Here is a 576,716-nt window from a genome sequence, read left to right on the forward strand (position 1 = left end):
GAAAATTATCAGCTGTCCTAGAAATTACACTGTATTTGGAGAAATAGTAAAAATGCAATACTAAATAACTACATATACCTTATAACACCAGTATTAAAGAGAAAACTTATTCAGAGAAATGGATGGTGGAATATTAAATGGTAAGTCAGAAAAAAAGGAAAGCCTCTAAGAGAGTCAAATTTGGATCGACATCTGTGATAGGTGGGAGTATTTAGCACGTAAGTACCTGGAGAAATGGGATCCAAGACAGAGGGAAGGCAAATTTTTGGTGTCTGTGAGAAAACAGAAGAGCACAGAAGACTGAGCACAAGAATGAGTAGCATAACTAGTGAGGTCACAGGAGAAAGGTGGTACCCATGGAGGGCATTGAGGAGGATGGAGAGCAGGACTGATGTGATCTGGCTGCATTGTAACTGGATGAATGATGTTAGTACACTGAAATAAATAAAGTTAGCAAGAGAAGGAAAGAGTCAGGTGTAATGCTTCTACAATAACATGATCATGAAATAATAGTATTTGGGCCAGGTTATAGTAGTATAGGTGATAGACCATAAGGATCTGGGATTAATTAGAAAGTCAGCAGCCTTTAAAAAAATCAGAATAGATGTAAAGTATCATGTGTTTAAAATGGTTTCTTGCCAGGTTGTGGAGGCACAAGCCTTTAATCCCAGCACCTGGAAGCAGAGACAGGCAGATCTCTGTGAGTTCAAGGCCAGCCTGGTCTATAGAGCAAGTTCCAGGAAGGCACCAAAGCTATGAAAAGAAACCCTGTCTAGAAGCCCTTCCTTCCAAAACTGGTTTCTTTTCTTTAATTTCTATGGGGTTTTTGACTCAAAAACAGGAAAGATAGAATTGTCCTTTAACTTTAATAAGACACAATATAGGAATCTCTTCGTGCATAACAAACCAAAATATCAGATTTGAACTATGAAGTTTTGAATATTGAGTTCAAGACATCCTTCTTTTGGAACTGGAATGATTATCAGGTATGCCATCATATTTCTTGAAAATATATAACTTGTTCACATTATTTCTTTTATTTTTGACATCATTTTCCCTTCCATTTCTTTTTTCCTAACCCTCCCATACACCCACTTCTTCTTTTTGAAAGCATGGTCTCCATTTTCATTAGTTGTGGTTGCACACACACACACACACATGCACACACACACAAACACACACACACACATACACAAGCACACACACACACAGAGAGAGAGAGAGAGAGAGAGAGAGAGAGAGAGAGAGAGAGAAGAGAGTATAAAAATTTAACATGCTCAGCATTTATATGTATGTTTTCAGGTTTAATTATTTGGTATTACAATGGCACACATTTGTTGGCAGTAACCAACAATTCTCAAATTGGATTTAGGATTAAATCAACAAAAGGTAAATTATGTCTGGTACTATAAACAGCCAAATATCCAGAACTAGAAAATTTGGGACTCTAATAGGAGAATCTACAATCACCAGTTTACTAAGCCATCATAATGTCTAACTACAATATAAATATTTGATTATATTGTATAGTCATTATCTTTCATTGTTTATTTGCCACAGGTGAAGACCATTATAGAAAACCACAAACAATCATAACACAAATTTGTGAATCCCCGTACTAACTGAGATATGTATGTATATATATATGTATATATATATATATATACATATATATATCACAACTCCTGAGGTTCAAGGATCATTAAGGAAGAGGAAGCAAAAAACAAATGAGTCAAATGAACATGGAATTTGTTTATTTGATTTTCACTGGAATTCAGCTGAGTTTGCCTTAGTCTCAAAGGAAATGTTAAAGTCAAACCTGGGAGGAATGTTGAGGACTTTTAAGGACTCTTGGAGGTGGACTGGATGTGTTCTGCATTCTAAGGTAGACATGAACCTTTGATGTCAGGGGTAGGGTGTTGCAATTGAGATACATTCTGTAAACACAAAGCTTGCTTACTTGTCATCCTGCACTACTGTTGGGAAGCAGTAGGACCAGAATACCTGGGGGCTAGTTAGAGACAATAAGGGATCCTGTGGTCTCAGCCCTTTCCTCCCTTTCTGTCTTTGCCTCATTGCTGGATGAGATGAGTGCTTTCCTGTCTCAGATGCCAGGTGAAGGTATTGTCAAAGAATTCAGAAGACCCATCTGCAGAAAGAAAGATGGAGTAGAAATATATAGTTGAGTCATGCCATGTGTAGATTGTATTTAAATACATTGCAGTGAATGAATGTAAGTGCAGACAGAAAACAGATAAGCATAAATATTGAACACAAGAATACCTAAATGTTTAGAGACTGCAGAATCAATCATATTTCAGTCAAGAAAACCAAAAAAGAGCAGCCAGAAGAAAACAGGAGAGCCTTTGGACACCAGATGATTAAAGATATTCAAGGCCATAACACAAAAAAGATGGGAGGCTGATCTCTTAATGAAAACATCAAATCATATCAAGAATTACTTGGGGAGGTCAAACATTATCAGTGTGCTAAAGGAAAATATTTATAACATGACTCTTCTATCCTCATACATCTGAGTCTTGCTCAGGCATCACTAGAGAAGCTTCCTTCTGCAGCAGATGAAAACAAAGACAGACATCCACAACTGGGCAATATGAGGAAAGTGAGAGATTTTGAGACATTGGATGTCACCATAAAACCCCTATCCTCAAGGAATCAGAGGAAAAGTTTTAAGAGGCAGAGGAGATGCAGGACGCCAAGGGAAAAAAAGCCTTCTAAATACAGTGTAACTGATACTAATACAAACTCACAGCATGGCAGTATACAGAGGGCCTGCCCAGGTCTAAGCCAGATAGGGTCCCAGCACTGACAGGGGAAATGGACACAAGTTCCCCAACTGTAACCCAGAATCCAGTCCAACTGCTAGTCACTCACCAATGAAACATTAGTTTTCTCCAGTGGAGTCTCCTGGGTACACAAACTGCTGTTAAATGTAGACCCCATGCCCAGCAGTAGATGGCCAACAAAAAACAAACAAAAGGAAAAAGCCAAAGAAAAGCACATGAAACACACACAGACACAGCAGCACAAGTTCAAAATCACATAAAACAACCAAATTGGAAATCATTATATATCTGCCAAACATCTTTAACGTTGAAAAAAAAACAAAAAAGCCATTGAGTTTCATTTTTTATTATTATATTTTATCATTATTTTTAGATGCCTGTTTGTTTTCTAGTAGACAGAAAGGAGGGTGTAGATTTGGGTGTGACATTGGGGAGCATCTAGGAGGAGTTGGGGGAGAAAAACATCAAAATATATTGTATGAGAAAATATATCTTCAAATAAAAAGTAAGAAAAATGACATTAAAAATGAATTATATAGTAAAATAGAAGGTAGTGATGACACATTCAGTAGAAGTCTATGGTAACATGTATTATTTCTAAATTCTATTTAAAGGAAAGTATAAAGAAACATGAACTTATTAAACATGTACAAACTTATGTGTGTATGTATTTCCATATGTAAATATGGGCATAGCTAGTAATTACATACATTTATAGAAAAAATCTTAAATTAAAACCTACCAAGATAGTAATTGTCTACTTCTTGTGCAAATCACATTAAACTGTTTGCTTTCTACGTTTCTGCATTTTCTTTCTTAAAACACAGAGTAGTACCTATATCTCTTACAGTGACAAAAAGGCCCATATAGCAATAGATAACAAACAAGTATATAATAAGACAATAAAACAATCTGTTTTGTCTGAGAACATATGTAGAATTGTTAGTTGGAAATTTATTTTTAGCTCCCCTTATTTTAGGAAATATTTTAGAAGTGTTCATAAAAAGCACTGTGTTTAATCCCTTGAAGAAATTCACAGTCCTTTCTTCTCAAAGTGTGAATGCCTTTTAGTAAAAAGTGTTCTTTTCCTTTAAAAAATCTGATTTCCATTGCTCCTAATGGCCTAGAAATATGATGCCAAATTCAAAACTAATAAGTATATGCATTAGAAAGTTGTTGGAGTCATTCCCTTTACAATGCCACTTTTACAAAGATAATTTAGATTACTAAGGTCTGTAGTTTGCAAATTTTAACAGTGGTCTTCCTCAGGTGGGCCTCAATTTACAAAAATATCTATCTTAAACGTGAGCATGAATAAGGATACATGTGCATCTCATTTCCAAAATGAAACAAAAAAATGTCCCACAGCATGCTGAATTGCTTAGAAGAAGTAATATAGTGGTGAATTTCTTCTTGTTACTTAGTTTGAAATGGTGTGCCTGAAATGCTGAGCTTGGCATCCCTGAAAGCTAGTTCAGCTTTGTGAAAAGCACTCCCAGCATAATGTAGGCCAGGCCTGTTTGTTTGAAGGAACAACAACAAAAAAAAAGCATGCCTTGTTCCTGGCCTTCCTCTTAGCAGAACATGCAAGACTTTTCTGGTGGCCATTGTGATACTGACTGCAACCTGAGCTAGTTTTTGAATGAAATAAAAAAATCGGTAAAAGAAAACAGTAGGTTACCTTTTATCTTTATAAGAATATACAAAAAGTCTCAAATGGATTGCAGTCGAATAGGCTTTGAATTTATGGGGACAGCTTAACTTCAAAGCTACAGCAGCTGCAGACACGCATTATGATTTCTATGTCAAGTCATTAGGCTGTATCACCATCTAAAATCTAATAAACTTTGAAGAAAACATAGTTATATAATTTTCTTGATTCCAAACAATATAAATGGGACTTTAGTTTACCAGTATTTATTTTGTCTTCTCTTGCAAGAAGTGTTCTCCTTTCTTACCTAACACTAACTCTTTAAACAATTTACTTTCCAAAATATCTATAATCTAAGCATGATAAGAAAGTTAATAATATACTTAAACTCAGCAGTATGAGCATCTACATTAATGAAGAAGGATTAGCAGTCCTATTGAAAGGAAGTGGCTGTAAAAATAAAACTTTCAAAGATATACAAGTACATACTCTACCAGAGATATGCTTAAAATTTTAATATAAAAAGTGGAATTAGGAGACTGGAAGATTAGATATTTACTAACCATCAGAAACCCAATTAAACTTTATTGATATCAAATAAAACCAAACATCACTAAACATAAACTAATAGTCAAGTAGTGATCAGTGGAAATGCTAATTTTTAAAGTTTTAAATTATGAACGAAGCAAAGTTTCAAAGCTGAATGATCTTTCAAATTTGCAGTAGCAAAGGATGTTTAATAATCCTTTCTGGCCAATTAATAAAACAACTGGATGAAAATAAGCACATGGAAGTATTAAAGAACTCTCTTGTCTCAATTTACACTGGTGGGGAAAAGTCTCATTGGCTGTAACTTAAAAAAATAACAAACCGTTATTCATTTATTACAGCTCTGGAACTGAAAGTTAGATTTCAGGATGTAGCCTGATTGTGTTCTGGGTTCTCTTCCAGGTTACAGCCTAGTTACTTCCTGCACACTCCCATGGGGTAAAGACAGCTAATGAGCTGTCCAGGAATCCTTTCACAATGGCACAAATATATTCATGAAAGCTCTACCCTCATGAACAAATTACTTTGCAGAGACATCTACTTGTTAATACCATTCATCATATAAATGCCATGATTTCAACAAACCAATTTTTAAAGGGAATGAATGTTTAGTGGATGTAGCTACTTTGCGTCCATAGACCTAGGAACTTCAAAACATAGCTATATCTTTTCAAGGTCAAGAAAAATATTTGCTGAGAGAAATAACACATTGTGACAAAAGTACATCAAAATTTTAAAAGCTTAGTATAAAATGGGATACATGTCCTGGCAATAGGAAAAGTGCAATGTAATTTCAACAATCAAAAATATATAGATAGCTCAATTATAATGCTGAATAATAATCATTAAAATGTAATTTAAACCACTTAAAAATCAGTTTCATTCACAATGGCACAAAATTGCTGGAAATAAATATACAGGCCCTCTTTGTGGGAAACCATGACATGCTGAAGAAATTAAACAGTACCTATCATGGGTATGAAGATGCTTGTTCGTCATCAGGGTTATTTATGCACTCAATACAATTTCAGTCTCAACTTATGCAAGATATCCTATGTGTTGAAAACTGTTATAAGTTCTTTTATGAAAATATAAAGCTAGAATAGGAATCTTGATAATGTCATACAAACTTGAAGGATAAAACAAAACTGCAAACAATTAAAAAAGGACACAGTGCTGTGTATGGGTTCATAAACTCTTAGTACAGCCCTTGGGAGATAGGGGCAAGAAAATTGCTACAAATTCAAGAGTGGTCTTGTCTACTTCAGGAATTCTAGGTCGAAGAGACTACGTAGTGAGAATATAAACACTTTTTTATTTTAATTTTGAGACTATAATCACACAGTATCTTCCTTTCCTCCCCCAACAAGTCTTCCTATCTACCCCTCCTCCAGATTTGTAATCTCTTTTCCACTGCTTGTTACTGTGCATATATGTGTATGCACACACACATTTTTTAACGTTTTTATTACTTTAATTTTAAATAGCTTGCTTCACATGTCAATCCCAGTTCCCTCTCCCTCCCCTCCTCCCGCACCCGCCCTACAACCACCCCCCCAGCCTCCCACCCTATAGCCACTTCCTTCCACATAGGGGATATCTAGAGTCTGTCATTTCACTCAGGCCAGGGTCCAGGCATTCCCCTAAGAGTCCAGGCTGAGAGAGCATCCTTCTTTGTGTTATGGACACACGAAGTCCGTTTGTATGCCAGGGATAAACACCGATCTACTGCCCAGGGCCCCATAGGTTACCCAGGCCTCCTCACTGACTCTCACACTCAGGGGGTCTGGATCAGTCACATACTGGCCTCCCAGCTCTCGGTCTGGGGTCCAAGAGCTCCCCCCTTATTCAGATCAGCTGTCCCTGCTGGTTTCGCCAGCCCATTCTTTGCCAATTTGCTCATCCCTCCTCTATCTCTGTCACTGGGTTCCATGGGTTCAGTTCAGTGTTTAACTATGGGTGTTTGCCTCTGCTTCCATCAGTCACTGGATGAAGGTTCTAGGATGGCATATAGGGTAGACATCAACTTCATTATCAGGAATGGGCATTAAAGGTGGTCTCTCCATTATTGCTTAGCTTGCCTGTTGGTGTCATCCCTTTAGATCTTTAGAGGTCTCACTGGTGCCAGATCTCTCTTCTAACCTATGACTCCCTCTATTATGGTATTTCTCATCCTGTTCTCCCCCTATTCTAACCCCTACTCAAACTTTTTGTTCCCTCATGACACACTCTCTCTTCCTCTTCTCCCGCTCTCTTCTTCCCAGCTCCCACTCCCCCTGCCCACCTATCGCCATGTTCCCAATCAGTTCAGGAGATCTTGCCTCATTCCTCTTCTCTGGGGTACCATTCATATCTCTCTTAGGTTCTTTCCTGTTTCCCCGACTCTCTGTCACTGGAAGTGCAGACTGGCACTATCCTGATCCATGTCTAAAATCCATATATGAGTGAGTATATAACATGTTTGTCTTTTTGTGACTGGGTTACCTCACTCAGGATGGTTTCTTCTAATGCCATCCATTTACCTGCGAATTTCAAGATTCCATTGTTTTTTTCTGCTAAGTAGTACTCCATTGTGTAAATGTACCACATTTTCTCTATCCACTCTTCAGTTGAGGGGCATCTAGCCTGCTTCCAGGTTCTGACTATTACAAATAATGCTGCTATGAACATAGTGGAGCAGATGTCCTTGTATGAATTTGCATTTTTGGATATATGCCTAAGAGTGGAATAGCTGGGTCTTGTGGTAGACTCCCATTTTCCTGAGGAATCTCCATACTGATTTCCAAAGTGGGTGTACAAGCTGGCACTCCCACCAGCAGTGGAGGAGTGTTCCCCTTTCTCCACATCCTCTCTAGCATAAACTGTCTTCGGTGTTTTTGATTTTAGCCATTCTGACAGGAGTGAGATGTTATCTCAGAGTTGTTTTGATTTGCATTTCCCTGATGGCTAAGGATGTTGAGAACTCTCTCAAGTGTTTCTCACACAATTTAGACTCCCCTATTTAGAATTCTCTATTTAGTTCTGTATCCCAGTTTTTAATTGGATCCTTTGGTGTTTTGGAAACTTGTTTATTGAGGTCTTGTAAATTTTGGAGATGAGCCCTCTGTCAGATGTGGAGTTAGTGAATATCTTTTCCCATTCTGTGGACTGCCTTCTTGTCTTGTTGACTGTGTCCCTTGCTTCTTAGTTTCAGGAGGTCCCATTTGTTAATTGTCGATCTCACTGTCTGTGTTACAGGTGTTATGCTGAGGAATCAGTCTCCTGTACCAATTCGTTGAATAGTATCTCCCAATTTCTCTTCTAAGAGTTTCAGTGTGGTTGGATTTATGTTGAGGTCTTTGATCCATTTGGACTTAAGTTTTGTGCAAGGCGATAGACATGGATCTATCTGCAGTCTTCTGCACGCCAAAATCCAGTTATGCCAGCACCATTTGTTGAAGATGCTTTCTTTTTTCCATTGTATAATTTTAGCTTCTTTGTCAAAAATCAAGTGTTCATAGGTGTGTGGGTTAAAATCAGGGTTTTCAATTGGGTTCCACTGGTCTATTTGTCTATTTTTGTGCCAATACAAAGCTGTTTTCAGGACTATAGCTCTGTAATAGAGCTTGAAGTCAGGTATGGTGATGCCTTTGCAGTTCCATTATTGCACAAAGTTGTTTTGGCTATCCTGGGTCTTTTGTTTTTCTATATAAAGTTGATTATTGTTCTTTCAAGGTCTATGAAGAATTGTGCTGGAATTTTGATAGGGATTGCATTGAATCTATAGACTGCTTTTGGCAAGATTGCCATTTTTATTATGTTGATCCTACCAATCCAAAAGCATGGGAGATCTTTCCATTTTCTGGCATCCTCTTTGATTTCTTTCTGTAGCAACTCAAAATTCTTGGTATACAGGTTTTCCACTTTTTTGTTTAACGTTATCCCCAGATAGTTGATGCTGTTTATGGCTATTGTAAAGGGTCATGTTTCTCTGACTTCTTTCTCAGCCACTTTATCATCTGTATATGATAGGGCCACTGAATTTTTTGAGTTAACCTTGTATTCTGCCACTTTGCTGAAGGTGTTTATCAGCTCTAGGAGTTCCCTTGTGGAGTTTTTTGGGTCACTTATGTAAACTATCGTATCATCTGAAAATAGTGAAACCTTGACTTCTTCTTTTCCTACTTGTATCCCCTTGATCTCCTTTTGTTGTCTTATTGCTCTATCTAGAACTTTAAGTACAATATGAAGAGATATGGAGAGAGTGGATAGTTTTCTCTTGTTCCTTATTTTAAAGGAATAGCGTTGAGTTTCTCTCCATTTAGTTTGATGTTAGCTGTTGGTTTCATGTGTATTGCTTTTATTATGTTCAAGTATGTTCCTGTTATCCCTGATCTCTATAGGACCTTTATCATGAAGGGGTGCTGGATTTTGTCAAAGGCTTTTTCAGCATCTAGTGATATGATCATGTGGTTTTTCTTTTGCAGTTTGTTTATATGGTGGATTACATTGATAGAATTTCTAATGTTGAACCATCCCTGAATTCCTGGGATTAAGCCTACTTGATAAAGGTGCATGATTTTTCTGATGTGTTCTTGAATCCGATTTGCTAGTATTTTATTGAGTATTTTTGCATCAATGTTCAGGAGGGAACCTGGTCTATAGTTCTCTTTCTTAGTTGTGTCTTTGTGTCTTGGGTAATTATAGCCTTGTAAAAAGAGTTTGGCAGAGAGCCTCCCACTTATATTGTGTGGAATACTTTGAGGAGTATTGGAACTAGCTCTTCTTTGAACCTGGGCTATTTTTTTGCTTGGGAAACTTTTGATGACTGCTTCTATTTCATTAATGGTTATAGGTCTGTTTAGATTGTTTATCTGTTCTTGACTTAGTTTTGGCAAGTGATATCTATCCAGGAAATTGTCCATTTCCTTTACATTTTTGAATTATGTGGAGTATAGTTTTTCAAAGTATGCCCTGATGATTCTCTGGATTTCCTCAGTGCCCGTTATTATGTCCCCCTTTTCATTTCTGATTTTGTTAATTAGCTTGCTCTCTCTCTCTCTCTGTTTTTTTGTTAGTTTGGACAGAGGTTTGTCTATTTTGTTGATTTTCTCAAAGAAGCAACTCTTTGTTTCATTAATTCTTTGCAATATTTTCCTGGTTTCTACTTTATTAATTTCAGCCCTCTATTTGATTATTTCCTGGCATCTGCTCCTCCTGGGTGAGTTTGCTTCTTTTTGTTCTAGAGCATTCAGCCTTACTATTAATTCTCTAGTATAACTATTCTCCAGATTCTTCATGTGGGCACTTAGTTCTATGAACTTTCCTCTCAGCACTTCTTTCAGAGTGTCCCATAAGTTTGGGGATGTTGTGTCTTCATTCTCATTGAATTCCAGGAAGTCTTTAATTTCTTTTTTTATTTATTCCTTTACCCAGGGATGGTGCAATTGTTCATTGTTCAATTTCCATGAGTTTGTAGGATTTCTGCGATTTGTGTTATTGTTGAATTCTAATTTTAATGCATGGTGGTCTGATAAGATACAGGGGGTTACTCCAATTTTTTGTATCTGTGGAGGTTTGCTATGTTTCCTATTATGTGATCAATTTTAGAGAAGGTTCCATGTGGCGCTGAGAAGAAGGTATATCCCTTTGTGTTTGGGAGAAATGTTCTATAGATGTCTGTTAAACCCAGTTGGGTCATAACTTCTATTAGTTCTTTTTTTCTTTGTTACGTTTCTGTCTGGAGGTCCTGTCTAGCAGTGACAGCAGAGTGTTGAAGTCTCCTACTACTAGTTTGTGAGATTTTATGTATGATTTGAGCTTTAGAAATATTTCTTTCATGAACGTGGGTGCCTTTGTATTTGTGGCATAGATGTTCAAATTGAGACTTCATCTTGATGGACTTTTCCTTTGATGAATATAAAATGTCCTTCTTCATCTCTTCTGATTGAATTTAATTTGAAGTCTAATTTTTTAGATATTAGGATTGCTACACCCGCTTATTTCTTGGGTCCATTTGATTGGAAAATCTTTTCCCAACCCTTTACTCTGAGGTAATATCTGTCTTTAATGCTGAGATGTGTTTCTTGTGTGCAGCAGAAGGATGGCTTCTGTCTTCGTATCCATTCTGCAAGTCTGTGTCTTTTTGTAGGCAAGTTGAGACCATTGACACTGAAGGATATTAATGACCATTGATTGATGATTCTTGTTTGTGCTTGATTTATTGGTAGTGGAGCTATTGTGTGTAAGTTATTCTCCCTTTTTCTTTTGGTGTTTGGCAAAGTGGGATTATCTATTGCTTATGTCTTTGTGAGTGCAGTTATCTTTGTTGGGTCTAGGTTTCCCTTCCAGCACTTTCTGTAGTGCTGGGTTCATGGATATGTATTGTTGAAATCTGGCTTTGTCATGGAATATTTTGTTTTCTCCATCTATGGTAATTGAAATCTTTGCTGGATATAGCAGTCTAGGCTGTCATGCTTGTTCCCTTAGCGTTTGTAGGACATCTGTCCAAGGTCTTCTGGATTTCATAGTTTCCATTGAGAAATCAGGTGCTATTTGGATAGGTCTGCCTTTATATGGTAATTGGTCTTTTTCTTTAGCTGCTCTTAATATTTTCTCTTTATTCTGTAGGTTTGATGTTATTATTATTATGTGCTAAGGTGACTTCTTTTTCTGTTCCAGCCTATTTGGTGTTCTGTAAGAGTCTTGTATTTTCATAGGCATATCCTTCTTTAGGTTAGGGAAGTTGTCTTCTATGATTTTGTTGAATATGTTTTCTGTACCTTTGAGCTGTATTTCTTCGCCTTCTTCTATTCCTATTTTTCTCAGGTTTAGCTTTTTCACGGTGTCCCATATTTCCTGGATATTTTGTGTTAGGGATTTGTTGGTTTTGAGATTTTCTTTGGTTGATGACTGTATATCCTCTAATGAGTCATCAACTCCTGAGATTCTCTCTTCCATCTCTTGCATACTATTGGTGATACTTGCATCTGTAGTTCCTGATCGTTTACCCAGCTTTTCTATTTCCAACATCCCCTCATTCTGTGTTTTCTTTATTATTTCTATTTCAGCTTTCAATCCTTCAACTGTTTGAGTTGTTTCATTAATTTGTTTGGTTGGTTTTTCTTGGTACACTTTAGATTCTTTGAGAGATTTTTTTTTATTTCTTGAATTTTTTGCTTCGCCTTTTCTTCCATTTCATCTATTTTTGTTTGTTTTTTCTTCTATTTCTTTAAGGGACTTCCTCATTTCCTCTTTGAGGGTCTCTATCATCTTCATGAAATAATCTTTAAGGTCTTCTCTTCTGCTTCATCTATGTAGTGCTTTTCAGGTCTTGCTGGCATTGTGTCTCTAGATTCTGGTGGAGTCATGTTGGTCTTTCTATTGCTGAGTGAGCTCTTGTTCTGCCTTCCCATTTTACATACAGGTCACAGTTTCCCCTCCTTCCTCTCCTTTTAGCCCCACCCCATTTCTGCTCTGCCTCCTTCCACCCCCCATTCACTCTTCCTCCATTTCTATCTAGAAGAGGACAGGCCTTCAATGAATATCAACAAAATGTGGGCATACTAAGATTAAGACTTAGTGCACCTTGCCTTGTATTAAGGCTGTGCAAGACAACCTAGCATGAAGGATGGGGTCCCAAAAACCAGCAAACAGTCAATGATAGGCCTTGCTCCCATTGTTAGTAGTCTCATAAGAAGACCATCTTACACAACTGTAACATATATGCAGAATGCCTAGGTCCATTCCATGCAGGCTCCCTGGTTGACAGTTCAATCTCTGTGATTTCCTACTAGTCCAGGTTAGTTGATTCTATGGGTCCTCTTGTGATATCCTTGACCCCTCTAGCTCCTAGAATCCTTTTATCCCTCACTTCAGCAGGATTCCTGAAATTTGGCCTAATGTTTTTATGTGGGTCTCTCCAACTCTGCCAGTTGCTGTATGAAGTCTCTCTAATGACTATTGGGGTAGACACCACTCTATGAGCATAGCAGAATACTGTTAGACATCATTACCTTGATTTTTCCCCAGTTGTGTTCAGTTCTATTCTAAGTACTCCCTGGGCCATCCAGTTTCTGCACTCCAGGCAGTATCTGGGGTGAACTTACAGTCGAGCCATAGGTCTCCAGCTGGACCAGTCATTGGTTCGCCATTCCCAAAATCTCTATTTCACCCTTACCACAGCACATATCATAGGCAATAGAAACTGAGGGTCAAAGGTTGTGGCCAGTTGGTGTCCAGATCCCTCCACTGGAAGTCTTACCTAGTCACAAGAAATGAGCAGTTCAGACTACATGTTCCCTTTTGTTAGGAGTCTTATCTGGGGTTATCCTTGTAGGTTCCTAGGAGTGTTTCTCTGCCCCAGGTTTCTACCTGACCCCGAAATTACCATCTTTCCAGTTGGTTCTCTCAGTACTTTTCTTCTGCCCATCCCCACCTGATCCCTTATGTTTCCATCCCCACTCATGCCTAGTGAATCTCTTCTATTTCCTGTGAATCTCTTCTATTTCCTCCTCCCAGGGAGATCTGAGCTTCCCTCCATGAACAGTCTTTGTTTGTGGACTGTAGCATTGGCTGTAGTATTTTAGAGCCAGCATCCACTTACGAGTGAGTACATACATGGTTGTCTTTCTAGATCTGGGTTACCTCACTTAGAATGATTTTTTTCTAGTTCTAATGTTGTGACTATTTCTAACCACTTGTTTTTTGATTCCCCTCTTCCTAAAAGTCTTCTTCTTTCTTCTGTCAATTTCTTGCTTTGTAGAAGCTGGATTCTTCTTTCTTCTCATGCCTGCCGTGCCCCACTCCTTATTCAATCATCACTTGTATTTCATCCTGTTTCTGTGCTAATGGTTGATACGATATTGGTCTTAATGTGTACCAAGTGTATCTCTACGTCTGGTGTGGTTCAAGTTTGCTCACAGATGCAGAGGTTTATTTTCTCCTGTCCAGGACAAGCAGGAACTGATTCCTCAGGGGAGGCTTTATCCCAAAGACTCTGAAATAAAATTACAAATAATATTTATCTCAGTATACACACAAACTGCAGTACGGATACATGGGAACTTGAGAGAACAAGGTAGCATGATTGATTTAAGGCTCCTAACTTTTCAACTACTGAATCCCAAAGAAAAGTCAAAAACTGCCAGAAAAAGAATCCCAAAAGTTCATTTTTATTGTTTAAGAATTACACACACCAATATAATATATTTTAGCTAAGTATCCCCTTGTTCTCTTCCCTTCAATCCCCCCATGCTCCCCCACTATTACATCCCAATTTTGTGTTTGTTAGTTTGTTTTTAACTCACAGAGCCACTTATCGCTACCTATGGCATTGGTACATCTAGAAGAACATGGCAGCCTCTCAAGAGCTACATCCCTGAGCAAACAGACTCTCCCTGTCTGCAGTCTTCAGTTGCCAATAGATGTTCAATGTCTGGTGACAATTCATCATTACCAACACCAAACAGCCCCTTGCTGAGATTTCTATCTGGCATGATCTTGCTCAGGTCACAAAAAACCATTGTATGTTCATGTGTTCATTGTATGTTCATGCTTGCTGTGTCTGGAAAACATTGTTTCCCTGTGGTCATTCACTGCCCCTGGCTCCTGAAATCCTTTGTTCCTTTCTTCCATGATGACCTCTGAGCCTTCTTTCTTAGCAGTAGGTGAAGATTAACCCAAAGATCCACAGCTAATCAACCTGAAGGGAGTAGGAGACTGTGGAGTTCTAAGTCCTAAAGGGGTTATCAAAGTTCATTTTTTTGCAACGTAGCATTTTTATTGCCTCTTTGGGATTTTCACATCATTCATCCTGATCACACTCACTTCTCAGTCCTTCCATGTCCCCCCTGCCCCTTGTGACCCCCCCACAAAATAATAAAATAATAATAATAATAATAACTTAAATCCAAGTTGTGTTATCTGTATACTCACTGGATTATGGTCAATCTCTCAGTGGCCTGCCCCTTAATAGAACCAAATCCTTCCCTGCTGCAACCCCACAAGAAGCTATCAGCTGATCAGCTGTGGATGGCTACCACGCAGCAGCTTCATCACGTTTTACGAGTTCTCTTCAGTGGCTTCCCATGCAGGTTGTTACTGTGGGTAGGGCAGCTGAGGAGAAGTGGCATCACAGAACCCTTCCATACCCTTTCTCAACTGTGACTCTGTAGTCATTGACGTCACTGCCAACGTAGCTTCCTTGCTCTTTACAGTCAGTGGGAGCATGGATCATGGGCTTCCACATGGTTTCTGGTGACAGCACAGACAGCAAACCCTGTCCCCTGCCTCAGTAGGAAGACAGAGTCAGCAAGACTGTGGAGGCAGCCTGCATCATGGACATCAACATGGCCTCAGATGGCAGAGGAAGTCACTCACATTGACATGACTCCCCTCTCCCTCCATGGCAGCACAGCCCTGAGCATCAAGGTGGCTATAAGCTTCAGCGCAGACCACAGACATCCATGGTCTTTGGTGGTAACACCAGCTATAGACATCACACAAATACTGGTTTCTGTAGGACCTTGGACTCAAACATGACCCTTTGTGGCAGCATTGGTCCAGACATAATAATTGTCAGATCAGGCCAATCACATCAATGTGCCCCAAGAGCAGCACAGTTCATGAGCATCAACGTGGTTTCAGGAGGTGGCACTGACCAAGGATATAAAATGGTCTTGGGTAGACCACAGACTTCAACAAGACCTCAAGTTCATTTTTTTTAATGATGGGGGATATTTGAATAATAGATGAAAGACATAGATAAATCAATTCAGGACTTGGAGAAGAAAACAATAATAAAAATAAATGTCATGCATATTGATGGGAAAGTCAGCAGAATAGATAAAAAGCTATGTAGAACTTCCATCTCACCTGAGTCAAATGGCTATTATTAGAAAACAAACAACAAATTCTGGTAAAGCTTAAGGCTCTTGTATGGCTCAAGGGAATGTAAATTGATGTAGTCACCATAAAAATAAGTATGAATGTTGCTCAGAAAATTCAAACCAACCATATGATCCATCTCTACAACTTCTGAATATGTACTCAAATGTGTCTAAGTCAGCATAGAACAGATATACTCCTACATCCATGTTTATTATAGCATTATTTACTCCTCTAAGCTGTAAAACCAGTATAAATGGCAAATAGATGAAGGAAATGTATAATGTATACAAAGTGGAGGTTTATTAACCATGGGGATAAGTGATGTCACTTGCAGGAAAATTTATGTAGATGGAGATACACATGCTAAATAAGAAATGCTCAAAAAGATAAATACTCCATATTTATTGACTCCGTGTCCATGGTCTGTTTAACTGTCACATATAAAAGTAGGCTGGGCTTTGTGTTGGGAAGAGAGAACAAGAAATGGCAAGGAGGGCCTAAGAAAGACAAGAGAGTGCGTGTTTTCCTCCATAAGTGCATCTAGCTGTTTGGTAATGTGTGTGGACACATGGAAGCTGAATGGAAATTCTTATTCAGTTGAAGGAAGGAGAGGGGAAGAGGTATGAGTAGATGGAATAGTACAGATCACATATAACAATGAGCATTTCAAATTTAATGAGAGCCATTACTTTTACACTAACTAAAGACTTTACAAAGGTATATGATGATCACAGTCACAACATCAGGGACACAGTGCGTAAGCAATGTAACATGCTGCTGCTACGAACATGCTAAAATTAACAAAATTAAATGCAGCCCCTACTTAACTGAAGGGAGTGATTCCAGGACCAAGATGTAGAGATTCTCTATACATAGTGGCATGGCATTTATGCATAATGACCTACATGTCTTAAATCATCCCTGAATATTTGTAACATCTATCATAATGTATTTTGTAAATAGTCTATATTTCAGGGAGTAATGACAAAGACTGCACAGAAAAATTTTAATATTTACGCTGAGCAGTTAGTTGAATTTGTTGATACAGAAACTGTACATATAAAATTAGTTGTACAACACACACACACACACACACATTTCAAATGACAGACAGGACAGCTAGAATTCAGTTATGCTTTTCTTGTGAGTTTCCTACCACATTATAAAGAATTATTTTCTTAAAAACTTAATCATCTTAAAACTTCCTGCCTGTGCATGTAGCTGAGAGAAGTTTCATTTCTACAAATAACCAACTATAAGAATATCTGTAACAACTTTAAAATCTTTACTAATTCATGTATCATAGTTTTCTCTCTATCTCTATGTTTCTCAGTCAGGATGTGGTGTGTGTGTGTGTATGTGTGTGTGTGTGTGTGTGTGTGTGTGTGTGTGTGTGTGTGCATGTGGTATCACTGTGTGTGTGTGCATGTGGTATCACTGTGTGTGTGTTTGTGTGGTATTACTGTGTGTGTGATATCGCTGTGTGTGTGTGTGTGTGTGTGTGTGTGTGTGTGTAAAAGACAAATGCAAACATAGGTTCTTCCCTTCCTCCACGATATTTATTAGGGTCAAACTCAGTCTGTCTTACTTGGAATCAAGAACATTCACCTGATGAGCCATCTCACTTATTCACAAACTTACTCATAATAGTCACAATCTAATACTAGACATAACCAATGAATATTTACAAGGGAATATATAAATAATGAAGATGATAATTTATCTTACTCAAAAATTATGCAAAAATGTTAACTAAAATGGGATGGATCTTAAATACTGAACAATGATAAAAAATTATTGTGGTTAGGTTTAGGTAAGGGTTGGGTCAGAGTTAGGGTTGGTGTTAACTTAGGGTGAGGATGAGGTTAGAGTTAGGGTTAGGTTAGAGTTAGGTTAGTTGTAAGGGTAGAGTTAGACTGACAGAAAAGGGTATTTCTTGCTTTTCTTGTTGCCATGACAAAAAAGCTATAAAAATCAATTTGCAAGAGTAAACATTCATTTGGTCCACAATTTGTGGGTACATCCATCATACCCTGTTTGCAAGATTCTGAGGGCAGTGGTCACATTATATCCTCAGTTGGAAGCAAAAACACCAATGCTGGTGTTCAGCTTTCTTTCCCTTTGTTTCATTTTTACTCAGCCAGTACAATGCTCTCTCTCACATTCACCCTGTGTCTTCCCTGCTCAGTGAAAACAGTTTATCACAGACACTCACAGTGGTGTGGTCCCTAGGTTCTTCTAAATCCAGTCATGTTAACAATGATTAACCACCACATTGTATATAATATATTTTCCACTTTTATACAAATCTACATCAAAGGCGAGCCACGGTGGCAGAAATCAGAACAGTGGTGGTACATTGTTGGAATCGTAGAAACAATTTGGAGGGACTATTTATCTTGATCAATATGTCTTCTATCTTGACTAATATAGTGAATACAAGTTGGATATCTTTGGAAAAATTCACCATGTTATATTCATAAAATATATGCATTTTATGGTACTTTCTGTAGTGATATCTTGTTTGTATAACAAACAAAGCTTGCCTGATGATCAGAGGCAAGCCACCAGCTAACCATAGAGATCTGGAGGTCTGTACAGACAGACAGGAAATGAGATGACGGGATAGAGACAGGAACATAGGTGGGAGGAGACAGGAACTCACTCTCTTTTCAGTCTGAGGATTTTGTAGAGGGAAGATCTTTAGTGGCTGGCCGGTCCATTTCTCTAGTCTTTCACCTCCTAATATCTGACTCTGGGCTTTTATTATTAAGACCGATTAGAACTCGTGTTACAATGTCCTTTCTCCCTCCACTTTACAAACTGAATCACATGATGTTCTAGTTGCAATGCCATAAGAAATTTAAAGAAATCTGCTTTTTCCCCAGAAATCCCAAAGCAGTTTTCTTTCTGAGCACAGAGAGCTTTAGAAATGAATGTACATTTCATCTTCGAATACAATTTGAGGTGAGCATCATTAATTTGTGTCATACAGGAGGAGGCAGGGTGGATTAGCAGGAAAACCAGTGTTCTGAGCACTGATTCGTTTGGCATTGTTCACTATATTTAAACCCCTCATGGCCAATGATTCATTCCCTGTCACTCCCTGATGTCCTGCTGGGACTTAGGTTGCAGAGATGAATCACACTGCTCCTCTAACCTCAAGCAGAATGGTCAGAGTGACTTAGCTCAGTTTACAGGGCCGTTTACATTCAAGCAGTATTCAAACTTGAAGGTGTCATATTTTCTACACTACGATTTATAAACATCTTCATTGATATGTATTCCATCAAAATGTAGTCACTAAGAGTCAGTAAGGTGTATCAGGATGAGCAAGAGAGCTCAGGGGTATCTTTCTGCTTAGCTGATGGCCTGATTTTGATCTCTGAATCCCTAGAGTAGGCAGAAGGAGAGAATCAAACTCCTGAAAGTTGTCTTCTGGTGTCCACACGCATGCCTCAACATCTCCCTTCCTTCCTCCTCCCTGCCTCCCTTTGTGTTTGTGTGTGTGTGTGTGTATGTGTGTGTGTGTGTGTGTGTGTGTGTGTGTATGTGTGTGTGTGTGTGCATGTCTGTCAGTCTATCTGTCTCATCAAATAAAAGTAGAAAACAAAAACAATTCTGTTCATTAAAGGGCTTTCAGAATTCTAATTCAGCACTCATGCAAACCTTCAGTACTTAAATGGTACTTTGTATTCCAACTCCCTAACCCATTTAATACATACCTTCTTCTCAGACCCAGGTCAAACATTAGGTTTGACCTTTTTTTTTTAGCTTTACAAATTGAGACCACATATTCACCTATGAAAAACGAGAATCCTATTACGTTTCCACCACACTTGATGCCACAGGACAGTGTGTTCCTTTTGTTGTTTTTACTATCCTCGATGGGATGGGGCTTGACAGGAACAGGGCTCATCAGTATATATGTGGTAAAGTCGCCTTAGAATAAGTAGAAGCTTGCTTCTCTGAATTAATATTTTTATCTCATAAAAGAAATTGTTCAAATCTCACTATGAAAACCAAAGCAATACTGAAATGGTGGCATTACCAAGAATATGAATTACTTGTAACATTTATTTTCCATTGTATTCTAAAGTTGAAATTGACATGCTTAAGTCTGGGTTTGAAGTTACCAGAAATGATAAACTATACTCAAGCAGCCTTTTAATCTTAGCTGAACATATCACAATTCACAAGTTTAACATGGAAAACATAAGATAATGGTATTTTCCAGGCAGAGTTGGTAAAAGTTTAGATAGTAAAAGTTAGTACAGAAATTATGACGGGTAGAGACTGGAAGCAGCAGGGTGACGACAGTTAGGAGCAAACCTTGCTAAGAATTGGGAGGTGAGTAATACCTTCATTTTGTTCATTTTTATATAAGATTTGTTGTACAAGGAACCTCCAAATTGAAAAGATGTAAGAGTATAAATTCTACCATAAAATCACAAAATGAAAATAATATTAAGGAAAGATTTAAATAATATTCAGTATGAAAAGTAGTGGGTGTCCCTATTATAAAACTTAATAAAAATGATTATGTATTCAATTGCTTAAGAATCCTTTAAGCTGCTCTAAAAGAAAACTGAGCAAAAGAGAAGTCACTTTGCAACCCTAATTTCTCCACTAATTAGATATATGGTCTTAGATGCCAGCATTTTAGAATGAGATGAGCAGACTCTGACAATTGGCACAGTCTCCGTACTCACTGGGAGCAAGCTTCGTTGCCTCATGAAGCATTTATTACTTCTATTTCTGATAAATTGCTTGAAGTTCCTTCAAGGTAAAGTGATAAGCACGTGTGCTGTATTTAATCATTCCCTGGTGACAAATAGTTAACTTTAAGGATCCTAACAGACATTATATATCCTGGGAATAATGTATTGTGACTTGGAACATAAGATGCATCAGAATTCCACCCTACAGAATGATTGTTACAGCCAGTTTTCTTGCCTTAAATTTTTATCCTGGTCCAGTGTTGGATGATAGGCTAACTTGCTAATTTTCCTAAAGGAAATTATTCTCTCTCAAAATATTAATTCTCTCTCTCTCTCTCTCTCTCTCTCTCTCTCTCTCTCTCTCTCTCTCTCTCTCTTTCTCTTTGTGTGTGCGTGTGTGTGCGTGTGTGTGTGAGTGTGTGTGTGTTAGTTCTCAAATGAACTATACTTATCACTTTTGTTTCTGCTTTTGAGACATTCAATTTTTGGTTGGGTCCTTCAGTATGATGATTGGCACTGAGGATTTAAGATCCCCATGATCTGGTATAGTGTAGCATTTACTTCATGGAATTTCCTCATTATAGTTCACTGTAGAGTTACCAAAAGAACAAAGAAACATCAATGAGTTTGCAGATTGAGTGTCTTATCTATGTGGACTTGCTATTAAACACTTGTTGGCAGTATTTGCACGAAATCTCCTTTAACATGCATTCTGGAAGCTATAGATATCTACGCAAAGGAAACAAATAGTTCTGAACTATGTTTAGGTAAGTTTGCAATAGCAACTCTCTATGGTTCTGTTTTTATGCTATTTCCAAATACCATGCATTAATTTGCAAGGAAGACATACAATTTTAAGTAGACCTGAGCATGTATGTGTGCCTTCTGGTGAACACATGATCCTTGCTGGTTTCCTGGTTCCCTTGGGAAATCTTCTTTATAGTGAGCTGACAGCAACTTCTTAAATGTTTCGTACATTCCTCACAGCATTTGCCCTCCAGGCCAAATATGTAACCTGCCTACCTACAAGCTAATCCCTTGTAGACAAGGCTAAGTTTTAAATATAGACTTAAAGTGGGAGATCTAGGCCATGACTCTATCTCTCCATTTGGTCTCTCTTTCACTTGCAAAAACACTGCAATTCATTCCCATTCACTTCACATGCCCCCTCTCCAAGTTGTGGGAAAACCCTGGAGATTTAGCAAAAGTTAGACCATTCAGATTTTCCTCTCTGGTCCTCAGTTAATATGTGTGACTTTTGAGCTACTCATTATTCAATGACAGCTGATCTAATGAATGACACTTTAGTGCCAAATGAAGACTGTGGAGCATGTATTGGGGTCCACAGCCTTAGCATATAATAAGCAAGGTTGTCTAGCTATACCAGGATGCTTTTCAAACACCTTAATACTTCCAGACAGCATTTTAGGAATCCCTATAATCAACAGTGTCATATCATAGGGGTTTTCTCTACTGTCAGGGAAATACACTCCGCTCCAGAAATTTCTGCCTTTCCTCCAAAAAAATTTAGCCTTAGATATAGTCATGTAAATTATGACCTTCACCGTAAATTATTGATTCATGTGGTTTCTAACAGTCTCCACAAATGTTCACCACAATCATGTCTTGAGTTTTGAAAACACAGATTAGTTTGGCTGCTCTGATATTTGTGTAGCAAGAACCCAGAAATATGTGTCATTCGCTCATTTGAACTTCTTCATCTTAGCAGTGTACTACTGGGAGCCAACTCTAATGTTTGCACCAGGAGTTACCTTTAATGCACCTACACTGATATTTGAATATATGTATATCATCCTTTTGGAAATTATATATTAATGGACAATTAGATTAGTACATACTCACTTAAAGTGAGTTACATACTACTATAATGTCACTAGTGTCTGCTAGTCAACCTGTCTACTTCAGCCATTCTATTGAGTATATATAGTAACACTCAGTTATGTTTAAGTCCTAACTGATATGCAAACCTTTGTGTTTTATACTATTATATTTACAATAACTTATATAAGCCATATAAACACAATAAAGTTGCAGAATATAAAAGCAATATTAAAAACCATAAACAATAGGATTAATGTATATTCCAACAGAAAATTAGGATAACTATACCATTCAAATGACTACGAAATATTAAGTACCAAGGAAGAAACCTAACTTTAGAAGAGAAATACATATACAATGAAAATTTATCACATTGAAAAAGGCAATTAAACTAGGTAATATCAAATGAAAGATCTCCCATAAATATGAATTCTTGTATTGCTTTTCTGAACCTATGATATGTGACATCAGAATTGTTATAGGTATTACACTAAATATGTAATTAATTATAATAATTAACCAATTTTAATAATATTAATTCTGCCAATCCAGGATCTTGGAAGGTCTTTCCACTGACTACCTCGACATATCACTTTACCTCAGTCAGAATTGCTACCATCAAGAAAACAACAAATATTGTAGAGGGTGTGGAGAGAAAGGAACCCTTTTTTCACTCTTGGTGGTGGCAGAGACCTGCATGAGAATGACTCCTATAGGTTCACAGGTTTGAATGTGTGGTCTTCAATTGGTAAAACTGTTTGAGAAAGATTAAGAGGTGTGGATCTTGGATACGGTGTGTCAATAAGAGGGACTTTGAGATTTCAGGAAACCAGGTCACTGTTTTAGCTCTTTCTGCTTTTTGCTTTGAATCTACATGTGAACTCACACCTATATATAATTAGGGATAGCCAGCCTGAGTGTTCTGATACCCACTGTCCTCCAAGTACTGGCTTCTACTCAGTTGCCAGAAGGTTGCTTCATACACATCTGTGTAGACAGGTAGACCTATTAACCCTTATTCCTGCATACAGCTTCTGATCCACACTCTCTGTGTGAAGAAGTAAACCTGGTGTACAAACCAGAGTCAAATAGACGGTATGAAGGCTTCTAGGATGATAAGTGCATCATGGCCTAGAGTGGAAAATGTGGAGTTCACATAGTTGTCTTTTGAGTGTCATTCAGTCTGTTCTGGGAGACGTGTGACCATTCAGTCAGACACTTCCTGTACTAACCTAAGTGCACTACTGTGTGTGAGCTGAGATATCATTTCATGTGCTACTGCAGGTTCATTTCACCAGATGTCTCTCTCGATGATACCAATTTCTTGCTGGCCCAGCAATGGTGCAGTATGGTCAGTCCCTAAGGAAAGCATTCATTTTTCAGCCTCCTCAGCTTTTCCCCAGTGTGTAGCTGAGATGAGGGTAATATTTTCACAAGGAAGTAAGGAAGGGAATGGTAAATTAGCCGTAACTCTAAAAAAATTGGAATGAATGTTGTCTTATCTGAGAGAACATTTTATGGCAATGTATTTGTAAAATAAGAAAATAAAAAGACCAAAAAGAGAAAGTCAATATACTGCATAAACATACAAATACACATGCAATGCTCTCTCTCTCTCTCTCTCTCTCTCTCTCTCTCAAGGTAGTTCATATTTCTATTACTTAGAAAGTCTTTGTTAATAATAATTCATTTTACTGAGCACCATTCTGGGGTTTTGCATTTATTCTTCACATGCTAGCTATATCTCCATTATACAGATGTATAAACTGAGGCACAGTAAGGCACTGTTAAGAAGATGCTTCAGTTCACTCACTCAGAAAGTGCTCAGGCAGTGTTCAGATCCAGAGCGTCTGGCCAAGGGGCGAGCCGGCTACAGTGGGTAGGTCTACTATGTGCTAGGCAGTTTATGGGGTGTTTTATGTAGATTAGCTAATTCAGGCTGTGACTTAGGTATAATTATCTCTGCTTGACAGATGAGAAAACAGAGGCTAACTAATTTGCCAGAATTATAAAGCTAGTAAGTGGTTGAGCTGGATTTTAGTAACTTGCCAAAATCAAATAACTAGTAAGTGAGAAAGCTCAGTTTCAAACTTGATTAAATTGTGTTTGGGACACATTGCCTAGAAAAGCAATATGTAATATTTTAAGTATGCTTAACTTTTTCATAATTTTAACTTATGCATGAGGTATAAGGATTCCAGTATCTGGACATTTCTCTTCCATGGCATGCCTCAGCCTCTAGCAATGCCTGATGAATGAGGCATCACTGTACCCCACTACACACTGGGGACACGTGATTGGATTTCCAGTGACGCAGGTGAAACCAGACCAGGGGTTTGAAAGGCGGCTTACAACTGGTGTTGGCTGCATTCAATTTTTTCCTACGATGAAAAAGTTTCTTAGACAAAGAGGGCAATCTTTCCATTAAGTAGAAAACACTTCATTTCTGAATAAATCTGTGGATAAGATAATTTAGTGATTTCATATTTCCCTGTGAATGCAATAAAACCTGAAGAAAATTGAAGAAAAAATATCTGCAGCAAGTCATGTGACAGGCATTCCTCAGAACATTCCAGAGCTGCAGCACACATAGTGAAGTATGGGAAAATGTCTGCCTGGGCACTCCAACTTAAAAGATTGAATTTTCCTTTTGAGACTTTAGTGGGAGCATAGATGCTGTGTTCATCATGTTATTTAAAGATACCAGAGAATGAAGTATGTGCTTTTTTATATAAGGGGGATTAATACTGGAAAAAGTTCTGAAGGGAAGCCGCCATTCTCTGTCCCTGGTTAGAGACATACCTGCACATGAGTGTAAACCAGAGTGAGTTTTCACATGCGTACTCACAAGACAGCAGTTTCATGGCATTTTAGACTGTTGCAATAAACACTGTTACTTATTTATTCTGATTAGATTATGCTATTTTATGTGCACAAATTAATTAAAAAATACTAAAAGGCTTTAGGAAACATTCCCTCCACAAATGGAGTCCCCGGTAGTTTTTATGACAGAGTTGCTGCAAAAAAGAAAGTGGATAGAACCTTGGGTTTGTTTGTTGTTTTTGTTTTGTTTACAACATCACTTCCTGGGCAAAAGAGACAGCCCAGTCAGTAAGATGTCTGCCCTGCAGATCTGCCGAACTGAATTCAATCCTCAACATGCTCATAGAAAGATAGTCTTCGTAGCTCATGCTTATAACACCAATGCTGAGGAGGCAGACATACACCTAGGTGTTGGTGACTAGCCCAGCCTAATCCACTTTACACGGCCAAAGCTCGTGAGAAACCATGACTCTAAAAATAAGATATGGGGCACCTATGTAAATTGAAATTGTCCACTGACCTCTACATGCCCATACATAGGCAAGCACATAAACATGCATCTGTACACAAATGTATGCCTGCACACAGATGAACATGCAAAACTGCACGCAAAAAAAATCATGTCAATTTGAGTCTGGGCTCAACCTAATGGCTTTTGTGGAAGGTGCTGTGTAACCATTAGCAAGTACATTCTGCTTTCCGCAATTCTCCTCACCAGCTTGCAAACATACCAATGCATGCTGTAAGGGAATGTGTCTGTGCTGTTTCTTAGCCTTTGAAGGCTTTCCAGGACTTTCAAAGAACATTTTCAGAAATGAGATGGGATGCCTATGGTGAGCATGGACCCCCATACAGCCTAATCTGGCACCTCTGCTATCTGGCCACAGTCCACACCTAGTAGGAAGTTACTCTTACATATTTGGCCGTTCCACAGAGGCACAAAGCCGTGGGCAACCCGACCGCCCCAAATTCTCTCTCCAAAAAGAGGGTCTCCTTGGAAAAACTGGAGACAGCCGTCACTAGTGGCAAGACTGAGGGAAGACACTTGGAGTGGAAAGAGAGGAAAAGGAAAGCAAGAAGGCTAGGATCCTCTTGCCAGCAGCAACAGTGGGTGGGAAAATCTGTGGTTTGGAAGGAGCAACCTTCAAGGTGAAGAATGTTTTCCTTTAGGTCAGTGTTTGAACTCTGTGCTGTTTTGGATTGTGATTTATAATTCACTGTGGGCTTTTAAATTGTTTCTGTTTGCGCCTTTCTTCTTAAATATACAAAGTCAAATCTAACAGTAGAAAGTAGCAAATGGTTACTCTCCAGATCATAATAAAGCTCGTGTGTGCATGACAGTGCTTTTGCAATCAACTCTGAAAAGTTTTGTAGGAGAAAACAAAGGTCTATGCCTCAGCTCTGTGGTGCATGGGATATTGAGTCCTTCCCACACAGTTGTTCATTTGATTGCTCACAACTGTGCTTCTAGAGAAATTATATTCTCCGTTCTGCTGATGTAGAGTTTAAGTGCTGTTTAATGGACTGACTTGTCTGGGCTTATGCAATGCAGACTTGCTTGTGGCTCTGCCTTTGTTCAATGGAGAAATCTTATGGTTTGTCACTGTAGAGGGACTTAAATGCATTTGTCTTTGTAAATCTTTATTATACAATTTTGTCACTAATAATATTTATACCACACACAAATTTATATGTTTTCAGACATTTCAAATCCATGTTCTTTGCATATTTCTTTACCTTTTACTTTTAAATACATTTATCCTACTTCTAATGATTTTTACATTTTGTCCCAACCTTGGTTCCAAAATTCAATTTTATAGGACTATGTTTCTAACATCTACGGTTGTGGAAAAATCAAATGTTATTAGACAGAATAAAAAACTAAATGTAAACTTATCTCAAAATGTGTTCTCATTCATTGTTCATTATAGTCATTGACTACCTGCAACTTTTTAGATTTAATAAAATTGACTTAATTTTCAGTTTTCTCATGTAAGTTACAAGGAATTGTCATTTGGCATATTAAGTAGACTACAGATTTAAAAATCAACAAAATATGGAAAGAACACAGAAGAAACTGTGTCCTAAGTCTAGAAAGACAGAGAAGCACAAGAACTTGCATACCATAGCTTACTATAGCAAATATCATAGTTAAAATCACCACAGGACCAATGCTGTGGTCAGGAAATCAACTATAATTAAATTGCTGGAAGCTCAGTGTGCACAACTATGAGAAATTAACCCTCATGAGGACCCAGTCATACACATTACCAACACTTTGTAAGATTTAGCAGCAGCATCTTAACTAGACTGCTAATGTTAGCATCAGAGAAAAGCCTTTCAGGTTTCCTGCAGGAAGAACCAAGAGCCACCAATCAAGTGTACGGCATAGGATTCTGAGTAGGATCTGAGGACAAGGACTGTAGCTTACTTCCGAGGAAGGGCATAGTGGGGAAGTCACGTAGAAAGACAGTGTGAGCATTCCCTCACTTGGTGTGTAACATGTAGCCCAGTACATACAACCTGTGCTATTTTCCATGTGGCCCGTTATGCATACTCTTCGGTACATATCATATTAACCACTTTTCACACACTTTGGTATTAACCCACTTTATGCATATACATAAGTGTGTGTGTGTGTGTGTGTGTGTGTGTGTGTGTGTACTCTCAACCATTGGTACTTACCATGTGATCCAGTTCTCACACGGCTAGCTGTGTATCATGCTCTCCAGTACTCACACTGAAGTGTTTACCACCTATTAGTGTTTCCTGATCTAACACTTGTAAATGGAGGTTTCTTTGTCCTGCCCCATCTCACAGCTGCTTTTTAAATATTCATTCAGATGCTTAATATTAATTTAAAAATGCTTAGCAAACAGCTTAGGCGTATTACTACCTAGCTCTTACTTTTAAATTAACCCAGTTAATGTTTTGCCACATGTCTCGTGCCTTTCCCAAGCTCCAATACATCTTGTTCCTCTGGTGGCTGGTTGGCATCTCCCTCAACTCCACTTTCTTTCTCACTGTGTTCAGTTTGACTTTCTCACCTAGCTCCATTCTGCCTGGCCATAGGCCCAAGCAACTTCTTTATTAACCAATAAGAAGTATATATATATATATATATGTATATATATATATATACTCATAGCATACAGGAGGATTATCCCACAACATATATTCATATCCCCCTTTGTTTAGCTTGTGCTCTGGTACTCCCACTCTTTGCTATTCTCTGTGTGATCCAGTACTTAGACCCCTAATTGTTTACTACATGATGCAGTGCTCACAAGTCCTGTTACTTATTATATACTCATTGGTGTTGATACATAGCCAAAGAAGTCAAAACCTGTTATCCACAGGAATGTCTGCACATGAATGCTGATGGCAATTTTATGAATACCCTCTTAGACTTTAAAATTAATATGCTATTCCATGATTAATAAATGGCTAACTGAGATATATCAGACAATTGAATATTATTACTCAATACTAAAAAGACATTATCTATTAAGGCATGAAAAGTTATGTAGAAAGCTTAATCTGAAAATGCTGTACTATCCTGTATTATATTTCTGTAATATCCTGAAAGAGGTAAATCTATAGAAAAAAACCAAAGCAAAAACAGTGGTTCCATGGTTTGCTGCATGAAGGAATGGAGAACAATGAATAGGATTTCTAGGGTAGTGAGCTTACTTTGCATGGTGCTATGATAATGTCATTACACAACTTCCCAATCACATAGAATGCCCAGCTCCAAGAATGGACCCTAACATAAAAGTATGGGCTTTAGTCAATTATGGTATGTTAGTGTTGGAGTGTCATATGTACAAAAGGTGACTCTCCCATAGATGTTATCAATAGGATAAATAATACTAGCACAGTAACAGGAAGTATATGATAATTTTCTGCACTTCTATTTCAATTTTATTCTGAGTCCAAAATTGCTCTAAAAACAAAATAGTTCAAAAATTCAAATGAAGTGAAACAAGAAAAACATAATTTCATAGACATTTAATGTTACTTGTGGCTCACAGCTACTGACATGAATGAGAGTAATAGACAACTTTGGTAATTGCAAAAGGTCATATCAAATTGTGCTGCACTCGTCCCCACTGCTTACATTCTAAGTTAAAGAAGTAGATACAAAGAAGTCTGCTGCTAGATTTTCTCACCCTGCTTCCTGCCACCACATCGTGATGTCACGAAGACTGCACACATAAATGGAGTGTTGTAGTAGATACATGTGGCTATGACCCAATGTTTAAAGCAGATGAAGAATGTCTATCCCATCAAACATTTGTCATTCCTTTACAAGGAAGATGGTCTAGACCCTTTCTGCTATCTGCGTTGTAAAAACAATATGCTTCTCATAGTAGATCTACTGTGTAATCGAACTCATTTGTCCTATACAAATGATGCTGCCTGTTTGTTTTGTGTGAGAAAAAGAATCCTGAAATAGATATTTAATTAAATAACAGGCTTTTGGAAATTATTTTCTCTATGACAAAGTGATCAAGAATTGATACTTTCTGTTAAAGAATCATTCTTTCTGAGATAGGGCTTTTCTGTATGCTTTGTAGACTAAGCTGGCCTCAAACTCAGAGATCTGCTTGCCTCTGCCTCCCAAGTGCTGGGATGAAAGGCAGGCAACACCACCACCAGTCTTTCCGTTGCAGAATCTTAATGTAAGCTAAAAGTATGACACTAAAAGGACTATTGTTACCTGTAAATAGCATGTTTTGATTAAGCCTATTCATAACATTGACAGGACAAAATGTTACTACGAAACTTTGATGAAAAACTGTGTTTTGAAATTATTTTAAAAATCACGACCATTTAATATGGATCTGTTAGTCAAGATGTTTATCACTGCTGTCATTATCTCTGTAGAGCAGTTTAAAGGAGAAAAGGGTTTGCTCGGGCTAGTAGTTTCAGAGGGTTCAGCCCATAAACACTTGGATCTATCGTTTCTGAGCTAGTAGTGAGGCAGAGCATCACGTTAGGAAGCATATGGGAAAGGAAAGGAGCTCGTCTCAGGGCAGTTCTCAAGAAGAGAGGGATAGAGGGGCCCAGGGGGAAGAGAGATTCCAAAAGCATATTACAGTGACCTATTTCCTGCAACAAGGCCCCATTTCCTGCTAGTTCTACCAGACTGTGGGTGGACACTGTGGAGACTAGATCCCTTGAATAAGTCAGAGCCCTCCACAAGCTGGAGCCCAAGTTTTTACCCTCAAGAATTTGGGAAACGCTTTATGTCCAAACCATAACATGATTCATTTCTTGACAAAACAATGATCCACTTAGTTATACATAATATTTTAAACAGCACATTTTGTTTATGAAATATCTCTTACATGTTTTAAACTTTAATTTTCATATTACTTGGAAGTTGTAATTTCTTCATACTTTAATAAGTACAGCATAGACCATATACATTTAGATAAAATTATGGGAGTATAATCATAACTAAGTAGTTATTTTTCTCAGTCCTAGTTTAATGCATGGGATCACATGACTTCCTGTCTTCCCCACAGTAAAGCTGATGATAGAAAATACTCTTCTTGGTCTCTGTAAACCTGAAGTACTATTGAATTAGATTTTATACCATTTTACTCTATCAGGAATGGTTCCACACATCTTCCTTGGTTTAGGGTCCTGGATTACATAAGAGTGGAGAAAGCTAGCTGAATGGTAAGCACACATATATTCATTTCTCTCTGCTTAACTTTTGGGTGTGATGTGACTAACTACTATGAGTGCCTGACACTTTGACTTGTTTGAAAGAACATACTGTAACCTGAAATTGTGAGATAAAGTAAACTTTCCCCCTAGTTGCTTTTATTCAGAGTATTTTATTACAGTGACAGAAATGAAGCTAGAATACTGACCTTATGTCAGACTCTCTGTAGAATTCACCATCTGCCTTCCTCCAGAGGCATTTCTTCTTTGATCTGTAAATGTGTCATTAATTCTCTTGAGAAAACATCACTAGTAAGGGTAAAATTAATGCTAAATTCCAGGTCCATAGGATTCTACTAACATTAGGATATATGGGATACTTACCATAGAATACTGGAGTTTTATCCAATTATTATCAAAAATAACTATGTCTATTGTTTAGAAATGCCTCAGCGTGTTTTGAGTGGCTGAAAGTTCTGAGTTCTCTCTGTGCTCTGCTCAGTAACAGAGGGGTTATAAAAAAGTTCCTTCGTGGTCAGACACAACATTGTACTTTCAGCTACTGACTCCTCACACCCTCCATAAAAAGTTTATGTAGCACAGATCATAAAGAATACAACTGAAGACAGGACTGGCAGATCACCGCTGACGTAATCAGTGCTCTGCAAACACACTTCCTATGCAACGTCTGAGGAAAGGCACATAAGACTTCACAGACATCTGTTTCCAAGGTTACAAAACTTTATCATGTACAGATTTCCAATAGCTTAAACAAAACCTATTGTATTGTAAACTAACATCAGTCAGGATTCATTACATTAATCAACCTCTCTTTCCATATTTTATGAATTATAACCACTCTACTGTTGATGAGTCCAAAACTGAGTTTATTTACTGCATTTGATAATAACTTTTAAAGTTAATATACCATTATATATTGAACAAAATCGCATATTTTGACCTGTCACACGTCTGAGCTTTGATAAGAATCAGGATAAAAGCTTGTGAAGATGGTCCAGGGTCCTGCCTCAGAATGGACTGAGCTAGGAAACTGGTTCTCTGGGTGACGAAGTCCCTGCTTACACTGAGGTCAGTTCACAGATGGATCAATGGACAAGGAAGGTAAGTGACCAATTAAAAATCACACAATAAGCAGTGGCTGGATTTTTGTCTTGAACCAAGAATCTAATTTGTGCCTGATCAATGATATTTCAGACAATCACTAGCTTCCAACCCATGTGATTTGGTTGAAGTAGTCAACCACAGAGCTCTGTGAAACACTTGCAACCAGAGCCGGTACATGTCAAAAGGCTAGGCCATCTCAGTATCTTGCTTTGACTCCATTGTCTATAAATCTTGACAGACATGCTGGCCAAACTAAGTCCTTTCTCAAGAATCAAGAGCTACAAGGTTGGGGCTATCAGGTGGTGTGCTTCTTCCGGGGTGGGGTGCGGGGAGGTGGAAACTGTTCTAGAAGACAAGCCAAACAAAAGCAAGAGATGGGAGGATAATGAGTCCTTTGTCTTGCACTCAACTGGTTAAAATTGAATTTGTGTTACTTGAAACAAAGTGGCATGGTCACCAGCTTTTTATTCTAAAAGAAACAAGTCCATCCACATGTCTTACAGACACTTTCTTTTTCAAAGCTAAACATGTATTTTATGCCTCCTTGTCTTTTGGAAAACAACAACAACAATAAAAACTACCATTTCCTCTGATAGGCCACTTCCCTGAATACTACCACCCTTTCTTACAAACGTTCTTGAACTGATCTGTGTCTCTGTTCTTCTAGTATGACTGCTCCATAATCTCAGTAGTTTGAGGCTGAACTGTGGTCCTAAATGGACTGCTCTCCCTTCCCTCTGCTTTTGTCCTCTGACAAAGCATATTTTTTGTTGTACCGAAATTGAACCTTCCCAATTCATCCATGCGCACCCATGTGATCCGTTTCAGTTGTCATCATGTAAAGCTGAAGTTCCAAAGCTCCTATGTAATCCTGCCTCAGACTCAGCGTTTTGTCAAGGTCTCCTGTCACTACCCTACATATGGTCTGTGTTCCACCCTTGTGAAGTTTCTATGTTGCTTGGATATACTAACATGTTTACACAAATGTTCTTTGTTGTCAGAGGTTCTGCGGTCAACATTTGCCCCATGTGAGCATGGCTGTGTAGCTCTAGAGAGCCAATCAAGTCCTCCTGCCTTCTTTAGACATGGATTTTCAAAGTTTTACATAATCCAGAAATTTCAAATCCTTTTCCTTCTTGAGCTCAAATATTTGTGTTCTTCATTCTCAGTTTTGGCAAAAGAGCAGGCCATGCCAGAATTATGTCCAAGACCCTTGCTGCAAAGAGATCACATTTATCATCTGTTGTTATGGAAGTCAAGGTAAGAATTATACCACTTGACCCTGTGGTATTTATATGCACTAATACTTACTTCAAGTTATAATCTATAAACTCTAATTCCTTCTTGAATTTAATGAAATCAAAGGTTGTGCACTGTATTGGTCCTCTTCAATTTCCTTGAAGCCATCAGTAGCTTTGGCCAGAAATTAATGATTTCTGATTTTCTGATTTCCATCAACTTGCCCATTTGGGCATTTACTGAGGGTACATGACCTGGATTCCTTTTGTTGATCTCCCTACTCATACTTTACATTTCCTTATTACAACAAAGAAAATCTCTAATGACAATTATTAATATTATGATCTACTATACTCATTTCTTCCTTATGTATATAATGTATATATACATACTTTTAACTTCTCACTACATTCAAAATTTCCCTATATTAACTGATGTGACCAATCATAGTACTCTGGTCAGCAATGGTGATCACATCATATTATATTCTGATTTTATCTGTGCCACTGGGATCCACCTACAACACCGCATCTTAATACTGACTAGAGATAGTGTGGTGATATCTTTCGTGCACAAATAATGCCTGTCTAGGGGTCAGATATTGGAGCTTGCCACTGGCTAACTAGCTCACATTACACTAGAGCCTCATTCCAAGTTTATTTAGTAGGAAATGCAGATGTTGGGTTAGCCACGAACACAATTTAAAGGCCCAACGGTAACCAAGAAACCCAGTCAGATTGTTTTCTTCAGTTACTTAGCATTCGTCCCTAGGATTTGTCTTTTTAGGTTGTAAATACAAGGAAGCAAAAGTTCCTGTTTATTTCTCTAAAGTGCCTGTCTGCAACACTAATTCATTCATTTTTGAATCAGAGACTAGCTGAAGTTAGCAATACTGAGACTCTTTCATTTTCAGTGAAAATTATTGTCTATATTATCATCCTTGCCCAAGAGAGCCTCCCAAGGCAGTAGAGTCTAGGTAAAGGGAGTTTAGTATTAACTCTTAAATCACATGGCATTAAGTGTTAGAATTGTTGGAGTGGTAGGTATGCTAAGAAACTCTCAATGCCCAGACAAGACATTCGGGGTACAGTCTATGCATTCTGGTAAATACATCAAGGTAATAATTACTTCCATATTTGCCCTTTTAAATACACAGTCTTTACTCAGGGCCAGGTTGCCCTAACACACACCCAATGTATTTTAGATTTCTGGGTAATTTAAAGAAAAGTGTTGCTGAGGTGAGCCAAATTCACATATGAGCTCTTTGTGTAAGCTATTTTAGAGCTACAAAGTCTGCATCTCCTTGCTTATACACAGTTTGTTTCCCCAGGATGGCTTTCTGCCATCAATTGGAACTGCATTCTTACAGTGCCCCCAGATCCCAATATGAAAAGAGTTTTCTATTTTATTATTTTTCTTAAAGAAAGTGTTTTTATGTAAGTTCTTAAGACAAGAGGACTGGTTTGCATTTTCAATACCCTCGATCTGGACACAGTAAAAGAGGTGATACATTGGGGGGAAGTAATGAATTGCAATGCCAGCGGAAAGAATGAGCTCGTTCTCTTGCTTTGGAAGCAAGAGAGAACATACACGATGCTTTTACTCCTCAGAAAAAGAGACCAAGAATATTATGACACACTTACAGAAGACAAGGCAAATGGAACAAAATCTTCTTTGTGAAGCAAAACTGATTTCTATTACTTATGAATGGAGTAGGTCCCGTTGTGTTGGTTTTTATTCTTACATATAAACGGATTCACAAAATGTAGACATTTTCATAGCACCTCCCAATCCTCCTCATGTCTACAAATTTTATCACCAATTATACTGATTTCCTGTTAGTCTAATGATGTCATTTCAGGTTAGCAAGGTCTGTCCCCAGGAATTAACATATAAGAATGACCCTTTAAAAACTGCTCATTTATTAATGCTGTTTTGAAAAAGGATGTTGCAATATCTGCTAGACTGAGCACCCTCCACTATTTAATCCTCTTACCTTAGCCTTCCAATTGTGGGAACTACAGGCACCTGTTCCCACACTCTGCCAGAATGGTTTTGATATTCCTTTAGTAATACCCATTCCATCGAGAACTCATTTCCCTAGTTGCAACAGTTTCTTTCAATAATACTTGATTTAAAAGTGTAAGTTGAGTTTCTTAAAGGTGGGTTTATTTTTTGTATTCTTTTCAGAATATCCAAAGCCAGTCAACAATGTATTGAAGAATCATTAAATTTTCCTGGGCTGTTTTTTTACCTTTGTCTATGCTTTCTATTCAAATACTACTTTAAATTGGCACAATGTTTTATCCATGATTTTGAAACCAATAAAGGTAATGTGCATCCTTTAAATGAAATATGTGTCTGTTCTGAAACAATCAAGGAGAAAAGGCAATTGAAAACTCAAGTGCAATGTTATGTTTTATTGCAGAGTATTTAAAATAAAAAACAACAGAAATTGTGGTGCCAGATACATTACTGTCATGATTAACTCCTTGGCATGTTGTCAGTATGAAGAACCTGTATCTGGAATAGAATGATGTATAAAAGTAAATGTCACAGTTTTGATCTTACAGCCTCAGCCTGTGCAAACTACCAGCTCTACCTGGTCTACCCAATGCAGAGCTATCTGCTCAACAGCACCCTTCTAGAAAGTGGAGGAGCTTCTCCCGGGAGGAACTGAAGAGATTTTTTTAAAGCAGTTTGAATCAAGTTTTAAATATCAGTGAAAAGGCTTACATTGCTAAAGGCAAATCTAGATTTAATTGCTCTGTTTTTCAGATGAGAAGTGAAGAATTTAAGGCAATACCTTGAAAATGTCTTAATTACCATTAATTGAAGTGGTAGAATGAGTACCCATGCCTCATTTTCAATATATTTCAGTTTTCTTTCCCTTTTCTAAATAATTGGTAGTTCCTTCAAAGTTTTGGATCCAGTGTAACTTGCTTTAGTTGACCCTCTCAAAAGCAAAGAATCGTAATGAAAGTGTTTGAATGTTTATATTTACAGCTGATTATCTATGAACTTTAATAACTCCTGGAAAATTGAAAAAGTCTTAACCTAAATCATAAAGCAGTTGGGAGGATGAAATGATCAACACTAGAGCAGTTTAACCTCACCTCTGGGAAAAGGAGATTTGGTAAATTACCCCAATTTTACATATGAAAGGTCAAGGAAGGGGACAGAGGATGAGAACCTTGACTGCTAACTTTCTAACAGAAGGAGACTATTGTATTAGTCTCCCTGCTTAAGACTTCCCATTTCTCCCATAAGTTAATTGTGTCAGTTTCAACTCCATTAATCCCAGCACAAAGTAGGCATTTTGAGCTGCCTGAAAATGAGTGGAGAGCCAGGGATCAGTGAACATAGGTAAGTCCAGTGTCCCTTAGGATGCTAAACCTCAATGTTTGAGGACTAGAAATTGGCTTACAGTGAATGCTTGAAGTGAGCCCATTGTCTTTTAAGTTTCTCTTGATAGCAATTAATTATGTACAAAAAGATGTGTGGAAAATGTGCCTGCTCTGTAAAAATTGTCATAGTTCCCAGAGCAGGAAAGTCCTACTTTATTGATAAAGGAAAGGAAAGTAGTTGCAATCTCTTTGTTTCTCTGCCTATATTTCAAATTCCTTAGGTACAGTGACTAAATCGTACCCCACTGCTAAGATATCATTAGGAAACCATAGCTATGTATCACAGGGAATCAAAAATTCAGGTTACTAGTCTAAATGAAAATGAGGATCCCAGGAATCCTAGGTGAACTCAGGACTGGAGAATCTCACAGGTCCACAGCATATAGAGGTGGAATTCTTGTGGTACAATAAGAAAATAAAAAAAAAAATTGAAATGGCTAGGAAAATCACCTTAGACCTTGTTAATCTAAAGATATTGTATTATTAAAAACAAAATGAAATTCAAAGTCAAAAGCAGTAGATAGGGAAACTATAAGACATTGAACTATGAGAATTACCTATGGTACTATTTTGGGAGACGAAGCAAGACAGGGAATGGGGCAGTTTCTGTAAGCTAGGTGTGTGTAGCATGCTTGATGGTAAAGAGTTTGAGTCACTGTGCGTCACCTTGGCCTTTTATTGTCCTAGCATACATTAAGTTCATATTCTTTACCAAGCAGTCATGTAAAATAAATAATATACTTTAATGGGTCTCTTTTCTTAATATAAAATAATTACTACAGATTATGAATTAGATATAAAATATGGTTTAGGTTTACATACCAATTTATACACATGCATACATGTACACACACACACATATATATGAAAGATAAACTGAATGGTTACACAATGGGTAGGATTGATTAGTAAGTGGTGACTATGTAATTGTTTCTTTTTGTGAAAGATTCCTGTATATTTTTTGTTACATGGATTTCTTTTAAAATAAGAAGATTATATATTTCTAGTCACTTAAAAGTACATCTCTCTATTTGATGAATGACTCTGTAAAGTACATAGGTACTCTGTCATTAAAGTCACATGAGACTAAATGTACCACAAAAGATAAAAAAAAAGTATAGACTGATATTGGGTTTCAAATTTCAAGCTGAAGATCAGAAAAGCAAAGCAGCCAGCCACTAGCTCTTATATCTACTTCAGACTGAAATGTGATCCTGACTCCTCAGACAGCAGTCCCAGACAGTTGTACTCTCCTCAATGTGGCTAGAGAATCTTGAGACTGACTTCTGAAGACTCTGCTCCTGTCTTTTACACCTCTCTAGTTCTGGGATTAAAGGCATAAACTCTGTTACTCTTTTTGACTCATTGAACCTCCTGTAGCCCTGGATGGCCTTGAACTCACAGAGGTCCATCTGCCTTTGTCTCCTGAGACCTAGGATTGAAGATGTTTGCCACCAATGCCTGAACTCTGTATCTTTAGGCTGACTTTGCTTTCTGAATCCTCAGGCAAATTTTAATAAATCATAAATAATACATCACCACAATTGAGTTATAACAAAAACAACATATACCAAAAGCACTGTGCATTGTGTACCTTGATGTCCTCCCTGGACAACACATGAAGGGGTATCTTGCTGAGTATCAAACACCTCCTGGAATATTTTCTGAGTTTTCTCCCCCATTGTATTCCTTAGAACTGGCAACATCTTTGTCCTTCTTTCAACCAGTGCCACCAAAACTGACATGGAATGAGAAACTGACACTGCTTATAAAAATAAATTCTTTTCCATCTGCGCAGATGCTGCTACCGGGGCACTGTCAGCGACGCACGCACTTAGAATGATGTTCTCGCAAGGGTGGGTCTGGGCTTCAGTCACCCACTAGGTCACCTGACCCCCTTTTGATCAGCAGCGAACATATGCATGGCAGCTGGCTGAAATCGCGGTTGGCTACAGCATAGGCACAACACTGGACTTTGTTTTCATGTATGAAACGGAGGAAATAGAAAGCACCCCTTGGCGTCATTAGCATGTAGCCTATGCAACCAGGACACTGCACGCCCATATCTGTCTTCCACCTGGAACCAATTCACACTGGCATACCGAACTCATTGGAGATTCACATGTGATGAAAAACTAAAATGAGATTTCCTTGGTGTGCCGCATCTAGTCCACAAGATCTATGTGGACTAGAACTGATGACAAAGCAAAGGCATGGCAGCTCTAGGCTTACATGAGCCATCTTTCATTGGATTTAAAAATGTCCTTTGTCCTTTATTTGGGTATCTTCAAAATCAAAGACTGAGGCAGTAGCTCTCTGTCGTCCAGACTTACTCATTTTTTGTAAGTTTACAGAGTGTCATGGAGTCAAGCAGTTCTCCTTTTCTGTACCTTGATATCCAGTAGACACACAGACTGCAAATCCTCCAAATACCGGGTGCAATAAGGAAAATTCAGGAATGATCAGTAGGGAATGATTTGACTTCCCCTCTCTCTACTTCGGAATGTTGGGCTGTCATTATATTGTTATGGACACATTCACCTGTGTGTCTATTGAGGCTTGGCCAATTGCAATAACCTGAAGATATTCCTTAAAGTTTACATGATTTTACTTTAATCGTATAACTAAATGAATAAATATAAATTTGGTAGGAAACATTGTGCACCAAAACTAACAAATAGAACACATAAGTCTTTTTTGTTAAAGACGTGTTCCATAAAGCTAAATAAAGCTAGTTAACTGGAAAGAGTTGTATTTTGCTGCTTCGTAGTATCACCTACAATAAGTACTGGAAGATCCAGAGCAATGAAGAGTGCAGGTACCATGCACACTTAGGCTTCAAGTGACCTTGACTGCAAATATTGCTATCTAAGAACCATGTTAAAAAAGTAAATGGAATAAATATAAAAGAATAATATAACACATATGTACACACACCTTTGCTCATGCTCAAGAACCCACATGTGCAAGCACACATTTCTACTAATAGGAACACGTGCACACCCTTTTCTGAACACATGCCCTGTCACACTCTTAACTCTGGATTGAGTTTTCAGTTGATTAAACGCATGAAACTGAAACTATCCAAATAAACTCTTTTGGCAGTTATTGAAAGTCTTTTGAAGTAAGCCAGAATGCCTCTCGAGTCAGTGTTTCCATACTGAATCAGTCCGTGTCACAGTGAGATTGTGTTTATTTTTATGTTGGAACATAGATTTCTTCTTTCCCTGTAGCAGCTCTGCTACAATAAAAATGAAGGAGAATGAAGCAGCATTCTGTGGGTTCGGGACCTTGTCCTTGGTGACAGATTATTCTTTAATGCTTTTTTGAAATCTTTTTGAGACAATATTGGACTGTTGCTCTACAGTGGTAATTTCAGCTTTCTTTTATCTCCTCCAAATAGCAACCATTTTCTTGTCTCTGAACTAGCAATGCTCCTGAGTATCTGACTATCTCCCCTATTCCTTAATCTTGCCAGAATTATGAAGGCTATTGTACTTTTAAAGACTTTCCCAAAAGTCTTTATTCAGAACCTTTTACTACTCAGTGACAGCAGAAAACAAATAGATGCCACACATGGCAAAATTAAGCATTCCCAAAAGAGAACCCACAAATTTATACATACTACAAATAAAACCACACCCTTTCTCCCAAAGTCCTTATTTTGAATTATGACATAAAACTAAGTGCTCAAGTCAATCCTAGAGTCACCCTAACACCCCTCCCTACTCAATAACCATGGCATGTGCCCTACTCTTCCTTGAAACCTCTCTGAGTCTCCATACCTATGCCCCACCCTGACAGCCCAGAGTAGTCTCTTTTGAAGATGGCAAGTCTTCCTAACATTAATCTCAGCATCATAACACACAATTAATGTCACAAATCTGAGCTCATCTTCAAGAATCTTGAACAATTATATCAAAACTCTCCCTGTAACCTGACCATTACTGAAGAGTTCAGGTGTATATGCTAGTGTTTCCATTAGTTATCATGAGCTTTTCCTTTCAGAGACACTACTCCACTCACTGCCCTCTAAGCTTGCCTGTCTGATGCCTCGTTCTAGTTCTATTCTTTTGGGTAAAATGTTGTCCTATAGTTGGCATTCATGCTACAACTCTTACTTCTCAGACTACAGCACTTTACAGTCTAGAAATTTCTAATTCAGCCATCCATATGCATCCCTTGATAAGTACATTTTAAGACAGAGTCAACACTGAGTAGCTCCAGATGGTTTGGAACTCACTGTGTAGACCAGGCTGATCTCAAACTCACAGAGATATGCCTCCCTCCACTTCTCAAGTGCTAGGATTATGGTCTGAGCAACCATGCCTGGTCCTGGTGTACCTTCTATGCCTCTGACCTAGATCCTGGCATTCACGGTCTCCTAATACAGCGTGGGTTATATTACAGGACAGCACAGTAACTTAAGTGCCATCTCGCCCATTCAACCGCAAATTATCCACCCACACAGGACTCCTGAAGCTCTGACTGTGACCTTATTTTGAAAAGACTCTTTAAAGATATAATGAATCTCACAAAAATCCTCATTCTGGATTGTGAGCTTTAACTCCAAGACAAATGCCTTCACCATAGATGTGGAGAGCAGAGACACAGCAAGAAAGACACCAGGAGAGGATGGTAACAGAGGTGAGCAAACCACAATCTATGAGAAGCTCCAAGAGTCAGGAAAAGACAAGGAATTCCCTTACAGGATCTGAGAGAGTGCATTCCTTGTTAAATCTGCCAACTATGTGGTGATTTGTTATAGAAACTCTACAAATTAATACAGGGAGTTGTTTGTGACTGCCCCAAGTACTTGATGGAATCCTGGGATATAAAAAAAACACACTTTTACTTAATAGATTTAATGGTTTTGAGTTATAGAAAAATTATAAGCTAACACGGAGAATTTACATAAAACCCTTCTCTTCAGTGCCCATATTATAAACATCTTGCTTTAGTGATGGACATTTGTTGAGCCAATATTGACATGTAATTATGATGATGATGTTTAAATTGTTAAGGTTCATTTTATGCTGCACTATTGGTCTTGAAACAATTTTAATTTAAAATAGAAACTGATTGCCTTAGGCAGCTTAAATTTCTGAATGCAAATAATACATATGTACAGATATTTATCTATATGAAACTGTAATTTACTTTTAGAAACACTGACTGTTAAACCTATGTAGCTTTTTCAAAGTAAATACTCTGAATTATATTTTAAATGAAAAAATAATTTTTCAAAGAATGAATCATTTTATCTAAAAGTATTAGGTAATAAATGATCAATTCAGAATTTTAATTACTACTGTGTTTCAAAGGCCAAATACAGAAATTCTTTTTTAATTAAAAGAGAGTTGCTTGAGATGTCATTTAGATAGCTTCTTAAAGTTGCTAGCATTTAACTTTGGGTGCGGTTTATTTGTGATAACTTTAGTGGAGACAGAAAATTCATCTTACAATTTCATAGTAGATAATTTCAGTCATATTCAATTATATTATCATACCTCACAAATAGGCAACATTAGCCTCTCCCCAATTTAAGACTATCCTCAAGTAAACTAGACATTCATATTCCATCTGGCATTGTGCACAAGCAAATAAATCATTTCCTTCTGGAATAATGAAAAAAATTATACTCAAAATTCCCCCCCACAAGATTCTGGGCAAGAAAAAAACACGAAGATTTCATTCAAAGTGTATAAAAGTTCATGGTATACAAAATCCTGTGACGTACTTACTCAAGCTATGATTATTTTGTGTTACTTCATACTAATAAATATATTTCTACTTGTACCCAAAACTTAAAAAAAAAGGCAAACAAATGAAGGAGGGGGAGAAAGAAAAGAAAAAGAAAAAAACTCAACGTTTCTTTTTTCAGAAAACACTCATAGCTCAAAACACAGCATCTTAGCTGCCAGAGACTCCTTCTTCTCTCTCCAATTCCTTCTTCCCCCAATGTCTCCAACTTTCCTTGCAAACTGACTTTGCATTCTTCTCAGCTCTCTTTGTTGATAAAATTTCTACACATTTATCCTCGTATGCAAGGGAAATTTTGAAACTTTCCTTGCTCTCAGCTTGTTACAAAACATGGAAGTGTTGAAATCCCTTTGATAACCTCTAATATTTTTTTAATTTTTTTCTGCGTGCAGCAAGTTTCTGCTGGGTTTGTTGTTTTTATGCTTCTTTGATTTTTTTCTTTTTTGCAAGATGCTTTGACATTTGACAAATACAAAAACATTTTGCTTCTTTTCTTAGTCATATTATGTCAAGTGATTCATTTCTTCTCTGCTTCTTTTTTTTTTAACCTCAGGCATTCCTACTGTTGCCTCTAAATTTATCATGCAGCTGGTTTTTGTTTGTTTGTTTTAAGACACTAGAATTCTAACATATGCATGTTCAAAGTATTGTAAAGCATGACTGTTTTTGAATATTTAACATTTTAATATATGTGACATACATATAAGCATTCACATTAGTGAACACAAAACCTCCCCGTTATACAAGAAGCATTCCACCTTGCAATATCCTCTACAAGAATAGTAAATTTAGTAAAAAAAATATATATATAGCCAACAAAGTGAAAATCTTGTACAATGAAGACTTTAAATTTATTGGTAAAAGATTCTAAGATACAAACAAAATTACATCACATTTTCATATATTAGAAAAACAATATTCTGAAAGTGCTCATGGATCAAGCACAATGTATTCAGCATGATGTCTTTGAGAGTCCTACTGACATATTTTATACAGGCAGAAAAAGATCGCCTCAAATGTGAACAGAACTGCCAAAGATCCTGGGTAGACAAAAAGTCTTGACATTGAACGGAGATTAAAGCACTGCATTTCCTGACTTGAAAATGCATTGCAAAGCTACGGTGATTAGAATGATGTGGTACTAACATAATCAGGCTTGTAGACCAGTGCAAGACCATTTGGGGCTCAGAACTAAACCCCTAGAATGCATTCACCTCACCTTTCATAAGGGAGCCAAGACGCCTCAGTTTAAAAAAAAAGTTCAGCAAAGAAGGAAATTTAAAAAGAAAAAGAGTGAAAACTAAATAATGTTGGGAAAATTGAATTTCCAAGTGTAGTTGGATGAATTGGAGCCCTTAACTTAAAACATGGACAGTGATGAAATCAAAATCAATGAAAGTTTCTCATTTTGATCAAAGATATCTAAACTTTGAGAAGAAAGCTTAGGTGCCAGTGAGACTGTCCACAATTTCAGTGAAGTGGCACAAAAGCACACTGAACCACAGTATAGTCGGGCAACTACAATTACAAGAAACAAAACGTTTTGTGGATGTCTAAAGAAACCAATTCAATGTGAAAGGGCAAGCTACTTGCAAAATACAGAACTGACCAGGGGTTAGGGTTTAAATACATAAAGAACTGCTAAACTCAGTGGTAAAACTAAATAAGCCCTCCCGCCAAGCAGAAAGAAAAGACTTGAATAACTTTTTGTCAAGATTATGTGAAAAGATAGCCAGAATCACACTAACCAGTATAGAAAAACAGCTTAAAACTATGGTGACATCCTGTTCATATTTGTTTGTACGAATAACCAACAAAACAACAGAAGTGCCAAAAACACAGAGAAATAAAAAAATACCCTTTATACACCACTCATGAAAATATGAAGCGCTAAACACAAGCTGAGCACAAAACAATCAAAATACTATCATAGATATAATTTCTATCAGGGAAACTTATAACGAATATCAAGGAAATAGTAAAATGCAATAGCTATTTATTAAACTAGAATAAATTTAATAAGTTTAATCAGGAGACAGAAAAGATAATTGTTTATACTGTACTGAAATATCAATATGTGCAGAGGGAAAATGGTATTGAGACTCACTTAAAAATTATTTATAGTTACAAAAAAAGAAACAGAACAGTCATAATTGGAATTGATATATTGTCAAATCCTTTCAAGTTTCTAAACTGCAATGAAGCATACTATATTATCTATAACCATAATATAAAAATAAACCTTTTTACCAAAAAAAGATAAATTTCCTGAAATCTTGGAAATGGTCCTCTAGGAAGTTGAAGACCAAAGATGAATCATGTCTGTAATAAAAGAAAATGCAAAAAAAACTCACAAAATTTTGTACAACAATTGTAAATTTAATTGAGAATTACATTCAAAATTATATAAAAAAGATTCATGGTGATTTGAAGATGGGTTTGTAAGATACAAATACTTTTACAACATTTCATCCTCAACATGTTTTTCATCTAAAATTTTGTTAGAAAGAATTGTGGTTGATATATTGTTTATGACTTTTGAAAGTCACTGGAGATCAAAATATCAAAGAAGCCATACTAGTCAACTATAGAAACTAGGCAATGGTGGTATATACCTTTAGTCCCACCACTTTGGAGGAAGAGGTATATAGATTTCTGTTAGGTCAAGTCACACTGAGCTTCACAAAGTATATCCAGTCTTAAGGAGAAACAGCTCACACAAAATTGATGTCCTTCCTTTAGTCCCAGCATTAGGAAGGTATAAAAAGCAAAGGGAGTTGATTCTCCAGCCACTCTGAGGAGAGGCAGCAGTCTGAGGCTTGGTGAAAGCTAGTGAAGACAGGATCATTCCTTTCAGCCTGAGGTAGAGGTAAGAGCTAGTGGTTGGCTGCTTTGCTTCTCTGACTTTCAAATTGAAGTTTGAACCCCAATATAGGTCTCTGAATCTCTTATTTATTGTGTTACAAGAAATAAATGTTGTTTGTAAATAGGAAAAAAAGAAGTGAAATCAATTTATCAAAGATAATTTGAGCTTCAAGGTTCATTGCAACATTGTTCACCATATCTGGGACATATGGAAACAGACTGAACTTTGTAAGAAAAGAAAGATTTTCAGAATTGTGATAGACTACTAGATGAGAGAGGATAGATAGATAGATAAATTAGATAGGCAGAAGAATAAATATAAATGTATCTAGATATATACCAGGAATGCATTATAATATATAGTATATTTTTATTACATGAAAATATAATATTACATATTGGCATATACACCAAAAATATGCATGTACTGAGATATTTCTATCTTTGCAAAAGGCACCTTTCCCTTATGTGTCATGCTGAGTGAACCTGGAAAACACAATGCAGAACCTTTGACTTATATATCAACATGTGTGAACCTGGAAAACATGATGCAGAGAGCTGCACTTCTGTCACAGGACAAATAGAGTGAGTCCACCTAGACAAGGTCTCTGCAATAGTCAAATTCAGGAAGGCATGAAGCAGATGATGGTTGCCATGGTCATGAAGAGGAGTGAGTAAGCATCTGTTGTTCATCTGGATGAATGTTTCAGCTAACATGACAAGAGTCTTGAAATGATCTGTACACCATGTGCCAGTAGTTAAAAAGTAGTGCTACTTTGAACACTTGACAAAATCAGTAGTGTAGATTTCATGTTAAACGCTCTTACAGATTGAGTATGCAGGCAAACAGAACACTCAAAAGGACTAGAAGTGATGTATATTTTTGCTACCGTGTTTGTGGCAATAATTTTAGATCTGTGAGCATTTGTGAAAACTCATGAAGATGTGCACTTTAATGAAGATGGAGGTTTCTGTCCTGCCAGGTCCCACTATCCTTCAGGCCCAAATAAACACACAGATTATGAAACTGTTGGCCGATGGTTAGGACATCTTACTAGCTACTTCTCTCTTAATTATTAACCCATAACTATCAATCTATGTATTTTCACATGGTCTTGGCTTACCGGAGAATGCCAGGACCTGTTACTCCATTGGCAGCTACATGGAATCTCTCCGTCGCCTCCCTCTCTTTCCTCTCCTAGCCCTGCCTATCCTGCCTGCCTGGATATTGGCCAAACAGTGTTTTATTCATTAACCAATAAGAGAAATATATACACAGAAGGACATCCCACATCACTTTAAATATGTGGCACTTTTATACATCCAATGAAGATTAATAAGTTTATCAAGAAATACAATAAAAAGGACCCAGAATCTATCCAAATTGAATAGCAAATGTGATTGAAGAAATCCCTGTAATTTGTAATACCAACTACCAAAAAATGACAGGATTATATGCTTATCTGGAAGAGAATATAAGAAGTGGAAAGAGGAAATAAAAAGTACAAAAGAGGAAGCAGAGTCTCAATCATTATTTAGAAATGAGGTCCTTTGGAAATCTTATATTTTCATGTCTCTTAATTTGGACTCATATTCTCACTTAACATCTTCTTTATACTTATCCTCATTCTTCTTTGGTTTTAAGTATGGTCTTTACCTACTAACTACGAAATTTGCCCTCGGGTCTTCCAATATGATTCATGTATTCACTCTCCTGAGTCATGTAGCCAGGATTCGGATACTACTGTAGGCAGATGCTGACTGATACAGCTTGCTCAGGACCTCCAGGCTGCAGAAACACCAGCATGCCACAACACAGCACAGCTCCTCAGAGTTCCAAAAGGCTCTTTTTGTGTCTTCCTTCACCCTCTTCCCCTTCAGAATTTATGAAAATCTGTCACAACTCCTGTGCATTTTGACTTTGTTATAACTCTTTTTATCTTGGTTTTGCCATTGTCATTGTTAATGTTGAAAAAGACATTTTTAATGTTCTATTCAAAGAGCACCTGTAAGACTTTGCTTATGCTCTGACGTTTTTCTAAATTATTCTCAATATTCTTTCCAGAGAGGCTTTAGAATCAGATTAAATGATGTCATGTAACCCATATAAACTTTTTTACTCTTGATTTTTCAAAGACTTTTCATGATGCACCAATACTCCAAATCTTTAACTGAATGGAACGATCTTGCACATTGTAGAATATTCCTGTCTCTCCAGACTCATCTTCAGCTGCTCTCTTCCTTGCTCTCTCGACCTCCCAAGATACTTCTTTAAACAAAATCTCAGTTTATCTTATTTCAAGGCTGAATTTACTGGATTAAGAACCCCATAGAGGTTTGGATGAGGTTTGACCGAATCCTCTGTGAGGGTTGGCTCTCATTGTGGTACTACTGAGATTAAAGGATGCTGATGAGATGGAGCCTCTTGGAAGTTGTTGGATCATTTGAGCATACTATTGGAAAGGAGGAGTGACTTTCCCACAGGACCCCATCAGCAACTACACACTGGCCTGATCATCTGATCTTCATATCAAATACTAATATAATTGTAGGACACCTGTAACCCATTTTGCTTGCTTTTGAATCCTCATATCTTCTTGGTCTTTTATTGTTTGTTTTAATTGTTTTTGTGGGTATTGGGTTTTGTTATTTTTTTAGTTTTTGTGCTTTAAAAGAGATGGAAAAAGAAACGTTATGTGGGTAATGAGGTAGGGAGGATCTGGGAGGAGCTTGAGAGAAGAAAATCATGGTCAAAACAGAGTGTGTGCAAAAATTTTCAATGAAATAAATTTAAAACATGAGTCCTTTATATGTAAGACATGATTAGTGTTTGTTATTCCTGTAATTATTCCTGCGGCTAAGTAACCTAGATGAATTGATCTATTTCCTCATCCCAATAGTCATAGACTCACCTTTCTCCCTCATTAATTCTTTAGCCACAAGTGCACATATACAAAATTTCCCAGCTGGGATAGATAGAGCTCCATGCCTAATACGAGGACTAGAAAAGTTCCTAATGATCTGTAGATCAGGCTACTAGTAGCCTTAACTTGTTCTTCTACACTGCTTCCTGATATCCGGACCAGTTGCCTTATATGTGTGTGTGTACACACAAGCAAACACCCAAAAAGCCAGCTTTATATAAGTTCCTCCAGCTTCTTGTCACTAAATGTGTTGGCGAAGCATGTATATTCTAGAGCTACAGCTGCATTACCCCCTCTGACTGACACCACTCCCTTTCCAGAGCTGAGCTTACAGAGTTCTCACATTTCTTATTTCTGCTCAGCTTCAGAGGCCCTGTTCAGGCACCTTCAGTTGGACTTGGGGACTCCATCACACTGCTGCATTCCCCCATGGTGTCATCCATCTCAGTGTTAACACATCTAACAGAACCATCTCTATCCTCAGATTACGAGCCTTCCTTAAGACAATAGAGTATTTATCCTGGGATCTCACTTGGCTTTTGTGACACCTGCCAGTTCTGTCTTTTTCCATCACTGCTCAAAATTGTTACTAAGCAGCTTTGCTGAATTCTTGTGTCTCCCAGCTCCCCACGGTGTTTGAGGTTTCCTTATGTTACTGGCTTCCTTCTCTGAATGTTTTGTAAGCTAAAAGGGAAACGCTGTTCAGTTCCTTGACTCCATCAATAAATCCTGTGAAAAAAATCAGTGTCAAACCCTCCACACTTTTCATCACAATCACAGATTTTCAAGACCAAGGTCATCATCATACTTACTCACCCTCTGCTGCCTGTATGTGATTACCACACCCACACAGTGACATAAACGAGGATCTCCAGACTAGACTTTAAGGGTTTTATTTCTTTATCTGGCAGACCTCCTCTCAAAGCATCTCCATCCTGTTTGTTGTCCTCAACATAAAGGCCCATTTTGATGATGAAGCTCATGGAGACATTTATAGACTGGATTTCTAAGCCATTAAATTATTCTGATTGTTCTTCTTTATCTTTCCTTAAAAAGGTACTGGGACTCCCAGGTAAAGTTGCCTAAATTTTACTCTTTTTGCCTGTACCAGGTGATAGACACTTTATGGGGATAGAATTGAACATACAGTTGTATGGCCTATTTCTTTCAATACTAAAAGAAAGTAATAGTACTCATGTATCACTGTGAAATAGCATGATGTCAGAAATTTAATATTATACAATATTGTGTGGCCAGCATGATCCACTCAACAGATTTTATCTGTATTCTTTCTTTTGAATACTAGGCAGGTAGAGGATAGTAATTGAATTGTTTTTGCTCTCCATCATTAAACAACTCATGGTATTAACATTAAAGTTCTGGAACTCACATACTGTGAATCTAAACATATTTCAAAAGCTTCACTGAGTATAAACTGGAAGACTATAGTGGAAAGGCAATGGTCAGAAACATAAATTAAAAAGAGGAACTATGATCCTAGCAAGAAACAATCATTTCACAAGTAGAAGACTGAGAAAAGAATATTCTCTAAAATATTGAAAGGCAAAGCAAAGAGCATTGTTAAAAATCCACAATATTGTGAGGAAAATGAAATTCTGCAAACTAGAGTTCAATCTGAATGATTTTGAAAGCATCTTATTTAAACCCCAGCTGAGACTGCAAACTCTACAGCTCCAGTTATCAAAGACTGTAATCAATGCCGTAAAGCTCAGGAAAGATGGGAATGCGTAGCTGCTCCCCAGACGCTGAAGGTTATTAGAGTTTGATAGTCTTGGAGCCAACTACACCATATGGCTGCTGAAAAATCCACTCATCAGAAAAAGCCGTAAAACCTGAGGCATAAAACCTATACCTATTAAGGATCAAAAATAACCAGTGACAGAGAATTTGCCAGGAACGAAAATAAAAAAAAATTAGAACTCTTCAAAACTGCCCTTAGGAGGGCATACTGTACATAATTCCATAACAGACATGAAGGCACATCCTACAAACCCAGAGTCACGCATGAAAACACCCAGCCTGTACCCACCCTTGACAGTAATGAACTAAGGCCCTTCACCAACACGTGTCCATGAATTTTCTTCCTTCTATGCATATTCAAAATGAAGCAATTACTATTTTTCATAAACCAACAGCACTGAAGTATAAAAAAAAACAAGGTAAACTCTGAGTCACTAGTGAGAAATTCTCCCTCTCATATCCATAGGCCCCAAAGATTGTATATAATCCGGAATATTTACATGGACCAAATCAATTTTTCATCAATTTTTGGATTGCACTTTTTAATATATAATTACAAAGTAGGAATGGTCTCTTAAGAGAAAGAACTACCACTGGTCTCTTGTTATGTGTGTGTGTGGGGGGGAATGCATTCTGCACACACTCAGAGCATCTGTGTCCACAATCTAGCATTCCTATAAAGAATGAAGTTATGATTTTTTTCAGGTCCTCACACACCCACATATTCTCAAACTTAGGATTAACAAAAATAGCAGGTGTAGCCAATCAAATTGCAGAGTTTAATCGATGTGAGAATGTCCCTCCAATATTTGATGAAAACTTAGGCTTCATGGTTTTTGCTTATTCTTTATGTAATTGACCCCCTTTAATCCCTGTTGCTATTGCATTGTGACCAGAACAAAAGTCTTCCAGAACTGGGAGAACTAACTTGATGAACCATGCGCTTTATTCTTTCAGTCAGCACTATTCTGGAGCCTGTAAGAAGGGACAGGAGTATTAACAGTCTCTTATTGTTTTGATTTGTTTTTCTTTTATTGAACATAGATGTTTTCATACAGTATGTTATGATTATAGTTGTCCCTCCCCAAACTCTCTCCAATTCCTCCCTGCTTCCTCTCCTATCCACATCCACACCCTTCCTCTCTACTTAGAAAACAACAAAGGGTCATCGAAGGAATAAAAATAAAATGAAGTAAAATAAAATGAGATAAAACAAAAACAAACTGATCAGTATATGACACAACAAACCAAGAGAAGAAAAGGAGCCAAAGAAAATGCACAAGAAATGCATATAGATTCAGAGAAACACAGGTTCATATACACAGGAATCCCATCAAAACAAAAACCGAAAGCCATGATATATACAGCCACATGTCTTAAGCAAACATCATATGCAGACATTTGTCTCTCCATGTGTTTCTATGTATCTCTATATATATCCCCCCTCCCTCCCTCTCTTCTCTTTCCCCACTCTTGATAAGTCAGATCTTAATTCCTGTCTCTCACTGATCTAAGCCTGTATTCCAATTTTGTTTTATAATCTGGATAAACTGGCTTCCTCTGTGGAATGGGATTTCTGCAGGCCTGCAGATCATCTCCTTTTAAACAGAACTTTATTTCAGCTCTATCCTACGTTGCCATAAGGAATATCAGGGTATTTCCCTCTCTCCTGTGCTCAGAACCAGTATCAGGATAAGCATCAAGACCAGCACCAGAAGGTGTCCTGGAGTTTTGCAGTATTCTTCTGCCTCTGTCACCAAGCAACAGGGTTGATCTCCTCTTGCTCAGTACTGCTTTAGATGTAACTGATTCCCCAGCTGCAAGAACATGTGGACCTGGATTTTCAGTTTACAATGTGGGAGTCTATTCACAGGGCTTGAAAAGGTTCTGCTGACCTGATAAAGCACCTTAGTATAAGGCATTGACTGACTGATCTTAAATCCCACAAAGCCCCCTTCTCAAAAGTGTTAGTGTTCTTCAAGCCCTTGTGTACTTTCACCTGCAGAGATACTGGAGTTGTGAAACAGCAACTCCAAGTATTTTGCATGAATATATGCTGCACAACACAGTGTGCGTCACGTCTCACTCTTTGTGGGGTTTATGTAACAGTCAAGTATGTACAGTTTTGAGGCAAGTACCATACATCCCTTTAAAGTCTTACAGTTTCTTCTTAAACTGTAAAACAATGAATCAGTTTCTCATCATGTTATGTAAAAAGGAATTCATTATTTTACATGAACAGGCTCTATCTGATAAACATATGAAGGAACTTAAAAACAAAATTCTTTGTCTAAAACAAGAACACACACAACATACACATGTGTGTATGGCACTGTAATCTATTATATAAAATCTCCACAGTAAATGACACATATGTGCATACGTGTTCATGTGTGCTTTTGTATTTCACTATTTTACATCTCACTATTCAGCTACTTGATGCATATGGAAACTATGATAGATGTGTGATGGATAGAAATCTTTAGCTCTAATTAAACATTCCTTGGACACAAGTATACTCAAGAGGAAACTGTAAAACTTCCACTGAGGGTGAATATGACTAAATCAATAATCTTGATCAACAACCTGTGGCTGTTCCCAGAAATTCCTGACAAGTGAGAGTCAAAATAATTGATTTTTAGTTTTTTTCTCCTTTTGATTTTGACCTCACTGAAAACAATGAAGCTTATCTGTGCTTTAATATAAATAATACAAGAAAGAATGAGCCTTTGTCTTCTATCAGTCAGAGGAAAAAGACAATAGCCCTTTTGAAACAATTGCATGAGGACCAGTAGCTGGTCCTGTATCTAAGTTCAAATTTGAAACTACACTTAAATTAAAAAATCATGGGAGTATATAAAAATATGACCATGTGTCAATTATTTGACAATTCAAATAAAAACAAAACCCTGAATTCTCAAGAGGAAAAACAACTCTATGACAGTTGTAGTCCCCCATGTAAATTACTGAAAGGCTACTCTACATGCAAAACAAGAACATCAATCATCTACCTTGATTAATTCTAAACTATTTTCTCTCTTGATTGTTTCATATTATCATACAATTTTAATGTGTGTGTATATGTGTGACAAGAATGAGAAGCAACAATGAAGAAGAATAACATATATAATTGTTGTAGGACACAATGTTTCCGAGCTCAGATAATATGAGTAAAGTTACAAGGACAGTTGTATTTCTACTAGATTAGATCTATCATATCACGAAGAAAATTATCAAGCAACTTGATAAAGGAAATGGATCTAGTTATACTTTAGTCATGGAGTGGTATCTTATTTAGGGTTTCTATTGCTGTGAAGAGACACCATGACCGCAGCAACTCTTATAAAGGAAAACATTTAACTGAGATGGTTGCTAGCATTTTCAGAGGTTTAGTCCTTTATCATCAGGGCAGGACATGGTGGCATGCAAGTAGACACGATACTGGAGAAGCAGCTGAGAGTCCTACATCTTACAAGCAACAGGAAGTGGTCTGAGACACTGAGAAGTATTTTGAGCATATATGAGACCTCAAAGTTGCGGGCACAGTGACACTCTTCCTCTAATATGACCACACCTATTCTAACAAGGTCACTCCTCCTAAGAGTGGCACTCCCTTTGGGGGCCATTTTATTTCAGATGGGAAGGCAGGGGGAGACTCCAACCTTCTCCTCATCTTTTCTGTAGCAGTGTAATAATTTTAGAGAGAAAAAAAAGCTGGGAGATACACATGTGCTAATTTGTTAGAATTACATGCAATCTCTTGCTAGGAGGCAAGTGCTTCCTCTAGCTGTCACAAGAGCTTCACCCATCCTCCTGTCCATGGTATTTGAGAAGTTTTAATTGTTTGGGATCTATCATTTCAGTAACCTGAAAGCTGATAGGAGGGTCACAAGTGACTCTCTTAAGGATATCTCTTCTTCTGTGGGGCACTTTGAGGGAGAGAGCAATAGTGTTCTAAGCCTAAAGGATAACTCACTCAAAGGATTGATTTCCCCTGGGAAGCCATTCTTAGGTACACATCCACTAAAGGGACGTAAGAACAATCTCCACATGTTTGAATCAACCACCTGCAACAAGGGATAACATGTCTTTAGGTACTGGAGAAGGACAACCAAAAAAAAAATAGGTGGAGCTGATACTCATATCAAATGTCAAACAGGATATCATAGAAAGATGCAAGGTTCTTCGTCATCTGAGATGGACAGATAGGAAGATGTTAACCACCTGAGGATGGAGTTTTATGTGATTCACTGTTCCAGGTTCGTTCATGGTGCTGTATCAGTACAATATCTGACACTTAGGGCATAGATTCAAATGAGCTAACGTGGTGAATGGACAGCATGCCTGTTGGCTCCCTGAGGTCAAGGGGCTGAACAGAGGCCCCCCTCCCCCTGACAACCAATGGCCTTGCACTGAGTATTACAACACAAAATACTAATGGTTAACTTCTCCAACTGGCTCTCAACTTAAGTCTAAGAAACCCTGAAATTCTTTGTTCAATTCCTCCATTGTGCTTTTTTAAAAATTTTCAATCATGAAACTGTTCTTTACAGATTTCATAACTTTAAAACTTCATGTGATGGAATGACAGGCCAAAAATATCACTTTCCTTTTTCATCATCTCCACTATTGTGATTTATGATTTCTTTTTATTTGGTTTTCGTCTTAGATTTTTGAAGTAGTAGGTAGGATAGGAATCCAATCTTTGAAATGAATAATATATTAATATCAGCACTGGAGTACAATAACATGTCTGTTGTGCATCACATGGGAGCGCCAGTAAGATAAATAATGTAGCTGCATAAAAATACTTTATTATGCTTACTATAAACTTCTTTGATTTTATATAAACACAGACACGTTGGTGTACTGCACAACCTCCACAACACATCAATTGTTAGATGCATTCAGTACTTTTAATCACTAAATGGAGGTTACAGTAAGTTCATCTTATTGTATTTGGAATATTATTCCATACATGCAGAGCAATAACCACTTTTTCCATATGTCTCATATTTATTTCCACAATGGAAAAGTGATGACAGAAATTTTTTAACAAAAAGTTCCAAAAAGTAATACAACAGTAGATTTCCCATTAAGCAAAGAATTCAGTACCTCATTTTTCAGCCAGCTTGAAGGAGCTCTGAGAATGTCCTGGCTTTGGAATAGATACTTCTTTCCAGCCAAAACTCTTCAGAGATGTTCAATAAGAAGAATTTCCATTCAGGAATTCCATGTTTCATAAGCCAGGTGTCAAGACTGTCAAATCTTTGGACTGTTTAGTCTTATCAAACCTAATAAAACAATCCTATGTTACCACTAGGAAACATCGTGTTGCTCTCTTCCTCACTTCTTAATTCAGCTCAGTTTACTAAAAACCAGTTTCACGTTCTTGAACATCTTGTTCATATTTTGAAAGATTTCTCTTGAAACTATGTCAATAACAAGAGTTATTCAAATACACACATGAATCAAGAGTGATATGCAGACAGATATATTCTCAATTTAAACTATAAGTCATGAAGGATGACAGATAGGCTTTCTGAAGAAAATATCAGTAGTAGCTATTGATAGTTCATGTGGAATGAAATGAAGCTAGCTGGGTGTTACTTCATGCCAAATGTTTGAAATTCAGTATAGAATTAGAGCTCTGCCACTCTCTCTGCAACAAGGGTTAGCATCTCCATAGCATGGCTATCCTTAAAAAGCTTTGTATGAAGCTATCCTCATTTTACAAATAACAGTTTGCAGTTCTATAAAAGGAACACACTAGAATTTTTCAAATAAAGTGGTTAAAGTATCAGCTGCAATGGCTATTGTTCAGATGAGTTCCTGAATACTACATTTAACTAAAGTTCTCCTTAATACCCTACCTTTATTAGTAGCTAACAATGAATGTCATTTTCTTGGGTAGGCTGAGCTGACCATTAAAATGTTTCTATAGTATAGGATAAGCATTATGTGGGATGATTCTGAAAGCTTGTCTAGGTTTTATTTCCTGATTTGACAGAGAATGATAAAAGTCACTCCTTCACAGACACATCCAACAATGGCTGCAGATGATCTCAGCACTCTTCAGATTGAAGCATTAAGGAGACACACAGTCTGTCAACCATGTGCAATCCAGGATTGAAGAATTGCAAATCTTAAGAAATAAATGGTGCTCCAAAACAGAGAAACCCTGTCTCGTAAAACCAAAAAAAAAAAAAAAAAAAGAAAGAAAGAAAGAAAGAAATGGTGATATTAACCAAGTTCCAGATTATTTAGTAGGTGCTGTGGTGAATAGTGTTATTTCTAGGGATCTCACTTGTGCCCTGAGGTCCTAGGTCAGCCCTGCCTTTACTTACAGAAAGGTTTAATTATGAGCCATTCAAATTTCTGTGCCTATTTTATACTTTGGGATCATAAATTATAGCTCTTGTTATGGTAATCCATGAGGCTTCAGACTTAGACTTAGAGTCCCACAGCAGTATTAGGTTGATATGATGTGCTCTTCTAGAGCTAGTCCTTCACTGGCTGGGTTCTTTAGTTCTTTCCAGCATGTTTGGCCTTGTTTGTTTAACTGCATTCCTCTGGACAAGTGGTTCTCATCTTTACTGATGCTGCATCCTTTTAATACAGTTCTTCAGGTTGTAGTGACTCCCAACCATAAATTATTTCATTAACTACAACTGTAATTTTGCTCCTGTTAAGAATAGTAACACAAAAGTTTTGGAGACAGAAGTTTGGCAACCACAGGTTGCAAGCCACAGGTTGAGAACCTGTGCTCTAGACTCTGGAGTCCAGTCCTGATACTTGCCACTAGAACTAGATCCTTTGTTTCTGTCTGCCAGCATATTTCACATCAAATGAACTCTTGGTCAGACCTTGGGCATTAGAGCCAGCAGCTGCGAGAATCAGAATAACCTTCCGTTGGATTGTACTGTGGGAAAGACTGTCGCCCAATTGTTTGATCGACAGTGACCTGGTAGAGTCCAGACCAGAGTGGGAAGTAACCATCTGAGGTCTGGTGATCCTGGGAACGATAAGAAAGCAGGATGAGGAAGCAGGAAAAGCAAGTCAGGAATCATAATTTCTCCCTGATTCTGTAACAGTACCTGCCTACAGGTTCTGGTCTAGATCTCCTACCCTGATTTCTTTGATGAGGGACTACTACACAGGAAGAAGCAAATAAGGAAAATAAACCCTTTCCTCCACATGCTGTTTTAGATCATGGGGTATCATATTTACTCTTCAGTTTCTGTGATGAGACACCATTACCAAGGAAAATTATAAAAAACAACATGTAAGTGAGGACTTCCTGAGTCCATGACCATCATGGTATGCAACACAGCACAGAAACAGCAACTGAGAGCTTACATGTCAAACCAGTAACCAAAAAACAGAGAGAGTAAGACTGGACCCCCATGGACTTTTGAACCCTCAAAGGCCATCCTCAGTGACAGACACATCTCTGTCATTAAGGTCACACCTCCTACTCTTTCACTAACCAGTTCCACCAAGTATGAATCAAGCATTGAATATATGTGCAAATAAGGTGCCATTCTCATTCAAAACACCATGTGGTATTTACCACAGGAATAGAAACCCTCAGCAAGACATCCTTTATCTCAACTAATTTTGATAGATGATTTTGTACATATAGCTTTAAATTTTATGCTTTATAACATAATTTAAAAGAAAATACCATCACTACATTTCATGGCAACCTATATTAATGACCAAAAGATATTCTTAACAAGAATACATTATGAAAGGTAACTTAAGAATCCAGTAATGAATGCTGAATTAATTTAGAGCTTGAAATAAATTATCTCCTAATATGTCATCTATATGATGTACAGAATCATGTTTAAAAATTAAGAAAGGCTTCATAAACTTCATTTGTATATGATACAAATCTGTTATACAGGGATCTGTTCACATGTTCACATCTTGGAGAAATTTTCTGTGTGTTTCTATGTTCCACCTTAAGTTCCATTTCAAATCCTGTTTTCAATAAGATTATAGCATATTTAGTGTATTATATTTGTTGAAATCTAATGGAATTCTCATTTCCCACATGTAACTTCAGTACAACGATAACATTTTTTTAGATAACTTCTTGTCTATCAAATAGCATTCCAGATGACATTTTCATTGTTGGAAAACTGATGTCACTACCTGTGGAAAAGATTGTATTTAATAGGAAGTCTGGGAGGAGTTTGTCTACAAGAAGAGAGAGGGACATAGCTTGAGGAACAATATTGAGTTCTGCAATTGAATTGTTCTATGAATTACTTCTGAAAAATTAATGCAAGTGGGTAACTCTTCCAAATCTCTAAGGGCCACTTTACAACAGGAAGCATGTCAACAATTTGCTTAAAATATTTACATTCATCAAACCGGAAGAAGTAATTATTATCTTTTTTACTTTACTGAAACTCTATCTCAGTGCCCAGTATTACCCAATTATTTAGCCTTACACTCATGTGAAGAAATACTGAGACTCGGCAATATAAATGGGAATCTCTCTCTCTCTCTCTCTCTCTCTCTCTCTCTCTCTCTCTCTCTCTCTCTCTTTCTTTCTCTCTCTCTCTCACACACACATTCATTTATTTATATGTAATGAAATTTTCATATGTAATACATCAAACATAAATGTCACTGTCCTGGCTAGTCTAGATTTTTATGTCAAATTGACCCAGTCTAGATTCATCTGAAAAGAGGAAACCTCAATCAAGAAAATGCCCCCATAAGATTCAGCTATAAGGCATTTTCTCAATTAATGACGGATGAGAGAGTACCTGGATCATAGTGGGTTGTGTCATCCCTGGGCTGGTGGTCTTGGGTTCTAGGAGAAATAGGGATGAGCAAGACAGAGGAAGCAAGCTAGATAGCAGCAGTCCTCCATGGCCTCTGCATCATCTCCTGCCTCAAGGATTCATTCCTGCTTGAGTGCCTGCACTGACTTGACTCAGTGATGATCAGGGCCATGGAACTTACTTTTTCCTCATGGTGTTTCATCACAGCAATAGAAGCTCTAACTAAGATGCCAAGGAATGGCAGAAGCTGTTAGCAGTGACCAAAGGGTGGGAAAAGGCTAGAAAGAAAATTCATCTTCCATCTTCAGAAAGGTCATGGGGCTACTGACACCTCATTTTATACTTTTCCACCTCCTTTTCAGGCATTTCATGGCACTATAGGAGAGTGAGGGCAGCATTATGTCAGGGCTGAAGTGATGGTGGTCCTATCTGCCAAGCTAACTGCTCAATATGTGAATTATGCATGTGTGTATGTACATGCATGTGTGCACGTAAGGCTCATATTTTTATTTACTTTAAGACTCAGTATAAAAAGTGGAACCCATAACTGACAATGTTAATAAAGCCAAGTATCTAAGAGGAAGTAGATCACAGGCCCTAGGACAAAACCTACTATTCTTATTCTAAATGAGCAGAGCAATAAAATAAATTGTAATCGCCATGCCTTCTGATTGTGCTCTCACCACATCCAGGTTCAAGCAGACAGACAAGAGGAAGAAAACATAAAAGTGATACGCATCACTTTATATGTCAGCTGGGATATCTGACTGTGTCTAGCTATAAGGTTTAAAGACTGCGCCAACTAAAGCTCTACTCAACAGAAGGGAAGAAAACTTTTAGTGATTGTCTAACTTCACCTTGGTTGAAACTATCAATTTAGGAGACTTCAAATTTGTTTATAATATTAGTACATAGCAAAGACTGTTAAAGAAGTATGAATGACATACTAAATATCAGTGGCAATAGGTAACATAAAGTGGCAGATTATTCTTCACAAGGATTTACTATGAAACACACATGATTATGTGAGGTAAGCATAATAATTCCAGTTATACATGGATATATTAGAGAGAATACATATTTAATTGTATAGTAATTGTGTTATACTTTTTTATTTTCTGATACAACATGGCCAATTTTCTTTATGGACTGTTTATGAATACTCTCAGTTTAATTGCCATATATATTTTTAAGTTGAAAAATAAAAGCTCTGCAATGAATAGCATTAAAATTATGTTACTAGAAAATTGTATTCTCTGTTCTCAGAAAACTAGAAGATTGAGAATGAGTCATATTCTCTCTTTGAATTTGACTTAGCCACGTTTGTTAAATTTGCAATAACTTTTTCATTTAGACTAAAGAGTCACCAATTCCAGGCTCTGGTTATAAGCCAGACCTCGAAGCCTCCTATTATTCCAAGAATAAATTTGCAAATATTTTATTTTCTTAATTTGTCTCAAGCTCTGGTTCTGTCCCAGGCAGTCTCATTCAACTCCAAGTTGAACAAGAGCCTTTCAGTCTCACAGTGTCTCCTCTCTACCCCAATTTGTTTTGGCTAATCGCCTCCCACTGTGGCTGAACTGTTTCCCTAACTCACACAGCTGACACCACATGTGAGCACTGTTAGCAAGACAGTACTGCCAAGCATGGCCATTCAGGAGGAACCTAGCTAAAGGACAGCCATGCAGGATGAGAAACTTTGACACCCAGAAGACCCTTTATTGTAGTGTTTAATAAAACCCTGAAAGTTGAAAGGTCCGAACTAAGTCCTTCTTTCCTATCCATAGAAAACTATTTTTAATATTTAACATCTAAATGAGGAATCAGAGGACGGTTAAATTTAAAAAAATAAAAACAGGACTCATTTTCAAATTGCTCCTCTGGGCTTTGGTGCATCAGGAAACCTCAACCCAGTAGCTGATTCACAGATTTACTGGCCATGAAAAACAAAACAAAAGAACAACAAAAAAGACTGAACATGCATGTCAATTTGACATTTATACTGATCAAAATATTTTAATTTAAATTCCAATAGTGTGAATAAATTAAATTGTTTAATTATATTTAACTAAATATTAAAATTTGAGGGAATCCTATTTTTTGGGGGAATCATATGGCCAAATATCATGGTGAGATGCTAACTCCTTTCCTTTGAAAGGAGTACTAAAGTAGCTATTGAGTTATCAGAGGCGACATACACGCTAAAACAGAAGAACAAATACACTAGAAACATGCCCGTAAATGTCTACGGAGAACCTGGAGGGTTTTATGATGAAGTCAAGAATCTTTTGTTTCAAGGGTGTAAAATTCTGAGTTCAGAGATAAAGTACCTCTAGACCAGGATAGCATGCCTTTAATCTATAAAATGGTCCAACAAGTAGACAGTTGTAGATTTAGACATAGTAGACCACACATTGCTCTCTATTAGCATTGACAAACTAACACAATTAAGTGTAAAAGGGAAAAGAAAAAAGAAAAAATCACTCTCAAGTTTTCAGTTGACCTAAAAAGCAAAATAATTTCCCTAAAACATTAAATTATTTAACATAGGGTCAAATATCTGTTTAGATAGTGTCATAAATATATTTGCAGTGAAAGAAAATTAAGGATAAATTAAAAGACATTGGGAGAAAGGGTAAACGGGATCTATAAAACAATAAGTGGGGTTGAAGTGATGTCTCAACTGTTACAGGCTAGTTCACAACCAAAAATATAAAATAATTACCTTACAAAATTTCCCGTATCTGCTTCTAATGGCTTATGGACACATGATAATAAAAGAAATACTTGAAATCAAACACAGCTGTAATCTTCTAGAATTCTACTGTAGCCATGATCAATAAAGAGATGATTTTAAATGTTCTAAAGCCACAGGGCATAAACAGTGGAAGCAGAAACACAAAAGCATGACACTGGGTTGAGAAAGCAGAAGGCCTTACCTGCTCTGCACACAGGATTCTTCAGAGGGCTCAGGAAGGGACGTCCTTGGGAGGTGGTAGCTGTGAAAGGAAATTTAATAGAGATCTGACTCAGTAACAGTTATCCGCTTGCATTTGTCCTGTTCAGCACCCTTTCCAGCTGAAATTCCCCGTCCAGTGCATGTACATCCATCTATTGACTGCAAATATGAAGGACAGGTTCTCTTCGTACTGAGGGAAACTAGGGCAAGACAAGAGCACGTGTACAACTGCAAAGCAAGTAGGCACACAGGGAGATCTAAATCCTATCAGCAACACCGAACATCTTTTCCTGCTTATTAGTAATGAAAAATAGGACAAAGCCATGCCCTCAGAATTCTATAAAGAAATAAATTATCAACCCAGCAGAATTCCTGATAGTTGAACATATCAAAATTAAGTGTGAAGATATTATAGACAGTAAGGCAATTAGTATTTCAAACTATCCATCTGCCATTTTATTATCTTCCTATTGATGATGATTGTCTTGATTTATTACTAGTTAAGTTACCCCATCTGAATACCGTTTTAATTTTTTTTAATCTCATGGGGTTTCAACCATAAACAAACAACTAGAGAATGCTAAGATCAGCAAAAATAGCCTTTCCTAGAAATAGGAACCCCCTGTTCTCATACTATGTGCTGAGAATTAAAATCATACATGCAAGTAACATACAGAAGGAATAGGCTACATTTATATATTTATAATATACACCACCACCACCACCATTACCACCATCACCACCACCACCAGCACAACAACAACAACAATAATTCGGCAAATAGATGCCACCATTCTTAGGGAGAGCAAGGGGAAGTACTTGGGAAGAACTGGACAGAGGAGAGGAAAAAGATGCCACTATATTTTATCTCACCTGCTAGTCTTAAAAACACTGTATAATATGGAACAAAAATCAAATAAGCAAACAGAAAAGTCACGCTAAAACAGCAAAACTAACACTGTAGATAGGAAAACTAGAGGAAGATGTTGACAGAAAACCTCACACATGAACTGAATTCTGGGATTGTGGTAAGCCTGGTCAGTATTCTTATTCATTAGTCCAATGCTTTGGCCACACTGTTAAAGGTCTCATTCTCACCTTCATTCTGTGTAGAATACCTTTTGGTGTAATCTTAGAGCCTTTGGGTAAAGCATAGAATTTCAGAAGCAGAAAACAGAGCAGCCACAGTATCCCTTGTCATGGACCCACTGCATGTCTGACATGTCCCTCAATTCTGCCAGTAGTAATTCCTGCATTTAAGGACCTACCATTGACTGTTCTCTGGCTTCTTTTTATACAGATAGTATCCAAATTGTCTTCTTTGGAAAGCTTTCATTTAATAGTGCATTATTAGTCCCTCAAATTTGCATGGTATTAATTTTCATACTAACAATATTTAATGTTTATTTGTGTGTAAGTAAGGATGATACATTTTTTTAATAATTGAAAGCCAATTAAAACAAGATGAAAGGCAAAATTTGCCAAAATGTGACAAATGACCAAAATAAAATCTCAAAAATATAAAAATAAAAAGTCAAATAGCGGATGCCTCATATAAAGGGTATATATCATAAAACTGTGAAACATAATGTCTTAATAAACTATAAAACCTGTGATCAAACTTTGGTAGCTTCCAGTATGAACCCTCTGTTCTGATACAGTTTAGGTTATATTGATCTGAATTATTAAACAAATAGTATCTGGAAGAACAGAAATAGTTAAGTTCAAGGAAATTTAATTTGTTAAATTAGTATACAGGAAACATGATAAAATTGAACTTTCAGTAAAGGAATATTATACTACATTTAAATGTCTGAATGAATTGTATCCTTTTCAAAAGTCTAAGGTGACAGAACTGAACCCATAAAAAAACTGAGAAAAAATTTAATTAAAATATATAATAATTATTTCTCAAAATAATAATCTAGAGCCAAATGATAATGGTTGTAACGTGTAGTCTTCCCACCAGCTGCCTGGGTCCTGAGCTGTATCTGCTCCCCAAAAACACAAAAGACACTATTAATTATAAAGCTGTTGTTTGTTTGCTTGGTTTCTTGTTGGCTAGTTTTGACTTAATTCTTAACCCATAATTGCTAATCTGAATATTTCCACATGGTCATCTCTTATTGGAGAAAAGGGTCCAGACCTCTTCTCCCACATCCTATACCGTGACTCACTGTACCTTTTTCCCAGAATCCTCCTCAACTCCTAGTCCCACCTATATTGCTTCCGTATTGGCCAACAGTGCTTTATTTAATCAACCTGTAAGACAACATATACACAGAAGGACTTCCCCCATCAAATGTTGATAGATTTTCTTTTATTTTCATGAAAGATGGTACTATAGTATATTATATGGCCTATTTGTGAGGGCTGTGTGGCATACATATCTGAATATCTTGAGCAAAAAAAAAATAGACAAAATGAAGAAAACATACCAAGGTAGGAAGATGGAAAGAAAATTGTGGACACATGAGACAACCTTAATATCCTTAAGATACGGGAGCTGCAGGAGGAGAGCAGGATGAGAGATACCATAATAGAGGGAGCCATTGTGGGTTCGAGGAGCTATCTGGCACTAGTGAGATTTTCCAGAGATCTACAAGAATGACACCAAATGGCATTAAGGCTACCTTAAATGTCCTCCCCTGATAATGAGTTTGACAAATACCTTATATGCCATCCTAGAGTGCTCATCCAGTGGCTGATGGAAGCAGAGACAGACCCCCACAGCTGGACACCAAGATGAACTCCTGAAACCCAGTTGCAAAAAGGAGTGATGAGCAAAGGAATCAAGACCCAGCTGGTGAAGCCCACAGAGGCAGCTGACCTGAACAGGGTCCCCAGACTGACGACTGAGAGGCCAGCATGGGACTGATCCAGACCCCCTGAGCTTGGGTGTCAGAGAGGAGGCCTCAGCCATCTGTGGGACATCAGATAGTGGATCAGTATTTATCCCTGGCATAAGGACGGACTTTGGGAGCCCATTCCACATGGAGAGGTGCTCTCTCAGCCTGGACACATCGGGGAGAGCCCGGGCCCATGATGTGACAGACTTTGAAAATCTCCCCATGGAAGACCTTACCCTCCCTGGGGAGCAAAGGAGGGATGGAGTGGGGGGTTCGGCAGATTGGGGTGGGCAGGGGAGGAAGGGAGGGAGAGGAAGCTGGGAGTAACATATAAAATATTAAATAATTTAAGAATTAATAAAAATAAATTTAAAAAAGATGTAAGAGCTGCACAGACAGCTTTTAGAAGCTGAGTGAAATTACATAAAATATAATAGGTAAAGGAACAAAATGTTGTACAACCTATTCTAGGGAAAAATTTTACATGACCAGGAAAACAATAGAAAGTATTTAATAACCTTTACTTATATAAACTAAAATACATTCTGAAAACCAATTAATCTCAATGTTAAGAATGATTTGACAGAGTAAATATTGATGTCACAAAAGGTAAGAAATATGATTGTTAAAACTTTTAAGAAAAAAAAACAGGAGTAGTGAAGCAAGACACTTGGGTTTTCATACTCTGTATTTCATTTTGACCCAGAAAATGTAATCCTAGAAAATTATCTTAAGTAAATAATTATATGCACACAAAATGGTACATATCCAGACTCAATCTTCATGTTTTCCTAAGAAAACCACTGAGTGGTTTGTGTATGTACAGCACAATCCATCCACCTAAGGAACTGTTTTTAGCCGTTAGAAATCAGACTTTGTGAAAATTGTTCATTGGGAGAGTAAATTGGAAACGTTTTGTAACCTGGTGGTAAATTGAAAAGCTGACCATGGAATTAAGCATACACTGCAAACCCAATTGGAAACAAGGTTTCAGTACACGGTGAGCTGCTGTGCAGACAAGTAACATCACTGCTCACGGGACAACAGCTCAAACTGACACCCAAATTCAGCTGCATTTGCTGCTCAGTCATGAGGCTGCGGGTGAAGTGAACTTGCTTCTCTCTGCTTTGGCTGACATTCTGGTAACACTTCCAGTCACAAACCAGTACACATCCCCAGCCGCAAGCTGAGATCCTCTTCAGGGGAACTGGCAAGTTACAAATATGAAACGAATGGTCCTCTGAGGCATTTGATTGCTCTTATAGACTTAGTTTTCCTACCGGCAAAAGCAGCCCAAAGTAACTAATAAAACTTGTTCACACAACTGTGCTGACAATGATATTAATGCCTAGATCAACACAGAAGTTAGCTGAGGGAAAACCATGCTGGGTTCAGAGGAGTGAAAACCAGAGCAGGGCAAAAACAACTGGAAAATCAGGAAAGTAACCAGGAAAGGGAATGCTAAGTTCAAGCTTCCACCCTGGGTGGGCAGCTCAGGTGGGAAAGGAACTTCTCCAGGCTGTAGGCTCACCGACCACAAGTGGAACAGAGCTTCGTACAGCAGGCCAGAGAGAGACAAGGAGCTACAAAAGTGTTCTGATCTCAGAACGCCACCCTGAAACACTACTGTCCTGCTGAATGAAGGAGAGCAGCCCCAGGGGTTCTCAATTCAAGAAGCAAAGCTAAGGAGAAAGAGCCAGAGCCAACACCTCTGCTTGGAGATCAAGAAAGTCACGTATTTGAAAAATGTATCTGTCAGATTCTCACACAGCTTTCTACCTCAATTCTTTGCACTAAGCAAAAAGGACCAATCATAAAGGAAGGTTGGTATGGGTCTCCTCTAAACCAGGAGAATTTTGAGGTTATTTTCACCTGGTAGCAGACTGTTAAATGGTATAAACTACTTCTGACATATTAGAAAGCATCAATGTGCTTGGATTGAAAAATTGCTTCTCCTTAAGTATTTGCATACATACAAGCCCACTTTCAATTCTGTGTAGGTATTTAGTAGCAGCAATTCTTTTCATTCATTCATTATCCAACTCTTCTCCATATGCTGACATTAGTGAGCCCTAACAACTCAGGTATACGTAAGGCTTGTTCGAGTTTGTTTTTTATTACTGTAATAAAAGGAAATAAAACACCATGGCCAAATGCGACTTGGAGGGAACGGGCTGGTTTTGTCTTAGAGTCTATCATAGAAGGCAGTCAGGTTTCTGTCACTGAAGGCGGAACCCAAAGCAGAGACAATGGAGGAACACTGACTGCTTACCGACTGGCGAGAATTGCTCTACAGGCTCATGAGGCACACCTCTCTAATGCTTCTAGGGTTGGCACTCCCCGCAATGGTCTGGGCCTTCCAGCATCAGTCATTAATCAAGTCAGTGTCATGCAGACATCCACACAGGCCCATCAGGTGAAGTCATTTTCTCACTGAAGGCTCCCTTTTCCCAGGCGACCCTAACTTGCATCAGGTTGAATCAGAAACTAAAACTAACCAAATAAAGACTATATGAGTTACTCTACTCAACTTCAAACTCACTGGAAGGTAAATAAGGCAGTAGCATGTAAGCATAGCATGCTATTAGTCAAGATGTGCTAAACTGTGCCACAGTTACGGGAAATGCCAGCGTTTTCGTGAACAGAGGTTGTTTGTCATTTATAGTGATCGGAGGACTATCAAGAGGTTCTGCAGGGTAGTGCTTCACTACATGGTGATCTGAGAATACAGACTGCTTACCCACATGGCTTTCAAAACAGCACTAGTGCCACAGTCAGGTTTTAAGTCAAAGGAGGGGTGAGGGTGCTGATTACAGAGACCAGAAGGATTGAGTCATGACATTCACTCTAGCAAGACTCAAGAGAAGCCAGAAAGTATTGGCTTCCTGTTAATGCTATGAGGGAAATTTGCAGGAAGTGTGTCATGTTGACTACGCTGTGTGCTACATGTATCATATACAGAGAAAGGGATTCCGCCATCATTTGGTTAAAAAGCTAAAGATTGACAATTGGCTTTGTCTTTGGAGCTGCTGCCATTGATATCTATTGATTAAGAAAAAAATACATAAATCAAGATACGTGTATGTTTCATATATCAAATAAGTACTATACAGTTATCCATATTAAAACAATGTACACTGAAATCCAGATATTTATGACAATTTCATAAAGCATGGGAAACAAGCTCAAAATCCAAGGAAACTAATTATGTTCTTTGCGTTTGCCCTATCAATCAGAGTAAAATTGAGATAATTTGTTTAAAATTATACATTTATTAACAAAAAAGGAGTTTACTTAATTCACATAGTAAATGGACATACTTAGTCAGATTTTTGATAAATATTAGTTTAGACATTTCTATGACCTAAGGGACAAAAGCAAGGAGATGACCATTTAACAAGAACAAAAGGATTTCCATGTATAACATGGCTGTTATATTAAGTAGTTCTCTTTTAAAAAACTAAAATTGGTTTTAAAAACCTAAAGTAAGTAATCAGATTGGAGTTCCAGAAATGTGCCTTCATCTATCTTTATGTTAAATTCAACCAAACGTGTAAGTCAAGCTTAAGAATGTAATCACTGGCCCTTCACTGATACTCCTCTGATATATTCTGCTGGCACCCTGAGTCAGGGAGATCCTGTGGGTATCTGTCCAAGGAGCAATCTCTTCATGAGTTCCAGCAGGTCTTATATGAAGTAGATGTTAGGGTAAGCTAACCCAGGGATGGGCTGAACTGTTTAGTCTGACCACCGCTCCCCTCTATGCTTCAGACAAGCAGGCAGAGTCAGTTCTCATATGCCCACGCCATCAGGGTCAGGCCATGAATCAGACCAGGAACTCACTGCAATGAACATTTGCTAGTAAAGTTGTTTGGAAATGGCCTATTTACTATATGATGTGCCACTCTCAATACCACAAAGACCAGGTGTTAGGCTTTGGGGTTGGGGGGTTGATCTATTTTTGCTTTTGTTTGTTTGTTTGCTAGCTTCATTTTGGTTTGATTTATATTTGAAATTTTCTTTATGCGGTGGGGGGGACAGGGAGGTGAGTAGAATTAAGGTGTATGATGTGAAATTCTCAAAGAATCAACAAAGAAATTATGTTAATGTTGGGGGAAGTCTTATGCTAATAAAGCACTGTCTGGCCAATAGGAATCTAGATAGGTGGGGCTAAGAATCCAGGAGGATTCTGGGAAGGAGAACACAGAGAGTTCGACATGTGACGCCATGGGGGTAGGAAGCCGGGAACTATTCTCCGGTAAGAAACATACTTAGATTAACAATTATGGGGTAATTACTTAAGTCAGAGCTAGCCAGTAAGAGACAAACAAAGGCCAACAGCTTCATAATTAATACAGCGTCTTGTGTGTTTATTTGGGGACTGCAAAGCGGCAAAGCCCAGGCGGCTGGCGGGTGATATACCAAAGCGGCTAGCAAAGAAAAAGCTTCTCTTAACAGAATGGTGTCAGAAGTGGGATTGTAAGGTATACCAGTTACATGTTTTATATTATAATATTTGAAGAATTGTTCCAATTTACTGGAGACATATGCTGGACCATTGTCAGTTTTTATTGTTTTAGGTATACCCATAACAGCCATCACCTCTAAGAGGTGTGTAATAACAGAATCAGCTTTTTCAGAGCTGAGGGCAGTAGCCCATTGGAAGCCTGAGAACGTGTCTATAGTATGGTGTACATATTTCAAACTGCCAAATTCTGGGAAGTGAAATACATCCATTTGCAAAAGTTCATTTCTGTGAACACCTTTAGGATTACAACCTGCTGGTAATGGAGTTTGAGTGTACAATGAGCAACTGGGACAATTTCTTACTATTTCTTTGGCTTGTTGCCAGGTGATAGAAAAATCCTTCTTTAAACCTTTGCTGTTAACATGGTGTTTCTTATGAAATTCTGAAGCTTCCAACACATTACCTACTAATAAACGATCAATTTCATCATTGCCTTGTGCCAGAGGACCTGGCAGACCTGTATGGGATCTGATGTGTGTTATGTATATAGGATGAGTCCTGTTTCTGATGATTTCCTGCAATTGTAAAAACAATGAGGTTAATTCTGTATTATCAGGAACAAATTCTGCAGTCTCAATGTGCAGGACAACTCTTTCTGCATACTGAGAATCCGTGACTATATTGAGAGGCTCTGTAAAGTCTTTAAGTACCATCAGAATGGCATATAACTCTGCCTTTTGTACGGAGTTGTAAGGGCTTTGAACTACTTTACTTATATTTCATGATTTATACCCTGCCTTACCTGATTTGTTTGCATCCGTGTAGAAGGTAAGAACTCCAGAAATAGGTGTTTGCCTCACGATACGTGGAAGAATCCAAATTGTTTTCTTTATGAATTTGATTCTCTCTGTTTTGGGATAGTTATTACTAATACTTCCCAAAAAGTCACTGCAAGCTATTTGCCAATACTCATTATCCTTCCATAAGGAGGAAATTTCCTCATTCGTTAACGGTACAATAATTTCAGCTGGGTCTTTCCCAGTCAGTTGACGAAGCCTTAATTTACCTTTTAATATCAAATCAGAAAAAGTAAGTAAAAATAAGAAAAACTTTAAATTTGGACTAGAGATATGACTCAGCCATCAAAGGCTAGGCTTACAACCAAAAATAAGAAATCTTTCAGTTCAAAATCATGATACACATATGCTTTTCTACAGGTCTCTGTACTGAAAAGTACCTTTCATAGTAAACCTTATTTAAATAATGCATATTATTTTCATTGTCCCTTTTATTGTTAATTGGTTTATGTAATAAAATTATCATATTGCTATTTGGTGGTTTCTACACAGAGTTACCACACCATAGCACTATTGTGAAAGTGGCCTACAGCTCAATGTTATAATTATGTCCTATCATACACTAACCATTATCACAAGAAGGGTACCAACCAAGAATTGTTCTGTTCCTGGGATTAAACAAACATCTCACTTATAAAATCATCAGTAATAGACATGGGCATGGCAGTCTATTTCAACAGCAGAAATTGGCTATGCGGTAAAACTCTTTCTTACAAACCCAACAAAACTTTTAAAATACCATTATGGGAGGCAAAAAGGGAGTAAAGTTTAAAGAAATACACTGGGACCACTTCATCTAGAGCCTACAGATGTCTTGAAGAATTTTTTGTCTGATTCTCATGGCCTGACTTAGACACGACTAAGACAGACAAGTTAAAGACAGTTTTAAAGACTGCTTTTCTGCAGAAGCTACAGTAAGCTCTAGCTACCCAAACAAAAATCTAACAAGGTTATAACAATCAAGCAAATTGTATTTTTGGACACATACTATGTGTTTAACCAAATTGATGAGTGTTAGCCGGGCAGTGGTGGCGCCTTTAATCCCAGCACTCAGGAGGCAGAGACAGGTGGATCTCTGTGAGTTCGAGGCTAGGCTGGACCAACAGCCTCCAAGATAATACAGAGAAACCCTGTCTCGTAAAAACCAAAAACAAAAAAAAGAGAGAGAAAAAAATTGAGTGTTTTGTTTTCATGCTGATATTAGTATCAGTCAAAACCTAACACACAAACTGGATAAAGTAGTGTTATCTAAAAGAATATTGCTAAGAGAGCAATTTACATTATGATTCAGTCAAAACTTTTGTTTAAGTCATAATTAACTATCAATTATTAAGCTTCCATACTAAGTTGGAACCTGAAATCACTCTAAATCTAGACAGATCTCCTTTACTTCCAAGGTGATTTTAGGACAATGGCCCTATTGTATTGGGCATCCCATCCCTAATTACTTCTTTATCTACAAAAGGCAACATGCACCGTGAGATGTTAAGTTTTATTACATTAAATGGAACATTTACACATGGAGACTGCCCGATATTCAGTACATATGCTGCACCGTTTGTCCTTAAGTCTGGGGATTTCCTTCAGTTGGCATGAATTATAGGAGAGGCACCTAACACCCAGACTGAGTGAGTTATTCTAGCTTACAGCGGTGTTGGAGAGAAAAGCACATAAACCAGAGGATGTCATTAGACCAGTGACAATGGAGGAGAAAATATCCAGCGCTGACAGCCCTGCTCACTTGCAAGCTGATGGGTGTCAATGTGCAGAGCAGTACAGACAGAGAGGCTTAGGAAGGGTTTGCTGCATCTGGCAAGAAAGGAACTGCAACAGCAAAAGGAGAACAAAATATTGTATGTCTGCATCAGCTCCATCGAGGAGGAGCAGACACAATGAATCCACAGTATGTGTAGAACAGGAACTAACCACATGTATTAATGCAGCCTTTGTGCCTCAGCTGTAAAACAGGTTCTGGACTTGTAGTTAGTGTGGCTGCACAGATGGGGTCCATTCCCTTTTTTCCTGCGGTACTCCATATTCTAATTATGACTCGCACTGCTTCTGGCACGAAAGCAAGGCCATGATGTGGCCCCAGAGTAAGCAGGATAAAACGCCAGGCCCATGAACTCTTGTGTCTCCTCTTTCCCACTTCCCTTTTCTGCCAGCCTGACTTTTCTGACAGCGCTTGGAATTCCTCAAGATGTCTCTAGTTGCTTTGCATTCACTGAAAGAAAGATGTGGCATTCTGAAGTAACACAAGAGTTACTAATGGGGGAGGGAGCAGAAGCATAGGTTGGTTAATAGGAGGCACAAAAGCAGCCTCGGTGAGTGAAGCATTAATTACAGTAAAAAGTCCTTAGAGGAGCGGATGGGGTGGTCCTGCGCTGTAGTGTCCTGTGCTGTAGTGCAAAGTCTGTATCGTTGCACACAGATCTTCAACTCACGGGGCACTTCATTTTGGCCATAAATGTTAGGTTGTACAATTCTAATCATGAAAAAATGACATACAATTAGTTAAAATGCCAACTTAGATTTTCAAGATAATTTCTTGTGCTTATTATTGCTGGAAGAGCCTGGCCATTTTTTTTCTTCTCTTTAAACTGGCGCCCCACAGTTGAGATGTGGGATACATCAGGTTCCAAAGTTCTGTGAGCTCCTCTGAAAACCAATGTAAACACAGCAAAGAATCTGGCATGTCTTTTTATATATATTTTGGGCTCTGAATATACTGGTATTATTCTCAGGTAGACACTTTATTTCAATGCCATCCTATTGAAGCCTTTAGAGATGATTCTTCTTTCTCTTACCCCTGATGCCTGATATCTTAATAACAACTTTGACCACTTGAAAATCAGGATTACAGTTGCACTCATTCAGTCATGTAGTACTCACTAGAAATATATTTGTTAAATTCCAAGTATGCATCAATCTTAAGAATACAGAAAAGAGCATACATTCATTCACTGAGAAAAAGATACTTACCTATAATAGATTAGACATACAAGAAAAATGTTTAGTAAGCTAGACACTAGTAAGAGTTCTGTTTCTCTTTTAGACTGGTGCACTCTCATGTGGCCCAGGGTTGCCTTGAACTCACAGAGATCCATCTTCCTCTGTCTCATGAGTGCTTGAATCAAAGGTGTGTTCACCACTTCTTCTCCTTGATGGCTAACTAGTGATGTAGGTGTGTGGCTAACTAGCGACTTAGCTCTTAACTAGTATGTGGTTAACTAGTGGCTTGGCTCTGCCTTCTGATCTTCAGGCAAGATTTACTTGTTAGACTGCAAAATATCACTACAATAAAGGGATGGGATTTCAAGTACAATAGCCAGAAAATATTTCATTGAGAAAAATAAACACATCTATGAAGATGTAGTCATAGATTTATGATAGAGCATTGTTCTTTGATTCAAATGCTGGGAAGGCAGATAATACGTGCAGTATGAGAAAAAGCCGAATTGCCAAAGAGGTTCAAAGATAGGAGACAGTCACTACATCACCAGTAGATTAGACTATGTGGACCAATGCAAGAATGTTGGTTGCTACACTGAAAAAGATGAGTGACCTTTGGAGAATTCTTGCCAATGAATGACATATATAGCCTAACAATTTACAGGCCTGCTATTGATAATGAACTCTTGGTATTGCATAGACCAAATGAGAATATCAGCTAAAAGATGAAAAGGACTATGACTGAGCAAACAAGAAAAAGAACATATTGGTTGTATTACATTTGCATCTTTGGATGACTGGAGCTTGGTAACAGATTGAAACAGGTCATGAGAAAGGGTTCAGAGATTTTGACCTAAGGAAAAAAAATGGAAGCATGGAGTACCATTAAGCAAGAAAATGGAGACTCCAAGGAGTAGGTTTGGGGAGAAATATAGAACTTAGAGTGTAATTTTAAACTGGCTAAGTATCAGGTACCCATGGTATATCAAAATAGTGAAATGTAAAGTGGAATCCACTTCAGAGGTGTTCACCTTGGAGTTTTGGGGAAAAAAAGGTACCTTTGATCTCATGAAAAATATGAGACTGCCAAAATAGTGAGTGTAGAAAGAAGAGATTTCAGGGTCTGAAGTTTGGAGTGTTCTGGAGATTTGTAGTCTGGGAGGTTAACACCTTCCTCCAAGGAAGTCAAGAAGTATTAATCAATAAGTTAAAAAGAGAAATAAATAAGTGATTTAAACTCCAGAACATGGTGTTCCGGAAGGAGACTATCAAGGAGAAACAATTCAGGAGCTGTATCAAATTCCAATAATGGGTCAAGTAAGATGGTAAATAGGAACTAAGCATGGAGTGCATCACAGTGGAGTCCATTGGATAGAGTGGTGTGTTCAGACGCCTAATTAGTAAAGCTTTGAGATTCAAGAAAGAAGCTATCAGTAGATTTGGGCATAGTTAATGTAGACAGTGTTGTTAATGCTTCTTCTGTAAAAGACCAGAAAAATCAGTGGTAACTGGCAGAGACAGAGCCAATAAACTTCCTTTTCACATGGGAGGAATAAAAGTATGCTTTCAGGTTGATATAAATGATCCAGTAAAACAGGAGAAAAATGATACAAGAAACATGGGGATATGTTTAGAGGAAGAAAAAGCAATCATTCTGCCAAATGGAGGCCTTGTCTGTGGATAGGAACACCCTTAAGACAGCCTTTGTCCAAGTAGTACAACCATACAGGTCAATGGTTACATGTTAAACTAAGTACTTCAGGAAGCTCTTGCTGATGGTCTTTATCTTCTTATAAGCAAGGTCATCACCACAAGTCAAAGTTTAGGAGAAACAAAAAGAAGTTGAGGAAGGGTGAAAATTAGGAAATATTTTTCGGGAATGTGGGTAAAGGAATAGACAGGGGAAATATAATATGACTTCAGGCAGCACTAAGAGCCCAACCGAGACTGGGGCTCATAAATTTAAAGAAAGACAATCACTATGCTGTATTTTCTGCAGCCACTTTTAGCCAAATGGAAGCAAATACGGTGTAGGAAAAGAGATGGATTTAATCACAATAACCAGGAAGGAAATTCTGGAAGACAGACATACCTCAAAGAGAGTTATTACAATAATGAATCATGAAATTCCAGGTGAATAAATAAAGGGATGTAAAGGTGTGGTCAGGAACAATGAAAGGCATTATATCAGTTGACTTCTGGTCTCTGCTATATAAGGAGACATGGACAAGAAAGGCAAAAGGTAGTTTTGTGGATAAAATGTCTACTGCTGAGATGTTTGGAGAAGCAGAGAAGTGTTGATGTAAGGTGGTTATCTCACACAAATGGAAAGTGATCATTTCAGACCTGAGGAGGTCAGAGAACTAAGAAGCCAGATGGAGAGGCGCAACAACAGACACGGTGGGAGTTACCAAGAGTCGAGTCAGCAATTATTTGAAAAAATTATCAAAGAAATAAACTACTGAAGGAAAACAGAAGAGCAATTTGGAGATTGGGAAAGCAGAACAAGCAAGTCTCAAAGCATGATCATCAAAACTGCAAGGATTTGTGTATGAATGATCACCCAGTAGCCTGTAGAAGAAGTGCATCTTTCCATTTCCAGGCCAGGGTAGCAGAGTGATAAACAAAAGAGGCATCTAGGAACAGTGTCTTCAACAGTGAGTGATATAAGTCTCAAGAATGAGTTCTCAACCTTTGCTTACTCAGCTCATAAGTAGATATTCATGGATGATAACTAGCTAACAGGAAGAATAGTGGATGGATGGTTGGATGGATGGATGGATGGATGGATGGATGGATGGATGGATGGATGGATGGGCAGGTGGACAGATGGATGGATGGGAGGGTGGATGGATGGATAAATGGATGGATGGATGGATGGATGGATGGATAAGTGGATGGATAGATATGTGGATGGATACTGATAGGTTTTGATGACTGATTTTTCAGTTTATTGTTGAATTTTTTACTTCAAACTCTCAGAAAAGATGTGATCAACACACTTTTCTGATTATTAAAACATATGAATGTCTTTGTTAGCGTTCTCTGTTATGCAGCACACAAACTGACCAGTCATGCACTTAAAATTCACTTTAGCCCAGGTGGGTTTAACAAGCAGAAAAAGATGGGATTCAAAGTCACTTAAGCATTATTTTTATATTAAGTGTGAACTCTCCAACAATATCACTCTCTTATATGTATGTGCATAATTAGGACAGGTCTGAGGTGACAGCTGACACAATTGAAAGTAGACAATCAGAAAAACTAACCTTCTAGATAAATGTCCTGTGATTCTGAAAATTAAAAGCTGGATTTGGATCCATCAAAATCAATTTTTTGGCCGGGCGGTGGTGGTGCACGCCTTTAATCCCAGCACTCGGGAGGTAGAGGCAGGCAGATCTCTGTGAGTTCGAGGCTGGGCTGGACCGATAGCCTCCTAAACAATACAGAGAAACCCTGTCTTGTAAAAACCAAAAAAAATCAATTTTTTGTCTTAGAATAAAATAACAAAAAACACAGGTGAGACCAATAGACACCGATGCTTGAAAGAAAGGAATGAATTTGGCATTCTACAAGGAGAAGGGAGGCAAAATTAACTGGTGTTTGCAGAAAGAACTGAAAACCCTCAAGGCAAGCCAACAAAGGAAGAAGAGGCTCTCTTTCAAGTATAAATTGGTCTTTGTTGAATTTTAACAAGCCCTCAAAGGACAGATTCCCAGAGATGCCTAGAGTCCTTCATTTAACGTGAAAATACTTTACACTTTCTCTTGAACAAAGAAATCGCACCCCTGGCAAGGAGCCAGAGTTTGCACATTTTTTTGAGGCACCACAGGAAAGAGAAAAAGGAGAGGCCAAGCCCTTCCACATCCAGCCCGTGGAAAGAATGCGCTCCACTGCCCAGAGTCCTCACTGGTGGCAGTTCTGGGTCTGATTAATGAGTCCTCCCATGCTCTTGGCCTTGCTGCCCTCAGGGCCGTTCCACAGTTTCAATTTCCACCCCAAATCTGCAAGTGCCTCTTCAGTGAAGAAAGCCCCCAAATGTTACGGAGGGAATGAAGGGGAAATACAGATATTAGTGCTAGTTGGCCGGCAGGAAATTTGAACAGTATCAACTGAGATGCCCCCAAGAGTTGCTGAAATGTAAGATAAAGCTCAGAATGGGAGGACTGTGTTGTGAGCATGCATTTCATAGGATATGGGGAAAACGGGGTCAGAGGTTGAGTTAGAAGTTTACGAATCGGTAGCATGTACCATCACTTTCTCACTGTGTCCTGCTCGGAGCTAGGGTCTCTCTGATTCACAGCGGCAACAAGTTTTGGTTTTTCAGTCACCGTCCTGAAAAGGTCTGTGCTATTTGGGAGGCTCAGCTGGGATAACATACTTGTGAGTTATTATTGACTGCAGCATATTAATTTGATATCTGTGAACATGTCTAATCCTAATAATAATAGGAATTTGTGTGCTATCTACTAGACATTGTTTGGGTTTTACAAATATTTAGCCATCTAATATGTCCAACATATCACTGTGGTACTGGGATAAAGCATGGAATGGGACTAATGTGAACTATCAATGGTCCATAACCATGAAATGGAAATGCTGGTATTCAGGGGTGGCAGTGTAATTCTGGGGTCTCTATGGGGGCACTATGCTGGCTACACTCTTTCCCAACAGAAACCAGGATGATTTTCAAAGATAGAGAGATGATTCCTTCAGAAGGTACTACATATGTGTTTAAAAAATCATATATATCTCACTTAATATATGACTTGCTTATATCCTTCCAGAACTGAAAAAAGAAAATAAAAAATAAATGTGCTTATATGAACAATACAAGTAGAAAAGCTCAACCCAGACAAAATTCCAGCATGGAAGGGGGGAGGGTGAGCACAAGGTTACATGCCCAGACAAGTAACTACTGACCACTGATAACTGTTGGGATGAAGAACGTTGGTTTTTCTTTAGGGACAAGGCTCATTATTGATCAACCATCTCCCAGTAGAAGGTCATACTTGCAAGACTATATGAGCAGCATCAACTTTATTTGATGGCTGCTTTTTGTTTGTTTGTTTTTTGAGACAGGGTTTCTCTGTATTTCTTTGTAACCTGTACTGGAGCTCATTCTGTAGACCAGGCTGGCCTCAAACTCACAGAGATAAGACTGCCTCTGCCTCCCGAGTGCTAGGATTAAAGGTGTGCACCGCCCATGCTCAGATTGTTTTCCTCTTCAAAGGAACATAAAGTTGGGTATGTAAAGAAGAGGAGTGTGGATGATCAAAGTGCATGATACAAAATCCTCAAAGGGTTAATGAAAGGAGGAAGAGAAAAGAGCAAATTTATACAAAGAAAAGGGATATATGAGAAGACAACAGGATAGTGATTAAGAGTTGAGGCTGAGCTTGAATCCTGTCTTCTGCCTGCTTCCAAGATGTGCAACCTTAGGCAGAGAGCATCCTCCTTAAGACGCAGCCTTCCTTTCTGTACTATGGGGGCAACAACAAGGCTACTTTAAGCATTAAATGGGATGGTGAATGTTAGTAATGCACACCTTACACAATAAAAGAATCACAAGTGTTATTAATTAATCACATGCAGTTAATATACATTTTCCTCAAATCTATTAGTTAACTCACCTGATGAAATCTAACCAATTCATTTACTTTATTCTGAGAATATATGTTAAAGGAATATATTACATGTACCTTGTGCCACCAAGAATTTTGGTTTTCAAGAAGAAAAACATTAAAAAATTAAAACGGAATTTAACACATCCAGATTACTGACAACACAATGTCAGTAATTAACTATTGGAGAAACTGGCCAGGTGGTGGTGGTGAACACCTTTAATCCCAGAACTTGGGAGGCAGAGGCAGGCAGATTTCTGTGAGTTCAAGATCAACCTGGTCTACAAAGCTACACAGAGAAACCCTGTCTCCAAAAACAAACAAATAAATAAATATTGGAGAAACTTGAGATCGAAACAAGACCAATCAGACCCCTAAAGTTTCTTTCCTAAGGGTTTGGGTTTCTTCTGGACAATTTAGTTTAAAGTCCTTCTGCACCTGAGAGTCACTTGCTTACAGTCAACATTGTGATTTCTTGCAACAATGGGAGCTTCGTGATCAGATAATCCCAAGTCACTGATATTTTAAGTTGCCAAGGCTTTTGTGGTTAAGACAAATAGTATAAAGTTCAATCATTTGAGACCATGGTTTTCTTCCACTGCAGTGATTCAACTTGCAATTTGTGCACATGTGCTCCAGTCCAGATGGAGACTCAAATGACTATCGGGCTCTTTGGTTTGAGTCCAATTTCCTGAAGGTGTTGGAATGTCTGTAAGACATCAGATGCCCTTTTACTTGTGATTTTAAAAGTAAATAGATTTTAATTCTCTGCTGATTTGATATTCGTTTTAATTATGGGGCATTTGACAGTGTCACAGCAAAACTGTTCACTATGAAACTTTGTTATTAGTTTCTGGCAGGTACTTGACTTTCATATTAGAAAGGAGTATCTGATTTGTTCATAGCAGAAGTGGAAAACCTAGTTATTGTGTTTTTATGTGTTCCCTCTGTCAAAATCTAAAATCTTCAGTATTGTTCCCATATGATTAGTCACTTAGTAACATTTTACAAAACACTTATTGAGTCACTATCATCATCTTAACAATGGACTTTTCCTAATTCAGGATCAGAAACTGAATTTTTGTGGTTTGGGTGTCTTGGGCAATATTATCAATATAAATTTTGGTGCTTTCTTTGTAAAGTCAATGATAATAGCAAAATTGGATTTGTCTGCCCTTTAGCTTTTATACAAATCATTCTGGTTAAGGCAAGAGGATAAAAAACCCAGAGACATTGTTGTGGTTCATTTAGTGAATTCTCTACGTTAGACAATGTCTAAGAATTGAAATGTTACAAAAGAAAAGGATTCATGGCAGAAATGATTTTGGTGAATGTCTCCTAGTTTCATTTTTAATGATAAAACATATCCATCAGCTAAGCCATTGTCGCAAGGATTGACCTTGTCATTATACTGATCACACAGTTGTTTATATAGCATGCTTTGAGGAATGCATAGAGGCTCAATGTGCCCTAGAACATGAACACTTCTTTCTTTTACTAACACACAAAGTAGAGCATCATAATCAATCCTATGGATTATGCCAGCAGCCTCGGGATGCTACTGGAGCAACACACCTCAGTAACTGCAGCAGTCAGCTCAGGTGGCCTTGCCCTGTAGGATAAAATGTTTCTTGCCACAGGTTTTCATTTTTCCTTTCATTTCTTGTCTTTTTCCTCATTTGGGCTGACTTTTCAGCATCACTGCCCTTACAGACTTCTGGTCAGCACATCTGTCACAGACTTTTCTCTCAAGGTTTCTAGAGCAAAGGAGATTCATGAATCTTGACACAACAATTCTGCCTACAGTTCATTGGCTACTTCTAGTTTTATGGCACCACGGTACCCCAAGCCCCAAAAGGGTCAGTACATACACTCAGTGTGTGCCTCAAGATAGGGTGGTTGAGGGTATTTGGTAATAAAAACACATAACTGTGAACAGGTGCCTTGAAGAATGGTGATAAATTTGGAGGGGGGGGGATTTTCCTCTTGTTTTAGAAATCCTGAAGAGTAAATAGTGGGCAAAGACAAAACATTATTTCATGAAATGTGAGCCAAACACCGAAAGTCCTGTTTGTGTAGAAAAAAAAAGCAGACTCAAAACTGAAGGGAAGAAGCCAATCACTGTAACTTCTTGTTTCCATCAAGTTTGCCTGAAACTATGTTGTTGTCATTAACCTGAGACCTTTGACATGTTAACGTAGTTTAAAATCATGGAGGTGAAACAATATTAGCTAAAAGATTATCATCCAAGATATCGCACACATCCCCACTGGGTCCCACAAATAAATGCTAAATAGTTCACCATTTGATTAAAGAAAATAGCTGATGCCAGTCCTGGTGACTGACATAAGTAATCTCCACAGTGTGGAGGCTGAGGCAGGAGGATGCAAGTGTGATATCAGCCTGGGTTCTTTTAGAAAAAAATAGAGAAGACAGAGAGGGACGAGCTGAATCTGAAAGGTAGACAAAGTAAGTTTTTATAAACATGTTTAAGAAAATGTTTTCAAAATGACTTCCGCATGGATAATGTTGAGGCAAGCCGAGTGCAGTTTCCCTGTCAATTACAGCAGCAGCCCAGGTCCTCTGGCTCCTACAACCTGGCCACACATTGCCATGATCTTCTTTGAGTCTAAGGAAAGGAATTGATTGTAGATGTATCATTTGAGCATTTAGGGTTGGGCACTCCATAATCTCTAACTCTCTGAATTTTTATCAATTTGGGGTTTCTGTTATAGATTTCATCTGTGGCAGATGAGAGTTGACAGTTAACACTTATCTGTGGCCAGCACAGTGAGACAGGGATGGGTGATATTTCACAAGGTTCTATCCCTAGATGAAGAGCTATAGGCAATCAATAGCTTCTGAGAGGGAGAGAGCCAACCACCTCAATGGATAAAGCCCCTAAAAAGTTACCCAAATACAAGCCCTCAGACCTGGCATGTACATACGAGCAACGCTAAAGGGAGTGAGCAGGTTTTACTGATACAGATTTGTAACAATAATAATTAAAGAAGATGTTATGAATTTGACAGGAAATGGACATATGGAAGTTGGTGTGGAGACAGGCAGGTAGAAATCATGAAAATATAGTATTCATGAACGAAATTCTCAAAAACTAAAAACTTTAAATTTAAAAAAGGGAATTAAAAAAAAAACATTCTCTGTACTCCCTAATCTGGACAATTGACAACAAGAAAATCAATTTTCTTTTGAGTACTGTAAGCCATGACCACATTTCAATTTTTTAGTTTCACACTTAAACATCAGTGTTCTGGCTAATCTTATGTGAATTTGACACAAGCTGGAGTTATCTGGAAGAAAGGAAACTTAACTGAGAAAATATCTCCATAAGACACATCTCTAAGGCATTTTCTTAATTGGTGGTTGATGGGGGAGGGTCCATTGAGGGTGGGGCCATCCCTGAGCTGCTGGTCCTAGGCTCTCTAAGAAAATAGACTGAACAAGTCCTGGGAAGCAAGCCAGTAAGCAGCTCCCCTCCATGGCTTTTGCATCATCTCCTGCCTCCAGGTTCCTGCCCTTTTTGGTTTCCTGTCCTGACTTCCTTCAATGATGAACAACGATATGGAATTGTAAGCCAAATAAACCTTTTCCTGCCCAACTTGCCATTTGATCATGGTGTTTTGTTGCAGCAATAGAAAGCCTAACTAAGACATTCAGTTAGTATCGTCATAGTTAAATGACCCCTTTTACAGTCACTTTCTAACTGAAGCTACCCATGAAGCTAGATTACACATTATTTCTGTGTCTCAATAGCTAATTCCTTTTTTATTGCTGGTTAGTGTTCCTGTTTATTGCTGCATCTGTTGATAGACATTTGAACTGTTTTCACTTTCAGACTTAAAATAAGCATTCTTTGAACATTTACGTTTCCAGTCTCTGTATAGAAATGTTTTCATGGCTTTTGGGTATACAACGACAAATGAAGTGGCTAGGTCATAGGAAAGTATATTTTCTATGCTTTAAGAAATGGTCACATTGTTTTCAAAAGTTTTCATACTATTCTATACTCCTCTGGGCATTGTACAAATTGTAGTTGTTGCTCTGTCTTCACAGATCGTGATCCAGCGATTTCTCTTTGTATGTCAAGATTATCACAGGTGTATGGGAGTATCTCCACATAGATTTAACTTTAACTCCTCTACTAGTCAACATCTTTTGTATGTTTAACACCCATTTATAGCTTTTTGTAAGGTGTTTGCACCAATCATTTTTTTCTTGCTTAGGTTATGCCCCCCATTTAAAAAAATGTTTTTCTTTTTATTTCTTTTCTTCATTTATGTGTAAGGCTCTTTATTTCTATAAATGTCTGTGCACATTTCCTTACCTGGTGCCCCCAAGAAATAAAAAGGAGGTGTTGGATCCAGGAAACAGTTATAGAGGGTTATGAGCCACCTTGTGGGTGCTACAAATGGATGCCCTCAGGTCTTACTGCAGAGCAATCTCTCCAGGTCTCTGCATTTTGTTTGTAATTGAATTTCAAGAACAGCATATTCTATTCTAAACCCTGGGTTACTTACACTGTGAAATTCCTATGGCTGTGATTTGCTTTTTATGTTTTACCTGTCTTGTAGAGGAGTGAAACAATGAAGAAAGGCTCATGGTTTACATGTTAGGTTGGCTATTACCATTCCTGCATGAAGAAGATGTCTTAGGAGTTACACTCTGTGACTTCTTATTCTTAAAAAGGAGACATTATTACAAGAGCAATTCAAACAGCAGGTCTTCATGACAACTGTCACAATTTTCCTGGGTGATTCTGATGTGGTCAATGAAGGGGTTGGCTATTTTAAAAAGAAGTGGCTATGACTGAGCTGTGCTGTATGGCTGTCATTGCCACTGAAAGTTCTTTGATTATTCTGCCAGTTCAAGAAGAGTGTTGTCAGCGCTTCCTCAAGGAGGCTCTTCTCACCCTTGGAGGTTTCATTCTTTCTGTGACTCAGAACTCCACACCCATGTCTTTGGTGTGCCTTGTCTTCCTTACTGGGCACTTCTCTTTTCTTTAACTCTCATCCTAAAGCTAATGCCTAAACTATATTTATTAAATCCTGGCTCTGCTTCATCACAGAAGAGGAGGGGGAGGAGGAGGGGGCAGGAGAAGGAGGAGCCCATGAATTAGAAAACATTTGTAAACATCCATCCACTTCTGTGGATCTGGCACCTATTACTACTGTGATTCTGAGTTTTTAAAAAATGTAGAAAGGTGCAGATGACAGGCTCCATATGTAGGATCAACACAACTGCCAGTCAGCCCAGTGTCTACGAACTGACTGAGCCAAGAATATAGCATTGCATAAAATGTTTAATAATAGTTGTCCATGTCTCAATTCATACCCAAAATAGACTTTCAAATCATAAGGCTCATTGCATATTCAAGTACACTTTGAGAAGAAATATAAGTATTCAGTATAAAACAGCAGGTGTCTAGAGTATTATACTGTAATGGTGGCACAGTGGATTTATACACTCATGACCCAGGTCTTTTTGTCTGGAGGAAACCTAATAACTGAGCTTTGTGTCTATCGGAGAAGATTGTCAGGTCTGCAAGAGGAGCAAATAGCTGCACATATGCTGGGTCATCTCAAGCAAATGGATTGAAACAAGACAATAATTCAGAAAACTGCAAGCCAAATGAAGCCAGTAAGTAAATCTTTCCTGTAATCCAAATATACTCTTTCTTATATTCTTTGTATGGCACCAGCCTTTTTAGTGGCTACTATCAATCTCTCCAGCCTGGACAGTGAGTTGTTTGGTTGCTTCAAACACATGACAACACAAAATGACTTGGTGGCAGCCTTCAGTTCTTGTTCATTGGAAACCATCACCACCACACAAGCAGAGCATGGAATCAGCAAGGAACTTGATGCTAGTGAGTGACGTGGGATGACAATAAACAGTGAGGCTTCCATTTCTGCCCATTAACCATGGCATTCGGGGAAAGAGTTCCACAAGTGCGGCCCAGAGTACATACGTTCTCTGGGAAGATCATACTCTTGCCCTATGAAGTATCACCAACTCACCAACTTGGAACTATATGCATGTCTTCAAAGACCACCCCACCATTCTACTCAACCAGTGTCTGAAGCACAGTAGGACAACGTATGGCAGAATTGCATAAAAATAGGCCCAGTGCTATACGTCATTTGATCAGAAGCAATACAGTATGGACTCCCCTAAAGGATTCTGGAAGTGTATGAATAATACATTTGACAAAAATATCTTGTGCAAACTCCCTGTACTTCTATCCCTTGAAAGCTTTCTGCCCTGTGTTCCATAGTGATCCCTGAGCCTTAGATGCGGGGGTTTGAGTTGTAGATGTATCAGCTGGAACTGAGCTCCACAACTCTACATTTTGATCAGCTGTGGTGTTTTATGAAATGGTCTTTGGTTGTTGCAAAGAAATATAAGCAACCAAGGAATGCTGAGAGCAAGCGAGATAGTCTTCCCTGAAACAACATATGAACTGGATATCCAAAACCATATGGTTAACCTGAGAACATACATACAAGTAACCTTATGCAGACTAAGAAGTCTATACATAAGTATTTAGGAAAATTAAAGGAAAAAAAGACATGAAGTTGAAAGAGTAAGAGAGTACTTGGTAGGGTTTTGGGGGAGGGAGAAAATGATATAATCATTATCTCCAAAATAAAAATGAAATTTAAAAAATGCAAATTATGTATAGATATGGAAATTCCATATCTAGAGTGTGATTCCCCTAAGAACAAACCACTACCCTTTCCATAATGAAAGCCGTAAGATGAAATTAAATGATCTTGAGTCAGTTAGTGGTCTGCTCACCCCAGGGTATAATGTGATTTCTTCATCCTAGTGTTTGTCTCTGCAGCAGATAGAATGGGTTCCAAGCAGAGGCTGTAGCTGTGTAGATTTGGTGAGTGGTGTTGTTGAGCCCATGTGTAACGTTTGTCTTGGATAATACAGCCAATTAAATCATGTTGGACAGGAGTCATAACAATCATTTTCAATGATAATAGTCAATCCAAATGGAAAAAAACACAAAAATTAAAAAAGAAGAAATAGACTCCTTGACTCTCACTATAATTAAAAATTCACACTGAGTGATAATGCATCCCACTGGATCCATAAACTCTCTGACAAATACCCCGAGCAAAGGGAACCTCCCTTCAAGTTGTTTGTCAGGAATTATTAGGCAACCACCCAAACAATATAACCATTGCAATTGCCTTAGCTAATACCCAGAATTTGATGTAGTGGGTCTTTTTCTGTTCCATCAGCCAGCTCACAAATAACTTCATGGAGGCTTATTATTAATTATGAAAGATTGACCTTACTTAGCTTATTTTTAACCAAGTCTTATAACTTAAATTGACCCATTTCTATTAATCTATGTTCTGTCACACATTTCCCATCCTGCTTCTTCCTAGCCTTTCTTACATGTCCGGATTTACCTCCTATTTCCTTCAGAAGTCCTGACTATACCTCCTGCCTAGTGATCGACCATTCATCTCTGTTGTGGAATATTATTTTAACTAGGCAAGGATGTGTTACATTTATTTATGCTGCAGAATATTACTTTAAATGTGTAGAGGTGTGTTACTTTTGTTTATGTTGCATGTGTTTAATGTTGTAAGGATGTATGTTTAACTATGTAAAGATATGCTGCATCTGTTCCACTTTCCCTTTGTAAGGCACCTGATTGTTCTAATAAAGAGCTGAACAGCCAATAGCTAGGCAGAGAAAACAAATAGGAGAAGAATCTAGGTTAATAAGAATAAGAGAAAGAGGAGACAATGGGGACATGCTGGGGGCAATAAGACAGGCAGATGCCAATCAGACAGACACAATCAGTGAAAGTAAAATATACATAAGTAATAAATGTAATAAGCCTGGATGCAAAAGGAAGATAAAGAGAAACATGTTAAATTAAAGGAGCTAGCCAGAAATGAACCTATGCTAAGGGCAAGCATTCGAAACTAGTAAGTCTCTGTATCATGATTTGGGAGCTGGTTGGTGGCCCAAAAGAAAAAGACTGCTACACACATCTTTATTAAAACAACCACAGTAATATATCTTCATACGGTGTACAAATATCCCACAATAATTTGAAGGCAAGAACCAGTTGCTGAAGATATCACATACTTCAGACACAAAACTTGAAGGAAAGTATATGGTACTGAACCAGAAGCCTCCCTGAGGTCTAGCTCTCGCAGTTTTGGAAGGTGCTTTATAAGCTGATAAAGGAGAAACTCAATCTGTAGTCCTACCCAGATGTCACCTTTGCTAACCACAATAATTACCAGCTTGTCATGGTATGACCACTGGGGCAGCAGCAGAACTAAAATCTTTTGGGTAACTAATAGCTGTCTCATTGGACTTGATGCCTGATCAATGAGATTGAATTCATGCCTGGCCACCTACCTTTAGCTGTGGATATCATAGACCTAGAGGAAATACTACTATCACTACTTTCCTAAATCAATATAACTTCTAATTGTATTCTAAAGACTTATCCATATAGCAAAAATAACTGAAGTACCACATCCCATTATGGGATTTCTTTTTGCAGCAGATAGAGCTGCTACAGAGACCCACAAATCGTGTATTCTCAGGACAATTAGTACATCTAGAATACAGCCCCACACCTAATGGCTAGGGAAATATGGTGGAAGAGGGATATGGAAAGAACATAAGAGCCATATGATCAATATACCTGATGAAATGTAGTGCCTTGTACAGGACAGGAATGCTACAACCATGAGATCTTAATAATGTAATTATCTAACAAGAGCTGCACCATCACATCTATCAACAGGTCAATAAATATGAAAGAAGTTTCACAAAGTCCCAACCAAAAATGATGATGAGGATGATTCCCAACCCAATGACTGCTGAGGAAGCAAAAAACAGTTTTCTCCAGAACCAGTCTCCTGATGCGTTATCCAACCCAAGTGGCCAGCCCTAAACATATGTACATATGAACACTAAATGGATTCAGTGTGCTGTACGCACACACACACACACACACACACACATATACAGAATATACACTCATACATGAATCTGACAGGAGAGATGGAAGAGAGAGGAGTTAGATAGATAACAAAGATGGAGGAGTAGAAATTATGTAAGTACAGTGTATTTATTGATGTGTAAGTTTCAAAGCAATAGAAAGCTACTTTAAAGTGTAAACAAAGAAAACAACTTAGAGTTGGATGCGTGGCTCAGTGATATGCTGCATGGTGAGGCTCTAAGGGTGGCTCTTAGCACATAAAACACAGAAACAAAAAGCAAATCACGCTACATTATCAGCATGAATATTAAAGACGCAGAACTAAGGTTTTAAAGGGAAATTTGCATATTTATGCCCTTAGTTTAGGGAAGAATGTACTTAAAAGAGGACACGCAGCACATAGACACACACAGCACACACATACACACACATGTGTGGGCACACATGTACCACCAATATTATAGATAATGGATGAGAGGATGAACTGCATTGAAATAAAGAGGTTTGATCATCAAAATACTATTCACAGAACTAATATGACAGTTTATTAAGCAAACACATGTCATTCCTAAATACATAAAAAATACTACATAAAAGGATGCAGTAAAATGTCTATATTTAAGTAGGGTAAAATTGGTGGTTCTTAATTTATTTTTACTTTTCATTACTAAGTATTTAACTCAGGGATTTGAACATACTATTGCTATGCAAGAGCTCTACCACTGAATACAGCTCACAAAATTGTTTTAAACAAACTACTAGAAACACACTGTATAAAATTGAAACACGGGTTATGCTATAATGTTAATGAAATTACAAATAAATAAAAATTACAGAGAACAAGTCACTTGCACAAAGCATGTTCATTGTAACATATTATTCTCTTACACCAAACATTTATAAATATTTCAGAGGTGAACAGCATGACAATTTGATAATTAGAGTAGAATTTATGGGTAAAATGTATGGAAAAGAGTTTTGAAAGAAGATATATTAAATACATCGAATTGCAGTAATATTATTTAGGATATAAATACAACACCTACAAATTGAAATTTTGACCTATAAAAAGTAATCCACTATTAAAAGGACAATAATATAGACAGGTAATTCTCAGGAAATAAAAGTGGCCCAATAGTATATGAAACTATCCTTAGCACATTTATCATCAGGAAAATGAAAATTGTAATGGCCTATCATATTACACCTATCTTCTCTGGTGCTACAGTGTTTAATTCTCTTAGCAATGATATCAAGAAATAAAAGTAGTGATACTTTAACTATTTAGTAAAGTTGATAACACTTAAAACTCTCTAGTTAGAGTGAGTTCCATGACAATCTGAGGTAAGTAAGACCATGCTCAACAAATAAACAAGAAAACTTGAATGAGCCTCGCCCAGTACAGCTTCCCAGAAGAAAGTAGTAGAAGCAGTAAGGAAAGAGCCTTGCCCCTCGTTGCATATCTTCAGGATCAGGAGAGATCACAGTGGAGTATAGGCCCAATGCACCATCAGGAAATGAATTAGAACTTCATCTCCATCACAAAGCAGAAATCCAAAACAGAGAAGAATGGTCTCCACATTCCCCTCTCCCACATACCATCATGTAGACCCTACCAGACCAAGAAAACTCTCTGATCTTCACCCTTCAACGCAGAGCAGCTGTATCAGCAACTCATTCTGTAAAATTTTATAGAATATTTTCTATTTCTTAATTTCTATCTTGCATAGATTCCTCATGACATTAATTTGGTTGTACATTGCCCAGTCAGGTTTTAGGATTGGTGTTTGTTCCCCCACCCAGCTTACTCTAAGGCATTTTTCACTCCACTCTTTAGCCTTGTCTCCTATATTCTGCTTCTTACTTCTGTCATCTTCCTCTCATCCTTATCTCCTCTCTGGATTTAATTTTTGGAGTTTATTTATTTATTTATTTAGTGTCTGCATGTGGCATTAAGAGTTGACTTCAGGATCTTGCACATACTAGGCAACTGTTGTACAATTGAGACACATCTCAGTCCTCTTTTAACTTATTAATTATGACTTTCTGTAGCTTTAACCATCTCTAAAAATTTGTAGATTTTCAGTCAATCTAATATTCAATCATAATCCTTACCCACGTACTCCCCCCCACCGCTAAACCCAAGTGTCCTCTGAGCTACCCTTGCTAGTTTAACATCCAACAGTTATTGAAGTCATGGGACCAATGTTATTAATTGGCTACTGCGGCAATTGCGGTGTGGTAATACGAAACAGCTATATCTTACTTTCCCATAAGCACTAGGTGTTCCTGGTATGCAAAATTAGTTTTTGAACTAGACCCAGTGCTAGAACTTAAACATTGCAAAGACTTCTGCCTTACAGAATGTAGCTGAGAAAAGGCAAAGAAACAAAGAAGTAACACCAGATGCATAAATACAAACGCAGTAACATACAAAGCAGGAAGGACTAGAATGGTGTAGCTTCTCTAAAACTATTCGCTGTACAGCAACAGCACCTAGTGAAAGGGAACTGGATACATTATCAGACAAAGCACTCAAAATAGCTATGTAAGAATGTTCGGTGATAAAATCAAAGAGATAAAGGAAAGAGTAAAGATGATGTATGGCATGAAACAGGAAACCAACACGGAGAAATGCTGAAGAAAAAACAAAATATGAACCAATGAAAATAAGGGACATAGTAAATAAAAGACAAGCTTTTAGGGAACTCATCAATAAAATGCATCTAGTATTGGTCAGAATATCTGAGCTTGGAGAGAAGCTGAACCACCCAGCAATAACAAGCATCTAGTAGTAAGATTGTATACAGGATTCCAAGATATAGATGATGCTATGAAAATACCAAATCTAAGGGGAATAGGCATAGAAGAGAAAGAAGAATCTTGATCTAAAGGCATTGGAAACATTGTCCACAGAACCATAACCGAGAGAATTGTGGAGTTGGGAGAAGTACTGATTCAAATATAGAAGGTTAACCCAAGTTAGACAGGCATTGAAAGATGTCCCCCTGCCATATTCTATGTAAAACACTAAATATGCAGAGAAATGAAATCCTATTGAAAGGAAACAAGAGAGAAGAACCAACTCATTCACAAAGGCGGGCCCCGAGATTAAGAGTAGATCTTTCAACAGAAACTTTAAAACCAGAAAGGCATGAAATAAGTTATTTCAAGTTCTGGGCAATAACAAATGCCAATCCATAATGCAATACCCAGCAAAACTATCTATCATAACTAAAAGAGAGAAAAACACTTTCCCTAATAAAAACGGGTTAAATGAAATTTGCATACTGAGCCTCCTCTACAGAAGATACTTGAAGGAATCCTTCAGACAAAAGAGAAAAAGCAAATCCCCCCAGAAAGCCACAGGAAATAAATCACACTAGAAGGAAAATCCTCAAGAGTGGAAAAGAAGGGCAAGTACTACGATACCAGCAGGGTGGGAGGAAGAAATCACAGCTTCAGTAATAATGCTGAACACTAAACAGTTTATTTCCCCAGCAAAAAGACACAGACTGTTGCACAGGGCCCATCGGTTTTTTTTTTTTTTTTTTTTTTGCTTCCAAGAAACATACCTCATCAAAAGCCCATACTTTTGGGAAAGGGTCTAGGCCCTGCCCTATATGAAATGACACACTATGGACACCCCCATGGAGGGCCTCACCCTCCCTGGAGAAATGAGAGGATAACGGGGGGGGGGAGGGGAGGGCACGGGAGGAAGGGAGGGAATGGGAGAGGGACCTGGAACTGACTTGTGAAGCAACCTTGATTCTTATCTAAATTTAAACTGGAAAATAAAATTAAAAAAAAAAGCCCATACTTATGGTGAAAGAATGGAAGGGTATTCTAAGCAAATAGACATGGGAAAGTACCAGGTCTCACTGTCTATTATCTCTAACAAAGTAGACTTTAAAAAATGGGAGAAAGTTGGTCATGGGGGGACAGGAAGTTGAGGGGGTGGGGGTAGAATAGGGGGAAGAGGGAATCATAGGATCGAATACAGATCAGGCACCAGAGCGACCTCAAGTGATCTAAAGGGATAACACCAATTGGTAAGCTAAGCAATAGTGGAGAGACCACCTCGAATGCCCATTCCTGATAATGAACTTGATGTCTATAACTATCCGGGAGCCTTCATCCTGGGACTGATGGAAGCAGAGGCAAACACACAATTAATCACTGAACTGAACCCAAGGAACCCAGTGACAGAGAGAGAGGAGTGATGAGCAAATTGGCAAAGACTGGGCTGGCAAAACCAGCAGAGACAGCTGATCTGAACAGGGGGAGAGCTCTTGGACCCCAGACCACAGTGGGGAGGCCGGAATGGGACTGATCTGGACCCCCCAAATGTGAGTGTCAGCGAGAAGGCCTGGGCAACCTATGGGGCCCTGAGCTGTGGGTCAGTGTCTATCCCTGGTATACAAACAGTCTTCATGTGCCTATAGCACAAAGAGGGATGCTCTCTCAGCCTGGACTCTTAGGGGAGTGCCTGGACCCCACCCAGAGTAAAGTGACAGACTCTAGATATCCCCTATGTGGAAGGATTTGGCAATAGGGTGGGAGGGTGGGGGGGGAAGGGGAGTGCGGGAGGAGGGGAGGGAGAGGGAACTGGGATTGACATGTAAAACAAGCTATTTAAAATTAAAATAAAAAAACGATAAAAATGGGAGAAAGTAAAGGTAGTCACTTCATATCCATGAAGTGAACAATCCATCAAGAGGACATGTCTGATATACACATATACATATTTCAAGTGCATTAAACAAATACTACTTAGAAGTAAAGTCACAGATTGATTCCAACACCAGTGTCATCAATACCCTAGGTTTCACAAGTCATCCTGATGGAAGACCAATGTTTATTGGTTGGAAGGATCAATACTGTGAAAATAGCTTTCATACAATTCCAATCCAAATTCCAGTGGCATTATTCATGGTAATGCATAAAGCAACCTTAACTTTCAAATAGAAGCATAGAAACCCTGTATAGCCAAAGCAATCAGGCGCAAAAGGAATACTGTGCCAGCATATAGGACTTCAAGTCATACTTTAGAGCATAACGATAAAAATAACATGATATTGATAATTGAAACCAGATTCACATATCAGTGGAATAAATTAGCAAACCCAGATACAAGGCCACACAACTAGAGTGGCCTATTTTCAACAGATGCCAAAAAATACACATTAAAGATAGGACAGCATCTTCATTAAATTGGCTTTGGTAAAATGTTCCAGCAGGCAGCAATACTTGAACTTGGAGAGTTACCAAAGAAAGAGAAAGCAAGAGATGGAAGATAGGTCATGGGGGACATTTTGGGGGTATCTTGAGAGGAGTGGGAGTTCATTTGGGGATTATAAAACTAAGATGTGTCTTTATATGTAATGAAATTATCTAGAAAATAAATTCAAGACATTCTACTTATAAACAAACAGCAACAACAAAAATACCTCTCTTCTAATATTTCTGTTTCTGATTTAGGAAAACCATCATCAGAAAAGTCCTTGATTAAACTCAATTCATCATGAAATACAAGATTTTGGAAAAGAACCTGTTTCATGGAGGTGTATAACGAGATAAGACAGGGTTGGAATGAATATAGTTGAAATAAATTATATACATGCCTGAAATGGTCAAAATCAAATTTAATTAATAATATACATAAATACAATATAAATTATTTGATAGCAACCTAAGTATCTTTTTGTAGGAGATAATGCTATGCTATATTCAAAAGTTTGAAATAATATCTAAATTCTAATGTATGTTCATCTACTTACATATTTACACTATTACCTTTGAAATTATGAATTTATCACCTGTGTTTTACCCCCACTTTTTTATACATTATGTATCCATACGTAAATGATTTCATAGACATATTTATATTCACATACATATAAAATACATATGCAAACTTTATGAGTATTAGGAGAGGCAAAAATCAAAAGTAAACATAATTACGGAGTGAGCTATGACTTATTGCATATGAAATTGTGTTGCAGTGTTAAGTGTTGTTTTCACATAATGAAGCAGAAAGGCACTAAAGCTGGATAGAAAGGAAATGTGTGAGGATGAGCTTATTTTGGGGATATGCAGGCAGCATGATTGGAAATGAACATAAAGGACTTTCAACACAAAAATTTTTCTTTCATTAAAAATTGTAAAATGCAACAAGTAACAAAAGACTTTCCATCTAGTGTTGCACAAAAGTCAAGATTATGTTCCATACTGCATCACCACAAAAGTGTTAATTGAGGTGTTAGCTTTCATTAACACGGTCCTCAGAGACTGGGCCTTCGAGAGATAAACAGGTTTACAGGAAGTTATGAATTCTGGGCCCTCAAGTTGGTCCTGGCGCCTTAAAGAAGAGTCGTCAGGAAGCTTGTTCTCTTCTTTCTCTCTGCTGCACGAGAGCATCAGGCAGATAGCACCTGTTGTGCAGCAGAAAATCTTTGGAAACCGTCTGCTTTGATACCGCAATCTTCAACTGTTCGACCTCCAGAGCACTGAGAATCCAGGGCTTTTGCAGCATCTCCGCGAATTTACAGTATGTTATCACATCAGCATGAACTAAGACAGTTGTTACTACACTGTTGTTAACATAATACCTTACATTAAAAATATTTCCTTTCTTTTCTAAAAGTTTGTAGGTGGCCGGGCGTTGGTGGCACACACCTTAAATCCCAGCTCTCAGGAGGTAGAGCAGAGGCAGGCAGATCTTTGTGAGTTCAAGACAAGCCTGGTCTATAAGCGCTAATTCCAGAGCAGCCTCCAAAGCCACAGAGAAACCCTGACTTGAAAAAAAAAAGTTTGCAAGCTGGGAGGTATCGTCTCACACTTTTAATCCCAGCACTCAGAAGGCAAAGGCAGGCGGGCCTCGGAGTTCCAGGCTAGCCTGTTCTACAGAGTGAGTTCCAGGACAGCCAGGACTACACACAGGAACCCTGTCTCAAAAAAATTTTAAAAAATAACAACAAAACAAATTATGATAGCAATAATAATAATAATGTAAAATATTGTAGATGCCAATATCATGCCGACCATGTAAGTAAACTAAATTGAATATATAAATGGAATTAGGTACTAAGCCCCACAAACTTCCTTATGAAATTGTATAATATAGAAGCAATACTACAGCATCAATAAACTACTTCTTTAGGGAAAATTGTTGTCTAGTAGTATTACACCATTCAAGCTAGGGAGAGTAGTGCGACCCTCTCAGTCTGAAAGGTCTCCTATATTCTCTTGATACAAATTATTAATTATAGCCTCCAGATATGTTACTAAATCATGTCCCTTGCTCACCTTATAATTTTTTCATCCAATCTTTCTCTCCTAGACCAAATGCATGAGATGCCCATACTAAACTGGGATGAGACTGATTCCTTCTTTGCCTTCTTGAGCAAATAATAATTTCATGTCAGTCCTAAGAGATATACTGCAACTGCTTCAGTAAATGTGGTCATATTTTGTCTCTAATCCCTAACTTGTGAGTATGGTTGTAGGGAATCACTTGAACACGACAGATCGAGATAAACTTGCCAGAGACGAGAGTATCAGGGAACGCAAACAACCAACCTTAAACAGGAAACTGGCTATCTCGCGGTAAACAAGATCCATACAATCACTTCAGCAGCTTTTGTTTTGTTGTGTTTTATTTGTTTTTCAGACAGGCTTTCTCTGTGTAACAGTCTTAGCTGTGTCAGAGATAATGGCTCTGTAGACCAGGCTGGCCTTGAACTCACAGAGATCTGTCTGCCTCTGCCTCCAGCATGCTGAGACTAAAGGTGTGCGCCACCACAGCCAGATGCCCTTCAAAGTTTTAAAAGCATCACCTGTGTTTATGCAGTCAGTGACCTTCCAACATATCAGTTCAAACAGTCTCCTAAGTAAGCCCTCCTGTTGGCAGGGCTTATTCCACAGTAAGTAAAGTGACCACTGCCACCAAGAATTGGCTAACACTGCCTTCCTCTACAGATCAGGACAAGTTTGAGTTTGGGTTAAGCCCACCTGAGGCATGATGGTTTCTTTTAGTTTGAGGCAAGTTCTGATAGTTACTAGGGAAAAGTTTGCTCATATTTACATAATACAGGACTACTGAAACAATATCTGTACCATATTACTAACTTATTTTACAGTAAATGTTGTTTGTGGCTTCAGACATGTGGTATCTATTATTAACATCTCTAAGAGTAGATGCTACTAACTTGTTAAAAGGAAACCAAAATGTCAAAAATAATTTGGGGAAATGTACAAGTAGAAGGCAAATGCTGACAACCATGAGGCTTACTGAAGTTATCAAAAATGCAGATTACTTAGCATGGGTAAAAGGAAATAATAGCATTTCTGACTTTAGGAAAACTGTGGGGAGATTTCTACATCATTCACAAAGCATGACATTGAAAAATTCCCATTATAATTAAGATTTCAAATTTAATGCAAGAAAAATTTTATTCATCATTTAGTGAAAGTGAGGGGTAATCAAAGGAATCACTGAGTGATTTACAAATCTGGGATGCCAATTCCATGAGGTCTTTTGAAATTTAGGAGAATTAATATCTCTATATTAAGGAAAACTACCACTTAAGACTTTTTTTTGGTTTTACAAGACAGGGGTTCTCTGTATTGTTTTGGAGGCTGTCTGTCCAGCCTGGCCTCGAACTCACAGAGATCCGCCTGCCTCTGCCTCCCAAGTGCTGGGATTAAAGGCGTGAGCCACCACCGCCCGGCAAGATTTTTTTATGGATTAATATATTTACATGAATGAAAACTGCCACTTAGGAGTTTCATGGTTGTGTATTGTGGCACTTATATTTCATTTTTCCTTAAGAGGGACTTGAGATAAATAAACCAGGACAAAACAGAAAACAGAATATTTTATGGAAATCATCTGGAATCATGTGGCAGAGGACTTGCAAGTACTTTGGTGAGATCAAAATTTGTATTTCACACATAACAGTGAGGTTTCCAAGAGATATGCATTATACCCCAGAGAAGTGTAAAGAGGCAAGATCTCCTGAGCAGATTGGGAACATTGGTGGAGAAGACAGGGAACCAGGAAAAAGAGAGGGGGATAAGAAGAAGGTAGAAGAAGACATGGGGGAGCAGGAAGGCTGAGTCAGGGTAAGAATAGAGGAGACCAGGATGAGAGATACCATAATAGCTGGAGTCATTATAGCTTTGAGGAGAGAGCTGACACTAGTGAGATTCCCAGAGATGTACAAGGATAACACCAACTGGAAAACAAAGTAATAGCAGAGAGACTACATTAATAACCCCTACCTGATGATGAGGTTGGTGACTACCTTATGTGACATCCTAGAACCTTCATCCTGTGACTGATGGAAGCAGAGACAGATACAACTAAACACTGAACTGACGCCCTGGAACCCAGTGACAGAGATGGAGGAGTGATGAGCAAGGCGGTCAAGACCATGCTGGTGAAACCCACAATGACAGCTGACTGGACAAGGGGGAGCTCTTGAACCCTAGAATGATTACTAAGAGGCCAACAGGGGACTGATCCAGACTCCATGAATGTAGTGTCAGTGAGGAGGCCTCAGAAATCGCTGGGGCTTTGGGTAGTAGATAAGTGTTTACCATGGCATACAAATGAACTTTGGGAGCCCATTACACATGGAGGGATGTTCTCTCAGCCTGGACACATGGGGAAGAGTCTAGGTCCTGCCCTGGATGAAATGACAGACTCTGGAGATCCCCCCCAAGGAAGGTCTCACCCTCCCTGGAGAATGATGTGGGATTGGGCTGGGGGTAGTGGGACTGGTGGAGGGAGAAGCGGGCAGCTGGGATTGACATTTGAAGCATGCATGTTTCTAATTTAAATAAAAAAACATACAAAAATTGTATTTCCCAAGTGTTTTCTGCTAAAAAAATTAATAAAATGAAAACTGTTGTCTGCCGTCATCATCAGATCCAGGACCAGCTTTTCTGATACCACACCATTCAGCAAAGGGCTTTTAGGGAATATTCTGTAGGGTCCAGTCACCTCATTGAAAAGGTATGATGGAACCTGACACAAGGTAAGAGTTGGAGCGCTGGGAAGTAAACAAATGCCAGCAGCACCAATCCTTGATACTCCCTGAGCATGTTTGTGGTACTCCAGCTTAGAACGGCTTATTAAAAAAAATAAAAGCATAAACAGCTGGAAAAGCTCACGCCCTCTAGCTTACATGTTTTCATCGGCAAGTCATCCATGTGTTTCACAGAGCTGCAGATACGGCTAAGAGCAGCAGCTGCTCTTTCAGAGGACTCAAGTTAGAATCCCAGTGCCCACGTGGCGGCTCACAACCTTCTGTAACTCCAGCTTCAGGGGATCTGTCTCCTTAGGGCACGGCAAGCCGTTGGTACACAGACATACATGCAGCAAGATCCCATACTCATAAAAGAAAAAAATAAATACATTTCTTTAAAAAACAAAAAGTGTTGCAGCAGCGGGCCACCATCCAGGCAAACCCCACCCCCTACCGTGCCCAGGGTCTCTTCAGAAACCGGACAGACAGAAACGGTCCCCTCCCGCCCATGCTAGTGTGGATGCCATGGGCCTCACCTTGAGGAAGGAACAGACTGTGGAGAGATGGGTGTGGTGGGGGAGCAAAGCACTATGAGCACTTCGGAGACAGTCAGAACTGGTGACGTCACAGGTGGGAAAGAAGGATGCAGTCAAAGGTGGATGCTGTGATTGCCCAGCGGGGTCTAAGCAGCCCCAAGCGTAAGCATCCTAAAACAGCCTGCCCAGTAGCAGGATGACCCTAAGTCTGGGCAGTGACTGACACCCGAGATGAGGAATGGCCTACTTTCTAGAACAGACCTTCTTGAAGAATCATCATGTCCCTTAATGTTGCTGAGAGCCATGTTTGGGTCCCTGATGTGGTCACAGTCCAGGCTGATGTCCCAGGACTGTGTTATCACCTAAGGACATGAGGATTTTCATGGCTTGAATCCACTTGATGTTGTCAATAGGCCGTGCTACCCCCGGGGTCACCTGATCACATGGTAGTGTCCAATCTGGGATGCTGCTGACCACCATGTCTGAGTCAGAGGTCCTGGTATAACCGGGGTCTAAGTTTATGTCAGCGGCCTGTGTTACCACTGAAGGTCAAGAGGAGGTCCATGGGCTGCGGTTCTGCCTGAAGCCAGGTTGATGTTCATGGAGCAACCTGTTGCCAGGTCCGTACTGATCTGAGAGGCTTGCGCTGCCACCTAAGTCGAAGGTGATGTTAGGGTCTGTGCTGTCTCAGAGGGCCGCGTCTGGATCGGCAGTCTCACTGCGTTGGGGTCTGTGTTGATATCTGTACCCATATTACCCACCAAATGCTGGGCAGATGTCAGTGGTGTATGCTTGCAACCACGCTGATGTCCCTGATCCCAGCTGTATCAGAGGACCTTGTCTAAGTCAGTGGCCATACTGCAACCAGGAGCCGTGCTCTTGGTCTGTGCTGACATCTGAAACCATCTTGAAGCACATGATCCATGCTCCCTCGGACCATAAAGAGACACTACATCGGCAGTGATACGATGACTGGAAATGCACAGTTGAGAGAGAGGGACACGGAGGACTTCTGTGGCAATCTCTACCTCCATCCCAATACTGCCACACACACACACACACACACACACACACACACACACACACACACACACAATAGTAACAGCCTAAAAAGGAAGCCATAGAAGAGACCTCTTAAAAATTGTGACAGAAGCAGAGGCAGACACCCACAGCTAAACACTGAACTGAGCTCCTGGAACCCAGTGACAGAAAGGGAGAACTGATGAACATAGGGGTCAAGACTGGGCTGGTGAATCCCAGAAAAACAGCTGGCCTGAACAAGGGGGAGCTCTTGGACCCCAGACTGATGGCTGAGAGGCCAGCATGGGACTGATCCAGACCCCCCTGAATGTGAGTGTCAGTGAGAAGGCCTAGGAAATCTATGGGGCCTTGGGTAGTAGATCAGTATTTATCCCTGGAACACAAATTAACTCTGGGTGCCAATTCCACAATGAGGGATGCTCTCTCAGCCTCTGGAGATTCCCCCATGGAGGGCCTCACCCTCCCTAGGGAACGGAGTAGAGATTGGGTGTGGGGTTGAGTGGGTTGGTGGGGGGGGCAGGGGAGAAGAGGAGGGAAAGGGAGCTGGGATTAATATGTGAAGCAAGCTTGTTTCTAATTTAAATTAAAAAATTAATAAAAAAAACTGTGGTAGGATACTAAAGTGTTGTTGCTCTCCCAGCAGGGGTTCAGTAGGAGAAGGATTCAGTACTATTTAAGGCAACAGAAGAAGTATTATAGGTCTACTTTTTAACTTAAATTAATTTTGAATTCATTTCTGTACTGCCAGATGGTAGATAATCACCTCATTGGTGCCTCAGCATCTCTTGGAGCTGATGTAAAACCCTAATTGGTGAAAGGAGGCCCTGCCACTGTTCTTTCTTAGGAATTTTAAAAACTGCCCCAAAACTAGGCACTTTCAGAGTGAAAATCTAAAGCTAATATGAACTACGTCTCTGTGCATCTTGTGGTAGCCACAGAAAAGCCCCATGGTTGTTCTGTGCTTCTTAGAGGCAGCTCTCTCTCTCTCTCTCTCTCTCTCTCTCTCTCTCTCTCTCTCTCTCTCTCTCTCTCTGTGTGTGTGTGTGTGTCTGTCTGTCTGTCTGTCTGTCTCTGTCTCTCTGTCTCTCTCTCTCCTCCTTTATAAGAAATTAACTTTATGTTATTACTGATTTTAGGAAGTGACTCCATTGTGCAGATGAAATGCAACATGATGAGTTGTCTTCTTGGTGAGTTCAAAGCCAGTAAGCATGGCCAGAGGATAAAAGAATAGAGAAAAATTCTTACCCGTACCATGTAAGTAGATGTAGCAGGGTTTCTCCAAAAGCTGTGCTCTCCTTTAGCAAGGAGACAGGAGTATTTAAGTGGTAGAAATCATAAGGCATGTTTACATAGCAAAATACTTCGAGGAAGGAAGAAAGATGAGGCCATATTTCAGGCTAGAGTTACATCAGAGTCATGAAGCCTGTTTGAAAGGTAAAAACGTTAGACACACTGGGAGGTTGTGCCCCAAGCCTTTAATCCCAACACTTGGGAGGCAGGTGGATCTTTGTGAGTTAAAGGTCATCGTGTTCTACAGAGAAAATTCCAGGACAGCCAGGGTTACACAGAGAAAACCCTGCCTCAAAATAATGAAGGAAAAATAAGTAGACAGGACCAGGCTTGCTCTATTTCTTTAATCAAAAAGTTAAGAATTTTGCCAACCTACTTAAGCCATTATCAACTAAAATGTACAAGATATTTTGTCTTGCCCCACAAAGAAATCCATTTTAAGAAACCATAAAACACATAATATGATTTTCCCTTCCAAGGTCCTTTTGTTTCCTTTGAACTCAGACTCAAATTGAATTTACCCATCTATATCCATTTCCTACTCTACCATATATCATTTCTCTAGGGGTTTCTGCCTTGGTGATCACACGGATGAGGTAAGTCTTCAAAAATAGTGCAGCATGGATTATTGATACTAAAAGTGTCTGAAATCATTGTTAGGGTAGCATTCTGCATCCACCTTGGATGGCCAGAGCTGTCAGCTGATACCGTGCCTGCTTGAAGTGATTCATGTAAGCAGCGTGTATTCCTTCCCTATTGTAAGCAAGACTAGGTTCCTGCTACTCACCTTGTTATTTCTCATACGCTAACTTCTGTTCTCTGACTATATTCCTTTCTCACATTGTTAAAACGAAAAAGGCAAAACAAAACCCCTCCATCTATCTAATCCACTTCATATGATGTTCTATCTGCTTATATAATCCATGTTTCCAGAGAAACTATTTCCCAGAAATATGGTGCTCTTTCCTTTGGCATCCATGGAAAATCTTAATAGTCTGAATCCAGGACAACATTACTTCCTCTGAAATGTGGTCCACAGCAATTGTTGAGTGACAGTGGCGCTGCTGATGCCCAAACTCCCAGCTTTGATTTCGTGCATATAGTTTCTTTGATTGTATCATTGTTTCATGTCTCTTATGTTTGCAGTTACTCATGTAACTAATGAAGTTCTCCCTCTTTGTGCTCCCAATGAGTCTTCAAACTTTAAGTGTGGTGCCTCTCTGTACCCCACACAAAGCTCTGCAAGCCTGTGAACTGCCTCAGCTTGACTTCAGGTGGTGAGTGCACAACAATCCCCCAGGAAGATGGTATCGTAGGATAAATTCTCCCTTTCCATGTAATCACAACCATTATCTTCTTTTAAAAGATTCAAAAGTTAATATTTTAAATATGTTTCATCAAATATATATGTATGCATACATGTACGCACATACATATTTAAAAGTAGTTCATATTAAACTAAAATGACAAGGCTTTGATAAAAAAGAGACCCTGTGTTCCTGTCAGTTGGTAAAAATGTTACTTAATCAACAGAGAGGATGGGTTGCTTTAACCAACTGAGGAGAGTGTGGAGTACCCCCAGAGCGTAGAATAATCTTCCCTGTAACTGAAATTCCATAACCAACTATTGAAAATCAACCTAATCTTTAAAAACACTTTATATGTGCATAAAATGTATTTGCAATAACTGAAGCATGAAAATACCAAGAACCAGGTTCTTCCTTCTAGAATGGTCCCACTATTCATTTATGCTCCAGAATCATCCTGTGGCTGTGTCTGGCAGGCAAACTTGAAAGGAAGGTTCTGTGCAACAGGCATCTGGTGCAGACTTTAATCCTGCTGTTTTAGAATGCCATAAAATAAGCAGAACTTAACCTTTTCAAATCATTTGGTCAGTGGCTGTGATTTCCACAGAAAATAACATCAAAGAAGACAGACAGCTTTGTTGCTGCTTGCTTAGGCACCTGAGTATTCATGTATTTTGAAATAGGAAGCAAATCTTCAAAACATGTGAGACATTCTTGGGATTAAATACTAAGCATGTATGGAGAGTGGTCTGTTGAATTTCATTAGTGATGGGATGTGCTCAGGATGATATAATTAAGAGACAATGTCACCTTATTAAAAAGTCATTACCAACATGGCTGTGCAAACATAGCTAAACAAGGACAACAAAACCATTAAAATGGACGGGGAAAGACCAGGAGGCCTCAAACCTACATGAAAGAACTATGGGCAACAAAGAAATGCTGAGAGTGGGAAATTATCTTCCCTGGGGAAGGTAACACCAATTGATTATGCAGTACCAAATGGTCATCTCAGGTCCATAATCGTGATCAGTGGTGGTTTTCTGTAATTGTTGAAAAGATTATTAGTTTATTAAAAAGACATGTTCTGAACAATTACAGACCTTACTGTCATTGATGAGTGATCACCATACTAGAAGGACCATTCAGAGCATGTCTTTATACATTTTATTAAAGTAGAGTGCACAACAATACCCACATTAGCATGCATTTTATAGAGTGGGAGCAGTGTCACTTCTGAAAATCTATTAAATTCAGAAAAATTCTAGGAAATGACGCAGTTATCTTCTGAGTTTTCCAGAACTCAGCACCATTGCTCTGCTTTTTTCCATCTAGCCACCATTGTCACTTTTCTTAAGGATACTGAGAACTTTGGCTATGTCATACTAGAAGCTCACATATGCATTACTGTCTACTCCTCTGCTATTGGAGAAGTCCTTGTAGGCTGTTGCTATAACACTTACAAATCTTTACAGTACACAGACAATGAGTGTCACTTGAGGATGCTTTTGGATATAGTAATAGTTGTTGAAAATTCATTCGGAGAGAATTACAGAAATGCACACCCTCATGCTCTAGTGTAAGAAGTAAGGGCTACACAATAACCCAACGTAGTGTGTGACTCTGTACTTGATAAATAATTATTAGATACATTTTTCATCTTTTTAAAAGTTCTTTATTGAATTTCAGGTTTTCACATCATGTATCCCAATTCTGTTCGCCAGTTGGTCTCCCCATACTCCCCCCCCCCATTTCTGTTGCATCCCCAAGGAAAAAAAACAAAACGAAGTAAGCAAGCAAACAAACCACAAAAATGAGAAGCAGGGTGGCGGAAGGGTACGAGGAAGTGGAGGGAGGGAGAACTGGGAATGTAAAAAATAAATTAATAAAAATGTTAAATAAATAAATCGATAAAAAATAAACCAAAAACCACACCCAAAACAGAAAAATCTGTTTCTCATTCTCTCCTGCCTCTCCATCATCTCTTCATCCATCCTGATGGCATTGGAGGCTTCTGTGTGTACCCCTTTGTCCCATCAGTTTGACTGGTAACTATTCATTGCACTGAGTCATTGGTCTGGTTCAAAGTCTCTGGTTTTTGGTACACCATCCCCACTGGATCTTCATCTGAGCTCTTCTGGGGTAGCCCGTGTCTTGGAGATCTTGCGGGTAAAGTACACAGGACCAGCCCCTTCACAAGTTCCAGCAGGACCCAGAGGGGGTAGATGCTAGCTAGGATGGGTCAACCCAAGGCCCAATTGTGGGCCTGGGTATTAGCCTGTCAGGTCAGATCGAGCCACTGGGGCCACCTGCCTTGGGTACAGTGGCCGAGTGAGCTCCCCTACATGCATGTCCTCAGGGTAGGTTCATGCTCGCCTGTGGTGAGGGGTGGACGCCTTCTCTCCCGAGTGCAGGGGCCAGCTCTCTTGCTGTAGTTGGCAGTGATAGGCAAGGTCAGTTTCCCAGGGTAGTGAAGGGCAGAACAGCTCAGTATAGCCTCTGATTTCATCTTCCATGATTCCTAAGGCCTTCTGAGATGACACTGGCCACAGACATCAACAGAGACCTCAGCCGCGCCTGGACCATGGACACACATATGGCCCTAAGCAGCAGCTTAGGCCCAGATGACATCCTGGCTCTGGGTGGAGGGAAAGGCCACTCAGGTGGAAGAAATTCAGGAAGTCATGTTCTCGCCGTACACCACAAAGGCCTCAGGTTGCAGCCCCAACCCTGGCCCTCTACGTGACCATTAGCAGTAATGCAGGGCCCCGGACATCAGGTCAGACCCCATCTGTGGTAGGACCTTGAACCCCAACATGGTTCTTAGCAGCAGCTGGGTCTGGATGCCACCACTGCCCCTAGCATCGGCGAGGCCCAAAGACACTAAATTGGGCCTTATCTTGTGTGTCTGTGCCGCCTTTGATGGCTACAGGAGCTTCGGACATCAGCAGAGAGCCTGACTGCGGTGGGTCATGGACCCTGGCATGGACCTCAACTGCAGCTCAGGTCCAGATGTCATATCATTGAGTAGCAGTGCAGGCCACTTAGATATGGCTGAATCCTGGTTCTTAGAAACCAACCCGGACTCAAGGGTCTTGTTTGACTCCGGGTTCCTTCATGTGCTCGGTGGTAACCTGAGCCACATACGTCAATCTGGACCCTGGCCAGTACAGGACCATGGACCAGGACATGGCCCTCAGTGGCAGCCTGGGCACAGATGACACCCTGGCCCTGGGTGGTAGCCACTGCAAGCCAGTACAGCCTTATCTGTATGGCCCCTGTTGTGGCCCCTCTGACTCCACCCAAGCTGCAGGCTCTGGCCCAGATCCCCAGCCCCTGTATGGGCCCTAGTGGAGACCTGTGCCACAGAGTTCAGTGCAGAGCCTGGTCAATATCCTTGTTCCTAGTGGTAGCTCTGGATATTCATACCAGGATGGCTCTAATGGCAGCATGGCCACTGGACTCCAGCAAGGCCACAGGATGCAGCCCAGACCCCAGGCTTTACGTAGCCTTTGGTGGCACCGTGGGGACATGGGCATCAACATAGACCTCAGCTGCGGTAGGACCACAGGCACAGACTTGGTCCTCAGCAGCAGCCTAGGCCTGGCTGTCAGCATGGCTCTAGGTGATAGCAAAGGCCACCAAGGTCAGTACAGCCTCAGGGGCAGCGTGGCTCGTCAATCAGAACTCGGCCTCAGAAGGTGGCCTAGGTCTCTGGGATCAGCATGGCACTCAACGGCCAGAGGAGCTATGGATATCAACACAGACCCTCTCTACTGCAGGGCCGGAGACACACACATGGCCCTTGGTAGCAGCCTGGTCCCGACATCGCCACGGTCCTGGGTGGTCAGCAGACTTCCCTCCTCAGTAGACAACCGTCACCATGGACAGAGCTGGCTTCCAACATCTGCGCAATGCTCGCCATCTACCTTTATTTATGTGTCTTTCCATGGCATATAACCCCTTCCACTTCCATTAACAATTGGCTGCCCTTTATTTCCTTTAAATGAGAGAGCCCATGGGTCTGCTGCCTAATGGCACAAGACTGGCCCCTGGCTGTCCTTCTGCCAGCCTGGGCCCAGGAACCTGGGCTGGCATTCTTCTCCCTTCTGGGAAGGTCCCCGCAGCCTAGGCTCCTTTTGAGCTCACCTGCATCAGGCAGATGTGCCTGTCCTTCCACCAGCCCCGGCCCAAAGACCCGGTTTTGGAAGGTCCTAGCAGGAGCCTCTGAGAGCCTCTGCCTTCTTCATTTTTTTTGTAAGTGCGCTCCGTTGTTTCCTCTTGCGTTCCTCCTGTCTGTTAATTTTATTCAGAGGTATCTTGTCACTCAAAAAAGAATCTTCCCCACTTCTTTTTCCCTGTAATCATTTTGCCTTTAATTATTCCTAAGTCACTTGCTCTTCAGTCACCTCTCAGTACCCTACGGCTAGTCTTCTCAGTCCATCTTCCCCTCCCCCCCCTCTTTGCCCACACCACGTGCCTTGACTGTCTTGGACACCACTGATATTTTTTAAATACCGTCCAGTTCTCTTCCTGCAGGTGTATTAGTAAGCCACTGCATTAATAGATTAATGGCGAGGATGGTAAAAACACCTCAAGATAATAAGCTGATGGTATTAATATGAAATCTAAAAACCATTACTAAAAATATAGTTACTTGGCATGCTTAAAGCATCCCTTTTTATCAGAAGCCAAAAAAGAGGGCAGTTTAGAGTAGACTATAAAGTTTAACTAGTACAAGTGGAAGAATTAATATAACGGCACCAATTTTAAACCATAATAAATACACAAAAATAACAAGGGATAAAGCAAAATTTCAATTACTTATAGTTGATTTATAACTCCATCTTTCTCTACTAATAATAACCAGATATACGATAGATACTTTGTTTAAACAGTAAATTAAGATGCAGCACGAGTACAAATTTGAGTGGATAAAGGACACGATAGGCAATTGTCCTTTGAAGTTTTGTTCTATGAAGTCAGAGATTTCAAAAGACGGTCTGAATTGCTGTTGCTTTCTCACTTATTTAACTGAGTGTGTAGTTTTGCGTACAGCATCATGCAGGTGTGTGTGCATACGTACAATGCAGCGATACACACATAAACCTTGCACATACACTACTACCATTGCTTTCCTGGACTCTAGACTCAGCATGACACCTCTCAAGCCCCATCACTCTCCCCCAGCAGCTTAAAGACAAGGGTGCCCTAGTCTTCAATAAGTCTGCTTTTTAATTTTGAATCATTTCCTCTAGATTTCCATGGCAAAATATATTTTTAATATTTATATTAAAAATACCAAATGGCCTTATTAGCTTTAAGCTATAAATACCACAAAACAGATTTGGAAGTTGGAACAGACCCAACGTGAGTGGTTGGTAATGGCGAAAGGGAAGCATAGGCACCCGTGCAGTAAAGCCGCCACACAATATGAGGAAAACCATTAAATGACCTGGAAAGGCATCAAGATGGCTGGGCCCTTTGTAGTTCCAACACAAAGACGGAGCCTTATTTCTAAATATTCTCCCTGGTGGGAAGTTATAGCTGGAAAACAATCCCAGATGGATTCATTTGTGTAACCATTTGCTTCTTGTAGCGTATAGGAATGGAAAAATTATTGAAGCCTTCAATTCTCGACTTGGATTTTTTTTAATGTCAGGCTTTGAAAAATAGCACCATTTTTTCTTTAAACCCGTTCATTTACCTGGAATGTTGGCCAACAGGCCTATAATATGGACTTGGTTTTGTTAAGATTGAAAAAATGCCCAATGGCAAGAAAGGAATGGGCAATTTTAGTGGATAAAACTAAATATGAACCCAAACTCAGCTGAGCAAATTTTCTAAGAAAAGAAAAAAGCAATATTTTTACAATGCTGAGTTAGCTAAAAAAATTCTAGATCCTGTTAAAGAAGCATAAACTTAGAGTAAAAGGTAATCTAGAAAGATTCCTTTGAAAATACTGAAAATAGACTGCTTAAAGTGATTTTTAAGGCAGTGCTCAGCTTTGTGCGGGGAAACAATGATTCTAGATGCTAAGACAAGACTTCCCAACCTCAATTCTGTTTTTACACAAATCAGTTTGAAGACATACATAAATTAAATGGAGTCATGCTTCTCTATCAATTGTCAAATGAATTTAAATTCACATATTAAGGGCTTGATAGCTTATATAACTTTTAAGGTCATAAAAGTAGCCAATACCAACATATGGTTTCACATCTATAAATCATTGGTTACATACTAATCCCACTTCTAGCTTTGATTATACACTAATATTTAAATGCAGGATTCCTGATAAATGTCAACAGAGAAGGAAATGGGAAGAAAAAGATTATAATCAGGCATCATTACTTGATTATATATAACATACATTTATATATAGAAGTACACAATTGTTTGTATATGTGCTTTAACAGATCATAACTTTAAATAAGAGCAAAGTGGTAAAATGTTATAGACCTACTACTGTAAAATAAATGTTGATATCTGTTGCTGTTTTGTAACTGGGTTCTTGCTAAGAACCTGAAAGGGGGTATTTGAATACTTCATCCATTTTGTAAGTATTTATTAATGAAGCACTATAGTTTTCAAGGGACAGTTGTTGGCCAACACTTCATCATGAGGATGAAACCTCAGCACACACTTCTTCCAAGGTGCTACTTCAGAGACTCAACTAGACTCACCGTCTTGATGACTTTAGGAAGACGGTCTGAGGCAAAAGGCCACCTAGAGTCTTCTCACATTTACAGAACTCCAGACGCTTCTGCAGTATTACATCAATCCCTAACCAACTGAGCATGTGGAATAGATATCCTGGACCATAGTGAAAGAAGATCTTCTTTGACTCAAGTCATCACTTACTTGGAGACAGTTGATTAGTCACATGATTGAGACAGCAGAGAAACGCACTGAATTAATTTTGAACAAAACTAAGGAACTCCATCTAAACTATGTAAAACTCCCCTCACTGTGACTTAACTGCTTTCCTCAGACCATTGAAGCTGCAAATAAAATTTATGAGGAAGAACAATAAATTAGAATTGGATAAAGGCACAATCTCAGCCTAAAGTTGCCTGTACAGTTCCATTTTAACACGTAAAATTCAGAGATTATACTAACAAGCTAATAAAATCAGCTCAGTGCTGAAATGAAATAACAGTTTTTAAGTTGGTTAGTTCAATCAGCTAACCTCGTTGACAACTAAAACTTAAAAAAAACTACATTACTTATATTCAATGAACATTAAAAATATAGAAAAGTTCATAAATGCATATAACACAATTTCATTGGCCTTGGAATACATTTGAGGAAGGAATAGAGAAGTTGCTTTTAAAGTTAAAGCTATAAAATTACCACATAATAAAAGCCTGTTCTTTGAACACTAATTGCCCATTTATTAAGGGGGGAAAGCTCTTTTTGAATGACGGGGAAGGGCAGTATACGGCTCCTTTTGATTTTGACGAGATGATTTTTAAGTATTTTCGTTTCTCCTTTCCTTTTCCTCATGCTCTTCATTTCACTAATATGCATTACTGTCAATGCCGCATTGCGTCCCTGAAGATTCCCACAGCGTTTTAATTGAGAGTAAATTGCCTTCCATAAATAGGGCCTCCTACTGGCTTGCAAGGCTGGCCACCCTAGTGGCTGGGCACAATTGCTTGTTTGAAGAGTTTAAGGCAAGGCATGATAGCCCACTTTGTCAGCTGCCTAGAGGGAACTTGTCAAAGCTGGGACCCTGCTGCTTTATTCCTATAACTGTGTTTTAGAAACACCTCACAAGTGGAATTGTGGCTGCCTCATCCAGAAAATGTGGAAAGGATTAATGTGGCATGTAAAACAAATCACTCCTGAGCTCAGCTGAGAAAGTGGGTATTAAAAGCCCTCCCGTCAAAAGAGCTTTAGTGAGAGAGTCACGGTGATATACAGTCAGCATATGTCGGGCTGGTAATGCTGCAGGGTGTTTGGAAATGGTAATGGTCCATGGGTGTAAAGTCTTTCAAGACCTCTTAAAGGCACATGTGTTTCTTGAGCATGTTCTCCAAACAAGGACCTGTTATGGGTTAGATTCACTGAAGCTTTTAAACTTTATTGATTGGCTTGTGGGATTCCAGGTTCACTTACTGCTTAAAAAAAGTCTGTTGATAAACATGGTCAAGAGTCTAACTTTAATCTTAACCTTATGAATCAATAAACAATATAGGATGTTGTCTCCTCATCGGTTACAGTGCACACTATTTATTCCTATTATGGACGTGTTTGCTAGTTTTCTACGTTAATAGCCAATATATCTCTGTTGTTCTTCTAAACCCAGGTGCTTTGTAGATTTATTTTGAAGGGGAAGAAAAGGGAGAGACCTGAGGATTTCTTGCTATTTGAAATATGAACCGCAGCCTTAATAAAAACGTGTGGGTTTCATGTGGAGAGAGGGAAAAGTAAAGCTGCTAAGTGTAATTTCACAAACTGAAGCGAATTTCCTTGGTGCTTTCACTTTAAGAAGGAATTCATTCAGATCTTCATTATAATGCAAATATATCATTATAGCCAATGCTGAATGGACTTTTTCAAGGAAGAAGCAAACTAGTTTTGTACATAGAAGCACAGTGTTTGTGTGTGCTAACCTTTGGTTCTTGTGTGCTCTGTTTAAGAGATGCTCGTATTTCCCTAAATACTGCCGTCTCCCTAGCTCGTTCGTTCTTCTAAGGCAGCTATACTAAAAGATCATATTAAGCATTTGACAAGATGAAGGCAACAGCAATGGCTGCAATAAATATGGGATGAGACGTGTAAGCAGTTGTCAGCATGTGCGCACACGTACACACACAGGCATGTGTTTCCTGGTTAGGCCTGATAAAAAGTGACCAGGAAGTATTAGTTAAGTAACCTAAAAATCTCATCAGTATACTAAAGAAATAAAAATATTAAGTGAGCCTGAAAAGAGTCGAGATGCCACTGGGTAAGTTCAGTGCTTCCAAGTTTAGTCCCAACTCACAACCATGACTGCAAATATTTTTTTTCACCAACTTCAAGCATGACACTATTTGTTACTTTTGCTGTGCTGCGGGCTTGGTAAGTCAAGATCGATAACTTCTCAGAGTCAGGTACATTCTGCACTGAAATCACACAACCAGCCTTGGGGACAGAACAGACATAAAATTTCTTGCCATCCCTGCAAAACTCATAAAGAATCACCATTGCCTTGCTTTTGAGTTGAACTTCCCGTCTTGGGTATTTTCATGTTACTGATATCTGCCTCACAAACTGGGTAGAAAGGAAACTGGATGGTGAATGCCTGGGAACAGAGCTTTGAGTGTGGGGCGGGTATTATAGGAAATGCCGAGATAGGAGTGGGCTGGTAAAGGCAAGAGCAAGAGTTGATGTCGCTGTGTTTAGGAAAATACGCAGGAAGCAAACAATGTGGCTGCATCCAGAAATGCAGTGGATGCTGCTGCATTCCATTAACCCGTGTGGAACTGAAAAAGATGTCGTGTGTGCGCATGCGCGCCAATATTTGTGGGTGAATTATTTGGAGAGCCTTTGAACTTCAAATGTGTTTATTCTATATGAATACTCTCACTAACAAATAAATAAAACCTTCTCCCCTATCATTCCACATTGCTTACAATATTTCTTCCCAAAGCCCCATGACAACCAAGTATTCCTACAACGTACATAAACTGGTGGAGCATCCATGCTACGTTTTAGAAGCTAGGAATCGAAATATAAGCAATCTAAAAGCACCCAGCTAATATTTGGAACATTTATGGGATTTTTCTGGTTATAATGAATATCTTGATCAAAATATATTTCTATTTCTATGTTATTTTTGAAAGATAGGTTACTTAGATACTAAAATGATGATGGGAAGTAGACAACCCCGACAATATCTTGTTTTGTCATTGAAGACTGGTGACATATTTGCCACTTGGATTCCGAATCTGAGTGACACATTCTGGTGTGTCTTAACAGTACCCAGATTTGGATTCCGGTGCTGGGAAGTCACTGCCTGCTTGCTGTGCTGAGGAGTACCACCTTTGAATGCTTCCCCACACACACTAATTGGGGACCTGGACTATGTTGAGTCGTACAGGCTCCCCATATCCCAGACAGGCTGCACGTGAGGGCAGACTAACTCACATCAAGATGTGTTGCACACCTGTACAACAGATGACCAATTTTAATGTGAAAAAAACTCCACAATATAATATGATGGTTTTTTTTCACATGGCATACATACATTCAGACAGCTAAGGGGCTGACTCATGCCATTTAGCTGCAAGTTTTCATTGCTAAAGGATTTTATAGGGCTTAAATTTTATATAGTCCAGTATCAAGTACTACTCCTAATTGCAAGACTTCAAAGTAGACATGTGAGCCTTGGTTTCATGCTATTTTAGTGCTAAACAGTCTCTGCCCTTCCAATTGTTCCTACGAGGAACTATATTAGCAATGTTATTGGTTTGGTTATTTAACTTCAATTTAACAAAAGCTGTGCCTCCTTCCTTCAATGCAAGTTTGAACACTTGGATTAAACTGATAGAGAAAATCAAGTCTGAATCGGTTTATAGCCCAGAGGTCCACTGTGAATCCCATAAAGCATTGTTTCAGGAACCTGGTTAGTGTTTTGTACACCTGCTTAATGTTTTTTTCATCATCACAAATGTCAAAGCGCTCAGTAAGTCACTGGGGTTTGAATGACAGCCATGCTGCCAAGCAAGCAGTTATGTTTTTTCACTACCAAATTGGACCATAAATGATGAAAAAGAGGTCAAAAAGGAAGTATGGAACCATACAAATTTGAAAGGGGAAACTGCTAATAGCCATAAACCCGGTGCAATCAAAGGCTTGGCTAGTCACTGCAAATTACCTGCCCTGTGAATTACTGATCACACTGCATTATGATATAGAACTTTCTAACTCCTTTCATCTGTGGTAACAGGGCTTCTAATAGTTCACAGATCAAACGCAGAACTCTGCCAATGGAATCTTGATACAAATACACCAAGGTTGCACAAGTGTGATGTATATGAGCCTAATGTACATGAACAAAACACACTTAGTGCTTCTTTGGGGCCACTGATTATTTGATACAAATATTTTGCAGAAATGAGGCAATGGAACACTTACAGAAAAGGAAGGTTGGTAAAGTTGCCAAGGAAGAGTAAACTCTAGCATGTTTATGTGAAATCAGTACAGTCTGGTATGCTTTAACAAGACCTTGGCTGTCTTTCACATGCAGGATGCTCCTAGATCCTTGCCTTCAGACTTGTGACTCAGAAATGTGGGAGACAGAAGTGCTCAAAGCGATCCCACAAATATTTTGTTTCATTTTGGGATGGTATCTGTATCACTATGTTCCTTAGTTAATTGTTATACCCATTTGTGGTGAATCTTCAGCAATTTCCTCTTTCTTCTAGGCAGAAGGCCAAGTATCAATTAATGTTTTTGTTTGTTTGTTTACTTAGTTTAGTTTTGCTTTGTTTTTAGGTAAATCAAAACCTCTTTGGACTGTGAACTATCTAAAGCAGCTAATAGGCTTTTAAAATATCAAGCTAGATTATGCCATGGTATTAAAGTGGTCCTCCTACCTGGGAGAAGAGGAAGAAGCCGTTGGGGCAGTTGCCAATAAAAGATTTCAGTTATAACTAGGACCTTTGTGCTTGCTGATAACTGAAGTTTAAAACTAAAAATCATTTTCTCATTGACTATTGGCTTGAGGTTCTCAGATGACCCTCTATTTTCATTTCCATAAACAGTTTTCTGTTGTAAAAGACAATCAATAGTTATGTGGCTCATCAATTTGTGTTTGAAATGCAGTCATGTAACAGAGAGGTCATCCCTAAACTCACACGGAAAGAAACATACATGAATAGATTGACACGTAAGAAGATTATGTGAAGTATCTTTAAAGACTATAGGTTTGAGAAGGCTTTTGGATATGGCCACTCTAGGGGACAGCATGGTCAGAACAGGCAGTAACTCAGACTATCACTTGGACTGAGATGTTATCAATATTGAAAAGTTGGTTTGCACAGATCAAAATAGATAGGGTAGATCTGACACACCAATTAAAAAGGTCCAAAACTATAAATATCTGAGATGGCTTGACAATGTGGGCTATGCTATCATGGACAGGGAAGAGAAGAGAGTACAATTTTACACTGGACTATGGTGTGGAGACAGAGAGTGCTATTTTTCATATTTTTATTGATTATTTGGGAATTTCACATCATGAACCCAAGTGTACTCGCTTCCCAGTCCTCCCAGATACACTCCCACCCTTGCAAACTCTCCTCTTCCCAGAAAAGAAGAAGAAAAAGACAAGTCCAATTTGTATTGCCCATATACTCACAAGAAGCGGAGAACAGATGGTCCTCATAAAGAGCACAAGCAACCTAGCTAGTTCATCATTACCCACATCTCCATGAGAGTGGTTTAAGCCAGAGCTGCACAGTGAAGGCACAAGAAATGAAAGTAATCCCAGTCTCTCCCATCATATCCCCAGGGGATTTTGAGGGGCCCTTCCAGTGTCTCAGTCCTTGAAACTCAGAAGCCCAAACTTCTGTTTAAAGTGTTTCACAAGATGAAACCATCTGTAGACTATTCAATTAGCACGTTTCCCTTATGGGTAGCTCCTTTAAAATATTGAAGTACAAGTTTTCAAACAGCAACAACAAAAAAACTATTTAAATGAAGTAAGTGCAGAACTCAGATCTTTTGAAAAGTTGTACTTTTGAGAACAACTACAAACACATACTTGTATCTTCCTTTAGAATGTATGATTTCTCTGCTTAAAGCATGTGTGCTAGACTTCCAATCTAACTTTTACTCTAATAAAAGAGCAGAAAATTTTATTTTACCATGTTCTAATTTCTTAAATGAAGTCTTTGAAAATTGAATAATCTATCCTTTAGTCTACGAGTTTAACATATCTTAGATATGTGCACACCAAAGCCTGGAAGTACTGAGTGTCAGCGTTAAGGACTGTCATTTCATAAAAGGATGAAAACAGGTGTGGGAAGGGAGGGTCTCAATTTAAATAACCAGGTGTAAAGGGAAATTGCCTCACTAAAACAACTCTATCAGATGGCAGCATAATGCATGCTACATGTGTAATTCACAATTTAAATGTTTCTGATAACTTAATTCTAAAATGTGGAATTTGCCTGTCTCTCATAGTAGCAAAAACTTTACAACGATGGACAGTTAGTCATATTACTTAAAGTGAGGATGGAAGAAAAACTGTTTCTCAATTTTGATCAAAATATCTAAATGCATTTTTCTTTAAGATACCAAAAAAATGATTTTCATCTTCCTCATGTCATTAATTTGTATATTCAGATATATTATTTCAATCATTCTATAATAGTATAACTTCTCCAACATTGAGTTTCAATTTAAAACTTTCTGATAATCAATCCTTTGCCATGTATATATATTGCTAAGCTTCCTGTTTCATATTACTGAAACTTATTCTCTTAAATGCTTCCCATCACATTGGCTCAATACAAATAGAGTCATCACAAAAATAATATTAAAAAATACAACTTACATATCTTGTCTGTGTGATTGTGTGTGTGTGTGTGTGTGTGTGTGTGTGTGTGTGTGTGTGTGTGTATTTAGGACACTCTTTTGAACTATAATCTGTATCATTCTAGTGGTTTTTCACAATGTGTACTGAAAGAGTCGGGGAAAGGAAAAGAATCACCAAATCTGTCTCTGAACTTCCACTTTAAATTCAAAACAGGCCTGCATGTCCACTGGGATCTATCTCTACTACGACAAAGAATGTGCACCTGTGACTACCCAAGCCAGCCAAAGAATGGCACCATTGCTTCACATAAATGTGGTCACAGATATTTTTTATTTGGTTATAGAATTTTATCATAAATCCCATGGCTCCACGTAGAATTCTATCTGTCCTACAGGGCTACTTTCTGCCTTTAGATAACACTTTACAGAACAGGCCTGATGTATTGCTTCTGTCACCCTTGACCACAAAAGGATCTTAGATCAGCACAGTGGGTGAATAACAAGGAGACAAAGCAAATTCCCTGCCCCTTTGGCACAGCCTATGCATATGGTCATAATTTTCCAACTTTATGGTAATAAGAGGAATGCATTTATCATCCCTGTGCTCCTTCTTAAACTGATCCTCCATTGTTAAATTTAGCAGTTGGACATAGGTACCATAAAATTATTAAATAATGTAGAGAGTAATGTGTGAGCTGTACAGTTGGATTTTACAGGGAAATGTTGGACAATGTGTAAGAGTGACAGATCTTAATGGTGAACTCAGAGAAGTATTAACCAAATTAGACAGTTCCCTTAAGATTTTTGAGACTTAAGGTGGGAATTAAAAGCAAGCTGATGAGTCTCAGGCTACTACAGCCTGTCATGCTGTGCTTCAGCGAGAACAACCCTGTCATAACTACGGAGAAGTTGCTCTGAAAATCAATTTTTCTCATCATTGAAATGTAGACCACAGTTAAGATCAGTTGTTTGCTTTATCTGTAACCATCAGTATAACTGGGATAGTTTTATATAACTAAAATTTTAGATTCAAAATTAAATAGCAGTTATTTCTCTTGTTCTCAGCATGTCTGTTCTCAAAACTCAGGCAGGGAAAAAGAACTATCCAATTTTGAAAATTGAATAACAGTATTGGACAGGTCACAGCTGCGTGCTAGAAAAATATTCAGTTGGATGGAAGTGTTGATGCCATTAATCATCAATAAATAAGGTTAAATCACAGTGAGATACTAGCATATACCCTAAAGTAATCTAAGATTTCAAAAGCAGAAAATACTAAGTGTTGGCAAGCACATGGAGACACAAATGTTTTCATGTATTATTTATGAAAATGTGAAATGGTGCAGCTGCCCTAGGAACTGTTCTGGATTTTCTTGATGAAACTAAAACAACACCTAGCCAAACACACAGAAGTTCTACATTTTAATATTTACCTGACAGAAATGAGAAGATGAACATATGTGCAATGACAACCCAAAAAAGAAAACCATTTAATTTTCTAAAGATTTTATTTGGGGCGGGGCAGGGGATTTGTATGCAGACTCCCACAATTGCCAGAAGAATGGGTTGACCCATGGACTAAAATTACGGGCCATTGTAAGCCTCCTGACATGGGTGTTGGGAACTGGACTCTGATCCTCTGCAAGAACAGCAAGCACTCTCAAATGGTGAGCCATCTTTCCCGCATTCCAAAGGATCTGTATCAACTTCATTGCTCAAGGCATAGACTGATATAGTCCCAACTTTCATTAACAGAAAAATGGAGAGCCTGAGATATGTTCTACCATAGAATGCTACTCAGAAATACAAAGACACAAATCACCACCCTACCATGGAGATGCCTTGAAATCATACTGAATGAAGGAAATCTTCTATTAGCTAGCTAGGAACTACCTTGGTTTTTGGATGTTCTTGAAGCCTAAAGTATATAAAACTAACCTATGTTATAAAAATTGAGATGCAGTTTGTCTCTCTTTTTCAGGCAAATGAATAAAAATTTGACACAGTAATTTTCAATACTGTGAGAGAGCTTTTACTTTCTTAGGAATGTAGACTTAACAAAAGATCATCAGATGACACAGGACATTTTATACATTTCATCTATATAAAATCTAATTGTCCAAAATGTCAATAAATGTTCAGCTGTACTTAATAATTATATTTGATTTTGATATAAAGAATACTAACATCTGTGATTAAGTTTATATGAATAGAATCATTTGCTTGTCAGACTAATAGATTAGTAGGTTTTAAAAGAAAACAATAGAATTTAAGTGTTCTGTGTGTGGGTATTCCCTGTAGAGGCCTATCAAGTTTCCTGGATGTTTGCTAAATGTCACAATACAATGTTAGCCCCAGATTCATATGAATTTTCATGGTATTGATGCTGGGAATTAAAAGTTTAAATGATGAAAACTAAAGAGACATTGAATGTTACTGTCAATTTTTAATAGAGGCATTTGAATTTCTGTTTGATACCATGTTTAAATCGTCATCATAGCTACTTAATACAAATGGAATAACTTCCTGATGGATTCTATCTCAAAATGGAGGGAATAGAAATGATTTAATGAATGATATTGACCAGGGAATGTATGATGAGTCTAGAATTTAGATGGCTCTAAATCCACCTAGCCTATACTTAGGAGTAAATAGCACCTAATCCCCCCTCTATTTGTAGGACACAAGAAATCATAGTAATTAACCTTAAGACTTTGAAGACGGGTATATCTAAATTTGAGTTAGGGAATCTCTCTTTCTCTCATTATGTTTGTTTCCAGAAAATATTACTGAAGCCAAGTCCTCATCCCATCACTTACCAAATGGGTAAATGCCAAAAATACACTCCTGAAAGTCTTATTAGGGACTAGCCGAATATGTAGTAGTAACAATAATTACACACATAGACACACAGACACAGACACAGACACACACACACACACACACACACACAAAGCAGGAGAAAACAGAAAAGAAGATATATTTGATGGACTTTAATGAAAATGTCTCTAAGCAAAGGGCAAAAATAAAATAAGGATCTGGACAGAAAGCATGAGATGACAGACTTCTGGTATTCACCAACTCCTTTTCCTCTGCCTTTGCTACATGGGAAGCAGCAGCCATCAAACCTTCACCCCCAGCACTGAAATAGTGTCAGCCATGGTTATTCCTACACAAAAGCCTGAATGAAAAGCCACATTCAATGAGGGTTTTTCTTTCCCTTTCCCTGCAAATCTTCTCACAAGCTTCTCATAAATAAATGGGGCTAGAGTCAAGAAAACCAGACTAAATCCCTTACTTACCACTTGGACCGTTTCCAAATCATTCATCACAGACACGGGCGCATCGGACCTGCTTTTCCACATACATCTCAGGTAGGCTGGCTCATTCAGCAAAGGAGACAAAAGAGACTATACTCAAACGTGCAGGGTACCTTTGCCAATCTCTTGCTTAAAAAAAAATGAACAGCATACTTTTTAAATAAATCATCTTTCTGCTTCTACTAGAGGTCCTGAAAATTGCTTAGGTAGTTCAAAACTATCTTTGCAGAATTACATTGTACCAGTGAAGAGGAGACTTTCTCCCTCTAGGTTCTAAAGTCCATGACCTCTAGCAACTGACAATGGCTTTCACTAACTACAATTCACCAACTCTTCCAAATGAAAAGCTATTTTAACTCTACTATTGCTCCTAGGAAAGGAGGAAGATGGTATATGGAAGTATCAGACCAGTGTAAAAAAATACTATGCTGGGTCCCAAGGAAATTGTGTGTGATATACTGCATGCTCCCAGAAAATACACCAATGGGTAAGAATTACAAAAATCCAAGGTATAGTGTTCCAGTACAATTGCACTTAAGTTTTTCTAGTATTTCATGTTCTTTTTAAATTGTTTAAATGCTCTGGGGTACTCGGTGAGAAAAAATACAAAGAGGAAAACAGTGCATAAAGTAAAAGCAATACAGACAATTTTCATAGATTGAAAGGTTCTTAAAATTATTTTCTGTCAAAAAAGTCTATTATTTATAGTGCTTTATTTAAAGAATATCAAATTCTTCATGGGGCTTAGTAATACAAGGCCAGTACACCTTATCTTTTTCTGGCTCTTATACTTGAAAAAATTCTTCAATTATGGTTGGGAAAGAAGACATTAAGTAAATGTGTATTTTACATTTCAGTTAATTAAATGTGATCAAAGGAGCTCCAACAGCATTTCAGTGAGCATTTTTCTATCATGTGGCATGTCTATACAATAATACAGTCATGTCTCTGTTATTCATTCAATAGTTCCTTTTGCTATAGCCAACCAAAATTTTCCATTCTTTGAAACCCAGTGTTTTACTACACAGATGAAACACACCTGTTTCTGATATACAACCACTTTCAATTCTTGTTAGCTTTGAAAAATTCATGAAATGGAAAAATTCTGTGTTCCCTATTTTGGTGTTAAATATAATTTGGAGGTTTGCACTTTTGATTAACAAAAAAGTAAACAATCACTTTTTACAAGCAAGCAATTTTACAGTATAATAATTTTTAAATGTTTATGAAGTATTCACTGTGGATATGGCCCTCTTACTGTCTCAAGAAGTTGGACTATGAAAACAAACTAACAAACCAAAAACAATCACAAAAAAGGAAGATAGCATGCTGGACTGGGAGTTATTTGCTTTTAAATAAAATGACCAGGGAAAAGCCTATTTGGAAAAGAAAATAAAAGAAAACTTAAAAGAAAAATTAAGAAAGCAAGTATAAACAATGTAGACTTTGGGAGGAAGACTTTCCTCTGGAGAGGGAGCAATAAAGTCCTTGGAGTGGGAGGCTTGAACCTCTTTTAAAGAAATGTGAATATCCTGAGATAGAAAGCAAGAGGTGATTTCATAGATATAATGAGAAGAGTTGTTATAGATACACAGACTTCTAAGCCATAAGGACTTTGGGTGGTGTGTGTGAATGGCATGGAGACATGTTCAGGAAATGAACAGGGAAGTGGTATCTCATTTGTGTATTAATATAATGACAAACCAGCAAGGCTGATCTACTGATGTGCACCGTAGAATAAGAACGGGAAGAGAAAATCATGTTATCCAGTCATTAAGTGCCTCAAGAGAACGGCAAAATCCGGATTTATTTTCAATTTTGTATCATATGCTAGTCCTAAGGAGATAATGAAGTCTGTCATGCCTACACATTCCTGAGGGCATAACCGTGATTACCTAGAGAGTGTGGTCCACCCTTTTCATTGAAGAGAAAGAGAGGCTCTAGTTATCACAAGATGCTCTCTTAATTTTGTCGGTAGTGTTTTTTAATAGTAGGAAATATTTAATATATTGTACTATACAAAATATAATAATTTCCTTATGAGTGACTTTCAACATTAAACCAAACAGTGGGTAATATTCCCTCTCTATATTTCTAGTAATGTAGTAAGATCGACTGAGCCAGAAGACCTATTTCCCAACTGCACTCAGCACTGATTTAGTCTGTTGACATGTTGATTGCTCTTGTTTTTGAAAATTAAGTCAAGAGAGTGAAATAGATTTGGAGAAGCTTATTCAGTATTTTAGAGTCACATATTCTTTAAACTTTTTTACAATTATGTATTTATTATTTATGTAGTGTGCATGTGTGTTTGCATGTTTTCAGTTATGGGTAATGTCAAGAAATAAAGAAATGACAGAGAAGAGTAGTAGCAGGATGAACAGTGAAGAGAAAACTGGTGTTTGCTCTGAGAAAGTTAAGATCATTTGGAAAAGAAAACAAAAAGCAACAGAGAGATGGAAGGAAGTGAGCTGATACGCATAAGGTCCATTGATTTAAGCATATCTAATCAGGGGAGAGTGTGCTGCCGGGCTGCCCTTCACAGTTAGCATGGCATAATTAAACTCCTTTTCTCCAATACAAGAGGACAAAGCATTTCTATGAAAGAGACAGGCCTGCTACTCAGGGAGACTGCCCTGAGTAAGGAAGCGTGCACAGTGCCACTTTGCCTTCTTTTTTCTGTCTCTCATAGATTTTTTTTCTAGCTACAGTTTTCAGCCATTCCTTCCATTAGTACCTAACCTCCAACTTACAGCTGACTTTCTAAAAACAAGGAAGGTATCGATCTCACAAAGGAGTTTCGAAGTCCAGTTGCTTGACCTCAGACAAGTCATCTAATTCTGTATCATGCAGTTCGGTGATTTATACATTTAAAAGGCTCCAACAGGAAGAAAATGCAGTGAATAATCAAGTCCCTTTGATGCATCTGTTACTCGATACTTCAGTTTGTCACACAGCATAATATACGAACGAGGAAGGGAGGGAGTCGCACTGATTTACACCTGTCTAGGAAGTTTGGCACTGCAGCCTCAAGCCTAGGGAACCATTTACCGAAGGAGAAAATGTAACAAGACTAGGTGAGCATGGAAGATGAGGTCATCTACCAGCAGCAATCTTTCAAGCCCATAGACACCTCCAGATTCATGAGGTGAGAATGGGCAGTCCTGAGCACTGAAGAATTCAATGTACTGCTTTCACACATATTCTCAAGCTTTCTTTATTATGGGATGGCCTTCATATAGTAGGTGAGCAAAGAAAGCAGTATGGAAGGTATTTTAAGAACCTTTCATCTATGAAAATTGTTTGTATTGCTTTTACTTTATGCGTTGTTTTCTTCTTTGTAGTTTTTCTCACCGAGTACCCCAGAGCATTCAAAAGATTTAAAAAGAACATGAGCCGATTGTGGTGGCGCACGCCGGTAGGATTTGCTGAAGGAGGCAGAAGCAGGAGGATCATGAGTTCGAGGCCAGCATGGGCTACACATTTTGGGACTGATCAAGACCCCCTGAATGTGGGTGTCAGTGAGGAGGCCTAGGTAATCTATTGAGCCTTGGTTAGTAGATCAGTATTTATCCCGGGTATACAAATGGACTTTGATCTCCCATCCAACAATGTGAGATGCACTCTCACTTTGGACTCTTGGGGGGGGGGTCTAGGCCCTGCCCTGGATGAAATGACAGACTATGAACACCCCCATGGAGGGCCTCACCCTCCCTAGGGAAATGAGAGGATATTGGGGGGTTGGTGGGAGGGCACGGGAGGAGGGAAGGGAAACAGAGAGTGACCTGGAATTGACATGTGAAGAAACCTTGTTTCTAATTTAAAATTAAATTTAAAAATAAAAAAATATTAAAAAAGAACATGAAATCCTAGAAAAACTTAAGTGCAATTGCATCGAACACTATACCTTGGATTTTTGTAATTTTTAGCCATTGGTGTATTTTCTGGGAGCATGCAATACATCACACACAATTTCCTTGGGACCCAGCATAGTATTTTTTTTACACTGGTCTGATACTTCCATATATCACCTTTCTCACCCTCCCTGGGGATCAAAGTGGAGATTGGGTGGGAAACTGGAAGGCCTGGTGGGGGGCAGGGGGAGGAGGGGAGGGAGAAGGAAATAGGATTGACAAGTGAAGCAAGCTTGTTTCTTATTTAAATAAAAAAGGAAGAAAAAAAGCCAAATCAAACAAAGCAAAACAACAACAAAACCAAAACAATAAAAATGATGTTTCACCCCAACTGCTTCTGTTTTGTTTTCCTTTTCAATGGAACCCACCTGGAAGACATGAATGAAATAATGGCAGTTTTTCTACCTTGGGCTCCTATTCACCAACTATTAGTGGTATCTAATGCCAAGAGCAACAATTATTCCCGTGTGTGTACTACTTAGAAGCCAATAGTAATCCTGATATATATCATAGATCACACAGAATGACTTCCCCTCAGTATCCTCAGAGATGAGTCATTTGTTTGCAGTACACCCAAGAATGCACGAGGAAAGCTCTGGTGTTTGCAGGGGGGCTGGCTGAAACACTGAACCTCTGTCCAGATGCGTTGGGTTCACACATTGGCTTTTCAATCTTGCATGTACTGCCTTCACTTGAATAATTTCACTAACTCTACATTTCCTTTTCATGTAAAACGAAATATGCTGCCACTGCAGGCAGAAACTTCCAGTGCTCAATAGTTCACAAGGCTTGAATACATTAAGGTAAAATATTTATCCCTTGCTACATTCACAGGTGATAACATGCCTATGGGTATGTGCCATGCTTATCTAACACATAACTTTCCTGGGAAATATGTCTAGCAGAAACTCAATGCCCTAACTCTTCAACTTTGAAAAATCAAGTATATATCCCTTGGATTGCATTTGATGATTATTTGGCAGTTACTTGCATAAATGATAAAATTATGTTATATACTAAAATAACTAGAATTAAGCTTCTAGCTACAAGATGAATGTATTGATGAATTCTTCATTTTATTAAAGATTTCCAGTATTTTACACTATTCTGTTAGAATTTACATTCAAATCAAAATGATTATTTCTACACTATGGTTTTCAAACAGGAGATAATCTTTATTTTTATTTTTGTTTTTTTTTTTTTTGTTTTTTTTTTGAGACAGGGTTTTTTTGTCTTGTTTTGGAGGCTGTCGTAGAACTCACAGAGATCCGCATGACTCTGCCTCCTGAGTGCTGGGATTAATCTTAAAAAAGGAAAAAGAGTGGAACTACTCAGCTATGAGAGCCTGCTCCTTAATGACAGGAATGCTTGCTATTTTTATGAAAAGATGGACAGCCAATAGTCTGAAGTGGGGCTTTCCTGTAGATAAAGAATGGAACCTAATATCCATTCTAGGGTCCTACGTAAGGTACTCTGCAGGGCATAAATGGGGAAAACTTCTTCCTTTTCTGTCCTCTTTTCAGCTCTGCCTACCCAACTTTGGATTTTGTCAGAAGGGTAGAATGGAATGGAGGAAGAGTAGAAAATGTTTTCTGAGATGCTGTCACTTGACTATTGCTAAAAGTGCCACTCACGTTATTATGTCTCTTCTTTGCTGATTTCCCCATGCTCCCTTGGCCAAATCAAGTCTCTGTAGTTTGGCCACAACCTCAGCACCCTAGATGTTTGACTCTGTTTTCTTTCTGTGCATCATGAGTACATATAGCTGGGAGAAAACTGATCAAAAGATATCCAAATCCCATGTAAATCTCCCCTGCAGTCTATGGAGAATTCTGCAGCAATCTTATTTCAAAAATATTTCTTGAACACTCTACTACAGGCAAAAGGACGTTTTCTCTTGTAACAGTTAAACAAAAATTTTCTTGATTTCTATTTGTTTCTCACTCTCTATTTCCCTTTTATTTGTGTGTGTCACCCGGGATCCACACTGCATAGTACTTAAAGAGTCAACTACCCATCTTAAGATCTTTACCATTACAAGACATATGTTACTAGTTCGTTAAGATTTCATGGTTGCTGCTGGTGAGGTAACACAAGTCAGTGAACATGAAGACATAAAGCTGGTGTCTATGCCTTCTTGGTTCCAGAAGGTACTCTGCAAGCTAGCAAAGGAGAAACATATAAACCAACCTAGCTACAAATCCACTAAGCATGGTGTTTGTAGACACCTGGAGGACATACTAATGCAATGGTGCTACAAAACTTGTGGGACTACCCAACTAATATAGGATTTGACTTAAGGCCTGCTTCATGGCATGGAACCCAAACATGACATTGCTTGGGTGACCAAAACCTAGGATTAGATAGGGCAGGGGCCTAGAAGAAAACTAAATTCTACTGTTCTTAATGGGTAAAGTAGCAGTAAAATGATTCCTAATGGTATTCTACTATATTCATAAGTCAGTGACTTGCTCAGCCATCCTTAGAGAAGCTTTCTTCTACAGCATATAGGAACAAATAAAGAGACCCTTAGCCAAATAATATGCAGAGATTAAGAGACCTTGGAACACTCAGCCCTAAATGGAATTTCTCTATCAAATCCCTGCCCTCAATGCTCACAGAACTCTTCCCAAGAGGAAGTAGAAAGACTTTAAGAGTGAGAATATTCCCATTTTCCTGAGGAATCTCCATACTGATTACCAAAGTGTGCACTCCCACCAGCAATGGACAAGTGTTCCCCTTTCTCCACATGCTCTCCAGCATAAGTTGTCATTGGTGTTTTTGATTTTAGCCATTCTGACAGAAGTAAGATGATATCTCAGGGTTGTATTGATTTGCATTTCCCTAATGGCTAAGACTCCTCTATTGAGAATTCTCTATTTAGTTCAGTCCCCCACTTTTTAATTGGATCCTTTGGTGTTTTGGAGAGTAACTTCTTGAGTTCTTTGCAAATTTTGTAGATCAGCCCACTGTGAGATGTGGGGTTAGTGAATATCTTTTGCCAATCTGTGGGTTACCTTTTTGTCTGGTTGACTGTGTCCTTTGCCTTATAGAAGCTTCTCAGTTTCAGGAGCTCCCATTTATTAATTGTCTATCTCAGTGTTTGTGCTGCTGTACCAATTCGTTCAAGGGTAAGTCCCACTTTCTCTTCTAACAGGTTCAGTGTGGCTGAATTTACGTTGAGGTCTCTGATCCATTTAGACTTAAGTTTTGTGCATGGCAATAGACATGCATCTATCTGCAGTCTTCTACATGCCAATATCCAGTTATGCCAGCACCATTTGTTGAAGATGCTATTTTTTCCATTGTATAATTTTAGCTTCTTTGTTGAAAATCAGCTGTTCATAGGATTGTGGATTAATCTCAGAATGTTCAGTTCAATTCCATTGGTATACCTGTCTATTTTTGTGGCAATACCACACTGTTTTCAGGACTATAGCTCTATAATAGAGCTTGAAGTCACGAATCCTGATGCCTCCAGATGCTGCTTTGTTGAGCAGGGTTGTCCTGGCTATCCTGTTTTTTTTTCTATATAAAGTTGAGAATTGTTCTTTAAATGTCTGTGAAGAATTGTTCTGGAGTTTTGATGGGGATTGCATTGAGTCTGTAGATTGTTTTTGACAGAATTGCCATTTTTACTACATTGATCCTACCTATCCAAGAGCATGGGAGATCTTTTCATTTTCTGGTGTCTTTAATTTCTTTCTTTAAAGACTCAAAGTTCTTGCTATACATGTCTTTCACTTGTTTGGTTAGTGTTACCCCAAGGTATTTTATGTTGTGTGTGGCAATTGTAAAGGGTGATGTTTCTCTGATTTCTTTCTCAGCCTTCTTATCATCTGTATATAGTAGGTCTACTGATTTTCTTGAGTTGATCGTTTTAATCAACTGTAAGAGTTCCCTGGAAGAGGTCTTTGGATCACTTATGTAAACTATCATATCATCTGCAAATAGTGAAAGTTTTACCTCTTCCTTTCCAATTTGTATCCTATTGATCTCCTTTTTTGTCTTATTGCTCTAGCTAGAACTTCTAGTACAATATTGAAGAGGTATGAGGAGAGAGGACAGCCTTGTCTTGTTCCTGATTTTAGAGGAATTGCCTTGAGTTTCTCTCCATTCAGTTTGATGTTGGCTGTTGGTTTGCTGTATATAGCTTTTACTGTGTTCAGGTATTTTCCTGTTATCCCAATCTCTCTAAGACCTTTATTATGAATGGGTGTTGGATTTTGTCAAAGGCTTTTCAGCATCTAATGAGATGATTATGTGATTTTTGTTTCTCAGCTTGTTTATATGGTGGATAACATTGATGGATTTTTGTATGTTCAGCCATCCTTGCATCCCTAGAATGAAGCCTACGTGATCATGGTGGATAAGTCTTCTAATGTGTTCTTCTAATGTGTTCTTGGATCTGATTTGCCAGTAGTTTATTGAGTATTTTTGCATGAGGGAAATTGGTCTGAAGTTCTCTTTCTTAGTTGTGTCTTTGTGTGGTTTAGGTATCAATGTTATTGAAGCCTCATAAAAAGAGTTTGGCAAAGACCCTTCTGCTTCTGTTACATGGAATACTTTGGGGAGAATTGGTATACTCTTAGGCATATACACAAAAGATGCCCATTCGTACAAGGATGTCTGTTCCACTATGTTCATAGAAGTATTATTTGTAATAGCAAGATCCTGGAAGCAACCTAGATGCCCCACAACTGAAGAGTGGATAGAGAAAATGTGGTACATTAACACAATGGAGTACTACTCAGCAGGAAAAAAAACAATGGCATCTTGAATTTTGCAGATAAATGGATGGCACTAGAAGAAACCATACTGAGTGAGGTAACCCAGTCACAAAAAGACAAACATGGTATGTACACACTCATATATGGATTTTAGACATGGATCAGGGCAGTGTCACCCTACAATCCCAGGGCCAGTGAGTCTGGGAAATAGGGAGATTCCCAAGAGATATGTATGCATTATACCCCCAGAGAAGTGGAATGAGGCAAGATCTCCTGAGCAGATTTGGAACATGGGGGGAGGGGAGAGGGAGGCAGGAAAAATAGAGGGGGATAACAGGAGGGTAGAAGATGACATGGGGTAGCAGGAAGGTTGAGTCAGGGTAAGAATAGAGGAGACCAGGATGAGAGATACCATAATAGTTGGAGTCATCATAGCTTTGAGGAGAGAGCTGACACTAGTGAGATTTCCAGAGATCTACAAGGAAAATTAAGTAATAGTAGAGAGACTACATTAATAGCCCCTACTTGATGATAGGGTTGATGACTACCTTATATAATATCCTAGAACCTTCATCCAATGACTGATGGAAGCAGAGACAGATACTCACAGCTAAACACTGAACTGACCTGCAGGAACCCAGTACCAGAGATGGAGGATGAAGACTGTGCTGGTGAAACCCACAAAGACAGCTGACTGGACAAAGGGGAGCTCTTGAACCCCAGATTGATGGCTGAGAGAAAAGCAGGGGACTGATCCAGACTCCATGAATGTAGTGTCACTGAGGAGGCCTCAGAAAGCTCTGGGGCCTTGGGTATTAGATTAGTGTTCACCATGGCATATGAATGAACTTTGGGAGCCCACTCCACATGGAGGGATGCTCCCTCAGCCTGGACACAGGGGGAAGGGCCTAGGTCCTTCCCGAGATGATATGACAGACTCTGGAGATCACCCCAAGGAGGGAGGTCCTTACCCTACCTGGGGAATGATGTGGGGATTGGGCTGGGGAGGTGGAGACAAGGGTGGGGCTGGTGGAAAGACAAGGGAGGAGGGAGCTGGGGTTGACATTTGAAGCATGCATGTTTCTAATTTAAATTAAAACTGAAAAAAGGAAAAGAAAAAAAAGAGTGAGAAGAGATGGGGGACACCAAGGAAACAAGAGCTAAGTACAGCAGCAGGGCCAAAGCACACATGAGCTCACAGAGACTGTAACAGCTTGTGCAAGGCCTACATTGGTCTCTACCTATGGGACCCTAGAGATAAAGGCAGTGAACATACACCTGTCTCTAACCCAGAACCTGTCTCCAATTGATAACCACTTATAAACGAAAAAATATTTTCCTCAAGGCAGTCACACTGGGAAAAAAATAACAATTCTTAAGGGCAGACTGCTTGCTAAGTAGTAGGTGGCTAACAGAAAATGAACTTAATGGCAACTTTGGAACTTCCTTTTCTCTTAATATCATGTCAAGGTCTTTATTTGTTTATTTATTAATTTATTTGTTACCATATTGGCTTTGCCTATATGTTATGACATCTGGTTTTGTGGTTCTATGGGATCCTGAGTGTGTGAACAACGTGGTCTGTGTGTCCACATCTGTACCTTACGCCTTTTTCCTGGTTCTTTTCATTTCTCTGTGCTGTCCTATCTTGATTTGCTTGTTTTGGCTTAATTGTAGTATAACTTATCTTATTAGTGTCCCTTAGATGCCTGTTTACTTTCTAGGAAGAGGCAGAACTGGGGTCCACCCTGGTGATAGAGGAGGTAGGAAAGAACTAGAAAGAGTACGGAAAGGGAAAACCATAATCAGAATATAGTGAATGAAAAGAATCTATTTTCTATATAAGAAAACAAACAAAACAAAATAAAATACATTTCATGAGCCCAATGGTCAAGAACCTTTTTGATAGGATACTAAAATGAAACAAATGACACTTTTTCTCAGAGAATTTCCAGTAACAGTGTTGTTCACAGTACAGCCTCTGAACTCTCAACACAATTCCTAGAATGGGAGGTCTCAGTCTGGACTCAGTGTCAAATTGTATTTTTCTCATCATGAGTTACTTATGGTGACTCAGTTATAGAACCTTACTTAGAAATGGATAGATCAATCACAGGCAGGGTTTTCTCAAAGAATTATGGAGGACTTCATTTCTAGCCAGCGCTACTGGTGACCAGAAACCAAGTCTGAGATATAGTTAAGTCAGCATTAAATTAAATGGAAAGAAACTCAAAGTATTTCCACTAAAATCAATAGCAAGGCAAGGCTGCCCACTCCCTCCAGGTCTATTCAATATAGTACTTGAAGTTCTACATACAGAAATAAGACATTTGAAGGAGATCAAGGGGATACAAATTGGAAAGGAAAAATTATTAGAAAGTATTATTATTTGCAGATTACATAATAATATACGTAAATGATACAAAAATTCTACCAGTGAACTCCATAGCTGATAAAAAAAATCAGTATCCATCCAATATCTAAATGAAAAACTGGTTGAGAAATAAATCAGGGAACCAACACCCTTTACAATAGCCCCAAATAATATTGTTGGGTAATTCAAACCAAAAAATGAAAGGCTTATTTGCTAAAACTTCTAGTCTTTGAAGATAGTTATTGAAGAAGATATCTGAAGAAGGAAAGATTTCCCCTGTTCATTGATAGGTAGAATTAACATAGTTAAAAGCAGACTTCTTACCAAAAGCAATGTACAGATTTAGTGAAATCCCGATCAAAATTCCCCCACAATTCATTACTTATCTTGAAAGATACCAGCTTCATATTAGAAAAATAAAAAGCCCAGGATAGCTAAAACAATCCTGAACAATAAAGGAACTTCTGGAAGTATCACCATCCCTGATTTCAAGTGGTACTCGGAGTTATGATTAGAAAAAAACGCATGGTATTGTCATATAAAAGACATTAATCAATGGAAACAAATTGAAGACCCATGCATAAATGTGCATACCTAGGAAATCCTGAATTTTTATTATAAAAATTCAGAAATACAGAAATATACAGCTCAAATAAAGAAAGCATCTTCAGCAAATGGTGTGGGGACACCAGACCTTGAGCAGAAACCCACTTCCCCTTCAGCCTGTGAGATAATGTTTACTGAAAACAATTCAGTGCTATAAAGCTCTTGATAGGGCTCAGATAAGGGCTCACTGAAACACCATGACTTTGATTCCCCCTACAGCTACATGTTCCTTCCTGCTCCCTGTGGTGTCTCCCTGATTCTGGGGCCAGAGATTAAACCACCAGCCAGGAGGGTGAGAAGTCTGGGAGAGTTGTTGGAGAAATGTATGTAGATAGATGGCAGAAGTCCTTAAAAAGGGAAGTGTTTTTTCTTGGGGAGTGCTCCTCCTAAGCCGACTTGGGGAGCATAAAGTTTCCTTAAAGCAACCGACCGGTCTCTGTGTCATCTATCCGGACCACCTCGCTACATTCTCGGATGCAGGCTGCGCAGCAGTTTGAACAAAATGGTGCTTGTCAAACTGGATGTCTGTCTGTGAAAGAATGCAGATAGATCCTTCCTTATCACCCTGCACAAAACTCAAGCCCATGTGGATCAAATACCTCAGCATAGCCACAGATACACTGAACCTGACAGAGGAGAAAATGGGGAACAGCCTTGAACACATCTGCACAGGATACAACTCTCTATATAGAACACAGGCAAAGGACACAGTCAACAGGACACAACAGCAGCCCACAGAATGGGGAAAGATTTTTAACAACTCCACATTTGATAGAGGTCTAATACCTAAAATACATAAGGAACTCAAGAAAACAGATATTATAAAAACTAATAATTTATTTAAAATGGGTACAGATATAAGCAGACAATTATCAAAAGAGAAATTTCCGATGGCCAAGGAACACTTAAAGAAATATTCAACATCCCTAATCAGGAAAACACAATAAAAACAACTCTGAGATTCCATCCTACACCTGTCAGAATGGCTAAGATCAATAAAACAAGGGACAGTTCATTCTCCATCTCAATTGCTGATAGAAGTGCAAACTTTAACAGCCACTATATAGTTCTCAGAATATTGGGAATCTGTTTACCACAGGGCCTAGCTATACCACTCGTGGGAATATACCCAGAAGGCACTCCATCCTAATATGAGGACACATGCTCAACCATGTTCTTTGCTGCAATGTTCATAATAGCCAGAAACTGGTAACAACCCAGATGTCCCTCAACCAAAGAATGGATTTAATAATTGTGATGCATTTACACAATGGAGTGTTACTCAGCTATTTAAAAAGAAAATACACCATGAAATGTGCAACCAAACAGATGCAACCAGAAAAAAAACAAAAAACAAAAAAACTCATCCTGAGTGAGGTAACCCAGACCCAGAAAGACAAATATGGTATGTACTTATAAGTGAGTATAAACTGTTAAGTAAAATAATAACTGGACTAAAATCTGTAGACTCAGAGAGGCTAGATAAAGAGGGGGTCTTTAGAGGGATGCATGCATCTCCCTGGGAAGGGGAAATAGATTAGATACTATACTTGGAGGGTGGGTGGGTAGAGACAGGAAAGGGAGGGAGGGAAGGAAAGAGAGAGTGCAGGGAGAGAAAGCTGGAATTGGGGTACATTTGGGGGATGGCACAATGGAAACTTCCTGGAATCCATGAGAGTGACCCTGTTGAGGAACACAGAGTCTGTACTGGTTGTCGTTTGCAGCCAGGAAAGGCTTCCAGTGGTAGGACTGGATTGCATTTGGTTGAGTTGGGGCTCTATGGAGATTTCTAAACAACCCAAACTGATGGTAGGTAAGAAGAGTTGCTCTCTGAAAACTGACAGTTGGGTCCCATTGCTAAGGACATCCACAAAGCTCACTGAATGTAGAGAGGTCAAGCTTGTACCTGGAGCTTACACCTCTATGTTCTAATCTCTTTGGCATGAGAAAGCACTCTACAGGCTACAGAAAGAGAAACCTGGACAGCAATTCATCCACAAAACACTTGACCTACAATCTTCCCTGCCTGAAAGATGTACTGCAGCGATGCTATCACAGAATATGTGGGAATGGGCAACCAATGTAAGGTTTAACTTGAGCCATGCCCCCCATGAGAGGGAGAGCTCGTGCCCTACATTGCCTTAATGGCCATGGACTAGGGACTGGATGGCTCAGAGACTAGAGTAGAACCAAATGCTACTGACCAACATAAAGGAATCAACCTAAATAAGCAGGTAGGTAGGTATGTAGGTAGATAAATAGTTAAATAAACAAACGATGCCTAGCGATATTCTGCTGCCCTTATAGATCAGCTCTGTGTCCAGCTGTCATCAGAGAGGCTTTCTCAGGCAGCAGATGGAGTGGAGAAAAAAGGAGGTTATATTGGAGATCTCCATTGGGTCCCTCCTCTCAGAGATCAGGGAACCCTCAGAAGAGGTGGAGGAAAGATTGTAGGAGGCAGAGAGGTTGCAGGGTACCAGGTGAACATGCCCCACTGAATCAACTATGCAGAGACGGAAGATCAAGCATGGGCCTGCACATGTCTTTTTTTTTACATTGTTTTTTCTTTTTAAATTTAATTTTAAATTAGAAACAAGTTTGCTTCACATGTCAATTCCAGGCCCCTCTCCCTTTCTCTCCACTCCTCCCACGCCCTCTCAACAACCCCCCCCATATCTCCTCATTTCCCCAGGGAGGGTGAGGCCCTCCATGGGGTGTCCATAGTCTGTCATTTCATCCAGGGCAGGGCCTAGATCCTCCCCCGAGAGTCCAGGGTGAGAGTGCACCTCACATTGTTCTATGGGAGTCCAAAGTCCGTGTGTATACTTGGGATGAATACTGACATACTGCCCAAGGCTCAATAGATTACCTAGGCCTCCTCACTGACACCCACATTCAGGGGGTCTTGATCAGTCCCATGCTGGATTCCCAGCCATCAGTCTGGGATTCAAGAGCTACCCCTTGTCAGGTCAGCTGTTTCTGGGGGTTAAACCAGCCCATCCTTAACCCCTTTGCTCATCAGTCCTCCCTCTCTGTCACTGGATTTATTGAGTTCAGCTCAGTGTTTTGCTGTGGGAGTCTGCCTCTGCTTCCATCAGCCATTGAATGAAGGTTCTGTTTCCCAGACTCCCTGGTCATGGGATTGTAGGCTAGCACTGCCCAGATCTATGTCTAAAATCCATATATGAGAGAGTACATGCCATGTTTCTCTTTTTGTGACTGGGTTGCCTCACTCAGGATGGTTTCTTGAAGTGCGATCCATTTGCCTCCAAATTTCAGGATTCTATTTTTTTTTCTGCTGAATAGTACTCCATTGTGTACATGTACCACATTTTCTCTATCCACTCTTTAGTTGAGGGGCATCTAGGTTGCTTCCAGGTTCTGGCTATTATAAATAATGCTGCTATGAACATACTGGGCAGATGTCCTTGTTGTATGAATGTGAATATTTTGGATATATGCCTAAGAGTGGAGTTGCTGGCCGGGCGGTGGTGGCACACGCCTTTAATCCCAGCACTCAGGAGGCAGAGGCAGGCAGATCTCTGTGAGTTCGAGGCCAGGCTGGACTGACAGCCTCCAAAACAAAACAGAGAAACCCTGTCTCGTAAAACCAAAAGAAAAAAAAAAGAGAGTGGTGTTGCTGGGTCTTGTGGTAGGTTTATTCCCATTTTTCTGAGGAATCTCCATACTGATTTCCAAAGTGGCTGTACAAGTTAACACTCCCACCAGCAATGGAGGAGTCTTCCCCTTTCACCACAACCTCTCCAGCACAAATTGTCATTGGTGTTTTTAATTTTAGCCATTCTGACAGGAGTGAGATGGTATCTCAGAGTTGTTTTAATTTGCATTCCCCTGATGGCTAAGAATGTTGAACACTTTCTCAAGTGTCTCTTAGCTATTTTAGACTCCTCTATTGAAAATTCTCTATTTAGTTCTGCAGCCCACTTTTTAATTGGATCCTTTGGTGTTTTGGAGACTTGCTTCTTGAATTCCTTGTAAATTTTGGAGATCAACCCTCTGTCAGAAATGGGGTTAGTGAATATCTTCTCCCATTCTGTGGACTGCCTTTTTGTCTTGCTGACTGTTGTTAAAATGTTTAGGTTTATCCAGTAAGGAGACACAGACCGCGACTCAACGATCCCATGTGGAGTTTATTGGTGGACGGGGAGGGAAAAGGGGGGTGAGAGGTAACCAACCCGTGCAGAGCAGAGAGAGAGAGAGATAAGAGAGAGAGACAGAGTAAGAGCAAGAGAGTAAGAGAGTAAGAGAGGAAGAGAGCGTAAACGGGCAGGGGTCAGTCCTTTAAAGGGGTCCTTTGCACCTGCCTGGTTCTCACGGAACTCTGGACTGGCCAGAGTGTTGCCTGAGCGCATCCTGCCAGGTAACAGTGCAGGCCAGAGTAATGCCTGAACCTTTCATTCCCACCTTTATTTATGATTAAAAAGAGATGGGGGTGTTAGACGTGGCAGGTTCGGGATCAAGGACGTTGAGTTCTTAAGACTGCTTCCTGCTGACCTTGGGGCGTCGATCATCTTTGGGGGAACCTGAGAAAGTTGGGGTGTTGCCATGCTGGTTGTTCTATTGTAGTCCAGGGCGTATGGGACTCTCTGTAGTCCAGGCTGTAAGGGACTGTCTGGCGTCTCTGTAGATCTGGCAAGATGTTAGCAGAGTAGAGAACAAAGTTAGATTTAAATTTTTCTTTCTTAGGTCCTGGTATTTGAGGGGAACATTGTAAGATGAGGGAGGGGTTCCCCAGGGGTCCCAAGATGAGGGAAGGGAGTTCCAGGACCAGGGAGAGGTTGAATAATATCTGGAGTGAATCTGACCTGTTTGGATGGGTCCAATTTGGCTTTCTGGAACTTACAAGAATCCTTTGAGTTTGTGAAAACATAAGTATTAGACATATCAGTAGCATATTTGTATTAGAAAAGACTTGGCTGAAAGCATTAACATTTTAAAAGTGACAGATATTATAGCGCAATGAAAAACACCTTAATTTTGAGCTTATTGTTATGATCATATAGTGGTATAGTTGTTTAGCACTGCCGGAGTTAGAGTAGTAGCTTATCAGAACTTTATTGATTAATGTTAAGACTATGAAAAGTAGTATAATGAAAGAGCGAAACCTGGAACATATTTTTTTAATGTCTCAACTTAAACATCTTATATACATAAACCTTAGAGTAACTCGTTCCTGAAATCTGTTTTATGACAGAGCTTTGCCTTGTCTGCTATTTTAAGCTGGCAAAGCTACCAGCCGTCAAAAGCATCAGAGTTCTTGAGAAGGATAAGGTTTTACCTGAGATTGAAGAATGAGAGACTTAGTAGCTGACTGCATGGGCAACCATCCCCAAGGGCCTCCACAGTTGTTGAAATCAGAAGCTCCAAGAACACCTGCCTTTTGCTGATAGTGAGACCTGTGGATTGGGACTTTTTAGGAAGACTTTCCTACCGTTGACCGGAGTAACATGGAGAAAGTCGATTCCAGTGTCCTCTTGTTCACGGCCTGACGAGTCCTTTGAAGCAGTTGAGGTGAAGGGCAGGGTTGCTCAGTGGCCAGCAATGCCACTTTTGTGGGCAGAGTTTCTTTAATGTCCACCAGTCTTCTTGGAGGAAATGGGCCAGCAGCTGGCCTGTCTCTGTTATAAAAAGCTTTTAAATAAAACATGTAAATGCCATGTTCTCTAGATCTCTGAGCATTTTGAGGACTATTTGTCTGTTTAGTATATCTTAGTAGACAGAATTTATCTTTAGTGACTTGCCTTAAGCGCATAGATGGCTACAGAATAGAAGTAATAGAAGCTTTACCTTTGTAACCAGCTTACAGGAAGGACTGGGTGATATATTTTCTTAATCTGAAATAGACCCTTATAACTTTAAATGTTTATCATCATTTAAAAGATATAACAATTCAGAAATACTTGATATTTAGTATAGTTGAATTAAAGTTACCTTATTTTTTACACATACATATAGATACATTAAACAGGATTGGGTAAAAGTTTTTGACCCAAACTTGTAGTAAACAGATTTAAAGAGACAGTGATGAGAAGGAAGATTTATTGTAGATAGAACAGGGAACCCTGGAAAGGCATAGTATTCCATAAAGAAGCCATGCACAACAGGGCCAGTGAAAAATGAAATTAGAGACAAAAATAAAAGCACAAAAGAGACAAAAAGTAAATGAATTGTATCTGTCGGCAGGCTTTGCCGGCAGAAGCTGGCTGGTCTGAGTGGGCGTGTCTACAGCTAGATCACGCGATAAACATGGCGGACTCAGTAAACACTTCCAAGCTAGGCCGCATGGTAGGCCGTATGGTTTAGATCGCCAAGATGGCGGCCTCTATAGGCACATTTTCGTCTGTCAGCAGAAGTGGCCTTTTTTCTCCACAAGTGAGGCAGAAAGATGTGTGACCACCGTAGGTCTAAGAAACAAATGAATGGCCCGTGCCATGGTATAAAACCTGAGAGACCCCTCGTGGGTCCAAGCAGTAAAAAATCCAAAACTCAAACCTCATTTGTGGGGAAAAAATGAAAAACTCTCAGAGTGTCCTGAGCAGACGCTAAACTGGGATCAACAGGAGAGAGGCAAAACAGAACACTCCCAGGTGGAAGGTGGTTCCCGCCCTGAGGCAGGTTTAGCCATGATGGGATGTGGCAGGAAGCCTCTGTGACTGGCGGGAGTTTTTAAAGCTAGAAGAATGAGATTTAGAGGAAGAAAGAATGCTGAAGAGAATGTTTAGGAGAGAGGTAGAGAAAAGCTTGAACATAGGGCAACTCCTTCCATCGACCAGATCACTGGCAGTGGTTAGAAAGACCATATTTACTTTGTCAGTTTGTTATCCATGAGTCCGGTCTAAAGGAAAATAAAACAGCCAGATCTTCAGAGCTGGTCAGCCCGAGAGTCTAGTTAGGGCAGAAAAGACCACCCGAAAAGGAACCAGCGTCCTAAAGGCGAAGAGCCACCGTAGGCTCAGAAAGGAACCGAAAAAAACTCTTCAGAACTCGTCAGCCCGAGAGTCTAGTAAGGGCGGAAAAAGACCACCCGAAAAGGAACCAGCATCCTAAAAGCGAAGAAGCCACTGTAGGCTCGGAAAGGAACGTCCTAAAAGTGAAGAAGCCACGTAGGCTCGGAAAGGAACGTCCCAAAGGCGAAGAAGCCACCATAGGCTTCATAAAGGGGCCGAAAAATTACCAATAGGCCGTGCCCGTGGAAAACAAACCAAGAATGATTGTCAGACAATGGGGGCCAACCGTGACCTTGAAGATCGTGGCTGGATGAATTCCCCACGTTTCCAAAAACACCATAAGGGTGGCAGACGCTCGGTGGTCAGCCCTTAGGGTTTAGGGAAAGGTTTCGCTGATTTAAAGGGGGTCCTTACCAAATCGTAGCCGGTGTTGCATGTAAAATGTAGCGTTCCGGTCGATGGAAAGTGGGCCATTGGTCCGATGTTACAGGTTACCTGCGTGGTCACCTGCCGGATTGGCAGGCAGCAGAGCCGCAGGGAGAGCCTGTCCAGGTCAGGGAACTAATGTTGTTAAAATGTTTAGGTTTATCCAGTAAGGAGACACAGACTGCGACTCAACGATCCCATGTGGAGTTTATTGGTGGACGGGGAGGGAAAAGGGGGGTGAGAGGTAACCAACCCGTGCAGAGCAGAGAGAGAGAGATAAGAGAGAGAGACAGAGTAAGAGCAAGAGAGCAAGAGAGGAAGAGAGCGTAGACGGGCAGGGGTCAGTCCTTTAAAGGGGTCCTTTGCACCTGCCTGGTTCTCACGGAACTCTGGGCTGGCCAGAGTGTTGCCTGAGCGCATCCTGCCAGGTAACAGGGCAGGCCAGCGTAATGCCTGAACCTTTCACTGACTATGTCCTTTGCCTTACATAAGCTTCTCAGTTTCAGGAGGTCCCATTTATTAATTGTTGACCTCACTGTCTGTGCTACTGGTGTTATGTTCAGGAAGCTGTCTCCTGTACCAATTCGTTCAAGGGCACCGCCCACTTTCTCTTCTAAGAGGTTCAGTGTGGCTGGATTTATGTTGAGGTCTTTGATCCATTTGGACTTAAGTTTTGGGGCCTGCACATGTCTTAACCAAGTCCTCTACATCTATGTTATGGCTGTTAGCTGGATGTTTTGTGCTGCTTTCAACACTTCTATCAGTGGGAATGTGTCTCTCTGACTCTTTTGCCTGCTCTAGGAACTATTTTTCTCCTACTGGCTTGATTTGTCCAACCTCAATATGAAGGCTTTTGCCTTGTCTTTTTGTGGTTCTTTTGTTGTGTTGAGCTGTTGTTGTGTCTTCAGGGCCTGCTCATTTCTGAAGGGCAATGGAATGGGAGTGGATGTGGTAGAGAGGGGACATGGTGGATGCTGGGAGGAGTGGAAGAAGGGGAAACTGTAGTAGAGATTATTATACGTGAAAATAATCTATTTTCAATTTTAAAAGGAATATTCTAAGAGAGAGAGAAAGAGAAAGGTCGTGTAGTGGAGAAGGGTTATGTCTGAAAGGGACCCGAGAGGGTGGGATATGAAAGGGTAATGGGGAGTGAATATAACAAAAAATACATTATAAAAATAACGAACCATTTTTCAGGTGTGTGTGGGATAATCTTGTTTTGCAGACAAATAATCAAGTTTCTGGAGGTCCTCTTCCTCATCCCTAGTGGATGCACATTAGTCATCTAACTGGTAGCAGTATTAAATGTATAACTAGGAAAAATCTCCAAAAAATAAAATACACCTTTCAAACATTTAAAAAGACAAATAGGGACCAAAGTTAGACCATTTTCCATTACACTCTAGGCTACTATTAAGAGATTCCCAAAGAGAATTCTACTCAATCACCACTAAAATTTAAAAGGAGTTTAGAGACCTATTTCCATCCAGAATAATTTGGACACTGACACACACCATTATACTGTCTGATGAACATTTCCAGAGGAATGAGATGTCTGTTTTGGCTTCTGTACTGTGAGGAACACATGTCAAAAGGCAAGACAGGGGCCGTATTTTTCTACAGATAGCCCAAAACTGACTCCCCTAGTTAAGAAAATAGAGCAGTCTGCTTGTGTCTCTCTTTTTCCTTTGTAATTGCAAAACCCTTCCAGATAAAGCTTTGTGGTATACAACTTGGTTTAGACGTCCTGGCTTTATGCCTCTAACTGTTTATAAGTCATGCAAGGAAGTCATCTATCTTGACCAATATGGCTCAGACATATTTTCCATGTTAATTACACATGTTTGGACTGACATTGCAGTAATATTCTCTCATTTGTTTTAAACAACAGAAGGGATGTGTCTTTAACTCAACAAATGTAGGTAAAAAATTCTTCCCCAGCAAAGTGTAATAAGTTTGGAAATTATAAAGTTGCAGGAACCTATGGTTGAAACCCCAGAGACTAGGAAGTTGATATTCTGTAAGTATTCCTTATTTAGACTGAAAGCAAACTGGAATGGTATAACATAATTATCACAAAAATTATTCTACTAATATTATAGGCTGTAGACACTCCAACAAGATTGACATCCTAAAAATAATCACCAGTTTAAAAGGAAACAGACAGCTTTTACATGGACCCAATGGAAGTGCTCAAATTTTAGCTGTGTATTTAAGCAGAACCTCAACATTTTTTCATACTTACCAGAATACCAGCATTACAGGTATAACCCTGTAATGGCCAAATGGTAGTTATTCTCTTACATTTGGCTCACAGCTGTGTGGTTGTGATCACTTTATTGTCAGTTCAGCTCTAGCCCATTAGCAGTCTGGTGACTGCTTGCATGCAGAGGCATTTTTGGTTAACTCAACCCATCAGGATCACAGCTGTTGTAAAATGAGTGGTGACAAAAATATATATGTGTAATGCACTGTAGATAAATCTGTGAGCCAATTTAAGCAAAACTTGAAACGTGAATGGGGGGACTAGATCCCTTAGCTTCTGTACATTTTAGTTTTAGGAAAAACCTTTGTAAATGTCAATGTTCCTGGGCTGTGTGATGGCTCATGAGGGGTGCAGTTCAGCAAAACATCTCTGTTTCCCTCAATTAAGTTGTAAGAAACTTAATGTCATGCAAAAAGAAGCAAGTGCTTCATTTTGGATAACTCTAAAGTCAACATTGGCTGTCAGTTCAACTACACATGTCAGCTTAGACTCCATGTCTTGGTTTCTCTCTCCAAAAAGGTTAGCACAGTGGTTACATACATTTAACAATCATCCCAGTCATCCCTGACAAACAAAAGCTGCCTGGGGCCATCGAAGATATTTTCTTCAAAAGCTCCCCACTACAGGGAAAGAGTTCCTATGGCCATGGGAATTAAGTTAAAAGGGATATCCTGGTATCCAGTTGTGACACTGGGAGATGGTATGTCTTCCTCTATGAAAACAGAAAGAAACCCAGGAATCAGAGGGCCTGTGCCAAAGGCAGTTCTTTGTCTGCGTCTTACAATTAAATGGCATCTTTTCTCAAGACATGTAGATCTGTGATTGATGCGCTCTGATGCTCTAGGTTCTGACTGGTTTCCAATCACTCAGGTAGGAGCCCTCATTTCTGGTTTATGTGCTCTGTCCCTGCCCATGTTGATTGCAATTGCTACCCTGGAAAAAAAATCACGTGCTCTTTTCCACTAAATTGTTTAATTCATTGCTTAACAGCCAGTAACTATAGATTTTGCTTCAGTAATTAATCTAAATACGCTTTGTATACTTATTGTATCAGGCCCGAGAGAAAAATGTAGAGTCACAACAACTGCATGTGAGGAATCTAGAGTTCATAGGCATATAAATTCTAAAGTGAAGACAATAACCATCTTTTTCCATTGCATGCAACCTCTAGAATTGAGAATGCAGGGCCATGTCATTAGTGTGAATATGAAGGATTATCATTAACTGGCTAAGTAACTTTCACCAAGGAATATAATATTTAATCATCATATAGATACATAGAGCACGAGCAATGCAACATATGTTACTACACAATACAAATTATACATTCTATTTACAAGGAATTTACAAGTGTTGAATATAATAACAAGCTATATTTAAGGTAAAATAGAATTCAATAATCTCTGTTTCTATGTCCCCTCTCTCTGTCTCTCTCTCTCTTTATGTGTATGTAAGTGTATGTGTGTCTGTTTGTGTGTTTATGTGTGTCTATGTGTGTTTGTCTGTCTATCTGTCTGTTTATGTGTTAGTGTGTATAATAATTGATTTTAAAATTAAGTATGTGAGCTTTATATATAGGACAAAGTTTGTGCCTGACAAAATTTCACCATCCAGTACAAAACCCTGACAGTGATTGCTCAAAGATAAGAGAATTCAGAGTACTCAAATAGCTAGAAAAGAAAATGGTGAACTTGTGAAGGTAAAAATAAAACCTTGGACGCAGGCCTAAGTTTTGTGAATGAAGTGCCACCAGTCTCTGGATGACTCCTAAACCACACACATAAAGAAGGATACAAGTTATTGTGCTGAACTTGAGGTGATTAAGATTTGAGCTGTCTTCTCCTATAGAGGTGTAGATTGCAGTTTTCCAAGCCAGTTATCCACTAATTAAAAAAGCAGTATTCTGCAGAAAAGTATAAACGAATTATGACTCTCCTCAAATCACATTCACAGAATCTAGACAAAAATCTAAAATTGGCAACATGCTAAAGAATTCACAAAGGCTATGTGCAGTCTCATTTGCTCACACACACACACATCCACAAACAATTAAATAAATAAATATGATTAATTTTAAGGAATAATAAACCTAAAAGAGAAAAGAAGGAAAGATGAAAGGAAGGGAAGGAAGAGGCTGAGGGAGGAGGGAAGGAAGGAAGCAGGAGGAAAGGAAGCAAGGGAAGAAGGAAGCAAGGGAGGAAGGAAGCAAGGGAGGAAGGGAAAAGAAGCCATAACCCATGGAACTCATACTATAAGAAAAAAGTCGATTCAAACAGAACTCAAGATGATTTAATTCTCAGAATTAACAAAAGTGATATGTAAATCTTCCATTTAGCAATGCTAACCTGCAAAAAACAATGTGTTCATAAGGAAAAGATTTTCAGAAGAAGAATATAAGAACCAACAGAAATCCTAAATCTAAAAGCAGGGCTATCTGAACACTTTGCAAATAAATAAAATCCTCAGACAGATTGCTCCTGCCAGTATTGGCCCAAAATAACAAAACAATAACCACAAAAAAATAAACAAAAAACTGGTAGAATGCAGTAGCGCTAGAGGAGAAAACTACTCTCCTGACAACACAGCAGTTGGGAGAGAAGCAATTGCTCTCAGAGAAGCCAGAGGCTTCCATCACAGGGACATAGAGAAAACTCTCGCAATAGGAAGGGGCAGAGGATGAAACTACTATCCTGTTTTCAGAAGTGTTCAGAGCGTCCTAAATTTCATCCAGAATTGTGCAGCTAATTTAATATACATCAGCACCAAGGTGAAGCCCTCAGCTGGTAAAACATTTACAGCTTGCTGAATTCTCAGGTGGTCACTCAGGCATTTTAGCAACAAAGAGTAAAAATTGTTTAAAAATGTATGAAAACGAATCTGAAACATTAGCAGTCCTGACAACCTGTGATGCACTATGAGAAGGTTGCACAGCATACACAGCTGGAATTGGTTGAGGTAGAGATGGCACATGCACAATGTGTGAAAAAAAAGTTCAAATTTACAAAATCAACGAGAAGACGTTAATTACAATATAAGACAGTTCTATGATGCCAAAGCAGAATAAACAATAAATAGCCTAAGCAGAATTGAACATACACATGACTTAAGTCAGACATCTGTTCAATAGAAAAATGGTCTTATTTATTCTATCAGTCAAAATGAAGAACCACACAAATTATGACATTTAGCAACCCAGATCTTCTCTTGAACCCCATAAAGGGAAGCCACAAGTAGTTTTTACAGGGCTGTATGGCTTTATCTTCACTGTCTATCTCAATGGTTACCTACTTGGGCAAATCTTAAGCCCTTATTTCAATCGGAGATACTCTTCAACGAGTTGGTAGAGGAGACCACTTCCTGAACATAACACCAGTGGCACAGACACTGAGATCCACAATTAACAAATGGGACCTCCTGAAACTAAGAAGCTTCTGTAAGGCAAAGGACACAGTCAACAAGACAAAAAGGCAGCCCACAGAATAGGAAAAGATATTCACTAACCCCACATGAGGCAGAGGGCTGATCTCCAAAATTTAAAAAGAACTCAAGAAGCAAGTCTCCAAAACACCAAAGGATCCAATTAAAAGGTGGGGTACAGATCTAAATAGAGAATTCTCAACAGAGGAGGCTAAAATGGCCAAGAGACACTTAAGAAAGTGCTCAACATCCGTAGCCATCAGGGAAATGCAAATCAAAACAACTCTGAGATATCATCGTATTCCTGTCAGAATGGCTAAAATCAAAAACATCAATGAAAATTTATGCTGGAAAGGATGTGGAGAGAGGGGAACACTCCTCCACTGCTGGTGGGAATGCCAACTCATACAGCCACTTTGGACATCAGTATGGAGATTCCTCAGGAAAATGGAAATCAATCTACCACAAGACCCAGCAATTCTACTCTTAGGCATATATCCAAAAGATTCACATTCTTACAACAAGGACATCTGCTCCACCATGTTCATAGCAGCATTATTTGTAATAGCCAGAACCTGGAAGCAACCTAGATGCCCCTCAACTGAACAGTAGATAGAGAAAATGTGGTACATTTACACAATGGAGTATTACTCAGCAGAAAAAACAATGGGATCTTGAAATTCGCAGGTAAATGGATGGCACTAGAAGAAAACATCCTGAGTGAGGTAACCCAGTCACAAAAAGACAAACATGGTATTTACTCACTCATATATGGATTTTAGACATGGATCAGGATAGTGCCAGTCTGCACTTCCACTGACAGTGTCTGGGAAACATGAGAGAGATATTATGCATGGTATCCCAGAGAAGAGGAATGAGCCAAGATCTTCTGAACAGATTAGGAACATGGCGAGGGGTGGGGGGGAGTGGGAGCTGAGAAGAGAGGGGGAGAAGAGGAGGAGAGAGTAGGTCATGGGGGAACAGGAAGTTGAGTGGGGCATAGAATAGGGGGAAGAGGGAATCATAGGTTAGAAGACAGATCAGGCACCATTGTGACCTCTAGTGATCTAAAGGGATGACACCAACTGGTAAGCTAAGCAATAGTGGAAAGACCACCTCGAATGCCCATTCCTGATAATGAACTTGATGTCTATAACCATCCTGGAGCCTTCATCCAGTAACTGATGGAAGCAGAGGCAAACACCCACAGTTAAAACACTGAACTGAAACCATGGAACCCAGTGACAGAGAGAGAGGAGGGATGAGCAAATTGACAAAGAATGGGCTGGCAAAACCAGCAGAGACAGTTGATCTGAACAGGGGAGAGCTCTTGGACCCCAGACTGACAGCTGGAAGGCCAGCATGGGACTGATCCAGACGCCCTGAATGTGAGAGTCAGTGAGGAGGCCTGGGCAACCTATGGGGCCCTGGGCAGTGGATCAGTGTTTATCCCTGGCATACAAACAGATATCGTGTGTCCATAACACAAAGAGGGATGCTCTCTCAGCCTGGTCTCTTAGGGGAGTGCCTGGACCCTGCCTTGAGTGACATGAGAGACTCTAGATATCCCCTATGTGGAAGGAAGTGGCGATAGGGTGGGAGACTGAGGGGGATGATGGGGGGTGCGGGAGGAGGGGAGGGAGAAGGAACTGTGATTGACATGTGAAATAAGCTATTTAAAATTAAAAAATCAATTCTGTGAAGAAGGGGACAGAACCGGAAAATGCCAGACTCAGCTCCTAACCACTGGAAACATGTATTTGAGCTGTAGAGGTCATGCCCAGGAAGCATGAAACCCGGGGTTCCATCAGCACCATGCGTATATGAGACAAGTTTAAGATCTGTCCCGGCGCCAAGAGACTGTCTGAAAGCAAAGAAACGAACAAACAAATGGGGAAATGAACAAGCGTGAAATAAATAGGTTAAGGGGCATCAGTCAGGTGAGTCTCCTAGCTGGTAGGAAAGGACCTTATTTCCTAATGTGTCCCGAAGACAAATCTCCACAAGCGATGGACCAGTCAACAAGGGTGACAGTTTTGAATTGTAGATAAGGGAGGAATTCCATCCTCTGAAACTTTGTAACAAACGAGGAAAAACAAAACCTGAAATTTCAAAGGGGTTACACTAGACCTCTGCTCTCTGAAAATAGGTGGGTTTCAGTACCTGTCAGATATTTTCTACTTAAAAGAAACCTTATTTATAAAACCGACTCCAAAGCAATATATGTGTGTAAAGAGAAAACATCCAGTCTGAAAATAATAACAAGAGTAATAGTTAATATTGGTTGTCAACAGAACCTAGACTTGCCCTTGAGATAAGCCGCATGAATAAGGAACACCTGTGTGGGGGTTGTTTATTATTAACTGAAATGAAAACATCGACACAGAATGCGGATGGCACCTTCTGGCAGTGGCCAAAGTATGAAGAGGACACAGAGAAAAGTCTTTCGCCTGCTTGCCTGCTGTTCTGCAGCTCATCACCCTTCATCTACCCTGCAACCATGGCTGCTTCTGCCATTCTGGGCTGACCCCAGACCCCAGGTTCTTTTGCATTCCAGGGTGGACTGAGGACCAGGCAGGCTCCAGGAATCCCCCAGGTCTTCGGCACCAGATTAGAACTGCTGAGGCGACCAGGCTCAGAGACTGAACATTTGACATCCTCCCAGACTTTCCAGTGCTCAAACCACTGTGAGTGGAGTACCCAGCATCACAGTGTGCAAGGCAATCTACTACACCCCATCACAGTGTGCAAGGCAATCTAATACACCCCATCATAGTGTGCAAGGCAATCTAATACACCCTCTATAAGTAAATCCTTATATCCAGTGCAAGGCAGGAAATGGATTTGAATGAGATAGGAGCCTCCTTAGCTGTTGTTCTTTGCTTTCTGCTTTGGACTACATCTAACAGACAAAAACCTGCATTTTAATTAATATATTCAGCAAGAAAATCAGCCCAATTTCAGTAAGTTCATAGATTACACAGGCTAATAAATCATATAAACAACTGCATATTTTAAATTTTTGGTAATTAATCATTTGGATTGTAATTAATTGTGACTTTTCTATATACCCTCATGCGTACTTATCAGTGCAAAAATTTCTGTATATAGGAATTACAGTGAGATTTTTTCATAAATAAACAAACAGAAATTACTTACTATACACTCCAAGAAATACAAGATATATTGAGTTCATATGTATAAAATACAATATATGAAAACACATTAATATTATGACTTAAAATTTCTTAATTTCTATATAATTATTTCAAAGTTATTAAATATATTTCTTGAATTTTTATGTTATTTTATCCCAATTAATTCATGTTAAGAATATTAAAATATTGGCTTGTGGGGTTAAATTTATAAAATGAGAATGTATAAATTGTGGACTATACCTCATTGTTATCCATAAAATTAGGATGAACACTGTGAACAGAGTTCATTAACAATGGAAATATACATATAAATATATAAATATAGTTACATAAATGATAAAAGATGAGAAATAGATAATGGATAGATGGATAGGTTGATTGATAGATAGAGATAAATAGATAGATGAATATTTCTTTGCCCTTTCTTCCCAAGCCCCTAGTATTGGTTTTTTATTGCCATGATAAAATTATTCAAACAAAAGCAACTCACAGTTATATATATAGCCCATCATTGGTGGAATAAAAAAAGGCACTTGAAGCAGCTAGTATTATCACACCCACAGCTAGGGGAGAGAATGGTGGATGCCTACATAGTAGTGCTTAGTGTATTTCTTCATTTCACACAGGACAGGACTTCAACCCAGTTAATGAAGCTGCTTGCTTATAGGCTGAGTCTTGGCACCTCAATTAAGCTAATCAAAATAACCCTCAACAGGCATAAATAGAGGCCCATGCCTCAAAATAACCCCCAACAGGCATAAACAGAGGCCCATGTCCCAGAGATAAAGGACTGGAGGGACCATGTGTGTAAATCAGTGAATTGAAACCTAAGTTGCAGTAAATAACAAAATAGTGTACGTGCAGAACCATGGAGCATCTGCTGAGAACAGTGAAGGCATGGAGTAGACCCAGCCTACAAGAGAGTCTATTTTCCTACAGTTGGAAAATCTAGATGGGTAGGGCTACCAAAGCCTTTTGGAGCTCAGCTGATTACGTTGTAAATCACAGATGCTGATTTGGGCTTGCTTGTGCTTACTCAGTCTTTGATATATCCTAAACTTATATTTTGTAACATAAATATTTACTATATGTTATTATATGTTGGGAGTATGCAACTTGACTTTACATTTTATGGGAATACACAGTTAAGAGGTCTTGAAAATTCAAATTTTCAAAGTTGTTCTTTAAAAACTGGGGATTTTTAAAGTTGGACTGACCCATTTTACATTATAACAGTCTGACAAAATGAATAAATGGAAAAGGAGGTTTTGTTTGTTTCATTTTTTTCATTTATTTATTCATTCATTCATTGGTTCATTCATTTTTTCATTTATCTGTCTGCCCACTCACCCACCGACCCATCCATTTATTCACTTGGTTACAGTATTGAGCATATACAGTGAAAGAGGGCATATGGATGGATGGAGAGAAGGGATGTGGCATGGACCACCACTTGGTGACAATCGCCATTTGACAAAGTTCCAACATCTCAACATTGCAGACAGGGGACCAGGAATTCCACTGTGCCCTCCTAACAAACACCAAGAACAGGAACGTAGTAGGTACACCTGATGGCAAGGATGAAATACAGAAGCTTGCCTTTTGGGTGAGCCAGCAGGGGAGAAATGGCAGTGTCATTAAGCCTTTGCTCCCCCGGGAGTTGTATTCCCCAGATCAGGCATTTTGTATAAGGGCCTCCTCCATCATTCCCTTGGAAGGAACTCAATGGCCTTTCCATTAGCATATGACTGATGTTGCTGGGCAGTGTTGGTGCATGCCTTTAATCCTAGTGCTCAGCTTACTATCTCAATGAGTCTGAGGCCATCCTGGTCAAACATAGCCAAGGCTACACAGGCACCAGTCATCATTAGTCATTTGTCTTTGTTGTTGTTTGTTTTGCTTTTTGCTTTTTTTGATTTTTTTTTTGAGACTCGATTTCTCTGTGTAGCCTTGGAAAAGGAGTTTTATTTTAGTTCATATTTCAAGGCAAATCACAAAGGGAAACTCAAGCAGCAATTAGGATCAATTGGTCACATTGTACCCAGTCAAAAAAAATCAGAGGGATGAATGCATGCACATAAATGTTCAGCATGCCTGGGGGGCAGGTTATGGCTTGACATGCTTGTATGTCAAATTGACAGGGAGTGGCATTGTGATGATTAGCAGTTAATTGTCAACTTGAAGGATCTAAAATCACCTTGGAGATAGACCTGTGAACATGCCTTTGAGGGATCACTTTGCTCATGTTAATTGATGTGAAGACATAGTCGTGATTGTGGGAGGGTTTCTTCCCTAGATGAGGTATCTTGGGCTGTATTAAATAGAGAGGTGGGAAGTAATATGCAGCAGGTATTTCACTGGTCTTATGTTCTGATTATGGATTCACTGTGAACAGCTGCTTGAAGCTCTTGCCTCTGACTTCCCACCATGATGAACTGGATCCCTGAGCGATAAGATAGAATAAGCCCTTTCTCCCTTAAGTTGCTTTTGTCACAAAACTTTATTGCAGAAAAAGAAAATTAATTGAGAGTCCCAATCACTACCTCCAGCACTAAGATGAAACCATTGGCTTCTGATATCAACAAAAGCTCACAGAAAACAACCAGGAATATGTAAGATGCCTGAAAAGCTCTTAGTCAAAAATTCATGCCTAGAAATTCCTCAGTTATAAACTGTCTTTCCATGTTAAAAAGTAAAAATGAGAGGTAGCTTACTACATGCTATATTTCAAATTAACTCACTGTTTGTGAATAATCACTTTTCTCCTACAAAAGACCTGATCAGATCTATTCTTCTGAGATACAGTTTAGTTTGAGTACTGTACTTCTAAATCTCCCAAATTGACTATCACTCTCTTGAAGTGCTGGGAGGCCACATGCCGTTATAGCTCAAGAATCAGGCTGGTGGACACCATGACTACAGCTAAGTCACTTAAATATCTAGCACATTCAGCTGAAGAAATTTGAGAATGATAGAACGGATTCATTCCAATATTTCAAGAATTTGGGGCAACTGAAAGAATATGATTTTTCTATATAACTATCTATTAAATAGTCCTCTAATTTAGCACTATCTTGCCCTTCCCTCCCAATCATTTTCCAAGGCATGTGATTTCCAGAACAGATAGGTCAGACTCAAAGGCCTGTGTTTAGAAGTACCATGCAGGAGGATTTCATACTGAGAAGGACAAACACTTCATGCAGTGCTCACCTATAACCATCTTGAAATTTTTAAAAACCTTTTGAACTTGGTACTCCATATTGCCATTTTAAACTGGGTTCTCTAGTTTTGCAAAAGATCATAACAACATGTCATCATGAGATTCCCATATAACTGCAGGACCCTCTATAGATTTTCTCATTTTGTTAATCCTGATGGCATTACTCTCCTTATAACAATCTCAAATGGAGGAATTTTTTACATTTTTTAATCTCTCAAGCTCTATATATGTGCTTTTATCCTTCCTTAATCACTCCTTACCACTTGAAATCTTTGATAACACTCTAAACTACACACTTTACTCCCTTGCTGCTAATACTGACCATGTTACTGTCTCAAACTCATTCTTAGCTCATTGCCTTACTCTTACTCTTAACTTCAAACTATATGAGGATGTTCCATTCCTTCCTCACTTCCCTTCACATCTTTTAGGGTGGACACATGCTAAAAATCTGACATATTTTTCTTCTGGCTGCCACTGCTGTTCCTCTGACTGGGTTTCATTCCAACATCACTGAGGCATCTAAGCCATGAGTTCCATTTTTTTCCTCACTTGGCATTTAATGTATGTTTCCTAGTTGAAAAAGTATTCTTTAAATTATTTTAACGTATTTGCCTTGCTTCTCTCTTGCATCTTCCCTTGGACAACTTGAACATTGGAATCACATTAAAACCCATTCATTACAGCAAATAAGAAGCTGAGAATAACTATCAAGTATCAACAACTAGAAATAAAAACTTCCGTTAAGCTTATGGGGAAATGTTTCACTCCAAATTAGCCCAAATGAGACACTCAGCATTACTTGGTGGACCTACCGCACACACTGCCTACAGAGAATCATGAACCATATTTCCATGACCTGTATAGTAGACTCAGATTCCTACTGCTTTCCCAGCTTGTCCTCAGTGCTGCCTGGTTTCATGACATACACTGAGCCCCTATCTTGCAGTTAATGTCTTTAGCTTGCTTATATAGAAAATGCTTTCCATCTCTCAAAGGAAACCTTCTATGTTCAGATCATTTGTGACCTCCCTCTTACAAGTCACAGTTTTAGTTTTGTATCCTGAAGATCACTGTACTATTGTAATTAACCTTCTATTTCTGAAAACACCTTCCTCCTTTGGGTTCCAGAATTTGAAAATTTATGACATTGTTGACTAGTGTTTCCAAGCTTCCCTTCCCTTTAAGTATTTTTTGACTGGCCACTTCTATGTGATCTCTTTGATTGATCTTATCTGAGGGATTTTCCAGTGCTAAAAATGGAAGTAGATTTAGTCAAAATATGATAATCGATAAACTCCAATCACATGCCAATTATCAACAAATTATGTCCCCAGTCCAGGCCTCTCTCTAAAGAACTTTATTTCTTCTTGAGTTTGAAATATTCATATCAAATTTTAATTTTCTAAGATAGAACTTAGTTTTCACCTATATATTTCTATTTTCTCTTATTTATCTCCATAAACACCATCACAAGGCACCAGTTAACATAGCAAAAGTAGAGGAAGACGAACAGGTGAAGGAGAGGGAGAAGCAGAGGGAGAGGAGGAGGGAGAGGAGGAGGGAGAGGAAGAAGACAAGGAGGAGGGAGAGAAGGAGGAAAAAGTTGGCTATAAACCATTTAGGGTACCTTGCTCTTTTCCTCCCTCAGACTCACCCATCTTTACCCTCCTTCATTTAACTAATGACTCCTATCTGTTCCATCTGCATGACAGCTAGAACAAAGTTAGTCCAGATGTCTTGGTTTTTTTAGTTTTAAACAGATTTCTTTCAGTATATGAGTATAGACTTAGTTCTACTTTCAACATTCCAGTGTCTTTCTTTTGCTCTAAACATGTTGTGAGACACACAGAGACTCTATTAGTTACAATGCTGTGGGCCAATATCCAGGGCTTCTTATTGGCTCGTTCTGTCTTAAGGATTAACACATGACTATTAATATATACAACAATGCTGCTTTTCCAGACTCTCTGTTCTTTTTTCATGGAGTCATACAGGCTAAACCATATTGATTTGATTATATGACCTTATAATCTGGTGAAAAATTATAGAATCAGTTGCCTAGCTTCACTTTTGCCTATATCAAACTTTTTTTGACTTTCTCAAACACTTATTCTATTCAGTGAACTTTAGTATCCTTGTATCCAATTCTAAAGTCAATATTTGATGAACTCCTACTTAGAAGGCCTAATTTATAGAAAAATATTAAAGAACAGACATTTTTCTGTACTAATTCTTTCCATCCAAAAACACAGTATTTTCTGTAGTTTGGCTCTGTTGTGTAATATTAGAATTACTTCACTAGCATTCTTTTACTAGATATCAGCAAACCAAGAAAAAAAAAACAACTAAACATGAGGAACAAATTGAATCAGAAAATTCTCAATACAGGATTCTCAAAAGGCTGAGAAACATTTAAAGAAATGTTCCACATCCTTGGCCACCAGGGAACTGTATATCACAGCTACTTTGAGATATGATCTTACACCTATCAGGATGGCTAAGATCAATAACATAAATGATACCTCTTGCTAGTGAGGATGTAGAGCAAGGGGAACATTCCTCCATTGCTGATATGAATGCAAACTTGTACAGTCATCATGAAAATTGATGTGGAGGTTCCCCAGAAAGTTGGGGATCAATCTGCCTCAATAAAGAACTGTAACACTTTGGGGTTTATACCCAAAGGATTTGCACTCCTACCACAAGAATGCTTGTTCAACCATATCCATTGTGGCTTTATTCATCCAAAAACTGGAAACAATATAAATGTCCTTTAAATGAAGAATGGATTAAAAAATATGGTATACTGTCACAATGGAATATGACACAGCTACTTTAAAAAAAGAAGACAGTTGCAACTAAAAAGGAACATCCCAGGCATATAACCAAGATCTAGAAAGATAAATACAGTATGTATTCACTGATAAGTGTATATTAGCTGTTAAATAAATGATAGCCAAGCTACAGTCTGTAGACTCAAGGAGGTTAGGTAAAGAGTAGAGGACATGGGGTGGGGGGAGGTGACAGGGATATCCCTAAGTAGGGAATAGATTTTGTGGATGGACTGGGTCAGAGGGTGATGGGAATGATGGGAATCAGATGACTGGGAGGAGAAGAAGTGGAAGGAACAAGTGTGAGGAAAGATGACCAGAATGGAGGATATTTGGGTAGTTGTGGAAATCTGCTGGATTTATGGTGATTCTGAGGACTCCTAGTAATGGGAGAACAGAATCCCAACAGGCCATCTTTTGTAGCCAGGTGAAGTTTCCAGTGGTAGGAATAGGGTACATTTAATTGAGTTGTTGGCTACAGGGATCACATTGGAAATCCTTAGTCAACCCAGGCTGGTACTAGGACAAAGAGTTCCTTTCTACAAACAGACTGGGGTTCCATTGCCGAGGACAGTGCCCACACAACTCATTGAACAAGAAGAAGTCCAGCTGGTACCTACATGGAGCCTTCAGCCCTACCTTCTAGCATCTTTGATTCAGTGGGGTACTCTGTGGGCCACCAAAATGGAAATGTAAACACCAACCCAGACACAAAAGCTTTGACCAACAATCTGTCCTGCCTTTAATATGGCATGGCAATGGTGACAAAGAACTTGTGATAGTTGCTAACCAATGTCTGACTTGACTTATTGCCCACTCCATGAGAAAGAACCCATATTTCAGTTGTTGAAGACTGACAAGAAGAAAGAGACATCTACCAAAGGCAATCTTAAATACAATAAATCCCTAATTCAAAATATTCAGGAAATATGGGACACCATGAAAAGGCCAAACCTAAGAATAATAGGTGTAGAAGAAGTCAAGAAATACAGTTCAAGATATATAAAACATATTCAACAAAATCATAGGAAAAAATCCATTCCAAACCTGAAGGACATGCCTATGAAAGCACACAAAGAAGCTAAAAACAAACAATGGAAAAAAGAAAGCATCTTCAACAAATGGTGCTGGCATAACTGGATATTGGCATGTAGAAGACTGCAGCTAGGTCCATGGCTATCGCCATGCACAAAACATAGTCGAAATGGATCAAATACCACAACATTAATCCAGCCACACTGAAACACTTAGAAGAGAAAGTGGGTGGTACAGGAGACAGCCTCCTGAACATAACACCAGTAGCACAGACAGTGAGGTCAACAATTAATAAATGGGACCTCCTGAAACTGAGAAGCTTCTGTAAGGCAAAGGACACAGTCAAAACAAAAAGGCAGCCCACAGAATGGGAAAAGGTATTCACAAACCCCACATCTGACAGAGGGCTGATCTCCAAAATTTACAAAGAACTTAAAAAGGAAGTCTCCAAAACACCAAAGGATCCAATTAAAAAGTGGGCTATAGTACTACATAGAGAATTCGCAATAGAGGAGTCTAAAAGGGCTAAGAGGCACTTGAGAAAGTGCTTAACATCCCTAACAATCCAGAAAATGCAAATGAAAACAACTCTGAGATACCATCTTACATCTGTCAGCATGTCAGAATGGCTAAAATCAAAAACACCGAGGACAGTTTATGCTGGAGAGGTTATGGAGAAAGGAGAACACTCCTGGTGTATCAATTTTAATATCTAAAAATTAAAATCAATCAAAAAATATGAAGAATGTCATTTCATATTCATCAAAGGAAAAGTCCATCAAAACGAAGTCTCAATTCTGAACATCTACACCCTAAATACAAAGGAACCCACATACATAAAAGAAACATTACTAAAACTTAAATCACACAAAACTACCCACATACATATAGTGGGTGACTTCACCACACCACTTTCAGCACTAGACAATAACACCAGACAGAAACTTAACCAAGAAACAAAGGAACTAACAGAAGTTATGTCCCAATTGGATTTAAAAGAATGTATAGAACATTCCATCCAAACACAAAAGAATATACCTTCTTGTCAACACCACATGGAACCTTTTCAAAAATTGACCACATACTTGGCAACATAGCAAACCTCGACAGATACAAAAAAAATAGGAATAACTCCATGTATCTTATTGAACCACCATGGTTTAAAGTTAGAATTCAACAACACAAATTGCATAAACCCTACAAACTCATGGAAATTGAACAATGCACAATTGTACCATTTCTGTGTCAAGAAAAACAAAAAAAAAAAAAGAAATTAAAGACTTCTTAGAATTCAATGAGAATGAAGACACAGCATACCCAAATTTATGGGACACTTTGAAAGCAGTGCTAAGAGGAACGTTCATAGCACTTCATACCACATGAAGAAACTGGAGAGTAGTCAGACGATGGAATTAGCAGCACAGCTGAAAGCACCTATAACAAAAAGAAGCAAACTCACCAAGGAGGAGTACACTCCAGGAAATAATCAAAATGAGGGCTGAAATCAATGTAGTAGAAACAAAGGAAACAATACAAATAATCAATGTAACAAACAATTGGTTCGTAGAGAAAATCAACAAGAAAGACAAACCTTTATCCAAACTAACCAAATGACAGAGAAAACATGCAAATTAACAAAATCAGAAATGAAAAGGGGGGCATAACAACAGACACTGAAGAAATCCAGAGAATCTTCAGATCATACTGTTACAGGATTCCTGCCTGGATCCCATTGCTATTTGGGCCCCCAAATAACTCACAAGACACTGTATTAATTATAAGCTGTTGTCTGGTGACTAGGATTTCTTATAGGCTAGCTGTGTCTTAAGTATTAACTCATAACTTCTAGTATATGCATTTCTTTTTTTAATTTTTTATTTAAGTTAGAAACAAGCTTATTTCACATGTCAATCCCAGCTCCCTCTCCTTCCCCTCCTCCTGCGCCCTCCCTAGCAGGTCTTCCAGTCCCCTTCCCAATCTCCACTCGGATTGCCAAGGAGGGTGAGGCCCTCCATGGTGAATCTCCAGTGACTGTCATTTCATCCAGGGCAGAACCTAGGCCCTCCCCCAAGAGTCCCCGCTGAGAGAGCATCCCATATTGTAGCATGGGCACTCAAAGTCTATTTGGATAACTACTACCCAAGTCCCCATAGATTACCTAGGCCTCCTCACTGACACCCACATTCAACAGGTCTGGGCCAGTCCCATGCTTTCCACCCAGCCATCAATCTGGGGTCCAAGAGCTCCCCCTTGTTCAGGTCAACTGTTTCTGTGGGTTAACTACAAAATCTCATCTTACTGAGATTGCCAGACTAATGTGTCCTCTCCTCCTGGAATCTTAGGGCAACTTTACTACACTTCCCAGAATCCTTCTTGTCTACTAGCCCTGCCTATCTTGCTTCCCTATTGGCCAACAGTGTTTTATTCATCAACAAATGAGAAAAACATAATACTTTGAAATCATGTACTCCACAAAATTGGAAAATTTAAAGGAAAGGGACAACGTTCTGGATAGATATCTCTTAACAAAATTAAATCATGACCGATAAACAATTTGAATTAACCTATAACCCCTAATGAAATACAAGCAGTCATCAAAAGTCTCCCAACCAAAAAAAAAAAAAAAAAAAAACAAGGACCAGAAGGTCTCAGTGCCAAATATACCAGAAATTCAAAAAAAGTTAATACCAATACTCCTCAAAATGTTCCACACAATAGAAGCAGAAGGGTCATTGCCAAATTCTTTTTACAAGGCTACAATGACCTTGGTACCCAATCCACACAGAGACACAACTAAGAAAGAGAACTATAGACCAATATCCATCATGAATATTGACACAAAATTTCTCAATAAAATACTGGCAAATTAAATTCAAAAACACATCAGAAAAATCATCCACCACAATCAAGTAGCCTTCACCCTAGGAATGCAGGGATTGTCCAATATATGAATGTAATCCACCATAAACAAACTGAAAAAAAGCACATGATCATCTCACTAGATGCTAAAAAAGCCTTTGACAAAATCTAAAACTGTTTTATGATAAATGTGTTGGGAAGACCATGGACAACAGGAACATACCAAAACATAATAAAGGCAATATAGCAAACCAAGAGTCAATATCAAAATAAATAGAGTGCAACTAAATGTGATTCCTTAAAATCAGGAACAAGGCAAGGCTTTCTACTTTCTCAATACCTCTTCAATATTGTACTTGAAGTTCTAGCTAGAGCAATAAGACAGAAAAAGGAGATCAAGTGGATATAAATTACCAGTGAACATCTACAACTGATAAACATTGTCACCATAGTGGCAAGATGCAAGATTAACTCAAAAGAAATCAGTAGCCCTACTATATACAGACAATAAATGGACTGATAAAGAAATCAAAGAAATATCACCCTTCACAATTGCCACAAACCACATAAAACATCTTGGGGTAAAATTAACCACACAGGTGAAAGACCTGTATAGCAAGAATTTTGAGACTTTGAAGAAAGAAAATAAAGAAGATAATGGAAAATGGAAAGCTCTCTCATGCTCTTGGATAGGTAGGATCAACATAGTAAAAATTACAATAATGCCAAGAGTTATCTACAGATTCAATGCCATTCCCATTCAAATACTAGTACAATTCTTCACAGACCTTAAAAGAACAATACTCAACTTCATATGGATAGCCAGAACAACCCAGTAAAATAAAGGAACTTCAGGAGTCATCACCATTCCTGACTTCAAGCTCTACTACATAGCTACAGTTCGGGAAACAGCTTGGTATTGTCATGAAAACAGACAGGAAGACCAATGGAATCAAAGTTAAGACCATGATATTAACCCACACACCTATGAACACCTGATTTTTGACAAAGACTCTAAAATTATACAATGGAACAAAGAAAGCATCTTCAACACATTCTGCTGGCACAACTGGATGCTGGTGTGTAGAAGACTGCAGATAGATCCATATATATGGTCATGCACAAAACTTAAGTTCAAATGGATCAACAAAAATCCAGTCACACTGAACCTCTTAGAAGAGAAAGTGGGAGGTACCCTTAAACAAATTGTTACAGGAGTTTACTTCATGTACATAACTTCACTGGCATAGATGTTGATATCAACAATTACTAAATGGGACCTCATGAAACTGAGAGGCTTCTGTAAGGCAAAGGACATATTCAATAAGACAAAACATCAGCACACAGAATGGGAAAAGATCTTGGCCAATCCCACATCTAACCGAGGGCTGATTTCCAAAATATACAAAGAACTCAAGAAGCTAGTCACCAAAACACCAAACAATTCAATTAAAAAGTGGAATTCAAAACTAAATAGAGAATTCTCTATAGAGGAATCTAAAATGTCTCAAAGACACTTAAGAAAGTGTACAACATCCTTAGCCATCAGGGCAATGCAAATCAAATCAGCTCTGGGGCACCATCTTACACATGTCAGAATGGCTAAAATCAAAAACACAAATGACAATCTATGCTGGAGAGGATGTGGAGAAAAAGGAACACTCCTCCATTGCTGGTGGTAGTACAAACTTGTATGACCACTTCGCAAATCACTATGGTGGTTTCTCAGGAAAATGGAAATGAGTCTACCTCAAGATCCAGCAATTACACTCTTAGGCATATACCCAAAGGATGCCCATTCATACAAAAAGGACATATGTTCAACTATGTTCATAGCAGCATAGTTTGTAATAGCTAGATCCTGGAAGCAAGCTAGATGCCCTTTCACTGAAGAATGGATGGAGAAATTGTGGTGAATTTACACAATGGAGTACTACTCAGCAGAAAAGAAAAAACAATGAAATATTGAAATTCACAGACAAATGGATGGACCTAGAAGAAACCATCCTGAGTGAGGTAACCGAGTCACAGAAAGACAAGTGTGGTAAGTACTCACTCATATATGTATATTAGACATAGAGCAAAATACTACCAGCCTACAGTCCACACCACCAGAGAAACTAGTAAACAAGGAGGACACTAAGAGGAAAATATGTGGTCCCTTGAAGAAGAGGAAAGGGACAAGAACGCCTGAGAAAATTGGGAACATGAGGAGAAAGGGGAAGGAGGTATGAAAAAGAGAAGGGGACAAGAGGAGGGGTGGAGAAAAAGAGGGATCAGGAAGACTGGGACAGGGGAGTGATAGAGGAGAGCAAGAAAAGAGATAATTTAATAGAGGGAGCCAATATAGAGAAATCTGGCACTAGGGAAATGTTCAGAAATCTACAAAGATGACCCCTACTAAGCATCTAGGCAGTAGTGGAGAGGCTGTCTTTGATGCCCTGCCCCTATAATGAGATTGATAACTACCTCAATTGCCATACTAGAGTCTTCATCCAGTAGCTGGTGGAAGCAGAAGCAGGCACCCACAGCTATGCACTGAGCCATACTACCGGAATCCAGTTGTAGAGAGGGAGGAGGGATGAGCAAAGGAGCCAAGACCATGTAGGAGAAACCCACAAAAACAGTTGACCTGGCCTAGTGAGAGCACAGGGACCCCAGCTGTAAATCTGGGGAACCAGCACTGGACTGAACCAAACCATCTGGATGTGGGTGCCAGTTAGGAGGCCTGGGAAGTCTATGGGACCTCTAACAGTGGAACCAGTATTTATTCCGATTGTACAAATGAACTTTTGAAGCCTCTTCCCTATGGAGGGATGCTATTGCATCCCAGATACCTGTAGGAGGACCTAGTCCCTCCCCCAAATGATGCAATAGATGTTGTTGATCACCCCATGGAAAGCCTCACCATTCCTCGGGAGCAGGTGAAGGTGGGTTGGGGGAATTTGGCTGGGGGCATGGTATAATGGGAGGGAAAGGGAAGAAGGGGGCATTTATATGTAAAATGATAGTTTCTAAATAAAATAAGAGGAGGAGAGGAAGGTATGTTCATGTTTAGGAAATGAATAATCTAAAATGAAAGCAAGTAATACAAAAATTATATAATAATTCTCATACAAAATGAAAATGAATAATTATAAGAACATAACAATGTGCTCATAGACAATGAGCCCAGTAGAGACAGGTAGCAAGGGCAGATCTAGTCATGTCCTATGGGCTATACTTACCTTCTGAAGGGTTTATTTGGTTCAGTTTTGTGATCTTTTTTTTAAATTCATTTTTCAGTTTAAATTTAGATAAAAAACAAGATTGCTTCACAAGTCAGGTCCAGGTCCCTCTCCCTTTCCCTCCCCTCCTCCTGTGCCCTCTTCCCAACCCCCCCATTATCCCCTCACTTCCCCAGGGAGGGTAAGGCCCTCCATGGGGGTGTCCATAGTCTGTCATTTCATACAGGGCAGGGCCTACCTAGACCCTCCCCCAAGAGTTCAGGGTGAGAGTGCACCTCACATTGTTCTATGGGAGTCCAAAGTCTGTGTGTATACTTGGGATGGGTACTGATCTGCTGCCCAAGGCTCAATAGATTACCTAGGCCTCCTCACTGACACCCACATTCAGGGGGTCTTGTTCAGTCCCAAGCTGGATTCCCTTTTTGTTAAATTAAAACATTTTTTGAAAGTGCATGTCACAGTGCACCTGTGGCAGTCAGACAAACTCCTGCTCTAGTCAGTTCTCTCCTTACATCATCTGGATTCAAGTGACCAAACTCACTCTGGTTGCGGTTGGCATCAAGCATCTTTACCTGCTAATCTATCTCACAGATCTGACCTATTCTTAACAACATTTATATGGCTGTTGAGAAGGGGGGGGGGATAAATGAAAGCAGTGTTACATACAAGTAGGCTACATAACGGATGCACTCACTGGGGAAATGATGCTGACTTGGACCAGCTGCCAGCACTCACGTATTAGACTAATCAACTTCAGAGCAGAAATGGCTCTTTGAATTTGTTGATAAATCAGATATGGAATGTGAACGATAAAATGACTTAAAATATACTCTCACTGGGTATATTAACCATACTCCAAAGCAGACCCCATGTACAGGAGTAATTGACCCAGACAAAACAATATCAACTATATTCTTGTAGACGTTTTCATTTTGCTTTTTTTTACATTGTCTCATTAGTCTTTTACATGTTTGTTTTTATTTTCAGTTTTGTGGGGATTTTGTGTTTCCTTAATTTTGGGCTATGTTTTGTTATAGAGAACATAAAATTGGGTGGGTAGAGGATTAGACAGTTTGGGTGAGGGAGAATACATGATAAAGTTGATTTATGAAACTTTACAATGAAAAATAATACGAGAAAAAAGTGAGTCAAATATGATATGGTTTCTGATTTGATCAAGTTGAGGAATGAAATTACTACTAGGTCAGAATTAAAAAGCTATGAAATAAACTTTGAGAGATTAGACATCAGAAGTTCAATTCTGGATCAATTACATTTGAAATTATTACACGTTGAAATGGAGACATCAATTAAGACCTACATTGGTCTCACACAGATTTTGCCCATGATGTCATTCCATCCGCTCACTGTTTCCTCCACTTTGCCTCACATCTGCACTGTTTTTAGCGTCCTATTTTACCTGGATTTACTCGTACCTTTGACTTTTTATTTTGATAACAGTCATCCTAATCCTAAGTTTGTTTGTTTTTTATTTAAAATGTTTGAAATATATGTGTGCACAGAGACGCTGCCCACAAACATCCTGAAATATTCATCCTCTTCTCTCCAGCACATTCGATGGAAGTTTTTGCTAACCCAGAAGTCTGGCTCACGAGGAGCTTGTTCTGAACTTGTGTGTCTGATTTGCTGTTTGACTCCTGCACAATGGCGCCATCCACTTTGCGGCACACTGGACTTCAGTGCAATTCTCAGGATGACTTTGTGTGACCCCAGGCTCTTGAATGATGAAAGTCTTGGCTCTTCTATCTCTGAGACCAGGAGAGTGGAAGCTGCAAAATGATCAAACTCTTATGACAGAATGCACGGGAGGAGTGCCTGTACCTGAGTCTCAATGCTGAGTGCTCATTCTACTGATCCCACTTCCTTCTAGCTCCTTGATGTTCATGGAAGCAAATAATTGTTCACTCTTCTGCTTGCAGAGCAGTTTGCTTATTAGATGCCAATGAAGGCTTCGCATTGCATGGAAGTAGCACAAATGATCAAAAGGATTAGAAATTTAATCACCTGTCTCAATTGACTGACTCACAGATGTGTCTGAAGACTTTTAAATATTTTATGTTTTCTATATGTAATACCATTTGGTCTAATGATGTCTGTCTGTGTCAGCAAGTGATAGAATAAGCATTCAAATTCATGATGGCCATCTATAATGGGCTTGTTCATTCCTCTGCCCTGTGATATTTTCTGTAGTAAAGTTAGAGGATCTTGTAGTAAGAGATCTACCAGACATACCTGTGGCACTGACCACGCCCATTTGGGCATGGTAACAGGTGTGGGATTTGGTCTGATGTCAGGGACAGGCTTGCTCACTCTTAGTTCCAGTCGGGACACAGAGAGGAGCTGGGCATGGATCCGTAGAGCTTGAACTTGTGGGTTATCGGTTTCTCATGTGACTTCTCCCTGAATAAAATTAACCTATGTCTATCCTAGTCCCATGTATCTTAATCTGTACATCCACAGATCTTTTATTGATCACATCTTAGTTTCCTTTATTAATTTGTATATAATTAAAGATTGACTTTTTGAAGATTTTATTAAGTCTCAAACTTATCAATAGCACATTTCTTTGTCTTTATAAGGCTATTCCTTGGAAATTCTGGATACTGTGGTCCAGTTAGGTCTCAATTTGACCACACAGTATGTTGAGTTGAGTCTTGGAAAGAAAATGTTGCTCATGGTTGGCAGCATCGAGTTGATACCTTTGGTATGAACTACCTGAACTTCCAAGAACTACCCTAGGCTTTCCAGCTTGGTTCTTAAGATACTTAGAAGTAATCAGCACTTTCAACAAACTGGATCTTGTCCAGACCCAGATTCCTGCACTTCTCTGAATCTCTTACAGTGACTTTAGAAAACTCTGTTAACGGCTATGGACCACCCAGGAGTAACCTTTAAACTGAATGCAGCCATATCAAATTTCCCAGGGCTCTTCAGGGGAAACTGGCTCACCCAAAGACCACCCAGAGGCTGGACAGGAGATCCAGTAGAGTTCTGGTTTGGATTCAACTTCCCGAGAAGTACACTGTCTATCCCAGTGTTGAGAAGCCAGACTAAAGCCTGTTCACACAGAGAATGGGCTGCAAGGCAGCATCTCATCTCACCCGTTGGCTGCAGTGACTGTGTGAAGATCAGCTGCCCAAGTCTGAGGCTCACACCCTATGAATTCTCAAGTAATGCTACAAAAGCCATCTTTCCAACCCAGCATCTGCAACAGAGGAGGATGTATCCAGCTTTCTTTTGTCTCTGCTGCCATCATTTCATCATTAGTCAGTTCTGAGCATTTTACTCAAGGTCTAATATTTTGAAAACATTAAATGGCTAATTATATAGTATATTGAAATCTTTAGATGCAATACATTACAGACATGAATGATATCAGTTAGTAGTATTGTCATTAAGCTTACATCATCTTATAAATTTGGGGAACGCAATCAGAAAGTTTTGAAACATAAAAGATTGCATCAGTAAAACCTGTGAGCCAACAGCAGAAGGTTGGGAGCCAATTCTTCATTCCTTTTAAAACCCTGAGATTCCTGGCTGTAGTGGCGCACGCCTTTAATCCCAGCACTCAGGAGGCAGAGGCAGGTGGATCTCTGTGAGTTCGAGACCAGGCTGGACCGACAGCCTCCAAAACAATAGAAGAGAAACCCTGTCTCGTAAAAACAAAAAATAAAAAATAAAAAATAAAGCCCTGAGATGCTGAGGTGGCAGCGGTACCTGCATTTGGTTGCATAAATGTTTGTTTTTCATGACCCTGAGCAGAATGGGATGAATGAATATATTGAACTTTTCCATCACTGAAAAATGCCAACATTTTAATACCTGGTGCATGTCCAACTTTCTACAAAATCCCCCATGCAACTCCAAGTTGATGTTATTTAAAATAAAATGTTCTTATGTACAGGTGTAAAGAGATAACAGCACAAAAACATGACAAGTCACCATATAACATGAACTAGAGCACAGACATGATTCTGAACAACTGAGGATGCTACTTGTTCTTCAATCATCCTCCAACATCGCTGATAGAGGAACTGAAGAAATTCTACTAGTGATGGCTCACCCTCCCCATAAACCAAGAACAGTGGGTTTAATGAGCTGAAAAATAATTAAAATTTCACCTAAGACATACACATGCAGACACAAGTGATATTTTTGTGAGAAAAGAGAAAATTCTGATAGAGCTATTCTTCGAATTGGTGAAAGTTTATTCCAAAAGTTGTTTGTCAACTCCCGTGTGGGATTGCTTATGCCAGACAGAACCAGGCATTGAGTTGGCAAGCGTTGCCTTTACGTCGTGTAGATTACAGTAAAGAGATTTTTGCACAAACGAGAAAGGGGAAGTTGTACCTGGTCGATCCACTCCCAGGAGACCCTCCAGTTCTATTACCGTGCACCCGTGTGCTGTCTTTTGTCGCTTCCCACACCTAGCCCTTCTCCGCAGCGCTTCCACACTGATGGCTGGCCGGCAACAAATGGAGGGCTCCAACTCTGTCACTGTGTCAGCAAGCAAGCGCTCCTCTTCCCTGCCTGCCAGAAGGCGTACTTCGGCATCGCTGGGGTGATGGCTAGACATTTACAAGCCATTTTCTTTGGCTGCCGACTTTGTTTTCAAACTCCTAACGGAGCATTTGTAACTACTGTTCCACTGAACTAATTTCAAACACAGTTGTGTTTCCACTATTATGTGACAGTTTTAAAAGTTTGAGGAGACCGGGAGTTGGAGACAACAGTACACCAGATGTGCTTCGCAGGGATTCGCTAGCATCTTGCTAAACTACATTATAGAGACATTTCAGAAGGCAAACAGCAGGTCAGATCATAATAAATCCTCATTACGTGTGTGCAATACCATGTCAAGAGACAAAGTGAGGATATCCAAGCCTCTAAGCTCTGAGCTCAATGCACAATGACTAAAAATGTCTTTAAAATAAAAATACTAAGCACCTGGAGTGTAGCAGACACTCATAAGAGTCTCTACTCATGAAGGTGCTTCCATTCTAGAGGAAGACAGAACCAAAAGATGAACATGTGGGACCAAGCAGAGGCTCTGAGCACTGCCTGGCAAAGGCCCACAGGTGTGAGTCACAGGACTTGGGTGGTCAGGGTACTCTGGGAAAAGATGACATTTCAACAAACACTTGACAGAGAGATCAGTAAAAAGTTTTTCAGTAATAAATAATTAACTAAACATGGAGGTTTCAAAGAACCAGCCCTCCACCAGCCTGATAATCAGAGATGAAAGTCAGACATTGAAAGGTCATAGAACAAGTGTGGTGGTAAAAACAGTCTTTCTCTGTGTTCCTTTCCTATTGTTCACCCTGTGTTCCTGTGTGTCTTTTCTACAAAGCTGTTCTTTCTCAGTTCTTGCCTTTTTTTTTAAACATTTTTTTTTATTTTAAATAGCTTGTTTTACATGTCAATCCCAGTTCCCTCTCCCTCCCCTCCTCCCGCACCCCCCACCATCCCCCCAGCCTCCCACCCTATTGCCAATTCCTTCCACATAGGGGATATCTAGAGTCTATCATTTCACTCAGGGTATGGCCCAGGCACTTCCCTAAGAGTCCAGGCAAAGAGAGCAACCCTCCTTGTGTTATGGACACACAATGTCTGTTAGTATTCGAGGGATAAACACTGATCCACTGCTCAGGACCCCATAGGTAGCCCAGGCCTCCTCACTGACTGTCACATTCAGGGGGGGTCTGGATCTGTCCCATGCTGGCCTCTCAGCTGTTGGTCTGGGGTCCAAGAGCTCTCCCCTGTTCGGATCAGCTGTCTCTGCTGGTTTTGCCAGCCCATTCTTTGCCAATTTGCTCTTTGCTCCTCTCTCTCTGTCACTGGGTTCCTTGGGTTCTGTTCAGTATTTAACTGTGGGTGATTGCCTCTGCTTCCATCAGTCACTGGATGAAGGATCCAGGATGGTTATAGACATCAAGTTCATTATCAGGAATGGGAATTCGAGGTAGTATCTACACTATTGCTTAGCTTGCCAATTGGTGTCATCCATTTAGATCACTAGAGGTCACAATGGTGCCTGATCTGTCTTCTAACCTATGATTCCCTCTTCCCCCTATCTTACCCCCCCCAGTCGACCTTCCTGTCACTCCATGTCCTACTCTCTCTTCCACTTCTCCCCCTCTCTATTTTTTATTTTCCTGAAAAACACATGCTTTGTTTTCAACCTTCTACATTTTCTGTAATTATATTAGTAACTATGTTTCCAATAATGCAATATTATTTTCCCAGAAACCAATATGCTTGCTTATTTTCTTTTTTACAGGTAACACAGTGATTTTCAATCTCTACTCTCATGCTGACTGTCAGAACTATAAATGTGTGTCTCATTTAGTGATCCTCATATTCCTCATGAAACTACTGCTTTGAATTGAAAATAAATCAAGAATCAAAATAATAATATGGACTTGTTGATTCAAAAGAACGTATTGTCCATAACTATCCAATTTCAAAAGTTTCAGTTTTCATGGGTTAGAAAATAGTGAGCAAGCAAAGCAAACTTAAGTAATAGCTGATGTGAAATAAAAGCAGTGAAAACATAAATGTGCCTGTGGGTCTCCCCAGCACGGTCCTGACTCCTTTGCTCATATTATCACTCCAACTGCTCTACAACTGCCCTCCAGGGGCTTGGCCCAGAGGCCTTGCACTCTCTGAGGAGTGGATGGGGAGTGGGGTGGGGGAGTGGGAAGTGGGAGGAAGGGATGGAGGGGGAACTGAGATTGGTATGTAGAATAAGATTGATTTTAAAATAATAAAAATAAATAAAAAACGGGAAAAATTGTGATGTAATAGAGATGTCTATCCTCAGCAAGGAAGAGAATGAGGGAATTGGTGCTCATCTTCTGAAGTATGTCATAAGAAATTGAATATGTTGCATAAGTTGGTTTCCTCTGGTTGACCTGACAAATTAACACAAGCTGAGAAACTGTAAGACCTTTGTTTCTTTAGTAGTAAGGAAAACATACAAGATGTCAAGAAACATTTTAGAGTCTATAACAAAGAATCTGTTTCTATTGCTTGCTGGCAACTCTTATCATCTCTGAAGATGTGTTGCCCGATCTGTGTGTTGTCTTCTTTTGTTTTTCTAGATCCAAATATTCAGAATACCACCAGTCATTACTCGTCATTATGACTTCCTCATAACTAGACTACATCTGCAGACTCAGATGCAGTGTGGGCAGTATTTAGAGGGTGCAAAGATTAGTACTAGGATATATCTTTTTGGTGAATACTTTAACCCTCTGGATCATGAATTTCTTTGATACTGCAAAATAAGGGCTAAACATGACAAAATGTAAGGCAGGTCAAAAACATCAAGGTAAAACAGATCAAATCAGAAGATCCACTCCCGCAGTCTTACCTACATACAAACAAACAAATCTGGGTTCAATTTCAAGTCCTTCTATGAGGTACTCTCTGATTATAAATTATTGTGTTAAGGCTGTCTCCTAAAAGCCTGTCTTCCTAATATCTACGATATTGTAATCAATGCCTTGGAGATAAGACAAAAATGTTGTTTTCTACAAAATTCTATTATCTGAAAAAAAACTCTAAAGAAAAAAAGCTGTTAAGCAAACACATAGAACTCAATCCATATCTACAACTTCAGATTCAAGGGTAACTGTGGTCCAGATACATCTGTGTTCATGCACTGGAAGCAGAAACATTTCAGTTAGATTCTAGAGCCCAAACTCTATGTAAAAATTTGTCTATAATTGCTCACCCTTGCATTCCCGGCAGTAAGGAGGCAGAGGCAGGTTTGCTACATAGCTAGGCTGCAGTACTTCATGAATTTCAATGAGAGAACCTGTCTAGAAACAATTAAGATCTAACTCAAGATGCTCTCTCAGCCTGGACTCTTGGGGGAGGGCCTAGGCCTTGCCCTGAAGGAAATGACAGACTATGGAGATCCCTCAAGGAAGGCCTCACCCTCCCTGGAGAACTGAGTGGGGATTGGATGGGGGCCTGAGGGGCTTCTGGGGGCCAGAAGAGGAGGGGAGAAAGAGGGAGCTGGGATTGACATGTGAAGCAAGCTTGTTTCTAATTTAAATAAAAAATATTTTCATAAAAATAATCTAAATTGGATGATGACCTGTAAGGAACTACACCTGAGATTATCATCTGGCAAACACATGCAGATACACACACACACACACACACACACACACACACACACACACACACACACAGAATTGCACATACACATATATGTTCACATATGCACACACAAAAATTATCACACATTCATAATCCATGCTCTTACACATAAGACAATAAATGAAAGCTACTCTGCACTTTTAATGCTCCTATTTCCATTCAAAGAAAAATGAAATTAAATAGAACTAAAAGGAGGCTCCTGCCTGGAATGTTCATTTTAAATTGAGAAAAATAGCATTTGATTGGCTGGAGAGATGACTCGGTGGTTAAGAGCACTGACTGCCCTTCCAGAGGACCTGGGTTCAATTCCCAGCACCCATATGGCAGCTCACAACTGCCTATATTTCCAGTTCTAGGGGATCTGGCACCCATGGCAAATCACCAATGCACATAAAATAAAAATAAATAAATTTAAGAAGAAAACAATACTTGAAACTAAGTTATATGATCTTTAACATCACATAGCTAAACTAATATTGTAGAAATGCTTGGTTGAGAAAGTTAATTAAAGGTCTATCCTTGACAGATCTGTAATCCTAGCATGCAAGTAGTTAGGGCAGTACCAGGGTCATGAGCCCAAGTTTATCCTGTGTTGTAAAAGTTTATTCTGTGTTGTGTAGTGAGATATTCTCCAAAATAAAAGGCAAAGCGTGGAGACATACACACATGCAAATAAATAGATGATGGATCATAAGTAGGTGGTAGATAGATAGATTGATAGATTGATTAATAGACAATAGATGATAGATAAGGGTGTATGTGCATCTATGTATAGAGGATAGAACACAGTGTACATATGTGCATATGCTTTCCTCCACTATTCCCCTTTACAGTAGCATCAGTTCACACAAGGATTTTTTAACTCAATCATTGGCATTGCCTGAAATTGTTTCTTTATGACCATCTTCCATATGGGAAAAGTTGCTATGCTGATAATAGGCAGGTAACAGAGAATTTCATTTTCCTTTTAAGCCTGCTCTGGCTCAGAAAAAATGCCAGTCAATAGCACAAGAAAAATATTTTAATTGATTATCATTCCAAGAAATTTAGCCAACAAAACATTTCAGAATAGGTCTCAGACCTGTATATCATTCCCTGGCAGCCTTGAGGAACAATAAGTTTATTTAAGAAATACACCATAATTCTAGGCCAAGGGCAATAAATGTTGTAATTAGTTCTAGTGCGCTCTGTTCTCTCCTCCTCGTTCTGCAGATTTTCAATCTACGACTTCTGATTCTACAGCTATTGAAAGTATTTCCTTTTCCCTTTCAATGCCCTTTCTGTTTTCCATCTGCTATACGTATCAACCTTCCAAATTCCAATCGCTAATGACAATGTTCATGAGTCTGGTGACATGGTGCACAGAACTAGTGTCTCAAATGTGGGTGATGCCCTGGAGTGTAAATGGATATCCTGCTTCTCATCTTGCTTCTCATGAGAGAGAATGGATCAGGAATATCTCTGATGTAGGTGTGAAACCGAGGCTCCAAGCAGCGCCATGTGTAATTCAGCCACAGTCACATGCATGTAAGTGTACAGTTTATGGCTAGAATTCAGTCTCCGGCCTTCTAGGCCAGTTTTTCACCACCGTTCTAACTTTTAGTGTAGCTTCTATTATGCAGTGGGTACTTTCACTTCCTAAGCTAGGAATATGATTGAAATAATGCAGAGAGATAGAATTCGCTTTGCAGTCAGACATGTTTCCAAATTTGATTATTATTTTTGGAAAAAATTGAGAAGGCAGCAAAGTATAGAAAAGTATCCGTTTGAAATAAGAAAATTGCATTATGCTAGTCTTGACAATTAGATCATGTACCAAAACTATAATATCCAATCCAGTATTTGGAAAGCTACCACAATCTATTTGTAAAAGCTGTCCTGCTGACACATTGGGAAATTATTTCCTGAAGCGGTGTGCAGAATATCATAACAATGTCTGCTTGGATCAAAAGGCCTTACTCTCAAATTTATATGACACTTGGCTTACATACATCATCCCTATCTCCTCAGCTATTTCTAAGGGTATCTGCCTTGTTACAGTCTTGGAAATGATCTATGTAGTTAGCAAAGGGTAAAAAAACTGGTGGCAAAAATCCATTTCTGTTCCTTCATTTTGTTCTGTTTTGTTCTCATATTTGCTCATTTATCTTCTTGATTAATTGTAGTTCCTTATGTAGCTATGAGAATCAGACTACCACAACCAAAAAGTAAGATTGTAAAACCACCCTCATTGTCAAAATGAACAAAAACAACTTTGTAGGTGAGGCAGTTAAGTAGCTACAAATGAAAAACAAAAGCACATTCATATGTTCTCCTGCAGCTTTCTGTGTTGTAAGTTCATGCAATAGAGCAAAAAGTGTTTAACTTCCACACCCAAAATACTTCAGTCATTTAGTTTTCATTTTAAAAATTACCTAGTTCCAAGATTACCTTATTCTAAGATACAGATGTAGACTATGGTAAATAGTAGAGATACAAGAGGACCCAAGTAAACATGGCCCATTCCTTCATAAGACCATGGTGTGCCAGAAGATATACAAAAGAGAAAGTTAAAATTTCGCTGAAAATGACAAATGCTGCAATGTTGAGAATATGAAGAAAGAGAAAATGTAAAGCCAAATACTTCCATGGCCATATTCAAAGACAAAGATAATTCCCTATGTATTAGATGTAATTCAACTGAAGCTTTCTCTAAGGAAAGCACTTAGGGACAAAGCAAATCTAACATGTCCTAAGGGTTATCATTACAAGGATGAGCTCTGCCTGCAGAAATGCAGTCTCTTGTGAAACTTTCTGTAAAGTTGTATTGGTTTGCAGTGTGGCTAGGTTACAACAGTATATTTGGGACAATACATTCCTAAGTATGAAGAAAGTACTTCCTAAGTATTATTTTTAAATAAGCCGAGAGTAAAACTGAAACTGATACAAAAATATAATTATCATAAAACAGCCACAGTGGGATTCTACCTTCCTGGGTCTACACCTCAATTGTTTTGTACTTAGAAAGGACATAAAACTAAACACATTCCATTGTCATGGTGGAGATTAAGCAACTAATGTAAGTCTATACAAAAATAAAAAGGAAATTATAGGCCGGGCAGTGATGGCGCATGCCTTTAATCCCAGCACTCGGGAGGCAGAGGCAGGAGGATCTCTGTGAGTTCGAGGCTGGCCTGGACCGATAGCCTCCAAGACAATACAGAGAAACCCTGTCTCGTAAAAACCAAAAAAAAAAAAAAAAGCAAAAAAAAAGGAAATTATAGTAAACTATGAGATATGGTTTAGTGTGGTAATACAATAGGAATCTCATTTTTTAATTGATGCTCATTCATTAAGAAGTCACAAGTGTGATAGCTTGTCTTGAATAGTTAAAAGAAAATCAAGAAACAAAGTCAATTACAAATTAACTCATATCTGTCTGTTGGGTTTGTTTGTTGGTAAGACTCAATCTCTCATGGTACACGGAGTGATATAAAAGCCCTTGAGCATCTGTCTTACTTAACTTCCCAAGAGTTGGTACTAGAGGTGTCACCTCTATGCCTAAATACGCATTTATGTTTATGAGACTTAAGGGATAAACCCTTGCCAAGACTCCATGTTGATCAAACAATACCAGGCAATGGTCTTCTCTTGTGGTAAAGTCATTAAATTCAGCCACAAAGCGTCTTGGCTTTGCCTTGGCAATTTGGAGAAAAGAAACAATCCTATAGAAATAACAGAACATTTATTTCTGTTTGCAGGCTGGCTAAGGAAAACTTTCCACTGGAATTTTATTCTAATTATGAAGATAAATAGCAACGGGGACAGGTGATAACGAATACTCAAAGATTAGCCAGATGGAATTTCATGGTTTCTCACAATTTAAAACATCTTCCCATTTTCCCAGTAAGCGAAAAGTCTTTAGAAATCTAGGCTGGAGTTACTCCAGAGTGACTGTGGTACTAACTGAAGAAATGAGCACTTTACTAAGGACATATCTCTCCTTTCTTTTGCTGGCAAAGAACTATGGATCTTCTTCACTGATAGAAAATTAACTCAGTTATCCATGATGCAGGTAACTGTCATGGATCACTTTCTGTGGAACTATGGGTCACAGACCCATGTTCAAACTCGTATCCGTCTGTACAAAATGCCATCTCCATTCTGGCCTCCTCTCTGAAGGGCTAGCTACCCTGCCAAGCATCCTAGAGCAGACAGTGGGGGAAAAACATTCATGGTTCCCAAGAGAGTAGTTGTCAACTCGCCAGGGAATGCATCTCTGTGGGCCAAACCACAGAGAAATATTCTTATCTATTGTATATTTATTTTACTATTTGGTATATCATAACTGTGATCCAAGTCTCCCATTCTTCATGAAATGTTAATATATGAGTTCTGATTGGGGACCGGAACTCTCTTGTCAGAGCAGTGATTTAAAAGACCAGCAAAATCAAAAGTCCAAATTATATTCTGCTATTTTTGACAGAATGCATTTTTTTAAGTTACACTTATAGCTAGCCTCAAATAATATTTATAATATATAATGTTCAAAACTAGAAAGACATTCTTATTCTGTACATACATTTCAAAGGAAAATATTATAATTCTTGAATTGTATAATCTATTGTATACAAGTGTTTTCTTATGATATATGTGTGCTGAAAAATATTTTTGAGCTTATGAAAGAAAAATATTAGAAATATGATTGCACTATTCTGAGGGAGATAATGCAGACCCAAAAGTACAAATATGCCATGTATTTTTTATATGCAGACACTAGTTTTAAGCCTCTGACAGGCTTGCTATAATGCAAGATTAGCTGTAGAGTATAGGACTGGTGGAAGAGGAGGATCTCTGAAGGAATGGAAGGTAGACATATAATTATGGAGAGAGAGGTCAGACTGGAAAAGGAGAAATAAAAGGGGAGTTGGGAAGAGAGGAGTAAGAGAGGGAATACAGAAGAGAACAGCTAGCACTAAGGGCCATTTGAAGAGTCATGTTATAATTTGAAAAGTGGTGTGAGAGATAAAGATATCCTGTGATAGACCTCCTGTGGAGGTGTGTTTTATTAACAGAAAGGGGAAAGGGTGAGGGAAGAGGGGACACTGGCCTCTGGAGACAGAAGCAGCAGAAGAGAAAAGAGAGGCAAAGAAGACGTAGACAGGGACAGGTAGGGAAGGAGAGAGAGAAAGAAAGGAACAAACAGACAGAAAGAAAGAAAGAGATAGGAGGTTGGCAGGGCCCTTTTAGAAGGGAACATAGTGAATGTGCACAGGTGGTGCTCTTAGTAGCTGCAGCTAGGGCAGGCCAGTATAGATTCCTGAACACTAACACATATGTCAACTTAACTGTACTCTAGAAACTTTAAAAACATACATGTATGACAGACATCTAAATCAGGTCAGCAAAAAATTGGGGAGACAAAGGCCCAGCTAGACGTATTTTGCTATCAAATGAAACTCCCAATGACAACAAAGGGTTACATATAATTGACCTCTTGACCAAAGGAGCCCAGTGGGAATCTTCCCAAAACAACTCAAATGCTGCCAGGGCTGCTTGTATGCTCTCCATAAACTCATTGATTATGGAGAAGTCAAGATGGAGACTAACTAGAGCCTTCACCTCGGCTGACCAATGTTCACGGTACTGGAAGGTACTCTACAGACTGCCAACGGAGAAAGAAAACCACCAAGACAGCTACAATGCATTATCTAAAATGGTGAACTGAATGTGCTATAATAGTGGTGCAAACATTGCATGAGTAACCAAACACTCTCTGACTGAATTCAAAGAACAGTCCTCTAGATGGAATCCACGTCTGACACTGCTCTGTTGGTCAAGAACCTGAGTCTAGATAGACTATGAATCTAGGGGGAAACCAAATATTATTGTTCTGCTAAAAAATAGCAAGAAAATGACTCATAACAACATTCTGCTACAGTCATAGATCATCGTCTTACTCAGCCATCATCAGAGAAGCTCCCTCTTGCAATAGATTGGACAATGTGAAAAGTGTGAGAGACCTTGGCACACTCAGTCCTAAATGGAATGTCTTTATCAAACCTCTCCCTGGGGCATCATGGGCCAGAGTGTATTGACGATTCCAAGGAAAGAGTGCCTGCCAGACACAACAGGACATATGACACACATATGAACACACGGACTGTGGCAGCACGCATAGAGACTACGCAGGTTCAATCCAGACAGAGTTCCCACGCTAACATGGGGAAATGGGCATGATTTCACATCCCTAATTAAGAATCTATCTCCAATTAACTACCATTGCAAAGGAACTATCAGTTTTCTCCAGTGGAGGCACACTGGGTATAAACAAACATACGGACAGGCAGCATGTCCAGCAGTAGGTGGCACACAAAGTGTCTCTCTGGTGACTTGGTAGATGTTTTGTCTTGTTTTGCTTTGTCTGGGTCTTTTTTAAATCTTACTTGTGTTTTGCTTATATGTTATGATTTCCAGTTTTGTGCTTTGATGTGTTACATGTGTGCCTGTGTGTGCCTGTGTGTGTGTGTGTGTGTGTGTGTGTTATGCCTTTTCACTTCTTTTTCAATACAGGTTTGCTTGCTTTTTTAGTTTTCCTACTTGTTTTGTTTTACTGGTATTGTTGTTTTGTTAAGCTTAATTTTTTTAAATGTCAGTTTGCATCCCAATCACAGTTCTCCCTCCCAACCCTCCTCCTGTCCCTCCTCACCTCTCCCTCAGCACACACACCCCCATCCACTCTTCCCACATGTTAAGGGCTCCCATGGGGGGGTCTTGACAAGTCCTGGTCAATTAAGTTGAGACAGGACTAAGACTCTAGCCCCTACATTAAGGCTGAGCATGGCATCCCACCATAGGGAATGGGCTCCAACAAACTAGCCCTTTCACCAGGGATAGATCCTGGTCCTACTGTCAGGGGCCCCACATATAGACCAATCTTCACAACTGTCTCCCACATTCAGAGGTCCTGGTTGAGTTCCATGGAGTTTCACTGACTTTTGGACCAGAGTTCATGAGTTCCCAAGAGCTTGGTTCAGCTGTCTCTGTAGATTTCCCCTTCATGGTCTTGACCTCCCTGGCTAATACATTCCCTCCTCCCTCTTCCACTGCCCAGATCTGGGCCTGGTGCTTGGTTGTGGATCTCTGCATCTGGTTCCATCAATTACTGGGTGAAGGATAGAGAAAAGGAAGGAAAGGAATTAGTGAGTTGTGGGGTGGGAGGGATTTTGAAGGAGATGGGGGAGGAGAAACCATTAACTAGCATATAGTGCATAAATTATTAATTAGAAAGGGAATGCAATATGTATTTCATGCAATATGTATTTGCAGGACAGTTCACAGGTCACAGGGATCATGAGATAAATCTTAGAGCCAAAACATCATGGAAAGTCCCACAGATAATTTTCCTGTATGATCTAAAGAGAGCATGGCAACAACACAGACTTAGTTATCAAAGCTACTAACTATGATTCCTGCCATCTACTGCCTCCCATCCTCATGTCACTCCTTCCTAGCCCAATCTCTCACATCTTTTACTATTGGCAAAAAGGAAATGTTTATAAGTGGGTGTTAGCTGTTGAATACATGATAACCATGCTATAATCCACATACTCAGAAAGGCTAAGTGACAAGGAATGCTCAATGGGGAAAGCATGCATCTTCCCAGGAAGGGGAAATAAAATAGATTTTGTTTTGTGGGTGGACTGGGGGAAGGTGGGGATGGGAACAGGAGGGACAGGGGAGGGATGGAGGGTTAAAGTCCTTGGAGAGATGGCTGGAAGACTTGGGTAAGGTGGAAACTAGCGCAGTGAAAACTCCCTGAACTTTATGAGGTGACCCCAGTGAAGACTCCTAATAATGGGCGATACTGAACCTGATCTGGCCATCTTCTGTAACCAGGCAACGTTTCCAGTGGTGGGACTGGGACACCAACCACACTTAACACTGCCTGGCTGGCAGGGGACCAAGGCCTTGATGGCCCAGAGATCTGGGATAGAACCAAACATGACTGGCCAAAGAAAAAAAGTCAGTGAAATTATTCTTACTGATATTCTGCTACACTTATAGATTGGTGTCCATCCCAGTCATAAGAAAGGTTTCCTCCAGCAGCCATGGGACCAGATGCAGAGAACCACAGCCAAATATTAGGTGGAGTTCGGGGAATCCTGCAGAAGAGGGGAGAAACAATTGTAGCAGCCAGAGAGGTGAAGGTTACCGAAAGACAGCTGTATTGTTTCTCAGAGAGGTGAGAATATTCAGAAGCTGAAGCCTGTGGGAACACCAGACCTTGAGCAGAGACCCACTTCCCCTTCTGCCTGGGAGTAGGCAGCTGTAAGACAATGTTTAGTAAAAACATGTTTACTAAAAACGATACAATAAGTTCCTGAAAAAGGCCTTCCCATGGAAACCGCCCTGACCTCGACCTTGTCCAAAGACTAACCGCACCTTCAAAACCCACACACATCCACCTCTGGGTCAGAGCAGAACCAGCCAGGGTAGAGGAGAGAGCAGAAGCTTCTCTGGTGGGAGCTTTTCTTAGGAGGTTTTCTTGAACCTTTTTGGAGCCTGTTTAAAGTTTTCTTTATATCGTTGAACGAGTCTCTGTGTTGTCAATCCCCGACACCCTCCGCACGTTCTCGGACACAGGCCGCGCAGCAGACGTGACAGAAGCCAGAATTTGTGAGGAGGGGATGCTGAATAGGAGAATAGCTCTAGGAAGAACAACTTATTGCTATACTATAAACTGTGCATAAATAAGCATGTGTTGGTGCACACCTTTGAAACTAGCACCCAGGAGGCAGAAGCAGGAGATCTCTGGGTTTGCTGCAGGCCTGGTCTACGGAACCAGCTGCAGGACAGCCAGAGCTACATGGGGAGACCCAGTAACCCTGTCTTGAAAAGCTCTCCCCATATAAAGCTATCTGAAATAGGAGTAATAGTGACTGGAAACTTTTAACCAAACAACTCCTAGAGCTCACACAAAGCCTTACACAGCTAGAGAAAAATATTTCAATGTACGGGAGTCATTGGGAAGTCCTACAGAGGAGGTCACATGCAAACTTACATTGTATTTTAAAATTTTAATGAAGTTTCCTAAAAAAATCTCGCAAATAATCTTACGATACGATTTTTTATTTGTGAATTTATATTTTATAAAAGTTAGGGGGGAAAAGTCCCCCCCCCAAAAAAAGAAAGAAAATCTCAAAGCTGAGATTTGAGAAATGTAACCCCTGTGACTTTAAAAAAAAATCCCAGGTAGATAAGAATAGAGGGGGTCACCATTGTCCTAATAAAAAGCAAGTATTTGTTTGGTGTTTCCTTAGAGAACGGACATCTAAGGCACAGTAATAAAATAAAGTAACATATAAATCAAATACAAACAGTTCTGAGTGAGACAGAACAACCAAACAGAAAAAAAGAGGCAAAGACGAAGCATAGAGGAAGTAAGGAGGAACTTGTAGGGAGAGGCAAAGCAACAATCAGAGCACATTGTATGAAAAATCTATTTTAATATTAAAATGTTCTTCGGCTTACCTGAGTGTCCTGCTATTGCCTTCCTTAGTTCTCATTGTCAGAATCTGCACGTGTGTGCTTGGCACCGCATTCTCAATTGATGTGCTATCAGACGTCTTTAAAGGATGTGGTGTGCAATCCTTATTGTTTTGAAAAACCATCAGAATCCAATTTAATAAATAACACATCCAGTGAAATACTGAGACTATGAAGGAAGGGCTGAAAAAAGAAAAGGAACCAGTTGTAAATCTCATATAAATTTGCTTGTTAATGCAAAAAAAAAGCAATATATTAGAAGAGAGCACAGATGTCTTCTTTTATAAACTTTATGCTTATTAAACTATATGCTAAAGGAGTCTTACTTATTCAGCCAACAAAATTAGATGACAAACCGTAGTCTCAAAGAACACGTTTTAAGATGTATTTACAGCTGAGGAATACAGCTCAGTGGCAGAGCTCTTTCCCAGCCTGCTCATAGCTGCAATTCCACCACATCAGGGCAGACCTAGTGCTCAGGAGTAGCTAAGATATAATGGACTTCACCAATTGTGTGTATGTGTGCGTTTATTTGATAACAGTTTGGTGTTTGTTTCATTTGGGGTGTTGGTTTTTTGTTTTGTTTTGTTTTCATGGTGATTTGGGTATTTTTCTTTTTTCTTTCTTTTTCTTTACTTAGAAAGAACCTAAAATTGGGTGGGTAGGATGGAGGAGAGGACCTGGAGGACTTGGGGAGAAGATATGATCAAAATATATTTAATTTTTAATTTTTTTTGTTTTTCAAGACAGGGTTTCTATGTGGCTTTAGAGGTTGTCCTGGAACTATCTCTTACAGACCAGGCTGGTCTCAAACTCACAGACATCTGCCTGCCTCTGCCTCCCAAGTGCTGGGATTGAAGGCATGCACCACCACTGCCCAGCTAAAATTATCTTAATAAAATTAAATGTAGTAAAAGCCAGGTAGTGGTGGTGCACACCCTTAATCTCAGAATTTGGGAGGCAGAGAGGCAGGTGGATCTCTGAGTTCAAAACCAGCCTGGTCTACAGAGTGAGTTCTAGAACAGCTAGGGTTCTAGGAAAACAAACAACAAAAAGTGAATTAATAATGAGAAAGAAAATTAGCATCCTGGTAATATTGTAATACAGCACAGCACATACACACACACACACACACACACACACACAGAGAGAGAGAGACAGAGAAAGAGAGAGAGAGAGAGAGAGAGAGAGAGAGAGAGAGAGAGAGAGAGAGAGAGAGAGAGAGCATGAATCCTTCTGATAGGGCATCAGAATGAGCTGACTGGAAATTCTTGTCAGTAGCTGACCTTGCATACCACGCTAGAATTCCCTTCTTCTTCTGAGAAATACCTATTCTATCTCTATTCTGTTCCCATTAAGAGTACAACAATTAATGAGGAAGTGGGAATGTGACAAGGTTCATCCAGTTTGGGAAACAATAGTTTGGTACCAGCTCCTAAAATTGGACATAAATTATCCAGCAACTCCATTCCTCACTATTTACTCAACAGAAATGAAAACACATATCCTTCAAAAGGTTTGAAAATAAGTAAATATACTTAGTAGCTTTATTTGTGACAAACAAAACCTGGAAATAGCCCAGATGTCCACTAACTGCCTAATACACAACACAATGTGTGTTATCTATACAATGGAATGCAAGGCAAGGCAGTGACCGCATACCAAGAACCTGTAATAGATGCAAGAACAGGGCTGAACATCCAAGGACAATGCTAAGGGAAAGATGCTTGCAGAAGACTATCTCCTTGTGATTTCATGCTTATGACTATCAGAAGACAAACCAAAGATTAGAGTTACAAAGGGAATAAACTGAGGCAAGAGTCAACCACAATGCAAGAGTCTTTTTGGGATGAGGAACATGTTGGTACTTTGATTTGGTATTGATTATCTCACTTGATACACATTTCCTAACACATCACTTTGTCCTGTTAGTAGTGAGCATTCTGAGTGATCCCAAAACCAACATTCTTAAATCACTAATGGATATTCTTAAATCACTAATGAAAACTACAAGGCAAAGAGCAAATCAAATTCTGAATGTAATTACATGTTGAACATAGTAAAACAGCAAAAATAAGAAATCATTGAATGCCAAGTGGAGAATATGTGATAGGCAGTGTCCTTTGTAATTACTTGTAGAAATAATACTTTTTCCACCATAAAGTATCAATGCATTGTCATTTGAAATCGGGTCGTCACATATTCTATAGCCTAGTAACCGTATAACATAAGCACTATAAATTCACTCTTCCCAAGCCAGGAAGCAGCACCTCTGCATGGCCTCTGCATCATATCCTGCCTCCAGGATCCTGCTCTGCTTGAATTCCTGTCTCAATTTCATTCATTGATGAACAGCAATGCTGAAGTGTAAGCCAAATAAACCCTTTCTTTCCTCACCCCCCAAAAATAAATTCACTCTTCCAGGTATCAACAATCAACCACACATATGAATATTATTAACTGTGCTTTTTCAATATGAATGTTAGGACTGCTCAATATACTTCAACAAAAGTGTACTCATGAAGTAGAAAATTATACTGTAAACAAAAATAAGTTAACCAAGCTCACAAGTTCTAAGATAGGATGCATATTTGGTACACAACATTAAGAAACATACCTAGTCTCTGAAGATCACAAACTGCATGATGCCTTATTTATAATATTCAATACAAAACATATTCATCTCCTAATGCTTTGTGATTGCCTTTAGGGTTTTAGTAAAAATAAATATAATTCAATTGCGTTTCTAGGTGTCCATTTAAAAGATGTAAATATGTAACTATAAATAAAAGTGAATATACCAATAAAAACCATTGATAACATGGTATAAATATATCTTTCTGCTTATTGATGAGGAAAAGTATTTACGTGGGCATCAGTGAAATGAAAAACTGTTGGGAAGTCCTGTGTATATGTCAATAAATTACTGCTGGCCAATAGGAATCTAGATAGGTGGGGCTAGGAGTCCAGGAGGATTCTGGGAAGGAGAAACACAGGAGAGTTCGAGATGTAATGCCATGGGTAGAAGCCCAGAACTATTCTCCGGTAAGAGACATACTTAGATTAACAGTTATGGGGTAATTACTTAAGGCAGAGCTAGCCAGTAAGAAACAAGCAAGGCCAACAGCTTCATAATTAATACAGCGTCTTGTGTGTTTATTTGGGGACTACAATGCGGCAGAGCCCAGGCGGCTGGCGGGAGATAAACCAAAGCGGCAGACAAGAAAAAGCTTCTCTTAACAAGAAACAATTCAGAAAAACAATGAACAAACAAAAATGAAACATAAAGCTGTCGATGCATTGAGGGAAACATAATCTTTGGACGTGATTACAGTTTTTGTTTCAGAGCCACAGAGTATTTAAAAACTGACTCTTCTAGAATTAAGTGAGTTACATTTACTCCACCTAGGCTTACCTTTCTGTGAATTCACCCAGCAGAGCTCTTGGCTTTCTATAGCTCTCATTTTCATAACCACACAGGATAATTTTTTACTTTTCTTAATTACACTATTGATTAAGTCAAATGACAAATTATGGTTCTAAGAAAGAACCCTAATCTTACAGAACTTGAAAACACACAGCTAAGATACAAATGATAATGGAAGATACGAATGAGGAGAGGGAGAGAAAGAAATTCAGCAGTGTGAATATTATCATTTATTAATATTGGGAATATCACACTCGCTGATAGAATGAAGAAAATTAGGGAAAACTGGCTAATTGACTTTTAATTATAATGTAACTAGAAAATTGGAAAAAGCAAACAACTGTTGTCCGATTTTAAAAAACAGTAATTGGAACAAGTTGCACATGGCAGAAAATGTAAGCTATAGCACAGTCCACAGTTAACACTGTGGAAAAAATACACTGTCATTGTGGTACTATTTGAAGGTTTTTTAATGATCAAAACAAAACTTAAAATGACAAGTGACTTTGTCTTTGGAGTATGACCGTCAGGGAGATGCTGTGTTTTATAATTAATCTTCGTGTAGTAACTAATAGTTTTCCCATTTGAAGAAACTGTTGCATCTAAGTAAATGAAGAGATAGGTGAGTAATATGACAGCAGAATAAAACTCCTTAGGCAGGGCTTTCACTCTTCCAGAGTAGCAGCTGCCAGAGCTATGTTTCCATTCCTCTGCCAAGGTATGCCATCCCACGTCCCGATGCAGCAGGGACCTGTCTTCCTTTCCATGTGAAGAAGCTAAACAAGCCTCTGTGCTGAAGGAAGTTTTCTCACTACCTTGTAAAATATTTTATAAGCGGCAGTCTAAGTGAGCTGGGTTGTCAGTGACAATCACAGAGAAGGAACGCAAAGGGCGACCATGAGTCCTGGAATCATTCAGACTGATTTATAGCCAGTGCCTGACTAAAATTTAGGGATCCCTTTGGACTGCACAGATGGTTGCTCAGCTCTGCGAGCAGCTTTGACCCTAGGTCTAGACACACCCAATGAGAAGGATCAAGCTCCAGTGTGAGACTTGCTCAGTGAACCCTGCAGTAACAGGCAGCTAACAGAGATCTGACACCCCTGGAGAATAAATCCTATCCCATTCCAAGTTAGCTTTGTATGAAGTGTACTCAGTTTGTCTCTTCGGATTGTTTTCTTTTATTTATATATATATATATATGTTTCCTTAGACTTTAAAACAGGGGGAGAAAGATTCTTGGAAGATAACACCCTTTGTTTTTCCTGTTTGCATAGGAGCAGCGTGAACAGACTGTTCTAGGGGACATTTCCAAAACAGCACTCTTAACATCAAAGAGACGCATATCTTCATATCAAGAGGCAAAACTACAAGGAGAACAACAGGAGTTCGAATCCCACCTTCCCAAAACTAGTTATAATTGTCTCTTCCTTTCCTTATCAAGGGATTATGCAAGCGAGTGACAACCCAGGATGGTGGAAAACAGACATCACATCATTATAAAACTGTTTAGTGAATACCATGTCGTACAGTTGTAACTTAGACCGAAGGATGGCTGGTATCTCTGGCCATTGCTGTTCTTATCTTTGTGACTGGAAACTTAAGCAGGAAAATGGTTGTCTGGAACTCGGTTTAACCTGGACAGTCCGTCGTGGTAGAGGCATAGATAGCAGGCATGTGAGGGGTGGCGGGGTAGTGGATAGTGGTGTTGATTGTCAGGAAGCAGAGAACCTGGAGGAAACTGGACCACAAATATAACCGGTAAGGCCTGCCCCCATGTGACCCACTTCTTCCAACCAGGCTCCATCAGCTCCCAGAGGTTCTACAACCGCCCTACAACAGCCATGTTCAAACACGTGAGCCTGTGGGGAACAATTCATATTGAAACCAATATTCCAGTTTTGATTTCCCTGTGTCTTCTTAGATTTTTCCTGTGTTTGGAGGGGGGTATGGTTATATGTTGAATTTGTATAAGCACCTTGGGCTAACTTACTAAGCCACTCAAATTCCTGTGTGTTACATTTGTGTGTGTGTGTGTGTGTGTGTGTGTGTGTAATCGTCTGTGGATGAAGTTCCTGGGCTAATGTGGAATTCTACTCTTTTTCCATCATACTCATTAAGACAGGCTCTCCTAATAAATCCCTGATCTCATAGATATGGCTAATCTTACTTGCTTGTTTGCTTTAGAGATCTCTGCTTCCCGAGTGAGTATTACAAGCAGGTGGCCACATTTACTGGGCATTCTCCTGGATTTCTGGGGATCCAAATTCTGACCCTCACCCAAACACCTCAGTCGTGTATGAATCTCCTCAGCCTCCTGATTTTCCTCAATCCTGCTTATATCTACCTCTATGTATTCTTGTAGCCTGTCTCCATTCTGATTTCTACAGTTTTCCTTTACCATAACTGTTCTATCTCGTGTTTGTTATCATTTTCAAAGCTACACAGCGAGGAGGAAACGATTTTAGGGGCCACATCCCCTCCCCCCCAATAAATTAGTAACGAACCACTGGAGACCTTAAAGAAGAATTCAGTTTTGGCTTGGAGTGCATAAGCCCTGAGATAGCACAGGAGAATCGCCGTTCTGTGACCACGTGTTTGTTAGCGTGTGCTGGAAGCTGACAGTTGCTGGCTCAAGTTGAGGACATCAGAATTCTTCTACTCCCCAGATTTCCTCCAACATTCCAGTCTCGTGCAGAGAGGTTTAGAAAAGTCTGTCTAACCCTGAACAGAAGTCCTTTGTGCACACCGACTACTGGAGTGTTCACTTCAGATTTCTCCGGCATTGCCAATCTCCTGCATGTATGCAGCGCAGAGGTGTCCGTGTCATGTGAATTTGTCCACCAGCCTGCTCCTCCTACTGCCTGCCCGGTGTTCCTTCTGCGCACCCCAAGACCCATGTTCCCTTGGCTCAAGACTCCTACATACTGATCTGCAATGGTCTCTGGAAGATGTCGATATACTTCGCTTTTCCCACAACTTCGGATGTTGCTCAAATGCTCTTAGTGAGCTGTCACCCTATCTCCAAACAAAAGGGTAATCCCAATACCCCAGAACTGCATATCTCCCTTCTCTGCTTCATTCTCTCTTCTGTTTGTTATAGAAATGCCAGGTAGATCAAAATGCTCAAAAATGCTTCATTTTTAAAGATAGAATAAATAAATGTAAAGATGATGCAAATTATGTCAGTTTGATATCTAGCTATAAGCTTTAATGTGCCATCATTTTGCCATACACATGCATTTTCACAGTTCATCAAAAATATGTGTAATTTCTAATACCCTAAATGTTTTGTTATTTTGGTTTTGGTTTTGTTTTGTTCTGATTTTTTTTTAGACAAATCAATTTGGGACAATTCCCAGGCAATCAAGTTACTAATCTCCCTTTTTTCTAGATGCTAACATCGCACCAGTTTCCTAGCTATTTTCATACATTATTTATTTGACATTTCATAACTCACTAAAGATTAACTTGAGAAAGAGGAGTTTCCAGCCATACTGTCCCTCCATACCCCCCAAGAAAATACCCCACACATAAAAGCCTAGTATCAATGGTAGAAGGATGAGAAAATTGGCTGCTAACAAGCTTGCGGGCAGATTGAGGGATCCCTGGGAGACACAGAACCGGCCCTTTCAGGAGGCAAGAGAGACTGCATTGCACCAGGAATCCCTTGCTCCCGTTCCTTGGATGTGATGTCTCTGGCAGGGATCCCATCTGCCTCTACTCAAAGGCCAATTATTTTCCAGTGAGCTCTCCTCTGGTTATTTGAGACATTCTCCAGCACTGAGACTGGGAGACATCTATACTGTAGGTATTTTAGAAGATGGATCTGCCTGAATGATTTCTTCCCTGGACTTGGCTGGGATGTTTTTCCATCTCCTTTCATTTTTTTTTCAGGGTAGATTTTATGAGTATTGAATTTTAGATGTGTCTAGTAGCTGAAATCAAGTCATAGACAAAAGATCTCTAAGACTGAAATATAAATAGAAAAGAAGAGTTCGGGATGACATCATTCTGTATGCACACCAGAAGTGACCACAAATAACCTACAATAACCTTTAAAATTAGTTTTTTCCTGACTTCATAAAACAATATTTTATTTGGCAGGCATGTATTGGCAAGCTCTTCCAACGCTCTGTTTGTTTTCTGTATCCAGGAAGACACAGCCACTGTTGTCACACAGGTTTCCGTCTCTGTGGTTTTGCCATTTTCTGCTTCTTTATGAGTGGCTGCTACAGAATATTTTTCCTTGGGACATTTATTAAGAGTAACAAGGATATGAATGAAAAGCCGTCCTCTTAACTGTACAGAGTAGGTTTCCTCCACATGTGATGCTGAGCCAGTTTAGGAGAAAGAAGTGGAAACATCAACAGGGATATGGCTGCTTTATTCTGAGGTTATATGATAGCATGAAGCTGGATGCAGGCCATTGGGGGATGCAGGCCACTGGAGGAAATCAGTCTACTTGCCTTTTGATACATGGATCAAATCCCACATTATAAAAAGAATGTCAGATCCTAATACAGTTTTTCACACACACAGTTATTCTGAACAAGTTGAAGAGGGTCCAGGGGAAAAAGGTATCATTTCAAAATTATCTCATAGGCTAGACAATCTTTTTATCTTTAATTATCTTTCCACTATAAAATAGAAAATGATATGGTTTTATAAATATTGGTATTCTTTAAAAGCCTTTCTGATTCTATTTAAGTTCACATCATTCAGTTTTTCAAAACCTTCTCCCACCATTTCCTAAAAGAAAAAAAGACAAACAGTATAAAACATTTTCAAATATAATTTTTAAAGCATCAAACATAATAAACAACGCTTCTCAAGTAAGTCATGATATTTCATTTACTTCTTTTGGTTCCTATTAATCTTATGAAGGCAAAAGAGGAAGGCTACAATAATTAACCTTGTGCTGTTGACCTAGCCAAAATTAACTGGCTATACAACAATTTAGTTGTCCATATAAAAACAGGAAGAGAGATTTCCCCAAGTAACCCTTATTCTCCATGAGAAAAACAGCTGGTGCTCTCTCTTTCTGTGGAAGCCTGTGGGGCACGGATGAAAGGATGTATATTTCTGATATCCTCCCTTGTAAATGGGTGGTTTTTCTCAGTGGAAGTGTGCCAACACTCAGTTCCTGAGAGGCAGGGGCCCGAAAAAGTCTGGCCTGAATATTTAAAATTATATATATATAAAACAAGTTCTGTGAAAATGAACTAAGTTGCCTTACCAGTGTCACATGAATAATCACTACAAAATAATAATGGAAACCCATACCTGTTCCTCCCTTTCAGGGAGGAAAAGATTAATAAGAAACATAGCCTTCCAACAACAAAAATCAAAGTGCAAGTACCAGACTTCTTTTGTGTCCCTGTTTTCCATGCTACATTTCCCACAGCACACTGCTGGGATTTTTTATTTTTTATTTTCGCTACGCATGCTCACACATCTGTTGCACATGTGTGATCAACCGACTGGAGTTTTGAGCCAAATGTCCTGTTAAATGGACAGAGTGGGCAGAGCATTCCTTTGAGAGTTCGACTCTGCCTCTGGTGGATTGCCGCCAAATGCAATGGTGTAATAAAGAAAAGAAATCTGCTCATTTGAATTGCATTGAAATGAACTGTGTCCTCTCCTAAAATACCATATGGTAATGATCCCTGGAGGTATGGTGCATAACACCTAGGTCTGGCAGTCTCCAATGAAAGGCTGTAAACGTCCCAGTGTAGTTGGGCTGTGAAAAGCAAGATAGTTGACAAGAAGCATGCGGGAGGAAAAAGAATCCTATCTGATGTCCCTCAATCAACTCGAAATGAAAGAAAGTGGATTGCACAAAGAAATGCTAGCAAGTTGCTTTGGAGAAATCCTCCTTCTCCCATTAAAATGCAGTTCTTGGATCTCACCTCTGGTAAAGTAAAACCTTATGGAAAGAAAGCTGTTTCACCTGAGCAGTAGCCAGAGTTTCTTTGGAGCAAATTATCTCAAAAAGACTCAAGTGTATGTCTGCAAAGCAAAATGCAGTCTTCTTAATCAAACCTCCACAAGAGCTGAGAGCAGACAGACCAAGTAACTGGAGCCTCTGAGAGTTCACGTCCGCTCAGGCTAGCACGCTCAGTGAACCTCATCTGAAGGAGGTAGTAGCTGGTGACCTGCACACCATGCTATGAGGTCTCCAAGGAACACACACACACTCACACACTCACACGCACACACATCAGGCTTTTATAGCATTGAAACATTCAGTAACATTAAAGAATGGTGAGTCTGAAATATCTATATGCCAGAGAATATAAAGAAACAAGCCCAGTCTAGTACAGAGATTTACAGTGTGGGCTTGGACTACAACAAATCCCCAAATCCATAAGTAATCATAATATCATTCTATCGCAGAGTGATTCTGATCCTTTGTTTAATCTTTCTTGTAAAAGTTTCCACTAATTTAGTGGAAAATTAAAATATAACAGAGAAATAAAATGAGAACTTACATCCAGACGAAGTTATTATTGCTCATATTTTTCCTATGGAACAATGAATTGGAGAGGTCATATGTCTGTTAATGAAGTACAGCAATTCCTAAAATTTTTCCCTCAACTTTCCTTTTTGAAATCTAGACAACTAAGGTCCACTTACACAGCTACATATAATATGTATATATATGTATATATATGTTAATTATTATCCTTAACTTTTGTGAAAATCGACTTTTCAATTTTCCTGTGACTTAGTTTTTGGTTTGTATAATTTCTTTGTGATAATATTGATGAAGCTTTTTAATTATTACCTATAAAACTAAAGTAATGCATACCAGACAAATAATGACTAATATACAGTAGGAATTTCTATTTCCATCAGTTAGTTGGCTCACTTCGTCTTAACTATACATGTCCCTGGAAGTTACAGACCAGAGAATGGGGCTGTGTCAGAGTGTACGTCCCTTCTCTTCTACCTAGAGCCCACATTCTCAAATGTCAGGGCTCCATCACGTTATCTGTGGGCTTCACCACACTATGCGTGGGCTTTGCATTTGTTTCTGAAACTCAGACTCTAGAGCTGACATTTCAAATTTACTTTTCCTGTGTCCCAAGCTCATTGAGAAGGAATATTCTGTTTTTACTTAAAAAGATAGTGTATAGCTATTATTTTTCATGTATAAAGAATATGACTGAAATGTTAACCTGTTGTCTCTACACCCTGCCACTAGTGGTGTTGTATATAAACCTCTTCGACTGCTTTCTCCATGAAGGGGATCTTTAATCTCACTAAGCAACCTATTTCATTTGTCTACTTTTCTAAGCAAATGCACTCACCTAAATAGAGGCCTATCAGTTTTGTCTGCTTGTTTGATTTTGTTTTTGTTTTTAATGAACAGACTTTTCGGTAAAAAAATATTTTGAAAGAGTTAAAATTTAAAATCAAATCAAGTCTTCATTTCTGTGTAATGCCCTTCCTGTCTTTGGATTTGAGCTACTTGCAGATCTCATGAACACCAGGATCCACCATTAAAAAAAAAAAGGCTGGCGGAAGTTAGTTACCAGGAAGCCACCATCTCCGCTGATGGTCCTGCTCCAGGATGAGTTTGCGTATCAACACAGATGTTTCATTTTTTCATTAGCTACATAAGCTTCAGATTAGATACTCCAATGTCCGATAAATGCCAGCTGCTCCTTGTTGTTGATAAAGTGGTCTGAGGAATTCTGAAGCAACAGTGTGAGTTATACATTACAAACCAACTTCTCGTTTCAATAGCTCTGAGCTCTGAGTGGCAAAGTGTGGTAGAATTATCTTATCTTCACAGAGCAGAAAACTGATGCACAGAAATTACATTTACCAGGTCACTGAATATACCAGCAGATTGTGACCAGCCAAACTGCATTCCACGACAACCCCTAGAAGGTATGTAATGAGTATTCTGAAGTTGCTTGTATAATCAACACAGTCTTACACTGTTTTTCACCTCTGTTCTAGTTTGGCCTATCCGAGTGTTATCTGGTTCATGGCAAAATCCCAATATGGGTTCACAGCTGACCTGGGATGGAAGAGACCAAACAAATCATACACACACACACTTGTTTTTTTTTTTTTAAATCAGGAAGTGCGTATCTACAGCGCACTGCATAATCTTGTCTAAATTACCTCAAAAGCACCAGATTTTCTTAAATGGGAACAAACTCAAGAGAAACAACTTCTGTCATTCCACAGGTTGATTCTAAAAATTATTTTCTGGCCATTTTAAGGATTCTACTAACTTCCTGAATGGAAAATTCAGGTTCAACTGTTTCATTAATCATGAAGAATTTTAATAAATACAATAGAAGCCCGAGTCGCTCTCCTGAGCAACACGGTAAAGAAGCTGGCATTTTGCTGGGTTTTGACCAAGCTGTCAGAGTTCTTAGATGTATCCCAGGAAAAGCCAGTCCCTACCAGTGACATCAACAGAATTTGAAGAAATGAAATAAACTCCTGACTAGACAGGTAGCAGAGCTGAATTCTTATCCAAAACCTCTTACTTAAATCAGGAATCCTCCTCCCCTCCAACCTCCCCCTCCCCGTTCTCTCCCCCTCCCCTTCCCTCCTTTCCACCCCTTCCCCTAGCTCTCCATCTCCTCCTCCCCTCCCCGCTGCCTCCCTCCACTTCCTCAGCCCCTTCCACTCTCACAGACACGTGGGGTTGGGGGTCAGTGGAGCAAATATGGATAAACTGGTACCTTGCAGACCACTTCAGGCAAATGTCTCAGGAATGAGTCCACCTGTCCAGGCACATTTTCTACAGTGAGCACACAAGGCACCTTGTGTGCAAAACCTCTCGTGCAAACAGGAATTGAACTCAGGGATTCTTCTACAAGCTCTCCCTCCCTCTCCCTTCCTCTCCCTTCCTCTCCCTCCCTTCCCGAGTCCTTTTGCTTCCTAATCTGCCAAATTAAATGCTAAATCAGGAGCAATGGCCTCCAATTAGCTTTTCAATTAAAGTGTACAGTTCAAAGTTGACTCCAGAGTGAGTAATTGCTTTTGAAAACCACAACCAGCAGGCAGCTGCAAGATTGTTACAGCAGTTTATTTAACCTGCAAACATCTGATCAATTTTATTATCTTAGCAAAAGGGGGATATCCCGGAGAGTGGTATTTAAATATACTATACACCCTGCATGCTGCAGAAAGAGCTGAAATTCTTCAACGCCATAAATATCCTTTGCCATCACCTTGCTGAGAAAACAAACTCAAATTACACTTTCTTCATTCAAAACTCAACAGAGACTTACAACTTCGTGACATTCAGCGGGGGTTGAAGTGTGTGGAGGAGGTGAGGAGCTTTGCAAAAAAAAATTGCAAGGTTTAAAATCTTTCAAATATCTGCCTGTGATGTTTGAGGTTTGTGCTCATCTGGGGAGAGCGGGCTTGCGACCTTTCCACAGCAAAGAGAGTTCCGTTTCCACCACCCTGTCTCTGCTGTGCTCGTCTGATTCTGAAGTCCCTTCTACAGCCACAGGAAGGAAAGAAGGCCCGAAGCCAGTGTCAGCCTCCAAGTCCATAGTGCTATGCCCTGACTGCACAGGGGATGCTTTTGGTTAAACTTACTCCCCAAGTCTCCAACTCAGCTGGATTTCTTCCACCCCAATTCCTACACTGACAAATAGAACTATCTCCAGTCGGTTATTTAACTTCCTGGTGACTCCTTTTCCACGTTTAAAACCTCATAGCTTCGTTTTTCAGACTGAGTTCATGAAAAGAGCTCAGACCATGCCTGGAGCAGGAAGGCCTTTCACAAGTTCTGGCTGAAAGCTGTCTTTTCCCCACTGTGATGCCTTGGCCGGTGGAGAGCTAAACCATCTTTCAGGCTGTTTCCAGGCCTTGGAGCTCAGATGTTTGCCACCACTACGAAGGGCAGGTTCAAACAGCTGGACAGTTCGTAACCTTAAGCTTGAAGTCATGGAGTGGAAGGGTCTAACATCACCTTAGACTTCATTTTTTTCCAGAAAGTTCAGCTCTGAATAGTGCCCCCAAAGAACAGAGAGTACGTATTCATCTCTATGGTCCCGAATGCTCCATCACACAAGGCCACAGGAGCAGAAGCTGAGAGCCCACGTGAAGGCTGCCCACTGTACCTTTTCTGCCTTAAATGAGGGGGGAGGGAGGGAGGGAGGGAGAGAGGAGTAAGGAAGGGAAGAGACACTTCCACAAACAAGAAAGTGAGAGGGAGAGTTTTGTTTTCTATTGCCTTTTGTGTTTATTCCCAATCACATCCATTCCCTCCTCCAGAGTCAGACTAATGTGTTTAATCCTTGAGTTTCTATGAGTCCTTAGATAATATATAGTGTTGTATACACATATTTTACACGCATTGGTGTTTAAACTAATCACCACTCTGTGTGCCCATTAAATTGTTACTCAGCTCCTCTGTGCAGGTCTTTAGTCAGCCACCAAACTGCCAACATACGGGAGAGGATCAGTGTGGTCTGAATCCCACAGTGATTTGGGGAACCCAGCGAGGCAGGCTTTAGTATTCATCCGGTCTGAACACTGAGAGTTTTCTGCCAGAACTGTCAAGTCAAACGCTGATCTTTCATTTTCTGGCAAATATGCATTCAGACAAACAGTATTTTATGTTTTGAAATATAATTGCTGGCTGGCAACCAACAGGTTTAGTTGATAAAAATAAACATCTTTCAGAGACCCAGAGCAACATAAAACACAGACCCCTGAAAACCTCTGTAGAAACAGGCAAGCCACGAGTGAAAAGTAAATAGCCAGCCAGGTGTGAATTCGGTATCTACAGGATTTACTCACGAAAACGGAGGAAATGCATCGGATTCCAAAGATATTTACTTATGCTTTTGCACTGAAAGAACTGTTTGATAAACAAATGCTGGACACGATTCAAACCTCTAGAATAGGAGACAGGGGCCGATAAAGATGGGGTTCACAAAGCTTTAAACAATGAGAAAATGCTGGCCACTGAGGCACAGGCATCTTGAAAACGTGTTGCTGCTGAAAGAGGCGACTCTCTTTAGAGTATTATTTGTGTGATTCCACTTTTGCTAAGAAAAATCAAAGAAATACACATGTATAACAGCTTTCATATGTATAGGATGCCACGCGCAAAACGGGTCCCTAAAGACTCAAGCTGTGCAAAGGGATAGCACACCCGAGAGGAAGAAGGAAAGTAACAATATTTTCCTTTCTGTCCATCATCATCACATGTGCTTCGGCTGTTTACAGCCAGTGTGTATTAACTTCACGCTGATTTTTTCCTAGTAGAAATAAAACAAAAATGAAAATGGATAACCTGGATTTTAGGTGAACTGGAGAAAGAGTTTTGCTCACAAATGGAGAAGCTGAATATCAAAGGAAGGAGGAGACAAGAAGCAAGGGAAGAGATCACAGAGTGAGCCATGTCCCACATGACTTATTAAACAGTAATTGTCAAACCAAGAGAGCTGCCTCTAAGACGCATGGTTTGCCGAGTGTGCGTGTGTGTGCATGTGCGTGCATGTGTGTGTGTGTGTATCTGTCTATCTGTCTGTCTGTCTCTCTGTGTTGCAGAGGGAAAAATGAAAGAAATTATTTTCATCTAAATAGAAGAAACATGTTTGGGTGAATTTGGGTAATGAAGTACAAACACTTGTTTACAGCTCTAGATGCTAACAGCACGTAGCTAAGTAACTAGGAAGAAAATCAGCTATAAATGCTTCTGAGTTGCTAAAATGCTAAGAAATTTACATTTTCTTCATTGAAACTGAGTTTGAAATAATCACATATCACAACATTAATTAATAAAACTCAAAATGTATGCCATTTAGAGAGCAATTGTCTCAATTTTCAATTAAGATTTTAATTTTAAATTTTGAAACAAGGTTATTGTGTTTCAGCATTTCAGGTTGGATTAGATACATTATTTTTCATTTTTCTTCAAATAGTTAACCATAAAAAATTCAATACAAAACAGAATTTGGATGTGGACACGTTTTAAATTACTTCTGGAAACCAGGAAAAATTATACGAACTGGTAATGGTATATAAAAAATGATTCAAATCTGAATCAGTCATTCTAGAACTAGGGATTTTACCACTGAGAAAACTGTAATGCCCATTTTCATTTTCACTAAGGTAGGTAGCAGATAATTTTAGTTTTGAAATCTGAACATTTGACTTCAGTATGATCCAAACATCTGCCTAGTGGAATCCTTTACCTTAAACGCCTGGGCGAGCTGTAACAAAATGACAGGCTAGCAGGTAAATACATCAGTCACATCCAGGACAAATAAAACAGCGGAAGACACCACAGGAAATATGGTGAAGCCCACGCTTCCCAGGGAGCTTTGCCCTGTTAAGTTCAAATAATGCATCTGGATTCCATTTCTCCATCGCTGTTTGACTTTCTGAACATTTCACATATATTAATCTTATATTGCTATGCTAATTTTCTTTGCTTCTAGGGATAATCGATGAGATTTGGACTAGAAAAATCGGAGGAAACGTTAAATAAGGTCTAGGGGTTTGCTCTTGTGCCTGATTTTCCCTCTTGCAAGCAGTAGGGCAACACAGCAACATTTACGGTGCTCTACTCCCTCTAGTGGGCAGCTTTTAAATTGCTAGTTCTGCAAATGCCTGGCCTGCTGGTGCAAACTGTACTTGAGAGTCTCCGAATAGAAACCATTTGCTCCTGTCCTGCAGGGGTTTCACAGTCCATCATGTGTTACCTGTCTCTCAAAAACAGGGAAGCTAGTTCCAAACTAGAGCTAATTCGGGTTAGTGATTTTCTTCCAAAACAAGAGAAAACCCCAACTGCACACATCCTTCGCGGACACTTTGAACAATGTGGACAGAGGTTAACTCCTCTTCCACCATGTCCGCCCTTAGGCTAGGGGGAGGAAATAGGTCAACATAGTAACAACTACTAGATGAGACACGTGCAGGACTAGGGAGCCATTTAAAATGCATTGTTTCAGTGGGTTTAAGAGGCTTAGAACATGTTATTAATCACCCATGAAATTATAAGTATAAAGTGGTTATTTCTTTGCAATTATATAGTGCCACTGGCCATAAAATCCAAAGCTGAATCATGTGCCCAGTTTACACAAATAAGTATGTTTACACAGACAAACATGCTCAGATATAAATTTGTTGGAATTTTAAAATTCAGGTTTTTTTTATTTGTGAAACACTATATGGGAGATTTAATACAATATATCTTTGCTGACCCACAGTGGAGCCTTGTGTGGGGCCTTGTGTGGAACCTAAATCACCTCAAAGAACTGACAGTCTCTTCTGAAAGTTGAAGTAAAAATAAGTGCATGATGTAGCATGTTTAGTCACATTAAAGTGTCATTCGCCAGATGCTAAATTTTTTTCTTTCCAACTAAAAATGGTCCATATGGCAAAGTACATTTTAAGTGGCATACCCAAAAAATTATGTGTTGAGAACTTAATCCTCAGGGTTAGTTTGGGGTCTAGGCCCTAAGGGGTTGGAGTCGGGAAGGCTCTTCTATTCTAGATGGTTCCTATTGACTGTACAGAGTTGAAATAGGAGTTCACCCCCTAGCCTTCCTCTTTACCCTACCCTTACCCATGGGATAACACAGAAGTTCCCTCCCGGTCTCCAGCCAATGGCTTGGTCTTTCCAGCCTCCATAGCAAAGAAAAAATTTATTCCTTTCCTCTTGTCTTTCTCCACTCTCTTCTTCCCTTTCCCTCCCCCTTCTTCTCTTCTTTCCTCTCTCACCCCCCATTCTTTTCTGCCACCTGTGACATAGCAACACAAATTGAGTAATGCAAAAAAAAATGAAATGACATCAGTATAAATGCAAGCACAAAACAATAGCATTCAGCCTTTGAAAGGAGATTATACCATTAAACAATATGAATAAAGGCAGAAGACATTGGGCTAAGTGCAATAAAACTAACACAGGAAGACGGAAATTGTATGATCTCCCTTAAATATTGAGTTTAGAAACTGTTGGACACCCAGAAACATATCAGAGGGCTGTTTACAAACAGTGGCCTTTGATAGGTTACAAGCTTGAAGTTAGGTCATGAATAAGTGAGTTCTTGGACCAGTCCTGCTCTACAGTGAGACCCTGTATTTAAAAGAAGGGTAGAATGATGGAAGGAAGGAAGGGAGGGAGAGAGGAAGGAAAGAAGGAAGGAAGGAAGGAAGGAAGGAAGGAAGGAAAGAAGGGAAGGAAACTATTTTACCACCCATAAGAGAAATTTAAATCATAGAGCTCAACACAAGTCTATACTGGCAAATACACGAAAACCCACTTTCTGCTTTCATCAGCTAACAGATTAAAAATATCCTCAGAAGGCACCAAATGCATTGGTGTGACATAAAGGAATGAAAAACATCCTCTCATATTAGCTGGCCAAAGTTTTTCTTCTTTGCTTCTCCCTCTATACCTTCCATATGTCTGTAATGTATGATTACTGGTCAGTTGTTAATCTGCCGCGTGCGTGTGTGCGTGTGTGTGTGTGTGTGTGTGTGTGTGTGCGTCTGAATCTGTGAAACTGTGTGTGTGTGTGCGCATGTGTGCGCATGTGTGCGCATGTCTGAATCTGTGACACTGTGTGTGTATGGCTGTGGCTGTCCCTAACAAAGATGTGCTTTGAGCATCACAGAAACCTGGCATGGGACAGGACTGAAGGACTGTACACATCTTTAGGAGGTATTATTTTTATGTATATGGGCATTTTTCTGGCATGTATATCTGTGCATTACAAACATCCCTGGTGCCCACAGAGGCCCAAAGAGAGTGTTAGATTTCCCTGGACCTGGAGTTACTGACAGTTGTCAGCTGCCGTGTGGCTATTAGGAACTGAATCCCAGTCCTCTTGCAAGAAGAACAAGTGTTCTTAACTGCTGAGCCATCTCTCCAGCTCCTTTAGCAGAGTTTTTCAAGTGAAGAAGTAATTTTACGGACACAGCACTCACTATTGAAAACATACGTTATCATGATATATCCTCAGATTGCTTCCAACATGTATGGTGGACACTTGTTGTATAGGTTGCTTCCAGTCTGTGGGCTGCTTTCAGAAAATTAGTACCACGGCACACAAAGACACACATTTATTGCTGTGGGTCAGGGGCATGGAAGAGTATGTAATTTAAGATTAAAGCTATTCTGTAGTTTAGGCATAGCGAGATTAGTTACCTTGTTCTTTTAAAGGGAGGCTAAGCTTAAAGCATGCTGAGCACACCATAGGACAGCTGGCTAAGCATATATTCTTAAATGATCTCCAGGAATATCATTAACTTAGCTGGAATGTTTGGAAACATTCATCCTCTTTGAAGGTAAGAGATAATTTCACAAAAAAATATGTCACTAAATCTGTTAATGGGGACGAAATGCCTGAAGGTTGAATGCTTGGGTCCAACTCCGTTTACTCTTTGTCACTTATACTATATGGCATATTAATTTCCCTTTTCTTATTGTCTCCAAAAAGAGTGTTCTGGGGAGAGAAGGAATCAAGAAATGTGACTAGACCCAGTCAGCTTGAAACAGGCCTTGTGAACATCACAGTTGGGACACCTTGAGAGACAAAACACTGTCCACTCAGGATGAAGACAGGTTATTTGCAAGAAAGAACACCACCGATAACTGTTCTTCCAAGACCAGTCAGCTCACACGTGTTCTCATAGGACTAGTGGGTAACCTTTAGAATGGAAAAGAGCTATAATCTCACAGAAGTACAGGAGCTTTTATGTGGTAATTATATCTGTCCTGCGTCTTCCTGTGAGCAATTTTCTTTGTAAAATTATAACACAGTTGGCCATCGTGAGGAATGGATATGAGAGCGGCGAAGTATTGGGACATGGATGGTAAATCTGTTCTCAGTTAAATACTTTAGTCATGAACTGATCTTTATATAACTTAAAGAGCAATGCAAGCACGTGAAGCAATGTAGGGCAAACTCCTTCAAATTGTGTCTGTAAATGTAACATGCAAGTTACACAGACATGTGACCTCAAGCCTATTCAGTCAGGACATCTGGTTGTGTTGTCTGATAGTCAACATATTTGCCAAAACCCCAGGTGATTTTTCTGCACAGACACAGAAAGGTCAATATTCATCCCAGCACCAGGAACTGTAAAACTATCTTCACAAGAGAGGAAAGAGTTGGATCATAGATAAGCAGGTTCTAAAACATCAGGCACACGGTGTGAAATGAGGCTTAAATTCCAAATTCCTTAGAGGTTCCCCTGTGAAGACCAGCACTGCATGTCTCATCTGAGTCCATTCTGGATGTGGATTTTTTTTGGAGGAAACTCAGATTATATAACTTGCTAACAGTTAGCAACCATACTGAAAACCATTTGTTCTTATATTCTGGAACTTCCTTGATTTTAGGGAACGAAGCCTGCAAAGCTGAGGGTAAATGAGATTTGCTGGGGAGGCGCTGTAGAGCCAAGCTGCCCTTGGTTAAAGCCTGAAAAGAGAGGCACAAACTGTAACAAGAGATGGTTGCTTTCTTGTTTGTTTCCTCACACGTCGAACAGTTCAACATGCTGTGCTTAGTGACATTAGTGCCAGAGTGAATGGAGAAGTGTTTGTGGTATTCCCAGAAAATATCATTCTTTTAAAAATTACACAATAAACTGAGAAACCTTTCAGCAAATTTTGTTATCATATTTACACTTTAAAACATAGTAAGTATTGCAGCTTAGAGAAAGAAAATGGTAAAGACAACTACTTAGCATTGAAGAGGTTAGTTTTATTTGCCCACAGGTTGATTGCAGGGAAAAACCAACACTATAGTTTTCTACATTGGTTGTTATATCTATAATTGATTTAAACGTTCCCTTTAAGGTGTCACAGTCTATTGATATACATATGGAAACCATTAATAGCTTAAATGGAATTATCATTAGTATACCCAGATCTTTTTGTCAGTAAGGCACATTCTGAGGATTGGCCTCTTGAGAGGACAAGACATGTGAACGCTTGTTCAAGGGGCCCGGCTGACTTCTACACGTCCTGAAGGAAATCTAACCCCATTACCTGCCTACCCATATCTGATCATCAGACCAAAGGCAGAGTGTGAAGTTAAGGACTAGTAGGATGATGAGGGAAGTCCTGTGTAAGTCTGGATACTGTACACTATTGTGTTTTTCACTTTTTGATTGCTAAGGAAGGAACAACTACTAAAGTACACTTGATTATAAATGCTGCTAAATTAATTCAACTTATATCTTTTAAAAATGCCTTGACTTCAAAATTTAAGTATAAGGATATATTACTTTGGAAAAGAGTTTTAGTGTATGTTTCCACAGAGGATAAAAAGCTGAGGATTCCTTCCAGGCTTCTGTGGTTTCATGAACCAAGACCCCCAGAAGCAATGGCCCAAGTGATTCAACATCTAAAACAGCTAAGATGATGGAGCTTTACAGACCCTGAAAATAAGGACTTATACAGGTTTCTGAGTTTTGTCATGATCCCCATGGTATGAACAGCGCCCCCTTCCAGAATGAAGCAGTTTGGAATGAGCGACATCCTAATTCCCATCTTGTTTATAAATCTTTGTTTTCATTTAAATGGGATTATTTATAATTGGTTAATGATCACAACCAATCTCTTCTTAAAGGAAAATGGGGATTACGGTATATAAATGAGTACTTTGTATTGGTATGGTTTTTCATTTATTGATACAAATTCAAGGTCAATTTTGTGACATGTATACATCTCCTCTTGATTAAGTATTGTACTTATACTGTTCTTTTAAAATGTAATGCATAATTAAATACAGACTATAGATAGTTACTTATAATAGTCAGAACTTATGGTTAGGTAAGTTAGGTTTTCTAGATATAGAGATATATTTGAGAGTAACAGACAGTCTTCAAACTTTTCAAAGACCTTCAGAAAATGGCATTTAAAATGGTTTAGGGTTTTTCTTGACAATGAGAAATGTCTGCTCCTGGCAGCATCAATTACATCTGAGAGGAAGATGGGCATCGAAGAAATTCGTTATGGAGTTTGCTTTCAACATGGCAAGATTAGCCATTTGGGCAAGAAACTGCTCTTGCCTAGACTGCTTGACTGTTGCTGTATAAACTGGACATGCAGGACCCACAGGAAAGTGACTGCTGAACTCAAACAGTCCTTCAGGGTTCCTGCTTCATGGAAGAGTCTACGAGACTTTCTGCAGGACACAGAAAAATGACTGACAGACTGCCAATGCAGATGGACAGTTTGAAATTTCCTGCTTTGCTGAGAAGTCTTCCAGACACATTGTGGCCTATGGGCTGAAGATGGATGCCCCAACATTGCAGAGGAACTTTGGGTGACTGTCCAGGTAGCAAGATGTCTCTGTCAATCCTAATGTTTATATATTATCCTTCTGTAGACTTTAATGGAGTTGAAGACAGATAGTTATAATTATAGTTTTCCTTAGTTATGATAAAAGATAAGCTACATATAGGACTTTGGACTCACAAGGATGGGATGGATGATATTTTCTTTAAATCTTGCTAAATGTTGACAAAGTGTTGTAACTGTGTTCTTACTTGATAACTGTTCTGTTATATATAATTTGACTATGTTAAAGTTAAGACCTTTTTTTTTTTTGTTTAGACAGAAAAGAGGAGATGATGGGGGAAGTCCTGTGTATATGTCAATACAGCACTGTTGGCCCATAGGGAACCAAGATAGGTGGTACTAAGAGTCCAGGAGGACTCTGGGAAGGAGAAACACAAGGAGTCAAGATGTAATCGCGATAGGGATAAGAAGCCCGGAAATTTCTCCAGTAAGAGAAATACTTAGAGTAACAATTATGGGGTAAATACTTAAGTCAGAGCTAGCCAGTAAGAAACAAACAAGGCCAACAGCTTCATAATTAATATAGCCTCCTGTGTGTTTATTTGAGACTCATGCGACTCTGGAAGCAGTCTGGCAGGAAGGCTTCTCTTTACAGCAGGGCCTACAAAAATTAGTCTGTCTATCTTAGCTATTTTCAATCGCTTCAAAGAGACACCATGAACATAGCAACGTATAGAAGGGCTTACTGGTGCTTATGTGTAGTTGTTTTGTTTTGTTTTGTTTTTTGGGGCCCACCACCTAATGAATACATGGAGACTTATTCTTATTTATGAATGCCTGGCTTACCTTGACTTCTTTCTAGCCAGCTTTCCTAACTTAAATTGTCCCATTTTCTCTTTAATTACATTTTTGCCTCTGGGCTTTTTACCATTCTTTATTCTGTATGTATTTCTTTCCTTCTTACTCCATGGCTGGTTGTACGGTTGAGTGACTGGCTCTTGGTGTCCTCCTCTCCTTCTCTCCTCAATGAATTAATGATTCACAATAATCAAATACTGAATGTCATTGCTTAAACATCAATGACAGTACACAAGCCCATTTAGCACATTCATGACAGAGGAAAATCTGTGTGAGCCACATGCAAATATGTGCCTGCTTATGAACATGTACTCATTTATGTTTCTTGCTGAACAGACCTCATTGCTTCTGCTCAAAATTGCCAAACACAGAAGCAATTTCTTCCAGCAGATGGAGCTTTGCTTCCACTACAGCAACAAACATAGACAATGAATTTAAAGAGCTTGTTTGAATTTCTTGTATACCTTAGGAAAAATCTAAAGAAACAACATCATCTTCAATAGACTGCTTATTTCAAAAAACGTGTTATAAATGCCAGGACAGGACAATGAATTATAAGTTTTCTTCATAAGAACACTCAGATTTCCAGATGATATTTGGACATTGGAAATCATTTGACAACTGACTTCGTTCAAGTCTTTTCCCTTTCTTCATATAATAATATTGTCAAGTGTAGGGAATGAAGAAAGCCCTGATTGAAAGAAGTCCTGTGTGAACATGTGAGACATGGTCTTGTCAAGCACCTCATAGCCTCAGACTCAGAGGGGTGGCAAAGCCTTCCTTAATAGACTGAATGTAAGTGTCAACAATGTACTCAAAATTGTCTACTCTAGTCCTCTCCCATATTTATGGCCAGAAGACTGCTCTCCTACAGATAGTGTTCCTACCAAGATTAGCTAACCCCTCCCTCTTGGCACAGATGTGTATCATAAACCATACTTCTTTGTTTATCTATATGAAATAACACTGACTCCTTTTCAATGGTGTATAATCAACTTGCTGAGCTTCTGGGGTGCTGTAGTTTATCTATGTGAGAGCCTAGACCCCCTAATTCCAGCTTTCTCTCTGTCTATCTGTATGTCTGTATCTTATTTCTTCATTCTTTTACACCCTAGTTAAGTCTATCCCTGGAAGCAATGCGTGGATGGGGCAGTCAAAACACATACATTTAAGTATCTGTCTTTTCATAAAATTTTACAGAGCAGAGCTTTACTAGAAGAGTCTAAGTAGTAAAATTGTCAAAACAAATGACTCCTGTTAATGCCTAGTTGATATCCTGCTTTATACTCAAGATGTGTGCTCTTCATTAGATTAAATAAGATATAATAGAGAAAGCATACACTACTAGAGAGTCAGCTGGTTGAACAAGTTACTAAACCTATGCTCTGAGAAAACAACCACCCAATCTTCAGTCTCTATGTGTCTGTGTGGTACTCACTCTATGACAAAGCAGACAAAAACCCTATAAGGCACACAGGTACAAACAAATAATTGCCACTGATGTTGTCTTTAAATGTGTGGTGAGAGATACAAACCAGGTTGCCTCTCATTGTTTGTAAATTGTTTATTTGAGCACTTAAAAATTAAAAAATAGTCAGAGAAGACATGCCAGTCAAAGAGGATTAGTGTGGTAATGTAGGGGGCTAGTCACTGAACAAAGACAACACAGCTGATTCCCAGGACACTGTCAAAGTGCAGCAAGAGTCAGTGAACAGAAGGCGGTAGAAAAGAATGATTTGTGATCCCACTGGTGGTGTGTGATGGCCTAAACCTGGGTGTAGGTGGTGGTAGATCATGGGAACCTCAGTGGAAGGCAAAAGGTGATTACTAACTAGAGATGTAATTAGAGTTATTGAAGCTAGGGGGTCAGGAAAAATCAGGAGGGTTTTACTTCTGGCGCTTGTGAATAAAAAACCTTTGGAAGGTTCACTCAGTATTGAGTGTGTCTTTCTGGAAGTCTATTATTGCTGTCTCCAGCATTTGTTATTCTGTGTTAAAGGTGCACAGAACATGACCTCTGCTCTTACAGCACACATATAGTGTGATACTGTCACTTCCCAGATAAAGCACTGAAGTGTGTATTTGGTGAGAAAGCAAGGAAGACATTGTTGTCAAGAATGGTTTAGGGAGGAGTGCAACATATAGAGAATGAGTGATTTTAATAATTGTAACATAAAAATGGGATTAAAAAAAGAAATATATGAGTCATGGATGCATACACCCAAGTGAAAACATTCTATGCATTGAATAACTGTAGACATAAGATTAAAGTTCATTTTCCTGCCCTGGAAGGAGCAATACTTGTATTACCATACCCCTCCCTTAATATTTAACATGCTGAAGATAGTAGTACTTGAGTTATTTGTAACATTTAAATGACCTGGAGATGGATAATGAGGTTCAAGCTTCAAGATGAAGATCAGAAAAGCAAAGCAGCAGGCCACTAGTTCTTACCTCTACCTATGTTCAGACCAAAGGGACGGTCCTTAGACTGCTCCCGACTTCACTGCTCCTCAGATTCACTCAGACTGCTATGCTCTCCTCAGTGTGGCTAGAGACTAACTCTCAGATTGAATGCCTCTACCTTTTGTAATTATCAAATCCTTGGATTAAAGGCATGAGCTCCAATTCACTCTCTAGTATCCCAGGATGATCTTGGAATCAGAAATCTGACTACCTCTTAATCCTGAGTCCTGGGACTAAGGTGTGTATCACCACCGCCTAGGTCTATGACTATTTGGATTAAAGGTGTGTATTACCACTACCTGATCTCTATAGCTTGAGGCTGGCTTTGCATTCTAAATCCTCAAGCAAATCACAAATAATATATCACCTCAGTTATTCATCGGTGTCTTGCTCCTAATTTTCTCCCATGTACTGGAAGCTCTTGAAATAAGGAAAGCAAGAAGAACCTAAATTGAAATTGCAGTGGAACCTTCTGCAAAGCAGAAATCCATTAGATTATACCAGGGAAGCCTAGGAAAGCAAAAGAAGAAAGAGTCAAAGATCGAGTTGGAGAAATAAAAGATTACGATGTAACCCAGGAACACAGGGACCTGGATATGCTGATGCCTCTGATTTCTGAACTTACAAAGATGTGATGATCCTTACTGGTCAGTACTGAAGGCTTATAATCAAGAACTAGGAGGATTTTCTCTTGTATTAATGTGTAAGACCCAGGACCTTCATATTAAGAAATGCCTGAAATGGACCTTCTTTTAGTACTGGTATTTGAAACGAGATAAATTAAAAAATATATATATGAATAGAGACCATAACATCACATATGCTCCAGTGGCTTCTTATATATTACAAGGTTTATAGAATCTGTATCACTAAATAAGGTTTATTTTGGGAATTGTTGTTACTATGGAGCTGAAATTAAGTTGTACTTTAAAAAAGGAATTAACCGGTTAGTGTTACTTTCAACTAAGCCTACAGTTAACTGGGTAGCTAAAAGAGTGACACCAATCACTGGAAAGGGGAAATAGATGAGATCTCTTTGATAAACAGGGGGTAGGGAGAGTAAAGGGGAGGGGATTGGGGTGAGGACATGAGGAAATTGGATGGTGGAGTTTGGGGAGGGACCGAGTAGGAGAGCAATGAAAGAGATATCTTGATAGAGGGAGCCATTGTGGGTTTAGGGAGAAACTTGCTACTAGGGAAATTCCCAGGAATCCACAAGGATGACCCCAGCTAAGACCCTTAGCAATAGTGGAGATGGTGCCCGAAGTGGTCTTCTCCTGTAATCAGATTAGTGACCACTGTACCTGTCATCATAGAGCCTTCACCCAATAACTGATGAAAGCAGACCCAAAAATCCTCAGACAAGCACAAGGCCAAGCTCCAGGAGTCCTATCAAAGAGAGGGAGGAGGGATTGTATGAGCAAGGGGCCTCAAGAGGGGGTCAGGGCCATCATGGGGAAACCCACAGAGGCAGAGGACACAAGCTAGTGGAAGCTCATGAACTAGGGAACCGGCATGGTACAGAGCCAGGTTCTCTGCACATAGGCAACAGCTGTATAGCTTGGTCTGTTTGAGGGACCCCTGACAGTGGAACCAGGATCTATCCCTGGTGCATGAGTTGGGTTTTGTGAGCCCATTCCCTGTAGTGGAATGCCATTCTCAGACTTGATGCAGGGAAGAGGGGCTTGGTACTGCCTCAGCTTAATGTGCCAGGCTATGTTGAATCCCCGTGGGAAGCCTTACCTTTTCTGGGGAGTGGATGGGAATGGTTTGTGGGGGGAGGTGGTAGGGAAGTGAGAGCAGGGGAAACAGGGGTAACTATGGTTGATATGTAAATGAATACAAAATTTTTAAATAAAAACATAGTGTTTAGTTTTGTTTAATTACACTTCAAAAGCAAAGTGTATGTAGATATGAAAGAAGAATGTTTCAATACAGCATGCTATCACTAAGTAGAGGTGCCAACAGATGCTATAAGAGTACGTTTTTCTATTGGAAAGATCAAGAATAGAAATCTAAGCCACTCTTGAGTACCAAATCTGTAGAAAGTAATCTACCTTTACTATGTTAGAAGTAGCTCCCCTGAATTATGGTCCACAGTGACAGCTCTGTAAGTTTTCATACTATTCCAATTCTTCTCACATTTTTAAGTAAGTCATTATGAAAATAGAATCCTTTTATTCTCATGTAAATTTTCTATAAAAACTGGAGTTCTTTTTTAAAATGCTTATTATTTTTACTTGTGGTGTATATGTGTTTATATGTATGTGTTTGTGTGCAACATGTGTACAAGTTCTTGTGGAGGTCAGGAGATAATCATGGATAACCTAAAGCTTAAGTTAAATATCATTGTGAGTCTTCTAATATGGGTTCTTGGAACCAAACTCCAGTCCTTCAGAAGAGCAGAAAGTGTTCTTAACGACTGGGCCTCCTTTCTAGCCTTGGAGCTGGAGGACTTGACCATAGAGACATGCAATAAATAATACAGCCTCTTAGTAATCAGGTGAAATATCTATGATTAATGACCGTCAGAGAAGGTCTAGCCTGTATCTCTATTCACTGAGTGTATCTAAGAGCAAGCTGTCTGAGTGAGCTGCAGCATCATCTAAGAGTGATTTTCTGAAACAAAGATGGATCTGATTGGGAGACACAAAGATCCAATTAAGATGACTAGTGGAAAGGGTCAGCAAGGGTTGTAGGGTTTTCTTATGAGGGACATCGGTAACAAAGGCAGGAACTTTATAGTTTAGTATACCTTAATATGGAAGGCTATGAGCTGAAGGACTTATACACCATGTGTCAAAGTGCTGGAAAGAATACTATGAATGGGATTAGTCTCCTGAAGGAAAAGGAGGACTTAAAATATAATAATTTTGTTTGAAAATGAAAAAAGAAGGAAGTACAATTTTATTTTAGGTCATAGAATAGATAGGCTGCCCACGTTTAAAAGGTATTCAGTTATTTTTTAAAGGTGTCCAGTTGGCCAATGATATTGCTAACTGACTATGTATAATTAGAGTTATAAATGAATTTATTGTGGACATGCTTTAAATGTATTTGCTTCATTTTTCACTGTGACAAACACCCCCAGTTTCTAGTTCTTTTTGTCCTCTGTGCCAACAATATACTCACATTTTTTGGTTCTCTTCTAAGCATATGTCTCTTTTACAGTGATAGACTTTTGATATCTGCTTCTCTGAACTTGTAAATTGTGCAGATACACAGAGATATTAACAAAAATATTATACTATAAGGCCAAACTTCTGGATTGTTTTCCTTCTTTTTTTTGAGTCAGGTTTTAGATTGTGTTTCTTTATAGAAAGTTTTAGATTTAAGTTTTAGCACTGAATCCAAAGTAATGAAAAAACAGATAGAAAAAAATGTCACATTGCTTGTCTCTCCAACATGACTTTCACTTTATATACCAAGACTTATGATCAGAAGAAAAGTAGGAGCCTAAAAAGAGGGAAATATCCATTCTTTTGCATTGTCCTTTACTGAGTTCACTGCTATGTATAGATACACAAAGACAATCACTAGTTCTTTATAATGATACAAATTACCCTTTTTAATAGACTGGGAGTATGAAACTACAACTTCAAAATCAATTCTTGTCTAATATGAAACAGCGATTAAAACTAAATCAAAATAAAAATGTATTTTGCAAAACATGTAGGTTTGGGATTGAGTGGCAGTCTGTATAACTACATAGTTAGTCCAAATCTTTTAATATTCACTAAGATTCCCAACCAGAGTCAACAACCAGTAGCCTATAGGTTTCATGACCATCATCACATATTTAATTTATCTTACATTGCTAGTTTATAGCAGAATTTGTAGATATTCCCATTGGGTTTCTCAGAATTTAATTTGTTTAAATAATTTGGCTCTTTTCCATACTCATGTGAGCAGTAACTGATCAAAAACAATCAGGCGGAAATGTCTGTGAATAGAATTCTTTTAGCATAGGGTCATGCATACCTCCATTCAGTAAAGCCAACAACTGAATTCCTGAAGCGGGCAGTTCGAGAATAGTTTTGTTTTGTTTTTAAACTCAGGTTGGATTAAAGAAACTGAATTCCTATTCAAACAGGAAAAGAAAATGGAGCCATGAACTTCACAGAGTCTTAACAACACATACAGGATGAGGGGTGGAGTGGGACAGGCATTATTCAAACCATTGAAAGTCACACAGATTAGTAACACACACCTAAAGAGGTGTTGTTATCCACTTAGACTGAAGAGCTTGAGTGCAACTAAATTAAGGACTTCAGTGTAAAGACAGGATAAGGAAAAGAAGTGAAAAAAAGATTAATCGTGCCAATAAACCAACAAATTCAAGAGCCCATTTTTACTATGAGTAGTGCAAAAAGGCATAACAGATATATTCAAATGCCAAACCTCTTTCAGTCAACCTATCAGATATATGACAGCCCTTTCTTAATAATGAGTTTGTGACGACTGTCTACATGACTGTCTAGATGATTGTCTAAATAATTGTCATAGCTGTCTGTGATGATTGTCTAGACAACTGTCTGTGGTGAGAGTCTAGATGATGGTCTGTGATGACTATGATACCCCAACAAAAAAGGGGGAACATGGCAAAAGACTTCTTTGTTGAGATAGAAAGAAGAAACAGACCTTCTTCTTTAATTCTCCAAACAATTGGTAAACACACCTTAAACTACATTTATCATTATCTGGCCTTGAGGGTCAAGAGTAACCACCCCTCACATAGAGTTATTTAGATAAGCCATCCATAGCCAAGATCAAACATGCTACAGTAGCCACACCTTAGATATTTAGGTCTTATGACTTTAAACTTGAAAGAGTAAGGACAGTTTTGAACTTTCTGACCTTAAGTCAAGCTGAATCAGAGCCGTCTCATGGGCCCCAACATTCCTTTTTATCTATAAAATGTTTTGTTATTGAAAAAACTGAGTGTAAGTAATATCTGTGAGAGATTTAAGCAATACTAAAAAGTATGTTTTATAATATTACATACCATTTTTCTTAGGAAGACATGCTCTGAGGCCAGATAAACAAATTGTATTGTCATTGCTCCTACTTAGTTTTTGAATGATTATGAATTAATTACTTAAAATGTGCCTTGGTTTCCTTATCTTGTAATGGCATAAGTGCTATTACCTAGCACATAAAATTATGAATAATTATCCCATGAATTATGAAGTGTGCATAAGTCATTAAGATCAGTTCTTCAAACACAGTAATCATTCATTAAGCATTAGGTACTTTATTTTTGTTTTAAATGTCCATAATTTTAACTCAGTACCATTTATATCCAAGGAAACTGCTTTGAAAAACCTCTTTAAATATTTAGGTCTACTTTTGTCCTTAAACTACTGACTATCAAGTTATCCTTAGAATTTTCCAGCACTTTGAGACCATTGTTCTGACTAAATTTATCCTAGGACCATTGTATGATAACAAAAGTATGTCTTTCAGAAAAATCCAGACTTGCCAAGACAAAATATATCACCTATTTGTAACACACAAAAAAATAAATGGCCCAGAGACAGATATTGGGGTTTAACCTGAAGATCAGGGAAGTAAAGAAGCCAAGCTGCAAGAGAGCTTTTACCTCTAACAGGGGAGTGCATTCCTATTCTCAACATGGTTGGAGGATGAATGCCTGATATTGAGACCATGCTCCTGTCTTGTATACCTCCCTAATGCTGGGATTAAAGGTGTGTGATCCCAGATGCTGAGATCATCTTTGCATGAGCTGTTTCTCTTTAGGATTGAATCAATCTTGTGTAGATCTGGGTGGCCTTGGACTCACAGAGATCTGGCTACCTAGGATTAAAGGTGTGTATCACCACCTCCTAGCTTCTGGATTCTGGGATTAAAGGTTTGTGACTGGCTTCTATGGCATGTGGCTGACTTTGCTTTCTATTCCTCTGGCAAGCTTTAGTAAATCGTAAGTAATATATCACCACACCCATTGGTGCAGATATTTTTCTTTTTCATCACTAATTGCCTTGCAATAAAAGACCCCAAGCTCAATATTAGGAAAATCAATGAGAAAATATTTAACTCAATATCTGTTGAAGGTCAAATGAACAGAGCTATGTAGCTCTACTGACATGTGCTGGATTTTTCAACAATGTAGAGTGAGCTAGAAGTCAACTGATGCTGGTTCCTATCACCTTTCAAGAGGCAGAAGGCTAGACTGGGTCTGGCTATCTCTCTACAGTTACAGAAGCAGGGAGTCCAAAGGAAAAACAGCATCTGTGTGTGTGTGTGTGTGTGTGTGTGTGTGTGTGTGTGCGCGTGCGCGCATGCACGTGCATGCATGTATTCATATGCACTTGTGCATGCTCATGCATGTGCAGTGTATAGGTCAACATTAGGTGTTTTGCCAAATATTGCTTCTTATTGTACTTGGAGCTGACATCTAAATTCTCTGGCCAGGGAGAAGAAGCCAGATCTGCCTATCTTCTCCCCAGTACTTGGATTGTAGACACATTGCTGCACATGCCTATCATATAGGGCCTGGAGATTGAATTTGGTGCTCATACTTACACAGTGAGCACATTACCAGCTGAATTGTGTCCTCAGATACTTCTTGGGGATGAACACCGTCACTGCAGATTCACTTTATTGGCCAAAGCAGGTCACCTGACTGTTAGAGTAAAAGAGAAACACATGTTCCTCCAATGGAAGTGAAGACAATTTCTGAGCAAAAACTACAACTTACCACAGATACAGACCACAGCAGGCAGATAAACATATCACACCAGAGAGAAGAACAGAATCCCTGCTGTACCAAAGATATAGTTAACTACCCGACAGCCAGCTTCCAACGTGGACAGAGACTCCCTACTAGATCAGAGGTCATGTTGGCCACTAGAAATCCAGGCCACCAAGAATACAGAAAAATATGGAAACAGAAAACAAGGAAGAAAACACCCATGCAACTCAGGGATAAACACATAGACCTATAATCATCCTCAAATTAGATGCCTAAAATGTTATTGTAAAGGCACAATCCACAACAGCAGTATGGTAAATCCAGACTCCAGCTATCCTACAAGAGCAAGACCTAAATATTCCAAGACAGCAGAAGCATAATAAAATGACCTTAAAAACAACTTTATGAAGGTGATAGATGTCCTTAAAGAGGAAATGAAAAACTCCATTAAAGAAACTGAAGAAAAGACAAGCAAAAAATGAAGGAAATAAATTCCTTAAAGAATGCCAAGAAAACTGGGTGGGGGGAAAAGGCAAAAGGGTGAAGGAAACTAAGATCTGAAACTCAAAACAGCAGCAATAAAGGAAGCATCAACTGAGGGGATTCTGGAAATGTAAAATCTAGGCAGGTTGACAGGAACTACAGACGCAAGCATCACCAATAGAATACAAGCCATGAAAGAGAGAATTTCACATGTTGAAGATACTATAGAAGAAATATATTCATCAGTCAAAGAAAATGTTAAATCTAGAAAAAATTCCTAACACAAACCATCAAGAAAATATGGGGCGCTATAAAAAGACCTAACATAAGAATAATAGGAATAAAAGAAAGAGAAGAATCCCAGCTCAAAAACTCAGATGATATAATTTACATAATCATAGAAGAAAATTTTCCTAACCTAAAGAAGAACATACCTATAAGGCTAAAAGACCCTTAAAGAACACCAAATAGATTATATAAGAAAAGAAAATCCACACCATATAATAAACAATGCAGTGAATATACAGAAAAATAAAGAATATTAAAAGTTGCAAGAGAAAAGGACCAGATAACATATAAAGGTAAATCTATTAGAATCATACCTTACTTCTCAACAGAGATCCTAAAAGCCAGAATGGTGTGGACAGAAGTCATTCAGATTCTAGGAGACTATGAATGCAATCCCATACTACCATACACAGTAAAACATTCAATCACTCAAAATTACTTTTCCAAATGAAGATCAACAAAATCTGAAAACTAAGATTAGAGAAACTTGGAAAAATAAAAGCATCTGATTCATCAGATGATTCATCAAATAATGAGAAACTGTGATTAAACTTCTATAGCGATTACTTTAGAATATCAACGCCATAAACATTAAAAGTGAAAGAAAAGAGAGAGAATGGTTTGAAGGAGAGTGGTGGAGGATATATAGGAGAGTTTGGAGGGAGGAAAGGGAAGGGAAAAATAATTGTGACTATAATCTCAAAAATTACAAAATTAAAAAGTCAACCCTAAAATCTCCCAGCTATAAGAGAATGAGCAATGTCTAACTCAAACTTCATTTTACTAACATTTGGTTAGATTACGCAGCTGAATATTGATGTATTTCCTATGGCCATTATCTGCCATTCCAGAGGCAGTGTACAATAGTAAGTTAAATCAACCTCTTGAGTTTCAGGAAGTTTTGATGTAAACTACACATGGCATTTATTTTATGTTTATGGATTCAACAAAGTATTAAGTGATAATTTTTAAACATCTGTTTACTTATTTACTTTTAAAACAATTTTGTTCTATTTATATGGCAAATGATACCATTTAGATAGTCTATAAATGTATGTTATCATAGCATGTACTACTGAAATTAGTACAATACATAGTTCACTTCCCTGTATAAGGAAAAAAAAGAGATGTTTAGTAAACTGGAATCATTTCTGTAGCTTTAAGAGTAGCCCTGTGATTTGGGGTGGCTGGAAGACATTCAAGCACCTGTCCCAGGCTACTGGGCTATGGGTGTATGTGATGGAAAGATGGGAAAGACAGAACATGTTATAGAGAGATGGGAGAGAATGTGAAGAGGTTTGTGTGCTGTGGAGACAGGTAGAACTTGAGAGGTTGATGTGAGAGCCCTGTGCAGTCATCTGAGGTCATGGTGATACCAGGCTGGGGTGCCACCTATTGTCACCAATGACATGTTTGTGGACTAGGCTGCCACTTGAAGCCATGTTGATGTCTGGGCCAGGGCTGCCACCAAGGGCCATATCTGTATTCCTAGTCATACTGTAGCTTGGATTTGTGTTGCTGTCTGTTGCCCATGCTATCATGAACGTCCATGCAGATATCCATGGGCTAGGCTGCTGACTGGAACCATATTGATGTGGCCTGCCCTTTGCCAGCTACAGGAGAATGGCCCTGCCCCTCACTCCTCATGGAATAGGATAGGCAGTGGTATGGACTTGGGGAAATGAAACTCACCCCTCACTGGGGGTATGGGAAAGGGAAGACCCAGGCTAACCAGTTGAGCTACCATCCAGGCCCAGATCCAGGACCTTGAGTTGATCCACCGCAACACCTACCCTATTGATGAGCTGCTAGAGCACAGGAATGGATTGCTCCTGCCGACCCACAGCCACAGGAGCTCCACGACTGGGAGCAACAGCAGAAGATCTGAGAGCAGTCCTGGTGAGGGTCCAGTGCTGATGGTGTAGCAGAAGCCAGAAGCCTTGAAGTGGACTCATTGCAGTGAACATTTACAGGTAAAGCTGTTTGGATGAAACATCGTACTGTATGCCACACTGCAGCTTCCAGTGCCATTAGGAAGGATGCATGTGTGACAGAGGATGGGGAAGACAGAGAAGAGGGATAGTGTTAGTGTGGTGGAACTGGAGACGGTCGTAGGAGAGAAATCTGTGTCTGATGGAGGATCAGATGGGACTGGAGACTGAGATAGGAGAGGAGGATGTGACTGACAGAGCCCTGGGCTGAAGCCCAGAGGCATTAAAAAGGTGTTTTTCAATTTTAATTTTTAAATTTTCTTTTGGGAGAGAGGGTGGAGGGCAGATATGGAAGGACTGGCGAATGAGTGGGATTGAGGAGCATGAATCAGTTTTAAATGTTTAAAGATTTTTAAATGCTATACAACTAGTTTCGGCATTGACACTATGGAATTTACATATTTTTTATGTAATGGATTAATTATCTAATTTTCATGCAGTGGTTACCATAATTTAAAAGTCATGGGATGAAATCTGTAGTGATTATGGATCATCATGGAAAACGAACTTTCCTTTTAAAGCAGTACAGAATGCTTGAGATGACTGCACAGAACTCAGGATCTGACTCTTCTCTGTAGATGGTAGTAGCATCCATGAGCAGTGGGGAGTGGAGGAACCCTTCACGAGTGATGGAAGTCTTGAGTGAATGTGTGCTGTTGACATGGGACTGGACATCTCAAGAACCCCAGTCTCAGATCAATGGGGAAGTGGCAACTTACAACCACCCCCCGCCCCCACCACCACCACCACAACCACCAGGGACAGCTTTAGGAGGATAGCAGAGCCGTCTTCTGGTTCATGTGTGGATGTTGACAGTGCATACAGAAAATGTCCACCACAGCTTTCTCTTAGCAGATGTTTACAACATGAAGACCATTGCCCTACTGTGGTCATTTGACTAGGAATGGCTTTCATAGGATCATAAATTTGAAAGTTTGGTGATGGGAGATGTCATTATGTTACTCTGTCTCTCTTATTGGTTGTTTAATAAAGCACTGTTGGCCAATAGGGAAGCAAGATAGGTGGGACTAGGAGTCAAGGAGGATTCTGGGAAAGAGACAGAGTCAGATATGATGAAGGCCGCCAGAGTAAGAGGTCCGGACCCTTTGCTCCAGTAAGAGAAATATTTAGATTAACCATTGTGGGTTAAATACTTAAGACAGAGATAGCCAGTAAGAAACCAAGCAAACGGCTAAGAGCTTCATAATTAATATAGTGTCTTGTATGTTATTTGGGGGCTGAAACTGTAACAGGGCCCAGGCAGTGGGCAAGGAAGACTACACTCTACAGCTTGGTCATTAGGGAGTTACACTCTTAGGAGGGGTATCCTTGTTGGTGTAGATGTGGCCTTTTAGGAGGAAATGTGTCACTGGGGTTTCAAATGCTCAAGCCAGACCCAGTATGTATCCCTCTTTCTTCCTGTTGCCTGCCAATCCAGATGTAGTACTCTTAGCTCCTTCTCCAGCACCATGTCTAACTGCATACCACCATGCTTCCCCCCAAGATGATAACGGTCTACACCTCTAAACCTATAAGTCAGCCCCAATAAGTGTTTTCCTTTATAAGAGCTCCTGTGGTCATTGTGTCTCCCCACAGCAATAGCAAACTAAACTAAGACACATACAGAGATTGTGCCTAGCTAAACCTGTTTCCTTGTTCAGCTGAATATAATAACCCCATCTCCCTGTTCAGTTGTATAAAATAACCCTGCTTCTCTGTCCAACTCCATGTAACAAACACAATGAACTTCTGGGCCACTGAGGCTTCTCCATCTGAAATGCCAGACCATTAATCTCAGCCTTTCTGTGTGTCCCTGGGTCTCTCTTTTCTTCATTCTCGCATTGTTCCAATCAGGTCCATCCCTGGGATTGTGATGGACATGGCAATAAGTCAAATCTTCAATGGAATATTTTAATATGAAATGTACTACAACTCTTTACCAACGTAAGTCATTGATGCCGTCACTCGGCTTTGAATTTTTAAAGTGAAAACTTTAAATCTCATTTAACTAAGTAGTATGAATTTGAATTAAAATGTTTACAAAATTCTCCTACAACTAGAAACAATTACAGCATAATCACTATTTTTAAGGGATTTTGTATAATAAAATTAGAATGGATAGGTTATTAGAGTAATTAAATTCACAACATGGTGATAAAAATGTAAAGTGACTTCAGGGTCTTTACACAAACATCTTAAAATAATTGAGCCTTATCTCTTGGTCACCAAGTCTAATTATTCCCCTCATCCTCCTAAGGCTGGGTGGCGGTGGGACTTTCATCCAGTCAGGGATGAGTCCTGCTCCTGCCTCTTCCCATCCCTCAGTGTTCAATACAGGACACTGTCACATCTCCAGCAACTTCTCTGGATATCCTTGCTAGGAGTCACTGCCATAATCGAGCTTAAACTGATTCCAATCTTCCTAAGGAAGCTCCATCTCTCCTTAAAATGGAGCCCTGGGACACTGGGCAAGTAAATTAAGAGTTTTTTGTTTTTTTTTTAAAACTGGCTTCAGTGCCATAGTGTTTATTTACTGAGAAATAATGCACTTGTAAATGCTTTAATATTCTGTAAAATGGACTAGAAATATTTGTAATTTTATATGCAGGTTAGAATTTTGCTTTTAATTTAAGAGAAGGTACTACTTATGTAAATTCGAACTGTGAGATACTTTTTGCTTTGAGAGAGAAGTAAATCTCTTACACTAAAATAAATAAATAAATAAATAAATAAATAAATAAATAAATAAATATCCCTGTGTTCAGGACAGGAGGTGATGGCACACTCCTCTAATCCCAGCACTCAGGAGGTAGAGGAAGGCAGATCTCTGTGAGTTTGAGTCCAGTCTGGTCCCAGGACATGCTCCAAAGCTACAGAGAAACTCTGTCTCGGAAGAAACAAAAATCCCTGAGTCCAAATTCTTCATGTAAACAGTTCCAGAGGGGCATCCTTCTACATCTTCACTAATTTACATCCTGGGTGAATGTCTGTCACCCTGATACTCTGCACTAAATAAAAACCTATGCAGACTCACACAGCACTCTATAGAGCAATCTTGCTAATGTGTAGTCTTGCCAAGTTATGGTATGTGGAGTTAAGGTCACTCACCATCTCTTTAAGCCTTGCTACAGTCTTCCTTCTGCCCTGTGAGCATTTTCAGGGTTAACCCTTTTCACAGACTGCCATGATTTGAGTATGTATGGGCTTCTTTCCAGGGCCTTACCCCCACACCGGCCACATTGACAGGAACATAGACATCCTAAGCAAATCCATACATTTCTTACATATTTTCATGTCATGGTATAAATGCTTGCCTGAAGGATTCAGAAAGCAAAGTCAGCTTCCAAGTATAGAGATCAGGCAGTGGTGATACTCACCTTTAATCCCAGCAGCCATAGAGCTAGGAGGTAGGTGGTATACACACCTTTAATCCTATGACTCAGGATTAAGAGGTAACCAAATATACCTCTATGTCTACCTCTGTATCCAAGGCCACCCATATCTACACAAGATTGAACCAGTCCTAAACAGAAGCTTCTCACGTGAAGATGATCTCAACATCTGTGATCACGTGCCTTTAATCCCAGCACTAGAGAGGTATAAAAGATAAGACCAGGGTCTTCAGTCGTCAGTATCAGGCATTCATTCTCCAGCCACACTGAGGAAAGCATAGAAGTCTGGGGTTTGATGGAGCCAGGATCGCCTTTCAATCTGAGGTAGAGTAAGAGCTAGTGGCCAGCTGCTTTGCTTTTATGCTCTTCAGCTTGAAGCTTGAACCCCAGTATCTGTATCTGGGTACTTTCATTTTTCATGTTTCATTTTCACCTCTGTGAATTTGAGTTAATTGATTTATATCTCTTAATACAGAGAACAAATGAAAGCTCACTAATTTGTATCCAAATTTACAATCAATAAACCCACTTCATTTTAGAAAAAAATCCTTCAACAACTAATCTATTCCCACTACATTCTGCCCTCTATTATTTAACATGAAATTTAAACTGATACAATATTAGTAATTGAGATCTCATCTACATTCAAATGTAACACATTAACTCTGATGTTATATTGAAACTCAAAAAATAAATAGGAATTCAATTAACATGTTATGGGAAATATTTCAGAAAGTAGATATTTTATTCATACTCTTGAACAAGCACATTTCATGCAGCTCTTATAATTTCTTCATGCAATGTAAGTCCCAGCATACGATTTAACATATTTCAATAAAATGGATTTATATATAGAAGAAAAGGACATTTTAATGATTGTATGTATATAATTATTAAACTCAACATAAGAGAAATATTAAGAGTTAATATGTATAGCCAATACAGATTGGAAGAATAAAATCTTGATTTTGCAAGGCCACAGTTCCTGCATCAAGAGTAACCAACCCCACAGCTCAGGCAGCCCTGCCTTTCAGAAGAGCACAGCCAGGGACTGACACTAGCAACTCAGCCTTCATGAAGCTCTCCAGACTTTTCTGAAACTACCTAGAGGGAGTAGATGCTTTAAAATAATGTCAAATAATATTCCATAAGCCAAGGAAAACAAACACCCAATTTAAGAATGACAGAAGAGTGGAAGGGAATTACAGGCTCTTGGGAGGTTGAGAGATTTGGAGGGGAGAAAGGTGAAGGAAATTCAAGACATTCCATTTCCCGTTTATGCCCCATATTTCTTCTTTTGTGATGCTGTTCCACACTCAGCAAATGCTTTCTCACTGAGCCAGTTACCCAGCCCCCTCCTCTCTTTACATTGTGATGAATTCCAAACCAAGGCAAAAAGATATATTACATAGGAAAAGGACAATTTTAGAATTAAAATTAATTATGAAGCTTATTCATTATCCCCAATATAACATGACCAATCAGTTAATTAACACAGATTTAAGATAATAGCTAAGCTGTCTAAATTCTCATCCCTTAAAGAGATAGCTCACCTTGTCATCTCAACTGGACCTTCCTGAAGTAGTGAACAGGATCTTACATAAAGACAACATTTTCCATTTATCTATCCTTCTATGGTTGAAGGCATTTTTATTTGATTCACATAATTTCATGGACATGAACGTTAACCCATTTTTACAACGTTAGCATCACATTCTATAAGTGGCAAGATGAAGAAAACAACTAAAATACTCTCCCCCACACAAGGAGGAGACATTGAGGTAGGGAAGCAGGTACAAGAGAGAGTCTTAGGGATGTGTCTTTGGAAGCTTCTAGATGACTTCGTCTGTGCTTTTCATGCCACCAGCAGCTGACCAGCAAGTGCAGAACTTCTTTCTTTAACTAAGGAACCTATGATGGAAGCACCTTGTTGTAAACTCTCTTGTAGTTTCTGCTCATCCTGAAAAGAAAAGACAAAACAATAATACGCAAACTAAACACAAGGAATTCAAAAATAAGTATGATTAACACACTTAGAAAAGCAGAACAAACAAAAACCTTGATAAAGACAGAAAACCTTTTATGCTCAAAAGTATTTTATAATGACAAATTGCAACACTAAAATTAAGAATTAATTAAGCTGGGTTGACAATGAAATGGGCAGAACAGAAGCCAGTGTTGGTGATCTTAAAGGTAAATAAGAGCAGAATACCAGGTGATGCACACAGAAAAATATGGTAATGTTATATTTTAATATCGTATGGTATTATTACTATTCTATTTTCCTTATCTATTGGCACTCCCTCCCTCTCACCACAAAGAAATATGTATGGACCACTTAGGAAACCATACAGGGCATCCCTAACAGATAAGTCATCTGGGAACATCCACTTCAGGGACAAGAAAAGAGTAAAATAATTTATCTCTATTCCCTGACCATTGGGTCTATGTAGTGCGCCCAAATACATTAACACAGGATTACAAGTAATAGCGTGATCATGGGGCACACAAGCAGGTGAGACCCAGAGTAGAGCAATAGATAGCACAAAATTCTGGGATTGCTAGAGAAGGTGAAAGCAAAGGATGGGAGAAATGAGCCAAATGTGTGGGGCAGACAAGAACAACTTTAGATAATCAAGCATGATGACTAGCCTTACAGGCATGTACCAGTGCCATTAAGCCAGGCCTTAAGACAACAAATAAAGCCAAAGACCCACACGAAAAACCAAAGGAAAACAAACCATCAGCAGTTTATGCTTTCTCTTTAACGGCAAGAACATTAATACTAGAGCTACAGAGTTGACCCAGTAGTTAAGAGAACACATTACGTTGCTCTTTCACAAGAGTTCCCTCCAAAGGACGCACACCAGGCAGCTCCTGTAATTCCAATTTCAGGGGGTCTGCTTTATTCTTCTGACTCACACACATCCCCACAGAGATAAACCCCTACACCTGTACTTGATAAAATATAGACATTTTCAATGCTGCACACCAATGTTTGCATATACATGCATAAACTTTTACAACACAGTCGATGAACTTGAATAAACAGTTTGTATTCCGTGCTACCAGATGCTCAATGATTTGTAACGCATGCACTCTCCTCCAATCTCAGTCACTGCATAGTTCTCAATATTTGGTCTGTTACCTTATTCACATTCATAGCACAACGAAATTTATTTTTTGCTTAAAACAATAAAAACATCTATCATGTATTTGTCAATATAGCATTTATTCATTTTATTTTTGGTTATACCTATTGCATGGCAAAGCTAAAATTTCAGCTGAAAGGGAAACAAGTGTACTCCAGTAAAACACTGTAGGAAAGACCATTAGTTGCTAAAAAAAAATCCACTTTAGGATGACAGATGTGTCAAATTGACAACATCTAGAATTAACCAACACATAAATGCCTTGGTACACCTGAGGGATAGTTTTCTTAATTAAATCATTTGAAATGGGAAGACCCACGACCAATGCAGATTTCTGATGGGGGAAGACGTACTTTTAATATGAGCCACATCTTTGGCTGGCAGCTTACATGAAGGATGTGGGAAAATGAAGTTCTCCAACTCCCCCCTTGCTCTCACTCTTACTAGCAAGTCCATTCATTCACTGGCATTAGAACCAACTTTTCTGGGATTCCAGTATACTGAAAAGCAGTTGAGACATCCAGCCTCAACATTGTGGACTGAACATCTCCTGGATTCTTGGCTCTTCCCTTGGTAGACAGCCATTGTTGGACTAGCTGGACTATAGCCTGTTCACCATAACAATAAATACCCAATATAATACATATATAACATATGCTAATATAATAAATATATGCTAAATGTAATATAGCCAATATAATAAATACCCATAAAATGTGATATATATGCATATATATGTATATATCATAATTCTATAAATGCTGTTCCTTTAAGGAACCCTGATAATACAACACATTTTTAAAAATTCATTATCTTTTTTATTTTTAAAACTATCTTTATTTGTATACAAATTCCAGTTCTCCCTCCCTCCCTCCCCCTCCTCCCACTCCCACCCCATCTACTCCTCAGAGGCTGTCACATGACAATGAGGCAAAACCAAGGCCCTACTTCCTGTATCTAGGCTGACAAAAGTATCCCTCAATAGGGAATGGGATCCAAAAAGGACCATGGCAACTCTTTTTTTTTTCCCAGCTTGCTCTCCCTCCTCTCTCCCCTGCCCCCTTCCCAATCCCCATTTTGTTCCCCAGGGAGAGTGAGGCCCTTCATGGGGGATCTCTATTATCTGTCATATAATCCCTGACAGGGCCTAGGACCTTCCCCATGTGCCCAGGTTGAGAGAGCATCCCTCCATGTGGAATGTGCTCCCAAAGTCTATTCATATGCTAGGGATAAATACTGATCTACTACCCAAGGCCCCATAGATTTCTGAGACCTCCTCATTGACACCCACACTCAGGGGGTCTAAATAAGTCCCATACTGGCCTCTCAGTCATCAGTCATCCCTCTTGTTCAGGTCAGCTGTCTCTGTAGGTTTCACCAGCCCTATCTTGACACCTTTGCTCATCTCTCCTCCCCTCTCTGCAACTGAATTCCAGGAATTCAGTTCAGTGTTTAGCTGTGGGTGTCTGTTTCTGCTTCCATCAGTCACTGGATGAAGCTTTTAGGATGGCATATAAGGTAGTTATCAATCCCATTATCAGGGAAGGGCATTTAAGGTAGTCTCCCCACTATTGCTTAGATTACCAGTTGGTGTCATCCTTGTAGATTTCTGGAAATCTCACTAGTGCCAGATCTCTCCTTAAATCTATAATGACTCCCTATATTATGGAATACAACACATTTATGGCAATTCTTTCTTTGTGCTTTGATGTATTTTAGAAGATTCAATCACAAACTTATTTTAGATTTCTCATAAGCAAAATAAATTACATTAAATTTATTTCCAAGTCAGAGGTAAGCCTGAGTTTCAGACCTGGAGCAGCAGCAGCAGAGGGAGGTTTGAGCCATGAGCCTCAGACCCTGGAGCAGTGTCAGAGGGCAGACCCAGCCTCAAGCCCAGGAGCAAGGGGTGATCACCAGGTGAAACAACAGCAATAGTTTCATGCAGTAGCTTCCAGAAACTATCACAAAAGTTTCCTCTGGGAAAGAGCACCTGTGCCCCAGTATTTCTTGGTTGGAGATATCCTGCTACTACATCAACCACTGGACTCTCAGCCCCACATACACCAACTGGGGGAGCATCCCCAGGAACTGTAGCTCCCCATCTGTACTGCAAGGAATGACCACCTGAGCATTAGGCCTGCTTCCACAATGAGGAGCGTTCACTGGAGGCTCTGCTCTACTTGTACCTGAAGGAGTGGTCAATGGAGCCACAGCCCCCAATTGGAGAATGAGAGACCCCCCTGATACACACGCTCCACCTGTACTGATTAGAGGAAGAGATGCGTAGACAACAAGGTAAGAACACACTCAACAAAATAAAGAGCAATATAAAGAGTTTCTAGCAGAGCGACAACCCAAAACCTGAACATCCCAACACAGATGAAGTGGAAGAAAATGACCTAAAAATAACTTTATGAAGATGATGGAGGCCCTTAAAGAGGAAATGAAAAATTCCCTTAAAAATGCAGGAAAAGACAAACAAAATTTCAGAAGATAGCAACAAATCCCTAAAAGAAAACCAGCAATCAAACAAGTGAAGGGAAAAAAAACAGTATAGGTGAATTGAGACCATTTATATTCATGAATATTAATGAACAATGATTGCTAGTTCCTGTTGTTTTTGTTTTTGGTGATGGCATTGCGTGTTCAATTCCTTTCTTTGGGAATTTGCTGCTGTAAGCTCATCTGTTTCCTGTGTTCTTATGGATGTAGGTGATTTCTTTGGGCTGATGTTTTCCTTCTAGTACTTTCTGTAGGGCTGGGTTTGTAGATATGTATTGTTTAAATTTGGTTTTATCATGGAATATCTTGTTTTATCCATCACAGAATAACACAAATAAGAAAGAGAATTATAAACCAATTTCCCTCATGAGCATAGATACAAAAATACTCAGTAAAATACTGTCAAACTGAATTGAATTCAAGAACACATCAGAATAATCATCCACCATGATCAAGTAGAATTCATTTTAGAGATGCAGGGATGGATCAACATACAAAAATCCATCAGTGTAATCCACCATATAAACAAACTGAAAGAAAAAATATGATCATCTCACTGGATGCTGAAAAGGCCTTAGACAAAATTCAACACCCCTTCATGGTAAAGGTCTTGGAGAAAACAGGGATACAATTCTGGAACACATGTAAACATAATAAAGGCAAAATACAGTAATCCAACATCCACCATCAAATTAACTGAAGAGAACTCAAAGTGAACCCACTGAGATAAGGAACAAGACAAGACTTCATCTCTCTATATCTATTCAACATAGTACTAGAAGTTGTAACTATAGAAATAAGACAACAAAAGGAGATCAAAGAGATACAAATTGGAAAAGAAGTCAAGCTCTCACTATTTGCTGATGATATGTTAGTTTATATAAGTGATCCCAAAATATTCTACCAGAGAACACCTATGACTGGTAAACACCTTCAGTAATGTAGCAGGATATAAGATTAACTCAAAAAAATATCAGTAGCCCTCCTATATACAGATGACAAAAGGAAATCAGAGAAGCATCACCCTTTACAATAGCCACAAATAACATAAAATACCTTGGGGTAACACTAACCAAACAAGTGAGAGATGTGTATGGCAAGAACTTTGAGTCTTTGAAGAAAGAAATTAAAGAAGATACCAGAAAATGGAAAGATCTCCCATGCTCTTGGATAGGTAGGATCAACGTAGTAAAAATAGCAATCTTGTCAAAAGCAATCTACAGATTCAATGCAATCCCCAACAAAATCCCAGACCTTGAAAGAACAATATAAAACTTTACATGGAAAAACAAAAACAAGAGATCCAGGATAGCCAAAACAACCTTGTGCAACAAAGGAATTTCTGGAGGCATCACTATCCCTGACTTCAAGTTCTATTACAGAGCTATAGTCCTGAAAACAGTTTGGTACTGCCATAAAAACAGGCAGGTAGACCAATAAAACTGAGTCGAAGACCCTGATATCAACCCACACACATATGAACACCTAATTTTTGACAAAGAAGCTAAAAATATAAAATGGAAAAAAGAAAACATATTCAACAAATGATGCTGGAATAACTGACTATTAACATGTAGAAGAATGTAAATAGATCTGTATTTATTGTCATGCACAAAACCCAAGTCCAAATTAATCAAAGACCTCAATATAAATTCATCCTACCTGGGTGGTGGTGGTACACACATTTAATACCAGCACTCAGGAGGCAGAAGCAGGCAGATCTCTGTGAGTTTGAGGCCAGCCTGGTCTACACAGTGAGTTCCAGGCCTCCAAAGCCACAGAGAAATCCTGTCTCAACCCCCCCAATATATAAATCCATCCACAATGAACCTCATAGAAGAGAAAGTGAGACATACATTTGAATGCCTAGGTGCAGGAGACCATTTCCTAAATAGAACAGGTAGCACAGACCCTGAGAGCAACAATTAATAAATGTAAACTTCCGAAACTGAGAAACTTCTGCAAAGCAAAGAACATGGTCAAAAGATAAAAAGTCTCCCTACAGACTGGAAAGGATCTTCACCAGCACCACATCTGATCTCCAAAATATACAAAGAACTCAAGAAACAAGACATCAAACTGTAACATGATCCAATAAAATTGGGGCACAGAACTAAACAGAGAAGTCTCAACAGAACAATCTCAAATGGCAGAAAGACACTTAAGGAAATGTTAAACATCCTTAGGCATCAGGGAAACGCAAATCAAAACCACTCTGAGATTCCATATTATATTGATCAGAATGGCTAAAACCAAAAATACCAATGACAGTTTATGCTGGAAAGGATTGGAGAAAGGGGAACACTCCTCCATTGCTGGTGGGAGTGCCAACTTGTACAGTCACTGTGGAAATCATTATGGAGATTTCTCAGAAAATCAGGGATCAACCTACCATAAGACACTGCAATAGCAATGTTGGGCATATACATGAAGGAGATACATTCACTCCACAACCTAGATGCCCCTCAACTGAAGAATGGATAAAGAAAATGTGGTATATTTACACAATGGAGTACTACTCAGCAGTAATAAAAAATGACATCCTAAAATTTGCAGACAAATGGACAGAACTAGAAAAAACCATCCTCAGTGAGGTAACACAAAACCAGAAAGACAAATATAGTATGTACTCACTCATAAGTGGATACCAGACATAAAAGCAAAAGATAGCCAGCCTACAATCCACAACCCCAGAGAGGCTAGAAACAGAGGGAAGCAGATCAGAAATCCCTAACTAACCAATGGGCTAACCTCATGGAGTACAATCAAAGTAAGGGAGGAGCAAAAATATGAACCAAGGAATCAAGACAATGATGGGGAAACCCACAGAATCAGGTAACCTGAGATAGTGAGAGATCACTGACTCAGTTTTAACAAATGGGGAACCTGCATAAGACCAAACTAGACTCCCTTAATATAGGTGACAATGGTGAGACTGGGACAACGTATGAGGCCACTGGCAGTGGATCCAAGATCTAACACTAATGCACAAACTGACTTAGTGGAGCCCATTCTATATGGAGAGATACCTTCCTCAGCCTAGACAAAGGGGTGTGGAGGGTGGGGAGGTACCTTGGTCCTGCCTCAAGGAGATGATGGGACAGACTTAGTAGACACCCTAGGGGAGGACTTACCCTCTCTGAGGAGCTGATGGGAGGTGGGGGTGGGGAAATTCGAGGAGAAGGAGGAGAGGAGGGAGGGGAAACTGGGATTGGACTGTAAAAAATACATTAATAAAAAAACATGCTTTACATTTAAATTGAATTTTCATCTTGTAGCTTCCAAAATCTAGAATTTTTTCTAATTTTTCAGAGAACATTTATAGCTACACTCATGTTCAATATTTTTACAAAGAAAACCCTTTTTTTTTGAAAATCAAGGTTTCTTTTTAAATGACTGGCAACAGAACATTAGTAATTCATCAAGTGTTAGTTTTCTATTGACCTAAGTCAATAGAATGTTACTCAATATATTGTGGCAGTCAAGCTGAACGTAACCAAGGTTATACTTAGTTTTATTCAATGCATGACAATTACTCAATGACATACTGAAAGCTTAACTGTTGGATCTGAGAGTGTTAGGAATAACACCAAAGGGACCACATGGGATGACTATCTTTAATGTTCCGTAGCCTTAAAATGCAATACTAAGCAGCGGGATTTACCATGAGTTTTACCTAGGAAACTTTCTTCATTTACTTTCCTACCACCTACAGTTTCAAGACTGAGTTAAAATATACCATGCTTGTACAAAAGTTGTGCACACACATGTTCTAATCACCATTATCTTTTTTCTCATCCAAATTATATTTTATTTTGAAATTTTTAAATTTAAAATATGTAATTTCTCCCCTCCTTACAACCTCTCCTATAGCTCCCTTTACTCCCTCTCAAATTCAGGGTTTATTTTTAACTTTATCGACACACACATGCACATATACATGCACATATACATGGACATACACACAAATATATTTAAAAAGCTGCTGAATGTGTTTAGTGTTACTTGTGTATATGTGACTTCGGGGCTGACCACTTATTTTTGGATAATCATTTAGGGAGCACCAAGAAAGGCTAGCTCTCCTTTTCTTTGCAGTCTTCATTCTCTTATAGTTGTTTGTTTAGGGTTTGGGACTTCATGAGATTTCCCCTACACATTAGCATATCCATTCATGGTGTCATAGTTCAGCCTCAGGTGTAGGGGTTGTGCTGGAGACATATCTGTTGGGGCCCAACATCCTACAATCAGTTGCTCTCTTCATTTTGACTTTCTGAAAAATTATATGTATATACACACATTTTATCTTTGTTATTTTGCTATTGCTTTGACAAGACACCATGACCAAAGTACTTATAAAAGGCAGTGCTTAATTAGCTTACAGTTTTAGAGGGATATAGTTAGTGATGGCAGATGAAATGCATGGCAGCAACTGCTGAGAGCTCTCATCCTGATCCACAAGTAGAAGATAGATGGAGAGACACTGGAAATGGTATAAGTCTTTTGAAACCTCAAAGAATGCCCCCAGCGAGACATCTCTCCCAACAGGGCTACACCTCTTAATCCTTCCCAAACAGTTTCACCAACTGTTTAATTAAATAAATTAAAATATATGTGCCTATGGGGGACATTCTCATTCAAATATTCCCACACTTGCATGTAATTTTAAGTAAATATAAAATAATGTGATTTCCTATGGCTTTTTCAAACCTCCTTGGTATTATTTCTCCCTCTTTCATCCCTCCTCTTCTGTATTGATCTCTAGCCCCTATCCCTAACTAAGCCTTTCCCGTTTCTGCCATATTTTCTTTCATATCACTTATAGCGCTTGCCCTTAAAAACATCACCATTATCATTTTAACAGATAAGGCAATGTTCTAATTTTACTCCACAGCAATTAAGTTTTGTAAGTAGAAACCTACACATTCCTTTGGTCTTGTCCTATTTGTTGTCTGCTGAAGAATTGATTTTCTCAAGTCCATGATATCTTTCATTTTCTGCAAGGCAGTAAAATCTTGAGGCAGACATTCTTACAAGACTTCTAAGTCTATAGTGAAGTTTTTAGAAAATATGCAATTCTTTAATGTCCCCCGAGCAATACCTCCTCACCTCGAAGCAGCTCTCTCTTCAGTTCCACCTTGACATTTGCAAAAAAAGAAGTGGCCTTCAGAGAGCACAAGAGTGCTTGATATCATAAAAGCTAGGCCTTCATCACTCTTTTCCTACTCATTGGCCCTTTTAACTTGATGAAAGGCAACCTAACTGAGAAACTATCTCCAGACTACAGGAAGTATAAAACTTCTTTAATGTTGACTCTCATCATTGTAGATGTCAACAGTCAAAGAAGTGTAATTACATTTATATTAGGCTGTGAGAATGATACATGGAGGTATTTAGAAAACAGTTTCAGAGAATAGCAGGAAAGGCAATGACATAATTGTTCTCCCAGGCTTTACAGACAACACGAAAGGAAATTTTTGAGATATTCATTCTCCATGCACACCACTGTTAAGGAATGCAATGAATTTTGCGAGAACCATAAAGTTAAAATATATGAATACGTATGTAAGGCTTCAGATGTCTCAGGAGATTTGAAAATCCCTCCAGAAAAATAAACATTGTATTGTCCAGGCAAATTCCAAATTCCAATCCCAACAGTGAACTCAGCTTCCTGGAGCTACAAAACCACTTAGAAATTCAGGTTGCTTATACTTTGATATTAACATCCTTCACTTTTATCAACTTTGCTTTGATAAATTCGTAACAAAAATTAATCGTATGTGCCTGAAACCTTCAAATACCTTAAACAAGATTGTTAAAATGATATCTGAGCATATGATTGGCTATATATATTCACTCCAAGAACAAAGTAAAATTTTGTCAAATAGTAGATTTTATAAACTTTCAACCATCTTGTTACATTAATTAATATCATGAATATCAGCACTAATAACAAATTGAAATTACTAGGTGCTAACTTTGTTTTTATATGTATTTTTGCAGACAAGGGAAAGGGAAGTCTAGAGGTGACAGAGTGCCACCTAGTGGAGATAAGCTTAAGTGTCCAGGGCAGGTCAAGGGAAAGACCCCTCTAAAAGGAAAGCATTTTATTTTATTTTATTATCATTTTTTATTTTAATTTTAAAAGGACAGCATTTTAAAGTGGTCATATTTTTATTATCAACAGATTTTGGTTTATTTGATATCTTATTGAAAATGTTATTGCTGATTACTCAGAACAAACAAAATTGAGAAATGATGTAAATGCCATAAATTATCTAGGACAAAGAAGAAAAAAAGAGAGTGAGCACTTCCTCTTCCTCCTTTGGGAAAAATAAAAACTATATCTCCAAACGTCTAGGTAATAAATATTATTGAAGATGCATTTGGGAGTCACTGATAATCAGTCACCATCCATAGCTTTTGTGTCCTTTATTTTCTGCCTAATGCAGGACTTTACAGTGTAATTGATGCTCAATAAATATTTTCGGGATGGGAGCCGGGCATTGCTGGCACACGTTTTTAATCCCAGCACTCGGGAGGCAGAGGCAGGCGGATCTCTGTGAGTTCGAGACCAGCCTGGTCTACAGAGTGAGTTCCAAGACAGCCTCCAAAACAATACAGAGAAACACTGTCTTGAAAAAGAAACAAACAAACAAACAAACAAAAAGTATTTGTGGGATGGGATAATTATTAAAAGTGGGATAGCCTAGGATTATTACAAAAGAATGCAAAAGAATAACAATACTTTGCTGAATAAAAAAAAAGAAAAAAGCAGTAACAAAAGCACTGATTAAAATTGTGGTAAAACATGGAAGGCAAAACCTGAGATGTAGGGCTTGAAGAGAGCAGTTAATTACTGTGTTGACTGCTTATAGCCTGGAACTTGTCACATAGTTTTACCTTATTTTCTTATAACATCATTCATAGTATCAATTTTGTAACATAACAAAATTTAAAAAGTGATCTGTCATACATTGTATTCTTTTACTAGCAAAGTATTCTGAGCCTACACAGCTCACTCAACAGTTACCTGGGCTAATTATTTCACACTATGGCATTCTCACCAGTCAGACTTCAAGCCCAGTCTGTGTGCACAGCACCGTGTATTCACAGTACTCCAATGCACCTTAGACAGCCTCTTAGCTTTGCCTATGGCTACTCTGAAGCTCACCAGGAACTAGTTACCCTTCACTGAAACACACTCTCATGAGCGTTCATCTTCCCATTCTAGCATATCTGCAATCAACCTGACGCTAACTTCCAACTGACATTCCCACATACTGATATTATGAATGATGTCATGAGAGAATTCAGAATCGACTTTTGTGGCTGTGCCTCTTTCCCCAGAAAATAGGTTCCCAATAACTGTATTTCAAATGCATATCAATTTTCAAAGACCCAATTATGACAGCTTCTTTCATGAGGTACTCTACCCATCAGCAATTTGTTTCCATAGCCTTAGTCAAAATCTCTTACTAGGATTTCTATAGTTATCATATTTACAGGTCTTATCTTCTTGGTTAAGTTATAAGACACTAAGGTAGAACTCTCCCATGTTGTATTCTACACTCAAAGCACACGTTCACTGTACACCCTCTATACGTTCATTGTATGTACTCTGTAGATTGCTACGATTACCCATGTCTCCAAAGGTCAGGCTTTACAGATGAAGAGGACAACTATGATACATTGGAATTTTTTGGTTTATATTTTACATTTGGTTTCTTTTCTTACATTTTTTACATGGAATTTTTAGCTAATATATATCATGTTTGAAATAACCAATAAGTCACATGCAACTTTTGACAAAGTGACATGCCACTATCATGTATAAAATTCATGTTTGAGACCCAGGCAATGGTGTTACAAGGGGGGTAATTATGAGAGAAGTCTCATGTTTTCATCCAGGCTGCAGTTTTGAGTTAGGTAGCATTCATAGTTATCCTGGGGCACGTAAGCCAGTGGGCCATGGGCTGAAGGCATCACACCACTGAATTTCATGGAGCAGGTGGAAAGCAAGTCAAAAACAAGGAATTCGTGCTGCATTTCCCTCTTGTGAAGCAATACTTGGTCTGAGAATTATACATAGTAGATAACAATGGGAATCTACTCTTTTACATTATATTAAATGTCAATGGCCCATCACATGAGAAGCACTATTTTACATGGAGTAGGTGCATGAATAGGAAACCCACACATTAAGTATTAGTTGACAAAGAACACAAAAAGAAACTCAACAGGAGGAGACTGGAGAGACAAGTTAGTGTTTAAGAGCACTTGGTATTTTGCAGAGGACCTAGATTCAGTTCCCAGCACCCATGTGGTGGCTTACAACCATTTGTCACTCAAGTTTCATGGGATCTGATTCCATTTTCTGTTTTCAGCCACCAATCACACATGAAGGCAAAACACCCATAAACAAAAAACAAACTGAAAAAACCATCACCCAAGGATGCCAAAGATTAGCCATGTTCAGATGATGTCTTCAATTTAACGATAAAATGATGAATGATTTTGATGCCCTTCCCCTATAATGAGGTTGATGACTACCTTGGTTACCATCCCTAGAGCCCTGACTGAGTAACTGATCAAAGCAGAGTCAGGTAGCCACAGATGAGCACTGAGCCATACTCCCTGAATCCAGTTGTGGAGAGGGAGGAGAGATGAGCAAATGAATCAAGATAGAACTGGAGATACCCGCAGGAACAGTTGACCTGACCTAATGAGAGCATGTAAACCCTAGTCGTAAAGCAGAGGAACCAGCACCAGACTGAACCATGTTCTCTGAAAGTAGATGCCAGCCAGGAGGCCAAGGCAGTCTATGGGACGTCCAACAGTGGAGCCAGTGTTTATTCGTAGGTCACAAATGGACTTGGGGAGTCCATTCCCTATGGAGGGATACTATTGCGGCCTAGATACGGTAAGGAGGGCCTGGTCCTGCCTCCAAATGATGTGATGGACTTTGATAATCCCCCATGGAGTGGGATGGGTGGGTTGTGGGATCGGTGGGAAGCATGGGAGGATGGGAGGGCAAGGGAAAGGGGGGATGGATATGTAAATAAGAGTGTCTCTAAAACAAAAATAAAATAAAATAAATGATGAATGATCAAAGAAATGTATTTGAAAGCATTTCTTATATAGATGGAGTCAAAGTAACAGTCAAAATTTCTTTTTACTTATGAGTATGTGGGTGGGCATGCATGAATGCACGTGTGCACCATGAATGCATAGAAGCTGGGGGAGGCTGGAAGAGGGTGAGGGATTCCCGGGAAGTAGTGACTGGATGTTGTGAGTTGAGATGTGCATGTTGGGAACCAACCCTGGGGCCTCTGCATTTTCATGTCTCAGTCATCTCTTCAGCCAAGCGGTGACTTCTATTGAGGCAGAAATTCTGCTAGAATGTTCTCATAAAACAGCTTCAAATGTTTACTTCTAAACCTCAAAAGAGAACTGAGAGAAAGCAGTATAGTTCTAACATACCCTCTTAACAGGAACAATTGTGTGTAAGTTTTGTTGACACTTTTTGAACATTTAAAAAATTAAGAAAAAAAAACTCTGGTTAAGAACTGCTAGAATCTCAAGTGTTTGGTAGGAGGAAAGTAAGATGCAAGGTTTTCTCTAAAACTATATTTACCATTGTCTTAAAACATCACTATTCTGCCAAGAAATAAAAGCCATGAGTTGTAGCCTGCAAAAGAATTCTCATCTGGTCTGATCTGATCTGTCAGGCTCAGGCTGAAAACTAGTCCTGCCAAGTCACTTTCCTGCATGGGAGCAGAAGCAACTGTTCCCAAGGTCAGAGCTGGCACACACATTTCTTCCTGATCTGTTTCTCATCAGGAGAGGATGCCAAATGAATTGAGCACACAAGAATAATTTCTCAGGTGGAAAGAAGTTTGTGCATCACCAGGTCACACATCTCCCCTGAAACAATGCTTTGGAAGGGAACAAGGAGACCTGGTAGATACATATGTACAGTCTCCAGAATATAAAGATGCTTTAGCATGCTTTGGAAGGGAACAAGGAGACCTGGTAGATACATATGTACAGTCTCCTGAAAGAGGATACTTTCGCCAAAGACACAAAGAGATCCAATGTCAGGAAAAATTTCTCTGAGACAGAAAATAAACGTATGCTGAATTAAACACTTATTAGATGCAATGTCCTGCCTAATTGTGTTAGAGAAAACTGGCTTACATAACACAGGTCTGAAAACATGTGTATCTAAGAAAAGTAAATGGAAATAAAGAAAATAGCTACAGAAAAGTGATGGTTTCAGCTACAGAACAAGACATGCAAGGGAAGCCGAGAAGAAAAGATAATGAAATCATTATAAAAGATAATGAAATTATAAAAGACAATGAAATCATTATAAAAGCAGAAAAAACAATGTGTGCTGGATTAAGTTCAGGTCTGCTACAAGAGCTCATTTAGTGTGATACAAAATCAGCAAAAGAAGACTAAGGGGAAGCCAGGAGCAGATGATACCTTCACACCTAAACAAAGATGCAGCTCTCTCCAAGGAGCACAGTGTGTGCTTAACCCACCAAGGAATGTGGGTGTGAAGCAGTCGGATCAGAGCGAAGGATTATGACTGAAGACGTACGGCTCTTGCACTAACAAACATGGAGTCACTACGCTGTCTTCGTGAACTCAGAAGGCCTCCCAGGTAAGTGAAGCCCTGCCTACTAAAAATCCCTTCAGTGGTGAGGAATTAAGGTCAGAGGAGAACAGAAAGGAAATCCTTCTATTCGTTTGATGATTATGTTTCGGACACCTACCTAATCTATTTGTGAAGTTATGGTCTGATATGGGACAGGATATTCTGCTCTTTGTCTCTGTTTCACTCATGTGGATTATGTAGGGAGGTAAATCTGTAACCATATAAATGTGTTCTTAATAACAGGTTGTAAATAAGACAATAGGAGAGTTTTGCAACAAAATGAATTGAAAATGGAATTTCTAGATGCCAAATAAAATTTCAAACTCTACAATATATATAAATAAGTGAAATCCTGGAAAAGGCCACCCTCTCAAATGTGAATATAACTGAAATATCTCAAACATGTGCACAGACTTGAAGCAATACTGACATATTCAAAACTATTGAATTTAAGCAACAAGAGTCTTTAAAAATAGAGCAAACAATAAATTAGAGAGAGATCTGTAGAGAAAAATTATTGAAGCTAGATAAAGAGTTGAAGAAATTATGCGAAAAATAATACAAATAAGAGAAACAATAAAACAGAGAACAAGAGAGGCAGTAAGGGACTCAGTATGTGTAACATACCTTTAACCAGACCTGTACAAAGGAAGCATAGATAGAATGGGAAGTGATTTATAATTATTCTACAGATCTAGGAACACAGGAATTTAATCATGAATGAAACCTGATGAATCTTGGGAGATAAAATGAAAATAAACAATTACACAAACAAATCTGGGGGAAACACTAGGACACTAAATACGAAGAAACATTCAATTAGCCGGGCAGAGCACACCTTAGAAAGGACCCGCAATTGTGCTGACAGCCATTTTTTTGTCACTTCAACAATAGTGGCAAGAATAAAACAATTTATTCCAAGTGATAAAAAAAAATCAAAACTAACGTTCTCCCCTAAAGCTACAAATGCTACTTTTGAAAATTACAAGAAATTACAATCTCTGTCAGATCAGTAAAAATACATTTCTTACACTAAAGAGTCACCCAGGCACAAGGTAACAAATTGCACAGGAGAAGTCTAGGAGGCAGAAAGATCTGGAAAAAAGTAAGACGTAATTTTAAAATAAATACATACATCAAAAGCACCAGACATTTTGCTGGAAAAAATTAAAATAACAGCTAAAATTATAAGATAATTTTTAAAATCACAATGTATGTGACATAAGGAATATGTCACATGAAAAGTGACAGATGAATAGTCAATTAAATGAATTAAAATGGATGAAACGAAAGCAGGCCAATTAAAAATGCTAGTTTTAAAAATTCATGTGAATGTGGAAAATAAATCTCAGAATGTCTGGAAGAAGGATGGGAAACTTCCACATTGGAAGAAAATAAAGCGGCAAGGAACAATTGAGGCTTCCAGACAGCTATGGCGGGTTCCCACAGTCTCAGTATTTTCTCCAAAAAACCACGGGACTATCAAATGACTCCCCTCTCTAAATATAACATGATGACATGGAAACCCAAAACTTCAAAATGACTTAAAGAAAAAGAAAAGGAGGGGCTATACTCTAAAAAGCTCTCCTGCTCCTATCCTCTCAGACACTTTGGCAGCAACTACGAAAGAGCTGAAAATACAAGCACAGAGGAAAGAGAGAACCGAAGGGTAAAAGTGGATCCAGCATCAGTGGCAGGAGAAGAAAAAAGAAGAAGCCCAGCTTAGGTGTGAAAATAAAGATATGTGACATGTGTGAGGACGTCACCTGCCCGGGAGTGGAGTAAAACAATGCCTGATTTGACTGGCTGCCTTCCTTTGGGACAGAAAGAGGGAGGGTCAGGATAAAAGGAACAAGAAGCCAGATCAAAAACAGCCAGGATCTAGAAACACAATGAGAACTAGGCAACTGGAACAAAACTCCCTCCTTTAAATTCACCTAAGATCACACACTTAAAGCCACTGGGTTTTGCTACTGTAACACAAGAGGGCAGCATTGATTTAGGTCATCAAGGGAAACCCACAGGAAAAGGAGGGGCTGTTAATCACCCAAATTGTCACACAAGAGGGAATATGTGATCAACTCCATTCATGAATCATCCTCCACTCCAGAAATAAATGATAAATTAGGAGAATGTAGATGATGCTTTTACCGGAGGAGCACTTTCACATAGCACTGACTGCCAACACACCACGCTACATTCCCACACTCCAACTAGAACAATTAGAAAGCGGGAAGACCCCGAAATCGGTTTGCAAGGATGGTACCCAAGTGAGCGTTGTGTTAGAAGTAAGTAAACAGAAGGAAGCCACACAAAAAATAACCAGTTTGATTCTGTACTCTATGAGAGGGACAAAGCTATTATATTGTGGTTATCAAACTTCTTTCCCCAGAGGCATAGGTTAACAGTCCAGAAGTTACACTCCTGTGTATTCTATATAGAAATGATAAAAAGATATACTGGAGAAAAAAGTTATATATAAGAAAGGAAGCCTAGGAAGGGCCCTAGCATTGCTTGAGGCTGAAATGTCAGAGGATGTACTCTGTTCAGACTCGTTAGATGTGAGTGGATCCATCCATCCTGTTTCAACAGGTTAGATGTCAGAGTAGATCCATCCTGCTTAGACAGGTTAGATATGAGAAGATCCATTCTGTTTAGACGGGTTAGATGTCATACCATTCTATTTAAACAGGTTAGATGATAATGGATCCATTCTATTTAGACAGGTTAGATGATAATGGATCCATTCTGTTTAGATGGGTTAGATGTCACAGTGGATCCACCCTGTTTTGCCAGGATTATACTAATACAAACACACACATAAAAGTAGACATAGATGGATGTGTATAGAATCACATATAATTTCTTCCCACATAAAGGGACTGCAAACAATGACAGAGCAGGGGTGGTTAGCAACCTTTTGGCCCTGATCATGGTCTCTAAACACCATTGTCTCAGGAAAAAAGCCTGATCTCCTCAGGAAGTGGCTGGCTCTGTGGGTGAATGAGAAAAAGCAAGAGCAGTCTGGAGTGTCCTAAGGAGGCAGCCAACTGGGTTGACAGGCAAGAGATGGCATCAGGAGATGCTCCTGATAAGTGAATCTGGGATGATCTGAATACCAAAATCTTGAAACTTTAGTGCACAATAAAAAAAAAGAACTAGTAAACGAAGGAAGAGGAAAGGAGAGCAGAGGGGGATGAAGAAGGAATTAGAAGGGATGGGGTGTAGTCAAATGGGTGGCATGGAAGAGAGTTCTTCCTCATTGCAGAATCCCACTTAATACTGGGAGAGACTGGAAACAGAATCCCACCATCTGATAAGCAACACTATATGTGTTTCCATTAAGAATTATTCATGTATGTTAAAATTGGGGTGCAGTGCTAAAATTGAAAAAAAAACCACAGATGGCTAGAATAACCTTACATTCGCTTAGTATAGCACGGTCTCAGAGGACAGAAAGAAATGCTATGATGTCTCCTCATCTGCATTCCATCCACTGCCTTTGCAAGCTGCCCACTTCCACAGAGTGTCACGCTCAGGCCAGCCACTCCACTGAGGAGACCTACTCCTGAAGTAGTTCCGGGGTGAAGATTTCATTAACACCTTAACAAGTGTTGGGGTAATTTTTCTTTAGTATTACAGAAAAGATCAGTTTATGAAGATGGACAGTTTAATAATACATAAAGCAAAGCAATGCAACCAATAATGCTACAAAGATAGGGTTTTTAAACATATATCAAAACCTTGGCATGTGGAAAGGAAATTAAAATTACACTGAGTTTTTCATTTTCTGATCAGCACTGGAGTTTAGACCTACTCCATTTCCGACCTGGGCCGGTTCACCCCTCCTTAGGCAACCTGGTGGCCCCCGCTTCCGGGAGGCCACCATATCGATGCCAAACTTAGTGCGGACACCCGATCGGCATAACACACTACAGTCCAGCACTTCTGAACTCAAGCGATCCTCCTGCCTCAGCCTCCGTAGTAGCTGGGACTACAGGCACGCGCCACCGCGCCCGGATGAGTTTTTTGTTTTCTGCAGACAAGCCAATCTATTTTAGATTGTTAATGGTTTTAAATTAATATAAAATCAAATGAGACTATAAAACACAAACTACCAGCAGTAAAACAGTATTGTATAACTCAAGTTAACATGAAAACAGTACTAGAAATATAAAACTCTATAAGGTAAATTCCACTATTTGGACACTTAAAGCAAAGGAAGGGGAACAGCTATTTCCAAGTCTATGTTATTAACTACTAAAAACCAGAGATTCCAAAGCAGAAGCCAAATGCATAGAGCTTCACTATTCAACAAAGGTGTGAGAGACAGTCTTATGACCAAAAGCACAGTTCTTAATGACTGAAGATTAGGTACCTGTCCCCACACCACCTCTCATATTCAGTGTTGTTATGTTATCCACCTTGACCCTGAAGCCACAATCCTCCTGTTGACTCCTGGTATTATTTGTGTGTGTGTGTGTGTGTGTGTGTGTGTGTGTGTGTGTGTGTTTGTGCGTGTATATGTGTGGATGTTTGCATGTGTGTAACAGCAGATATACCTGTTCTTTTTAAGCAGCGGTATCAGAAAATTCGCTATGTAGTGTAACACACATTCACAGCTCCATAACCATTCTCCACAATTTACCATGCTTAGTTATGTTTTACGGTATGAATACAGACTAATTAGAGAGCTAAATCCCATGGTCAATAATAAATCCCTAACTGGACAGCTGGAATACTCATGAAGCAAGGATTTGTAGCTTCAACACAAAAGCTAAAATACGCTTCACAAAACGATAAAGGAATAAAAAGAACAAGGAGTCTGCAGAGCAGATGTAGTGGACCTAACGCAAATATTTACTAAGTCAAAGAGTCATTTTCTATTACAGTCATATGGGCAGGCATATACATTACAAAGGTAGGCAGGAAGTCTTGTCAATGTCAGAAACTGTCAGGCCACAAGGTGATAAGCCATGGGGGACAACAGATACCATAGCCCAGAAAACAGAGGAAAGGCAAAAATATAAATTTAAACCAAAACATGCATTGATTTGACTGTCACGGTTGGTGGGGTTTGGCAGGCTCCCTGGCAGGATCTGTTTTATATTGAGAAATAACGAATGTCTGCTTTCTCTGCCGACATGTTTGCAGTGAGGTGTAGGACACAGGAAAGACTGAGCAGCATTTAATTGTTGCTCCAGCATTAGAATAAGCTGAAAAAAGGTCTGGGCAGAATGCAGAGAGCAGCACATTAGAACTCTCTTGTGGCGCCCTGGAAACCCTACAAAGGAAACGCTAACATGTTTTCCATTCTCTCAGCCGAAAGCATAATTCTCCAGTTTCCTGGATATACTAATTTCATAAAGAATAATTTAAGTGTTATATAGAACACACACAATCAAAAGGAAAAGATGGGCTGCAAAATCTTTCTTCCTTTTAATTGTTTATTCATTCTGATTGGTATTGGAAGGCCTTTAAAAAACCAATAAATGCCTGACGGCTATAAATAATTAAAATCTAGCAGAGCAATAATAATTACAAGAAAGAAAGTGTCCATCTTGATTATACACATTTCCGATGAAAAGAATGAGACAGACTACCACATACTGAACGGTCAGTTATGAAAGCAAAAACAGATAGCAATCGTTATAGGAATGTACTGAGAAGAGCAGCCAGCAGTAAAAATTTTTAGAATTACTTCCAGCAGTCTTGTAGAGGTATATTCTTGTAACGAGATGAACTATTTATTTCCAGGACACAAAACAATGAAAAGAAAGCTTGTGCTGGGAAGTGTCCTGCTCAGGTCCTGTTGTTTGGAGAGCCCGTAAGTAGAAAAAGTCATTGCAAGTAAGAAACCAACACTCAGAACAACTATGAAGCCCACATGGAGCTTACCCCGTTTGTTTTAAACTGGTGTGTGTTAATTTTTAACTAGTGAATGCAAACAAAACGACTGGTTTCATTGTGAAATGTTCACGGCTGCATAGGCTGTGCTCCCCTAACAATCACCTTCATGTCTATCTCTTATAACCCATCTCCCTGATCTCCTTTCTGCTCGCTAACAGTCTCCCTGTTCTCCCATCTCTCCTCTCCCTAGATCTCATACATGGAAGGAAACATGATACTCATAGTTTAGAACCTGCTTAATCCACTTAGCATCATGATCTACAGTTGCCTCCTTTCTGACGAAGGACATGATTTCATTCTTATTGACGACTTAAAATAACCCTGTTCTGAGTAGATAAGTCATTTCCCTATTCACTGTGGCATTTGTGAGGAGAAGTTACATATTTTTAAAAGAGATCTCCTAAGTTTAGAAAACGGGTGAGGCGACTTGTCTAATTGTTATGGGGGAAAGGTCAGAGTTTGTTCTGCATGCCCTCCATCCAGAACACTGGGGAAACAACCTCATATATAATAATTTTCAATGTGAGGTGACAATTTCTTAATATTTCCCTAGCACATATTACCTTTATTAAGCTACATGATATGTAAAAGGAATAAAGCACATAGATTTTACATGTCTTCAGTTAGCATGCAAAGTAACGGGTCTCATCATGGCCTCTACATGCATGTGTTACTCTTCATTCTCGCTAGTTCCCACCGCCACGGCGTTTGTCCTCCTGAATACTCTTCCCGGCTCTCTCCTCCAAGCTAGTCCTCCATCTTCTGCCCTGCTACATCATGCCACACAAAGTGTATACTTTAAGAAAGACACAGAACAGATCTGTTTAAAGAATAACAAGGAAGGCCTTGCTTTGAGCTAAGCACAAATGAAGAGCATGATTTCAACAGAGCAGAAGGTAATGCATAGAGGGCCCAGACATGACTGTGATAGCTCCCTGTACGCGCAGCAGCAAAGAGATGTGGAGAGGGAAACTGGTAAAGGTACACTTTAATACGATTGATATTTAAATGCCCTAAAAAACCAATATTAACTATGCATTATTCTTCCCTTTAAACCAAAATAATGATTTGCTGTTTCCTTAAGTCTGGGATGCTGCTAATTACCAAGGTCCATAAAAACAGCAGGAAAGCCCTCTGAAGTATGGAAAAGCCACACCACAAGAAAGTCAAAGTTAAGAATGTCTAAAAGCAAGCTATGCCTTTTGACGTGAAACGAGGTAGAAAGAACAGTAGCTTAGAGTCCTCTTTCCCACAATGACTATTTCCATAGCATCTGCAACGGGCCAAGGGTATAGTTTCTACCAGAGGACCACACGAAATGTAGGCCACCTAGAAAATGTGCAACGGCGGTGATAAGCACTAGTCACAGATCGCACGCCAAGTGGTACAGAGCTTAGGGGACACCGAAAGAAATGCTGCACCCATTAAACTTTATGATAATCCATGGGTTTGGATTCAAAGGCTTCCAGAACTTCTGGCGGTTTAATTCGCTTAGTTATGGCTTGACAATTAGAGAGACAAATAGGTAAAGGTTTTCTTCAATAAAAATTTATAAAATAATTTAACTCAATAAACAATAAGAAACTAAAAATGTGAATTAAATTTGATTTAAGCAAAAACACTCTGTTTTTAAACTGCTAATCACATTTTTCCTATAGCCACTCAGACTTGTTAAATGGCTTTTAAAATATAATCCATTGCTTTTATTGAAGGATGGGGAGAGGAAGCCATAAAAGAAGAATTCCTATTTAAAAAACTGCAATAATATAACACTTTAAATTTTTTTATTGAAAGAAACATATAGCTGTGTTTTTTCCACTTAAATATGGTAAGTACTCTTTTTCAGCAATGGAACAATATTAAACATTGCCATTGTAGTTTACTTTGGGGCCATCTACATAATGTATAATATATGTAAATACAGCTCATTTATTTCATGCAACCCAGTAGAATAATTTAGAGCTTCCTTTAATATAAACCAATGTACCAACTAGAGAGAAATCACCACCAACTTGAGGATAATGTGAGAAAGATAACAGCTGAGACAAAATGGGCTCTTAATTACTGAATGAGAAGTAATGGGGATTACAATGACTCACTCTTAATACATTTTTGGAATGTTATAAATTCCAACATTTAAAGAAAAATCCGTTGTTTAGAATTTTATAAAATGGGTTAAAGGATGACAAGAGTATACCAGAAATCCATTTTTCTTTTTATACATATTTATTTTAAAAGACCAAGTAAGGTCTAAGATGGAGACATAGGACAAAACACACCTTTGTCATTTAAACATTTACAGACATGTACTGGTAGAAGGGATGTTGGACTGAAATGCACCATAGAAGTGTGCGTGCACATAGACATACACAAATGTATAAATTAGATGTATGAGTTATAATACAGGTAAAGAAAGGAAATGCTATATTATAGTAGAAATTATAGACAGTTACTGAGAAGCAAGAAAACAGTCAAGCAAAGGACAAAAAAAAACTGACCTCAAACATACTGAGAAGTAAATCAAATGTGTGTGTTTAACATGAAGACAGCAAATACAGGGGCGAGAAAGATCCTTCACCAAACATGAGAGTAGCTGCTTATTGAACTGCAGACCATTTCATAGTTTCACTTACAAGTTTATCTGAGTCATAGCTGAATGAAAACAATGCAGAGTCAACAGCAATGGTGCTTCTATCAGATGATAGGCCCTAGGTATGCTCGGCAAGCTGCTGAGTTACCCAGGGAAAGCACAATGGTAAAGAGCTGGGCTCACACCAGTAAGCGCAGATGTAGGCACGTACATTTTTGACTCCATGTGGTTGGACATGGAGTTTACTTGCTTATAACTTCATTATAAACTGAGGAACATTTGTTTATTTCTAACTGCAAAAATACTTGCCCATTCTTCATTCTCTAACCTTTGTAAGGAGCTGGTTATGCTTCTTTCTAATCTCTTTTGGAATGAGGCAGACTAGGCAACACCAGTGCTTTCTTTATATTAGCCATGGAATCCCAGGAAGAAAGGTACCCGCTGGAAATCAAACAGATAGTGCTCTACTTTGGAATCACTAAAAAATGTCTCATTAATTCCAGAGACTGGCATGAATCCAGTGTACGTGGGGGGCCGGTATCATGAAATAAAGTCACTAAATTTAAGGAACAGACCCATGTGTTTCTGTAGTTAATAATGCAAAGAAAACGTCATCAACAGGTAATTAAGAGTCACATAAGGATCAAAACTAGCCACCACATCTAAATTAGCAGGAACTGCAGTTGGAGATTCTGGAAACTACAAAGGATGTGATCACGCTAATCCTTTCAATAGTATATACAGCAGAATGACAGGAAAAAAATCAAATTACCAGGACACAGGTCAGAATATCTTTGAGAATATGGGGTTGGAAGCAAGAAAGACACAAAAAGTCTAAGACTGGAGAGTGAGACATGAGGATCCCAAGATGAAAGTTTCTGAAATAACTAGTGACATATGTAATGGGCTTCAGAACAAACAGGTATCAGAATTTCTCATAGAAAACCAAGTAGCACAAGAAAGGAGAAAGTGTGGGCACAAACAATAAATCCCCAAGCTTGTTCAGGGCATAACTTACAATAGTAAGATGCTCAAGAACTCTGCAGTACGTAACACAGGGAGACACAACTGCTCCTGGCAGCACCAATCACGTCTGAGAGGAAGATGGGCATCGAAGAAACCTGTTACAGAGCTTGCTTTCAACATGATGAGATTGGTCATTTTGGCAAGAAACTGCTCTTGCCTGGACTGTTTGATAGAGTGGATGTACAGGACCCCACAAGAAAATAACTGCTGAACTTGATGGGGCAGTCCTAAAGGGTTTCTGCTTCATGGAAGAGTCTGCCAGACTTTCTACAGGACACAAAGAAAAATGACTGACAAACTGCCACTTCAGGCAGACAGTTTAAAATTTCCTGCTCTGTTGAGAAGTCTGCCAGACACACTGTGGCCTATGGGCTGAAGATGGATGTCCCAAAGTTACAGAGGAACTTCGGGTGACTTCAGGCAGTGAGATGTCTCTGTCAGTTCTAAAGTTTATATATTATCCTTCTGTAGTCTTTGATGGAGTTGAAGACAGATAGTTATAATGAAAGTTTTCTTTAGTTATGATAAAAAATAAGCTACATATAAGACTTTAGACTCACAAAGATAGGATAGATGATAAAATACTCTCTTTAAATCTTGCTAAATGTTAATGAACTAAATATTGTAACTATAGTTCTTGATAACTGTTCTGTTATATATAATTTGACTGTGTTAAAGTTAAAACTTTTTATTTAGAAAGAAAAGAGGAGATGATGGGGGAAGTCCTTCTGTGTATATGTTTGTCTTATTGGTTGAAAACTAAAGCACTGTTTGCCAATAGAGAAGCAAGATAGGTGGGACTAGGGGTCAAGGAGGATTCTGAGAAATGTAGTCAATAGCACGGAGTCACCATGTGATCCCAGCAAGAGAGGATGCACAAGCCTGGCATTCTTGATAAGATTAGACCTTATAGAAATGTATATATTAGTGGTCATGGGTAAATACTTAAGACAGAACTAACCAATGAGAAGCCCTGGACAATGGCCAACAGCAATGTATCTAATAGAGTCTCTATGTGTTATTTGGGGTTTGCACAACACTGGGAACAGACTGGTGGGAAGAGTTATCTTAACACCATTTCAAATCTCAAAACCTGTTATTATCTCAAATTCACACAAAATACCAGCCAAGAAAGAGAATACACAAAAGCAAATAAGTAACTATTGAAATGTTCACCCAGTTGGTCCACTTGAGATTATTTATGATACTATCCACAGTACACTATCATATTGCTCTAGAGAATCAACTGTTCAGACAAAACACTTGGCAAAAATAACACATCATAATGTTTTAAAAGGATATATTTTGTGTTGAGAAAGGATGGTAACTCTACTTTGAAGAAAAAAATCAATTATGTGTCTTTAATGTTGTAATTTTAGATACTCTTCATGCATTCCATTAAGAGGGAAGGCAATGGGGCTCTCTAAATAAACACCCCAGGGAATTAATTATGCCAGAGAAGTCACCCACATTACAAATGTGTTTCTGTGATGAAAAAAAATACAACTAGGAGATAGGAAACTAGAAGACTGTCTTCAACATTTTAACTAATTCTTAGACTATAATTAAACATATCAATAAAAACAAAATCCCATAGCTTTAGCAACTAGCATCTCTCTTCAATAACTCATTCCTAAGTGAAATATGTCAACTTTCCCACACAGACTTTTGCCTTCATTCAGTAAAGATGCAGTAATTGGCAGGTGCCCCAGAATGTGTTCTCTTCCTCTTATACACTGCTAGTGAACACAGATATGTGTAGGAGATAAGTGATGACTTTCTGGATCCTACTGCTTAAATTAAACTAAGCTGAATAACACCTCCAAAGTATTGCCAGGAATTTGATACACACATCCTCCATAATTCAAATATTCAGCTAATGCCCAGGTAACTGAGTAACACCATCCTTTTAATCATTCTCAGACTAGTCCTTTTAAAAAGTGACTTATGAAACTTCCTATAGACTTCTATCAGGAGAGGACATGGTGAAAACATGGTGTAGGTCCTTACCCAACAGAGAATCAGTCAATACATTGATTTTTGTGCTTCCCAGCTTCCAAAACTATGGGGAAAGATGGCAAAGTTGTTTGCTGTGTAAACCTGAGAAGCTGATTCAGGTCCATAGCATCCATGTAAAATGCAGGGCACAGCAGCACACACCTACAATCCCAGTGCTGCAGAGATGGAGAGAAGAAGATGCTTGGAACTTCCAACCAGCCAGCCTAGCCAGAAGGTGAGCTACAGCTTCAGCGGGAGACTCCATCTCAGAAACAAAGGAGATCAACAATGAAAAAGAATGACTACCAGTCCTGGGATGCCATACACTCATACAACAATGTGTATGCCTATTCACCCATGTTTACACTCTATGCATGCACCACACACACACAAAACAAAACAAAAAGTGTGAGGAATAAATAAATTTATGTGGCACATGAGTCACTCAGTCTATGATACTGTGGTGTCAGCACGAAGAGACAGAAAATGCATGCCCAAAGGAGGCGCTATGTCCCAGAAACCTGGAAGAGGCTTCAAATGGGGAGGGAATAGATGTGTGGAGCATATGCGGGACAAAGCATGTGTTGTTTTCAGTAGACGGTTTAGAAGTTGTAGTGGGACTCAGAAAGACAAGAGACCTGTAGACAAAGTTTCAGTCTCCTCAAAGACTACTAAAGCATGCCCGGACAGCTTATAGAAATACGGACAGCAAAGGTAGCCTGATGAGTCTCCAGATAGAAGTAGATCATATTACTGGGAACTACAGGAAAAACTGGTCTTTGCTTTAAAGTAGTGAAGAACCTGGCTGAATCCTTGGCTGTGTTTTAGTTCTTTGTGGACAGCAGTGTGACATGGGATGTCCTTCTTATGCTGAGAATATGTGTTGCTTTTATTAGCTGATAAATCAAGCTGTTTTGACCAATAGTTAGGCAGATATACCTAAGTGGGAAATCAAACAGAGTTATGGAGAGAAAGAAGGCAGAGTCAGAGAGACACCATGGAGCCCCCATAGAAGTAAGATGCCAGAACATTACTGGTAAGCTACAGACTTGTAGTGTTACATAGATTAGTAAACATGGGTTAATTTAATTGTGAGAGCCAGTCAGTAATATTCCTGAGCCATTAGGCAAACAACTGTAATTAATTTTAAGCCTCAGAATGATTATTTAATAAGTAGCTGTGGGGACCGGTGGGCCAGAGAGAAACTGGTCTAGGGGGACCAGTAGGGACAGAAAACATCCAACTACAGCAATACAATCAAAGAAAAGAGTGCTCAGCTGAAACAATTCCAAGGCAATATAGTAAAGAGGGGGCTTGGATCCTCCTAACTGTGTAAAGTAGAAAGTAACCAACATGGCTTAAAGACTTAATTGTTCATAACACCCCCCAAAAAAAGCAGAACTTGAATTTGGTATCTGCGCAGCCTATCTATGCTGGCTAGAGTGAGCAAGTAGCAGCGATCCTAACATAAGTCAAACTCTACTCATTAAGGCAAGTGGGAAACAGTGTGAACCAGCTATCTAACCAGGAACCAGAAGATACTAGCACTACCATGGAAGAATGACTGACTCTCAGCCAGGCGTTGGTGCGCACGCCTTTAATCCCAGCACTCGGGAGGCAGAGGCCAGCGGATCTCTGTGAGTTCGAGGCTGGGCTGGACCGACAGCCTCCAAAACAATACAGAGAAACCCTGTCTCGTAAAAACCAAGAAAAAAAAAAGAAAAAAAGAATGACTGACTCTCACTTGCTGATGTTCAGGGCTGCACCTCACATCCTAGTCTCAAAGTACAAGGGATCTGGAGACTGAGATATTTTGGAGAAGGGGCTACTTGTCTCAAAAAGCTTCTTCTTGGGTGAAATCTTGGTTAATTTTCCTGTTGCTGTAATAAAAATACCCAAACCAGCACAGATTAAGAGAAGAGGGTTGACTGACTAAGGGAACAGTCTGTTCTAGCAGGAAAATCTTGGTAGCAGGACCTTGAGGGATTCTGTAAAGTTGAAGTCACAGTCAAGATGCTGAGAGCAATGAACATTTGTGCTCATCCAGCCTTTTCCTTTTTGTATAGTCTAGGAATCACACCCACGGTTTGGTGTTGCCTGCTCATAGTGTGGATCTTCATGCCTCAATCTAATTAACAGAATTCCCTCACCACCCAGTCAGGTTCATCTCTGAAACCATGCTAGACAATGCTGGAATGGGCAACTGTATGGCATTACTACTGAGTTATATTTCTGTTTTGTAGTTTCTTTTTTATATTGTATCTCTTCAAACTAAAGAACACTATTAAATAAGGAACAGCAGTGAGTGCCCTTGATTTTGCCATACTAAAGAACACTAGGCAAAATAGAGGGGTTTTTTCTTACTTCTTGAAGATTAGGGGCTTATTAATTGTGACATGCTCTTTAAATGGCTTCCAACAAAAGAAGCAAGTTGGCAAAACATTTAAAATGCCCAGTCAGAAGATTTTAATAAAATAAACAAGCTCAGTGTCAAGCAAAAGGTTAACATATACCTCTGGGAAGACCACCATTTGACTAGACAAAAGATTAACATATACCTCTGTGAAGACCACCATTTGACTAGACAAAAGATTAACATATACCTCTGTGAAGACCACCATTTGACTAGACAAAAGATTAACATATACCTCTGGGAAGACCACCATTTGACTAGACAAAAGATTAACATATACCTCTGGGAAGACCACCATTTGACTAGACAAAAGATTAACATATACCTCTGGGGAGACCACCATTTTACTAGACAAAAGATTAACATATACCTCTGTGAAGACCACCATTTGACTAGACAAAAGATTAACATATACCTCTGTGAAGACCACCATTTGACTAGACAAAAGATTAACATATACCTCTGTGAAGACCACCATTTGACTAGACAAAAGATTAACATATACCTCTGTGAAGACCACCATTTGACTAGACAAAAGATTAACATATACCTCTGGGAAGACCACCATTTGACTAGACAAAAGATTAACATATACCTCTGTGAAGACCACCATTTGACTAGACAAAAGATTAACATATACCTCTGGGAAGACCATCATTTGACTAGACAAAAGATTAACATATACCTCTGTGAAGACCACCATTTGACTAGACAAAAGGTTGACCAATACCCGTGAGAAGACCACCATTTGACTACCACATGCATGCTTTGTGGTTGGTGAGGACTTTATTATATAAACTATACATTGAGCTTTATACCTTGTCATTATGGTTAGTGTTATTTGTGAAAGTTTCTTCAAGTTATTTGGAATTTTGCTTCTTCAGCTGGCAGCAATTATAGAATCAAAGACCACCAGAAATAATTCTGCAGTCCTTTTGGGATGCAAGCTTAGGAACACTTCAGAGCACACATACAGAAACAGTATACTCTGATAATAAACAAAACCAGGGAATAAAAAAATGTTTCCATTAAAACAGTTGTGCTCATAAATGATTCAAACCTAAAAGGCAAAGAATTCGATGAGTGTGTGCAGCTTTATCTGAAGTCAGAGCCATTCTGTGTGGAATTTTGAACAGTTAGTATGCCACTTCATGTGGGTTACAGAATACTTGCCTAGTCCGTACATTCATTTAACAAAGCAATTTCCATATGAACAACCACAAACATTTCTGGCTTCAGCTGTTAATCTCCCATGAAAAATTACTTCCATACTATGCTGAGTTTGTACATGGTAATGGTTATCTGTTTATCTCTGAAGCATGAAATCTGCAACAGTGCCCTTTATAATGTATGTCTGTAACATGTTTGCTTACATGTCTTTGCACTTTATAATGTATGTCTGTACCATGTTTCCTTACATGTCTATGCCCTTTATAATGTATGTCTGTACCACGTTCGCTTACATGTCTTTGGAAAATGAAAGATTCAAATTTTCTCCCAAGAACAAAAATTGAGAAACTTCTCACTTTCTTTAAAATTGACCACTTCTCTGTCTCCTATATTTTTACCAAGTGGACCTAATTCTCAAGAACTGGACTCTCACACTAGAACTTAGAAGCTGTTGTTCTAAAATATAGAAATCTATTCAATTTATTTCAATGAATAAAGTAACTAAAATTTTTGTATGCCTTTTACTGAATGTGATAAGTCAACTTTAGACTAAAAACTGCATGGTATGATTATTATTTAAGATTTGCAAACAAGACAAACTTTATCACCCTCAAGTTTTCAAGGCAATGATTATGGTTCTGAGCATTAAGAGTAAATTTAATCTTAATATTAATTCATAATGAAATTAAAAAATTAAAAAATAAATGCATGTATGTGTGCTTCCATGAGTTCTTTTATGCCACCTGCATGCAGAAGCTGTGGAGGCCAGAGGACGGCAGAAGACCCTGTAACTGCAGTGAGAGAAGGTTGTAAGCCACTGTGAGAGTACTGGAACCCAGTGACTTCTGTTAACCACTGAGCTATCTCTACAGCTGCAGAAAGCAATTTTGAATCCAGAGGAAATTCTATTTGTGACTCTATATTCTGTGACATTTGAAAAGAAACCAATTGCAAGTTATATTGACATCCAATATGTAGGATAATTGTAAATTAACACATTCAAAGGATAATCAACACATGCTTTTTTGCTGTTAAAAAACTTACAGTTTGGTGTGTCAAGCATTTTCATAATGTACTGTGTATTTGTGTACATGTGTGAGCATACTCTGGTGCTCTAGTGTATATACATGCACGTATGTGACCATGTCTCTTTCTGTCTATGTATGTGTAGGCTTGAAGTCAATGTCAAGTGTCTTCTGAGGTGGATTTCTACCTCCTTTTCCCCATAGAGTCTGATAGTGAACCTGGAACTTAATGATTCCACAGACTAGCTGTCCAGCAAGCCCCTGGGATGACCCTTCTCCCCAGAGCTGGGAGTACAGACATTCACAGACATTCCCCACCTTTATAGTAGAGTCTAGGGATCCAGACACAGATCCTCATGCTTGCACAATAAACACTTCACCACCTGCGCATCTTCCCCCTTCTCCCATAGTAATTTCCATTGTGATTTTTACTATCATGACTCAATAATGGCATCTATTAGAAGACAGCCCATCATCAATAAGGGCCCATGAAAGAAAAAGGTATCCATTGCTTATTGGGGGTTAGGGAACAAAGTGGGAAGTTTTATATATACACAAAGATATTTACAGAGATATTTTTTCTTTTGAGATACTCTGACTAGGAAACCCAGGCTGGCCTCCTCAGTGCTCTTAATAAGATGCATATTTCATTTATAACTTAATTCTAAAAGCATTCCTTATTTCTGACTCATATTAGCTCTACAATTTGGACCATTTTTAACCTTTAAAACAATTAATTTTGAAAAATACATTGTGGACAACAAGATGCTTTATTTTGTCCTATTTTTATTGAAATTTGATTTTCTCATACATGTTCCAATTATGGCATTCTCTTCCCCAACTCCCCCCAGTTCCTCCCCATCTTCCCTCTCATCCAAATCCACATGCTTCTGCCTCTCCTTAGGAAGCAAACAGGTATCCAGAGTATAGTAATAAAATAAGATAAAACAAAGACAAACAAAACCAGGACAAAACAAGCAAACAAACAGAAGAAAAGGAGCCAAAGAAAAGTCTTATGCTACAGACACAGAGACAAGCACATGTTGGCACACATCTCCAAAGATGCCATTAAATTCCTTTTCGTGTTGGTCATCTACTGTTGGGCATGGACCTATCCTGAAGAGTGTTTTGGATACCCAGTGAGACTACCTTGGGGAAAACTATGTTTTCATTTGCAAGTGGCTATCAGTTGGAGATAGCTTCTGGGTTAGGGATGGGGGTCTTGTGTCCACTTCTTCTCTCAGAGATGCAACCCCACTGGTACAGACAGGTGAAGGCCATGTGTGTGCTTCCTCAATCTCTGTGAGTTCATCTGTGTTTCAGCCCTTCTATGTCTAGAAGGCCATGCTTTCTTGGTGTTCGCTATCCCTTCTGTCTCTTATACCCTTTTCTACAAAACTCCTCTGTAAAGTTTTCCCAGCCTTGAGTGTAGAGATTTGATCTGAGAAATCCCAAATGTATGTATTGAAACTCTAACCAAAATACTGATCATATTCAGAGGCAAGAGTTTTGGAAGACTAATAGGTTTTAATGCTGGAGATCTCATGAGATTAGTGCCTTGATGAAGAGTCCCCTACCCCAAAGCTCCCTTAACTCTTGTACCCGTAAAGATGCAGGAAGAAGATATCATATAAGAGCCATCCAGGAAAAAAACTGGCAGCAGACCATGTCTACCTAGCAATTCAATCTTGGAGCTTTCAAACTCAAAATAATAAGAAGTTTGTGTCTATTATCTATAAGCTACCTACTCTAGGTTGCATTTTATAGTAACCCCAGAAGACTAAAATATATTGAGAAAAACAGACCTCTATTCTTTAAGTGGTAAACTTCTCTATTTTAAGAAAACATTACAAAGGAAAAGGAAGGCATATGACTTACCTTTTGAAATAAATGATACTATCAAATACAACATTCAAATTCAAACACTCAAAGGCAGGTTGAATTTTGAAGGCAGCTACGCAATAATGTCCCTCTATTTATAGTTATTGAGTATTCTATACAGTTAGACATGAGTGGTACTTGAGAGGCTGAGACAGAAAGACTACATAGAATCCTCATCTTGCCCCTTCCATATATGCAATATACCATATAAATCCTACACTATTTTTCAGTTATCAATTATCAATATGAAATTCAATTTTCCTGTCCTTTGAACTAACCTTATATCTTCTGTTTAGGTAGAGATATGTATATATGAAAGGGAATCTGTATGTATGTATTTATGGGATAGAGCTAATACTTCTGAGAGATTTAAAAGTGACTCTGACCTTTCTTTTTTATTATAATGCTATGTGTAATATGAAAACAGCCCATGATGAACTACACGGTAAATGTTTGCAATTATAATTGTGCAGAAAATATGAGCACAGCGTGCTCATTAAAGCAGCAATGCTTTATTAAAGCCCTAGGAAAATATCATGAAGAAAAAATATTTCACAACATGAGTATTATTTTCTGAAGTGACAAAAAGTAGCTAACATAATATTATTACAAGCGTAAGGACCAGCATTCTGCGAAAATCAACAGGCCACAAACCATGTCAACCACTCAGATGTGCTACATATTTCTCTGACTGAATCTTTCACAGCTAAAGAGATTTATGAGAACCAAAAATCATCATTTACAGAGAATGTCTGCTGTTTATTCACCATCTACAAGAACAATCTTTCAGAGAGGAGAAGCCTCTGCAGTGTCTATTACTGTGTAGGCAAAGGAAGAGTCGACAGAAGTGTCTTAACTCAGGATGAAAAGGAAAGTTACAACTGAGGGTGAGTATAACCTGAGAAATATAGGAAAAACATTTCAAAGTATTTTCAAAAATACCCATGAAGAACATTTAAAACCACCCAAGGACTTTGAAGTAGACACCAGAGGACACCCCCGTTATACCACACGTTCATATCTCCTTGTTCTAATGCATGTCCCCTCGTCTACTGACTATTAATGAGATGGGAGCTGATGAGAACTGTGATCCTACACAAGCTCCAAAGCATAGACACAAGGAAGAAGGCACTGGGTGCCCTTGAGATGCTTTCTACATTGCTAAATTGTCGTTCTTTGGGATGCTCTTGTGCTGTAAAGACTAAGAATCATTAGTTAAAATACCCATCAGTCACTTTAAGAGATCACTTACTATTAATCAGTAGGTTATTTTAAGTAAGCAGCTGAGGAAGAGGCAGCATGTAGATTGGAGCAGACTCTTCAGATGACTCACCAAGCTTCTCAATTTCTTTTACTCTCTCACCCCTGCCTATAATGTAGAGATGACGAGATGTGGCCCATAAACCCTTGAATGTACATGCCTTTCCATGTCATGACGGTACTAAGGTTAAAATCGCACAGCTGAGGATGTCCTTATCAAATACAGCCGCATTGGAAGCTGATTCTCAGGCAAATTTTATCACAGAATTTGATAAACTTTGAGGAGTTGGGGAAGAAAGCTAAAACTTTGAGGTCTTATGATCAGATAATATTGAACAGGTCTTTTCTCTTTCCCTTGAACTAGAATATACTTACATGCTGAGCACACTGAAATTCTGTAATGAAAACAGCAGAAAGAGAAATGCATCTTGTAGTGGCATCTTGCCTTGCAGGTGAACCTGCAGTGGTGGCCACACCCTTTGAGCGAGCATGGTTTCAGGTGCAGACATGACCTATTATAAGGTAGAAGAGGGCTGGCTTGTGCTCTCTTGGGTTCACGGGCAAGGCAAGATGCCACCACAGCATCTTTTGTAGTAACTAGGGTGAAATCCCCCCACAGTCAATGGTTAACATAACCTTTATGGTTCCTGTTGTTGTTGTTGTTTTGAGGCAGGGTCTTACTACGTAGCCTTGGATGACCTGAAAATCCCTACGTATAACAGGCTGTGCCAGAACTAACAGAAATCTGCCTGCCTCTGTCACATGAGTGCTGAGATTAAAAACATGTACCGCCATGCCCAACTCAGACACAATTTAAATATGCCCATGTAGACACTTGACATATTTTCTATTTTGGGTTTTGGCAAGTAACTAAAGTTGCCTTGTTTTTCAAGAGCAGGATGTCTGGGATGAGATGCAGAAAAGTACTCCGTGTGACAGACAGACTTAAGAGCACTGTTATACTGCTGTCATTATGGTTTTTGTTAAAAACAAGTCAGATTAATGCTTTGATTAAGTGTACTCAAGACAATATTACAAAGGCCAAGGGCAAAACATAAAAGTTAAGTGCCTTAGATGTTATTCATCAATTTACTATTATACTAATGGCTTTAAGAAGTATGTCTTCCATGCATTAATCACACAAATTACTGCAGAGAGACATAAGAAAATAAATCATAAGGTGGAATTGCCTTGGTTGAAGAAGTCAGATGCAGGGAGAGCAGTGAGTTTTTGCCTCTCTGGCCCACTACCCACGCATAGGAGTGCACAGACATGATCAGTGAGGTTTTTCAGGGAGCAGACTCTGATAACCAAGGCATAATGTATCCTTATCATCTCAATCTTATACAGAGTACTCCTTTTCACTCTCTAGTAGACTTTGATGTAGTTTGAACCTTGGGAAGAAATAATAAGAAAAGTCCTCCCTCCTATACATCTGCCTCAATAAACAGAAATAAGCTTATTTAAGTTTTGCCACAGCTTATTGAACAAGATAGTGTATGCTCATAATTCCAATACTTGGTGAGTGATAACAGGAGAATCAGGAGTTTAGGGTCATCTTCCACTACAGAATCAGTTAAAGGCCAGGATGAATTATAAGAACTTCCATCTCCAGAATAGAACAAATGGAAATTCTTCCATGCCGAACAAATAGAAGAGTTTTTACAATTAACAATCCCACTGAGAAGGAATCATTTAAATCACATAATCATATCAGTCACTGAATTAAGGTATCAATAACTTTGTTGAGTTTTGAGTACCTATAACACCCCAAGCATTAAGGATAAAAGTGGGGCTTTTCATAGAAAAAAAGAACCAATGTAAACACTTCACAGGAAAATCTGAAAGTGATCAATGGGCCTGATGTAAAATCCTTTACAACACAAGCCTGTAATCGCACACTTGGGTAGCTAAAGCAGCATGATACCTTATTCCTGGCCAATCTGGACTATACCACCCAAATATGTATTAGTAAAATCAAACAAACACAAAAGAAAAGCAAGGCAAATGTCTCCTGGCATCTTGTTAGCATCTTGTTTCCTATATCTTCTAGTTTAATTTCTATTTTAGTACAGAGATCAATAAACTGCTACCTTCACGACAAATATATGCTACCTAGCTTTGTAAAGAAATTGTCACTTGAAACAAAACGACACATTTATGACTTCTTCGACTGCTTCAGCATTGGTACAGCAGAGGTGAGACCCAAAGACATATACCTTCCTCTACTATTCATGAAAACAAATGACAGATGCCCTTCTGTATGCTGTGCATATATGTTTCTCTTACTGGTTGATGAATAAAGCTGTTTTGGCTAATGGACTGGCAGAATGTAGCAAACCAGGAAGGAGCTACCAGATGAGGAGAATTCGGGGAAAAGGAAGGCAGAGTATAAGTTGCCAGTGAGACACCATGTAGCTGCTGAGGGAGAAAGAAGTCTGGGCAACAGCAGTAAGAGAAGACCATGTGGAGACACACAGATTAATAGAAATGGGTTAATAATAATGAGAGAGCTAGTCAATAAGAAGCCTGTGCCATCGGCCAAATAGTTTATAATTAATATAAACTAAATGGCTGCGGAACTGAGTGGGACAAAAACTTACATCTACAGAAAACAAAATACCTAGGTGTTAAATAACAATCAAAATACCTAGGTGTTAAATAAACAACTTTTAAGTATTTAATCAACATTCAACACTTGAATTCCTTATAAGCTACTAAGAACAAACTTTTCCACACTTTCTTCACAATACATATGAACATGTGAAAAAAATATATCCAAGTAAAGATAACAACTTTAAAGGAATTTAATGTGGTATAAAACAAAGGTAAACAAATCAGAAATACTAAACCCAAGAGAGTTAAGTGAAATATGTAAATGCAAATATTAAGTCACTTTAATATAAAGGAAAAGTAAAAATGGTATAGCTAGTCTACCATGAACTAATATTTTAAACCTTATCAGACTAATTATCAGTGTGGTAGGTTATTTTAAAACACTAGAAATTACATTAGAAAAACTCAAAGTTTAGCCTGGAGGTAGCAGCCTATATAATAATCTCTCAGCAATTTGGCAGGCTGTGTGTATTTGTAACTGCATGTGCTGAGCAGATTTATATTATACTTAAAATTCACAGATGACAAGAAGAGATGAAAGGCAGCAGGACAATCGAGTGAGTTCAAAGCCAGGTTACACAACACTGTAGTATATTGTCGCAATGTGTATGAAGTAAAAGGAATACTCGGTTACATTTCAGTAACAAAACATTCACCTAGCATACATGAGACCCTAGGTTCAATACCTGTTATGAAGAAACACCTTAAGAATAACATGTACAAAAGAAATATAAAGCAAACCAACAGCCAACATCAAACTAAATGGACAGAAACTCAATGCAATTCCTCTAAAATCAGGAACAACACAAGGCTGTCCACTCTCTCCATATCTCTTCAATATTGTACTTAACGTTGTAGCTAGAGGAATAGACAACAAAAGGAGATCAGGGGGTACAAATTGGAAAAGAAGTTAAACATTCACTATTTGCAGCTAATATGATAGTTTACATAAGTGACCCAAAAAACTCTACCAGCAAACTCCTACAGCTGATAAACACCTTCAGCAAAGAGGCAGAATACAAGATTAACTAAAAGAATCAGTAACCCTACTATATGCAGACAATAAATGGTCTGCGAAAGAAATCAGAGAAACATCACCCCTTACAATTGCCACAAACAACATAAAATACATTGAGGTAATGCTAACCAAACAAATGAAAGACCTGTATAGCAGGAACTTTGAGTCTTAAAAGAAAGAAATTTAAGAAGACACAAGGAAATGGAAAGATCCCCCATGCTCTTGGACAGATATGATCAACATAGTAAAAATGGCAATCTTGCCAAAAGCAATCTGCAAATTCAATTCAATTCCCATCAAAACCCGAGGACAATTATTCACAGACCTGGAAAGAACAATTTTCAAATGTATATGGAAAAACAAAAGACCCAGGATAGCCAAAGCAACCCTTCAAAATAAAGGAATGTCTGGAAGTATCACCATTCCTGACTTCAAGTTCTATTATAGAGCTATAATCCTGAAAACAGCTTGGTATTGGCACAAAAATAGACAGGTAGACCAATGAGACCCTAATATGGATCCACACATCTATGAATACATGATTTTTTGACAAAGAAGCTAAAATTATACAATGTAAACAAGAAAGCATCTTTATCAAATGGGATATCTGGATGCTGACATGTAAAAGACAGCAGATAGATCCATATCCGTTGCCATGCACAAAACTTAAATCCAAATGCATCAAAAACCTCAACATAAATCCAGCCACACTGAACCATTTAGAAGAGAAAGTGGGTGGTAGCCTCGAATAAATTGGTATAGGAGACTGCTTCCTGAACATAACACCAGTAGTACAGACATTGAGATCAACAATTAATAAATGGGACCTCCTGAAACTGAGAAGCTTCTGTAAGGCAAAAGACACAGTCAACAAGACAAAACGGCAGCCCACAAATGTGAAAAGATATTCACCAACCCCACATCTGACAGAGAACTGCTTTCCAAAATATACAAAGAACTCAAGAAGCTAGTCACCAAAACACAAAATAATCCAACTAAAAAGTGGGGTACAGAAATAAATAGAGAATTCGCAATAGAGGAGTCTAAAGTGGTCGAGAGACACTTGAGAAAGTGCTCAACATCCTTAACCATCAGGGAAATGCAAATCAAAACAACTCTGAGATACCCTCTTAATCCTGTCAGAATGGCTAAAATCGAAAACATCAATGACAGTTTATGCTGGAGAGGATGTGGAGAAAGGGGAATACTCCTCCACTGCTGGTGGGAGTGCCACTTTGGAAATCAGGATGGTGGTTCCTCAGGAAAATGGGAATCAGTCTACCACAAGATCCAGAAATTCCACTCTTAGGCATATACCCAAAAGATGCACATCATACAACAAGGACATCTGTTCAACCATATTCATAGCAGTATTATTTGTAATAGCCAGAACTTGGAAGCAACCTAGATGTTCCTCAATGGAAGAACAGATGGAGAAAATGTAGGGCATTTACAAAATGGAGAACTACTCAGAGGGTGTGGAGGAAGTCCTGTGATTATGTCAATAAAGCACTGTTGAGCCAATAGGAATCTACATAGGTGGGACTAGGAGTCCAGGAGGATTCTGGGAAGGAGAAACACAAGAGAGTCAAGATGTAACGCCATGGGGTAGGCAGCCCGGAACTATTCTCCGGTAAGAGAAATACTTAGATTAATAATTATGGGATAAATACTTAAGTCAGAGCTAGCCAGTAAGAAACAAGCAAGGCCAACAGCTTTATAATTAATATAGCCTCCTGTGTGTTTATTTGGGACTGATGCAGCACTAGAACCAGGCTGGCGGGAAGACTCTCTCTCAAGGAAAAAGGCATCTCTTACAAGAGGGGAAAAAAACAATGGATGGTTCTAGAAGAAACCATCCTGAGTGTGGTAACCCAGTCACAAAAAGGCAAACATTGATAGAGGAAGTCCTTCTGTGTATATGTTTGTCCTATTGGTTTATAAATAAAGCACTGTTGGCCAATAGGGAAGCAAGATAGGTGGGACTAGGAGTCAAGGAGTATTCTGAGAAACAGAGGCACAGAGGCACAGTCAGTCACCATGTAGGAAATAAGAGAAGATGACCAGACCCTTTCTCTGGTAAGAGAAGACCATATGGAAATACTCAGATTAGCAGTTGTGGGTTAATAATTACGTCAGAGTGAGCCAATGAAAAATCATAGCAAATGGCCAACCGCTTTACAATTAATATATCATCCTGAGTGTTCATTTAGGACTGATGCAGCTCAGGGACCAGGCTAATGGGAAGAATGCACATTATATATGGTGCCCAATGTGGGGCATGAATTTCCATGTAGAATGACAAAAGCTTAAAAGGGATTTTTAGAAACAGAAGGACAGAGAGAAGCACCGCTTCTTGGCAGCAACATATTTTGGAGTGAGCTCTATTTTGCTAGAGACAAGCAGAGACTTTCATGGTCAGTGCTGGTGGTAAACTTATGCCCACCACCTTCAAAGACAGCAGTTAAAACATCAGTGACTTTTAGCAATTAAAAGACATGTGGCCAAAAAAACCATAAAGATTTATAGTAAAGTCAGACCTTTTAGAGGTTTTACTTTATCTGAATATGATCTCCTGAACTAATTGGGAGCTTAGAGTAAGGGAGAGGGAGTTAGGAGAAAGAGAAGAGGAGAAGATGGGGAGAGAAGAGGGACATGAGAGAGAAGGAAGATTGAGTTAGGAGAAGAATAGAGGAGAGCAAGAAAAGATAAATCATAATAGAGGGAGCCATTATAGGTTTAAAGAAAAATTTGGCACTAGGGAAATATCCAGAGATTACAAGGGTGACCCCAACTAAGAATCTAAGCAATAGTTGAGAGGTTGCCTTAAATGCCCTTCTCTGATAATGAGATTGATGACTACCTGGTATGCCATCCTAGAGCCTCCATCCGGTAACTGATGGAAGAAGAAGCAGATACCCACAGGTAAACACTGAGCTAAACTCCTGGAATTCAGTTGCAGAGAGGGAGGAATAATGAGCAAAGAGGTCAACACTAGGCTGGAAAAACCCACAGAAACAGCTGACATGAACAAGGGGGAGCTCATGGACCCCAGGCAGATAGCTGGGAAACCTGCACAGGACTGTTCTAGACGTCTGAACATGGATGTCAGTTTGAAGGTCTGGTTACTCTGTGGCACCTCTGGTAGTAGATCAGTATTTATCTCTAGTACATGAGTGGACTTTGGGAGCCCAATCCACATAGAGGGATACTCTCTCTGTCTAGACAAACAGGGGAGGGTCTAACCCCTGCTCCAAATGATATGACAGACTTTGAAGATCCCCGTGAAGGTCTGGTTACTCTGTGGCACCTCTGGTAGTAGATCAGTATTTATCTCTAGTACATGAGTGGACTTTGGGAGCCCAATCCACATAGAGGGATACTCTCTCTGTCTAGACAAACAGGGGAGGGTCTAACCCCTGCTCCAAATGATATGATAGACTTTGAAGATCCCCGTGGAAGGCCTCACCCTCCCTGCAGAATGGGTTGTTTGGGGACAGGGGAGGAGTGTAGGGAGAGGGAACTGGAATTGACATGTAAAGCAAGCTAGTTTCTTTTTTAAATTAAAAAAGGAAACTGATGGGGGAAGGCCTTCTGTGTATATGCTTGTCTGATTGGTTGATAAATAAAGCACTGCTGGCCAACAGTGAAGCAAGATAGGTGGGACTAGGAGTTGAGGAGGATTCTGGGAAATGTAGTCAAGAGAGTCGCCATATGATCCCTGGAGAAGAGGGTGCATCAGGATGGCGTCCTCGGAAAGATAAGTCCTTATAAAAATATATATTAGTAGTCATGGGTTCACCCTTAAGACGGAACTAACCAATGAGAAGCCCTGGACATTGGCTGATAGCAATGTAGCTAACAGAGTCTCTGTGTGTTACTTGGGGTTAACATGGCACTGGGACAAAGGTGGCGGGAAGAATGCTTGTTACAGGAAACAAAAAGGAATAATATTTACATCATTGATTTGTATGTAAGCCAGGACAAGTTACTAACAAAATGTTCATGTACATGTCTTCCAAGGTAAATTATTGGAGCATATGCTAATTTTCATTAAAAATAACACTTACTTGTATAAAGATGTGAAAGAAACCCATTTTTATATTCTTTCTAAATGTAACTTAAAAGTACCATATTTAATATGAAAAAGTTACTTCTTTAAAAAATAAATTTCTATGTTGTATAAAAGGTATTTATGAAAAGGCTGCTCTGAGATGTATGATATTATAATGTACCCAGAAGGACATCTGAGGGTTTCAAGAACAATCTCATATGCAAACAATGTGATTCTGAAATGAGGGATTCAGATAAAAGCAACTCATCCTGACCATTAGTGTGATCACATTAATAATGGCACTGATCAAATTTATAAAGGAAAACACTGGCTCCAGTCCCCTCACTTAGATGCTTCCTGCCTTGGAGACGCTCCCCTGCTGGACACCACCACTATGCGGACAGCAAAAAGTAGGAGGACTGTTCTAACCCCCATCTTCTCCTTTGGCTTGTGGCTCTCCAACATTCATCAGTTCTCCTCTCAAGTCTTTGAAGCTCCCTTGGACTCTCCATGTTCCCTGGAAACTTCAAGTTCTAGTCACTGCCACAGGTTTACAAACTCCCCCCTCCCACCACATAACATTTCTATTGATTCTCTAGGAGTTTTGCAATATGCACCCTGATTATAACCCTTTCCCATGCTTTCCATATCCACCCCTCCTTGTGACCTCCCTCCTCAAAAGAAAGAAAAAAGAAAAAAGAAGTCCACTTTGTTTTACCTGTATACTCACTGAAGCAAGGTTAAAACTTTTACCTGTATACTCACTGAAGCAAGGTTAAAACTTTAGTGACTTGTTGTTTAAATAGAATTGAGTTCTTTCCCTTCCCTACCTATTCCAGAAGTCACCAATTGTGTCTTCATCACACTTTTTAAGAATTGTCTTTGGTGGCTTCTTGTCTAGGCTGTTACTTATTTGGAGGGGGGACTTGAGTAAGTGTTGTCACAGAAGACTTCCATGTCCTTCCCTCTCAAATGTGCATAAGGCATAAGGTCTGAATTATTAAACACAACTGAGAGCAATGCCAGTTTCTCTTTGTATATGTAGGTTCACTGCTGAAAGAGATCCTAGCCCCATGGAACACAGAACTAAGTACACACATAGTGCAGAACGGACTACACACTCCTACAGAAAGGTGGAGGGGAGACACGGAGTCTACAGAAGCTCGAGGACCATCCTGGAGTATTCAGTGAAAAGGATCAGGAACTCAGAGGATGGGAACGGGGTCAGAGGATGGGCAGGAGGAGGAGGAAGGTAGTCTCAAAGAGGGGGCAAGGCAAAGAATCAGCACCTGGACTTAGACCTCTGACCTCCACAGGAATCCAGGAACAAAACATGAGCATGCCCGTGACTAAACACACAAACTCAAAGACTGAAAAATAAAAATAGAAACAGGGCTAGAAAGATGGCTCAGTGGTTTAAACAATGTCGAGGACTAAAGTTTGAGTAGCTCTCAATCACCTACAACTCTAGCTACCAGGGATCCAATGCCCTTTTCTGACCTCTGTGGGTACATTCACAGACTTGGGACACACACACACCCACACACACACACAAAGGAAATCTTAAAAGCCAAAACTAGCAGAACATACAGAAAACCCAACATAATGAACTATGGAAGGTACTTTTCTTTAGAGATATTTAATAAACTTATTTTCCTATATATTTCCTGTGTACCTAAAATGATTTTTTCATACCAACACCCTTTTAAAAAGCCCAATTATTCTGGGTGTTCTGAGCCAATCAACCCTGGGCTTTTGTTTATGATTACATATGCTAAAGATGAAGCAGGAAACTGGGTCATCTGTGAGGTCACACAAATCAACCAGCGCTAGTACTGTATGCCCAGTGGATTAAGATTTGTTTTACAGACTAAACCCAAAGACAGGAATTCCTACATCTGGGAAAAAGGAGCCAGAAATCTGAAATAAGTTCATTTATATCAATTCCAGGAACCAGATCAATACCATGAACATGCTCTTGCCATGAAGGAGCACATTGGAAACTATATGTGTTCTATCAGCAATTCATGCCACCAAGTAACAGACTGCCTAGTGCTCACTGTCACATGGCACCCACATGTAAATCTAAATTCTAAAATAGCCTTTTCCTTAGAACATACCTAAAATAGCTTTTGAAATGTCATAGTTATTTCTCACACCGCTTTCCTTTCTGCCCTCACCATTCCCCATTAGACTACTACACAAAGTCTTGAGCATCCAATCCCTGAAACAATGTATAGCTAGAGTAAGACTACTAAGAACACTTATTCAGAGGCCCTGGCAGGAGTTTCTGCGTAGCCACCATTATTATCTCTCCTCCTACTTAATGACTTCTGCATGACCAAGACCTGGAGGTTCTAACGTTTGTATTCACTCTTTTTTATTTATTAATAAAAAATTTGAAAAGTCCTGCATTGGATTTTCTTTCATAGGAAGATTGCTCAGACCTCACTAGTAACATTCTGTCTCATCATACAATTTTATACCATTTTCTCATTTATTACCTCTGAAGTGTTACACATTGAGCTTGAGTGTACACAAGTTAAGTCTGTGTTATGTACTCTAGTTTTATCCATTCATATGTTGAGTCTTAGAAAAATGAATATATAACTGATAATCACTTTAAAGGTTTATTAGGAACAGTATACAGCCTAAACTACATTTATCATATCATAATAAAGTCCATTTTAGCTATTCCAGTGGTTCTCAGTTTTGACCATTCAAAAACTACCATTGTTTCCATATCACCTACCAAGTCATAGTCAACGTCCCACACTATGGCCTTGCTGGAAATCTTTGTTTCTCAGTATGAATTTGGCCCCATTCTACAACAAGCATTTTTCTTCTTTCTCTTTCTTCATTCTCAACACTTTTTGCTTCACTTCTTCCAACCTAAAATGGGCCTCTAACCCTGTCTACAACTTCTTTGAGAAAACATTTCCCAGAATTTCTGAATAACCTTTATCACTAACTTCTCCAAATTCATAAAAATAGGTTAGATCATAAAACAAATTGATATTACTATATATAAAATTTCCCAATGATTTTTCTAAGTGAATCAGATCCAGTACTGTTGCCTAATTTATAAACTGCTGAAAAATATCTTGGGTATTTGCTGATAGATGACCCACATAAAATTCCTTTAGAGAGACACTGCTGTCTTTTGTTTTGTTTTGTTTTTCGAGACAGGGTTTCTCTGTAGCTTTGAAGCCTGTCCTGGAACTCACTCTGCAGACCAGGCTGGTCTTGAAGTCACAGAGATCTATCCGCCTGCAGCTGCCTCCCGAGTGTTAGCATTAAGGTGTTCGCAACCATTACCTGATTGAACTACTGAGTCTTCAGGAAGGCACAGGTCTATATTTCCAAGCAACTTACCAACTATGTGTTTGTATAATTTAGAACACAGAGAAAAGAATAGGCTTTTAGTTTTCCACTTAGGTCTTATTCAGGGTCGTACACAGATCTCTGACGCACTGGCACCTTCATATGAGACCAATAATAATATTTACTTCTGATTTATTTGATGTCCTCAGCTTCAGGGCTTTTTCTTAACCCTATCTGTTTACCTAGTTATTTTCCATCTCTCTTTATGTACCACTTTCTTAATTAAACTTCCCATAACTCTGTAGCTTCTTTCATTGATGGTCAGTCATCTTTCCTATTTGAAATTATAGCCTTCTAGAACAAAAGGATCACACTGTGTTATCTCACAGGGTATATCTGTCATACCAAGTGACAGTATGTAAATATTAATTACTGAATATTTCTCTCTTTTCTTATTGTCATGTAAGATTTTTAAAATTTTAAAAATCCTAAGTAACTCTTTATATTTGGTGATATGTTTCTTAGTTGTTTATTATGGGCATCAACTACCACCATTATTTGATGTAAAAAAAAATCACCCAAAAATCATTTTCAGAGTGACACAAGTCAAAAAAAAAAAAAAGCATGCAATCGTGAACTGGTTCAACAGATGATACATGTTCATCAGTATTTTAGCTCCATTTCTTGTTGCTGTATGAAATACTCTGATAACAGCAACTTAGGATCCCAAGAAAGGATTTATTTTAGCTCAAAATCCTGGTTACAGTCCAGGGAAGCCAAGGAGGTAAGAACTGAAGCATCCTTGGTCAAGACCCAAGGGAGAGTGATTGTGTGCAGGACTGCACTCAGATCACTTTCTCAGTTCTGAAAGTCCCTGTGTAGGGAATGGTGCCACCCACAACAGGTGAGTCTTCCCAAGTCAGTTATTACAATTAAGAAAATCCTCACAGTCACGCTTCCAGACCAATCTAATCTATACAATTCCTCACTGAGAGCCAATAAACATATCAGGTAGCCATTTTCTCTGGGCATCATATAGCCATTACCATCTGAAAGCAGAGCTGCTGAGGTGATCTACAGAAGGTTGGCCCACTGTCAGCTTGAGGAAACAAGTAGAACAATACAGAAAATGGTTAGGTCTATAGGAAGGAGGCTGTTCACATTTGTTACCATAGACACTTGCAATCTCAGAGGGTTCCGAGGCACACACGGGATGGAAAGATAACTTGGGGTAGAATTTTTAATCTGTGCTCATTAGTTCACCAAGCTGAATCCCTTCCTTTCTCTACATCTGGGTTGGACTGACATCATGCTTCTGATAATGTGGTTTAGGCAACATGGTTTTGACATTTTTTTTGTGTGTGAGTATGGTTGCTTCTGTGTGTGTATAGTGATGCACATGTATGTGTTTCTATATATTTGTGGGGTGATGCACATGCATATGGTTATTTGTGTATGTGTGTGGGGACACACATATGTATGATTATCTCTGCATAGTGTGTATGGAAGTACATGTGTGTGCTTATCTCTGTATGTGTGTGGGGATGCACATGTGTGTGGTTATCTCTGTATGTGTGTGGGATGTGTGGGGGGGATGCACATGTGTATGTATATATATACATATATATATATATATATACATATGGGGAAGCACATTTGTATATTTGTTTCTGCATGTGTGTGGGGATGGGATGTATATATGCATGTGGGGATGCACATGTGTGTTCATGCACACAGAGGCCAGAAGGCAACTTCAAGTATCTCCTCAATCACTTTTCACCTTGGATTTTGAGACAAGATCTTTCATTGAACCTGGTTCTCACCAATTTGGCTAGGCTGGCTGGCAGTAGGGACCAGGGCCCCTCTGTCATTGGCTCTCTATTGCAGAAATTACAGGCATGCATTGCTCTACCTGACCCTTTGAATGACACTGGAACCTTGAACTCAGATCCCTAAGCTTGTATAGCAAGCACTTTATTGACTGAGCCACCTCTCTAACCCTGTTTTTCTTTTGTTTTACTAGTATTAGTGAAAAATGAAATATACATAGCACTGCACACAAAATAACTTCAAGATAAAGTAAATGAGAAAATATTACTCAATGGAACCAAAAATTAAAACTGGAATTTTGTATATGCAAATCATTGTTAACACAAATTATACTAGAATAGAATTTATGACAGACAACATAAAATATAAAATTGATTTTCATATATGTAGCATTGATATTTCATTCTAATAAAATCTTCACAAATTAGAATCCAGACTGCTAACAGTTAAAAGTGGAATAAAATATGTATCTACAACCCACTAACACAGCATGAGAGACGATAGCTGAAAATGATGTGGTTATAGAAACAAGGATACATTTGTTACCAAGAAACAATGAAAGCACTAATTCTAATTAGTCTGTGGTATCAAGGTATCTATGGGAAAATTGTAAGAACCAGAAAGCCAATACAAACAAATTCTCTCCTTCAATTTTAGGGTGAAGGTCAGGGTTAGCCAGTGCACACTGAAGAAGGAAAAAAGGATGTATACACTCCATGGCTCTATTTACACAAGTGCTAATGAAAGTAAAGTTTCCCAACAAATGAAGTGATGATAGCTGCTCAGGCAGTTACAGGGAGATTTGGCTGACAGCTCCTGGCAAGGATAAGATCCCTGAGGGGTATTCTCAAATCAAATCACAACCCCACACAGTGAAAAACTCGCAGTCACTGTCAATCCATATGGGAAATTCTGTTAGAAAAGGTTCAGGCACGTAGGACTTAAGGAACTGAAATCCAACACCCAGAAACATGACTTTCCATTGCCCTTAGCTGCCAGAATCACATAATCATGTCTGGCTCATATAAATAAAAAAGACCATGGAAATTACAACTTATTTCCATGACAACACCTAGCTTATATCACCCATAACTTACAAAATGCAAGACATCCCGCAAATGGAGGAAGCTTCAGGGAAAATTAAAAATTTTATGTAGCACATTAATAAACAGGAAATCATATGAAGTAGAAAGATCCTATCCCGTGTTATCTGAAGAAACAAAAATAAAATAAAGATGAAATAAGCAGTCAACTATACACTTATCTGGCTCTATAATTTTTGGTAACTGAAGTTCTTAATCCAACATTACAAATCTAATCCTGAATGATAGGAAAGCAAAGGGAATAGTTATCATGTGTACGGAACAATATAGTAAGTATTCACAGGGAACACTGTTAGACAAAAGACTGCAACGTCATGACTTTAACAGTCAAGACAGAAAAGTGGATGTCACCTGGTGACACTCAGCTAACTTACCACATGGCACAGAGGTCAGGTCTGTGTCTTCTACTTAGTCACTGTTTCGTCTCAGAGCCTCTCTCAAGGACAACATTCAAACACTGTAAAGGTCACATACGACAAAGTCACTCCCAGCAATAGCCATCTTGTGCACGGCAAAGTAGGGGGCACTGAGCTAGGGATGAGAACGCCAGGGTGTGGCACTAAAGGGTAAGCAAGCGATTGCGATGAGACGCTCCTGGTGTGCGTTACGGTGCTTAGGGTTTAGGAGTGTAAACCTCCAGTGACTAGCAGTGACTAGTCATTGCATGGATTACCTGTGAAAGGCCCCCTATTAACAAATGAGACAGGGAAATACAATCAAGTAACCCGAAATCACGGGCCTTCCAGAACGGACTCTGTCTTGGCTCCCTGAGAGTGCCTATTGACACAAATGTCTTATCTCTGTGCAAGGGAAGAAAGCAATCATGGAAACTCTATGATCAACCAGCTGGTGAAAACTTTCCAGAGGAGAAGTACCCCTAAGAAACTTGTATAGACTAGACCGTGAGCTGAAACGCACCCTCACATCTGTCCCCGCTGTGTACCAGGAGGCACCTGGCAGCACCTACAAAGCTCTTGGAATCTGTACCAGAACTCAGGATTGACAGGTCAGCTCTCAGTAATTAAAACTCAAATGTGCTTTAAGACGTGTGCAGTAAAATGCAAACGCTTCGTCCATGTGCCTCTGGAACCCCTTTATATAACGCTGCACACTTTTCTGATTCTGAACTTCAAATTTTCTCTCCAAGCTCACGGACAGAATCTGCAGGAATTATCCTGGAAAACATGTTTAAAACTGCCATGGTTTGGGGTCCCAAAGGCCCACATTATTAAGGCCTGGTTGACAGCCAGTGCTGCACCGGGCAGCTAGCTGGGACAGTCGTCAGCGGCAGACTGTGAGGACAAGCTGAGGACCGCCTTGCTTGTGCGTCCCACGAGACATGGGCATCTTTGTTTTGCCTGTGCTCCACCCCCTGATGCTCTCTCCCTCACAGGCCTGGGAACAACGGAGTAAGTGACCATGCCTGAAACCTCAGAAATCATGAGCCAAAAGAAACAGCTCGTGCCTTCTTCTATCATTTCATGTTTTGGCAGTGACAGAAAATATCTACCACAACCGTGAGTGCTCATTGTGCTGAAAACAAGTACTTTCTTTACGCGGTTCTGCCCATTTACCTCCTAGCCAATGCAAGCAAAGGACACACTTACACTGCTTTTCAACCAAGTCTGTTGGTGACTACAGAGTAGATGATGCTTTTAAGTAGTTGGTTTCTGTCCACAAGACAAAGGTGAAGCATGGCAGGAATGGTGCTTTTTTTCTGGCTTTTCAAGAATGTTTTCTCCACTTGCTTTCAAACACGAGCAAAGGGACTGTCCACTTTCTATAACTCTTAACATTAGAAGAAGAATCCCTTCTCCACCACAGATACACCAGGGAGTATGAATCTTAAGAAGCTCCTTTCTGTAACCAAGAAGAGTTTGTAGAAAGAAAGTAGCAACTGTTCACTGTCCTGGAGGTATTCCATGGCTGGAGGGAAGGCAGGTTCCAAGCAGCTGCTAGAGTGAGAACGTTCAGAAGTAGTGATGCATCCAGGAGACTGGTTGCTTAGAGACTGACAGGCAGCAGAGAAGATTTTTATATAATACAGGGAATCCAGAACAGAACCCTTCAATGAAAGACAGCCCTGTCCACCAAGAATGTGAGAAGATGGCATCTAGATTCACGGGTTATCTGCCAGGTTTTATGGAGGGATTTGGTATTTGAGTGCATTTTAAATAAACACATCATTTTGATAATATCAATAGACAAAAGAGTATCACCAATTTGCTCTTTTGTGAATTACTTATTCATGATTATAAATATTTCAAGTTGTATAATTATCCCTTCTCCCATTTCCTCTAGTAGTCCTTGAATATATACATATAGATGATGGACAGATTATACTTAGCATGTTATCTTAATTCCAATTTATTTTATGGTGGTCAAAATAGTACACAGTCGGTGCACAAGGCCTTTTTAAGAGACATTAAGTACCAAAAGCCATCAATGTACCCAAATAAAGTATGCTTTTCTACCTAAGAAACTAAAATGGTCTTTTTACGTATTTAAATTCATGGTGTTTACAAGGAAACACCACTATATTTAATGCCATTGAGAAGTCCCAGCCAGTAGTAAATAAGGAGTGGGGAAAAAAAGCTACATCCTAGCTTAAGAGAATCAGTCATTTGCTACTTGCAAGTTGCTAAAGCAGTGGTTCTCACTGTGGGTTGACACCCTTGGGGGTCACATTTCAGGTGCCAATCATCAGATATTCACAATACAATCCCCAACAGAGAAATCACAGTCATGAAGTAGCAACAAAAATAGCATCACGGTTGGGGGCCACCGCAAATGCAGAACTGTCTTAGAGGACTGCAGCTTTAGGAAGGTTAGGAACACTGGGCTAAAGGCCCTTTAAAGAGACATTCCACTACCACCGCTGTTACAGCAACCCAACAGCAGTCCTGACCATATGTATCAACCCGAGTTTAAAAATTCCAGTAACAATTAAAATTCACCATTCTTTATTCACATTCAGAAAAAAATACCATATGAGCAGAAAAACTGAGGCTTCAAGAGTCATAAAATCATAAAAACCAAAGATACTGTTAGTTATGTGTGGTGTGTGTGTTTTATAAGAAGTACCCAATCAATCATAACCCACTTAACTGGCAGAATTTCATCTTTTTGAAATCCAGAAAATGGATTTTTTATGGAAATTCATTGAAAAGTCAATAGATTTTAAATTATTTAGAATATTTAAGTGAATAAATTCCAAGTATCCTTTGCATTATTCGGTAGAAATCTTAAATAGTATCAAAACAACCTAGAGTTTCCATTCAACTCTTAGGGGGATAAAGCAACTGAAGTGTAAACACTTCCACACATTGTTTGGCCAATTGGATGTCAGACCACAGGTCTCCAACTGAGAGGACAGGAGAAAGTCTTGTTGCTGCTTTTCAAGTAACATCTGGAAAGTTTTCACAGCTCTGTGTTCATCTGGCTCCGTGGAAATGCCCTGCATTTTTAGGGAGTCCTTGGAAACCAGTGAAAATGGTTCTCAGAGGCAGAGGCTTAACCAAGTTAATAAGCTTGAGAATATGCAGGAAGCAAAATTAGAGAACTAGGAAAGTTGAAAGCTTGCTGTTTGTTATCCTTAAATTGAACAGTTTAAATATATGCATACAGTAGTCATGATTTCTCTGAGGTATTTTAATTTAAAGTAAGCAAAATACTGGGAGTGGAGTAAGAGTCACCACCTCTGTGACCATGACAATGGGCACCTGAAACTCAGCACACGAGAGGGGGACAGGAGGACCTGTCGAGTCTGAAGTCAGCCTGAGGTACACACCACCAGCCAGTCAGGGACACACAGCAAAATCCTATCTTAAAAGATAAATCAATTAAGAAAAGCAATGCTATCTTTAATTGAAGAAATCCATCCTTTATTTCTATTTGCCTATGCTTTATTTGTTTTAGATGAAATGATCTGCAAGAGGCATGACCATCTATTCTGAGACCATGTAGTACCCTAAGCTCCCCTTCTTCAGTCACAATAGAATACGGTACCTGGACATTCATACAGGTTTAATTTGCTACAAGACTGCTCAATCGCTAAGTCTTCCATCCTTTTAAACTGTGAAGAACCATCAAGAGGGAGATAAAGTTGTAGGTTAAATGGATCTTAAAGACACTGAACTCTGTATTCCATCTTCACAAAACAACTATAAATCTAGATCACGAAAGCATCCTTACATTAAAAGAATAGAAATTCTGCCTACTTAGAAAATAAATATGCTCATTGAAATAAAATTTAATAGAATATAGAGGGTGCCAGTTAAGGAATGAAAGAAAACTGTTTACTAGCCTATGAATCATGATATATAAAGTATAAAATGCTTTATCAGTCCCAATGTGTTTTGACTCTGTCATCTGGTGATGCAACAGTGGGTCTTAAATCCATAATTTAGCACAAATTGAAAATTTTTTGTGGTTTCTAGAGACAGGGTTTCTCCGTATGGCTTTAGAGGTTGTCCTAGAACTTGTTCTGTAGACCAGGCTGGCCTCCATCTCACAGAGATCCACCTGCCTCCCATGAGCTAGGATCAAAGGTGTGAATCTCTAATGCCTGGCTAAACTGGAATATTTTAATAAAGGCAATTTACCATATCCCTATTACTGGGAGATAAGCTTACTAATTAAGGCAGTCTATTTTTCTAACAGTAAATGGTGCAACAATTCTGTGTAGACTTTACTCAAGTGGTACATCATCATTTGTTTTATAACATAAAAAAATCCCACATGGATACTTTTCAATCTTTCTTCATGCAATACTCAGCAATACCACCAATAACCAGCTGTTTGCTTGTGAATGACATCGATATATGTAAAAAGTCCATGGGAGCCAGAGTTTACAGAAGAAATCATAAAAATTATACATTAAGAGACAATACTCCTTATATCTGCATTTGAATCTATGATCAACTTTAAACCGCATTGGTGAAAAATTTATCCCACAATCAATACTATGAATTACTTGTAAATGATTACTGTGTAGACTAACACCCAGATCCATATGTACCTTTTGGGGACATGCACTATGTCATTAAATAATACAGAATAGACTTAAAGTAAACTAAAATGAGGCCAGTAATATGGGTCATCAGGTAAAGGCACTTGCCCGCAAGCCTGATAACCCAAGTTCAATACGAGTGCCCACAGAGTAGACAAGAATGAACAGATTCCCAAAATTGTTCCCTGACCTCCCCATGCATACTAGGCCATGAAGGAAGGAAGGAAAGTGATAGATATGCAAAAATAAATTAACAAGAGGAAACTAAGCTGACAACCAAGTCACACCCCTCAGCAGAGTACAATTTGTGGTGCAAAACAAATACCTGGGGGGATTATGAGTTAAAATAAAGCTATTTGCATTACTCATGCAATTCTAACAGTACTTTATAGTATTCCTTTACAGTATACCTTTATAGTATTCTAAATGCAGAGGAAAAATAGAACAGTAACACACACACACACACACACACACAATCTCAAAACTGCAAACCTGTAAGCAGCAGGATGTCTTATTATCAGAATGGCTGTATTATCAAAGATTTTTCCAGTAGAAATAATCACACATCATGATAAACATGGCTAGATATGACTGTTATTCATAGAAAAGAAAAGTAGAATACAATAAACTAGCAATTCAACAACGAGAAAAGAACAGAGCACCCTGAAGATAACTGATCTTATCTGATATTGGAAGTTAAGTACGGTTGGGCTTGGTAAGGACTTGAGCGTGAGGAAAAGACACAGATATTTTTCAAAAGTAGATATACAAATGGGCAAAAGATTTTCACATCAAGTACCTACTAAGGAAATGCAAGCCACAACAACAATGAGATACCACTTCAAATATATGGCCATTTTTATTATTTAAAACCCCCGAAAACAAGCCGGGCATTGGTGGTGCATGCCTTTAATCCCAGCACTTGGGAGGCAGAGGCAGGCAGATCTCTGTGAGTTCGAAGCCAGCCTCGTTTACAGAGTAAGTGCCAGGACAGGCTCCAAAGCAACAGAGAAACCGTGTCTCAAAGAAAAAGCAAGAAAACTTCCTGTTGACACAGATAGATATTGCAACCATATTTGGCCTATTGAGTATATGATGACAGGACAGCTTCTTGATATATTAAGAGCAGTGGGTATTCTTATGGCTACAGAGCTCAAATAGTTGAAAGCAGAATTTCCAAGACACATGTATGTTCTGGTTTGCGTGGTCTCCCCAAACAGAGCACTGGAAGTACAATCCCCAATGAAAGAGTTAGAAAACACAATCTAGGAAAAGTAGCCACATGAATACAAAGCTGAAGAACTAGACCAGCAGCAGTGATTGGGGGGTAAAGAAGGTATCACACAATGAGACATCACCTGACCCAGACTCGTCTGTTCTAACGTATGGCTCAGTCTCAAGACAATCCAAAACCTATAAAACGCACAGGCAGATTCATACCCATGAGGGTAGTAGAACCAGTTCCTCCTGGTTATTTAGCAATGACTTTATTTGAATTTTATGAGAAATGATGCTGACTTTACAAAATAAATCTACAAGAATAAGAGCACCCATTAAACACTGGGACAAAAAAAAATCACACACATACACACAAAAATCAAGCCAATGATTGATAGGAGTTGCTCTAAAATCTTGTAAAACACTCATAGAAAATTTGTTAAGAATGGACATAATATTTACATTGACAATTCAACAAAGAAATCAAATAAGAACCACACCTGAGATCAACATTCTTAGTCACTAGAGAAATGCAAATTAAAATCACGAAATAATATTACAGACCCACTAGAATGCTAAAAACAACACTGAAAAAGACAATGTCAAATTTTGAGTAGCAAATGGGAAATCATAAGAAATTGTACAAATACTCTGAAAAACATATTAAGAATATTTTTATAAAATTAAATCTGCACTTTGTATACAACTTAGCAATCACACTCATATTTACTCTAGAAATAAAATGTTCATTAATCTATGTTTATAACAGCAACACTTACCATGAGAATCTTACATACATGAGTGGACATGTATGCCTGAATAGACATGCATGTGTCCATGAATGTGCACATGTACTTGCACACATGATTGCACTTGTAGATGCCAGAGGACAACCTTGAGTTGCTTCTCAGGTGACAAGAACCTTTTCTTCTCCTGCTTCTCTCCTCTCTCCCTTCCTCCCTCCATCCCCCTTTCCCTTCGGTTCATTAATTTTTAAAACAGGGTCTCACACTGACCTGGGACTCACCCAGCAGCCTGGCCTGGCTAGCCCGTGAGTTCCAGGACTGCTGATCTCTGCCTTCAGTACTCTAGGATTGCAGGCAAGTGTCACACACCATGCTTTTTCATATGGACTCTGGGATCCAGGCTCAGGCCCTTTGCTCCCGGCTGAGCTCTATGCTGATAATCAATGAACAAGTTTGCTTTCCACTTCTGAGATAAAACATTGTCTAAAACCAACTGGGAGAACTGGGTGTATGTCAGCTCACATGTTCTAGTCCATTGTCTAGGGATGCCAGGGCAGGAGCTCAAGGGAAGAACCTGGCGGCAGCAACTGATGCCCAGACCAAGGAAGATGACTGACTAGTGGCTTGCTCCAGCTTGCTTTCTTAGATAATCCTGACTAGTGAATCAGACGAGGCACTGCCCTCAGTGAGCTAAGCCCTTCTATGCCAATCCTTGATCAAGAAAATGACCCAAAGGCCAACCTAGTGGAGACAACTGATGCTCCCTGTTCCTCGGTGACTACGGCTTGTGTCAAGTTGACAATAGTTAACCAGAAAAAATCGCCCCAATCCTAAATAAGTCAAGGACTCTTCAAGTTCATGCTACTTAGCACTCTTTAAAAGAACAACTGTAGATACATACAACACTGTGCACTGAGCATGTTACACATTATCAGATGCCACTGGCATGACCCTGGTGGAACAGCTAAACAGAGCGTCAGAGGAGACATGGCTAGTTGGCCTAATGTTAGAAAATAAACAAAAGGAGACAAGATGACAGGATGTTTACTTTTACCTGTGGTTAACTGATGTATTTGCTAAAATGAATGGAATGGATGCCACAGATAGACTGGTACATGTAAGCTGTAAAACTCAGGGTTCAATGTAAAATGTCCTAAAAGGGACCATTCACCTTTTTAAAAAGCATATTTCTCATCAAGTCTTTACAACCAATAAAATCACAGTTCTGAGAAACAGTTATAATTACAGTTCCAGAGGTCAGTCAGTCAGAGAAGAATAGACATACTCACTTTGGCAGTCATTTCTATATCAAGGACATACATGTAAATCACTCAGACAAAGAGCACAGGCATATATTTCAACCAAACAATATGCAATATCAAAAAAAATCTATGGCTAATCACTTAAAAGCCTATACCATTAATAATGAAAAAAGATATAATAAAAATACATTCCCATTAAAATTTCCCCTAATCCAATTACCTTTATGAACAGAAGTAAGTGAGCTATACATCAGAAACAGACCAATATTTAAATTTGTCATGGAACACACAAGTCAAGTAGAACATTACTAGCTTTCTCCCACTTTCTGATGCTTTTGTAACAATGGTAGTTTATCCGAGCCTTGGAACTACCAGGAAAATTATTTTTGTTTCTCTCTGTACACAATATTTTACCAATAGTTTTGACATAATAAAAACAGGGGTTAGATAATAAACTAGAAATACCAGAGAAGACAGTGAAGGCTTCCTTAGCTGTTGTGCATAAGCAGAACAGAAAACAAAAGGATGTTCGACTAGAACTTGGTTAAGACGGTTACTGTCTTAAAGAGCAGCTATGGGATCTTATCTTGAGCTGTGGAATCCGAGGGAAAACACGTTCTTACCAGGACTTGCTGCCAGACAGGCAGGATACACACTTGAGACAGCAAAACAGATGGAGGGGGCATGCCGAAGTGTGGAGCAGCCCTTCTCTGTGATCTGCCTGGTAGCATCTGGGGTGGGTAAAAATGGGTTGCCAGTGTCTCCAAAGCCATATGAAGTACAGTTGTGAAAAGAACTTCTGAGTATTTATAGTTATGTCTGTAACACTTTAGAATTTAAAATTAAGTAATTGGTAGAATATGAAGACCAAAGAAAATATTTATACATATTACATATGCATATGCACACAGAAATTCTTTCATGAATTACTGGAAAAATGTGTATGAACCATTTTGCTTCAGTTTTAAGAATCGAATATAGCATTCATACAAACCTCCAAAACAAAATCAGTTTTAAAGATATAGTTTATGTGGGGTGTGTGTGTGTGTGAGAGTGTGTGTGAGTGTGTGTGTGTATGTATGTATGTATACAGATACAGTTTCCCATGCAGGTTAGAAGAGGGGTTCAGATTCCCCTGGAGTTGAGGTGACAGGAGGGGGTGAGCCGCATGATGTGAGCGCTTGGAAATGAGCCAGGGTTTCTGCAAGACCAACAGGTGCCCTTCACTCCTGAGCCGCCTCTCCTGCCGCTAGTTTTTCCCAGCTATTTCTCTTACTTTAAAACTTCTTTCCTCCCCAGGATATTGTACATATAGTTAAGGGTGCAATATTAATGAATGATTGTGATATCGTTATACCTACCACTGGATCCCAATTAGGGTATGAACATATAAAAGAGTGGGCTTTGGGGAAGCATTTAGCATCCAAATGATGGAACACTGTGTCCTAATTAGACCTTTAAAACATCCTTACTCCCCAAATGAGTTTAAACTATAGCAGTGTCTTTAAATGTCATCATTTAAAAACTCAGCCGGGGAGTTTGTGGCATACACCTTTAATCCCAGCACTTGGGAGGCAGAGGTAGGCAGATCTCTGTGAGTTCAAGGCCAGCCTGGTCTACAGAGTGAGTTCCAGGACAACCTCCAAAACAATGCAGAGACACCCTGTCTCGAACCCCCCCAAAAAACTTATAAAATATAAGAATCCGTTACCACTTACCTGTTATCATCATTATCAAATAAATAGAAAAATGTAGACAAAAAAGTGTAAATTCTAAAATTTTTTACTTCCTGTGACTTCTGCACCATCTCTAAGGTACAAACAAAGGAGCAGAAGAGACACAGAATACCCGATGAACCAGACAAAACCACAAATGTCGTGTCACAGAGTCAGTGTCTTTTACATCCTAAGCCAAATCAAGACAGAACATGTATGTGTAAAAGCACATTCTTTTTATAAATAAGGGAGCACATTTCTTAAAACAAACAAACAAAAAACCCAGCAGGCACTTGGGTAATAGCTCAGTTAGTAACGTGTTTATCATGCAAGCACAAGGAACTATGTTCAATCTCTAGGACCCATAGACAAAGCAAGATTTAATGGTGCATGCATGTGAGTCAGGTAAACACATGGATGTCTGGGGCTCATGGGATAGCCAATGTGGCTTGTTTGGTCGACTTCAGGCTATGAGAGACCCTAATTCAGAGAAACAAAGTAGACAGTGTATGGGGCATACCACCAAAGCTTGACCTCTGGCTTCTACATAAACATGCACATATATACATATGGAGAGGACAGCATAAACTATCCAATTAATCCCACAATATGTGCATAATTATGTTTTCCCATATATATGAGTTTAAGATACTCTTATTCTAAGAAGTAAAAACATGAAAATATTAAAATGTGAGTATTAGAAAGAAAATGATATAACCAATATCAACTGTTTTTAAATTTTCAGTTAACAGCAAAGCAAACAACTTACAGATTTTAAAACTTCACCATATGAAATTCATATATGCAAACATAAACAGTGCAGTTAAACCTAATGATGAACAGAGCTAGTATAACTTTCATTATCATCAAAATTTATTTTTCAGTCTGTAAACCTAATGTGCAGTTGCCGTGGTGGGTGGTAAACATTCAGCACTGAATAAGTAAAACATAAATTAAATAAAAAACATACCTAATCCATACTCTGCTTTTGTTTTGGAAAATGGGCTACTATCTGCTGAAGCTTAAGGCTTTTCTATGCTTAGTCAACTAACTGTTGTTACATAAAAATATTACAGGTAACTGGGAAAATATTGTGTCTTAGAGAAACTACACACACTTAAATATGTTTAAAATACACTGTATAGAAAATTTTATGAACTTTACAAAAAGTTTATTTCAGAGGAGTGGTTGAAGAAGCTAGTCAACCACCACAGCAGAAGCACTTGTTTAACAAAAATTATATAAAAATAACAATATCCACTTTCATGTCATTCCTGTAGCATATCAATAAGTTAGCCTACTGAGATCAGAGCTATTTTGTAACAGTATTTTAAAAACTGAAGCATTTCTTAAATTATCCAAAGCAAAACTCCAGTGTTAATTTATCAATCACCGAAGAAGCCTAAGGACATTGGCCATAGGGGTTTGGAGGGAGCCACAATAGTCACTCATTTTAACAAAAGGAAGTCAGGGCCAAGGAAGTGCATTGGTTTTTTTCAAGGTCAAGTTGGTTAGTAATAACATATGAGGCATGATTCTCTCATTCCTACTTTGGGGTCATATTACCCATGCCATTTTTAATGACTCATTTAGGATACACTGAAAGCATGTGACTTGTGCCAAGTTTGTCTTTATCTCCTTCAGGATTGTGTGTGTGTGTGTGTGTGTGTGTGTGTGTGTGTGTGTGTGTGTGTGCGCGCGCGCGCGCGTGCACGCATGCACATGCGTGCACACAACACTTTCCTGTTCCAGCTCACAATCCCCACCTCAAGTTAAGAAAACCCTGATGAGCATTTTTACGAATGTTGAACATATATGTCTGTACCCTGCCAGTGACTTGGAGCTGGTAAAATAGCCAAAGCAGCTGCCTTGGGATTTGAGCCACTTTCTGTAAACATCAGAAGAAATTCCTTCGGGTAGGTCTTCTCTATTCCAAGTAGCATGACGTTACAAATCATATGGCCTTATTCATACAATAAAGAAAGTCATGTGTTACCCCATATTGTAGGTTTATCACAGCTTCTCACTGAGGATCTGGGGTCTCTCCACCATTTATGCTACTTCCTATGTTCTACTTCTAATTAAAATCAAAGTAAGTTTATGAAGAATAAATCCATGTTTCAATATGTACAAACATTGTTTAATGATCTAATTGGGGCAATTATGTCCATCATTACTTCAAATACTTCTGCGACAATAATCTTTGTCTCTTTTATTTTGAAAAATAACAAACTACTAACTGTAGTTACCATTTCACAATTTGCATGCAAACAGAAAAATAGAAATTCTTCCTACTTTGTAGCTGTAACTTTGCACCCACTGACCAATTTTCTACATTCACCTCTCCTCTGTGTCTCTGTCTCTCTCTGCTTCTGCCTCTTCTGTTCTCTTTCTCTTTCACACACAAACACACCTCAGATTCTAGTAACTTATTTTATTCTCTACTCCCATTACCTCAGCTTTTTAGAATTTAAATTTACATGTTTCTCGGTGCCTGATTTACTTTGCTTATTACATTCTACATTCATCTGACTGTCCCAAATGAAATTCCATCCTTACTATGAATAAATAGCCTTACACTGGGCATACGCACCACATGATCTTCATCCTATCATACATAGGTGGACGCTAACTTGACCATACATAGACTATGGTGAACAGCATTTACAACAAGCTAATGCAGCTATTTCTTCCTCATAAGAGGCTCACTAACGCATGGGCTGCTTCTGTGTTTAACTCTTAAAAGAAAAGGCTACAATATTTAACAGGGTCTAATAGTTTGCATTAGTATCAAAAGTAGACAAAAGCTCCCTTTCTTCCAAGTCCTCACCAATGTTTATCATTGGTCTTTTTGGTAATAGCCGTTCTTACTGGGGTGAAGTGTTATTTTATACTTGTTTTTATTTGCTCTCCCATAATATTAGTGAGGACAAGCATTTTTCATGACTATTGACAATGTGCCTCTCCAAAATTCTGATGGGTTTTCAGCAATTTCAGCTTCATCAAAACATCGGGTTTTGTTGACAATGTAGAAAGTACTGAGGTTTTTCTCTATTTACCTCATGAAGAGAATGGTTTCCCACAGGTTTACAAATGACAGAAAACTCTCAGAAGCCCTCAAGATAAGGCTCTGTGTATTCTCGTGGCCAAAGTTCAGTCACAATGAAACCATCTGCAAAGGAAAGGAAATTATTCCCAGGGCAGCCAGGTCAACTTTGGGACAAAAAAGAGCAAATTGCAGGGCCTAGAAAATTACATTATGGATTTAAGAGCCTCAGGCTATCATGATGGTTAGGATGACTTTGGTATAGATTCATCATAACTGCACAGGGCTACTCCAGAGACTCCAAATATATTTTCTCAAAGGTTTTTAGATATATTTTAGATGTTTATATGCTCTCATTTTGAAAACACATACGACTCTTTAATTATCTAGTCTACCATCACCAATTTAGTTGTCTCTAGCACACAGCAACTTAAAATAACCTTTAAGTTGAATTTATTACATGATTTTATTGATGGTGCCCTCTTTGAAGACAAAGAATGCTTAATAGATTGTGCTAATGAGAAGCCAGAGAGAACACAAAACTTGTCCATTACTTACAGACATTGCCAGCATTAATTCTAACTTAATGAACAAAATTCAATTGTTACAACCCTAAAAGGATCAAATTATCAGACTTCCCTTCAAATTAGATTTTAGTCCACTACCAGGCAGGACTTTCCACAATAGACCATGTCTCTCTCTCTATTTTCCAGTGAGCTAACATTAGCTCAAGCTTATTTGTTCTCTGCTGTATATGTGGTTAAAACCAATATTAGCCTCTGTCCTTGTTCCCTGTGATGTTATGGTGTCTACAGATACAGTCACTTTCCAAATAAACAGGCTTGTTTATATACATTCCAGTGCTTACAGCTACTTATAGGCAGCTGCCTAAAGTTTCCCAGGCAGATTTTCCTCACCACCCAAACAGGAATGCTGACTCAATACCATCTTTAAGCTCTATCTATGGGCAGTAAGTGTGTATGAAGCACACACGGAGCCTTAGCTGTTAGATGAATTCTGACCCCCCTTCCCTTTTCTAAGTGCAATTGCTTCTCTACTTAGATTAAGAGCTGTCACCTTATACATGAACCCAGATTAAGTGTTCCAGAAGACATTAAGTTATCCCTTTGGTAGGGTGGGGCCTTATTATTTTAACATCCACTAATAATTCTGTTGCCTAAAGCATGTTATTAAAGTATACTTTATTCAAAGAAGTTATGTAAATCCACAGAGATTTTTTTAAGGTACGTGTGTTTTTTAACATTATAATGAGTCATACCAGACAGAGACAAAAGACACATAAAAGTTTTAATTTATACAGCAAAATATTATGAAAAATATTAATGGTAGATCCCAAGTTCCTTCTCATAATTACCTATATAAAAACTCACATTATTATGTAACTTAATGTATACACAATACACATTGAATAATGAATGCACAATTTAACAATGATTGTGACAAAATCAAATTTCCCACATAAACATTCAACATATGCACTATCTATTTCTTAAAAATTTTTAAGTTTGTATATAAGTATGTGGACCTGCCTGGGTATACAAGCAGCATGTACATGAGGAGACTAGAAGTACATGTAGATTCCCTAATTCTACTTTTTTACATACACACATGCAGTATCCCAACTTAGAAGCATAGGCTTAAAGCCCCATCTACACTGTTCAGCTTAGCGATACAATTATCACACTCATCAGTTAACAAGTTCTTGACATGACACAATAGCCATTGGTGACAATTACCTTTTATTAAGTAGAAGGCTTCAAAATGTACTAAATATTATGACGATAAAAACCATATTATCAACTTAAAAAGCCAAGGGATAGAGAAACAGAGACAGACTTTGAGGCCATGTGGTCTACAGAGCAACTTTATGGGTAATCTGGATTATATAGTGAGAACTTTTCTCAAAAAAAATTAACTCAAATAAGAAGTAGCCATTACTTAATTCGTTCTCAGTGGCAAGAAATATCATGGCAGATATTCCGTAAGCTATTGTTTGTATCACTTACCTTATTTTGAAACATATATAATTATTTTTAAAGCCCCATGGTCTACCTTATATTCATTTTATAGTCACCATTACATATGTTTCCATTTGTTTTCATAATGCTGAGATGGGTTGGATCTTTGCGACCAAATTTCTACCTTTTTATATAATTTTCACTGTTCCTCATTCAGTGTAACAAATGGACTCATAAACAACACACCAGTGATATAACAGCTTATAAAACTATTTTTGCAGTCCTTCTAGAGACTTGCTAACATCATTTGTAACACTTGTGATTACATAATTTTCTATACTTGCAACAAAACAAATAAAAAGCAGAAGTAACAGAGGTAAATGGACCCAGGGAAATGCTCCAACGTGTTAGCAGCCACTCACTCTGCAACAGCCTGGAAATAGAGGTTTATTATTTATATATACTTCATAGGTTCACTTTACTAACATATACCATCTTTATTTAAACAATAGTCTCATTATAACGTGACAAAAAAGTGGTGACATTAGCAATAGAACAAAGAGCCCAGTTCCTCTGTGGGGGCTTGGGCACCTGGATATACAGAGCTTCCATCTTGGACGGCCACTTACTGAGTTTTGCCTCGACGTCAATTGATGAGTAAAAGAATAATATCAACTGTATTAGGAGAAACACTTGCAATCTGCTATTATGTTACATCATGTGGTTGAAAAATCTGATAAAAATAAATCTTCCAAGTGTGAAATATTATAGACAAACCCACTCATGGTTAGTGCCACAGCCAGAAGACTTTAACCAAGTGAATGGGAGGAAATAGCAATGTTGTAATGCGCTATGTCTATTGAAGCAACGGGTAAGGGGACAACTACAATAGAAAGCATGTGCTATTTAAAGTGTGCGTTAAGAATTTCACATCTATCAGAACTTTTTGTAGGGCTGGATTAGGCATATACCCAAAAGATCCATGTTCATACAACAAAGAAGTCTGCTCCACTATATTCATAGCAGCATTATTTGTAATAGCCAGAACCTGGAAGCAACATAGAGTGTATAGAGAAAATGTGGTACATTTACACAATGGAGTACTACTCAGGAGGGAAAAAAACAATGGAATATTGAAATTTGTAGGCAAATGGATGGCACTAGTAGTAACCATCCTGAGTGAGGTAATCCAGTCACAAAAAGACAAACATGGTATGTACTTACTCATATATGGATTTTAGACATAGATCTGGGGAGTGCCAGCCTACAATCCCACTGCCAGAGAGTCTGGAAATAGAACCTTCATCCAGTGACAGATGGAAGCAGAGGCAGACACCCACAGCTAAACACTGAGCTGAACTCCTGGGACCCAGTGACAGAAAGGGAGGAGTGATGTGCAAAGGGGTCAAGACTGGGCTGGTTTAACCCAAAGAAACAGCTGACCTGAACAAGGGGGAGCTCTTGGACCCCAGACTGATGGCTGAGAGGTCAGCATGGGACTGATCCAGAACCCCTGAATTTGGGTGTCAGCAAGGAGGCCTAGGCAATCTATGGGGCCTTGGGTAGTAGATCATTATTTATCCCTGGCATACAAATGGACTTTGGGTGTCCGTCCCACAGTGAGGGATGCTCTCTCAATCTGGACTCTTGGGGGAGGGCCTAGGCCCTGCACTGAAAGAAATAACTCTGGAGATCCCCTATGGAGGGCCTCACCCTCCCTGGAGAAGGGGGTGGGGATTGGGTGGGGCACTGGGGATCCTAGTGGGAGGGGATGGGGGAGGAGGGGAGGTAGAAGGACCTGGGATTGACATGTGAAGCAAGCTAGTTTCTAATTTAAATAAAAAAGCAATAAAACAAAAAAAGAATTCCACATCTGTCTTTGAACAGACTGTCTTTTATAGAAGTAAAAGTCACATGAGCTTGATAGCATACACAAACACACTCACACTAACACACTCACTCACACACACACTCACACACACTCACTTACACATACACACACACACACACCTTAATGTTCACTGCCACATCAATAAACCAAAAAAGAGTTTATAGCTATACTGAAGTTGAATGTAAATATACTAACACTAAGAATCCTCCCTGATGTATAGATCTATATGCATACACAAACATGTAAATGAATACAAGCTGATCATGGAGATAAGTGTATCTAGGAAGATGTCCACTAAAATATTAGCAGTCATTTTCTTGAAGGGTCTTATGGTCTAAATACTTGTCCTTCAGTCCTCAAATTTATATGTGAAAACCTATGCTGCAGGGTGTACCTAACATTATGGATTTGGATGTTTCTTCTTTACTAGGCAATTGTGCCATCCAAGTGGGGTGTCCATAGACGTTGGGTATCTGTGGAAGAGCAGTCCACAGAGCTCTTCTCTGCCATGTGAGAACTCCGGGAGCCAGTCTCATTCAGGAACTCAAATGTGTTCCACACTGATCTGTTTTTAAGTGAATCTAGGGATACTTGTTAGACATCCTGCACCAAGACAGAGGAGGAGGGCTCAAAGATTAGTAATAGATGGGTTAGCTTTCAACAAAAATAAATGGTAAAAATGAAGCCCACTCAAATCACACTGGGAAAGCAGCCTCACCTGAAGGATACAGTACAATGTGATTCATGTTTAATGATAGCTTTACTCATTTTCTGACCATAAGGTCAAGAACAGAATGTATTCTGAGTTCCCAAATATATCAAGTAGTGTAGGATCTACACACTTCAGAGAACAGAAATGCATGAAAAGCCCATCACCAAAAGAGGCAGCGCACATACCAACAGTAGCTACCTACACTAGAAGTTTGCAGGAAGACTTCTGAAAGATGTATTTTACTACAGGCTTTTCACAATGTACTTAAGACGAAGGAGAAAACATTCGCATTAAAGAAATCTATAATCTAATTTTTCATTTTCAGGATTCCTACCTTTCGAAAGTCTTTAGGGTCATCATTTAAAGAGAATATAATCCTTGGTCAACACAGACTCTTAACCTTGGTAAAGGTAAAATACTGGATAACTTCACTATCATTCTGTGATCTGCAGACTAAAGCAGTATGGTAAGATTTTCTTCCTTTCAATGTAATGCTCCTGGTACCTAACTGAATAGGTACTAAGTACCTTGGCTCATTACACATATATGCCATGGAGTTTACTTTCTGTCCCATATGTTGTACATACCCCTCAACTGAAGAATGAATTTTTTAAAAGACGTATATTTACACAATGGGGTACTACTCATCAGTAAGAAACAATGGCATTCTAAAATTAACAAGCAAATGGACAGAACAAGAAAAAAACATCCTGAGTGAGGTAACACAAAACCAGAAAAATAAATATAGTATGTACTCTCTCATAAGTGGACAGAAGCCTACAATCTACAACCCCAGAGAAGACTAAACTCTCTTTCAGAAACAGATGGAAGTAGATGCAGAAATCCACAACTACTCAATGGGCCAAGCTCCTGTAGTACAATCTAAGTGAGGGAGGAGCGATAATATGAACAAAGGAGTCAAGACCATGATGGAGAAACCCACAGAATCAGCTGACCCGAGCTAGTGAGAGATCACTGACTCAGGTCTGACAAATGGGAAACCTGTATAAGACTGAACTAGACTTCCTTAATATAGGTGACAATGGTGTGACTGGGACAATATATGAGGTCACTGGTAGTGTGTCCAAGATGTAACACTAACGCACAAACTGACTTAGTGGAGCCCATTCTATATGGAGAGACACCTTGCTCAGCCTAGATACAGGGGTGTGGAGGGTGGGGAGGTGCCTTGGTCCTGCCTCAAAGAGATGATGGGACAGACTTAGTTGACTTTCTAGGGGAGGCCTTACCCTCTCTGGGGAGCAGATGGGAGGTGGGGGGGGGGAGTGGGGAAAGCAGGAGGAGAGGAGGAAGGGAGAACTGGGATTGACATGTAAAAAAATTAATAAAAAACAATTAAAAAGAAGTACAGCAGGATACCAGATAGATCTCTGAGAGCCCCCATGTTTGGATGGAGGTTTCTGTCCCACCTGGTCCTGAAGTCCCTTAGTCCCAAGTAAACACACAGCGGCGTATATTATTCATAAACTGTTTAGCTGATGGCTCAGGCTTCTTATTCAACTAGCTCTCTCTTAAATATTAACCCATTTCTACTAATCTGTGTATCCAATTTGTCTTAGTTTATTGGTGATGTCTGGCCCTCTTGCTCCCTCAGCAACTACATGGCATCTCTCTGGAGGCTCCTTTATGCCTCCTTCTTCTCAGCATTTTCCTAGTCTGGTCAACCATATCTATACTTCCTGCTTGTCTACTGGCCAATCAGCATTTATTCATTAACTAATAAGAGAAAAGACATTCACAACAAACAGAAGGACATCCCCTATCACCTATGAGTCCTGGTCAGTTGATTCTGTGAGCTATGTTATCATGGTGTCCCTGATTCCCCTCCTTCCTCCCATCCTTCCTCCACCTCCTCCATAGGATTCCTCAAGCTCAGCTCAATGGTTGGCTGTGGAACTCTCCAACTGCTCCCATGAGTTTCTGGTTGAAGTTTCTCTGATCTCTTTGATGACAATTCTGCTAGGCTCAGGTCCCGGAACACTCTGCAGGCAGGACAAGCTGCAGATGAAATTTTTGTAGCTGGGTTGGTGCTCCAGTCCCTCCACTTGAGGCCATGTCTGGTTAATGAGGATGGCCAGTTCAGGCTCCATGTCCCCTTAGGGTTACTCTTGTAGATTCCATGCAGTTTCCATTGTATCGGGTTTTCACCTCACTCCTGAAATGAGTATCCCCCACTCACAATCCCAATAATTTCTTTCAGTATTTTCTGGCCCTCCAGTTGATACCTCCTAATCCCCCTCCTACTCACCTGCAAAAATCTATTCTATTTCCCCTTCCTAGGGAGATACCCATAAGCCCCCCTTGCTGCTTAGCTTGAGCACTCTTAACCCTCAGCTGTAGGCATCCTTCTGAGCACATGTTCTGTCTAAGTTCCTTGACTTGACTAGAGCCCTCCCATGCTTGCTAGGAAGCCCTGGAGGGAAGGAAGAATTCCAAGTTTGACTTCTTCTCCATCTTGGCAGAGTCAGTATTTTTCAGGAGCTACATATTAGACCATGTTATTGATACAACACCTTCACAAATATGAATGATAAGCTGTCTGGCCTCTTATGTATCACGTTTCTCCTTCCTGGTTCCTGTAAACACTGTCCTTTCAGGTGCAACTGCTGAGCTTTTTTTTTTCCATAGGGCAACTCACTTCAATTCTCCTGAGCACTGATCTGACTCCACCGCCTACCACTTTTATCTTCTAGGACTCATCAATTTACGTACAAATAGTTTTAGATGTAAGACCTCTAACAGGACCAAATTCACAAGTAGACATTTGTGGTTTCTTAAAAACCACTTGACTATTGTGCCCCAACTTGACAATCATGACTTGGAGGATTTTCTGCCTCAAATACCTTACCCTTCTATTTTCTTCTAAACTAAGACTTACTGAGGCTGGAAAGATGGCTCTGGAGTTAAAGAGTGGATGCTGTTCTTCCAGAGGACCTGAGTGTGACTCCCAGCACCCACATCAGGTAGCTCACAATGCTTCAGAGAATGCAACTGTTTATTCTGGCACCCAGAGCACCAGAACATACAGGGCATACACACATAGACACAGAAATTAAAAAAAAACTAAATAAACTGAGACTTTTCATCCATCTCAATTTCAAATTATTTTAAGGAGGACAATGCTGGCAAAGAGAACTTATGATGCCTCAGACCCAGTTCCGTCAAGACTGATAACCACAGCTCGGGAAAGAGTCTGTCTCCAATGCCACATCGTTGGCTCCTCCAAGTCACTGAGAGTCACCAGCCTTCCAAAGGCACAGAGCAAAGGTTCCCTTAGTCCTTTTATCAGGTCCTCTGAGGAAGTCTTGTCTATCTGGCTATGCACAGTTCCCATCCCTAAGTAACATACTTTGTACAAATCCATACTGGGGACAAATAGCATCATGAGGGTAAAGATGAAAGTGGGTACTTCAGAAGACGCCATAGATTGGAAAGCTCAGATCAACACAGTTTCCAAACCAAAGCTCTGATTTAACTTGTTACATTATTATTTCAATATACACTTAGAAAATACTTTATGCAGTCTATTACCCCTTTTAATATTAAAGCATTTTCAACCCAGTTTCAATTCTATCCTACATCAGTTAGCAGCAAGATCTTAAAAAAAGTTACAGAATCTCTGATTGTGTTCACATCACAAACAGGACAACAATCCTGCTACAACTGAACCTCACTGAGCATTACATACATTCTGACTGTGGTACACAGTGTGCGCCAGTCAATACTAACCCTATCCATCATCACATGCTCAGCTTTTCAGAGCAGCACGATCCACTTGAAATTGCACTAACTCTTCTGTGTATCTCTTTCAAAAGAAATGCCTTATTTACAGCTCCCAAGATTGACTCTGGCTTCTACATGCATGTGGAATGCTATACACCTACATGAGATATGCGCATGCGCATTCATGAAACCACACACTCACAGGAGTACAGGGGAATACAAGGGAAACATTCACAGCACATACTGATTTCTACAAGGCTAACTGTATTGTCTGCAGAACTGTGGCTGTAGAATTCCCACGTGGTCACTTGGAAATTGAGCATCTAGGTGTTTAAGGAAGAAAGACTACTGTAGGCACATGCATGGAAAATCTGAATCAACAACAAAGCCAAAAGCACAGTCCTGCCCCCAAATGAATATTTATGCTGCCGTACCACACAGGTCGAACTAAACACAAACGTTACAATTGCATATTGGTATCCCGCCTGACAGCCACATCCAAAGATCAAAATCCACCATTCATACAAAAGAATTCATCCAGAACTTGCAGTTAGTTAGTGTGAGGGAATGAGAGAAAGACAAGCAGTAACCGCAGAAGCATGGCCCTGCTGGGTGCAGAAATGTGACCTGCATGTTTGCGGGGCCCAGAGTACAAGCACGCATAGCACAAGCAGGGGCACAAAGGCTTGGGAATGCATTGCACGCACGTAAGAGCCCCGCCTCTGAAAGCTGGCCATTTGGATTCACATTGTCAATTCCTGCACACAGCACTAATCTCAGTCTAAAAGTACACACTGTTAACTGCAGATGGGATATCTCACTACCTCTCACATGATGGCGCTTCGGTTCAGCACAGTCTATCGAGCTTCATTAAAATGTTCCAGGGCAAGAGCTAGAGTGACGGCTCAGCAGTTAGGACCACCAAAGTGTTCTTCTAGAGGACCTGGGTTTGCTTGCCAGCACCCATGGGATATGGTGGCTCACAGTTCTCTATAACTCCAGTTCCTGGCAACTAGATGCTCCTTCTGCCCCCACCCCCACAGGTACCAAGAATGCATGTGACACACATACAGGTACACACTCAGACACATAAAAGTAAATAACTATTCAAAAGGTTCGGGTGTAGAAGGCTACATTTCCAGCACCAGGCTACAGTGAAAAATCCCGCCAAACAAATAAATGTGAAAGAGGCTGGAAAACACACACACCAGACTTCTCCCTGCTATCATGTGAGTCTGTTATAGTCGTTCCTTACAATTCATGCGAAGCTGTCAGGGCAGATATGCACTGAAAGTCTATCTGTAATTGTTGACCTGTAATAGAAAACACCTCTGACTTGGAAGCACTGTATTCCATAGCAGTGCAGAAGAACTTGGGTTTGAAGCTGTGTTAGGGAACAGGAACAAAGGAATTATTTACCACAGCTTAGATCACTATGTTTCAAAATGAACCACATAACTATAATTAAACAATAAGCATTCCTCAATAGCTTTATTCTCTTTGGCTTCCACGAAACTGGCAAACCCACAGGTCTCATCATGTTATTCTTCCAGGTAAGTGTTCAAAGGTTTCCCTTGTCTTTAGAAATACCAAAGGTTTCACTGTGGCTAACACAATCAACCACAATCCATACTCTCATCTAGCAGGGATGAGGTTTTCCCAACATGCTCAAGTATGAAGAACCTATTCAACTTCAAAGTCACTCCTAGGCTCTGCTACGGAGCCAGACTTTCAGTATCGACCATCAAAAAGCATGTAATTCTGAATGTGAATCCGAACTATTGTTAAAACTGTCTTCACCAATTATAATAGCTACTTATAAAAGAAGATAATTCAAAACTATCTGACATTGGTTGGAATATAGCCACAGTTCTTTATGAATATCATTTCACACTCAGGATTTTCAGTATTCCTTCCTACTTCCTGGAGGATTTTCACAGAAAATGGAGGAAAAGGTTTTGTTTTTCAAATTCCTTTGTAGTATACTCCCTTGACTCAATTAGGATTCAATGTGAAGAGCATAGAATAGGTATGCTTTTGTTAAATAATTTGTCTGGGTGTAACTGGAAGGCATTCTTGAAATACCATTAACATTCACAATCAGTTTTAAGTAAAGCAAGCTTTTTTGGTAATTTGGGTGAGCCACATCTAATTATAGGTAAAAGCCTTCTATTTTTTTCTTTTCTTTTTTGGGACAGAGTTTCTCTTTGTAGCTTTGCAGCCTGTCCTGGAATTTGTTCTGTGGAGTGGGCTAGAACTCACAGAAATCCACCGTCCTCTGCCTCCCAAGTGCTGGAATTAAAGGCTTGCACCACTACCTTTATATTTAGGGAGACAATAATCTCTCGAAGACAGTTAATACATACCTCACATAAAGTACAAATCAAAAACTCATCGGATATTCTTCATGAAACAATAGCAGAAAAACACTTCTAAGATAAGCTTGCTCCATAAACATACATTTCACAGCATATGTGGTACATGCATGTCCTCATCCAGGCTCCTTCAAATTAAGAAGCATTTAGCATAGTAATTCTACTGTGTTTAAGTGTATTGGTTATATAAGCTTAGGGTTACACAGAATAAACATTCAGGTATAAATGTCACAAATATAAAGGAGCTGAAGAAAAAATTAAATGATTAAAAACACCATAAAGCCTACTCCTGTGTTTGTCTATCCCCTCACAGGGAAACATGGAATTTACTCAGTTTTCCTCCTTTCATGTCTTAGTTAACTTTTCTTTTGCTGCAATGAAACACTATGACCAAAAAGCAAGTTGGGGAAGAAAGGGTTTATTAGGTTTACACTTCAGCATTGCCATTCATCACTGAAGGAGATCAGGACAGGAACTCAAATCACGGCAGGATCCCTGAGGCAGGAGCTGACATAGAGGCCATGGATGGGGCTGCTTGCTTCCCATGACTTGCTTGGCCCACTTTCTTATAGAACCCAGGACCACCTGGCCAGGGATGGCACCGCCCACCATGGGCTGCGCCCTCCCTCAATGATCACTAAATGAGAAAATACCTTTCAACTGGATCTCATGAAGGCATTTCCTCAACTGAGGCTCCTTCCTCTCTGGTGACTCTTGCCTATGTCAAGTTGACACAAAACCAGTCAGTGTATTTCATTTACACAGGTTTCTTCCCAACAACTCTCTTCGGGGCTCAGAATTTTTTCCATCTTGTTTCCATGGCAGCACCAGGAAGCAGACAGAGGAAGAGACCAGGATCCCCATCCCATGCAAAGGCCACTCCTAACAACATATCAACACCCACTAGAAGCAGATGGGTGAGGGACCAGGGACTTCTAACAAGCAACCTTTACTCCACTAGACACCATCTCCATGCAGGAGTGCCATGGGCTATCCATCAAGACTTCAGTGTATGTAGCTTCCGGATTTCCCTGAGAACCAAACCATTACAGGTTCTAAACATATTATCAGAAGAGACAGAAACCTGTGAAAATGTTTTTCTAGTCAGAAGAATCTGAGTGCCAATGAAAAATGTTTGTATTTATTATTGTGTCATGTTTTATTTTACTGTACTGATTTCATAAGTAAGAATTTTCTAAGGCAAATCAAATGAAATTCAACAGCACATTTTTTCAGCAAGTGTCAAAATAAAGAACAGCTCTAAACAAGATGGTGGTACTAAATGGTTAGAGTCTCATTGACTTAATATCCTGAAACATGGGAAACCCTTTGAAAATGTTATGATTAATTTAAAATGCTCTTTTTTATTTTTAAATTTAAATTAGAAACAAGATTGCTTCACATGTCAATTCCAGTTGTCTCTCCCTCTCTCTCCCCTCTTCCCACACACTCCCACCATCCCTCCCATCCCCCCTCCCCAATCCTTACTCTGCCCTCCATGGGGGGTGTCCATAGCCTGTCATTTCATCCAGGGCAGGGACTAGGCCCAAGAGTCCAGGCTGGGCGAGCATCTCTCATTGTGGGATGAGCACCCAAAGTCCATTTGTATGCCAGGGATAGATAGTGATCTACTACCCAAGGCCCCATAGGTTGCCCAGGCCTCCTCACTGACACCCACATTCAGGGGGTCTGGATCAGTCCCATGCTGGATTCCCAGCCATCAGCCTGGGGTTCAAGAGCCCCACCCCTTGTTCAGTCAGCTGTTTCTGTGGGTTAAACAAGCCCAGTCTTGACCCCTATGCTCATCAGTCCTCCCTCTGTCACTGGATTCTTTGAGTTCAGCTCAGTGTGTTTAGCTGTGGGTGTCTGCATCCCTGGGATGAAACCTACTTGATCATGGTGGATGACTGTTTTGATGTGTTTTTGGATCCGATTTGCCAGTATTTTATTGAGTATTTTTGCATCAATGTTCATGAGAGATGTTGGTCTGTAGTTCTATTTCTTAGTTGTGTTTTTGTATGGCTTGGGTATCAAGGTTATGGAAGCCTTGTAAAAAGAGTTTGGCAAAGACCCACCTGTTTCTATTACGTGGAATACTTTGAGAAAGATCAGTATAAGCTGTTCTTTGAATTTCTGGTAGAATTCTGCACTGAGGTCATCTGGTTGTTTCTTGAGGTTTTTTTTTTTTTGTATTATTTGGTATCTTTTTCCAATACACCTTCAGAATACACCATTTTGTAGGGATGCCATCAGGGATGGGACATTTTAGAGAAGTAGGGCAAAAGAATGAAGTGTAGAGTTCTGCAACTTAAGTAATTTCCCATACATATCACTCTGATAGGTTTTTGCAATGCCATCATCATTATCCCACCCGATACAAATCTTGGAGACAACTTAAAGAAAAATGAAAACCACTGTTTATAAGGCTGTTGATAATATACAATTAAATGCCCTACCCTAACCAAAGCCACAGATGAAACCTTCAGGCAGAAGTAATTAAGATACGGGAAAAATAAGAGGTACCACTCTAGAAAGTACACCATGTTTGCTTCTTGCTCCTCTCTACAGTTTAACCACCAAGTCAAATTTGGCCACGAAACAGAGCGAGGCTCCAAGCACTCTTCCCCTATAAGGCAGCATTTCCACGCAGCTCTTACTGCTTCAACAGACTTCTTCGGTAAACTTACCTGCCCTTCCTTGTCTCCTGCCTCTTCCTTCCACTGTGCTGAGCAGAGGAGCCCGGAAACAATCCACCTCCATTCCATGATGCTACAGCCAGTGCTGAGCCACCACTGCGAGGACCACGTGCCAGGACAGCGGAGCAGCTCAGCCTGCCGCCTTGAGCGCTGTCAAATCCCATGGAACCCACAGATTTCCTCTAACACAGTCAGAAAAGGTCTAGAAATCCCTGAGCTGACCACCATGCTTTATACCTCCCTCCCTGTGTCCAGGGCCTGGCTGTGTGCGCTCCAGTGTAAAAGCCTCTCCAGTATAAAAGACCTCTTCCCTTTTTACAGCTTTCCCAGTGTAAAAGCTCTCTTCCCTTTTTACAACTTTTCCAGTGTAAAAGCCTCCTCCTTTTTACGACTTTCCCAGTGTGAAAGACCTCTTCCCTTTTTACGACTTTTCCAGTGTAAAAGCCCTCTTCCCTTTTTATGACTTTTCAAGCAATCCCCAGAGACTCTCCTCAAGCTGTCTCCAGCCTTCATGTCTAAGCTGGCTACCCCAGAAACTGACAGCTTGCTTCAACTGCATCCCGAGCTCTTAAATGTGCCCTAAGAACTGATAACAACGAGTGGGTAAGACCATCAAAATTCACTTCCTGAAACCACTCTGAAGTTAATCTAAGAGTACCTGGCTGGCACGCAGTGGTCAAAACATGTTTATCTTCCTATGTGCTAACAAGTAGCTTGACAAGGCTGGGCATATGCAGACAAAAAGGAGTGCTTAGCAGGGTGACCTAAAATTAGAAAAGAACACCGTGGATGCTAGCAGACACATACAAAAGAAACACCAGTACTTGCAAGAATGTGGCTGACTGAACTGAAAGCCAGCATCAGAGAATTAAGTCTGAGTCCAACATAAAACACAAAAATAACCAACTCTTTGTAGGTCAGATGAGGAGTGGTTCTACCACATCATACTTTCTGGTCACACAAATGCAGGAATGTTTCCTCCTGTTCTTTCTCCCTGGGTAGCACAGGAAGTAAGGTACATTGAGTCCCTGGGAAAATGCTGCTATTCCATAGTAGTGCCTTCTCGTGGCCTTAGGATGCATCCTTATCAGACACAAAACAAGCAAACGTTGCTTGGTTACTCGAATTACTCAAATGCTGGCAATCTTGTTTTGGTGAAACACAGCAGGCAGTGTTCACTTGACAATATTGTTGAGGCTAAAAAAAACTTAAACAAACAAAAACCAAAACCAAACAAACAAACGAAAAACACCTAAATCTCAGGTCAGCTGGTAAACATGGCACACCTACATCATAATGCACCATTGTGGACCTGAAGAATGCCTCAGGGCAAGAAGGAAGACCCAGTTATGAAAACAAACCGCCCCCTGGGAACAGAAGCTACTGCAGGGTGGAGCTGGGAGCATGTCTGTCCACCCTAAGCAACACTCATTTAAAAAGCGTTTAAACCGAAGCACACATACAACCTTTAGCAGCTTCCCCCCGCCAAACAATAACAACACAATGGAGTAGTTACAATTCAGAAAAGAATTTCTATCTCACGTGTTTCCGTGCCAAATTAGTGACGTCTTGTATTGTACTGGAAAATTAGTGATCTAATTAAATTTAACTTTGCTTAACCAAGTGAGAATCGAGGGGCCTAACGCAAAAACACTCATAGAGCTCTGCTAAACAGAAGAGAGCTTTAGAAGATTCCCAGCAATGTAATGACTCCAGCCAGCCTTACAGAGCTCAAAGCCGAAAGGACAAAGTACTACTCGCTCTAGGCAATGGCAGGTGACAATCCCCGACCTCCAACACTTTGACATAATATAGTATCAAAATTTCTGCAGAGTCTTTCTCAGTGTCCTGAAAACCCTTTTGGAAACTAAGTCATCTAGAAGGACAGCTGCCTTCCCCTCATCTCCACAGGAAAGTGGAATTCCAACTTCATTGCCAAATTCCTGACCCCACTGGCTCAATGACAGTGCCACCAGTTACCATTGGCAATATTTCCTACCAATAGCCTCTGCTCACTTCCTGCATTCTCCCTTTAGAATGCCCTGTCACCTCTGCTTACATAGGAACAGAGCTCAGTCCTTTGCCTTCCTGTGAGACAGCTGTTCAATAAAATGTGTTCACTGCTTTATCTAGTGTCTGGCTTTATATTTGACAGTAGTGAGTGACTTTGATTGATACAATAAAATGCTCAATGGCTACTCAATTTTTAAAATCCACATTAACATCATAGCATATTTTTTCCAGCAAAAAGTAGAGGAACCAATAAATCAGCTACAATAATTTTTAGTACCCTCTTCTAAAAATTATATAAGACATAGACATGTCTGCTATTTAGTATGAGTCTAAGGTTCAGCCTTGAAAGATCAGGGTTCCACTGGCAAGGAAGAAAACATTAATTCTAAAAAAAAAAAAAACAAAAAACTAAGACCTTATTTATTCAAGTACAATAAAATCTTCTGTCTGGCATCTCATAGAGAACTACCAAGAGATCACTCACCATTTCAGTGATTATAATTCATACTTCACTATAAGGAGAAATACTTGAATGATATATTCATAAACAGTCTTACCAAAGACACTGCTAAACTCTCAATTCTAATCTATACAGTATTTAAAGGCCTCATTCTTCTTCATCAAGAGAGATGCTTGATCATCATAATTACATGTAAAGTACAGAACTTAAAACACTCTAGAAAGGATCTAAAGAAAACATTTTTATAGCATTCATATTCTATAAACTCAAGTGACTTATGATGTTCTAAAGTTATTTAATGCATAGAAATTCAATCAAAAGTATAAGGCTGGTTTTGTTTGCTTGTTTTTGCTTGTTTTGTTTTTCCTAATTTGACTTTTAAACAGTGAATAATCAAGCTGCAACAGCCCTATCCCTTAAGATTTCAATTAACATTTGAAAAAAAATCACAAGGCTTTTCACAAAGTGCAAGAAATATACATGTCTAAATGACTTATTGTGCGATTAATAAATTGGCATATTATCAACTCCCTTGAGCAACAATGCAATCCTGCCAGAGAACATTCACACGCTCTGTGGAGCCAGAGCGTGCAGAGACCTGAAGCAAGCTGCTCATGCCCAGATAGCGAGAGCTGTCACTGCTTAACTGCTCACCAGGAAAAGGGCGGTGCTGAGCCTCATCAATCCAAAATGACTCTTAGTTTTTGTTCACTTGCAGTACTTTCTTCTACACAGTTTTCACAGTATTGTGGGACCACATGTAGAAATAAAGGCACATAGACCCCAATGCATATTGAACACAAATCAAAATCATCAGGAAGTAAAGGAACATGATGCTCATTTTTTTCTATAATGAACACATACAGACACCAATAACATGATCACTTACTACACCACAGCAACACACACACACACACACACACACACACACATCCATAACATGATCACTTACTACACCACAGCAACACACACACACACACACACATCCATAACATGATCACTTACTACACCACAGCAACACACACACACACACACACACACACACACACACACACATCCATAACATGATCACTCACTAAAACACAGCAACACATAGACACATCCATAACATGACCATTCAGTACAACACAGCATCTGAGCTTTCTACCATTTTTTTAAACTATGGTGCAATAAAAGCATAGAAATATGCTGATTCTCTACGTAAAACTTTTGAGATCCTTAACAATTTTGTCTGTAGTTTTTCTTTTGGTATTTAATTCTTTCCAAATTGCAAGCAATGACTCATGGATCCCTTACCTCAGCCCTTTCCATGTTAGTCACACTGTCTTGGACTAGCTTGGGTACCCAGTACAAGATTGACTAGAAATGAGAATCCTGGGCACTCCTGTCTCATTTGTCAGTGTAAAGACAATATCCCAACAAACATACGAGGTATGACATCTCCCTAATGTTTCTGGCATATAATTTTTCAATTACAATTTAACTATGCTCTTGGTTTACTAGGAATTTGTCATAATCGGATGTGGAATTGTGTCACAGTTCTCTTATTATTTAATTGATACTAACACTTTATTTAACATGGATGTATATTAAATTACTTATAGGAAGGTTATTTAATACGTTTTCTGGGATAAATAAATTTTGTACAAATTCAATCCATTGCAGGACCTACATATTAGGTATAACTAGCATTCTCATGATATTTTAGATTCCTTCAACAATACACTATGAGTAAATGGGAGACATATAGTATGATGAATTAAACAAGGACACATCAATTTAGGGTGCTCTTGAAATACTTGCCCTTGTGGCCTTGTACATCAATCCATCGACAAATGGCTACTAAAGGCCTAGCATGCCAGGACTGTTTTGGGTACTACAAATAACGGGGGGCTAGAATACAAAACAACAAACTGCCACCAAGCACCCTATCTGCTTAGGCCTGCATTGAACACAGTAGCCATGAATGAGGACTGTGGTCCATAGGAAGTAAGACTACTGTAGCAAGCGTGTATGGGAAGTGATGAGAACTGCTTGGGTAAGAAGACAGGAGATCACTAGACATTTCCTGCAAGTTGGAACAACACCCCCAGCAATGAACCAGAGCCAAGATAATCAAGAGAGCTACACATCATAGTGCATACTAGAAGCATACTAAAGCTCTGGCTCTTTCTCTTGGGGAAATAGTAAAATTGTAGTTTTTTTTTCCAAAATCTCAGTTGCTTCCAGTATAACAAAAGAAACAATCATATTTATTGTGTGAACTATGATTTCCTTTTTTGCCTAGGGAGTATACTGGAAAGAACTGAAGGGTATTCCTATTATAATGGTTAATCACTTTTGTTAATGTTTCCTAAGGTTTGGAACTATTTTAGCAATATATAATTTACAGTACTTAGAAAAAAAAAACTGTGGCTGGCAATGCTTCTAGAACACTCTGCGTAAGGCACCTCTGAATCTGGTCCTTTATAATATCACAGAAAATTATTAAATAAGCAACAAATATTTACTGAAGGCTTTCTTATTTACTCCCCATATCACAAGGCTGCAATGACCTTTGGGTAGGTGTGTCGAGTATCCGTCTTGAATAGTATTGCAACTGAATTTGAGGAATGCATCTCGAATTCTACCCTTGTTCATATTATGCATGAGCTTGACTGACCTGGCTTCAGGTATGTACAAGTTACTTGTGGCTATTTAGTAGGAAGACCACCTCAAGAGCCACCACAAGTGAATCAGAAATCATAGATATATTTTTAGGAATAAGTTTAAGAATAATTAGACTCAGATTTGTGGTGAACATTCTGAGAAGGGGACACGAAGACTGCACTGTTAGTGCTTTTTTAAAATTTCCACAACCTCTTTAAAGATTTATTTATTATGTGATGTATTCCTGCAGGCCAGAAGAGGGCACCAGATCATATCACAGAAGGTTGTGAGCCACCATGTGGTTGCTGGGATTGAACTCAGGTCCTCTGGAAGAGCAGCCAGTGCTCTTGACCTCTGAGTCTTCTCTCTAGTCCCTTTTGATGCTATTTTTTAAAAACCTAAGTATGAACCATCAAGGTATTTAGCATGGACAAGGTGAAGAGCAGCAGGAAGGTCACCTGTTCTTGTAACGGTTGGATCCAAAGCCAATGACTAAACGTTCAGGTTCTTGTTAAGTTACTTAAATCTGGATGAATTATCTTTCTACGATTTACACTTACAAAGTCCCAAGTGACAAACCAATTAGTTCATCAATCAAGTTATGTTAAAAAGCCATGCTACCTTGATCTTGCTTAAGCAAGTAGAGCAAGTTTGGACAAACACTGATTTTTTAAAATCTTTTTATTATTATGATTTTGTTCAAGAAATCTGCATATTATGAAACTAAATATTTATACAAATTTATTGATAAATTCCAGGAGCAAAACACACTTATTTTTATTCAAACTTCTAAGGCAACTGATAAAATAAAAAGTTAAGGATGGAGTTGTGTTAGCAGCCTCAAACTGCTGTAGCCGATATTACTAGTGGCTGCCTCTCACTCAGGGAACTCCAGCCAAAAGAGAAGGTGGGTAAATAAGGAAGGTCTAAACCATGTGTCATACAAAGCAGGCAGCCCCAAAAGCCCCTGCAGTAAAACCCCCAGGAAAGGACGGGCTACAAAAGCTGCACACAAGAGAAGTGTGCCCTCTGCTGGAGGGGTGAAGATGGTGCATCTTTACCAGTCTGATACCGAGACACTCCATTAAAGGAGAATCCATCAGAAGTCCACTGAGATGATCAGTGAGCTCCCCTTCCAGTGGCTGCAGAGAGAAATTGCTTGAGACTTTAGAACAGATCTGCGTAACCAGAGTGTTACCAAGGCTGCTTTGCAGCAGGCAAGTGAAATGGATCTGGTTGGCTGTTTTGAAGAGACTAATTTCTGTGCTATCCATGTCAAATGTTTAGTAATTGCGCCAGAAGATACCCAGGATGCACTCCGCTTACATGGGGAAGGTGCTTAAAAAGCCACTGTGAGGAAGCATTTTAATTTCAAAATGAATAAATACACACATACATACATACCACTGTTCACTCTTCTTTCTCTTACCAGAGTTCAGAAAGTTAGGTGTTTTTTTTTTTTCCCCATGAGTCAACAGGTTCCTAAGTACATGATTGCCAATGGAAAACTGGGGAGAGAAATCAGGTGTGGGCATTTTCCCCTTTCTATTGCTTGTGAATTTTTAATATAAACCCAGGATGTAAAGCATTAACACAAGTCAAAACGTTTCTGTGAACAAGTTTCAACAGTTCAACTTTACAACAGTTATAAAAGAAATCTCTAAGACTTCCTGGACAATGCTAGGATTCAGATTTTTATAACAAGTAACTTTCTCATTGACAGTCACTGTGTGGTGTTGGCAGCGCTCTGGTCATGCGTCCCAGTGTGTGCTTTCATGGTGGCTGGGCTCTGTGCTGCTCCCCAAGTTTGCTATTCTCACATTAATCTACAAAAGCTAAGAATGAAATAAATCCTCTTATTCGGAAATCATGCAAGCATCTATTTTCTAACTCAAAAACAATCTTTAAAGTGAACTTAGTACTTTGTGTAAATCTCTGTGCATGTTTCTCATCTCCAACACCACCACCAACAGAAATGTATGGTACATGAGGTGACCAAAGGCTTACCTGAGTCACAGTGACATCAAACTGTGAGAGCCAACTAAAATTCAAGCAGAGCAGGGGTCAGAGATGGTAGTTTAGGATTGTACCTTTCATGTGTTGGAACCAAAGCCCCAAAAACAAAATCTTCAACTCTTCATTTTGTCCTTCAATCGAAATCTGGATTACTGGGAAGACGAATTTCACAAAGGCTGTTGCAATTTTGTATTTGAAACAAAATTTAAAGCTCAAGAAACAAAGTTTCTCTTTTTCTGCTTGTGGATGTCAGAGAGTCTGTAGCATTGACATTAAATTGGGAGATTTCTAAGGGGAAAGAAATCACGACCAGGGAATATTTTTGTATCTCTATTGATTTTTTTAAGTTTTCCTTTATCATTTTTAAGTGTATGGGTGTTTTGCCTCCATGTACATATTGCTATATTTGCACAGCATATGCATGCTGTCTGCAGAGGTCAAAAGAAGGGGCCAGATGCCCTGCAACTGAAGTGAGACAGTGTGAGTTACCCAACGGGTGCTTGGACTCAAACCCTGGTCCTCGGAAGAGCATCCAGCACTCTTCACCACCCAACAACCTCTCTAACCCATCTACTGATTTTTATTTGCTGCTCATTTTAGCCAGGAATGGTCACAGTTCTCAAAGATCTAAATGAGAGAGCTATTTTCTGTCTTCTCTTAAGACACAAGTCTATTTGTTTGGTTGTTCTGACTTCAACACAACATTGTGGCAGTAACCAGCAACCCCAACACAGTAGGCGCAGTTTCAGAAGCCTGGGGCTCTATACAGCCAGCCAGCCCTCAGAAGACCCAACAGCTCCTTCTACTACCATTCAGTGACTTCCTCAAGATGTTTGCAAAGTGCTTGAACAACCTTAAAAATTGTCTTTTTTCCCCCGAGGGTGTTATAAAAAAAAGAGCAAATAAGTTAAAAGAGGAAAAAGCATACATGGTGAGATATAGACTTAAAATAGTGTTAAGAAAATTTGAAAATCCTCAGGATAGTATTGTTAAAACCTAGAATTCTTAGTTTATTTTAAAAAACAACAACTGAAATGTCATCACAGAACTGGTATTTTCTTTTTCTAAATAAGATCAGAGGAGTACAGCTAAGTAAGATTTTCATAGTTACCACAGCAGAGGAACAAAGGACCCAAGCTTGTCCTTGATAAGGTCAGAAACAAACAGCATTTAACCCATTCATGCACACACCAATGTCTCCCTGTTCAGCACTGTTAGCTACAAGATCAAGTTCTCCACAGCTAAACCAGGAAGAAATTAAAGCTGCCTATTGGCCAACAAACCTGTGGGAAGTTATAAAGACCTCTATCAACTGTGTTTGTATCAGAAACCTCTTCTAAATGAAATGCTTTCCCTGTTGAAAGTCAAAGTTCACAACGATGTGTTTGTCCCTGCATGCTTTAATCTTGGATTAGCATGCTTTTGGAGAAAACAATATAACCATTTCATTTTCAGGTAAAAACACAGATTTAGGGATCATGCCTAATCATTCTTTCATGGTTCAGAATTGAATCTAGTAACTGAACTCGCAGCAACTTCTTCTCAAGAGCTTTAGTTTGTATCTACTCCCAGGGTGAGAAAAATACAATTAAGTCTGGGTTGATACAGGATTTTCTTAAATTGAAAACAAAAAGTAGACCACCCTCCCTGAAGAGACAAAATCCTTTAATTGTATCAAAACATCTATCTTAAATATGGAGTCACAAATGCAATAAAGGGATAAGAGGATTAAAGTGAAGAGTACAGTACAATTCAGGGGAAGCCAACGTTTACTTAGCAAAACTTACTCCTACTTAAAATTCAAACACGAGCAGTTATAATCAGGGCCTAAGACAATTCACCAGTAAGGAAGCAAGAAACGTCCCTCACTAAAAGAAACTGAAAGCACAATGCATAAGGTAGACACCTTAAGACCTTTCCATGCCTGTGTTCACCCAAATAATTGCTTGGAGCCTTAGTCTTTTCACAACAATATATTCCCTGCCACAGAATCAAAACGTAATTTTTATAACACTTATTTATTTGTTGTGAGCAAGGAGCATACCACAGCAGGTGTGTGGGAAAGTCAGAGGGCAACTTTTAGGAGTTAGCTATCTCCTACCATGTGCAGTCCAGGAATTAATGAAGGTAAATGGTTTCGCATGAAGGGCTTTTACACACTGAGCCAAATTTCTGGGTCCTAAATGTTACTTTTCAAATAAATTCTACATTATAATCAGATTGGGGCATATGGCTGCCTCAAACCATCAAACTGAATGCAAAGATTTGCAAGTGTCACATGGACTAGTTTAGTATGTATTTTAATATGCTACATATTGTCCCCCTTTTAGCTTTTCAAACTATAATTACATTTTTCTTTTGAGCTGATTATATATATATATATATATATATATATATATATATATATATGTGTGTGTGTGTCACAACAGTGGCATGCAGAGCATATAACCTCCCTGGGAGGTCCTATGGACCATAGCAACCAGTTGACCAATCAACACAGGACTGGCTGCCCAAGTCGAGAAGTGCGCCAATCCCAAGACTGCTGCATACCCCTAGACACTCCCCTTGCTCTACCCAACTTATTCCCTGCCTAGCAGCTTCTCCAAGCATCCTCCTCACTGAATGGACGAAGGGCCCGAGCTAATGGGGTTAGCTCGTTAAACAATAAGAGACTCTTTGCTTTTGCATCAAATGGGTATCTTGGTGATTTTGGGGGTTCACAATTTGGACACAGCAGGCTGATGGTCCTGGATTCTATACTAAAGCAATCTCTGAGAAGCAAGTCAGTAAGCAGCACCCTTCCACAACCTGTGACTCACTCCTGCCCCTAGCATCCTGCCCTGTTCAGCAACTTTTGTGACTTCCTTTGGATGACAAACAGTGATACAGAAGAACAAATCCAATAACCCTTTCCTCCCCAAGTTGCTTTGCTCAGGGTGATTCACCACAGCAATGGTAATTCCTTTTTTTTTTTTTGAGAGAGAGAGAGTTTAAAAACTTTATTAGAAGATTAAACAGCTGAATTCATTTCAGTTTAAGGAAAAAAATATAATCCCCAAATAAAGGAGAAGAATATATTTCTGGAGAAGAATAATTGAATATTTTCACTTAAGATAAGATTAATGTGATATTCAGCAGCATACTTGTATTAGCACAAATCCTGCCATTCATGTAAAGGTTTTGTTATGAGCACACATTTGGTTTTTGGTTTTGGTTTTCTACCTTGCTCCTTCTGACATGTTCAGCTTGCTTTCTTTTTTTTTCCAATTTTTTATTTAAATTAGAAACAAAATTGCTTCACATGTCCATCCCAGCTTCCTCTCCCACCCCTCCCCCCCTTGCTCCTCCACCAGTCCCCCAGGCCCCACCCAATCCCCAAACCATTCCCCAGGGAGGGTGGGGTCCTCCATGCGGGATCTCCAGAGTCTGACATTTCATCCAGGGCAGAGCCTAGGCCCTTCCCCATTTGTCCAGACTGAGAGAGCATCCCTCCATGTGGAATGGGCTCCCAAAGTTCATTCATACGCTATGGTAAACACTGATCTACTACTCAAGGCCCCAGAGGTTGTCAAGGCCTCCTCACTGGCATCCACATTCAGGGGGTCTGGATCAGTCCCCTACAGTCCTCTCAGCCATCAGTCTGGGGTCCAAGAGCTCCCCCTTGTTCAGGTCAGCTGAATTTGTGGGTTTCACCTGCTCAGTCTTGACCCCTTTGCTCATCACTCCTCCTTCTCTGCAACTGGTTTCCAGGAGTTCAGTTCAGTGTTTAGCTGTGGGTGTCTGCCTCTGACAGAGGAGAGCATGATGAGAGATACAATAATAGAGGGAGTCATTACAGGTTTGAGGTGAGTGAATTTCTTATTTGCAAACCTTTTAACAATAAAGCTTATTATGAAAATATGGACAAATATTAAACTTCCATATTGTTGCAATTTGAGTGTTTTATTTTTGCTATTTTTTTAATTTTTAAAATTTCATTTTTAGTTATGTATATGAGGCAAGGGGTATGTGAATGTGAGTGTAAGTGCCTCCTGAGGCCAGAGGCCTGACATCCTCCTGGGGCTGGAGTCACAAGCAGACATGTGTCACTTGACCTGAGTGCTGGAAAACAGCTAGGGTCCTCTGCAAGAGCAGTATGCACCCTCAACCATGAAGCCATCTCTCTGTGTCTTAATCTGAATACTTTCAAAGAAAAAATCTTCCTGGTAAATAAAGAAAATATTAAACATGCCCAACAGACAGCATTTCTTACGTTTCTGAGTATTTACTTTGAAATACTTGTCCATATATTAGTCTAAAATACTATTTTAAAAGTAGTAAAATGTAAAATATTAAGATATTTTAATTGCCAAAGACGGCCAGTTTTTATGTACTCTTACTGAACATTACTCCCCTTCTATTCCTGACAGACTTTCAGACTGATATAGTGATGACAAACGATAAACAATAGCAGAAGTATAACAATCATGAATGGTGTCTTGGAAAATCATCTGTTTTTTCTACCCATTAGGAGCAAGAATATGAAAGGAGTTAGTTTCTTTAATATGTTTGTTATTCAAGCACATCATTTCCTAATAACACGAGGGTGCATCATCATTCTCCACTTAGCAAGAGGAAGTAGAAGCTCAATTAAAACATATTTCCTCATCACTTGTCAAAGGTGAGTAATTAGATGGATAAAAAACTAATAAACCTCACCATTTTCTATACACAGGATTGAAAAACTAATAAACCTCTGCATTTTCTATACACAAGCTTGTACTAAACACTACTCCTTTCTCTCAGAATCTCAATAGAAAACATCCCTCACTGATTTTATTGCGCTCCTATCAGAAATGCCAAGAGAATGTTGTACATGGCTATCCTCCCAAACAGGCACTATCTTAGGAAGTTAGTTTCTGCCAAGTGGAAAAGATCATCCCAAGTGTGCTGGTTGACTACTGATGGCCCTCCCCCTGAGAGACAGTGGAGAGAATTACAGGACCTAGCACAACATCCAGCTATTCCATACCACCTGCTGTTTGCAACTTTGCCCTAACTGCAGGTGGCCTCGGGGAGGGGCTAGAGTGCACAGGCCTGGCAGGACTACCGGAAGGGGCCCCATTTGTGCATCTGTGGGGAAGCTATCATACCTGTAGGCAAAGACTTCCCAGTGGACCCCTTTAAATACACTCATTCGTTCTCCATAGTGAACTTGGTTGAATAGTCCACCTTGGTTTGTCACTGGGACCATAGAAAGAGCAATATACATTGCTTCCATTTCCCCATGTAAAGAAATTTTAACAATGGATTCTGAGGGTGTAAGAACACAACTTCGGCTTATGCAGAGAACCACCTTTTATAAAGTAATAACTGGGGCAGAAAACACTAAAGTAGGACCATAATCCTTCCTGGAAAACTGTCCTTAAGCAAATTTTATTTAAATTATTTACTTTTGTATCTAAATTACATAGCATATATATCTAATGGTCACTAGCCCCCCAGTGTGTCCTTGTAGTAAGACTTGCTGCCCTTGACTTAGAATGTCACTCCCAGACCCCAGCCCTACCGAGGTCATCAAACCTTCATCCACATTCTGTGCTTTGCTTGATTCATTCAAATGCTTTAATCTTAGAGTTTTTATACAGTTGAGTCTACAGTCCAGATAATTAGTATTCCATGTATTAAACAACCTGAGAAACATACCTCCTTCACTCAACTAATATTTAAAGAAAGTCAGCACAAAACTACTGTCAACAGGATATTTTTCCCATTTTAAATACAACTCCAAGAACAGAAATAACAGCAAAGACGATTGGAAACACTCTACTATTTTACAAGGACTGGTTCTGTAGTTTGTTTTGTGGCCTCTTACTTCAATTTTCCCATTTCATCAAGATACCACGATTTGGAGAAAAGCAGGCATTAAATCAAACTTTTAGCAATAGCAGAGAACAGTGAATGTGTTGGGCAGTTTCCAGGAGGTCAGGTGACTCTGTATGAGATGTCTACCTTTAGTAACTCCATAAGCAGGCCTTTCTGACGGTCACCAGAGGTCAGTCATCGGCTTCCTTGTGTGGTTAGTTCTCACTTACAACTCTATTTTCAGGAAAGCTTCCCTGAGCTCTAGGACCCAACACTCTCTGGGTTATATATTTTCAAGCAATGAATCTCAAAGTTCTCAGATGAAATACTGCCATATTACAGGTATCAGTTTGTAATGATTCAGACCTCATGGATCTAACTGAAGGATTATAGTTGTCTATAAATAAATGCATTCTGCATTGATACAATATTCTAAAAATAATTGTTAAATTGTGGCATGGTAGGGGAAAATAATGAGATCCACTAAAAGTGTATGAGAGGAACATTTGGTAAATATTGCTGAGTGATCTCAATTTTTATATTTTCAAATATTCGCATTTCATTCTCAATCTATCCAAAGAAACTCCAACATCTGTACATGTTTAACACTATTTTCATAATTTTTGTGGTATTTGGTTCTCTATGCTGAAATTTAAAACAAAACAAACAAAAAAAAACTCGTTGAGTTGATCCAAGGTAGGCAATGCAAAATCCCCAATATGAGATAATATACTTAATTTTTCGTTTCCATAGCTGTCTCCCATTCCTTCACTGGTATCTCAAGTTATTCTCCCTGCCAGTTGCCTAAGCATGCGGGAATACAGGCCTGTGATACTACTCCCTGCAAGTTCCTGTGATTTTTCTCATAGCTCTGAGACCCCTGAACCTAGTATTACTATATAAAAAAGGACAGCAGACTTCTGGAGGAATTTCTCGCTTCCTACGCAGAAGCTTTTCCACATTAGGTAACTTGGCTTAGCAGCCAAATGAGCACTACTACCATGCCCTTAATTTCAATGTTTCTAACATATTTTGTCTATCAACCATATCAAACAGTCTATGAATAAGTCTTCTTTACAAATGTGATAGGAGGAAGAGAGGGGCAGGGGAGAGAGGAGAGTGCTTTTATAGTATAAATTGGAAAATTATGTTAAATATATACATATATATATCCTTATAATTTCAAATTTTGTTCATCTCCCAGGACGTGAACCTCACAAGGACTGAAAGTCACTCTGAACTTGACCTTGTGCTCAGTATGGTGGGGGGTCTGTAATGATAATGATAAGCCAATACGCAAGGTGGGTGGCTAGACTCAGGATTACCGAAAGATCTGAAAGAAATTGAAAATGCAGAGTTTGAGGTTGAACCATATGAAGCTACAATGCTGCAGAATGCCTTTGAGGTTTCTTTGGAATGAATGACTTACATTTAAAACATTTGTTTTCATTAGTATGTTTAATTTAAACTTGCTATCTAAGAGGACATAGCTATTTAAAATTGAGGCAAAAATTTAAGTGACTTGAAAATTGTCTCATGGTTGAAAAATCAAAAGCAAAGTTTTGGCTGAATATGTTCATTTCACTATTCTGTATGTTTAAAAACTCATATGTAACTTATCTGTCTCCTCTGTAAAATATAAAATTTAAAAATAATGCTACCACTACACTGTGTCTGACATGGATTTACTTACTGAAAGCAACTGTAAAATTAAGTTCTACCTTTTGGCTTTCAACATTCCACTGTACCTGTAACCAATGCACTCACATAGCCAGTGAGAATACACACTTAGGAATACATATATTTATAAGCACATTTATATATATATTAATACTGGTTACATATGTAAATATTCATAGGCCTACTTCATTTGTGAATACATGAATTTACATGGAGACAGTCAGCAATAAATTAACACATAGTCCATTATATTAAACTTTGTATTGTGGTTGGTGGAATGTGATGGGGCTCCTGACAAAGTCAACTTTCATTATCTGTGCCAGTGTGTAACACCCTCCCTGAGTGAGGGCGGGGCCTGGGAACTGGCTTCCAGTCCACAGAATAAAGCAGTGACAGGTGGCAGCTCAGCTGTGTAGGTAAGGGGGCGTGGGAGTTCAGTCTTGTTGAGAGTCTCCTTTGCTCACTCTGCTTTTGTGAGACCCTCTGTGAAGAAGATCCTGTGAGAAATAAGAACTGAATTCCCAGGACAATACTCCCCCCCGCCGCCGTGAACGCAGTGAACACTGGGCTGGAAAGGGGATTGTTTCCAAGAGGACCTACGGTGATTGCAGCGACGCAGACACAGATAGTCATCAGAGACTGTGAGGTAAAACTGCCCTCAGGATTACCAATATCAGTTATACGGTAAATGACAATGAAGTGTATTCCCAAAAGAACTAGTTCAAGAATCATCCATATTGCACTTCCTGAGAGAATGCTGTTTTCATTTTCAGATATAACCTGTTCCTTTTTATCACAAGTAAACGTAACAAATCAGCGTGACTAATATTGAATTTCATTTTATATATCCGAGTAAGTTGATCTTATTGCTGTTTTTAGAATCTGTCAAGTGAGTCAACCACACTCCTTAAAAACAGTTTTGTTTTCAAACTTAGACAAAATTAAAGACTATATTTTTATGACTTTCATATTTTCACAAATGACTAACTCTGAACAACAGAAGTCCAAGTAATATTAACAAATGAAAAATATTTTATCTAATAAACATTCTGCGTACAGAAAAGGATAAAGAGGAGGAGTCTACTTACTCTGAACAGGGCTTGTATTCTTGTAAACAGTTTGGTGTGGCAGGTTTGGGGCGCCTGACTCAGTGCTGTGGCAACAGCCATCTCTTCACTCAATTACTCAAGTTAAATTCCAAGTAACTGCTCACTGAAGAAAACAAAAGCTAGCCTCCTCAAATCTCACTGTGGTTCTTGTTTGTTCGTTTGTTTGTTTGGTGTTTGTCAGCTTACAGACATACCTACCTACCCTATGAACAATCCTGTGCTCTTAAAGGATGATACCAAATACCACTTCAGATGGAAAACAAATTCAGTCTTTGGACAAAGAGATATATTAGAGATGTTGGACTTGTTTTGCATTTCCTAACAAGGGCACTTGGAGTAATTACAAAGATTCAGAACCAGAATGTTTCTAGATGTCCTTCAGAGTACACACAAGACTTCCAAAACAGACAAGAAAGGATTTAACCCATCGAATACAGTAATCTGATACATTTGTGGTGTAAGACTTATTTACATAATTTCATTCAATTTAATGTTGCTCTAAGGCTTCAGTTTTTTTAGTTTCATATCTGATTTGGGCATCTTATAGGACTCTCATAAGTCTTTCACAAATAATTACTAAACAAAAATGTATAGAAATGCTTTGTTAGCTTTCCTTTATTGCATGACTTCAATATCTGTAGCACCATTAAAGATGGAATTCAGAAGCAGATCCAGTGCGATGGGCCTGAAACTCCCGTTTCCACGGTGTCTTTCTGCAGCTCTCCCAACTGGCACAGTCTGTGCCCCCTATGAAAGCATTCACCAACTCAAGTGTTCCTTTCTAGACTTCCACTGTCTCTGGTCAAAAGCACCAGAAGACTACTGAGCAGGAAGAAATAAAAACCCAAACACATATAGACTAAACTCCAAGCAACCTGCTATGCTGAGATGTTGCCCCCCACTTTCCTGCTGTATCTAGGTCCCCTCTGCTTGCCTTCCGTTTTAACTTTATTATGATGTGCAAAAGAAAGGAAACATTCCCTCTCTAAACTATACTAAAGTGTACTAACTCTAAAACAAAATTTGTTAGTGAAATCCATAAAAATAGTACAGTGAAATTCATGGTCATACAGGGAAAAGGGAAAACACCAACCAGCAGATTCAGGTTTCAGATTTAACTTGCACCAGAGTGAGACCTGCAGAGTGTCACTTGGCAGAGCTGGCACATTGCCCAGCTCTCCATCATGCCTGCATACATTTGGTGGCTTACTTGCTTGCTTGCAATAGGGCTGCACTATATAAATCAGGCTGGTCTCAAACTCATAATCTTTGTGCCTACTCTCTTGGCAGATTCTACCATAGCCAGCTTCACACACGCTTTCTACGCTCTACATTTTACATATGCAGTATCTGGGGCTTGAGATCTTGACCTAAATTGTCAAACACTATACAGTCCGACTTCTTTAGTACAGAAGCAAACAGACATCGATTCATCATAATAGCCAGTCATATATTCATAAACATTTTAACTTTAAAACCCTATGGTTGCTTCTACCTTGAATACCCGAGGTTGTAAAATACATAAACAGAGTGGAGAATGACAGGACTTTATAATGACAAGACCTTAAAATTTTATTATTGTTCATGTATAAAAATTATAAATAAATAAATAAAACAGATGTTATTGGCTTAAAACATTCATACCTTAGATATCAGATTTTAATAAATTAATTATATCAGACACATATTTTCAGATAGCTAGAATGCATTCCTCCAACAGAATTTTATGTTTTACAACTCAGTGAATGCCATAGCAAAGTTGGATTAAAAATAATAAAGAATAGGACTTCATTTTTTCAGAGTGTCTCAAATTCTTGATCCTCAAACTCCAGACCCCAGGCCTCACTGGTGTGTACACCATCTGGGTAAGAGTAATAATCTTTTTGGTTTTACAAGACAGGGTTTCTCTGTATTGTTTTAGAGGCTGTCGGTCCAGTCTGGCCTCGAACTCACAGAGATCTGCCTGCCTCTGCCTCCCGAGTGCTGGGATTAAAGGCATGTGCCACCAATGCCCGGCTCAAGAGTAATAATCTTTTACTGGCAGAGGTGCCTTGAAAGACTTTCCAGGCTTTTTCTCCATTCAACCTTGTTCAGCTTATAGAAACCTGGCTTTGAAGGTCTCAGCTCAGAGTCACACAGATCTGTCTGAAAGCAAGCAATGCATTCCAGGTATTTCTGTGTACCTCTCAGGTACACAGACACATAGTTAACCACTTGCCCCTTGCCCTGTAAGCAGGCAAAGCATGCTGGGTATTGGAATAGCATATCAAGGCTGCTGGATTATTCAGAAGGCAAAAATAACAAGATAAATTTAAACTGCATATAAGAAATTTATAATGCATGTGTGTTCCATGTGATATTTGAACACACTTAATACCCCGAACTATTCATGATTTAGGAATTAACCAACAGGGCATCTAATGTTCTACTTGGCAATTCTACTCTCCACTGGAAAACTGGCTGCCATGCATACAGACACCTTTCACCAGATGTGAGCTGTGGAGCCTGGAGGTCCCAGAGATTGGACATGCTCCTTCACTCTCCCATTTTAAGCTTTGTCTAAATAAAATCTATTTTGCATCTGCACAGTATGGTGTTAGCATTACTCATCCATGATTCACTTGAAAGCATGGAAAAATAATTTATCTATAATTCCTACCATATTCATATACTATAACCAAAGGTAGAGTGAATTGAGTAGGAAATATTGAGTAGGACATAGATTTAAGTTTTCCCTACCAATCATCTGCCTTTGAGAAAGAATAGTATCTCTGTAGGCCTTGTATGGCTTGACTTTCAGAGCCTTTACAGTTCCAACATCTTAGATTTCCAGAAACCTATGTAAACTAAAACATGTTACCTTTTTCATGGCTAACCCAAGGTCGTGTTTACATATTTGAGAAGCAATGCTTATACATCAAGTATAAGAACCCTGAAATATTGTCCAAAAGATGGTCTTCACATTTTCAAGACTCACTGACGTGCAGAGGCAAGCTGATATCAATCTTAGCTCATCATCTTCCTCCCTCAAACTTCCAGGTAGTGTTGAAAATGCCCCACCATGCCTGTATTAATATGATCATTATATTTAAATAAAGTTTATCTATTTATAAATATACCTGCAGGCTAGTAACATACCTAAGATAATTTCACAAACTGTAAGCTATACATTAAAATATTTTGCTGTTTTGCTGACATACAAATTTTAAAAATTTGTATTTTTATACACACATGCACAAATGTGTGTGTGTGAGTGTGTGTGTGTGTGTGTGCATGTGTACCCACATGGACACATGTATGCAGGTATGTGTATAGGCCAGAAAAAGGTTTCAGATTACTTGGAGCTGGCATTACAGGTGGTTATTCCCTGCCCAACTTGGATGTTGGAAACCCAACTCAAGTCCCATGAAAGAACAAGCTTCTTTAATCCCTGAGCCATCTCTATATCTTCTACATAATTTTAAACATCTGTGATTACCTGGAAAGCCAGTAATGAATCACATTTATTCCAAACCATTCCAAAAGCAAGTGTCAGACTTGCTAAACCATCTCTATGAGAACTCACATAACATAAAGCAATCACTAGTCTGATGACCTTTGGTCTAGGCCTGTATAAGTCTACACAGGTCTATGTATGCGCAGAATGTAATTCCAACTTCTCTATGCAACTCTGTTGGAAACCCCATTCATTTGCACAGAGGTGGTCAGGAGCAGAGCACCTTGCCTTCCATTAACTAACCTGTTGCTATCAGCATTGTCACAAACATCTGTCTCTAGCTGAGAGCTGTGCCTCATCACAATCTAAACGCCAGGCACTTGTTCTAAGAACTTAAATAACATACAAGGGAGAAAGCACTTCATCACCAATGTTATGAAAATGACATAAAGTTAAGCCTTTTCTCATTTGCTACAGGATTTCCCATAAAATAGAGGACATTAGTTAAATGTGATGCTTAAATTTCAATTTAGAATATAATTACAAACTAGATCTGGCAATCCTATGAGGGCTACCTAATGGTATTTGCCAGCTTGAATATTTCCTTTTGAATTTTGTTTTTTTGTTAATTTTTTGCGTGTTTTATATATGTACACTATATTTCCATAATTTTACCCCTCCCTTTCTCCTCTCCAGGTTCTCATATGGCCCCTACTCCCTCTCAAATGCACGGCTGCTTCTTTAATTATTGGTACATATGCATATGTATACACACACACATCTACCGAGAACACATCCTACTGAGGCCATCAGTGTTGTTTGTATGCATGTATGGTTAGGACCGACTGTTTATGATTGGGTAAGCTATCAGGGAGTTCTTCCCTTGAGAAAACTGACTTTCCCTTTCTCAGCAGCCAGCGTCGCTCCTCATCCACGGGTGGGGCCTTGGGCAATTCCACGGTGCCCACTGCTACATCAACTACTGTTATCATTATGCAAGGCCTCCTTTAGGTGAGCACAGTACTGAAGTTTCATGGATACAACTTTCCTGCCATGTCTAGAAGACACTATCTATCAGTAGGTCCCCTGGTGCTCTGGCTGGTGGAATCTTCCTTCCCCTCTTCCAGGAGTTTTCCTGAGCCTTAGGTATAGGGATTGCATCACCGATGCGTGCGTGTGTGCATGTGTGCATGTGTGGGAGGGTATGCATGTTCTCTGAGCACACCATACATGTGGAGGACTGAGAGGACAGTGTATCAGTCCTTTCCTTTCACCTTGCACGAGACGCTGTTGTCACTGTGTGTACCAGGTCAGCTGGCACAAATATTTGGAGATAATCCTGTCTCCTGTCTCCACCTCCCATTTCTCATTAAGAGAATTATGTTTACAAACTGATCCTATTTATACGCAGGTTCTTGGGATTCAAACTCAGCTTCTCATCTTACATGCAAAACCTTCACCAACTGAACTTTCTCCCTAGCCTCTACCATCAATCTCTCTACCATCCACATCCATTTGTTCTATCAAAATCACATAAAAACACGCATTCTATAAATGTGAACACCTTGCATACCTGTGAGTGGTTTATGAGGAGTCCACTTAATAAAACATTGCTCTTTTTCACTTCCTTTGCCAAGTCCCTAATCCACACCAGGCTTTCCATCTTCTGAGTGAGTGGCACTAAGGTGAAGTCGAGGAAACACACCTGTGGGACACAAGCAGATCATTGTTCTCTTTAGCCTTCCTTTCGGAGGAAAGCAAAACACAATTGCAATATTCCATTAACTTTGTAACTTCAGGTCAATCATTTCCAATGGCTTTTAGGCAATAAATAACTAACAAATAAATGACTCCTCCTTTTTAAATATGAAATCAATGCTCATTAAGAATACATTGAAAATATAAAATTCTACCATTATGTTGCAAATAATACTGGCTTTACAAGAACATGATTCCACTAATTAAGTTTAACTAATGATGTATAACAAGGTTCATTATTTCTTAGCCTATAAAAAGCTAACAAAATTAAGGGAATAAACATTGGAAAGTATTTTAGAATATCTGACATCTCTAGTAAATAATCATCTATGTCTATAATAAACCCCAAGCAATTTTTATGGAACATTGCATTTAGTAATGTCAGTATTCTGGAAAATATGGCATTATAGTAGGGAAGGACTCAGTTTTCAAAATGGGGCTGGCCATTTTGAACTTGGGAGGGTGGACCTGGGAGGAATGGAAAGTGTGATTGGAATTCAATGTGTGAAATTCACAAATAATCAATTAAAATATTATGTTGGAGGAAAATAAGTAAAAAAAACAATTTAATTGAAATGCAAAGGATCTCAGAGGGAGCCTTCCTTAATTCTACAAATTATTACAGTCTTTTCCAACATAATTTTGCATTTAGTTTTTTGAGACATAGATTCTGTATGTAGTCCTGGCTATCCTAGAACTCATTCTGTAGACCAGTCTTGCCTTGAAATCACAGAGACCTGCCTGCTGTTGGCTTCTGAGTGCTGGGATTTACTGGGTGCACCACTACTGCCTGGCCCAAGATAATTTATTAAGAGAAAGCATAACACAATACTCTTACAGGAAACAGCCTAAATCAATAGTTCTCAACAAGAGGTTCACAACTCCCTTTGAGTCAAATAACCTTTTCACAGGGGTTGCCTAAGACCACTTGAAAAGACAGACATTCACACTATGATTCCTAATAGTAGCAAAATTACAGTTATGAAGTCGCAGTGAAATAATTTTATGGTTGGGGGTCATCACAACGTGAGAAACTGCATTAAAAGGTTGCAACATCAGGAAGGTTGAGTACCATTAGCCTAAATGATGCAAAGAAAACGAATAAATGGGTGCCTTCTTTTAAAGAACCTAATTTAAATGCTTTTTTTTCAGAATTAGAAATTTCCCTATGGCATACGCTTACTAACCAGAAACAATTTAATGTATACCATACCCTCATGCTCCTCTATGGAAACTACCCTTCTGTCCTGCTCTCCCACAAGGAAATATATTTCATAGCACACATATATCTTATTAAGTTCCTTCTGTAGCATACAGGAGTGAATTTTTCCACCCTAACACTGCATTTTACTTTTCCAGAGAAAAGTATTTACATGAAACTCCGCATTATTTCTTTCACTGCTGGATATTACGCCTAGGGCCTCACACATAATAAGCATGTATACAATTATTGAGCTATGCCCCAACTCCTATAATGCCCATTTTGAAGACACTGATACAATAATTTTTAAATAGATATTAGTTCAATAGTTATCCAAAAACAATGTTTGAGAACTTTTCATTAAACATAGTTAATTGAAAAGTATATACATGCAGCTTTTCTTTTAAAAATGCCATAAACACAGTTATATGCCAAAGAAATAATTTTAACATGACATTCCACAAAGAAACTAAAAGAAAAACATCAAGAAAAGCAAGTATATTTCAAGGAAATTAAAAACAGAAAGACTTTTCAATGGCCTAACCAGCTGACAGTCTGGGATGAGGAGATGCGGTCTTGGAATCTTGGACTCCCTTTTTCCTACCTCTGCTTCCAGAAAAGTCAGAAATGGATAGCTTCAGCTGTCTTATCTCTTTTTTTTTTTTTTTTTTTTTTTTTTTTTTGGATTTTACGAGACAGGGTTTCTCTGTATTGTTTTGGAGGCTATCGGTCCAGCCCGGCCTCGAACTCCCAGAGATCCGCCTGCCTCTGCCTCCCGAGTGCTGGGATTAAAGGCGTGTGCCACCACCGCCTGGCCTCAGCTGTCTTATCTCTTGTCTAGTGAACTGCAGCAGGACCGGAACTGTGAATGCACTATAAATGCCAGACTTTCCACCAATGCAGTTTGGCTTGTAAATTGGTGTTTGGAACCCAGGCCCTCAATGCCCACTATAGCAATAGATGTTGGTTCCCATTTGAAGTCCTATAAAGGATGGCTCACCAACCAAGTTAAACTTGATGAATTGAAGAGACTTGCTTATATCATTTATCAAACTTCATCTTCAGAGTCTCCTTCTTATGGATTTGCAATATTTAGGTGAACCAGAATTGCTGGTGATAGGCCGGAGAACAAAAAGCAAGCTAACTTACCAAAAATCTACACAACTGCATAAGCTGTACTCACGGACAGGACTTAAAGTCAGGGTTCGATTAGCAGGTATAAAATCCTCTCCTTAGTAATGACAACAGAGACTGTACACCTTAGTAGTAAGCCACCTAGTCTTAAAGACCACTTCTGTATGATGCTTCAAAATTGTCTTACCTTCTAAATATGCAGAAGTACCAGTACCACATAAATGTCATAAAATGCTGCTGGCTTGCTGTGGACCTGCCAAGCCCAGGTTCAAGTCCTGAGACGAGGAAACGCATAGGCACAAAGAAATGAAGTAGTGTCCGACCACCAGACGAGTTTCAGACAAGTGGCTGGCCCCAAATAACTTGAGTCATCGTTATTTATACTTCAAAAACAAGCATGTTTTTCCCGCCCTGCAGCATTAACTTCTGGTAAAAACAAATATGTCAAATTTGTTTTTCCCCAACTTTACATCAAAACAACGTTTAAACCAAAAACAATATTCAGCATTCTGCTAGCTTGGCCAGATACTGAGGCAGGCTCATCCAGTCCTCACAAAGTTAAAAAGTGATAAACATAGGCACACGTTTTCAACAGCCACAATGCCACTCAAAACTTAACACAGCGTATTTACAGAAATGGGAGAGGGGTCGGCAATAAGCTGCCTGTACACAGCTAGCTCACATTCCTCAACTGCATATTAACTTTTATGGCCTCTGACCCTGTCACCATTGAATCAGAACTGTCCCTAGCATCCGGAGCGACAGCTGCTATTTCCAGATAAGAAACATAAGATGCATTAGCTCCCAAAGCATTTTAGGGGAAAATACTTGAGAAAAATGGGGTTTCCCAAAATGGTCACATGTCCCATGCATGAATGACAAAAATGATACTAAAACCTCCAAGAGAATCATCAATATTACAAGAGAGAAGAGAGTGCCCAGGCCACGCGGTCCCAGCAGTGCCCGCTGAAGTCCATTGAGGCTTGATGAGTGAGAGACTGCCTCCAATGAGCTTTTCCTCAGGGAGACCTGCTGGACAAGTACTCATATGCTGTTATGAAACTAGGCTACTGCCAACATCCGCTAACATGAAACCCATAATGTATGTGTCTGGAGTGCTTTGCTTTGGGAGTGAGGGACCTGGCCAATGTGACTGCTCACCCATTTACATATATGAAGAGTAATTTTTTTGTTCAGTATAAATTTTACCAAATGCTTTTTGAGGTTTTTAAAACTCTTATTTAAAGGGGGATGGTATTCATGGGGGAAATTTCTCAAATAGTGACCACACAAAAGCGCTTTAATTCAAATTACAGCTCCCAAAGATATTTAAAATGCAGAAAGGAGAAAGAATGGGAATTCTGATAGCCTTACTACAGAAAGGATGATGGTCACTCTGCAAACAGAGCTCTGTGTAGAAAAGCTACCAGGAACTCTGCACAGCAGGAAATGCGCCTGCCAGGGGCTAAGTCTGATCTGGCAGGAGTGGCACATTTCTAGTTTCCCTGGAAGCTGAGGGCATTCTTCCCTTTCCTTTTAAGGTTGTAATTCCCTATTTTCCCTGGAAAACTCATCTATGAGCTAATGTAACTTCCAGACTGGCTAATACCAACCCACACTTGCCTACACAGAGATAAGAATTGTTCTTACAAAACACACATTTCAGCAAAAACACTATGGTTGAGATCAAGAATGTGGTACAGTTGTTTCCTGAGTTGCTATCAGTTGGTGAGATGTGTCACCTGCATAGGAGACTTCTGTTCCAACTATAGGTCTGGAAAATGAAGCATGCCCAAGGGCTAAGATATTACATAACAAAACATAGGTGAAAGGTTCAGGTCCCAACCTTGAATATTTACTGCACGCTGAGCTTGTGCTGCCGATACGATAAACTTTTTAAAAGACACAGATACATATCATCACGTTAACACATTTTAACCAGGAAAAGTAGGCTGCGTCCCAATACTCTCATTTACCAGATGCAAACACCTGATGGTATTTTAAAGATGAGGACAATCTCTGATAGATGTTCTCATTAATAATATAATCTACTAAAACATTTTTGTGTTTATTTACTTGCACATCATAGTACATGTGCGGAGTCTTACAACACCTTGCAAGAGTTGGATCTCTCTGTTCATCACATGAGCTCCAGGGATCCAATTCATAAGGTTGGACTTGCAAGCAAGAACCTTTACTCACTGAATCATCTTTTGGGCATTAATATCTTGATCTTAAAATCACATTATATTTTACATAGGACTATTATATTAGACCTATTTATTTTTTGTTTGCATGTTTCCTTTTTGAAGACAGGGAATCACTATGAGGCCCTCACTGGCCTGAAACTCCCTATATAGACCAAGCTGGCCTTGAATGCAAAGAGATTCAACTGCCTCTCCCTCCCAAGTACTAGGATTAAAGATGTACATACTATTCCTGGCTAACTTCGAACTTCAAGAAAATTCAGTCACTTACACAATTCCAGTGGAAATGTTTAGTTGCTACAAAATCACAAGTGAGTTTAATTGCTAAAAGCCAAATAGGACTACACACAACCATAGTAGAGAGTAGCAAAATAATCATGACAACTCTGGAAAGATGTAAATGTTTTATGTTAATAAAACAAAATGGTACTTTGGGGAGATACACATCGATTGAAATTTAGTAAAATATTTCACCAAGTGTGATTCCTGAAGATATGCAAGAATACATTAAGCACACACACACACACACATATATATGTGTATGTATATATATGTATATATGTAGAGAGTATATATATATATGTATATGTAACATACATATATAATCAATTTGGACTGTTCATTAATTCAAATACAAATTATATTAAATAATATTTCCTCATTAGCAAAACAGTTTCAAATTCTTTTATATGCATGCATAAAGAAAGATGAAGCTGTCTCCTTCTGTACTACGAAAAAGACTGATTTCATTGAAGCAGAGGGTAAACATTTCCTTGAGTGAAGCAGCAAATGGATTATGTATTTAACCTTGGACAGCTCCATGGGTGGCAAGGGTTCCAGCCCCCAGTGTTTGCACAACCCATCTGGACTTCCTGTTACCTACCCTCAGTCCTACACTGCTAATATCTCACTGGTCTCCGATGAATGCAATTAATGCTAAATAATGTTAAGTGTGATTTTCATTCATCTCTAAGGACAGGTACATATGTTAAAGGAGCAGGATTGAATATTAATTATAATAAAATTCCAACTTGCCACTCTTAATTCTATTGTTCAAATTTCCAGGGGCCAGAGAAAGAAGGAAAGATCTGTGGTATGATGGGGAAAAGATTGTTTATTTGACTAAGAAAAAACTTTAATTTCTGGAGCTCAAATATATCCAAATAACACATTGCTCAAGCCAACAAATGTGGAAAGAGGGTGGCCAAGAAAAAAGCACTGGTAATTATCAAATAAATGACTTAGAAAGAAACAGAGATAGACCAGTGAGTTTGACACAATAGATACTATAAAATTATCCACATGTGTATAAAAAAGAAAATTGGGTAAATTAGGCTCAGCACAGCCAAAACATGACTTTTCAAGAATGCATGGGACACATTCAACAGCTGGGGGAAGTGGCCAGTGACAGAGCAGATCAAAGCACGTTTATCTCCAGGATCAGAAGAAATCTTCAAAAACGTTCTGCTTGCGTCAACTGTTTAAGAATTATATGAAATCTACTAGCAAAAATTACTTTAATTTAATGAACTGTAGTTTAAAAAGAAAGGAAGAAAACGAATAAGTACCCCCCACCCCCAACACACCAACGAACTATTTCTCTCAATGTCTTCATGACAGTCAAGACATAATTTAGATAAATGGGCATAAATCAAGTTAAAAGCTATCAGGGATTCTCTGACCAAATGCTTAACAACTGTTTCTTGAAACTTTACAAACCAACAGCAATGCTAGAAGACTGGGAAATGACAGCTTCCAACAAAAAGCAGCATATTAAAGCATTTTGTAGGAAACTATAACCACAAAAAGGTTTTAAAGGTTGCTTTTGATTTAAACAATCTAAAGAGAAAGTGTTTTATCTAAGTACTAACGATAGAGTGGAGTGCACATTGTTTTTCACGTCCTTATTGAAAGGTCAAAGGAACAGAACCAGAACTCGCATTTTAAACAGTCAAGAGAAAAAACTAAAACCTTTTACTAAAATTAATTTCTTCCAATTATTTCACAAAGTGTTCTGGCTTATGAGAATGTAACTTTAGGGCTGAGAGGTGTCTCAGTGGTTAAAGCATGTTTCTCTTGCAGAAGATCTAAGTTCAGTTCCCAGCATCTATGATGAACAGCTTGCAGCAATTGCATGCATGAGAGAGAGTAGGGAGAGAGGGGGATGAGAAAGAGAAGGATGAGGAGGAGAAGGAAGAGGGAGATCCTATTTAATCAGGTTTTTAAAGTTTTCCCCACAGGTAGGTTTGTGTACCACGTGCATGCAGTACCCACTGAGGCCAGAAGTGGGCATCAGATTCCCTACAACTGCAAATTCTTATGGCTGAAAGCCACAATGTGGGTGCTAGGAACATGGGTCCTCGGGAAAGCAGCCAGTGCTCTTAGTCACTGAGTCTTCTCTCCCACATGAAAATGATACAAGTATCAGCTCAGCTGGACCATGTGTAATAAACATTAAAACGAGAAGTGAAAATCAATACTAATGATTGATATGACACATGTTATATATAAATAGCTTTAGTATTCATTTCATTTCATTTTTTTCCCTAGAGAAAACTATCGGAGACTCTAAACTGCCAAAGTAATTAGTTACAAATATGTGAGTCTTCATGAGTTTCCTATACCATGTGTATTCAAATGCTCCTCCTCTTCAGTGGGTTAGGCTTGGGAAAGACGCCATAGAAAACAGAAATAGTGAGTCAAAGTGTATTTAATGTACCTAATGTCCCAGGCATTGCAGCTTAGCATCTCAGTATGACAGATGCATGTCTGGTGGGAGCATGCTGCCAGCACTGAGAGCATGTATCTACAGCATGAATGACACAGCTGAACAAATAACAAAACCCCAAATCCCAGACTCAAAGAATGGTTTTTACTGAGTCGACAGCAGTTTTCTAGTCATAAAAAGTGTCAAACTCTCATGCCAAAATGTCATAAGTTGGACTTGCCAAAATTTTGTTTCATATCATGAAATTTAAAAGTTGTACTGTGTGATTTTTATAAGACGATGTTTTTTTTTGAAGTTGACTCATCAGTGAAAGTAGCTGTATGTATTTACACCACCAACTACAAAGATCAGGACATACTACCTGGAACTTGTAGGATATCTATACTTGTGTGTCTATGTGTGTTTTTTTTTACATATATACTGAGTTAATATAATTCAAAATGGAACGCAACATTAAATAGGCTATTCAGAAGACAAACAATCTGGATTACAGAGAGAAAACACAACATGTCAAAGATACAGATGCACAGATACGTACAGATGCAGAAACATGCCATACATAAGCAATACTAAGAGTGTCTCCAGAAGCATTTGACCCTTCATCTGAGGTACATGTGGACTCATCAAATTAAACAGTCATTAAAATTATGTGGACTCATCAAATAATGTCCATCATTAAAATAGTTTAATCTTATAAGTTAGCCATTATCATTTAAAATTTCAATAATTTTAAAGACATTGTATAAACATTCCTGATCTCCCATGGAAGCATCCTTCGCACGGTTGAGAAGAATGTGTATGTGGCTGTTGGAGGGACAATTCAGTATGTCTGTTAATTTAACCCAGGGAACAATTTAAGATGGGTGTTTCCATATAACCTTTCTGGGTGACCCATTAACTGCTTGACATGCAGAAGGTATTAGAAGCCCCTAATACTGCACTATACATCTCTTTTTTTCAGATCTAGTCATACTTATAAACTGAAATATTCTAATTGAAGACTACAGATGTATTTACAAGCCAATAATTTTGCTGAAATGCCCCCTTCATTATAACTGATGCCATGTTCGTTGACAAATATTTAATTGAAGGTGATGATTGGTAGGTTGTTACTGCTGTCATGTTACATATTTGTGTTTTTTCTCTTAAATGCCTCTCAATTCAAGCTGTCTCTCCTCATATTGCCCTTCTCAACCATATGTCCCCTCCTGATTCTCTCATTCTTACCCCACAACCCCCTAGTTCACACATAAAAAAGTATTCTATTTCCCACTCCAAAAAAAATTCATGTGTCCCCCTAAATCCCTTCCTCTTTACCTAACCTCTATAGGTCTGTGGATTGTAGTGTGCTTATCATTTACTTAACAGCTAATACACACTCTTATGAGTACATACCATGCTTGCTTTCTGGGTCTGGGTTACCTCACTCAGGATAATTTTTTTCTAGTTTTATTCATTTGCCTGCAAATTTCATGATGTCATTTTTTTAACCTCATGGTAATACTTCATCGTTTCAATGAACATTTTAATTACCCATTCTTCTGTTGAGGGACATCTAGGTTGCTTCCAGTTTCTGATTTGCTAATAGAGGAGCAATAAACACACTTGAGCAACTGTCCTGTCATACTGGACCAAGAAGTTAATTTTAGACAAAGAACTTCTGTTACGTCTTGTATGAGGATGTTCTAGAATGAGAATGTTCTATTAAATTATTTTTAGCATCTCTTTTACTTCTAATGATATAGGTTTCAGTTATTCAAAAAGGGCAAGCATCGCCATTTTTCATGCAATTTATGATGTAAGGCAGATTGAGTGCCAGGCTTCCTGTTGAACTGGGGAAATTGGCATTTATGACAATCGACTCTCACAACTGCTGTGAAGATTAAGGGGACCATTTATTTTTAAAAGAGAATGGTGACTCATATTTTTCAACCATTCAATAAGTGCCTGCTATGACTAACATTCACATAATTCCATTAATAATACGCATAGGAGGTAACATTTGCTAGGAGGGTTCTGAGAGTTATACATGGAATGAGAATCCCACGTCTTCCAAAGGGGAAGAGCGAGACACAAGATCGCCATTGGCATCAACTGCTTTCCCACGCTGGGAGCGCAGTCATAATCACTCACACACTGACTAAGTTGGCCAGTGGCGCTCTTCCGTGCTCTCTCTGCATTCTCTAGACGAGTGTTCTGTCAGAGGGCTCAGTGGAGTGCATGCGACTGCATCGGTGCCATCACTCACAAAGGAGAGGATGCGGGGGAAGCAGGAAGGGGGTTGCCTTGGTAACACTTGCTGTACTCCACCTCAGCAGTGACCCAAAACTAAGTTTCCCTCTGGTGCTTGGGAAAACAAAACAAAACGAAGTGCATTATGCTTGTCAAAGGAATCCCACATGAAATGTGGCAAACAGCAGTCCAGCCTAAGCATGTTTGCAAACAGCAGCTCTTCACTGACTTCACCTTCCCGCACTCTCAGTCAAAGCAGCTCAGAGTCTAGAAAACGGCAAGAGTAATCTATGTTTAGGTCACTTCATATGCTTATCCTCAGGGAACAGCACGAGGTTTGGTCGTGTTCTCACAACTTTCCTGTCTCTTGAGAGTCAGTGTTTGCTTTGGGCTTTTGTTGGTTAGCTGGCTCTTTCCTGCTTTAATTTTCAGAATATAAAATACTGCAAAACAAATAGTTAAAAAAAAAAGCATAGCCATAATTCAGATACTGAATAAGACTTGGTAAAGTCCCTGACATACTAAATAATATATTTACATGTAAATGATATACTCTATGAGGTACCATTCTATGATGTGTAAGATTTCAAAAATATTAAAATTCAAATATCAATAAGGCAATATGCATATCAAACTTACCATTAAAGGATATGTCCCTAAGTATAACTGTGACCAAAATATTGGGATGATCATCTGGGCACCCAGGCTTCAAAACAAAAGGATCCTTCTTGAATGTCCGTAGCTCGCTCAGTTCCCAGTTACATGGAATATAAAATTAAGAGCTATATCTCTCTCCCATTTACTGTAATACCAATATAAATATTTCTCTTTTTATCTATTTGTTTGTTGAGATGGAGTCTCACTATGTTGCCATGGGTAGCCTAGAATTCTCTATAAATCTACTAAAACTGAGTTGCAGGTAAAGCAACACCATTATTTCTTGGACCAAAAGTAAACAGTTTCTTCTAAAAAACTAATTCATCAAGGCAGCAGTTCTTAACCTGCGGGGTTTGCATCCTCCACAAGGGTTGCATATCAGATATTTGCATTACAATTTTTGTTTGTTTTTTGTTTGTTTGTTTGTTTGTTTGTTTTTCGATTCAGGGTTTCTCTGTATTGTTTTGGAGCCTGTCCTGGAACTCTCTCTGTAGACCAGGCTGGTCTCAAACTCACAGAGATCCGCCTGCCTCTGCCTCCCGAGTGCTGGGATTAAAGGCGTGCGCCACCAACGCCCAGCTTTGCATTACAATTTGTAACAGGAAAATTACAATTATGAAGCAGTAATGAAAGAATGTATGTTTGGGGGGTCAGTACTACATGAGGGACAGAATTAAAGGCTCAAACATAGGGAAGCTTGAGCACCCCTACATTAAGGGGTCCCTCTGCTCAGCCTAATCTGCTCTTTGTGCCCCACTCAGACTATGGAAAGAGTATCTGATCACCTCAGTTTTGACTGAACAGAGCTGTGGTATGGAGTTCACAACACACATCCATTCTCAAGCCTTCCTTCTCTGTGTGTCTTCCTTCGAATTCAGATCCCACCAGTTCTTTCCAAGTCTTTTCTCCTCTGTTCTTGAAGAAGTAATGTTCCTCTGTGTGTTCAGAGCTGGGCCCTGCCCAGTCTCCAGTCTCTGCAACCCCACAGACCTGGACAGGCTAAACAGTCAAGTTCTCCTGCACATCTCAAAGATGAGAAGTTACGCTGCCTCTCATTTAACCTCTTTTCAGCTCCTTGTTTTCTCAAATATTTCTAGATTGTTTATCCACCACTTCTTTAGAAGGGAAAGAAACCAGGCATTCTTGAGCTGCTAACAACTAGAGCATTTCCCTAGTTGTTGTGGTCACTAAATTAAGTGTATAAGTCCAGAAAAATTAAAACAATAAACACAATTATATCTGGATGTAACTGAGGCAGAATAATATGAAACTTCCCTAGCACAAAATACAGATCTTTCAAATAAAATGACTTTTTAAAAAGGAGCTACTTCATAAAGCAAAATACAAGCATTTTAAAATGTTGGTCACACAGATGTTGGTTAAATGCTGTATGAATCTACAGCGTTAGAACTTTATTTAGTTAGGTAGTAGAGAGGACAGTTAACTAGAAGTGACTACTAAATTCTATCTATAATTTACATGGAATTATAAGAGGAATACATAACATGGACTTTAATCATTGAGACATTATCAATAAGTAAGGCCCACACAGATATACAAGGCTACCCTGGTCAGAAGGAATGATTAATTTTGCAACTATTTTTAATAGAGAAGCAAGAGGAAAAGTAATGAAAGATCAAAAGGAAAGATCTACGATTATCACACTGAAATATAAGAATGAGACAGAGACAAAAAAAAAAAAGAAAAAAAAAGAAAAAGTACTCATAAGTCTCTTTTGGTCCTAAAATTAGCTTAAACCAGGCATGTCAAGCACGTATGGTGGTGCACACCTTTAATCCCACCACTTGGGAGGCAGAGGCCGTGAGGTATCTGGGAGTTCCAGGCCAGCCTAGTATACAGAGTGACTTCTAGGCCTGTCAGGGCTACACAGAGAAACCCTGTCTTGAAAACTCAGAAAGGAGGAGGAGGAGGAGGAGGAGGAGGAGGAGGAGGAGGAGGAGGAGGAGGAGGAGGAGGAGGAGGAGGAGGAGGAGGAGGAGGAAGAAGAAAAGGAGGAGGAGACAGGCTTGTCATGATACTTGATTCATATTTAACATGGCTGTTATGATGACAACTGCTTTATATTAGAACTTTCCACATTGTAGAGCATTATACTGTTAAATGATTTTATAACATTTGTAAATGAAAGTCCTTAAAAAAGAAAATACCCTTAGATGCAAAATTGGCATTTTATTATGGATAAGACACTAAACAACTTAGACAGGCTAAAGTGTGCTAAAGCTAGTACTTATACCTGGGACATTACCTCCAGATCCAGAAATCCTTACTAGGTTAGTCACATGAGAATAATTTTTTTTCAATTAAATGAAATTTAATTCAAATCCAGTATGTAACTGAATAATGTATGCAGAGTCAGCTTACATATATTTAACTGTTTATATCATATTAACATATAATTTTAATAATATTTAAATGGTAAGGAGCTTTGCTAAGAAACAATAAGGCAGGGTTTTATTAAACCTCATTTCATTATTTAAATACAACACAGTAGCACAAAAATACCAAGGTAGAGAAACTCTCAAGCATAGTTTCTGTATGTGGTATATACATTTATTAAAAGTGAAAAAGCATTTACATAAAGTGAGCAGTACAAAGTACAGAGTACCTCCACATTCACTATTCTCAATCACTGGGTATTTTTAAACTATAATTTCTACTAAAATATGAAAACAGAAACCTAGAGAGCAGCTATACGGTAAGTCAAATAAACTTGTTTGACAGGGTTCATTAGTGTCATGGTAATAACTACTGAACCAAGCATATTTAAGAAACCAAATAACTAAATCAATCATCCAGTTCTTCCTAGGGCTAACACCAGTATGAGCGCCTTGACAAAGCACTCCAGTCATATTTGCTTTGCCTTCGGTACTTCACATGCCAATTTTCAAGTTGTTTAACTAAGATAAATCTGGCAAAAAATTTGGCAAATTGTGTCACTCACTGACCCAAGCTGAAAAGCCTACTGAAAACGAATAATTACCAAGTCCTAAGTCTGTGCTTAATTAGGAAAATACATGCATAAACATTAGGACAAAAATCACTCACTAGATGATCATCTCACTAGATGCTGAAAAAGCCTTTGACAAAATCCAACACCCCTTCATGATAAAGGTCTTGGAGAGATCTGGGATAACAGGACCATACTTAAACATAATAAAAGCTGTATACAGTAAACCAACAGCCAACATCAAACTAAATGGACAGAAACACAACGCAATTCCTCTAAAATGAGGAACAAGACAAGGCTGTCCACTCTCTCCATACCTTTTCAACATTGTACTTGAAGTTCTAGCCAGAGCCATACGACAACAAAATGGGATCAAGGGGATACAAATTGGGTAAGAAGAGGTCAAACTTTCACTATTTGCAGATGATATGACAGTTTACATAAATGACCCAAAGAACTCTACCAGAGAACTCTTACAGCTGATTAACACCTTCATCAAAGTGACAGGCTACAAGATCAACTCAAGAAAATCAGTAGCCCTACTATATATAGATGATAAAAGGGCTGAGAAAGAAATCAGAGAAACATCACCCTTTACAATTGCCACAAACAACATAAAATACCTTGGGGTAATGCTAACCAAACAAGTGAAAGATCTGTATTGCAAGAACTTTGAATCTTTAAAGAAATAAATTAAAGAAGCCCTCAGAAAATGGAACGATCTCCCATGCTCTTGGGTAGGTAGGATCAATGTAGTAAAAATGGCAATCCTGCCAAAAGCAATCTACAGATTCAATGCAATCCCCATTAAAATCCCAGCACAATTCTTCACAGACCTTGAAAGAACAATAATCAATTTTGTATGGAAAAACAAAAGACCCAGGATAGTCAAAACAACCCTGATCAACAAGGCAACGTCCACAGGCATCAACATTCCTGACTTCAAGCTCTATTATAGAGCTATAGTCCTGAAAACAGCTTGGTATTGGCACAAAAATAGACAGTTAGACCAATGGAATCTAATTGAAAACCCTGATATTAACCCACACACGTATGAACATCTGACCTTTGACAAAGAAGCTAAAAATATACAATGGAATAAAGGAGGCAACTTCAACAAATGGTGCTGGCATAACTGGAGGCTGGCATGTAGAAGAATGCGGATCGATCCATGTTTATCGCCATGCACAAAACTTAAGTCCAAATGGATCAAAGACCTCAACATACATCCAGCCACACTGAACCTCTTACAAGAGAAGTGGGTAGTACCCTTGAATGATTTGGTACAGGAGACAGCTTCCTGAACATAACACCACTAGCACAGACACTGAGATCAACAATTAATAAATGGGACCTCCTGAAACTGAGAAGCTTCTGTAAGGCAAAGGACACAGTCAGCAAGACAATAAGGCAGCCCACAGAATGGGAAAAAATATTCACTAACCCTACATCTGACAGAGGGCTGATCTCCAAAATTTACAAATAACTCAAGAAGCAAGTCTCCAAAACACCAAAAGATCCAATTAAAAAGTGGGCTGCCGAACTTAATAGAGAATTTTCAATAGAGGAGTCTAAAATGGCAGAGAGGCAGTTGAGAAAGTGCTCAACATCCTTAGCCATCCGGGAAATGCAAATCAAAACAACTCTGAGATACCATCTCACTCATGTCACAATGGCTAAAATCAAAAACACCAATGACAATTTATGCTGGAGAGGATGTGGTAAAAGGGGAACACTCCTCCATTGCTGGTGGGAGTGCCAACTGGTTCAGCCACTTTGGAAATCAGTATGGAGATTCCTCAGAAAAATGGGAATAAACCTACCACAAGACCCAGCAACTCCACTCTTAGGCATATATCCAAAAGATGCCCATTCATACAACAAATATGTCTGTTCCACTATGTTCATAGCAGCAATATTTGTAATAGCCAGAACTTGGAAGCAACCTAGACGCCCCTCACCTGAAGAGTGGATAGAGAAAATGTGGTACATTTACACAATGGAGTACTATTCAGCAGAAAAAAACAATGGAATCCTGAGATTTGCAAATGGATGACACTAGAAGAAACCATCCTGAGTGAGGTAACACAGTCACAAAAAGAGAAACATGGCATGTACTCTCTCATATATGGATTTTAGACATAGATCTGGGGAGTGCCAGCTTACAATCCCATGGCCAGAGAGTCTGGGAAACAGAACCTTCATTCAGTGGCTGATCGAAGAAGAGGCAGACTCCCTCGGTTAAGTACTGAGCTGAACTCAAGAAAGCCAGTAACAGAGAGGGAGGACTGATGACCAAAGGGATTAAGACTGGGCTGGTTTAACCCCAAGAAACAGCTGACCTGACAAAGGTTAACTCTTGAATCCCAGGCATCAGCCTGGGAATCCAGCATGGGACTGATCAAGACCCCCTGAATGTGGGTGTCAGTGAGGAGGCCTAGGTAATCTATTGAGCCTTGGGCAGTAGATCAGTATTTATCCCAAGTATACACATGGACTTTGGACTCCCATCCAACAATGTGAGATGCCCTCTCACCCTGAACTCTTGGGGGGAGGGTCTAGGCCCTGCCCTGGATGAAATGACTGACTATGGACACCCCCATGGAGGGCCTCACCCTCCCTGGGGAAATGAGGGGATATTGGGGGGCTTGGGGGGGGAGGGCATGGGAGGAGGGGAGGGAAAGGGAGAGGGACCTGGAACTGACTTGTGAAGCAACCTTGTTTCTAATCTAAATCTACACTTAAAAATAAATAATAAAAAAAGAAAATGAAAAGGTTCTAAAGAATAAAAAAAATTAGGAAATACCCTCTAGAAATCATTGCCTTCAGATTCCATTAGAACACCACTATATCTGAAAATACCCCTGTCCTTTAGATGGGTTAACGGCAGGAAGGTGTTTGAATGAGAATCGTTTCTCTGAACACCAACACTTATATGCTCATCACAATTAATCATCAGTTTCTATATCCCACACCATAAGCTTTCCATTCACCATTCAGCCATAAGCAAAGATCTGAAACTGTATCCACATGGTCCACTCTCTCTATTCAACATCCTCATAAAAATGACTTCAGCCTTCCTCATCTTTGTGTTGGAAATTAATTCCTTTATTACCACAGTTATAAAAGACTCCAGAGATATTTTTTAACCAGTATTTATCTAGGTTTTATTATTGAGTAAGCCAGGAAACACCTGAGACTTACTGTATTAGCACAAAACAAATGAAAGAATTTGTAAGACTCATACAAGTAATTCCATTTCTGCTGAAGTGGTGTGCAAGCAGGAAAGAGGAAGCCAATGCATTGAAGGGAAAATTGTAAATACTTACTATGTAACACAAATGAAGTCTTTCAGAAAGAAAACTGAAGTGTTCATAAAACCACAAAAACAGTACAGTTGACCCTGTAGCAGGGCCAGGACTAGAAGTTACCACCAGGCCAGCCAAGGACTGACTCCCAAGCTGTGGCAAGCCCTTGCAAACAAAAGCAAGAGATACTCACTTGCAAACAAGTGATTGAAATCTAGAGAGCTGAAGCAAACCTCCAGGAAACATAGTCCTGGTATGGAGGCTCTGAGAGGTAAATTGCTCGCCTTTGCATGTTGGGTATGAACTTGGTCCTCGAAAAAAGAACTAAGAGGGTTAACAGCAGGAAATGTACTAAGTCAGCAGCTAAGGAAAAGGTGACAAAGATATATGTGTAGGATCTGCTGGGAAATTTAACAAGATTGTGGAGTTTTAGAACTTAAATTCAGTAAAAGCTTCATGACTTTGAAGCTAAAATAAGATGCTATTAGACTTAAAAATTAGGCCCTGCCTGATTTTCCAATTGACATTTGTTCTTTATTAGGCAGAAACATTGGCTACATCATGTGTGTATATGTGCATTTTTAATCTTTTTCCATTGTTTAACATATTCATGAAAGCATCAAAGTAACAAGTGTATGTTAAGTACAGCACACTGGATTGATTCTGCTCCTGTGCTGCCACTGGGGGCCCTTGGAAACTTCTGGAAACAATTTTCAACTCCATGACAGTTTCCTCACATGAAAAGTATCAAGCGTCAATAGCTGATGGTTTTCTGGACTTTTAAATTTTATCTTATTATCTTCTGACATATCTAAATATTAAACATTTTGAACTATTTTAAAGACAACATATTCTGATCTGTTATATGTATAAAGTACTTCCTCACAGAAAATACGCAATGTTTAATACCTTTGAAGGTTTAATTCTGTTTTTACAACACTAAAGTTCCACTTGGTGCTTTATAATTTTTTTTCTGGAGTAAATTCACAAAGTTTTCCATGTCTTACAACACCATTAAAACTGTGGACACTGAACACGGAACTGTCATGCCTCTTAGGCCCTTTGCCCCTGCATACTGAGAAATTAAGCTTCAAATCGTATACTCCCAATATTTAAAGAATATTTTGTGGAAATACAGCCAGTAATATGTAAACTGTGAGGGTTTTACAAGATCATTTTTATATGATCTTGTCTAGAATGCAGTACTGGTAGTACTGCCTCCTATGGTCTGTCTTCCCACTGCCCAGGAAAATCATTATCTCTGTGACCATGACTCTCCAAGTACAGAAGGTAGCCTCAGTTCACAGTCTTGTCCCTTTTAATCTTGCTTCATTTAAACAGAAACCGGTGATTTCCATAGTTATTTTAATATCAAATTTACATTTTTATGAATTTACTTCGATATTTTTACATGCTATTTCTCTAAATATATGTCCATTATTAAGGAAGTGGTAGACACAAGGAAAATAAGAAAAGAAAAACAGAACTGGGTATGTCCTATGTTCACAGCTTTTATAAAGGATACTTTGAAAAGAACTTCCAAAGCCAGGTGTTGGTGGTGCACGCCTTAGATCCCAGCACTCGGGAGGCAGAGGCAGGTGATCTCTGTGAGTTCGAGGCCAGCCTGGTCTACAGAGCGAGTTCCAGGACAGCCTCCAAAACAATACAGAGAAACCCTGTTTCAAAGAAGAAAAAAAAAAAACTTCCAGATAATCTCGTAGCAAGAATCAGTCTAACAAAAGTGGTCAAATATACATGGTCTCCTACTTAGACTATCCACTTAGAATATTTCTTTTCCACAATGGTGTGACAGCAATCTCCATTTGGAAGAAAACCAACATTGAATTTTGATCTTGTCTACTGCTAGGACACTCTCTATGATGCCACACAATGCAGTGTCAGTGCCCAGTCAGCCACAGTCATGAAGGAAAACACCCTAGACACTCCTCAATACGAGTTGCTAAGCTTCAGGGCTGTGTAGGTTGCAGATGCCAAATGTATTTGCATCATAAGATGGTCTCTCAGAATGTATAATTACCTACTGTAAACTATGGAGCATTTTTATCATATAGTTCAAGAAGGCACAAAGAAGAGCCACAGTTAACTCAGAAAAAATGTTGACAGTTTGTAGGCTACACTAAACAGTATCGGACACCACATTTGAAGAAAGAAAACAGCCAGTATAATACACAATGACTTTTATTCACCAAGGAGATCATTGCCAAAAGGAAAGGGAATATACCAACTGAGCTCTAACACAGAAGGAGGAGCCACAAACCACCCCAACCAAGGCAATGTCCTCCCTATTCCACAGCATCAGCACTGAAGTAGGAGATGCAATAGGAACTATATACGCCATGGGCCATGGGCAGAGATGCGGCAGAGGCCCAGGCTGTGAAAATAGAGATGGGTGTAACCCATGAGTCTGAAGCTAAAGATTCTTTACAGGAACCATGAAGAGAACACACTAAGAAGAAATCATAGAAAACTGCCTGGAGGAATGACAACACAAGAATTGGGAAGTGTACTGCTGATCCAAGGAGAGGCTGTGCCAGAGCCATGTGATTACTACATAAGCCTGATCTGCCACTATGTGGAGACCGTACAAGTAATCAGTGACAGACGCCAGGGCCAGCATAGGACAACATCTAAGGCTAAACAAGTTAACAATCACGCCCGCGTGGTCCCTTCAGTACCTTGGGTTTAGAAAGCTAAGCATGGAGGCTTGAGCCTTGTTCTGCACACACAGAGCAATCATGGCCAGAAATTACCAAAAATCATAATTTCCTGCTGATTTCTAGGGGAAAATCCAGGGCAGGACTGACCCCTACTGGATACCAAACAAAAACTCAACACCAAAGTCAACTTCTTTGAACTCACCGCGCCTTTGTATGCCCTACATCTGGTTTATCAGTTTGAATTAGAGACACAAAATACTATGTCCAATTACCTGACTTTGTCATATAAAACATTATGGGTGTAGGAAAAATTCAAATCCCATACCAATGAAGAAGGTTATGCCAACAAATACTGTTGGCAAAACCTTCTTCATGTATTTAACTTAATTTTATTTCATTCTTTCATAGACATCTGTCTGCACGTTTATAGCATGCATTCCTCCTAATTGTGCTTATACACAACTCACATGGCTTCCATCTGACTCTTACTTATCTCCCTCTCACTTCTCCCCACCTCCCTCTTTTTACTTCTCAACCGCAACTCTCTGTAGCTTCAGTAATCTTTAAAATCTGTTTCCTAACAATGTAGCAATACTCCCTTCCTTTGACTTTCCCCTCTGATATTTTTCTCAATCTACATAGAACTAAGCTCTATGCTTAGGTTAATTCCCTGCTCTCTAATCTTAGTGAGTAACGTTTTAGTATATACTAGACTCTACTTTTCCCTTCATCCTTCAACAGGCACTGATGGGTGTGTTTTTTTTTTTTTCCAGTTGGTACTGACTGTTTTTAAGGAGTATTACAGTACTTACTTAGTGAAGTGGTAATCTCTAGCTGTGGTTGTTTCTTTAGTAAAGAGGTGACCCTTGGACTATTGTTGGAGATTATGCCTGTTACCCAAAGCCCAAGTAAACTGCAGAGGTACAACATCTTGACCCTATTACAGCCTAGTTCCATTTGAACATTGCAGATATTACAACTTAAAGAATGTAGTTGACAAAAAATCTTATCAAAGAAATAACCCAAGATACACAAATGCAGTAACACTAGACACATGAAAATTAGAGGAAGTGGGTGATCCCTTAAAAATATCAATCCCTGAGTAACAGATTACAATAAAAAAAAATAGCTGAAATACAAAACAAGGATTTCGCCTGGCGGTGGTGGCGCACGCCTTTAATCCCAGCACTCGGGAGGCAGAGGCAGGCGGATCTCTGTGAGTTTGAGGCTGAGCTGGACTGATAGCCTCCAAAACAATACAGAGAAACCCTGTCTCGTAAAAACCAAAAAACAAAAACAAAAACAAAAAAAAAACAAAACAAGGATTTAAAAACCTAACCATAAGAATATCTGATAAAATGGAAAATAATAGGGCTTAGATAGAGACCTCAGTGATAAGAACACACACTGCTCTCTCAGAAGACCAGAGTTTGGTTCTCAGCACGTACATTAGGTGGCTCACAACTGCCTGTAGCTCCATTTCCCAGGGGATCCAAAGCCTTTCACTTCTGAAGGCATTTACATACACATGTTCACACACATATACATAATTTAAAATAAATATTTAATAAATCAAAGAGGGTATAAATTAAATGATAAGAAAATACAAAATACATCTAATAAAATAAAGAAAGCAAAAGATATGAAAAGGGATCTAATAAAGAGGTTGAAATGCTAAAATATGAAATTGAAATTTTAGAAATAAAAACATTAAAATGGCTAAAAGAAGAACAGACATATGGGACACCTTTAAAAGACAAGATTTATAAATTATGAGAATAGAAGGAAAAAATCTTCAGGGCAAAGGTATCAACATTAATCAGTAAAATCAGAGCACAAAGTTTCCAAATCTAGGAAGAGAGATGAACATTCACATTCAAGAAACACAGGTAAGACCATATTAAACACCTCTCCATACTATAGTCTAGGAAAGACCCTAAACATGGGAAATGAAGAAAACTACTGGAATTTTTAAGATGTATATAAAAAGTCACATATAAAATCAAGTTCATCATAATTACAGCATACTTCTCAACAGAGACTCTAAAATCTTGAGTTTGTTCAAAATTCCAAGTTGTAAAGACAACCATGGCTGACCATGCCTGCTATATATGACAAAACTATAGATCATAATTGTCTGAAAAAGAGGCCTTTCCATTATAAACACAAACTAGAAGACTCCAGTACTATGAAGCTAGTCCCACAGAAGATTCTCGAAGAAATGCCATGCACTTAAGAGAAAGATAAGCACATGTATAATAAATACTATGGGAAAGAATAAGCTACACTAGAGTAGTTAGACATGTAAATAAGAAACGGGAAATACTTGACATCACAAAACCAACAAGTGACAGGAAAACACGACTTACAATGATTCAAATGCTAATATAAAGGCACAGACTACCAGATTGGTTTAAAAAGAAGGATCTACTTAGTTGTTGCCTAGAAGAAATACACCAGCTACCAAAGTCAAATACAGCCTTACGGTAAAGGATGAAAATGGCATTCCAATACAAAGAGATGTGAAGAGTGAACAGGTGTCACTGTTTTAATATCTTAACAAAATGGCAATCATAGAAAGACTAAAAAAGGATATTTTATAAGATTATGGAATAATCAAGAAGGTACCACAATTCTAAATAACAAACACCAAATACCAGCATGCATATTTCATGAAACAAAAACTTCTAGATATAAAGACACAAATTGACCTCAGCCTAATAATGGTGAGTGACTTCAGAAACCCACTCTTATGAGCAGATAGGTTATTCCAAAAAAAAAAAACCAAGTATAAAACAATTGTAGTTAAATGACATGTATATCATATATACCCAAGTTATCAACAGAACGTTCTATGCAAACACTGCAGAATATACAATCTTCTCAATAGCTAATGGGACTTTGTCTACAATAGACTATATAATAGGAAACTAGGCAAGTCTTAACAAACATAGGAAATGCACAATTATTTCGTATTCTCTACCCAATCCCAATGAAGGAAAATTAGAAATCAATGGCAAGGGAAATCACAGAAAATTTGCAAACTCATAGAAATTAATCAACATAGCACTGAGTGATGGATGAATATTTCATCAAAGAAATCAGGAGAGGAAATTTAAAATGCCTCAAAGCAGATGACAATGAAGACACTGCATATCAAACCATATTACATGCAAAGCAAGTAGTCCTTAGAGAATGTGTGTGTGTGTGTGTATGAGAAAGAGAGAGAGAAAGAGAGAGAGACAGAGACAGAGAGAGAGAAAGGCAGGCAGGCTTAGGGTGTGACAAAATGGCAATGTAGAAAAAATATCAAGTCAAATCTTAAGTCATCACAGGAAAGAAATAATAAAGATTATGGCATAAATTAACAAAGTAGAAAAGAAAATACAAATAATTAATGAACTAGATCTTTGAAATGTGTAAAATCTCTTAGCCAAAGTACTCAAAAGAGAGAGAAGACCCGAACTAATAAAATTAGAGATGAAAGAAGAAGCGTAACAACAGATACCAGTGAAATTCAGAAAACCATTAGGACACACTTAAAAACTAAAATGCCATCCAACTGGAAAATATAAAAGAACTGGGTGAATTTCTGTACCATATAGCTTACCAAAATTAAACCAAGAGGGTATAAACAATTTAAACAGATCTATAACAAGCAATGGAACAGAAACTTCAAAAAAATTCCTCAAAATATATAAACGTCCAGACCCACATGTATTCACTATTGAATTCTCCCAGATGTGTAAAGAACTAACGACATGTTCCTCTAACCATTTCACACACTAGAAAAGGAAGCAACACAGCTACAGGCTTTATGAAGTCAATATTACAGATATTAAAAACAGATAAAGACACAGCAACAAAAATAAAATTGTATGCCAAGTTTCCTGGTGAACACAGGTGCAAAATTCTCAATAAAATACTTGCAAATCATATTGAAGAACACAGCAAAAAGATCATTTACCACTCACAAACTAGCTTTAACCTAGGGATATAAGGATAGTTCAATATATAAAAATCAATAAATAGAATACATCACATAAACTGACTTAAGGACAGAAATCACAGGAGTATGGTTTTGACAAAGTCCAAAGTCTTTTATTTTAAAAGCTCTTAAGAAATAAGGAATAGAAGGAATGTGCCTGAACAATGAAGACTATAAGATGCTATAAAGCTATACATAAACAAAATTACAGTCAACATTATGCCTAATGGGAAAAGCTCCATGCATTTTACACTATAAAGTTCAGAAGCAGACAAGACTGTTGACTTTCTCTATTCTTATTTAAAAGAATGCTGAAGGTTTCAGGCAAAGAATCAAGACTAGAAAGAAATCAAAGGAATGCAAATGAGCAAAGGGCAAGAGGGCATTGTCTTAAACGTAGGAGACCAGAAAGATTCTAGCAGGTAACTCTTAGAAATAATGAACACCTTCAGCAATCTAGCAGGGCACATCTGGAGCAAACAGAATGTGGTAGCCTTCTTGTACGCCAATAATAAACAAACAGAGAAAGCAATCAGGAAGGCAATTCTAATTATAAGAGCTTCCAAAATAATACCATGGAATAAACCTAACTAAGGAAGTGGAAGACCTCTACAATGAAAAATAAAATAAAAATAAAAACTCAAGAAGACACTACAAGATTTGTAAAGATCTCCCATGGTCATGAATTGGCAGAAGTAAGATTGAAATAAAATACCAATGATAGTGGCATTCTTACAAAAAATAAAAAAATAGCCATAAAATTCATAAGAAAGCATAGAAGGTTGAATAGACAAAGCAACCCAAAGTAGAAAGAGCACAGCTGGAGATAGTACGCACCCTGGTTTCAGGATATATTAAAATCATAGTAACAAAAGCAGCATAGCACTTGGACAAAAAGATGCATAAATCAATGTAGTATAATGGAGAACTTAGAAGTAAATTCACACAGTCTCAGCCAGAGACACCTAATTCTTGACAAAGATGTCATCAGAAAAAGATTTTTAAATAACGGTTCTGGAAACAGGGATATGCACGTCTATAAGAAGGAACCTAGATCCCTATCTCTCACCCTGAGCAAAACCCAAATCCATCAAAGATCTTAATGTGAGACACAAAATGCTAAAGCTGTGGGAATGCTTCAAAACATAGGAATAGTCAAAAACATTCTCAAAAATATTCTCCTTGGATGTCAGTTTGGAGGTCTGGTTAACCTATGGGGCCTCTGGTAGTGGATCAGTATTTATCCTTAGTACACGAATGAATTTTGGGAGCCCACTCCACATAGAAGGATACTCTCTCAGCCTAGACACACTGGGGAGGGTCTAGACCCTGCTCCAAATGATATGACAGACTTTGAAAATCCCTCATGGAAGGCCTCGCACTCCCTGGGGAGCAGAAAGGGGACTGAATAGGGGGTCAGTGAGGGTCAGAGGAGGAGGGGAGGGAGAGAGAACTGGGATTGACATGTAAAACAAGCTTGTTTCTAATTTAAAATTTTAAAAAGGGAAAAAATATTCTCCCAAATGATTAAATCAGTCTCAAAAAGGCAAATTGCATGTTTTCTCTCTTCTTTGGATCCCAGATTTTGTACAGATGGACAGAATCATGTAGGAATTGAGGACATGAGAGCAGAAACACTATGAGACAAAGGGAACTAGAAGGAGTGGGGAGTAACAGGAGGGTCAGAGCAGGAGAGCAGTGAAAGATGTTATGTAGTCATATGAAAGTATCTTACCAAATACAATACTAGATATAATGCATACACAACACACACACAAACAGAAATCATGCCTCAAAGAGAATTCAATCATACTCTTACATCATTTTTTGAGAAAGAAACCACTGATTTTAACTTGTTTTTTAGACTTTTCTTGCTGAATAGCATAAACTAAATTATGAATCTTTTTATATGTACTAAATCTATAATAAAGTATTTTTATTCCAAATACGGAATAGTCTCCTAACAAGAGACATTCTGATCATCTGACGATGTGTTTTTAAATGTCATAACTAAAAGATTTTATGGAACAACAAATGTCAACAAAAACTCATTAAAGCATAGTGCTGTGAATAATTCTACCAAGCAATCTTTTTTCCACTGTTAATACAAACATCTGTTTTAATCCACCAGCCAATATTACCAACAACCTCTGGCTCATTGTAGAATTATGTACTTCAATCTGCCAAAACAAAGATTTTAGGTTGATCAAAATAATGCCGCCTTCCAGCCTAGATGATGTGGGGGAGACACTTGACCTCAGCACTGGCTGAAAAGCTATTAGCATTTGACAGTGGTGCATGGGGGACAGTCAGTTGCTTTAGTGACATGACACATCAAGTGGGACCACACAGCAGAGCTGGCCCCAACCCCAAGACTAGTTGGGCAACACAAACTGGACTCAATGAAGAAAAGAAAAATTAATCTCAAAGTTCATTATGAAGGAAAGGGATGCTGACAGGGTAGTCGTAGGAGGGGTTGAGAGCGTGAGCATGTTCAAAAATGCATAGGAAGTTTTCAAAGAATTAATAAAAATATAGAATCGAGTACAAGTTTATTCTTTAAATAATACTATGTTATCAGCACAAGAATTTGTCAGAGTAAAACCAATGTAAAAACAAAAAAAAAAGGAAAATAAGAGTGATGACCAAATAGATGATCCATAACAGTATTTTGAAGACAGAGGGCAAACAAAAGATTTTTAGAGAATTAAACTTACTCAGAATGTCTTAGAAAAATGACCACTTAAATGAAGTTTGTCATAATATACTATTATACAATATCTACATGATTACATTAAAAGGTTATGAAAAAAACTAGCTCTTTCAAAAGAAAAATATTTTAACAGGTTTCTTAGTTCTTTCCAAAATACTTCATTTTTTTCTTTGTTATTATGTGGAAACTTTGTGTGCTACTTCAGCTGGATCTTAAAGTAGAAACTACTTACCCACACCAATTTATCCTAAACAATAAAAATCTCCAGCATTGAAGAAGTCCTAACTCCTCTGAGTTTTAACTAAGTAATTACATAATAAAGACTTGAACAAAATCTAAAATAAATCCAATCCACTAGGTCAAAACTCAGGAGCACACCCTTGCTTCCTTTCTGTGTGTAATTTCCTAAATACAATCCCGTCAAAAGTTGATATCCCAAAATCAATGTTTAACACTTAAAACAACATGGGGTCAATGAGGTGGCTCTGTTGATAAAGACACCAAGTAATGGACAGGAGTGCAAGTCCCAGACCTCATGTGTGAGAGGAGAAAATCAACTTTTAGGAGTGGTCTTCTGACCTATATCCACATGTGTGCGTGCACACTCACACACACACATGCACACACACACACACTCTCTCACACACACATACACATACATACACACACTCTCTCTCCCCTCTCTCTCTCTCTCACTCACACACACACATGCACACACACACACACTCTCTCACACACACATACACATACATACACACACTCTCTCTCCCCTCTCTCTCTCTCTCACTCACACACACACATGCACACACACACACACACTCTCTCACACACACATACACATACATACACACACTCTCTCTCTCCCCCCCTCTCTCTCTCTCACACACACACACACACACACACACACACACACACACTGAACTATTTAATTAATCAGACTGAAATTTAAAAATCCATCCACTAATGCGTGGGTCAAACGCCTCTAGTTGACCTCCAGCCACCTTTTCCTTTATTTGACTCAACAGCATAGAAAACGAAGACAGTGCAGATTATAACTTTTCAGTTTGTCAGTTACACACTTTACATATGTCTGAAAGAGAATGAAATAACTAATTTCATTTGGTTTCTAGATGACTCTTCTTGGGGAGAGTTAAATTGGAAGTTGATAGCCCGTCTAGAGCTCACTTAAGACTAAACAGCATTTGCAGTTGGACAGAAAGGTTAGAGCAGCCATGTAATCACAGCACTTGGAGGTGAGGAGTTCAAGGTCATTCCTGGCAACACACCCTGGGCTACATGAAATCATGTATCAATGAAAGCTACATTTTATATCTATTGAACCACACTCGTTCAAAGAAAAATACCCATTTCTTTATTATTTATAATTTTAGAACATTTTTGTGATGAATAAAGAATACTGTGTCAAAATCAGCCACATGCCTTTTTGTCAAATCTCAGAATTTCCAGTCATTTAACTATAGTCTCATTAAAAAGGAAAACAAAAGCATATTTTGCATTGATTCTTCAGCAAAGCTAGTTTAGAAGAAGCAGAGTGGACAAAATGGCCTCTGAGACCTCTAATACACTCAGTTAAACAAAACGTTATGTATATATAACATATAAATATGTGTATATAACAAATAGAAACAAAATTAATGTTTATAATATAAACTGCCATAATACATGCATTTGTGTATATGTACTGTATACACACACACACACATATATATATGTATATATATATTTCCTTTAATGTTTAATGTATAACCTATCTAGACTTAAAGCCACTTTATCTAATTTTATCATCATAGTATTTCCAGACTTTTACTAACTTGGAAAATAATCAGCTAAATTTTTGCTCATTGAGCAATGTCCTTGGGTGCCTCTGGCTAAAGTGACTGTCACAGCTTTAATAACTGTTACCTTTGAATTAATGTGATAGAGCTAAGATACTAAATTTAGAAAGGGACGCAACCCTTTCCAAAGGATTCTCCTAAAGGAGAAACATGAAAGTGTGACCAAAGCTTGGAAACCAGGTTACAGTAATGGAAGTGAACTTTGACAAATCCTCTCCAGACTGGAAAAAGAAGGAGACAGGAACCAGTGCTACGCCACCATTGTGGGCTTATTCCAATTCTAGGCAGAAAGTTACTGTCTGCATTCATTCATGCTAAACTGTACAATGTTGGTGTTGAATTATCTTCAATTTTACACTCAGGAAATCCCTAAAAAGTGACTTTCTGAGTTGATCCATGCTATTCTGTAAAAGGTGGGTGTTTTTATCTTCCATTTTATACCCAGATAAATGAACCACAAAGGTAAGTATCTTGAGGCAAGAGTCAGGACACTGGCCTCCTCTCCTCACTAGGGCCCCTTTGGCATCTCAGCTGTGAACATCAAACGAAGACCTCTATGCAAATTAATCTGGAAAAGGAACAGAGGGCTCCACCCAGGTCTTTAAATATGTCCTCGGTCCTTCAAAGCCTGGAGCCTTCCACCACTAAGTTGATTCCACAACCTTCCTAAAATGCTCAATGACACTCAGTGTTGCTGTGCAGAACACTAACTTGTGATAGGTTTTCATGTGAGCTGCACCCCTAGAACCTACTTTTTGGGCAGATAATCAGAAACACATGGACAGTGAATAAACTGATCCTACTCTAGCCAACTGCTTCCTAATTTTATTGCTCACATTAGAGTCATGTTTAATATAAAGTATTCTCTTTCTTTTGCATTAACTATCTTTCCTATAACAAAAATTCAGTCTGCTTGAGCTTCAGAAACAGGCAGACTTTTTGAGAATGTGTGGAAGTCCTCCCACAGGGTAAAAGATTGCTACAGACTTCCTCAGCCAGTGAGGCCGGCATGGATTGTAACCTTTTTCTCCTCACTGGCTTTTCTCTCTTTTATCTTCCTCTGATACAGAGTATAGCCAGCTAAGCAAGTGAATTCTTCAATGTATTCTTGCAGTCATTTACAAATGTATGTGTCAGTGTGTGTGGGGTGATGTGTTCCTCCAAAAATGTCCAGGCCATTCTTACAATAATATTCTCTTCAATCATTTATTCATTCATTCTACTTCCTCTTTCCAGGGCACAGAGAAGCTAAGAAGGAGTTTCTTGTGTTGTCTCTACCTGACATTCTCTAAGCCTGTGGATTTCTTCTTCTGTTGCTTCTGTTATGTTGCCACACAACCCTCTTAGACATTAGATTAACAACCAGTCATCTTGGCCATGCATTTTGTTATACTGGTGTGGATAAAGAAATTGATTACTAGTGGAATCAACTGGTTTTCCAATGCTCTTGAGCCACATTATCACAGCTACAAAGGCAGAAGCCAGCAGCAAAAGTCTAAGAACCTTTAAGATTCTTCTACATGTTGATATCCACTGCCAATTGAATGCAAACAAGAAGGAAGCAGAGGAAAACTGTGTTTACTCACTTACCAAAACAACAACTACAGGATACAAGAGAGGAAGGCTGCTCTCTTCAATTATGCTCAGGAACCTCTGGGTTTCGTGAGAATCAGAGGACACAACCTTGAAGATAAGAAAATAAGAGAAACGGACAGGAAGTTTTTACAGAATGGAAGTTGGCTCATGGAAGGTGAATTTTACAACATATTCAATGTATTTATCAAAATTAACCATTAAAGCACTTTAAAGAATGCATAATTTATGCATGCTAAAAATTCAGCTATTTTCTAGGTTGAGCTGTCTACAGAAGCAATACTTGCATCTCGTTCTAGGAATTGGGTTCAGAAAATAATATTTCCTATTTGAAATGGTAAAATACAACTTTTTGTTTTGGTTTTTTTGTTTTGTTTTGTTTTGTTTTTTCGAGACAGGGTTTCTCTGTATTGTTTTGGAGGCTATCGGTCCAGCCCAGTTTTGAACTCACAGAGATCCGCCTGCCTCTGCCTCCCAAGTGCTGGGATTAAAGGCGTGCGCCACCACCACCCGGCTGTAAAATACAACTTTTATCACATAGTAAATAAAAGAATTAATTTATAAAAATCTACTGTTGCCCATGTAAGGGTCAAGAAAAGTCCATTCCCTCTGAAATTGTTTGCTCAGGCCTCAAATGCTTCCCATCATTTGTGTTTGGTACTTACATTCACATGGATGAAGCTATAGCACTGGGCCATGAGGAAGTTCTGCGTGTCTCTGCCTGGGAGATCCAGAGGTGTGGATGTGATGTTAATGCACTAGGAGAAAAAGCAAATCAGAAGACACTTGCTATCTGAACACGGACCAACATGAACCCAAGTGGCTTTATGACAAAGCAGCAGATGTGTTAAAAACTCATGGATCCCTACAGCATCTACAGTAATAAAGCCAGGCTAAACTTTATCAGACCACAACAAGAAAGATAATTTAATCCATGAATATTTAATCCACGAACAATAGATACTATTTTAAAAACCAAAATTGTAGGGAACTGTTTCAAACAGGGGGAAGTGCTGGGGACTAAGAACACTAAGGAACAGGAAAGGGGCCTGGTTTATGTTTTCAGAAGCATTTATTGCAGTGGATGTTCAGGGACCAGAACAGAAAGTCTGACTGCGCGGTGGTGGTGGTGGAATTGTAGAGGCTTGTTTAATGTCTTAGTTCAAACAGTAGATTTCACTCCACCTGGAATAACTAAAAGCAGGGAACGCAATAAGAAATTATTTCAGTGATGTCTGTTAAGGAGAAATAAGAACTGCACTTGGGCAGTAATAATCAAAAACCAAAGATTCTGCCAAAAGCCATCTTCCAATAGGGATGGTGGTGCACACCTTTGATCCCAGCACTCAGGCCACAGAAGCTGATGGATCTTAGTGAGCTCCATGCCAACCTTGCCTTCATAGTGAGACTCTGTCTCAACAAACAAACAAATAGTAACCTTAAAATAGACTAGAATAGACAGTACAACAATCATAAAAACATTCCCAAATAAAATATTTCTTAGATCTTGGCATTATCTTGCTTCAAGTATTTCTTTAATTATAAATACAAACTTAGGAATTATTATGTAGGATTCTCTTATAAAAACTGAGTTGTAATATGTTCCAGGGACTTTCATTTCATGGTTCATACCTAGGTGGCATTTATCACACGTTACAATATATATTTATAAAACACGATGCTGTTCCTGACACATGGAACTGTAGCCCCGAGATGCCCTACTCGATAGCTTAAGCCCATATACTGTTAGGAACTATGGGATGATGGAGAGCGGAGGCTTCAAGAGCTAGTTCTGATATATAAATTAGTTCACAGAGAACTCTCAAGATTTAATTCCATTTAAAATATGTCCTGAACTCAAAGTTGAAAGAGAATACTGATTTAAAAAAAAAAAAAGAAAGAAAATGAAAAGGAAAAGGAAAAAAAGAAAAGAAAACAAGGCAAGCCTTCCCTGGTAGCATTTACAATTAACACAATAAGAGAGATCAACTCCGACTGTGCATCAAGCTTCACCAAGAAATCCCATCTTCTGGATGTTATACGGAGACAATATTTCATGGCCTCTAAAGGATCCAAATAATTTCAAAGGCTAATTTGCTCCAGACCATTCCATGAGGTTGGTATAGCAGGCCACTTCGAATGAATGCTATGCGTTTTCTACTGCAGATTCGCTTACTTTTTAGACATTAAGAACAGAGATGTCACTCTCCTGGACATTCCCCAATAATAAAGACATGTCTCCCATGTGCCTGAAGGATGAGCGGATTTGTCAGCATCCATTGCGTATGGTTAGACTTTTCTAATATCAGGATTTTTCCCCTCCCTCCCTCCTGTTGTCCCAGTCCCTCCCTCCAACCTCACCCCCAACCCATCCAGTCCCTTGCCCTTCCCATCCAGAAGCTGACAGAAGAGAATGCACCGGGACCGAAGACTAAGTCCTGAACAGAACACCAATTGTTCAGGCCCCAAGATCAGCGAATAATGAACAGGACCTTGTGACACTGAAAAACTTCTTAAGGCAAAGGACACCATCAAATGAACAAAACAGCATCCCACAGAATGGGAAAGATCTTCACCAACCCCACATCTCACAGAGGGTTAATTTCCAAAATGTATAGAGAACTCAAGAAACTAGATATCAACAAACCAAATAATCCAATTAAAATGTGGGCAACAGAGGAATCTCGAATGGCCAAGAAATGCGTAAAGAAATGCTCAACATCCTTAGCCACCAGAGAAATGCAAATCAAAACAACTCTGAGATTCCATCTTCCTCCTGTCCGGATGTTTATAAAGAGCTCCACTGTCAGGAAACTACTAACCTAACTGCATCTCTCCAGGAGTTGCATTTCAGAGAGCAAGTTCTGCCCTCTGTTCTTGCTACTGAAATGACTGTAAGGAGTAATTATCTTTTCCCAGGGTCTGGAGTCTCAGGTCTTCAACAGGATCAGAGGCACTGTGTGCATGGAAGCAGTATCGCCTCTCATTTGTCAGATCCGAATCCAGACAACCACAGAAACACACCGTACCATGCACAAATCTGGATTCAGAAGAATTGATTTAGTTCAAGAATTCCCTTTTGCACATACATAAGTGAGATCTGTGAGGAAAACTTGAGTTTTTTGTTTCGTTTTGTTTTGTTTTTTTTCTTTTCTCTTTAAATTAGAAACAAGCTTGTTTTAGATGTCAATCCCAGTTCCCTCTCCCTCCCTTCCTCCCCTGCCTTCCACTAACCCCCTATCACATTCCCTTTCTGCTCCCCAGGGAGGGTGGGGCCTTCCATGGGGCATCTACCAAGTCTTTGTAATTAGTTGTGCTCCTAAGCATAGAAAAATAGTTGAGTTTTTTGAGGGCAGAGTTTGGAAGAGTTGAGAAAAGAAATACATTTTTAACCACTAGAAATGCTTAACGAGTTTAAAACTTTGCCGTATATATGAAAGAAGACTAGTCTTAACTCTGGAAAAGTAGCATCCATTTTTAATCATCGAAGAATAACCTCCTAGTATTAGATAAACACCATTCGATGCTGTAACTCCAAGAAAGGCAGCTTGACTGAAAGGCATAAATACATTTCTTGCAAAAGGGTGTAAATCACAAGAAAATTTTAAATTGAAATGAAAGAGCACTACGCAGTATAGCTGAAGCCATTGATGAATTTGAGATAAGTTTAACATGCTAACATGCAGAGAAATCCATTTCCAATGTTTAAGCAAAGATATCACCAATGTGACAGAGACCCTGGACTATTAATGGCAACCTAATAATTTGAAAGTCAGTGTTCATACCTTTCTGTGGAAGAGGCGCAAGCTGGATCATGTTCTACCTATTACAAGGCAACTGCATATTTTACTTATTTTATAAGCAATAATCTGCATCCAAGAGTTTTTAATGCTGCCCTATGTCTTAATTCATTTTCATGCAATTTCATATTGGATTATATTCATCTGTAAGAGTTTTGTGGACTTGCATTTGATTCCTATGTGCATGGTAAATGCACAAGTGTGTCAGTGTGCATACTGCATGTGTTCAGAGGTCAGACAGTCACAGGCATCTGTCCCACCTTCTATTCTGCTGTCTGCTGCTATATACACACAGTAAGGAGGCCAAGAGGCTTCTAAGAAACTCTCCTGTCTCCATCACCTCACAGCAGAAGGCTGGAACTGTGTCAAACTTTCTGTGGGCTCTAACGTTGTAAACTCTGGTCTTCGTGTTCACAAAGCAAGCCCACTGAGCCACATCCATAGCTTTGTTTTATGTTTTTAGGAAAGACCTTGACAGCTGTGTATGCCTTGGGCCTTTTGTTTTGAATTCCAAGAATAACTTGCACAGGAATAAAAGTTTGCATTATGTTTCTTTCCTTCCTAAATGTGTACATGCTAACCGCTCCACCTAAAATCACATTCTCACTCGTTCTCTCGCTCACCCATTCTCTACCAAGCACTGTATTGGCTAAATTCCAGCACTGAGTGGACTTTCATAGGTGTCCTCAGAGATGTGATATTGAAATTCACTTTCCTCCGGTCTTTGTAGCTGATGGACAATCAGACATGGCATGATATTCCTGAATTCTGATTTCATTTGAAACTTGTACTTGAGATTCCTTCAACTCTAAGTGGCCTCTGTGGGAAGTTCAAGTTCAGTAAGTATTCCAAAGTTTTGCTTGCTTTTAGGTTTCCACCAAGGCGCAATTGGAGAAACTCTTCATGTCAGATACTCCTTGGAGAACTGGTGGATTTCCCATTCAAGAGATTTCTTTCCAACTCTCCCCTGGCCTGTGTGCTGTGTGCTGTGTGCTGTGCCCTCAAAGTTTTTACAACAGAGGGAAAGCAATTCACGATGGAAGACACTTCTTTTTATATAAAAATTTATTTTTCATTTTACATATGAACCTCAGTTCTCCCTTCCTCCCCTTCTCACGCCACTGCACCTCCCTCCTTCCCACCCCAGATCCAGTCCTCAGTGGGTAAGGCCTTCCTTGGGATTCAACAAAGTCGAGTAGTTTCTGATGATAAAATACCAAAGACATTCAAATGGGCGTGAAAATTGAGCTAACCTAATAAACATGAGTTCCTGTAACAGGGAATTCAAAGTCCCATTTTATTATATGTAGACATTAGCCATCCAATGTTGTAAAGTGTCTGAAAAATATGTAAAGCTAACAAGCAACCCAAAGCTAATGAAGTCTGCCTTGTCCTGAGTTTGTACTACAGAATGTTACACTGGTTATACTTAGTGGGCAGTGAATCAGTAAAAATGACAAAATGTCCTCTAACTAATAAATTGTGTGCGGCACCCACAATGTGTACATATTTCCTAGAACAATGGTAAAAGATAACATGTTATAAGGTATACACAGTAGTGTGATCTGTTTAGATTTAATAATTTAAGAATTTAGAAGTTGACATAAACAAATGTTCTGTCTTAACTAAAAGCACAGTCATAAAGAATAGGAAATCCTAGCCAGAGATGAATTAGCATAAGGTTCCCTAATTTGACCAGGCAAACATTCAGTGAGGGTGAACTGAATGCTGAGCCAATGCCAGCGAATGAAAGGCTTCTGACTTTGAGAAGCTCATATCATCAAGTTCAGAAGATGACACACCTACAATTCCAAAACTTAAATGGGGTCACTGTCTCCGAGAACCTCACACAAAATGCAGATTGATCACTTTCCTGGATACAGGACTCTGCATTTCTGAAACACTTCCAACTGGTGGTAATATTACCCAGTCTCTGGATCCTGAGTGAAGCACGGGTAGACCCCTTACAAACGTGCAAACCCGAATGGGCTCTTTTCTCTCGTCTATGCAGTCACTGAAATGCACCCACATACAATCCAAAGACCACGTTATCCACACAAAAACCCAAACCACTGCTTTTCTTATCATTTAAAATGAATCACCCATTTCTTTATTAGATCTACCAGCATGGCAAATATGAATGATAAAAGTAAACAATTATTATTCCAACTAATTTCCCTTCTAAATCTTGTCAAATTTACAAATAATTTTATTTGCATGTACAAAGTTTAATTTTTCTAAGGAATAAGGACATAACCTAGCTACATATATAAGTGCCATTTCAATATTTCTCCATAAGTATAACCTAAGATAGATACAACAAACAATTTAAGTTCCGAGCAAAATGTAATAGACTAGAAATTATTATTCAAATGCAACCTGGATCATGCTGTTATTTTTTGTGCACAAGCTAGCTTTTTTAAATATATGTTCTCTTTGATTGAGAAAATAAATTTGTTTTGTTTGGATAAAAATTTCCCATGCCATATAACATTACATTATAAGATATATATTAGTAATCTACTAAATAGGTATTATTTAATGTATAGGCCCAAACTATTTGCAAACATTAAAGACAGATTCTATTTGCAAAAAATATAAAAGCAGAATCCTATGACACACACACTTAAGTATGAATATCTCAGAATACTATATGTATTATGCACAGGTAAGTGTGTGCTCACGTGTGCATGCATATGTATGTGCATAGATGTGAGGTCCAGAGGATAATCTCAGGAATGATTTCCTGGGTACTATCCTCTTTCTAAAAGGCAAAGTCTAAGCAGTCTACACTGATGGTCAGCAAGGCCCAGGGATGGTCCTGTCTCTACCTCTCCAACACTGAGCCTGCAAGCACATATCCCCATCCCCAACTTGATTTACATGGCTTCTGGGAAACCTTAGTGCCTGCAAAGCAAGCCCTTTTTACTGACTGATTTATCTCCCCAGCCCTCAGGGTATTTTTAATGCAGGAATTTTTTTAACAGTGAAGAATGGTAGACTCAATAGAAAATATGAATGTATAATTTGAAGGCCTCACATGCTGCATATGAATCCGTTTCTTCCCCTGACTGCTGGTTCGTTTTCCTGAGCTCATTCCTCCATCACAGCTTCTCTGGTTCTTACAGAAAGCAGACTGCCACCAATTATGTCACTATTACTAACTCACTTCAGCTAATCTCCTGCAGTGCCGTCTTACCCTCCATCCTCTCCTTGTGACCACAGTCCCTTCTCTGGTTATGAAATCAGTTAGAACTTAAGTGTCTTCAGTGTTTTAAAGTCTTCCCAGCTCTTCACGTGTTTGACGGATGCCCAGCGGCGACCTGCTTATCTACAGAAATATATCTGTCTGGCTGATGTCCAGGCAAAGAGATATTCGAGAAGTTTGCTTCAACATAGTTCTATTATCATTAACCACAATAATTTATGTGACTCCCACCATATACACAGAACTGGGTAAGGGACCCGTGAGAAGAGGTGGCAAAGGCACTGGGTATAAATACAGGCAGGAAATACAGAATGACACCACAGTTAGTGAGTCTGTGCAGACGTTTCAGGACTAGAAAACTAAAGCCAATTCCATGGGGACAGCAAGAAGATACAAAGCTCTAAAGCATAAAATCAGCATGCTGGCACAGAGGAAAAGTGAAAACCGCATGACTTGCAGGCACAAGTAAGACAACACGCTGGAACATGAGACCAATATGTCTCTGAGATGCTCACTATAATTTGGTGGGGGTGGCGCTTAAGAGTCCAGCCATAGCCTGGGGACTGTGACTTACAAGTCACTATGGGGGCAGAGTGTCAGTGGACCAAAGAAAAAGCACACGGGCAATTTTCAGGTAACAAAGTGCCACGGACAATTTATTCATAGGTTCAAAGTGGTATTTTGTTTTACTTATTGTAGAACCATCATACCTGGAATCATAATTAAACTAGAGCCACCAGGATGACAGAAAAACCTACATTTTGCACTTTAAAAAAGTAGAACTATACCACAGCCAAACAGTTGAAATACATTTCCTAACTCAAGCGTTAGATGAAGCAACAATCAATACAAACGATAATTTTTAAGTCATGTGCCTCTAACTGGATCACAACAATCAGTTGAGATAGTAAAGTTACAGTAAGCACTAAAACTGCATCTTGATTTAAAGAGCACAACTTCTCAGTACATGCCCAGGCACTAAAATGAACTAAAACCAGGCAGGGTTATACAGGGGGTAATCCTGCAAGTCAAAGGCTAAGAAGTAGGCTTGCAAGTCTGAGGAAAGTATGTGCTATGTAAAGAGTTCTACTGAGATACAAGTCAAGCTGTAGGTCAAGAAAGTGAAAGGAAGGGGTTGGGTGAGAGGGTTCTGTGGGTAATGTGCTTGCCACACAAGCATGAGAAAGAGCCTCAGTGCAGATCCGCAGCACACACACAGAGACAGCTAGACTACATGTAATCCCATCACCAGGGGAGCAGGAAGAGAGGAGTCCTTGGCGCTTGCTGGCTTGCCGGTCTAGTTCATTCAGTGAGCTCCAGGTTCCGTGAAGGACACTACCTCCAGAATTAGGGTGAGACATTGAGGAAGATTCCCAGAATCAATTTCCGGCCTTCGCACACATGAGACTGCATGAATATCCGCACACACAGAGGACAATATATATAAAAGAAGGAAGGTTAGAGGAGGGAGGGGGAAATCAAAAGTAGACTGGGGACTGGTGGGAATGGGAACAGGAGGGATTAGGTGGGGGTGAGGGACAGAGGGAGAAAGCACCAGGAAAGATGATTGAAATGGGGGTGCATTTCAGGGACAAGATAGAAACCTAATGTAACGGAAACTCCTTGGAATCTACAAGGACCCTGGTAATGGGGCATATGGAACATGAACTGCGAAACTTCTGAGCCAGGTCCTCTGCATATAAGTTACGGTTGTGTGACGTGTGACAAAAAACAGTGAGAGCAGCAGGGGGCTTTCTCTGGCTCTTCTGCCTGCTCTTGGGACCTTTTCCTCTGGCCAGGTTGCCTTGTGCAGCCTTGATAAGAGGGTACGTGCTTAGCTTATTGTAACTTGCTATGTCATGTTCGGTAGCTATCCTTGGGAGGCCCTTGGTTTTCTGAAGGAAACAGAAGAGTAGTGGATCCAAGGGAGAAGAAATTGAGAGAGGAAGGATTGCAGAGAGAGGAGGGTAGAGAAACTGCCAGCAGGATGTAAAGTATGATGGAGGAATACATAAATTATAAATAGGTAAGTTTAAAAGTTAACAATTAAATAAAGCAAAGAGCTGGTTTTACAAGTAAGAGGGTTGTTTTGTTTCTGCAGTGTAGGGTACCGAATTCCATACTTTTGCAAGCTAAGCTAGCAATAGAGCACTGTGTTATGACATGAATCTAAGAGAACAATTTTTATAATGTCCAATATGGAATTTTCTACAAGGACTACTTCCTGTATGTGTAAAATCAATTTACTGAATTAGAAGACCTGATTTCATGAAAATAATAACAGCACTGAGTGGTAACTCTGGCTACTGTGCTGCTCTATTGTTCTGAATACCCAGTGTTACATTGTCAGCACTTATGAGCATTGACATCAATCCTGTACAAAGACAGAGAGAACATTTTTATAAATGATCTTCCTAAAAGAGCAAGGGTAGTATGTGAGCAGGCTTCCAGGGAGGAAAGGGGAGGGAGTAATTTGCAACTATATTATAATCCCAAAAAGTTATTCAAAAAGAATATAAATTTATCACATAAAATAATAAAATTGCCAGCAACTGGGAGGCAGGCGTATCTCTGTGAGTTCAAGACCAGCCTGTTCTACAAGAGCGAGTTCCAGGACAGCCTCCAAAGCCACAGAGAAACCCTGTCTCAAAGCAACCAATATATGTATGTATACATGTATGCATGTATGTATGTATGTATGTATGTATGTATGTGTGTGTGTATGTATAATCTGGAAAAAACAAAGATGTTTTTAAAACAGAAAAACATAGTAAGTGATGTTAAGGGATTACCCTAACTCTCTCATTAATAATGTTCTAACACCATGACAACCAATAATAACAATAAACAAGTTTCATTAAATATAGTATGAATGCAATTGATAGTAACATTACATACCTATATCCCACTACATTAGGACTTTCTTTTACCCTGTAGTACTTATTTGAAAATCTGGCTAATGTCCAAGTAAGCCTAATGTATTTAGCAGAATGGTCTGCAGGTAGTTTCTTGTCTAGCACACTATACAAACATGCACACACACATACACACACTTGCATACATATACTCCATGTCCTGAATGAGTCCCTGCACCTGTTCAAAGTGGACCCAGAAGAACAACTAACTTTAGAGAGTCTTTCACTATGAACTGTGTTCAGCATCTGTAGTTACTTGAAAACAAAAAATGGCCCCCATGTCCTATGTTAGAGGACCTGTATCATTATTGGGTGAGCTCTGAGGTTTCCTATGCTCAAGCAACACACAGTGTGACACACAATTTACTTCCTGTTGCCTGTTGATCAGATATGAACTCTAAGATCCCTCTCCAGCACCGTGTCTGCCTGCATGCTGCCATGCTTCCCTTTGTTGTAATAATGGACTAAACCTCTGAAACTGTAAGCCAGCCCCAATTAAATGTTTTCCTTTATTAGAGTTGCCATGGTCATGGTGTCTCCTCACAGCAATAGAAACCGTAAGTAAGATAGCATCCAAAAACAAATGTCTATTATCGGCAGATAAAAATGTTTCTGTGAGTATCAAAATAACCATAAAATAACTTTATCTTTGATAAATGGATCTGAAATTGCTCTACTTCATTCCTGCTTTTCTTCTTGCTCCTTGTGCTAATCTTGATGCTTTATTTGCTTAGTGCCACACACTGAGTTTTGTAAGGACTGTAACAAAAGATGCAGATCTACACATTGTGACAGAGGGTGCAGTTCTACACACTAACAAAATGCAAAGCTCTGCACGCTGTAACAGAAGGTACAGATCTGCACAACCTTCAGGCCATCAGGAAAAATAAATCAGGCATTAGAGAAATACTCCAACAAAACCAGGCCCTGCATTATACCCAGAAAACAAATGATTTTCAGTTAAACATAGCTTGTCATTTGTGGTTATAGAAAACAATAATTAAATTCTGTGCTCTGAGAAACAGGAAATGGTGAATGAGCCAAAGACATAAAAGCTTGAACAGTGCCTGATCGTTTAGGGTGTAGGTCAGCATTCCTTATGACAGTCATCTCTTTTGTTACAGGAATGCAAATTGAACTGAATGTACTTATGTGTTTCAGGGACAATGTGAAATAAAAAAAAAAAAAGAATCTAAACCCCACAGATTTTCCTGTGTGAAGCAAGTGAGAAGCATCCAGCATGGACATTCTGTGAAGACGACTGGACAGACTTCTCCAGCTCAGTTCCTGCTCACATTATTTTTCTGTGAAGGGAAATACAGTCAAGGCAGCAGGGGAAGTAAACAGATCACAGCCTGCAAGGCTGGCAGGGAGAGCAGGAAAGTGAGCACAGCCTACACTGCTGTCTCTGGCTCTGTCCCTACCTCTGCCCTCATCTCCCTCTGCTCCATCTCCATTGGGGCCATTTGACCCTGTTTCATTCTCCTTGCATGAGACTCTTCACGTTCACAACACGGATCCTGTAGGTTTGACCTTTCACCAATAACTCCTGATTCCCTGTTAGGTTTAAGTAAATTGCTTATCTGATGAGAGAGTGCACTTAGTGACTTTCACTCCTAAAAATGTCTTCCATGATTCTCTTAACTAAGCAGAGATTATTTTTGTTCTCACATAAAGGACCCTGATGGTTCAGATCCATGGGAACTAACAAAGTCTTCCTCCAAGGAAGGCTCAGGGAGTGGTAAAACCTTCCTCTGGTCCAAGCATGACAATTTACAAAAGATTGGCAGGAGTATACAAAAACTAGCAACTGTAGCTTCCTTCTCTTGGGTGGCTACAACTTGAGACTGCTTCCTTACGGATACTCCCTAACTCCTCCTTTGGGTGTTGAACACAATAAACATGCTGAGGTTCCAAGCTGTTGTGCATAGTTTGTACTGATCCATCAGAGAGAGCACAGCCCACCCGATCCAAGACTTCCTGTACCTTTATCTGCTTTATCACCCTATATTGATTTCCAGAACCAACCCATTCAGGACATGGCTGCATCCTTTCAGGTTTGTATTTACCATTAAGTACTGTTATTATTATCCAATTTGACAGCAAGCTCATTAAGAGTCATACCTGCTTGGCCAATGGTTGAATTGGAATGGGCATTGACTATCTTGTAATTCAATCAATTAAGTAATTAATGAAAGACTAATCATATCTCTTACTCACACATCCCTCACTAGTTTTAGAACAGTATACATATTTTCAACATTTTCTGAGAGCTAGAAATAAATGACTGAGGACTGGTATTAGCGAATTTCCTTCTGACTGGGAGACGATACCTGAGAAAAACCTTAAGGGTGCAGGATTTATTTTGGCTCATATGTCAAGGTACACTGGGAATGGCAATGGGGGAAACATGATGGCAAAACAGGTCCGGCTGGCTAAACAGTCTCAGCAGTCAGGAAGCCATAAGTAGTACTAACTAAAAACTCTCTGAGCCACCTACTCCCCCTAGATTCTCAAAACAATGATACAACCTAGGAAGCAAGTATTCAAAGATATGAGAATGTAGAGACCACGTCATTCAAACCATAATATTCCCTCTTTGCCCCCAATACATTCATGGCCAAGTCATTATTAACAAATGCATTAAGTACAACTTCAAATTCCTCAACAGTTTCGAAAGTCCAAAGTCTCTTTGGAGATTAAGGACTGTCCACACTTTTCCCTTCATTTTCTTTCACTTCCGGGGGGGGGGGACATCTTAAGCTGCTTACAGAATTCTAGGCTTCACTAGGCCACAGATCCACATGCTTTCAGATCCTTCCTGAAGTCCAGTGGCAAAAGCCTACAGGTTCCTCCTGTGTAGCTATCAACACAGCAGCAAACCCACAACGCAGTGCTACTTTCTTGTATTAGAACAGAATAGCGGACATAAGCAACCTTAGAAGGGAGGGGTTGGTTTCGTCCCCTGTCTGAGAGTTAGAGTCTACCCCAGCTGAGGGCACAGCCGAGTGTAGGACAGCTCCTATTTGCAGTAGCAGAAACTCCATGCTGCTTGCTTCATCTCTATCAATCAAAAAACAGAGCATAGACCAAAGTGCAGTCAGACTATGACTCTCAACCCTGTGATGGGTAACCTACTTGCTACCAGACCTCACCTCTTACATGTTCCACAGACTTTTAAAACAACCACCAGCAGGCTACCAAGTTTCAAATATATCAACCGAGTGGGGGCCTTTCACATTCAGACAAACACACAGGCCCCACGTATCAATATCTACCTCCCTAATGCTTCTCTCGAAAGCTCTTTCTCTGAAATTCAAGGCCCAGAAAAAAGTAAATCAAATGATGACAGTGAGACTGATACTGAAGTCCTACAATTTTAGCATCGATGACATGTGCATTCACATGAGTGTGGGGTAGGAAAAGTGTCTCTCAACAACTGGCTTCTCCATTTAACTTACAGTCACCTCGTGCATGAATTTGGGGGTTTTCCATTATGTTACAGTTAGACATTTGGGTCATCCCAAATGTATGTTGCAAAATTCTTCCCAGGCAATTAGCATAAGCATACCCAATCTCTTCAGTTTCAATGGGAAACATTTTTCCTATTGACATCACTGAAACAATCGCCCCATTGTGTGAGGAATAGCTCCACACCCACAGCGATGTGCCCTGCAGATCAGTGTGTGACTTCATCATTTTATATGCTCTTTTCAAAGAGAGACAAAAGCAACATGGGGTAAAAAGTCACAATATTCACCATTTTGTGCTTTTCTATAAATTATGGACTGAAAAATACAATGCCACAAGATAAATCAGCTTTCATAATGCAAGAGAAGGATACATAAAACCAGATAAATCCCTTTGCAGTGGCTTCTTTCAGACATAACTATAATCCAGTCAAACTTTAAAATGTCATACTGATTTTATCTTTCATTTCTGCTTGAGAAATATTAATTAACAGAAAGCAATTAACATCAACTAACACCTACATTCATGAGCTAATCACATGGCATTGCACAAATGAAAAGCCAGAAAAGGTCTTTAATTGTACAATAAAGGAGGAAATCACTGGGTCATTTTGAAGAAAAGCATATATAGTGCTGTTCTGATGTACAGAGAACTACACGGAGTTGTTAAGCTCCAACTTTTAAAGAAGAAAACACCCTGGTGAGTATCCATAGTTTAATAACTAGCAAAGCTAGAAGCCAGAAAGCTCAGCAAGAATGATAGCTCCTTCCAACATTTACCAAGATTCCTTAAGATATCCAAATGCCAGTTGCAGAAAAACTAGGTTGACAACATGAGGAGACATGAAAGGTCTCACTTGCTAGGCTCACTGTAGCTCTCTGTGCACAGAACACTCAACACTGTAGGCTAAAACACCCTAGTGGAGCACTTTCAGCACAGAGGTCTAGACTAATAAAAAGAGTTAGACCATGAATAAATAAAAGGACAGCAAGGATGGAGGTTCCAGAGAACATGGCTTCAGTGTCTCTCATGAAAACAACTCTAGGAGGAACGTTTGCCATTAAGCTGAAAACCATTTGATAAGCCTGAACTTCCGCTTAAAAGTAGACAAAATTACCTGTCTTAAAAAAAGAATTCCAGTAGGACATCAAAGTAATACAAGAAATGAAGGACTAAAAAGCAAAGTGATGTTCCAATAAGTAATGATATACACTGGGAAGACCTATCCACAAAAGATCAAATTAACTTAGTGTTTAATTCGCTAAACAAAACTGTAAGCAATCAGCCTTGGAATACTTAGAAACAACAGGGGGAAAAAAACCCACTCATTGCAGAATTAAAAAGGAAAGTAGAAATTTAACAGATCTTCTTATGCTTGAAAAGAAATACAAAGCAGAAAGTAAGAAGTTCTAAACAAATCAAAACAAAGTAAAAGTAATAATCAAACATGTACATCCATCTGAAGAGAAAAATGAATACTAGAAAATACTAGTATGGATAATACAAGATTAAATAAAAGAGTCAAAATCACAAAATACAAAAGCACTTTATATACGTCAGAATACTTACCAGAAGTAGCTACTATGAACTAATCTTACAAAAAAAAAAAAAACAGTTGGGCCCATGGTTCTCAAACTGTGGGCCACCACCCCGCTGGGGGTCCAATGACCTTTTCATAAGAATCATGTTTCAGATATCCTACATGTCAGATATTCACATTATAATTCTTAACAGTAGCAAAATTACAGTTATGAATTAGCAAGGAGATAATTTTATGGTAGGAAAATAATTGTATGGTTATGAGGGACTGTATTAAAGGGTGACAGCATTAGGAAGGTTGAGAACCATTGCCCAAGAGGAAGGGATGGGAAGGAGCATACACCAAACACAGTGTTGAGAGAATGAAGGACTTTGGGGAAGAGGAAACAGCAACATTAGGTTCGAATGGTTTCTGGGCGTTGTCAAGGAAGACACTTTTATACCACAAAAATCTGTGACAGCTAATCCTACTCAGTCTCTGAGTACTTACATTCAATTCATTTCTTAGAGCTTCCTTGAGGAGATACCCCACAGATTCTTCATCTTTTGTGTTCACAACCACACAAATCTCTTGTGAAATTTTCTCTGAAATTAAAAATAGAAAAACTTTTGAAACTTTATCATTCAAAGAAAACATAGAACAAAGCCTTATTATCCAAAAGCTAGTTCTTGCTTGATTCTCATCACCCTTGGGTAAGACTAGGGACAGTCTAGCTCCAGGCTAGGAAGAAGAGCCTGAGTTACACTCTGAGACACGCTTGGTTCTGTATGCCAGACAGGCCCTTGCATCCATACACTAAACACTACGTAGTAAACAACCATCAAGCACATACATGAGAAGTGAGAAATCTTGGTTTACATTTTACAGGGAGAAACCAGAAGTGACAGATGTTTACATAACCACTGCTGTCCTTCCTTGTTCATGAGGAATCTCCCTGATTCTCAGATACTCTCACTTACAGGCAGATACTTCCTAAGTCATACCCAGATTTTCCTTGGTGTGCATTTAGATTATCAATTCAACACAGCTCAGTTCCTGTTTGGATTCTTAACACAGCAAACGAAATGGGTGAACTTTCCTCAAACTTGTTAGCTTATTTCAAGATAGCTTAAAAGTTAAAATGTCAACCGTGTGACATGGTGGCATTCACCTTTGAACATTCTGTGCATTCTCCCAGAAGATATGAAGTCCTTTATAAGTCATCTGAGGTGCTAAAAGAAACATCACCACAGCTGCCAAGTACCAAGTCTTAAACTAGGACAAAAAAAAATCTAATTCAAAATAGTATTTCCCAATCAAAAGTGAATTGGTCAACATTTGATCTTGCTGCATCACACATCAGTGGCTTGGGTAATATGTTTTCTACAAGAATTAATCAATTATTAATCTTTTCAAGCAAAGCTAGAAAGGACAATTAAAATAATATCATCTGTTAATAATACTTCTGTTACTAAGTCCAAGTTTACCAAGAACCCTGTTGTTCACAAAGCTACAGTAATGTAGAGAACATGGTGGCCTTAGAGGAAAGAATTATTATCCGTATGTACAGTGAAGTCAGAGAAGGGGACTGACATTCATAAGATCCCAGGGTTCTTATGAAATCCAGGGTTCCAGTAGAAAATGGACACAAATCCAAATATGCTATATTTACAGACCTATAGGTACCTTAGAGGACCAAAGTGGGGACAGGGGGAAGAACACGGAACACTTAGTGAACCTTCAAACATTTCCATGTTCTCTCAATGTCACTATTGTATTTAATGCCTCAATGTAAGGTATATATTGCTATCTAAGTGTTATAATTCATGTTTTCATTTCAGGATATTTAAATAAAGGTCTTCATAAAGATCGCACCTTCCTAGAGTAATACCACCCTTGTATTAGATGCTGGAAAAAGCTGTTCACACACTCTTTGCTCAGATCCTTCAGTGGAGAAAACTAACCATATGTAAACAAAGTAATTCCAAAGACTGGGATTGACAGAATCCCTCTTCTGAATATGGGTCGGTCACACTAAGCTATCCTACCTTTGCATCACCTCATCTCTCAGGAATCTGTTGGCTTACTTGCTGAGGGTCTGTAATTCCCCAAAGTCTGTAGATACACAACCCTAATAAAATCCAGTGTGATGCAGAATGGAGACAAAGGGGACAGCCTGTACGTGGTGTGGGACATGACCAAGTTATGAAACACAGACGGCTAAGAAAATAGATGATTCTGTAGAACTCACCCTGGAAACGTGAGTAGGTTTTGCTTAGGAGTGGAAGCAAGGAATTTGAAGGAATCCACAGTGATAAAAATGGAAATAAGATTAAAAATAGGTTGAGGTAAGAAAAGGATCCATTTCTTGCCCCCTCTCCCCACTCAGTGTTGTGGGGACCCCTGACAGTGGCACCGGGACCTATCCTGGTACATGAATTGGCTTTTGGGAGCTCATTCCCTATGATGGGATACCTTGCTCAGCCTTGATGCAAGGGGAAAGGGCTTATTCCTGCCTTAGTGTGGTTTGCCAGATTTTGTTGACTCCCCAAGATAGGCCTTATCCCCTTGAGGAGTGGACAGGGGTGGGAAGGAGGAAGGCAAGGGTGGAAAAAGGGGAGGGGATGGAAACCGGGGTTGGAATTAAAATGAAAAATAATTTTTAAATAAAAAAAGTGTGACCAATAGACAGCAGAGATAATAGAAAGTGTTAGACAGGAAAGGCTACGGCAGGATACACATACAGCAAGGCCAAGTCATGAGATTCCCTCCCAAAAGAGTCTGATGACAAGGTAACCATCCTCCAACCAGAGTCTTTTGAAATGAAGTCAACACAATTGATACACATAAACTTAAATATTTACAAGGAAATATGCCTCTGCAGCATCCTTCCAATTGCTTAGAAATATTTCTAAATGTTTCTAATGCACAAAAAGTTGAATGTATGACTACAAAGTAACCTGCCAAAATCAATGTGTCAGCACCACAATCATGTTTGACAAATTGATAAATTACAGATAATTAAGAATTGTTTCAAGTAAAAAAGTAACATTATTCCTTCTTTTATTATATATTCCTATGCAAGTATACCCCCTCTGCTCAAGGTAAATTACTAGTCCCCAAACTGGAAACTTACTACCCAGAAGTCTTCTATCACTTTAAAACATAAGTAGGCTAAATATGAATTTAACTACATTGGTCATTTATCTTAGACTGTATTTCAGCTATTCTAAATGTAGAACTTTTACTAAGGAATCTTTCATTGCCACGTAAATTTTCCAGTCAGTTTCCATAAAATACCAAATCTTTCCATGATCATGATTCAGTCCCCAATTTATTGGTATCTCCCTTAATTATTCCTACCTACCAGTATAAGTTGTTTTAAATTGTTCATTGGCAATACTGCCAATTGACATTCTAATTTTATTTTCTATTTCACTGAAAAATTATTTTTTTATGATCTTAAAGTAGTTTTGTTAGATTTGTTTATAAGCTTTCATAAACACACACACACAAACACAAATATATATGATGGTTAAAGTCTTTTCTCCTTGCCAAATCATAATTGCCTGATAATTTTAAATAGAATTTTATATCCTCACTAAGTCCTGTTGTATTTATAATAAAGAGCTAAATTATTTAGAGGTGAGAGTGTTTTTGTCTACTCTATAGAAAACTGTTTACGAATGACATCATTTCTGTAACTTTTAGAGTTCATGAGTACAGTTGCTGTTCTAAATTATGAGTGTTCGTACGCTCTATTTTGTATTAGTTTAATATGTTATATTTGTCTAAAACTGTGTATCTAAATTCTTATGACTGTTAGCAAAGTGTTCATAATGGCTTCAGTGTTCACAGTAATTTACTGTTCTTTTTCATTTGGTGATAATTACTTAAGCCTTTAGCATTTGTCATGATTACACTTGCCTTGCCAAAGTACTAACCATTGTATTAGCATTTTCCTAGAAAAGCATTTGGCATTCCAGTGCTATGTAGCAATATAAATGCATATGCGTAATCCATCACCCGCTTAGCACACAGTTAGGTGGATGGGGAATGAATGGCTCCTATGGAAATAAGAAAGTAAATGAAGTGAAAAGTTATCTTGTCAGGGATCTGTGAAACCAGGTAAAAGATGCGTGGGAGTTATATGTGAGGCTCTAGCCCCCCTTAAGATTGAAAATATTTTAAAATAAAAGTGCCCTCACTTTACAAAACAAAAAATACATTAAAATATATTAATAGCAGAAGAAATTAAAATTCCCATCATTACCCATTAAAGGTCATGAGAACAAAACCTAAAGGAGGATGATCTAGACTTGAGATCAAGGGACAATGACGAAAGGTAATGCTTCTGTGTGGTGAGCTCGTTTAATAAAGTTTCCACCATGTGTATATCACACAATGTCTGAGATACACCAGCTGTCTTATTATACTTTCTATGGATCATACATATAAGGTAATGCTTCTGTGTGGTGAGCTCGTATAATAAAGTTTCCACCATGTGTACATCACACAATGTCTGAGATACACCAGCTGTCTTCCTATACTTTCTATGGATCATACGTATATATCCTCTATTAAAAATGCCCTGAACTCTTGGGGAAGGGTCTAGGCCCTGCCCTATATGAAATGACACACTATGCACACCCCCATGGAGGGCCTCACCCTCCCTGGAGAAATGAGGGGATAACGGGGGGGAGGGCACGGGAGGAAGGGAGGGAATGGGAGAGGGACCTGGAACTGACTTGTGAAGCAACCTTGTTTCTTATCTAAATTTAAACTGGAAAATAAAATTTAAAAAAAATGGCAATGTCGCATTCTGTTCCTACTCCGAGATCAGACTATTAAACGTCTCCAGTTGTCTCTTCTAACTCAATGCTTCTGTGTGGTTGACTATTAGAAGTCACTAGTAGTGCTCTTTTCTACCCTATACTCTCCAAAGGCACAGATTTGGTAGCTACTCAAGAGTTTCTAGCCTGAATTTTGTAAAGTTCCCAAGTAACCCAACATACAGACAGACTGGAATCTCTGCTTAGCTGACACTAACTTGGGATAAAAGCTTCTCCTCTTTAAAAATATGCAAATTGCCTATCACTGCTGATTATCACCCTCAAGCAGTGTGATCTTCTGAGGTAATATTTCAGCTTTCTTTAATCTTCCTGCCATGTGTGGCAATTGGAGAATGGTGAGTTTAGAAAGGCATGGTGAGCCACCCATGCACTGAGGCTTTCCACTTCTGATGGAAAACTATGAAAGAAAACTAACCCCAAGCAACCAGTACTTTCATCTGCAAGTCTCATCAACAGCAGTTTCTCCCAATACTCTAAAGATGACACATGATAATAAACAACATTTTTAACAATTACAGACTTCAGGAACTGGACAAGCATTTAACAATAAGGTTTTATGAAAGTTCAATTCAACATCGAGATGCTTCTGGAAGCCATTAGGTCATATCCCGGTACTGTATTCAAGTATGAACTGAGAAAAGACAACTTTTAAAAAAAGTCAAACCAATGTTCCATTGAACTACAACATCAAACCCACCATACAGTGTCTGCATAAAAACAGTCTAAAGTAAAAATTATGACAATAAATGAGAGTATACATAAAACTTCATCTATTATTGAAATGTTGACATTATTAGCATTTACCTCCCAAGATGACAAAGTATCTATCATTAAGTAAAATGAGTGAATAACTATGGGCCATTCGAGATCTATTTCCCCTTTATCTCAGAATAAGAGTTAGAGTGAAATAGGGAGATTGCTCAGTCAGTAAGACCACACACTGTGGAAGCATGAGGGCCTGACGGTGAAATCCCAACACTCACATTAAAACCAGAAATGGAATGGCAGAAACAGGCCAATCACTCCAGTTTTAGTGAGACCCGGTGCCAAAGGAATAAAGCAAAGCATGATAAAGCAGGACACTGTAGAACCTTCCCTGGCCTCTATGCATGCATGGGCACAGGTACACACAGAGGCACACACACATATACATACAAATACACACATACAGAAACACATACACATATACACCACACACATAAACACACAGATGTACACACAACACACACACACTCATATAAATACACATTACACAATAATATGTACATATATACATACATGTATAAGTACACACCACACATACACACATGTATACACAACAGACATGTAATCATACACACCACACATATACATACAAAATACACACATACATGTATACACCACATACATAAACACACATATGTGCACATGCACACAACACACACACTTACCCATAGACATTACACACAAATATGTACACATATACCACACACACACATATATATACACACACCACACATACACAGATGTATACACAACACACACGTAACCATACACACCATACACACCATACACACACATACACACCACACACACATATACATACATATAGACCATACACACAAACACACAGATGTACACATACACACAACACACACATACACATTGCACACAAATATGTACACATACACCACACACACATGTATACATACATACATGTATATACAACACACACATGTAACCATACACACATACATGTACACACACACATATTTTAGCCTTTTTATCTGTATGAAAGTCTCCAATTTCTGGCCTGTGTGCATGCATGGGCACGGGCACACACATACACACATACACGTTTTAAAATTCCGTATGAAAGTATCTAACGAATGAAAACGAATTAGTACAATAAAGTGCTATGATTCACACCCTATCCAGAACAGGTGCATGTCAGTGTCAGAGGTTGTGGTTAGGGAGACGCTCTAACTACTTTTGCCTTCTCTTGTCTTAGGGAAAACATAACTCCAGATCTGATCAAGCTCTAGGATCTAGTTGTTATGTTATCGAAAACAAAGAAACACACAGCACTGAACCACACATGACTAGACAGGCAGCAATATGAAGATCACCTGCAGGCCAAAACAAAAGATAAAACATTTTTAAAAAGTGTATAAAGATACATTAAATACACTTAAAATGTCTTTTAAAAACAATGCACAAAATATGGTAAGAAAATTGGGCATGGCAGACATAATTACAATCGCAATTCTTGGAAAGCTGAGGAAGAGTGCCATGAAGTCAAGGATGCCTAGGCTACATACATAGTTCAGTATCAGATCAGCCAGGGCTACCTGGCAGGAAACCATCTCAAACAAAAACTGTGATAAAAAAAAAAAAACCAGGCAGGCGCAGTGGCACCTGCTGTCTTCTCAGCACTTGGGAGTCTGGGACAGAAGGATTACAAGCTCAAGGTTACAAAATGAGACCATCACACATAAGTAGATAGCGTGAAGGGGGTAGGCAAGGGTTCCTTTTCTACTGGATTGGCCTGGCATATCAAAGCTTTGGAGTGCACAGGTAAAAAAGAATTGTATTTAGTCAACAGATAGTTATTTCTGAAAGATGTTTGGCATCAGAAGCTCTAATCCATCAAAGTAGCATAGCATCTCCATCTCTTAATGCGGTCTGGGAATCAGAGCCCAGTTTCAAGTTCCACTTCCTACCCCTCCACGATCAACAGTGACATTGCACAGACTCACAAGTGAGGGACAGTGAGTGGCACATGCCTGTGGTTCAGCGCTCGAGGGGCTACAGCAGCAGCGCCATGAGGTCGAAGTCAACCTGGGCTCCATGTGGAGACCCTGTACCAAAAGAAACGAAGAAAAGAAAAAGAGGCACTGCGACTGAGCCTCGACACAGCACCTCAGTTACATCTCTAGGTTTCTCCTCACCAGGATGACGGAGGGGAAGGCGGGAAGCCAACAAAAGCAAGATAATCAATGAGCCATCACCACAAGAAACCAGTGAATGCAGGGGTAAGAGAACATTACATACACACACGAGGAGATTATAAGGCATAGCCATCTGTAGAGAGAGCTACCCTGCTCTGTGCACACTGAAACTGAAGCCCAGTCGAATTGAGCCAGACTTTCTAAAAGACGTTGAATACATCAGGTCTCAGCCACATTTGAAAAGGAGTCACAGGGTGCCAGAATGAAATTCTCTACCTGAGTGCAAGCAGTGGGCATGTGGCATCTTGTCTTTGCACATACTTACGTGGAAGACGCACACGTATTTTACTGTTCTCTGGTAGCATGTTATCTTCCCTCTTAAGCATATATTCATTCCCAATTCAGGAAAGCAGCTTTGAAAGAGATATTATCCTCTAAGGTCCATGCGCTTTAAAGACGTGTCACTACTATGACCCACACGCCATATCTGGATTTGAGGCTTTTTGTAATACCTACCCCAGAGTGAGGCAGAGGTGGCTTGCTTCCATCTGTTACCATCTTACTCGATACTTAGTAGCTCACTGTGCCCTTTGACATTTTTGAAAATGACAGATTTCCTTGCCTGTCCTCGAGCTGACACTTCACTGATGATGAACTAAGAAAATTATAATACTAAACATACAAGAAAACTCCATTTTCTCTAATCTTGACCCAAATATTTAGCTTTCTAATTTACATCTTTCTTAACAATAAAGTGCTGAAGAAACCAAGTTCCTTCTAAATTACGTTACCGCCTTCCTATTCTTATTAATGAAAGCTTGACGCAAAAGTTCTTGACGCAAATGTTCTCACATATTCATACAAGATACCATCGCAGCACTGCTTTCAAGACACTAAAGAACAAAACCTATTATGTACAAAGAAGACTTGGTATTAATGGGGGAAATGTGGAAAATTAAGTATCAGTCAAAAGCCAGAAACATCAAAAAGCAAGGTTTCTGAGTAAATCTTAGCTGTCACTTTGCATTGTCCAAAGAAACATGGTTAATAGGAACGGTGCCCTCACTGAGACTTTAACAAGAGAACCCTGACAGGACATACCACAGATGGACAGAGGTCCAGCTGTAGCCGGTGGAAACCTGTCCCTTGCTCATCTTTTCAACTTCGCTCAAAAGTTTCAAAAGAGTTTTGTACTTAAAATCACAATACTAAGTAAAAGTTAAAGGACCCTTAGAAAATTAAACCATCCATTTTCCATGTGCGTAAGACACCAAAGCCAACACAATAAGTCCTAAGTTTCCATAGTGCTGATCCAAATTCGTTCATATGTAATTTATCTTGCTCTTCCAGTCAAAGCCTATTTACAAGAATCACCACCTCCTTTCATGTGTGAGCACATATGCTTTTCTATCAGCAGAGTTTTAAACAATGTGAGGGAGAAATAAGAGTGAGAATATAGATTTAGTTTCCATAACATTGTGAAAGGACTTCACCTGAACATTAATGTTCAAAAACGGGAGGGGGAGACTGGATTTTCCAAACAAAATGTAAAATGATTAGCCAGTAAAAGAAGTTACATTTCAGACAAACCAATTTTTCTTAGAAATAAAACAAAGGAAAAACAATAAAAGATAACCAGGAAAAAGACACAGATTTTTACATAAATGAATATTAATCAATTCTAACTAAAAGCAGCTAATAATGAATTTCAATTTTAACTTCTCTTTTTGTATTTTCATATGAAAAGAGACACCATGAGCCATTTTTATAGCATAAGTTTACTCAAGTTTGTACAATTATAACCAGGAAAGAATAAAATGACTTTTTATAACACCCTTTAGTCACAAAACTGAATTACTAGATTTGCTGAAGGGCAATATGGAAAAATAAATATGCTTTTTTAATGAAGAAATTCCATAGGGATCCTTTTCTTAGAAAAACTTTAGAATATTGACCCTTTTGCCAAGATGCAGTCAGCATAGTAAGGCAAGTGTGGCTTGAGATTGTTTGAACGACGTGTGTATGTCTAGATAAAGTATGTTAGCCCTGGCGTCTGGTACCACTTTAGCATCATTGGGGTTTGTCTGGACATGCAGAGCAGGCTTGGGTGGGCTCAACCAGTTTGGGGAGGGGGTGGGAAATACACTACGCTTCTTTGTTCAGTGGATATTTACAAATGTATCAGTCAGCCCAGGGTTCTGTTGTAGTAATTAATCACACAGCTCTGAAAAGATTGTTTTCATTTTCACTCAGAATAAAAGCTGGAAAGAGTTAAACACTAAATAACATGGGCCAAACTCAACACGCTACCTTAGGAAAAGGAAATGCTGTGGTTGCATTGTTTTATAAAAGTGTAACAGTAATTTGTAATGAACTGCAGTTTAGCACAGACGCTAAGACAGCCATGAGAATACCACCATACATCTCTCCTACTAACCATGGCACACCATAAGTAGAACACCATGTAGGCAATGACTCTAAGTTAAATCAAGTTAAAAATTAGCAGAAAATTAAAATCAGGTTGGGAACTTTACTCCTGTTTGAAGATATGAGTCATATGCTTGCCTGAAATTAAAGACCTAAGTCAAATATTAGTGAAATGATATTTTTCCTGCCAATGAAATTTCCATACTAAACCAAAGATGTTGACTTGATTGTAAATTATGATGGACCAAATACCCATTAGTCCAGTAAGTAGTAAATTTGCTAGTAGAATATGCTCTTGCATCTGACATAAGCTTTTTTTATTTATCATAGCAAAGTTTTATAGTGTGAAAAAACTAAGTAAACAAGAAAGCAGTTACATCAAAGTACTTGCTGCCCATCAATCCTTAGTATTCAAGAAGGAAATAGCTAAAACATTTCAAAATACAGAATATTCAGCAAGCATATTATATCATGGAAAAAGTTACAAGTTCTAACCTATATTTGGAAGGTGTTGTCTACACAGACAAGATCTATACAAATAAAGATTAAAAACATCTAAACATAACACAACTAATAATTTTTAAACGACTATTCTGCCATGTAATTTTTATTTCTATTCTTTCAGTGGGCATGTCTAGAAAGTTAACTTTTAGTTGGCATCTACTTTGTTGAACATCTTTGAAACAAGTAGCACCAGGTACTTTCTAGAAAAACTCTAGGAGGCAAGACCTTTATTCTCCAGAAGGTCAGCTAAAGGCACAGTCCTAATCCAAAGGCATGAAAGCTAGAGAGATTGAATTTAGAGAGATCCCCTCGCACCTGTTATTGAAAGTATGTATGTATTTTACCTACATGGTCTGCTACATCAAGAGATTCTTGAATTCCATATTGCACCAGAAATTGCATTGGGACTGTTGATGGTTGCAAACTTCTTAGATTGTTAAATAAAACAAATTATTTTTTTAAAAGTTCATTGCTTGGGAAGTCATAGGCCCTAACAGAAAATCTACTAGTATAATTTAGTCAAATAGACAAGTTGTCAAGCTATCTTCTAGAATTGCCATATCTTAGTTCAGCTCTCAATCTTGGTCAGAGAAGTCCTTTCCAAAATGGACAGAATGCAATATAGAGAATCATTACTTGCAGAAGACCTAATATCCAGTGTCAAATTAGTGCACACCCTACATAGAATATCCATATCAATTCCTCTACCTCAAGGCTCAGGGAATATCTTGGACAATGAAGAGAAGAATATGAGAGCCAAAAGGTAAAAAGCTATCACTAGACATAAGATGGACAATGCACTCAAGAGCTCATTGTAGCTATAATCACCGGCATAAGCCCTGCACAAAGCCAAATAAAGGATATCAGTCGCCGGGCAGTTGTGACACATGGTTTTAATCCCAGCACTCAGAGAGGCAGAGGTAAGTGGATCTCTGTGAGTTCAAAGCCATCTTGGTCTACAGAGCGAGTTCCAGGACAGCCAGAGCTACACAGAGAAACCTTGTCTTGGATAAACAAACAAAAAAGATTATCAGTCACCATTCCAACAGGCAACATTAACTGCACACAGAGTTAAGAGGGAGAAAGAAACATGAACGTGAATAAAGGGATGTGTTAGGAAGGTATCTAGGGGAGTGGAGTGGAGAGTTTGGAGTGGGTATGACCAAGACTCATTTCATACATGTAGGAAGTATCAAAGAATAAATAAAAACTACCATAGAAAAGCGATGAGTATTAGCTTCTGAACATATAAAACTACAGGTAGTCTGTGGGTCCCATACATAGAAAAATCTGAGCTCGTACTTAAGGCAGAAGAAACAAGGTGCCTGATGCAGAGTCTAGTGTTCAAGAATTCATTTTCCATCATTCTCAAGTAAGGTGCTACCTAGGACACTTGGATATATTATAATATAGAAGTCATAAAACTTCCTAAGTCTTTGATAAAGAGCTACAGACAAAATGCTCCAACAATGCTCAACACAAGGCCAGAGCCCAACAGGCTAGGAATTGGTGCACATAAGCCTGTGACAAAGAACCTGTGACCCCACACACTTAAGAAGCTAACACAGGAGGGCTGCAAGCTAAGAGACAGCCTTGGAAACTTAGAGAGACCCAAAGTCATAAAAAAAAAAAGTAAAAAGAGGACAGGGAACACAAAGCCACTTATCCAGTATGTTCAAGGCCATCATTTCTTGGATGCAATCCCGAGCACAAATAAACTAAAATATATAAACTACAAAACAACTTTGACCATTTATTAAATGTGATTGTTAATTTCATTCAACAATTTGACTGAGAAAAGGCTGCTCAAACAGCTGTTAAGCTCTGATTGTATCTGTGTGGGAGCTAGAGTTTCTGGAAGGGGTGAGCAAAAGTGGTCAGACTAAACAAAGACTTGGCCTCATCAACATGGAGACAGTAACATGCAGTCCACCCAAGGTCTCATGAGAACAGAAAGACACAATTTTCCTTCTTTGAAGATGGAACACCCATTGTCTTCATTTGGTCTCAGTTTCAGTGCAAACTATCCTGGCTCTCTGAACTTTGGGTTTTGATGGAAACAATATCACAGACTTACTTGCCCCTCGCTAGCAGATAGCAGGTCATGGATGGACAGCTTAGAAAGGCAGGGAAGACTAAGGGACAGGGAAAATGAGAGGAGTGTCTCATTTATGGGTCTGGATGAAGACTCAAAGCAGTTGGGAATCAATAATTTTAGCACAGCTAATGACATATGCTCTGAAGTTTGTTAATGAGGAGATAATATTCATTTATATACAGATACTTAAGAATAGTAAAATAGCTATGAAACATGCTTCAGGCATACATATGCCTCAAAATATTTCCTTATTCCTTTCCCAGATATTATCTGGGAGTCTCACAAGGAGGACTATTAACTGCTGTTGACAGTGGAAACATCTTAACTAGCTTCCCATGAAATTCTTGTGATCTTTGGTTTTACCATAGCAAATGCAATTCATCCTTTATCTTTTGTCCCCATATCTCAGGAACCACCCAGTGATCTCATTTAAGGTCCTTAGCAACTTTGGGAAGATGAAACTTCAAAACCCTCAAATACATGAGAAGCCCACACCCTTTCCCTGAGTCCTTTGCTACTAACCCAAGACCCAAATACCTCTTATAAACTCCAATTCTGTGTAATACTGACTTGCTCTAAACTTCTTTTGGCAGCAAAGTGACCTAGAGGAGACTTCTGAAAGGGTGGTAGCAGGCAGTTCCATGGATCTATGTCTCTGGCCTGTCTTCCTACCACTCGTGAGCTGAAGTTCTTCCTGCAGTTTATACCTGTATGTACTATATTGCTTTAAGCAAATGTGAGGGCTAAAATCGTAAGTTTCAAATACTGCACCTAAGAAGCTGATAAAACAAAAATGCCTCTAACCTGTAAGCCCCTTGCTAAAGAACAGAGTGTTTCCGAAATGCTGGAGACTATTGCTTATGTAAGCAAGCCACGTGTCTTCTCTCTCCTAAACAACTTCGTTTGACCCAACTGCACAGGTTGTGCTTGCTCACACGGGAGAGACACAGGCAGATAGATGCTTTTCCTGACTGGGGACAGGAATAAAGTACACCAGGACATCAGCTTTCCCCTGATTGGATGGAAATGGCAAGCAGGAAATACATCAGGATAAATGTTTTCCCCTGATTGGACCTGGAGGGAAATACTTAACTTTATTGGTCCTCTTTTATAAACCTCTGCAAAATGGGACTTATCACCATTTTCTGGGAACCCCAGAATGGACCTGGGCAGAGTTCATCATCCTGGCCAGTATTTAATTAAAGCTTGGTAGTGGTCTTAAGCTAGAACGTCTGAATTAACAGGTAACCTTACTTGATATACTTGGAAAAGGTAAGACTTCTGCTAACCACAGTATATGTAATGATTTACATGTGTGTGAGTGGCTAGAATACATGTGAATGTGTGCGTGTGTATGGGCCGGATCCTGGGTGTCATGATCAGTTACTTTCCACCTGACTTTCCAGGCAAGATCTCTCACTAACCGTGAGCTCACCCAGGCTGACTTGGCAGTGAGTGCAGAGGACACTCCTGTCTACCCTGCCAGCACTGGGCTTAGAGGAGAACACTGTCATACACTGCTACATCTCACAACTTCAAAAACCCAGAAGTAAAACTCTGAAAGTCTTCTTTCTCCTGCTCCTAAAGGTACTTCAATTATGAGTGTTGGCATTTAGTACAAGTCACGGAGAAGGCAGGAATCCTGGGTGAAGAAACATACATGTGGAGTTGGAATACTATATATAGCAAGATTCCAAACATGTACTGCAGTAAAAATAGCTTCAATAGAGATATGACCCACAGGAGATTATAAGGGACAGCCTAGAAGAATGCCTCTTGAATTTAATTCACAACACAAGTAACTGGGACTCTTATGAAAACAGACTCTGATTCAGAGGGTGGTACTGAAGACTAAAACAGCGTTTGAGGAAACTATGTGACTGCTGGCCTGGATATACACAGAGTATGAAGGCCCCAGAGCTGTAGACCTATGTAGGCCCAAAACATCAGAATCTCCATTGAGTTCGTAGAAATACAAGCCTTAAGGAATATGGAAACTCTAAAGTTTCCAACTAAATCAACTGCTTACACCTAGTCAGAGCAGATCACTCTCTCAGAATAAAATAAAACACTTTGAAAATACAATGGTAGAAACTATTACCTGAATAAGAAAACAATCAGCTTAAACTGCTTGTTTTTGGCCATGTGCTGGCTATAAGCTGTGGAGAAAGTATTACAACACGGAGAATTGGCAGTTGAGACACTAAACTACTTACTGCTCATATCACACCACCGCTCTACGTAAGCAATGCAGAACTTACTTGTAAATAAAATCAAATTTAAGTTTTCTATTTCTTTGTGTTAAAGACATAAACAGCCACAGTATGGCTTAGCCAGCAATTCACAAAGAAATATTTACACATTGCCTGGCTGATAATGTAAATATATGCCAGCTTTTTGATTTATGGTTATAGATTAACTGTTTACAAACACAGAAACAAATTATATAACATTAATGGTTTGAAACAAAATACTCTTGAAGAGAAACAAATCCGAGGGTAACTTCAAACAGCCTCACAATTAGAGGAGAGCAAGCTCAGGTTTCCACATGGGGGGCCACTGATGGCCAACTGTTCTCCTGAAACTCTAAACCAAAACTATGCATCTGGGTCTACTGCTCTTCCCCACCAAGCAAGTTTACTTCTCAGCCAAAACTGGAGCATATCATTTTAATTTTGATGGATATAGTCGTCAGCTTCCTGTGGCCTCGGAGTCAGGGGGAGCATTGCTGGTGTTTAAGACTGTGGGTTCAGAGTGGCTATTTAACGTGGGGGTTCTCAGGCAGGGGCAACTTTATCCCCTGTCATATTTGACAACTTCAGGAGATACTTTTCATGGTCACACTCAAGAGGTAAAGGAGAGGGGACAGTGTTGCTGGCATCTCTGTGGTGTAGCTTGGGTCCTACTAAACAAAGTCTAAAAGGCTGAAACGCAAGCATCAGCTGACCCGTTCTGCCAGTGTGGTGCTGAGCTTGAGAACTCCGACTTAGAACACAGAGCCTGCGGAACGCAGAGTTAATGGTCTTTCTGTGTGCTAGTTACATTCCCAGCACAGGAAGAGACAGTTTATGGTTATTAAATATGCTACATGGGATCTTAAAGGGTCTAGTGATGAAGCAGGCGCTGCCACATACATGATCACTAAAGCTGAAAAAAACACTGGAGTCATTGTTAGGAAAAATAAGTTTCCTTTTCTGTTTTGTTTTACCAATTATCATGCCAATTTCCCTCTGACAGGATAGTGCTGAGGGTCAGGGACAGTTTTCTAAGCTGTAAACAGAGGGACCTTCACAAACTTTTATTGAAATATCAGTTTCTACTGTTGTCCTTCCGATAGTATTGATGCCCCACACTTAATAAACTGAAGTCTTTTATAAAAATTAAAATCAATGTAGCATAATAAGTGGTATTTCACAAGCAGGAAACAAAATAAAATGCAATTATTTTCAAAATACGAATCAGAGACCTCAGCGGCCTCCAGGCATCTGCCCTCCTAAAAGGGCTGAGATTTAACTGTCCTGCAAAACCCTCAGCTGGCTCACATTTCCTAAAGCACAGGCGCTGACAGTCACAAGGTCGCACATACCCTTAATCATTGATTCAGCTGCATACAGATCTTGTTTGTAGGTCACCTAAAGGACAGATAAACCTCATTAGACTCAACAGAGCAGGCAGGAATGTGAAAGCAATAAAGCACTGCCCCCAAGGAAATTCTTCCTTCCTCCAGAAACCATACACACACAACACAGGCAATTTCCAAATGAAAGTAGCATTAGGCATTCACATTAAACCAAATTCAATTTCAACAAATGACAAAGATTCGAATCTTATATCTTTGAGTAAATTATGATAGCATATAGCAGTGGTTACTGAAATATGATTAGTACACCTAGGGATTTATAATCAAAGAAAATGTGTAAGTGTTCACGTTACTGCTTTATAAGGTTTTCTACTAGAAAAGAAGGTGGGGAAGAAAGGGAGAAAGGGAAGGAAAGGAGGGAGGAGGGCTGAAAGAGGAAGGGAGTCTCCCCATAGCAAACGTCACCAGCTCCTTGCTAGGCTGAGGCTGTCAAAGACTAATTTATATTTAAAGAGACTTCTCCTGAATGGGGAAAGTCTTTATGAAACAGGTTAGTTGCACCTTGTGAGGTTTTCCTTAAAACATAGCTTCTGCAAAAAGTAATCTATGGGGTACCACAGTGTGCAGAAGAACAGTGATTTTTCCTTAATAGCCAACAGCTTGCTCAAAATTGCACCCTGCTCATCGTAAAGTATCCAGCCATGGTATGGAGGTCTAGTCTATGGCAGATCCTTCCCAGAGGCCATCCAATGAGTTCAGACACAGAACACCTGCACAACTGGTCTCCTTTACTATGGAACAAGAACATGCAGTGAACAATAAAACAGGATTAAGTAACAAGGTCCAGTAGGCCCATCAATGAAATACTCAGACAATTAAAGATGCCAATGATCTAAACCTCATTTTGACAAACGCTCACATAACTAGTACTTTCCCAGACTATTAACTTAGATTTTCTCCCTTTAAATCATCTCATACATGGATTTATACAGTTGTCTTGTTTAGCTCAGGAAGACTTGGGCACTTCTATGAATTAGATTCATCTACCGGGCCCTTCCCCTAGAGTAAGTTTGATAATTCCATACTCTTCAGAGCTACAGTACTAGCAAACTCAGAAAGGTAGATGGAAGCCTACTGGACCATTTAACTAACTGATTAAAATTAAAGGTGACATCACTGTTAGGATTCAGCTATTGCACTGGTCTGCCCCCTATCACCTGGCAGGATGCACTCAGGCAGTACCCTGGCCAGTCCAGGGTCCTATGGCTGGTATGTCACTATGTAATCTGCACATGGGTGCAAGGGTCCCTTTAAGAGGCAAACTCCACCCACTTTTGCTCTCTCTTTCCTGCTGTTCTTCTGAAGGGGCCCGGCAAGAATTTCCCTGTCTCTTTTATCTTCCTGATAAAACTTCCTTCCCATGTAAGTTCTGCCCCCACCATGAGATCTGTCTGACACCATCCCACCTCCTGATACCATTCCTAACAATCACTGTACTGTCTCTAAAGAAAGTACAATCCACTGACAGCCATGACTCTTAGCACTGCAGTTACTATTTATAGTGCAGTTCTGCTCTCCAGAAAACAAGAACAAGCTCACTCTATAAGATTTGCCAAATGGAACGTATTTGGTTCCTATGAGTGCTTACCAAAAAATGCTCAAGATGCTGCTTGAGTTAGGGGTGTGCAATGGAAGGAGCCAGCCGACCCTGTCTCTCCCCTGTGGGGACGCCACTTCAGTGAAGGACGTTCTATGAAACTGAAGAAACCTAATTTTAAACTCTTTTTAAGCTAAGGTTAATTAGATTTCTGAATTCCAAACTAATATTTGTAATTTAAAGAAATAATTTGTGTGATCATTATCTAGTTTATAGCTTAAACTCTAGACAGAAATCAAGAATATATTTAGCTATGTACTCATTCTTTTATCTTCTCCTGCTTTGAGAGGTAAACTACATTCTAAGTTCAAATTAATACTAATAGTGGATTCTTTAATTTATGTAAGTTCATCACCAAATACTAAAATAGCTTTCAGAATTCCTAAAACTTAAAACACTGCAATTACTTATGAATAAAACAATTGCTTTTTTCTTAAAGATAATATCCACAAATTAAATTTTAAAGTCTTTTAAGTTTATTTCTCCTATCTCCATATGATAGGTTATAGATGCCAACACAAAGATTAATGATTTTATTTACTCAAGTCAACATCTAGTCTGCTTTTAAGAACAACTTTAAAGCCAGGTGTAGTGGCTCTAATCTACAATCTACAATCTCAGCATTTGGAGACTGAGGCAGGAGGAGGGTGAATTAAGGCCAAATTAGTTTATATAGTGATTTGAGGTTTGCCTGGGCATGAGCTACATAGCCAGATACTAGCTAGAGGGAAAATCTGTTTTTTCCTAAATAAAACAGCTAATGTACTTCAAAGGGAATATTACTGGAAAATGTCATAATTTTAAAATGATGTGTTATTCACTTCTCTAGCTTAAAAAAAAAAAGCAAATGAGTTGTCCTTTCCTTATTTTTAAGGAAACAAAACATTACAAAAGCATCCTAACAATCAGTTTTGAAGTTGATTTTCAGCACTTCTGGCCTTTTGTGTAAGATCAAGTGTTGAAATTGATTTTGTTCTGTCAGCATGATCTGTACTTTTCCTCTGACCTTGCACAAGAACCAACTACTGAAAATAATTACGTTAAAAATCTCTTGTAGTAATGGACTAACATGTTGATGTTTTTCTCACTGACTGGCTTTTGAACTCTGCCCACTGAAGCCTGTGGAGCCCCTTGAAGATCAGTGAGGGCGGGCGGTCTATAGAGGGAGAGTCTGGCTGACCTATACCTGCCCCTCACCATTACATCTCTGTCTCCTCTGCATGGGTGTGTCTGTGCAGTGATCCCTCTGAATCATGTATTCAACTGAGAAGGTTAGCAGAAGAGAAACTTCAAGTGTGAACCAACAGACCATGTTTCCCTCAGCTCCCAACATGCACCTAGGAATACCACACATATCTTCTTAATTTTACGTGCTACACCACAGAAGAGACCTTTCCGAGCCAAAGCAAGCCAAGGTGGCCTCCACTTTCCTTGAGTAAGAGCACACTGCACTTGAAGCCCCTAGACCAACCTCATAGGATAATGGAGACATCACTCCAGTACCTGGCCAAAATAAAGAGCTGTTAATTCTTACACTGGAAAGCTATAGAATATCTATTAGACATGGGCATCGGGTCCAAGGAGAACCCCGAATGACAGGCAGTCTTGGCTTGGCTCTAGATGGACTGTGGAAAGACTGCAGCTCCATACTCTCATCATCACCTGCCAGGATGAACCATTTCTCCACCGTCATGCACCTGCCGTGTAAACCAAAGCCACAGGCACCCAGGCCCTCTCCCCTGCTCTTCAGCTCAGGGATTTCCTTTATAACCCGGGAGGTTTTACCTGTGTCCAAGCTTCTCTCTGATCCCAGAGAGACAGCACAGGCTGTTACCAGTCTAACCCTCTCCTCTCTGCCCCAGAGGAGTAGCCATGGCTGCTTTGGACTTTCCCAGAGGCCTCGGGGTATTCTCTCTTCCATATCTATAATTTAAAAACCTTCACACTCATGGACTGCTCATTTCAGAGGTATCTCTGTACCTTTCCTGGTGGTGGGTATTTTTGGATTTCATTTCCTAGGTTGAGAAAATTGCAGGACAAGCTCAAGAATAGAAATTATATATTCACACTGAACTGTTGAGAGCAGAGCAGAAATGTGTCCACATCTTGGGTTTTTTTTTTCATTTCTTTTCTTTTTGTGTTTTTTTTTCTGGAGACAGGGCTTCTCTGTGGTTTTGGAGGCTGTCCCAGAACTAGTTCTTGTAGACCAGGATGGTCTCGATCTCAGAGATCTGCCTGCCTCTGCCTCCTGACTGCTGGGATTAAAGGCTTATGGCACCAATGCCTGGCTTTTTTCTATTTATTTATTTTTCTATTTTTTAATTTCATTTTACATTCCAACCACAGTTCTCCCACACCTCCTTGCGAACCCTCACTTCTTCTCAACTTGCCTCCTCCCAGCCCACTCCAAGTCCACTCATCCTCATGGGTAAGGGCTCCCATGAGGAGTCAACACAGTCTGGTACAATAGGTTGGGGCAGGACCAGGTCCCTCTCCCATGCATTAAGACTGAGCACCGCATCCCCCCATAGGGAGTGCGCTCCAACAAGTTAGCTCATGAACCAGGATTGTATCTTGGTCCTACTGCCAGTGGCCCCTAAACTAATCCAAGCTTCACAATTGTCTCCCAAGTCCTGAGGGCCTACTTCAGGCCCCTGAGTGTCCACAGCTGTAGGTCTAGAGTTGATAAGTTTCTACAAGTCTCTGTAGATTTCTCCATCATGGTCTTGACCACCCTTGCTCATATATATTCCCTCCTCCCTCTCTTTGACTGGATTCCCAGAGTCCAGCCTGGTTCTTGGTTGTGGACCTTTGCATAGTTGCATCAATTACTGGATGAAGTCTCTATGATGATACTTGGGATATGCACCAATCTGATTACAGAAGAAGGCTAGTTCAGGCACCGTCTCCACTATTGCTAGGAGTCTTATCTGGGGTCCTGTTTGTGGGTTTCTGGGTATTAGCACCAGGTTTCTCACTAAGTCTATAGTGGCTCTGTCTGTTAAGATATCTCTGTCATTGCTCTTCCGCAGCATCCCTCCCCTATTGACCATCCCGTTCCCTCATATTCTCATTCATCCCCTCTCCCTTACTCCCAGTTTATTCCAATTTCCCTTCCCAGTTCCACCAATGTGTCCCTCTTAGGGTCTTCCTTGTTACCTAGCTTTTCTGGAGCTATGGAAAGCAGTCCAGTTATCCTTTTCTTTACACCTAATATCCATGTATGAATGAATACATTCCATGTTTGTCTGAGTCTGGGTTAACTCATTCAGGATGTTTTTTTTTTTCTCTAATTCCATCCATTTGCCTGAAAATTTGATGAGATCATCATTTTTTCCAGCTGAGTTGTACTCCATTGTATAAATGTACCACATTTTCTTTTTCATCCTTTGGTTGAGGGCATCTAGGTTTTTCCAAGTTTTTGGCTATTATGAATAATGCTACTATGAACATAGTTGAGCAAGTGTCTTTGTGGTGAGCATCCTTTGAGTAAACGCCCAAGAGCTATATTGCTGGGTCTTGAGGTAGACTGATTCCCAATTTTCTGAGAAACCACCATACTGATTTCCAAAAGTTGTACAAGTTTGCACTACCAACAGTGGAGGAGTGTTTCCCTGACTCCACATACTCTCCAACATAAGCTGTCCTCAGTATTTTTGATCTTAGTCATTATTACAGGTGTAAAATAGCATCTCAAAGTCATTTTGATTTGCATTTCCTTGATGATTAAGGATGTTGAGCACTTCCTTAAATATCTTTTGACCATTTGAGATTCTTCTGGTGAGAATTTGGTTTAGCTCTGTACGCCATTTTTCAACTGGATTACTTGGTATTTTGGTGTCCAGTTTCTTGAGTTCTCATTTATTTTAAAGACCAGCCCTTGATCAGATGTGGGGTTGGTGAAGATCTTTTACCATTCTGTAGATTGCAGTTTTGTCTTGACAGTGTCCTTTGCCTTCTCAGTTGCAGGAGGTCCCACTTATTGTTGATCTCAGTGTTTGTGATATTACTGTTATATTCAGAAAGTAGTCTCCTGTACCACTGCGTTCAAGGCTACTTCCCACTTTCTCTCCTTTCAGGCTCAGTGTAGCTGGATTTATGTGGGGGTCCTTGGTCCACTTGGATTTGAGTTTTGTGCATGGCAATAGATAGGAATGTATTTGAGATCTTCTACATATTGGCATCCAGTTATGCCAGCACCATTTGTTGCAGATTTTTTCCATTTTCCATTGTACCGTTTTGGCTTCTTCTCAACAGTCAGGTGTTCATAGTTGTGTGGATTAATGTCAATGTTTCTGATTCAATTCCACTGATCCACCTTTATCATGAATGGGTGCTGGAGTTTGTTGAAGGCTTTTTCAGCATCTAATGAGATGCTCACATGGTATTTTTTTCATTCAGTTTGTTTATTTGATGAATTACATTGACAGGTTTCCATATGTTGAACCAACCCTGAATCTTTAGGATTAAATCCTTGGTCATGGTGGATGATTTTTTTTATGTGTTCTTGAATTTTTTATGTGTTCTTGCCACTATTTTATTGAGTATTTTTGGATCAATGTTCATGAAGGAGATGGGTCTCTAGTTCTCTTTCTTTGTTATATCTTTGTGTGGTTTGGGTATCAGGGTTACTATAGCCTCATAAAAGGAGTTTGACAATGTTCCTTCTGTTTTTATTATGTGAAACAATTTGAGGAGTGTTGGAATTCTAGTAGAAATCTACATTGAAGCCATCTGGTCCTGGGCTTTTGGGTGTGTGTGTGAGAGAGATTTTTAATGACTGCTTCTATTTCCTTAGGGCTTATAGGTCTATTTAAATTGTTTATCTGGTCTTGATTTAATTTTGGTATGTGGTACCTATCCAGAAAACTGACAATTTCTTTTAAATTGTGCAGAGTATAGGTTATTTTTGAAGTATGATCTGATGATTCTCTAGTTTTCCCCAGTGTCTGTTTTATGTCCTCCTTTTCATTCCTGATTTTGTTAATTTGGATAATCTCTCTCTGTGTCTTCTGGTTAGTTTGGATAAAGGTTTGTATATCTTGTTGATTTTCTCAAAGAACCAACTCTTTGTTTCATTGATTCTTTCTATTGTTCTCTTTAATTCTATTTTATTGATTTCCAACCTCAATTTGATTATTTCCTGTCATCTGCTCTTCCTGCATGAGTTTGTTTCTTCTTGTTTTGAGGTTTCAGATGTTTTGTCAACTTTCTTTTCTCTATCTATGGTGATTGAAAGTTTTCCTGGGTACAGTAGTCTGAGTTGGCAATAGTAGTCTGAGTCTGCATAATGTCTGTCCAGGACCTTCTGGCTTTGAGAGTCTCCATTGACAAGTTGGGTGTTATTCTGATAGGTTTGCTTTGATAGGTTAGTTGACCTTTATCCTTTGCAGCTCTTAATATCCTTTCTTTATTCTATATGGTTTGGGTTTTCATTATTATGTGGCAAGAGGACTCTTGTTTTAGTCCAGTCTATTTGCTGTTCTGAAAGCTTCTTGTATCTTCATGGGCATTTCCTTCTTTAGGTTGGGAAAGTTTTCTTCTATGATTTTGTGGAATATATTTTCTGTACCTTTGAGCTACTATTCTTCGATCTCTATTATTCTTAGCTTTGGCCTTTTAATGGCATCCCAGATTTCCTGGACATTGTTTTATAACTTTGTGGGTTTTAATGTATTCTCTGACTGATTAATCTATTTCCTCTATTGTATCTTAAACACCTGAGAATCTCTCTTCCACATCTTGCATCCTGTTGATTATGCTTGCATCTGTAGTTCCTGTTCTTTACCCAGATTTTCCATTTCCAGAATTCCCTGTTTGTGTTTTCTTTATTGCCTCCATTTCAGTTTTCAAGTCTTGGACTTGCTTGTTTTTTCTTGCTTTTCTTGACTTTCTTTAAACGATTTATTGATTTCTTCCAAACTTTTGTTTGTCTTTTCCTCCAATTCTCTAAGTGAACACTTCATTTATTCTTGAAAGGCCTCCTTCATCTTGATAGAGTTATTTTTAAGATCTTTCTGCTTCTGCGTTGAGATGTTCGGGTCTTTTGAGGTAGGACCACTAGGTTCTGGTTTTACCATATTGCTCTTTAGGTTGTAGAACATAGTCTTGCATTAATGTCTAGCCATCTCTTCCTGCTGGAGAAGGCAGTGTCTTTGCCTCTTGATCAGATTCTGTCAGTCCTCTCTCTCAGTCTTCTCTGTGCAGTAAATGTCTGTGTCCCAGGGAACTGCTGAGGTCCTGAGGGAAGGCTGGGTTTTAGGGAGAGTAGGGAGACTATTTGTGTAGCCTGCCTGCAGTAGTCTTTCCTGCTGACCTTCTAGTCTGGCTGAGATGACTGAGGGACGGTCCATTGGTTTTTCTCTAGGACCTAGGGCTGAGAGGGTGTTTGGTCTAGATTGGAAGCTGGTCACTCACCTCTCAGTCCACTCTGTGCAGTAGATCCAATTCTTTGTTTTTAAACTAAGATGCCAAAACAATGGGATTTGCAAGAGCTATTGCCTATCAAAAAGAACCTTCTAGTCATTTTTCCCAGTAATGTTGTGATGACGCAAATACTCTCAGCCTCCTTCTCAGGATGCACTTGAAGACAATGAAGCAGTTGTTGAATTTCTCCAATAACTGGTTATAAATCTTATGGCTTGGAGACATTTTTGACATTTAGGAACAAGAAGTCTGTTTAGCTCAGTGTGTGCAGGGCACAAGCATGAGCTGCTAATGTCTAAAAATATACTGGGGGAAAGCAAAAGACAAATGTTCACTTAGGTTCTTAAATAAGATCAAATCTCATCAAAATAAATGTTCACTGAAGCTACCAACTCACAGCCACTCAGGGGACCCGTGAGCATGGACCGCTGTCTAAGGAGCCAGAGCAGGACTTTGTTATGCATGGACATTTTGGGGGAAGAAGAAGAAACCTGGTCACAAAGGGAATATTCTCTACCCTGCATGATTAGGATTTTTAAAAGTAAATTAATAATGCATTCTTCAGACATCAAAGGACCTAGCAGAGGCAAGCTAACATTAACCCTGAATGTCTCGGGTTTTTACTTCATTTATATAAAAATATATATGTCAACTTTAAAATAATAACTTCCTCATGGGATTTCAGATGGCTTTAAAAGAGTCCTATGGGCTGTGATCAGGAATCTTGTGACCGTGCACACTTCCAGGGCATGACTTCCCTGACTTCCCAGAGCAACACAAGACAATTACCTATTTCAGAGTCCTCTTCTACTAGACTGTTATATGGCGCTCAGTTATGTCCCGGACTCAATTACAATTTTAGCATCCTGGCAAAACTAAGATGATTCACAGCTAGTTGTTTGTATTCGTTTCCTAAATAGGTTCATATTCTATAGTTCAGGCTGGCCTGGAATTCACTATGTAACCCAGACTGGCTTCGAACTCATGGCAGTCCTCCTGCCTCAGCTGAGACTGTAAACATGAGCCATTATGCCAGACTTCAAAAACATGTTTTGTTGATACGGAATATTATTTTAAGATGTGTTTCATTTGTGTGTGCTGTGGAACATTTGTTTAATGATGCAAAGATATGTGGCATTTTTTCATGTTGCATTTGTTTAATTCTGTGAAACTGTGTTACTTTGTCTGCCTAAAATAACTGATTGGTCTAATAAAGAGCTGAATGGCCAATAGCTTAGCAGGAAAAAGGATAGGAAGGGCAGTCATGCAGAAAGAATAATGAGGAGGAGAAATTTGGGAAGAGAAGATCAGGTAGGGAAAGGAAAAGGACAAGAGGACTTCAGGGCTCAGCCACCCAACTACACAGCAAGACATGGAGTAAGAAGTAAAGAACGGTATAAAGAAATAAAAGAAGATAAAAGCCCAGAGGTAGACAGGATAATTTAGGAAAATCTGGCTAGAAGCAAGCCAAGCTAAGGCCAGACATTCATAAGAAATAATAAGTCTCAGTGTATTTATTTGTGACTAAACAGGGGCTAAATAGTTGAGAAAACAGCAAAAAAGAAGACAGGCCAAATGCAGGGAGGAAACCCAGCCTAAGAAGACAAGACAGGACATGGGAAGGACACCAGCGTGAAACAACAACAATATTACATTTTCAATATTTTCCCTTATTCAGAAGAACTGTAGCTCAACAGTGATGGATAGGTATGCTGAGCAGTCCGTTTGCCACAGGCATTTTAGAGTCACGACCCTCCGGTGCTTATTGTTAGCCAAACCAAACTCACAGCTGGGAGACTCCAGCTTCTTCCTGTTGGGGATATGATGTTCTAGCGTCCTAATACCCACCAGACTTGGAAGACTGTGGTACTCCTGCAGCACACGCACGTGCGCGCGCGCGCGCGCGCGTGTGTGTGTGTGTGTGTGTGTGTGTGTGTGTGTGTGTGTGTGTGTGTGTGTGTACGCTGCAACGGTATGCTGCACATAGCATGCCTTGGAAAAATAAGAACCCATTCTCACCTGTCTGGTGTCTACAAGTCTACAGCCCAAAGTTGGGCAGGTTCCAGTTCCCTCTGAGAGTTTGAAGGAATCCCTTCCAGGCCTCTCGCTAGCATCTAGTGACTGATAGCAATACTCCAGTATCCTTTAGTTTGTAGATTCATCACTCTATTCCCTGCATTTATCATCATGTGCTATTCTCCTCACATCCATGACTCCTGTCATATAAGGACACCAGTCATGTTGGATTTAGGGCCTACCCAACTACAGTTTGACCTTATCATGATTTGATTGCATTTGCAGATTCTTCCCAACTATGTACGACACAGATGCCAGCACTTAGAACATGGGCACACATTTGCGTGAGAGATAATTCAACCCTAAAATACACAAAGTGACTCACCAGCGGAGCTAGTAAAAGTGGGGGAGACAGGGCAGCTGGGCACAGAACACATCTAAAGGGAGACTGGAACTGTTGCTGCTATGAAACAACTATGAAATATGAGTACGTCACAAAAAAGAATGAATTTGAAGATGGGGTGAAAAAGTAAAGAGAATGTGTCTCTTATCTTTTATCCACAGACCTAAGGGTTTTACAAGCTTGATAAAAGCTTAGACAAGAAAAGAGCCAAACCTTCAAAGAGGTCAAAAGTGAAGCCAGCCAGGGAGTGCTGTCAAGGCCCTGGAGTTTACTGTGTTTTTCCCTGTGGCCCTCAGGCTCAGGGTGGAGAGCAGAATGAAGTGTACAAGGGTAGAGATCAAGATCCTCAACAAAACCCCTAAGTCATAATTGACGAAATCCTCATAGTTACTGAAAGGCTCATGATGAGAGTTCACAAGGGTTCAAAGATAGTATACTGGGAATGGAGGAACTGATCAGAAAAGTCACCAATGGGATGAACAGATAGACCGATAGACAACAGCATGGCTAGGTCTCAGAGGAGACTTCAGGGTTCCAGCATCAGAGATGGACAGAATGGGTGGGGTGCTCACAGGCAAGAAGTCAAGGTCCCTTCTCATTCCTCTCTGAGTACAAACCTGGAGTAGGCAATTCCGATTCACGGAACAAAGGGCAGGGATTGGGATGTGGAGCAGGATGTGCGGTCATCAATATTCCTTAGATACAAAACCCATTTCGCAGGAGGAAGATCCTGGCATCTAGAAGCATGTCAGCTAGGGACTCACAGACAATGTCTCAGTAGGGTGTCTGATGTCACATGTGAGAGGGGATTGGGGCTAGATTTAACATAGCACTAGTATAGTTACTCCATGTGGCCCTAAAATCAGTAGCACACTGACAGCAACAGCCATACAATTCGTCTATCCGTAACATATTACGGCTTGTGAGATGCAAAGACAGCTAACACATTAAACTCTGACGGTGACAACCTGTCTTACTACAGAGGCCACATCTCACACACATCCCTAGACTGCCTCAGAAGTGCTTACAAAGTACATATTGAGAGAAGCACACAGGAAGCCCGGAGAGACAAAGACAAAATGAGTGTTTCTCTACTGGGCAGATAAAATTCAGATGTGCATAAACGAACATAATTTTATGCACTAGGCAACAGTCCAAGCATGTCACTCTTTCTGGAATTCTAAACTCAATCTTTCCTGTCCGAGGCAAACTTAGCATGTAGCAAGTTCCATGTATTTCTGCAAAAACATGCCTGCTCACTGTGTAGACTATGAGTCAGGCAAGGTGGCAAATTCCTTTAATCCCAGAACTCAGAGGCAGACAAAGGCAAGCCTCTGAGAGCCAGATGTACATAATGAGTTCTAGGACAGCCAGGGCTACCTAGGTAGCCAAAGTTTCATAGACATTTCGAGATTCCAAAGCACATTTGAGCAGCTACACCTATTTTAAACGTCACAGGCCTGGCCTGAAGTAGTGCTTCAGGAACTGTTCCAGTTCCACACACTTCTCCTGAGGTAGGAAAGGCAGGCATGCTGTACAACATCTGCCTGGGCACTAGACTACAGAGGGATGATACCACAGCTCATCTCCACAGCCTGAGAGAAAGGCACTTGCCATGAGAAGACATGGACCTTGTCAGAGGAGCCAGCGGGGGGTCCAGCTACACCATGGGTCACAGCTGAGTATGCATGGTTTCAACTTAGTTTAACTGGAGCTAGAAGCCCAGGGCTGAGGAAAACCCTGCCGGAATAGGCAACAGAATGGTAGCTTCAACACTGAGGAAACATAAAACAAGACTGTACACAACACAAAGAGAAAGATGCAAGTAAATAAACTTAGGGGCTGAAATGAAGTACGTCTAAAGGAGTTCAAGGTGAATGTTCTGGAAGCCAAGACACAGAAACATCCACACCAGATGATGTTCACAAGCCCCAATGAGACTCTCTGACTTCTGAGTTCATTTTCTTATGACTGGAAGCACAAAACACACACACACACACACACACACACATACACACACACACACATTTGTGTGTGAGCACACAACAGAGGAGCCCCACAGGATGAATCTCTCTTACCTTCCAGAGGTCGGGGGACCCCTCTAAAAGTTTTGCTTTTGTGTGACAGTATTTTAGAGCCAACTGCAAGCACTCTGTTCCGAATTCCAAGTCATAGTCACTACACTGGTGACAGAGGAAAAAAGAAACAGACATAGAGGAATTAACAAACTATAATACAATTGGTAAAAACAAAGCAAAACAGAACAAAACAGCCTTTTATTTTACAAACAACTAAAATATAAAAGGAAGCACTCAGAGAATTGGCAAACTGGTTAATTATCTGATTATGTTATAGAATAATCCTTCTTGCACCCTAAAAAAAATGAAATAAAATGAGCAAATAGGAAATTTTATACCATCGCAGAAATCTGGGCTCCCCTGGGTGTCTCAGACCGTAAATAAAAATACTTATTTCTGTTGCTTATACTTGAAAATAGGACTGAGGAATTACCATGTTAGAAACCTCCATTTAACAAACATACATCTGTAAAATCGAAATCACAGTCTCCCATTTATAACATGACATTAAGCCATCACAGCTATTATCTACTTTAATATTTAGAATATCAATATATCATTCTAAAACATTCATACCTTTGTTTTTGAACACAGAAATGGTTCAGTCTCTCATGATATAGAAAAACAAAAACTTCTCAAATACAGTAAAACATGCATAACTTTTATATAGTGGAAACATCATAATCACTAAGCAACAACATAATTCACTGAAGCTCTGGATAATGTACCATCTACATAAAGGTAAATAACGCATGAATCACGTCCTTAAAGGGAGGCTGGCTTCAGGAATTGGCAACATAATGCTGTCTGCAGCACGAGAAGTGTATCTACATGTGGGGGATGCGCCTCTGTGTGAGGATGCACCTGTGTGTGAGGATGCACCTGTGTGTGTGTGAGGATGCACCTGTGTGTGTCTGTGAGGATGCACCTGTGTGTGAGGATGCACCTGTGTGTGAGGATGCACCTGTGTGTGTGGGGATGCACTTATGTGTGAGGATGCACCTGTGTGTGTGTGTGTGTGAGGATGCACCTGTGTATGTGTGAGGATGCACCTGTGTGTGTGAGGATGCACCTGTGTATGTGAGAGGATGCACCTGTGTGTGTGTGAGGATGCACCTGTGTGTGTGTGAGGATGCACCTGTGTGTGAGGATGCACCTGTGTGTGAGGATGCACCTGTGTGTGTGTGAGGATGCACCTGTGTGTGAGGATGCACCTGTGGGTGTGGGGATGCACTTATGTGTGAGGATGCACCTGTGTGTGTGTGTGTGTGAGGATGCACCTGTGTATGTGTGAGGATGCACCTGTGTGTGTGAGGACGCACCTGTGGGTGAGGACGCACCTGTGTGTGTGAGGACGCACCTGTGTGTGAGGATGCACCTGTATATGTGTGAGGATGCACCTGTGTATGTGTGAGGACGCACCTGTGTGTGAGGATGCACCTGTGTGTGAGGATGCACCTGTGTGTGAGGATGCACCTGTGTGTATGAGGATGCACCTGTGTGTGAGGATGCACCTGTGTGTGAGGATGCACCTGTGTGTGTGTGAGGATGCACCTGTGTGTGTGTGAGGATGCACCTGTGTGTGAGGATGCACCTGTGTGTGATGATGTACTTATGTGTGAGGATGCACCTGTGTGTGAGGATGCACCTGTGTGTGTGTGAGGATGCACCTGTGTGTGAGGATGCACCTGTGTGTGAGGATGCACCTGTGTGTGAGGATGCACCTGTGGGTGAGGACACACCTGTGTGTGAGGATGCACCTGTGTGTGAGGATGCACCTGTGTGTGAGGATGCACCTGTGTGTGTGTGAGGATGCACCTGTGTGTATGAGGATGCACCTGTGTGTGAGGATGCACCTGTGTGTGAGGACGCACCTGTGTGTGAGGATGCACCTGTGTGTGAGGACGCACCTGTGTGTGAGGATGCCTGGGATACAGGTGTACAGGTTGGTGCTAGGAACCCAAACTTGAATTCTTATGTTTCTGTGACAAGTCCTTTACCCACTGAGCTACCATGTAAGGGGAACAGCAACAAGACACAATAATGAGTAAATTATTCAGCACAAATTCCAGCGTTATTTTATTGTACTGGAAGATTACAAAATCCTCACTGTAATAGCCATTGAAATGAATGAAGAAAACAGCCAAATATGCAGGGTCTCTATTTCAACTGGACAGTCATGACTCACAACTTCTATTTTGCATGGAATTTGAAGGAATGTTTAAATACAATATCAAGAGTTGCATTTGAGAAGTTACGGTTAATGTTTAGGCCTCTGCTTTATACTTTCAACAATTTTACATTATCTGGCAGTATGTCTATAGAGGGGAGAGCGACCCCATGGTTAAATTCAAACAGTGACTAATAGCATCCTTGACTTTTCTCTGACTGAGAACACTACAAAACCAAAAACCACTCCCTAGTCAACATAGCTGGTGCTCACAAAATGCATAATAAGAAAATCCCATAGGATGAGTTCCTTCCTGCCCACCTCCCATGGTGATGTGAAATGCACTGGATGCTGTGCTCTTGGCTATGCCATAGGTAATTCTGTGAAAAACAGAGAATTATAATACAATATATATATATATATATATATAAAACACAGTATATATATATTGTATTATATATATATATATATATATATTTAGGAAAAACAGGCTGGGCTGCTTAGAAACAAGCCTGGACTTATCACTATACAGATTAATATCATATCAGTAATGTGCTCGAAGACATTTAATAATAAAACTTTTTAAAAGTGAGTTCAGAAGTCTGCAATCAGTGAAAAAGTCTGAATGTCTGCTGTTCAGATTACTAATGAATAGATTCCTTTTACTAAGACGTGGAAAATTATACCTATGATACACATATTCAAGCAAAGGAAAGACAAATGAAGCCCCAAATGGAAGCCTGTTCTTCAGTCTGCCAGAGCTGTGGTCACAGGCTGGGGAAGGAGATTCTGACCTCAGAAAAGTGATACTCTCCTATGAGAACAAGGCCAGATGTCCTGACTCACTCATATCCATACGCAAAAGGAAGAGACAATGAGGAAACAAGTAAGTCCTGGGTGTAAAGCTCGATCCCGGCCGAGTGGTGACATTGGTGGAACTTTTAGGTTGCATGGCTAATGGCAGGCATGTGTCCCTGAAGGAGATAAGGAACTCTAGCTTCTTCTCTGTCTTCATTTCCAGATACCATGAGGTGAGCAGCTCCAGAGCAAAAGGGGCAAGAAGTCACAGACTGGAAACCATGAGATAAATATTTGCTAGAGGTAAGTCATTCATGTCATGCATTTTGTCACATCAGAAAGTGGACCAGCATGCCCCATACTTAGCCTGTTAATCCCACAAATGTGAGGACAAGGACCACTAACCTAAATCATGGCCAAATTAATTAAAGGAATGTTTGTTAGTGTACTTGGGCTGTCTCCCCCTGAGGTAGAGTTCAAGAGATGAACATTGCATGTGGGAAAGAGAAAGTTTTCATAGCTTAGGAGTGAGGGGTCTCCAAGTGGGGGATTGCCTGGCAAACAAGTGGGGGATTGCCTGGCAAATAAGTGGGGTCACAGAGACAGAACATAAGCATAACAAGCTGGCCATAGTAACCTTCTGAAATAAAGGTGGCCAGGCAATTGTAACAACCTCTTGAAACAAACGTATGGTTGCCATTTCTTGGAGCAGGCAATAGGAAGTCATTTGTAGCTATGGTTACAGGTAGGGCTACAGAGATTTATTTATCAACAAGAGCAAACCTAGTTTGTCTTTCTTTACCAGAGGATAGCGTTTAAGTTAACATGGAGAGAGGCTGGTTCATGAGGCCCTCCTCATTAATCCATTCCCCAGGAAGAAGCCTTCACAAACACATCGAGATTTCTCCCTATTTGTTCCTCTTTGCTGTCCACTTTGGCCAGCAGAATCATAGACATTTCTGGTTCCCAGTAGAGGAATTCCAGCACCCTTGCCATGTCCCACTTGGTTACACTTGCTCTCTGTCTTTGCTATCTCCTACCTTCCAGAGCTTGCTCATGCTTCCGTGACATCAATAGCTACTGGGTAAAAAATAAACAGGACTTTGGATATGTTGTAGTTATGGGGGAGGGGCAAGCATATCTGTGGTTGTATGACGAGGCCCCCGTCCCTTCACAAGACTGAGCCTCTGGACTGTGCACTCATCAGCGGAGTCCTCAGAGCTACAGGAGTTGGGCCAGAGTTGGTTATTTCACTCTCCAATGTGTTAGTTGGACTTTCTTATTGATGTCACCAAGTAAATTTCTGGAAGAACAACTTAAAGGGAGTAGCTACTTTGCTCCAGATCAGGTGGGAAGGAAGTGGCGGAGCATCTTACATTATGACCGACAGGAAGGAGAGAATTAGCAGGAAGGAGCCAGAGCATGAAGCCACATCACAGTATATACTACTTCCTCCAACAAGGTCCACAGTCCACAGTTCCGCCACTTCCGGATACTCTGTGCTGTCCAGTTGGGTCAAGTTGAGAGTCAAGATAAACCATCAGAGTCATGCTGCTCAGACTCAGGCTCGCCTGACATCACATCTCAGCAAAATTTCTCCCTGGTAAGTTTTGGTCTGTACTATTTTGTTCTCCAAATGAGGACACTATGACCTCATATTTCTCAATGATAGAAGTGACATTCAGCTTTTATACATGCTGAGATGGAGCAATAGCTCCGAGGCTCCCAAAAGAGGACCACACATACTTTTCAGGAGGCCACAAGAGATAAGAGTCTACAAAACTGGAAGAGAAAAATGAGACAAGAAAAGACACAAGATATGAAAAGCATATATACACAAGGAGTAAGAAAAGGGACTCCAGGGCAGGTGTCAAAAGGAGTCCCAGTGATTATTCTGCAGAGCAGAGTGAGATACCAGACAGGAGGTTCAGCATAAAGAGGACCTGTGGGAAGTCTCAAAATAACCAGATAGGCAGTTCAGGATAGGCATGAAGGTGATTATTTCTATGGTATTCCCCACGTATGAACCTTCCTGTGACTACTTCTTCCCTCAAAGAATGTAACGTTTATATAGCATACTATACTATGAAGGGAAAAAGGTCTATATTTCCTAAAAACAAAGTGCTTACCAGTAAGAAATACAGTTTTATTTCAAATATAGATATTTAATACTTTCAGACCAACCTGATGCTCCAGTTACAACCTGCAGAGAATATAAAATCTAAACCTCTAAATCTAAAATCATATCTATGTATTGTTACTCTATCATAAAAATTTTTAATCTGGCTAGCATTAGAACAGAGGATATTAATTTTCACATATATCAATCAGCTTGTTCTTATAATTACTTTTTCTAAAGTGATGTACAAACTGTGCACACCAAAACTGATAGCAACCCTTAATATGTTTTATCTAATTAACAGAAGTACAAAGATGCTGTAGTGGACGCAAGCCACTGTAGCCAATGAAGAGCAGAGACACTGGAAACACGCAGACTTCCGCCTGAGAAAGTCTTCACCCTGGGGACAAAACTACTTAATCTGTCCCTTAGTGCCTTCAGTTTGATGAACAGTGACCAAGAGTCAATACGGAAAAACCATTACAGTAACTGTGAGACATCTGTAGAGAGATTACTGGTAACAAGTTCTTTATGTGGTCTAACGAATTATCTAGGTTAAATTCAAGCCCATAATCTGGAGTGTGAAAAGCTGCCTGGGCCTGCTCAGTCCCCATCCGAGGCTGTGCAGACTTTCTTGGCTCTGCAGGGAGTCTGGAGGTGAGGCTGACAAGGGCTGGAGGGAGCAAGGCCATCCTCACCCTTTCCTTCATGCTCAGTGTCTGCTCAGAGAGAGGGGATTTGTCCACTTCATCACAAACAGCAAGATTTCCTTCTTTTATGTCTGAAAACATCCCAGTGCTGGTGAATGAATGCCATCATGTTTTCACCCACCGATACATATTTCAGTATTTCCCATCTCAGCTGCCATGAATATGACTTCAAAGGAAATCAGTGCAGATACTTCCATCATATGACTCATACACTCTCCTTGGCCGTGCAATCGGAGCAGGACTGCCTAGCCAGAGGTCCTATTTTTTCTAATATTTTTATTTTATCTTAGAAGCACTCTTAATAATGTATCAATCCCCCCATTTCCTCACCTTCCCATTCTCCAAAACTCCCCACCAAACCCCCAACCTACCCCCCACCCACTCCCCAGGGATAGTGAGGTACTCCACGAGGGATCATCAAAGTCCCTCATTCACATCACTTCGGGGAGGGCCCAGCCCTCCTTCCTATATCTGGGCTGCAATAGTATCCCTCAACAGGGAATGGGAACCCAAAGTCCATTTGTGCTCTAGGGATAAACACTGGCTCCACTGTTAGAGATCCCATAGACTGCCCTGGCCTCCTAGCTGGCACCCACATTCAGAGGGCTTGGTTCAGTCCAATGCTGGTTCCCCAGCTTTGCGGCTAGGGTCTCCATGCTCTCACTAGCTCAGGTCAACTGTTCCTGCGGATTTCTCCAGCACAGTTCTGGCTCCTTTGCTCATCCCTGCTCCCTCTCTGCAACTGGATTCCAGGAGTATGGCTCAGTGTTTAGCTGTGGGTGCCTTCTTCTGCTTCAATCAGCTACTGAGTGAAGGCTCAGAGGCCCCATAGATTGCCGAGGCCTCCTCACTGACACCCCATTCAGGGGGTCTGGATCAGTCCTATGCTGGTTTCCCAACCATCAGTCTGGGGTCCATGAGCTCCCCCTCATTCAGGTCAGCTGTTTCTGTGGATTTCACCAGGCCAGTCTTGACACCTTTGCTCATCACTATTCCCTCTCTGCAACTGGATTCCAAGAGTTCAGCTAAGTGTTTAGCTGTGTGTGTCTGCCTCTGCTTCCATCAGCCACTGGATGAATGTTCTAGAAACCATCTTGAGTGAGGTAACCCAGTCACAAAAAGACAAACATAGTTTGTACTCACTCATATATGGATCTTAGACATGAAGCAGAGGTTCTATTTTTAACCTTTAAGATTTTGAGGAAACCATATTATTTTCAGTAATTGTTCCTTAGGGTCCCATTCTCACCAATAAAGTCCAAGAATTCCCCTTTCCCCACCCCATGACACTTCTTGCCTTTTTGACAATGGCTATCCTAGCACATGTGAACTGATTTGTCTTCATATGAACAATTGATTTCTGTTATAAACCTGCAAACTTCACTTTTATCTATGTTCACTTCTAATAGCAATTTCAAATGTGAACATCTAATTCATTATCCCTTTTACTACCCCATACACGGAACCTTCCTGTTTTCCTCACTGAGGCTGCTTCAAGTCCATGAAACCTGTATTTGCTCTTTATTAGAAACATCACCATTTTCTTAGGTTGTCCTCATCAACCAGTAGACCATGGTTAAATGGATGAAGAGATTTGTTACTAGGATCTCAGCTTCCTTGTTCTGCTATCTTAATCGTAGTTTGGTCTCTATGAGCTCAGCCCACAAATTAACCATGTTATAATTAGCTTCCTTAGTTGGTGTATGTGCATATCCTATTAAAAACCAAAAGTCTTCAAGGTATAATGGTATATACTTTTAATCTTAGAATTTAGGAGGCAGAGGCAAGCAGATCTCTGTGAGTTTGGGGCCAACCGAATCTACATAGGGAACATTGGCCATCCAAGGCTACATTAAGAGAGCTGTTCAACCATAGAAACAGGTGACCTGAACAAAGGGGAGCTCATGGACCCCAGACTGATAGCTGGGAAACCCTGAATGTGGGCATCAGTGAGGAGGCCTCAGCAATCTATGGGGCCTCTGGTAGTGGATCAGTATTTATCCCTAGTATACAAATGGACTTTGGGAACCCATTCCACACAGAGGGACACTCTCTCAGTCTAGACACAGTGGGGAGTACCTGGGTCCTGATCCAAATGGTATGACAGACTTTGATGATCCCCCATGGAAGGCATCACCCTCCCTGGGGAGCAAAAAAGAGGGTGGGATGGGGGTTAGTTGGGGGCAGGGGAGAAGGGGAGGGAGAGGGAGCTGGGATTGACAATGTAAAACAAGCTTGTTTCTAATTTAAATTTAAAAAATGAAGTTAAAAAAAAGGGGAGAGAGAGAGACCTGTTCAAAAAAACAATCTATGCTGCAAGGCTGGATGTGAAAGCAGCCCACTCATACCCCTATAACTTACTCTGTCTCATACAGGCAATTGTCACGGGCTATAAACACTGCTCTAGTATTTATTTGTCTGTGTAACAGTCAACATTTGCCCAGTAACAAAAGAAAACAATCTGTGGTCAGTCACAACACACTGTTCATCGCACAGATGAACAGGTAGGGTGGCAGAGATGTCACCCTTCCTATGGCTGTAAGAGCAGCACAAGAGAACAAACCCAGGACTGCTGGCACATTGTCAGCCTCCACCTGTCACAACTAGCAAAATCCCTTTGCCCAGTGCAAATCAGGCAGACAAATACAAAACTGAGAACGAGACACTTTGCGCAGAAGGGTTCATTCATGGTATGGTACAAAAGCAAGGCACTGTTTCCATAAGACGATGATTCTACTCTGGCTGCATGATCCACCTACCACACAGTGTTTCTAACTAATGTACCTGTGATGTGACCTTTTGGTTCTCTGTCTTACTTCTTCTCTTTTGAACAACAAGGAAAAAACCGTATTTCTCTTCCTCACCACAAGAAATAGCCACACTTTCCACTCCTAATCATGCCGTTAGTACAGTTTTGATCCTACCAATACCGAGCTTTAACAACAAAGATTATGCTAACTCTTCTCATAGCTGGAACACATAATGCTAAAAGTGACTTTCCTGAATAAGTTTGCTTTCCCTGGAATTCAAGTTTGTCTTTGTCTTATGAGGGTAGCTTTCTATATGCTCTAACTCATTCAGTACTGCATGTTTGGGTACTCGCTCCGCCATTTATGCTCAAGGTATGCTAAGACTCATGAAAAAGTCACCCTTGGAGTCTTCCAGGGACCACGGTGTTCTCTGTCAGTTCCATAGGTATTGTTCTCAGAGTGCCACATGCCATCTCAGGGGCGTTCATAATCGCTCCATCATTCACCCCGCCCTATGTATGCTGTGCAGTCTTCTTTCTTAAGTGACCCATTTTCCCAAAACCAATCTTCCAAGAATCTTCTATGCAAAGATTGTAGAGAGACGCTTATGAAATGAGATGGGTATGTTCAGGACTTTCCTCTTAGATTGGACAGACTGCACAAACAAAATCACTTCAAAGACTGAAGGAAAAGCCAAAAAAGAAAAATCCTGTCTAGCTGCTGAGACAGGGACCGGGAGCTTCTCAGTCAACAGTCAGCATGGCAGGCTCTGCAGTCACTGTTTGGAAAGCACCTCAGCCCTGCACTGCAGTCTGGGTTCTCCTCTCCACACCCCTCCCAGGGTGACATCTTTGTAAACTTCTTTTAATAAATGTGGACTGTTTTCTGTTTCTTTAACTCCTAAACTTGGAGAAGTTTTTGCTCGCCTCCGGTTGCTTGGAAACTTGCCCTCATTTCTACTGAATCTATGCTATTAATTCACCTTCCCAGCTAATTTTTTTTGTTATTGGCACTCTTCCTAGTCTTGATCTTAAGGATTTATGGCAGTTTTTATTCCTTTCTATTCCCCTAAATGATGTTTAAATAGTAAGTAAAATGATATAAATGTCCAGTCCACTATCAGTACCTAGAACAGGAAGTGTGTGCATACTTATTACATACATATTCCAAACTGTCTTCTACAAAGATGGTTTCGACTCATACCTACAAATGGTATGCAGTTGTAGCAGGTTTTTAAACATAAAGCAAATGAATACGACTCATTGGGATTCAAAGTCTCTGAAAAAAATATATTGTGCATAATGTTATATTTCTGGGAAAGGAAGGATTCCTTAATTTTCAGAAGTTTTACAACACACACACACACACACACACACACACAAAGGATAGGAACTATTGTTTTATGGTAATCGTGTAATGGTCCATGGCTACAAATAATCTGATTATACATCCTTCCATCCATGACAACATTCAAATTACTCTTGCAGTAGGGCAGCCCGGGAAATTTGCCCAGCAGGGAACAATCTATACATAAGAGTAAAGCTAAGTCAAAGGCATGCGAGCACAGGTTTCTCACTCGGTCGTTGGAGGAGCGTGCTCACAATATTCAAGTATTAACAGAATAGACTAGTTTACAATTAGGTAAACAATGAACACCTGCATTCGGTTTATCGTCTCAGAATCAAACCTGAAGCATTTTGCATACATTTACATTGCTTGGATTATGCAATGCTCCCTAGAGTTGCATGAGACAGTTATCCAAGAAGCTTTGTTCTCAGATCAGATCATCTTCTGAGTAAACAACCTCAGACTGTGTCCATACTCGGCTGATAAAGAAACACCCCTCAATGTTTGAGAGGAAAAGGTACAAATGACGCAGATAAGCACAAGATTTTCTTTCAGAGTAGAAATTTTTAAATGAGTGGATGCAGAATTCATTTGCAAAGGCCTTTAAATATCACATATGAAAAACAAATAAACCTATCAGATTATTCCAAAGCCTGGCAAGCTTACACAGCCAGTGTTCATTGTGAATGGCAATCCCATCCATAGCTGTCAGTTCAGCAATGCGAAGACTTCTAGTTTCTTTAATGTATGGATCCAGATAATTAGTACAAAGTAGTGGTATGGGAAACAACTTCGCTGGTAATAGATAATACGAAAATTGCACTTCTAGATCTTTCATTGACCTTCACAATCAAACAGTGTCAAAAACAATAAAAAGCAAAACGCAAGTCAGTGGGTTATTTGACTCTTGTTTATCTTCTTGGGTAAACAACTCAAAAGTTAGACAATGAAATCAGAAAATGAAATAGTAGCCTAAATTGCAAATTATTAATCTTACGTGGCAACAGACTATCTAATGTATGCACACCACTGAAGGAAAACAAAACCCGTAGTACCATCTGACCACAAAGATAAGCCGAACTTGCACCAAAGGACTGCAAAGAGTTAAAATGAGCCCAAGCCATTCAGAGAAGGCAGAGCCCAAGTCTAGAATCAGTTTCCACAGCAGCAGGATACTGGAGAGGCTGCTGGTCAATGGGCAGTTGAAAACTTATCCCTCTGGTCTACAAGAGCTACTTCCAGGACACCCTCCAAACCCACATAGGAACCCTGTATCAACACCCACCCCCCAAAAAAAGGAAAAAAAAAAGAAAACTTATCCCTCAGCTTTTAAGTGAGAAATATGAAAAAGAATGATTGGAGATACTGGTTAACAGATGCTCGCTAATGAAGCAAATATTCGTGGGAAATTTTCCAAACAATATGCTGGGAATAAGTTAGGCTGAGAGGGTGAGATGGGGTAGGAGCCTCACAGGCACATATAAAAATGAGTTGCTCACTGTCTTAGTGGCAACATGCCACTCTCTGTTTGGAGAAGCCAAGCAGAGACGCCAAAGATCTTGCTGGACATCTTTCTTCCACTCAACTGATACATCATAAATCACAACAAACTGAGATTTAGTGCAATCAGGACTACAACAGGCTGCCTTAACCCCAGCAGATACTATCCTGTCTTTCATTAAACACAACTATGGCTGTAAAATTACTTTCTGCCCTCTCCACAGCTTGGCCAGGAGCATCTTGCTGATCTACTCCTCACAGTAACATTTAGTGTGCTCTTCCTGCTCTGTAGCTTTCATCTCAAGGGGCATCTTTAGAACCATCCAGCCAGTCTTTCATACTACAGGCCAAGTCCCTTGGCATCTACTCTACACTACGATGCGACCCCGGAAACTTGGCTTCTATCGAACACAGTGGTTCCCCTACTTAAGAACAGTTTCTCTTTATCCTGTAAATTCTCTGCTCTTCAGGCAAGACAGATGCCTTAAGAGGAAGAATTAAATCTGCATAAACACTAGGCAATCAGGCAGAACACTAATAAAATAAGTCTTCCAACAATAAAGCAGAACAAAGGACAAGAACGTGAATGAATTTCAAAATTATTACTGCAGCAAGCAAAACAGATTATAAATCCACAATCTCATTGATATGGTGTGTTTGTTTGTTTATTATTTTTATTTCTTTTTATTTTTGAGGCAAGCTCTGTCTACAAAGCACTGGGTTTTCACTCTGCAGACCATACCAGCCTCAAGCTCAGAGAGATACACCTGCCTCTGCCTCCAAAGTACTAGGATTAAAGGCGTGTGCCAACATGCCTGGCCCCAATATGGCGTTTTAGAATAAACTACAAAGACAAAAAAAAAAAAAAAAAAAAAACAGGGTCACAGGGTGCACAAGGGGCATGAAGCTATTTGTCAGGCGTATTGTTGTAAAGTCTTCAGATTACACGCTTTGTGAATTCTTACCAAGAAATTTGAGTCTTACTTTCCTATAAAGTATATCCCAGCAAATCATAAATATAAAATAATAACATTTCTAATAACAACAGTAAAAAAGCTACCTAGTAATAAATTTAACAACAGAATTTAAAAACTTTTAGAGAGAAAGCTGAGTTTAGTATAGTGTATTATAGTATTTTTAATTGAAATAATCATAGTTCATCTTCAAATTGCCCTCAGACAAATTACAAATAAAAATAAATAATCCTAACATATTCATAAAATTATAAAACCTAACCCTCAAATTTATATAAGAAATATATTCCTAAAGTCCCATATTACTATTAAATAAGAATCAGTCAAAAACGTCCTAAATATGTTATTGCCAATCAGTTATAAATTACAATAAACATTGTATTCTTTGCCTTGCCCTAATTGCCATAGTAGTATCATGTTTTATCAATACCTGGCGAAAAAGGACAAATATCCAAGGGAACTTGATAACAAAGAGGATACATGTAGTTATAAATATCTGAAAGCTGAGTTTATAAGTGTGGAATCAATAAGGAATTATTCAGCAAATTGTGCTGGCTAAATTGGTTACCACTATACAGCTTTTTCTCTGTAGTCAAATCAAGGACAAAACTTTAGAAAAAAAATATATAGGAAAGTATTTTTGCACCCTCAAAGTAGAATGTCTCAAAGCAAGACCACACCAAAAAAGCCAAAGAAAAAGAAATTATTTGTACCACCAATAACAAATGATTTGTTCAGAATACAAAAGAACTCTAAAGATTCAGTAAAGAATAAGTCATCAAAAACTAACAGAAACAGCAGGGATGGATCAGCAGATAAAGGCACTTGCCACAAAGTTTGATGACCTGGGTTTGCTCCCTAGGACCCAAAGGAGAGAACTGATGAGCTCACACTGTCTCCTAATTGCCACAAACATGCCATAGTACACAAGTGCCCACATGCATACTGATTCATACATACATACATACATACATACAGTTATTTTAAACAAGTATGAAGGCACATGCCTCTAATCCTAGCACTTGGAAGGCAGAAACAAATGGGTGTCTATGAGTTTAAGGTCACACTGTTCTATAGAATAAGTTACAAGACAAAGCTACATAGTAATACCTTGTCTAAATAATAAGCAAACAAAATAAACAAAAGATGTAAGCTGTCCACTTATCTCTAAATCTAAAGTAATGGTCAAACATGAAACAAAAAGAAACTCATACATGAAATGCTATTTAAGGTACAGTAGAACAGAAAGTTTGAGGACCACATTGATATAGCCACTTAGAAAACTCCTCAGCCTCTCTAATAAATTTAGATGCATACACATTATGGACAAAATTCTCTTATGGATACATCTATGCCTGTATGCTCCATAAAAGCCCAGGAGACATACATATAGGACTACTGGAGACAACATTAACATCAACGACTCTGCTTTGTGCCTATCATCCTATAAGTAGAGGCATTTTCACTGACCTGTGACTTCATGGATGGCCAAAGAATTTAAAAATGGGTGCTGATGCACAGCTGGTCAATGTCTAACGTGTCCTATCTCACGTTTGCACCCGCCTCCTTGTGTCTCTGCTAGTCTGGGTCACATCACATTCTCTCTATGAAGGCATGAACTAGGATAACCTTCCCATTTGCAGAGAGAAGCATGCAGATTTTCTTTTACACAGGCTGATACGGACATCAGTACCCAGAAATCCTCTGTGTATAACAAGGACCCACTTATGGGCTATACTGTATCTGCTCTGTTTGAAATTCTCATCTCTGGTAACCTAAGAACAGGACCTTTCTTAGAAACAATGGTTTCACAAAGAAAATCAAGTTAAGGTGAAGTCACTAGGATGGCCCCTAGTCAAAACACTGTGTTCTTTTAATGTGGTGAAGTTTAGACAGAGACACACACAAGAAGAGAGACACACACTCGGTGACACAGGTGCTGTATCCATGAACCAGAAGAGGGAAGACTGCTGTCAGAAGCTGAGAGCTGGTGGAGACAAGCATGGCTTCTTCCCTGGAGCCTTCGAGGAGAGCAAGCCTGTACCAGCACCGCCAGGCTAGACTCTCAGGCTCCAGAAACACCAATATGCACACTATATAGCAAAGCAAAACAGTAATGAGAATACTGAAAACTAAAATTCAGTTTGGGAACCTGGCATTGGGAGGTAATGAAATTGAAAGAAAAAGAAGTATGACATGTAGTCGCACAATTAAGAATTTACCACATAACAAGGCAGGTAGAAAATATTTCTAATAAATTTATAGATGTGGACATGATGGCTTCCAGGTGTTCCCTATATCTATACTGTTAATCACATAACGTTACATCTCTCCATACCAAGGTAGGTATGAAGCCTATCTCTCTATATACTAATGATTAGGGCAGTAAAAAAAAAAAGGCAGAAATGCAGTGTTCCGATCACAAAGTTAGCATTAGGCGAGCTTGCACATATCACCTGTCCACACCTGCACCGTATCCTTAAGAACAAGCCTGAACAGTTCACTGGTCAAAGAAAGATGATACAATGGGTCAGAGATGTCCATACTTGCATTTTATAAAAGTCACCTGTACCAAAGGGCAGCTGTCTTCAAAGTGGCAAGGACCGAGGTAGCTAACAACCATTTGTATAGCAAAAGAATCTGATACTCTGCTTCTTGGAAAAGTTGTTTCAAAATAGGCTACACTATACAGAATTTAATAAACAATCACATATTACAACCACACAAAAGTAATGCCCTACAAATATATTCAATAGAAATAATAAAAACTACAAAAAAAAACAAGTCATGGCAAAATAGTAGCAGTGTGATTCTATTCATAAAAACATCACAAGTGAGAAACTTTTCAAATAAAGAGAGGAAGGCTAAGAAAGGCAGAACAGAAGGCACATGGGGGGAGAAGGGACTAGAAACCGGAACCAAAATACAAATAGGCAAGCACACACAGCACGCTGCATGAGCAGGAACTCAACGTGGGCGTGCCTTATCTCTACAACAGTGTACCAAATGTACAAAAAACTGGCTAAGCCACATTCATGAACAAAAGCCTTCATGGTTGGAACAGGCTTAGGTCCTCAGGTCCTTCCCTCACACAACGCATGGAGGTGCTGACTGGTGTGGAAGTAGTTACAGGTTACAGCCAGGATTGTCTTGACAGCACTGGAAGTTTACGCAGGAGCATACGGCTTCTTCATGCAATTCTTCTCTAACATTTATCCATGCATATTTGGTATCATATAATGATGCTGTTTAATAAGAATTAATATGCTGATAAATGTGATTTAGGTATCATTAACTATTCATCTGAGATTTAATATTTATCTTCTCTCACTGTTGACAGAGTTCTTACGTCTCTTTAGTATCAGTGAGCTGAGGTCATTCTATCTGCTCAGCTGTGATAAAGTCGAAAGAGCGTGCATACACATAAGCAGGCTGTATCCCTCACATCTCTGCACACTATGTGTATTCCATGATGGAGCGGAAGAGAACCCCAACTACCATCCATTGTACTTGTCTCTGGGCACTCACCATGGCATCCTTTGACTACAACAAGATCCTTGTGTTAAAGAAGCTGCCTTAGTCCTTGCCACTTTCAAGGCAGATGCACATTGATACAGTTAAGTTTTATAAATTGCAAACATATTTAACAAGACCGAGACACTAAGCATACTTTAGATACACAGCCGCCAATCGCATTATCCTCACGCAGTCTGCCCAGGATTGACAGTGCAATATAAAATATGACAATTCTCTCGGGAGGCAGAGGCAGGTGGATCTCTGTGAGTTCGAGGCCAGCCTGGTCTACAGAGTGAGTTCCAGGACAGCCTCCAAAACAATACAGAGAAACCCTGTCTCGAAAAACCAAAAAAAAAAAAAAAAGACAATTCTACTGCCATTTACCATTTCTAGTCTTGAAGAATGTGCTCAAATTTATGTCTTCTTTTTTCTGAAATTGAGGCTATTAAACAAGGTTCCATACTTAAAATGTTGGACATAGAGTGCCCTTCCTTCTCTAGTTCTAGCAGAAATGCTGAAGTAACAGCACCTGTATGCTTTTAAGTGCAAAACTTGTTGACTGTAATCCCTTCAGGCTCACACTCCGTTGATGCTTCTGAGGGGTAGACAGCTGAGACCCAGTCTGCCGGCATACTGGTGATGGTTACTAGTTCATAAGCTAGATGAATCAGCTGGCAAGGAAAGTTGTTATTCATCCATCTGCAAAGGGCAATAAGAGAGGTTCCCAGTTGAGAAAGAGAGTGAAATAAACGGCATGCACTACTTGGGGAACTGGAGAGCAGCATATACTAACTGAAATCACAAGGAATGGAGTGTCGTGGATTGGGCAGATAGGCAAGGGAAGAAACTCATTCATCATAAGGAAAGCAATGAAAACCCCAGAAAGAAGTGTGCTCTTCACTTGACCTTTGCCAAAAAGGCGTGTGTGTGTGTGTGTGTTTCAATGATTAGCATCTTTCTTGGAAATCTGAGGATCTGTTCCTTGGGTCAATCAGGGAAATTCCACAGGCATTGAAAAACTCCAGGGGAAGTAAGAATTATCAACAAAGATCTCAAAATTCTCTGTGGGCATGAAGACTGTGCAAGGTGAAGCGTGGATCTGTGACTATTTGGAAATATGTGAAATTATCCAAAAGCCTTTCCCACACCAAAATGGAAAGGAAACTCCACAGAGGCATGGTTACAATTAACAGGACATTTTGAAATCTTCAGAGTCTCAGTTCATCGCCTGTGTGAACATTAGTGGAAACTTCTACTTAGGCACAATGGTTCTAAATACACCACATTAGGGGGAAATGTTCCGTGTTCAACTTAAACTACATTTGTACTAAGGAATGAATGCTTCTACAATGTATTCAGTATCAACTGAAATTATTTAGAACAGCGTAGTCAAAGTGTGTGTGTGTGTGTGTGTGTGTGTGTGTGTGTGTGTGTAATTTGCCAATATAATATGACAAGAGATACTCTGTCTAGTGAGTACTCTCAAAGACTGTTTTGTGGTTACAAGTAAGAGTATTAACACTCTTCACGGGGATTAGAATGTTGATGTAGACTTTTTGCGTCTATGTTACATGTGTACCTCAGGCAATCTTGGGGCCTCCCACCATGTTTTCTGAAACAGGATCTTTTGCTGGCCTGAGGTAAGCTGGCAAGCAAACCCCAGAGACCCTCCAGTCTTGGCCTCCTCTGCTCTGTACAAGTGTGCACCACTACACCTAGTGTTTCATTTTTAGGTAGGTTCTAGGATCAAACCCAGGTCCTCATGTTGACACAGCATGTACCACGGGCATTGCTGACTGGTCTGTCTCCCCAGCCTCTATATTAGTCCATTTTTGTTGTCATAACAACATATCTAACATCAGACAGATAACATACAAAGAAAAGCCCACAGGCCATGACTATGGTAACTAGAAAGGACTACAGAATTGTCACCCAAACAGGATGGAAGCCTAGTATGGTGGTGTAATGTGGTGGGAAAGCAGAACGGAAAATACAAATTGAAACTGGAGGACACACCCATTGGATTGCGTTCACCATGTCTTCCAGCTTTCAACAGAACTAACCCTGTCATAGGAAAACACTATGGGGCTCAGTTACTGGGGCTCACCTCTCAAAAGCATCACACTGGGGGCCAACTTAGCAGTGCATGGACCTTCAAACACTCAAACCATCAACAGATCATAACTTTAACATGTAAACATATGCTTACATGAGAACAGTGGTGAGTCGGGAAGGTCAGGGAATTCTAAGGTTAAAGGCTCTCCAAGCCCAGCTAAATGTCTGAGTTAACTATATTCCCTCTCAGGTTAGTAATCACTATTTCCTGAGTGCTAGCATGCATTCCCTGCTATCTGATGTAAGCAACAGTGTATTTGCCTCCCAAAAGTCTCTAATTACATCACACAGACATCAGACACAGACCGGTGTTGACTACAAAATAAAAACAGGGGATGGAGGATAGCTTGCTGATTCATTTTCTCTGTGAAAATATAAAGATAAAAGAAACACATGCCTTGCTGAAGAAAGGAATTGCTGTATCAGATGGCAGCGTACCAGGATAGATCATCTGTCTACCAATCCCAGATGTCAGCATACCAGGATAGATCATCTGTCCCGCACAGACAATCACATCACAGAAGCCTTCCTTCTGTAGAGAATTTTCATGTGAGCAAAGTTGTATAGCCATCATGTCCACTGTGAGCTTAAATTGTTTCCTTTTTATTTGTAAGCTTTGGAATGAACAAAAAAGCTGAAGTAATCTTTCTGAGGAAAGAAGGAACTAGTCTGTGTATGCATTTCATAAGTTCTTGTACATATCATGCTCCAAGCAGAAAAAGAATAGTCTTCATGTATGTGTATTAGCAGTCTTCAACTTACAGAACTTCAGGAGATGTGCAAATCTTTTTTGCGAAAGACATAATTAAAATGAAAAATCAAGGGCAATGACATCTGAGAATGAAAGAAATCATTTAATCATCCAAATAGCAAGTAAAGGTTACCTTTTGCCCCTATGGAAAATGACATTGCACCAAATTTGTCCAGTGACTAAATACCAAAGAAGACAAAACTACTGCTACAGTGGCTTAGGCCACCACTCTTCCTGGTTCTCCTGCTGTGGTGCTATAGTAGGAGTGACAGGGTGGAGACTTGGTATCTTCTTTATGCCAAAATAATGGCAATCGGGCATCCCTGCTCGTTTCTGTCGTGCTTTAAGTTTGAATTCCTGGAGTCTCAGCATAGAAAGTCTTTGGTTTAAATCCCATGCAGAGACGAGACGACCTTTGTGAATTTCACTCCAGGGGCTTTGTCAGCTCCTCACAGCAGTTACAGAGACAATGCCACCACCATCAGGAAGGTTCCCCTGCCATACATACTCACCAACCAGACTCTTAAGTGGTAGGGTTCTCAACAGAGCCTGACTGACCTGGGGGATGGGACCATCCACTCACATATCTCTAGACTTCCACACATGAAAGGAAATATCCAACATCAAGTCATACCAGTGATCCCGCCTCACCTAACCAGAGACAAAGCTTGCGTTACAAACTCACAGACAGGCAGACAAAAAGCACAAGCCCCTCTTATTGCAGAAATATGGAGCACTTCCCCACAGTGACACTTTGCCACCAAATTACTAAAGTCCTATTTACTATAAATATCTAGTATAACATATCTGTATTTCAATAAAAAAACTACAAAGTATAATGAGGGGGGACTATTGAGCAGAATGAACAAGAAAATAATCATACAGAAAGAATGTTAGAATTATCAGATTGAGAATTTAAGACTGTACGATTATATACAAAAGTTAGAAATTTTTAAACCAGACATTAGGAAAGAATGCATGGACAACTGTTGTTGAATAGAATGTTTGTTAAACTATGTAAAGATGTGATGCATTGTTGTGTTGCAGGATAATTGTGCAGCTGTGCAGAGATACGCTTCATTTGTTTATGCTGTGTTTGTTTAACTATGTAAATATGTGTTGCTTTTGTTTGTGCTGCATTTGTCTAACTATCGAATGATCTGTTGCTGCTTTACCTTGCCTGTAAAGGCACCTGACTGGTCTAATAAAAAGCTGAACAGCTAAGAGCTTGGCAGAAGAGGGATGAGTAGGGATGGTAGGGAGAGAGAAAAGGGGAGTCACCCAGCTGGGGGCCTGCCAGCCAGCCAGACATGGAGGAGCAAAGTACATACTTGACATAAACAAGCATCAGGGTAGCACACAGATTAATAGAAATAGGTTAGTCTAAGTTAAAGAAGAAAAACTAACTAGAAACGAGCCTAAGGTAAAGCGGAGCATTCATAATTAATAACAAGTCTTGATGTCAGGATTTGGGGCTGGCATTCTAAGAAAGTCTACTATATTTGGTACCTAATGTGTGGCACGTATTTGTACATAGAACCTGAGAAAGCTGAAAGAAAGAAAGAAAGAAAGAAAGAAAGAAAGAAAGAAAGAAAGAAAGAAAGAAAGAAAGAGAAGGAAGGAAAGAAAGGGGAGGAGAGAGGGAGGGAGGGAGGGAGGGAGGGAGGGAGGGAGGGGTGGAATGAAGGAAGGAAGGAAGGAAAGAGAGAGAAGGAGGGAAGGAAGGCAGGCAGGCAGGAAGCCGACGAGCCTTCATAGCATCCAGGTTGCAGTGCACAGAACATGGCTCTGCTGTACACTGAGCACTTGCGCAGCCAGTACATTGTGTAGAAACAACAAGCTAAGCAAAAACACTGGCCACAGTGCATCCACCAACTTCCTAGAGCTGGGGTGCTTAAATGCAGCCCTCAGTTAAATGCAGCTCTCAACCGAGCTCACAGGGCGTAAAGTTAGTATCTCATGGACAGGAGCTGGGCAAAGCCAGCCCCCAGCACAAAGCCAGGCAGCAAGTCTAGGTTTTGTCTCACACAGTGAGAGAATTCCTACAGCAAAGAAGGTCCAGACCGAAAAACGTCTCAACACACTACAGTGTGTTTTAAGATAAGCAGACACACTAAAGAAAGAAAAGAAAAACCTCTCAACACATTACAGTGTGTTTTAAGATAAGCAGAGACACTAAAGAAAGAAAAGAAAATGGGTATAGACAACCATAGATAAATGGTTTAAAATAATAAAGTCTTTAAAGAGAGGAAAGTAACATGAAAGAAAAAGCCACATGAAGATGGATATCACATGAAGGGGATATGGATCCTGTGTGGTACAATGCTGACTTTGAGTTTCTGAATGCTGATGAGTAAATGACAGTTGCTGAGAGACGATGGATTGAAAAAGGGACTGCTGAATTACACCTGTTTAGATACGTTAGGGAGTCTCACCTTTAAAATGGAATTCAGAAAATGTATCCCAGTTGGTGAGAGATTATACTTTTGTGTCTAAGCATGTGGAATTCTTCAAGGTTAATAGAGACAACAGTAAGCAATCTAGATAACACAATGCCCACATTCCCAAGAGGTCATTTGGTGGACTGTCATTGTTGTCAAGATGTAACTGGGCAGTTTGTAAATCATTACTGATCGTGGTCAGGGAGGAAACTAAGAAAGGGAGGTTAGATTCAAGGATCTCTTTCTGAAAAGAAGTAAGGATATAGGAATGACAGGATAAAAAGGGTGTATTATTGAATCTATTTTAAACTAAAAAGCAACTATTAATCTCAAATATTTTATATTAGTATGGATTTTTATATACTGATACAAATTTCATACTCTATATATGTTTCTACTCTTGCTTAAGGAATTTTTGTATATTAATACAAATTTAAGGTTATTTTTGTTACAACATACTCTAAATAAGTTTCTACTCTTATTTAATGTATTTAAAAATACAAGGTAACATTCTAGTCCTTGAGAGTTATTATTATAAATCATTTAGAATAATTAAGAAATGCAGGTTAGTAGTTAGTCATCTATAACAATCAAACTTGTAGTTGTGTTAGGTATGTCTTCTTTTTAAAAAAAGATTTATTATGTCTACAGTGATTTGCCTGTATGTATGAATGCAGGCCAGAAGAGGGCACCAGACCTCATTGCAGATGGTTGTGAGCCACCATGTGGTTGCTGGGGTTTGAACTCAGGACCTCTGGAAGAGCAGCCATGTTCTTAACCTCTCAACCATCTCTCCAGCCCATCAGGTATGTTTACACGATCATACAAAGATCTATTCTAGATAGATAGGTGGTCTTCAAATACTCAAAGACCTACAGAATATGGCATTTAAAATGTTTTGTTAACATGGGGCTTTTCATGACAGTGAGACATGTCTGTTCCTGGTAGTACCACCTTACTTTAAAAAAGGATGATGGTTATTGAAGAAACTCTGTATGTAGTTTCTTGCAATGCAGCAAAGCTGGCCATTTGGGCAAGAAACTCTCCTTGCCTCGACTGCTGGCAGTATGCTATATAAACTACACAAGCAGGACACAAAGGAAAAAGACTACCAACTTTCCCAAGAGAAGGAAGGACAGTCTTTATAAATTCACACTTAATAAAAACTCTACCAGAAGTCTAGGCCTATAGGCCAAATATGGATGCAGCAATGTAGCAGAGGAACCTTACATGACTGTCCCGGCAGCCAGATTTCTGTCATTTCTATAGTTTTGGAAGTGGCTTGCACTGAAAATCCTGTTTACTCAGGTAATATATCCTACTCTGGTCTCTGATACAGTTGGTTGAAAACTAGAGAGTTATAGTTAAACTTTAATTATGATAAAAGGTAAATTTGGTACAAAACTTTGGACTCAACAAGATAGGATAAATAATGGAGCATTTTTTTCTGAATTTGCCAAATACAAATGAATTGAATATTGTAAATGTAATTCTTACTAAATAACTGTTCTTGCTGTATATAGTCTTGCTATGTAAAAGCTAAAACCCTTTTGGTTTAGACAAAAGGGGGTTATGTTGTGGAATATTATTTTATCTAGGCAAAGATTTGTTTATGCTGTATTTGTTTAACAATGTAAAGATGTTACATTTGTGTATGCTGCATCTGTTCAATGATGTAAAAAAAAATGTGTTGCATCTGTTTCACCTTGCCTGTCTAAAGCACCTGATTAGTCTACCAAAAAGAAAAAAAAAACCTGAGCAGCCAATAGCCAGGCAGTAGGGAGATAGGCCAGGCTGGTGGGTACAGTGAATAAACAGAAGGAGGAATCTAGGCACAAGAGGAGAAAGAGGGAGAAGAGAGAATGAGGGAGAAAGAGAAGGAAATGCTCAGGGCCAGACAACCAGGCAGCCTCCAGACAGGGAGACACAGAGGAAGCAGTGAAATTAGGGCATACAGAATGAAAGAAAGAAAAAAAACTCCAATGCAAAAAGTAGATGAGGAGAAACAGGTTACATAAGTTATGAGTACATGAGCCTAAACTGAGACACTAAGACCAAGCGTTCATAATTAATATCGTCTCTACGTCATGATTTGGGTTCTGGTTGGTGGTCCAGAGAAAGCCTGCTACACTCTGTCTTTTGACTAATTTAACTAAAGGTTTGCATTCTTGTTGATTTTTCTCAAAGAATCAACTCTGAATTGTTTTCCTTGATTTTGGGTATCATATTTATTTTTGGTGGTGTTGCTGTTTCTATTTCATTGATTTCCACCAAAGTTTGATTAATTCTATCCAATTATTCTTTTCTTTTATAATTTATTGCTTTCCTAGCACTTCCAAGTATGCCATTAAGTTAGTAATCTAAGATCTTTCCAGTCTTTCTTATGCAGGGACTTAGGGCCATGATCATACCTCTGAGAACTGCTTTCGTTATGTTCCATGAGCTAGGTGTGTTGTGACTCCCTTTCCATTCAGTTCTAAGAAGGTTTTGTGTGGGAACACCAGACCTTGAGCAGAGACCCACTTCCCCTTCTGCCTGGGAGTAGGCAGCTGTAAGACAATGTTTAGTAAAAACATGTTTACTAAAAACGATACAATAAGTTCCTGGCCACTTCCCCTTCTGCCTGGGAGTAGGCAGCTGTAAGACAATGTTTAGTAAAAACATGTTTACTAAAAACGATACAATAAGGCCTTCCCACGGAAACCGCCCTGACCTCGACCTTGTCCAAAGACTATCCGCACCTTCAAAAACCCACACACATCCACCTCTGGGTCAGAGCAGAACCAGCCAGGGTAGAGGAGAGAGCAGAAGCTTCTCTGGTGGGAGCTTTCCTTAGGAGGTTTTCTTGAACCTTTTTGGAGCCTGTTTAAAGTTTTCTTTATATCGTTGAACGAGTCTCTGTGTTGTCAATCCCCGACACCCTCCGCACGTTCTCGGACACAGGCCGCGCAGCAGACGTGACAGTTTTGATTTCTGTCTTGACACAGTTTTCATTCAGGAGTGAGTTCTTTAGGTTACTTTATTTGCTATATATACTTCCTTCCATGTCTATTGTTGTTGACATCCAGCTTTACTTCATGGAGGTCACATATAGGATTAAAGGAGTTATTTCAATTTTCTCATGCCTATTGAGACTAAATTTGTGCTCTAATATGTAGCCTGTTTGGGAGAAAATTCTTTAAGTGCCAAAAAGAAAAATATATTCCTTACTGTTTGGGTGAAATGCTCTCAAAAGATCTGCCAGGCCCATTTGATTTATGCTGTAACCTAATTTCGGCATTTCTGCTTCATTTTTGTCAGAATGACCTGTCTAGTGGCGAGATGGGATACCAGTTACCCACTAGCACTGTGTTATGGTCAATATGTGATTTGGTTTGTCTTTGTTTGTCTGTTGTTGCTGGGATTTTTGTTCTTCTGTTGCGGTGCTTCTTTTATGAACTTGGGTAGCCTTGTGCTTGGTGTATAAATGCTTAGAATTGTAATAACTTTGATACTGGATTTTTCCTTTAATGAGTATGTAGTGTCCATTATATCTCTTCTTATAGATTTAGATTTGGCATGTATTCATGAGATATTAAGATAGCTACAACTGCTAACTTTTTGTTTCTATTCATTTGGAATACATTTGTCCACCCTTTCATCCTAAGATGATGTCTGTGCTTGACAGTGAGAGCTATTTGTTGGATCCAGCATAAAGGTAAATTTGATTTCTAATCCAATCTGTTAGTCTCTCTTATTGAGGAATTAAGAACATAAGTATCAAGAGTCTTTTCCCCTTAAAGATTTTAATACCCTTCCTTTATTCTGCACAGTTTGTGTTTGATTTTTATGTGTTGTATAGGATTTCTTTTCTATTCATGTATATTTTCTGTTTTGTATGCCTTTTGTATTTTTCTTTAAATATGGAAATTTTTTCCAAGAGTTTTTAAAAATAAAATCCCTTTGACCTGGGTTTCTTCTTCTTTCTCTATATTTATTACTCTTAGCTTTGGACTTCTCATAGTGTTCTACACTTCCTGGGTGTTTTGTGCCTGAATTTGTTTTTTTAGATTTTACATTTTCTTTTAATGAACTACCTGTATCCTCTACCTTATCTCCAAAACCTGAAACTCACTCTTCCGTGTCTTTTAATCTGTTGGTGAGAATTACTTCTGAGCTTTTTGTTTGACTTCCTAAGTTTTACGTTTTGTTGCCTATTCTTTAGAAATTCTATTTCTCTGTTAAATTATACTTTAATATCTTGAATCACTTTCATTATTTCATTCAACTGCTTCTGTTTCCCCAATATTCATTAGTGCATTCATTCATGTCTCTAAAACTCATAATTGATATTTTGAAGTCCCTGTCTTGGACTTCAATTAACTTGTTTTCCCAGGGCCTATTACAATGGGGTTGCTGGCTTCTGGAGGAGGCATATTGTCTTGGTTGTTTATGTTTATATTTTGTGCTTTGGCCCAAGCATCTGGAGTTATGACATTTGGGTTGTTTCCTGGTATATATATCTAGACTCTCCTTTGATGAGTGGGTGTTTTATTATTCAGTTACTGTTGCTCCAGTCTGGATCCTAACCAAGTGTGGTTGATGTGAGAGTAGTTCTGGGTCTTGGAGATACGTGTCACTGGTAGAAAACGGCTTTGTGGGTTGGCAGAGAGTTAAAAAGGAATGAGCATGGGTCATAAGGCAAGGCTGAAAGGGGCGCCAGAGAACCAGGGTCCACACCGAAAGCCAGGTCCCAGAGGGAGGGGCAAAGGGAGGGAGGGAGGCTGTGAGTGGTTTTCTTTTTAAGTTAAAAAAACTAACCAAACCATAGGTACACTAAGAGAAAGAGAAAAAAGAACATAGGAGAGAGATATAAGAAGAAGGAAGATTTAAAAAGAAGAGATTTTTACCTCAACAAAATTTATACCACATGTACAAATTCTGATGAGCCATTATTCTGATGAGCCCTTTTGCTGGCCCTAGAAAACAGCCATTATTCAATGGGGAAAACTGGAAGGCTTTCCTTCTGAGATAAAGAAACAAGACAAGGATGCTATCACTGTCTATCCAGCAAAACAAGTGAAAAATCTTATCTATAGCAACTAGGCAAAAATAAAAGGCATCCAGATATTAAGAGTTAAACTAAGAATTAATACTAAATATGTTTACTGACTATAGAATTTTATATACACAGCAAAAATTTCTACTAATTCTTTTTTCCAACATTTTTAGTGATATTGTTTACCTGAGGGTATCTCGGGGTTCTTCCTTGATGTGATGAGGATATCACTAAACAAGAAATGTGAAAGTACTAATGAATGTATCGGAGTATTAAAGGACTATGAAAGAAGGTGTCACACATCTCGTAATGTTAAGTGTATGTATGTGTATGTATGTGCATAGAATTCTGACATGTTATTTCAAAGACGGGCTGAATGTCATTGATAAGCAAGCTGCAATCTGTATACCTGAGAGTTTAGGTAAAGAGGAATGGTAGGTGGATAAGATCAAGCTATAATTGTATGAAATTGTCAACAAATAAAAAATTATTTTAAAAACAATGCAGATTTAAGGTGGCAGGTGTTAATCAGTGTGGTTTGAGTATACCATCGTGTATACATAATGATACAACATTTTTATGCAATTTTTGTCCACTGTCCACTGATCTTAGGATAAAAGCTAAAACATGGTCTTAATATTGATCATAGCAAAATTTGCCAAATTGAACTCAATTTTTAACACAAATGGTTTGCCACTAGCTTCGACACATTGCATTTTTGGTATAGAATAATACATTCAAGTTCTATAAAATAATATATAATAAATAATAATGATCACACCAATAGCATCTTGGAAAAGATTTGATGACAAGAACATTTTATTGAAAACAAAACTTTCAATAAAGTCCTCTATCTGAATTCATAAAGGCATAAATAAAAACTGAAATTTACAATGCAGAACTCAATGAACATTCAGCTTTTCCCCTACAGGGTGTCTGCCTTTGTACACCAGGACATGACGGCACATGACTTGAACTATGGTTGAAAACAAAGAACATTTGTGCCTCATACAGGGCATCAGACCAGAAATGTGGTGAGTAGAGCAGCCTACATTAAAATAGGAAGACGGCCTAAGTGACTCCCTGGCACTCAGTTCCATTGATGTTACGTGGTAGGGAACACACAGGCTGCATGTAATGATGAAGCCTGTCTTTCTCTACCAGGGAGAGTCTGAAATGTTTTTCTTAACTTAAGAAAGAAATGTGAAGCCGGGCGGTGGTGGCACACGCCTTTAATCCCAGCACTCGGGAGGCAGAGGCAGGCGGATCTCTGTGAGTTCGAGGCCAGGCTGGACCGATAGCCTCCAAAACAATACAGAGAAACCCTGTCTCGTAAAACCAAAAAAAAAAAAAAAAAAAAAAAAAAAAAAAAAGAAAGAAAGAAAGAAAGAAATGTGAAATTACCTTAGAGGAAAAGAAAAAAATAAAGTTCAGTTTTTAGCTATCCTGAGAAATGGGGAACATGATCTTTTTTTCTTTGTAGTTTTCAGTTTCCTCAAAAGCATTGTGGTTGAGTTGCAGAGAGGGAGGAGTGATGAGCAAAGGGGTCAAGATCATGCTGGAGAATCCCACAGAAACAGCTGACCTGAACAAGGGGGAGCTCACAGAAACCAGCATAGGACTGTTCCAGACCCCCTGAATGTGGGCATCAATTAGGAGGCCTAGGAATCCATGTGGGCTCTGGTAGTGGATCAGTATTTATCCCTAGTATATAAATGGACTTTGGGAGCCCATTCAACATAGAGGGATACTCTCTCAGCCTAGACACACGGGGTGGGGGGGGGTCCTAGGCCCTGCTCCAAATGATGTGACAGACTTTGAAGATCCCCCATGGAAGGCTTCACCCTCCCTGGGGAGCAGAGAGGGGATGGGATGGGGATTGTTGGGGGGAAGGGGAGGGGGAAGGGAGAGGAAACTGGGATTAACATGTAAAACAAACTTGTTTATAATTTAAATTTTAAAAAAGGTAAAAACAAAAAACATTGTGATTGTGTAGGAAGAGACTTTAGGACTGGGCCGCTAGCCATGCCCACTTAGAGGTGTTAATGAAAGGGCAGTGAACTACGCAGCTAGCCATGCCCACTATGGGCGTGGCTAGAGGAGTGTATGGAGGTGCGAATAAAAGGCAATGCAGGAGAGACACATGCTCTTTTCTGCTTCTGGTTCTGTGGCGAAAGCTGCTGAGTCACCTCGCTGCCTGTTTTCTCTTGTAAGTAATTTCTGCAATAAACAGCTACCTATACACTCAACAGGTGTGCTGTATATTGTTATAGTGATTGAGGAAAGGGTGTGCTCCCAAGAAAGGAATTCAGTGTCAGTAAGCACTCGCATTCAATACATTTATTGAACTACAGCCATCAGAAAATAGCCATGTTTTATTTCTTCTATTCCAAATGAGTTCGTTTTTACTGAGGCATTCATGTCAAGAATACATTCAACTTTCAGACTAAACCACAATGTTAAACTACAGAGACAGAAAAGAGATAAAAATAAAGACTATGTGTGAATAGTAGGTATTGCTAGGAAATCTTCTGAGACCTGTCACACTGGGTTATCAAATCTTACCCAAAAGATACTTGTGCGTGCAAGGTGTGTCTGTCACCTCAACTGTTATGAGAATAAACATTGTATCATTGTGAGATGTGGTTGGAGAAAGGCATCTAGAATCGTGGCAGCTTCAACTTTTGTCTTATTTTGCCTGTTAATAGCTAATCTCAGGAACAAGTACTGACTTCTAGTTTTAATGAAAGGCAAACACTTCTTAGTCACTGTCCCTTCCACACAGTAGGCATTCAGAAAAATTGCTTTCCCTTTCCCCCTCATAAAAATTGCAAAGGCCTTGGAAATTTGACAAGGAAAGATTTGGGCATAAAAATATGGATGCCATTTTAGCTAAATTTCAGTTGCCTTAATAAGACATATCTATTGTCACCAATCAACCCCAAGACTGTCAGAGTCTGCTCAAAGAAACAACACAGGCACAGCAGACATGCAAACTATAGCCGCCATTAATGCCTAGAGTAAGCTACTACAAACCCCAGGACACAGGCTTCTTCCTTTAACCCTACAACAAACACATTTGATGGGGGGTTTCAGTGGGCCAATATATGGGTTCTTGAGTCCAGAACACAAAATGGACAGTATATAGCAGCAGACGTTTTTCAAGAGAGGAAGTGGGCCAGGGATAGGAGACAGGCTCAGCTCAGTAACAGGCACTGAACAGAGGATAGGACTTCCATATCTTGGCATGGGGCTGTCTGTGAGTCTGTTACATGTGGGCCTTACTGGGGAAGGGAAGGATTTGGGCCTCTTTCTCAGTTAGCACAATTTGGCACAGGTTACTTCACAGCGTTTGTGTGAATCCTAGAATTGTTCACCTTATTTTCCTGCTTCAAGACAGCCGTTCAAAACACAAAAGGAAGGAAATAATAAGGGATGTTGGGGAAAACTGGGATAATTATTAAGCATGCTTCAGTTCCTTTAGCTAGAAGGTAAATTATGACTAAAGCTTAGCATACAAAGCTGGCAGTGTGTCACTGATATGTGTGATTCTCCAGCAGGAAATCCCTTTGGGGACAAATGCTTCTTCTTCAACAGACGTAGATTCTCTTCACAGCGATTCATCCAGAAGTTAACCTCCCGCCCACACCACTGTGCACACCACATCCGCACAGTCTCCACCAGCTGGGTCAATGTCTCATACCTGTTCCACTCAGGTCACCAACAAACTGACCAGTGGATGTCCTTGCAGTCTCTACTACATGCTGTCTAAATAACCCTGATCGGTTTCTGGGTCATGACGTCATCCTGGCCTTTCCTTTCCAGGTGTAGAAACAAGCCCAGAGAAATTCCAGTCTGCACCTCTAACTGCCCCAGGTCAATCATCTAGAAGGGCAAGCAGTATTTGAGACCCAGTGTCCTCTCTGCTTCAGGAACTCACTTCCTGGCCAAGGGCATTAGGAAACCAGAGTTTAGGTGGACCTACGGAAGGGAGCAGTGCTCAACACAAGCTTCTGGATTGAGGCTCCACTCATTAGGCAGTAGTGTGAAGACCTTCATTTACATATAATGGAACAGGGTTTTTTCATGTGTCTGGGTGTTATGCTTCCACCATGTGCCTGGAACCTCAGTCACTTGGAACTGGAGTTACAGTTGTGAGCACCCACATGGGTGTTGGGAACCAAACTGGGGTAGTCAGGGAGAACACAAAGTACTCTTAACTGCTGAGCCATCTCTTCATGGCATGATGTTTTTGTTTTAAAGCCTTGTCATTTATGCATAATTTTAAAAAGAAATGATAGTTGGACTACTTAAAGGAGTAGCAACACCTTCTTGCTGGTTGACAGTTTATATCCTAATCACACTAAAATTCAAAGCATCATCAACACTGCTAAAGATGAAAATTTTACCAGAAAAAGAAAAACTTAGTTCATTGATAAATCTCCTACAGCTCAGAAACACAAAAGAAGCATGCTCACAGAGCTGTGCAGGCACACCAACACACACACATACACACACTTTTCTAGAGAAGGAACAAACCTAACCGAAGAAGAAAAGACTATCCACAAAACCGATTTCTTTTTATTTATTTATGCTTTCTACAATTCCTCCATGGTTCCTTCTCAATATTCTGGCAAATGAGACAGCTTCTTTCCTGGCTCGAAGTAGCCAGACTGAAGAGTATACTGAATTACTCCAGTGAAGAAGCAACAGGAATTCCAGGAGCTGTGGCACACTTTTCCTTTTCTGAAAACACAATGGTTATTTTGAATTAAAGCGACCACAGGCTCCTGGGAAACTTTCCTCTTTAAATGCAGGCTGGGCCCTGACTGCTCCAGAGGCCGGGAGAGCAGCACTGCTGTTCCAGGACTCAGCTTCAAAGGCACCAGCAGCGTCTACTGCGGTCTCTTGGAACCGAGCCTGTTTTCAAGTTCGCAATTCCGTTCTTCAGTTTGCTGTTAATCACAGACAGCATATTCACTAAACTTGGCTCTGGAGGTTTCAATTGTTTTCTTACTGTTTCAGCATTTGTCTTGAAATTCCTTAACCTATTCATTATAGAAAGTTTTTCTTTTTCCTTTTTTTTCTTAGGAGTCTCTTCATTTAAAATTCAGTACTGACATAGGACGACTCATTGTTTTCAATATACAATAAATCTTGACTATGTACTGAACCGTACAGATGTTGTACAAAGACATTGATACTTTTCTAGAACGTTGCTCTTTACATTGGGAAATAGTCTACAAGGCGCAATGTATCTGAATTCTCAATAATCAGTCTCATCAGTGATCATCAAATCCCTATGATCACAGCAGGAACTCAAGGCCACACCCTGCTCCCGTGTGCAGCTGCCAAAGGCTTTAACTGTCTTTCCCACCGTGATCCCAGGGCCTTGTCCCTGCATCCTCAGAATGCTGCTACTGCCTCTATTTACTGTTCAGAACCCAGCCAAGATTTGTAGGAAAGCTATAGCCACATATATAGCCTGTTTCACCAGTGACTCCCAAGTTTCTGGGACAGAGTCACAATTCATTTACCTCTTCATGTCCACACTTGGTTTGACTTAGTGATACACTACCAGGGCCAAGAAGCAGTCAGAGGAGAAAAGCTGTCATTTGTCAGTTAGGAGCCATGCACTCCCCAACGATTCCAACATAGCGATAGGACACAAAGTATTAAACTGCCTTTGATAGTTTAATTGCAAAGAAATAACACAACTCCAGCATCTTGATATGGTAACATATATTCCTATGATCCAAACACCAGGAAGACTGAGACAGGACAATCAATTATGAATTTGATATCAGCCTAGGCTGCATTGTTTGCAAAGGGAAAGGAAAGAAAGACAGGTGTTGGGGGGGGAAGTCTTGTGCATTTGTCAATAAAGCACTGCTGGCCAATAGGGAATCAAGATAGGTGGGACTTGGAGTCCAGAAGGACTCTGGGAAGGAGAAACACAGGGAGTCAAGATGTAACGCCATGGGGTAGGAAGCCCGGAACTATTCATCCGGTAAGAGAAATACTTAGATTAACAATTATGGGGTAATTACTTAAGTCAGAGCTAGCCAGTAAGAAACAAGCAAGGCCAACAGCTTCATAATTAATATAGCCTCCTGTGTGTTTATTTGGGACTCATGCGGCTCTAGAACCAGGCTGGCGGGAAGGCTTCCCTCAAGGAAAAAGCATGATGGGAGGGGACAGAGGCAAGAAATCCCAAAAAAATGTACTTAGCCAAAAGGAGCAAACCCCATGAGGTATTTTTTTATCTAAATGTGAGATTCAAACTTCCTTGGTAAAGGTAGAGCCACAGCCTGCCAGATATTAAGATGTGGATGTCTTTCTGTATGCTGCAAATGTATGTTGCTTTTATTGGTTAATGAATAAAGCTGTTTCTGCTGATGGACATGCAGGATTTAGCTAGGCAGGAATTCTGAACAAAGAGGCAGGGAAAAGAAAAACAGATTCCCCCAGAGACCTGGAGGCCTGGAAGCAGACTAAATGATCCAGGGCCTGGACCCACCAGAAAGAGCTTTGGACCCATACCCACCAGGAAAGGGAGAGACTCCACCTGCACCTTCTGGAATGAGGGATGGGAAGACGACAGTATAAGAGCACATTCAACAACAGAAAGACTAATATGACACCACCAGAGTCTAGGAATTCTATACCAGAAAAACCAGAACTTCCCAATGCAGATGAAGCAGAAGAGAATGACCTTAAAAGCAACTTTATGAAGATGACAGAGACTCTCAAAGAGGAAATCAAAAATTCCATTAAAGAAATGGAAGAAAAAACAAACAAAAATGGAAGAAATGCAGGAAAAGACAAACCAAAATGAAATAGACAAATCTCTTAAAGAAAGCAAGGAAAGCCAAAAAGTAATAATCAAACAGGTGAACAGCACAATTCAAACAGTTCAAGACTTAAAAGCTGAAATAGAGAGAACAAAGAAACCACAGAAAGAGGGAATACTAGAATACAGGAGATGAAAGAGAGAATCTCAGGTATTGAGATACACTATAGGAAATAAATTCATTGTTCAAAGAAAATCTTAAGTCCAACAAATCCCTAATACAAAACATCCAGGAAATATGAGACACCAAGAATAGACCAAACCTAAGATTATAAGTGTAGAAGAAAGAGAAGAAACCCAGCTCAAAGGTGCAGAAAGCATATTCAACAAAATCAAAGAAGAAAATTTTCCCAACCTAAAAAAGGACATGCCTATGAAAGTACAAGAAGCTTATCAAACACCAAATAGACTGGACCACAAAATAATCCCCTCAGCCCATAATAATCAAAACAACAAACATACAGAATAAAGAAAGACTATTAATAGCAGCAAAGGAAAAAGGTCAAGTAACATATAAAGGCAGACCTATCTGAATTACACCTGGCTTCTCCATGGAAACTCTGAACAACAGAAAGTTCTGGAAAGATAGTCTACAGACACTAAGACACCACGAATGCCAGCCCAGACTACTGTACCCAGCAAAACTTTCAATCACTATAGACGAAGAAAACAAGATATTTCACGACAAAACCAGATTTAAACAAGAGATATCCACTAATCCTGGCCTACAGAAAGCACTGTAAGGAAAACTCCAATCTGATGAAGTTAACTACAACCAGAAATACAGAGGCAATAGATGATCACACTTAACTAAAAACCAAAGAAAAAGCTGGGTAAATCCACACACAATACCACCAACAACAATAAATCCAAAACACACAAGAATCAGCAGTCAATGGTCTTTAATATTCCTCAGTATCAATAGTCTTAACTCCCAATAAAAAGACACAGACTAACAGGATGGATTCGAAAACAGAATCCATCCTTCTGCTGTATACAAGAAATACACCATAACTTAACAGACAGACATTAAATCAGAGTAAAGGGTTAGGCAAAGATTTTCCAATCTAATGGACCTAACAAGCAAGTTAATGTAGCTATTCTAATATCTAACAAATTAGACTTCAAACTAAAATTAATCAAAAGAGATGAGGAAGGAAATTTCATATTCTTTAAAAAAAACATCAAGATGAAGTCTCAATTCTGAACATGTATGCCCCTAATACAAAGACATCCACATTCATAAAAGAAATACTACTAAAACTCAATTCACACGTAAAACCTCACATTCTTATAGTAGGAGACTTCAACACCCCACTCTTACCACTGGACAGGACTACGAAAAAGAAAATTAACAAAGAAATAAAAGAACTAACAAAGGTGATGAGCCAATTGGGTTTAACACGCATCTATAGAACATTACATCCTAACACAAATGAATATACCTTCTTCTCATCACCACATGGAACCTTCTCGAAAATTGACAATATTTACAGCAAAGAAAACGTCAACAGATGCAAAAAAGAAAACAAAAAAGAAACTGGAATAACTCTCAATATCTTATCAGATCACATGCTTTAACGTTAGAATTCAACAACAACACAAATTGCAGAAACCCTACAAACTCATGGAAGTTGAACAACATGCAATTGCACCATTCCTGGGTCAGAAAGAAAGAAAGAAAGAGAGAGAGAGAGAGAGAGAGAGAGAGAGAGAGAGAGAGAGAGAGAGAGAGAGAGAGAGAGAGAGAGAGAGAGAGAGAGAGAGAGAGAGAGAGAGAGAGAGAGAGAGAGAGAGAGAGAGAGAGAGAGAGAGAGAGAGAGAGAGAGAGAGAGAGAGAGAGAGAGAGAGAGAGAGAGAGAGAGAGAGAGAGAGAGAGAGAGAGAGAGAGAGAGAGAGAGAGAGAGAGAGAGAGAGAGAGAGAGAGAGAGAGAGAGAGAGAGAGAGAGAGAGAGAGAGAGAGAGAGAGAGAGAGAGAGAGAGAGAGAGAGAGAGAGAGAGAGAGAGAGAGAGAGAGAGAGAGAGAGAGAGAGAGAGAGAGAGAGAGAGAGAGAGAGAGAGAGAGAGAGAGAGAGAGAGAGAGAGAGAGAGAGAGAGAGAGAGAGAGAGAGAGAGAGAGAGAGAGAGAGAGAGAGAGAGAGAGAGAGAGAGAGAGAGAGAGAGAGAGAGAGAGAGAGAGAGAGAGAGAGAGAGAGAGAGAGAGAGAGAGAGAGAGAGAGAGAGAGAGAGAGAGAGAGAGAGAGAGAGAGAGAGAGAGAGAGAGAGAGAGAGAGAGAGAGAGAGAGAGAGAGAGAGAGAGAGAGAGAGAGAGAGAGAGAGAGAGAGAGAGAGAGAGAGAGAGAGAGAGAGAGAGAGAGAGAGAGAGAGAGAGAGAGAGAGAGAGAGAGAGAGAGAGAGAGAGAGAGAGAGAGAGAGAGAGAGAGAGAAAGAAAGAAAGAAAGAAAGAAAGAAGGAAAGAAAAACAGACTTCGTAGAATTCAATGAAAATGAAGACACAACATACCCAAACTTATGGGACACTTTGAAAGCAGTGCTAAGAGGAAAGTCCATAGCACTAAATGCCCACATGAAGAAACTGGAGAATACTCACAATAGAGAATTAACAGAACAATTGAAAGCTCTAGAACAAAAAGAAGCAAATTCACCCAGGAGGAGTAGATTCCAGGAAATAAGCAAATTGAGAGCTGAAATCAATAAAATAGAAACAAAGAAAACAGCACAAAGAATGTAACAAAGAGTTGGTTCTCCAATAAAATCAACATGATAGACTAACCTTTATCCAAGCTAACCAAAAGGCAGAGAGAAAACATACAAATTAACAAAATCTTAACAAAATCAGGAATGAAAAGGGAGACATAACAACTGACCGACACTGAGGAACTCCAGAGAATCTTCAGGTCATACTTTGAAAACCTGTACTCCACGAAATTCAAAAATTTAAAGGAAATGGACAATTGTCCGCATAGATATCACTTATCAAAATCAAATTAAGAAAAGATAAGCAAGTTAAACAGACCTATAATCCCTAATGAAATAGAAACAGTCATCAAAAGTCTCCCAACAAAAAAAAAAGTCAAGGACCAGATGGTTTCAGTGCAGAATGCTACCAGAAATTCAAAGAAGAGCTAATAACAACACTCCTCAAATTATTTCACAAGTTAGAAGCAGAAGGGTCACTGCCAAACTCTTTTTGCAAGGCTACAATTACCCTAGTACCAAAACCACATAAAAACACAACTAAGAAAGACAACTACAGACCAATTTCCCTCAACAAAATAGACATAAAAATACTCAATAAAATACTGGCAAATAGAAACCACAAACACATAAGAAAAATCATCCAATATGATCAAGTACGCTTCATCCAAGAGATGCAGGGATGGTTCAATGTATGAAATCTGTCAATAAAATCCCCATATACACAAACTGAAAGAGAAAGCCACATGTTCATCTCACTAGATGCTGAAAAAGCTTTCGACAAAATCCAACACCCCTTCATGATAAAGGTCTTAGAGATCATGAATAACAGGAACATCCCTAAACATAATAAAAGCAATATATAACAAACTAATAGCCAACATCAAACTAAATGGAGAGAAACTCAACGTGATTCCTCTAAAATCAGGAACAAGACAATGTTGTCCATTCTCTCCATAGCTCTTCAATATTGTACTTGAAGTCCTAGTTAGAGCAATAAGACTACAAAAGGAGATCAAGGGGATACAAATTGGAAAGAAGAAGTAAAACTTTCACTATTTGCAGATGATATGATGGTTTACATAAGTGACCTGAAAAATTCTACTAGGGAACTCCTACAGCTGACAAACACCTTCAGCAAAGTGGCAGGATACAAGATATAAAGCTGATAAATGGGCTGAGAAAGAAATCAGAGAAACACTTCACAATAGGCACAAACAACTTAAAATATCTTGGGGTAATTCTAACCCACTAAGTGAAAGACCTATATGACAAGAACTTTGAGTCTTTAAAGAAAGAAATTAAAGAAGATACCAGAAAATGGAATCATCTCCCATGCTCTTGGATAGGTAAGATCCATAGTAAAAATGTCAATATTACCAAAAGTTATCTACAGATTCAATGCAATCCCCGTCAAAATCCCAGCACAAAAACACCAACAACAGTTTATGCTGGAGAGGATGCAGCCACTTTGGAAATCAGCATGGTGTTTCCTCAGAAAAATGGGAATCAGTCTACCTCAAGATCCTGCAATTCCACTTTTAGGCATATATCCAAAGGATGCACATTCATATAACAAGGATGCACATTCATACAACAAGGACATCTGTTCACCTATGTTCATAGCAGCATTATTTGTAACAGCCACAATCTGGAAGCAAACTAGATACCCCTGAACTGAAGAATGGGTAAAGAAAATGTGATACATTTACACAATGGAGTACTACTCAGAGGGGGAAAAAACAATGAAATCTCGAGATTTGTAGGCAAATGGATAGAACTAGAAGAAACCATCCTGAGTGAGGTAACCCAATCACAAAAGACAAACATGGTATGTACTCACTCATAAGTGGGTATTAGACATAGAGCAAAGGATTAAAAGCCTACAATTCATAACCCCAGAGAAAGTAGGAAACAAAGAGGACCATAAGAGAGACATACATAGTCCTCTGGAGAAAGCAAAAGGCAGAAGATCTCTTGAGCAAATTGAGAGCAAAGGGAAATGGGAAAGAAGATAGGAGGAAAGGAAGGGGGAGGAGAACATGAGGGATCAGGAAGATGGAGTCAAGGGAAGAACAGGGAAGAAGAGCAAGAAAGGAGATACCTTAATAGAGGGAGCCATTATGGGTTTAAAGAGAAATCTGACACTAGGGAATTGTCCAGGGCACCACAAGGATGACCCCATCTAAGCAATAGTGGAGAGAATACCTTAAATGTCCTTCGCCTATAATGAGATTGATGAATACCTTAGATGTCATCCTAGTCTTCACCCAGTAGCTGATGGAAGCAGAATCAGAGATTCACAGCTAAACACTGAGTTGAACTCCTGGAATCCAGTTGTAGAGAGGGAGGAATGATGAGCAAAAGGCTCAAGACCATGTTGGGGAAACCCACAGAAACAGCTGACCTGAGCAAGTGGGAGCTCATGGACCCAAGTCTGACACCTGGGGAACCAGCATAGGACCAAACCAGGCCCCCTGAATGTGGGTGTCAGTTCAGAGGCCACGGCAGTCTATGGGGCCTCTGACAGTGAAACCAGTATTTATCCCTCCTGCACAAATGGACTTAGGGAGCCCAGTTCCTATGGAGGGACACTCTCTCAGCTAGATACATAGGGGATGGCCTAGATACTGCCCCAAATGAAGACTTTAATGATTCCCCCATAGAAGGTCTCTCTCTCCCAGGGAGTGGATTGTGGGTGAGATGGGGATTAGGTAGAGGGCACTGGAGGATGGGAGAGCAGGGGAACTGAGATTCATCTGTAAAATAAGATTGTTTTTAACTTAAATAAAAATTTTAAGAAGAAAAACAAAGGAGAAATGCCATGTAGCTACTTGGAAGGTAGGACACTTGAGCATTCTCTGGTAAGCCAGGACCACATGGGGATACACAGATTGATATTTATGGTTTACTAATTAACAGAAAGCTAGCCAGTAAGTAGCCTAAGTCATTGGCCAAACAGTTTATAATTAATATAAGCCTCTGTGTGTTTATTTGGAACTAAATGGCCACCGGACCTGACGGAACAGAAATTTCAGTCTAAAAAGTTATAAAACTTTAAGTGCTTGGTGAGGCCACAGTTGGCTTAAGTTCATCAAGCCAAGAGTAAAGTATCAGAATCAACAGACAAGGGAATTACACTCTGGGAACTCTATTGCAATGACCAAGGAGACTGACTGATGAGCCTGTAGGTGCTACCAACAAGCTCCAAGTCGACTGCTGCAACATCAGCAAACTGATGATGGCAAGCACAGACCTGCAGACACACATGGCAAGAAGGCAACCAGCAGGAAATGCAGCAGGAAGAAAAGATGTATACAAACAAGAGTTATATATCCTCTCTGCTGTATACCATTTTATAATGACCTGGCATCTCTTTTCTTGCTCTCCTCTATTCTTCCCCAGACTTGAGCTTCTTACTATCTCATGTGGTCCCCTCCCCTCCTCTTTTCCCCTTCTCTTTCTCCTAACCTCCTCTCCCCTCCCATAAAACAATGACATTAAATTTGAAATCATGTAAATTTACATTATTGAAGTCTGTGACACTTGGGTTGAGGTCATGGTTCAGTGACAGAATATTTGAATAACAGGCAACAGGCCCTATGTTCATTCTCCAACACCATAAAAATAAAAAAATGTGAAATAAGTAATATATATTAAAGTAGTTCAACAGAATGCAACTTTGCAGGGTATGGACCACACAAAAAATTTCAGAGCTGGGTAATTTCTATAACAGGGGTGAATTCATAAACAGGATAGCTTTAACATTTGTAGACAAACTTATTTTAGAAATCAAATAGACTTTTTGGTGCACTAGGAGGCATACCAATAAACCAAACCCTTGCCAAAACCACAGCTTTTCTTTCTAGGTCTTTTGGCTCCACCTTTGAGATACACCCCAAAGGAAGCTGACATGAAAACCGAAAACAACATTGATATCAAACATCTCAGAAAACGACTACCTTACTTAAGACATATGTATCTTTTAAAAGCATGTGCATTTTAAAACATGGCAAGAAGATGACTTAGCAATTAAAAATCAGAACAGTAAGAGTTATTTGTGTACACTGCAGTGGACTACAGTCTGCCCTCCGTGCTTAAATTGAATATGAATATGAAGCAGCATGGGGAAAGGCACCACCATAAGCATAGCGTGCTAAGTGATCACAAAAGCTGAATCTCACAAAGCTGGGAAGGTCAGGACAAAGAGGAACAAAATGGTAGATCGAATACTGAAGGAAGGATCCCTGAGTGCCGAGTCTGCTGGGCCATGCCCACCAGCCACTGAAGCGGGGCTGAGGGAATTCACAGAAAAGTCTAAAGAAAACAGGCCTGTGTCTGAACACGCTACTAATGGTCAACAGTTAAGCAGGGAGAAAACATGCTCAATGGTGAACCTCCATGCCAAGCCTAGCGTGAAACTCTCAAGGACCTCTGCGCCTGTTGTTCGGCCTGCAGGAGAGGACACGGGCCTTTGACTGCCATCTTAGCCTTGCCCACAGTGCCCTGTTGATCACCCGAAACCAAAAGGTAATTCCAGGTTGATCAAAATGACACAGTGGCAGCAGATGAACAACACACAATGCAGGCACACACAGAAGAATCCATTCGTCAGTCTAGAGACAGGGAAAAGGTCATCGATTTTAAAACCTGCATTTGATAAAATGCACCATTAATATCACTATGTGCTACAGCATCCTAAACAAAAGAGCCCAAAGTGGAACTGAAGCTCGAAGGCCTGCAGAAGGAAGGGTTTATTCAAGCCACAAAGCTCCCATGATAGCATCCATGATAGCATTGCACACACATAAGTGAGGACTTGCCCCCCAGAGGACCTAGTGACCAGAAGCCTGCTGAGAGAGTCTGCCAACCCCAGTCCCCACTCAGGGCAGAGGGCAGAGGGCAGAGGTCCCACCTACCCAGAGAGGGAGTGCCTGACACCCATCTGCACCCACCGTGAGGCCCGTCAGTAAAGTGGACCTACTGGAAGAGAATCTTGGACCCATACTCACCAAGGAAGAGACCCCACCTGTACCCACTGAAAGAAGGAATGGGAAGACAATACAAAAACAAATTCAACGACAGAAAAAATCATATGACGCCACCAGAGTCTAGGGACTCTACACAAGCAAAACCTGAGCATCACAACACATATGAAGCAGAAGAGAATGATTTTTAAAACAACTTCGTGAAGATGATAGAGACCCTAAAAGGAGAAATGAGGAAATCTGTTAAAGAAATGGAAGCAAAAATTATAAGAAACAATTCAAACAGGGAAAGGCTTGAAAGCTGAAACAGAGACAATAAAATCCACAGTCTGAAGGAATGCTGGAACTCGAAATGTGAGATGTTAGAAAACAGTCAGGAACGACAGACGCGAGCACACACGGGAAGTGAGACAGGGTGGGATCCACAGGAGCACGGGGCGTCAGGAACGACAGACGCGAGCACACACGGGAAGTGAGACAGGGTGGGATCCACAGGAGCACGGGGCGTCAGGAACGACAGACGCGAGCACACACAGGAAGTGAGACAGGGTGGGATCCACAGGAGCACAGGGCGTCAGCCCCTGTCCTCCTCACCTACACCGCCAGGCTTCCATCTCATATTAAAGCCGTCAGTAAGTTTTCATCCTGAACACTGGACAGCAGATGCCCTTGTTCACACATTTTGTGACGGAAACATGGTGCTGCCGTCATAGGCCGGGTAGGCCCTCTTCAGTCTGCCACCCTGCGAGAAATGTCAGACGATGGCCAGCAAACTAGTGTCTGCCACATCTGGTTGTATACAAAACCAAAAGCTTGTGACTCAGTTATGCCTAATTCATCAGTGTCCTCCTGGGTCAGTTTTGCATATCCTTCCTGGGCCCTCCTGGATGTGTAAGAGAAGTCAACCTGGATCTAAGGAGCTGAATACCATAGGAAAAAACTGGGAAGAGCTCACATGTGGCCTACAGTTCTTTTAACATTTAAAAAGGCAGCATTTCATGCCAAATTTTGTAACAGAGATCAGGGTTGTGAGAGGTAAAGGGAAACCCCTCAACAGTTCAAGAGGCCCACTGCTCCTCCCTACAGTAGAGTGAGCCGTGCTTCTCCCTGCAGTAGAGTGAGCTGTGACACTGCTTCTCCTTACAGCAGAGTGAGCCTTGACACTGCTTCTCCCTACAGTAGAGTGAGCCGTGCTTCTCCCTGCAGTAGAGTGAGCCCTGACACTGCTTCTCCTTACAGTAGAGTGAGCCCTGACACTGCTTCTCCAGAGTGAGCCCTGACACTGCTTCTCCAGAGTTAGCCGTGACACTGCTTCTCCTTACAGTAGAGTGAGCCTTGACACTGCTTCTCCTTACAGCAGAGTGAGCCTTGACACTGCTTCTCCCTACAGCAGAGTGAGCCTTGACACTGCTTCTCCCTACAGTAGAGTGAGCCGTGCTTCTCCCTGCAGTAGAGTGAGCTGTGACACTGCTTCTCCCTACAGCAGAGTGAGCCATGACACTGCTTCTCCTTACAGCAGAGTGAGCCATGACACTGCTTCTCCTTACAGTAGAGTGAGCCCTGACACTGCTTCTCCTTACAGTAGAGTGAGCTGTGACACTGCTTCTCCTTACAGTAGAGTGAGCCCTGACACTGCTTCTCCAGAGTGAGCCCTGACACTGCTTCTCCAGAGTGAGCCGTGACACTGCTTCTCCCTACAGCAGAGTGAGCCATGACACTGCTTCTCCCTGCAGTAGAGTGAGCCGTGACACTTCTCACGCATCACATACCGAGTCCAATCAAGCATCCCATGCCCATCTTTAGCTGTCTCACTTAGGACATGCTATTTCAAATAGTCTTCCAAATCAAAAACTTTCCACACAACTCTGATTTCTCTGGTATAATATCACAAATTCCGAGGAATCCACAGGAAGAATGAGCCATATTTTTTGTTATCCCCTCCCTAGGCTCTGTGTCTATAGCCTCTGTCTGCTTCCTCCCTTGATTTTCTTGTGTTATTTTTACATACAACTGCAATTGAGCCAAATCCACATCAAGTTCTTTTTGTCTGTCTAACCTAGCTCAAGAAAGAGTTTTGTGCCCTGTTAGCACACTAAAGAAGTGTGAGCTAGGGTAAAAGTCTAAAGCTTTGGAAGTGGTGGTGTCTAAGGATTTTACAGCAAGTCCCATTTTCTATTCCATAGTACAAAAGGGAAAAACACATCTTTAGGTTAATTCATATTTTATGCTAAAAGACAATCAACTTTTTTAATCATACAATGACACACATTCAGCTATCACCATACAGTGACATACATTCAACTATCACTAGGCTTAACGTTCTACAAAAGTGCATCAAGGTCCTGGTCAAAGCAAAAGACACTACATGCCATTATCTCCTTACAATTTAAGTGTTGGCTTCGCACCAAGTTTTCAATCTTTACCACCTGTAAGTTCAATACACCAATAGAAACAAACACGTTACAGTAAAGACTGTGTATGAAGTGTAATAGAAATACCTTAGTAATTTGAGAAAGTATTAAAGAAATATATAATATATGAAGTAATATACCTCAAGGAATGTAAAAGTTCTGAATCAATGAGCTGAACATTCAAAACTAAGAATTAAAACTTAAGAATATCAATTTAATTCTTGTTTATATTTCCAGTGAATATCAATAAAATATTCAAACACGAGGAATTATCAGACACATAACTTGTAGGAATGTAATGCAGATCAATGCATGGAAGTCCAGTAACACAGCATGCCTGACCTCTGACTCTCTCAATCTCTCCCGGCCCTGTGTGACTAAGCAAGCAATGGTCAGCATGTGAGCCACAGGTGTGGGTTCTATGGGCGGGGTGAAGCATTACAGCACCTGCCAAGATATGTGCCTGCTCTCATTTCTGAGGTGACTTAGTGATAGAAGCAGGGACTGATGAAGCAGGTTATCTCTGTGGGACGGAAGCTGAGAAGAGGCATCCTGTCTCTTTGGACAGTCAACTCAGAGAAACACGCAGACATTCTGATCAGCCTATCTGGGAGGCGAAGAGACAAGTTAAGGGAGTTCCTACAGCAGCAGACAGATTAGTGATATATCTTCTTGTATCCGCATTTAAGTTTTGCCTAAGGCTTGGATTCCTGGGAAGCCTCGGCCTAAAAGACATTTTTTTTAAAGTAATTAAAAAATCCAAATGAAGTGGCTTCACTGAAACCAAATGAATCCCAAAAATATAAATACATATAACATATTTATATATTATATATAAATATATTTTATATATATATACATATAACAAAGATTAGCAACACAAAAGAGGCACAGATTACTAAGAATGATGATTAATGAATGGTGTCAAAAAAAAGTTAAGGAGGAAGAGGAGAAGGTGGGAGTCCTGTATTACAGAATATTTTAAGTGGTATCCAAACACATTAAAGACTTACTTAATTGTGAAGTGTCAAGGTAATACCAGGATAATAAATTATACCACTATAATATGAAATTTATAAAGACCTAAGACTGACAATAAAATCAGGAAAGGAATGATATCTAGGCTATAAAAGAAACTACACTAAATCAATATAAAGATACAGAGAATAAAATGAATAAGACATATTAATTATAAGTACTAATGAGGTTTCAACAAGTCTGTCTATTTAGATTGCTATAATAAATCAAATAAGATAATTTATGAACAAAGACAACTACCACAAATCAAGTCAAAAGATAACTGTATATAGATAGGGGGACGTACTATACATATAGTATAACTACATAGATGGTCCTCCTACTGTCTCCTTATACAGTAAGTATACCAATCCCACTCTGTGGTATGGAGTCTAATGACCAAGCCACCTCCCAAAAGGCTCACTTTTAATATCATCTTGTGGAGCTTCGATTTTAGTATACAAACTTCAGCAGGAAACTGATATTCAGAGCATGAGGATAAGCAACAAGAAAACATGAGATAGATTATTAACAAGAAAAAGTGAAATAGTGTATAGAAAGCTTTATCTTCATGAGGTGAAATCAACTAAAATTAGACAGTGGAATCAAAAAGATTACAAAGTTAAACATTCAAATAGAGAGGAGATATTGTGAGCCTAGGACTACTGATAAACTCAGATAACTAAGTTTAAACTGGTAATTATAAGTGAATCTTGATGCACTGAAACTGAGCCAGAGGAAACAATTTATGGTTTTAGTCTAATGACCACAAATTTCTCTAGGCAAAGACTGTTGTGCTTGAAGATCCTGCCAAAGGCCATAGAATCTTGATCTGCACTCTAGAGTTTCCCCACAAGAGGACCAGGAAATAACATGGTTAAGTTAGTATACTTTGTGCAATAGTTGGTAGAAGAAAAATTAAAGTAGGAAGAGAAAATGACAAATATGACAAGAAGAGAAAGCCATGACTTGGGTAGTGTTCAATTCCAAGTCATTATGGAAATTGAGTCTGGTGCTCACTGTGAGACAACAGAGCAAGTCCTGTTTGCAGTCCCAGCCAAGATGCACCGATTGCTACAATGGCTGGCAAAGGACATGTACGCAGAGAGAAATGATGGGGTGTAGACACATTAGAAAAAAACTGCCCCTTTCTGATTCAGAATGCTTCATCTTTTAGTCCCTAGCGATTTCATTTTCAGTTTTCCTGGTCTTTCTTTTCATTTACCTGCACATGCTTGTGTGAGTACAGGAGTGTACACACACACACACAACACACACACACACACACACACACCTCTGTTGGTCCCCAGTGATGTCATCAGGTTCATGCTTAGGTTTCTTTTTCTGAGACTGAAAATACCAAAAACCTCAAACTGTAACCCAAACCCCACTGCACGCTCAGTACTGTCCTAGTCCATCTTTGCTGAGAGATCCAAGATGAAAGAAAAGTATACAAGGAACAAGACTGTAAAAAGTAATGAAATCCTAGTAATCACACTGCTCAGAGCACAAAAGTGAGACACTTTTTATCTACCCTTCTCAATGGTTACCTATTAACTCTACAGCTGAATCCCAGATATCTTGACCAAACAAGACACAGACTTTACACATTTCAATCCATGTCGGGTACAGGCAGCATATGTGTTGTGAATCAAATTCCTGTTACACTCCTCTACTTTCTCATAGTTCACCGCCCAAGGACATAGCAAGAATCAGTGAAAACTGAGAAAGACATTGCATTCAAAGTTCATTAGGGCAATGTATTGTTAAAAGAAGATCTTCTCAAACTCTAGTGTAGAATGAGATGCAAATACTCTATGAACCCACACAAAACTCTAGAACAGCAAGTCAAAATTTTAATCAACTAACATCCCACGGGACAATTGTGTCGCAGGTAAATTCTTGTGGAATATTTGTACACTGTGTGAAGATATATCTCTGCGATTGCTGTAATAAAAAGCTAAATGACCAATAGCTAGGCAGGACTTCCGGGCAGAGAGAACTCTGGGAAGAAGAAGGCGGACTCTCCAGTCAGACTCAGAGGAAGCAGCATGGGCAGTTGGAGATGAGGTATCACATCATGGTAGAACATCGATTAGTATAGACAGGTTAAGTTATAAGAGCTAGCTAAGAATGAGCTTTCACTATTAGTAATAAGTTTTCATGTCATTAATTGTAAGCTGCAGGCCCAGAGAAAAACACATTTACATATGGCATCTGTTGGGGAAGTCCTGTTATTTGCCTGTTATTTGTCAATAAAGTACTGTCTGGCCAATGGGGAATCTAGATAGGAGGGACTAGGAGTCGAGGAGGATTCTGGGAAGGAGAAACACAAGAGAGTCAACATGTAACGCCATGGGGGTAGGAAGCCTGGAACTATTCTCCGGTAAGAAACATACTTAGATTAACAATTATGGGGTAATTACTTAAGTCAGAGCTAGCTAGTAAGAGACAAGCAAGGCCAACAGCTTCATAATTAATATAGCCTCCTGTGTGTTTATTTGGGACTGATGCGGATCTGGAACCAGGCGGGCGAGAAGGCTTCTCTCAAGGAAAAAGCGTCTCTTAACAGGCATCTAACATGGAGAGTGGAATATCCATCCCCACAGGGCCTGAAAAGTAGTCTCTGAGGTAGGCTTGCCACACAGAGGCACAGCTCCTTTGAGAGGTCTTGCTGTGTGGCAGAGCACTTGAGCAACAGGCGTGCCTGCCAAATCTTAGACACAGCAGCTTCCCAACCCTGAGGCGGCAAATGTGCAGGTTCTCGGGGACCAAAGAGGGTGGACCAGAAGCCAGCGATGTGCAGTGGCTGGTGTGCCCCATTTGAGGTTTGTCCCACTAAAATAAGGTAGGTGATGGAGTATTTTCTCTGAATTTGCCAAATAATAATGGACAAGATATAGTGAATGTAATTCTTACATGATAACTGTTCTTACTGTATGTAGTTTTACCGCATTAGGGTTAAAACCTTACCTTTTATTTAGACAAAAGGGAGGAAATGTTGTGAGATATGTGTACACTGCATGAATATGTGTGGCTGTGATGGGTATAAAAGCTGAACAGTCAATAGCTAGGCAGGAGTATGAGCAGGACTTCCAAGCAGAGAGAGAACTCTGGGAAGCAGAAGATGGAGTCACCAGCCAGGCTTAGAGGAAGCAGGATGAGGTAACACCACACGGCAGAAGTAGAGTAGTATAAATTGGTTAATTTAAGTTGTAAAATCTAGTAAAACAAGCCTAAGAATTAATAGTAAGTCTCCATGACATTATCTGTGAGTTGGGAGCCCAGAGAAAACCTGTATAAAGCACATCTCACTGTATCTTTTATGCATGTGCATTCTCAAAGTCTAATTAACAAACCAGCCATTCTAAACATCAGAAACCTGGAAATGTGTGTGCAGGAAATGAGTTGAGTTTCCCAACAAGGAAGTCTGGGATGTTCTGTGACCATGACAACTTTCTCAAGAAACAGACTTGTGCAATTGGAAAACATTTTTGTGTAATAGTCTATTGCTTGTCTTAAAACTGCAAGAATACAATGACATGTCTGACCAACCACTCTCTGGGTTTTAGTCCACAACTCTAACTATACAATTAGTTTGCTGTTCTTTAATTCTTGCTATTTTCTCTAGGAATCTTTTCCTTAAGCAACTTCTTACTATATTTTTTTTAAAATTCCAAAGGGTAATCGTGTTTTACAGATTACCTTAAAACAAACCAAACAAAAGAAAATCAGTGATTATCTAGTGACACAAGAATAAAGGAAAAGAAATTATTAAATATTTTATTATAATCTTAAGTAATCTGAGTATCAAACTTACGGGTTACAATGACTTTTAAATTATCTGCATTCCCAGCACACCATGAACATTTGAGGGTTCACAGGTGCAACCCATCTTCCCGAGTAGTGTGTCTAACTCATGCAGGCTAACGTTAGATAACCAGAGAGGTCATTTTTTACATTACTGTAGTGCCAAACATGCCAGTTACTGTGACAGCTGTCATGAGTATTTACGAAACAGCTATGCAAAACAATTTTAATGAACTTTTTAAATGCCTAATAACAAGCATGATACATTTTAACTGATATCAACATATATAGTTTGAGTGGAATTGTTCACTTTTATTAAAATATTACAAATTACCACCCCCACGCAAGTCTCTGCCTATAACTCTTATGACTTCCTGATAAATAAAAGGTTTTCTGGAGAACAGATGAAGGCTTGAGGTTCTCTTTTGTTGTTGTTTGGTTTAGTTTCTGTGTTTTGTTTTATATGTCATGCTATGGATTGAACCAAGAGTTAGAAGCATGCTCTTTCACTGGGTTATACCCCAGTAACCCCACACACACTCACACATGCATACATGCACACACTCACACATGCATACATGCACACACTCACACATGCACACAAGCACGCATGCACACACACATATGGGTAGAGATGGGAGAGAAAGATTGCCCCATATAAGGCTATTTGTACCACTGGCAACACTGTATCTACATAGACATGTATTTATGTACAAAATTTAATTCGACAACATTTATTAAGAACTAAATGGGAACCAGAAAGCCTTACAGCTATGAGAGGTAAAGCTGGTAAGACAAAGTTCCTGTCCTTGTGGAACTGAAATTCCATCAGAATAGAGCTCTAATAAAGAAAACAAAGGGGTGCATCAAAGAGTTGCTGCATATGGAGCACAGGGAAGCTTTCGGAGGGAGTGTTATTTGCATAGAGACTCACCACAGGGAGAAGTGTCTGAGGAGCATGTGTTGAGCCCATTCCCCACTGTATTTTCATGTTCACACACACTTTCACAGCCATTCTTCAGATATGTATTTGACATTAACAAAGTATTAGACAGGCTGTGAAGAACAAGACAGACACCATTTCTGCTCTGCTGGCTAGTGTTATGTCAACTTGTTATGTGGTGAAGGAAACATCAACTGAGAAAATGCCTCCACCAGACTGACCTGTGATAAATTTTCTTGATTGACAATCAGTGTAGGTGAGTCCATGCCACTGGAGACAGTATAAGTTGGCCCCGGATTTATAAAAAGGAAGCTGAGAAGGCCAGCAAATATTCCTCCATGGCCTCTACATCTGTTTCTGTATCCAGGTACCTGATGTGAGTTCCTATCCTGACTTCCCTGAATGATGGACTACAGGCTTTAACATGAAATAAACCCTGTTCCCCCACAATTTCCTTTTAGTCATGGTGTTTTAGCACAGCAGTAGAAATCCTATCCGTATTTATCACCCTGCACAAAACTCAAGTCCAAGTGGATCAAAGACTTCAACATAAAATCAGATACACTGAACATGATAAAAAGAGAGATTAGGGAATAGCCTCAAACATAGGCACTGAGAATAGCAAGTAATAAATGGGGCCTCATGAAACTGAAAAGCTTCTGTAAGACAAAGGACACCATAAATTGGACAAAATGGAAGCCTGAAGAATGGGAAAATATTTTCACCAACTCCATATCTGACAGAGGGCTCATTAAAAATATTTAAAGAACCCCAGAAACTACACATCAACAAACCAAATAATCAAATTAAAAAATGGAATACAGACCTAAACTGAGAATTCACAATGGAGGAGTCTTAAATGACCTAGAAACACTTAAAGAAACACTTCGACGTCCCTAACCATCAGGGAAATGCAAATCAAAATTACCCTGAGATTCCATCTTATACCTATCAGAGAGGCTAAGATCAAAAACACAAGGGATATCTCATGGTAGAGAGAGTGTGGAATAATGGGAAGATTCCTCCATTGCTGGTGGGAGTGCAAACTTGAACAGCCACTTTGGAAATCAATGTGACGATTTCTCAGAAAATTGGCTATTGATCTACCTCAAGATCCAGCTACACCAGTCCTGTGCATATACCCAAAGGGCACTCCATCTGATCACAAGGAGCTCAACTCTGTTCACAGCAGCTTTATTCATAATAGCTAGAAACTGGAAACAACCTACATGTCCCTCGACAGAAGAATGGTTAAAGAAAATGTGATACATTTACACAATGGAGTATTATCCAGCTGTTGAAAGCAATGGCATCCTGAAATTTGCAGGCAACTGGATGTAACTAGAAAAAAAAATCATCATGAGTAAGGTAACCCAGACCCAGAAAGACAAGTATAGGATATACTCAGTTCTAAGTGGATATTAGCTGCAAAGTAAAAGATGATCACACTACAATCCACAGACCTAGAAAAGCAAAGTAACAAAGAGGGCTTAAGGAGGGACAGAAGGATATCCCTGGGAAGAGGAAATAGAATAGATATTGAGGGTGGCCTGGAGGTGAGTAGACTTGGGAATAGAAGGAATCAGATGGGATACTGAGGAGAAAATACTAGAAGAAACTGAAATTGGGGAGCACTTTGGGGAAAGATGGAAAGTTAGTGCAATGGGAACTACGAGAGTAACCCTAGCAAAGACACCTAGCAATAGGGGACACAGATGCTGAACTGGCCATCTCCATTAACCAGCAAGGCCTCAAGTAGAGGGACTGGAGCACCAACCCAGCCACAAAACCTTCAGCCTACAGCTTGTCCTGCCTACTGAGTGTTCCGGGACCTGAGCCTAGCAGAATTGTCATCAAAGAGATCAGAGAGACTTCAACCAGAAACTCATGGGAGCAGATGAAAATTAGGAGGAACTCTGGGATTCCTTCGGAGGAAGGGGTGGAAGGATGGGAACAAGCAGAGGGTACAGGGACACCAGGAGAACATGGTTCACAGAGTCAAATGACTGGGACTCACGGGGGCTCTCAGAGATCAGGGGGCCTGGAGGAGTCAGACTTAGGACATGTATGCTATTAGCGCTCTTGTGGGATGCCTAACAGTCAAGCCAGGGCTGTCACTGACTCTTTTGACCACTTTGGAGCCCCTTTTCCTATACTGAAGGAGCCCTGATAGGATGATATGTTCCTCATCGTACTATTGCCTGTTATGTCATGACTGGTTGATGTCCCAGAGAGATGGAGGAAGGATGGATTTGAGGGAGAGAGGAGGTGGGGGCAGAAGAGGGAGGGGAAACAGCAGTCAGGATGTAATAAAATATGAGAGAAGAATAAATTAAAAATAATATTTTCTAATTTTAAGAAAAACCAGATAACTCATTGTTCCTGTCTCTTGAAATGGAAACACCAGCACTCTCTTTTCCAAGGGTTTCCATCCTATGAACACTTCTATATAGCATAGCAGTACCTGCTTTTTTTTTTTTTTTTTTTTTTTTGCTCTTATTGTCTTCTGCCTGCATCTTAGGGACATAGGAAATATATCACCTTGTGTCCGACCTTCCTCTGGGCTCTTGGGGACACAGGAAGAATATCATCTTGTGTCCTGTCTGGCTCTTGGTTCTTGCAGACATTCTGATACCACTTGATGTGCTGGAGTACTTTTTGGTTTAGTTTTTGTTACTCTGTGGCACCTCTGGTAGTGCTGTGTGATTCTGGAGGCTAATTATGTGCCAAGCATAAGGAATGCAATGAAAAGTTCCTTTTCTGGGTTCAAAGAACACAGTAAGCTCCATGGAGTCTTCATCATCTCCCCATGTTGTTCTAGCAACACAGAAAAGTTCTCAGCTCAGTTGGGGCCATGGGCAATAACAATAAAGGTCAGAGCAGATCTAAGAGGGAGAGGAAGGTTTGAGGCTATCAGAAGCAATGATGGACAACAATGGTTTCTATTCACATCTAGATATTTATCCCCTGAGCTCTGTTTTCCTTCAAGTGTAAGTCTTGTCTACATGTAGAGACATTCTTAAAAAGGAAAAATTTATAATCTGACCAACCAAAGTTGGTGCTGTTACTATAGCTCCTTTCCTTATTTGTTCCCTATTCAAAAATCAGTTTTAGAAATGTATGTATAGGTCACATACAGAAAGTATATTTATGTTAAATTTGTGTTTATTAGATAAGTTTTATATAGGACACAATCCATGCATATAATGTGAATCCTTCTAAAGTAGGATTTTTAGTCTCTACATAATATTCATGTAACATGGCATTATTGATCTTGTTATTCCCCAATGGTGTCCACTCTATTTCCTAAATTGTTCTCCCTCCGCCCCCATCTTTTCTATTTCTGAAACAGCAAGAATGACAAAAATCAACGTGAAAAATAACTATTATAGCAGCTACTCATGTAAATGGTTTAATATAACAATACAAAAGAAAAACTTAACTGAAAATAAATAGCTTTAGTGGAGGAAAAGAAAAGAAAAAGAAAGACTACAACATCTACCTTCATGGGGCTCACCATCTGTCTGGAGTTACACATTTCATGGTTGAATTCCTAAGTCACTGTGGAAAGGAATTAAAAACATGTAATGACTTGGCCTAACCTCATCTGCCTAGAGCTGGAAAGCTTCTCTAAGTGTCTGCTTGGCATCTGAAGAGCAACTCAAAAGAGGAATGCAAACCCCCCATGCAGAAGGAAATGTGTAAAGGAACTAAAAGGAGCCGGCCATAGTCAGAGCACAGGAAGCAGGAAGCAGGAAGCAGAGAGGAAACTAAGAACAGCAGTGTGTCCTCTGTGCCCTCCATAGTCACCTACAACATCCAACAGAGTCACCTACAAACATTCAACAATCACCTACAACATCCAATAGAGTCACCTACAACATCCAACAGTCACCTACAACATCCAACAATCACCTACAACATCAGAGTCCTCTACAACATCCAACAGAGTCACCTACAACATCCAACAATCACCTGCAACATCAAACAGAGTCCTCTACAACATCCAACAGAGTCACCTACAACATCCAACAATCACCTACAACATCCAACAGTCACCAACAACATCCAACAATCACCTACAACATCTGGCTACATACCTCATTTACTCAACATCAAACAACCTGGCTACCGTTAGCATATTTCTATGCAAGTATCAGAAAATGGTGAATTCCAGTGTGCATTTCTCGTGTGAATTCCACAAAGAGAATCTCTGTCCTGATAAGCAGCCAATATAAGTCCTACCTCAAGGCCACACAAATGACTGAACCATTCAATTGCTTTCTAGATGTTTCAATCAAAAGTTTTTCTGAGTTTGCTATGATTATCCCCAAAATAGACCCATTATTTTTATCATCATAAATGTTTTATATATGTTTTAGACCAAATATGAGAGTGAAAACTTGGCAAAGTTCCTGGCTTCAATCTGCAGCACAAAAGGAAGGTTGGAAGAGAAGAAAAGAATGAAATCGCAGAATTGACAATTCAAAAGTCCATAACATGTAACTCACAGACCTTGCCTGTATGAAAGACCTGCTCCCTAGAACACAGAAACAGAGAAAGAGAATAAATTTCACCCCCCCCCATTCACATACACAACTCCATCTGGATTCACCTGCTTTGCCTGGCTCCTGCTCCTGTGCTATCTATATTCCCAACCAAGATGAGCTGTATCTAACACCCCTGCAACAGAACTCCATCTCTCACTCCAACACTGTCTTTCATTGAAGCATTTCCATCAATGAGCTGTTAAGTCATCCACCTTGATCTAAAACTGCTTGTAGCTACCCACTTCATCTCCAGCCCATATGTGCCAGACTGCTTCCTCAAACTTATCTGGCACTAGTGTGGTTTCCAGAGATTTACAAGGATGACACCAACTGGCAAACTAAGCAATAGTGGAAAGCCTACCTTAAATGCCCTTTCTTGATAATGAGATTGATAACTACCTTATATGCCATCCTAGAGCCTTCATCTAGTGACTGATGGAAGCAGAAGCAGACACCCACAGCTAAACACTGAACTGAACTCTTGGAACCCAATTGCAGAGAGGGGAGGAGTGATGAGCAAAGGGATCAAGATCATGCTGGAGAAACCCACAGAAACAGCTGACCTGAACAAGGGGGAGCTCTTGAACCCCAGACTGATGGCTGAGAGGCCAGCATGGGACTTGTCCAGACCCCCTTAATGTGGATGTCAGTGAGGAGGCCTTGAGAATCTATGGGGCCTTGGGTAGTAGATCAGTATTTATCCCTGGCATACGAATGGACTTTGGGAGCCCATTCCACATGCTGGAGGGCCTAGGCCCTGACCTGGATGAAATGACAGACTCTGGAGATCCCCCATGGAGGGCCTCACCCTCCCTGAGGAGCAAAGTGGGGATTGGGTGAGGGGTTGGGGGGGGGTTGGAGAGGCCAGGGGAGGAGGGGAGGGAGAGGGAGCTGGGATTGACATGTGAAACAAGTTTGTTTCTAATTTAAATAGAATTAATAAATAAATAAGTAAATAAAAACTTGTGGTGATGCATTATTTATGATTTACTAAAGCTTGCCTGAGAATTTGGAAAGCTAAGTCAGTCACAAGCTATAGAGGTCAGGAGGTAGGGATACACACCCTTAATCCCAGGACTCAGGAGACAAAGGCAGATGGATCTCTCTGAGTTCAAGGCCACCCAGGGCTACAAGAGATAGAATCCAACTAAAAGAGTAACAGAGCTTACATCTTTAATCCCAGGACGCATGAGAGGTGTGTTAGACAGGAACAGGGTCTCTGAGCTGCCATTCATTCTCCATCCACATTGAGGAGAGGCAGAAGTCTGGGGTTTGGTGAGAGCTCATGGAGACAGGATCAGCCCTTTCAGCCTGAGGTAGAGGTAGAAAGCAGTGACTTGGCTGCTTTGCTTTTCTCATCTTCATCATGAAGCTTGAACCCCAACATCTGTCTCTGAGACTTTTATTTTTCATGTTACACAAACTGGTCCTCTATTCTCTCTGAAATTAAATCAAACCAGATTCCCATATATACCATTATCCTCAATCACCAGTGATCTCCGCAATTGCTAAGAGTAATAGGCATAATTTCCCATAAATACTTATACATCACTCAAGAAATTCTGAATATTTCCTTCACTATTTTCTTCAATGCTTCCTTCAATATATCTGGGAAATGACCTACATAGTTATATGACCAATCATCTTTCTCATCAGCCAACTACTTGTCATCTTCTGTAGTATGCTGTACAGTGTTTCCCTGTACAATGATGCTCGTGTCTTAATCCCTATAATCTGTTAACAGATGGCAAAGGATAATTAACTTAATAATCAAGAGATAAGAAAAGTATCCCGAATTATCCAAGTAGGTCCTAGCAATCACAAGGATTATTCTAGAGGCAGAAGACCAGAGTAATCCCAGGGCGTGTGACAGTAATGGATCAAGGAAAGGGACAAGAGGCATGTAAAGAGAGCCCCATGGAAGAAAGGAAAACACAGGAGGCCACTCCTCTCCAGCCCCTGCAGAAGCAGCAATACCCTGACAACACTTTTATTTCAGCCTTCCCATCTCCAGGACCGTAAGGCATTTCTGGAAATTTTTTAAAAACAGGATATGAAATAACAATACCTCCATGGGTTCAAACTTTGGTGTTGTCTTTTGTTCTATTCTTCTCTTTCTACATTCATCTGATGATCTTGGTTCAATTCAAAGCATTAAATGCCTACATGATGGCAACTCCATGTTTACCTGTCTAACTGCACTGAAGTCTAAGTGTAGTAAAATTTCTCTGTTTCTAAAATCCTAGACCACAGTGGACTCAACTTTTGCCAGTCCCAACAAATGATAACTAGACCCGTGTCCTAAAAGCAAAGAAAACAGTAATGGTAAAAGATAGGAACAAATTTTTTACATGTGTACATGTACAGATAGATGAGAGATAGATGGACGGATGGATGGATGGATACACACATACACACATACATACATACACACATACATACATACATACATACATACATACACACACATACATACATACATACATGGATACACACATACACATATACATACATACATACATACATACATACATACATACATTAGATAGATACATAGACAGACACACAGACAGATGATAGATATTAGTAGTAGTAGCAGATGCCACAGAAGATGGTGAGATGCCTAGTTTCTAGAGATGCTTCACTGACTTTGACTCACCCAAGCGCTTCTCTACAGAAAATGGAAGTACATACTTTGCATCACCACATAATGCTACCTTCAACCTCCACACTTAAATTCTGATTCAAAACACACAGTCCTGGCAGTGTCTGGAAGCAGCATGGGTCAGTCAATCAGGTACCTCTATTCATGATCTATTACAATTAGTTCAACAGGAATGGCAGCCATGGAAAAATCCAGTTTATTTTGGCCATATTAGGTCACATTTTAGCATTCTGGGACCTCTGTCTGAGGGGAATGCAAAGGTGGTTTCTCTTTTATCACTCTCTCTTTTCCTAGGAACTAACAACCTAAAGGAAAAATGAGAATCTCACACATGCTTTCATCAAAAACTGCTTCAGCACTGAAAATATGTTTAATGCCCTCCTTGTGTAAAAATGAATATCAAGCCTCACCCCTCTTCTGCCCCAACTCCGTGAGGATTAGTGCCAAATCTTATTTGGCACATGCACATTACTCATGTCCCTGGTTTCGGTAGGATCAAACATGTCCACATCACTGTGGACACCTACTAATCACTCATTTTTGCTGTTCCCCTATCAGCAGAAGCAGTCGAGGATGTTATCGCCTTTTTACTAAGAGCTTTCACTATTTTAGACCCCTGTGAAACATTAAGAGCTAACAATTCTCCTGCATCCACTGCCAAGCCTTTTCCAGAACTTTGCCAACAGTAAGCTGCAAGCCAGATCCCAAGCATTCCACATAACCCTCAAAGTCCAGCGTTGTGGACAGAACTAACGCACAACTTTATTTACCATAAAGGAGGAGGGGAAGGATTGTATGGCTACTCCTCACAAGATTTTGTCTCCTGTTCTATAAACTTTAATTTTTTTTTAATTTGGCATTACTGCTGTAGATCATTCTGGGCCCCTCCAAAACAATTCAGGCTCAGGGTTCTTTGGAGAGATGTTACATCTGGTTAATGGAATGGCCCAGATCCAGCAATTCACTGGAGCTGTGGCTAATCTTGTGTGTTTCCTTGGGGTGGATACCTGAAAGAGTGAACCAGTCTGTGGAAGGGGAATGGAAAGGTCCAAGTGTCTAAGAGGCTTCACCTGAAGAAAGCAACATGAATAGGGCAGCGGAGTCTTCTGACTCAGCATCAGTGACAACAAGCAGGCAGGGCTCTTTGAAGAAGTCCTGCTACCAAACAATTGGTGTTAATGAGAAGCTGACAGCATGCTTTTTGGTGGTGACATGAACCTAGAAATTCTGCCAGGAAGCCTAGACTCTCAGAAAGCCAAGGAATAGGGCAGAGCCAGCCACCACTTCAATTTTAGCCATGCTGTTTGGCAGATAAAAGACTCATGGGTCAGGAAAACAGATATACAGTAAAGACACATTGGGGGAGGAGACCCTCTAAATGGTCACAGTGTTTAAAAATATAGAAAATATAGCTAGGCTTAGGAGAGTAAAGAAAAAGGATGGAGAAAGTAATTTTAAAAAATAGAGTAGTTGTGTGATGGTGGTGCATGCCTTTAATTCCATCACTCTGGAGGCAAAGATAGGCGGATCTCTGTGATTTCAAGGCCAGCCTGGTTTACAGAGTGAATTCCAGGACATGCAAAAATACACAGAGAAACCCTGTCTAAAAAAAGGTAATATTAAGAACAATAAATACAGGTTAAAAAAGGAGTAATAAAAAAGTCATGTAAAGATGGAAAACACATACTGTATGTTATTGTGTTGTCTTTGAATTGTTTGACTGCTGAGGAAGGAGCAACGGCTGCTATCAGACATTTGATCATAAACAATGCTGGGTTAATCCAACCTATATATTTTCAAAATGCTTTGACTTTAAAATTGAAGTCTAAGGACATGTTACTTTGGAAAGGAGATTCTGCTTTTGTTTCCACAGAAGATGAAAAGCAGTAGACTCCTTCCAGACTAATATGGTTTGATCAAACAAGACCCCCTGAATCAATGGTCCAGGTGATCCAACATGCAAAACAGCTGAGACCATGCAGCCTCAATCTGCTACAGCCAGGATTTGGACAGGTTTCTGGTTTTCTCTTGGGATTGACCATGTCCCCCAAACAGCAGGAAGCAGTTTGAAGAGAACTATGCCCAAATTCCTAAATGTTGTTTATAAATGTTTTCCTTTAAACAAGATTAATTATAAATGGTTAATGATCACAATCAATTTCTTTCTAAAGAAAAAAGTGAATATAGAAATGAATACTTTGCATTGATGTGGATTGTGGCTCATTGATACAAATTTAAGGTCAATTTTTTGTATGTATATTTCTACTCTTATTTAGATGTTATATGTATACAGCTCTTTTAAAGGTGTAATGTATAATTAAATACAGATGAGAGTCACCTATAATAGCCAAAACTTATAGCTGTGTTAGTTAGATTTCCTGGATATACAGAGTATATTTCAAATGGATAGATATTCCCCAAACCTTTCAAAGATCTACAAAACATGGCATTTAAAATGGTTTAGGGTTTTTCATGGCAGTGAGCCACAACTGCTCCTGGCAATAACAATTATCTCAGAGAGGAAGACAGGCATGGAAGAAGCTCCTTATGGAGTTTGCTTCTGACAAGGCAAGACTAGCCATTTGGGCAAGAAACTGCTCTTGCCTGGATTGTTTGACTGTTGCTGTCCAAACCAGACATACAGGACCCACAGGAAAGTGCCAAAACAAGATAGGACAGTACTGCAGGGTTCCTGCTTCATGGAAGAATCTGCCAGACATTCTGCAAGACACAGAGGAAAATGACTGACAAACTGCCAATACATGTGGGACAGTTTCAAATTTCCTGCTTTGCTAAGAAGTCTGCCAGACACACTAGGCCTGTAGGCTGAAGATGGATTCCCCAATGTTACAGAAGAAATCTGGGTCTCTGTCCATTCAGTGATATGTCTCTGTCAATTCTAAAGTTTATATATTATCCTTCTGAGGTCTTTGATGGAATTGAAGACAGTTATGGTTATGGTTTTCCTTAGTTATGATAAAAGATAAGTTACATAGAAAACTTTAAAATCACAAAGATAGGATAGATGATAAAATATTTTCTTTAATTTTTGCTAAATGTTAATAGACTAAATATTGTTAAGTAGAGTTTTTGCTAGATAACTGTTTTGTTATATACAATTTTACTGGTAAAGTTAAAACCTTCCTTTTTAGACAGAAAAGAAAAATGTCCTTCTGTATATATGTTTCTCTTACTGGTTGATGAATAAAACACTGATTGGCCAGTAGCCAGGCAGAAAGTATAGGTGGGGCTACCAGACGAGAAGAATGCTGGAGAGACAACAGAGAGAGGGGCCCCCAGAGAAATGCCATGTAGCTGCTGTGAAAGAAAGGGGACCGTGCATTACTGGTAAGCCCAAGACCATGTGGAAATTAATAGATTAATAGATATGGATTAATAATTAAGAGAGAGCTAGCCAGTAAGAAGCCTGGGCCATTGGCCAAACAGCTTATAACTAGTAGAAGCCTCTGTGTTTATGTGGGGCTAAACAAACACATAGAAACTCCTTCTATATTAATTATTCTAAATTTAACTGGGGTCAGATTTGTAATCACCTTACAGAACACAGTCACATGATAATTTAAGCATTGATATTTGGGCCTTGAAACCATTCAGCATTCAAAGTCAAATGAATTACCCTTATCCATCTCTGCGCAAAACCTAGCAAAGATTTTTGGGCATCATTTTTGTGTCTTTAATCAAACATCTAAACTGTGGTCCATAGGAAACCCCAAAAGAATTTTTTCACTGACTATATTGAGCAGCAGTATAGCTTGTAGGCTGATGTGCTCCTCTGCTTTGAAGACTGACTTGAATATTCTGAAATTTAAAAAAAAAAAGGGGGAAACTGCAGGGAATCATGGAGGCCTGCTCTAGAGACATGTGTCATAGGTTTTACAGGTTAGAATCTGGGATTTCTGCAGCACTGTGTACCTTTCAGGCTGCCTGTGTTTCTCTGTGTTCCCTAGAAGTCAGTGAAGCATACAGGAGTTTGACAGAACAATTAGTCTTAGACGTTAACCTTGTGTAGCCTAAATAGCTTGAAAACATCATTGCATCCTGGCAACTACCATTGTATTGATCTGGAAACTGCCATTGTAATCTGTTTCTGATAAGGGTATAGAACGTCTGATTGATTGCAATGAACTTTTCTCAGCCTTGGAATTGTTGTGACCCCTCCGACCCATGCTGATAGACAACATTCCCACAGACCATAATCAGGTTACCCAGGCTTGGTAAGTAAGCATGGTTGCTTACAGATGCTAACTTGAGTTCTATGATTGCATAAGTGTCCTGCAGCCTCTATCAGACTGTGGTCTAATAGGTCATTATCCCTGTCCTAGTCAACACCCTCTTTCCACCTGAAAGGGTTGCTGATGTTTAGGAAGCCAAGCTGATTCTGTCTAGAAGGTGTTTGTCTACCAAAACTGTGGTCCTGAAACAAGTGGTAATTTGGTTTCCATATTGCTTCTGCTTACAGGAAATAATGGGATTGTGCCTCAACATGGACTGATTGTCTGAAAGTTTCTCCTGGCCCTGAAAAAGTTAGGGAAATGACTGAAGACTTTAAGACTCCACTCCAGGCTTCTGGAAGATAAGGTTGTAAAAGCTGCAAGTTGAGAAGCCATTGAAAATACCTTAGTCTCCTATTTTGGAGTCTTCAGCCTTGAGAGGGAAGATTTCTATACACAGTCTTAAATGACTAATGTTTACATACACAGTTGACTTGCTGATCCCAAATCTTAAAGAATTAAAAGAGGGAGATACGAGATGAAGAAAGTTTTCAGCATCATTAGGCTATTAACCCACCAGACATCCCGTAGAGCAAGTAAGATTCTGTCTTCTGCAAACATCCGTCTTCACTCTTCATTACACTTTCTGAACACTCATAAGACTGTGTCTACAAAGAATCGCTTGCTTGTAAGTGATCCCCTACAACCTTCACTTCCATCCCAGAAAAGGATAAGAGTATCCCAGTTTCTCAAAGAAATTGGTCTATGACACTTCCCTGTCTTTGATATGTAATATTCTACTGGGAGAATTTTCCAATTTTACCTTTGAATCAATTCTAAATATTAGAGCATCATACTACATTGTCTAAAATACCCTAATTGTCATAAATATGTCCTATGTCTTGGGCTTTCCATTGCTATGAGAAAAAACCTGAGAGAAACAACTTAAGGGAAGAAGGGCTTATATCACGGTGGTCAGGAAGCAGAGAAAAGATACTTATGAGAGCAGGACAAAAGATACTTATGGTGGGTCATGCTCATAACCCAGCACAGCAGATCAAGGCTAGCCTTGGTTACATAGACAGTTTGAGGTCAGCCTGGTCTACATGATCCTGTCTCAAGAAACCAAAAAGTAAAATAAAAGAGAACAGAACAAGGCTTCTCTCCAAGGCATGCCACCAGCAGCCTGCATCTCCAGCCTCTATCATAAAGGTTCTCCCACCTCCTAAAACAGCACTACCACACTAGGGCCAAGTGTTCAGCACGTGAGCTTGGTGGACAGTTCCTATTCACATCACAATATAGAAGGGTATATATTAAAGTTAATAAACACTTTCACAAATCTCAGAAATGTGCTGATGGCAGAGTGTAGCCCAGCAACACCTAGTCAGCTCAACTTTGAGAAATTCATAATAGCTTATTGAGTATAATTAAAATAAATTCTCAAAGAAAAACTATTGAAATAAAATTCTATATAAGCAATCTTCTAAAACTAACTGGAGCCAAGTATTGATAATTGAATGTATGGGGATAACTACTACCGTTCTCTAACCTAACTATATCTGCCATGTTTAGTATAAATGTCTTTATTACCATTACCTTATAACCTTAACTGCCCATCTCTCTCAGCACATTTACTGACTACCCATTATCAGTTGAGCACTGAGTTACTCCACCTTGTTTCACTGAGAAATTTCTGACTTATTCATATATATAAACAAATAGAAATAAAATTATGTGAGTGCAGAAACTTTCCAAATGGAAAAAAATTGCAGATACTCCAGTTATCAATTTGTTGGGTGATATTTTTATAGTGACTTAACTTAAATATTTAATTAAGATGTCTAGGTATCTATGCAGAAAATTTACCATTACTAGGCCTAACACTACTGTCCTCAAGAAGACCTGTCTATAAGGCAGGTGTAGACCACTGTTTGGGGGGGGGGCAATGCGGTGGGGGATTATCTGAATGCATAGCACTGTTCACACTGCATGTTTGCATTCCTCCTGAGAATGTGGAATTTCTGTAAGTGCTAGCCAGAGGACATCTAGTGACCAAGCCCCTCCCCCTCCCCTGGACTCTGAGCCTCTAATGGACTTCTAAGAATTACACACATGTGACCCATCAAAAGGCGGAGAGAGCTTAGGCAGCTTCCAAATGGATTCTTCCTGTCCTGCCTGAGTCTCTGTTCTAAGCCAATAGAGTACTTCCATTACTCCACTGATTATGCTCTGCCATGGAGTACAGGTACATGCTGAATCTCGCTGGTTTTTCTAGAAATTCAGGTATGGACACAGTTTTAAAAAAGCACAACAGAACAGTGGCTTTTTGAAAGCCCAGATTCTTACTTGTTGATATGCGTCATAGATCACATCAAAGAGAAAAGCCTGTGGCATTTCGCTTGCCCTGTGTTGAGCACGGTCCAGTGAGTGGTCTAAGCAGCCGTCAGCAGAGGGACTGATAACAGTGGACACCAGAGGCCGAATCGCTCCTGCTGCCTATGGGACAAAAAAAGAAAAAAGAAAACGGAAAAACATATTTACTTTACCTATAGATCATTTGAAGGAAAGCTCTAAATCCTACAGCTCACTTCAAATACAGGGCTTCATATTTTCCAAAATCTCTCTCAAGAAAGAATCCAAATAAATGTTTGCTCAATTCACAATTAACATCTAAAATTTAAAAAACAATTTCCTAGAATAGCAATTCCATGCACTCACTTCAGTATGGAAATACTATTTTCATTACATATGCAACTTTTTCTCCCCATCAGAAAGTAAATAAATGTGTTTGTTATCAATCCAGATGGCCTGACTCTGATCCCTGGGACCTTAGATGGGAGGAAAAAACAGACTCCCACGGATGGTTCTCTGGTCTTCACATGCATACTATGACACATGCATGCACGGTCACACATCTCACACACATGAATAAATGAAATAAAAAGTCGTTTCCATCATAAGTCACTGAGGTCAAACTCTATAAAAGAATGTTACAAGACAATTGGGTTTTCCCTGAAGATGGGAGGAAGAGAGAGACTATTGTGAAACAATTAAAATGAGTTTGAAGTTAATGCTTAGAAATGAGTGTGCTTTCAGAAAATTTAATTTACACATTGGATCATTAAAGAAACAAACTCCCCAGTATCCCCACTTTGAGACAAAACAACCTGAATAGTGATGAATTTATGTCTTGCTCTAATTCACTTTACAAACAGTTCTTTTCAAACGTAATGTCCATGCAGCACTTCCTCAGGCGAGTCATCCATTCATTTCCATTTCCACAATGAAAGGTCTGTCTTATTAATGGCTGCAACTAAATTGCACGTTAAGGATGACTCCTTCCTGACCGACCCTCTGCCCCTGACTTTCAGTAGGGTGTCACTTGTAGCATGGTCTTAACTGTCCTTTAAGTTACCTCGAAGAAGCAGTCTCAAAGCAAGCGTCCATGGTGGGCAGTCAACTAACCCTTTGTATCTTCACTCCAATGTGCCATTCCGTCCACAGAATTGTTACATGACCATCTCTGCTCGTGAAGGCAGTAAGCAAATAGAAGAGTGTGCTCTGAAGAGAGACCACCATCTAAGCCAGATGCTCCACACGCTAGCTTACAGAAGCCAGTTTGCAGCCAGTAGGAGGGAAAGAGAGCTACTTATGAACCAAGGGCTGTAGCAGTGTTCCCCACACATCAAGTCAAAATGCGGAGCCTAGACTCAAATGCAAAAGTGAGACCAAGGTGAGGGGAAATAGTTCACAATGTCTACCGCAAGGGGTTAAGGGTCAAATGGGAAAGGAACGCTTTCATCCTGATTTTTACGGAAAATATTAACTTTACATGACAGCTACTAGAATTCTATTCCAGGCCATAAGGAACAAAGAAAGAAAAGAAAAATAACTAAGAGAATATGTGATATCCAAACTGAGAGGGCAAAGGGCTTCACAGACTTTTCCAGGGGAACGGGCAGTGAAAGGCATCTTTAAAGCAGCCACTAAAAGCCCTTGTCCCAAGGGCCTTCAGCCGACAAAAAGTCATTCAAGAAAATCTGAGTCCTGGTTGGAAACAGAAATGTGTGTGTGCCCTTGAGCATCAACTTGCCTCTCCATCCTCAGCTCGACGTGACTTAAAGGGGGAGGGGAGACCATCAGGGATGAGGGATAGGAGCCTAAAACCAAAGCACACTGAAGCGCAGGGCACAGTCCCAGCTCATACCGGAAAAGCAGGGAGCCAGTGGTGCCCTCGGCACCTTGTGCACACACCAAAACCACGCCAATGTGGCTCAGGTGTTCTGCTCACAGCCCAGCTCCTCTAGGCCCTCTTTTAGTGGGTGTCACTCCAAAAGAAACAGGGCTCCATGCCCATCCACAGCCACAGAAAGAAACAGGGCTCCATGCCCATCCACAGACCAAGAACAGTAATGGCAGAGAAGGGGTCTAAGATTAAAGATCTATAAACCCCCTTTAAAAAATAGAGAAATTCAGACTAAGCACATTCTTAGAAAAAGGAGATTATTGCTGAGCATTGGTGGAGCATGCCTTTAATCCCAGCACTCGGGAGGCAGAGGCAGGCAGATCTCTGTGAGTCCAGCCTGGTCTAAAAAGCAAGTTCCAGGACAGCCTCCAAGACAATACAGAGAAACCATCTCGAAAAACCAAAAAAAAAAAAAAAAAAAAAGAAAAGAAAAGAAAGGAAGGAAGGAAAAGGAGATTATTATAATGAGCAATTAAGAGGATACTGGAATCCACATTGAGACAAAAAAAAAAAAAAAAAAAAAAGCTAAGTTGAAGGCTGGCTATTTACCAGAAGACACAGGAAACATAGCTAGCAAAACTCCCACCCCGGGGATCAAAACAAACTTCAAACATTGGTCTTAAACCTATCCCTACAGAAAGGCCAGCATTTAATTGGGTCAGATTGCAGAGGAAGTATGCCACGGGCATTATAAAAACTAGAGCTGAACAGCTAGCAAGGATAACGCTGAATGGCTAGAGTGATACCAACGGGCTGCAGCATGAGGAGAGGCCAAGGCAGTCAGAGCCAACCATGCCAAATCCTGTCGTCTCAACTTCTAACGTCTGGGAAAGTGACGTCAGAAGGGTTCTGTGCAAGACTGAAGTCGAAGCAGCAGCAGAGTCACAAGCAAGCGCACAGCACCCTCTGAGAAGGTGGGAGCAGGAGCCAGTCAGTATCTGGAATCATAAACACGGATTTTCACAAATATTTCATTTTCAGTAAAGCATTACATCCAAAGATGATGACTGGCACGGGAAGGGGAGTTTCTGTAGCTAAGGCAGGCGGGCACAAGTGGTTTCACAGCAGCTCTTGGTGCTGTTTTCAGAGACACAAGGAATCATCTCTGAAGTGAAGCAAGGTATTCAAACACTGTGTGTTTCCAACAGGAGTCCTAGGATTGAAAACTAACACGACTCTACAGCAGCTCAACAGCTGTTGCCCATCAGAAATGTGACTGCTAGACAGCCGTGGGACAGCAGTCACTGTGAAAGAAACAGATAACCTAGTCCACAACAACACGACCAACGTCTCAAAAAGAGAACTAAAACTCACACACAAAAGGAAATGAATGCTTTGCTGGCCAATTCACTTTACAGAACATATAAGATGTTCTTCAGTGTAAACAACATTAACTCCAGCAGCGATTCCAAAGCACAGGACACACACTGAAGGAACAGCACATTTAAAACCCTGGGGAAATGGCCATTCCCTCCCTTCCTTTATTAACTGATTAAAAAGTGACTGAGTCAAATAATAGATGCATAATCCACACACTGAAATGTAGTTAAAATGAAAATGAATAGAGATGAAAGTGTACAGAAATAAGGAGAGGACCATGGATAAGAACATGAATATGGGGACCATGACGTTAAAAAAAAAAAAGCCTCACAAGAAGTATAAACCATACCTTTCTCCTCCCAGCTTCTAGAAGGGGCCATAGGGCCAGTATTGCAACAATGACTTCACTTGGTATCACAAAGGAGAGATACATATAATAATAATAACAGAGAAAGAGAAACGTAGAGTCATATAAAAACATGTCTGTTATAAAAACACTATGCCAAGAACATACATGGAGATGTATACGTCTGCCCACAATGCCTAATTTGCAGAATATTCCTGTTTCGCTTGATAGGTAAATACGGGTTCTTTAAATCCAATATTAACTGATATTAGTGGGCAACCAATCTAACCATCATGACACACTGCACATCACATGGCAAATATGCACGCATATTTGCATGCATATATGTAGCTCACACAGTGACTAGGGCATTAAAAAGGCAAGTGGGTTTCCAAGAAGCTGGGAAATGAAGGCACATATAGAGGGTCTCGGGGTGAGATGACCTGGAGAGGCACTAAGGCTGCTGACGGAGGCAGGGTCAGAGCTACAGAGTCCAGAAGCAGAGGTGGAAAGGACCAATTTGGAGCAGACAAACCAAGCAAATGGATGGACAGCAAGTCTAGACAAGTGAACAGGAGACAGACAGACAGCAATGAATGTGGGCCACAGCAAAGCCAGGGGCCAAGCCAAAGCAAAGAACCTAAGGCAGTCAGTCCTCTGTCTGTTGGTCCCTTGCTGCACACACTCGGTGGTCAAATGACAGAGCCATGGGGTGTCACCACAGCACTGCTAGGTTTCCATCTCTTCACGGAGTTCAGATGAGGGAGCTGTAACCTCTCCTCTCTCGGGGTTGCATACGAAACTCTCAGGAATGTTTTTCCCGAATATGTCAATATGCTCATGTGTCCCAATCACCCAACACATCTGTGACTAGGAGCCTTTCTACTCCCAGTAACAAGTGAATTATCAGCCTGCACTGCATGAACAGTGCTGGCCATTCACGTGTCAACCCAGCTACAGAGCCATCTGCCATCTTCAAAATGGAGTCAAAAGCTGCTTGTAAAATGGTTCGCTCACAGGAAGGCAATGCCTAAAAAAACAACAGTTTACATAATAGTGCAACAATTCAGAGTAGGGTACAGCCTGCTCTCAACAATGCCTCTTCAGCTCAATGGAATGAGGTAGCAAAAATCTGACTTTTGCTAACATGTATATCGTAGGCCCAATAGACCAAGCTAATAAAATAACACTATTCTAGTTAGGGTTACCCTTGCTATAATGAAACAGCAAGACCAGAGCAACTCATGAGGGAAGGTTTTTTGTGGCTTATGTTTCCATGGCACTGCTCATCACAAAGTCAATTAGAACAAAAACTCCAACAAGCTGGAGGCGGGAGCTGATGGAGAGGTCATGCAGGGTGCTGCTCAATAGCTTGTTCCTGATGGCTCACTCAGCCCATTTTCTTATAGAACCCAGAACCACCAGCCCAAGGATGGCACCATCCATAATGGGCTGGGATCTCCAACATCCCAAAGTAAGCAAATGCTCTATGGGTTTATCTATAGCCCAATCTTAAGAAGGCATTTTCTCCATTGAGGCTCCCTCCTCTCCAATGATTCTAGTTTATGTCAAATTGAGTTAACATAAAACTAGCCAATAACACACACACACACACACACACACACACACACACACACACACATACACACCAGATAAATAAAAAATATTCTGCAATGGAGCCTTCTCCCAAACTGACCACATACTCAGTCACATAACAAGTCTCAACAAAAAATTGAAATAACCCCCTGTGTCTTATCAGAAGGCCATGGATTAAAGCTGGATTTCAACAACAGACACAACAGAAAACATACAAACTCATAGTAACTGAACAACTTTCTACTGAGTTACTACTGGGTCAAGGAAGAAATAAAGAAGTTAAAGACTTCCTAGATTTCAATGAAAACCAATGCATAGCACACCCAAACTCAGGGGACACAAAGAACGTGTGCTAAGAGAAAAGTTCAGAGCACTAAGTGCCTTCTGGAGAGATCTCATACCAACTACTTAGCAGCACACCTGAAAGAAATAAAAATATTCCAAAGGAAAATATTCACTGAAGGCAGAGAAAGTATAAATATTGTTTAAAAATCAGTAATACACACAAACAAATGGGAAATTGAGGAGAATCATGAATTCAGGCCAGGTTAGGCTACACAACTAAACTCTGACAAAACAAGAAAAGAAAAGAGGGGGAAGAAAACAAGGAAAATTTCAGAGTTATTATGAATCTGTACTCTCTCAGCCTAAGTAAGGCTTGCACTCCAATCCTCGGTAAGTCCAAGAGAAAAATAGAGAAAAGAAAGATGTATTCATTGTGAGGGGGTACAAACAGATGTAGCAATCACCAAGTCTGCTTCCCAGCACTTACATGAGGATAAGGTTTAAACAGCAAATTAACCAGTCCCTATGGATCTATCCAACATCAATGCCTCGGCTCCTGCCTCTCAGGCAAGGCCATCCAACAAGTCTTAAATCTCTCTCTAAGAAGCAAGTTTTCCTCCCTCCACTGTATCCAGGGCCTCAGTCTTTTCTTCACCCATCAGGAGAGTCCTAGAGAAATTCCAGTTTCTCAGGGCCCATTGTTTCAGTAATTTCATAAACAAATGGAGGGATACAAACATGTCTCTTTAGAATATCTTCATCCCTGCCAGATGGGTTCCAAAACTGCTTCATTTAAATCCAACTATAATATGCACTAAATATGAGTGCATTAATAAACTAATCAAAAGATAGAAGCTGTCAAATCAAATTGTAAAAACCCGATTACAAGCTGTCTATGATTTATAATTAACATGCAAAGACACAAATATAGTGAATTAAAAGATTTTGAAAAGACTGTACAAATTATGACTATAATAAAGCTAAACCAACAATATTATATATCATGTAAAACAAAAAATGTTAATAGAGATAAATAAGGATATTTTATTAGGGAAACAACACCTTTCACAATAGCCACAAATAATTAAAAAAAATATTTTGATGTAACTCTTAACCAAGCCAGGGAAAGACCTGTATGGCAAGAACTTCAAGTCTTTGAAGAAAGAAACTGAAGAAGATATTAGAAGATGGAAAGATGTCCCATGCTTATAGATCAGTAGGCTTAACATAGTAAAAATGACCACCCTACCAAAGAAAAATTCCAACACAATTCTTTATAGAACTTGAAAGAAAGATTCTCAACTGCATATGGAAAAACACACAGAATAGTTAAGACAATCCTGTACAATAAAAGAACTTCTAGAATTATTACCATCCCTGATTTCAAGCTGTACTACAGAGCTGTAGTAGTAAAAAAAATGCATGGTATTGGCATAAAAGCAGAAAGCTGACCATTGCAAATGAACTGAAGACTCAAACATAAATCCATGTACCTATGGATACCTGATTTTTTGATGAAAAATCCAGAAATATACAAGGGAAAAAGAAAGCATAGTTAACAAATGGTGCTGGTCTAACTAGATACCAGCATGCAGAAGAATGCAAACTGATTCATTTCTATGATCCTTCACCAAACTCAAGTCCAAGTGTATCATAGGCTGCAACATAAAACCAGATACAGTGAACCTGATAGAAGAGAAAGGGGGAACTATCCTTGAACATACTGGTACAGGAGACAACTTCCTAAACATAACAGTGATTGTACAGGAACTAAGATTTAAAAAAAAAACTAATGAATGGGACCTCATGAAACTGAAAACCTTCTGTAAGGCAAAGGACACTATCAGAAGGACAAAACAGCCTACATCTGACAGTGGGCAGATTTCCAAAATATATAAAGAACTCATGAAACTAGACATCAAAACACCAAATAATCCAATTAAAAAATGGGATACAGACCTAAACACAGAATTTTCAAGAGTGGTATCTCAAATGGCTGAGAAGAATTTAAAGAAATGTCCAGCATCCTTAGCCACCATGGAAATGCAAATCAAAGCAACTATGAGATTGTATCTTATGTCTGTCAGATGGCTAAGATCCAAAACACAAGGGACAGCTCATTTTGGTGAGGATGTGGAGCAAGGTGAACAATTCTCCACTGCTACTGGGAGTGCAAACTTGTACACTCAGTTTGGAAATCTATGGTAGGTTTTCAGAAAATTGGGAAATTATCTACCTCAAGACCTAGCTATACCACTCCTGAACATACATCCAAAGGACACTCTACCATACCACGAGGACACTTGCTCAATTATGTTCATATCATCATTATTCATATTAGCCAGAAACTGGAAACAACCTAGATTTTCATCAACCAAAGAATGGATAAAGAAAATAAGGTACATTTACAAAGTGGGGTATTGATGGGGTATGTACTTCTGTGTGCTGTGAATATGTTTCTCTAACTGGTTGATGAATAAAGCTGTTTCAGCCAATGGGAAGACAGGATGTATCCAGGCAGGAAGTATAGGCAGGGCTACCTGACTAGAAGAATTCTGAGAAGAGAAATGCAGAGAGTGAGTCACCAAGGAGATGCCATGTAGCTGTTGAAGAAGAAAGAGGCCAGGGTTTCACTGGTAACCTGGTAACCCAAGACCACGTGGAGACAAACAGAAAACTGGTTAATAATTAAGAGAGAGTTAGACAATAGGAAGCCTGGACCATAAGCCAAACAGCTTATAATTAATATAAGCCTCTGTGTGTTTATTAGGGACTAAAAAACTGTGGGACCAGATGAGACAGAAACTTCTGTCTACAGAGTATGACTCAGCTGTTAAAAACAATGACATCATAAAATTTGCTGGCAAATGGATGAAACTAGAAAGATCATCCTGAGTGAGGTAACCTAGCCCCAGAAAGACAAACATTGAATTGCTAACTTATAGGAGGATATTACCATAAAGTAAATGATAACCATGCTATAATCCACAGAACCAAAGAAGATAAATAACGAAGAAGGCTCAAGGGGAAGACATATGAATCTCACTGTGAAAGGGAAATAGAACTGACATCACAGCTGGACAGATGGGCATGGGAACAGGAGGGATCAGGTGCTGGGGAGGACAGAGGGCGAGCATACTGGGAAAGACAACTGGAATCAGGGGCACCTCTGGGATGAGCTAAAAACCTAGTGCAATGGAAACTCCCAGGAATCTATGAAGGTGCTAAGACTCCTAGCAATGGGAGATACAGAGCCTGAACCAGCCATCTCCTGGAACCAGTCAAGACTTCCAGTGGAGGGACTGCAACCCCAACCCAGTACATAATCTCTGATCTACAATTTGTCCTGCCCACAAGATACGCTGGGACAGAGGTGGTGTAAAAATTATGGAAGTGACCAACCAATGACTGGTCCAGTTTGAAACCCACAATATGAGAGGGATCCACCCTGACAGAGTCTACAGGGCCAGGACCCAGAAGCTGGACAGCCCTGAGAACTAGGATAGGTCTAACAAAAAAGAAAAAATGTCAATGAAATGATTCCTAATGATATTCTGCTATACTCAGAGATTGTTACCTATCCCAATTGTCTTCAGAGAGGCTAAACCCAGCAGCTGATGGAAACAGATCAAAGACTCACAGGCAAACATTAGGTGGACCTCAGGAATACTGTGGAAGATGATGGGAGCCAGAGGGGCCAAGGACGTTACAAGAAAATGCTCAGAACAAAGTAACCTTCTTTAAACTTTTTTTTCCAGATAATTGTCAGTGAGAAGGGAGGAACTACCTGAAGTACAAGTTTAAAGTAAAGGTGAATTACCTATATTACGACAGTTTCCAACTTCTGCTTCTTCCCAAACCGTCCAGAATTCATGTCAATTAGAGTTTTTACCTTCTCAACTGAAGAACATTTACCAATGTCACCAGTGACTCACACATTGATAAATACAATAGACAGTTGTTAGTCTAAGAGATTCCACTTAGCTTTCATAAACTATAAGCTCTTCCTGTTGGTATTCCCATATAAAAAGTATATTCTTACTTTTTCAACTCAAACACAAACTATCACAGGCCTGAGACTCAAGACTTCTCTACCTACAACTCATTCCATAGATTTCCCTATCAAGTCCCATAACATGAAATACTGTCTAAATAAAAATCTCCAAAATTATGTATCTTCTTCTAGAATATTCTCCTCAACTCCAGATTTGTGCATTCAATTGCCTGTTGATCATCTCTATTTATCTTCATTGAGTTCAAAATATACATCTCAACTATTACATTAAAGTCAAAGTTTTGGTCTTGTCTGTTTTATATACTACGAAGTGCTCTTACAGACATCCCCATGTACAAAAATGGCAATTATGTTATTCTACTCAATCTTGTTCAACACCTCAAAAATCGTTCTTGATTTCTGCCGAACTCTCAAAATGACCACTCAACCAATCAGTTAACCCTGACAATGGCAAAACACCTGAAATCTGCTGACTTTTCATCACTTCCATCATGACTGCCTCCATATCAGTATTTAATATTTCTTCTCTGAGGTCTTTCCACAAGTTTCCCTAAAAGTTGTCCCTTTAGCATCTGTGGTAGCAAGGACCCAGAAAAGTAAATCTCATTTGTAAAATAAATGAATTGTGATATTAGAGTAATGATTATGAATGAAGTCATAACTGTACATACTTACATGAAATAATTTCCCTAAATACAATGTTCAAAAAAGTAAAAATAGATGCAAAACAGAAGTCATGCATACGTAACCAATAATTATCTTAGGCATGCCTGTGACATAACTAAAGCCAGGGAATGACAAAATTCAGATTATGTTTATCAACTGAGTAGAATAGGAGATTGAGTGAACTTGGGGAAGAAAACAATTTCAAAATCAATGGTAAGCTTGTCATACTAGATGTATTAGTGTCCAATGTACTCTATATAATGTCAACGCATGCAGAACAATTTCAAAACTGAGTAGTAAGATCCCTTCTCTCTTGACTATTGAATACCAGCTCCCTGGGAGCAGAATTCACCCACGTTTTAACTAGCACTAGGGTGGAACATTAGTTTCAAAGGTTGCCCTACACAAGATTCTTAAAAAGGAATCCCTAATGAAGGCTTCTGCTTCTGCCATCACTCATGACCCATCTGAGAGTAGCCCACGCAGCATCAAGATGCTAATGCCGCAGCCTCCACTCACGGGTGTGTCTGTTCACACGCCTCTGTACAGATCCACATGTTCCATGAATCCTTGTTTATGTGATGTTTTCTGTTACGGAAGTGTCATAAATATGACACAAACATGGACACAGTCGGTTCCCTCTAAAACATGAGCTCTGGGAAGCTTGTTTGATAAAGCATCATCCCCATGTTACCAAATATGCCTAGGATTTGGCCTAATGAGCTCCAAACGGAACACAACAGTGTGGTGCTGCTGCCTCTCATCTGTTAAAGTATTCACCTATGTACCTGCATGACAGTCCCACAAAATGCAGAAAATCAAACACCACCTCGACCTGCCATTTTTAATAACAGTATTCAAGTTGGGCATGGTGGTACCTGTGATTCCAGCACCCAGGAGTCAGGTAGATCACTGAGTTTAAAGCCAGCCTGAGCTATACAGGAAAGCCCTATCCTTAACAAGCTAAGACACAAAACAAAACAAAACAAAAATGCATTTACTTTATGAGCCATCTGTAGAGTAGTACTAACACACACACTCCTCCGCTGGTACCTACATGGCCCTAGTGTGCTTTCTGTTGCTGTGACAAACACCAAAAGCAAAGGCAACTTTAAGAGGTTAAGGATGTGTTTCATCTTACACTTTATATTCTATCATGAAGAGAAACCAGAGTAGAAACCCAAGGCAGGAATCTGGAGACAAGAACTGAAACAGAAGCCATGGAGGAAATCTGCTTACTGGCTTGTGCTCCATGAATTGCTTAGCTTACTTTTTAAGTGATTTTTTTAAAGATTATCACATAACTACATCATTTCCTCCTTCCCTTTCCTCCCTCCAAAACCTCACTTATACACTCACCTACTTGTGCCCTTTCAAGTCATAGCCTCCTCTGCTTTCATTGCTGGTAATACGCATGTGCACCTGTGCCTATATACATTATTTTTATATGTACCCCAGGATCATCTGCCTGGAGTTGTATATATAGTAGTCTGTGTCCTCCCATATCTATGATCAATCAAGAAATGCCTGGCAGACTTGTCTACAGAATTCACGTGACAGGTGACGATCTAATTTCTAATAGAGACCAACTAGGTAGAGGCACTTTCTTGTATGAGATTCCCTCTTCTGAGATGACCCTAGCTTATGACAAGTTAATAAGCATACACATTGTAGGTAATTAGACAATGCACAATAGAAATGCCTCTCCTGGATGGACACAAGCCTCCTGAGACTTTGAACTACCAAGCAAAGTAGCAGCAGAATCCGTGAATACACGGCATCGGCAGCTGTTCCCTCTGAAAACACAGCACTGGGGGTCTTCGGGCTGAGGAGTGGCTCTGTATGTGGCTGTAATGCTTAGAAGTTATAAAGGACAACAGACAGAAGAAGAAAGAACGTGACACAGTACATCTATAAGGCCATCTACCCCTCAAAGTGGCTGCAAGAATCCACATCTATCTACCCCTCGAAGTGGCTGCAATAATCCAGAGAAAGATTCGTTTTGCAGCTGAGGAGAAGGATGACTTGTGGAGGATGAAGTTGAAGGAAAAGCTCCAGTGGAGAAACCTGCATGAGCTATTTTTCTCAAAATACACAAAAATCAAGCTGCAACGAAAAAGTCGTACACCCGTCAGACCAAAACAAGGGGAAATCCTAAAACAAGATCCTAGAACTTGGTGATGGTTCACTTTCACTGTCAACTTGATAGAATTTAGAATCACCATGGAAACATACCTCTGTTGTGTTTACAGAAAGGTTTAAGAGGTGTGTGTATGAGAGAAGACAGGGACAGAGACTAAATTACATGTGCAACAAAAGCCATAAGGTAAACTCCATGTCACTGGCTAGATTTAATTCCTGGAAAGAAAATATCCGCCGTCATTCTAGCATTACCAAACATTGCATTGGTGTGCTAATCAACCTTATTTCACTGAATCACTAGATAGAATCGCCCATTCTCGGGACATAACTTCTCCCAACCTCAACGGAAGGCAAACCACAGGACAGATATACGAAGGTGGTTTAAAATCGAGCCATACAAAAGGTATGGGAGCAGTAAGGAACTTCTGCAGCGTGATCAAACACAGGATTTCATCTGTGCGATGGAGTGGTTCAGCTTTTAAAACTCACTATTTTACAAAAGAATCACTTCACTAGCTCTGGACTCAAAGCCGCACAAAAATTGTTCTTCTGCAACAATATGGGACCCAGTCATCCACGAAGGATCAGTATGACACTTAGACACAAATACATCAGATACACACGTACAATCACCCTGATCACAATCAAATACAAGTAATTAGTCACATTAATTCTGCTTAATAGTCAAATTTTCAAATGCAGAATAAATCACTGCCGAATGATTTTTCTACCTCTGCACCAAGATACATGCCCCAGAATCCATGGCTTTGGGTTGGACGCTAACAAATACTTTTCCTTATAATCACAAATGAAGCTAAGAGGATTGCCACAGGACCATGAATCACTGCTAAATATAGCCATATTGCATAAGCCCAAGATTACACAGATACAGCCCTACCAATGTCTCCAGTTACACAGATGTCATTGTCTCCAAAGAAACAACATAAGTAACTCATTTTCAATTAAATACTAGTTAAAATGAGAATGATAAAATATTTCTTCCTATACAAAAATGATGTCTATGTAAAACTTTGGTGTTGAGTGGGTTTTTTTTCATAACAATCTGAATCTACTTAAGGTGGTTTTCTTAACCTAGTCAACAGAAAATCATCCAGAGCACGTAAAAGTTCCCATTATTTAAAATCACTCATTAATTTAATACAATCGGTCCTTTGAATAAAGGTTAGTCATTTGTTAAAGAGTTTTTAAAAAGTTGAAGAATAGCAAAACTAGTTATTTTGTTGAAGAATAAAGGTAAACACATATTACAATACTTTGGATTATTATGTTCTCCACCGCTTTGTGACTTCCACATTAGTGATCAAGAAGCAAATATGAAGGCAGCTAACCATTCTACAGCTTATGAGCCCACTCCTGTAGCAAAGAATTGCATTAGGTAGGAAGTCAGAGTTGAGTAACTCTGTGCAACAGAATTTAAACAGTGAAAGAAACAGCCTGCTCACAAGTGAAAAATTCATGTTTTAAAACACTTGGCACTCGACCCAATATAGGCAACAAGAGCATGGAGTTTTGCTCTATGGGGTTAAGAAGAAAGGTGACCTACGACCCAGACAGTGAAACCTCTTACACGAACACAATTTCATTAGCTACACAGGCAAAAGTCAGTGAGAGATCTATATCTACACTGTTCTCTCACAGAAACTTGGCAGTTTCTGGGGGGGCAGAGGAGGACAGAAACCCTGCAGAGCAGCAATGAGGCCAAGTGTCAGGGAGAGAGGAGGGACGAAGGGCGCATGTTTCATTCCTCGGCGGCTCCCACCACAGTCCAGTCAGGTCCAGACCACAGTCCAGTCAGGTCCAGACAACCCCTTAACTCCATCTCCACCCCAGCGGCCTAGACAGGCCTTCGTTGTCTGTCACATGGACTATTACAGGAGTTTTCTATTTCTGTTTGTCTAATTCTCCACCTCTAAACTACCTGCCACACCATTGAAAAGTCATTTTCCTGACATCTACATGTGATTGTATTAATCAGCGTCGGAAGGGGCCAGGGTAAGTATCAATGCCCTGACCACCATTATCAACTTCAAGGTCAACTCTAGGAGGGTTAAAATATTCCAACACTTACCTAAGGCCACGGTTAAGGAAAAAAGACAAATTCAAGGCCCTCCGCTGGGCTGGATACTGAGTACAGAAGATTTTGAATTCAGAGGACCTGAGCATAGGAGATTTGGGAGATCTCAGTATGTTAGTGGGAGCTCCTGTCTGTATACAAATGTGTTATCAACACAGAAGGAAAATGCTTTTTTTCCAAAGGTTAGCTGTGACATGAGAAAAGGCAGAGAGTGTAAGAACAGAGAATACATGTTGTCAGTCGCTCTCAATTAGGGGAGGACCTGAATATAAGGGGCAGAGTAAGGGATTCTCCTAGGTCTTCACAATGCCCTGTACTCTCTAGTGTAGTGATGCTTTCGAGGATCTGTGCACGGTTTGCTGAGCTCTGTCTGCGCTGCCTCTAGCTGTGGTAGACACCATCAGTAACCACTAGGACCTTGACACTGGTGATCTTGTAGTGGTTCACAAGTGGCTCTGTGACATCTATTTAGATGAGTCCAAGAACAGTAAATGAGGAGAGTAGAACACCTGAGGCCAGCTCAGAACCCACTGACACTTCTAGTGCCCAGTCTGAATGTCAAATGGTGACACATGAATCTTGCTACTACGTGTTATTCTCAGAGAGAACGCTGGGTACCTGAGAAGCCCTCAGAGGCCTTGCAGAGCCCCCGTGAAGCAGTCACCCTAACTGCCTTCAGCCTAACAGTTCCAAGCCAGCCCCTTCTCTCCCAAGGTGCAAACCTTTGTCTTTGACCTTCCAGGGACAAAATAGTTTAGATTGCTGTGGTAGTTTGAACAAAAGTGGTCCACATAGGCTAACAGGAAGCGGTACCATTAGGAAGAGTAGCCTTGTAGGAGTAGGTGTATCCTTATCGAAGGAAGTGTCTCAGAGGGGATAGGGTTTGAGGTTTCAAGTGCTCAGACCAGGCTTGGAGTCACTTTCTCTGCCTGCTGCCAGCAGGTCAGGATGTAGAACTCTCAGCTCCTTCGCCAGCATCATGTCTGCTGGCACATCGCCATGCTTTCCTCCATGACAACAATGAACTAAACCTCTGAACCTGGAAGCCAGCCTCAATTAAATGCTTTCTTCACCAGAGTTTCCATGGCTATGGTGTCTCTTCACAACAAAAGAATACTGAGTAAGATAATTGTATATTCCTAGATGTGAAATCAAGTTTTTCCACATATACCTCTGCCTTTATACATTTAATGGAGCATCCAAAAGCAAGCAAACAAAAAAGAAATCATGATTATACCACAAAAATGTGAATTTTACTTTAAATTTTATGAAGAAATCAAAAATATAGGCATGATTTAGCTTTCTCAGAGATCGGTAGATTATTGAAACAAAAATAGTTAGTTTAGATAGAAGTTTGTCTATCTTGTTGATTTTCTCGGAAAAACTAACTCTTTGTTACATCGATTCTTTGTATTGTTTTCTTTGTTTCAACTTTATTGATTTCAGCCCTCAATTTGATTATTTCCCGGCATCTACTCCTCCTGGGTAAATTTGCTTCTTTTTGTTCTAGAGCTTTCACTTGTGCTGTTAATTCTCTAGTGTTACTATTCTCCAGTTTCTTCATATGAGCACTTAGTGCTATGAATTTTCCTCTTACCACTGCTTTCAAAGTGTCCCATAGGTTTGGATATGTTGTGTCTTCGTTTCCATTGAATTCTAGGAAGTCTTTAATTCCTTTCTTTCTTTCTTTCTTTCTTGACCCAGGAATGGTGCAATTGCACATTGTTGGATTTCCCATGAGTTTGTAGGGATTCTGCAATTTGTGTTGTTGTTGAATTCTAACTTTAAAGCATGGTGTTCTGATAAGACAATGGGGTTATTCCAATTTTTTTTGTACCTATTGATGTTTGCTATCCTGCCAAGTATGTGGTCGATTTTAGAGAAGGTCCCATGTGGCACTGAGAAGAAGGTATACTTTTGGTGTTTGGATGGAATGTTCTATAGATTTCTGTTAAACCCAATTGGGTCATAACTTCTGTTAGTTCCTTTGCTTCTTTGTTAAGTTTCTGTCTGGTGGTCCTGTCTAGTAGTAAGAGTGGGGTGTTGAAGTCTCCTACTATAAATGTGTGAAATATTATATGTGATTTGTGTTTTAGTAATGTTTCCTTTATGAACGTGGACGCCCTTGTATTTGGGGTATAGATGTTCAGGGAGGATGTGGAGAGAAGGGGAATACTCCTCTACTACTGGAGGGAGTGCCAACTTGTACAGTCACTTTGGAAATCAGTATGGAGATTCCTCAAGAAAATGGGAGTCAGTCTACCACAAGATCCAGCAATTCCACTCTTAGGCATATACCCAAACATACACATTCATACAACAAGGACATCTGTTCCACTATGTTCATAGCAGCATTATTTGTAAAAGCCAGAACCTGGAAGCAACTTAGATGCCCCTCAACTGAAGAGTAGATAGAGAGAATGTGGTACATTTACACAATGGAGTACTACTCAAGCTGGAAACAAACAAACAATGGAATCTTGAAATTTGCAGACAAATTGATGGCACTAGAAGAAACCATCCTGAGTGAGGTAACCCAGTCACAAAAAGACAAGCATGGTAGGTACTCACTCATATATGGATCTTAGGCATGAAACAGGGGAGTGCCAGCCTACAATCCCACAGCCAGAGAGTCTGAGAAACAGGGAGGACCCTAAGAAAGATATGCATGGTACCCCAGAGAAGAGGATCAGGACAGAATCTTCTGAAGGGATTGGGGGCACGGGGGGGAAGCGGTGGCAAGGAGGGGTGAAGAAGCTGGGAGAAAGACAGAGGGAGAAGAGGAGGGGAGAGAAGGACATGCGGGAGCAGTAAGGTTGAGTAGGGGGAAGAATAGAGGAGAGTGGGATGAGAGATACCATAATAGAAGGAGCCATTATAGGTTTGAGGAGAGATCTGGCACTAGTGAAGTGTCCAGAGGATGACACCAACTGGCAACCTAACCAATAGTGGAGAGGCTACCTTAAATGCCCTTTCCTATAAAGTGATTGACGACTACCTTGTATGCCATCCTAGAGCCTTCATCCAGTGGCTGATGGAAGCAGAAGCAGACACCCACAGCTAAACACTGAACTGAACTCCTGGAAATCAGTTGCAGAGAGGGAGGAGTGATGAGCAAAGAGGTTAAGACGAGGCTGGTGAAACCCACAGAGACAGCTGACATGAACAAGGGAAGGCCAGCATGTGATTGATCCAGACTCCCTGAACGTGGGTATCAGTGAGGAGGCCTCGGCATTCTTTGGGGACTCAGGAAATAGATCAGCATTGATCCCTATCATCCAGATGAATGGGAGCCCATTCCACGTGGAGGGATGGTGCCTCCCCCGGACACATGGGGAGGGCCTAGGCCCTGCCAAGGACGATATGACAGACTTTTGAGATCCCTCATGAAGGGCCTCCCCCTCCTTGGAGAGTGGAGTGGGGATTGGGTGAGGGCTTAGGGGAGGGTTGAATGGGGGCAGGAGAGGAGGAGAGGGAGAGAGCTGGGATTGACATGTGAAGCAAATTTGTTTCTAATTGAAATTTTTAAAAAATGCTGGTGAAATAAAAATAAATAAATAAACTGGAAAAAAAAGAAAGAAATCCTCTTTAGTGTCTCATATTGCTTTCAGTCTCTAACATTGCCTTCTAAGAAATCCTTGTTGCTATTCACCTCAACGTCTTAACTGTAGAACCTTAAGATTACTTCCCATTTACAAAAAGATAGAGATTCCTATTTTTGTCAAAATGGCAGTAAGATTTTCTTTTAAAACCACTGCAATTTTAAAAAACAAAACCAGTAAATACAAGTCAGAATTTTACAAAAAGACTTTCAGAAATATGACTGAACTCATGACAAAATTTCCTAGAAGTACCAAAGACAATAGCTGAAAACAAAGGAAATAAGATTATGAAGAATGCTTTGGGGCTTACAAGGATATTTAACTTGTACAGTCAACAAAGAATGATAACTAACATCTGGAGCCTGTACCACTTAGTTAGGATGAGGCTCTCACACAGAGGACACAGCCCTCATTTAAAAAGGAGAACACCCAAGTCAAAGAAGCCCGCAAGCAAGATTGTCTTGGCTTTAGACCTATACAGCACGGGCAGCTGCTCCTGAAAAAGTCTAATGACCAGCTTGACATATGTGGAAGAATAGTTTGATTTAATGTTGCCAAGGATCTACAAAACCGCAAGGCAAGAATGAATACAATGCTGGTCCAAGTTGGTAATGTGCTTGGAATCGCTGGCAGAAAGAACATAAATCCAAGCCTCAGAAATGCACCCTCTCCCGCGTCCATGGGATTCTCCCTGATAAAGTCCTGCCAAACAAGAGCAGAACTTGTTCCTTGACATCTGGTGCAGCTCAGACTATAAGGCAAAGGAAGAAACAAACCACAGGCAAAAGTGAACAGAAAGGAAAAGTTGGAGCGCTACCAAGAAGCACAATTAGCTGCAGTGTATAGATGGTTTAAATATTAAAGGACAAAACGTAAAACCCAAACCAGAAGAGGACTAATCACAATTGAAAATGGACTAGAAGGAACTGGAAAATATTATATGGATTCCTAACCAGGAGATTAGACACAGCTAAAAAAAAGTGAAGGAAACAGAAACCAGATCACCTAGGACTCCACACCCAGAAAACACGGAAACAGGAAAGAAAAGCTGGACATGATGATGGAATAAAAGGACACAGCATGCATGCACACAAGGAAAAGGAAAACATGGGCACGTAGGAAATATGGGGGACAATAACCAGAGACAACGGTTCAGAATTTTCTAGAATGAAGATATGAGTCCAATTTCATAAAGGACAATAACCCCAAAGGAAAGGGGAAAGGCAGCTCATATCCAGACAGTTTCTACAAACTGAACAACTGTGAGGGAAAATACATAAACACATTTTTGAAGGCAGCTTACTTTCAAAGGAATAATAGCAATTTACTTGCTAGTGTTTAATTTTTAAGTGATGTGTCAGTGTGGACTTGTGGACATAAGTATAAGCACCTACAGAGGCCAAAAGAGAGCATTAGATCTCCTGAAGCCTGAGTTACAAGTGCTGTGAACCACAAGACATGAACACCGGGATATGAACTTAAGTCCTCGGCAAGAGTAAAACGCGCCCCTTTTTCCCAACTTTTATCCTTCTCTCATACACTACATTCCAACCACAGTTTTCCCTCTCTCCAGAACGCCAAGGTCCTGCCCCCACATCTCCATTTCCCTTCAGAAACAGGAACAGGCCTCCCAGGGCATCCATAGAACATGTCCTAACAAGTTACAGTAAGACTGGGAAGAAACCCTCATATCAAGGCTGGATGAGGCAACCCATTAACCATCTCTTCATCTCCATGGGAAAACAATTTTAACAGTCTAATTTTATTTCACAGACTTATCAAAAGCAGAAGAAAACAGGAAAAACTGATGTAATTTATTTTAAAATTAATGGAAAAATTCACTGAGCATTTTATACCCAAGTTAACATTAAAAGAGACAGAGAGAGAATTCTGTAAGAATCTAGCCACTGGCCCTAGAGAGGCCAACTTTCCTCCACGCGGAACTTGAGAATGTAACCACACTGAGGGAACCGTGTGCTGGTGACACTCCACGCTTCTCTATGCAGCCAAGCTAATTCTCAGTCGCTTGGTGTAGCCCATCTCCGTTGACAGTTTTTAAACTAAAATGGAATGTAGGCAGTGGTTCCAGCTGAGTGCCCGTGACTGGGCTTCCTTCACAGTTTGTAGACAGGTTAAAACAATGGCAACGTTTGCCACCTTTTGACTGAATCCAACTGCTCTTATCTCAACTACACTTGCTTCTTCACGATTACAAGTCTAAGTTGGCAAGGAGCATCATTTGCATGTAACCGGGGTTACTGTGGCAGTATTATAGGCACTGCCAGCCCATTATGGAAACTTTGGACAGGATTGCATCAGTGGAAAACCTGTTCCTTAGAGCAGACCCACCCACACTACCAAAAATTCGCCTTTAAGCTCTTCACCCTAAAGCTTGCAGGTAACTAGAGCAATGCTCAATAAACTTTGCCTATAAACACACAAATATGTTCTATCTAGTGGGGCCTGGGCGACTCCTCCATGAAAATCCAGTTTTGTCTGTCTTTTAGTTCATCTAAGAACTGATTTTTATGCATAGAAGGTTGTGTTTCTCTGGATTTAAATTTGAACCAACTGTAACATCCAGCTAATCATTAATAAACTGAGGAAAATCCTTAATACACATACCCATATGAAACTCATGATTTTTACCATTCATGAAAAGCATCCTTTCCCATCCATAAAACCAAGGCAATGTCTCCAAATGAAACCATATTTCCTATGTTTTTTTCTAAAAATTAATGCCATAAAACCTTGGTTTTGAATTATGCTTTTAAATGTAATTAGAAAGGTCCAAATTTCATTGAAAATACAAGGTGTTGATTTTAAGATATATATGTGATTGACTTTTAAATGTAAGAAAATGGAAGTTTAATAAGAATTGCCACAAACACTTGTCAGTGAAAAACAACAGAGCTCTCACCTCAAAAGGAATAAGAGATCATTTATTCTGGACCCAAATTTGAGTGACCATAGCCTGGGAACACAGATTTAGGTTACGCTAAATTTCATGTCCCGATGTGGAAGCAGTTTCATGAAGTTTTTATAGTAACAAACTCACACACATGTTATAAATTACACCAATTAAACTCCTTGGCTCATCAAGTTGGACATCGGGGGTACCCTTACTTTAATCTGTCATTGGTTCCCTATCTGGGGTGAGTAGACATGTGTTCATGTCTCCCCGTGAATAGTGTCACACTACCGTGTCTCAAATTTAGGATGCAAACTTGTGCCAGGTAGGAGGCCAGGGCAGTCCATGGGACCTCTAACCGTGGAGTCAGTGTTCATTCCTAGAGCACAAATGGACTTTGGGAGCCCAATCCCTATGGAGGGATACTATTGCAGCCCAGATACAGGAAGGAGGGCCAAGCCCCTCCCCCAAATGATGTGACAGACTTTGGTGGTCCCCTGTGGAGGATCTCACTATCCTTGGGGAGTGTGTGGGGGTGGGTTGGGCGATTCAGTAGGGGGCATGGGAGGATGGGAGGGAGAGGGAATGGGGGGATGGATATGTAAATAAGAGTGCTTCTAAAAGAAAAAAACCTTTCAAGTAAATAAAAACATTACAAACCAAAAAAAAACCAGACCCAAAGTCTATATACAGCTTAGTGAAATGATATACAGTTAGAATTGGCATTGAAATAGAAACTGTATATTACATTTGACATTTTCAGTATTGAATATATTTGATATACTCATCCACCACCAAAAACAAAGAATTCAGAACAGAATCAGAACCAGAAAAATAATTAGTTTTATATCCTCTTTCATAACTCACGTTCATTACCTACAATAGCAGGAAGAAATAAACCTCATTTTCTCTAGCCAGTTATATATGTGTATATATATATATATATACATACATACATACATATATACATGTTGGTAGAGTACAGCATGAAAAGAAAAAGAAAAGCTAACTACCTGTGAGGGGATAAGGAAGGGTTAAATGAGTGTCATAGGCATATATTCTAATGGCATCATTAGTGTATCCTCCAGTCGCTCAGGTCACAATACGATAAATGACATGACCAAAAGAACATTCAAGTCCCACAGTCCACAGTGCTATGACAGCCTTAAAGAAAGGGCTTATGGTCACTGTACCCACGTAGACAGTCAAACACATTTCTATCAAAATTCAGCCAATAAACCATACTCCATTGATCACCCCTTATCCATCCTCAGTGTCGGCACTCACCCCATGTTCATTGGCTGCTATGACAACTCTCAGGAGAATATCTTCATCAACAAAAGGTCTCACCGCATCATGGATAATCACAACTTCTGGCTTAGTGAGTTTGCCGTCTGGCTGGTCCTCTGCTAGAGCTTTCAGGCCATTGAAAATTGACCTGTGGCGTGTGGCTCCGGCCTCAGCTAGTGAGACGCGCTTATGCCCATACCTCTGGATGATGTTTCTCATTTCTTCCATGTTCTCCCTTGTCACTGCCACAACAATGTCTTTTATCCAGCATACTCTACAAAGAAAGCATGTGTGCATTTAATAAGCAGGTTATAAAGCTAATAAAAGAAAACTAAGTTCCAGTACAAATATGTATCTATCAACCTACATTGGGAGATTATAGTGGAAAGCTCAGTTGTCATGTGTCTTGATCAGGTCTGGGAATAAGTAAGCACGTCACACTATCAATCCAGGTGATTTTTCACACTATATGTATCTTACATAGATAGCATGGTACATAAAGTATTAGATACATTAGATTTTTTACTTCATTTAAATTTGAACAAAATGTATATCTATAAAATGTCTGAGAAAACACACAAAAGAATATACTTTTAAATTTATATTATTCCTATTATTTTCTCCCACAGTGGGGTAATAACAACACAAAATACTATTGAGTTCTACCCTTGACTGTCTCAAGATGTCCGACAAGCTGTAACCAACCACTCAAACAGGAAAACTGTCTGACTTCACACACCTCCCCCAGACTGACTACCTCTGGAATCAGAAACTTTAACAGGATTGTGGATACTAGTGCCAGTCAACAAGTGGCAATGGGGACCTGCACGTTTCAATGGCCCCAAACCAGAAAATGCCTCTGGCCCACAGTGTCAATTCTGAGTTAAAAAAAAAATCACTTAAATTTTCTAACAGTCTATATGTTAACTACAAAAAATTAATTGAAAATAATAAAAATTAAATAGAATTATAAGCTAATAAAACCCTATACATCCATGCTAGAATAGGTAAGTCCTAAAAACGTATCAAGAATCAAAATTATAGATAACAAGAAAAGCACTTAACATGTATTACGCACTTCTCATTTTTAATTTGTATGATATTCATGTAATACCTCTACACCATCTCTGGCAGAGGTATGTGGAATTTTCCTTTACACTCTGTGAATATGTGAAACTATGGTTGGTTTGATAAACAAGCTGACTGGCCAATAGCTGAACAGGATGAAGCTAGGCGGGAAAGCTGAGCTGAGAATGAGGGGAGGAGGAAGGGAGGAGTCAGACAGTGTTGACAGGAGGCACGTGACAGAATGTACATTAATAGAAATGGGTAATTTAAGTCCTAAGGGCTAATAAGCCTGAGCTACTGGCCAAGTATTTATAATTTATATTAAGTCTCTTGTGTTTATTTGAAAATGACTGCTAGGACTCAGAAAAACACAGAAGTATTTTTCAGAAGACATTTGTATGATATGTCTTATATGATAAATAAAATATACTTCTATAATTTATGTAATAGATTCATATAGTATTTTTCCTATCTTTCATAGTATAGAAATATATACCTCTGTATTTCTATTTTATTTGAAATGAATAAAGATTGGAAAATGCCACTTTTTTCATTGGCAATACAATATTCCTTAATTTTGGTTTGAGGCTTTTTTTTGTTTTGGTTTGGTTTGGTTTGATTTGATTTGTTTAATTCACCTTCTGGAGTATGGGCCCCATAGCAACATATATCTCTCTTGCTATATACAAATTGCTTATCAAAGCATTTACTGAATGAATAAATTGCCCATAGTATAATATCTTACAACACTTTTGGTTTGGTTTCCTTGATTTTAACCTTAGATCCTAAGTAAGAGGTTCTCAATCACTTTTATATTTTATCAGACATTTCAAAATGACTTAGTCTGGAGTGATATTAATATGGAAGGAATCCACAGCTTTTCATTTTCTGTGGAAACACAAATAAAATCTCTTTTCCAAAGTAACATATTCTTATACTTAAATTTTGAAGTCAAAGCATTTTTAAAATATATCAGTTGGATTAATTCAGCAGCATTTATATTCAAGTATATTTTAGCAGTTGTTTTTCCTTCCTTAGCAATTGAACAATTCAAAGCAACACAATAGCATACAGTATCCAGACTCTGTGTATTTTGCATCTTTATGTGGCTTATTTATTTGTTTATTTATTACTATTACTCTATTTCTTTTATTTTTTCCTTTTATGAGACAAGGTTTCTCCGTTTACTTATGCCTGTCCTGGAATTCACTCCATACACCAAGCTGGCCTTGAAATCACAGAGAACCCCTTGCCTCTGCCTGAGTGTCTTTCGCTTAATACCAGTACCTGGTTTCTTTAACAATCCTAGAAGTTGAGGTACCCATTTTCAATTCACCCTCATAAATCATTCCTGCTGGCCAGCCTCTGAGGGCGATCTCTCAGGGTCTTCTTTCTTTCCTGATCTCACTAGGCCACGAGCAAGTCTAATGTATTGGGAAAAAGCTTGGAGATTTAAATGAAAGACAAGACGTTCTGGCTGTTTGTGCTAAGAGAATGCATGCATGCATGTGTGTGTGTGTCTTTATTGCAAGGAGGGAGCAGCCTTATATACAGACTTACAGCAAACTGCTAAAACCCCAGGTGTAAGAGTTTATGTTTTCATAATTAGAGGTTGATACCAGTGGGGCAAAGTCAGGGATGTAAGACAGACTAGAAAACAGGATACACCTGTGGTTATTGGCTGACAAGCAACTCACAGAGACCCCATGGGAGCTGGAGCCCAACAACATTCCAATCCAGGAAACCTCCTTGGATTACAAAGCTCGGTGCAATCCCCTACCTTGCACTTTCAAAGGATGCATGCCCAAAGATTATTAAGCAGCATGCTGTGGCCAGTAAGGTTTTATCTCCTTCACTAGGCAGCAGGCTCTCGGAAAGACTACATCCCAGAACTTGGAACATATTTCAATACTATTAGTTCTAGAAACAGCTAAAAATGTAGAATCTTTGCTAGCGTCTGTGGGCTGTGTTGAGAATTTGTATACACTATCTCAATACCCAGCTATTTGGGATAAATTGCTATGGTCTTGATTTTACCGTTGAGGACACAGAGATAATGACCTGCCCACAACCACACCAATAGAAAATGAAGTGATGGGGCTAAACCCAAACTGACTTTGGAGCTTACACGCTTAACCCATAAAAATATACCAACACTGTCTCAGAGGAAAGTGTGACATCTAAGAGAGGAAAAGGTCATTCTGGACCATTCTGGACCATTACTGTTACTGGGGCTGGAACATGTGGTATTGCTACTTTTACAGTTAGACATTCAATTTCCTGTAATTTCTAATAACTCCAACAAAGGAAAGTTTACCTTCATCCGTGTATTTACTGGGACATTCAACAAATGTCAACCAAGCATCTAGGACAGAACCTTTACTATGCCCTATGTTAACATACCATATATTAATATTTTCTAACTGAACAAAGTTAGTTACTTAACTTAAAGACAATGCTTAAATAATTAGATAAAACTATTTTAAAAGCATTAAATTAAGGCTTTTAAGAAATTATTAAGACAGGGTGAGGTGGTGCACATCTTTACTCCCAGCACTCAGAAGGCAAAGGCGGGATGATCTACATAATATGCATATAAGTTTGAGGCCAGTCTGGTCTACAAAGAGAGTTCAAGGACAGCCAGGGCTACAAGGATAAACTCTAATTATCTAATGTGGTCCCATGTTAGCCTCTACATTAAATAGAAGTAATTACAGTAAATATCAACTTACATCAGTGGCAGACTTTTTTTTTGTAAAGCAAGAGATTAATTTGATTCCTAAACTGTTTACCTTTGTTTCTTTCCATTTTAGTTAAATTCTGAAAGAATCCAGAAGAAAAATGAAAGGGAAACACATAACAAATAAGAATTCAAATATTCGTTCAATGACTTCTTCTATTTAGAATAAACTAGATGTAAACAGTCATGGATAGCTAAATCTGTAGCTTTAGACCATTCTCAGGCAACTGTATGAGCTTCATTCAATGTAGGAGTGTCTTGCCTGCATACGTGTATGCGCACTCGTGCATGCAGTCCAGTGAGACTAGAAGACCGTGAGCTGTCTTGTGGGCGCTGGCAACAGAACCGGGTCCTCTGAAAGATCAATAAGTGCGCTTAACCACTAAACCATCTTTTTCTAGCCCTAATTTTACTAGGTTGAATTTATAGTAGGCCTGGGTTTGTTTTCTTTTATGGGGGATTGCTGTTATTGAGATGGTGTCCAGTACAGACTGCCCTGGAATGCACAACCAACACCAAGCTGGTCTTAAACCCTTGCATCAGTCTCCTGACTGACAGATTTATAAGTCACTATACCCAGCTTTAAAATGTTTCAAACCACTGTTCTTCAAAGTGTGCATATTTGAGTAACTGTTACATCCTATTAAGTTAAATTTAGTATCATTGGGATTAGGTTAAACAGAAATGAGAATAGAATGTATAGCACGAAATAGGAAAAAGTACCTCAAAAAAAGTAGTAGAAAACATTATTTCATGCCGCTCAAGAAGTAGTAAGTTTAGTATGCTATTTTGTTCAATAATCAAGGATATACCCAGGACCTACAAGTTTTTGTAAGTGCTGTTTGTATTTCAAAGGATTTATTCACATTCTTTTCAAGTCATAGAATTAATTTTTAATTCTGTAAGAGACTTTTAATAATGCAAAAATCACGAGACTATAAAAGGCCTTAAGTACCTCACACAGTGCATGCTGAATAAATACTTGCTGAATAGAAGCATCTGGTCTACCTCTGAGCTGGAAACAAGTCCACACCAAACCCCGGCAGCCCAATTCTATCAAATCCTCATGACTATTTCCTTCCAAGCACATTCCATAACAAATATAAACCTAGCCCCAAGCTCCATAACACCTACAGACATTTTGAGGAGGAAATATAATGTCTTAGAAGTTATTTTCTCCTGGAATAACAAATGTTACAAGCATTCTCTGCTCAGATGGTTTAATAAAACTGGTTGAAAACAGAGCATGTACACCAATTCTTATTTTAAAAAACTGGAGAAAATCAAGCCCTGTTAACACCTACAAAAGACTCTTACCCAGGCTACAGAAATCTGGCCTTAAAGGGACAGGTGGCAGCTGATGTTTTCTAAGGCGACTGTCTTTATGGAAACTTGACTCTGAGTGGCATTGTAGCCACTGTCCACAGATTCCCACCTCTTCATACCCACTTTGATGATTTAGGGAAGAATACTGAGTTAGTGAGGCAGGTGGGCTGCTAATCCCTTAGCAAGCCCTCTAAACTACAGCTCAGCTCTGTGAGTCTCAGAGCTGCTGTTCTTGGCCTGGTTTTGAAGGCGTCTCAAAGGGAAAGCAACACAGAGCTCTGATTGTGTAACCTGTGCAAACTACAACAGCTTTATTCTTCCCTTCACTTGGACATGACCTTCTTAATTAATCAATAATTAATTAGTTATACATTAATTATATTACCATTCAACTAAAAGTATCTTAAGCACCTTTCTTTTTCGTAATCAATATTATCTGGGACCAATACTGCCCCATAAATATTTCTCACATATTCTCTCTCTCATTCTTAGGATCTCGGTTTAACTCATGGAATTCTCATCTGTCCTGCTCAGAAGAATTTTCAGTGGTTTAAGCGAATGTTACAGTGCTTAGCTGTGAATCTCTGATTTTGCTTCCATCAGCTACTGGATGAAGGCTCTAAGATGGCATATAAGGTAGTTATCAATCTCATTATGGGGCAAGGGCATTTAAGGTAGCCTCTCCACTATTGCTGAGATTCTTAGTTGGGGGTCATCCTTGTGAATTCCTGGACATTTCCCTAGTGCCAGGTTTCTTGTTAAGCCTATAAAAGCTCCCTCTATTAAGGCATCGCTTTCCCTGTTCTACTTCTCTGTTCTTCTCCCAACTCAACCTTCCTGATGCCTCAAGTTCTCCTCCCACCTTCGCTTAACCCCTCCTCTCTCCCCTCTGTCCCTCCCTTCTCCCCCCATGCTCCCAATTTACTCAAAAGATCTTGTCCCTTTCCCCTTCTCCGAGGGTTCATGTATGTCTCTCTTAGGGTCCTCCTTGTTTCTTAGCTTCTCTGAGGTTGTGCATTGTAGGCTGGTTATCCTTTGCTCTATGTCTAATACCCACTCATGAGTGAGTACATTCCATGCTTGTCTTTCTGGTTCTGGGTTGCCTCACTCAGGAATCTAGATGCAGAGAGAGAGGAATAATGAGCAAAGGGGTCAAGACAGTGCTGGGGAAACCCACAGAAACAGCTGACCTGAACAAGTGGGAGCTCATGGACTCCAGACTAACAGTTGGGGAACCTGCATAAGACTGAACTAAGCCCCCTGAATGTGGGTGTCAGTCGGGGGATGCTTAAGCAGTATATAGGGCCACTGGCAATGGAACCAGTGCATTCCCTATGGAGTGACACTCTCTGCCATACACAGGGTAGGGCCCAAGTCCTGCCCCAAGTGATACAACAGACTTTGATGATCCCCCATGGGAGGCCTCACCCTCCCTGAGGAGTGGATTGGGGTGGGATGGGCAGATGGTGGGGGGAATGGGAGGGTGGGAGGGAAAGGGAACTGGAATTGGTATGTAAAAAAATTTTTAATTTAAATAAAACAACATTGTAGACCAGAAAGATTGTGTGTGTGATTGATATCAGAAGCCAAATTATAATGTTTTGATAAACATGAACCATATCAAGGAACAAGTTCTCTTATGCAGGGTCTTCCACCTAAGAGGACTCAAGAAACCTCCAAGTTTTAATAGGGCAAGTAAGGTTAAAGCAGACCTGTCAGGGCAGCCCAGCCCCACACATCTAAATAAGTATGGCTTAGGTTTGCTTCATTTATTTGCTCTTGTGTTGTCATATGCTTGTCTTTTTTTAAAGCAACTCCACACTAACCAAAATTTTCTTTCCTTAAGTATTTGAAACCAGGAATCGGGTTGCTGGTAAGAATCTTTATTTCTGTGGATCCCTAGTCACCAACCCCACATTTTGTATCTTAACAACGATTTAAAAAGAGAGAAAGGAGGGAAGGAAGGAAGGAAGGAAGAAAGGAAGAAAGAAAGAAAGAAAGAAAGAAAGAAAGAAAGAAAGAAAGAAAGAAAGAGGCCTTGACTCCTCTGTGAACCAGCCAGCTGCAGATTTCTCCCAGCTGGCTTCAGCCCCTGCCAAGGTCTTAAACATCCCCAGGTATTGATAAAGCTGTTATCCAGCAAATAAAAGAAACTGGCCCCAGTCCTGAGCTAAAGTTCACCAAGCTGTCAACTCCATCCTGTAACCCCCTCCTGTCAAGAGAGCATCATCCTGCCTCTCCTCAGTCAGGAGAGTGAGCAGAGGCATCCTGGCTGCTCCTCAGATTCCACACTGTGATATCTACCGATTCCTTCTGTGACATTTCAACCAGCCCCATTGAAAACAGGGTCACTTCATTGTGGGAACTACTGTACTGTTGCTCTGTGGGCCTGTCAGTCAGTGACTATGAGGGACAAAACAATTTCCAACTTCAGATCCAGAAAGAACATTCTAAATAGTAATATGTAAGTCAATGAACAGAACTGAGCCTCCTAACAGAACTTAATGCCCCTGACAAAAATCCTTTTGTCACGTGGCTTCTTAAAGAAAATTTCTTCATAGAAACTCACCTCACAAAGCAATAGTCACATGAGGGACTAAGATTCTTGATCTCAGTTCCTTGCTAACCAAATGAGAAAGTAATCAAAGTGCCCTGAGCTATAACCTGTTATAATTTATTCCAATTTCCCTGGTAGGCTATAAGGATTTCAAACTGCTATAATCAATTAAGTAAAAATAGAAAACAAGTGTTCTTTTGCCGTATTTTCCACAATATTTTATAGTATTTATATTTTATATTATATTCCATAATATTTTTCAAACCCTTTCCAAACGCTTTTTTTCATTAAAAGATTTAATTTTTAATGCTCACCTATCTCAGGCTACCACGGTACATGCAAAAAAGCAAATCAATACAAAGCATTTCCCATGTAAAGAGATGTTAAATAGAAAAAACAAGTGCCTCCATGTAACTACCAAGCAAAGATTCTTCTGCTCGTGTCCATTGCGGGCCACCCCATTGCCTGCAAGGATGCCATGTCCATTGCAGGCCAGTCAATTGCCGGCATGGATGCCGTGGTGCCAGCCTGTCTGCGGATCTAACTCTGTAGGTGTGTGGTATTGTCAGGATAGCTGTACGAAGCAAGCTCCATACTATCCACAGGATGGTGGTAACTGGGGTAGTAACTGGAATCGTTTCCAGGGCGGACTGAATTTCAGATGTAACCACCGGCCTGATTACATTAATCAAGTATGATTACAGCCCCTTACACTTGCATTTGCCAAATGCCAATAATCAGAAAGCAAACCAATCTCATGAGCAATTTCTCTGTCCCTCTGACTTTCTGCAGTGTGTTGGGGAACTGGAGCGAGGGTTGCTCTTCGGAACAAAATGACAAGGACATGGTGCTTTCTTTCCACCGAAGTCTCCTGTAAAGGTTGCCGATGCTAAACGACGCTCTCTATCTGGAAACGCAGCCAGTTCGCTGCAGTGCAGGGTTTAAGGCATCGCACAGGTCTCCATCTGACTTCGGAAGCTAAGACCTGGCAGAACTAGAGAGCTCTGTAATGCCTTCGACTCCGAACCCGAGAGTCTCCCCTGGGCCCCATCACATCAGAAGGGCAACAACACTTCCCTTCTTCTCATCCCCCCGCGTCCTCGGGGCCTTCCTGACGGGTCTGGAACCAGTAACCCCAGCGTCTTTTTCTAGGGTGTCTTGGCCTGAGTCTCGCGCCCGCCCCCCAATCCCTTCCCGCTACTGAACCGCTGAAACGGACTCTGAAACCCTCCCTTCCGCCTGGCACGGTTCAGTCTCGCAGAAACAAACCTGCCAGCCCAGGAAGCTGGACGTGCGCCCGGCACCGTGGGGCGCGCGCGTGCGCCGCAGCGGTGCGCGCCGGGCACTCAGAGCCGCTCTTCCCCCCGGGAGCCCCTGGGGCGGCGCGGGCCCCGCGAGTCCCTGTGTCCCCCGTGCCCCGCGCACTCCGCGCCCCAGGCCCGCTGCCCCCCGCGCTGCTGCCGCTCGGGGTGGCCGGGGCTCCGGGGGGGCAGCGCAGTTACCTTTCCAGGGCCTGCAGGGTGTAGCTGATGAGCGGCCTCCCCAGCACACGGCAGAACTGCTTCGGGGTGCGGACGCCCATCCTCTCCCCGCAGCCCCCGGCCGGCAGCACGGCGGCCACGGCTGCGGGCCGACTCCCCGGCTCGGCCCCGGACGCCGGAAGCGCTGCGCCCGCGCTCGGCGAGGCGCTCACGCAAGGCCCCGGCTCGGCAGGCCTGCTGCGCGGCCCGGGCTCCATGGCGCTGAGCCACGCGGTGCAGCCGGGAGCTGAAGGAGAGCCTGTCGCCAGCGCCGGCCCGGGGCCGTGATCCCGGGTCGGGGTGGACGGGGAGCGGCGCTCGGAGGACTCGGGGAGCGTGGGTGGCCCCAGGTGGCGATCCCTGCGGGCGGGAGCTGCCGAGCCAGTCTTCTCCACCGCCCGCCCGGGCCCAGCGCCCCAGGCAGCGCGCTGCTCTTCCTGCTCTCCCCTCTCTCTGCCTCCGGGCAGGGAGGCTGCGATGGCAGCCCTGTCACGGTTTAGGGTCACACAGCTATGCACCACATAGTCACGGTCCCCATTCTAGATTAAGTGGGAAAGATCTGTGTTCAAGTGACAGTCCGAGGCCCACATGTGTGCGCCTCAGTTATACGAGTTTCCTTTATCCGCGTAGAAGCGCTGATTCTACCAAGCAGTCAGGTGAAATTTACGGGGGGAAAAGTCTAGAATCCAGACTGCAAGGTTGATTTCTGGACCTGCCTTCACGTCGTAACCACCAAGCAGAGTGTCCCTGAACCCAGTAAACCACGCTCAGAATTGTGGGACTTGACTGGTCTCCTGGGCAGCCAAGGCTGTGGGATGGTTTCAAAGTCCCACAGGTGATCCTGTTGGGCAAGTACGTTTTTGTTTAGACCAGAGGCTGACAGCAATCACAGTAATTGCTGAACAGTCAGCACTCATCTCATGCTAACAGAAAAAACCCTAGTGGTCATTTTCATTGACAGGGGAAACAAAAGCTAAGTAGCTTGTGTAAGGCTGCCCAGCCAATGGCCAGGCAGCCATAAATCCTTGCTTTAGAGGTGCAACCAGCCTTGAGGATTCCAGGCCTGATTCTCATCTCGCCCTGTTTAGTACTGTTTCTGGAAAGTGTTGATGAAATACAATGGAGTGCAAACACTATTGTATTCAGAATCTGAAACATAAAAGTCATGAGAGCAAAGCCTAGCTGTGCTTTTGGTTTGGGTTGCATGCCCAGCTTCAGGAATGTCTAATACTTACTTAATGAACCGCTGATTGATTAATGACAAAGTAGTATATGGCATTACTCGACCATATATATTATCAATCTTCACCCATCAATAGCTAAATTAGATTCAGAGACATGTTGAGCATTGAAATTATCCAGTTACAATATTAAATCTCATTATTTTTATCCACGTTGCCAATTGAAAGCATACAAAAATAAATTCTCTGCTCTTGTCCTCCTTTGTCTACTATTCTCAAGCACTTTCTTTTGCTGCTTTCATTGTGGCTAATGGACAGCTTCTGTGTTAACTGAAGTTCATCCAGCTCTTGACCCTGAGATGAGAAGAAAGCTCTGTAATGGACATATTTGTGCTTGAAGAAAGGGGAGGGGATCGGGGGAGGGACAGGCTGAGAGACAGGCAGAGAGAAAGGGGGTGCAGAGACCGAGTCGAGCAGAGAGATCTTTGTCAGGGGGTTAGGTGTTTGAAGTTTGCTCACAGGTGACACTAGAGAAAGCTTCAACACAGCGTTTGTTACTTACAGATCCTGGAGAGGAGAGTGGTGCCCATGAGTCCCAATAGCAAGACCAGACAGGAGAACACTTGCTCGGCAGGGAGAGACCACTCAGCAGGGAAATTATCAGGAAAACTGCCTCTATAAAACTATGACTTTTGGCCGGGTGGGAGGCAGAGGCAGGCAGGTCTCTGTGAGTTCGACATCAGACTGGTCTACAAGAGCTAGTTCCAGGATAACCTTCAAAGCCACAGAGAAACATGCAAACATGCAAACCCTCTTTATCAAGGCCATATTCACAGTTGTGCAGACACAGAATCAGACTAGCTGTCGGAGAGGAGAATGAAATGTGGTGCATTCACAACAGGATGTGTGGCCGTAAAGAGGAAGGACATCCCTGCCTCAACTTGGTGTGCCCAACTTTGTTGACTCCCCATGGAAGGTCTTACCACCTCTGAGGAGTAGAAGGGGCAGGGGGAAGGCGAGGGAGACAGAAGGAACAGGGGTTGGTATGTAAAATGAATAAATTTAAAAAGAGAAGAAGGACATCGTGTCATGTCCTTCGCCCAGAGTAGAGAGTAGAGAGATCGTCATTTAAATCGTCAGATGTTTTCTCTCATGTGGGGAAGAATGAAGAGTGGAAAGAGTTCAATGGGGAACAGAGGGACATAAGGTAGTAGAGAGGGTGGGTCTGATTAAACACAATATATATTCGAGTATGAAAACCTCACAGAGAAACCTGTTCATTTTTATCATTTAAAAAGGAGGAGATTGCTTTACCACAACAAATTATAGTGAGAAAGTTACAGCATTCGTTACAGTTTATTCTTAAAGAAAATGCAGTAATTTTGATCCTGTCACTAAGAATCCTTAGATCTCCTATGCTGTGTATAAACAATATTTAGCAGGTCAACTGGTAGTGAGAAAAAGGGCAGTATGCAATGTCTTATGCATATTGTAGAGACATAAGCAATAGATTCCATTCACGTGTACTAATAGTAACAGATATAGTTCCCCATTTTACAGGAACTAACCATCATCTAAGAATATCAATGTGTTGGGGAAATACCTTGATGAATGTGAGCTCAGGCGGAGCAAATTCCAATCCTCAGTGCCCATGTAAAAAGAGGAGCAGAGACATTCCAGATCACTGGTGAGGCGACCTAGCCAAGTGAGCCTCAAGCTCATGTAGAGGCCCTACCTGTATCAAGGCAATAAGGAAGAGACCAGGAAAGGCAAAAAATACTGTCTTCCTCTGGCCTCCTTATATTCATACATATGTACTTACCTCCACTCAGACATGTGTTCACCACACGCACATACACTGTAGAACAAGTGGAAGACATGATATCAGGAATGGAAGACAAAATAGACAAATTGAGAAACTGACAAAGATACAAATAAGGAAGTCTGAGTACAGCAGACACGTTGTGGAATATTAGTTAAAAGTGTATTACATTTTTGTATATTGTGGAACATTTGTTTAATGATGCAAAGGTGTAGGAGGAAGTCTCATGCCGCCATTAAACATGTGACTTATTAGAGGCGCATACAGATGAGGTAATAAAAGGGCGGTTTACCACACCGCTAACCACACCCACTTTAGGCAGGACTAAAGACGTATACGGCTGGCCGGTTAGCTCAGTTGGTTAGAGCGTGGTGCTAATAACGCCAAGGTCGCGGGTTCGATCCCCGTACGGGCCATGAGAAGTTATGTTTTTCCGGGGCGCCTGGATCCGGATTTCAATCCCACTCCTGACACCAAATTGTTGGCTTCAACGGACGCTGTAACTATACGCGACACACAATTACTGAAAATAAGGCTAAGTATTTAATATAGAAAATTACTCACAAGATACCAAACCGAGAGGATCTAGTTCTCAGCTAGCGGCCGGACCGGAAGCCGAACTCCAGGAAAAGAGAGCGAGACTTCCTGTGCGCTGTCTTTTATGCCTTCCCCCGTAACGCCCCTAGCCATGCCCAAAAGTGGGCCTGGCTAGTGACGTAGTTCCGCCTACGTACGTATACGTCTTTACGTCCAGCCGTATACGTCTTTAGTCCTGCCTAAAGTGGGTGTGGTTAGCGGTGTGGTAAACCGCCCTTTTATTACCTCATCTGTATGCGCCTCTAATAAGTCACATGTTTAATGGCGGCATCAGACTTCCTCTTACACAAAGGTGTTTAACCCTCTGTGCTGTACTTGTTTAACTCTGTGAAGCTCTGTTACTTTGCCTGTCTGAAACACCTGATTGACCTAATAAAGAACTCAATAGACAATGACTCAATAACTCAATAGACAATAACTCGGGAGGAAATGGTATATGTGGGGCTGGCAAGCAGAGAGAATAAATAGACAGAGAAATCTTGGAAAACAAGATCAATGAGTGACAAAAGGAGAAGGAGAAAGGATATCTGGGGCCAGCCACCCAGCTACACAGCAAGTCACCAAGAAAAGAAGTAAGGAAAGATACATAGAACAGAGAAAGACAAAAGCCCAGAGGCAAAGGTAGATGGTATAAATTAAGAAAGGGTGGCTAGAAACAAGCCAAGCTAAAGCCAGGCATTCATAAATAAGAATATGCCTCCATGTATTGATTTGGGAGCTTGGTGGTGGGCCCCCAAAGGATCCAAAGATTAAAGAGGAAAAAACCCTACTACACATATGAAATCTATGGGATACCATCAACATACAAAGCGTATGAATCAAGGGGGCTATAGACAAATAATATATTCAGAGCATCATCTCAGAAAATAACCCAAATTTAGGGAAAGAGATGACCATGAACACTCTGGAGTCATTAGTTACAGAACACTTAAAAGACAAGAGAAGAATCTCCATGTTTGATAATTACCAAACTAAACATAGAAAATACAGCTGCAAGAGAAGCAACAAGTCACATGTGAAAAGCAAACCTATCAGAATTACAGAAAATTTCTCAACAGAAGCTCTAAAGGAGAGGAGCATCGTCAGTTGAGACAATTCCTCACAGGCAAATATGGCAAGACAATTCTTCTGAGAATGGAGAATCACCATTCTCTGTCAAATGTGTGTCAAGCTGAAAATAAAAACTGCCCAGGTTCCAAGAGACAACACTTGTCAACACTGTAACCAGCAATCCAGCTGGATGACTTGTTGTAATTGAAGATGAAAGGAAAATTTTCAATAATAATCACTAAACCAGCCCTGCAGAGGGCTGTAAGCACAGCACTAGAATAGGGGGAAAGGGCAGGGAACAGACAGATCCCTGGAACTTCCAGGCTAGATATTCTAGCAAAACTGTAGGATCCAGATTTCATGAAAGACCTTGTCTCAAAAATAAAATGTCTGATATCACAGCCTGCTGTCTATACACACACGCACGCACACACGCACACGCACACACCACATGCACTCATGCACACACACACACACATCACACCTATAGAACACACACACCCAAAAGAAGATACTTAAAGGAGCTCTTTGGTGAGAAGAGAGATGAACACATCTGTGGTGCTATGTGAAAGAGTAAAAGATAGATGAATAAAGAGGCAAAGCAATAAAACAATAGAAATTAACACACACATATTAATATTGAATATTAATAGGCCAATCAGAAGACAGACTAGCAAACTAGACTAAGAAAAACATAAGCAACTCTTGGCTCAGAGACACGGGTTGCCAACAAAAGTAAATACAGCTTAATCTGGAAAAGATGGGAAAAATTATTCCAAACAAATAGAAGTAGAAGGAAAACAGAGGTGGCTGTTACTTGTGGTAAAACAGACTCTAAATTAAAACTAATCAAAAAGATCCCTTTATACTAATTAAAGGAACCATCCATTAAAAGGACATTCCAATTCTAAACATGCACCCAGCACCAATTTTCTCACTTTCATACAGCAAATACTGCTGAATTTGAAGAATGAGATTTATTCCAATACAATAATAATGGATGATTTTAATGCCCCACTCACAAACAGACAGATCAGCCAATAAAAACTTGCTATCAAATGGCATCATAGATGAAACATACGTACCAGACATCTACAGAATGCTCCATCCAAATACTGTAATTACAGCTTGTTCTCAGCAACCCAGTGCTATATTTAGTGAAATACAAAAGAAGTTTCAACAAATTCAGGAAAATTAAAACAGTCCCTTGTCTTTACCTAGTCACAATGGGATAAACCAGAAATCTTCCCTAAGACAAACTATAAAATATACAGGAATTCAAGGAGATTTAATGATGAATAACGCATCAAAGAAATCAAAACAGAAATTATAAAATTTTTCTCAGAATTTAATGAAACTGGAATTACAATGTCAGTGCTATATACTATTGCAATAAAAACATGACCAATAGCAAATTGGGAAGAAAATGGTTTATTGTGTTCACATTTTTCATGTCAGTGTTCATCACTGAAGGAATTCAGGACAGGAACTCAAACAGGAAACAAACACGGAAGCAGAAGCTGATGCAGAGGTCATGGTTGGGCGCTGCTTGCTATCTCTCTCCATATGGCTTGCTCAGCCTGCTTTCCTATAGAACCCAGGACCGCCTCACCTGGGGTGGCCCCACCCACAATGATCTGGGCCCTCGTCATCAATCACTAATCAAGAAAATGCCCTCCAAGCCGGGCGGTGGTGGCGCACGCCTTTAATCCCAGCACTCGGGAGGCAGAGGCAGGCGGATCTCTGTGAGTTCGAGGCTGGGCTGGACCGATAGCCTCCAAAACAATACAGAGAAACCCTGTCTCGAAAAACCAAAAAAAAAAAAAAAAAAAAGAAAGAAAAATGCCCTCCAAGCCCACCTACAGTCAGATCTTTCTTACAGAGGCATTTTCTCAACTGAATCCCCTCCTCTCCAGTGACACTAGCTTGTGACAAAATGACAGCACACAGTCCTAAGAGAGAAGCTACAGGTGACTGCATTTAAAAAAAAATCAAATCTCACACATAACAAGTCCAAAATCAGTAGACATAAAGAAATCATGAAAATCAGAGCAATCATTAGCTTAAAGGAAACAGAGCACATAAGAAAAATCAGGGAAACAGCGGGTTTTGAAAAGAAGAAAAAGAAAAAAAAAAACAACCTTGTCAAAGTAACCAAAAGAAACAGAGAAGACCAAATTAATAGGGAAACATTGCAATCCATACCAGCGAAATTTAGAAAGTCAGTGAAAGAATTCCCAGATGTATGTGGCCTAACAAATTAAGCCAGAATGAGATAAACATTTAAAAAAATCAATGATGAGCTGTAAGATTGAAAACCCTCCCAGACATGCAAGTCAAGATGAATTCACTGCTAGATCCTAAGAACAACAGAAAAGAGCCTATATGGTCTATGTCTATAGATTATAAAGGAAAGGAACACCACCATTTTTTTACAAACCCTTATTACCCCAGTACCAAAACTGAGTAAAGATACTATAAAAAGTAGAAAATTAAAGGTCCAGATTCAACATGGATTCAAAGAATACACAAAATGAAATGATTTATTGTGATAAGCATAGCTTTGTTCCAATGGTTCAGTGAAATATGCAAATTAATAAATGATAGATTACAAGTACACTCAAGAACAGGAATCATATGATCACCTCAATAATTATAAAAAAGGGCTTTGACAAAATCCAACATCTGTTCCCAATAAAGGCTATAGAAAAACAGTAACAAAAGGAATATATCTCGACATAATAAAGACTTTATATGACAAACTTATAAACTACACTTAACTAAAGGTAAAGAAAAACTAAAGCATTTTCACTAAAATAGAAACCAAGACAAGCATGGTCACTTTTAATTTAGTGCTTGAAGTCCTAGCTGGATCAATAAGAAAAGGCACTTAAATAAGAGAGATGCAAATAGAAAAAGGAGAAGTCCACATATTCTGAATTGCAAATAGTATGATTCTATACTTAAGAAACCCTAAAAACTCTACTAGAAAACACTTATATCTAAGTTTTTAAAAAGTTTGCGAAGTGTAGTATACAAATTTAACTTACAAAAGTCAGTATCTTCAGGCAGGCAGTAGTGGTACACACCTTTAATCCCAGCACTTGGTAGGCAGAGACAAGTAGATCTCAGAGTTTGGTGGTTAGCCTGGTGTACAGAGCAAGCTCCAGAACAGCCAAGACTGATAAAGAAACCCTGTCTCAAAAAAACCAAAATAAAGAAATAAATCCAGTATCTTACCTCCATAATCAAAATAAACCCGCTGAAAATTGCTTCAAAAATATTGTAATAAACCTAGCCAAGGAAATAAAGATCTCAACAACAAAAACTAAAACACTGATGAATGAAACTAAACACCAGAAAAATGGATAGACCTTACATGCTCGTAGTTTGATAGAATTAATATTGTAAAAATGGGCTTTACTATCAAAGGCAATCTACAGTTTCAATATAATCCCAGTCAAAGTTTTTTACAGAAATAGTAACAAGTATCTTAAAATTAATATAGAAGCAAAAAATTTCCTGGATATCCAAAGCAATCTTGAGCAAGAAAAATAATGCTGATTTCAAGTTGCACTATAGAGTCATTGTAACAAAAACCATTCAACAATGTCCCCTGTATATCTAGATCAATGGAATCGAGTAGAAGACTCAAACATAAACTCACATGTAACAATAGTCATGCGATTTTTGACAATGTTTCCAAAAAATGAAAAAAGACAGCTTCTTCAACTAATGGCAAAACAGAATAAATACAGAGATTGTACAGAAATCAAACTAGTTCCCTGTTCCTCATCCTGGGAGAAAATAAATTCCAAATGGATGAAAGGCCTTAATGTTAGATGTGAAACTTAGAAACTGTTTGAGAGGCAAAAGTAAGAGGAACACCTCAAAACACTGACAAGGCAAGGATTTTCTAGTCACTTGGGAAATAATGCCAGTGATCCACAAACAGACCTCATGATATTAAAAAGCAAAGGAAACAATTAAGTAAAAAGAGACAGTCTAAAGAATGGGGAAAAAGTCTTGCTAGCACTACACTTGGATGATTAATATCTATGCTATACAAAGAAAAAATTAAACAAATAGAACAAACAATTCAATTGATAAATTGCCTAATGAAATGAGTAGACCGTTCCCAAAACATGAAATACAGCCTGTCAATAAACATGAAAAATGTTAGCCTCACTAGCCATAAAAAATATATATAAATTAAAACTATATCAAGATTCCACCTCATCCTAGTCAGAATGACAGCTATTAAGAAAACAAATAATGACAAGTACCGGTGAGGATATGAACAAAGAAAACCGTAACATAGTATTGATGTGTATGTTAATTATTCTAGTATTTATGGAATTCATTATGGCTTTTCCTCAAAGAACTAAAAATCAACCTACGGTTTGACCCACAGTGCCAGCTGGACCCACAGATAAGTGCGCATGCCGATGTGGGGAGGGGAGGCCATGGGAGGTTCTATAAGTTCTGCCACAGGCATGTTCCAGTGTCTGGTAACATTTGTAAATCCATCCTCCGGTTCATCACCTCCAACTCCCGTAACTGCTTCCTGAATCCGTGGTCCTGAAACCGCAAAGAACGTGTATTGCATTTGTGCCTCAGCACTGTCCCCCACTGTGGAGAGGTACCAGTTCTCAGAGACAAGAAAAAACAGAGTCCTTCGTCATGCAGGCTCAGGTGAGACCGTGACATGATGTCACGCGTCATGGCTGAGCGTTGAGAGGAAGAGCGAGCATCCCCAGAGATACCGGACTTCCTGGAGGGGTCTTTGAGAGCAGTGGAACCTTTCTCAGCTTGCAGGTGGGCTGTTAACTGGGGAGTTAGGGTGCTGGATACAAACCGTCACATAAAACTTCCACTAAATCAGTGGCCTCCAAGGTTCTTGTCTCAAAAATGTTAAGTATGAAATGCATGGACCTCAGAGCATTTCCATTTTCAAGGAAGTATTTCGTTGGAGAGAGCTAAGGAGAAGAAAAGGAAACGGAGCTCTGTGGCGTGGGGACCACTGACGGGCCATGGTCTTGCAGCCTACCGTGGGCTTTAGAGGGTGGAGGTGTGAAGGGAAAGGGACTGGCTGGTCTGGTCCCCATTTCAATTGTCCAGGGACCTGGCCGTTGGGTCACATCCTCAGTATGATTTCCAGGAAAGGGGCGGTCACTTGGAGAAAAGATAAAAAGAAAAGCCAATGTGTTACAAAACGCCGAGGCCACGTCTATGGAAAACTCAAAATAGAGCAACAGCAGCTAAGATAAAAGAAATTTGCCTTAGGAAAACTAGAGATTTGTGCGGGGGGGGGGGGGGAACCAGGCCCAGTTCTCTCTTGGCACGTGACTCGCATTAGTAGCTCTGAACTGGGCCACATTTCAGAATCAGCTTTGGGGTTTGCACAGGTGCACTCGCTAACCTGCGTCTGGGATCCGTGCTTGGCGGTGCTCATCTGCGGAACATCTGTTAGCATGTGTCCTAACATCCACACACGTCAGGTCCTGACAGCGTTTAGAAGATTAAGGTGAACCCAGCTGTGTAACAAGCTGATCACTGACTCCGGGGAAGACCATTTCACACGATGATTGCACACTTACTGAACAATTGTAGCATAGCAGTGCATTGAGCGGCCCTAGACTTCTTTCTTTTGCATCTCCCTACTGCTCGGGGAGACAATGATTGTTACTGTCTACCTTTACAGGAACGGAACCTGAAATTAGTGACTCGTCAGAAGTGAAAGGCTGTGATCCTAGGCCAGAAGAACCTGTGCTGTGTTCAAGGAGAGCCGAGCCTTCTGCTCTCAGCACTCTTCGTAGTGAAGCTGAACATTTTAATTCCTGTTTTCTCACATGTTGTCAAAATGATCCTCCCCCGCCCCCAAAAAAGTCACATTAAAAAAAAATTAACAGCAAGCAATGTCTTTTAGGACAAACTTCTCTGAACACAATATGAAAGGCATTGAGTGTAGAAAACCTTTGTTATCAGTGGCCACACACCCGACAGCAGCTTCAGGGTGTGGGGAGCTGAACCCCAGGACCTCTTGGAGAGCGGTGCATGCTCCTAATCGACAAGACATCTTTACCGTCCTCGTGAGTGTTGTCTCTGGCGATCCGGGTTCTGCACTCAGGCAGAGTCTCCCTGGAAGCTGTGCTTACAGCGTTCTAGGGCTTCTCACGCTCCCAACCCCTCCGCATCCTGCCTGAAAAACAATGCCATCAGGTGCATCTCAGAAAAAAACCCACACCAAGGTGTCACCTTTCAGTATGGACAACACATCTGACTAAAGCCACCCAAGGGGAGGGTCATTTTATTTTAGCAGCAGTGTCAGGGACTATCGGCCACCGTGGTAGGAAACCGTGGCACCTGGGCTGCTCTGTCCGCGGCGTCAGCAATCACGACAGCCGAGGATACTGTATCGCAGTAGGAACTCAAGATATGGCTTACTCATAGCACAACTAGCCCTTAACCATACCGTTCAGATGGAAACCGGAAATGGATATGACCTTCCGGGACCACCAGTAGAAACGCACTTCTGTTCATTAGTCCCCAGTCGTAAAAGTTCCTCCCAAAACACTGCCACCAACTGATGACCAGATAGTCAAACTCGGGGAGCCTTTGAGGGACACTTCATATGGAATCCATGGCAATGTTGAAATCTTTATTATAATTAAGATAGCTTTTTATCTTGAATGATGTCTCTTAATCAGCACTGCATATTATATATTAACTTTCTTCCAAATATTTCTATGTATGCATTTTATTTTCTGGTTCTACATTTTCTGTTATTTTTTTTAGCATTTATTTCAAAATTCATGTATCCTGGGCCCTGGGTTCAATTCCAAGCACCACAAAAGAAATAAATCATCTAAAAATTTCAGACTTAAGCCAGAGCAAAGTCCACAACCTTAAAAACAAAGCCCACTTCTTGATTAGAAGTGCTAAATAAATAAATAACTTGAAATTGAACTCTCTGTTCATGATGAAATATTCTCAAGAATTGCATAGGGACTCAATTTTTAATGGCCTTTGTTGTTGAAATTGGAAAAAGCTTTTTCAAGCCTCAAACATGTTCAATTAGGTTTTCAAAGAGCCTTAGCACAACACAGAGACATCATTATTCCTTTTAAAAAAGCAAACATATTTTTATTTCCCCAGTAATTTGCCCTGACTTAATAATGGCCAAGGCCACCATGTTGCAAAATTCTAAGAACGACTATGCCCAGAAAATACACTGTACATTTTACCTCCTGGAATTGGGCAATGCCGTGGGACGGAGAGAGGCTTTCATTTATTCTTTTACTTCTTGTTAACTAATTTTAGAAGACGGGGGTGGGAGACTCTATCTCTGTCTCCCTCTGTGTGTGTATGTGTGTCTTAAGTTCCGCATTAAAAAGACAAAGATTATATACTTCCAATTTACATGTTTTAGATCTTTCAAAGAAAGGATGAAGTAAAATCTTTTCCTTTTGGTAAAAGCTATTCGCTAAGATATCATCTGAAAACTGGAATGTGGGGGCAGAACTTTAGTACTACCACCATGTTTGGAGTGGAAATTTCTGTGTGTGTGTGTGTGTTTTTGTGTGTGTGTGTGTGTGTGTGTGTGTGTGTGTGTAAGCAGAGTTTTCCACATTACAAACAAGCAATTGAAGTGTGAATCAGCTGGATTTGTTGTCAATGGTCAAGTGATCTTTCTCCATGGATAAAAACTGTTTCTATAGAATGCTGTAGGTATTTTGAAGGCACAAATCATATTAATAGGTAGTAGAGAACTGAAGTGAAATGCTTCTAACTTCAAATCCCTCCCTTTTCCATCTTTAGAAACAGGTTCTGTGATTAACAGTTGAATGGAGTGACATTGAAGAATTTCACTGTGTTCTACTTGCAGAAAGAAATTCATTAATTCAAAGTTTTCTTGTATATAATGACTGGCATTCAAATTTTTAATTATCCCATTGCCAAAGAGTTAAACAGTGTATCCCAGAAACAAACTGATAGAAATGAACATGAAAAATCTGTAGGATTTTCTATGACATTCATACTTAACACCATGAAGACCATGTTTTTCTAGAATGCTGATTATGTACCCATAACTTATTAGGTACTCGAAACTCAATAAAAATAGTATCTCTACCATATCGTCTACCCATTTTGAATATCAGTACTTTAGTATATATTTAAAATTCATTGTCCATCAATCCCCAGAGCCCACATGAAAAGAGACAACCAGCTCCTTGAAATTGTCCTCTGACTTCAATCTATGAAAAGCACGAGTGTGGGAGCATGCACATGTGCACATGCGCTCACACGCGCACACACACACACACACACACACACACACACATGAATAGTTAGAATTCATTGTTTATAACCTCAGTGACTTCCAAAGAAAGGTATGTGTGCCCTGGACATTATGCAAAATAATTCAATTGGGATCTAATTACAGGAAATAAGTACTAAGACTTCCGATAGTATTTATTTTGCCTCCCATAGACCGTAATATTGTGAGTTTTGTAGTATGTTGGCCCTAGCATCTTAGTTCATCTCCTGCTGCTGTGATGAATCACTCTGACAGGAACAACTTAAGGGGAAAGGTTTCCTTTAGCAAGTGCAGGCCGCCCTGGCAGGGAAGTTGAGGCAGCTGGCACTTTTGTGTTCACAGCCAGCAGAAAAGGGTCGTGGCCACAAGCTGCTACTTCATTCCCTTTCTGTTTGCACAGCTAGGATCCCGTTCAAGGAATGGTGCCACTCAGCATGGGTGGGACAGCCCACCACAATTAATGAAGCCAAGAGAATCCTTCACAGGCAATCTTGGAGGCTTAGTAATCTAAGGAGCCCCTCACAGACCTGCCTCATGGGTGTCAAGGTGACAAGCAATGTTATCCATTACATCTAGTACAGAAACACATATGGGCTTGGCTTCTGGCTGCTACTTGTGGTGGAGGAAATGAAGACTCTGAGTGGCCACCACCTCTTGTCACCATAATTCATATAGTAAGGACTTGAGACTCCTCCCCTCTCATCTTGAACACACATGCCAGGCTGCAGATTTGGGAGTTCCTGATTGCAGGAGGGCACAGGGCACTCGCTGTGCCACATAGTAGGCACTCACTGGGAGCCTGATTCTTTGTCTTTGCCTTTCCTGTCCAGTGTCTAGGTAGGCAGGGAGAAACAGAGGAGGCTGGAGTGATGAGAGATGTCATTCTATAAATCTGTCTCTCTTATTGGTTGTTGAATAAAGCACTGTTGGCTAATAGGGAAGCAAGATAGGTGGGACTAGGAATCAAGGAGGATTCTGGGAAAGAGAGGCAGAGTCAGAGAGTCAGACACCATGTAGGCAGCCAGAGGAGTAAGAGGTCTGGACCCTTTTCTCTGGTAATAGAAATACTTAGATTAACAATTATGGGTTAAATACTTAAGTCAGAGCTAGCCAGTAAGAAACAAAGCAAACGGCCAACAGCTTTATAATTAATATAGTGTCTTGTGTGTTATTTGGGGACTGCAACTGTGGCAGGGCCCAGGCGGCTGGCGGGAAGACTACACTCTATATATGGTGTCAGAAGTGGGATCATGAATTTCCACGTAGAATGGCAAAAGCTTAAAAGGGATTTTAGAGACAAAAGAACAGAGAGAAGCATGGCTTCTTGTTAGCAGCATTTTTCTCAGGTGGGCTCTGGTTTGCTAGAGACAAGCAGAGACTTCCATGGCCAGTGCAATAAACTTACACTCGTCATCTTGGAAAAACAGCAGTTGAAACAGCCACGGTTTAGCAGATAAGACACGTGGCCAGAAAAACATACAGTTTTACAGTAAAGTCAGATTCAGATGAATAAAATATAGGTAGACTGGGAGAGTAAAAGAAACAAGATATTGGAAAAAATTAAAATAAAGTAGCTGGGTGTGTTGGCACATGCCTTTAATCCCAGCACTCTAGAGGCAGAGGCAGGTAGATTTCCAAAGAAAAACCCTGACTCAGAGAAAAAATAAGTAAAAGAAATAGAGTAATATAAGCCACATAAAGATGGAAAGTACACAGAAAGTCTGGATACTGTATACTATTGTGTTTTTCAGTTGTTCAGTGGGTAAGGAAGGAAAAACTGCCAAAATATACTTGATTATAAATGCTGATGAATTAATCCAACTTATATATTTCAAAAATGCTTTGACCTCTAATTTTAAATATAAAGACTGGTTACTTGGGAAAAGAGTTTTTGTTTATGTCTCCATAGAAAATGGAAAGCTGTGGATTCTTTCCAGGCTTCTGTGGTTTGATGAACCAAGACTCCCAGAAGCAGTGGGCCAGGTATTCCAACATGTAAAACAGCTGAGATGATACAGCCTTAAGGACTACAAAAAACAAGGACTTAGCCATGTTTCTGAGTTTTGTCATGATCCCCACTGTATGGACAGCACCCCCTTCCAGCAGGAAGCAGTTTGGAATGAGCAACATCCAAATTCCCAAATATTGTTTATAAATCTTTGTTTTCATTTGAATGGGGTTGCTTATAATTGGTTAATGATCACAACCAATCTCTTTTTAAAGGTAAAAGGGGATTATGTTATGGGAATGAATACTTTGTACTGGTATGGTTTTTCATTTATTGATACAAATTCAAGGTCAATTTTGTGATAGGTATATTTCTTCTCTTGATTAAGTATTGTGTTTATACTGATCTTTTAAAACGCAATGTATAATTAAATACAGATTATGGATAGCTACTTCTAATAGTCAGAATTTAGAGTTAGGTTAGTTAGGTTTTCTAGATATACAGAAATATATTTGAGATAAATAGACAGTCTTCAAACCTTTCAAAGACCTTCAGAAAATGGCATTTGAAATGGTTTAAGATTTTTCTTTACAATGAGAAATGTCTGCTCCTGGCAGCACCAATTACGTCTGAGAGGAAGATGGACATCAAATAAACTCGTTATGGAGTTTGCTTTCAACATGGCAAGATTAGCCATTTGGACAAGAAACTGCTCTTGCCTGGACTGCTTGACTGTTGCTGTATAATCTGGACATACAGGACCCACAGAAAAGTCACTACTAAATGTGGACAATCTTAAAGGGGGCACAGCAAGGAATATCTGGCTGTCATCTCTCAGTTGGAATTGGAGTCTTATCTTTTTGGTGGTGATATTGAGGCAAATCTCTTTTGAACTTGAACTTACTGTGTACTTGTGGATAACCTTAAACTTTTGATCTTGTGTCCACCACCTGAGTGCTAAAATTATAGTCCTTCATCACAATGTCTAGTTTATACAGTTAGGTTGGTGTACAGAGATAGAGGCACGTCTGACAATGTGTAGAGCAAGGGTCCAAGTTCTCTGCTCAGTTCATGATGACTATCTTCCTATCAAAGTTTCTATTTCTTCATCTGTACAATGAAAATAGTAAATACACAATGTAGAATACAGTTACAATTGATTTTCATAACAAGCCTTCTGTAAGAGATAAAGTGAAACAAGAATAAACCTCAGACTGGAAGAGCCAATTGAGGACATGCTCCATCCTGCTATTGCAGGTCAGTAATTTTTTGGTGACAAAACTTCTATAAATTGTACAAAATAACATCACTTCTCTTATCCAATATCACAGAATTGTTTTCAGAATAAGATGTATGTGAATTGGTGTGTGTGTGTGTGTATTTGTGTGTGTTGACATTATTTTTGGAGGTTCTGTCATCTTCACCAAAATGCACTTGGCTGGAAGGAAAGGACTGTCCCCAACTTATTTTCATTGCACTCCTAACAAAATACTCTCTCCATTGTGGGATCTTTTAAAAACATCGTATTAATGAATGGTGGCCTTCTGTTTTTAAGGCTGTCCTTCTTCCTTGTCAGAAAAAAAAGAATTGGTATTTGAGGGGTTTCAACTAGCACCAACTTGTGTTCCCCCAAGCACTTTGTATCAGTAACAACTCAAAGCATGCATGAAGAGAATTCTTGATTTATACCTGTCCAGGCAATCAACCTGCCACCCACGGGAGGGCTGCAAGCTTGGCAGTTAATCAGGAAGGCAGTGTGATGTTTTGTGTTCTGTTGCTGCACCTTTGAGTTTGTCACACAGTGGCATTCCTTAGTCATGTCATCCTGTAATGAGAGCTCTGGGGAAGGGGGCTCATCTCCAATTCCACAGCATCCCCAGTGAGAGAGGACCAGCTTGGGCATCCCAGGAGCTCAGTAAACACTTGGTGAATGAAGGAGTTAGCTTAAAAATGAAGAGTATGCGTGCTCTTTTGAAATGTTGAGTTATTCACTCAGCACTTAATTTGATGAAATTCAGTGCATTCTCCTAGTTTCCTTCGTTGTGGAAAAGAATGAGAGTTTGTGCTGAATTCATCTCCAATTTTAAGCTCCTTGCTTACTCAGAGTGGCAGTTTCCCTCCTGTGTTCATAGGTATTTATGTTCTCCCCATCTTTCTTTCTCTCTGGTTCCCACCCCTTCACACACATCACCTCCTTTCAATTAAAATCCAGTGTTAATCAAGCCTCTATTCTTCAGAGGGTCATAATTTCATATTTTAGGAAAAGAAAAGTAATTACTCTGTGTTTGAATATGCATGCATTTATTATCAGGAATATATATTTCTTTGAACTAGCTACACTTTTCTCCCCAGCTTATAACCCCAGACATTGTTTTACACACAAATCTGAGAAGTTACAGGATAATTTTTTTATTTGAACAAGATACTATTATATTTCATGAATCTGAAGATGAAAAAAATAATCACATTTCCTGTCCTTTTTTTTCTTTTCTTTAAAGTCAAAATAATTCCAAAAGCCCTATCTGTGATTTCAAATGGTTCTATACAGATATAATATCAGAATAGCAACCAGCAAGGTCTCATCAGTTATAAGTGTAAAGAACAAATCCAGAGGTAGGCCCCAGCTATGCAGAAACACCCCTTCCCAGTGGTGCCACTGTTCAGAGCATGCAAGACAGTCAGATCCATTCTTGACTGTTTTAGACAGTTTAGTCTTCCTGAAAAGGAACCAGGCTCACCTCAGGTTTTCCCTTTAGTTATGACCTAACACTGCTGTATTCTCCAGTTGTCCTACACTGCAGAATTCCTCTAGAATGTAAATTGTACATTTCCCTAAATCCCAACCTTCCAACTCTAAGTATCTGAAACCGGTTCCACAAACAAACAAACAAACAAAGAAAAGGTCTTCTCAGATGGGGTCACCTATGCCTGCACTTACCTCTCCAGGAGCTTAGGGCAAGCAGAAGGAAAAAGTCTCCAAGGAATTAGAGAGGTTTCTGAGTCAAATTCTTGCAATCTTGTACAAAGATCCCTTCCTCTGAGGATTTAAGATGAGGATTGGAGAGAGTGACACAGAGAGAATGAAAATAAGCCAGCTACATCATACACATGTGTGAAAATACAGGGCAACCCATTGCGTCGTACAACCAATAGATACTTTAAAATGAAAGAAGGAACTTGCCTTCCTTAAAGCACTGTTGCTGTCACGGTCTCTAGAGCTCGTCCCTCTGAAGCTTACTAAAGACAGAGACACAGCTGTACCCAGCTGTTTGGTTTGCCAGTCAGGCCTCTCTTTTCTTGACCTCTTCACCTCCTATTTGGCTCTGCCAGTAAGGAGAGAATTCATAAAAGTAAAGATAATAATAATAAATGAGATCTCCTAAAATATTTAAATTAAAAATAGATGAATGAGCGAGGAAATGAGCACTAAAAATTAGTAAGAGATGAGGGGAGGCAAAACCATGAAACAGTCAACAGCGAAACCCTAGATAATGAGGCTCTAACTAGCCAAACACTGATTTAAAAATAGCTCTTGATTTCAAAGGAGCCTTCCAATGGCCATCCCCTTACCAGGCTGGAGAATCCAGTCTGTCAAGAGCAGTTGATCCTCCTGCAGATGACGTCCTGACAGCTAGCTTCCCCCATGGCTGGTGGCCGAGGTAACTGCGCAGGGAGGATGGAGTTAAAGGAAATGAATCTTCTTCTCATCAGCACGGATTACATCTCTTGGAGGCTGCTTAGTCTGTTGCATATTAGCAACATGTTGTAAACACATTTTGTGCTTCTAAAATTGTTTATAATTATAAGAAAATGAATTTTCTGGTCCCAAGTAATTAAGGAAAAAAGTGATGATGAAGGCTCAGTTACTGATTCATTGCACATCCTAAAACCTCAAGGGTATTTCACAGGCAGATTGGTGTAATTCAGCTTCCTTTTGGATGGATTACTAAAATGGGCTCAAATAGAACTTAATTTAGAGCTCTGTCTATCGATACTCATTTGCTGCAGCAATGCAATGTGGATCTACTTTTTAATTGACAGATTTTACTATCATTAAATTCACACAAAAAGAAATTCTAAAATGCCAATGAGTTTAGCTGCCAAAATAAAATGCCTTTGAAATTTGAAAATAAAATTGTTCAATGTTTGCCTCTCATTTATCTAAAACAATTTATTTATGAAGCCAAAGTGACAACTATTATGATACTTTTTTCCTATTTAAAAAATTGTTTTTCAGTTTATATACCAACCCCAGTTCCCCCTCCCTACCCTTCTCCAGCCCCCACCTTCCCTCCTTCCCGCCCCCCCCCATCCACTCCTCAAAGGGGATAAGTCCTTCCTTGGGTAGTCAAAAAAGTCTGGCATACCAAGTTAAGGAAGAACCAATCCCCTTTCCCCCTGTATCAAGGCTGAACAAGGTTTCCCATCACAGGGAATGGGCTCCAAAATGCCGGTCCATGCACCTGGGATAGGTCCCAGCGCCACTGTCAGCCCCCCCCCCACCAACAGATCAAGTCACATAACTGCTACCCACATTCAAAGGCCTAGTTTGGTCCCTTGCAGGTTCCCCAGCTGTCAGTCCACAGTCTGTGAGCTCCCACTAGCTATGGTTAGCTGTCTCTGGGTTTTTTTTAATGTCACCCATCACCAGTCTAAGTCCAGAAATGCATGCTGATAGGTACTACCTCCCTTAGGACAAAATAAAAAGAGAACAGATTAGGACAATCAGGTAGAGTAATTACAGTCCTTGTGGGCTATTAGGGCCCATAGAGGTGGCTCTGTTCCATATTGACTGAGAGTCAGAAAGCTCAAAATTATCCTTGCTCTTTCGGGGTTAAAGGCCTAAGACCTAAAGCTCTAAGGTGTGGCTACTGAAGGATGTTTGGCCTAAGGTTTGGTCACTGGTTGCCTTGCCTAGACAACAGAATACTTGATCTAAGGTTACTACATGTCTTACTCCACGAAGCCAGATGACGAGAGTTTTGATCTAAGGTGTGGTTACTAAATCTTCGGAGAATTAAGGAAACAATTAAGTTCGATTGTTCCTTGTATCATGGTATAGAAGTCTTTTGTTTTTTTCCTCCCTTTTTGGCTGTGGTATTTAAGAATTTTGAGCAATAAACTTAAGATGGATCCCAGGATTCCGTGGGATGCCCTCCCAATTCTATCTTCTTTCTCCACCTGTTTCGTTCCTCCGTCCACACTCCCCGTCTCAGGCATGGACTGGACAAGTCAGCTGGACCTCACAGTGGGACACTGACAGTGAGCTGAAGTCCCATGGCTCTTGGGCACTGCACAGGTGTGCTTTATTGAAGAAGCATGACAAGTAACTGAGTTCAACGAGCCAGACTATGAGACAGCTCCGTTTGGACAGGTACCTTCAGGCACAGGAGACAAACAACTTTTGTCAGTCACCAAACATTCTACTATGACACACAGGACAAGGATTCTTCTTTTTCCTTAGACACTCCCCCCCCCACACACACAGTCAGAGGCATTCGCTATTTTCTGCATTCTCTTCACTTTCTCCATTTCATTTATTTAGACTTATTTGTTTGCTTATTGCTTCTTCTTCTAACTGGCATGTCATTCATGGCCTTTTTTTTTTTTTTTTTTTTTAGCAAGCGAGATACTTTTCACATATGAAAGCTTACTCATTGCTGTGCTCAGAAAGTGAATGTTTCCTCCCTTCCAAAAAGCTAAAAGCTAAACTGGTTTTTACCTCTTCTTGAAGTTACTGTGAATCAAATTATAAAGCATGGACTATTCTGTGCCTAGCTTTTTTTTTGTTGTTGAGCACATCATGAAATTCATACTGTTGGTATAGTTCTAGACTTAATAGTTTAGATTTATTCCCAAGGGTCCATGTATTAAAAGGCTGGTCCTTGGGTGCTGCTATTGGGATACGGTGAACCTTTTTGAAGGTGAAACCTATTGTTAAGTTTTTCAGAGCACCAAGGAGCTGCCTGCAAAGGGATTATAGGATACTGGTCCTTTCCTCTGCCTCTCTGTTGCTTACTGTGGACACGAGCAGTTTACCCTTCCCCAGCATGCACACACACAGACACACAGACAGACAGACAGACAGACACACACACACACAGACACACAGAGACAGACAGACAGACACACCACACCACACCACACCATACCATATATTCTCCCTTCCAGTTTTTGCCTGATACATCTACCAGAGGCCCCAATAAATGGTTGTGTCTGATCTTGAACTGGAAACTTGAAAACGGATTCAGAATAAACCTTTACTCTAAATAAGCAGGTTACCTCAGGAAATTCATTATAGTGACAGAAAGCTGACATATGTGCTCTTCATTCTTACTGCTCTGTTGAATAAATTCTTCTGTTTTACTAAATCCATTCATTCTTTTGCTGGTGTGCACTTGGGTAGTTTCTACCTACACAATACTATAGATTTATTTTCACAAAAAGTAGATGTTTGAACATATGTATACTTCTGCAGTGTGTATACATACTGAGGAGTGGAATTGTTGCATTGTGAGGTGTGCATATGTGTAGCGGTGTCTTGCTGGTGAGCCTGTAACAGTGGCCACACCCATCTGGGCATGGCTTCCGGCGGACGGAAGCTGAAAGAGCGGAGTGTAAGGGCAGTTGTCTCTTGGGTCAGCCAATCCCATAGGAAGGGAGGAGAAGCATAAGTGTTCCCCAATAAACACCCATTCATTGTTTATCTTGGGTCTAGTGAAATCCTTACACTCACGCCATCACTTACGCTCACTTTTAGAATATAAGCCTAACAGTTTTCCAGTGTGGTGAAATGAACTCCTACTATGTGGTCAGTATGTGAGTGAGGAATCATATATGCTTGCTTCATGATTGCACCTGCTCAGGTGTCTTAGGTGTTCGTAGGTGCTCAAGAAGTTGGTGAATAAGTTTGTTGGCTCTGTGTCAGCAGTGTCTAAATGACTGCCAGCCTTACATTGATCTTTCTAAGGTTGTTAAGAAGCCGAAAACAGTTTTCTAAACATCTCTCTAAACAATTAGTCCTTCAAGTAAAGTAAGAGACCCCTTTATTGAATGATATTTTCTAGCCCAGATATATAATTCATAGCGGGATAAGCAGCATCAAGTTGATAACATAATAGACTACAAATTTACTGTTGAAAGAAGCATTTTCAAACATCCTGTCCTCTCATTGCTCAGTCGAGGAACCACAGGGCCAGAAAGACTCAGTGACCTGCCCGAACAGTGAGGAAATAATCTTGGGCTTTCTGAGTGGATACATTCCTTATTCTAAAATGTTAGATCTGAGTGGACACATTCCTTATTCTAAAATGTTAGATCACATGACAAATTTTAATTTCTATAAAATGATGTATTTGGCAGAGAGGGAGGACTGATGACCAAAGGGATTAAGACTGGGCTTGTTTAACCCCCAGAAACAGCTGACCTGACAAAGGTTAACTCTTGAATCCCAGGCATTGGGGGGAGGGCATGGGAGGAGGGGATGGAAAGGGAGAGGGACCTGGAACTGACTTGTGAAGCAACCTTGTTTCTTATCTGAATTTAAACTGAAAAATAAATAAAAGAAAAAAAGAAAAACCAAAAAAAATAAGAAAAGAAAAAACTAATTATGGAAGTAAAAAAAAATGATGTATTTGGCCATGGTTGACTAAAGATTCTTATGTTTTTCATTCCATATTCAAAGTTTTTACTTTGTTCACTAAACTAAACACTTCTTTCATTATTTAGGTAAAACATTTCCCTTTGTCAGCTTATATAATTATTTTGTGGAAGAATGAGGTGTTACTTCTCTTTGGAGATTAACTGTGTATGTGAGTGTGTCTCTGGGTAAGTATGTGCAGTTGAGTGCAGGAGCCCACTGAGGCTAGAGGTGCTGGATTCCTTGGAGCTGAGACGCGGGTGCTCTGAGCTGCCTGCTGCCACTGCAGGACTCTGACGTTGGCCCTTTGCAAGCTACACACCAGCTCTTAACTTCTGAGCCATCTCTCCATCCCTGGGTTTCTTTGGTTTTATTTTATTTCTTTTTACCTGAAAACAAAATCATGTTACAGAATAATTTACTCAAAAGATAAATACTTAATAGCTAATTAAAAAAGTTAAGAGAAATGAAACTCAACTTTAAAAAAATACTTATTTAACTATCGTTTTCTCCATTTATTTTGCATACCAACATCAGTTTCCCCTCCCTCCTCTACTCTCGTTCTCTCCCCCACCAACTCCCCTCTACCCACCTCCCAATCCACTCCTTCATATCCATTCAGAAAGCGGCAGACATCCCATCAGCTTGAGAAAAGCATGGCATATCATTGAGGGAGGAGTGAGCTCCCCGCCCTGCATCAAGGCTTCGAGAAGCTCAACTTTTATGTGTGGTTAATCGATAAATGGAAATACTTTCTCAAACATAGAGTCATTGTAAGGTTCCAAACCTGGAGCTAAGACTGGATTTGGATAAAGACCTGAGCAGCCAATTCTATTGGTGGTTCCTGCTTAGGTACCTCAGTCCTCCTGCATATTACCTCATAGTTTTTCTACAGAAGAGACAGGGTAGTTCCCATCATTTGTTAGGGTTGATTCAGGGCACATGGCCATACAAAATTCTGAGAATGCTCGTCTCTTATATGAAATATTTTAGTATTTGCCTATGATCTGCACATATCTCCACATGCTTCAATAATCTCTAGATTACTTTTAATATCCACTACAATGTAAATGCTAAGTAAATTAGTTCGATGTTTATGGAATAATGACAACAAAAAATCCATGTGTGTAATATTTTCTCTGAGTGTGGTCATGTGTGCATGTACATGTATGTGCATTTGTGTGTGTCTGTATGTGGACATGAATGTGGGCACAGGCATGCTACGGCACATGCATAGAAGTCAGAGAACAACCTTTATGACTGTGCTTACCTTCCATTGTATTGAAAACAGTTTTTGTTGTTTTCCATGGACATGTCAGGCTGATTGCACATTAGTAAATTTTTCTCTTTGTAATCCTGTGTTACTTGTAATTAAATGGCAAAAATTTTAAATAAGTATAGGAACTTAATAGCTATTTTCATAGGAGACTGAAAGAGACTGGTACCACTGCTGTGGAAATTATTTATCATAAAGATTGGTATCCAAACAGGGCATAGATAGAGCTTAAATGTTTGCACTTTGTCATGACAAGTAAGAAGCTAACTGAAGTGAAGCCAAACAGTTCTTGGCTCTGTCAGAGAAGAGAAGTCACAAAGAAAATGTCTGCCTTCTAATACTTCAGAAGCAAATGGAAATGCAGAGGAGTCCAGCATTCTAGAGGAGCAGAGGACTCGACGGTCTTCTTACTCCTAGGAGTTTTCATTGCATACTTACATTGAATATCTAGAAGAACATGTTATGCTTTTGGCAGAGGAGAGGAAAGGAAGCTTTCCTATGAAAAAGAAAAAAACAATATGACAGCCCACAGAATGGGAAAAGATATTTACCAACTCCACATCTGATGGAGGGCTGATCTGCAAAATTTACAAAGAACTCAAAAGCAAGTCTCCAAAACACCAAGTAACCCAATTAAAAAGTGGGGTACAGAACTAAATAGAGAATTCTCAATAGATGAGTCTAAAATAGTCGAGAGACACTTGAGAAACGTTCAACATCCCTAGCCATTCAGGAAATGCAAATCAAAACAACTCTGAGATACCATCTAACTCCTGTCAGAATGGCTAAAGACAGTTTATGCTGGAGAGGATGTGGAGAAAGGGGAACACCCCTCCACTGCTGGTGGGAGTGCCAACTTGTACAGCCACTTTGGAGATCGGTATGGAGATTCCTCAGGAGAATGGAGATCAGTCTACCACAAGATCCAGCAATTCCATTCTTAGGCATATACCCAAAAGATGTACATTCATACATTAAGGACATCTGCTCAACTATGTTCATAGCAGCATTATTTGTAATAGCCAGAACGGAAACAACCTAGATGCCCCACAACTGAAGAGTAGACAGGGATAATGTGGTACATTTACACAATAGAGTACTACTCTGTGGGGAAAAAAATGGAATTTTGAAACTTGCTGGCAAATGGATGGCACTATCCTGAGAAAGGTCACCCAGTCACAGAAAGACCAACATGATATGCAGTCACTCATATATGGATTTTAGACATGGAGCAGGGGATTGCCAGCCTACAATCCCACCATCAGAGAGTCTGGGAAACAAGGAGGACCCTAAGAGAGATAGGCATGGTTACCCAGAGAAGGGGAATGGGACAAGATCTTCTGAGAGGATGGGAGCGTGGTGGAAAGGGAGGGGAGAGGGAGATGGGAGAAAGAGAGGGGAGAACAGGGGAGAGGAGGACATGGGGGAGCAGGAAGTTTGAGTCAGGGTAAGAATAGAAAAGAACAGGATGAGAGATACCATAATAGAGGGAGCCATTATAGGTTTGAGGAGAGATCTGGCACTAGTGAGATTTTCAGAGATCTACAAGAATGATACCTACTGGCATCGGAGGCTTCCTTAAATGCCCTCCCCGATAATGAGATTGATGACTACCTTATATGCCATCCTAGAACCGTCATCCAGAGGTGGATGGAAGCAGAGGTAGACACCCACAGCTAAACATTGAACTGAACTCTTGGAACCCAGTTGCAAAGAGGAGTGATGAGCAAAGGAGTCAAGACCTGGCTGGTGAAACCCACAGAGGCAGCTGACCTGAACAAGGGGGAGCTCATGGACCCCAGACTGATGACTGAGAGGCCAGCATGGGACTGATCCAGACCACCTGAACCTGGGTATCAGAGAGGAGGCTTTAGCAATCCATGGGACCTCGGAGAGTAGATCAGCATTTATCCCTGGTGTGCAAATAGACTTTGAGAGCCCATTTCACATGTAGGGATGCTCTCTCAGCCTGAACACATGGGGGAGGGCCTAGGCCCTACCCGGGATGATATGACAGACTTTGAAAATCCCCCATGGAAGGCCTGATCCTCCCTGGGGAGCGGAGGGGGGATAGAGTGTGGAATTGGGGGGTTGAGGGGGCATGGGAGGACGGGAGGGTGAGGAAGCTGGGAGTAACGTGTAAAAAGTTAAATGAAATTTAAAAAAAAGAAAAGAATACTGTAAGGAAAATGAAATAGACTTTGCTGGGCTCATTAATAGACCAGACAAGTGCCCAGAAGGAATGAAGATGAGGATGTAGATGTTAGCATCAAATGAGACTGGAGACAGGTAGAACCTTAACACTACAACTGACCTCTCTGCAGAGAGCCATAATTCTTTCTAGGCATCCAGGGCATGGAATCACAAACACTCTGTCCCCACAAGAAGCCATGTGTTAACAAACAAAAAAACAAAAAATCTTGCCTTCCAAATGTGGGTAGGGAAAGAAAAAGAAAAATAAGAGAGAAAGAGAAACTCTTTTGAATGAAAGTTAAAATTCAACCTTGCCTTACAATGAGTATTTTTTGTTCCATTAGCTAGTTCACAACTGACAACACAAAGACTTCTTATTAACTATGAAAGCTTAGGTTTGTTTCTAATTAGCTGCTATAACTTAAATTAACCCATTTCTATTAGTCTACATGCTTCCATCTGACGTGGCTTTTACCTCTTCTCATTCGTGTTCTGGTTACTCTGCCTCTTCTGGCTACCCTGCCTTTCTTCTTTCCCCAGACCTCCCTATCCCCAGAAGTCCCGCCTAACCTCTTTCAGCCTAGCTATTGGCTATTCGGCTCTTTATTAAACCAATCACAGTGACACATCTTCACACAGTGTAAAGGAATATTCCACAATATTGTCTGATGCAATGCTTCTTCCCTGGACAGAAATTTGATCTAGCAACCGAGGAATCCATGCAGTTCCAGTGCATTGGCTGCTTGGACACAGCGACACACTGCAGCAGGAAGAAGCTCACAACCACATGGTCAGTAATACTGGGAATGAACTACCATCAGGAGAAATCACCAGCCTAAAAGGTTTCAAATATTACAAATATTTAAGTTTGTAGACTGGCTGTATTTAAAATTCTTAATGAATTGTTTAATAGACAAATAATTCCTGAGTTTGAGACTATTGCATGAGAAATTTAAAAAATTGAAAGTCAAAGAAAATAAATTCTGGATTAACAACAAGAAAAGTATCAAAGAACTGTGAGGCAACATCAAATGGTTTAATGTCCGTGTAGAAATAATTAAAAAGAAAAAAGGCAGAAATGATACTGAAAATAGAGACTGTCTTCAAATTAAAGTCAGGCAAGCCACAACCACAGATCCAGAAAGATAAGAGACGCTAAACATAGGATATGTGCAAAAATGTTATCCCAAGGTACCTTATGCTCAAGTTATGAAGCACACATTGAAGAGTAATCTCAAATCATATCTTAGATACTATATAGTAAAAATTAGAATTATATCTGAGTTCTCATCAAAACAGAAGAAAGTAAAAGCAAGAAAGCAATGTTGGGAGATACAGAAAATGCCAAGCTGGAATTCTTTCTCCTCTAAAATCATATATGCAAACTCAAAGGAAAATTGACATTCTTCTACAAAGAAAAACTGATGAAGTCTATTGTCAGTAAATCTGCCCTATAAGAAGTGATAAATGAGGTAAAGAGGTTCTTCAGAAAGAGAAAAATAAGTCAGAAGATGGAAGTCTTGCAATAATGGAAGACCATCTGAAAGTGAGTGTCTGTGAGCAAAAATGAAATAATAATTCAAATAATGATTGAAATCAGCAGGTGGTGATGACTCATGAGTAAGTGATGCTGGTGTGCATGCCTTTAATGCCAGCACTCAGGAGGGAGAAACAGGCAGATCTCCATGAGTTCAAGGCCAGCCTGTTTTACAAAGGGGGTTCCAGGGCAGCCAGGGCTGTTACACAGAGAAACCCTGTATCAAAACCAAATAGTAATGATACATTTCATTATGTATTTATGTATAATATACCTTTTAAAAATAAAGGAAATAAATGTCAGCAATAATATAAGAGATAAGGAATGGAAAATTAGGAATGGCTAGATGTAGGAGATATTATTTGTAGTGACCCTGATTACTTGTAGTATATGTTGTAAATCCCAGGGAAAGCATTAAGAAAAACCAAAGCATATTTGATATATTATGAAAGAGGAAAACTATAATAAAATTCTCAAATAAAACCCAGAAGGTTGAACATCTGTAAAAGATAAAATGGAACCAAAGAATAATTGCAACAAATAAACTACAACAAATGTAGTAGAAATTGTCCCAACCACATCAATAACCACTTTAAGTTTTAATTATTCAAAGAAGACCCAACTACCTGGGTATCCATGAAGAAATCACCTTTGAATATAAAATAATATGGAGACATTAGTTGTTTTATAAAGATAAGGTACTTTCCTTTAGATAGAATCAACTTTGGGAAAAGGATAAAGAGAGAATATTTCAGAAAGGTCAGATCCCAAGCAAGACATCTATCAGCTAGGTGGCAAAATGTATGAGACAAACTGTTAAAGCTTTGTGGAAACACGCAGGAATTTACTATAATTTTGGAGAGTTCAACGTACTCTTATCAGAGAAGGATGGGTCACACAGGTAGAACTTGACACAGGTGACTGTAATGCTGTCAACTAACAGATTGATTCATCCAATAAAAGGAGTGTACACATCTTGTAAAGCCCACTTGGAGCAATCATCAAGATTGCTTGGACACTAGAAACTCTTCAAGCACATCAACAAAATGCAAATCAAATACAGTGCCCATTTTAGTTCATAATGAAATCAACATGAAAGAAAGTCAAAATCGAAAAAACACTTGGGGGATACACAAAATACTTCAGAAGAATATATGACCAAAACTGAAGGTCTCGAGAGAAATTGTCAGCTATTTTTGATGGAATAAAATTTGTTCAAGTGTGTGTGATGCAGGGAAGGCTGTGCTCAGACAGATGTGCATGGCATTGACTCCGTGTGTGCACAGCATTGACTCCATATGTTAGCAAAGCTCTAATGCCAATAAATGATTTTCTACTTTCAAAAAAAGATAAAAGTAAAATAAAATATAGTAGGAGAAAATAAATAACGAAAACTGGAGAATCCATGAATAAAGTTCTAAACATGGAGAGAAAATAGCGGGATGCGAATGAGTGTTATAATTACTAAAAACTCCATAAATACTAAAGGGTCACTAACGAATAATATGAGCAGCTCTGGCCCACAAACCTACTGTGTAAAAGCAACAGACACATTTCAGGAACAGCTGTCTGCTGAAACTCACACAGGAAGAAACAAATTAAGTGAATGGAACTGCAGTTGCTAAAGGAAAGTTGAGTTGCTAACTTTCTTTCTAAACAGAAGCATCAGGCCCACATGGATTCCTCTGTAAACTGAGCCAAATCTTTATGAAATTGTACCAGGAGCTGGAGAGAAGGCTCAGTAGATGAGAGAACTTGCTGTTCTTCTAAAGGATCCGAGGTCAGTTTCCAGCACTCAAGTCAAGTGGCTCACAACCACTAGCTCTGGGGTGACATGAGGCCTTCTTCAGACTTCCACAACACCTGCACATGCATACCACACATTTACACATACAAAGAAATAAAAATACATATAAAATACATCTTTTTTTTTAAAAAAAGCTATAACAGTTTCTTACCATCTTTTTCAGAATATAGAAGCAGGGCGCCTGTTTTTTTCCAAACATTGCCATAGTACCAAAGTGACAGCCATATTAAAAGAAAACTACAGAGATGAACATGGTGTCTCATGCCTGTAAACACAGCACATGAAATATGAGGTAGGACTGTCATAAGTTTGAAACCAGACAGGGAACACAGCAAGACATGTCTCAACATTTAACACACACACACACACACACACACACACACACACACACACACACACACACAGCTCTTATGAATATACACAATGAAATATATAAAGGAAAATGAAATAAATCAAAATCACCAGTGTATTAAAAGAAATTCAGATAATAATTGATTGGGATTTCAGTATCTGAAATTCAATTAAACTACTGTGATTGCTAGAGCTCTGAGGGAAAGGCATCCTGACTCTTTGGGAAGTCAGGCTGTACCTGAAACTGGGGTGCAGTGGGGGTGGTCTCCCAGCAGGATGCAGCAATCCTGCTCCTCTCCACAAAGAGAGCCTTTACAGATGAGCTCTGCTTAAGGTTCCCTTAAGGGAATGTCCTGGTGTCCTAGTGCAGCTGTCTGTTTCTTCTGCTCCAGCCCAAGACATCACTTCTACTTCACTCTACTAAAGGAGAAACCCCTGCAGAAGTGCAGTGATCTCCTCCTGCCCCTGAGACAAGTTGTTACTTTTTCTGCTCAGTCCCACTCAGGGCATGTCTCAGCGAAGGTTTGATGGGGGAAGTTCTTCTGTGTACATGTTTTATTGGTATAAATAAAGCACTGCTGTCCAATAGGGAAGCAAGATAGGTGGGAATGGGAGTCTATGAGGATTCTGGGAAATGTAGTGAAGAGAGTCATCCAGCTGTGATCCCTGGAGGAGAGAAGGCAAGTCTGGCATTCACAGAAAGTAAGTCCTTAATATATATATATATATATATATATACACACGGCGGAAGCCAAGCACCCCAGATTCCAAGTTTTCTCTCCCACCAAAGAGACCAGGAAACCAGTGGATCCAGAGGACCAGGTGGGAGGCTAAGCGCCCCAGATTCCTGTTCTTCTCCACCCTCGGGACCAGAATGAGGAAAAGGAATAGAAGAACTATTGGACTTGCTAGCACCCACCAAAAGGGAACTCTGGTCCCCTAACCACCAGACCAGTAAGGGGCTCTTTCTGCACCCATTAGAAGAAGAGATGGAAAAGAGACAATACAAAAACACACTCAGCAACAGCAAAACAAATATGGCACCACCAGATTCTAGAAACTCCACACCAGCAAGACTCCAACATTCCAATGCAAACGAAGCAGAAGAGAATGACCTTAAAACCACTTTCATGAAAATGATAGAGGCCCTAAAAGAGGATATAGGAAAATCCCTCAAAGAAATGGAAGAAAAAACAAACCAAAAAATGCAAGAAATGGAAGAAAAAAAAAAACAAACCCAAAAAAGGCAGGAAATGGAAGAAGAAACAAAGCAAAAAATGAAAGAAATGGAAGAAGATACATACCAAAAAAGGCAGGAAATGGAAGAAGAAACAAAGCAAAAAATGAAAGAAATGGAAGAAGATACATACCAAAAAAAGGCAGGAAATGGAAGAAGAAACAAAGCAAAAAATGAAAGAAATGGAAGAAGATACATACCAAAAAAGGCAGGAAATGGAAGAAGAAACAAACCAAAAAAGGCAGGAAATGGAAGAAGAAACAAAGCAAAAAATGAAAGAAATGAAAGAAAAAGCAAACCAAAAAATGCAAGAAATAGAAGAAAGAACAAACCAAAAAATTCATAAAAGGCAAAAAATGGATGAAGAGATAAACCGAAAATTGCAAGAAACAATGCAAACACTGCAAGAGTTGAAAACTGAAATAGAGACAATAAAAAAAAACACAATCTGAATAAAGGCGGGAAATAGAAAAGCTGGGAAAATGGTCAGGTACTATCGATACAAGCATTACCAACAGAAGAGAAGAGATGGAAGAGAGAATCTCAAGTGTTGAAGATACACTAGGAGAAATGGATACATCAACTAAAGAAAATCTTAAGTCCAACAAATCCTTAACACAAAACATCCAGGAAATATAGGACACCATGAAAAGACCAAACCTAAGAAGAATAGGTATAGAAGAAGGAGAAGAAAACCACCTCAAAGGGGCAGAAAACATATTCAACAAAATCATAGAAGAAAACTTTCCCAACCTTAAGAAAGATATGCCAATGAAGGTACAACAAGCTTATAGAACACCAAATAGAGTGGACCACAAAAAAAGTCCCCTCGCCACATAATAATCAAGACCCCAAATATACAGAATAAAGAAAGAATATTAAGAGCAGCTAAGGAAGAGGGCCAAGTAACATATGAAGGCAGACCTATCAGAATTACACCTGAGTTCTCCATGGAAACTCTTCAGAAGGTCCTGGATAGATATTCTACCGACACTAAGAGACCATGGATGCCAGCCCAGACTACTATACCCGGCAAAGCTCTCAATCACTATAGATGGAGAAAACAAGATATTCCACGACAAAACTAGATTCAAGCAATACATATCCACTAACCCAGCCCTACAGAAAATTTTGGAAGGAAAACTCCAACCCAAGGAAGTTAACTACAGCCAGAAAAACATAGGCATTAGAGAATCCCACTCTACCAACAGCCAAAAGAACACATAATTACACCAACAACAACCATTGCAAATCAAAGAAGAATGAGCAATCAATGGTCATTAATATCCCTCAACATTAATGGCCTTAACTCACCCATAAAAATGCACAGACTAGCAGAATGGATTCGAAGACAGAACCCTTCCTTCTGCAGCATACAAGAAACACACCTCACCCTCAAAGGCAGATATTTTTTTTCAGAGTATCCAGTGCTTTCTTTTTTTTTTTAATTTTCCAGTTTAAATTTAGATAAGAAACGAGGTTGCTTCACAAGTCAGTTCCAGGTCCCTCTCCCATTCCCTCCCCTCCTCCCGTGCCCTCCCCCCCGACACCCCCCCCCGTTATCCCCTCATTCCCCCAGGGAGGGTGAGGCCCTCCATGGGGGTGTCCATAGTCTGTCATTTCATATAGGGCAGGGCCTAGACCCTTCCCCAAGAGTTCAGGGTGAGAGTGCACCTCACATTGTTCTATGGGAGTCCAAAGTCCGTGTGTATACTTGGGATGGGTACTGATCTGCTGCAAAAGGCTCAATAGATTCCCTAGGCCTCCTCACTGACACCCAAATTCAGGGGGTATTGATCAGTCCCATGCTGGATTCCCAGGCTGATGCCTGGGACTCAAGAGTTAACCTTTGTCTAGTCCGCTGTTTCTGGGGGTTAAACCAGCCCAGTTTTAATCCCTTTGATCACCAGTCCTCCCTCTCTGTTACTGGCTTTCTTGAGTTCAGCTCAGTACTTAACCAAGGGAGTCTGCCTCTTCTTCGATCAGCCACTAAATGAAGTTTCTGTTTCCCAGACTCTCTGGCCATAGGATTGTAGGCTGGCACTCCCCAGCTCTATGTCTAAAATCCATATATGAGAGAGTACATGCCATGTTTCTCTTTGTGTGACTGTGTTACCTCACTCAGGATGGTTTCTTCTAGTGTCATCCATTTGCCTGCGAATCTCATGATTCCATTGTTTTTTTCTGCTGAATAGTACTCCATTGTGTAGATGTACCACATTTTCTCTATCCACTCTTCAGGTGAGGGACATCTAGGTTGCTTCCAAGTTCTGGCTATTACAAATAAAGCTGCTATGAACATAGTGGAACAGACATCTTTGTTGTATGAATGGGCATCTTTTGGATATATGCCTAAGAGTGGAGTTGTTGGGTCTTGTGGTAGGTTTATTCCCATTGTTCTGAGGAATCTCCATACTGATTTCCAAAGTGGCTGAACCAGTTGGCACTCCCACCAGCAATGGAGGAGTGTTCCCCTTTCACTACATCCTCTCCAGCATAAATTGTCATTGGTGTTTTTGATTTTAGCCATTCTGACAGGAGTGAGATGGTATCTCAGAGTTGTTTTGATTTGCATTTCCCGGATGGCTAAGGATGTTGAGCACTTTCTCAAGTGCCTCTCAGCCATTTTAGACTCCTCTATAGAAAACTCTCTATTTAGTTCTGCAGCCCACTTTTTAATTGGGTCCTTTGCTGTTTTGGAGACTTGCTTCTTGAGTTCTTTGTAAATTTTGGAGATCAACCCTCTGTCAGATGTGGGATTAGTGAATATTTTTTCCCATTCTGTGGGCTGCCTTTTTGTCTTGCTGACTCTGTCCTTTGCCTTACAGAAGCTTGTCGGTTTCAGTAGGTCCCATTTATTAATTGTTGATCTCACTGTCTGTGCTAGTGGTGTTATGTTCAGGAAGCTGTCTCCTGTACCAATTCGTTCAAGGGTACCACCCACTTTCTCTTCTAACAGGTTCAGTGTGGCTGGATTTATGTTGAGGTCTTTGATCCATTTGGACTTAAGTTTTGTGCATGGCAATAAACATGGATCGATCCGCATTCTTCTACATGCCAGCCTCCAGTTATGCCAACACCATTTGTTGAAGATGCTTTCTTTATTCCATTGTATATTTTTAGCTTCTTTGTCAAAGATCAGATGTTCGTACGTGTGTGGGTTAATACCCGGATTTTCAATTCGATTCCATTGGTCTACCTGTCTATTTTTGTGCCAATACCAAGCTGTTTTCAGGACTATAGCTCTATAATAGAGCTTGAGGTCAGGGATGGTGATGCCTCCGGACGTTGCCTTGTTGAACAGGGTTGTTTTGGCTATCCTGGGTCCTCAAAGGCAGATATTACCTGAGAGTTAAAGGTTGGGAAAAATTTTTCCAATCAAATGGATCCAAGAAACAAGCAGGAGTAGCAATCCTAATATCTAACAAACTAGACTTTAAAATAAAATCAATCAAAAGAGATGAAGGAGGTCATTACATACTCATCACAGGTGAAATCCACCAAGATGAAGTGTCTAGCCTGAACATCTATACCCCAAATACAAAGGCACCCACATTCGTAAAAGAAACATTACTAAAACTTAAATCACATATAAAGCCCCACACACTTATAGTGGGAGATTTCAACACACCACTCTCACCACTAGACAGGAATACCAGACAGAAACTCAACAAATAAGCAAAGGGTCTAACAGAAGTAATGACCCAACTGGGATTAACAGACATCTAAAGAACATTTCATCACATAAGAAAAGGCTATACCTTCTTCTCACCGCCATATGGAACTTTCCCAAAAATCGACCACATACTTGGCAACATATCAAACCTCAGCAGCTACAAAAAATTGTAATAACTCCATGCATCTTATCAGACCACCATGCTTTAAAATTAGAATTCAACAACAATACAAATTGCAGAAAACCTACAAACTCATGGAAATTGAATAATGCACAATCGCACCATTCCTGGGTCAATGAAGAAATAAAGAAAGAAATTAAAGACTTCCTAGAATTCAATGAGAATGAAGAAACAACATACCCAAATCTATGGGACACTTTGAAAGCAGTGCTACGGGGGAAGTTCATAGCACTAAGTGCCCTCATGAAGAAACTGGAGAATAGTTATACTAGAGAATTAACAGCACAGCTGAAAGCTCTAGAACACAAAGACGCAAACTCACCTAGGAGGAGTAGATGCCAGGAAATAATCAAATTGAGGGCTGAAATCAATAAAGTAGAAACTAGGAAAACAATACAAAGAATGCAACGAAGAGTTGGTTCTTTGAGAAAATCAACAAGATAGACAAACCTTTGTCCAAACTTACCAAACAGCAGAGTGAACATGCAAATTAACAAAATCAGAAATGAAAAGGGGGACATAACAACGGACTCTGAGGAAATCCAGAGAATCATCAGGTCATACTTTGAAAACATGTAATCCACAAAATTCGAAAATTTAAAGGAAATGGACGACTTCCTGGATAGCTATCACTTGCCAAAATTAAATCAAGAACAGATAAGCAATTTAAATAGACCTATAACCCCTATGGAAATAGAAGCAGTCATCAAAAGTCTCCCAACCAAAAAAAACAAACAAACAAACAAACAAACAAAAAACCCAGGTCCAGATGGCCTCAGTGCAGAATTCTACCAGAAATTCAAAGAACAGCTTATACCAATTCTTCTCAAAGTATTCCACCCAATAGAAGCAGAAGGGTCTTTGCCAAACTATTTCTATGAGGCTTCAATAACCTTGATCCCCAAGCCACACAAAGACACAACTAAGAAAGAGAACTTCAGACCAATATACCTTATGAACATTGATGCAAAACACTCAATAAAATACTGGTAAATCGTATCCAAGAACACATCAAAACAATCATTCACCACGATCAAGTAGGGTTCATCACAGGGATGCAGGGATGGTTCAACATACGAAAATCCATCAACGTAATCCACCATATAAACAAGCTGAAAAACAAAAATCTCACTAGATGCTGAAAAAGCCTTTGACAAAATCCAACACCTGTTCATGATAAAGGTATTGGAGAGATCGGGGATAACAGGAACATATTTAAACATAATAAAAGCTATATATAGTAAACCAACAGACACCATCAAACTAAATGGACAGAAACTCAACGCAATTCCTCTAAACTCAGGAACAAAACAAGGCTGTCCACTCTCTCCATACCTTTTCAACATGGTACTTGAAGTTCTAGCTATTGCCATACGACAACAAAGGGGGATCAAGGGGATACAAATTGGGAAGGAAGAGGTCAAACTTTCACTGTTTGCAGACGATATGATAGTTTACATCAATGACCCAAAGAACTCTACCAGGGAACTCTTACAGCTGATTAACACCTTCAGCAAAGTGGCAGGCTACAAGATCAACTCAAGAAAATCAGTAGCCCTACTATATACAGATGATAAAAGGACTGAGAAAGAAATCAGAGAAACATCACCCTTTACAATTGCCACAAACAACATAAAATACCTTGGGGTAATGCTAACCAAACAAGTGAAAGACCTGTATCACAAGAACTTTGAATCTTTAAAGAAAGAAATTAAAGAAGCCCTCAGAAAATGGAAAGATCTCCCATGCTCTTGGATAGGTAGGACCAATGTAGTAAAAATGGCAATCCTGCCAAAAGCAATCTACATATTCAATGCAATCCCCATTAAAATCCCAGCACAATTCTTCACAGACCTTGAAAGAACAATAATCAATTTTGTATGGAAAAACAAAAGACCCAGGATAGCCAAAACAACCCTGTTCAACAAGGCAACGTCCAGAGGCATCTATTATAGAGCTATAGTCCTGAAAACAGTTTGGTATTGGCAGAAAAATAGACAGGTAGACCAATGGAATCGAATTGAAAACCCTGATATTAACCCACACACGTATAAACATCTGATCTTTGACAAAGAAGCTAAAAATATACAATGGAATAAAGAAAGCATCTTCAACAAATGGTGTTGGCATAACTGGAGGCTGGCATGTAGAAGAATCGGGATCGATCCATGTTTATCGCCATGCACAAAACTTAAGTCCAAATGGACCAAAGATCTCAACATAAATCCAACCACACTGAACCTGTTAGAAGAGAAAGTGGGTGGTACCCTTGAACGAATTGGTACAGGAGACAGCTTCCTGAACATAACACCACTAGCACAGACACTGAGATCAACAATTAATAAATGGGACCTCCTGAAACTGACAAGCTTCTGTAAGGCAAAGGACAGAGTCAGCAAGACAAAAAGGCAGCCCACAGAATGGGAAAAATATTCACTAATCCCACATCTGACAGAGGGTTGATTTCCAAAATTTACAAAGAACTCAAGAAGCAAGTCTCCGAAACACCAAAGGATCCAATTAAAAAATGGGCTACATAACTAAATAGAGAATTTTCAATAGAGGAGTCTAAAATGGCTGAGAGGCACTTGAGAAAGTGCTCAACATCCTTAGCCATCCGGGAAATGCAAATCAAAACAACTATGAGATACCATCTCACTCCTGTCAGAATTGCTAAAGTCAAAAACACCAATGACAATTTATGCTGGAGAGGATGTAGTGAAAGGGGAACACTCCTCCATTGCTGGTGGGAGTGCCAACTGGTTCAGCCACTTTGGAAATCAGTATGGAGATTCCTCAGAACAATGGGAATAAACCTACCACAAGACCCAGCAACTCCACTCTTAGGCATATATCCAAAAGATGCCCTTTCATACAAAAAGGATGTCTGTTCCACTATGTTCATAGCAGCATTATTTGTAATAGCCAGAACTTGGAAGCAACCTAGATGTCCCTCACCTGAAGAGTGGATAGAGAAAATGTGGTATATTTACACAATGGAATACTATTCAGCAGAAAAAAAACAATGGAATCCTGAGATTTGCAGGCAAATGGATGACACTAAAAGAAACCATCCTGAGTGAGGTAACACAGTCACACAAAGAGAAACATGGCATGTTATTCTCTCATATATGGATTTTAGACATAGATCTGGGGAGTGCCAGCCTACAATCCCATGGCCAGAGAGTCTGGGAAATAGAAAGTTCATTTAGTGGCTGATGGAAGAAGATGCAGACTTCCATGGCTAAGCACTGAGCTGAACTCAAGAAATCCAGTAACAGAGAGGGAGGACTGATGACCAAAGGGATTAAGACTGGGCTGGTTTAACCCCCCAGCAACAGCTGACCTGACAAAGTTTAACTCTTGAGTCCCAGGCATCAGCCTGGGAATCCAGCATGGGACTGATCAAGACCCCCTGAATGTGGGTGTCAGTGAGGAGGCCTAGGTAATCTATTGAGCCTTGGGCAGTAGATCAGTACTCATCTGGAGTATACACATGGACTTTGGACTCCCATCCAAAAATGTGAGATGCACTCTCACCCTGAACTCTTGGGGGAGGGTCTAGGCCCTGTCCTGTATGAAATGACAGACTATGGACACCCCCATGGAGGGCCTCAACCTCCCTGTGGGAATGTGGGGATAATTGGGGGGGGGTTGGGAGGAGGGCATGGGAGGAGGGGAGGGAAAGGAAGAGGGACCTGGAACTGACTTGTGAAGCAACCTTGTTTCTAATCTAAATTTAAACTTAAAAATAAATAAAAAATATACTTAATAAAAAATATATATGTATGTATTGTTGATTATGGGTTAATGAATAAGTCAGAGCTAGCCAATTAGAATCCATAGCATACAGCCAACAGTTTCATAACTAATATAGTGTCTTGTGTGCTATTTGGTGGCTAAAGGGGCAATGAGACCCAGGCAGGAATATGGCAACAAAGGTTGTTCTACTCCCAGCCAACAAAAGATCTTTACCCAAAACTCTTTTACGAAAGAGATTTACTTGGGAAGGTGGAGTCCAGGAAAGTGACTGACTCTGCCATGGTGGGAAAGGACAGCCAGCAACTGAACAGGCAGTGGTTCTCATATAGCTCTTCTTAGGGGCAGAGTTTTCCCAGGGAGAAGATTTTTCTACTCAGGGATTGGTTAGTTTTCCTGCTCAAGGATTGGTTGGCTTAGCAGAGTTGGCTCTGGTTTCAGAACCGAACTGTGTTTCTTTCACTGTCCCTCTTTAGCCTTTTGGTTCTATATTCAGGGCTAATGTTATTTCTTTCACTGGATCTGGTTCTAGGGCTAAAGTGTGTTTCTTTGGCTCTGGTTTCAGGGTCAGGGTGCGTTTCTTTGGTACTGGTTCCACAGCTAAAGTGTCTCTTTCACTGGCATGAGTTTCAGGGCCTGGGTGGGTTTCTTTGACGGGCCCTTTTACCCTACAAGTATATAACAAAATCAAAAAGCTAGAAAAGAAACATCAAAGTGTTTACATCAATAGATGCAAACTGCATTTGGCAAAACCTGTCATAGTTTTAAACTTTACATGATTAACAAATACATCTCTCCAGAGGGAGTTCCAGGTCAGCCTCCAAAGCTACAGAGAAACCCTATCTCAAAAAAAGGAGAAGAAGAAGAAGAAGAAGAAGAAGAAGAAGAAGAAGAAGAAGAAGAAGAAGAAGAAGAAGAAGAAGAAGAAGAAGAAGAAGAAGAAGAAAAGGAAGGAAAGAAGAGAGCGAGTGGGAATAGAGGGGTGAATCTTTACAACATTCCTGCAGGTGACACCATATGTAATAAAAAACACAAAATTTTCTAATTATAATCAGCAATAGCTATGAATGACAGTGCATGATGTAACTTGTACTGGGGGTAGACACAGGAATATCAGAGATTCAAGGTTATCCTTAGATACATAGTAAACTCAAGGCTAGCCTACGCTACCTAAGAATCTGTCGCAAAAAGCAAAATTAATAGAATATGATCAGTAACAAAACAAGGTAGTAGAAGTAATTGCTAATAAAATAAGAACAAATAGGAAAAATACATAGTATGCATATTATAAAAGATCAAACTATCAGTTACTGATATGTTTTTTTCTGTATAGGAAATCTAAAAGTATTTACATTAACTTTTAAACCTAATAAGGTCTTGCATTAAGGTTAAGATGGCAGATTAATGTACAGAATTCAAACTTTTTTCTATGCGTTAATAATGAAAAAATAATTTGAAATTTAGACCACTATGTGTGTGTGTGTGTGTGTGTGTGTGTGCGTATGTGTATCCCCCAAATTGAAATATTTAGGAATAAGTGTAACAGAATTATGTTAAAGATAAATATAACAAAATCTACAAGATTCTGATGAGTGACTTAAAGAAGAATTGGCTAAATTAGAAATGTTCAGTGCTTATGGACAAGACGATTCTGTGTTGTCCAGGTAGCATTTATTTCATTATGACACACAGATTGCAATATGGTCCACTCTCGATGTACATTTTCATATATATCTACCATAGTAATAACCTATAGAAGAGTTTCATTTACTTAAAACTCTCTTTTTCTCTGCCTTTTCATTTTATAACACTGAATTTATTCCATAGACTATGACAATGGTAAATGCATAGCATTATATTTTGTCATAACCCATTGAAAGAACACCAGGAGCATATGGAACCAGGACCAGGAAGATAGCTCAATTGTAAATTGCTCATCTTGAAAGCATGAGATTTCTGTTCATTTACCAGACCCCAACACAGAAAGCTGAGCTTAGTGGCACATACTGGAAATCTGAACTGAGAGGCTGAGACAAACACATTGCTTGAACTCACTGACTAGCCAGGCTAGCCTAATTGGTGAGTCCCAGGCCCCAGTGAGAGGCTCTGTATCAAAAAACAAGGTGGACAGAGAACGGGCAACCCAAGGTTGATCTCTGACCTCCCAACACATACACAGACACACACACACACACACACACACACAGAGGCACACACACACAGGCACACACAGACATACAGGCACACACACTCACACATACAGGCACACATACTCTCACACACACTCAGGCACACACACATACAGGCACACAAACACTCACACATACAGGCACACACACACTCACACATACAGGCGCACACACACACTCAGGCACACACACACTCAGGCACATACACACTCACACACACTCACACACACATTCACAAACATGCACACTCACACACACAGGCACACACACACACTCACACACAGGCACACACACTCAGACACAGGCACACATACACATACAGGCACACACACAGTCATACATACAGGCACACACATACTCACACACACACTCAGGCACATACACACTCACACACAGGCACACACACACTCAAACACACACACACTCACACACGGGGACAGCTCCCACTTATCAAGTTTGTTTTGAACCTAAAACTTGTCTAAAAATTAAAATCTGTTCATTTTTAAAGACGTGAACAAGAGGGGACCATAAAATCTAGGTTGTTGAGAAGGTCTCATTTCAGGCTGATTCTTCCACTAGGTTACAATAATGGAAGACACGTTCTTTACAACTTAGGTCCTTTGTCGTTGAGTGGTGCCTTCTGCAGGAGAGATTTAACATGCTGGAGAAATCAGGCTTCATATAAATATCATGCCAGCTGTCATATCAGGGTTTCCTTGTGATTTTTATGCATGATTTCTGCCCTTGAATGTTTGTTTTAATCTTTCTTTTCAAGATCCCTAGTCTTAATAAATAAATCCCAACATCAACAATGATAGGATTCAGATAGCATATAATACATAACAATCAGAATCAACTTCTCCAGAGGCATGAGACAGTCGGTGAGGCATAACAGCTATATGATAGGATCTATTTTAGTCAAAATAAAAAATTGAAGGCAGAACAATGAAATGACTTTTATCAAGTCTATGCAGCTTAGTGATGGAATTAGGCCCAGAAGTTTGGAAAACGTTTTGTTCATTTGATCTTTTAGCACACTTTTTTCTGTTTTGTAGAAATAGGCTACATCTTGCTTAAAAGCAAAGTATGTTCTCACCCTAGGCCATTGCTAACCATTAAATGTTGGGTCTCGTTTTTCAGAGCAGTGAGAAAGAGTAAGAAGCAGCAGACCATTGTATATAATGGCAGGAGAGAGAGGTTTGGCTGAGTTCTCTCAAGGGTCAAGTTAAAAAGTAATGCCAATATTGATTTGTTTTCTTATGGTTGTGAACTATTTCATGAGCATTGTTTAAAGAACTTTAGAGCATTTTAAAAAGGGAGTAAAACAATCACATCTGCCTTATGCAACTATCCCTGAACCCTATTTTGATGTATGAAGACCATATCAAAGGAATATTCACCAACTAGACCCACACAAAAACCTACTTTGTTTCCTCCACATTGTTGAGATTTTTTCTGTTCCATGAAACAATGATGCTTGTGTTCAGGGCAATGCGAGCTCGCTGCCACTAGCCATCTGAGATTCTGAACACTGCCTGGGATGCTGACTTCCACCTCAGACAGCACTGAATTACAGAATCAAGAAATGCAGATCGTAATTGCAATCACGACTCCAAATTGAGAAAGTGGCTCTTTATTTTGAAGATTAGAAGAAAAAAAGAAAAGAACTTTAAAGTAAAACACGGGATTCCTGAAACAGGCTTTCTCAAAGGCTTGGCATGTGCCAGATTCAGCCTGGCTGGTGAGGTGCCTATGCCAATAGGTTTCATTCACACTTGCCACCCTTTCATAAGTTAGTTTCAGTTGGGTCTTTGGTACTCACCTTGGCCAGACAGGAATCAAAAACTGTACACAAGGCCCACTGCTACACAGACGGTATAAAACAATGTCAAACCCTCCAAAAACATCCCATATAACTAAACAACAGCAAAAAAATTTGCCCTAGAGCCCAATGCAGTTAAGTGCTCCATGCTAGTAATAGGGCATGAGGTAACAGATGGTATAGGCATCCAGTAGTATTACTGCTGTTTTCATTCCAAAAGTTCAATATTTAATCTATAATCAATATGCATTATTGTAATAAAATACATTGGATACTCAGATCTGGCTTGCCCTTTCTGTGAGGCTGGTTTGGTTTCGCCTATGGAAAACAGAAAAGAAAATGACTGTGTGCTGTGCTGCTTAGGTGTGTGCGTGTGTGCATGTGTGTGCATGTGTGTTTGTTGTTCTGTTTTTCGCTCAACATAAGCTGTAGTCAACATAAGAAGAAGGTGCCTTTACTGAGGGATTGCCTCCATGAGGTTGCCTGCAAGCAATTCTTGATTGGTGACTGATGTGGGAGTCACTAGCCCCCCTTGGATGGTATCTTTCCTGGGCAGGAGGTCCTGGGTGGGATAAGAAAACAGCTGAAGAAAGTTTGAGGAGCAAGCCAGAAAGCAGCATTCCTCCACGGTCCCTGCTTTGTTTATTTAGTTCCTGCCTCCAGACTCCTGTCCCACGGGAGTGTCTGCCCTGGAGTCCCTCGGGGATGGACAAGTATTGAGACATGTAAGCCAAAGAACTCCTTCTTCCCAAGCTGCTCTGGGTCATGGTTTTTGTCAGAATCATGGGAAGCTAACCATGATAGGTACTATTTTGAAATTACCAAGTTAATCTGTTTCTGGCACCGAAAAGTAAAAGAAATAAAAGTATCCATGTGTAAAACTGAAAATTTTAATATGTCCAGTGCGTCTTCCCATCTTAGGCTAAAGAGTGACAAAAGAAAAGTTAATGTCTGAATAAAATGTAGACACTGGGAATTAGGTAGACCTGCTAAGCGTATTAAGGGTACACGGGGAGAAAGAGCCAGCATATTTTTTAAACTAGCAAACAGTGTTTAGCCTCTTTGAAAATGCCGTTCTATAAAACCAAACACAGAATGCACTTTTTACAATGCTATTAAGTGTCCTATTTCCATGTGTTGTCATCCTCACATCACTCACAGAAAATTACCTTGGTTTGTAGAAGAAAACAGAGGGCAAGGAGACTGATAAATGGGAAGAATTTATTCAACTGTGATATCATAGAAAACGAATTTGTAATGCATTCAGACTGGTGACCTAGAGCACTCCAGCGGTACCAAGAGGAAACCGAAGAACGGACAAGAAACACCTGGAATTTCAGTGTAAGTTACATGACGCACAGATGTCTCTAAATTACAGGGGTTGCTCTTTTCAGGTAATGCATTCAGATCCTCTTGGGTTTGTTGTTGTTGTTGTTGATTTTGTTGTTTTTTGGTATTTGCCATATTTCCTTAAGACCAACATATCAAAATACCATCAGTTGGTGGCTGATGAGGTTCCATTCGTCACAGATGCCCTGCCTAGATGTGTCCTCATAGGATAGAAGGGGTTATCTAGTGTTCTTCTCTGCATATGACTAGCACCTGCATTATCTAGTCATTTTACAAACACCCTGCCACTCACCACTGACCACCTGGGGGTTAGGTTTGAACCTGTTAGTAAAGGCAGGCACAAACACTCAGACCAAAAATACTGTTGCTATCTTTGAATTTTGCTGATGACTGCTCTTACACGTGTTTTGCAACTTTAGTAGTTTTATGATATTAATATTACCAAATATTATTTATAGATAAATGTATATGGGAAATAGCTCAAAACATTTTTTCCTTGTGGAGAATATATTAGATACAATTAGAGACCGACTTTCAGGAGTGACAGAGCCATTAGCAAGCATGGCCAATAAAATGAGAAGCCAGAACAAGGTGACAATCTGAACACTTAGGATAGGATTGACAGTTTTTATTGAGGTTATGAAAAGCAGGAATCTTGTTCCTTCGTACAGGACGAGCCCTGAAGCAACGCGCTGCACATATAAGCCAATGCGACAGTAGAAACAGTCATAGAGAGCACTAAAGGACCAAGCACACCTGCATGAAACGCATCCTACACCAGCTTGGGTGACACTGTGTAACAAATGGCAAGACGCTCACAAAAACAAACTAAAGATGAAGGGAAAAGTTAATGGGCAATGGTCTGCATGTCAAAGCTACTTACTGTCTATTTAAATTCCAAATATTCTGTCCTGCAATCTGAATTTTCCTTCCTTCTCTCCTTTTCTTCCCTGTACCCTGCTCCTCCAAACAGACAAGACAAAGTCCTACTCAATTCAGCGTTCTCCCTCATTGAACTAGTTTCCACCTAAGAAACACCAACAGTATAACCAGCATAACTGGAGCCCCAACAAACCTGACCTCGTCTAAGACACACACAGCTAATGATCCTCACAGCCGAAGAAACTGGCATGCACTGCCCAGAATAACCAGCTATGAAGTGTGGAGGTCGGGATTCAGTCCCGGGGACTCCATCTGATGCCGGAGCTTTTGACTACTGTGTCACACTACCTAGTACTATAAAACGAGACCAACGTGTGAATGAATTCCTTCTCTAATCTTTTCCCTGTGTTCCTAAATCCCAACATCCTAGAGCCTGGGCGTGGATCAAGCCGTATATACTACTAATGGCCATGGCCCGCCACATGCCTCCTAAGTGAGAAAGAGTGGAGTGAGAGGAAGAGGGGACCATTCTTGTCCCAGATGTTTCACTTTCCGGCACTCCGAGTAGGTGAAAAGGAATCACAAAGTTGGCAGTCCGTTGGAAGCTTTGCATTCTGTATCCTGCGGAGCTGCCACAGAGCAAAGCCTGACACAGCTGTTCACGCCGTCCTGCTGTCTTTTATCTGCGGAGTGCTTTCCCCTTAAAGTGAATCTTTGAAATTCTGAAAGCCGAGTGCTTCATTTCCCATCATTCCACACCTATGCCAAGTTCCAAGACTGGCTTTGATGTCTATCTAAAGTGGGTCGGCACCCTGCTGTCATCATTCCCTGGATCTGTCTCACTCTGTGAAACCATGATATGACCATCACTGTCCCACATGAGGACACCAGCTGCACATGAACAGCGACGATGTCCTTCTACGACTTCAAGTAGCTCACGGATTACGCTGATGGCCACCAGAGGTTACATTGTTGGGGAACGGCATGTACACATTTTGAAATCACAGAAAATGTCACATAGCGATCTTATCTCAAAGCTGTAGACCATGAACCTTTCAAAGTTTTGTTCTCCCCTTTGTTTACAATCACATCCAAATTTAAGAGATGCTAAATGCAAATACTTGCTTCCCTAAAGTTGAAGAGTCTTTTCTTCTGATTAGTATCCCATTTTAGAACTACAGTAACATCTCTGAAGTAAATCCTTTACTTGGCATCAGTAGATAGCCCCACCAATCATCACTCATAGACAGCATCTTCTAGGGACACCATTGTTGTGAAAGTATCCAATAACACAAAGAAGACAGACACCCTCCCCTGCCCCGCTGCAGAGTGTAAGTGTGGGAAAACTTCTCAGAAGCTACAGCAGCCAACAGTAAACATTTCCCTGTTTGTAGTCTACAGGATATTGCTCAAAACACATGTTGTCTTTGTTTTTGTGTCTCCAGGCTTTAATTTTGATTAATTTGTTTCTTGATACACCTAATATTTGACTTTAAGGTAAGGCATTCAAAGTCCTCAGAATTTCCCCAAATTGTCATATTCTCAGGCATCAAATAGTGAGGTGGGAAGATGGACTATGCATTGAAGAATGTCTAAACATCTGTATCTGGGCAATGGCACACAAAAGACCAAGGGGTTCTATTGTGATTCAGTGCCAACTGAATGCAATCTTCTCTTCCAGATGTTGCAAAGGAAGGTAAGCCCATAGCTGATATGAATTACATGTGCCAGCTCCCAGGCCCATGGCCTCCAGATGGAGTCAGCCTGTGAGATCCTTGGCATGAGATCAATTGGAAGAAGTAAGGAGAGTGACAATGTGATTATCGTCCTGGCTTGCTCCCTTGTAGGTCCCTCTGATGGACTCAGACTGGTCAGGGCCCACTACAGTCTTCATGGCTGCCGTAGACATCCAGGCTCCCATAACGTCACCCTTTTCTCCTGGATGGTAACAGCTCTGTCACTGCACACACACACCCCACACATACATACCCCATACGTAGTCCTGCACTAAGCCTTACACCTTCCTATTCAGATCTGTAATGAACAGAATCCTTGGAAATAGGTCCCTGAACTCATTCAGAGTATGTCTCAATGCAGAAATCTCGATGTGGCCCTCAGGGAATTTACAATTCAGCTGAATTTGGGTCTCCTAACTTCTGTCTGAGAGATAATACATGCACCCATTCGCTTGTGGGACAGATAGAGTTGAGACAGCAGATGTGTGGGTAGATACAGCCTGTCAGGTACAATTCTTTTAAGAATTAACTGCTACGATGTAAAATTAGTAAGGTTTTTGTGGAATATAAGGGCTTGATATATTTGGCTTCGGTGTGGTAGCAGGCTGAAAGCTGTACTCTTTTCTGCAGTCTCCACCATTTTCCCTTGCCTTACAGTCAGCCTTGCTAGGGCTAGTCATCCTTACATTTGCAAACCTTACCTTAGGTTGTCCCTTCTGGGCACATTCATATTTAAGAGAAATGAAAACTGGTAGAGGTAATGCTTTAACGGTGGAAAAGCAATGCATCCTGGCAAGAAGGAGAATGTTTTGTTGTGCTTCATGTTTTTAACCAGGCAGAGAGAGCAGCAGGGCTTCAGACAGCAGCAGGTGAAAGTTCCTGTTCCGGGCAGCCACTGGGAGAGATTGTTGCTGTTCGAGACCCGGCCAGTATCATTTGTGTCGACAATGTGTCCTTCGGCTTTCCCTCTGTTATCAGTATCTCCCATCTCTTCTGCCTCTGCCCAACACACGGCTCTGGTGCTGTGGTTACCTTCCCACTGAGCACAGCGATCATTACAACTGTTCATAAAGAGATAATAAAATGCAGCAGGAAATCCATAACCCGTGATGTCCAGTAACCACACCTGTTTCAGCTTAATAATATTACCGATTTATAAGTATCTCAACTCTGAAAGAACACAGCGATCAAAGTAGCTTTGTTCCTGCTCCAACATCTGCTAGAGGAATTCTCCTGGATTCTTCCCTTACTGTGTGGATTAAGGAACACAGATATAATGTATGTTTACACAAATGAAATCTAAGTCTTACTTTTTTTACATAGGACATATGTTAATGACTAAGAATTAACTTCATTTAGACAATAACAACATGGCTTTCTTGATAGCCCCTACCAGTACCCAGTGTAGTCTATAAAATTTTCCATAGCCTTAAGAATGTCTGTACACATCCAGATGGACCATGCTATCATCACACGCCCCTCTCCAGAGCAAACTGATTACAGTGGCTTTGTTCCAAACATGTACAGCTATTTTCGAATGTCTTTCTAGACAGTGTTTAGGGGCACGAATGAACAGCTCTGCATATTTTGCTTGCTAGCATTGTCTACAACTACTGTCTCAAAATGCATGTTCTCTTCAGCAAGAAAATGACTTCGTCTAATAAATGGGAAGTGGCAGAAGCAGGAACCTTCAGATTTAGTACAAAGGTTAGAAGAGGAGAGACCTCAAAGGGCAACTGAAATGCACACAAAGAGTTGTAGTCTTGGATAGGGACATGGAGCAGTCAGGAGACACTTGCTACTCAAGCATGAGAACCTGGGCTGGAAGAACCCAGAGATGCGCTGTCCTACATCCTCAGTACTGCGGGGGTGGAGGGAAGCAGGAGGATCCCCGCAGCTTGCTAGCCCACAAGCCTATTCAAACCAGCAAGCAAGCTCCAGGTTTAGTGGGAGAAAAACTCAAAAAAGGGTCCAGGGGAGGATAATTGATGAAGACACTTGACAACAACCTTTGGCTTCACACCCATATAAAAGTGGGGCATGGCCACAAGCTGGGGCTAGAAATAGGCAGTCCTGGGGGCTTACTAGGCAGCCAGTCTATCCAAAATATCAAGGTCCAGATTCAAGAGAAACTGTCTCAAAAAAGAAATGAAAAAGGTGAGGATGGTAGAAAATGGCCTACGATGTAAACCTCTGGTTGCTGCAAACATGCACACAAGTGCAAGCATCCACATATGCGTACATCACAGGAAAAATTAAATGTTTTTAATATAGTAATTTTATATATATGCATACATGTATTTATACATGAAGATAGATGCTTTTGAAAATCTTTACTAAGATTATATCTACTAAAAATAGAGGTTTTAGCTGTTCTTGGCAGACTTCATAATCAAAACCAGATTAAGTGTTTTTTTCCACTATGCTCTTCTTATTTGCAAGAGGTTAACTCAAATGTTTGTGGCAATAGCAATGTTGTCTTCTGAAATATGTTCTTCCTGTTGTTGTGTCCAAACAGTTTAGCTCAAGAAATGGATGTCAGCAATGCTGCCCTGCAAGTCTTGTTCAAGAATGGGACTGTGTGTTCTTACCTTGGCTCTTGAGAGTAGAACACATGTTCTTCTCCCAGCTGGATGGCCATTTACTCACTGCTGAATTCTTAGAACCTGAAGGACACAGATTGCGTCCCCAGCAACTGGGGGATGAAGGGACTGGTTGCTGAGTGACTTTAAATTTGTCTATTACAAAGATCTCCGTTGTGTTGCTGTCATATTGTATATGCTTAACATTTCTGAAGAAATCCTTCCAATATAATCATAGTATTAATTTACAATAGAACCTTACAGGTTATACTTACCTTTTCTTACCATTGTTTCTAGAATCATCACGTAGATAGATCAGCAGTAGAGCTTTTTAATTAAAAAATTATAAAATACTTTGTTCCAAAGCCCTTCCACTATTCCTTGGTTCTTAATATAACCCTGGTATTTGGGACATTCCTCAAAGAAGCTGCAGTCTTCATTCTCCCTGAGTTGGGCCTCTACTTCCAGCATAACTTCCAGAAACAGTGAACATGAGGGAATACGTCAACTTCAATAGCAGCTTTGAGCAAAGCCTTCCTCTGAAATTACATGACTGAGGGAACTAGAAACATAACGAGAACTGGAGAGCAGCATATATCAACTCACGTTTGTGTCTTCATGACAGCTGGAAATGCAATCATGTTGTCTGAGACATGGTTTGGGAGCTCAAGACATGTTAGATGTTGTGTAGTCCAGTCACCTTACCTTACTGGTCAAGTAACAGAGACTCAAGAAGCTGAAGTTACTCAACCAATAAACAACACAACAGACTTCTAGGTTCAAGTCCACACACCCTGAGACCCATTGAAAATGTGCCTACCTTACCTGGGAATCTGCCAACAAGATAACAATGCATAAGGGGACAAGGAGGTAAACTACTCTGGGTCGGTTTCAGGGCACAGTGTCTGTTTTATTGCGTGTGAGCAACCACTTGCATATTGAAGTCTATCAGCTGTGACTGGCTAGCACATCGCCTCAGATTGGATGGTGAGCACTCATACCTGGTCTCTATGAGGAAGATGTGAAGAATGAAACCTCATTTGCATGCCAGTGACAGCTGCTCATGCTACTTTAGAATTCAGGAGCATGCTGTGCAAAACTTCTGATTTAGAAGAAGGCTGGCCACCACAAGTCATGCCCAGGCATTCTCCTCCACAAATGGGTTGAATTACTCTTTGAAATATCAAACAATCACAGATTAAGTTTAAAATATGCATTTCCATAAAAAGAAGTCAAAATTAATCTATCCAGAAAAACACTGTCAGTAATAAAATAAAAACTCCTCGTTAGATTGTTAAGTGCATTTGACAGGGTTTAGTTTTGATTTTTAATAAAGAAAACCATGATAAGAAAGTTTGTTTTAACTCTTTGAACCTAAGGAATCTCTTTTCAAAGACAAAAATTTGGGATTGAAGAGAAGGCTCAGCTATTAAGAGCACACGTTACTTGTGGTGATTTAAAAGAAAGTAGCCTACAGGCTCATAACAAGTGGCCCCATTTGAAGGTGTGACCTTCTTGGAGTGGGCGTGACCTTGCTGGAGGAAGTGTGTCTCTTCACTTCCTGTTGCCTGCCAATCCACATGTAGAACTTTCAGCTCCTTCTCCAGCACCAGGTCTGCCCTCAGGTCACTATGATTCCTGCCATGACAAGAATGGACTAAACCTCTGAAATTATAAGCAAGCCCCAGTTAAGTGTTTTTATTCTAGGAGTTGCTCTGATCCATTCACAAGAATAAAACCCTAACTTAAACACTGCTCTGGCAGAAGTTTAGTTCCCCAGCACTGACATGAGGCAGCTCACAACTGCCTGTAACTCCAGCTCCAGACGATCCAACACTCTCTTCTGGAGTCCACAGGCACCTACATACACATGGATACACAGAGTCACATACAAATAATACAAATAAAATATGTTTAAAGCAAAAAAATCACTTATGAAAAATGTATGAAAAGTAAGGAAACAAGGCAAATAGTTTTCAGGACACTCAGGCAGTAATATTGGCATGTATTTTAAATAAAATAATATGAATTGTCAATTGCATACTTTAGAGAGCTATTAAAAAGTTCTGGATACAACCCCACATCTGACAGAGGACTGATCTCCAAAATACATAAAGGACTCAAGAAACTAGACACCAAAAGACCAAATAATCCAATAAAAATGGAATACAGATCTAAAAAGAGAACTCTCAACAGAGAAATCTCAAATGACTGAAAGACATTTAAGGAGATGCTCAACATACTTAGTCATCAGAGAAATGCAAATCAAAACAACTCTGAGTTACCATATCACATGTGTTAGAATGGCCAAGATCAAAATCTCCAATGGCAGCTTTTGCTGGTGAAGATGTGGAGTAAGAGGAATACCCCTCCTTTGCTGGTGGGAATGCAAACTTGTATAGCCATTTTGGAAATTAATATGGTGGTTTCTCAGAAAATTGGGAATCAGTCTACCTAAAGATCCAGCAATGCCACTTTTGGGCATATACTCAAAGGATACACATTCACACCCCAAGGGCATTTGCTCAACTATGTTCATAGCAACAGTATTTGTAACAGCAAGAACCTGCAATAAATCTAGATGCTGCTCAACCAAAAAATGGATAAAGAAAGTGTGGTACACTTGCACCATGGAGTACTACTTAGTGAAAAAAAAATGACATCTTGAAATTTGCAGGCAAATGGACAGAGCTAGAAAAAGCCATCCTCAGTGAGATAACCCAGATGCAGAAAGACAAAAGTAACATGTATTCACTTATCAGTGGATATTAGACATAAAGCAAAGGACAACCAGCCTATAATCCACAACTCTAGAGAATCTAAGTAGCAAAGAGGCTCCTAAGAGGTACATACATGGATCCACCTGAGAAGGAGAAAAAGACAAGATCTCCTGAGTAAGCTGGGAGTATGGGGGGTAGGGAGGAGGTTGGAAGGAAAGAGGGGAGGATGGAGGAGGAGTGGGGGAAATTGTATAGCTCAATTTAAAAATGACAAGACAAACGATAGTCCTGGTGACTTTATGACTGTGTTCAGTGTTTTCCGTTGTCTATAAATGCCAAATTTAGATTATCCACTTTGCAAATGAGAGTACTTGTTAATCATTTTGTATCATATTTATCCTGCTATATGGTCAAAAAAATTAAAGTTTGTATAAATTATTAAGAGTAAATTTCAAATCAAGAATTTATTACCATTGAAACATGATGACTACAAGGTAAGAGCAAATGGAGGACAATCCATCTCTCTCGCCTCAATGAAAATGGACATAATAAGAAAAATGATAAAAATGCTGGCAAGGATGTGGGTAAAAGGTACTCACATACTGACAGAGAGAATGTCTGTTAGTCAGTTTGTAGGTTCCAAAAGCACTAATAACAGAACTTCTGTATGGTCCAGATAAAATACTGCCTTCTGTATGCCCAAAGGACTCTGCATCACAGAGATACTTGTTCAGCCATGTTTATTTCCACTCTTTGCCTAGATGCCCACCACAGATAAGTGGATAAGGAAGTGTGGTGCAGACACTCAGTGGAGTTTTATTTGGTTGTAAAGAATAACAGAATTACAACACTGCAGGGAAATTGATGGAGCTGGGTATCATTGTGTTAAGTACAGTAAACCAGACTCATTAAGAGACTATGTGATGGGGCAAGTCCTTCTGTGTATGTTTGTCTTATTGGTTGACTAAATAAAGCACTGTTGGCCAATCGGGAAGCAAGATATGTAAGACTAGGAGTTGAGGAGGATTCTGGGAAAGAGAGACACAGAGTCATGATGTAGGATACCAGAGGAGTAAGAGGTCTGGACCCTTTCTCCGGTAAGAGAAGACCACGTGGAAATACTCAAATTGACAGTTATGGGTTAATAATTAAGTTAGAGCTAGCCAGCAAGAAATCAAGCAAATGGCCAACAGCTTCATAATTAATACAATGTCCTGTGTGTTATTTGGGGGCTAAAGTGGCGATGGGACCCAGACAGGATCCCACAACAAATGGCAGCGACTGGAGGGAAGACTACACGTTACAAATATGGATGTCTTCTCTCACCTGAAGAATCTATTTGTGGGATGGAAGTGAATCAGCAAGGTGGAGATGGGGGCAAAATGGATGACGGGAAGCAGAGGAAGCCCTGAGAGAACTGAGAGCTTGTATAAAAAGTGAAAGTGAATGTGTGTTGTTGACATGAGTACAGCCATGACAAGACCCATGGACATGACAAACCTCCTGGTCCAAGGATGACTGCTGACAGTGTGCAGAGTGTCAACTGCCACTTCCTCCTCTCAGATGGCTGCAGCCTCAGACTGCTCCCCTGTAGACACTACTACCCATTCCCTTGTTCGTCTGTGTAGAGTAAACCTGTGCACGCCATTCAGATGTATGAAATGAGTACACCAAGTTTCTGGGATACTGCTCGTACATCTCCATCAGAGTGTACAAAAGCCACGCAACACCGGTTTTCCTGGGCTGTGCAGGGTATAGCAGTGGATGAGCAATGTAAACACATACAGTGTTTTTCAAAAAAATTAAATAATGTAATGAAAACATTACCTTGGACACTAACTTAAAAATATAATTAAAAGGGACAAAAATGGAAAGGTGGAGCTGGGAGGTGAGGAGGTGATTAAGGGTATTTGCTTTGCAAGCATGAGGACTTGAGTGTGAGTTCCCAGCACACACAAGACTCCAGCATTGGGAACAGAGACAACAGGACTCTGAGGCCTTCCTGGCTTGACAGCCTAGCCAAACAAGGAGCTTCCAGTCTTGCAAGATACCCTGCCTGAGGGCAAAGAGTGACAGAGAGGTATTTGACATCCTACCTGACCTACAAACACACACACACACACACACACACACACACACACACACACACACTGCACACAACTGTGCACCACACATGCACAAAAAGGAAAAAGGAAGGAAGAAAGAAAGAAAGGAAGAAAGAAAGAACAATGGCTGTACTTCGATGGTATCTTACCTTTAAGTCACATCAAACAATTAGTCATTTTGATGACAATAAACTATGGATAAAATATCTGGGCCTCTTTGAGAGTGTCATTCAATTTAAACATTATGATTTATTTCCATGGCTGAAAATAAAATCAGTAATACAAGACAACTCTTGATTTCCAGTTACTAAAGTTACAGAAAATATCTGATTTCTTCGTAAAAATCCTCCAAGTGTGACTCATTTGTTAACAGAAAATAATTCACCACGTTGACTAGGTCTGGTGGCATACTACTGCTTGGTCCGATTCCCTGGAAATGACAATGCAGTCACCTGGGCCTTACTACATGTTACTAAATATTTGAGTCTGGACTCTTAACCATCTCCCCGTGAGGATTTCTGCTATAACACCTATGACACAGCTTTTCAAGACAATCTGTAAACTATCCAGGCTAATGCACCAAATGCATTGTGGGAATGATTTCCGGACACCAGCAAACAGAATGCCTGCTGGGTTGTCTACTGCGGCAGACTTTCTCTGTGGATGTAAGAGAGATTGCTACTTGCCACATGTGTGCTTAGCTCAGAAATGCAGACCGAAAACTTGAATTGAAGACAAAGTCCAGCGGGAAGACGCTGGCAGCCATCCCTTTCTGTTCTTGAGGGAAGGAATTCTAGTAAAAAACAGAGGATGCTTTCCTCTGCAAGTCCTCTCTACCCACTGAACTCCTGGGTTTCTATCAGCATTCCACCAAAAGCTTGACATGCTTTCTTAAATTATGTGCATTATTTGTACAAAGTGATGAGGCTTGTTACGACATTTGATACAGGTGTATAATATGCACCGTAAGTTACCTTGTAGTAAACCCGTGCTTCATTGCTGCTGTGAAATGCATGGCAAAGCAACTCAAAGAAGAGTTTGTGTTGGAAGCATTGCTCTGTGGGTACAGCCTTTGCTGAGCAACTGTTAGGAGCCGAGTTTGGATCTCCAGAAGGCCTGAGCCAAGCATGCGTCAGTACACTCGGCGCTCCCATGGGAGGTGGAGATGGGAGACGCGCTTACAGGCCACCCAGATTCGTGCACACAGTGGCAAACAAGAGGCCCAAGTGGGTGGTGCCAAGTGATGCCTGAGGTTATACTCTGACTACCGTGTGTGCTGGCCACATGACTGCACGGGCATGCGCACAATAATTGACACCAAAACGGAAGGCAGGCTGCACTGGTGCCTCAGAGTGCTTTAGATTCTTACAGCAGACCTCAGTACAATTGTCAGCACTCACATCGGGTGGATTGCAACAGTTTTTACCCGCAGCTCCAAGGGACCTGCCACTCGCCTCTGTGTACACACATGCACGTGTCCATACTCACAGACACATGCATGTGTCAATACTCATATGCAGACACGTGCACGTGTCCATACTCACATGCAGACACATGTACATGCCACTACTCACATGCAGACACATGCCCGTGTCATTACTCACATGCAGACACGTGCACATGTCCATACTCATATGCAGACACATGCACATGTCCAAACTTACATGCAGACACAGATTAAAATAAAATAAATCTCTTTGCTCGGGTCTGCTTTCTATTTAGTGATAAACACCACAAGCAAAAGCTCCCTGGAGAGAAATGGTTACTGGGCTTGCATGATCTGATCATAGTATATCCTGGGGGAATCCAAGAACTCTAGCAGCTCAGGAACCCAGACACAGAATGGAAACAGAAGCCATGGAGGAACACTGCTTACTTCCGGGTCTCAGGGCCCTAACTCAAGATGTCAGGTTGGTGACACCATACTTAGTCATCTCACTGACCCATTTCTTCTTTGTTGTTGAATGAATATTCAGATTATCTTTATTCGTTAAAATATCTGCTGGTGGCCACCTATATGACTTTCATTTCCTACTAAGATTGTGTTATCAGGAAAGCTAAGTGCTGGGTTTAGGGTATGGAATGAATTACTATTTTAAGACTAACAAGTACTGTTGAAATTTAAATATGATCCAAATGGTGCTCTGATTTAAAAAAAATGAACTAAATTTTAATATCAAGAGATTCCTAATTGTAAAAAATCAAACATATTAAAAAGAAACTATCAAACACTTTAATTTTTTTCAGTATTACCTAAATTAAAAAAAAGATTCCTGCTGCTATGCGAGCTTCTTCAATCCCTGATCTCCAGTCACACCCAGCTCACATGGCCGCCCCCATTCAATCCTGTGTGCAACTATAGAGTATAAAATGTGTAGCCTTTCTTTCAAAAAGTGGCAGGCAACCCAATTCACACTCAGCTCTTGTCGGCCTCCTCCTAGACCTTTCAGAATCCACACCTCCTCTTCCGGACCTGAACTCCACTGGAACTGGATTCCGGCAGCCATAACACATAAAAAATTTCATTCACTTTGTTCGCACAACACATAGCACAAGCAATTCCATTTTTGTTTGGTTTGTTGAAACCTAGTGCAGGAGTTCATTCCAGATTTTATTTGTTTGTTGTAGCCTTAAGTTTTGTTTGGAGACAAGGTATTGCTCTATAGCCCAGGCTGTCTTCAAACTTTAGATCCTCCTGCCTCTGCCTCCTGAGTTCTGAGATTTCAGATGTATATGATCCACCTGCATATACAAATATTCTTCCCTACCATTACAGACATATATGTATGTATAACTGTCCATTAAGTCTATAAGCATCAAGGTAACCATCTACATACCTATCAAACTACTCTGAAAGTCCCTTTATCCACATGAACAAAGGAGTCAAGACCATGATGGGGAAACCCACAGAATCAGTTAGTGAGAGATCACTGACTCAGGTTTGACAAATGGGGAATCTGCATAAGACCGAACTAGACTCCCTTACTATTGGTGACAGTGTTGCGACTGGGACAATATATGAGGCCACTGGCAGTGGGTCCAAGATCTAACTCTAATGCACAAACTGACTTAGTGGAGCCCATTGTATACGGAAAAGTACCTTGCTCAGCCTAGACACAGGGGTGTGGGGGGGTGGGGAGGTACCTTGGTCCTGCCTCAACAACATGATGGAACAGACTTAGTAGATGCCCTAGGGGAGGCTTTACCCTCTCCAAGGAACAGATGGGAGGTAGGGGGTGGGGGGGAGTAGGAGGAGAGGAGGGAGGGGAAACTGGGATTGGAATGTAAAGAATAAATTAATAAAAAAGTGAATGTTAATCAAATAAAACCGATCTCAAAGTTCAAAAATAAAGTCCCTTTATCCATAGTAACCAAAATAAACTTGATAAGTAAACATCTTTGGGTATAGATATTTGGGGAGAAACTAGAAGACATTCTATGCAAAAAAATCTACCATTTTGAAGTGATAGTTACTAAGGTGATAATAAAATTATGTACAGTTTATCACCTGAGGTAACCGTTTTAAAAAGACCTCAAGTGTAAAAGGCAGTCCAGACACAGCATTTTTCTGAAGATAACAACCAAAACCGGCCCTCTCTGTTGACTTCTCCTTTCTACTTCTCTGAAAGAGATTCTACCCTAGGCCATTCCAACTGCTGACCTGTTCCTCTCACTTAGCATTACATACCACCCGGTGAGTGTGTCACCACTGTCACATGGCTGGATAAGGACTGCAAATTAAATGTGAATGTGAAAAGTAGATCCAATTCTCCGTTCAGTGGAGACTATTGGAAGTCTTTGTTTATTCCATGCCCTGGGCCCTAATAATCAGAATTGGCTCTCCATTTATCTCTACTGAGGCCTTCCCTGGGGTTTGATTAATGAAAGGCAGGGTCTTCTTGGGTCTGAAAAGCCATTGTCAGGGCAAGTTCCTGTGATTTAGCAAATAAGACAGGTATGAAATGACACATTTTGGTAGGGTAAAATACTTGTGAATGTCCCATGCATTGACATGATATACTGCATAACAGTTTAAGATTTGGGGGTAAACCAATAGTAAACTTCCATTTTTTTGTCGTTACTACAACAGTTAATATTATTATGTAGTCTGAAGCTCTTTTCTTATCTATTTCGGCTCAGACAGCATCCTGTATACATACGTGATATTAACCCAGCACAAACCAGATGGTTCCATCTAAGACTGACATTATGTTACTTAGCCTAACGGTATGCCAAACTGAGGAAACCATAAAAGTAGCTTGAAAATTTTCGTGTGTGTGTGTGTGTGTGTGTGAGAGAGAGAGAGAGAGAGAGAGAGAGAGAGAGAGAGAGAGAGAGAGAGAGAGAGAGAGAGAGACTTGGGGCCATGTAAGAGTGTTCAAAGTCCCCCAGAGATTATCAATCTGGAAGTGCTCCTTGCAATTCAGTCATCCCCCCTCCCTCCTCCTTTCCCCTCCCCCACTTTATTGCAAGCAGTCTGTCAAAACTTGAATGACTTATGGGGAGACAGTTTTCTTGGTCTGGAGGCTTGGCACTTACCTGGCCCTAATTTTGATCCCCAGCAACAACAGAAAGAGCCAGCTACACTTACAACTTTATTTTACAATGTTTGCAAGCATGTACCTCTTTATACAAGTTAGAGGCAGGGACAATAACATTTGGCTGCGTTTTATATTTGTGAAAAGAAGCCAATGTCACTAAAGGTCAAGCTGCCCTCTGATTGCATGGACTAATAATAAAGTGTTACATATTGCAGCTTATAGAGAACCATGCTACAGACAAAGTTTATGATGAAATGAGTAATATATAAGGAGACTAACATACTTATCTTACATATCTACAACATGTATTTTCATATTCCTAGGCCAACCACAAACCGTACTGGGTAATATTTAGGTACATGAAACAGCTTCAAAACATTAAAAAAATTAACATTTTGAAAAAAAAATCAACATGTGAAAGCTCATTAAATAACCATTGAAAAATAAATAATCTGCTCTGCCTATTAGCTGCTGACACGCATTGCTGGCATTCCATTCCAAGCAAGGTCAACATGCAGGGTATAATTTCACACTGAGACTGTAAAAAGCTACAGGGCTTTTTTCTTTTCTTTTTTTTTTTTGAAGTGAAATGTCACAAGGTTTGCCTCTCTTTCAAAGCAAGCTAGCCCCTGGCTGCCAAACTACTCCCATGACAATGACTGGAAAAGCCCCTTTCTGAAATGTTTTGTGAAGATACATTTTTCTGTGAACTTTTCTGGTTGGAAGGGGTTTCGTTTGGGAAGTGTGCGGGTGGGCTGGTGAATGGAGCGTTTTAAACTGTAAAGGAGCGGGGGGGGGGGGGTGTTTAAACAGCGTCAGGTACTTTTTAAGAATGGAAACGACAGGACGCCTGGCTTTCACTCATTACATCTCAAGAAACTCACAAAGGAAAAGCTAGTCCCTCCCAGAGAAGGTCCCCGAGAAGGACAGCCTGCTGGGCTTGATCAAAGCGGAAAGCATACACTTTCAAGGGAGGAGAGAGCAGTGGCAGGCTCGAGTCTCCCAAGCCATCAAATCTGGGCGGCAGATGCTGTCTGGGCAGCTCAATTCTAGCTCAGGCTGTGCTTGCTCGCCTTGCTGGCTCTCTTCCGCTCTCGGTGGTGCTGGGCGGGCTTGGCGGGCGACACGCTCTCGAAGTTGTGGCTGGACTCGTTGTGCTGGCGGGTGTACCGCTTGCACTTGCAGGCCGTGACCACGGTGATTTTGTAGGTGCGTGTGCTGCCGTCTTGGCACTGCAGCTGGATTCTCTGGGTGCGCGTCTTGTCGTTGACGCACCGCCACTCCTGGGAGCTCCGCCGGCTCCAGTACTTGGCTCCGTAGCCTCCTCCGATCCAGTTGGGAAGCACCGGCAGGGGCAGGCACTCGCCCGCGCACACCAGCTCCTTGAGAGGGCTGATGCTGGTGCACTGGCCGTCTGAAATGTATTTGGTGGATCGCAGCTCCCGGCAGCCCACTTGAACTCGACCTACGGGGGAAACAGGGCAGAAATGCATCAGAGACAGAAAGCCACTGAAGGTGTTTGGGGGCTTTGATCTCCTTTTAAGTAACTTGCAGTGAAAAAAAATCAAATAATTGAAGGACACTGCCAAAGAAGTGACTATGTACTTTATTTTCACAAGGCAGGTCTGCGGGAGGGGTGGAAGACACTTCCATCAAAATGGCCAGGCTGCATACAGTCTGTAACTATTTTGGAGGGGAGGGAAGGAGAACGTTCTTTTTCTTGTGTTTCATTAACCCATTGTTTATTAAAGTATTTAAAAGTCACATTCTCTGAGTCTCATTGCTACTCTTCAAAGAATACACTTTAATGTTCTTGTTCTCATGGGTAATATTGGTTAATGTCTGCAAGTGCTTTTAATTAAGTTTTTGAAAAAAATCTCTTGAGAAAATGTGGAAAGTATTTACATATTGTGTATAGTGCATACGCACGCTGTAATATTTTATTTCAATTATAGAATTCAGCTGCACAGTCACGCATGCATATGGGTACAACCCTTGACATTTTTGCATATCAAACTTAATAACTGTGTTCTAAACATAAATTCCCAAGCTATGTTTAAAAAAAAACAAACAGTAAAATGTTTGAAATGCAAAAGGCCACCACAACTCAATATTTAAAGAATATAAAAGCCCCTAAATTAAGAACGTATGGTTGCCATGACAACTTGGCTACATTTCCATGAATTTTATGGCAGAAAAATACCTAACATGTCTGATTTACAACTGCACAAGGAACCGCAGTGTTCATTTCCCGAATATCAGGCATGGGTGACTTTTTGTTTCAGTTATTTGGATTTGATAAGTAGGTTCTCTAATTGGCTGTTTCTGGTCATGTGACTTGTGTAATTAAAACAAAAATTAATCTTAAGACATTTGAAGTTTTCCTTATTGTTATCCAAATGAGAATTGCTTATGACAAACTTAGAAAGAGGTCATGTCTTATTAACCAGGAAAGGGGGCTTAAAAACACAGCTCGATGAACTGCCACAGCTAGTAAAAGCTGCTGGAATTGTCCTTCTGCCTCTGAAAATAATCTCAAAGTGGACGGCGAGTCAGGAGTTTTGCTGCATTTCTGGGCCAGAATGTCTGAGTTAAGGATTACAGCCTAAGGGAAGTGTGTGACTGCTGCATACCACACCTGTGCAGGTCTGTGCGGACAGAGCTTCAGCTGGCGACTGACGTGAAAGGGTTAACGGTTTGGCTGGCCAGTGTGCCTCTGACTCCAGCTCACCTTTGGGCACCTGGAAGCAGCCTGCCGGCTGACCAAGGTTTTGACTTGCCTTGCCTTTGTTCCTGGACGTATAAGATTGGGCATTTTTATGGTGACGTTTCTCTCAATGACAATGAGTATCCACCACACTGCTCGGTAACCCAACACTGATAGCACACTTCCTGTGCCCCGAAACCAACCATCTCCACGCAGTGAAAACGCTTTGGTTTTCTTAGAGAGACATGGCCAGTCACACTCGCTTTGACTTTTTCAAAGGTCAAAAACTCTTTTTCCTTCGTTGTCGAATGAAGCTTAAGGAGGAGGGGCAAATATTTGGGTAAGATTTCCTGCACACTGTTTTCTGTCTTCAACTTGATTACTTAATGCGAACTCTTTCAAAGGAAGAGAGTGAAGCAAAAGCGAGGGGAAGAAATCTGAACACCTCTAACTGGTAGTCACTTGGCCTGTCAATTGAACAAACCTAAAGGGGTAAAGAAACACTCCCTGTGGTGAACATTAACATGCAGTTATTTAAAATCTCCTGTGACAAATATGCACTCAGAAACATGCCATTGCCTCAATTCAGCCTGTTGAATAAGGACTTTAGGAAAACACGATTCTTTAACATTTTGTAGTGTGGACCTCTTTTACAACGAGCATCATCAAACCTTTACAGGTCTCCGATCTACACATATTTTAGACATCTGTGTGAGCAACATGTTGCCTGAAAGCTCGCTCTCACCCTTTGTGATTCCCCGTACAAAGTTCCACGTAGTTACCAACAGTCACTTCACCAGACTTGTGTAGGACAGCCTGAGCTCAAACTGCAGAACAACATTTTAAAGAATTCTCCCTTTGCAGATTTAAAGAAGCTGCAGCTGAATTAACTCATGGATAGACTTTTCGGTGGGGACTGGACAAACCACATCTGTCCTTGCGCTATCAAACCTCTGTTTTCATTCTGTTAACTCTAAAATCACCAGCCAGGAGAGAACACCAGCCTACACATGCAGCAGATTGCTCCCAGATTTTTTTTTTTTTGCAAAACATACATGGTCCACAGTAGCATACAATAAAACCATTTTACAGCAACGGGGGCTGAAGCTCCCCAAAAGGAACAAACAAACAAACCTGTACAAGTAAAACACACTTACTGTTGCGATCCAGTCCAGGGCTACTGAAATGCCTGCCTCCATTCCTGGCTTGATTCAACGTGCTGTTGCTGCTAGGAACAGGTTTGACCACATGTGAATAAAGGATTTCTGTGGCATCATTTTTAAAGGCCAAACAGTTTCTCATTAGGATGCCCATTAGTGGGACCAGATAGAGATGAATGGCAGGGGGGAGCATGCTGAGTGGAGGATTTGCTTGGCTGAGGAGCCGCTGGGTTCTCTGCCCCTGCTTCTGCACCATGGACTGTGGAATTCCTCCCCTGGGTTCCCTTTATATATCCACAGAGGCTTGGCGTTCATTCAGGTGTAAAGTTGTGTAGAGCTCCAGAGTGAAAACACGGAGAAGGGGTGGGATCCCTACGTGACCCTGCACAAGAATTTTACCAATGGAGGAGGAGGCTGCAGAAGAGGAGGGGCTTGCTACACAGCTTGCCCGAGACTTCTGAGTGGGGCTTTGCTGGCCTGCCAGCTGAAGCAGGCAAGGCAGGGCATTGTCACAACTGCCACACGTCTCAGCCACGTCCTCTCTGGAGCCCAGTTCGTGTTCAAGTTTAATGGAAGGGAAAGTATGCTGCTGTTCACGTGGAGAGACTGTGTTTATTTTATTTTAGATTTTACATTTTTCTTCTATATTCCCCTCAGATTTGAGACGATTTGGGGTCTGGAAGAACTTCTTCCCCCAATAGTTGGAAGAATCAATGTGAGTTTTCCGTAATGTTGGACTTAGTTGCTTAAAGTATTTATTTAGTTAAGTATGTTTTGTCTCTCAAGAAAAAGGAAAAAAAAACACAAAAACTTTTTTTTCCTCCCTTTTCCTGTAAAGAGGAAGGCACGGAGCCGAAACCTGCCCTCTGGACACACTTAAATACCGCTGCTTTGATCTGTATGAACTACTGTCCTACTAGGTAAATTATTGCCAGGGGTTCTATGTAGGAGATAATGAGCAGAACTCTGTCTGAATTAAAGTAACTAGTATCAGTTTTCATCTTGAAATTTGCCAACAAGATTTAGCATTCAGCATGTCTCTTACACACACACACACACACACACACACACACACGCATGCACGCACGCACTCACGCACTCCATTTCCTACACATTGTCATTCACCAATTCAAAACACTTCTAGTTTGCTGTTACACTGCAGATCCCAGATTGTATTTGCGTTTGTCAAACACTTTCTTCACCGCCTCCATTGAGTCTGCTGCCCAAGCCAGAAGTGCTGTTTCTGTCTGGCCTACTTGGTCTCCACTTGGCACAAATATTCTGCTATCAGACTGCTGATCTTTAACCCTGAAAATGCGAGGGTCCAGCAGGATGGTTCAGTGGGCTAGGGCATTTGCAGTCATGCTTGACAACCCCGAGTTCAGTCTCCACACATAGCAGAAGGAGAATGGACGCCGGGAATTTTGCCCTTTAGCATTCACATGTGTGCTATGGCATGAGTACGTATGCACAAAATAAATTATTAAAAAAGAAGAAAACAAGTTGTCTGACTTATTAAACACTTTGATTGGAAAAAACTATATATTTAAAACTGCCTTTTCAATTATAAATCCATTTTAGTCACTAATGTGGCTATTAGAAAGATGTCTGAGCATTTTCTGTCTCTCTTATTTATAAGTTATTATCCATTATAGCTACTATTCTCCACCACCCCGTTTCCTTCTGCCTTAACTGTGTATATCAACAGTGGCACCTACTGACATTTTGGAACAAGCGTTTACTTATTCTGTAGATATTGCCCTGCATCTTTAGTGTGAGTCTTGGCTTCACCCAGTAGATGCCAGTAGCACCCCCAGTTATTTGAACAATAATTCCACTACTGCCAAGTTTCTTGCAGTAAATAAAGCCACCCCTGATTAAAAACTATCAGTTTCTATTCATTTATCCTTTATAAAAAGGAAGCAAACAAAAGAATATAAATCTAAGTTTTAAACAATAAAGGATTTTTCTTTTTCTTTTCTTTTTTCTATTTACAGGAGAAACTCATACTGTGATTTTATTTTAGAAAGGTAACTGCTTATCCTTTAGAAATATAAAATATCCATAGATGAAATGATATAGCATCTGGAATAAGTGTCAAAATAATATAGTGGGGAGTAATTAGCATGTTGGTGAATTCATATGGGTCGAGGGCTGTTAGAATGTGATGGTAAGTATTCTATTTACTCTTATATGTGTTCAAAACTCTCTAAAATTAAAAATTAAAAATCAGGGCCAAATAATCAATTTAATGTATGACCGTTAGCCCAGTTTCCTATTGCTGTGTATAGTGATTTATTATAAAATTCTTCCTGGAGTAAATAAATCAGATTATTTTGTGCAAGTAAGGGTATACATCAAGCATCTTTCTGAAATAGCCTGAATTCTAGTCCTACATTAAGGGACTTCATGTTAGTTCCACGATGCTCAAATTGACAGCTGATGCAGGGTCTAGAGGAATCCAGAGTCAAACTAGCCCAACCTTTCTCCAGTGTACTCTTTTCTGTATAGCAGAAGCAGGAAATATTTTAGTTTGAATGTAATTACCAGGTTGAACAAACAAACATAAATTGTAAAATCTGCTAGCCCTTTGTGTTCTGTGTACTGCGCTTAGTATATGGGCTCCCGTAGCAGCCAAACGAGGAGGGGAAGCAGCGTGACTGTGTACACTTACAAGGAAAAGCGAAGTCAATCTAGGGGACCAACCTGGTAAAATAGAAACAATCAGCAGCTTCACATTTAATGGGTTTAACAATCACTGTAATCTCTGGGTTGATAGATGTAGACGTTAAACATCGCCCCCGACTCTCCTTCTCCTTAGGTCTTCCTACCATCCGTTCCCCTTTTCCTTGGAATAGCCTTACTCCTTCTTATTCTGTGATCAATACCTAAATTTCTTCAAGTCCTCTTTGGGTAGACTAGAACTCAACCCTTTGCCCTGGGCCCTTCGTATCTGCAGCCAGCCTTACTTGAACAGGCCTTATGATGAAGAATTATTCTTTCACTTTGTGAGTATTATGGGTTGTTGGGAAGAACTGAAATACTTTAACTACAGGGGTGGGAAATCTCTCAACGTGGAAAACACTGGTAATTGTTGGTAGCAGCCAATATGGAACATGATGCATTCTTCCTCGTGGTATTCATACCCTTGTATCAATCTTCCTGGTCTGCCTGTAGGATGAACCTAACAGGCTAGCTTTCAAGGAATGTGTTGGGGAGGCGTGGTGAGATTCAGGGTTAGGTTTCTGGAAGATGGTGACTTCTGTCTTGCTCGCCTGCTGTTTCTCTTGGGTCCTTGGGCTAGTGGCAGCCAGCCATCATGCGGCCCAGAACTGAGACACTCAGACAAATGTCCCCGAATTCTCCCAGTCACCACAAGGGTGCATTTAGGAGCAACTTCTAACAGGCATTCCTTTAGATGAGGCTGCAGCCCTGGCTCATACCCCAAATGCAGCCTAGCAAAAGGTGCTGAACCAACAAATCCACAGAGATAAGGCGTGTTTGTTGTTTTAACTGATTGCAGATGGGTAACCTGTAGAGTATTGTGTATAGAAGTGATGATGTGGTCAGTAAGTCACTTTGTGAATCCTACCAGGGCCTTGGTAGCATCACATCTGAAACAGTAAAACGTGGCAGTTTTCAGTAGGTAAGCTTTGGGGTCTGCCTTCTTCTTCACAGCTGAGTCACCAACATCATTCCACTTGCCATAATGAATGATACAATTAGAATTTCGGCTGTAGATCTAACAGGCAAAATGTGTCATAGCAATTTTCATGTTCTAATGATACTGTCGACCGTGTGACTCTTGGAGCTGCGGTCAGAATTTGATTTCTGTCATCTTTTGGAGGTCGCAGTTACTGTCATTTCCAATTCTAGAGTTAGGTCTACTTCATCCCATAAAGTAGACTCATTCCTGCACTTGAGGTTTTTCTGCCATTTACAGTGTTTATGAACTTAAACATGTTACCTTATCTACAATTCTCTGTCAGTGTCTATCTGCAAGCATATCCAGATTGATTTACCACAGAGAGAGAGGGAATAAGTCCTGATCTAAAATGTAGCACAAAATCAGTCACAAAAAAAATGTGGAAAAACTATCCCCTAAATATGATTCTGAAGGCAACGCTTTCATTATAGCCTTCAAATTATAAACATGGCTTGAAGACTGGGGAAGTTCTGAACAAACGCAATTTTGCCCTATGTAAGGTTAAAAACTAAAGGAAAAGAGGACGGAAACTGCCTGCCCCAATGAATAGGTAAATGGAGCCTGGCCGCTTGCTTCCCCAAAGGAAGAATTGACATAAATACATACAGAAATATTAGTTGTATTTAAGTATGATCTACAGCTGCTATTTCATGATCTTAATTATTTTCAGATGGCTCCAGTTAATAGGAAGAATTTGTTCGTCAAAAAGTGAATAGCCATTGTAAGTTTAGGGGGGGGAACCTGAGAAAACACGGCCTTTTCGTTCATTTGAAAGGGAACAGACTTGCTGCTGGCCCTGTCTTGATTACTTCGATAAGACTTCTGACCCCACGTGCGCACCTCCCTACGAGCTCACACGTTGGCTTCTGGTCATTTTCCATTTTCCATCGTTTTTCTTGGTTTGGTCTTGCGGTTGTTCAGGTTGTACTAGAGCTTGCTACCCTCCTCCTTCAGCGCTCATAGCCACCACACCCGAATCTGTCACTCTCCTTCGGAAGCAGCGTCAGCCATGACTGCCAAGCTCAGGCAACCATTTCACTGGACGGATGCCTTTATCCTAATCGTCTCGTGCATGATTTCCTCTCTGCCTGTCGTGTGAAAGGGGTTGAACCCTCCCAGGGAAACACTCAACAGCACGACGGAAAACTCCTTCATGAGTGCTGCCAACACCTCTAGCTTCTGCTGAAGGCAGCCCGGCAGTGACGTCACCTCACCGCCTCTGGGAAGTCCGGCGGTGATGCCATCGCACCACCTCTAAGAGAGCCCGGCAGTGACGTCACCTCACCACCACTGTTAGTTGCCATTTTAATTCCTTTAGATTCTTTATGGTTTGGTCTGGAGGATTATTTTCTACTTTCAATGTGCCTAATGGGGATAATAATTATTTAGAAGAATGCACATAATGAATGACCGGTGTAACTCAATTAAAAAAAAAAAGAAAAACTCAGGTAAGATTTCCAAATCCAGCATACGTATTGCCAGCCTAAGCTTTGCAAAGTCATGAACATTGACATTGGGGCTGACGAGCTCTTTCCTAGTAGACGGGGGGGACTTTCTGTGTATTATAGAAGGTTTAATAATATCTCCAAGTTCTGCCAACTAGATACTGCTTACAGCTACCCACCCAGAAGCCTCACATACAAGCTCTAGGACAGAGGTTAGGTGAGTAGGCTTAATTGCACACACCAGGGATAGTAGTAAATTGCCCATTTTGCTGCCATTTGCTACCCTACATAGTAGGAATTAATGTCTTCATCTAGTTCACCCAGGCACTACTACCATACTTAAAGAAAATTTGACCAAGGCTGACAGAGTGTTAAATATCCTAACAAGAGTGATTACTGTGAGAGGCAAGTAGCTTTGCTCCTAAAAGCAATCCTAGAACAGCATTTCACCTGAGAGCTTGATAGAAATGCAAAGTCTGGAGTTAACCCAAACACTGGTCAGAACCCAGGAACCTGTGTTAATGAGCTTGCATGTGAATATTACAGATACGATGTTTAATAATGCACACATGCTTCGGTTACAGTGGTCTCTCCCCAGGCCCAGTCAATCCTCTATTTAACTATGCCTGCACTCCAGATCCTTCCTCTGTCCAGTCAGATAAAAGTCTGAAACACCACTTCATTTGCTTGTGCTGTATTTGTCCTGCCTCAATCCTAGAAAAACCTAGGTTCACTAGTGACTGACTATTACTCTGTGCCACAGAAGTGGTATTCAGTGTTGTGACTCCCAACTAGCACATTTGGCATCAGCATCTGTTGGGGAAGTCCTTTGTCAATAAAGCACTGCTGGCCAATAGGAATCTAGATAGGTGGGACTAGGAGTCCAGGAGAACTCTGGGAAGGAGAAACACAGAGAGTTGAGATGGAATGCCATGGGGTAGGAATCCCGGAAACTTTTCCAGTAAGAGACATACTTAGATTAACAATTATGGGGTAATTACTTAAAGCAGAGCTAGCCAGTAAGAAACAAGCAAGGCCAACAGCTTCATAACTAATATAGCCTCCTGTGTGTTTATTTGGGATTGATGCGGCTCTAGAACCAGGCTGGCAGGAAGGCTTCACTCAAAGGAAAAAGCTTCTCTTTACAAAAGATTCGCTGAGAAATCCAAGTTCACCAAGGTGTAGACAAAATGCTTTGATCACTAGGTTTGGTTCTTGTCCACAAGCCTTAAGTACCTCTCACAACCAAAGTGGGCTCCCAACCTGGGCCATATCCAGGACTGCTCCAGGAGTACCAGCAAGCTTCCTGGCAAAGCTAAGTTGGTTATGACTTTACATCACCAGTAGAGACTTAAGCTGAGAGCCAGAACAGTTTAAAGTTCCCTGAAATACAAGAAAATTAAAAAAACAGAATTTTGCAGAGGATTTGATGCAACAATATCACATTCTTTTCAGAAAACAAATTTGTGTCAGAACTTTCTAATTTTATATGTTTTTCAATGAAATGGTTTCTTCGTACTCACATATAGATAGAACCCATGATGTGGGGTATCCCACACCTCGTGAGCTGTGCAAAGGCAATCCAATAAGGAAGGCAACGTTTGACTAGACAGGAGTGTAGACTGGATTAGATCTTGATTAATCCAGTCTTGTAGGTTTGGAAATTTGGACACTACCTGCTCAGAGACAGGAATCACTGATGGACACCCATGAGTATTTTCATTGTCATAACTGGAAAGTCACATAATTTTTCCCCAAGTCAAATACTATAAAATTGTCAGTACCTAAAATTCCCCTTGCCCTTCCCAGCAACTTCTTACTTCCTTGTTCCTAACGTGAGCCACTCTTGATTTCTGACAGAAATTATTAGTTTTGACTTTTTAAAGAGCTTGATACAAAATGAGAGTTGACTCTCCTATTGTTGTGCGATAAATATGCCCTTATATGAACTCTCCCCAGTTTATTTACCCTGATTGCCACAATGGGCTGAGCAAAATTTGGTTATTTTGAAGAGTATTGCTATAAATACCCTTTCCTCTGGAAGCATATGGGAGTACAGTTTATAGTTTCTGAATGTGGTGGAGGAGATTGTATAGAAAGAGTCTGAGTGAAGAACAGGACCCCACAGCTGAAGGAGGGAGAGCCCTTGGACCCCGGGGAAAGATTCCAATGGAGCTACTTTGGGGGCTGTTTAGAGAAGATGACAAAGATGAAAATACATTTTAACCCTGGGTCCCTGAGAGAATGATGCATGGAGGGAATATGGCAGGGTTGGAAAAGAGAATAAATAGTGTAGGCTAAGTCAGGAAGAGGCTGGAGAGTCAAGGAGACAACTGGAAAGAGAACTCTAGAAGTCTTTCTAGGCAGAAGTGAAACAGTAGAGAGATATCCTATATATTATTAAGATAGGTATTGGATTAAAAACAAGTTGTCATATAATAATCATTCATATTTTATTTACCTTTAAAGTCACCTAACGTGTCCCTAAAGTTTTCTGACTCCCCACTCTCAGCAACCCCAGGAGGGTGACCAATTGCCTTGCTATGTTTGTGCAAGCTCATAAAACAGATGGCTTGTGTTTTATGTGAAGCCATAATAAGATGAACCTCTGAGGCCTTTTAGCACAGATAGAGCTGTCTGCTTTGCTCATTTTTTCCATCATGACTTACCTCAACTGTTGCCATAACTTCTTAACTCATCTCATGACTTCTGTTCCAATCATGTAAAAATATTCCTTCCAGAATGAACTTTTAAAATTCATACCTGTACATCTCTGTATGAAATTTGTTCCTTTTACTCACATTAAACAAACAAACAAACAAACAAAACAACCATCTTGTTAGCCAACCCATTCTTGTCCATTTCTTACTGTGTTTCTTTGGTTCTTCAAGACAGGGGTTTCTCTGTATAGCTTTGGAACTTATCCTGGAATTGGATTTGTAGACCAGCCTGGCCTGGAACTCACAGAGATCTTCCAGCCTCTGCCTCCCAAGTGCTGGGATTAAAGGAATGTGCCACCAACACCCGGCCTCGTACTGTGCTTTATCCTCAACAGGATTTCCTTTTTTTTTTTTTTTTTTTTTTTTTTTGGTTTTTACAAGACAGGGTTTCTCTGTATTGTTTTGGAGGCTGTCGGTCCAGCCTGGCCTCAAACTCACAAAGATCCGCCTGCCTCTGCCTCCTGAGTGCTGGGATTAAAGGCGTGCGCCACCACCGCCCGGCAGGATTTCTTAAACTTACCTTCTAGTCAACACTTCTTTCCATGCCTTTTCGGACATTGTTTCTCATGTCAAGAATACCTTTCCTTCCTGTGAATCGTTATTTTAATAAAAAATCTGTCTCTTGACCTTTCATTTTATATGTGTATACACATTGTATATATGTATATATGTGTGTGGGGGGGGTGTATTTCATCAAACAAAGAGAAAAGAAAAGACAAAGCAAAAAATGGGACAAAGGCAAGCTTTTCCAAACATGGGGTGTAAAGGGAATCCTTTTCCTTGAGAGAAGCCTTCCCACCAGCCTGGTTCTAGAGCCGCATCAGTTCCAAATAAACACACAGGAGTCTATATTAATTATGAAGCTGTTGGCCTTGCTTGTTTCTTACTGGCTAACTCTGACTTAAGTAATTACCCCATAATTGTTAATCTAAGTGTTTCTCTTACCAGAGAATAGTTCCGGGCTTCCTACCCCATGGCGTTACATCTTGACTCTCTGTGTTTCTCCTTCCCAGAGTCCTCCTGGACTCCTAGTCTCACCTATCTAGATTCCTATTGGCCAGCAGTGCTTTATTGACATATACACAGGACTTCCCCAACAATGGGGCATATGGATTTTGGGGAATTTTGTTCTATAACAACATAAAGATACTCTTTTAATATTAATAAGGTTGAGTGATTTGCATTTCCTCCCTATGCACAACAAACCACACTTGTCGTCAATAAAGTAATTAAACAAGAAAAACAGAGCATTGAAATAAGAAAGGAAAGAATGCAGGCTAATGATCTAATTTCTGAATCTTGAAAAGGAATGCTGCTGGATGTATTCAAACTCTCTAAAGAAATGCCATTCTTCCTACTCCACACCAATCACAAGAAAATTGGCCGGGTTCTCTAATGCCTAAGTTTATTTAAAACATATTGAAGGAACACAAAAAGAATTTTATTATGGGAAAGAGCCACATAGAGCTTTCTTTTAAAAATCAGAAGTTATGGTGCTGGGAAGGCAGTGCTTAAAGCACTTGTTGCTCTCGTAGAGGAGCTGGGGTCAGTTCCGCGGACCTCATCAGGCCGGGCACGCCCACGGGACACACCTACACGCGGGCACGCCCACGGGACACACCTACACGCGGGCAAGCCCAACAGAAAGCATCAAATGACGAAGCTTTCCCAAATTAAAGATCTGGAGTGACAGAATTTATTCAAAATAGTACATGCACATTCCGGAGCTGCAAATGGCTCATTAAGTAGGACAAAGCCCACCTTTTCACACCCTTCCTCCAACTCATTCCTCAAAGATAATCACAGTTATGAGCTCATTATGCTGATTATAATGAACACTTGCAAGCAGGTAATATTTTTCTTTCCATAAGATTATATTATGTTGCTTTTCTCAAAGTATCCCTTGCCGTTAAGAAACTACATTGAACATTTTCTCCTATCAGAACATCCATATTTACCTAATTTTATAACCATTTATTATATGGGTGTGACATAACTTATTGACCTTGTTCTTTATTATTGGATATTTTGAACTTTTCCAACCAAGTCTTCTCATTCATAAATCTAACAGAATATTCACTTTAATTCACTATGTTTTTATTTCTCGGGTTTTCATGTTCTAGAAACTGGAGAGAGAAAAGGTTGAGAATACAAAAGACGGGTTAGGCATGTGCACTTGGCAGAAGACAGGGCCAAGCACGGTCCCTGGCATTGCCCCAGACAAGAGGTGCAGAGGTTGAATTTGAAACGTCCCAAACAGGCTCGTGTTTTGAACATTTGATCTTCAGCTTGTGCTAGAATTCTGAAGACTGTGGAGTTGAGGTCTGTCTGGCAGAAACAGGTCAACAAGGGGCAAGCCTTTGGTGATTGTACCTGCCACGGATTCCTGTTTGTGCTCTCTTTGCTTCCGGGTCTGCAAGATGGAAAAGCTGCTGGCCCACACTTCTTCCCAGCCAGGAACTCTGTCAAGCCTCACTGGCAATAATGGAACCACAGGCTAGACTGTTTGTACCAGATGTTTCGTCACAGAAACACGAACGTAACTAAGACAGTCGTCAAGGCTTCCCAAGGGATGGGAAACACATTCATCAAAGATTCCAAGAGCACAGGAGGCTATGAAGTTCCAGCGCCGGCAGCCCTACTGAGCTTACTGGAATGCACCAGTGCACTGCCAATGACCAGTGCCAGGACAGATTCGGGGGGGGGGGGCGATTGGGGAAGGGCTTTGCGAAGTCTTTGATGGTGGACCAGAGATAGAAGAAAAAGAAAACAAAGGCCAGGGTTTTAAGTTAAATTGATTTTAAAATATAACAAAACGCAATTTGAGCTTTCTGCTTGCTTCTGCTTCTAGACTGGAATGCATACAAACTTCGGGGGCATTTGAATTCCTCAGGATAAAAAGAGTTCAATGTCCTTTTGTTATGCTTGTTTTGCCTGTGTGTGGGCACTTACAGCATGGTGAATGTGTCAAGGGCAGAAGAGGGCTTCCCTTCCTTTATCAGCTCTTACCTTCCATTATCCGGGTCCCAGGGATAGAACTCAGACAATGCTTTTCAGACCAAGGCATCCTACTAACCCTAAACTGAAAGTCAAACTTTAACATGTACCCTTATAGAACACAGTTAATTCACCTGGATTACAGAGAAAATGTGCACCTTCAATAGTGTTCCTTAATATGGACCAATATTTACAGATTCTTTCATTTGAAAAGTTTTTAGGATCCTATATAAACAAACTGTGGCTTCACTAAGTCTCAAGTCATGGTGATTTAGTGTGGCACTTTGATGTGCTGACCTCTTGTGTGCTCTGAAGTGTACATGGACAGGTAAGACTCGATAGCTTATTAGGAAGAAAACAATTTCTAGAGGAGTGATGCCTTCTTTTCTTTTCTTTTTCCTTTGCCTTCATCTTTAGCTAGTTCTCCTGTAAAGGTTTTTTAAAGCCTTACCATTGTTTGAGGGTGGTAAAGATTAAACTAAATAAAAATCCTACACAGACAGAGGGTGGTGGCTCACACCTTTAATCCCAAGTTTGGGGAAGCAGAAGCAGGTGAAACTCAGTGAGTTCAAGGCCAACCTGGTCTACAAAGCAAGTTCAGGATATCCAGGACTGTTACACAGAGAACCCCTAACTCAAAAAAAGAGACAAACAAACACCAACAAAAATGTACACAGTGTACCAATTATTCTCTGATTAAGAGGCATTGACTAAATTGCTTTAAACAAGAAAAGACAAAGAGGGCCCTCAAAATGTCCTATGGCTTGGACGTTTTCATATCACGCAAAGGTTCTTATTGTCTTTGGGCCTCCTTCATCATCATGGTTATAAGGCAGTCGGGGCTGCCAGTGGCCAGTATTTGGGGAGGTCAGACTTTGCTGACAGACAGCCAAAGAGGATCTGGAAACGAACTGGAGAGTCTGCTTCTGCCAGGACATCACAAGCTGTTTAGTGACCATCGGAAATGTTTGCCTGGTTTTGCAGCCATGCCATGCTAAATAGTCCCAGGGATCCGGCTGCTTCAGAAGTCGAACTAAACCCAGTGCAAATGTGCAGGGCCACACCCTAGAGTGACTCTCCAAATACCTTACAAGTCCGCAGTTTGTATCCCTGCAGATCAAACCTTTGTGAGACTGAGCGTTTAAAGTCAACTCCAAAGCACATCATTGTGACCCCTCACAGCTCTCTTCCTGAGCTGCTTCACCTCCCAATTACGAAGGTGGCCAGTGGCCAGTGTACATGGAAATTATGGTTCCCTCAATGCATTCACTCTTGAGCACATCAGCTCAGAAATGTTGGCACAGATTCAGGCTTCCCAAACAACTGCTTGCCAAATCACCCTTTGATCCAGTGAAACCATCCTATGATTCAAAATAAGGCCTAGAGCCTTTCAAGAATTCACATCTTAAATCCTCATCTTCGTTGTCTAACCGCCCCATGTTCGATCTAAAAACTGATTCTCCCTTATCGCTGAGAAAGGAATCAGGGTTGGTTTTTTTTTTTCCCCTTGTGGGACTGATAATGTTTCTCTTTGTTGCCCTTCATCAACTTTAGCAAGCATAAATGGAGTATTTAGAAAATGCTAATCCTGGGGCTTGCCCTGTAGTTATACACAAGACAAGGCTACCTCCCCCATTTTGACAAAGTGAGATGGAGACAGTCTGTTGAACAGACAATTCCAATAGGAGGTTTTAAATAAGGGTGAGGTCATGCCAGACACAAGCAGGGCTCCAAGCCTCCGGCAGGGGCCAAAAAGACAGCAGTGGAAGTGAACACTGAGCAGAGCATTAGGAATAAACAAGAGCAGGCAGATGATAAAAGTGGGCTTGCTGTGTATTGGAGACGGCAGAAAGCGTGCATACCCAGGCCGGGCAGTGAGAGAGCATGCCTGTGGGGGAAATGCCTTCCAGGAGTAGTTAGAGAAGAGGTGGGAGATCTCAGGGAGCATGACAAGATTTCAAGCACTGTGCTGGTCCACTGAAAGGCTGAAAAGTTTGAGTTTTACTCCAAAGGCAATGGGAGGGGCCCACAGAATTTTGAGCAAAGCAGGGATGCGATCAGTGCGGAGCCATGGGTAACACCAAGGACCGGAGAAGATAGCTGAATTCAAACACACAGTTATTTATAGCTGAGATCAGACTGTGTCTCAGTCATTCTTGTCTCAGATAGAACTATGGAACACTGCAGAGCATACCGGGGCTAGGAAAGCAGACACAGAAAGAAACGAGGTGACCGAGCCATCCCTTGTGCAGATCGGGACTGGGCATCGAGGGAAAAGGGTAGCAGGGGGAGGAAAAGAAAGGCGTGGACTGGGGGAAGATCGGGACTGGGCATCGAGGGAAGAAGATAGGAGGGGGAGGAAAAGAAAGGCGTGGACTGGGGGAAGATCGGGACTGGGCATCGAGGGAAGAAGATAGGAGGGGGAGGAAAAGAAAGGCGTGGACTGGGGGAAGATCGGGACTGGGCATCGAGGGAAGAAGATAGGAGGGGGAGGAAAAGAAAGGCGTGGACTGGGGGAAGGATGTTGCACAGTGGATGGAAAGCGCTAGACGCTGCCTAAAGCACGGGTCTCCTGCTGTTTTCTGCTAATGTCCCATTGTTCCAAGACATGTTTCACATCCTAGCACCGCTGTATCAGCTACTTGCTTTAAACAGCACAACGACACTCTGAGGATTTTTTCCCCAAGCTTCCGGTCTTGTGAGTCGACTATCATATACAATTAGTTTGGTATAAAATGCCTCTGGGTGGATTATTTTCTCTGGCACCTGTTGCTGTTGATCTGATCTGATTGTCCTTTTGTAGCACTGGGAACTGAACACCGGGCATCTGCTAGGTGAGCTCTCTACCACCGAGCTACATCAATTCCCAGTGTGTCTATTTTTATTTATTGGGGGAGTATATTTTTATTAATTTTCACTGAACAAAACAATGGCTTTCACTGTGGTTTCTTTGACGCCTTATTTATTGTTGGTGCATACGTGCATGTGTACGTACGTATGGAGTGTACGTGTGTAGATATACATGCACGTATGACAACGTGCTCAGGTGGCCCTCAGAGGGCAGCTGTTTTAGTTGAAAGCCTGTCAAACACAGCCTGTCAAGCTTGCCTGGCAGGCCATCTTCCTAGCTGTCCAGTATGTCCCCACTTAAATCTCGTTGCCTCCTGCTATTGTTCAACGCCCTCCAGCTTCTTCCTATTTTCATCCTTCGCTCTTCTCTTGCTATATTTGGCCCTCCCCCTCTTGCTGTTATTCACTCCCCCCCTCTTCATTCCTCTAGTTAATCTCTTTGCTTTGATCAGACAGTCCTCACCTTTGCTTTCATGTCATACATAATACATTGCCCTCTTTCTTCCCGTCATTTAATATTCCTCTTTTAACTTAACTTAACCTGGTTTTCTTCATCTACATTTTGGCTTGGGCTTTGCCCCTATCTTTCATTCTGTATGTCCTACTCTATGTCCTGCTGGCTGATGACTGCCTGGCTGGCTGACCTCCCTTTCGTTCTCCCTTGTTGATGTTTCTCCATTCTCCAAGCCCAGATTCCTTCTCCTACTTATTCACTGTATGCAAGAGCCCTGCCTCTCCCTCTACTGCCTAGCTATTGGCTGTTCAGCTTTCTATTAGACCAATCAGGTGCCTTAGGCAGGCAAAGCAACACATCTTTATATCCTCAAACAAATGCAGCATGAACAAATATAACACATTTTACATAGTCAAATATTCCACACCAAAAAAAAAAAACTTGTTTGTCTGAGTCAGACTTATTTACTTAGCTTAATTATATCTAACCCTGTTTGTTTCTCTGCAAGTGCCAGGTTTTTTTTTCTTTGTAGCTAAATAAATTACCACTGTGCATATGCATCATTTTTTCTTTAACCATTCACCTGCTGATATGCATCTAGGTCATTGTCACTTCTTATGGATCGAGGAGTTCAGCAGTAATTTTGATGGAAAAGTATCTTTATGATTTGTTGCCTGAGAATCTTTTGTGTATATACCCGAGTGTGGTAGGGCTAGGTCATGTGATAGTTTTGGGGGTTGTAGAGAGAGAGCCTTTTCCTTGCCAGTGGCTTTGGTTTTTCCCCTGCCAGTCGCCTGGACTCTGCCACGTTATAGTCCCCAAATAACACACAAGACTCTGTATTAATTATGAAGCTGTTGGCCTTGCATGTTTCTTACTGGTTAGCTCTGACTTAAGTATTTATCCCATAATTATTAATCTAAGTATTTCTCTTACCAGAGAAGTTTCTGGGCTTCTTACCCCTATGGCGGTTACATCTCGACTCTCTGTTTTTCCTTCCCAGCATACTCCTCGACTCCTAGTCCCACCTATCTTGCTTCCCTAATGGCCAACAGTGCTTTATTGACATATACACAGGGCTTCTCTCATCATCTCCTCTTTTCTGTCTAAACAAAAAGAAAGGTCTTAACTTTAACATAGTCAAATTATATATAACAGAACAGTTATCAAGTAAGAACACAGTTACAACATTTTGTCTATCAACATTTAGCACGATTTAAAGAAAATATCATCCATCTCATCCTTGTGAGTCCAAAGTTCTATATGCAGCTTATCTTTTATCATAACTAAGGAAAACTATGATCATAACTATCTGTCTTCAACTCCTTCAAAGACCACAGAAGGATAATATGTAAACACTAGGATTGACAGAGACATCTTACTGCCTGGACAGTTACCCGAAGTTCCTCTGTAACGATGGGGCATCCATCTTCAGCCCATAGTCCACAATTTGTCCAGAAGACTTCTCAGCAAAGCAGGAAATTCCAAACTGTCCATCTGCATTGGGAGTCTGTCAGTCATTTTTCTGTGTCTTGCAGAAAGTCTAGTAGACACTTCCACGAAGCAGGAATCCTATAGGACTGTTTGAGTTCAGCAGTCACTTTCCTGTGGGACCTGCATGTCCAGATTATAAAGCAACAGTTAAGCAGTCTAGGCAAGAGCAGTTTCTTGCCCAAATGGCTAATCTTGCCATGTTGAAAGCAAACTCCATAATGAGTTTCTTCGATGCCCATCTTCCTCTCAGACATAATTGGTGCTGCCAGGAGCAGACATTTCTCATTGTCAAGAAAAACCCTAAATCATTTTAAATGCCATTTTCTGAAGGTCTTTGAAAGGTTTGTTGGCTATCTCAAATATATCTCTGTATATCTAGAAAATCTAACTAACCTAAGTTCTGACTATTAAGTAACTATAGTATGAATTTAATTATGCATTACATTTTAAAGGATCAGTATAAGCACAATACTTAATCAAAAGGAGAAATATGCGCATCACAAAATTGACCTTGAATTTGTATCAATAAATGAAAAACCATACCAATACAAATTACTCATTTCCATACCATAATCCCATTTTTTCTTTTAAAAAGAGATTGGTTGTGATCATTAACTAATTATAAACAACCCCATTCAAATGAAAACAAAGATTTATAAACAATATGGGGATTTGGATGTTGCTCATTCCAAACTGCTTCGTGCTGGAAGGGGCCGCTGTTCATACCATGGAGATCATGACAAAACTCAGGAACCTGTATAAGTCCTTATTTTTGTGGTCTGTAACGCTGTATCATCTTAGCTGTTTTAGACTTTGAATCACTTGAGCTACTGCTTCCGGGGTTTATCAAACCACAGAAGCCTGGAAGGAATCCTCAGCTTTTCATTTTCTGTAGAAACATAAACAAAAACTCTTTTCCAAAGTAACATATCCTTATACTTAAATTTTGAAGTCAAGGCATTTTCAAAAGACATAAGTTGAATTAATTCAGCAGCATTTATAATCAAGTGTACTTCCTGAGCAATCAAAAAACTGAAAAACATAATAGTGTACAGTATCCAGACTCTCTGTGTATTTTCCATCTTTACGTGGCTTATTTATTTATCTATTATTATTACTCTATTTCTTTTATTTTTTATTTCTTTATTTATTTCTCTGAGACAGGGTTTCTCTGGAAATCCGCCTGCCTCTGCTTCTATAGCAAATCCTACCTGCATGTGCCACCACAGCCGCTTCTCTATTTACCACTATGCTGTTTCTTTTTCTCTCTCAATCTTATGTATATTTTTAAACACACTGTAAACCTTTAGAGGTTTTTCTTCATCCAAGTCTGACTTTACTGTAAATCTTTATGTTTTTCTAGCCATGTGTCTTATCTTTTAAAACCGTGGCTGTTTAAACTCAGTCTATGCTGAGATCCAGCGAAAGCTGCCGACTTGGAGATGTGGTCACTGCCACTTCCAGCTGTACTGTACAACTTTTCAGTTGTTAGCAGAGCATCTTAAAAGAACCTTGCTGTTTTTTTTTTAATTCTGAGTCACGAAGACTCCCTTAAGCAAGCAAAACAGAGCCCACCTGAGAAAAATGCTACTACCAAGAACCCATGCTTTTCTCCGTTCTTTTGTTTCTAAAATTCATTTAAAGCTTTTGTCGTTCTACATGGAAATTCAATCTCATTCTGGCACCATTATGTTGAGAGAAAGCCTGATTCATGGAAGAGTCTACTAGACTTTCTGCAGGACACAGAAAAATGACTGACAGACTGCCAATGCAGATGGACAGTTTGAAATGTCCTGCTTTGCTGAGAAGTCTTCTGGACACATTGTGGCCTATGGGCTGAAGATGAATGTCCCAAAGTTACAGAGGAACTTCAGGTGACTGTCCAGGTAGCGAGATGTCTCTGTTAATCCTAGTGTTTACATATTATCCTTCTGTGGTCTTTGATGGAGTTGAAGACAGATAGTTATAATTATAGTTTCCCTTAGTTATGATAAAAGATAAGCTGCATATAGAACTTTGAACTCACAAGGAGGGGATGGATGATATTTTCTTTAAATCGTGCTAAATGTTGATAGACAAAATGTTGTAACTGTGTTCTTACTTGATAACTGTTCTGTTATATATAATTTGACTATGTTAAAGTTAAGACCTTTCTTTTTGTTTAGACAGAAAAGAGGAGATGATGAGAGAAGCCCTGTGTATATGTCAATAAAGCACTGCTGGCCATTAGGGAAGCAAGATAGATGGGACTAGGAGTCCAGGAGGACTCTGGGTAGGAGAAACACGGGGAGTCACAATGTAGCCTGCCAGAGAAGTAAGATGTCCAGAACTTTTCTCCGGTAAGAGAAATACTTAGATTAACATTTATGGGATAAATACTTAAGTCAGAGCTAGCCAGTAAGAAATAAGCAAGGCCAACAGCTTCATAATTAATACAGCATCTTGTGTGGTATTTGGGGACTACAATGTGGCAGAGCCCAGGTGACTGGTGGGGAAAAAACCAAAGTGGTGGCAAGGAAAAGGCTTCTCTCTACAACACTTCCCAGAATTTGGCAGTTGGAAATATGTACACCATACCATAGACACGTTCTCAGGCTTCCAATGGGCTGCTGCCCTCAACTCTAAAAAAGCTGATTCTGTTATTACACACCTCTTAGAGGTGATGGTTGCTATGGGTATAACTAAAACAATAAAAACTTACAATGTTCCAGCATATGTTTCCAGTAAATTGGAACAATTTTTCAAATATATAATATAAAACATGTAACTGGTATACCTTACAATCCCACAGGACAGGCAGTGGTTGAAAGATCTAACCAAACCTTAAAAGAGATGCTTCATAAACAGCCAGGGGGACAAAGACCCCCAAACACAGGTTACATAATGCTTTACTAACATTGAATTTTCTTAACGCTGATAAAAAAGGACAAACTGCAGCAGAAAGACACTGGACTACAGGGAAGACTTCTGAACTGAACCAACTGGTGCATTTTAAGGATGTTATGACCTCAGTCTGGAAACCAGGATATGTGTTACATTGGGGAAGAGGTTTTGCTTTTGTTTCCACAGGAGAAGAAAAACTTTGGGTTCCATCAAAATTAATTAAGATTTGATCAGAACAGAAGACATCTCAGGAGGAGGAAAGATAACAGCTCATCTACAAAATCATATTCTACCATGGGTAAAGTGACCTCATAAAAGGAAAGAGAAGTGTTTTGTTTTTTGTCTTCACAGGTAAACTCAGCAAAGAATACTGGACATATAGATTCCTGAAGAAGAATGAATAGCTACCCTGAGGACCATCAAACAAACAGTAACTCACTGTGTGGTATCAAAGTCTAAATCTCTCTATATCGTTTTTTTTATAATACCCTTTTATCTTTGTTTCTTCATATACTTTAGTCCCCATTCATTTAACTGAAGCTGACTTTGGAGTTGGATTGGCTCTCCTAAATTCGAGCATATTATTTAAATAAAATTCAGAATTTCTGTATTATATCAAAGAGCCATTGATATAAGATGGAAGAAAATAAAATTGGGGTTGTTATCTGTGGATTTCTTTTTCTGAAAAGTCCAATTTTCTTCATGTTTACCATCTTCCCTATTGTCACCTCTTCCAGTATGCCTACATACAAAAGTTAAAATATTTCTTTGTTAACATTAATGTTGGAGTTTTCCAGGGAACAAGGGATTTCCTGACAGCAATCTTCAACTGCTTCAGAAAGAGAATGAGGATCCACTTCCTTGACTCTACCTGATTCGACTGGAGGCATCTGAACAGCCCCATATCATCGACTCCACCTGACAAGCACCATCCTGAAACCAGCTTGGAACTATGTCACTTGACACAACTCCAGACCAAGGAACTGAAACAGCACACCTTCTACAATCTGGCCAGAGCTTCAGATGAGAGCTTCAATCAACACTAGAACCCCAATCAGGAACTTCAATCAAGCATCTCCTGCCATGCAGAGACTGTCTGATCTACTGAAGATTTTGTTACACTAACATTTTTCTTCTCACAGATCCCCATGAGATTTTCATCGTCCCATCTCAGCAGGAAGTAGTTTTGAGAATTCCATGCCCCCTCTCCCTACTATTGATATTATAGGATAGTTTACACCTGTTAGTGTTAGTTTTCAATTATTTTAGAGTTGGGATTGGAAGGAGGTGTTCGGGCTTGGGTGTTTCTTTCAGATAAGTTTAGGTTTAGATTGGATAGATGTTTGATACATTTTGTTCATTGACACAAGTTAGTTGTTTTAAGTTTAAATATCCTTTTTATACTAAAAGGGGAATTGTAAGAGGAAACAGTGCTCCACCATTATCCATGTGACTTATTAGAGGCGCATACAGATGAGGTAATAAAAGGTCAGTTTACCGCACCGCTAACCACACCCACTTTAGGCATGACTAACGTCGTATATGGATGTAGGCGGTGAACTATGTCACTAGCCAGGCCCACTTTTGGGCATGGCTAGGGACGGTAGGGAGGAAAGTATAAAAGACTGAGCAGTGGAAGTCTCACCCCTTTTTTTCCGGCTTTCTGGCTTCCAATTCGGCTCATCTGGGTTACTTGTCTCTCTCTTGTGAGTAATTTCTAAAATAAATACTTAATTTTACTTTCAGTAAGTGTGCTGTTTATCATTGCAGCATCAGGGGGTAACTTCTTTTTTTATTATTATTTTATTTAGGTTAGAAACGAACTTGTTTCACGTGTCAATCCCAGCTTGCTCTCCCTCCCCTCCTCCCCTGCCACCCCACCAGGTCCCCCGGTCCTCCACCCAATCTCCACTCTGATCCCCAAGGAGGGTGAGGCCCTCCATGCTGGATCTCCAGTGACTGCCATTTCATCCAGGGCAGGACCTAGGCCCTTCCCCATGAGTCCTGGCTGAGAGAGCCTTCCATATTGTGGGATGGGCACTCAAAGTCTGTTTGCACAGCAGGGATAAATACTACCCAAGGCCCCATAGATTACCTAGGCCTCCCCACTGACACCCACATTCAGGGGGTCTGGGTCAGTCCCATGCTTTCCACACAGCCATCAATCTGGAGTTCAAGAGCTCCTCCTTGTTCAGGTCAACTGTTTCTTTCTTTTTTTTGTTGTTGTTTTTTTTTTTTTTTTGTTTTTACGAGACAGGGTTTCTCTGTATTGTTTTGGAGGCTGTCAGTCCAGCCTGGCCTCGAACTCACAGAGATCCACCTGCCTCTGCCTCCCGAGTGCTGGGATTAAAGGCGTGAGCCACCACCGCCCCAGGTCAACTGTTTCTATGGGTTAAACTAGCCCAGTGTTAACTCCTTTGCCCATCAGTTCTCTCTTTCTGACACTGGATTCCAGGAGTTCAGTTCAGTGTTTGTCTGTGGGTGTCTGCCTCTGCTTTCATCAGTCACTGGAAGAAGGTTCTCTTTCCTAGACTCTCTGGCAGTGGGATTGTATCCTGGCACTTCCCTGATTCATGTCTAAAATCCATAAATGAGTGAGTACATATCATGTTTCACGTTTTGTGACTGGGTTACACTCAGAATGGTTTCTTCTAGTGCCATCCATTTGCCTGCAAATTTCAAGATTCTATTGTTCTTTTTCTGCTATGTGCAAATGTACCATATTTTCTCTATCCACTCTTCACTTGAGGGGCATCTAGGTTGCTTTCAGGTTCTGGCTATTACAAATAATGCTGCTATGAACATAGTGGAACAGACATCCTTGCTGTATGAATGTGCATCTTTTGGGTATATGCCTAAGAGTGGAATTGCTGGGTCTTGTGGTAGACTGATTCCCATTTTCCTGAGGAGTTTCCATACTGATTTCCAAAGTGGCTATACAAGTTGGCACTCCCACCAGCAGTGGAGGAGTGTTCCACTTTCTCCACATCCTCTCCAGCATAAACTGTCATTGGAGTTTTTCATTTTAGCCATTCTGACAGGAGTGAGATGGTATCTCAGAGTTGTTTTGATTTGCATTTCCCTGATGGCTAGGGATGTTGAACACTTTCTCAAATGTCTCTCAGCCATTTTAGACTCCTCTACTGAGAATTCTCTATTTAGTTCTGTACCCCAATTTTTGATTGGGTCCTTTGGTGTTTTGGAAACTTGCTTCTTGAGTTCTTTGTAAATTTTGGAGATCAGTCCTCTGTCACATGTGGAGTTAGTGAATATATTTTCCCAATCTGTGGGTTGCCTTTTTGCCCTGCTGACTGTGTCCTTTGCCTTACAGATGCTTCTTAGTTTCAGGAGGTCCAATTTATTAATTGTGGATCTTAGTGTCTGTGTCCTGGAGATATGTTCAAGAAGCAGTCTCCTGTACTAATTCCTTCAAGGGTGCCTCCCACTTTCTCTTCTAACAGGTTTATGTTAGAGGTCTTTGATCCATTTGGACTTAAGTTTTGCGCATGGTGATAGGCATAGATCTATCCACATTCTTCTACATGTCAGCAACCAGTTATGCCAGCACCATTTGTTGAAGATGCTTTCTTTTTTCCATTGTATATTTTTAGCTTCTTTGTCGAAAATCAGATGTTCATACATGTATGCATTAATATCAGGGTGTTCAATTTGATTCCATTGGTCTACCTACCTGTCTATTTTTGTGCCAATACCAAACTGTTTTCAGGACTACAGCTCTATAATAGAGCTTGAAGTCAGGGATGGTGATGCCTCCAGATGTTGCTTTGTTGAATAAGATTGTTTTGGCTATCCTCGGTCTTTTGTTTTTCCATACAAAGTTGATTATTGTTCTTTCAAGGTCTGTGAAGAATTGTGCTGGGATTTTAATGGTGATAGTGTTAAATCTGTATATTGCTTTCGTTAAGATTGCCATTTTTACTATGTTGATCCTACCTATCCAAGATCATGGGAGATCTTTCCACCCTCTGGTGTCTTCTTTAATTTCTTTCTTTAAAGACTCAAAGTTCTTGAGATACTGGTCTTTTACTTGTTTGGTTAGAATTACCCCAAGATATTTTATGTTGTTTGTCTCTATTGTAAAGGGCGATGTTTCTATGATTTCTTTCTCAGCCTTTTTATGGTCTGTATATAGAAGGGCTACTGGTTTTCTTGAGTTGATCTTCTATCCTGCTATAGGAGTTCCCTGATAGAGTTTTTTTGGATCACTTACATAAACTATCATATCATCAGCAAATAATGAAAGTTTGACCACTTCCTTTGCAATTTGTATCCTCTTAATCTCCTTTTATTTTTGTCGTATTGCTCTAGCTAGAACTTCAAGTACAATATTGAAGAGGTATGGAGAGAGTGGACAGTCTTGTCTTGTTCCTGATCTTAGAGGAATTGAGTTGAGTTTCTGCTCATTTAGTTTGATGTTGGCTGTTGGTTTGCTGTATATAGCTTTTATTATGTTGAGGTAAGTTCCTGTTATCCCAGATCTCTCCAAGACCTTTATCGTGAAGGGGTGCTGGATTTTGTCAAAGGCCTTTTCAGCATCCAGTGAGATGATCATGTGATTTTTTGTTTCTCAGCTTGTTTATATGGTGGATTAGATCGATAGATTTTCTTATGTTGAACCATTTATGTATCCCTGGAATGAAACCTACTTGTTCATGGTGGGTGAGTTTTCTGATGTGTTCTTAGATCTGATTTGCCAGTACTTTATTGAGTATTTTTGCATTCATGTTTATGAGGGATATTGGTCTGAAGTTCTCTTTCTTATTTGTGTCTTTGTGTGGCTTGGGTATCAAGATTATTGAAGTCTCGTAGAAAGAGTTTGGCAAAGACCTTTCTGCTTCTATTGCATGGAATACTTTGAGAAGAATTTCTATAAGCTGTTCTTTGAATTTCTGGTTGAATTTTGCACCGAGGCCATCTGGCCCTGAGCTTTTTTGGTTGGGAGACTTTTGATGACTGTTTCTATTTCCTTTGGGGTTATAGGTCTGTTTAAATTGCTGATCTGTTCTTGATTTAATTTTGGCAAGTGATAGCTATCCAGAAAATTGTCCATTTCCTTTAGATTTTTAAATTGTGTAGAGTACGGGTTTTCATAGTGTGACCTGATGATGCTCTGGATTTCCTCAGAATCCATTGTTATGTCCCCCTTTTTGTTTCTGATTTTGTTAATTTGCATGTTCACAATCTGCCATTTGGTAGGTTTGGACAAAGGTTTGTCTATCTTGTTGATTTTCTCAAAGAACCAACTCTCAGTTACATTGATTTTTTTTGTATTGTTTTCCTAGTTTCTACTTGATTGATTTCAGCCCTCAGTTTGATTATTTCCTGGCATCTACTCCTTCTGGGTGAGTTTGCTTCTTTGTGCTCTAGAGCTTTCAGTTTCTTCATGTGGACACTTAGTGCTATGAACTTCCCTTGTAGCACTGCTTTCAAAGTGTCCCATAGGTTTGGGTATGCTGTGTCCTCATTATCATGGAATTCTAAGAAGTCTTTAATTTCTTTTTTTATTTCTTCTTTGAACCAGGAATGGTGCAATTGTGCATTATTCAATTTCCATGAGTTTGTAGGGTTTCTGCAATGTGTGTTGTTGAATTCTAATTTTAATGCATGGTGGTCTGATAAGGTGCATGGAGTTATTCCAATTTTCTTTTTGTACCTGTTGAGGTCTGATATGTTGCCAAGTATGTGGTTGATATTTGAGAAGGTTCCATGTGGTGGTGAGAAGAAGGTATATTCTTTTTATGTGGATAAAATGTTCTTTAGATGTCTGTTAATCCCAGTTGGGTCATTACTTCTATTAGACCCTTTGCTTCTTTGTTGAGTTTCTGTCTGGTATCATGTCTAGTGGTGATAGTGGGGTGTTGAAGTCTCCCACTATAAGTGAGTGGGGCTTTATATGTGATTTGAGTTTTAGTAATGTTTCTTTTATGAATGTGGGTGCCTTTGTATTTGGGGCATAGATGTTCAAAATTGAAACTTCATCTTGGTGGATTTCTCCTGTGGTGAATCTGAAGTGCTCTCCTTCATCTCTTTTGATTGATTTTATTTTGAAATCTAATTGGTTAGATATTAGGATTGCTACCCCCAATTGTTTCTTGGGTCCATTTGATTGGAAAATCTTTTCCAAACCCTTAACTGTCTTGGAGGCTGAGGTGTGTTTCTTATATGCAGCAGAAGGATGGGTTCTGTCTTCAAATCCATTGTTAGCCTGTTTTTCTTTATGGGTGAGTTAAGACCATTAATATTGAGGGATATTAATAACCATTGATCGCTCATTCTTGTTTGTTTTGGAATAGTTGACAGTTGTAGAATTATATGTGTATTTCCACCTCTTTTCTTTTGGCTGTTGGTAAGGTGGGATTATCTAATGCCTATGTTTTTCTGGTTGTAGTTAACTAACTTCCTTGGATTGGTGTTTTCCTTCCAGAACTTTATGTAGGGCTGGGTTAGTGGATATGTATTGTTTAAAGCTGGTTTTGTCATGGGTTATTGTGAGGAGCCGCCCTCGCTATCGCTATTGCCGTTAGAAGATGGCGCTGACATCTGCTGTCAGTTGGAGTTAACCGTTAGAAGATGGCGCTGACATCTGCTGTCAGTTGGAGTTAACCGTTTAAGCTGTGCCTCTCCCGTGGCGTCATCTGGGGTGATGTGCAAACCACCAATCCCGGCTCTACACGTCTCACTCGGAGCTCCTAGGCTTATATAAGGGGCTGGGTTTCTTAGCTTGGGGTCTCCCTCTAAGAAGCTGATCATCTATCTCTCAAGATGCATTAAAGCTTTACTGCAGAAGGATCCGAGTGTTCTGCGTCGTTCTTGCTGGCGAGACGGTAGCGCGGGACATCTGGTGCCGAAACCCGGGAACTCTTCAACATCGCCGGCGCCGCGGGAGACCCCTCGGAAGACGGGGCGGATTCAGAACTGTAGGGACGTAAGTTCAGAGAGGTATGCTTTATCCTGAATACCCCCTTTCTCGACTTTGGCCTTAGTTTGTCATCACCGTGGGACGGGTCAGTGGAGGCTTTGGTGCTAGTCCTGTTTGTCCTTCTCCTTCATCGTGGCTGGTGCTGACAGAATGGTGCTGTCAGTCTGGTGCTGTCAGTCTGGTGCTGTCAGTCTGGTGCTGTCAGTCTGGTAACGGAGTTGAGCGCCGTTTTTTAGATAAGCCGCCAGCGCGATGGGGTTGTCACAGTCAGTGGTTACTGCCCTACAGACTGTGCTAAAACAAAGAGATCTTAAAATTGCACCACGAACACTTCAAAATTTTGTGAAGGAGGTAGATAGAGTGGCACCATGGTATGCTTGTTCCGGGTCCCTCACTGTGGCCTCATGGAACAAGCTAGGTAAAGAACTAGACAGGAAGCATGCAGAAGGAGATCTCCACTTAGGTACCAAAGCCATTTGGAAGCTAGTTAAAAACTGCTTGGAGGATGAGGCCTGTCACCCTGCTATAATAGAAAGTCAGGGAACCTTAGAGGAAGTTCAGGATAGCATGTCAGAAACTGAACGGAGTGAGAGAATGGGAGCTCGCAAAAGGAAAGACATGTCTAAGAAAAAAGGCCCTCCCAAGAAGTTAAGAAAGGGGAGAGAGAGAAGGGAGTGATCATTCACCCCCTAACAAATCTAAGAAAAAGAAAAAGCCAGAATCTAGTCTATACCCTACAGTAGAGCTAGAAGCCTTGGAGCTAGATAATTCTGATTCTGACACTCTGTATTCTAGCGAAGAAGGTGGTCTAGAGGAGGAGGTGGCACGGTATGAGGAAGAAAGATATCACCCTGATAGACACCGGCCACTGAAAACAAAAATGAATGTGAGGCCACCACCTATAAATCCGGCGGGCTCACGCCCCTCAGCGCCTCCACAGTATGAGCTTCGGCTGAATACTGGTACTGACTCCTTTTTACCTTTAGAGGAACGGAGAAAAATACAAATGGCTTTTCCAGTATTCGAGAATGCGGAAGGCGGAAGAGTACATACCCCTGTAGATTACAATCAAATCAAAGAATTGGCCGAATCCGTTCGTAATTATGGGGTCAATGCTAACTTTACCACATTACAGGTGGAAAGGCTTGCTAATTTTGCCATGACTCCCACTGACTGGCAGACGACAGTGAAAGCAGTGCTTCCCAACATGGGACAATACATGGAATGGAAGGCTCTCTGGTATGATGCAGCCCAGGCACAAGCTAGAGTTAATGCCACGGCTGAAGATGAGAATCAGAGGCAGTGGACATTTGAAATGCTGACAGGTCAGGGTCAACATGCCCTTAATCAAACCAACTACATCTGGGGTGTCTATGGTCAGGTGTCGGCCGCCGCTATTAAAGCATGGAAGGCCCTCACAAAAGGGGAGAGTCCAGTGGACACCTTACAAAGATTGTCCAAGGACCCCAAGAGCCATTTTCAGACTTTGTGGCCAGAATGACAGAGGCCGCCAGTCGCATCTTTGGTGATTCAGAACAAGCTATGCCCCTGATTGAGCAACTTGTCTATGAACAAGCAACCCAGGAATGTCGAGCGGCTATCGCCCCTCGCAAAAGCAAAGGTTTACAAGATTGGCTCAGAGTGTGCAGGGAGCTGGGGGACCCTAACCAATGCAGGACTAGCTGCCGCCATTTTACAAACGCACAGGTATAGAGATTTATCTAATCGAAAAGCTTGTTTTAATTGTGGGAGAATGGGGCACCTTAAGAAAGATTGTCAAGCCCCTGAAAGAACAAGAGAATCGAAGCTTTGCCATCGTTGTGGTAAAGGTTATCATAGGGCTAGCGAATGCAGGTCAGTCCGGGATGTAAAGGGAGGCTTCTGCCCCCTATTGAAGAACCCAAGGTACCCCAATCAAAAAACGGGTCACGGGGCCCATGGTCCCAGGGCCCTCAGAAATATGGGAACCAATTTCAGAAAAGCAATCAAGAGGAAGTAGAGGTTTCCGAGGAACCCCCGGAATGGACTTGCGTGCCGCCTCCGACTTCTTACTCATGCCCCAAATGAATGTTCAACCGGTCCCAGTCCATTCCCCTGGACCTTTGCCCCCTGCCACCATTGGGCTTATTCTGGGCCGTGGCTCCTTAACTTTACAGGGACTCATTATATATCCTGGAATTGTTGACCCGTATCATAAAGAGATTCAAGTTCTCTGTTCTAGCCCTCGGGGTGTATTTTCTATAAAGCAGGGAGATAGAATTGCACAACTGGTGTTGCTGCCCTCCCTCGGGGATGGAGAAACCTACACTTTACAAAAAAGGGCTATGGGATCTTCTGGAAGTGATTCAGCCTATCTGGCTATACCCCTAAATGAGAGACCTACAATAAAATTGTTAATTAATGGAAAAGAATTTGAAGGGATAATGGATACGGGAGCAGACAAAAGCATTATTTCACTCCATTGGTGGCCAAAGTCTTGGCCCACTGTTGTTTCATCTCATTCTCTACAAGGTCTTGGATACCAGTCCTCTCCTGCCATCAGTGCCTCAGCCTTAACCTGGCGGAATGCTGAGGGCAAACAGGGATGTTTTACCCCCTATGTGTTGCCACTCCCTGTAAATTTATGGGGACGGGATGTGTTACAAGCCATGGGCATGACCCTAACTAATGAATACTCCCCCCAGGCATCAGCCATTATGGCAAAGATGGGGTATACAAACGGTAGAGGCTTGGGTAGGCAAGAACAAGGCAGAATAAAACCCATTACGCAACATGGAAATCAGGGTAGAAAAGGACTGGGTTTTATTTAGGGGCCGTTGAGGCTTCACGACCCATACCATGGAAAACAGAGGAGCCGTTATGGGTCTCTCAATGGCCTCTATCCTCTGAAAAATTAGAGGCTGTCACAAGATTAGTGCAAGAACAGGAACGGCTGGGGCATCTAGAGCCTTCTACCTCCCCATGGAATACACCAATTTTTGTTATTAAGAAGAAATCTGGGAAGTGGAGATTACTCCATGACCTGCGGGCCATTAACAATCAGATGCATCTTTTTGGCCCTGTTCAAAGAGGCCTTCCTTTGCTTTCTGCACTTCCTCAAGATTGGAAGCTTATTATTATAGATATTAAGGATTGTTTCTTCTCTATTCCACTTTACCCACGGGATAGACCAAGGTTTGCCTTCACTATCCCTTCTCTTAATCATATGGAACCAGACAAGAGATTTCAGTGGAAGGTACTGCCGCAAGGCATGGCCAATAGCCCAACAATATGTCAGCTGTATGTGCAGGAGGCTTTGGAGCCAATTAGGAAGCAATTTACATCTTTAATCGTTATCCATTATATGGACGATATTCTTATTTGTCACAAAGAGTTAGATGTTTTACAAAAGGCTTTTCCCATGCTGGTGGCTGAATTAAAACAGTGGGGATTAGAGATTGCCTCAGAAAAGGTTCAAATTGCAGATACAGGGCTCTTTTTGGGCTCAATGATTACTCCCAAAAATATAGTTCCTCAGAAAATAGAAATTCGCAAAGACCACTTACAAACATTAAATGATTTTCAGAAACTTCTGGGAGATATAAATTGGTTGAGGCCCTTTTTAAAAATTCCATCTGCTGATCTAAAACCCCTCTTCGATCTCCTGGAGGGTGAGCCTCATATCTCCTCACCCAGAAAATTTACCCCTGCTGCCCACCGAGCCTTACAGATGGTGGAAGAGGCCTTACAGGAAGCACAATTACAACGTATTGAGGAGTCACTACCTTTTAATCTGTGTGTTTTTAAGACAGCTCAATTGCCAACTGCAGTCCTGTGGCAACATGGACCATTACTTTGGATTCATCCAAATGCTTCCCCTGCTAAGATTATTGACTGGTACCCTGATGCTGTTGCACAGCTCGCGCTCGCGGAATAAAAGCAGCTGTTACACATTTTGGCAGGGATCCTGATTCCTTGATTGTGCCTTATACTGCTGCACAAGTTCAGACCTTGGCAGCCACATCTAGTGATTGGGCAGTTTTAGTTACTTCCTTTTCAGGACAAATTGATAATCATTTTCCAAAGCATCCAATTTTACAGTTTGCCCTAAACCAGGCTATAGTGTTTCCACAAGTGACAGCTAAAGACCCACTCCCAGATGGGACTGTGGTGTACACTGATGGATCAAAAACTGGTATGGGAGCTTATGTGGTCAAGGATAGGGTTATATCTAAACAATATAATGAAACTTCACCTCAAGTTGTAGAATGTCTGATAGTACTGGAGGTTCTTGAGGCTTTTCCAGGACCCCTCAATATTGTATCAGATTCCTCTTATGTGGTTAATGCAGTTAATCTCCTTGAGATAGCTGGAATAATAAGATCCTCCAGCAGAGTTGCTAACATCTTTCAAAAGATACAAGCTGCCTTGTTAAATAGGAGATTTCCTGTTTTCATTACCCATGTCCGAGCACATTCTGGACTCCCAGGTCCCATGTCCTTAGGGAATGACTTAGTGGACAAGGCTACAAAGCTGGTGGCCGCTGCCTTGTCTACCCATGCACAAGCAGCAAAAGAATTCCATAAGCGCTTTCATGTGACGGCTGAGACCTTGCGCCGTCGTTTTGCTCTATCCAGGAAAGAGGCTAGGGAAATTGTTACTCAATGCCAGAATTGCTGCGAATTCTTACCTACTCCCCACATGGGAATAAACCCACGTGGCATTAGACCATTGCAGATGTGGCAGATGGATGTTACTCATATTCCCTCTTTTGGAAGGCTTCAATATGTTCATGTTTCTGTTGACACCTGTTCTGGCGTAATGTTCGCCACACCCCTAACAGGGGAAAAGGCCTCATATGTGATTCAACATTGCCTTGAGGCCTGGAGTGCTTGGGGAAAACCCAGAATTTTAAAAACAGACAATGGACCAGCATATACCTCTCAAAAATTCCGACAGTTTTGTCGGCAAATGGATGTTACCCATCTAACTGGCCTACCTTATAACCCTCAAGGACAGGGCATTGTGGAACGTGCCCATCGTACACTCAAATCATATCTGATTAAACAAAAGGGGAGTATTGAGGATGTTCTACCCTCGGTACCAAGAGTTGCTGTATCCATGGCACTTTTTACCCTTAATTTCTTGAACTCTGATGCCCAAGGCCACACTGCGGCCGATCGCCACAGTTTAGAGCCTGATAGGCCAAAAGAATTTGTAAAATGGAAAGATGTGCTAACTAATGAATGGAAAGGCCCGGATCCTATTCTTATAAGATCCAGGGGAGCTGTGTGTGTTTTTCCACAGGAGGAAGAAAACCCCCTGTGGATCCCTGAAAGACTCACTCGAAGAGCTCCTTCACAACTCCAGAATAAGAAGGATGGAGGCCAAGTGGGTGATGAAGACTCTCCTACTCGGGATGATGGTTCCTAGTATGATGGGAGAGTTACGGTGGGCCATCATGTCTACCTTCCCCTACCGATGCCAGTGATGCAGAATGCCCAGGTGTTCCCTAGATTTTTCACAACTAATAGAGAGTTGGGGCTTGCCTTTTGCCTTTAGATCCTCAGATACAGAGTTTTCAGGATGAGAGAACCTTGTCATTGGTAGGAAGCTTGTGCTTTACTGTGATTTCTTCATTAAAGGATAATTTTATTCATATGGATCCAGAAAGATCTAATGCTAATCCTTTTGAATTAATGGAAGCTGTACTGATCTTTCTCCTATGATAGTGAGAAGGGACAGATTACTTTTGATTGGAAAGGGGCATTAGGCAACAGTCTGAGTGAGGGACAGAGCTATGGATCATCTGATTGGTCCTCCTCCAATGTTAAGTATACCCCTTTTAAGAGAACTAATTATTCAGCTGCCCTTTATTTGAGTTGTGAGTAATGATACCTTAGGTAAGAATCAGAAATAAATAAATTGCTCTGCTTAGAATTGTTTTTATGCATTATGCTGGGATGCTATTAAGCACCCTTTTGCTTTGGTAATGCGCATGCCTCGATTTGTTCCAGTTCCTGTTGAGACGCCAAGTAGTTTGAGTTTGTTTAGGGAAAAGCGAGATTTTTGGGATCTCTGCTATTATTGTGGGCCTGATAGCCACCGCCGCGGTTACTGCTTCGGTTACCGCCTCGGCCCTTGCACTTTCTGCCACTGTGCAGACAACTCAAACCATTAATGAACTATAGGCCACTGTGACCATGGTCCTAGATAAACAGGCCACTGCCAATTCTCAGATACAAGGAGGCCTGATGTTGGTAAACCAACAGATTAATTTGGTTCAGGAACAATTGGATATATTGTGGCAGATGGCCCAATTGGGATGTGAACAAAAGTTGCCTGGCCTTTGTGTCACTTCAGTACAATATGAGAATTTTACAAGAGCAGCTAACCTGTCACAAGCTCTGTCTCAACATTTATTACAGAATTGGACTTTTGAGTTTGAGCAGACACTCCGTGAGTTGAGAATGGCGATCCTGCAAGTGAATTCGACGCATCTGGGTCTTTCTCTGATGGAAGGCCTCTCCTCCTGGATTTCATCTGCATTTTCTTATTTTAAGGAATGGGTGGGGGTAGGATCATTTAGCCTAGTTCTCTGCTGTGGAATAGTGTTGATGCTTTGGATGGTGTGTAAGCTCAGAGCCCAAACAAAAGAGACAAAGTGGTGGTGGCACAAGCACTTGCTGCCTTAGAACACGGAGCCTCCCTGACATTTGGTTAACCATGTTAAAGCAATAGGTCGCTGGCCTCCCAGCTCTTGCACCCCACGAGGCTAGTCTCATTGCACGGGATAGAGTGGGTAGGCTTCAGCAGCCCAAGGAGTTGCAAGGCTAAGCACTGCACAGGAGAGGTCTGCGGTATAACGACTTTCTCCTGGGAGATAAGTCATCTTGCATGAAGGTTCTATGTCATGATCTCCTTCCCCCAGAAAAACGACATCGGACTGGTCAGGGCTCTCTCTGGGGATAAGACCCTGGAGAGGAGCTTTGTACATGTTCCGAATTTGCACATGGGGATTTGACCTCTATCTCCACTCCAAAGTTGTGGGTGTCCTATTGCTTCAAAAACAAATGAATAGGGGGAGATGTGAGGAGCCGCCCTCGCTATCGCTATTGCCGTTAGAAGATGGCGCTGACATCTGCTGTCAGTTGGAGTTAACCGTTAGAAGATGGCGCTGACATCTGCTGTCAGTTGGAGTTAACCGTTTAAGCTGTGCCTCTCCCGTGGCGTCATCTGGGGTGATGTGCAAACCACCAATCCCGGCTCTACATGTCTCACTCGGAGCTCCTAGGCTTATATAAGGGGCTGGGTTTCTTAGCTTGGGGTCTCCCTCTAAGAAGCTGATCATCTATCTCTCAAGATGCATTAAAGCTTTACTGCAGAAGGATCCGAGTGTTCTGCGTCGTTCTTGCTGGCGAGACGGTAGCGCGGGACAGGTTATCTTGTTTTCTCCATCTATAGAGATTGAAAGCTTTGCTGGGTATAGCAGTCTGGGCTGGCACCTGTGGTCTCTTAGTTTTGGTAGAATATCTATCCAGGACCTTCTGGCTTTCAGTTTCCATGAAGAAGCCAGGTATGATTCTGATAGGTTTGCTTTTGTATGCTCTTAATATTCTTTCTTTATTCTGTATTTTTGGGTTTTTTACTATTATGTGGCAAGGGGATTCCTTTTGTGGTCCACTCTATTTGGTGTTCTGTAGGCTTCTTGTACTTCCATTGGCATGTCTTTTTTTAAGTTGGTAAAGTTTTCTTATATGATTTCGTTGAATATGTTTTCTGCCCCTTTAAGGTACATTTCTTCTTAGGTTTGGTCTTTTCACGGTGTCCCATAATTCCTGGATATTTTGTGTTAGGGATTTGTTGGACTTAAGATTTTCTTTGGTCGATGAATATATTTCCTCTAGTGTATCTTCAACCCCTGAGATTTTGTCTTCCATCTCTTGTATTCTGTTGGTTTTGCTCGTGTCTGTAGTACCTGACCATTTGCCCAGTTTTTCTATTTCCAGCCTTCCTTCAAACTGTGTTTTTTTTAATTGTCTCTCAGCTTTCAATCCTTGCACTGTTTGAATTGTTTCTTGTAATTTTTTCTTTGTCTTTTCCTCTCTTTCTTGCATTTGTTGAAGTTTTTGATTTGTCTTTTCTTCCATTTCTTGCATTTGTTGAAGTTTTTGGATTATTTTTTTCTTCATTTCTTGCAATTCTTCCTATTTTTAGATTTTTTTCCTCCATTTCTTGTATTTTTTGGTTTTATTTTCTTCCATGTCTTTAAGGGATTTTCTCATATCTCCTTTGAGGGCCTCTATCATTTTCATGAAGTTGTCCTTAAGGTCTTTCTCATCTGCTTCTTCCGCAATGGACTGTTCAGGTCTTGCGGGTGTAGATTCTCTAATTTCTGGGGCGGTGTCATATTTGGTTTTTCTGTTAGTGGGTGTGTTTTTGTATTGTCTCCTTCCCATCATTTCTTCCTTTGGGTTCAGAAGGAGTTTCTTCCTCCCCTGGTGCTTATGTGACCATGGTTCCTTTCCAGTGGGTGGGAACAGGTCCAATACCTTGTTGGCTTTCCTCTTGCATGGATGGAGGCCATCCTAGTATCGGAACCTTAGCAAACTCTGGGTAGGCTGGACCCTTGCCTCGCCTGTCCTGTGGGTGGAGATTGGGACAGGGAAGCTGGCATTCTCTGTGTGGGCTGAATCCTGTTGGGCTTGGATCCACTGTGCGCAGTCTTCTGGTCTCCGGTGGTTCTGCTCAGGCCACTGGAAAGCAGGCTGGAGACAGACCCACGCTTACCTCACCTGCCCCGTGGGTGGAGAATGGGACTTTGGGGAGTAACTTCTATATTGATTTCCATCATGGCTGCTCTAGTGTACACACCCATCAGCAGTGCTGAGAGATCCACCTTTCCCACGTTCTCAGATATTTGATGCCATTTGTTTGCTTGTTAGCCATTCAAGCTCAGGTAAAATAGGACATCAACATAGTCTTAATACATTTTTCTGTGGTAGCCAAGAGTACAGAACATCGTTTCAAGAATTTAACAATTTCTGTTTCTTCTTTGGGAAGTATCTATCCAGCTCACTAGCTCTATAGTTGACTGGATGGTTTTTCTAGTATTTAAATTTTACAGTTATTTTATATTTTTTGAAACAGGGTCTCACTACATATTCTAGCTGACCCAGAACTTGCTACTTAAATGAGGCTGACCTTGAACCCGCAAGAATCCTCTTTCCTCTGCCTCCTAAGACATGTAGCTTAAAGTGTTTGCCATTGATTGGGAAGTCCTGTGTATATGTCAATAAAGCACTCTTGGCCAGTAGGGAAGCAAGATAGGTGGGACTAGGAGTTGAGGAGGATTCTGGGAAAGATAGACACAGGCAGTCATGATGTAGCCGCCATAGGAATAAGAGGTCCAGACCCCTTTCTCAGGTTAGAGAAAATACATAGATTAACAATTATGGGACAAATACT

At 39.8% G+C, this 576,716-nt stretch overlaps 2 protein-coding genes, 1 long non-coding RNA gene and 1 other non-coding gene across 9 annotated transcripts; 2 read left to right on the forward strand and 2 right to left on the reverse strand.

Annotated features, from left to right (window-relative positions):
• Positions 1-215,969: 215,969 nt before the first annotated feature.
• On the reverse strand, positions 215,970-483,029 carry Crppa (CDP-L-ribitol pyrophosphorylase A). Of its 6 annotated transcripts, XM_021230697.2 has the most exons (11): positions 479,395-480,149; positions 470,199-470,475; positions 448,034-448,183; positions 385,290-385,394; positions 372,716-372,761; positions 356,828-356,922; positions 342,070-342,162; positions 341,402-341,494; positions 311,957-312,088; positions 298,306-298,339; positions 217,045-217,203 (listed from the first exon to the last, which is right to left on the reverse strand). In XM_021230697.2, exons 1-10 carry the CDS (start codon positions 479,628-479,630, stop codon positions 298,322-298,324), a joined length of 1,245 nt encoding a protein of 414 aa, XP_021086356.1. In that variant the 5' UTR covers positions 479,631-480,149; the 3' UTR covers positions 217,045-217,203; positions 298,306-298,321. The 6 variants fall into 6 exon arrangements, with proteins under 6 accessions (XP_021086357.1, XP_005076272.1, XP_012973258.1 ...); XM_021230698.2 differs by lacking the exons at positions 298,306-298,339; positions 479,395-480,149 and adding an exon at positions 482,980-483,029 and having other exon boundaries at positions 215,970-217,203; XM_005076215.4 differs by lacking the exon at positions 298,306-298,339 and having other exon boundaries at positions 215,970-217,203; positions 479,395-480,145.
• On the forward strand, positions 374,053-391,451 carry LOC121139401. Its single transcript, XR_005876362.1, has 4 exons — positions 374,053-374,131; positions 388,481-388,560; positions 389,720-389,860; positions 390,681-391,451. It is a non-coding gene; the product is annotated as an uncharacterized LOC121139401 (long non-coding RNA).
• On the forward strand, positions 482,758-482,831 carry Trnai-aau. The gene has a single exon. It is a non-coding gene; the product is annotated as a tRNA-Ile (tRNA).
• Positions 483,030-537,954: 54,925 nt separating the features above from the next.
• On the reverse strand, positions 537,955-542,154 carry Sostdc1 (sclerostin domain containing 1). Its single transcript, XM_005076217.4, has 2 exons — positions 541,778-542,154; positions 537,955-539,378 (listed from the first exon to the last, which is right to left on the reverse strand). The coding sequence occupies exons 1-2, from the start codon at positions 542,034-542,036 to the stop codon at positions 538,963-538,965; spliced, it is 675 nt and encodes a 224-aa protein (XP_005076274.2). The 5' UTR covers positions 542,037-542,154; the 3' UTR covers positions 537,955-538,962.
• Positions 542,155-576,716: the final 34,562 nt, after the last annotated feature.

This window comes from Mesocricetus auratus, unplaced genomic scaffold, assembly GCF_017639785.1.
Source record: "Mesocricetus auratus isolate SY011 unplaced genomic scaffold, BCM_Maur_2.0 Super-Scaffold_15014, whole genome shotgun sequence".
In the NCBI taxonomy this organism is placed as follows: Eukaryota; Metazoa; Chordata; class Mammalia; order Rodentia; family Cricetidae; genus Mesocricetus; species Mesocricetus auratus.

Coding starts and splice junctions, on each gene's coding strand:
- Sostdc1 (XM_005076217.4), bottom strand. CDS start 542,036: ATGGTGCAGAAGCAGGGGCAGAGAACCCAGCGGCTCCTCAGCCAAGCA. Junction 539,379..541,777: donor CCCTGGACTGGATCGCAACA/GTAAGTGTGTTT, acceptor TTTCCCCCGTAG/GTCGAGTTCAAGTGGGCTGC.
- Crppa (XM_005076215.4), bottom strand. CDS start 479,630: ATGGAGCCCGGGCCGCGCAGCAGGCCTGCCGAGCCGGGGCCTTGCGTG. Junction 470,476..479,394: donor ACCCTGCAGGCCCTGGAAAG/GTAACTGCGCTG, acceptor CTTTCTTTGTAG/AGTATGCTGGATAAAAGACA. Junction 356,923..372,715: donor AGCTGAATCAATGATTAAGG/GTATGTGCGACC, acceptor TTTTAATTTCAG/AGAAAATTTCACAAGAGATT.